The 448815-nt window shown below is 45.8% G+C and overlaps 12 protein-coding genes and 1 long non-coding RNA gene across 23 annotated transcripts in view; 5 read left to right on the forward strand and 8 right to left on the reverse strand.

Annotated features, from left to right (window-relative positions):
* Positions 1–15958, reverse strand: part of cacnb4a (calcium channel, voltage-dependent, beta 4a subunit) — a 28793-nt gene extending 12835 nt beyond the window's left edge. The window contains exons 1-2 of one of the 4 annotated variants that reach the window (XM_076030970.1): positions 15429–15958; positions 14103–14186 (exon numbers count right to left, since the gene is read on the reverse strand). In XM_076030970.1, the coding sequence (XP_075887085.1) occupies positions 14103–14186; positions 15429–15482 (138 nt within the window). In that variant the 5' untranslated portion in view covers positions 15483–15958. Of the gene's footprint in view, positions 1–6921; positions 7396–14102; positions 14187–15428 lie in introns of those variants that run through there. The other 3 variants (XM_076030969.1, XM_076030972.1, XM_076030971.1) reach the window with 3 other exon arrangements.
* A 1209-nt stretch (positions 15959–17167) lies between these two features.
* On the reverse strand, positions 17168–28620 carry stam2 (signal transducing adaptor molecule (SH3 domain and ITAM motif) 2). 2 transcript variants are annotated; one of them, XM_076030974.1, is made up of 15 exons: positions 28421–28620; positions 27408–27492; positions 27206–27281; positions 26674–26769; positions 26342–26488; positions 24561–24627; positions 23110–23311; positions 22810–22904; positions 22635–22714; positions 22453–22540; positions 22304–22358; positions 22016–22163; positions 20461–20618; positions 19522–19809; positions 17168–19487 (listed from the first exon to the last, which is right to left on the reverse strand). In XM_076030974.1, exons 1-14 carry the CDS (start codon positions 28458–28460, stop codon positions 19605–19607), a joined length of 1542 nt encoding a protein of 513 aa, XP_075887089.1. In that variant the 5' UTR covers positions 28461–28620; the 3' UTR covers positions 17168–19487; positions 19522–19604. The 2 variants fall into 2 exon arrangements, with proteins under 2 accessions (XP_075887089.1, XP_075887088.1); XM_076030973.1 differs by having other exon boundaries at positions 22635–22717; positions 28421–28618.
* A 612-nt stretch (positions 28621–29232) lies between these two features.
* hacd2 (3-hydroxyacyl-CoA dehydratase 2) lies at positions 29233–37555 on the forward strand. Its single transcript, XM_076030975.1, has 7 exons — positions 29233–29451; positions 31144–31261; positions 32185–32203; positions 33842–33930; positions 34958–35079; positions 36098–36276; positions 36900–37555. The coding sequence occupies exons 1-7, from the start codon at positions 29327–29329 to the stop codon at positions 36980–36982; spliced, it is 735 nt and encodes a 244-aa protein (XP_075887090.1). The 5' UTR covers positions 29233–29326; the 3' UTR covers positions 36983–37555.
* A 7302-nt stretch (positions 37556–44857) lies between these two features.
* adcy5 (adenylate cyclase 5) lies at positions 44858–95598 on the forward strand. Its single transcript, XM_076030992.1, has 21 exons — positions 44858–46121; positions 72821–72970; positions 73679–73800; positions 80758–80869; positions 83056–83183; positions 84018–84176; positions 84264–84405; positions 85165–85302; positions 86126–86148; positions 86307–86466; positions 87730–87827; positions 88226–88313; positions 89041–89157; positions 89270–89428; positions 90008–90192; positions 90314–90334; positions 90623–90755; positions 90867–91130; positions 91427–91631; positions 91725–91849; positions 92583–95598. The coding sequence occupies exons 1-21, from the start codon at positions 45111–45113 to the stop codon at positions 92721–92723; spliced, it is 3681 nt and encodes a 1226-aa protein (XP_075887107.1). The 5' UTR covers positions 44858–45110; the 3' UTR covers positions 92724–95598.
* A 3813-nt stretch (positions 95599–99411) lies between these two features.
* On the reverse strand, positions 99412–112449 carry sec22a (SEC22 homolog A, vesicle trafficking protein). Its single transcript, XM_076030993.1, has 7 exons — positions 112336–112449; positions 110765–110969; positions 107948–108111; positions 106580–106759; positions 103796–103914; positions 102305–102370; positions 99412–101187 (listed from the first exon to the last, which is right to left on the reverse strand). Exons 2-7 carry the CDS (start codon positions 110944–110946, stop codon positions 100987–100989), a joined length of 912 nt encoding a protein of 303 aa, XP_075887108.1. The 5' UTR covers positions 110947–110969; positions 112336–112449; the 3' UTR covers positions 99412–100986.
* A 3478-nt stretch (positions 112450–115927) lies between these two features.
* On the reverse strand, positions 115928–168482 carry pdia5 (protein disulfide isomerase family A, member 5). The gene is made up of 17 exons (XM_076030995.1): positions 168332–168482; positions 162686–162815; positions 156963–157050; positions 150453–150536; positions 150256–150301; positions 149400–149492; positions 148294–148354; positions 147378–147445; positions 144458–144549; positions 138991–139062; positions 136062–136198; positions 131542–131612; positions 129931–130094; positions 129479–129609; positions 125132–125202; positions 119019–119153; positions 115928–118279 (listed from the first exon to the last, which is right to left on the reverse strand). The coding sequence occupies exons 1-17, from the start codon at positions 168395–168397 to the stop codon at positions 118199–118201; spliced, it is 1590 nt and encodes a 529-aa protein (XP_075887110.1). The 5' UTR covers positions 168398–168482; the 3' UTR covers positions 115928–118198.
* A 1058-nt stretch (positions 168483–169540) lies between these two features.
* Positions 169541–343348, forward strand: sema5ba (sema domain, seven thrombospondin repeats (type 1 and type 1-like), transmembrane domain (TM) and short cytoplasmic domain, (semaphorin) 5Ba). Of its 5 annotated transcripts, none has more exons than XM_076030998.1 (24): positions 169541–170050; positions 233965–234195; positions 251089–251188; positions 252207–252252; positions 282385–282447; positions 283154–283252; positions 283343–283556; positions 290704–290989; positions 301772–301907; positions 302857–303064; positions 303756–303963; positions 317632–317749; positions 319001–319185; positions 322380–322523; positions 323373–323520; positions 323772–323997; positions 325740–325955; positions 329114–329284; positions 332078–332152; positions 332716–332853; positions 336236–336280; positions 337576–337781; positions 340341–340385; positions 340537–340655. In XM_076030998.1, the coding sequence occupies exons 2-24, from the start codon at positions 234012–234014 to the stop codon at positions 340555–340557; spliced, it is 3282 nt and encodes a 1093-aa protein (XP_075887113.1). In that variant the 5' UTR covers positions 169541–170050; positions 233965–234011; the 3' UTR covers positions 340558–340655. The 5 variants fall into 5 exon arrangements, with proteins under 5 accessions (XP_075887113.1, XP_075887114.1, XP_075887111.1 ...); XM_076031000.1 differs by lacking the exons at positions 340341–340385; positions 340537–340655 and adding exons at positions 199492–199564; positions 340672–343348 and having other exon boundaries at positions 169553–170050; XM_076030999.1 differs by lacking the exon at positions 340537–340655 and having other exon boundaries at positions 340341–340514.
* Positions 343349–361227: 17879 nt separating this feature from the next.
* slc49a4 (solute carrier family 49 member 4) lies at positions 361228–404162 on the reverse strand. The gene is made up of 9 exons (XM_076031006.1): positions 403868–404162; positions 400049–400142; positions 391271–391554; positions 390676–390805; positions 383312–383420; positions 379530–379597; positions 373796–373923; positions 370249–370431; positions 361228–361409 (listed from the first exon to the last, which is right to left on the reverse strand). Exons 1-9 carry the CDS (start codon positions 404160–404162, stop codon positions 361294–361296), a joined length of 1407 nt encoding a protein of 468 aa, XP_075887121.1. The 3' UTR covers positions 361228–361293.
* On the forward strand, positions 361297–362505 carry LOC142891454 (uncharacterized). Its single transcript, XR_012927272.1, has 2 exons — positions 361297–362019; positions 362053–362505. It is a non-coding gene; the product is annotated as an uncharacterized LOC142891454 (long non-coding RNA).
* Positions 404163–404308: 146 nt separating the features above from the next.
* Positions 404309–415400, forward strand: hspbap1 (hspb associated protein 1). 3 transcript variants are annotated; one of them, XM_076031003.1, is made up of 8 exons: positions 404309–404484; positions 405131–405339; positions 406134–406318; positions 407768–407904; positions 409858–410029; positions 411710–411793; positions 412360–412470; positions 413842–415400. In XM_076031003.1, the coding sequence occupies exons 1-8, from the start codon at positions 404309–404311 to the stop codon at positions 414319–414321; spliced, it is 1554 nt and encodes a 517-aa protein (XP_075887118.1). In that variant the 3' UTR covers positions 414322–415400. The 3 variants fall into 3 exon arrangements, with proteins under 3 accessions (XP_075887118.1, XP_075887119.1, XP_075887120.1); XM_076031004.1 differs by having other exon boundaries at positions 404355–404479; XM_076031005.1 differs by lacking the exon at positions 404309–404484 and adding an exon at positions 404491–404692.
* A 534-nt stretch (positions 415401–415934) lies between these two features.
* slc15a2 (solute carrier family 15 member 2) lies at positions 415935–431101 on the reverse strand. Its single transcript, XM_076031001.1, has 22 exons — positions 430955–431101; positions 429896–429983; positions 428842–428983; positions 428567–428659; positions 427831–427930; positions 427104–427194; positions 426918–426995; positions 425458–425540; positions 424542–424625; positions 424346–424435; positions 423383–423427; positions 423023–423058; positions 421624–421712; positions 420732–420813; positions 420153–420278; positions 419322–419486; positions 418597–418643; positions 418380–418484; positions 417408–417492; positions 417181–417324; positions 416952–417056; positions 415935–416462 (listed from the first exon to the last, which is right to left on the reverse strand). The coding sequence occupies exons 1-22, from the start codon at positions 430961–430963 to the stop codon at positions 416259–416261; spliced, it is 2091 nt and encodes a 696-aa protein (XP_075887116.1). The 5' UTR covers positions 430964–431101; the 3' UTR covers positions 415935–416258.
* A 1467-nt stretch (positions 431102–432568) lies between these two features.
* Positions 432569–441019, reverse strand: cyp27a3 (cytochrome P450 family 27 subfamily A member 3). The gene is made up of 9 exons (XM_076031002.1): positions 440786–441019; positions 439825–440015; positions 438571–438770; positions 437261–437458; positions 436794–436957; positions 435781–435947; positions 435499–435580; positions 435187–435393; positions 432569–433664 (listed from the first exon to the last, which is right to left on the reverse strand). Exons 1-9 carry the CDS (start codon positions 441017–441019, stop codon positions 433491–433493), a joined length of 1617 nt encoding a protein of 538 aa, XP_075887117.1. The 3' UTR covers positions 432569–433490.
* Positions 441020–442758: 1739 nt separating this feature from the next.
* Positions 442759–445954, reverse strand: eaf2 (ELL associated factor 2). The gene is made up of 6 exons (XM_076031007.1): positions 445765–445954; positions 445223–445317; positions 444933–445069; positions 444445–444620; positions 444077–444310; positions 442759–443327 (listed from the first exon to the last, which is right to left on the reverse strand). Exons 1-6 carry the CDS (start codon positions 445877–445879, stop codon positions 443284–443286), a joined length of 801 nt encoding a protein of 266 aa, XP_075887122.1. The 5' UTR covers positions 445880–445954; the 3' UTR covers positions 442759–443283.
* Positions 445955–448815: the final 2861 nt, after the last annotated feature.

Genomic DNA, 448815 nt, shown 5'->3' on the forward strand with positions numbered 1-448815 from the left:
TCTGGGTGTAAGATCTGCTCAAGAATTTTAATATATTCATAACTTTCCTGTTGTGCACCAGGTGACTTGTGAGGGTGGCACAACTTCCTGCATGCACTTCTGGAACGTCTCCATTTATCAATGATATCATTAACAATGTTGCGAATGATTAATGCATTTCTAAGTCACCATCCTTTCAACATTTTTGTTGTGCTACCTCGTTGCTGTACATGTATTCTTCTCCTGCTCCGTCTGTCATATGTAAAACAAATGGACTGTGTTGGAGTTGCAGATTCCGCTTCATCTGTTATGTGGGAATTGCGGGCTGGTTTCAATAACCTTGCGACTCGTCAAACCTCCAGCAGATCCATGTCAAAAAGTTTTTGTCAACAGGTAAAGATATAGACATCACTGGACCAAAGACCAAAGAATGTCTAAAAACTAGGACTGTCAAACGATTAATTTTTTTCAATTGCGATTAATCACAGAATCTTCATAGCTAACTGTGATTAATCGTGGTTTGAATTGCACGTGTGAAATTCTTCTGTTGCATTTCAAGGCAGTTTTAACCCCATAATGTATAGCATTTATTACCAGAAATCAGCCAGAGGGGCCGACTACGGGTTAGTGAAAGGGACAAAAGGTTTACGCTGGGTTCACACCGGATGTGGAAGCACGGCCACGACAATCGCGCGTTATGGATTGTATTTAACTAATGACGCTGACAGCCTTAATAAAAACACGGCATTCTTTTCTCGACTCCTAACTGACCCTGACAGAGCTTAGTTAAATGACTCAGAGTCTCACGGGCAGGTGACGGGCGTCAGTCATTGCCCCTCTAACCGACGGGAAGCCTTGCAGAATCTTTGTCCAATCCCTCCATCCACAGTCACGCAACAAAGCTCATTGGAGTAGCTGACAAAGGCCTCGCAGCATATTGTTGTGTTGACTATAGGACAGGTCGGGCCACATCTTTTCATACCTCCTCTCCCTCCACTCAGTATTGCGTTACTGTTTGTTGCGTAACTGCAGCGTGTGGCACTCCGATGCGAGTCTCCACCTGAAATCTGATATCCCGCCTCCTTTGTGTCCACCTCCATTTGCAGGTTACGCTCAGCCCGACAGCTTCGACATCGTGAAATGCAACCGGTAGGAGCGCTGCCAGCGCACACGACAGCGCCGCCGCAAGACATTTGGCTCGGTACGGTTCACCACAGGACTACAAATTTGTTTTCCTGACACAATTGGAGAAGACTTATAGTTAAAGGCCCAGCAGTAGAGCCAGTTTAACATCTTTGCTTTTCACAAGGGGCGTCTAGTGTAGTTGGAGATTGTGCAATTAATTTATCCAAAAACCTCTGGAGATAATGGAAAAGGTACACTTGGACTGTTGTTTACAACTCAAGTTTCTCCCAAGTTCAGAATGGAGGAAAAATAAGGGTGAGAAATCATAAAGGTATCAATGTTTTCTTTACGACACCATAAGATGACGTTTTATGATATTTCATTTGATTGAGGAAATGTGAATTTCAAATGAGATCACTTCACTTGAGCGCCACGGATAGTTAATTATCTGCAGCGCGTGTGGACTTCACCTTAGTCTCTGAGTTACGACAACTACATGTGGAGGAGCTCTTCTGACTTAAAGCCAAAGCATCTTGACTGCCCCTTGGTGGTAGTTTGTAATATCAAACCCCCTCTGCTGCCATAATATCAATAAGGACAAGGTCAAACAAAAAGGCAGTAACAAGTTAAAAAAAAAAAAAAAATCAAAAAATACTTCCTCAAAAGCATTTTGTAGACTTTTGCACTTTTGTGTGACAAAATAATCTGTATCAGCTTTTTAAAATCTACTATGAGTGTAACAGTAGTTAATTTCATTAAATATATATATTTTTGTTGTATCATTTCTTCACCCTCTTGACCGCCAGCGGTGACATCCAGGTTGAATCAATGTTGTCTTTTTCTCTGCAAATGCCCCTTTAACCTTTTGACCTTTCGGTGGAAAAAATTTAAAAGGACACAAAGCCTATTTTCTCGTTCAGAGATCATAAAAAATCTTGACAACTTACAATATTGAGCGTGTGAGAACCTACTGTCACGCCACTTCAATGATTTAAGGTAAATAAATGACTAAATGTGCAACGGAGGATTTGTACTGCAGTAAGTCTTTGAAATCAAGCTGCCGGCCGGGCCGGACCATAAGGATTAATGGTCGTGTCCAGGCCTTCCAGGCGCCTCCGCTAATGATCCACTCACAGCCATGGGAGTCTTCCCTTGATAGAAATAAAACTGTTATTTACTGCCTCATTACAAATAAAATCTATAACGGTGGGAGTGGAGTGGAAGGAATAAATGAAAGCCTTAGACCACTGGCCACAGTGGACCGACACCTGCTTTATGTTCCAGTGGAAAGAGGAGACTATTTTTGTTTTTGAGTCGGTGAGGGGGAGCATATGCTTTGAAACGTTGAAGTGAATGGAACTGGCGCGCTGCCATGTTGGCAAAGCACTCGGGTTGAACTTGATCTTTTCTCCCAGTGAGTAACGTGAGGGTCTCATTCTCTGAATTTATGAGTAACAATTCAGAGCTGCAGCTTTGGCAGGCAGAGCGTGGCCTGCAGGTCAGTGGAGGACAATTACAGCCACGCGTCTGTCCAGCAGTGTTGGCGAGTCATCTATTACGAAGTAATCCACTACTGTAATTAAAAGACTCTTTGAGTAACGGAGTAATGTAACTACATTACTGTGGCAAAACTGGTAATTATATCACAATTACTTTATCAAGTAATGATTTTGTTACTTTTCCAAAATATTCTAATTATTTTTAACAATATGGACGGTGCAAAAGGCACCAGTGCTGTACGAGTTTATTCTGTGAAATGTCAATTTTGTGGTCAGAGAACAATATTTGGAATTCCAAAAACATGCACTTTAATAAAGTTCACTCCAAAGCACTGAGCAACTGTTGCTTTTTCTTTTTTTTTAGCTAAAGTAATTAGTAATTCGTACTTATTAAACAAAGTAATCAAAGAAGTAATTAGATTACTTTATTAACAAGTAATCAGTAGTTGCATTACTTTTATGGAGTAATCCCAAAAACACTGCTGTCCAGTTTAAAACAAACCTGGCAAATTTGGCCGGCGGATCCTCGCTAAAACGAGTTTCACACCAAACTTGCAACTTTTTCTTGTTCTTCACATTCGACAAAAGTTGCAAGGCATCTGCACCGCAAAAGATTTCAAAACAGTTCTCAATTATCCAGCTTGCCAAGCTCCGTATGAAGTGTTTTCAGTCAGCCTTGGCAGCGAAGAACTGATCAAATGCCGCTGAAAACCACAGACGCAGACAAATGAGAAATGAACACAGAACGTTCATTCAATCACCCCCTTTTTTTCAGAATGTTTTGTCTGGACTGTCCCAGATGAACATGTGAAATAGATCCATCATTTTTACCAAATGTTCCATTTGTCGACCGAGCTGCTAAAAATAAGCATTACAATGACTTTTTAAAACCCGGTCAGTTTCCTCATCTAAAACCGTGTTACAAAACTTTCAATGCTGTCACTTGTGCTCTCACGATTCCCCACTTCCTCTAACTGTTTGTGGTCAAATGACAAAAGATGATGATATTCACCTCATCACGATAGCAGGCAATCAGGGGCACAAAGCACTTTCTGCAAATGACTATCATTACACACAAACACACACAGGCACACACCCACACACACACGCGCAGACAATGACTTGTTTGTGAGGTTATTATCTGCGCGTGTCAAGTGGCCGGTCTTGAGTTCATCACGCCACACTCGGGCCTTATCTCTCCAGACGCCACGGCCTCATCTCCATCCCTCTTCCTGCGCTGACCTCCGTCCCTATCGCGCCCAGACGGGGGGACTAAAAGCATTCTGCTTCTGTTAATATCCACCGACGACAGGGTGGCACAAGTGGAAACGACTACGCTCTCGTTTGACGCGACTGATTTACACCCCAGACTGACGCTGAGTGTGTTTATGAAGCTCGGGGGTCCCTTGCAATGCAAAATGAAGTTTGCAGACATTTCCTAATGATGACGGTGATGATGCGTGTCTCCGTCATGACAGTGGACTCGCTATGCTTCTCAAGAAGTGTGCTGAAACACTCCTATTAGGTTAGGAAATCAGCGTTTTCATCATGTATAGAATTATGTCATCATTATTAAACAAAAAGTTCAAATGCTTATGCTTTACGCTAAAACCATTGTGATGTCACAAAGGGCTCTGACGCCTTTCCCTGCCACGAGGTTGTTCCTCCCTCTGAGGCCACATTTGTTTTTGTCTCTTCACAAATAACAGCGTCAGTTTCAACAGGAAGCTAAATCAGAGTTACAGGAAGCTAAATCTGGTTTAGCAGGAGGCTAAAACCTTTGTGGTGTCACAAAGGGCTCTGACGCCTTTCCCTGCCACGTGGTTGTTCCTCCGTCTGAGGCCACACATGTTTTTGTCTCTTTCCAAACAATAACGTCAGTTTCAACAGGAAGCTAAATCAGAGCTACAGGAAGCTAAATTTGGTTTAGCCTCCTGCTAAACCAATGTTTTAGCAGGAAGCTAAAACCTTTGTGATGTCACAAGGGGCTCTGACGCCTTTCCCTGGCACGTGGTTGTTCCTCCGTCTGAGGCCACATATGTTTTTGTCTCTTTCCAAACAACAGCGTCAGTTTCAACAGGAAGCTAAGTCAGACCTACAGGAAGCAAAATCTGGTTTAGCCTCCTGCTAAACCAGAGTTTTAGCAGGAGGCTGTAAACGGATTTAATGATCTAAATATGCACACTTCCAGAGATCTTAAGAGGTGCTGGGTTGCTGGTTGCACAGGGCAGCCCCGCTGCACCCCAGGATGAAAAGACCAGTGAAGAATAAAGTTCTTTTACAGCAATAAACCAAATTTAAAAAAAAAAAAGTAGAAAGCAAACGTTATGACAGTTGCTGTTCAAAAACTCGTCGGCCCGGCCTTGGCTTTTAATGTTAGCTAACTGCGCTTGCAAAAGGTGAGTCACGCATCGCATCATAAACAGTACAACAATGGGCCTACTGTTTTGTGAATTCCACTATTTAAGGAAGACACATTTCACTCAGCAAAGCCAGGAGGTAAACCTGATTTGCTGGACTTTCAAGGAAACGCCCCACGTTTGAAGCGCCGATCGCAGACCAGTCATCCTCTCACCACACGAGATCAGAAAAAAACACTATGGTGAGTGTCATTGTGCCAGCAAATGTCCCCGGGGAGCTCATAAAACATTCATATCGAAGCTGGAAATGAGTCACACAAGCTCGTCTGCATGTCATTAAGGCTCCGTGATGCAGCAAATGGATTTGCTTCCGTGCCTGTTGCCGCTCACGTGTTCGCCGAAAAAGATGAGACGCCGACGGGAAAGTGCTGCGAGCGAAACCACAAGACGCAGACACCCTTTTGTAGCGCTGCCAGCACCGCCCTCACCGTGACATGGGACTCCTGCCTGCAGACCGCAAGTTGATTTCTTTTTTTGTTTATGTGTTTGTTTTTTGGGTGACGCATGCACTTGCGATGAAAATAGCTCGCAGAGGCTACACCTCCGAGGTCGAACCTCTGAAGTGAAGTCAAACTAACGCGGCGTCAGTTGTTAATTTGCAAAAAAAATGTTTTCACAGAGAATAGTCACTTGCTTTTGTAGCTCCCGCGTGTCCCTGTCAAGTGTTCGCAGGTTTAGTTTCGGGGACCAAGCTGCCACACATGACATCTCATCCAAAAGCTATCAAGAGCTCAAGGAAATAGCGTGTTTAGCCCTCTGTTTGCAGCCTCCGGCTAAAACTGATCCTTTTTCGAACCCTTCTGCATGTTTTGAAGAGAACAAAAAGAAGGTGGACTCAGCGGGCAGGAGCGAAAAACACCTGGCTGGAGGTGCTGTGGCCAAGCTGGGAGTGGTACTGTGACATCACAAGGCGATCACTTCCTGAACGTTGCACACTGAAAAATGTAACAGGCAAAGAAAGACACGGATTCACTCTTCTCAAATTTGGGGAATTGGTTGACAGACTGGAGATGAGAGATGATTGTTAAGAAAAGAAAGTAAAGTAAAGAAAATTGCATCACAACAGACGCTTCACCGGGAGGAAACCCAGGGAGCGACAGGAAGGTGCTGACGGAGGCTCGGTGGGAATCCCTCCTCCTCCCGTCTGTGCACAGCAGCAGCTGCAGCAGCAGCAGCAGCAGCAGCAGCCCTGACGCTTGTTGCTTTTGTAAGCAGTTTTCCGCCTCCTCCCCCCCGACACATTTTTATCGAAAGGATCGATAACAATAGCAGGCCCCGCTTGTACTAAACGCAGTTGTGCAGCACCAAGAAGGATGAGGCGAGGATTTTTCTTGCCGTGTGCACGTTCACATATTGGGTGAGTAAAAGATGCTGCAATTGGGCGCAACAGCGCATCAGCGCATCAGCTGGACCGCGTGCGAGGATAACGGCAGCAGGGGGTGGTGAGCGGAAAGCAACAAGACAAAATAATTGGCCCGCATGCACACACGCATGCATGAACACTGGCCATCCATCTATCCATCTATCCATCTATACATCCATCTATCCATCCATCCATATACCAACACAGAGAGATGAGGAGGGAGCGCTGCCTCTATCTGCAGATGCTCCATCCAGACGGGAGCAGAGCCGTCATCCGAGGAGGAAACTGTGCAGCGGGTTGAGCGAGGAGTGTGCATACGCCCCAACACACACACACACACACACACACACACACACACACACACACGTGCACACCCTTCCCCCAGCCTCCTCCGACTCCCCCCAAGTGTTCTCTCGCGGTCAGCCCACTCCAGTCTCATCGCGTTCTGTGGGTGTTGATGAAAAGAGGAGGTGGTAGAGGAGGAGGAGGAGGAGGGTGGATGGTTAGAAGGTCTGCAGGTGCATCTTTCACTCACCGCCTCCGAGTCTTCAAATCCATGCAGGTACAAGTTGTCGTACATGGAGGAGTGAGTTTCCGGAGGACAAAAAAAAAGGAAAAAGGAGAAGAAAAAAAAAGCAAAAAAAAAAAAAAAAAAGGCACAAAAAGGTTCAAAGGATCAACCTGTTCCACAGAAGAGGGGGTGATGAGAAGAGTGGAGAGAGCGCCAGCAGCCTCATTCTCCACATGAAGGTGGACGACGGAGCGGCAGGCAGGGGAGAAAAATAGGTGGAGCCGCCGTGTGTGTCTGTGTGTGTGCTGTGTGTGTGTGTGTGTGTGTGTTTTCCCAACGCCGCGGAGTTAGATGTTATTGCCCCCGAGCAGAGCGAACGCTGCTTCCCATTATGAGGCAGCCCCGTCGTCCCCAGAGGCTGAGCGAACCTGGCATTTCATCCGCCTTCCCGAGCTCATATCACACGAGCCAATCCCCTTCCCTCAGCACGGGCTGATGACAGAGGTGAGATGCTGCCTGCCGATTGGCCGGGGCGGAGGCTCCGGTCGACTGTGTTTGCCCGACAAGGAGAGGAGGAGTAGGAGGAGGAGGAGGAGGCGGGGAGGGGATGGGAGGCTGCGATGGTGCTTGGTGCTGGTGCTGGTGGTGGTGAGGTCTGCAGTCTGAGATGAAGGTGAGCTTGTGTGTGTGTGTGTGTGTGTGTGTGTGTGAGAGAGAGGAAGAGAGCCACTGGCAGAGAATTCATTGGCCCCATTTTTGAGCATCAGTTGAGCAATAAAACTTTAAAGGGGAGCCAGAAATGAAACTTCACTGCTACTGTATTGCTTCAACAAGTTATTTTGCTGGCTTTGTTGGCAGCTTTGTTGTTATATAATTTTTGTCAGGGAGGAAAAAGCATGGAATTAACTTGTTAAGGTTAGCATTGTGTTCACAAACCCTTTGTAATTAAAAATGTTACTTTTGCGATGCCACAATGCCAAGGCCAAAACAAAGTCATTTTCTGCCTTCACATGTCTTTGTGTATGCAGAAGAACAGAGTAAAAAGCGAAGTGGTTTTTGATGATACATTCAAGTAACCAGGAAAAGATGTTTTTCAAAGTCTTATTAGAGGCATCACAACTTATTTAGCAAATAAGTAAAAAAAAACTAAAAAAAAAACTAATTAAACAAATTCTGACAGAACTGAAACGCATTAGAGCGTTAAACTCTTCCTCTCTCTTGATTTCCCTGCATGCGTGTATCCTGTTGCTGCAAATCCCCTGTCACCGTTAAATAGATCAATACTCAGATAAATACCTGGTACAGCGACATACATATAACTGTTTTTTTTTTTTTTTTATGATTGCCCCTAAGTTTAAGCACAATAAATTATTCCGTGATGTCTTCACGTGCAAATTAGATAGACAAAAGCAAAGCGTTTTAATCTCTGCGAAAAGCCAATTCAGAGGAGAAGAGCAACAGCGCTCTCTGCTGGCTTGTTTTGATGCCGGTCGCACGTCAGACGACACGTCCGCCCTCACCCACTGCCACGGTTCTATTCCTGCCGGCGATGGCTTCATAATCATCCCTCAGATATTCAAGTAGGGCGGCAGCGAGACATCAAACAGCGGTGAGCTGTGATCAAGGTGACGGGGCCTTTAAGTAAGTGCGCAGCAGGTGCATGAAGCAACAACGCAATGCCTTAAAAAAAAAAAAAAAAAAAAAAAAAATGAACCTGATTACATAATTGGAAGATTTACAATTTTCACGCATTCATTATTTTAAATGGGATATTAGTTCCACAGAGAGCAAAGTCTATCCTTACATGTGTGATCTCCTTTTTACATAAAGTGTGTGAGGAAGCACTCTGTGCAAGAAATCAGATGCTTGTGATGTCACAAAGGGCAGTGCAACACAACTAATACCTCCCCCAAATTAGCCGCTAGTTGGCACTGCCCTCTTTGACCACCTTGTTTTTGTCCGCTTCCAAATACGTGGAAGGATCAACAAAGTATCTGTTTTAGTGAGAAGCAAAATCAAGCCACTTGGAAGGGCGCTGTAAACAGAGGGCTCAATCTACCGTTTTCTCAAAATCGATGCAATGTTTTAGGTAATTAATGATCTGATTGATCTATCTTAATTGTTTATCATGCTGCAGGATAGTCAAAAACCCGGAGAACTGGCTTGTTTCGAGTTTTTGCGCATTGGAATAGGTGATGTTTAACGGTCCATTGAAATCATTGCGAATGCCTTTTGGATGACCTAAAATCAGATTCCCACAATATCAGTCTTTTTTATCAGAAGTGTACAATTCCCGGATGATCCTCCGAGGTGATCTCCGGGGTGTACAAAGGGAACCTGCGGACGTCGGCCACGGGAAGGCTATGAGAGCAGTGACCAGCGGCGGCCTCTCACGATTTGCAAATTAATGGCTGCTGCGCTGAGCCATGTGACCTACATAGGAAGGATTAAGCATGTGAAGAAGCCACATCCTTATCACTTCAGCAAAAAAAAAAAAAAAAGTGGGTTAAAGGGGATTCTTTGTGTAGCATATTGCTGGTTGGAAGTGAAATTCAATTTCTGGAGGGAAGCTGCAGCATGTACAAAGCTTTGCCAATCCCCCCCCCCAAAAAAATGGGGCTTTATTCAGATGTATAATCCTTACGTTCACGCTCGGACAGGAGGGAATTAAACTTGGTGACCCAGGATGTGAACACCGAGGCAAGGACGTCTTCAAAGTGAAAGGTGGCTCTGGCTACAGGGTGAAATATGTTCTTTCAGTTCTCTTCCCCAGCACTTCCTATTGCCCTTTGGATTTATTTCACGTCCCTTTGGGAAAGAGCCCATAGAAAGCTTTTCAGTGCAGCTACAACATGGAAAGTGGCAGGACCAACCTTTATTGCTGCCCTCTACACTTCTGTTAAAGAAAAAATATCACGCTAATCTCTTTAGCGGTAGCTCGCCACATCCTGTTTATCTTCTCTGCCCTCTTCTGGGTTTTTCAGGGGCCGCTAGTATCAGTCACCTTTCTGATTCGCCCGCGAATTACAAACGGTGTCGGTTGGAAAGCTAATCCAATGAAAGAGCAAAAACACTTTTCATTGGATAGTTGGATGAACAAGGTTTCAGAATTGAAATCCTTGCGATCCAGCTGTTGCCAAACCGTACATCCAGCTGATGCAGGGCCATAATTATGTGATTGGAACCGGAGACTGACTGTGTATTACGGCACAGGGGTTGAATCATGCCTGAGTAATATCAACACGCAAACCTTTTGCCAGAATGAGGCTAAAAATAAATTAATATAGATTTGTCATGCAGGATAAAATGGCATCTTTGACGCAAAACACCCAGTTAAGACAATAAACAGTTGCGGGCCTACGTCATGCACAACAGTGAGAGACCTCTGTGCCACTTCGGCGCCGCTGCTCCGGATTACATTCCCCACAGTGGAACATCTGCCGAGCCCTGGCGTCCTCTTATTAAGGAGCTCAGAGGTCGGCCCGGAAACTGTTCAGACATCCACTCAGTGACCACGCAAGGAAACATCTGTCCAAGGCAGTACAGTGTGTGTGTGTATGTGTACAAGTGTGTGTTTGTGTGTGTGTGTGCTCGCGCACGTGTATGTTTAGAGCACCATCTGGGAGAATAAGACACCTTCAGCCACTTCTGCACAACTGATCTGGGGATACCAGAAGTGACTCACGCTGACCAACTGCGTCTATTTAAAAACGTTCTGCCCTCTTTATAGAAAATCAACAAGGATTCCGAGTTGGGTTTTATTTCTGTTGTCAACAAACAGTCAGATCAGGTCAAATTGCTGCTGGGAAGAACGAATGAGGTTGTAAGGTTAAATTATAATATGTATATTAGGGCTGTCAGTTGATTAAAATTTTTAATCGCGATTAATCAAATTAGTGTCCTGAGTTAACTCACGATTAATTGCTAATTAATTTATTATTATTAACGCGTTAGCTTCGACAGCCCTAATATATATGTATTATCTGTCTTGTCAACAAAACTGCCCCTATTATTTTATCTCAGGACCTTTCTACTCCACTACCTCTGCTCACGCCACACCTGCTCGCACTCAGCCAATCAGCACACCTGCAGCCCATCCCCTGCAATTAGCCCTAGCAGCATACATCCCACAGCTCCACACTCACTACTCTGCCTGCTCGCTCTTTTTCAGCCGACCTACCAGCATTCTTCAACCGACTGAGTGGTTTGCCTGACCTAAACTAGTCCCCTGTCACTGTCACAACCTCACACTCAATTCTTTCCATCTCCAGCGAGTGCATAATTTGCTGGATTCACCGTGTGAAAGCAACAGGGGGCTCCTCCCTTCAATTTGAACAATATCAACACATTGGTAATACAATAATACTTCAGAAGTACTTTTTCAGGGGAGACGTGTTTGCACTAAAGCCTGGTGTATTTTCGGTGTTGCAGTGCACCCTTTCACAATTTCACACAACACTAAAATGACACGGGTATCAACTTTGAGGCGAGCGTTCACCTGAGCTCTGCCTCCTCCTTCCATTTACAGTTTAGGAAAGAGAGAGAAGGAGCAGTTTTCTGCTAATCAACCAATATGCTTGACCCCCGTCGTCGAGGGGCAGCCGTTACTATGGATACGCAGGGGAATCAAAGGGAGCCCACTCTTCTCACCTGATGACGATCAAACTGGAGATGACACAAATTGCAGCGGGGGTGTCTGAGAAACCTGTGAGCGCTCTATAGAAAAAGGAGGATTTTTTTTTCCCGTTTCCACCTGCGCCACTTGTATTCGCTGGGCGGTTCGCAGCGTTAACCTGTCCTCTTTGAGCGCTTTCATTTCCTGCGCGATACGTCTTGGCCTGCCTCCATCCCGCGGGGCTGCATAATTAACGCGGCAAGCGCTCAATAATTAATGGGAGACGTCAACAGGTTGAACATACAGTGCCGGTTGGTAGCTGCGCTCGCTCTCATCATCACCCGGGGTTGGAGCTGTCTGCGCGGCGCGTGTTTCGCTGAACTGCCATTTAAAGATCGACCTGGCGCCCGCCTCACAATGATCGTACCTGACCCGCGCCGCCTCTGGACTCAAAGCGGAAATAGATCGCGAGAAAACAAAGTGACCTATATGCGGTGAAAAATGCCACATCGTCTGACACTATCATAAATCACGCCAGGCCACGGGGTTCGGCATACCGCTCTGCGCTTTTGCTGGAACAACCTGACCTTTTCGGAACGGAACACTTCCTGGATGGAATTGATTAATTTGGAAGGAAGAGGCAAAACATGGAAGGTGATTGGGCCAAGCATGCATCTATTACATTCAAGATTATTCTGTGACTACAACAGGCTTCCTGTGGGTCCAGGACCAGTGGTGGCTCAAAAAATGAAGCTGATAATGGAATTGGAAGATTTACAATTTTCACGCATTCATTATTTTAAATGGGGTATTAGTTCCAAGAAGAAGGTAAAGTCTATCCTTACTACATGTGTGAGCTCCTTTTTACATTAAGTATGTGAGAAAAGCACTCGGTGCAAGAAATCAAATGCTTGTGATGTCACAAATGGGCAGTGCTACATAACTAATACCTCCCCCGAATTAGCTGCTTGTCATCTCTGCCCTCTTTGACCACCTTGTTTTTGTTGTTTGTTCCAAATACGTGGAAGGTCCAACAAAGTGTTTGTTTTAGAGAGAAGCAAAATTTGGAAGGAGGAGGCAAAACTTGGAAGGCGATTGGACCAAGCACGCATCTATTACATTCAAGATTATTTTTATTACTACTAGAGGCTTTCTATTGGTCTGGGACCAGTGGTGGCTTTAGCCATGCACTCCCAAGAGCGTAAAATGCAGTCCAAAGAGAGAAAACTGCCATATGGCAGCATCCACGTCCATCTCAGCAGCAGCCGTTGTTAAAAACTCACAGTAACCTCTTTTTTCTTGTCTTCCTATAACGTTTTCCAGCAGCCTTGGAGCAGAAAATTGTCTTTCACAAAGGAAGCTGATTGTTTATGGAATCCAGATATTTTCTGCTTATTGAAGGTTAATAAGGTGGATGAGGGAGACTTTATAGCTGAGACCTGGGCTATCCAGCCGCCGCGCAAGGTTAAAAAAAAAAAAAAAAAAAAGCGTGACTTGGTCCAATTTGGCACGCCTGCGCTTCCCTTGAGACTCATGGTCGACCCGTGACGGAAGCGGAAAGGGGGTTTGGGACGAACGCAGGTGGTGGTAAACTATTCCCGTGTTGCTGAGCAACCTCCGGAGCCTTTTAAGTCCCTGGGTAGCTCGTTAGTGTGACGTCCGATTCCAAGGTTACCCACTTGTGTATTAAGTGTAACAGACAGGGCTTTAATGCAGCGACCCACTTTGGAATTTGTCTCACCGTGCGTGGCACATATGAAAGAGCAGAGTCCAACTGCGCCGCCGAGCAACAAACTCATGAATTATGCATGGTGGGTTTGAGGCCTCAAAAACAGCTGGGCAGGTTGAACTGGCGGGCGAACACACATCTTCAGTTCCCTCGAATACTCTCTACCTACGCAAAAAGCCATTGTCAACACAACTGTAAAACTCGAGCAGCATCAGCATCTCAAGAACAACATAAGAACCATTAACAATAGTGACATAACAGAGAAGAGAAAAACCAGTAGTGGTCACTGTGCTTTTTGAATGTCCCTCCCTATGCTTAAAGGTCCAATTTTAGGATTAAAAACTCCTCTGCAAATGTTTTATGAGAATAAAATGTCTCTTCAGCCAGTCAGTGAACGGCCCAGAAAAGAGACACGTCCATCCATTTCCGTCTTTGCTTCCTCCGCATTTCAGAGAGCTTCTGCGTAGTTGATAAACAAATGAGGAATCTATGACATCACTGATGCCTCACTTAAACGTATCACAACCTGGTGCGTTGTTGGTGTTGGCTATAACCTCTCACACCACAATGCTTTTTGTCCCCAGCTTTTAAAAGAGAGAGTTAAATGCGCCGTCATTGATTTGGAAGTGGTCTTTTTTTTTTTTTGGATGATTCATCATTAGCAGTTACTCAATTGGAGTCTGGGATAATTAAAAACAGTTCCCTAAATGGGTATATTATGAAACCTATAAAAAGTGGCAGTTAATGAAGCCAACCATAAGGGGGCAACCAAGATGCTTCATTTGATTTTAGGTTGCTTTATAGCCTACAGTTGAAAGTTGGTCAGTGTGATAACATTCATACTGTCCAATAGGGTCCTACCTGTCTGAGGATGAAGCTGGTGGACGTGGTGCTGCCGTCAGATCTCTTCAGGCGGCTGCGTCTGGAGTACGTCCCTCTATTGGCCTACAGGAAACCAAACATATGTCACTGTTCCACGTGATTCTGTAGCTGTTGTTGTTATTGCATATCTCACTGAGCGCCTTAATAATACGGTTGCACTGAAGGGCATCCTCCCCACTGCAGCCTTATTGTGAGCAGGGGTTCAGTATCAAGAGCTCGGACTCTTTTCACTTCCCTCTAGTCCCTTTTTGGATGACCTGATTATATCAGATCAGTCGTTTGGCGCTTTATTACGATTCCCTAGACCAAAAGAGCCAATGCATTCACATTTTACATGAACGTCAAAGCTACTCAGACTAATTTTGGGACCTTTTTCATGACCTGAAAATGTACCTTTAGATTCCAGAGGTAAAATCCAAAATGATATTCTCAACAAAAGGCAAGAATTTCCCCACACTCAATGCATCTACCTTGGTCTTGGAGATATCTCTGACAGGTTAGTCACATTATTCAATGGTATATAATCTATTATTCAGTCATTAGAAATATATCTGTACTGTGCATGTGCATGGAAAATTGGAGAAATCTGCATTATTTTAACTTGGCTTTACATATAATAATTCAGTTTGCACAATTTCTTTGTTATGTTATGAACAATCATTAAATACGAGCCTCTGCAGCAAAAAAGATGATGTGAGAAAATACGATCGATGGGAATGTTTGACAAATGATATTTCAATATATAATGATAAAATAATTTTTATTTGCCACATACCTGTCTGATTTTTTTCTTTGTGTAATTTGTAGGCAGAGAAGTATTTAAAATTAAACAGAAAATGGCCGTGGGGCTGTTCTGATTGTTGTTGTGTGTTTTCTTTTTTTGGGAGACTATGTTCATGCAGTAAATCACTGGTGCATCAAAATTAACTTGACCCATTATGTGCTTCATACAGAGCTCTGTTGGGCAAGGTTGAATTATTAAGAACCCGATTTCTTTGAGGGGCTGCTGCTCGAGTCCTGATTGATGGCACCTCCGTGGCTCATTTGTAGTGAGGAAAAATGAAGCACCAGTTAAAACAGGGAGCAGTACATAACGAGCGTAGCTTGCCTCGGAGGACCAGTGTCCATTTAAACAAAAATCAATTTCCAATGTTTGCAGGAGAAGAAGCAAGCATTGAATTATTAGTTGTTGTTTTTTTGTTTTTGTTTTTTTTTAACAAATAAATAAATAAATAAATAAATAAATAAAATTGCATATATAAACTTTGATGATTATTTATGTGCCACACTGGTACCCGCCCCTACCTGAAACGCAGGCTTGTCTCCTATCCCGTGTCGGGTGTAGATGTGCCGGGACATCTCAGCCAGTTCATCGGTCCAGGGCGGGGGCTGCCGCTCGGTACCGCTCCACTGGAACTGCTGCTGCTGCTGCGCGTCCGGGGCCGGACAGGACACCGCCGGCTCCAGCCTGGCTCCGGGTGCGTTTCTCTAAAAGTGAGGAAAGAAGACGAGGGAGAGCTGCGTCCCACTCTGCTGCTGTCAGTCTGCACGGATGGAGCCCGAGCATCAGAGGAGAGGACTGATATTAACCCTCCCCCTTCAGCTTGCCTTTGCGCACGGGGGAGGATAGAGGGGCGATGCGTTCAGGGACCGCGGAGAAATGCTGGATTCCAGGCGTGCATGAAAGGGGTTCACGTTCCAGCAATTGGCCCTGTCATTTCATATTTTAATGTGAATTACTAATGCTATATTCAAGGTAAACCATAAATCCAAAAGCTCGGTTTATGTTTTCATTAAATTGTAACTTCATTTTCTGGTTATGTTTTTTTTAATGACTGACCTTTTTCATCTCTTTAGCATGTCTTTTTGTGCCTCACTTGCCGCACTCGAGCTAACAAGTACGACAAATGGCTCTTTTTGTTTTCTTTCGTGTTACTGTGCTAAAACGGACCGTTCTGCCTTTCCACAGCACGTCATAACTCGAGCTGATTGTATGTATACATAATTAGTTGTATGTACATAGTTACGTTAGTGAGGCGTCATTAGCCACCAGCCAGCCTCCTGCAAGCTATCGCTAGCAGTAAACCACGGAGCCAATTTACGAGGCAGTGAACTGTTCCAAGGCGGAGTCACACATGTAGCAGGTAATTTAATTTATCAAATCTGGAAACTGCAATAATAGGGCCCCTAAAAACGCTGCTTAACCAAAGATAGATTACTTGTAATTATTTTCAAATTTAGTTGGATTCAATTAGATTTTTTTTATTTTAATAGTATTGATTTTCACAGAATAATGTATTCGTATTTAATGAAAGAACATTAAACTTAAGATACATAATACAATATGAAAGGCCTTTCAGGTGCAAAACCTTTACATAGATAGATAGATAGGTAGGATTTCCCATCCTTCAAATAGGCCACATTTAGATAGATCGAGAACTAAAATGTTTCTGCTCTGAACAGTGAGTCCCTTTTTAGAAACTGAGAGCAGAATTTGCTTTCTCCAAAGTCCAGCAGGCCGGTTTTATATTAGCAAACGAACTAGGACAAACAACAGATGACGAAGCCTCCTCTGTCATCCTCACCACGCAGCAGTACCAGCTGTGCCATTTTCGGAAGAGACAGAAAACTGTAACGCTGTGTACATACACATTCACAGTGGCTTCCGGGGGGAACAGCCCGTGGTGTCTGGCCGGGAGCATGAAATTAAAGGCAGCACTTTCTACCTGCACGTCGTAGCCCCACAAATGCTGCTACTTTAAGGGTCTCTTGTGCATTTCCTATGAAAAGTGATGAGCAGAAACTATAAAAAGACCAAGTTTGCTGAATAAATCATGTCTTCTGGGCAACGATCATGCTGCTGGCTTGTTCATCACATCTGGGCATGTGGGTGCATGTGCATGCGTGTGTGGTGGTGGGGGGGGAGCAGGAGAGGCTAATTAAATGGAAAGTTACTATTTTAAACCTCCTTGCATTAATTGTGTGAATGTAATTACTCAAACGGCTCCGAAAGGAAATCCACAGCAGCACTGAGGCAGATTTGATTTTTATTTTCCCGTTTATTTCAAAGAATATTATATGTTTGCTCTGTAACAAAAGCAGGTTTAAAATCCTGGGAGAGGAACTCTTTCTTCAGCCTCTTAAATATACAGAATTATACATATCCTGCTGATTCGGAAAGTCTAAGTGTCACTCTTTGATTTCTACAGAAGAATAAGGCATCCAGTGGTAAATACAAAGCAAAGGTGCAACGTCGCCATCATTGACAGAATCAGGTAATTTACATCGAATATACAGAGGAAATGCACACAGTTGTAGTGAGACAGGCAGATGCAACAATCACTGTTCATCTTCCAGGAATATTGCAGATCAATATAAGCCAAGAAAAAGCAACATCAAGTTGAAAGGCCCCCTATTATGTAAAATCTCCAATATCTCAGTAATATGAGTCTTAGCATGACTCCTTCAATCTTTTGTTATGCTTGCTCCCGATTTTAAAGTTTTGTGAGCGTAAATGTGCAGGCCTGTTCAAAAAACAAAACAAAGAACAACAAAAATAGAACAGAAACAGCTTTGTGACATCACAAAGGGCACAATATCTATGCCCTCCCAAGTTTAATACACCACCCTAGGTGTTGGCTCCGCCCTCTGAGACCACCTTGTTTTCACCCTCTTCCAAAAATGTGAAAGGTCCAACAAAGCATCTGATTTAGCAGGAGGCTAAAACCCAGCAGGAGGCTGCAAACACAGGGCTAAATATGCTGTTTTCTGGAACTATAGAGCTTTTTGGGGTAATTATTCATATTCATTTAAAAAAAAAAAAAAAAAGTACTGAAAATGGGAACAATATGGGACCGTTAAATTTGAACATGTCACTCCTTTTTCTTTACATAAACAGCTACTTATCATTATTCTGATGATAAAGGTATTCCCTTTACATTTTGAAAAAAAAAAACAATACAGAAAAAAAAAACTCTTTTTCCACTCTCCACCAATGCCAATTCTACCTGCATGATGCAATATACAGTATATAAATGAAATGCAGGCAATGCAACAGTTGGAAAGCGGATATTGAGACGTGAAAAGTCCCCGTGTCGTGCCCTTTACATAAAAATTATTTTTACAGGTTCAGGTAAAATGGAAGAAAGTCCACATATGAACAGCAGAGGCTTCAAGGTAACTGATTAGGAGATTCATTAACAGAGGCAGCACTTCATTGGATTAATAGACACACCGAGAGCTCCAACTAAACAGTCCTCAGGCCATCCTAGATTCTGATGATTCTCACCGAAATTGTAAGCGGACGCGATAAAGGTTGAGTTGCAACCCTATCAAACACACACGTACACACGCTCACATACATAATGCAGTCATATGTATGCAACAAAGACAAACAATCGGGGGAAAAACACAAATGTGCACACCTACACACAAGGAAAGACACACACACACACACATACACACAGGGAAAATGTCATCTTGAATATCTTAAGCACACAGAGCAAGTGAATCACAAGGCAGTGAGGTGTTGGGAGACACGGCTTCTGAACCAGGCGTCCAAAAGTAATAGTCACACCCACGTTTGACAGATGAAAATGTAGTTTGTACTTCAGAAGTCCCGTTCAAAATAGATAAGCTGAGCTGACAGATGCTGGCGAGGAGGAAGACTGACGAAAATGTGGCTCCCGTCTTGTGAATAACAGCACTTTATTTTTTTATTTTTCGTCCTCTCACTGCAGCGAGCTCCCCCCCGCCCCACCACCGAGCGCAATCCTATGCTGGCTAACTGACCGTTTCCATCCCGTTGGCCTGCAGGCTTCTTAAAAACAAGACGGACATTAAAAATTAAAAGAGAGAAAATCAAACATTTCAGACGCGTTCACATTAGTTCAAAACGCTGTTAAGCAAAGCGTCAGTCGTAACGGAAGTAATTCAGTTTTGATCGATGCAGCTGCGCCGGGCCGCGATGGGTGGCTCACGTTCGCTGCTCCTTCGGGTGCACTGGAGGACTTGCGTACGCAACTGAATCGATCTTGGTTGTTTTTTTTTGTTGTTGAGGCTGCACACAAAGTGGCGAGGACAGAATGCCTTTTCTGGAGGTGCAGAGTCAGTCGCGATGTGTCCTGGTCGACCCTCAGGGCTCAAGATGAAGTAGAAGGACCCAGTCGCTCCAAAAGTAGCCAATGGCTGCTGATTTTCCTCTCCCTTTGTGTTGGTGGACCGGATCCAGCTCTTCTTCTGTGGTGACGGGGGTGGTTGAGCAGGGAGAAAGTGGGAGCGAGCAAGGGTGGGGCAAAGAAAAAAAGTCCTGGTTTTTGATCAAGATGTGTTCAGTTCAACTGACGCAGGGGGTCGCAAATACGGCTGGAGGAAGAAAAAAAATAAAAATAAAATAAACTAGCGATGATCACGGCCACTTGCAAGGCCAAGGAAGTGTGTTTTGAGTCTCTCTTCTTCCTGTCCAGGCTGCTGTCAAGAGTTCTAGAGCAGTGGCTGTTGATAGTAAGCTGCTGGCTGCTGCTGTGGCGGCGGCGGCTGCTGGGGTGGAGCAGGAGCCTGCGGGGGCGGATAGGACACCGGCGGCATGGTGGAGTTGTGATAGGCCGACATGTCCATGACCATGCCCGCCTGGTTGGGGTAGTGGGCGCCGACGGCTTGGTTCATGTACTGAGAGTTCATGCCGGTGCTGCGGACGAGAGACCGACGTTGAGTGAGGAGGAGTAAATTTTCAATTTTCAATTTCAAACGCCGGATATCCTGACTTTCTTTCAGCGTCTCTGTCCTATCACTTCACAGAAACGAAAGTCCATTCTTCGCTATTGTTTTTTTTGCTTGCTCCATTCATTTTCCATTTCATTTTCCATTTATTTTTAAAAAGTATGTGCCAATGCACCCGATTCTGATACTCGTATGTCCCTTTGTGATGTCACAAAGGGCACTGATGCTGCTTTGGCGTGCATCAGTCTTCTGAACGCTTGACCTAAAATACATAGTTCTGTAAGGCTCCACCTTCTTAGACCACCTTCCAAACATGTAGCAGATCTAGTTTTAGCATTTTAGCTGGGATAAATATGTTTGTGTTATTTTTTAATAAATATAATCATAGGCACTGTCCTTGAGATGAAAAATAAGTAGGACATGAGTTCAATTACTTATTTTTGGAGTCCATATCAATATACAATTTATATAAATTTCATTTAGGTAATAACTGAATTAATTGAGTGACTATTCCTACAAAAGGAGCAAAAAATATAGTAAAATGTAAACCTTAATTCTACTATCATTGCCTAGTACTGGTGATGCTGCAGACTTGTCATCACATGACAAGTTCTCTTACCTCATATAGGGGGGCTGAGCGCTGTGATTGTTGAGCGGAGCCGAGACGTTGGGTGGGAGGGAGTGCAGTGACGCGGGAGGGTCACCGGGCAGAGTGTAGGTCTGCGCGGAGGGGATACTTCCAGGCAGGTAGGGGGCGCTGGCCGGTCCGAGGTAACCCTGCAGAAAACAAGAGTAAAATGTACAGTTTTTCTTCAGTCGGGGGGTGAGAAGGTTACAGCTGTCACACATGTAGAACTTACGGCATAATCGAGTCGTATTCATTACTTTTCTCATAAAATAACAGAGAAAATGTTTATGATGCTTCTCAAAGAGCAGTGGGAGTCGTGTTCCTCTAAAGGGCTTTTTATGAGAAAAAAAAAATGATGTACCGAAAAGAAAAGGTAGAAAATCATTTCAATCGTGACCAATTTTGCCTCTGAAATTTAAAGAACCCGTGTATCACATCTCGTCCTCACCAGCTGCAAGTGCATCAACAAGCTGATGTACAGTTTTTATTCACGGTGCTCGGCAGAAAAACACATTGACGAGGGAGCATAAAAAAAAAAAAAAAAAAATTGGAGCAGCACTCAAGTGTGGGCCCGGCCAGTGAAGTGGAAATTTTTCACGATCTCAGGGGAGAGACAGTGACATCCATCATTACAGAGAAAACAGCCACTGCCAGGAAAAAGAAACCCAACAACACACACACACACACACACCCACACACCCACACACCCACACACGCACGCATAGTGAATCTGCAGGGGGATAAAGGGAGCTGACCGTTCAACTGCCGCGGCGACAACAGAAATCTCCAGTTTTGTAAACTAGGAACCACAAAATGTGGGACAATTAACTGGGAAATTCTAAAAATCTGTGTGAAATCACAGGAGAGCGCTGAGTGTGTTCTGTGCAGCCGCCCTCTGCAAAAAGAAAAAAAAGAAGACAACGAAGTGGAACGATCAATAGAATCTGTAAATCAATATACAAGAGAGTCTGTTCCTAGTGGGCGGTGACACTGGTACTTAACACAAAGCACAGAGCAGTTACGAGTCGTAAAATGACTTGGCTCAATCGCCTCTTGAAAAACGGCATATTTAGCCCTTTGTTTACAGCCTCCGGCTAGGAATCACGATTCTCTGATTCGCGGAACAGTCCGAAAAGAATAACGATAAAAAGAGAACATAGGACTTTTCTCAATTCTAGATAGTTCTGTGTTCGGGCTAGAGGCACAAACTACCGTTTTGAAACAGTAGTGCGTTTAAATTCTCATAATATGACCATTTATTTTTGTCACGCCACTTGGCGCATGTTTTAAAGCAAGTGTTGATTTCCATGATTTCAATACATAAGAAACGGATTACTATTTTTATTATTATGTCATTGTTATTATTATGTTACTAATATGTTATTACTACTGCTACTAATAATAGTATCAGAAAAAAAAATGTATTAACATGCTGTTCAAGGCATCCAATGCACTCACACTGGAGCCATTATTCATTCACAGCACATTCGTACTGTCTCGCCCGAGGAGTCGCTCCACTCAGTCAAGAGTGCAACTGATTTCTGACCTGCATGGCCACGGCCGAGCCCGGCGGCCCGTACTGCGTCTGCATTTTGGAGTAGGCCGCGTAGAACGGAGCCTCGTTGATCAGTTTGTTGTGGAGCTCCACCGCCTCCCGAACTTTCACGTTCAGCTCCGACAGCTCCGAGTATTTCCTGCGGCGGAGACAAGAAGACATAAACACTTTCACATCGTTTGAAGAAAAATGCAAATGAAATATTTGACTAGATGTCGAAACCTTTCCCCATCATGTATCTGGTAAATATAGGAAAATGAACGCTGCTTGACGTAATACCTGTCAATCTCCTGAAGCTTCTCGTCAATCATGGGGTTCATCTGCTCACAGGCTCCTGTTCGGTTAGAGGGAGACAACAGCAGAGTAACTCGCACCGACACCGCAGCTGACTTGGAAACAAGACTTGCGTCCTCATTAAGAGTTTTTACCCTCCAGCTGAATCAGTTCTGGTGCATCGGGAGCCAGAGTTGCTGGATCTGCATTCCGCAGCAGAGCCAGCGTTCTGTCCATCATCCCCTGCAGGAAGGCAAAAAATAAACCATGCATACTGAAACTACGCCGAAGTGGGAGTTGGTTTGCTTCTGCATGCGAGAGATGAGAGACTTGGTACCTCGTCGATGTAAACGGGCTCCGGCTCGGCTTTGGTGTCCAGGGGGGTCTCGTCGGGGCTGCTCGTCTTCTCAACATAAGCCGCTGAGGAGATAAAAGTTCAATTAGAAAACCCATTCGCTCCCCAAGTCTGAACGTTTGCCCGCGGGCGCGACAGAGCCCCCTCGCCACCCCACCTGGTTCTGGTTCGGCGTTCAGGTTGGTCGTGACAAAGTTGGAAGGGAAAAGTCCCACCCCTCTGTGGTTCTCACCCTTCCACCAGTTTGGATCGCTGGGAAGAAAAAGCACCAGAGAGGGACGAGAACAAGCTATTCAGCAGCTCATTTTGACACCTTTTCAGAGGAGCGCTCTGGTCGGCGCTAAGAAAGAAAAAATAGACTGCCGATATCCTACTGCAAAATAGCATAGTTGCAGCCGCGGAAGGGGCTTTCCAAACTGTACGTTTAGTTTGTGATCTGCGTTGCGTGGCAACACACCTGTCGTCCAGGACCAGGATGAGATCTCCCGCCTTGAAGGTCAGTTCGTTGTCTTCGGCCGCCTCAAAGTCGTAGAGCGCGCGGACCTTCCGCACCTCCTGGCCGCCGCCGCCGCCGCTGACGCTGGAGTAGCTCGGGGGGTCAGAGGTCAGGGGCCGGGTCTCCGCCTGCTGCTTCTGCTCCTGCAGGGACAGCTCGATGGCTGCGTTGAGAGAAACGGTCGGAGGAGGAGGATGGAGATGGGGAGGGCGGAGATTTGTTGATGATGAGAAGAGTGGAAGCAGTGTCTATGTGTATCTATGCTAACACAATTGAAGTTGGTTTCACGTTCAGCCTATTTTGAGGCTGCAGGTGGGGGCGTCTCATCATGTAGAAAGATTGGTTTGCTGAAGTATGACTGTGTGAATTTTCAAATTGTTGCCGTGATCACAGTGTTGCGTTTCTCCTGACTGGATGAACAGAACCTGTTGCTGCAGCGCCATCGACGGTGGCCGACGAGGGCCAAACACAATACAACTGTCTAATGCGCCTTAGTTGGAGAAAACAACTGCAGGTATGGATACGTTGCAAATTCACAAACGCGAACACGAGTCTAAACAAGGTACAAAAAGAGGATCGTGGTGCAAACGGGATAAAAACGTGCCGTAAGACATACCAGTTTCAAGTCAGCCGTCCTCAGGTGCCGCCTACCCGCAGGTCTACCTGTGCGTCTCTCCATTGAGCTGTTCCGCCAAGAGCCCCCCCCCCTTGCAGGTTTGGAGGATTTATGTCGTAGTAACTGCTTTATGCAGCGTTATGTGTTTTCTTGTTTTGCATCTGTTGTGTTTTGCATCGCTTCTCTGTTTGCACTGCATTTGTTGATTAAATATATTTTTTATGTCTTGCAGCGCGATCCTCCTTTTGTACCTTGTTTAGACTTGTGTTTGTGAATTTGCATTGTTTCCATACTTGCAGCTGTTTTTGCCAACTAAGGCGCATTAGGCATTTGTATTGTGTTTGGCCCTTGTCGGCCACCGTAGTCACCAAAATCATCAAACGATTGACACAAAAAAAGATTTTAATGGATACAGAATTGCAGCGCGAGGACAAACTGCACAAAGAGATCAGGGGGACGGAGTAGGAAGATATTTGGCAGCTGCTTTGCGGAGAATTGTAAACATTTTTGGGATATTCCAACATGATTATGATTCACCACATTTTTGCCTAACAGCTGTTTAGCAGGCAATGATTCAGCTAGCAGGAAAGAGTGAAAGGGAGTTTTGACGTGTGTTTTCCTGGAATCTGAGTTTTTCATTTTGTCAGAAGGCAGCATCAGCGAGTCTCACTCCCACTGTGTGGCGGATGAACCCCCAGTGTGTTGACTAAATAGGGCGTGGCTCAACGGGGACGCGCCGCCATTTGGTGACGCGAATGTGCCGAGCCACCCAATGAAGCCATCATCTCGCTTTTACCTTTGGCCAGGTTTTCATCCTCAGACGATTTGATCACAGTGGTGGAGCTGGCCTTTCCGCCGGAACCCTGCGGTCGATATGGAGAGATAAGGTCAGAGTAAGGCGTAGGCGTGTGTGTGTACATACAGGTTGGAAAAGATATAAATAATTTAAAATAATAATAATAAATTGGTTAGACCAATTGTCAGTGACTCTACTGCCACCTGCAGGTCACCCATGGTAACATATGGCTCAATCAGATAAGAGTTTCTCCACCATCTCGTCTCAGAGTCCATTTACCTCTTCGAATCAATTCAGCTAAAAAACCCTGATGTATTCTGGAAGTATGAATGAGGAACTTCTGTGCTGATATATTATTTGACAAGTAGTTTTTTGTACGTGTCCTGGGGCTGTGCGATGAATCGGTTTTAAATCAAAATCTGATTTATTAGTCAAGACAATGTTAAAAAAAAAAAAAAGAAGGAAAACCTTAAAATCGATTTTCCACTCGCATGCTTCTGGGCCTTTAGAAAATGTGAGGTTTTGCACTTTATTCATTCATCATTGTTTAAGATGATAGCAAAACCTTTTATTTTGAAAGTGATGTTTGGTGAAAGACAGTTAAGGTTGTCACTTTCTTCATTTGTGTTTGGTTCTTAAGTTTTCACCTTATTCCCAATTGACACTCAAATAAACGACACACACACACACACACACACACACACACACACACACACACACACACACACACACACACACACACACACACACACACACACACACACACACACACACGCGCGTGTCTAACAGCTCACAGTCAACACGCTGCATGAAGCTAGCTCAAGCGTCGCGGCGTGAGGAAGCGACGCCACGTCCTGAGTCACACTGCTGGCAGCCGTTTGCTCGTCAGCTGATGCGAATCAGATGCCGCATTAGATACCTGCCGCCTCGTGCGCTGCCCCTGCCTCGGTTAAAGGAAGCTCTACTCGGCAGGACACGACCACTTCCCAAATTGCCAAAAAAAACCAAAACAAAAAAATAACAACGGCAGGGGAGTGAGAATATGGCGGCCGGTGAATTCAGCTCGTCGCAACTGAAGTCTCAAAAGAGGAAACGCGGAGATACAGGGGCACGAAATCACTGAAGCTGTCCAACCGTCGCAGTGCTGAAGCAGCGGCTGCGGCTCTTCACGGCCGCCCTGCAATTTGGCAGGGCAACGATAATAATCGCGTTCATCTCAACCGACGCAAAGGTGTCAAATCGTTCACCTGCCCACCGCCTGAATGGGTTAGAATGCAAAACCTGCGGCGCGCAGGCATTTCCCTCCAACAATGAAGTCCTGAATTAAATATACAGCTTGCTTTCAAAACATAATATCAACATTTCTATGAGCCCCCCTTTTAAATTTTGCAAACACCTCAACCCTGCTTTCCCCTTTTTTCTTCTGAAACAAATGACAAAAGAAAACTGCAATCAGCAAAACGGTGCTGGCGGCATTTGTGGGTCAGCAGCTTTATGACAAACTAAGAGCAAAGTCCACTTCAACCATCAGCACATAAAAAGCAGTTACTTAACACACGTCGCAGAAATCAAGGGAAGATATAGGTCGGCTTTTTCCACAATGAGTTCGACAACAGTCTTGACGCCGACTGCAAACACCCGGACAAACGATTTTAAAACCCTGTAAAAAAAAATCTCCAAGGCAGGGGTGGGCAAACTATTTGATTGGTGGGCCATAATGGGTTCTGATATTTGACAGAAGGGACGGACAAAAGCAAAGCTACAACAGTTGAAGCCCTCACCTGTGAGGAAGCCGAGGGGAAGCTGATGCCCTCCTCCTTCAGAGACTTAATGGTGGCGCCCATCAAGCCGAGCTGCGGGTCCTTTTGGAACTCCTCCGCCCATTCCACCATCAGAGCCTTCAGCTTTTCACACACCTTGGGGTGAGCCTGCAGCAGAGAGCGGACAAAGGCTAGGGCACTCCAATGTTTCATCAAGTTTGTGCCTGTAATTCCGTTCACATGTAGCAGATCTGTTGTTACCAGACTGGTCAAAAGTCTGCAAAAGGATCGCCGACATATATTTGTGGATGCAAAATGAAGGAAGACAAAGAAAGAAAGAAAGAATAACAAACCCTGCCCAGCACACTCCGTGCTTCACTGGCAAAGTCCCTCGAACAGATTTCCAAGTGGAATATTTTTCCACAGTTCGACACACATGCACCCAGCAGCTGTGAGGGGAGAGGACCAGTTTGTAAAGTATGACAGCCCCTTTAAAATATGCATTTAACTAAAAAACGGCCCTGTTTTATCACTGAAATGACGAAACAATGAAGAAAAAAAACATTACATCAGGAAATAAAGCTTTTGTCATTTTTCGACGAGGCCGAGGAGGACCGAGATGAATGTGTGAGACGCTGATCTAAATATAGAGCCCACCATGTGACTGTATTTGCTTCGATGACTCAGACGGTAGCAGAGACGCAGCTCCGGTGGTTTTCGGTGGTTTTCACAAAAAAAAAACAACTCATAACGATTCCTTTCCAATCTCTGTCCTTTTTGAATATTGTCCCCTCGGTGAAAGGGGACAATATCTTTCTTTGTGGTTTAACCGCCGATCCATAATCAATGGGCGTGTTGTGACATAGGGCATTCTCACAAACTTACATTGAGAGCCTGCATAGCAACATGAGGCACTTTGTGGTTGACCCGCTTCATTACGGATTTCATGCTGTCTTTTGGTCTAAAAGGGAACAAAACAACACAATGGAATTCAATATTGGTGCATTGACAGCTCTTGAATAAAACCTCAGGTTATGCAGACTGTTTTGAGGATTTATGACTGTTAATAGAAAGTTAGAAATCTTACCCATTGGGGGTTGTTCCAATCTTGTCACAGATGTCCATGATGAGTCCCCAGTCATCTGTTGTGTTGGTTTCATTTGTTGCTTTCTCTGAAATCATCATGAAAATCATCAGGCACCAGGGAATAACGTCAAGGTTTCTAATTTTACCTTAAGGATTTCTGATGTTAATAAATTCTGGCATATTCTATTGTATTCTCTATAACAGTCTATTATATTATTTCAAACTGTTGTAAAATATATCCTACCAATAGAACTGATTTATAAACTATCATGTGTGAATCTACAGGACTGCTAACTCATGCAGAAAATATGCTTTATTTTATTTGCATTAGTAAGAGGGATCTTGCCGTAAGGTGGCAAGATCCACTGCCATCTACAATGCGAGACGCATTACAGTGCAGTTTTTCAAATTTCAACTAATGACGTAGCCACAAAAACACTTAGTTTCCACTGTATGGTATTGTTTTGTGCCCCCAGAGAAGTTACGGGATGGCAGTTTGCATTAAAGTTCGAAATCAGAGCTGACTTTGAGCCATTTATCAAATTCAGCAATGTGATATAGACTCGGCAATTGGAAGAGATAAAGGTTACACCAAATGGTTAAAAAACACAACTATTGCGATTTATGTATTTAAAAACTTGTCACGCTAAGTTTATCAACGGGCGACCTGATTCTGGTCGTGACCTAAATCCGGTTGTGGTGACACTGTAAATGACGAGAGACATTAATGGTTTAGCTAACATGAGAATCATACATCCTGGCATTACAGATAGAGTAATGGGCAAATAACTTGGTGAAAGTTGTTGACGACTCATTACCGCGACAGCCGACGTTTTATTACAGCGTTTGGGCGTTTCTTTAATACCAAAAATAATAATTATCCCTTTTATAATTGTATTGAATTGAACTTAAGCACTGCAGCTAAGCTAGCATTAGCTCCGAATGTTGCTGGCCCTAACGTCAGACAGCTAGACTAACAATAAAGATTAAACCGCAAAGCAGTAAAACACTTACCAACATCCTGATCAAATGGATTTTGGGAAAACAACGGCATCCTGGTGATTTAAAACAACCCAGACGATACGACGAAAGAAAATAAGCGTGTTTTCAAGAGGAAACCTAAACAAATATCTCTTCCTAGTCCATTAAACTCACGTCAGTTGCTTCCGGAAATTTAGCTGTCTTGAATAATGCCTGAGCAGGATTTTGCGCACCACAAGCGCTTGTATTTGTATTTACTCATTTATTTAAAAAAATAAATAAATTATTATATAGTCTGCATTGTGCTTTGTAATTATAGAGAGAACAGAATATAGGCTTTTAAAGATTCTCTAAAATATTCGCACTTTACATTAAAGCTTGGTGTCCAAAATTGTAATTGTTATTTATTAGCGTAGGAAGTCGTGCATCTTTGTTTGTCTTTGGAAGACACTGACATCTCGTGGAATAAAAGAGTCATTAAAAATGTTCATGATTTCTGGCCTGGACATTGAGTTTCAAAAGGAAAATAAAATATTTCAAATACCAACTACGTCAGATTTGTTTAACTAAGAAGTTGTTTACGGCTACTTTTGAGTGTTCTGCTACTCTCGATTATATTTTCAGGTGTAGTTAATACCTACAAACATATACCTATCTTAAATAGATTTTTTTCTTTAATTTATATTAAGTAAGATACGGGCACGTTTTAATACACTTTAAAATAAATAAATAAACAGCATCAAAGAAGATTAAATTAAAAACATATTAGCCATAACGCACTAATTACAGGTCCTCAACGTGAATGCGGAAACAGCGTTGAGTGAATGCTCTCGCTTCAGGACAACACTTCCGGCGTCTGGCCCGCTTTCGTTTCCGGTTTCGGGGTACCTGACAGCGACCGTCATTCAAGACGACCAGCGAGTGCCGAGGCTTGCAGTCATGTCGGCAGCTACAACTGGCTCGAGCAAGGCGGCCCACGGCGATGCAGCCGCGAGGAAAAAGAAGGGACCCGGGGCTTTGGCCACGGCCTACCTTGTCATCTACAATGTTGTTATGACAGCCGGGTGAGCAGCGTGCTTCAGCTTCTTGCTAATGCTGCTATGTTGTATGTGTTTGTGTGAGCGGTCTAGTTTGTTTGCCAGGGCAAAAATATGTTTCAACACAGGCGGTAAAATATAAATATTTTGTCCTAATTCAGGTATTATTTTATTAACACGCTTTTAGCGCGATTTTCTTTGGTTGCCCCATTAGGAACACCGGTAGCATGCTGCACAGTGGACTAACTTGATTTGCTTCTTCAACGTCTGAGGGTTTACACAGATTAACGTTAGAGAGCAGCAGACAACCACCTGCCATGCACACTAAGTGGGACTGACAGGGCAAATAATACAGGAACAACAAGACAGATGGGATATTGTTTATATGGATGCATTGTCCACAGCCCGTGATCAAGCCCTCAGCATATTGTCCTCATTCTGTATTGTAGATTGAATTTTCAAACATAGTAGAAGTAAAACTTATACAATTAAAATATTATTTTTGTTAACATTTGGATAATAATAACAATAAATTATGCAAATGTTGCATCTGGTTTTAATATTTAATATTTTTGCATTTTAGAATTGAAATATCTAATATTAAAAAAATCTAATATATATGCGTGCGTGTGTGTGTGTGTGTGTGTGTGTGTGTGTGTGTGTGTGTGTGTGTGTGTATAAAATATAAATTAATGTAGATATTAACATAAGGAAAAAATGACTACTAGTATGTTAAATTTAGGGGGAAAGTCAAAGGTTGAAAGGTCAGTTGATATCACTTCTTGCAAAATCTCCACTTAACAAACTTATGGGACCTTTTTTATCTTTTGAAAAATACATTTTTGACTACAATGATACTGACAGATCTGTAGCAATAACTGTTTTTTTTTACGTGATTGTGGGTTATCTCTGTGCCTTTTATGTCGCTGATTTTTGGACTGTTGCACAACCTCGTGGTGGGTGTATAGTTTGCAGGGTGTTCCAGCGAGTTAGGTCACATTGTGCTGTGTGTCAGTCAGCGTCAAACGGCCTTACAGTGCCTGCCTTGTGTGCCACACAACTTACGGTGTTGTGCAGCGCGCCCGTGTCTTCTCAGTTTGAAATGCAGAGCCAACATGGAGATAATGCTGAAAACAGCTCAGCAGAAGTGGGCGGACTCGGTCTCTGGGCTGTTGGCCTCTTAGATTTATCGCTGGCCCTGAGTGAGAATGAAGACAGACAGGTCAAACTCACTCCTCTCTGCAGTCAGGAGCGTCAGCTGAAATTTACGCCCCCTTCTGGTCTCTTTTATGACAGCACAGCCCCTCAGGCTGACTGGAAATCTATTGAGAGAAGAAAAAAAAAAGTGTTGTGTCTGACAATGCCATGAGTTGCATGATTCCTCATACTATGCCAATGCACCCCGGACAAGTTGGTTGTTCATCACAGGACCAAACAATTTGACTGTCTTTTGCACATCTGCTTTGCTTGTATGTTGTACATTGATTTCATTTGAGTGTTTTTGTAACTATTTTTATACTGTTTTTTTTTGTGCTGCAACTGTGTAGTTTCTCAATTCTATCAGGATATGGGGCCTTTGCACACTTCTTCTAGCAGGCAACCGCTATACCAAAGTCTTGCTAACTGCACCTTTTATACAAGGGGTCTTCATCCCCCCCGACCCCCCCACCCCCAAGAACACTTCAGTAGTAGTTCAAATGTCTCCTCTGCTGTGTGCAGGTGGCTGGTGATCGCTGTGGGTCTGGTGAGAGCCTACCTGGCCAGGGGAAGCTACCACGGCCTGTACTACTCCATAGAGAAGCCCCTGAAGTTCTTCCAGACTGGAGCTCTTCTGGAGGTAAGACGAAGCTGGCGCGCCGAGCGAGGGTTTCCTGCAGTGTGACAAGCCTTTTCGACTTGCAAATCCCCGGATATAAGTGGTAATTGAGGTTAAAGTAACTGCAGTATCAGCCCTGAGTTTGCTGTGCGGAGTGCAGGAGCTGCTGGTGTTTTCAGCCTTATGTGACAATGCATTTCACACGGGTGTTTCACTGTAATTCGCAGCACGTTCTCCGCACAGTAATAATGTTTCCCCCCGTTTCCGTCTGAGGGACGGAAACGGGGGACTCTGTTGCTCCTGCAAATTTGCATTTGAATCTTAAAAATTGCATAAACTTTTGTTTGGTCCTTATCAAAGAATGAAATTAAAGCTGCTTAGAAGCCCAGTCCATTTCTGGCACTTGTGGCGCAAACTCGGCGCTCTTATCTGCACACCCAGTTGGCCCCTCATGGCAGTGTTATCATAGCGGAACACGCCTGCCATAACCAAGTCAAGGGCACTTGTAATGACATCGGACAAACTCTGAACAGCTCGAAATGCTGGTAAACGACGTCCATCTCGCTGTCGCTTGGTTAAAAAAAAACAAAAAACATCAGCCGCATTTCTCCGCATCTGTTCTGTGACACGTGCGTGCGTGCACACGCCTCGCACGCAGTGACACAACGCACCTGTGCGCCGGAACAACAAAGTGTCTGGGTGACGCTGTCCAGACGCGCTGCGGCTCCAGCGACGGGAGACACAGCCGCGTTTACATTCGGCAACACCAAGAAAGAAAAAAAAATCCCAGCAGTTGTTGAAAGTAGCGTTTGACTTTTACTGTCGAGGGAATAACGCACGCACGTCACGCAGGAAGTCCGCTGCGTGGCGTACGTTGCCGTGAATTGTCACGCGATTCCGGCCGAGTGTTTAATTGTCCTCCGTTATCTTTTCTCTCTTCACAGATTGTGCACTGTGCTGTAGGTGAGTCTCCCACCGGCCTCCGCCCCCGTCGCGCTCCACTCACCCACAGAAACGCTCTCGTGCTGCTTGGATTTCACTGACTTTTGCAAGTCGCGTGCATATCTGTGCCTCCCGCAAGACTTGGAAGAGCTAATGATGCAATGTTTTGGTGATATCTTGCAATATACAGAAGTTAGTTCTTGCCCCTTTATCCCCCTTTTTCCTTTCCAAATCGCAGACCCTCCTCACTGGACAGTGAGCAATTAGCACCATCTAATGGACTGAAAGATTCATTCATTCATTCATTCATTCATTCATTCAAAAAGTTTAGTATGGATATTCTTGGTAATTTTATTTTTACATGAACTTAAAGCTTGCTGCCCTTAAATTTCAACAACATTCCAATACATCACTGTTTTATCCCCTTCCCTTGACCCACCGATACGAAAGAAGACTAGGGCCACAAGAAGAGAAAAAAAAAACATTTTTACAGGAAGGAGATTTTTATTTAAGTTTTCGTTTTGAGTTTTCAGTCGAAATTTTGTGAATAAAGTCAAAATTTTGTGAAAAAAGTTGATGTAAAAAAAAAAGACGAAGTTACGTGAATAAAATCGACGTAGAAAAAGATGAAATTTCATGAATAAAGTTGAAATTTCGTGAATAAATTCAACGCAAATAAAGTGGAAATTTTTTGAATAAAGTGGACATTTCGAGATTAATGATAAATCGATTCATGGCGTTCGCGAAACCTTCGTCACTTGACAACGTGTCCTCTGTGAAACAACTGTGTGCAATTGTACTTCAAAATTGTGTTTAATAACAAGGAAATCCTTGCTCTTCTAGCACACAAACACAGTGTGGTAGTAAGTATTAGGACACTGAAAAGACTGTGTCAAACCTTACGTCTGTTTGGAATAAAAAAACAGACAAAATTGGAGGAGTCTGGTGAGTAGACTGGATGGATGGTGGGTTAACCCACTTCTCTAGACTTGCGTGCAGAGCCTTTCCACTTTATTCTCGACATTATGACTCACTTAGCATTGACATTACTTGCAAAATTTCAATTTTATTCACGAAATTTCATCTTTTTTACGTCAACTTTATTTTCAAATTGGAAACAAACCACAAAAAAAAATTGTCTCTAATCCTCTTCCGTACACCGCGATACGAACTTCTCCTCTTCGCTTAACTTTGTATATACATATCTGCTTATATCATTTGGGTCTCGTCAAGGCAACAGTGTCTCGTGTGTACAAGCGTTGGCCGCGTCAGGTGACAGCTGCCTCCGCTCACATCGCGCTCTCCCGCCCTGCCTGCAGAGTCGCTTTTCGTGCCTCTCCTGTAAACACAGCGCAGACAAACGGAAGCTTTTCATACATGGAAGTGCTTCACTGGCGGACACAGTGCAGCGGCCGGAGGCCTTGGCGGCGCTAACGTTGGGCCCGAACGCCCACTCTCCTCCCTCCCACCCCCGACCCCCTGCCGTTCGCAGGCCATTCCCTTCGTTAGCGAGGATTAATGGAAGATTACCGGGGCTCCCCGCAGCTGTTGTTCACTCAGGGCAGCACACACGCAGGGAGCGCTGGGTCTCACCTGCATCACCTGTCATTTGTACATCCTCACTATGGAGGACAATTTCTTTCTGGTCGTGTTTTTCAGGAATCGTGCCGTCCTCCGTGGTCCTGACAGGGTTCCAGGTCATGTCCCGGGTCTTCCTCACCTGGGCCGTCACACACAGCGTCAGGGAGGTAGGAGACGCTCTCGCTTTTCACACTGAAATCTCGTCACGCTGGCCACACACCAGGCGATTTTCCCGTCTGAGCAGATTTTTCTTTAAAAGAACAAAACAAACAAAACAAACAAAAAACCGCGAAGGACCTGAAAACCAATTTTACATAACGGTGTAATCCTCTAAATGCAAATACTGAACTCGCCATCTGCAACAGGACACCTCGCACCTGCCATTGTAATAACGACCCCTTAGAAACGAGATCTTCCAGATACTCAGGATCTGGTTGTTGTGCTCCAAGAGAGAGAGAGAGAGCGAGAGAGGTCCTGGTTGGAACGACGGTAAAATATTCATCCTTTAAAAAGTCAGTTCTACCGACACCTCCCAGCCTGCTCTTCCTCACTCGCTGTCGCCGTCGCAGGCGTCTCGACGCGCAGTCGTAAATATCGGACACGTTCAACGTTAGCGGCTCGAGATCGAGGGAAAGTCAAGACGCGACTGCGGCCTTAATTTTCCACTCATTTTTTTTGACAAAAGCGAGACGAACACACTGGGCCCGACCCCACCGAATCGGGCTCAGCAGCGTCTAGTGTGTGGCCACACTTTGTAATGGCAAACATTCAGCGTGCAGCAGATGAAGCAGGAGGGATAATAACTCTGGGCGCTGATGCACCTTCTGCCTTGTTAATAGATCGTCCGGGAGTGAAAGCGTGTAAGTAGCGTTGGACGGCCTCGTTGCAGGGCTGCACGAATCAACCTCTGTCGTAGTCAATAACATCCGACTGAGTGGCTACACTGACATTCTGCCTTGTCTTTTTCCTCTTTGGCGCCGCTAACTGTGAAATGAAGACGCAAGGAAAAAGCGTGTGTTCCTGTTTACGCATTTGCGTTGTTTTTTTTTGTTTTTTTTGCCCTAATAACCCCCGGAGACGGCGAGCGACTGCGGTGGCGATCTGAAACAAAACGGCATGATACCGCAGCATGACCAGCAGCCCGTCTGCCTGCTTGTGTGTGTGTGCGCGTGTGTGCGTTTGCACGACTTGTAGGTGCAGAGCGAGGACAGCGTGCTGCTGTTCGTCACGGCCTGGACCATCACGGAGATCATCCGCTACTCCTTCTACACCTTCAGCCTGCTCAATCACCTGCCGTACCTCATCAAGTGGGCCAGGTAGGGAGATGGTCGCAGCTGCCGGGAGGTGGTGGTGGTGGTGGGGGGGTTAATAAGGAAAAAGAAGAAGATGAAACTGGAACACCTGCTCACAGTTAATCCAGTTCATTTCTATTTATAGAAATGCAAGGTGCATCAGATGATGCAATGAGGGTAGAAGGGAGAAAAAAAATCTCCGCCAGTTTGTTACCTTGTGCCAATGAGATAACTGCACATTAAAGGTCCTATGTCATCCATCCATCCATCCATTTTCAACGCCCGCTTGCTCCTGAGCTCAGGGTCACGGGGGTCTGCTGGAGCCTCTCCCAGCTGTCATTGGGCGAAGGCAGGGTGACACCCGGGACAAGTGGTCAGTTCATCACAGGGCCACATAGAGACAAACAACCATTCACACACACATACACACCTATGGACAAGTTAGAGTTCCCAATTCACCTCACGTGCATGTTTTTGGACTATAGGAGAAAGCCGGAGAGAAAACATGCAGACAAAGGAAGAACATGCAAACTTGCACACAGGCCAAGAATTGAACCCACAACCTTCTTGCTGTGAGGCGGCAGAGCTAATCACTAAGCAACTTTGTCACCCGTCCCATCTTCTACTTCTTTTTTTTTTCTTTTAAATCTCCGTCTTGCCCGAATACGATTAACAATCCCTCCAAAGCGCTACAGATCTCCTGAAAGCACCATAATTAGCCCTTTGTTTGTACCCAGTAGACATGGAGGGGTGTATCTACAAAGAGGGCCCTGTGTGACACAAACATCACAAACGACTCCATTCCATCAGTCTCGGCGGCTAATACTCCCATCTGATTTTCTGTTGCACTGTAAATCAAAACCGGTTTTGTTTAAGTTTAAGGAACCATGTAGGTACCATCGTACACATTATGAAGAGATCAGAACTGTTGGCCTTTGTTTCTGCTGAAATATCATTGGTGTACGTTGCCAAAGCTGTGGATACAACACGTTCATTCGTTCGTTCATTCATTCATTCATTCGTTCATTCGTACCGTTCCCAGGTACACCTTCTTCATCATGCTGTACCCGATGGGAGTGGCCGGGGAGCTGCTCACCATCTACGCGGCGCTGCCGTTCGTGCAGAAGACGGGCCTGTACTCGGTCACGCTCCCCAACAAGTACAACTTCTCCTTCGACTACCACACCTTCCTCATCCTGGTCATGATCTCCTACATCCCCCGTAAGTCGGCCCCCCTTGCTGCCATTTGTGACGTACTGTATTGCGCTAAGAATCAGTCTTGAGTCTCCAGGTGCAGTTTAGTGTAGTCCAGTCACCATTATTTACCCACATGCTTCACGTACACTGTTCCGTCCAGCTCTGACCCGGATGCCTGAATGCAAGGTGACGTTTGGAGACGACGCTTATTTGGTGCCTCTGATGCAGGCAAACCTTCGAAAACACAGAGAGTAAAAATTCTCTCTATTTAATGAAAATAATTGGGATTCACAGATCTACTGCTGCCACTGCTCGGTGAGGAGCATCATTATTGGCCAGCAACAAGGCTCCACTTGTTGCTCCACCAGCCAAAACGTGTCAGACACTTTTGTTCCGCCCGAATTCGCTCCCGTTTCTAATGTGAAAATATCTTCCAGTGCCAATGAAACCGCAGCCCACAGCTCGCTGTGGCTTCTTCTTCCCAGTCTTCTTCGGTGGTTTTTCTCAGAAGAGCTTGGAGCCTCACGTTGTCGTTCTCACTTGCTGCCTTCTTTCCGACTGGTTCTAGAATTTGCAATGTTGAGGCTGATTGATAACTGCTTTATTTAGACGTTTTCTCATTTCCCGTCCGCTCTCCCCTCCCCCAGTGTTCCCCCAGCTGTACTTCCACATGATCCGGCAGAGGAAGAAGGTGCTGGGCCACGTGGAGGACTACAGCAAGGTGGAGTGAGCGCGCCGGGCGGCACTGAGACGGGCCTGACGGAGGAAGGGAGGAACCCGCGGAGAAAAAAAAACCCAGAGCGCAGGAACAAAGAGCCACGTCTGCCAGTCTTCAACCCACCGGGCTCCACCTGCCAGAAGATCGATTAACCAGAAAACTCATTCTTATTCTTATTCTTATTGTTTTCACCCCCTCTCCCCTCCGATTCCCAATACGCAGCCGTCGCCCAGGTGCCAGACACGCGACGCCCCGACCGGTGACGTTTTTGCGACGTATTTTATTTATCGACGAGCCGCAAAAGAGGCTTTTTGTTTAGAGCTTGCGAAGGTGCGATGCGGGGACGGCGTCCGAGCCGCGGGGGTTTGCAACGCCAGGCGAGACAAGGAAGCGATCCACCGATACCGTCGATAATCTTTTTTTTTAAATGTCACTGTAGAAAATAGTTTGTTTTTTTCCCCCTCCGCCTTCGCCGTCGCTCGGCCTCCTCTGAGAAGCAGCTCGGCTTTTTACTCCAGCGCAAGAGAGAAGAAGGTGAAGACGAGCGCAAGGTGTAGCGTCTACAGCGTTCGGAGTCCGTGGGGGGTGGGGGGGGGAAATACGTTAGTCTGGATTTTGTTTTTAGTTTTCCTTCCAAAGTTGTGGTTACATTCCCACTTTAGTTCAATAAAATGTCAAGTTCTAAGTTTGCATGTTTCCATGTTGTTGTTTTTTTTTTACGTTTTTCATGTTTTCTCTGTCCATCCGTCCTTGCTGTGCTTGGTGTTTTTTCCTACAGTTTGCTTTCTTGCGGTCTGACATTGAGTGTGTTGCCTGCTTTTCCAAAGCGTCAGTTTTCAGTGGTCGTCAGGTGAATTTTGCTCGCGTATTCGTTGGCATTCAGGTAGTTTATCCGTCTGAGGTCCAGAGTTGAGGATGTAGGAAAATGATAAAAGTTTAATCATTGTCATTTATTTGCGTCCCCCAATGGACGGACGTTCGTCCGGTTGCAGTTGTGCGACCTCGAGACGAGGTGTGACTCAATCCCACACGCTGGACCGTCACAACCCCCAAATGTAGCTGAAGGGATCTCCCACCAAATCTAAAACTTTCTCTCCCTGTGATTGCATTTTCTATGTTTAATATATTAAAAGTGACTCATTTTGAAAGTTCTTTTTATTGAGCTTGTATACAATGACAAACAGTAAACTGTTAAAAACAAAAACATGCACACTTATATGATAAAGTTTAAGACAGCTAAAAGTTAAGCAAAAAATAAAGATTAAAAAAAAAAATAACTGCACAAATTCCAGTAGCAGCAGTGTTTTACTTATGAAATAAGCTTCCAGTGGTGACAAACAGAACTGCATTGTTGCCCTCAGCACGTGTAGGATTCCTTCTTTTTATGGACTTTTGTGTACAGAGTAATGTCGCTATCATTTAGAGCTAAACCTCCAAATGTAGAAAGAACTGTGAATCAAGACTTGTTCCATCTTTCCTTTGTCTGTACAATAAAGATAGCCTGGCGTTGTCAGCGCGCCGTCGTCACACCGGGCTGCTGCATTGATCACCAGTTGCACCAAAGCCGTACATCTTGCAAGAAGTCCCAATGTTGTGCAAAATTCACATTTACAATGTGTTTCAATCTGGTGCTGGATTTTTACCTAAAATGAGAGAAGTTTAACATTAACTTCTTCTGCTTAAACCACTTTCCAGAAATTGAGCTTAGCAATTAAATTAATGATGGGTGCCCTCTGTGATGTCACAAAGGGTAATACCTCACAGACACCTCTCCCAGTTTAGCGATGATGGCTGTTTTTGTCCTCTTCTGACAAAGCGTCAGTTCTCACGATGAAATACAACCTGAATATATGTATCACATTATACATGGGACCTTTTTCAATCTGATCTCAGAAGCTAGCGCTCGTTAGCGCGCATGTTCGACGGTTGTGTACTTTGCATTCCCTCTTTTTCCCAAAAGGCGCTCCTGCTCTGTTGTTGCCGTGACCATGAACCTCGTCCTCTCCTTTTATCAAGTAGCAAAAGTGTGCAGCTAGTGGCTCCGAAAATGTCAATGTGTCCTTTCCACCCTTCCTTTCTTCCTTTCTTTCTTTCTTTCTTTCTTTCTTTCCACTTCCTCTTCCCCGTCCCGCCGCTGCAAAGTGGTTGAGCATGACTGTGGGAAGCAGGAGCGGATGAGCATCTCGTAACACTGCATGAAGAAGGAATCCGGACGCCCGGAATGGTGACGTTGCAAAACTTTGTGAAAAGATGGAGCAAACAGTAAAAGCATGGCAAGCGTTACCGCGGGTTCTGCCCAATAAAGTTTTGATACAAATGGTGGCTTCTTTTTTTTGTTTTTGTTTTTTTGCACGGGGCCAGCTGACTTTGTACAGGTTATATGAACAATGAGACGGTATATTTACAATAAACCTGCCACATGAGACATTTATTCGCTGTTTTCACCCCCCTTTTTGCGCTTGTGTGCACTCGCGCGCGCACTCATCGGATGAGTGATGCCCCTCTGTGAGTTATTTCTGCTAAAAATAGAGAGGGCTTATTTGTGCATTAAGTGTGCATGCAGTGAATCATTCCCCCTGCGCGCAGTGTAGGCGAGCGCAACGCTGCACGCGGAGTGTGTTTTCTTTTCTGTTTCCCTTTTCTTTTATTTATTTTTCTTTTATTTATTTATTTATTTTTTTTTACCTTATCAACATAAACCTCCATTGTATTTTGAAGCCCGATGGGTGCGGTGTTGTTGCGGTTCGATGGAAGTGGAGCTGCCGCACTTAAAGTGTTCATGTACGGCAGATATGATTGTTCCTTTTCATCTGCGAGCTGCGGCTCAGATCACAGGATCTGAGGGGCCCGGCGAGGAAAGTTAGAGAAGATTAAAGTGCATTCAAGAGCAGCTAAAGATCCGGATGGAACCCTCTGATGTATTGATAAAAAAAGAAAAAATATGATATGTGATATTGCAGCTGAGAGAAAATTGCGAAACACAAAAGAAAATTTGATGGTATGAATGTTCCGCAGCAAGAAAAAGGAAACAGTGTTTCCATATCGCTGAAGACATTTGCATTCTAACGAGTCTGAGGGATGAAGATGGATTACAGATGGATTGTTTCAATATTTTTCTATCATTACGGTGAAGAGTTACGGGATAGAAGTTCTTGTGTCAACAGCAGCAAGTTAAGAGACACAGAACATAGTAATTTTATCTATATATCACAGTTGAAATGCGTGTATCAAATTTGATATTGCCTATTACGTTTTACTCACTACAATACAAACATGCTTTTCGGTGACCTTATTAATATGATTAATGGCTGAAATGCCAGAAAAAAACCCAATTGATACATGAAATACATCCGAAACAAAACGATCTGTGAAAAAAAAAAAAAAGCATTTTGTTTGAAATGTTATTGAACATCCCAGTTCCAAAACATTTGAATTTGGCTATTATTTTTTTTAGTAGTTTGAGTTAAGCAGTAAATAATACAGTGAAAGAGCATTTACTATTTAATTTCTTTTTTTTTTTTTTAAATTTGCGATTCTACTTTGTAGTTTGTCTTGATGTCAACATCTCTTTGAGGCTGGCGATTGGTTTTCATAAAGTTTACGCAATTTCTTTAGGCTGTTTACTCCTCCAGTGGCACAGCTCATGATTCAGCATGTCACGTCAGATCGGGAATATCAATGATTCTTTTCACGAGGGGAAAAATTAATTAACCAATCCCTGCAGGACAGGACAACACTGGCTCATTGTTCGAAAGATGCCAACCTTTTGGGAGACGGGGCCTCGGTCGGCCGCTGCCGTGCGATATGGCACATTGGCGTCCTGAAAGGGACTCTGGTGGTGAATGAGACGGTCTGTCTTGGTGCTCGTCCTCCGTGGAAATCGTGAAAGCGCAGACTCGGTCGCATAACCATCGCATGAGGGCGATGCCACGCGGAGGCTGTGAATTTTACCGTTCCCTGAACTCTTGTGGGATTCGATCCCTGTTTCTTGTCATAGGACGCAGCGGATAAAATGTTTCACGTGTGCAGATTTGTTTCACTTCTTTATGTGGGAGAAAACCCATTCGAAAAAAAACCAAACAGCTGTGGCTCAGTAGACTGGTACCCTTGAGCAAGGCACCTGATGAAACGTAAATGGACCTATTGTAGTGTGAATGCTTGTGTGAGTCATACATAGATTATTATAACTAGATGGTGGCCCATTCATTTCAATGGAGTTGCTCACTTAGAGCAAAAACTGAAACGTTCGACCCGCCCATAGAGCATGTGCACTAGTGTCACCTCCCGTCATGCCTCTGCAACTCCCAGGATGAATCAGAAGGCAGCAGCCAATCAGAACGAGCCGTGACACAGCACGTGAAGCCGTGTCACATTCGGAAGAAATGCTTTTCTGGGCATCTCCTGAATCTTTTTTTTTTTTGGAAAGATTAAAAGTCCATGATTTAGACACGTGCAATGGAAAGATTTTTATAGGGTAATAATAATAATAATAGGGTTTCAGGTTGGAAGTCTCCCATCAACTGTTTTACGGCCGTTTATTTTTGTATTGCAGTGTCCGGGAAAAATGATTCTCGGACCGCGTGGGATTTTTGGCTGCAGTCCCTTCAGTGGCCACTAGGAAAATTGCCACACAAACATTTTGGAAGTCCACTATCCAGTTCTTGTAATACATCCACTTTGTGAAGCGCTTCGGTAGAGAAGAGCGCTGTATCAGTGCTGTCCATTTCTATCTCACTCAAAATAGGCCAATCAAGTTCTTTCTTGCTAGATAAAACCAGTTGGTAACATCACCGGTTTCTCCCCCAACTCAAGTGCCAGAGGCGGCACTTGAGTTGGGGGAGAAAAAAAACACTGATCAGTCATGTCATGCTCACCGGCTGAAAAAAAAACAACATTCTGATTGAACCTTTTCAAACAGGACCTGTCAGAATTCAGAGCTGAAATCGCACCTCGGCCATAACGTGCAGAATAACCCCTGAGAATACAGCATTGCTAGCTTCCACTTTGTCATATATAACATGTGATTATCTTATTGAAAAACGCCCGCCTGTCTCAGAGCATTGGATAAAGGAGAGCAAGAAAATGGCAACGATTATAAAGCCCTGAATACAGCCGCTAATATGAGACTGTGCGAGTGTGTGTTTGATTCCCCAGAGTGGCTGTAAAGGTTGTTTTCCACCAGGATGAGTCACAGCGCCGCAGTGCTCGTCACTTTCCCCTCTTTGTGAAAGGCAGAATGAAAGCTCGCTGACGTCGGATCAGTCATCCTCCTGTTCCTCCACATGTGTTAGGCTGACCACCGGTGAGGGGTTTAAGCTGCGTTCTCACCACTCTTGAGGGAAAAGCTTGTGAATCAGCGTGATTCACATTAGATCGATGAACGCATCGATCTAATGTCTTTATGGGTGTTTTTCCTTTTTGCCTGCAATCATTGTACTGCTGAGGCTCGTTGTCACATTGTGCAACCTCTTTTACCTGAACGTGTGTTTGTCTAAATGGTTGCATGTGTTTGGTGGACTCCAGAAATAGAATTTCCATACTGGCATAAATAAAAGGATCTGAATTAAAGTGCACACTTTGAGCATAATGCAAGAAGTGCATCTGGGTAGAAATGGTCCAAGTTGAACAATTTATTTTTCCATTTCATCTTGTTGCATTCTATATTTTTGAACTTTTCAATGATTTCATAACAGCACAAAAAAAAAGTCAAAGTAGAGTGTCACCGCCAGAATACCGGGATAAATTTCTATACTTGAGGCGTTGATGATTTGATAGAGGGAAGGGCTGCACAGGAGCCCCCGTTCTCAGCGTTACACAACCTCACACACGGGCAGAGAGGCTTCCGTTGGAATGCACTCACAAATGGCTGCGTAACATGCGTTACGGCACAGTCTAAATGTTAATGAGAGGAGGTGAAACACACTGGAGGTGAGACGATGGGAGGCGGCCACGTTCTTTTTACGGTTTGCTCCGTAAATACGCAGTGACCACCTGCCGTGACAACAACCTTTGCACAGTGCCAGCACCCTGACATGCACGTGATCGTGAACTGTTTTTATTATGTTGACAGATGCGCATAAAGTGATGGAGTAACATTTCTGTCAATATATATGTCACATCATCTTATATTGCAAATGAGAAAAAAAAAGCCTCTAGGTAGTTTTCAAATTTGATGAAATAATTTTTATGATTCACTGACTTGTAACAAATCTAGCATTGTGACAGCTCCCCTGCTGGCCTGGTATGGAACACATCACTTTGGTAGCCTGCCCAGCACCATTTCATGAAAGCACACCTACCAGCCTCTTATAGTCAGCGATTCTCCGTCCTTCTTCTTTCTCCTCTCCTCCTCCTCAAATGTCATTCAAAACGCATTCATCCGAAAAACAAATGTCATAAGAAGGAGCTTGATAGTTCAAATCTCTGGGGCTGCTGTAAGAGAAAGTGAGTGCGACAAAACAACTAGTCGTGGTTTAAATAGGCCACACTGAGTCATTTTGTGATCGATGATTTGGACACAGAGAGAAGGATGCAGAGATTCAACCTTTGTCCTTCTATCATAACATGAGCGTGTGTGTGTGTGTGTGTGTGTGTGAACTCGACGGTGCGGAGGGAGTGTTTGCGTGTGCATATCCAGCTGTGAGACACGGGTCCGCCCATTCATCGAAAGCTACCGGGGGTGGTGGTCGTGCAGCCCGGCCCCCGTCTCCAGATTGAGCGGCCGGCGGCCCAATGGAAGCGCTGCGGAGCGTGACTCACCGCGCTTCCGTTTCCAATGGAGGCGCGCGGGAGAGGCGGGCCGCAGGAAGCACACTTGGTTGAATGGGCACCGAGGCAGAAATCAGCGGTAAATATGTTATGATGGTGATGATGGTGATGGTGATGCCGCCGCGCACTGAACGCGCACCGACCGGACGCCTCGGGGGCTCCGCGGGAAGCACTCGTCCTCCGCCACCTGGGCTGACGCGCCGCGTCACTGCCGCGGCTCGGCTGCGCGCACGTTGATCGGACCGCGGCTCTCTTCTCTCTCCTGGGATTTTTTTTTAATTTTTATTTTGAACAGTGACTGGACAGCTGTTGCACATCGATTGTACCCGGGTCGAGGCACGAACCGGACGACGGAGGGAGGGGGAAAAAAAGAAGAAGAAGAAAAAAAAAACCCCGGGGCCGCGGGCTTAGCGCCATGGACCCAGGAGCTGTTTGTTTTGGCAGCCGGGAGGAGAAGACGAGCGGCAGGCGAAGGAGGAAGAGGAGGTGCGGCTGAGTCGGAGCCTCCTCCTCCGCGGCGACATGCAGTGCGCCAACGATCGCCGACGCTCCTTCCGGCCAACCGTGATGCTCCCCCGCCGCTGTCCAAGGGGCTGCGATGTGTGCTCAGTGCAGGTGCGTCGAGACCGAGTGGGACTACGCGACCGGGAGCCAGCATCATGAGACTCGTCGATCTATATTATTATCATCATCGTCATCATCATTACTACTATATTTATTTTCCCTCCGCTGCCGCGTTTTTTTGCCCACCTCACGCCGCTTCAAGGGCTCATGTCCGCATACTTAACGGCTTGTAATTGATGGTGTTGTGCGGTGATCTCCCGGGTGGTGGTGGTGGTGGTGGGGACTCCCTGGGTTGTGTAATGCTTGTATATCATCTGCAGCTGCGGCTGCTTTCAGCCTCTCCACGGATGGTAGTTAATTGGGCCCAATGATGTAGAGCCAAATCCTCCAGGATCACACAGTCCCTCCTCCTCCTCCTCCTCCTCCTCTTCCTCTTCCTCCTGCTCCTCTCCGGCCCCCTGTGACTTTGGCGCATGTTCAATTGTTTTCTCTTAATTCCCATTCTGGGAGACCTAATCATTTAAAGAAAAAAAAAAAAAAGAAGAAAAAAAAAAGATTAATAGCTTGTTTTAACACGAGATGTTTGTTTGTAGAGATGCGAAACTGACCTGATTGTTGCTGGTTTTTGGTTTGTTTGGCTTTTGCGCTCAAGTGTAAACTTTTGGGCAACTTTTGGAGATTTAACCTCCCGGGGAGAGACGTTGACGTTTTTTTTTTTTGTTTTTTTTTTAAATTATTATTATTTTTAGATATAACTTGTTACGTCGAGGCGCCTCTCACCGCCCCCCTCCGCCCCGCCGCCACCACCATGTCCAGATCAAACAGTGTCAGCCCACCCGGAGTGGGTGCGCCCGGCTTGAGGGGCGGGACCGAGCTGAGATCAGCTTGGGGCGAGTCGGAGTCGGTGGCCAACGGGTGCCCATACTCAGCCAGATCCCCGCGCAAGAAGCTCGCCCGGGCCAACAGTCGGTGGAGGCAGGAGGAGGCGGCGGCGGCGGCTGCGGAGGATGATCTGGAACACCGGCAGCCCGGCCGAGCCTCCATGACCGTGAGCCGGGTCAGCTTCAGGTCCAGGTCGGCTTGGCAGGACCATGGCGAGATCGAGAGCCGAGACAAGAGCCGCGCGTCCCCGAAGCAGCGTGCCGACGGCGAGGTGAGACCCAAGTCCGTGGAGCTGGGTCTGGAGGAGCGCAGAGCCAAGGCGAGGAGCGACCGGGGGGAGGCGGCGGAGGCTGCTGCGGCTGCGGCGACGGCTTCCACTGCGGTGGCCATGGCCGAGGAAAAGTTCTCCGCGGTGGCGTGCTGCACCGGCGTCATGCACATTTTCAAATCCAAGAAGTTCCAGTCGGAGAAGCTGGAGCGCCTCTACCAGCGCTACTTCTTCCGCCTCAACCAGAGCAGCCTGACCATGCTCATGGCCGTGCTGGTGCTGGTCTTCACCGTCATGCTCGGCTTCCACTGCTCGGACGGCACGGGCGAGCCGAGCGTCACCTTCGTGGTGGTCTTCTCCGGGGCCATCGTGCTCACCCTGGTGCTCATGGTGGTGTGCAACCGGAACGGCTTCCACCAGGACCACATGTGGATCGTGTGCTACGCGGTCATCCTGCTCGTGCTGGTGATCCAGGTGATCGGCGTGCTGCTGGTGGAGCCCCGCAGCGCCTCCGAGGGCATCTGGTGGACCGTCTTCTTCATCCACGTCATCTACACGCTGCTGCCCGTCAGGATGCGCGCCGCGGTCATCACAGGGATTATTCTTTCCGCCATCCACGTGGGGATCTCGTGGATTTTAAACGGCGTGGACAGCTTTCTTTGGAAGCAGGTACGCAACGACCCAACCCAAAAAAAAAGGGGGGTGGTGGGGGAGCATCAGGGGTTAAATTCTTCGGGGTCACAGAAAACTCAGAGGGGTTTGATGTGCGCAAAAGAAAAACATGCATGAGAAGGTGTTAATGGAAGTTTTCACTCATTTTTAAAAGAGCAACACAAATTGCAGCTGTCAGCTTTGAGATCAGAGTCTTGACAGTGCACAGAATCTAAAAGTCCTTCAAAGGAATCTGTCCAACATTCTGTCCATTTTCACTTTGGCATAATATCTATCTATCTATATATCTATCTATCTATCCATCTAACGGCGTAGGTGTGTTTTGTGACATCACAAAGGGCCGATGTCCAGATCAGAGTGTTCCGGTGTGCACTTTCGGAAAAAGTGGAGCAAGAAAAAAAGTAGCAAACTTTCCTCATTTCTGAGACGTTCGCCGGCAGAAGACAGAATAACACAACATAATCGTACGAGACCGTCGGGTCAAGGTACTGACTTTGACCATTTCATGTTTTTGATAGCGTATCAATAAAGCGACGAGCCAATAGGACTTGCACAAGGATACAACAGTCCGTGTGGCGACCTCAGAGAAGCAGCTCACTGCCCAACAGACCGCAAGAGCGATGGCATACTCTGTATTTCCTTTCAAAACAAACACCTCCCCACCTCAGATGTGGTCCGGCTTGGAGAATTTGAAAAAATATTAAGTCAGAAATTTCACGTTTGGTCTTGCATTTATTCTTCTGACCGGGCAGTTTTTCAGGGCGTCTAAAGGTTAAGGAACATTCAGCGGGTATTACTATTATTAGTCTCTGTAGTTTTCAGCTTCTTTCTGCTTTCCCCCCCTACTTCTTATCTTATCATAGATGTCGAAAAAGAAACACAAGCATAAGGGACCTAAAGATGAGAATAAAGAGTTACTTGACTCTGCGAGCATCAGCTTTTCTCCCTGCAGGCTGTTCCTTCCGACAAACAGTAGAAAACTTAACGGGCGCGCTGAGCTTGTGATTGGTAGACAAAGAGTCGGCTATGGGATATGGCTGTTGGTTGCCACGGAAACTGTATCAGCTGCCTTGTTGCTCCTCAGGCTGCAGACGGCTGTAAGTTTAGAACAAAACTGCAGTCAGTTCGGTGTTTTTTTTTTTTTTTTCCTTTTGCAGGCAAATGCAGCTGCAGTGTGACTATTTTTTTAAGAGTCAGACTTTTAGCTAGTTTTAAATTGGCTAATTTAAACTTTTATAATATTCCGTCTGTTCTATTCCACCCGTTATGCTACCTCACATTGCAGTTGCGCTCTGAAACTTGCCTTGACAATGAATTTGGGACTGAATCCAAGTCTTAGTTCATTTGGCGGGCATGTTGTCACTGTATACACTGTATTGTCACTGTATACACTAATCTGCAATCAGGATGCGCCTGTTTGTTTTTTTCTGGGTCGGACTCGTCCTTGCATTAATTAATATTACTTATTATTACTTTGCTATCACATTGGAATGCAAGGGGATGTGCACGATATCACTGTTCAATATAAATCAAAGTATAAATCAAAACATCTCGAGGGTCATCAAATAAAAATGTGAACGCTTGTCCTGACCTGTGATGATGCAGCTTATATGCATTACATTGGCGCAAAGAACAAAGCGCTCCCGGAGCCTCACTGGGAAGCATTTGCTCTCACTTCTGAAAAAAAAAGAAACTGATGCCGGGTTGTTTCGCCTCGTCCGGATTGAATGGTGACGGCTGTCGATCGTTTGAGGCCAACGCGCTTTTAACTCTGGGCCACTCGGCCTCGGCGTTTCCTCATAAAAGTGGAGCGCCCAAGGGGGTTGTGTTTTAATAATGTCAGATCTGCTTTAAAACACCTCTGCATTGCTGGTGGACTGCGCAATAAAGGTGCCCGTACGAACGGGGCTTAATTTCCCACGCCGTTATTTTGAAGGAACACCAAATTGCGTCATCCCCCGAGTTCCACAACTCCACATCATTAACGCTGAACTGTATTTTCCTGCTGTGTGTGTGTGCGTGCGTGCGTGTTTGACTTATAACTCTTCAGCTCCTCACTGCCGCCGCATTGTTTGAGCAGTTTTCTTAATTGCCTTTTTTTTAGCGGGTGTTCTCATAAATATTTTACTCAAACAATGTACCTATTTAGCGCAGGTATTTTTGGTATTTTTATAAGAGAAAATAAACCGAGTGCTGCAGACTGTTTTGAGGTTCCTGCAGCTATTGGACCCCACTGAAGTGTTTATCTTCATCGGGGTTGATTATCCAGATAGTTTGGAGTGTTGTTTATAGGAGATATTAAAACAAAAAGAATTGCTACACAGCAGCTAGCCAAGTGAGATACTGCTCATATAAAAATGTCCCTTTCCATATTTGAACAAGTAACAGTGTCCCAGTTTTAGCCCCAACCAAATTGTGTTCACAGTCACGGCCGCTTGTTTCCGCCATCATCAATTTAAAAAGATTTGGTTTAAAAACAACCAGGACGGATGTAGGTCTCAATTTCTTTTTTTTACATCCTCCCCATTTCTTCTGGGAATCCGATGTTTGGTTATGTAAGCGCGGATCGTGCCGGCGGTTTAGTTTTTCTGCGTGAGTGGCATGTGACCCCCGCATCTGTTTGTGTTCCTGTCAGAGCCACGCTGCCATCTAATGTGTTGATGTGAGCGTGTGGGAACCGGCTGCCGTGTTTGTTGTTCTTTCCCTCACAATGCTGTTGTTTTTAGCATATCTGCTCTCCCTTGCTAACCCGCTGGCTCCGCCCCCTCGCTCGGAACCTCGCCACTGTTTGCGTGAGATCCCAGGATAATGCCGGGACTTATGGGAGGAATATGCTGAGTGTTCCCCTACGCGGCAGAACTGCAATGCCGCTGACTGGGTTGGTCCGGGCCACATCTGCGGATGCCTTGCAGGTGCCGACGGGATGCAGCGTAATGCAAACCAGCGAAAAAAAGACAATTCAGTGAAGCTCCTTTTTTTTTCCTTTTTGAAGGAGCGTCGTCACTCAACTTTTTCCACTTAAATACATCTTTGCATCTTTGTTTACTCAGTATAGGTTCATTAGAAAGGGATGCTGAGGACCTGCAGGGAAACGGTTTGTTTTGCTTGAACTTGCAAGGTCACAACTGTCTCCGGTTCTGGGATTGATAGAGAAGAGGCCTGCATTCAAGGTTGTCGGAAGCAATAATAAAGCCAGCTAATAACCAAAACAACATCTATCCACTACGTTATTTGTGAACTCCTCTGCAGTCCGTGATCATACAGTGATTCCGGGGTGTCAGCGTTTAAAGTGTTCGCGTATCGCCTTAGTGATACCATAGAATGCTAGCTGAGCTTCACAGAGTCTGCACCTAACGTGTTTCACCGCTTCATTTTTTATGAAATATTCTTAATCTTTAGAAACTTTGTCGGAGTTTTCGACCCTTTTTAGAGAAGAAGCCGTTCTTCTTCTCTGTTTTTTGCAGGATTTAAACATCGAGCGACACTGCCACCCTCAGTGCTCAAACAGTACTGCACTGCCAGGTACAAATGAGCATGCAGTGGCCAGAGTGTGATTTTATTATTCAGCAATTTACAACAATAAATCGGCGCGTCAACGCTTACGTTTTTTGCTTCGATAAATTTATGTTGTCAACGTAATCGGTAAGGTTGACTAATCTTTGCAGCCCTAATCTCATCCGTTGCGGATTCCATGATGATTAAGGCATGCAGAGTCTGGTTGGTTCTGCCTTCCGGTCCGTCTGGTCAGCTGGATGTCATTCACTTTTTGCTTTGCATGCATAGACGTGCATCTGAATGGCTCTCTATTATGAAATGGTCAACGCAAACATACGTGCAGACGTGCACAGATTAGTCTCATTTCCCCAAATCAAGAACATCGTCATCATCAGCAGAGGAAACCTTTTCACCTAAAGCAACCTTCAGCTATTTATTTCTCCCCTCCTTCCTCTCTGGTGTTCCTCAAACGCAACTCGTCCTCTGTAGTGAGGCCACCACAGCACACGCTGCTCCTTCCCTTCAATAAACAGTTCGATAAATCCGTCGCAACAATAACAAAAACCCTGGAATTTGTCACGTTCCCGCCGAGCGAGGATGGTTTTGCCCCGATCAGAGGAACCGTGCAGAATAACAATTTGTATTATTAATAACAACGTGTATTATTTACGACATTCGTGCTCTGATCTGGGGAGCGTGGCAACACGTGAACTCGACCCTTTCTCAAAATGTACTTTCTCAGAGTGACGGGGGGGTAAAAAAAAAAAGGTACTTAAGATAATTTGATTTCTCTCGGCTCTTTGAAGCCGCAAAAAGAGGGCTGAGGTGGACTCGTCAGTTTATCGCAGGGCCACGTAGAGAAACAAACAGCCTTTCGCACTCACACCTACGGACGACTCGGAGTTCCCGCCTCACCTCACGTGCACATATTTTATTTTGGACTGTGGGAGGAGGTCGGAGTACCCGGAAGGAACCCACGCAGACACAGGGAGAACAAGCCACCTCCACTCAGAAAGGCTTCAGACCGGTCAGTGAACCGTCCAGAAATGAGTGGAGTCAGTGGTTCCCTCCGCAAAATGCCCCATTGTGATGTCACAAAGGGTACTGATGTCTGTTGTAACAAGAACATAGGAGGAAAAGGCGGGGGTGGGTGGGTGGGAAACCAGAGGGCTACATTTTCTGCTTTCTGTTTTTTGGAGGGCTGGTAGTCAATTATTCATGCTTGGCTGCTCCACTTTGAGTGAATGAAAACTCCAAATCTGAACTTTGGGTGGAATCGGAGGCATTTAGGGGAACTGTTTTTTTTTTTTTTTTTTTTTTTTTCCGTGTGTGCGTGTCAAGCGTTAAGAGCTCTTGCTTCCAGTATTTTCTCCCCCCCTCCTACATCCCCACCCACACATTCGCAGAGGGAGGCCTTATAAAATGACCAGTCACGGTTGGCAGGGCTCCAGATGAGAAGAGGGTTTGTCTGCCCGTCTAATTGAATCGCCTGCTGCCTGTAATGTGTGGAAATTCAAAGCAGATGTCCGCGTGGTCGTCTTCCTTTTTACCTGCCGCTTCAAAACCCGTCCTCCCCTTCCCAGTCTTCAACGATCCTTGGGATTTCTTTTGTGTAATTTCAAAGCGAGGCTCAAACCACTCACCGAACCCCCTCGTGTGGACCTTCATCCGCCCTGGGGGTTCGCCCTCGGGTCATCCTGTCCTCTGTAGGACAGGATGACCCCACCCCCCCCTCCACATACACACAGCGCGACGAGAGGGATGCGCCTCCCTGTAGAAAAGGCCAAATCGGAGCTTGAAACGGATCAGATTCTCTCTGCTGCATTCACCTCGTGTCCCCCGTGACGTCGACGTGCGTGTTCGGCCAGTTGCGATCCGACCACCGGGAGAACCTGGGAGCGTGCGACGGGAGACGACGACGCTTCTCCGGAGATGAGATTTGAGTCATATCACGGATGCGGGGCAAGCCAGCTGTGGCAGGCCTGAAAAGTATCCTCACTTTTTTCCGTTACCAAGCAACCGATTTTTTTTTCCTTCCTTCTTTACCACCATCAAACTCCTCATTTCTTCCCTGGGAGCTCTTCGCCGGCGTTTTATCTCCTCTACGTCGCTCCTCCCGCTCAGCCTTCTTCCTGCTCTTGTGTTTTAAACAGATCATTTCGTTTCTTGGCAAGCGTGACGTTTCGTTAAACGTATTATTTTGATTTCCCCCCCCATCCCTCCCCCCCTTCTCACGCAGACACTTTGATTTCATGGCATATGGTGACGGGGATAGGAGGGGGGAAACGAGCCAGAGGAAGCGGCTCTATTTTCGTCGCCGCCGGTGGTTTGTTTAGTAAAGCCGGGGCTATAAAATCAAGTGTTGTTCCGCAGGACTCGGCGGAGTACTCAGAAGGCCCTCCAACCACTTGAGCCTCCGTGAGTGACCTCCGCCAAAAAAAACCCAAACCAAACATGGTTCTTGATGTGTACAAATTTAGCAAAATGGTGCCCTCACAAGAGCACTGGGCTTGATTGCCGACAGTATTATTATTATTTATTATTGTTGTTTTTGATAGTAGGCCGTCTCTCACCATTTCCACCATCTTCAGCTGCAGCTCTAATGATGCCATCCTGCACCTCCTCAGTCAGCCTCCCGTGACAGATCAACGGGCCAGATGTCTTGAAGTATCAAAGCAGCTGCGGTTCCCTCGCTCTAAAGTCACGTGATTGAATGCCGCTTTCACATTGGTGCCGACCTCTGCTTAACCTCGCTACTTGCGGTCTGTGATGTGACCGTGAAGTGTGCGTTGCGGATACTTGAGGAAGTGAACCCCACCGGCCACTTCATTAGGTATTAGGTACCCTAGGCCAAAGAGTGTTCATGTCTTCAGAGATGCTTGTTCTGCAGACCTTGGTTGAGCTCCTGTTGCCTCCAACCAGTCTCCCGGTGCTGACCTCTCACCCCTCATGCCAACAAGGTGCAAACCTGGAAATGTTCTCCTTTTGAGACCATCTTCTGTAAACCCTAGAGATGGTTGCGATGTTGTGAAAATCCCAGTAGATCTGCTGCAGTTTGTTAAAAACCTCAGTCCAGCCCGTCTGGCACCGACCACCATGTTCACCACGTTCAAAGTCACTTGAACCCCTCTCAGTTCCCCATTATCATGCTGTCTTTGAACTTCAAGTCGCCTTCACCATGTCTACTTGCCTAAATGGATTGAGTTGCCGCCATGTGATTGGCCGATTTAGCTATTTGCATTAACAGCCAATTGGATTTTTTTTTTTTACATTTCACCCCAACATAGTGCCTCGTGAGTTTATGGCCGAGTTCAAAGCTTTTCTGCTCCAACTGCTGTTGTTTTTAATCAACAGTCTACGTCATCAGCTATCGACATCATCTATCGATTTTAACGTAAAGTACGGTCGACTTCTGTCGGCTGCCAATCATTTGTCGGTCACACGGTTCATCTGCATCCAGGCTGTGGTTGCTTTGGTTGCACCTTCTTAAATGGACTTGTGAAAGCATGGTTTTGAGTTGACCTTTATGTTTTTTTTCACCATGTACAGTGTGTTCCACGCGTGTCATTGCTGTGGTTGGTGTCAGACATGGGAAACACTTAGGCCCGTGCCTTAATGAATCTGTGGTTATTTGCATGGCTGGACGCTGAAGGCTGTGGTTTGTTGGACTCTGAGAAAACGCTAGCCTGAGAACAGACTGGTCCACTGAGAGAATATATTTTGTGTTAGGTTAGAAATAATTAGCCAGGAAGTCCCTCATTTTAATGTTAGCCAGTATTTTCCTTTAATAACCAAAGCACTCTGTGGTGATCCTCGGGCTGCATTTCAGCCCATGTGTATTTGAATACATTTATTATCATTTTTCATGAACAACCTTACGTGTAGGTAGGAACGAGGTGAAAGTGCCAATCATTGTGTACTCTATTACTCAACTGACTCTTTGAGGGTTTCTTTTTCTTATCAATCTTCCATTATTTTTTAGTGTATTTTAGTGTTTTTTTCAACGAAAATCTATCTTTCTTTGTGGTTTGGCTTTTTGTTCTTTGGATGGATGGAAGTCAGAAAACTCAGCTTCACTCTTGTCCCATGCGCATATGTGAAGACCTCCTTACCTTTAAAGGCTGTGTCGACGACGAGGTTCATCTCAAATACCATCAGTGTGTGGGGGTATTTGAAAGTCTAGGAAGAAAAAGCTTCTTTTTTTTTTTTATCCCCATTTGTTGGCAAGGTCTCAGCATGGAGAACAAAATCTGTGTTCTCCCCTTAGCATTTGGTCCAGCAGAGCTTTTGCTTAAACAGGAACCTGAGTTAATCAAGCATGTGAGCACAGATTTGACAGAAGGTATGAGAGCGTGTTAAAATGCTCGCTAAATCATACAAGTTTCTTTCCTTTTCAGGCTTTTCCCATAACCCCGACTGATGGCTAGGATTCCTGTTGCGTTCGCTCATCTCCTTTTCTCTTTACACTTCTATATATTGTTCCAATAAGCAGCCAAGGCAGCACATTATCGCCTCCAGTAAGTCCAGACGGAAAGAAAAAAAACAAATTAAAGGTTCCTGAGGACGTTCAGAACTCCACTGTTTTGCATGTTGATGAAACTGGTTAGTTTGGTGAATGTCTTCACCCCACTAGGGGTGCAACGGTTTCATATGTTGGTGTACGATTATAGAAAAAAACGTGATTTTACGGTTTTACGATTATTATTATTATAGACATAAAAAAAATCACATCAGCATTCTTTGAAAATATGTTTTATTGCTTTTTCCCCACATTGTCTAACAGTTGGTGCATTTTCAAAGGCAAATAGTGCAGTACCCAAAACAGTCTAAGAATAAACAAAGTCTGACTGTATGGTGGGATTTCCCTTTAGAACAGCAAAACATTAACATCCTTCTTGTAGCCAAAATGCTCCCACACTGCCGACCTCAGACTTTTTTTTTGGTGGAAAGAGGTCGTTTTCGTTCGGTCTATCTGCCTGCCCTGCAACGTCTGCCATTAGCTCTATTCTAACGTGGACACCGTGTTTAGCTAGCTTAGCTCCCACCACTACAAGAAAGGTGCGTGTGTTGTGGTACGCCCGCTAAATGGGCCGTGCGGAAACAAAGCGAGAGAGAGAGAGAGAGAGAGAGAGACAAAGGGAACGTCCCGGCTTCATTTTGCGCCGCGCGGGAGTAACCGGTTTTGCTGAACGTCTGCGGTTAATTTAACCACAACTTTTAAAACCGCGGTTAATGGTAAAACCGGTTAACCGCTGCACCCCTACCCCCCGCATCCCAAGACTGAACTCCTGCTTTGCTGGCTGGTTTTGTTGTCGGAGGTTACCGGAGGCTCCTGCTGCTCTTTGTTGGAGTCTCTCTGCTGCAGTAAACTCATTACCGTTCACGAGGCTTCAACTTATGACTCATAGCTGAGGCTTGAAAAATGAAATTTGCCGCTGTTTCTCGTTTCCCATTGATTAGAGGGCGGCGACAATGCCGCAGCAGACATGACTGGGAGAGGAGGCCTGTTTTACAGCTCAATGCTGATATGGATGACATTTGTACCTCCCAGTCAGTAGGGGTCGCTCACTCTTGCCTCACGGCTCTGGCTTTTTTGTCAGTTTGAATAGCCGCACAATAGTGTAGCGTGTCAACTGTTGAGTCTTTCATGGTGCGTCGACATTGATAATGATAATTTTCAAGTATGACTTTTGTGTGATGTCCATAACTGCATGTTGTTGTTACCGATAACATGGCTGGTTAAGGACTGAATCTGATATTTTTTATTTTAACAAGCTAACCGTATTTCTTTTTTCTTTTTTTATGCAAAGATGATGAGTTAGATGTGATGCTTCATTGATTCACTTTTCCAGAACTGCTCTTCTCACATGATAATTTCACATTGTTCAACATTTACACTTTGTACATTATAAGTTCACTTCATTTATATTGTGATAAAATGACAACTGTTGTTGTGTAAATTGCAATTTCCGGTGACATTCACACTCATCCTGCACCGGCCTCTCAAGTGGCTGGATGAGAAATGGGAAAATAATTTTGAATTGTTTGCCATGTTCGGTGGGCTGCAGGATCCGCGCAATGTCTTCGGCCCACGAACATCCTTCGCTTTGGCTGCAAAACAGGTCGATCAAAGAAACGCGTCGTCTAATATTATTTATTAATGCAGGCAGTTCAGAGCTCTCGACGCTCTCAGGCACTCGTATTGCATCACTGCCCAACATCACGCAGCTTTGTTGCAAGAAGAAGAAGAAGAAGAAGAAGAAGAAAAAAGAGCTTTGATCGTACGTTCCCGCCGTGCTTCTTCGCCGCCGTGTCCTCCGTGGCCGTGTGGGGTATTGATTCTCACGCCAAGCCGAGGACGGCCACCGGGCTCAGGTTTCGGTAGCGCCGTCTCATAAAATCACCGTGGACTGTGGTTATTTGCCGCACCGAGTGACTCTCGGGAGGCCTAAGGTCACATCCCGTCTCCGGACCTCTGCGGCTGTGGTATTGCCCGCTGTTGACAGCACATTGAGGAGGTAGGCACGGGTTTTTCCTCTGGTTTCACTCCCTTTTTTTTTGTATGAGTGAGTCACCGCCAAATAAGTCTAAGAGTCTTATGTAAATGTACCCGGTGAATGTGGACTAAGAAACACACCTGGACATCGCCCGGGGTGACAAAGGGGGCCGACCAAATACTTCCTTTTGATGAAGAGATCAGGAAGTGACTCATCCAAGGGGGAATAATTCATTGTGCGATGCTCTCAAGCCACAGGTTATCGAACTGCGGGATTTTTCATGTATGATCAGAAAGACGTAGTTACTGCGGACCTAATTAACAATATCGTATTCTGGAAAAAAAACCCAAAAAAACAACATAATGTCCCAAAATGTCAATTTGTGAGTTATACACACATGCGATTTTCTAGGTGTGAACTCTGAGATGTTCACATGTTGTTATTTGCTTTGTTGCATTGAAGGCCTCAAGTCATGGAAGAATTTATCTTCAGGCAATTCCCTAAAAAAAAAAGGAGTCAGTAAAATAATACCAAAACCAATAATAGTAATTATGATAAGAAAGAGCATTATTTATTTCACTGGTTGTTTCACTTTTGAGAGAGTCTGCGCCCAAACTCGCGGATCTGTAAGTCAGACCTTTTGTGATGTCACCAAGGGCACAGAAATCCATCCGGTGGTTTATTGGCAACGCTCCCGACCAGCGATCCTTATGAGACCGTATCGAGCATTCAGAAGGTTCAACATAACATCAGTATTAGCCGAAAAGAAAAAGGGTTTTTCGCTGTAGCCTCTGAACACCGGGCTAGATATGCAGTTTTCTGTTACTAGAGTTCAGTGTGTGTGACACGCAGAACCTTTTGCGAATGTCCTTCATGTAGAAGCTCCTTTGTTTTAAGTTTTTGCGTCGCCCACCTTCACCAAGTTGAACATGTTTTATTCCACTGCTGCTATACCCTATAGATCTGCACGCGGTCGTAAATGCGGTTTAGTAATCATCGAGCCTCAATATTTCCATTCCTGCGCAGGGATGAAAGCCCTCTCAGCAGGCCTGTGCTATAATTACAACCGCTCAATTGGCCCTTTGCTTTTCTTTTTACGATTTTAAAAGCACATTCAAACGAGGTGATTGTTAATGTCGCGTCTCGGCTCGGCAGCTAAATAAGTTGCCTTCATGTCCGCGCTCCGTGTTCAAACGTAGACCGTGTCGTAACTGCTCCAGCGTCAGTCCGTGCGCCGGTGCCAACCCCCGAGAAACTGGGACTTTATTGATTTCCTCCCCCTTCTTTCCCACTTTGGCCACAGCTGCGGTGACCTCACAGACCAAAGACTTGGATCCGGAGGGTTGGATCCACTCTTGACCTGTAACACTCAGTCAGACGAGCGTTTGTTTTGAGCTAGCACTTAAGAATAGACCACAACTAATGTGTTTTAATGTAAACCAGCCTCAGATGTGAGGGACATTATGTTTTGCTTTTGTGTGTGTGTGTGTGTGTGTGTGTGTGTGTGTGTGTGTGTGTGTGTGTGTGTGTGTGTGTGGCCACGGTGGGCGCGTTTGCTGCCACATCCATTTTTATTAGATGCCTTCTCTTCCTGCCCGCCTGCAGAGGCGACGGTTTCCCCTCATCCATCTCGTAGGCTTACCCCACGATCAATAAATCAGAGGCACTCGATGGGCAGAAGCAGCAGGTCTGCGCGTCGGCGGCGGCCGGAACGGGAGCGACGGTGCAGGTTGAACCTCAGGGATACGACCCGTTTCCTCATGTGGGGGTTTCCATGTCCTCGTGTGTATGAAAAGGAAAAAAAAAACAAAAAACCTCGATCCATGATATCAGGGATACAATTGAGCCCCGATTCCACTGCCCAAAAAAACATGTTTGTTTTTTTTAAATAATCGGCATTTGGTGGCGGTGGAATCTGCCCACCGAGCCGCGCTGTCCTGCGACAAAACGGGTCAAACGACCCGGGTCAAAATCGGCTCCGATCGGCTCCGCACTAATCGGGCATGCGGTGGAATCTGTAAACCCGGGACAACGCCACCTTTTTTACCTGCCGCACGGGGTGACGTTGCGCGGCACGTGCGCTACGTCATAACCTAGCGCCAGTCGTATATCAGGTACTGAAGCAAAGGTGTTCGCATTCGATACTGCATTTCGAAAGCGGCAACATGCATCACTGGCAGAATTCGGAAATCCGGGCGTTGCTGATCATCCGTAGCGAAGAGGAGGTTCAGCGCCAGGTGTCTGGGACCGTCCGAGACACCGTGGTTTATAGAAATATAGCGGGACTGTTACGCCAGCAGGGATACGAGCGAACCCCGAGGCAAGTGATCAACAAACTGAAGGCTTTGAAAAAGCAGTATCTCGCTATCAAGGACAAACATAACCGCAGTGGGGTGGGGCGCATCGACTGGCCTTTTTACGAGCCATGCCAGAACATTTATGGTAACTCGGCTCTGGCAAACCCCGTGAGCCTATCCAGCTCCAAAGCACCGGTCACCTCCGCATTCGGCTCCATGTTGGTCTCTATTGTTTACTTCCTTGAATTTTGCCGCCCTTTACCTACGTAGTCTCAGCGCGTTGACGTCAGCAGACACGCAGCGGTGAAAGCGGAGGGGGTGCAACCCGCTGGGTTTGGAGTGTGGAGACAGAATACAATGCCGATTACTTCCGCGACGACCCGCGTCCAAAAACATGGTGTCGTCCCGCTAATTTTAGTGGAACAGAGGCTTTAGTGGATATTGTCAATTCTTCACCTGGCCATGTTGATAAAGAAACCTGTGATTGGATGAGTTGGACTCAAGCCAACGATTAGCCAGCTGCTTTCTGTCATTTGTTTAGTTGATCTTTGAATGATCCCCATGGCCTAAAGTTCAAACGTTCTTCTCACATCAGTCAGAACGTAGAGTGTCAACTGTTCATAGTGATTAAAAAAAGGATTACAATACCTCACCACAGAAGACAGTAAAAAAAAAAAGAAAAGTCAGCATTGCATTTTAATTTAAAACATGTTTCTACACAGATAAGATGTTAAAACATCTAACCTCAACATTTCCAGTTAGGTTGCAGTTATTATCGTTGTGAACATCAAGCTTCTGTGGCCCCCAGTGGACCTGAGAACTGAGGCTACACCACCATAGGTTCCCTCCCACCCATGCTTAAAAATCACTTTCCCACACTGTCCCACACAATGTCTCCTACACACAACACAATTTTGGCCTTCACACTGTAATGTGTACGCTGCGGATGATTGTTGCTGAGATTGTTTCCCCGTATTTCCCCCAGTGTGCCCTTTTGCCACTGGCCATCGTTTTCCACCGGAAAAAAAGATCTCAGAAATAGCTGGAATTGCGTTAGCCACGGTGAAATTAAACAGGGGTTGGTATTTTATCGAGGCTGTCACATAAATGGGAGAACAGGAAAACGCTGAAGAAAAATGTCCCCCGTGATGACGCCTGGGAACACCACAAAGCCTTCTCGGCAGAGGCCTTGTGACTTTAGCCTGAGAACGTACAGTGACTCACAGCCGCTAGCCTGTTCCGTTCCCTTTTTATGGAAATTCTCTGCGGGGGTTCTAACTTCCAAGGAACGTGACCAGCCCTTGGCTTTCAAGAAGAATTATTGTTCCTCGCAGGGGTGCCGCTACTGCCAGTCGCAAATAGGCCCCTTTGATTTGAAACGGCACCTCAACTCTCAGTTAATTCAACTGATTCGTTCCAATGAATGGCAGTAAAGATTTTCACTCTTTCTACGTCTTACCTTCATCAGATGGAAGCTGCCATCTGTGTGTGCGCATTATGGTGAAGACAGTCTGGCTTTTGACCTAAAAGCTTCGTAGCGCTGACTTGAAATCTATATCACAGATTGCTGAGCGCAGCTATGTTGATGACGTCATGTTCGGCAGCATCGTTTTCCCCAACAGAGAGATTAAAGTTGGAAGGCTTCAGCACACGATGTGGCTAAACGTGCTAAAGTGAGCCACCGCTTTAATAAAAAGGCTTCAGCCGGAGAGTCAAAGGCCACATGAAGGCGACCTGATGGGGAAAGCAGGACGCTAGCAGCAACGATAGCCGTGAGGCTGTCAAGTCGTAGCGCATGCGGTCATGCTAGCTGGTGGATCTGCCCTCACATGGCCCTGAATTGGAATCTTAGTCACGCCTTAAACTGCACAGCTGCAGCCATCAGTGCAGACTTCTTGTACGTGTGATATGTTTTGAAATAAGAGGGACAGTCTGAGGCATGGAACTCCATTCCGGCCCCGATCTGTACAGTGATCTGTCACTACTGCCATTATTTTAGAGAACTGGGACATGATTTCATGGGAAGGTGAAGTTACTGTTGGATTGTATTTGTATGATGTTGATGATGATATTGGTTCGTTCAAATCATCATTACAACGATTTGATGTCTGTAATATGTAGGCAGGCAATCCAAAAAGAAAAAAAAAAGGAAACAATACTTGGCACAATCATACATGGTACCAGTTTCAAAAGTTTGACTGAATAGAGTAGAATAGAACAAAATAGAATATCAAGCAATGAACAGTAATATAGAGTACGCACATAAAAACAATATATAAACATAAAAATGGTAATATAGTAATAAATGGTAACACAATAAAAATGGTAATAAAATGGTAATGTAAAAAAGAATAATGTGTAAACGTGCATGACCGGTTGTGCGTGTATTGTGAAAATCACTCAATGTCCAACAGTATTCAATGCAACAATGGCTGTGGGGTAGAAACTGTTTTCAGGTCTGAAGAGTGGCTTTTGTAAAAACGATCTACAATAATAAAAAAAAAACAACAACAACTATACTTACTATTTTACTACTATTCTAGTATATCTAAATATATAAAACGTGTTTGAGCCACTTTACACTTTTTTTTTTAACCAAATAATTCCATATATGTTCATAATTTTAATGCCCTCAAGCGACAATCTCTGTAAGTAAATACTCCTCTAGCTCTGTCTCATGGTCGACCGTTAATCTCAGGTCTAAGGACGCCGAGTCCGGCGCGGGTTTTTTTGGCTTCTATTGCAGCAGAGAGACTATTTCCATGTCTGAATGCTAAGATGAAGTAGGACAAGCCGTTTGGACATTTTTCTATAATGAGGCTCCGGCTCCGGCTGAACCACGTATGCCGCGAACAAACTGTGCTCGCTCGCACGGTAACATGGTGTGCCTCACTGGCAGCCTTTTGTAAAGGTGGCACGAAGAGTCCACAGAGTCCATTATGTCTTATTATGCTAATTATGGATAGTAATTCCATTATCGCGGGTAATGAATGCAAATCCATTGTCCTGCCACCGGGGGGGGGGGACAATTGCAAGAAAATATGACTTTCTTTTTTCGTTACTCGCACAAAAAGATTCTTTCATACGTTTTGCACGTGACTTACGATTGGAAAGACGACGTGAGAAACCCACCGTGCCCCGCTCCGAACGGAAATGACCAAATCCGGATATGCGACATTAACATTTCATCTTCATCTCACGGCTCGCGAACGTAACGTCACGTCTCCAAATGAGGCGCTGCTTTCCCGGACCTGCGCAACGGTGGGCGAATGCAGGGTTTTCTTACAGGCAAGCGTGGCCATCACCGACCCCTTTATGATTTTTTTTTTTTTTTTTTTTATAGAGGCACCATTGTGAGAGGGACATAATAGCAGGCTGCTCCGGGGCGGAGAGCTCACGACAGGAGCTTGATTGCCAGTTTTTTTGGCTTTCGCCAGTTTCCCCGCCGCACGTGGAGCAGCGGTCAGAAAGGCCAGTGGGACCAGTTGGTGTCGATCGAGTGGCCCTGCGGCATTCTGAAAAAAAAAGTCAATTCCTAATCAGCCTATTGACAGGACCGTACTTTCACTCGCGAATCGGGGAATCCCAGCGTTTTACGTAACTCGTTTATTCGCATCGAAAGTGCCGCCCGCCGCAGCCGCATTCACTCTCGCAAGGCCGACAGAGAGAGAGAGAGAGAGAGAGAAAAAAAAAGCAAAAAAAAAGTCTGTTTGCGCATATATTTATTCTCTTTATATTTAGAACGGGCTGGTCGGATCGAGCTCCGGAGTGACTTTGAAATTACAGACGGAGGGCCCCGCGGGCGGGTGGGCGGGGCCGTCGTCTCTCAGCGCCGAGGTTGTCATTATTGCTGCGGCCGCCTGTCGAGGGAGGGTAGAGAGAGAAAAAAAAAGAAGGTCTCGGCCCTCTCTGATTCCCGCTGCAGCGATGCTTCCCACGTGTTGTTCCCGTCGGCCGAGGTGCGCTCCGCTAACCGGGTGTGATAAGGCACCCCACCCTCCACCCCCGCACTCCACCCCCACCCCGACCCCGAAGGCCCTTATATGGCCGGGTATTTGAACCTCGCTCTGTTTTTCCAAGAGCGAGCGAGACGACGCGAGCGCTCACGAGCCAGAGGTCAAGAATCAGTTAGCGCCCCTCGTCCTGCCGGAGCTCGCCGGCTGCCTCCAACGCGGAGGAGGGGAGGAAAAAAAAAAACTCCACTGAGGAGGAAGCTCGGCAAGGCGTGTGGTGATGCCCACGGTGGCGTATGTTGGTTGTTGTTTTTTTCTGTCTTCGTAGTACGTTTTTTTTTTTCTTTTCTTTTTTTAAACAAACACTGGAAACGTTGACATTTATCGGATGGAATGAGTTCCAATTCCAGTGAGTTGTTTCCCCCCCACCGCCCCCCCGCATACCCCTCTGGGACAGGAGCCTTTGCAAAACTAAGTGTGATAGTTGGATGAACCTTTTGTCTGCCACTGTAAAACTGATCAGATTGCTTTTCGTTATGTAGCCAGTTCTCAACAGCTTTTTGCTCCTTTATGGGGCGAGAGGTTGAAAGTCGCTGCTGCTTTCATTTCAACACAAGTTAGAAGAGGAGGGCAAGGAAAGAGATGTGCAGGATTGGTGATTTTTAAAAGGTCCAAGCACCACCCCCTCTCTATGACCCATTGGTGAGGAGCCTTGTTGTCTTCCATTCATTTAACCTCACCTTCAATTTATACCTTTCCTGCCAGTGGCAGACAGCCAAAAATGTCTCCACTTGATAATTAAAAAAAGAAGACAGACCAAACTAAACCAAAAGTCTTTCAGGAGTAGTGTAGAGGACCTGGTTTAATTGGGGCTGCAACATTCAGCCAGTCCAGTTTGCTGACAAGCTAAATGGACCAAAACGTATTCCTCCTTGGTGGTGCCACCTCAAGGATTACCAAAGACTGGAGAAAAGTGATAATCAAGAAACTCGAAATGTACGTCGAGGTGTACGTTTCTTGGGTTGGTGAATGCGCCTCAAGTCCAGTTGGAGGACCGGTATGGATTGGAGCCTAGAAAGATGTTCTCTGAGATCTCAGCATTTCAGTTGCAGTCAGGTGAGGCTAATGAGGAGATGTCAAAAGAGCTGAAAACCAACACCTGCCAACTTTGAAAAACCGCCTTAGTCGGATATTTGTACGCAGTACTTTTGGATGACGGGTGGCCTCAAGACACCGTCATGCAAGGGTCAAAATTAGAAGAAGCTTTGGTGTCGTATTTGGATGAAAGTTTATCGTAAATGCCAGCGAGTGCAGTCTTCAGAAGTGTGCAACTATGAATGCTGAAAACGAACAAAGCCCAGCGCCTCTGATCCCACGTGCTGCGCCACCGGCCCGTCTCCTCCGCTGCATCAAACGCTCCTAAGCATGTTTTAAGGGCAGAGTTATTACTGGAAACCGCAGTGTTTCACCTCATGTTTCTCGCCCCAAAAACCGTCTCTCTGGCAGCCGTCGTCTGCAGACGGGAGCCGGGGCCATGAAAAACACTCGGTTGCGTCAGACGCCCGGCGCTCCTCGCCGGTCTCGTGCTTCGCTGCTTTTCAGGGCCGCTCGCGTCAGAAACACAACACAGCAGAACAATAACCGGTGGCTTGAAGGGAGGGACCCCTCTCCTCGCAACAGAAGCGCAATTGTTGTTGCCGTTTGAGTTGACCTATATGCGTTTATAGCGGCCAGAGCTTCTTCATTGAAAGGATCATCCTTAACTTTCTGCACTCTTTGAGGAGATACCGCACACACTTGACATATTGGGAGTAATTGTGGAACATGGAATGCGGCCTAATGCAGAATGACATTTGTTAGCCGTTAAATAGTTCTAGAACGTAGTTAGTCTAGACTACCCCTTAGCAGCAGTTGCCTCTTGTGTCGCTCCAAAGTATTTCCACTCACATGAGACAAGTAAACTGAGGGTGAACGTCGTGTCGCTATCTAGGTGTTACCTCGTTATGCACATTCCAGCACTTTTGGAATATCCTCGGCTTAACGGATAAGATTATAACCCCAGAAAAATTTTGTTACTGTGTAGTTTAAGCTCCCATTTTCTTCCAAAATTCACAAAACTTATGGCCTCGAACAATAATGAGTGTTGCCGGTGCGTAAGTGAACTGTCTAGGAATTAGTAAAGTCCATCCTTTACCCCTGTGGCTCGCTCCAGATTGCAGAAGGGGTGCGAAAACATGGGGTTGCCTTGTTTTCGTCTGCTCGAGTTTTAGTGGGAAGCTAGCATTTGCTAGCCAACACAGCTAATTGTGGCCTTTTCTGAAGATTTGAGGTTTTTGTTTTTATTTTTCTAGATAATTAATCTGGCAGGGCTCCTTCACCCGACTCCCGCTATGGAAAAATAGAATGCAAAAAGTTTAGAACGTGGCTATTTTCGTTGCAGGAAGTCATAAAAGTTTTTCCTTCAAACTATCAAGTCAAAGCAACACTTTTAGTGCTGCTCCCTGGTAACAACCATACCTCTCCAGGTCGCCGTGGAGAGAGGGCCGTGCCGACGCAGTGTGTTGTGAGGAAACGTTGACGACTCTGAAGAGTTCTGGCAGCCGCGGCGCCACAGTTGGCATATTTTGAAAGGTGTTACAGTGTAAACTGTCACCGAACAGGCCAATTGTAAGTGAGACTGGGTCCAGAATGCCTCTGAGGGCCTCCAGTCTGTTTTGGCTGTGTGTTGTGGAAATCGCAGCGTGGGTGTGTTTGATCACTCAGACAGAACTGTCATGGCCGCTGGGCTCCCAGACACCCAAACACAACAGACGGACGGACTGTGGAAACAAGTGGGAGCCCTGCAGAGGAGCATGGGTTATCTAACTGACAGGTAGACCGGGGAAATCTCCCAGTCTAATGCCCCTGCTGGACGACGTGTCCGGCATTGGAAGAGCCAAAACTTTATTTATAACTCGATATTTTTCCGTCATCGCCGCTTACTGTTGCTAGCTTGTGTTTTTCTCTGTCCTTTCTGTTACCAAGCCCCCCTGGCTGCACGTCCGTGAACAACAGCGACCCTCAACAATCAAGTGATTGCAGCTTAAAACCTTATTGAAACCCTATTGAAAACAAAACAGTTTGGGCTTTTAGTCATATTGTGTGTCTTTTTCTCAGTAGCATGTCGTTCTTGAAAACTGAATGATCACTGTTGGCTTTTCCCTGCAGACTGATACCGAGCATTAATGTGTAAACCCTGTTAAGTCACAGATGGTATGCGTGGTATGCACACACACACACACACACACACACACACACACACACACACACACACACACACACACACACACTATTCCTACGTTGACAGCCACGGTTCCCTCATGTTATGCTGACTTGACTTTCACCTGATAAACCCAATAGTTTCTGTTTGTCCCCCCCCCCCCCCGACAGGAAACAGATTCATTTTGATGAAAGCACCTCGTATTTAGGGATGAGGGGAGGGTTGCTCATGAGATTAAATGCAAGGTTTGAGATAATGGACGGTCATCCAGTTGGCACTGGGAGAAGTGAGCCTTCGCTTCCATATCAGCACTAAATGAAGGATTCCAGAATGGACCGGTCAGTGTGAGTGGACTGGGCCGAGGTGGCAGGGCTGGAAGGAGGCAGTGACTTGAAAGATTGTTTCCGCCTGGAGATGTTGACATACTATGTTGTTGAAGTTTTTTTTTTTATATGTACTTCATATACTTTTTTATGCTTTAAAACAGTAGAGATTTGAGATAAATACAGTAGTTGTGATACATTGTGAAGTTCCTTGGTTTTTCTCAACTTCAGGTTTATTTGTGTTCTGTTTTCTCTTCTGTTTGTTAAAGGTTTGATCCAAAATGCACATGACTCAGAATAGTCTGTGTCTCTTGGCTGCATGGAACTTCCTGGATATGACAAAAGTCCAACCTTTGCTTGCTTTGCTCGCTCCGCTTTACAGAAAGCCTTCGCTAAAACGTGGTTAAAAATTGTGGCAACAGCACCTTGTGATGTCACAAAGGGTATGTTTGTGATGTTTTAAGGCCTTGTCTGTTATCCCATCCAAGCTTCAGAAGGATCCGACCAAAAAAAAAGAGTCTTAGCTGGAAATTAAAACTCAGTGTTTTAGCAGGAGGTTGTTTATTGAAAACTGAAAAAAAACAATTTGCAGCAGAATCTTCCTTTCCTCAATTCGGGATATTACAGAGACATTCGTTCTGACAGTAATGTGACGGTAGTTTCTTCTGAGCCGGGGTTTTGCCATCAAGAAAATATTCTGGGAAGGAATCAATTTTACCGTGAATCGCTTCAGGAAACGGTTTCATCCGTCACGTGGGTTGTTACCCCATAGACTCCCGAGTGCTTTTTGTTTGTTTGTTTGTTTGTTTGTTTGTTTGTTTGTTTTGTCCCTCATGCAAAGCCTTCCGGCTCCACTTCATGACCCACGTGAACGTTGGGCCAAAAAGTGTGCAAGTGTGCGACGGTCTTCAAAGGAGTTTGTACGTGTTGTCACGTCATCCCCTCTCCCCGTCGACCGTTTATTCCGCAGACCGACGGACTTTCAAAGCGGCTGAGTAAAGAGGCGAGCAGCTCGTGGTCAGCTGCTGAAATGCCGGCGTCTATATTTGGAGTACCTAGTTAGCCGTCGTCCCCTCGACGTCTCCCCTCTTTTTGAAGCGCCAGATGAAAAATTCAACATACTTTTTTTTTCTCCCCCTCCCCCGCCCCCCCGTCTGTTTGTCACCGAGCTCGTCTTTCTTCTTCAAAGGCGTGACTCATGTACTGACCTTTTATTTCCCGCTGGTGCGCGCAGTGTCTCCTGGCGAGGCAGCGGGGGGACTCTTGAAAGCCTCGGGTGCCCCAGAAACGTTCCTGAGTCGAAGCCTGGCTCTCTGAAATTGCTGCTACCAATTCTACCTCCGTGGTTTCGTGTGCATATGCTGAGCTTTACGCCATGTGTGCGTTCACTGGTTACCTCGAATCCCGAACCTGCGGCCTCCAAACAGGAACAACAGGCAACTGTGAAAGTGTTTTTTTTTGGGGGGGGGGGGTTTGTTTGTCCATCCTTGCCCTTTGACTTATCTTTTGTGCGTCCGTGGGGAGAGTAAATCTGCCCGGTGTCACAAGCGATCATCACCGCACAATGCGGAGGGTTTTTTTGGCAGCTTCATTTGGTGCAGGAGAGGTGGAAAAACAACGGTCGGACGCTTATTTCTAATCCCCGGTGATCAAAACGTGTTAGACGGCCAGCGGGGGGTCAGAGGAAGCGTCACTTTTAGCAGGAGGCTGGAACTCTGACATCTTCTCGGCTCAATCCGAGTCCATTGTCGGTATGATTTGTACCTTTCAAAGACTGTGCGCTACACATTTAGGGTTGTGATGTCACAAAGGGCAGCGCTACCTCTCCCCAGATTAGCAGCTGCTCTCCTGTCTTGTTTTTGTTGCCTTCCAAACACGCGGAAGAGCCAGCTAAGCGTGACTTTTACCAGGAAGCTGACATTCAGGCTGTAAACAGAGGGCTAAATATCCTTTTGGCTGAAAATATAGATCTGAAAGACAAATGTGGGACCTTTGACCCCACCAAACAACAAATACTTTGGGGCAATAATTCTTGGAAAAAAGAGAAAAATAGAAAAATAGCCCCAACTTGCTGCACGATATCGGATTTTGACTTGCAAACTTGGAAATGTGGCCCCACGTGGGTCTTGCAGCCCGTGCGGCCAGGGCCTGCGTCCGCTCCCGCTTCCAGAGGCTTTAACGTGGCAGCTGACAGCTTTTCCCTGGTCAAATCCAACCCCCGGGGGCCCGGCCGAGCGCAGCCGGCTCACGTGAGAGACTTTCACCTCCGCGGTCTGCGCCGCGGGGCCTGCTCGCAGTAATCAGCGGCGAGCACATGACCCGCATTTATCCTCGCGCCGCACAATGCGCCCCAGTGTGCTCGCTGAAAAGGGGCCCGCCATGAATTCAATAATCCAATCGAAAAACTGGGAGTAGAACTCGGCGGACGGCGATGCGGCGCTAACCCGGAGGGGGGGTGGAAGCAAACAAAGGGCCCGTTTATTTCCGTCGGCGACTTTGGCTGAAAATAAACTTTGTGCTCGTCCTTTGTGCGTCCGTCTGTTCGTCCGTCCGCTCGGGGCCCTTCAGAATCTCGCCAAAGCAGAGCTTTTACTTTCTGTTCACGTAAAGTTGATATCGATGTAAAGACTGTTAAACGGAGGCGATCCGTCAACCTTCACGGCGGTTATTTTGAAGGACGTCCGCATTGAAAAACTCTTTAATTTCCTTTGCAAATGTTTCTTAGACAAACAGTGTCTATATCTAAACAGTGCAAGTTTATTGTGCAACTTAAACTTGCCCACGACCAGTTTATTGTCCGTGTGGTCACCCAGTGTCGTCCTCCAGTGGATTGAAGCTGGAATCACAAAAGCTTCGGTCTTCCTCAGGTCCTGCAGCTCTGCAGATGCAGGTCTTTGTGTGGAGTTTGCATGTTCTGTGTCTGCGTGGGTTCTTTCCACGTCCTCCGACTTCCTCCCAAAGACCCAAGGACAAGTTTGAGGACCCTTTAACTGTAGTGAGCGAGACTAGACTACACTTATATAGTCACTACGTAGGGGTAAAGCCATTTTGTAGCGGCATAGTCGACTCAATGTATCCCACAATGCATCGCTAAAGGTAGTGTCCATCCGATGGTCAGTACCGCGGTGATATATCCCATCATGCATTGCGTTCACGCTGACCCAAAGGTAAAAAAGGCAAGAGAAGCTGGAAGGACGCTTAGCATAATATTCACGTCACAAACATCCATTTATATGTGTAAATTACCGTATATATGCATCAATTATTAAATTAATTACCACCTGACAACATGGTGTTTAAATAGTTTGACCACAATGATGGTAAGGCCTTTGGCTAATTAGTGCACTATATAGTCCACGACATAGAACTCCATAGATAGGCTGTAGGGAACGAGTGGCCTTGAATGGTTGTTTGTCTTTGAAGGTGGCCCTGCGATAAACTGGCCACTTGTCCAGTGTGTAGCCGCCCCAAGACAGCTGGGATAGGACCCATCACCCTCTGTGACCCTGAGAAGTGGTGATAGAAAATTAACTTTTTAAAAGATGGATATGCAAAACTCTGACTGATTAAAGTCAGAAGAGAGTTTAATAACTCTGTTCTCTTATGCTCGTATCGTGAGAATTCCACCACTTTGACCCAGTACAAAGTCTTATTTGTGGTTTCACTTCCGAATCCTGCGTTTTGTCCGAGAGTTCTTGACGGGTTGGAAGTATGTGAAAATGTTCGACTCGCCACCAGCGAGAGAGAGCAAGGCGAGAGCAACGGTGCCCGTGAATCTCAAAGAGGAGGCGGGGAAACTTTTGGAGTGATGCGTGATTTGGTGAGAACCCTGGCAGCGTTTCTCTTTTCTTTATTTTAATAGATCTGCGTTCTTTCTTTCTCACCCCGAGGATGATCCCGGTATTTAACCAGAGGAGCTCTCCCTCCTCCCGCCTCCCTCCGCGGCCAGGAAAAGTCCGTCGCTTTCCAAATAAGGCTGTGGGAGAGCAGTGTCGGCAGTATTAATAGAAGAAGAGCGGTGATGGGGAGTATTTGTATTGACCCGCTGAAGGAGTTGATGTGATGCACGCCCGTTTCCATGGCGGCGAGTGCGGGGGTGGGATGCCGCGACGCAGGTCCTGCAGCTGCGGCACCTCTCGCGCAGCGGCCCTGCCACAGTTTGCACGTTTCATTGCATCATTTAATTTGGGGAGTTTACATTTGATATGGTATTATTTTAATCTTTGACTGCTCACCGAGGCTCTCCCCCGGTGTAATTCTCCCATTAATCAAACGGTCTAGCGCAGTGGCTTTCAAAGTGGGGGGCCACCAGGGGGCGCTAGGGGGACCGCAGAAAATTGGAGAGAATATACGAAAAAATGCAAATAGATAAATAAATAAATAATAGTTCTTTTAATTGTATTATTAAACAAGTATTGCTTAATCATCATTCTTGAATATATTATGCAATAATATATCATAGGCTTACCTGCCAAAAACATCGTTCATAGCATTGTGTGTGTGTGTGTGTGTGTGTGACGTGCCATTTATCAAGGTCCTTGCTCCTCAAGGTAGCCTAGATGGAGCAAAATGGACAGATTTGTGACGAAATAAGAAAATATGAGGCAGTATAAGTGTGACTTTACAGCCATACAGAAAAAATGGACATGATTATTAACATGTGAGTTGATTTAGTCTTATTCAAAACAAATGTAACAACTATTGTAAAGCAAAAAAGTTAGAAAAACATTATAAAAGTTGATTTTCTAATCTTTTCATATTTTGTAGCCTGTTGTCTGTTGGTTTGCAAATGGGGTCCTTAGCCAGATGCTAACGCTATTTTCGGGGGGGTGGGGGGGGGGGGGGGGGTCATGTTGAGGATTATTTGGTTTCCCCTGAGCTGTCGCACCGTGACGCCATTTTAAAGGCTTCGTCCTGGTCTTCTTCTTCTTCCTTTTGCTCTTCCTCAGCGTATTTTGCCCTTTAACCACAACCGGCCTGCGTTCAGTAGCGCCGCTCTGTGTGCGTCGGCAATCATCAGCTCCTCCATTAGCGCCGGCTAATAGCACCCGGTCGTCCGGTGACCGCCGCTGCGATCGGGTTAGGCCCCGCCCCATGCGCGGCTGGACGCGCGGCGTGTCAGAGTCAATATTTGATCGGGCAAAATAAAGAATATCAGGGGAAATAAACCCGCGCTCCTGTGTGCCGACCGCTCGTCGTAAAAAGCCGCTCGCGCGTTTATCTAAAAGTCATTTGTCGCCCCGCGGGTCAGGGCAGTTCACCCCCACGGTGCTTAAGTGTGATAAGAGACGGGAGCGGCGCCTTTCAGTGAACTTTTAAATTTTGCCGCTTCCTCGTTTTTTTCCACGGTTGCTACCTCGCGTGCAGTGGCCATCTTTTGGACGCGCTCGCCTGTCTCTCCGTGGAAAACCCGCCCGAGGCGCTTCAGACTTAATAAAGACGTGTTGTGTTTGCTCACTTTGTTCCGGCAACACAGAGGCCCGTGGTGCGAGTGTGATTCAGCTGGCTGATTCTGCCCATTAAACGCCTCTGTGAAAAGAATGTGCTCGCGGGCCTCGTCGGCCCGCTGCGGGCTGCCAGTCCCGGGACCTCGCTGTGCGGCGGCGAAAACAACGTTGTTTCGCTCCGGCACTCCGCGCACATGATGGGCGGAACCCAGGACTCTTGAGACTACCAGCTGTTGGCTTAGCATTAGCTTTCGCCCACCTTCTATCCATCTGCAGAGGAACAATGTTTTTTCAACCTTTTTTTTTGCACCATGGCCCATTTCTTACATTAAAAAAAAACAACCAAAAATATTGTAAACGGACACTGTATAGCTTAATAATGACGATATGGTCTCTTCGTTTAAGTACGCTCACCCAGTGTAAAACCAGGGTCTGTTTAGATGCACACACAGCCGACATCCAGGGAGGATATGAGGGAGGACAGTCACAAGACAATGAAAAGTTTCTTCTTCTTCTTCTTTTTACACCAATGAAGTGAAAGTTGACAATTGTTCACGGCACACCTGACATTATCTAACAGTGCACTCGTGTGCCGCGGCACAGTGGGTGACAAACGCGGAGCTAGAACATTTTGACAAGAGGCAAAACTAGGAAGGCGATTGGACGAGCCCGCTCACATCTTTCCACGCACAGGTCGAGGCGCTACAGTGTGGAACCAAAAGTAATCAAGCCTTCAATTCCGTTCTTTCTTCTTCTTGTCAAGGGAAAATGCCAACTCGCTCTCATCGACCTGACGGATGCGGCGTCCGTGCTCGTCTCTTTCGGCTGCAGCCGGGCCGGCAGTCACTTCCTGCTTTCATCCCAATTAAAAACTGCATCCGGCTGAAAACCGTTTACGTTTGACGTCTTTTAAAGACGGATTAAGATGGGCGGGGGGGAGCTTCAGACTGAAGCGATCCAGCCGCGAGGCCACGGTCGGAAGGGTTTCCCACACAGCGCTCTCACCCTGCAAATAACCCAAAATGTATCCCAGATTGCCGGGACACATGTCGGCCCAAAAAGCTGGAGGGCTGTGAGATTCCGAGCATCAAGTGTTGGGTGAGAAAGAGGCGATTTTGTCGATTTATGGTGGGAAAATTAGAATCTGTTTGAGGCATCCAGCAGCACTTCAGATGAATGGCTCATGTAAAGTACACAAGCACACGCACAAAGTTAAAACAAATGTGTCAAGGAGCTCTCATCTCTAAACTGTTGGAGTGTTTGGAAGGGATGGAGTGTTTGTTTGTGCGAGCAGCAGGAAGTGGAGCGAAAAAGAGCAAAAGACCTTTTTCTGTTCAACGTCCGAAGCCCCTCCTCTCTGACTCCTCGCTCTCTCTGCCCCCCCCCCCCACCCCCCCGCCCCCCCGACCCTCCGACCCTCCATAGATCGTGTCCAACGTTCTGATCTTCTCCTGCTCCAACATCGTGGGAGTGTGCACCCATTACCCAGCCGAGGGCTCCCAGAGGCAGGCCTTCCAGGAGACCAGGGAATGCATCCAGGCTCGCCTCCACTCCCAGAGAGAGAACCAGCAGCAGGTGGGAGCCGCCGCAGCTTTATGGCCACGGCGTCGCTGATGCCATGAGGTGGTGTGGGCCTCGGTGGCAGTGGGAGGATTGTCGGGAATTTAAGTTAAAGGCACGGATATGTCAGATTTGATTTTAATGATGTGGGATTTCTTTTTTGCATCACTGCTTCAGTATGCATAAAAAAAAAAAAACGTACTTGCAAAAAATGGTCTCGGAGCTTTTAATGTGAACTGCTTGCATGAAATAAAAATATATATGCATGCTTCTATTTACATTTATCTACAACTTACTTCACAGTTTTGATGCACCAATAAGCTTTTATACCTAAATGGGTTTCCAGGTTTTAACCTTGACCATGATGTGCGATCCAGCTTGTTCTTACCACAAGATGCTGCTAAAGCTTACTCACTAGGCCTTTAAAATTTCCAGAAAAATCAAACTGAAGCCTACCAAAAAAAGTTTTTATTTTTTTATTTATAGTTGCTTTTCTTTGAAGATTTCAGTGAAAAAAAAAAAAAGCTTTTAAAATCCAGGATTGTTTCTTTTTCTCCGTTAGTGGCGAGGAGGAAAAAAAAGAAAAAAAAAAGATTGGCATCCTTATTTCGCGTTGCCTTGCTGACGTGTCGCTGTCGCGCGGCCACCAGCCTCTCCACCGAGGCACTCGTCCTGCGGCGTGATCGCGCTCGCCGACCTCACCGTCCTGTCGCTTTCTCACAGGAGCGGCTGCTGCTCTCAGTGCTTCCTCGCCACGTTGCCATGGAGATGAAAGCGGACATAAATGCCAAGCAGGAAGACATGATGTTTCATAAGATTTACATCCAGAAGCATGACAACGTCAGGTAATCACCCACCGCCACCCCCACCCCCACCCCCAACCCAGCTCTCTGCTTTTACCTCCATTGGAAAAGTCAGACTTGCGTGAATATTTTGCACGCGGCGGCAAATGAATTTGCTCGGATGTGCTTCTGCGAGTATTTTCTCTTGGGTTGGTCGGTTGCTTTGTTATTTTATTTTAGCCAAAGTCACATTTAAGTCACATGTTACTAGATGAAGATTTGCCCGTGGAGAGTTTTATGCCTTTATGCTGCCGAGAATGTTTATTCTGAACTGAATGCTCTGTGTGTTTGGCTGATCTTTAACCTTCTGGCCTTAAGTTTTATAACTTTATTTACCTCGCCAAGATCACACAGACTCAATGTTTTAAATGATTAAACGGATGTTTTAAATGGGGTCTTTAAAATTAAAAAAGTACTTTAGTAGCCCCTAGAATGTATTTGCTTTTATTATTATTTATTATTTACTATAAAATGAAAGTGTATATTATTTTATATTACTTTTTTTTTTCTTTCTTCTTTTTTTTTTTTAGTAGTATTGCATATTCTTGGTTCCCCACTCATGCATGGCAAAATTATTATATGAAAGCACCGCCGCTTTTCCCCTCCAGACATAAACACATTTGCCTATTGACCGCTTTGGCTGGAAATGCCGTCCCAAATGCTCTTTTAGCGAGCGGCGTAAATATATATCACAGTTTAATCCAGAATAATCCTGAACGGTGCAACCCACCCACAGGCTGAGGCGGAGAGGAGGGAGATAAGCGGACGTTGCCATGGCGATAAGGCTGCGCGGGTCTTTCTTTTTTTTTTTTCCCGGTGTATTGTGTCTCCTGTCACCTGTCACTGCAGACGCTGTCGGGAAAAACCCACCAAACAGAAGCGAGAGGCTGAAACACGGAACACGAAACCCGTGAAAAGTTGTCGCCAGCGGGCCCTTCACCTCCCCTGTGTGCAGGAAGTCATTCGTTTCTCCGAACAGAGAATTCATACGTGCATAAAAGTCAAGCTTGGCAGGGGGATCCTTTTAGATCAGACCATTTCTGATGTCTTTCTTTGATGAACTGCTTCGAGCAACCACATTAGACGAACAGAGCTCAAAGTAAGCTCAGACATATCCACTCACCACCGCTGCCTTGATTGTCTCTGCAAACTTCCTGGTTTACAAAGGTTATCGGCGCGGTGCAAATAGCGTTCTCCTCTTCTATCTGGGTATTGATTGACTTCTGGGTTTATTTCTTTTGCTGCGACAGATCTACAGTTTTTTTTTTCTTTCTTTTTCTTGGTGTGTGTGCGTGCGTGCGTGCGTGTGCTCACAACTCTGTAGTAGGCAGCAAAAAGCCAATCATTTTAAAGCTTTGGTGCAGCTCAACAATAACGCTCAGCAGCAGCTTTGGCGCCTTCCTGTGGAGCGATCGCTAACTACGTCAGAGCGAAAGCAGGCAAAATCGGGGCAGTGTGCAGGAGCCTATAACGGCCGTGCGTGTGCGTGCGTGCGTGCGTGCGTGCGTGCGTGCGTGCGTGCGTGTGCACTTTTTGGCTTGCAGCTGTCACAGTCAGGTGGACGCCTAAATCTGGATACACAATAGGTGCTATTGAAGCCTTTAATTGCTTTGATGTGACCCCCTTGAATCCTCCGGGGCAGTTGGAGCATCAAGTCATGCACTGGGAGCTCTCGTAAACAAAGATCTTCTCTTTAGAATTGATCCGATCGTTATCAGGAATTATGCCATCTTTCATTTTTTTTTTTTTTTTTTGTTTGTCAGACAAGTTTAAGAGTTCAGTGGAAAAAAAAAAAAAAAAAAAATTCAGAACAGACTGTGCACGACTCAAATATTCGGAAATTTGGGGACATGTGACGGATATTACTTTCACTAAAACCAGTGTGCTGTGAGCCACATGAGCACTGACCGGAGGTGGCTGGGGCGGGGGGGGGCTAAGGGTGAGGGGGGGGGGGGGGGGGGTAAAAGCTACGTAACAATGAAGTTGTGTTGTGTATCGTGACCAACGGCGTCTTGGTTGTACAGTTGGGCCAATCAGGGTTTGTCTATAAAGACGTTAGCTGTGTCTAAAGTACCATACCATAAGCGCGCTATTCAGTGCAACACACAAAGGGCGCACTCACGCGCCCCGGAACAGTCGGAAGAGGTACCCTTGCGGTGGCGCTAGCAGACGCTACGCTAAATTTGTCAAACAGACAGGGCACACAGATGCCCCCCCCCCCCCCCCCCTCCCACACACACACACACACACACGCACGCGCACTTTAACCAAACTCACACCACAAATGTAATTCTTCATTTAAAATGAGCCCACGGCAGGTTAGAGCTGGTTGGCTAACTTGAGCACAGTAACGTTAGCTCCCGTGCCAAATGCCGCTTATGCTACGCCGCCACCGTGGCTTTGAAGTGTTCCACATTCCACTCCCAATTAGTCGCACACGCAAGTGTGTGTGAATAACAAACTGCACTTTCCCATACTTTTTAGTGTAAAAGGGCTTTATGCCCCCCCCCCCACCACCACCTCCCACCCTGAAAAATGATATATATTAAGCGTTTAGCACAGCACTATGACTGGTGGCGCACCTATTAGATAAAATCTGCACTTTACAGTAAACAAAATACAGAATAAGTGGATGTTTTGATGTCTCTCACTGTTTTTAATCCCACCTCGCTGGCGAGTAGGTGGCACATTAGTGGCAGCCGCCAAGCATGGCTGATTTCTGTCCGTGGCTATGTGTGTGTGTGCGTGCTTAATGGGGGTTGGGGGCCAACCATACGTGACCTGGCCTGCTGGGGAGCAGGCAGTGGCTGGCAGTAATTGGGGCTCTGCTGAGAGGCTGAGTAACAACAGGAAGAGAAGTGACAGCTCTCGCTGCTGCCACTCCACAGAAGGATGGAGGAGCCCAGGGAGGCTGGAGGGGCTCTGGGATTATCAGCTTCAGCTGTTGTGGACGTTGGCCCCTTCTTTACCTTCCGCTTCAGAAGTCGGCGGGGAGTGCAGAATGACCCATGCGCCACAAATCCCTGCACATTTTCTATTGGCCAGCTGTTGATTTTGATGATGAAAAACTCAGTTGACTGTAGAGGAGAAATATAACCATTTTTTTTTTTTCACCAGTTCCATTTCACCCAAGATACTGGCTGCTGAGATCTTAATCCGTGTTATTCATGAGTTTAGACCGATGAGCATCAGGTTCAGTTGTGGCAAAGGAGGTTGCTGCTAGCTTGGACATGTCAATAGCCTCAGTGTTGATGCTGCAGTTTTGGTGAGGTTCATCAGACTTGGACAGCATTTCCTCTTTGAAAGAAGACAAAGAACACTAAAGTGTTTTCACTACTGGGTTAATCACGTTAATCAATTATTGAACCTGTCACCAATAGGAAGGCTCGCCTTCAGCTGAGTTAGTGGTCACTGGCCAGAGAAGAAATCCGATTGGTTGTGTTTAGATTCGGGCAGTCAGCCATTAACGCAATAATCACAATGAGATTAAATGCGTGGCATAACACACTGTTGGAAAGAAATCCTGTCTTTGTGTTTATCTTAACAGTAACTTTATAAATTATTAAGAATTGTCCCAATTAACACACTGCAGTACGTATTGCTTTATCGTGATATGGACATACAAACTGTCTTGAATCGCAAAACGCAAAGCAGAATTTTAAACGTGCAAATCAAAACGCGATTAATCGCAGTTAACTCCTGTTTCAGAGTTTAATCGTGATTTAAAAAATGACCATTTGACGGCCGTCATTTTAAAATAACTGAAGGGTTAGCCAATGACCCAGGTTTCTTTTGAAAGGACATGTTTTTTTTTTTTTAATGCATCTTCTCTACAAGACACTGGAAAGGCCATAGGGCATGTCGGGTCGGGGGGGAAAAAAACTGTTCAAAACAACCGACCAGTTTATTTAAAATGGACTTCTATTAAAAATAGGGGGACTGCTTTAAATTAAAGTATTTTTGTTTCTCTGCCTTTGCCGCCTCTCCTCCAAGAGTGCGACCTGTCCTCCGGCCGAGCACAGACAGACACGTCGGTTGGAGTGTCTGGTTTCACTCCAGCTCCAAGGCAACGGTTCACGGAAAACAATCAATTATCCTCAGAAATGTGTACCCTCGGAGCGGGGGCTCTTAATCCCTTTTGCCCGCGAACCAAATTGAAGAACTTTGGTCATCTTGAAAAAGCGGATTCATCAGAGGACAACTTTGGAGCCCTCAGAAGACGCACTCACACACTCCAAATGTCACCCCTCGGAATAGAAAGTCACACTTCTGTACATGTATCCATGTGCATGAAGAGCCGCGGGCCCGGGCCCACTCGTACTGTACTGTGTTCTCTGCAGCGCCGCGGACGGCCGTCCTGTGAGATTCATGTGAGCCGGCCCGTCTGAAGCCTCTTGTTTATTTCCAGCGCCGTCTTGTTCTTCCTCCAGGTCTGACTCAAAGCCACTTCCACACAATGTTGCAACAATGGCAAAGCTGTCCGGTCCGTTATTGGAGTGTGCGCGGTATCACTTGCTTCACTCCAAAAATGGATTTTTCAAAGTGTCACACGATGGCTTGATTGCTACAATTTTTAATTACGAAATATCACGTTTCCATGCACTGCTCCACGAGAGGGCACCTTCAGTCGAACTTATATTGCATTGGATTACTTTTAGCTGAGATGGAATCGAAAAGAAACTGTTTTTCAAGTGACCTTATTATCAGAAAATTACTTTTTCAGCTCTATCTATCTATGTATCTATCTATCTGTCTGTCTTTTTTTGACCAAACAAACCTTGTTTATCGTTGAAAGTAGACCACCAAAATCAAAGAATCTGGTATCAGGACCCTTTAAAGCCCAAGAAGAAATGGTGAAGAAGAAATCCAGGAGTTGACTGGAAGGAGCCTGGGTTGTGCTGAAGAGACTTCCATGTGTCCTACAGTGGCTGCGCATCTTTATGGGATTTTCACATTGCAGTGGAGCGAACTTCGACAACTAGCAACACGTTTTCCCTTCACTGCCACATGGCAAGAATTTAGCGAAAGACTGCAGCGCAGAGTCGTTAGCCACGGCGGCTAAAGTTGCACCAATTAGGGCTCTCAATAGTGTTGCCACCCGTCCCGTTTTTCCCAGAATCGTTCTCTTTTTTTTCACCACCTGTCCCGGGAAAAATAAAATCTCTCCCGGGACACAATTTGTCCCGTTTTTTTAGGGAAAATGACAAAACCTCATTTGATTTCTGTCTGTGGTCTACTCCCGTAAAATACGTGATTGTCTTATATTTGGCAACTAAAAAAACCTGTCCCGTAATGAACTGATACGGGACGCACTCTTCACTTTGTCCCGTATATTTCGGGGACGAACTTTCCGCCTCGCCTCCCGAGGTGTCCCAGATTTGAAACTCTAGGAGGTGGCAACCCTAGCTCTCAAGTGTCACGCACTGAGCGCGACAGTCACTCTTTTGGGCCTTTTGCCACGCACTCCCGCCACACGTTGTATTTCTCACGCTGAAAAAAGTGAGAGAAACACGCAGAGTAAAGCCGTGTTTTCCCGGAAAACACGACGGGATCTATTCGATCTCCACCCGCTGGACTCCCCGACGCGATCTCGGCAGGACCCGAACGATCGCGACCTCCGCCGCGATCCGCTGCTGCGAAAATAGTGTTCAGGTCTTTTAGTTTTTAAAGTTTTTAGGTTTGTTTTTTTTATTTTAAAAGATTGATCTCAGATCTCTCGAGTGTGAGTTCAGGTGAGACGGACACTCTTGGAGGAGCAGAAAGGCAGCGGGGGTCTGACTTTGTGAGCTCATCACATGGTTCAGCCCAGAGGAAATTGCGGAGCGCCGAATCAATACGTCCATTGAAGAGAGAAATGAGGGTGGCAGGATGTGATGTTGTGCGGCTGCGATGTGTGTCCCGCAGTATCTGGGACCATTCAGGATAAATATAATATGATGTGTGTGTGTATATATAGAAGAGAGTAAGACTGCGTGATGTTCTCTCACACTCTCCATTGAAGCTGCTTTGAAGGAGCAAAAGCACCAGCGTGTGGTTTTCCTCCGTCTGCCGCCTGCAGGCCTGCTGCTTTGAAATTCGGATAGAAATTCAATGGCTTGGGACAAGTCAGCTGCACTAGCGTGTCATGGACGCTTGGGGACATCCAACTTTTGGGTGAAATGCACGGAAAATGTTGAAAAAAGTTCAGCCGCTGTGATACACAACAAAAGTCGGGAGTTTGGGCAGAAGCACGCAGTGGTTGTATCTTCATTTCAAACTCCTTACAAAAGACAGAAGCTAACAACAGGTGTGTGTGTGTGTGTGTGTGTGTGTGTGTGTGTGTGTGTGTGTGTGTGTGTGTGTGTGTGTGTGTGTGTGTGTGTGTGTGTGTGTGTGTGTGTGTGTCAGTACCTCAGCGCCTTGTCATGTGACCTTGTTGATGGATGTGGTCTTGTCACGTCGTTGGCGTTTCACTGTAAATAGGTTTGCATTAATGAAAATATACTGTCGCTCTAAAGGTTCCGGGTCAGTCCCTTGTGATGTCACTAAGGGCACCTATCCTTCTCTTAGATCTGCGTCATTTCCTATCCAGGTGCTGGTTCCGCCCCCACTGATACCATTTTTAGCTGTCGTGTTTTTGTGGTCTCTTTCCAAACAATTGGAACGTCCAACAAAACCGCCGTTTTAGCTGGAGGTTATAAACAGAGGGCTAAATATGTTTTTTTTTGTTTTTGTTATTTTGAGAACAAAACAGATTTTTTTAAAAATATTATTTTTGAATAATCATGTGAGGCTGCCTCACTGCAGCCCAGGAGCAGAAAAATAAAGAGCTGTTAAAAAAAAAAAAAAAGACCTGAAAACAAGTAGGAAATGGGACCTTTAAATCCTGTGTTGTGTGTAGTTCGGCCAACTCAAAAACGGCTGAGACCGTCCGAATCACTAACGGACGTTCCTCTCTCGTGTCCTCTTGCGCTCCTGCAGCATCCTGTTCGCCGACATCGAGGGCTTCACCAGCCTGGCGTCCCAGTGCACTGCGCAGGAGCTGGTGATGACCCTCAACGAACTCTTCGCCCGCTTCGACAAGCTGGCCGCGGTAAGGCGACGCTGTGTTTACCTTCAAATGTTTCTTTGCATTAATTGTGCCTCTGAGAGTAAGCTTTAAATCCCTACACTGCTTCATTTCTTACTCCCCTACATTATGCTACTCTGAGCTCCTTTTCTTTTTATCCTTTAAAAAAAAAAAAAAAACATTCCCATGATGCATCAAGCTAGTGTTTCATTTTGTCGGGGACTTCAGTCAAAGGTTCAACCGAGTGATCGTGTTTCCATCAATGAAGCGTAGCTGGAGGTATGCAGTCAAAACACATATATACGGGCACCTAGCTTAAGCCTCATGGAGAGTTGTTTTGGTGGGGTTCATCCCAACAAACTGTCCAAGTGCACAAACTCACTAGCGGAGCCTCGCTGAAAGCGAAAGTCCTCGTCGTTCAGTCATAAAAAAAAAAAAAAAAAAAAAAAAAATTCTTTGGCTGTTAAGTAATCATTTGAATGACGACGTCTCACTTCTACCCGGGTCATGTTATTCCAAAGTATCCGTGCCCTTACTTGAGTACAACTTCTGGCTGCTCTACCCCACCTCTGACTAACGCCGTAAAACAAGGGCATTTACGACCCAATCAGTTCCAATAATCTTCCAAGTACCGCGTATGCAGTGAAATCAACGAAAGCGGAGGAAATATTGTCAACATTATTTTTGACGACTCGCGCGTTCCGCGCCACACTTCGACAATGCGATCCGCGGCACCACGACTGACATCATGAATATTTATTGCCCATTGCGGCCGCATTGTTTGTCCAGCTAATGCTCGCTGCGCGCCGTTTGTTTATGAAAGGTGAAACCATGCGCTAATCAATATTTATGGCCGACACATAATGGCATTATAAAGCAGAAACGCTGCCGCTGACACTTTTATGTCCGTGCCAGATGCTCCTCCTCGGCGTCTGCGTGTGGACGTGCGCACACTCACACTCGCAGAACGCACGCGCGCTCACGGAACACACACACACACACACACACGTACTCACGCGCACGTCCACGTACGCCAGGCGGCTCTCTTGTCTGCGCTCTCCGCACAGTGGGCCTTTTTGTTCTCTCCCGGGGCCATGTGCCGAGGAGCCGCTCATGTGGCGATCATGGGACGCGGCGCTCCGCGGGAGCGATGCCGCGCGCGCGCGAACACACGGGACGTTCCCGGCCGTCCCGCCGCACGCTAAAATCGCTTCGAGAGGTCGGATTAAGAGGCGGGAAGTACGCGAGCGACGTGAAATCAAAATTACAGCGGCGATGAGACGCCGATGAGGACGATCGGAGGGGGGAAACGGTGTCTAATTAGCAACACGGTCAGCGTCCTTCCTGTCTGGATCGAGGCCGTCGACGTGCGGTGTCGGAGCGCCAGATAAGGATCCGGGCCTTTTAGCCGCTTGACGCTCTGTGAGTTTCTCCAGCGTGCTAAGGCTGACCTTTCATCCAGGATCCCCAGTGGAGCCGCCTGATGCCAGTAATTGTCTGAAAAGAAAAAGTGTTTTTAGCCCTGATCTTGCAGCCTCGAGCAGAAGCGTCAGTTTCTGTTGTTGCAGAACTCGCAGGAGGAATCAGTCTTAGATAGTAGCGCCCTTTGTGACAGCGCAGAGGGAGAAGGTGAAGGATGGATTCTTCTCATTAGTTAACGAGTTCGTCCACAGTATCCACAAAGATTTCGCAGGAACATACAGCAAATGGGTTAACATGCACCTTTAAACACACTAGTTATAGTATAAAGTTAGATTAGATAATTGAAGATTTTTTTTTCAAAGTACAAGTGAAATAGTTCTAAATAATTAAAATAATGACATTGAATCATAAAAATAATGAGCAAAAATAATTCTAAATAATTCCACAAGTTTTTTTCAAATGTAGGCAAATTAGAAAACTGTTGAGAATCACCGTTTTAAAAAGTTATTTCCCCGTTTTTTTGTTTTTTTTTTGTTTTGTCCTTGCATTTTAAACTGGGATTTGGTCGAAGCACAAATTCCTTTGTCTCCCCCTGGTGGCGGCATCAACGACACATCTCGTCCCCCGCATTATGAGACTTGTGTTCTGGCCTTTTATTGAATCGTTTACTGGCGAGCGAGCGCGGTGTCACTTTGTGACTGACGTGGTTAAAGCCACAGTGACGCAGCGCACAGAAACATCAGGGTCTGGTCGGCGCTCGCTGACTGAGAGCCACTTTGTCCCGACAGGAAAACCACTGTCTGCGGATCAAGATCCTGGGAGACTGCTACTACTGTGTGTCAGGGCTGCCCGAGGCCAGGGCCGACCACGCCTGCTGCTGCGTGGAGATGGGGCTGGACATGATCGAGGCCATCTCGTAAGACACGCACGCACGCACGCACGCACGCACGCACGCACACAGTTGCCGGTTGATGCGCGACTTCAGCGAGAACGGCTACGAGTGGCGGAAGTTGGAAGCTGCATCAGCGGCATCTCTCAATGGAGCCTTTGACAGCCATGCTGTCTTTCCTCCCTACGGAATCAAAACTTTGAAGCTTTATTCGTTTGGTACTTCACAATGTCCATCCACCCATCCGTCATCCATCCATGATGGTCCAACGCAGCTTCGCCTGCACTTAAAAGGACGTCTCATCCAAAATCGAAATGATCCCAGTCTCCTCCTCACTGCCGTGTCGCCAGAGAGTCTGGGGGCGTTTTGCTAATCCGCGTAACCTTCCCGACCACCTTGTGAAAGAATTCCGTCCAATGGCAGCCGTGCATCAAATGTAAAAACAGTAGAACAATATATATATTAAAAAAAAAAAGCCTTAAACTGCCTCTGTTTCCTGAGTTGTGTCGAAACACTGATGTCAACACTGTGTTTTTAGCCTTGATATGCAGCTTCCTGGGCAGGATTGCATGTTAGCTTACATGCTACGGACGTTGCCACATTTTTTTGAGCTAGCATGAACATGACCATGAGGCCGCGGTGGATATTTTGACTTGGTTTTAAAGTATTAGAGACACAGTGGCTGCACAGACAATTGGATGACACAGCATGAGAAGCATTGACACACATTATTTGTTTGTTTTTCTTCTTCTTCTACTTCTCTCTGTTCAAACACGTGGTCACAGCAGTAGAACTTTTATGGAATCCTTAATTTGCATGAACCTAAATGAGCTAGCTCATTGTATTTTTGTTTTTGTGCAGATTGGTACGAGAGGTGACCGGCGTGAATGTGAACATGCGTGTGGGCATCCACAGCGGCAGGGTGCACTGCGGGGTGCTCGGGCTCAGGAAGTGGCAGTTCGACGTCTGGTCCAACGACGTCACCCTGGCCAATCAGATGGAGGCCGGCGGCCAGGCCGGGTACGTCTCCTCGCCGCCGGGTGCGCGGCGGTCTTGCGTCGGTCTCAGAGGGACCGGGTGCTGATCTGCTCCGCTGCTGTGTTACAGGCGCATCCACATCACCAAGGCCACCCTGAACTACCTGAACGGGGACTACGACGTGGAGGCGGGAGCGGGCGGAGACAGAAACGCCTTCCTGAAGAAGCACAACATAGACACCTACCTCATTGTTGGCTGCAGTCAGAAAAGGGTGAGACTCGGTTCGCTGTCCGAGTGTGAGTCACTGTCATTCTCAGTGGCGCGCGCGCGCACACGCACACACACACACAAACCGTTATTGAGCTCATATTAGGAGGAAACACCCATCATAATGAACCGACAGAAACTCCTGGTTGAAAACTACCCAGATTAAAAGTTTCTGGAACTTTTGATGGAAAAAACATTTTCTTCTGTTTAAAGATGTGCCATTCACTCACAGCCGCTAGAGGGGGCACTAGAGATGTACTGCACAAATAAAGATGCCAATTTTTTTTTTTTTTTTATCCTTTAATTAGCTCGTGTGCTTGACAAAAAATAATCTTGGCAAGTAAGCAAATTAAATAGTAATATATAATAATAGTTGGTTAACAATTAAATGATACTAATTAACATGTAAAGATAACAATAACGGTCGTCTTTCTTTTGATTTTATTTCTATGCTTTCTCTTTAATCTCAGACATATTGCAGCTAGTCACTGACAGGCTTCAATGTGCATCAGGTGGATATTAATAGTGAAAAGGTTTTATAATGAAAAAAAAAAATCAAACGCATGGCTATAGAGATTACAAACGTACACAAAGTAGGGAATCAAAAACCAAAAGGACTTTTTTTTTTTTTTTTAAACTGAAACGTGCTTGAAAGTGTGCACTTCATGCCTTTGGAGGGAATCTGTCCTAATCCCATTAAAAATCCACACATGTGGAAATGATTGCATTGCTTATTCTGGCGTCTCTTTTCCTTTTTCCCCAGAAAGAGGAGAAGGCCATGATCGCCAAAATGAACCGACAGAGGACCAACTCTGTCACCCACAACAGTGGCCACTGGACCGACCGTCCTTTCTACAACCACCTGGGGGGCAACAAGATCTCCAAGGAGATGAAGAGGATGGTGAGCAGCATGAAGCTACTGTCCATCCATAGAAACCTTTTTGTTTTATATATATATATATATATATATATATATATATATATATATATATATATATATATATATATATATATATATACATATATATATATATATATATATATATATATATATATACATATATATATATATATATATACATATATACATATATTTAGCTGTACTGCTGCTGATCTTCTCTCTTGGCAGTGAAAACCAAACATAAATCGCAGCTATGCTAACAAGTGGCAAAACCTTGCGCTATCAATTTAAAAAAAAAAAAACCCAGGGCCTCTCCAAAAAATCAGTGTATTTAGCCCTTTGTGTGCAGCCTCCTGTTAAAATGAGTCTTAGCTCCCGACTAAAATCAACGCTTTGATGGGCCTTCTGCATGTTTGGAAGCGGTCCAAAAATATTAAGGTGGTCTCCAGAGGGCAGAGAGGGAGAAATCCTGGGAGCGTCTTTCGTGCACAACGAGCAGAGTTGAAAATCTGTCGCCGTCGCAGATATGCAAGCGACGTGTTTGTCCAGCAGAGGGAGGCACAGGGATACATTTGACAGCCCACTGTGACTCAGAAGTCGCAGGTCGCAGACCGAGAGGAAGATCAAGGCTTTAAGAACAAGTTCTCACGACGTCTTCACTTCAATGTTGAGCATCCACTTCTTCCAGTGTATCACAGCCGCAGACAGAGGCAAATAGTGCAGAATGAGTGGTTTTAGTATAAACTACATTTGTTAGTGTTGGCTTTAAAGTCTGTACATCTTCAATGATTTAAGGATTGAGTTTCGTTCTTCTGTCCTGCAGGGATTTGAAGACCCCAAAGACAAGTGAGTCACGACTCAACCTCACACCTCACATAAAGCATTTTCTTCCCTACCCGTTTTCCCGCTCGCACTCTTCTCTTCCCTCCGACAGCCGACCGAGAAAGCTCCGAATTAATGATTCCCGCGCCTCTGTTTCCCCGTCTTCTCCGTTCGTTGCGCAGGCATTTCATCTTCAGGAACACGCAGGAGAACCTGAACCCGGAGGACGAGGTGGACGAGTTCCTGGGCCGGGCCATCGACGCCCGCAGCATCGACCGCCTGCGCTCGGAGCACGTCAAGAAGTTTCTGCTCACCTTCAGGGAGCCCGACCTGGAGAGAAAGGTCAGGGAGTGGACATGCACGCACACACACATGCACGACGCTCTTCAGCCAGTGTGGCATCAAAGAATCCGCAGTGACAGGCAATCTTGGCTGTGCAAAAAGCTTCTGCTTGCCCCCTCTTGTCCCCGCGTCCCCGGAGGAAGTCGCTCGGAGCCAGAGTCCAGCACCAGGCATTCCATTGAGCGTCAATGGAGGAGGGAACCAAGTAGAGAGCGAAACCGACAGGGAAGGACGCGGCGAGGAGGGCAAAGATTCCAAATGGAGTCGTTGCTCTTCTTCGTTAGCTAACGACGCTTGAAAGCGAACGCCGTCCAAACGCTCATTTGTCAGAGCAAAGTCGTCGTCGCGAAGGGAGGCGAACCACCTTGCTTAAACTTCTCCCGCTGGCTCCTTTCATTAGCAGGAGGTGTTTTAACTTCCTCCAAAACTTCCTCGGCTTCCACGGGGGCGGCGCTTCCTTTCCTCCCGGACGCTGCCAGTTCTTCTCGACGACCCAGCCGTCTGATAACCCCGGCAGTGTCGCAGGAAGCTTCGCCTCATGCCCACATCTCCAAATGTCACTTCGTGTAGTTCAACAAAAAAGACTAAATGCTGTTTTCATTTCGGTCCTGAAGTTTTCACCCATTTGTTATGAAAATGTTGGTGGTTTTTTTTTATATATATATTTTTGTCCTTCTCCCTTCAGTAATTTAATTTTCATTTAAAACGAGGTTTTGTCCAGCATTGGGAGACAATTTATTATTTATTTTTTTTAATCAACTTTTGCAATTTAGAAAGCAAAACGAGGAAGAACAAATGTCAGTGATGGGCATCAATGTTAATACCAATACTACCAGAAACAAATACGAGTATGGACTGCAGCATTACGCCCTCAGATCATCACTTGACATTGTTCACAGTGCGGTGATGGTCCCCTATTAGCTCCTCTGTCCTTGTTTGCTCTGCGAAGGTTCGTTGATTGTTACGCTAGAGGCCACTGAGGACGCTCGGGGACCCGGTTTGTTTTGGTCAACACAAAACTCCCAACATCTAGTGATGAAACGATATTGCCTCGGGCAATTTTAAAATAGATCTCAGAATTTTATGAACTACCTCACGAGCTCAGCCTCACAACAGCCCTGCTCCTGCGCGCGTTTAAACGCGAGGGTTGGAATAAAGTGATAGTCGGATTTTTAATCTTTATTTAGAAGGACAAAAAAAAAAAGAATGAACCGCTGTATGTGTGAGTTCCTGCTGTTAAAATGCACTCTTCTCCATCCTCAGTATTCCAAACAGGTGGACTCCAGGTTCGGGGCGTACGTGGCCTGCGCCTCCCTCGTCTTTGTCTTCATCTGCTTCATCCAGATTGTGGTGGTGCCGCGGTGAGTCGACGGGCCGCCGGCTGAAATATGCCCTCGTTAGCGACTGAAAATTTTCGTCATTAAAAGCGGGACGGCTGTAATTTGGGGCTCCTCGCAGATGCTCCGTCATTACTGTCAGGGTGCCAGCAGCGGCCCTAACGGAGACAGATCCTCACGGCGGCGCCAGAATGGGCTTTTTTTTTTTTTTTTTGTTGCTCTTAAAGTTCTCCCTGGGATTGGTCAGCGTGTTGCACTTTCCCACAATTAATCACTCTGGCAGCGTAGAAAGTGCAGCTGTACGTTATGCGAGGAATATGAAGAACAGCGACGCTAAGTGGAATCAGGTGGTCCCCGGAGTGCAAAAATAATGGGCCGCGTCACATGTTTCTAACCTCGTGCCAACTGCGTGTCCCCTGCAGCTCCAGCCTGATGATCGGCTTCTTCATCACCTGCCTCATCATCCTGATGGCCATCATGTTCGTCTCCACCGTGTACTGCTGCTACGGGGTGAGGCCTTTGTGTCTTTCACGCGAACGGAAACGGAACAGAAAGATTTTGGATTTTAAACAGCTGAGGGCTGTGTTTGGACTTGTATATTGATATCATGTGTAGTTTAAAGGTTCCATGTTAAGCAAAGATGTTTACCAATGTTTGTATGCATACTAAGCCTTTTATATTTGTTTCATCATTTTGAATTTATAATAATAATAATAATAGTAGAATCCATATTGAGAGGGAAACTATAAATATGATCCAGTCAAGACATTTAGAGAATCCCAGTTGATTAAAAAAAATATCTATATATAATTAATCACATATATAATAGTCTTTGTGTCTCTCATGGCGGTGAACTCCAGAAATGAGAAAATTCCATCCATTACTTCTTCTGCTCGTTCCACTTATCAATATGTACAACACGAGTCTGCTAAAATGCTGTTGTGGAGAATCCCTTTGTGATGTCACAAAGGGCTCAGATGGAGGTCCTGAATACAACCAGCCGGTTGTTTGCACCGCCATTTGAGACCTTCTTCTTTTTTTTCCCCCCCTGCCAAACGCGTAGAAGGTCGAGCAAAACGCGTAGCATTAGCAGGAAGCTAACACCCGCCGTCTTAGCAGGAAGAGCTGAATATGCCGTTCATTTAGACGCAAGAGTCTGAAAATTTGTATAATATGGGACCTTGACAAAATATTTTCTGCACCAAGACTCACAACCTGACCATTTGGCTGCCCGCAGCTCTTCCCGGTCCCCCTGCAGAGCCTCTCCAGAGGGATCGTCCAGTCCAGGCTGAACAGCACCCTGGTGGGCGTCCTCACCATCGTCATCGTCTGCCTCTCTGCTTTCATCAACATTGTAAGTTGCCCTTTTTTTTTTTTTTTTACAAAGCGCTAATCCAATTCATCCTATCCGATCCGATCTAAATCTTACGTTTTTCTCTCCAACTCCCTCCTCGCCTGGTGTTCAGTTCACCTGCAGCAGCCACAGCCTGCGGAGCTGCGTCCAGGCGGAGCTCAACATCAGCCTGGACAACGTGACCGTCTGCCACGCGCGCTCCCTCAACTACAGCCAGGACGGCCAACACGGCTCCTGCGGAGAGGGCGGGCTCGTCTGCAGCTTCCCCGAGGTGCGTCTCCATCTCTCCAGAATTAAAGCTCCGTCGACGCGCAGACATAGGTTCCCCTTCTTCTTCTGTGCAGCGAACGCTTTGACGGACACCCTAAGGGCATCCTTTAGTCATTTAGTAAGACATGGTGTTGGGAAAGAAAAAGAAGTTGAAGAAATGTGGGAGTGTCACTTGCGAAGCAGCTATGACAATGTGACGTTAACTTGTTGCTAGCGCGGTAAATAGCCGCTGGATATATACTAAGATCTTGCTACATTAGCAGTTTTTGTATGGGTTGAAAAAGAGGTGCAACCCAGTGGAACCGCTACAACTACATTCCTTCTTCCTCCGCTTCATTCCAGTTGACTAGACTTAGTTTTGTGCATTGCTGCCCCCCGCAGGTTGAAAGGGAAACAGCAAGGGTTTCGGTCTTGGTTTAGTTGTACAGAGAGATTCAATTACAAGCGTAGAAACGCACACCTGGGTCAGATCAATATGGGTTTTGAAAACAATTTGAAGGAGGCAACGTAGCTCCACACCATTGTGAAAACGCCTTCTGCTGCTGCGGCTCTGAAAAGCACTCGTGTTTGCGCCCCGCAGTACTTCTCGTCCTGCGTGCTGCTCAGCCTGCTGGCCAGCTCCGTCTTCCTGCAGATCAGCAGCATCGGCAAACTCTTCCTCATGCTCTTCGTGGAGCTCTTCTACCTCCTCATCCTGGAGGTGCCCAAAGTGAACCTCTTCGACAACCACGACCTGCTGGTGATGGCCAACGCCATTGACATTGTGTGAGTCGCTCGTTTGTTTCCCGATTCTTTTCTTTTCTTTTGTTTTTTTTTTGTTGTTTTTTTTTTAAATGTCTTTGTTCTTGTTTCTGATTGGCTCTTCCCTCTTCCTCCCTCTTGACAGTGAGCACATGAATGGAACAAGGTGAGACTTGCATTACAGTGGCGACACATTGATTGATTGATTGATTGATTGATTGATAATATTTTGGTCTGAAATTTGTTTTGCGTCCATTCGGTTGCTCCAATGAGACACAAACATGCAACATTGATTGTCCATAGTGTCCAATGTAGTGCATGACATTCCATACAACGAAGAAAAAAAGTGATGCTAACGCTAATTAGCAGAGGAACAGATTCATCGGCCCAGATCCATTCTTAAGCTTTTAATGAAGTAAATTTGTTTACACTTAAATATTTTCGAAATGTCCAGCTGTGCGGTGGACTCCAAGGTTCCCCTGAAGATCATGACCCCGGTGGTCATCACCGTCTTCGTCCTGGCCCTCTACCTTCACGCCCAGCAGGTGGAGTCCACGGCCAGGCTGGACTTCCTGTGGAAGCTCCAGGTAAGTTTCAGGTTACAAGAAAGACTTTGTTTTTTTTGTTTTTTTGAAAGCTGACTTTCCAACCAACCTTTCCCTTCCCTTCCCTTCCCTTCCCTTCCCTTCCCTCCGCAGGCCACCGAGGAGAAGGAGGAGATGGAGGAGCTGCAGGCCTACAACCGGCGTCTGCTCCACAACATCCTGCCCAAGGACGTGGCGGCCCACTTCCTGCAGCGCGAGCGGCGCAACGACGAGCTCTACTACCAGTCGTGCGAGTGCGTGGCCGTCATGTTCGCCTCCATCAGCAACTTCTCCGAGTTCTACGTGGAGCTGGAGGGCAACAACGAGGGCGTGGAGTGCCTGCGGCTGCTCAACGAGATGATCGCCGACTTTGACGAGGTGAGGCGAGGAGTTGCGTCAGCGTGAGGGATGGCCCCATTTTAATTCCATTTCCAGACTCCTATTTTTCATCCTACGGAGCAGCATCATGTGATTAACTATCCTAAGACAGTCTGTGAATTCCCAGTAATCAGCATATCTGGCCATCTGTTTGCAGCAGTCCTTAAAACCCCTCAATTTAACGTCCTGAAACACAACGAAGGGAATTTTAACGGTGTCTTGCTGGAATTGAGCATCTCTCCCATTGAACCGTTTGCTGCTAAATGCGTAAACGCTCCGAAAAATCCGATCCTCAGATCATCAGCGAGGACCAGTTCCGACAGCTGGAGAAGATCAAGACCATCGGCTCCACCTACATGGCGGCCTCGGGCCTCAACGACTCCACGTACGACAAGGTGGGCCGCTCGCACATCCGGGCCCTGGCCGACTACGCCATGAGGCTGATGGACCAGATGAAGTACATCAACGAGCACTCCTTCAACCACTTCAAGATGAAGATAGGTGAGAGGCGCCGCAGACGTCGGCCGCACTGATTCTGTAAAGCTCGTCATTAAATGTATCTCCCCTCCTTTCCTCTCCTTTTCCCACTCTGAGGCCTCAACATGGGTCCCGTGGTTGCCGGGGTGATCGGGGCCAGGAAGCCTCAGTACGACATCTGGGGGAACACGGTGAACGTGGCGAGTCGCATGGACTCCACCGGCGTGCCCGAGAGGATCCAGGTGCTCTGCTGTTTACTTTGGAGAAGCAATTCATAATAAAATGATTTACTTACTGTAGTAGTTGCACAGCAAGCATAGCTCATCTCTTCAGTCTGTAGCTTGAAGGTACACGCCTTCAGAATTGGGACTATGCATTTGCACCAGAATGTTTTTTTTATTTATTTATTTTTTTTTATCACAATGTCTCTATAAACTGACTCAAAATGACTTGCAACACTAGATTTGAATTCATTGTGACTCAAGCAAACAGGTGTTGCAGTAATGGCATTAGTGCTAAAGCGGAGGTAGGAGGAGTAGCTGTTGGTCGTAGAAGCAGTAGAAGTTAGTAGAACTACTGCTAATACTGATACAAACTGCTGCCGTTTTTAATACTACCTACTAATACTTCTCTTACAGCTCCAGCTCTTTACAGCTACGACTACTATTATTAAAACTACCATTCTACTATTACTACTACTAATAATAATAATATACTCATAACTACTGCTGCTATTTCTCCCTTTAACCACTACTCCTACTACTGCTATCTCTACAGTTGCTACTGCTACGTCTAATAACAATTACTGCTACTATCTTTTACTACTAACTAACAACTACTTATCGTCAACTGTTTTCGACAGTGTCTCTGACCCACAAAGTGAAACCACTGAAACATTTTAAGTCTAATTCATGAAATATAAACCCTAAATCCTCAGTTAATCCGCTGACTGACGTTTTGTCCGTCTTCCTCCAGGTGACTGCGGACCTGCAGCAGGTGCTGACTTCCTACAACTACACCCTGGAGTACAGAGGCGTGGTCACGGTGAAGGGCAAAGGAGAGATGATGACCTACTTCCTGACCAGCGGCCCGCCGAGCAGCAGCAACGCCAGCTGACTGGCCGGACGCCCGGTCGCAGGAGCCTCAGCTTGGCCTCGCGTGGACTTCTGACCGGACTTGAGAAGCCACAACGGGGACCTTCGATCCACTGGATGATTTAAAAAAAACAAAAACAAAAACAACAAAGAAAAAAAACGAAGAACTACAAATAACTATTCCCCCCTAAAGCTCAGGATGTGGAGGCTGGGAACTCGTTGGGATTTTTAGCTATTGAGACCAAAGCTGTTGCCGTGTTGAGTCGAGCTCCGAGAGGAAAATGAAGATAAAAAAAAAACTGAAAAAAAATATTTGCTTGAAATTTTTTCTTTTTGCTTTGTTTTCTGAAGAACGCACCACCACCACCACCACCACCACTGGAGGAGGAACTCTCGCTCTGTCCGCCTTTCCTCCCGCTGAACTCTAGGTGTCACCGTTCCGTTCAACGTGTCTGTATAGAATCGTACGTACTGTATGTAAAGAATTATTTTGTCCTTTTTCGTTTTTTTTTGTTGTTTTTTTTGGCCTGGTTTGAGGTTCCAATCCCCGGACGCTCCTCTGCCGCAACGCCATCCGTCCTTGTGTCAAATATATCTGACGGTCGAGGGTAAAATCGCAGGGGGTTCGAGGTCGAGGTGCTGGAGGGGAGGGAGGGAAAGGCTCCGAAAATCAACTTCCTGTCGAATGTTGGAATCAAGGAGACGGAAGGATGTCAAAGAAGAGCTTCTTTTTCTAAATCTTCGACATTTTGTATTTTGACTTCGGAACACCAAAACCCTGTCAGATATTTTAAGATCTATATTTTATACCTTAATATATTCTAGAGATATCTTTAAAAAAAAAAAGAAAAGAAAAGACCTACCACAAAAAGCACGCAATTCTAATTCCAAGGCTTCTCAATGCCCCACTATTTTCTCGCCTTTCTTCTAAAAATAGACCCCGTTCACCCTTACAGGAAGTTGGACGTTTTCTAAAAATGAAAACGCTGCGCTCCGCTCTCACCTGCGAGGAGGAGGAGGAAGCGTCAGGACTTGACGGGAAGTCGCCCCTTTAAAACCACCGGCACGCAGGAAGTGATCAAGTCTTTCAGCCGTCCAGCTCCAACTTCTTCTCCCTCCCCTCCCCCCAACTTGATCAGATGGTACGACCTAATGAATGTGCAATGATCTCCGACGAGGCCTTTTGAAAAAAAAAAAAAAGAAAACCACATAAACCCGACGCTCATCACGGGGACGGACTAGACAAGCCCCTCTTCACCCGCAGCACCCAAAACCATCTTCACTTCTCCAGTTTTCATCCATTCCTACTCGGTTGTTTTCCTCCGAAAAATAAAACCGCATCAGTTCCTGGGCTTACGGTCCAATCACAGAGCAACGCAGAGAGTCCGGACGGCGTCGGGGTTTGAAGAATGTAGCGGAGAGAGCGGCGACGTGCTCAAAGCCGATTGGACGAGTTGGGAGTTTATTTAATGTGTTTGTTTTTTTTTTAAATGTCGACCGATCCCATGAAGGAACAGCGTCATTGGCATGTGCATCCTTTTGATTGGTGCTTTGGAGCAGGTGCAGCGTTTGTTTGAGCGATGGAAGAATCTGAATCTCCAAGCTCGTCGGCGAAAGTCCTTCTTGCCTCTTTTGCTCACTCTGCTTTTCGCAGAAACGTGTGCTGATGCGGAGGTCAGCCCTTTGTGATGTCACAAAAGGGGCTGACCCGCTGCCCAGATCAGAACTATCCTTGTTTCCTTCTTTGTTTCCTTCTTTTTTTTTTGCAAGCCTGTGGAAGGTCTAACAAACCATAGGTTTTTATAAGGAGACTGTAAACACACGGCTCAATATACTGTTTTTCTGTGAGTCTAAAGAGATTTTATTTTTTGGGAAAGGGGTGACAATGGGCCTCTGCTGGAGTTCAGGATGAAAAAATAATAATAAAAAAATGCGATTACTAATAATAATGTATTTTAATACATATTTGATCTGAAATGTTCAGGTGAGTGGACTGATGCACTGGTGAAAATTTCCCTCCCAAAGTAATAACAATGTTGAGCTGAATGCCAATTAGAAGATGAACTCGGACACAAACCACTACTAGAGTTTTGATTGGCGAGCTTCAATGTGCCTGCTGTACTGTGTCCAATCAGAGCTCCCGCTGCTGCTCTGCTGGTTGGACTGCAGTTTATTTATTTCCTTTTTTTTTTTTTTTAGTTGCTTAAATACTTACAATTATGTTATCAGAACCGGTCCTGGTTTGAGTCTTGACCGGTTCAAAGCGGCGTGACCTGATGTTTTCCCACCAGTCCAATAACAATCAGTCAGTGGCTGCGTTCACACAGGCCAAACATTTTATAGATGGCTGTTTAGAAATATCAGGGATTTGATACGCAGGCAATAAAATCAAATCCATTTTCACGGGATCCACTGGTGAAAGTATTGCAGCATGCCTTTATTTTTCAAACTTTTTTTGGCTTTGTTTTACAGTGCCCTGTTTTTCAAAGGAGAAGGAAAAAAAAACTCAACCCGCTGTTCACATGTCTCGAACGACCGTAATCCTCTCATCACTCCACGCCCTAAATGTCCTGTACTTCTCGTTTGTACTTCTGGTTTGTTCACCTCCGTTACTTTTTTGTTTTTGTTTTTTTTGACCACACTGCTTGTTACGCGGTAATGCCACTGATGAACACCAGGGGGTTTAGGAGACGTTCTATTGTACATCTGTGAGGTGGCGCGGTCGTTAGCTCGTTAGCTTCAGACACATTTCCCGAAACAGAGACAAAACTCCGGGTCGTTTCTGTTGTCATGCCAAACGCTATGCTTTCTCTCTCTCTCTCTCTCTCTCTCTCTCTCTCTCTCTCTTTTTTTTTTTTTTTACAGTCTAAATAAACTCATGAGTTTTTTCACGGGTACCACATGTCGGCTGCTCTGGTTTTCTTTACTGTGTGACTACAGGCGTTTGACTTCTCGAAGAAAAAACACGTCAGAAAACGTTTGAAAAAGGGGCGGCTCTTTTAAAAAGTAAAACCCAGGAAGTGATTGAGCCAATCAGATTCCTCACTGACAGCTGACCAGCAGGTCTATTTTTTTAAAATCTATTTTTTTTTTAAATCTTTTTTTTGTACTTATTCAACTTCAAACCCTCTTTTACACAAGTCAAGACAGTAGAATTTTTTTGTCGATTAAAATCATTGCATACACTCCGACCTTTGACCTTCGACAATAATACTTAAAAAAAATATTTGGGGCTGTTTAAAGGATTTTTATGCCCCTGAAAAAAGGGAATATGTCGATTTTTCCATTTTCAGACCTGTCGAGTTTTGCGTTGTACCATTCTGTCTCATAATAAAATATTTTAGGACTGTAATTATTGTAAGTTTTGGACTGTTTAAAGTCTTTTTAGGGACTGAGGTGACGACGGCAGCAGCATCGACGGCAGGCTCAGCCCCTTGAACGCTGCTTGCAGCTTAAATTCTATTTGTTTTCAGATCATTAATCATTTTAAAATAGTATTTGTTCGTATTTGTTATAGTTTTGACATGTTGAAATTATCTTCTTACCAACAGATGGCAGCAGCGCGACATCTCCTGGTCCTCGTTCCCTTTGCCTGGCATCCATCATCCTCGTCACTACTTCTGTCCAAATGAGAGAGATGGAACCGATTATGACGCTGACTGTTACTTCATCGTCTGGCTTCACCAAAAGGTCGGCAGCCTTGACATCAAGTCAAATCAAACAGATCTCAGTTTTTTAAAAGAGTCCATTTGGTCGTCCGGCACTGAAGTAGCCGCTGCCGGACATGTGAAATTGGGCGTCTCCAAAATGCCGTTGGAAGGTTCTGACCTTTCAGCGCAGAGCAGCACGAGGTCCAAAAAATGCCTGTGCTTTACATCATTTAAGGAAGAAAAAGAAAAATAGTTGCTGTCAGCACAAACAGAGCCTGAAACAGCATCTTTCCAGGAGGGAAATGTGTCTCACATTCAATTAATTAACGGGGGAAAGATAGAATCTCACATCCAGAAATATCTTGTGCGCAATCACAGCAGACGGAAACAGTGGAATGTGCTTCCACTGACTTGTTGTGGCCTCAAAACAAACATATTCTCAGTACAACTTGGATAAATCCAGTCTTTACATCAGGACTGACTTTAGTGCAGCATCCGAGATCTTCTCATCTTCTCCGTAATTACAGCCACATGCATTACACCTCATCAGACGCCTCATTAAGCCTTGGCAGAACAATGATTAAAGGGCTGAGTCCCACCTAATGAAGGAGGGCGCGAGTCACTGTAATGGTGATGTCACGGATTTGGCCTAATGTTGCGGCGCAGGAAACGGTCACAGAGACACGTGTAGATGTGTTTCGCAATCTGACGAGACTGGCAGCAGTGTGTTTGCTCTCAAATGAGCCTTTAAATCTGCTGCTGCTGCTGCTGCTTCAACACTCTCAATACTCTGAAGAGATTTTTTTTTTTTACATTGTATTCTTTTTTTCAAATATGTCAGAACCTTCAATTGCTGCACTTCTCAAATGAATAAGTTCATTTATTTTTTAATGATGAGCATAATGAAATATGACTATATAACTATAGTATAGTATAGTTATAGCTATAATATAACTGCGATAAACTTCAAAGGCCCCATATTATATTGCAAGATTGACTTAATCTGTGCTTTCTGATAGATCTCTTTACTGTCAGTATTCCCCTATAGTCCTTTTCGCTCTGGTTTTGTAGACTGTGTGCTAAAATGTATATATGGAAATGTGCCCTTTGTGAAGTCACAATGGGCAGTGACAACCACCCACCCACTTCTTGCCCCTCTAACACAATCACACGAAAGGCCCAGTAACTATTTTCACGGGATCTGCAGGAAATCAGAATCTGAGAATGATGAACAAAGGACTCATAAAAAAAATATCCATAATTATTTTTGTTTCTCTGGCAACAGTCACTTTTTCCACTTGAACAAAAGGTCTAAATTTTATTCAACATCCCCCTGAACGTTCATATTATTTACAGTCGAGTGCACGTTGCGCTGCTGTGGGAGAACGTGAACCCGAACGCAGAGGCCAGATCGCAGTTTCAAAGGAGAGAAACCCGTCCAAGTCCCATTGTGTGGTGAGCCATTAGGTCACGTAGGTGTGGTGCCGCTGCTGGAACACTGAGAGAGCCGCGATGATGAATCATCCCGGAGCTGAAAGCGCGCAGCGGAGGCTCCCCCGACAGATTGCGAGGCACAGCTGCCAGATGGACGCAGAGCAGAGCTGCTTGGCTATACTACGATTTTATTATTTTTGTTATTACTATTATTTTCACTGAACTCCTTCCATTGTGAGAGGAAATGACTGAAGTGGGGGGAAAAAAGAAAAGAAAGGAAGTCTTGTTCTGACGGACTTGGCACGACTGAGCTCCTGCAACCCCTGCAGTTTGTTTGCATTGCACGTGTAGGAAGCCCGAGAAATATTTCCCTCTCGTTCTCGAGCAAACAAACGAGACACATCTCATTGGCTTTAGCAACAATAAATCTGTGATGCCGTGACCAATCTCGCTGCAGACTAGTGAAGATTTTTTCTGTCCTCGGAGACTGGAAAGTGTCTGAGGCAAGGTGAGGGGTCTCTGGCTGGAGGGGGACGAGGACCCCCTGGTGGAGGTCCGCAGCCTCTGCCAACACTGACCTGAGTATTAGTATGGTTGTCTGATCAGTGGTGGGAATTCCAGTTTAGTGTTCAGTTTAGTGGTGAAAAACCAGCTCTTTCAAGTCCTTTAAGAATTGCATTTAGTGATGATTTTACTTGGGACTATTCATATATGTTGCTTAAATTGTTCAATTCAGCCTTTGCACTGCAATGCTCGACAGTAAAAATGACATTTTCTAACATCAAATACATGCTATATAGCCAGTTATTTTGATTGTATTCACAGGCCGCTGTGACTCTGTCGCCACCAAGGGAAACTGCTGATTGGCTGTAGAACCACAGTGGACACAGAGCAAATGGAAGTGTCATTATCTTAATGCAGTTACATTAGTGAGTGGATCCGGGTGTTGGTGGGCGACATGGTGGTGCAGTGGTTAGCGCCGTCGCCTCACAGCTACAAGGTTGGGGGTTCGATCCCGGGCCTGGGGTCTGATCGGCCGATGGGTCACATGATGCATGGTGTTGTTTGCATCGTTAGCACATACTTAAATACATTTAATTAAATCTATAACAAGCCTGCTACCACGGGCGGTTGGTAGAGCAGGTTGGCTAACGACCGAAGGTTCGAATCCCGGCTCCAATCGGACAAATCTCCAATCGTCCATGACTAAGTGTCCTTGGCCAAGACACTGAACCCTAATTTGCTCCCATTTGGTCTGGCAGCACGTTGCGTGCCCATTAGCACATGAGTGTAAAGTGCTTTGGGTACCATGACGGTGCCGGAAAGCAATACACCTCTTACCATTTACATACCTGATTGAAGTCGGTATAACTAGCAAGCTGAGTGTGAAGATCCCTCCGATGGTGCATTTGTGGAGAGACTGATGCTCCTGTAGAAAACAGCTGAGGCGACGCTACCGGCCGTATTGACGCTGGTGTTTCACCGTTATTGGGCGAATCAGCTCCTTGAAAGTGGGACGCTTGGGAAGTGAAATGAACTGGCTCTCCAGTGATACCAGAGTCAATACGAACAATAACGCGGCCACCCACACCAACACACACACACACACTTTCAAAACATCTGCTGCAAAGTTTGTCAAGCGACACATTCATATGAAGATTAACTTTTATAAACAGTTCATGGAGGTTTTTAAAGTGAAATAAACGTGCAGCTATTGCTTTCAAAACGGCAAGAAGGCCACACACTGAAGGCTGCTTTGCACACTTTTAAGACTGACCTAAACTCGTGACAGGGGTTGACAAAGAAATGTGCCCAGCTGCGATTCAGAAAGATAAAACAAACAACCCCCCCACACCCCAAAAAAAACCAAAACATTTTTGTTCAAATTGTAAGGAGCGTCTGGGTAACCATCATTCATCAACTCTCCATATAAAGTAGTCAGTGTAAACTCTGAAAGAAATCACATGTATTTGACTCAGTGGCATCATGGCACATCCACACGTCCACTCATGCATAAACTTTATGATATAGACAGTCGCTCTAGTGTCGCTCGTTACTAGGACAGTTAAAAAAAAAAAAAAAAAAGAATCACATGAAAACAGGTTACATTTGTAGAAAAAAATACATCAAGCATAATTTTGGTCAGTGAAGCCTGAAAGGCCTGATATGAGTGAGATATATTCCAACATTACAGCAGCGGTGTTGTTGGAAAAACTGTCAGCTCCGGCTCACATCAGAGCTGAGGGTGCGATGGTGTCGGGATGATTAAATTCAGCGCCCCCACTTCCACAATGTGGAGTGTGGCCGCCTGCCGCTGAACCGCTGTTCCAACATCTGCTGTTGCTTTATTCAAAAATTCGGCTTAAAGGAAAAAAAAAGAAAGAAAAAGTACTCTGATTTATTGAAGACGCTTCTCTTTGAAAACTTAAATAAGGGCCGTTACATTTATAATTTACAGCTAATCTAATTTAAAATGTACTTTACGTTAACCCAGCAGTCAAATGTCATAAATAATATACTTTATTCATACTTTCCAACTATGTCGATTCTTCACTATTTGGAGGAAGTGAGTTACAGCACCCACCCAGTTGGTGGAAATCAACCCTTTGTGACATCACAACAGGCACTGACCCCTTGGTTGCCCTGTCCAAACACGTTCAGCTCTGGTTTTAGCGGGAGGCTATAAACACAGGGTTAAAATGTTCCGTTTTCCTGTTGATCTCGAGTTTTTGGATGGTATGAAATCTGAAGATCCGAAATGGTGGAAGATGAGTCGTTAACGAGGAAGACTGAAAATGAACTGAATCGCTTTAAAAAGGTTCCCCCGGAAAGACGGAGACGCGCTCATCTCTCGCTCGCAGCGTCAGTCACTCTTTGTGCCGGGAAGCCGTGCGGTGGCATCGCCAGTCTAAACTTCAACTTTGGCTGCGTTAAAAAAAAAAGGAAGCGAGATAAAAACAAAACATTACTCAAGACAAGAACCCAGCGAGAGGCGCGACCCGGTTCTCAGTGAACCAGCGGCGCTGTGAGGCCCTGAAGGATTTTTGGCGGCTTCCTCTTCTTCTTCTTCTTCCTCGGTGGTGCATCATCACCGAAGCGCCCTCGATCGCAGTCCAGGGCAGCTGCCACGCATCTTGACCCAGTATTTTTTGTCGCAGTTGTTTTTTTTTTCCCCCACAGTCGAGCGTTGAAACGCTCCTGTCAGACGTTGTAGTCGGGCGCCTTCCCCAGCGGCTGCCTCAGCCGGATCTGCAGCGTCATGAACGCGGCCACGGCCACGTGGAAGAGGATCTGCCACACGTTCCGCAGCTCGTACAGGTACATGTTGGACAGGCAGATGAGCGCAAACGCCAGGAAGGACTTGCTGCTCCGCCACAAGGAGGAGTAGGCAAACAGGTAGCACTGAGAGAGAGAGAGAGAGAGAGAGAGAGAGAGAGAGAGAGAGAGAGAGAGAGAGAGAGAGAGAGAGAGAGAGAGAGATCTGAATGGGAACTTCCTGCTGTGACACTGTATATACGTGTGTATGTATGTATATATATATACATATGTATATATATATATATATATATATATATATATATATATATATATATATATATATATATATATATACATATATATATATATATATATATATATATATATATATATATATATATATACATATATATATATATATATATATATATATATATATATACATATATATATATATATATATATATATATATATATATATATATATATACATATATATATATATATATATACATATATATATATATATATATATATATATATATATATATATATATATACACATATATACTGTATATATGTATAATGTATATGTATGTGTATATATGTGTGTGTGTGTGTGTGTATATATATACATATATATACATGTACATATATACACACAGTATATACATATATACGCATATATGTATACGTATATACATATACTATATGTATATTGTACTGTTATACACACACACACACACACACACACACACACATATATATGTATATATATATATATATATATATATATATATATATATATTCCCTTTACATACATATTGCATCTTGTATGTAAAGGGAAGAGGGACTGGGTTTACACCTGGCAGAAGGATGAATAAAAGCTGATTTTACCAGCGCTGATGCAAAAAAGCTACATAGTTGCATCCATGAAATATCGTAAGGTTATTATCGGCCTCCTGCTTGTTAAGGAAACTTAGATATTAGTATTGAGCAACAAACAGGAGGATGGGGACCCCCCTCGACCTGAATATTGACGGGTATTTCACACACTGACCCCGCCCACAAGCTCCCGTCCTCGCCGTCCTTGGCGCTCAGTCAGTGACAGATCCCCGTCTGATATCTTTGTTCGCCGCCCCGCCAATTTGTAGCGCTTCATTTGCTGTGGCGGGCCGCACAAAGGGTGGCGCTCTGGCTAATGCTAGTCGAGGTGACGGGCCGCTGATGTGTAAAGTGCAGCAGTCAGACTGTTGCTTACCTGATACAGACAGGCCGCCGTGCCCAGGAAGAAGGCAATCACGTAATTAAAGTCTTCGTCGTCGTTCTGCGGGGCACAGAGAAGACAAATTGCTGGGTTTTGGTTTTATTTTATTTATCTATTTTTTTTTTTTTTGCAGCACTCATCACGACAGAAGCGTATTGCTGCCATACTAAATAAAAAAAAAAAGCACTCAGTATCACATAATTATCATAATATCATGTTATTTTGCAGTAGCAAGCAATTAGGTGAAAAATGTCGTGGGTTTTTAAGAGATAATTTTCACGTTTCAACAAAATGATTTCACGTCATTTCATCATAACGAAATGATCCCCTTCCGTGCCCCTCCAGTTGATCTATGAGGAACGACGCTCCCTCAATAGGGCCGAATTTCATTCTTCTTACGGTGCAACCCCTGCGCATTTCAAGATCCTCCACAAAGTACGCACACTAAAATTAACGTCATCCACGGTGCTCAATAAGGTCAGGACCTCGCCATGTCTCGAACCGAGCTTACAGTTCAGTTTAGTGGAATCCAATGGAGCCACAGTGCCTCGCTAAAGCCTCTTTCGCTTAGTTTCGATTCACTATCATGAAATGACATGAAAATTATCACTTGCTTTCGCGTAATTAAGTGAGAATGAGCCTTTCATTATCATGAAATAATGTGAAATTATCTTGTAAAAATGTGAAACCTTACACGTAATTACGTGATACTGAGCCTTTTACTATCAAGACGTGATGGTTTCATGTAAAAAGATTATCACATAAAACGTGAAACTTTTTTTTTTCTTTTTTTTTTCAGTATGGCAGCAATACGCTTGCCTCCAATACCACCCACGTCTTCGATATAAAGAATCCTAGAACTGATACGACGGGAAAATTTTAAAGCCCGATTTCTTTTCCCTTTGTTGTCATGTGAGGCCGACGACGTTTCGCAGGCAAAGCGAAATAATTTCTACTTGGTGGATTTTACTTTTAGATTTCCGTTGTAATTCAATTTGGCTAAATGGTCAAACGGCGCAGGCAGCGCTCCCTAGAGGCACGTACACACTCACGCAGGTTTGACTCGTGGCAAAGCTAAAGGTGAGCCGCGTGGTTCTGATACGCGCAGCCTCCCAAAGGTCGTCGCACGGCCAAATAAAGTGCGCGGCGTGCGTGTAGCCTGCTATCGTTGGGAATGACGGCAGGAGATAAGCTGCTGTAGCTTCAGAAGAAGGGACCTGCGTTGAATCAGATCCAAAGGCCTTTAAACTGAGAAGTCCTTGCAAACTTACTAACCACCTTCCCCCCCGCCCCCCCTGCCTCCCCCCTCCTTTGAAGTCAGTTTGTAATGAACTTCATTTTCTTATTTCACTCGCTTAAGGGAGCTGACAGCGAGAGCTTATGAAGACAAAGTGCGAGTCGTCCCGCGCTCAGACTTTCCTGCGAGAGATGCCCGAACAGTTTTTTTAGGTTTTTTTTTTTTTTTCTTTCTTCAGGGTGTCTGACCTGCAGGATGCTCTCGATGGCGTGGACGCCTCGCAGCAGGTTGAGGCCTCCGCAGAGGACGCACAGCATGCAGGACACGATGCCCGGCAGAGTCGGCGGCTCCAGCATTTGCGTCGGCGCTGAGAGGAGAAAAGAAGAAAGAAAGACAAAAGGACATTTTGTTAGGGATCGGCTTTGACAAGAGGAGGCAGAGAAGTAAGAAATCGCAGCGAAAAAACCCCGGCTTCCCGCGCTGTCGAGCATCTCGTGGAAACGTCGCTGCTCGGAAATAATAATAATATATATAAAAAAAAAAAACACGGCGGGAGGAGCGAGCGGCACCGCTGAGTGGAAGTGACGGGCCACGAACTGGCAGTCTTTAAACGCGCTGTCCTCCGAAAACGCTGCCGCGCCGACAGAGGAGGAACGTGTCGCCGCGATCAGATTAGCATACTTCATCCCCGAGGACAAAATGATTTATGTTCCCAGCGAAGGAAAGCGGGCAAGGGCAGCCGACGGAGAGGGAGAGGAAATAGGAAGAGCCGCCTCCAGGACGACGACGCGGCGCCGGCTCTGGCCGAGCCGAGTCCGCTCCCGTCGGCCCGAGGAGCGCCGACTCCAGGCGACTGGGAGGTTTTTGCGGGAGCGCCGAGGGGGCGAAAGTGGCGGCGAGGGAGCAATCTGACTGACCAGCAGCAGTGCATTAGATTAAGAAGGCCCATTACGGCCGTTTGCGGACGCAATGAATGAATTCTGCTGCTCCACTTGCAACAGTCAGCAAAAGTTTGTTGGCCTCACAAAGCAGCCGTCCGTGGCTCCGCCTCGAAAAAGGGCCGCGCCCTTGTGATTGGCCAGTCGCAACCCGCGAGCGCTAGCCCACCAGGAAGTTAGCTGTTAGCTCCCGCAGCGAAGCATCGCAGACACTTGGAATAAAAAAAAAAAAAAGTCTGCAGACGGTAGAACAATAATCATAATCAGGTCGGCTTGTGGCAAAATCCAAACGCCAAGTTCAGCGCAGTCATAAAGAAAAAGCCAATTATACATTTTTTTATTCTCATACTGTGTTTTGTCTGTGAAGGTTCTCAGTCATCCAGGTCATCTTGGAAGAAGTAGGCTTAAGTTGGGCCCACTGGACTTGTTCTTGCGATCTTGAAGGCGTTCTGAAGAACTTAAGAGGAAACTCCCCCCCCCCACTAAATTTTACATTTTTACACTGTGTTAATTTGCATGCCAGTAAGGCAAAAAGACGCGTTAAAGACCCGAAAAAGCCTGTTATTCATTATAGCTGTCACGGCAACCGGTCTTATTTTGTTTTAAAAAAACAAAAAGATTTGTTTAATTTGTTAAAACGGAAATTACGTTGATTTGTTTAGAATGTTGCCAAAATAATTGAAATGGAACATTTGCTTTGTTAAAATTGCAAAGTAAAAGAAATGAGGATTTTATTTTTCTCTAAAAATTGCTTTGAATGTGTTTGAGTGCAACATTTGATTTTATTTAAGTCCAAAGAAAAATGAATTTTATTGACATTGGTTGTTTGTTGTGTGTTTAAAGGTTTTTCACCAGCACCATCCTTATTGACCGTTGAATAAAAAAGGATTGAGTGAATTCCTGTGCTTTTGTGGAGTCCTTTCCCTTTCAAGTGTGGGAAAACAATGCAACTTTAGAAGACACTTGACAATAGCGCCCCTTGAAAACATTCAGAATTTTTACCTAAAAATAACGAGTTTCATCGCCGTTATACCTGTTTCTGTCCGACGCAGAGAAATACAGCATCACGCTGACCGCACGCTAGAAAATCATCACGGCTTAACTGAGTTTGGAAGAAAGAAAAAAAAAAAAAAAAAAGGATAACTTCGACGAATGTTTCCAGTCAATCCTCAGGTCGGACTCACTAGAAGACAGCCGTCTTCCCACGGGCCTACGATGTCCCAGACTGCGGCCTGGTGGGTAGAAAGACGACCAGTCGTCAGCAGGCCGCCCTGCCTTCCACTCTAATGAGAGAAGATGGACGGCCACCTGGCCGAGAGGAGCTTCAAACCCTGCGACGTCCCTCATCCCGGAGCTTCCCACTCTGCTCTTTGCATTGGCAGCGCCGAGGTTCCACCAGAGGTCAGTTTGGCGCGGCATGGTAAATATCAGGCCCGCTTGACATTTACCATGCCAGAGAGGGAGGCTCTGACTGGATCAGTAAAATAATCTCATTGAGACCAAATACTTGAGGAGCGATTGGACAAATAGTGCAATCTGACGGAGCAGAGGACCAATCAGCCTCGGTGTTGGGATCAGTATCGCTTAGTTGAGGCCCGTCCTGAGCCAAAGTTCTACCTACATCAAGCTGGGTTGACATGACGAGATGTGAATGTGAATAAATGACAAAAAAAAATGTATTTTTTGGGGGGTCTAATTAAACAGACTTTCATGTTACATTGACACATATGAGTTCTGCCAAAGAAAGCCAAGAAATGGCCGTTGGTTCTGCCAAACAGAACATATGTTTTGCCAGGTTAGTGACAACAACAACACCCTGGCAGGTGTTGAATGCCGAACAACCAAGCAGGAGGGTTTCAGCGGCTGATGCGAGGGGTCTTGGAAAGCGAATGGTGTGAGGCTGGCACGACAAATAAAGATCTGGAAAATGGGCAGAATATGGGCCCAGTAAAATTTTATGGATCCCTCAGAGGGGAAAATATGAAGTAAATCTCCCGGACACGAAGCCGAGGCGCCGACTGAATTGATGTGCGTTTGTGTGTGTGTGTGTGTGTGTGTGTGTGTGTGTGTGTGTGTGTGTTCGTTCCTTCCTACCGATGCCCTTGTACTTGGAGTGCGCGTGCACGGAGAATCCGTTGACGCCCCGCAGGTCCTCGGGGGAGAGCTGGTAGGGCGGCCGCAGCTTGATCTCCGTCTGCATGTCGGCCAGGTTGATCCTGGTGGAGAGGGAGCGCGGGCTGTTGTAGCGCTGCTTGGTCTTCTGGATGAAGGTATCTGAGGGGATGGGAGGGATGGGGGGTGGGGGGTGTCCCAAAAGAAATTCTGACATCATTTCACAGGCCAATAACTTGGGCAATCCTTGTTGAAATAACCTCAAATTTTCACAGAATGTATAGAAACAGATCAAGATTTTGTATTAGGGGTGGGGGGAAAAAAAAAAATTCTTAGATTAATCGCGATTATGACATTGCAAATTATGAATCGATTCACAAATGTAATAAATTATTTTTTTTTTTTTTAATGAGGCCGGAACTCATGTGCGACTGCGCTGCAAGGGCGAGGCCAATTACGAAGTCTACTGGGACTTTGTCGTTCTGCGGTAAAGAAAATAAATAAATAAATAAAAATTAATCGCGATTAATTGCATCGTAGCCCTCTGAATCGGAATCGAATTGAATCGTCAGGTATCTAGCGATTCTCACACCTATTTTTTATTTTATGTTTTGTTTTTGTTCTGTTTTCAGGTTGAGCCATGACGTTCACTCCCAAAGAAAAGTCATTTTACGTCTTGGAATACGCTCAGACACAGTCACCCAGTTGTGACACGGGGTGCACATATTGAACACTTATGAAATCGCTCCAATAATAAACTTATGATGTTCAACACTTAAAACTGTTCAATTTCGTTGCTAGACACAGGTAGACTCAGTAGTTTTCAAGACAATTACTTTTAAAATGATGTCTATTTTTTTTTGGGGGGGTGGCAGGGGGACACGGTGTATATTCCAAGCACGTCTCTTACAAAAGTTTCTCTCTACATTTCTCAGTGTTCATTTTCTGCTCTCTATTCCCCAGGGACAGCGTTTCTCAACTGGTGGGTTGTGACCCAAAAATGGCTCGTGGAGCTGTTTTGATTGGATCGCGTCTTTGTGGGCGGTTTCCCCTTTGTTATTATTATTTTTATTTTTTTTAGTATATATATACACACACACACACACACACACACATATGCTATATAGTCATAGTTATAGGGGAACTGTTGAGCATTTTGCAGGGCACACAATTCTATTCAATTCCATACTTTCAATCATTTATTTACCAGACGTGATAGAAAGTGCGCTAGCGTTTTTATTGTTGTGGAATAAATTTGGAATTGCGACTTAATGAGAAGGAAAAACTATTGGGAGTTGAGAAGCACCGGCGTAACAACTTTTATAACGTGAACCTTCTCGCGCCACTCACCGAACTCGATGAAGGAGTACGGCCGCACGGCGCTGCCGATGCGCTTGGACTCGTAGGTGACGATGAACTCCTTCTGCAGCTCGTCCAGGAAGCAGAACGCCAGCACGTTGGGGTAGTTGGCCGTGCACACCATCATGTAGCCGACGCCCAGCGCGCTTGTGAAACTGAAATAGAGCGACGGGGTGCTTGTCAGAAAGAACCGAAACAACTATTAAACGCCAACAACCTTCACATTCGCATGCAACCGAGCGAGGCAGAGACGACACGCGGGGCACGGAACCCATTTCATCCAAGAAAAGACACCTTCCGCGTCGTCTGAGCAGCCCAGAGCACTTCTCGGAAGGGGGGGGGGCTATCACGACGACATATTAATTGTCGTCCGTGACGCAAAACGTCTACAGGCGGCGGCGGCAAAAATGAAAAGAAAATGGCTTAAATACAGAAGACGTCGAAAGAGCGTCGCACTTAAAAGCGAGGTGTCACCGCCACGCCGAGATCCAGCAGAGTGACTAATACGTACAATCAATGGGAGGCGGGAGCAGAAGCCGAGTATTAGTGGATTTTAAAATGAACACTGACACTTGAGAGGTAAAGAGTTTTTCTTTTTCTTTTCTTTAAATTGTTGCTCTCAGGGACAAAGCAAAGGACGGAGGCAGGAAAATGCAAGAGGGCCCCGCAGGCTTCTATTAGGTCTGAGTGTGAAGGGAGGATGAGGCAGCAGAGGCAGATGCAAGCGGGCTGCTGACCTTTCAAATCTATTATGTTGATTATACACCTATTGGAATAGACTTTGTATTAAAGAGGGAACAGTAAAGATCAATATCAGAGTGTCGAGACCTTCCAAAGGTCCCGTAATATGCAAAATTCAATACAAACGTGTAATGTGGATAATGAAGGAGCCCCAAGAATGAGAAAAGGCTGTCCTTTGTTTTTTATTATGGATCCCCATGAGCTGTTTATTTAAAAAAAAACAACAACAACAACAACATCAACAACAACAACACATGATGTATGTTGGCTATATGTGAGGTGACAGGGCATTCAAATAACAACTAAACCGGCATTTCTGCTGTAATGATCGACTATGCCTTCGCTTCTTTCATTTGCTCGACCTTTCACAAAGTTCTGGAAATCCGCCCTCTGTGATGTCATGAAGGGAAGTGCTACCGAGCGCTGCCGGGTGGGTCTTGTTTTTTTTTTTGTTTCGTATTGCTTATGTTATTCTACATATTCTACGTTCAGCTCGGATGATGGCACCGCGCCCTACTGTAACCCTTCCGCCGTCCGAGGAAAATCTGTCTCCTTTGAAATGATGAAGCTCGACAAAATCCTACAATGGGCCATTATATTTCACCGACACGAGCACACACCCGCACTGGACTTCCTGAGCGTGAGAGCGCCGTCAAAAGAACAAAGTGGGCTCGGCCGAGTTTACTGCAGAGGCCCTAAAAAAAATGACGCAGTGCCTTACCGAATCCCCCACAAACGTCCACGTAAAGCCAACGCCACCGAGATTCCCACCAAAACTTATACAAAGAACACTCGGTTTTAACGACGCGCGAATATTAATAGACGCATCGGCGGGCCTCCGGCGGTCTCTCGGCGTCACAGATGTGATCAGCTGTGACCTTAAACGCCGCCCGCCTCGTCCGGACCTTCTCGGCTTCCTGACCTTCTCTCCTCCAGCTGCTGGAGGGTCCCGCTGATTAAAAAGGGCCCTTATCAAACGGAGACGGCGGCCATTGAACTTTGGAGTTGACTCATTAGCGGCCCGACCCGGGGTGCCCCCGCGCACTCATTAGCTATTAATAAACAGCACCGCCGAAGCTTCTCAAAGCGTTTTTTTTTGCCGGAGAAACGCAAAGCGCTGTTTACTTTTGCCCATAAAATAACTTGCGCGGTGGCGAGTGGGTGGGGGGGGCGGCCACGGCGCAGCAGAATGCAGAAAGCAGTTAGTCAGGCATTTTATTACAGTTGTAAAAAAAAGGACACGGCGGCAAAATGTTTTGTTAACGGATTAGCGGCTTTTGAAATGCTGCTAGCGCCACGCGTCACCGCAGACACGGGCTCGCCAACCGCATCCAGCGTTCAGGAAAAATCACAATCAAATCATAATGATAGTAATCCATCTGTTATGAGGAGCTGCCTGGATGTGCTACTTGAAAAAAAAAGAAAAGAAAAGAAAATGCTCTTCATTTATATAACTCCGACAGGACATCATTCAAACACAAGCTGCTCCAAACCCAGGAATTTAATGTTGCCACTCTGAAGTGTTACGGAGAAAAGATCCACTACAATAGAACCTTACGGTGCCCGTGGAGCCGCATTCATGTCGGCTCCAGCGGGACGCAAAATCAGCCAGAACAATGCTCAGCTATTTATGTATATTCATCTGCTGCCTTGCGAGAGCCGTTGAATTGTGTGTGAATCAGGCTCTTGGTCCAGGAAGCTTCGGCGGAGAGGAACACGATGTTAATGTCAATTCCGAGGCAGTAATTGTGCCGCTGCAGTGGCGGCGGCACCACCGGGGCAGCGCACAGACTTGTTGTTTCCCTTCTTTTCTTTGTTTATGTTTGCGCGGCCTTTACCTCTGTGGAACTCCACTGGAGTTATGCAAGTAAGAAAATGCCACCAGGTCCTCCATCAAACATCGGGGTGAGTAGGAAACGCGCAAAATGTCAGCGTTGCACAAACAAGGCTGAACAAGTTTATGTAACCATCATTAAAACCTCATCTGCATACAAGAGCCCACGGTGGCTTAAAAACCCCGGCGGGTTTGTATTGACAGAAGCAGACGTTTGAAACAAAGGGACCTACTTGACATTAAAAGCTCCAGACTTGAGTGTGCAGCGGTCGGGGAACTGGCCGAGTTTCTTGGAGAGACCTTTGAGGTGCCTCTTGGTCTCCTGAAGATCCTTGTCCTGCTCGTAGTCGGTGGACGCGGACAGAGGGAGGCCGTCCTCGACCCGCACCACCGAGGCGAACAACACCATCGACATCTTACAGCTCTGCCGGAGTTGCCCTGCCGGAACCGGACAAGGCATCAGCGGTGCATGCAACATAACGTACGTGCGGGACACATGAATCTTGTTCGTGAAATAGGATAGTCCACGATCATCTGGAAGACGCAGCGGTCCAGTTTGACTCCACCCGACGAGTCAAACTGGTCCATCAACATTCTGCGCAGCTCTCATACAGCTCCACCGACAGCGCAATGCGTTAAATGCCTTCCAGCTTTGACGCCTCAGTCGATGCTTTGGCTAAAAACATAGCGTTAGCCTTGTAGTTTTTCGAGACAAACTTAACTGACATATATTTCCGAAGCGTTCTTTTTGTTTGTTTGTGTGTTTGTTTCCCTTTTTGTTTTGACTGACAGGTGGCCATCGTATTCGCCTGCTGGGTAGGATTCCTGCCCACTAAACTAACTGAACAGCTGCGTCAATCAGAGAAATAACTACAGTTAGTCATATATTCTGCTCTTATAATGAGAATATTAACTGTTGTTTGTTCCTGGAACAAACCATCAAATATTTATGAAAACATCAACATCTCAGTGTGCAATTTCCCATAACTGAATCACAAATAAAATGCAATTACAACTTCTTCGGTCCATAGTGAGCAAAACACTTTTTCTTTTTTTTTTCATTTGATTTGTAAATCCCTGTGCAAATTCACATAAATCACCACAGTTGACATCTTTCAACCCGAGAACCATATTGTTATTATGCAGTACAGTTGTTGAAGCCAAATGTAAAGGTTTCCTGTACAAGAGTGCGTCTTTAGCAGGGATTTGAGGAGATGGACACAAAGCCTGACCGTGGTCACGTAAGCTCCTCTTTAGAACCATGGACAGCTCCACTGATTGAAGGCGGCGATAGGAGGAGGAAGCCTCGCAAGCCACTCTGACGTGACAAGACACCTATGACTTCCCTCGTGGCACTAATTCAAACGCTCCAGCGCAAACCTAAGTGTATACGGTATCTGTCAGCCCTCGTTTGAATAAAATACAAAGCCGGAAACGGCTCGAGGAGTTGACGTTTGTGCTAGCCACCTACTCAGCCTTCTTAAACAGCAACTCTGGGACTTTTGAGTCCATTCACGTTCGTTTATTTACACTCCCGAACGTGAAATATTGTTCGACATTTCCGCAGCGGCCATGTAACGGCACGTTTTCAGGGAAATTCAAGAGTACACAAAGGCAAGCCAGATGGACACATTTTGCAGCTACCTGCAGCAGCCTAGCAGCTAGCAGTAGCCTGACAGCTACTGTTAGCATGGTAGGGAGCCAGCAGCTGGCTGGTTTGTACATGCTCTACTAAATAAAAACGTTTCAGGGCGGATCCCGCATTTCATCAGAACGAAGTCATTTATTTGGAATGATTTAGTACCTGATAAACCAGTGTTGCATCATGTGGACATCTGCACGGTGCAGCTAGCCTGTAAATCCAGCTAGCAAACCATGGGGAGGGGTTTCCTGGTGTTTACGTGGCGTCCGCTGTGCATTATGGGTAGACGGACGCTTTTCAGCGGCGCAGGGGCAAAATTTTTATATATTTTTTCTCTGCAGTTTCATTTTCAATTTAAGGCCCATACAGCTGAACGGTACTTAAAATCCTTATCTGTCATTATATCCCGATTTACTGAAAACTGTTTTTAATTTATGTAGAAACAGTTTGATACCAAACAACAAATACTGCTTCTTGCAGATTAATTTTACTTTTCATTTATTGTGTTATTGTACTTGGCTTGTAAAATGTAGTGAATTTACATTATTTTTTGTAGACTTAAAAACAAAATATATAGACCTATACAACAAATATATATTAAAAAAAAAACAAAAAAAAACGTCATTCTCTGTTACAATACCTGCTGAGATTCCTTTTTGGTAAAATGAAAATAATGTAAACTGCAAACAGTTTTAACGGCCATCCTCAGGAACAATATTTTTCTCTCCATTTTTAAAAAAACAAAACAAAAAAACAAACAACTATATGTAGTTATAGTTTAAGTATATTCAATTTTAAAGAAAAATAATAATACAGAGATTGTTAGTGGCCTCATCCTTCACTCAATATTATGCAGTCTCCCCGGGGCCACAGCAGTGTGTCAGCCCAGGGGGACTTCCTCTGTATCCTCAAGGCAGGTGTATACGTGTGTGTGCAGAAACACACACACACACACACACCGAGTGAAAGTGGATGATGAATGTCTGCTGCTGACAAGCTGATGAATAGCCACAGGTACTCGGCAAATGTTCAGCGGGTGTCAGGTGTGAGCTGGCCAGTGTGTCGTTCTTCTTCTCCTGGACGCTGCCTTGAAAACAAACAGCAAACTCATCAGCATTTAAAATGCATCCATGCCAATCCTATCCTTCCCCTCGTGTCATCGTTATCCAATTCGTCTTTCAGCGCAGCCTTTGGCCCTTTAAATATTTGTGATGGCTAAATATACACCCGCGGAGTGCACAACGAGATTTTGACAGCTTTCACCCCCCGCCTCCACGCAGCTTATATGATTTGATTTTACGGGCGTGCCTGAGCCGGCTGAGAATCAACACAAGACAATAATAAGTATTACAAAAGTAGTGGGTTGGTATTCTCATGGGGAATGCGATGCAAATCACATCATTAAATGAGGGATCCGGATGACATTTACACAGCAACGGGTTACATTAAAGCATGAATGTGTCAGACAGAGTCCCTTGGAAAGTATTCCTCTGGGGAGCAGGAATATTCAAATTGTGTGTCAATGAAAACGCGACTGCAGCGATCAGTCAAAGCACCAGGGTCTGATGTTTTGTGCAATATTAGTCGAAATATGAATGTGTATTTTTGTGAGGAAAAAAACTTCCCCTGAAGATGAATCTTGATGATTTAATGCTAAATGTTTCCCTATAGGAGAGATTATTTCCTGCATCAACCTGTCAAAAAACAAATGATCATCCCATGGTGGGTGTAATGCGGTCGTCGCGACAGAGATGCACGCACCAATGAGAGCTTATCTTCAGCTGGGAGATCTTGTGCATGCATCCAATTTCCAGCAAAAAGTGTTTCCAGCAATGAGCAGCGGCTGCAAGACGCTGCTAAAAGCAAAGAAGAAGACAAAGACAGAAAAAAAACAGGAAGCAGCGGCGAGCTTACCTGCTGCTGAAGGGATCACTTTTATCAGAACTGGTTGGCATTTTTCACATTTAAAGAACAGAGCCCCCGCCCCCGCCCGGCCCGTCCTTCCATGGACATGTTTCCTTTGTTGCGTTTCTGACTGACTTTGACAAGAGTTTAGTTCAACATTGTAAGCAAATTGCTGCTGAACTCAGTGTGGTTGCCATTCACCGATAGGAAACCTCCAGCTGTTGCTATCTGGGTTCAACCATCAGTTTGTCTTCGGTCTCTTTATCAAATGGATATTGTGAATACTCACTCTGTCCCTCCATTGTTTTGTATTGTTTTTCCCCTGCCGCTGCTGCTCTTGGGATCTGCGGTTTTTACGATTGTGCAAAACACTTAACAACGCCTCCGAATTAAAAAAAATAAAATAATAATAATTGACTAATTGACATTAATCAAGCAGATCAGAAAAAACAATGCAACATTTGAAGCGGCAGGTCAAAAATAATGAAAAAATAAATAAATAAAACTGCTTAAACATGCTGGAAACAGACGCACCAATCAAGCCCCAGGCAGTGAAAGCGCTGCCATGTTTTTGTTCCATCCACTCGTCGAGCGAGACAATTGCAATTAGCCCGACTCTTCAGGCAGGTGGTGTTCTGGATTTATGGATTTCCCAGCAGAGGATGAAAGTCATTTTGATTACTGCCTCGTGAGAAATGAGATAAAGAAAATCTTTTGTCTTCCGAGCTGATTCTTCTCATTTCATTGACCTCCGAGTTGTCTGACCCAATTCATTCTTCCCCGCGCAAAGCTACATCAAAATGGAAGAGGAGTGTGGAAAAAATTAGATAAATAATATAATCAGCGAGTTGCTTTTTTTTGCGTTGTCTTTGGTGGATTGTTTGCGTCTTTCTATAAATAATCCAATAAGTAATGAGGGCACGGTGAGGCAGAGGACACTGCGATGGATGAAAGCCGTGCACAGATTGACGTCAGAGAGACGAAATCACGATCACTCCCAAAACGTTAACGCTGAAGGAGGAAAAAGCTTTGGTAAGGGTGCTTCCCTCGGTCCCTGCTGCCTCCTTCTGCAGTTTCAAACGTTTCCTCACAAATTAAAATCAAACAAAGTCCTCCTTACACTCACAGACTTGGACAAACTCGCCGAAACAGAAACCAAACACAGGCACTCTTTGCGTTTTAACCCTGTTCAGAGTGGCTCTTTCTGTGGACTACGGTGACTTGAAACCACACCTGAGGGGTCACGACCCCGTTCAGCCTCTTCACGTTTCAGGCCCGAGTGCCCCCCTGACGTCACCAGCGGCCGGTTCACTCCCCCAGTCCAACGCCTCCCTCCGATCATTTTTCTTCATAAAGCCGTTGATGTCAGATGTGCTGAGTGTAGTTTGTGGCCCATTACTTCCCCGCATTGTGACGCAGGAATGCGTGAGAAAAAAAAAGAAAAAGAAAAAATAAGCTGAGAACAACACCTGCTCCTCTCACGTGTCTGTTCCTCAGCACAGCGAGGCAGGAAGGGCGACGTCTAATTAGTTATCCCAACACAATTATGCCTTTAGACATACATTAGTGGCTCAGATCAATTTGTTATTTGTCAATCTGTCTTTTGACTGTGAAGCAAAAAAATCGCTTTATTTGATATGAAGTCTGCCACTTTATTAGGTAGCTTTGCGTACCTACTAAAGTGGCCGGTGGGTGTACATGCATAATGTATAGACTCAGTAAGCAAGTCCAGTTACCTACAACTCAACTCTCAAAGACGAAAATGATAAGAGGGTACTGAAAAGTTTGCCAAATTACGTAAACACAAATGTTTAAATGGAAAAACTCTGAACAAAATAAAAGGAAACTATTTGGAAATGTTTGATTTTATTTCTTTTTTCAACCTTGCAAGGTTCTGAATGCATGGGGTCAAGACTGTGGATGTGGTTGGACACTGGAAAAAAAAGAAAAAAAAGAAAAAAGAAAAACAAACGCTAACAATGACTTCTTGGCATAAGTGTGATGACTTTCCACACTACGAGGAAAACTTTGGGATAAGACCGACATGGTCTTTTTTTTTTTCATACATTTATCACACCTGTGACGTCAACACGGAGGATGGAATCAGTAAAAGAAAAGGACATTTTTCTTTTTTCTCCAACAGAGAAGACTGAACACCTACTAACACAACATGTCGACACCTTAACGTCTAAGAGGACTCTTGAAAACGAGGCTCTTGCATAACATTGAAAGGTTGTCACTCACGACGAGGTGCTTTTTGGTGCCAGAACCGTGGAGACATTGGAAGCCGCGAGAGAAAAATGAAAGTGTTTGACACAGAACCGGTTTCGGTAACAGCGACTGACGACACGTCTCATTTCGTGCGCAACGTGGTGATGAAGCGCGGGACAGAAGAAACAAAAAGAGAAAGAGAGAGAGAGAGAGAGAGAGAGACAAAGGGACAGTTCCACCGTTTGCGCTGCTTGCCTGTTGGGACACAGGCGTAAACAACATTTTAGCTTGGTGACCTTCGGGGCTCGAAAAACGACTCGGCCGGAATGCACAAGTCACGCGCAAACTACAAAACAGATCAGTTCCCTTTAATTGTGTTTCGCGATCCCTGAGAACCTTATTCATCATGAGAGAAACCAAAGCCTTGAATAATAAAACACAAGTTGAGCTACAGATAAGCCTTTAAATATTTATACTGGCTGAAGCGCAGGAGTTGGAAAACAAACTGCATTTAAAAAAAAAAGAAACAACGGTGCCACGAGGAGACATGACGGCTCTGAATCGACGGCGTTGGGCTGCCGGGAGGCGGGGTTAGGGGAGAGGGGGCGGAGCCTGGAATGAGACGGCAGTTTTCAGGCGAATTGTCTGCATTTCAGGTGTTTTTTTCCGGCTCGCCCAAATATACATCCAAGGTCAGAACGACTCATGAGTCTGGAATAACAAACAAATAAATCCAAGGGAGTTTTGGAAATTTTAAGCCGCAGCAATTAGCCACGAGAAGCCACGCTCCAGTGTCCACAATGATGTTTGTGAGTGAGCCCCACCCTCAAAATCCCATTTGGAGTGAACAAGAGGAACCACGAAAAGGAAAGAAATATCACTGGAACTAACAATTCCGTTCACATTTGGAAAAAAAAACGCACAAACAAAAATTCTCATCACATTTGAAAATAGAAGAAGCAAAAGCAATGAAAGCATCAAGGGCGACGCACAAGAGTATTTGGCATTTCACGATCTTGATTTATTTTTCTCATTTACGACTTCCGGAATGACTTAAGGGCACCCGGCCTCTGATTCTCATCTTTTTGTGATTTTATGTTGCTGCAATTACAGCATTTCTTTAAGGCCACGGTATAAAGCAAAAGAAACAAGAGAAACGGAAAATATATTTAAAAAAAAAAAAAAAAAAAAAAAAAAAAAAGTTATTTCTAAAAGCGAAACCATTTATTTCAGCCCCTGGACCGTGCAGGATATCTGACCATTTGGCCATTATTTGAAGCATTACACATTGCTACAGCACTCAGTGATATGAAGAGGTTGAGACGCGAGTATTGTGGGGTGTTTTTTTCCGAAAAGAATATTCTGAATGGTCCTGGACTGGAGACATGAAAAGTTCGTACAAAACTACTTGAACCCGGATGATGAAAGTCCTTAATCGCGACACGCAGTGGCCTTTATTGACGGCCGCGTACGTTGGCGTCGCACAGCGCCCCCCCTGTGGGAGTTGAGCAGGGGTGGTATTGCATAGATACAGTATAGGGTGTAGCTTTTCACTTATGCAGTCACAGTGCCTGGGCAAAAAAAAAAAAACAAAAAAAAAGGGGGGAAATCAACGTATTTGTCTGTGTCAGTTCTGCCCGTCAGGAAATCCATGAAAAAAAAAAAAAAATGAATTAAAAACAAATAAAGTCGAGTGGTCGGTCGGACTGTAGGTACTCTGTTGGTGTCTTAACAGACGTGATAACCCGGGAATAAAAAAATAGCCTTTCGTTGAGGTCATCGAGTCTTCCATGTCAGTGCTCATAGGGCCCTTGCTGGGGGTGGTGGTGGTGGGGGAGGGGGGGGTCAAGGGTCACAGTGCAATGACAAAGTGTGCAGTGCCACGTTCCCCTTCCCGGCACGGCCGGCCTCAGAGCTCCTCCTTCTTCCTGATCACCTTCTCCTGGTCACGTCCCCTCAGAGTGCGCATGAAGCCGGTGAAGCCCTCCTCCTGCAGGGGGAGTGAGTGGGGACGAACGCACAAGTTTGGAATCACAAGTCGGGCAAAGCAGAATGATTTTTCATCCCCCCCTTTTTGTTCTAACAAAGAAAATAGTCTGAATTTTTTAAAGGTTCCTCAGAAATGGGAATCCTGCGAAAACACTGTCAACTCATTCAATCATTTCCAGTGATTTCTGTCACTCTAAATGTAAATTCGCTGATACAATAACTTGCTAAAAACAACACGTTGCCGCCATCTTGATGTTGACGCAGCTCGCAGCAGGACATGACACTTTTAGGTTGTCAACAGTTCATATGGAAAGTTGATTGTGCGTTAGCTAAAATGTTCTGTTTTTGTTATTTTGCAAGAGAGGAACGGATTTTTCAGTAGATCCAGAGATGAATGAATAAATAATTAAAATCAGTATTGGAAACTGTTGTCGGTCCCAAAAAATTGTTCGGGTAAAAAAAAAAAAAAAAAAAAAATCCAATATCCTCCGTCCCTGATTATGATGGTTGAAGAGTGATAGTCAAATTATCACTGTGATGATTAGTTTTGTTTTGCGCAGAAACAGTAGCAGAAATACGCGGGTACTTCTTCTCTATTCTTGGAGTTGGCCTGATGTATGACAAGGTGCAAGGTACAAGCTTGTTACTCGAGTACATTTGTATTTCAGTATGCAGCACGGCCTCGGAGAGTTTTTCTTTAACAGTAAATCAAAGTGAGCAGGAACCCTCCGAACGCTTACCCCGCGGTCTCCACTGTATTTTTCCACAAATTTGCCGTAGTTGTAGTAGTTAAACGTCGGGTATCCCTCCACTCCTTCCTGCTTGCAGATGTCGTGGTTCTGTCCTTTGGTACAGTCAACAGCAGCGTAAGCAATCTGAGGAGAGATAAAACAGCCAATTAAAACAAAGCCAAAATGTGTGGAAAAAGAAACAGCGATTGCATGAAAAGATGCTAAACTGGAATTTGATTTTATGTAAAACAAATTTCTTGTTGAGGTAAAGCCAGAAAAATAACCCGGGAAATTAAGATGCCTGTCCCGTTTACACAGACTGCACCTTTAAATAAAAACAGCAATGTAACAAAGTGCTGGCATAACAGCAAGTTCCAGAATAAAACACTTTGGGGAAAAAATGTATGCTGGCACTAAACACACAGTTAAACATAATCTAATTCAATGCTGGTGTTTATTTGGACGAATTCCATTTCCTGTCTTAAAAAAAAATGTAAAGATTTTCATTATTCACTCAAAACCGCTGCAAATAACGTTTTTTTTTTTTTTTTTTTATTGCTTGGCTTTGCTTAGTTATTGTGTCTGGTGTCTCCAGAGCTCCTCGGTGCATTTTCTGGAACAAATAAACTTTATTAACACCGCGGATCAGCGCAGCAGGAAACGGCACTCATCGGAAATGAAGAGAGAATTTTAACGACAGAATCTACACTAATGGCCATTTAAGGTTAGCAGCCAATACGTAAACAAATACAATAAAAACATTGAACAAAGACAGATGTGCGCTCATTAGCGGAACCACTTGGGAGTAGCCGGCGGATGCGGTGCAGAAAATCCCACAACAATCAAACCCCACGACGTAAAAAACAAAACAAAAAAACAAAGCAGGAGGGGATTTATGTTGCGAGGCGGTCGCTTCGATTTGGCGAACAAACCGCCCCAATGAGGCGTAAATGCCGCCCCGCTTGTCCCTTCTGGGCGGCTGAAATGTCACCCTGTCTGCGGGTGTCGCGAGAGCAGCGGCTTCGCTATCAAACAGTCGCTCGACGTTTGTTGCCGCGGGACCGACGTGAAAACGACACATCCGCCGACGCCGAGGGGAAACACTTCTGAGCGCTTCCCACCCTTGGCGTCGAAGCAAACTTTATTTATTTTTTTTTTTTGACCAATTAAAACCTACTGCGCTGGCTGTTGTTTTCCTTTGCTTTTATGTTTTGCGTTGTTTTTTTTGTTTTTTTTTCCCTGCATGGAAAATAAGCATAAAGCCAGATGAGGCTGTTGGGGAATACGCGATTGGCTTCATCTCGCAGGCGGCACGGACGTAACGAACACAAAAGGAGGTAAAGGAAGAAAAAGGCTGCTTTGCATATCAGTGGAGACGCCGAGGACGGGGAGTTATTTTTCTGCGGCCTGGTAATTAGGCATGTCGAAACAGGGCCTGGATGTGGGATTGCAAAAAAACAAAAAAAAAACAAAAACAAAAAAAAAAAAACCCCGATGCTAAAACTCTTCAGGACTGACGTGCAGTAACTCTGAAACAGCAGAATCGATGGACAAACTGCCAGAATCACTGCTCCGGGGCAGTTGACTGCGTTAACACACACACTACATTAACAATATTTTTGTGTTCTGTCTGCAGCTGGATACGGCTTCAGCACAACTACTCACACCCGCTAGGAACACACCTCACTGGTGTCCAATACAAGGCCAAATGCGATTACGCTCCTTTTGTACAGACTCAAGGCGGCCCGATCGCTTGAGGTCGCTGTAAAAAATGTACAGTTTTGCTGTAAGTATCTCCATCAGTGACTTTCTGGAAAAGCTCTCAGCGCACAGTACGAATAATTTATGAGAACAGCAATAATTCCAAACAACTTTGTCCTAGCCATAATAATTCAACGCTCGCTTGAGGCGGTTTTGGTATTTTTGCAATCAGCGCGAAAGTGCAAAAATATTTTATGGAGGCGATTTTTGCCAAATTGTGCAGCGAACATTCAGCTCATGTGACACTGGTGTGTGTTGTCTCTGCCATGTGTGTGGCGAATTCGGAACAACATAGCTGTGTGCGTTTGATTGACATTATTTTGTCTTGTCGAGAAGGAGTAATGCTAATGGCTAATGCTAGCTCACCTGCAAGAATATTTGCCCAACTGATGAGTGATTCCTGAAATCTTCTCATTATTCTGCTGGTTTTGTTCGACAAATTCATTTTAAAACACATTTTCAAAAGTACACACCTTGCATGACTTTGCCCTCTGCTGTTATCCAAGTCCAACTTTTTTTTTATTTGTACCGCACTAAATCACATCCAAGGTCGTCTCAAATCGCTTTGTACAATTAGAAGAAAACCAACTGAACTCCCCGGAGCAAGCAAGGTGCGACAGTGGCCAGGAAAAACTCCCCTGTGGGAAGAAACTAATAGGACTCCAGAGGGCGCTCATCTGCTTTGACTATAGTTGGGGAGTAAAGGATATATCGTCTTACTTTACCGTTGGTGGATGTCTCTTTGTTCTACCCCTTTCTCTTCCTCTGTCCACCTTTACCGCGACTTCGCTCCAAGAGTTCCCCCACACAGACTTGTTGCAAGACGGATCCCAGATGGATTCACATTATCAGTCCAGCGTGGTCACAATGTTCCCCCTTCAGCGGCATCACAATCCTTTCCTTAATATGTTTAGAGTTTTATTTGCTCCACGTCTGTAGTTTGACAACATCAAGCGTCGATGGCAATACAGCCCCAGGCCGGGCTCACTAAGCCGAAAACCCAATCAGAACTTCTATCCAGTGGCGGGAGTAGTTACAAAAAGAGACATATTGGAAGTATCGCCTCCAAGCCGCCGCTCATCCCGGCGTGTAATCAATCAGAGTTGTATCGAATTGACAGGAGAAAATGAAGCCGTGGTGCCGATGTTCTTCAAAGGTCCACAGCCAATTCCGCTATCGATCGGCGTCCCAGTGACGGAGGGCCGCACATCATGCCATCGATCCGGTAATGAAATTTCTGAGGAGCAGCGCTTTTACAGTTGGCGTGGCCTCAATCCAGCAGCAGGACTCTGGGAGGCAGATCAGTATTTATATGAAGTGAGAAACTCTGGGCGACTTCCGTTCCAGTTCCAGTGGTTGGCCCACTTTGAGGTTTCCTATCGATTGAATCCAGGAAAAAGGACCAGCGACTCTGCGAGGAGCTCCTTTGGAGCATCGCAGCACATAATGTGCACTTTTTAATTGTTTACATCCTAAGAGCTAGAGCTCAGCTCGATGTTTGTCTTTGCCAAATAAGGCGAGGGTAGCTAATAAGACTGCGTGGTACAGCACACAGTGGCTTACCTTCATAAACACTGAGGATTACCGAGTAAACAAAGGCCCAGAGTCTCTGACTCTGATTGACTTCAGTCCAGTTCAGACACACTGGCCGAGGGAGGGACCGTAAGAGTTATTACTTCCTAATAGTGACACTGATAAAGCGCCAATGTGCCTGCAGCACGAGGGCCAACTGAAACCGTAAGCTCAAGTTGATCCTTTTCCCAGTACCAAATCTTACTGGTCTGAATGTCACAGGTAGAAGGGTCGTCAAATTTTGAATAGTCAATCGTCAAGTTTTGCTTTTCCTTTTCAAACATTCTCAAAGGCTCTTGACCGATTGATGGTTATCCTTTAGCCTCAAATAGGAAACATTTAATCTGGTGAGACAGGTTTTCTGATTTCTTGCAAAGCTTTAGATCCAGGATCTGCCTCAATATGTAGCATATAAGAGCACAACTAGTGCTTGTAGCACTTGTTTAGATTGTATGTACTTTAATTAAAAAAAAAAACAAAAAAAAAACCCACACATTTGCAGTTTATTGGATTAGATTAAAAGTTCAAATAAAGGTTTTTTCATGGCGGCCACTTTGATGATTAATTCCCTGTTAAGTGTTTTTTTTTCAAAGCTCGTGTTTGTCAGACAGACGGCAGCTGTAATGGGCAAACAGTGTTTCAACCAATTACATCACATCATCTATGTAGTGGCGAAGGGTACTTTGTTGTTTTTCCCAATTCATGATGCATTTATGCGCTCATGTTTGTCGTAAGTAAGAGCGAAGAAACCGAAGGTCTCGAGCGTCTCGACTCGGCGGCTGAAACATTTTCAGCCGGGGTGCCGAGCTCTTGGTTTGCCGAAGAAACGTTACAAAGTGTTGCCTCATGAAAAATGGATGAATCATTGCCGAGGATACGTCACTCTTTCTTCCCTTCTAACACCATGCGACAATGATTTCTGAGACGTTCCGAGAAAACTGCCCGATGGATTTGGAGCTCACGTTGAGCAAATCAAGGAAAATTCTAAATAAAAATGAAAATCTCCCCTCCGAAAAGCAACTTGCACTTTTTAAATGTGAGTGCTATTTTGGCGTGATGAATTGGAGTTCAAAGTGTTTCCAGACACGCGTCCGGAAAAGTGTGCTCGGTGTCTCTGTGTGTGTGTGTGTGTGTGTGTGTGTTCGCGTGAGTGTGTTGGACTGAGTCATCCAATTACAGAGGTTTGGAAATACTGAGCCCTGCAGTCAGGCAATATTAGCAGGAGGAGTGGGAGTGCGTCAGGACACGAGTCCTCGGGGAGGAGACGAAAAGAGGGAGTCGAGATGATGGAGGATCGGGAAGATTTCTGCGCCGCTGTGACTCGGTGAACCTCTAGCAACCCCCCCCCCCCGCGTCCGGAGGGCTGTGCGGCCTGACTGTGTGGGCTTCGGCTAAGTGGTCGGGGAACAGCTGATAGTTTTGAAAGGGAGAAGAAGAAGAAGAAGAAGAAGAAGAAAAAAAGCCATGCTGAACTGTTTGAAAAGCTCAAAGAAGAATGCGCGCAGTGTGCGAGGAGATAAATTGGGCAACAACTTCAGCTGAAATGACATTGAACAGCTCAGTGCACAGATATAGGAGCACGTGGTGAAAAGTGGTCAGAAGCGTACAAATACACGTTTTCATGTGGTGATTATGGCATCTACTCTTACTTCTGATCTGGGCTGCTGTTAAAGGGTGAGCGGGGGGATTGGCCCAGCAGTCATGGGGGGGGGGGGGGGGGGGGGGGGGGGGCAATAGGACGCCATTAAAGATGTATGTTTAATACTTTATGTATGAGAGGCGGGACAAAACCAATTTCTTAGTCATGGTAATAAAGAACTCATGTATATATTATAGAACAAGGTTGGCTACTATATTCTTTGTCTTGTTTTGCAGGTTATAGAGAATCTTTTATGTTTACAGACGACAAAACTAATTTCCGAACCTTCGGGACCACAGAACGCATCGCGCCCCAAACGGCTTTTGATGGACGGCAGCCGCAGTTTGCCGAAAGGGGCATTCTCATGTGCCGCTTTTACTCGCACGCACTCGCAAATGCGATTGCAAAACCGGATGAGACTCCTGAAACCGTCGACTCTGCAACTGATTGTTTGCGTTCTTTTTCCTCCAAGCTGCCTCTCAGAACTGGAGTTGAAAACCGGCGCCGTTTAGAAATCCCTGTTGGTGCCCAAGTACCCTTTTGGCTGCACTACCAACGGCCATCAGAGGTTGTCGTATTTGTCTAACAGGTGTGTGTCATAGTTACTATAGTTAAAGGCTACTGTCCTCCTGGCCCAATGTTCTTGTTTTTTTTTTTTATATCTTGCAATTCAAATGTGGAACTGAACATAATCCAACTAAAACAAAGTCCTGGGAGCTCACAAGGTAAATAGTCTTAATGTAAGATAAAATGTTTTGTCACTGCAGAATTGGACTCGTCCGTCGTCCTTCTCGCTGAATCTGGTGTCGCTGTCAGCTCACGCGGTGGCGTTGTGACGTCACGCGGAGTCGTCAGTAGCAGCTTTTGTGGCTGCATATGTTGGTGGTTTGCCCGAGACCGTTTCCCTTCTCGCACTGGCGCAAATGTGTTCCGACCGATCAAACGGGCCACAATGCGAGGTGAGAACTCGATGACAACTCAAACTGACTTGTCTCAAAGTAACTTGAAGCGGAACCACTGTGCAAGCACGTCCGAACGAGGAAAACGAGAGTTGTTGTCATGCCGCAGCTGTAAGCATGTGTGTGTGTGTGTGTGTGTGTGTGTGTGTGTGTGTGTGTGTGTGTGTGTGTGTTGTTACAGCACCACAAACCTTGCGGTCCTCTTTGAAGAGCTCTGCGGCTGTGGTGAAGTGGGGGACGGCGTTTTTACAGTGCGGGCACCCTGGAGGAGGAGAGCAGAGAGACACCGTCACAAAACAAACATCGGGATTTATACTGTAAATGGCACAAGTCGGTCAATCCCTCTAGCTCACACACACACACACACACACACACACACACACACACACACACACACACACACACACACACACACACACACACACACACCTTTGACACTACAAAGCGCGGCGTTTCTGTGATTGACGGCGCACTCGAGCTCTCTCGCGGGGAGTTTATGAGAAACCGTAAATCTTTTTATAGCCTCTCATAAAAGCCGCATCGATAACGGCAACGCAAAGTACTTCCGCGCACGCGGCGGCAACGCGTCACATTTACAGACAAGGAGATCTGCTTCCTGCCTGCGGATCGCCTGCAGATTTGAACCGTTACGAATCTGCGAGGGCAGATTTCTCGGATTTGGCGCTTTGCCCCCCCCTCACCCCCCCCATTTTGGGGAGGAAAATGGGGCGTCGACGTGCTAAGCGTGCAATCTTTTTCGACGGCTGTAAATTGGGTTTTCCAAGAAGATAGAAAGCGGGGGAAATGCAGCTTTGCCACAGGAGAAACAGGCTTTTAGTGAAGGGAAAAGAGGAAAAAAAAACAACAACAAAATGTCACTCCGCCACTGGCTCTGTTTCATTTGAGTGAATTTGGTTGCTGTAATTCCGCTCCCCCGCCCCCCCCCTGCAGTGTTTCGGTGACGGTCGTTTATTTTCAGATGCTTATCATGATTATGATTATGAGATGGAGTTTTACGCACAGTCTGGTCCGCCGGTACACTGTTAATGGCTTGATCAGCAAGCAAATTATCAAAATAGATTCAAGAGGCATCAACCAAATTCGGTATCATGCTGAAAAAAACCCTCAAAAAAACACCCTCATTTCTGAATCATCAGGAACACAAAGACAACGATTCTGCTCCAAATGGATTTTGATGTCTGGCAGTCACACTTGCTGAAAAAAGAAAAAAATGAAAGAAAAAAAAAGAGGAATAAAAAAGCATTTTTAGATTTGCAAAGTAGCGTTCATACTCGCGGACGCGACTGTGAAACCAGATTCGACTCTTACAGCCGTCGACTCCGCGACCGTTTAGTTTGCGTTCCTTTCCCTGTGTCGCCCCTCAAAACCACAATGGAGTCAAAATCAGTTTCCTGCCTGAACCACGCTAGGCCGCACACCACTGATGGCCATGAAAGGTTCCGTTATAACTGTCCAACAAGTGTTTCATCAGAGCACCAGAACCGAGGCGGAGCAGGTGGAGTGGACGCTGTGCGGAAAACCACAGGGATATATTGTGTTTCTGCATCAGATGTAATCTTCTTAACAACTTCTGGATGACTGATCTGCCCATTTCAGAAAATTTGTCAAACAGGAAGCGAGCAAGAAAGAGACCGATGAAGTACTTGGCCAGGAGAAAAACAATCAGATTCTGAACACACCTAAATATTTTATTCCCATCTTTCTTCACTTCGTTTCTTTATTCAAAGAAATCACTTCTGGTGCTTATTTGCTAAATTGGACACAATCGGACAATTCAATTTTAGTATTTATGTAAAGGGATTACCCACTGCGCGTTGCCCGAGGTCAATCACAAGGGGAGCTTTAGATTTAACTTGAGGCTAAAAGGCCAAAAAAAACTTGAATTTTGTATTTTTAAAAGAAGCAAAACAAGTAAAAAAAAAAAACAACAACTCCACTCGCGGCTCATTGCGCGAAAGCCCTGGGCTCTCTGGCGGTGCAGATGGGTTGGGCGGAGTGGGACGGCGGCAGCTTGTTGCTGCCCGACGTGCACCTGGAGACTCCCTTTGTAGAGCACAAACACCAAAGGGTCCGGGAGGCAGCGGCCTGGCTGCGACGTGCCGGCCGCGCGGCCTTTGAAGCCCTCATCAGACACGAGAGGCGGCGAGGCGAGGTGGCGCGCGAGTGACTGCGAGGGAATCGGTAATTAGGCGAGCCGGCCACTCGGTATTCCGGCTGCATCGGCGCAGGAGTTTAAGAGCTCGCGTGGAGAGCGTGTCACCTCGCGCGGCAAAAGTCTCCTTCATCCATCATCACGCCGACAGTTTAAAAAAAAAAAAAAAAAAAAAAAAGGTAAAAGTAGGATTTTTAGGATCTTTATTACTGTCGTTAATTCCAAACAAAATTGGGAGATGAGAAATGTAAAACCATGCCACCCGGAACTCTAAAGACAAAACGTTCCTTTTGTCTTTGACAAAGGTGAAAAAGAAGAAATTATAGGTTGAGGCAGAAGAGCACAGTGACACACAAAAAAAAAAAACGCAGAAGAAGAAAAGCAGATAGAAGCTGCCTTGCTGAACTGTAGCTGCTTCTCAACACACAAAAACTAGTCCAGACCCGCGGGGGTGCCGTCACTGGCCGTCCATTTCCAACTCCGAGATCACATCTTGCCAAGGTGTTGCTAAATTTTCTGGACGTGATCTCGACACGCCTACGAAAGTCAGGACAAAACTTGAGCGGCCGTGAGAAATCCCGCGGCCGCCGAATGCACCTCGAACCAGCCAGCAGAGGCGGCAGCAGGAGGCACCATTATTTCCAGTATATCAACGTCATTGGTCAACAAAAGCATTTTTTAAATGTTTCTAGCCATAAATGTGGTACTTTTACCCTTAAACTACGTTGCTTTTATGAAATAAAACTTCTTATATCATTAATTATTAATTGTATTGTATTCTGAAAATTTAGTGAAAGACAATTGAGGTGCATTGCCTCCCTTTCTCAATCGCTTTCAATGGGCAAAATGCATACGCGACATTGGCAGGTTGAAAAAATATCATTGGACGAATAATTTTCTGAAATCCCATTCAAGGGCATTTTTTAAATGTCATATTCCCCCACTTTTTGTGTCGTCTGAAATCAGAAGCCCATGTGTGGGCACTTGACTCAATGCTTAGCAAAGCTAATGGCACACCAATCAATTTTGTGCATAAAAACTGGAAGAAATAAAAGGTTGTGAAGATGCTTTCCTATCGATATTTAGCCTTGGTTCAAGTCTATTTGTGAAATTCCCTTCATTTATCTTTTTTTCAGTTTTGGTACAAGTTTCTCCATTATCACCCACTCGTCATGACAGTCCTCTGGTTTGACACGACGACCCTAAACAGTGCCGTTCGGGCAAGACGTTCCCGACAAGACGTTTCCCTTGCAGTCGCTTTCCCACAACCGGACAGACGTCTGATGGCGGCTCGCTCAGATTCACGGCCAAGGAGACGCACGCGGCAACAACGCGGGTTTTCAGATGTTGCTCCACGCTGGCCGTCAGAGAGGTCCCGGCAGTGTTTCCCAGACTTGCACAGCGGGGCTTTTAAAGCCAGAGATTTAGGCTTGGCCACGTGCTTCCAGTTAGGAAACAGATGAATTCAATATCAGACATAATAGTACATGGAGTCAGTGAAAGCCTTGTTGTGTCTGTGACTTAAAGACCTCCGCTGGTTCGTGTTCTTGTTGGGAACGAAGCCATTAGCCGGGAATCATGTGGATTGTGCCTGAGTTTGACAGCCGCTTTGCTGTCAAATTTTTACGAGCAATTATGACACTAATGAATAGGCAGAGCTAAAAAAAGGTCTCTTTAGCTCACTTTGACAATATTTTCCAAAAATGTTTCTCCAAGCTGTCAGTGAACTACACAGAAAAAGAAAATCCATCAGTCTCTTTTTCTTGCCCAAGTTTCCAGAAAGTCTGTGCTGAAACATCAAGGTCTGGCAAGCAGCCCTTTGTGATGTCACATAGGTGACATTACTGATATTACTCCCAGATGACCACCTTGCTTTTGTCCACAAACATGTGGAAGGTCCAACAGACAAAGACCCAGTCTTTTAGCTGGAGGATGTAAACAGAGGGCTAAATATGCCATTTTCTGGAGTTGTATTATAGATTACAATATGGAAATTAAGATAAAGAGGCGTGAAAAGGCACCAGATGGGAGTTCTGACGTCCACGTTGGCAGGATTTCACTCGGCACTGAAGAGCTTTTGGAAGAAACGCAAGTTGAAAAGATTCTGTATTGTACAACATCCCCCCATGACATCATTAGTGTTTATAAACTGTGAATGGGCGGCTTCACTGGCAGCTCTCAGTTGCGTATGTCTGCCAGTTAGAACCGGCGCTAGGATCGCGTTAACAGAGCGGCAATAAAACGGGCCTGATTGCAAAGGATTGCAAAGTGATTTGCGTGCGTGCGTGTGTTTTTGCACGGCAACGGCCCGGTTTATGAAACAAACTGGAACGGGCGTTAAGTAAGAGTGGTTGCAAGTTCTTACATGGCGCGTAGAACATGACCAGAGCGTGTTTCTTCTTCTTGAGCGCCTCCCGGAAATCCTCGGAGCCGAGGTGGCTGACGCTGGACGGCTTCTCCTCCCAGGACTGCTCCGGCGGAGGCGGGGCCTGGGGGCTGCAGACAAAACAAGTGAATAAAAAAAATGGCTCGGATTACAGTGAAAATCATTTCTCATCAGTAATAACAGCGTTATAGCCCGGTGGAGGACATTCGCCAAAGTTTTTTGGTCAATTGACATCATTAAATCTGTTCCATTTAATTTTTTTTAAGGCTCAATAAAGACGCAGTCGTCGCGTAAAATGAGGCAAAAGAAATAAAAGTTCCCACAACAGTAAAAAGATCCAAGTGTACAAACGACTCTCTGAACGCGATGCATTTGAATTATTTTCCATTTTTAACGAGCGGCAATAAAAATCAACGCGGCGTGTGACTCACTTGTGCATGAACTCGATGATCTTGTCTTTGTTGCGGAGCTGCGGCATCGTGTACTTCTCCTCGCCCCTCTCGAAGTACATGAGGGTCGGGAAGCCGGAGATCTTGAAGCGTTCGCCCACCGCCTTGTGCACCGTGGCGTCCAGCGCCGCCAAAACTCCGGGACTCTGCGGACAGCAGCGACACAGTCTTAGTGGGGATTTTTACAACAACTACTGCACCTACTTTTAACTCTAATATGCATAGTGAAATCAAATGTGCATCCCAGGGCTCTTGCATCCACAAGATGAAGATAATCACGCATTTTACTTTGAACATTGACCGAGCTCCTTTTTTTTTTCCGTCGGGAAAATGACCAAAATCTCATTACGTTGCCTCCACTCTGTGGTTTATGGCACATTGTAACGGCTTTGTCAAAATTTCATTTGTTTTAAGGGCTATTTTAATGACCAGTTCAGCAAAACCAACTGAAATCTCATTAGTACCAATGTCCTTTGGCCACCACAATAAACACGGAAAGTTAAAAGGAAGGTTTTTTTCCCCTGCCAAAACGTTCATTTGAACTTCTGACACTCACGATACAGTGATGTAAACAACTGCGCCGACTTCGTGGGATCATACAGTTCGTCACCAGGATATAATCCATAATTAGCTAACTGAATGCAGCCTCCAGAAATAAGCAAACACTGAGAGAACACAAAGACTTTCACGCGGAAGGCGTGGCTCGCTTGCACTACGACGCACCTAAAAGAGAGACGACAACAAGAACAGATTCATGAGGACATCTATGGACAAATATCACAAACTCTAATCCTAATATCAATTTGCCAGTGGGTATGTGGCCTGTTTCGCAACCTCTGTTTCTTCCACATTCTATCAGATGCTATTGTTTTTTTAGTTTAATTATTAAGGATTGAACGTTGCTTACTGAAAAAAAAAAAAACATATCAGTTGGAAAAGGACTCGGTTTTGTTTAGTTTGTTTCAAACTCACAAATAATTTGATCCACTGAGTAGCTCGACAATGGAAAGCAGATTAATAAAAGGGCTGTGTTGGTAGTGTGAACCTTCCCCCTCGGTAAAAATCCAAGTACCTTTACAGAGAAGAGCCTACGAAGCTCTACTTTACTATCTGGAAATTGAACGTGAAGTAGAAATATAAATGACATGCTGGGTTTTAAGGGCCGCTGGTAATAGAGGCTTCAGTCCATCCACACTCGATAATGGCCCGGCTCTTCCCATTGACCTCCAGCAGCGGGCAGAGAGCCACGAGGAAACAGCTCCAAGTCGGAGGGATGAGATAATTGCTACAGTCACCAGGCCGGAGTCGACTGGTGCGCTGCCTGCCTCCCTTGGCTGCGAGTGTTGGATTACTGCGGAGGGCCGAATGGGCAAGAGAGCGGGGAAGAGAGGGAGGCTGGGACACGCCCCGCTAATCACAAACACATCGCCAGCAGGACAAACCGAGCAGCCGGGTCCGGCTACGAGGGCCAACGGCCTCCCGAGGCGGAGACGAAGGTTTGTTATTGAGGTCTGTTCATGAGGCGTCGTCCACCTGTGCGGGTGCGACCAAATGGAAAGCGCACGGACGAACAGAACAGAAGAGCAAACTTACATCGCCGCCTTTGTTGAGTATTTCTGCAGCTTCATCATACTCTGGCTTCATCTTCTTGCAGTGGCCACACCCTGAAGGAGGGAAATCAAACGTCAGATTTGGAGCCGGTGGCATCGATCATGGTGCGTGTGAGAGCTTGACAGGTAGCGAGTGGAGTTTGAAATTAGGGGGCCTCCGATGAGTCACGGACCGATTAGAGGTTTCATGGAATGGAAAGGTTTTTTTTTTTTTTTTTTTTTAAACTAATGAGAGTTTTCTCTGCACGATGCACCAGGAAAAGTGCACAAATGATATGAATCACATTTTACAGAAAAGGTTTGGACATATTGAAAACGCTTGAAATGATTGTAATGCCATTGAACCAAAAAAAAAAAACCTGATAGTCTTGCTTGATGTTTACAGACCAGACCAGACACCTAGAGCAAACACTGGAAGGTGATTTGGTGAAGTCGTCAATTTAATTTTGGAAAAAACAAAAAGAAAGCCAAACACGCTTAAATACTCTTAGCTAATTTTAAATAATGGGCGTCATGAAAACATTAAACCCGGAACCTGGAAACTCGTAAGATGAAAAACATGAAATAACTGTTTCCATATTGTTACCTGTTGATATACATGGAATTCAACAGAGTAGTAGATCTGCAAGGACCTTAACATTAGCCAATCAGGTGAGCCGTTGTCTAAAGCTGCCACCTCAGTGAGGATAAACAAGATGGATGAGCAAATCAGCACTCAATCTTTACACACACACACACACACACACACACACACACACACACACACACACACACACACACACACACACACACACACACACACACACACACACACACACACACACACACGTAAAAGTGTCTTTTCCAAAAGAAACGGCTTCCATAAAGCCATTGCGGCGAGGTTTGATGGTGCAATCTTTGCACAATATTACACCAGCGCCGCTGTCTTGTTAAATCAACGTGTCGACGGGTGTAATTCTCCAGCGTCTATCCTGGGCTGTCAGTGGCGGTTTTTACTGCTGGCATGTTGATGGCGGAACTGTAAATTTGACGAGTGGAGTCACTCGTGTTTCTCCAGGAGTCTTAAATCATGTCTGGTTACATCCTGAAAGGGTCAATTAGACGGATGGGTGTCCAAGTACACGTTTTTAAAGGTTTGGTAGCAGATGTCTGATGATGATTATGATAATGATGATGATGATGATGATGACGACGACATTTTTAGAGGTTTGGTAGCAGATGCATGACAATGATGATGAAGATGAACACGAAGATGATGATGACATTTTTAGAGGTTTGGTAGCAGATGCCTGATGATGATGATGATGATGATGATGATGATGATGATGATGATGATGATGATGGCCAAGATGATGGTGATGATGGTGATGATGATGTCAAGCTTGAGCAACTTTTGGTCAGAGTAAGAACAACTCCAGCAAAGATTTCTGTTTGGACTTTTGTTTGTTTAGCGACTGTTGGAATTGAGGTCCAGCACAGATGAAGAATGAAGTCAAACGAGTTGATTGACTCCCTTTGATCATCAGTGATCAACTTTCAAGATGTCAAACTATTCCATTCCTGGACCAGCAGCACCAGTCTTTTTATTCATTTTCTTTTTTTTTCGTCAAAGCCTTTTTCACAGCCTGCTTAAAATGACTACACGTTCTTCATGCTCTGCTCAGAGATACAATTGGTGCACTAATTAGACAAGTCACAGGAGGCCCTGAGCATTGCGACTTGGCTCTGAGCAGGTGCATTCAACTTGTTGCAGGAGCAACAAGCAACAAGAAATCTTTTTTTGTTTGAGAAATAAAACTTCAAAGAAGAAACAAAAAAAACTCATCACTTCACATCCGTCTGTAAGAAGCTGCAAAGCTTTTTGTCTTGTGTATAATTTGTGGAAACTTTGCGACGGATCGCTTCTTGTAAAACGTCAGTGAGGTGAGTTTCGCACAGTAAAGAACATTTCTGCCTCCTCTCTGAAAACAGTTCCAACGGCTGCACCCCCGTCCTCCGTCATCGACATAACACAGACGCGCAGGCGAGTTGTTTTTAAATCGCGAACAGACGGATATTAAATTATGTCACTTGGCTTCTCCGAACTCCGGAGCTCATATTTCTGGAAAAAGACAAGAAAAAAAAAAAAAAAAAAAGAGAGAGAAAAAAAAAAAAAAATCCCATGTTGTGACACTTTGGCAGGAGTTGACTTTAAATATTACAGGAAATATTTTCAATTTAAGGGCGGGGGGATAATGAAATAGTGGATTGTGGCAGGTCCCACCGCAGTCTTTTAGCGCCGCGGATGTGGACTCGTCATTCCAACAGCTGGAGTGTGTTTTTGCCCTCTGGGTGGAGTTGCACTGCTCCCGGCAGCCTCGAGGCACTCTGACGCTCTCGTGCAAAGTATGTGCTCATGTTTTCAGCATAATGAATCATAATCACGGTGACGTTAGGCAGAGGACGTTACTCTTTTTTGGACATACATACATACATATATATATATATAAATATATTCATCGAAAGGAGGGAAAGCACGGACGTGACGTGTCAAAAATGTAGATTTTGTTTTTAAGTGGTGGTTCTGAATGAGCTGCTTTTCCTTCTTAAAAGTTCTGCACTATCCAAAAAGTTTTGCTAAACTGATCTGGCACTGAGCAGAAGCTTTTTTTTTTTTTAACCAGCGTTAGTAGGGAGCTAAAACCCAGCCAGTCCGCTGGAGGTTGCAAACAGAGGGCTAAATGTGCGTAACCAAGGTGGGAAAAGGCTCGACGACAAAGGAGGCTTAAATGAGTGAAGTTTACATTCTGACTTACACAACACTGACGGCAGGGTTGCGCTAGCTGACGGACCCGGCGCGGCTGGCTATTTCTGGGAAAACCGCTGCAATATGGCCCGTGACTTACAGCGACAGGCGGGCTTATGCGAACCATATGGCAGCTGCTCTCACGCGCTGCTGCCGCTGCCAGGATGAGCTCCGGAGCTCGGAGCTCGCCGAGCAGCGATACTCGAAGCTCACGTTGCCGCAGACGCCTCGCCCGCCTTTTCCTCTCCTCAAAATCTCTTTCTCTGCTTTCTGCATCTGCTCGTTATTACGGAGCGTGACAGTTAAACATGGGTGTGTGTGTGTGTGCATGCGTGCGTGTGTTATTTGTGGGACTAAACAAGAATTCCACCCCAGAGAACATTTAAGAGTGTGTTTTACTCGGCGGGATTAAAGCGTGCGGCTCCGTAACTGCGCGTTCTTTATGGCTCTAGACTACGACACGGCTGTTTATGTGTTTCGAGAGCGAGAGAGAGAGCGAGAGAGAAAGAGGCGCCGGTAAAAGAGAAGGCCGGGCACGTGCTCGACGTTCTTATGGTGTCAATAAATCCCGCCGGACGGACAGCGGCCTCACAATAAAGCCGGCCGACTAATAAGCGTCGCGTCTGTGTACCTGAAGCCCGATCCGTCTCGCTCCCCCTTCGCCTTAAAGCTCCAGTGTTGCTTGAAAGATATTAAAAAGGCGGCCGTGGGCCACGCTGCGGCGCGCTTCTTCATTATGATGTGGACGGGGGGATGGGAAGGGGGGAGTGGCTTGTTTAAGGTCAATCTCCTGCCGCGGAAAACACAGAGCGTGGACCAGGCCGCGATACGGATTTCTGTTTGAGCGCATAAGGAAAAGCAGTATGGAAATAACAGGACGGAAAAGAGACGGGCAGATTCTTGCAGATTTTTTGGGGGGGGATTTTTTTTTTTTTCTAAAAAAATGCAAACCTGTATGAATGTTGCATAAAAACTCCCCTTCAGGGGGTTGCTAGCGTCGGTCGCAAAACACTTTGGCTGGTTTTAACCTGGCTCTCCCTCATCAAGGGGACAGCCGATTTGCTCGAGCGGGCTTTGGACACAACAGTGACAAAGCCAATTGACTCACCTGGCAGTGAGGGAATCTGATTGGTTTGCTCTGAAGGGATAAAAAAAAAAAAAATACGAATCTGGTGCGTCCGCTCGGCTTCGCGGGGGATTACGAACATAGGGCTGGAATTTGAGACGCTAACAAGAACAAACAAACCCCGTTAGCATCTGTCTTGCATTTAGGAGAATTGCATCAGACGAAAGGAAACAAAACAGTAAAAACTTGATTAAATGATAGTCCAGTTTGCTCAGATTTTTCAAGAAAAGATGTCAAAACAACAACAACAACACAAAAAAACCCCCCACATTTTTCTTTCAACCAAACAATTATGGAGGAGAGAACATTGAACTCTGGCCACTTTTACCGATGGTGATTAGCATCAGAAATGGCCAACACACTGTTTCAGTTTATCACTGCTATGTGCATATTGCATGGAATCATATGGCCATATTCAGACCAGCCAGTTTAAAGAAACACCAAGAATTTTCACTCCTTCACTTCAAGCAAATATTTGTCCAGGAGATTTGCTTGGCATTAGGATGAATTGAATTGAAGTGAAATTGACATCTGATTGGATTTCAATACATCTGGCTTAGGAAGTGGGCGAACTCTTAGTCCCTTTACTCACACGGAGCGTAGAACATGACCAGGGCGGCGGGATGTTCCTCTAGGAAGCTGTCGAAGGTCTGGTCAGTCAGGTGAAAGACCGGAGAGTCCGACTCCGCCCAGGGCACCTCGGGGGTCTTTGGCTGCGGAGGCTGAGGACTGGCACACAAATAAGAATAACATTTATTTTTTAATTTTTTTAAAACAAACAAACAAAAGAGGCAGGCACACTGAAGCTGAAGACAATCTGCATAGAGAGAGAGAAAAAAAAAGAATCAAACACAGCTGTAGTTCACATTCCATGCGACACACACACACACGCACGCACACACACGCGCACACACACACACGCGCACACACACACACACACACACACACACACACACACACACACACACACACACACACACACACACACACACACACACACACATCTGCATCCAAGCAGCCGCGCCTTGTTGTCGGAGCTCGGGGGCTGTGAGGCCAGAAACAAATCTGACACGCTGCAAACAAGTGTAAATTCTCACAAGGCTCATACTTTTTTTCCCCCTCCCAATTGTATTTATTTAAATTGTCGCCTCATTATTCTGCAGCTGCTCCGGCGCACTTCCCCGCACAGCCTCGTTACGAAAAACCGCAAAGTGCTGCATCAGTGTAATCGCGGCAAGTGTCTTTGAGCTGCGCAAACACTGGCATGAAGATCAGGTGAAGGGGGGGGGGGGCGCGCGATTCAAGCCAATAAAGGCAAAATACGCTCCTACTGCTGCTGGAAAGAAACAGCTGCATTCTCTAAATTCCCCATCAGTGTAAAAAAAAAAAAAACAAGAGGTAAAAACTTTCCAAAAAAAATTTAAAAAACTGGGAGCGAAGGGCGGAATAAAGAACCACCGAACAGCTGAACGCAACAGAAACACCATCAAACCTAAAGAGCCAATAAAGGCGCGATAAACCGGGAGAGGGGATAAAAAAAAATAATGCACGGGACAAGCGGACGGCAGGTTTTAAAATATGAATGCGGCAAATGAAAATTACCCTGAAGGAAAAAACAAAACAAAAAAAAAAACACCAAAACAAAACCAAAGCCCTCCAGCTGTTGGTTAACGACAGCCAGCACGTGGAGGGCGAAAAAAAAAAAAAAACCCTCCTGATGCAACCAAACTGTAAATGTGATGAGCAGCGCAGGAAGGCCAGGCTTTTAATCATCCTCGGGGGTGAAGGTGGGATGATTACGCGGAATCCATCGGGGGCGATGGGAGTCTTTTCGGGTCGTTTGGCAGTATTGCAGAGATAAAAGTTGTTGTCGTCTAAAAAGGCGAAGCTCTCCGGGGTGGGAAAGAGCAGAGCGGTTCCAGGCAAATCCGTCATCCTTTTCGCCTTGTTCATATGGGCGGATCCCATAACAGAGCTCTGCGATCCATGAACATTTTTTGAAGGTTTTAAGTTTGAAATCTGGGGTGTGGAAGTGTTATGGTTTCATCCCATCTCAAGAAATGATTGTAGGAGAAAAAAAGCCAAAATACACACCAAAAGAATTTGTCTTTTACTTTACATTTTTGGCACATTGATCAGCATTTGTTATTGATTTCCAATTCAGCGGCGCGCAGTAAGAGTCGGGTCACCGCTTAACATGACTACAACCCACCCGACTGAAAATCTAATGCAATCAAATTAGCTCCAGATCATGTTTTGAGTGTAATCGAGACGATTTCAGAAACTCAAGAAAACAAACAAACAAACATAAAAGCTCTGACACGATGGCAGAAAACTGCCGTCAGTCGGGGTCCAAACCATAAGAAAACACCACAAGAGCATGAAACCCACATTCTGAGACACAACCACACAAACAGTGTCATAACTAAAAAAACACATGTGCAGCCTCTGTCCCAACATTATTCTGCTTTATTCAAAATGCACACTGCAGCGGGGGAAAATAAATGAATAAACAAATATATATTTTAGCCATAGTTGAAAAAACTGCTTTCATTGTCTCCTTAATGTCCCAAGCTGTATTTATTGAGTCTGTCTGCACCCTCAATGTTTAATTAGGTTTAATGACTGCTGACTGCACTTCTCTCAGGTATAAATTTTTAACTTTAACAGCACAATAAACAGTTTTGCATAATGACATCACAGCCCGCAGGTCCCAGGTTACATCCCCAGCTAGGTCACATGGAGAATACCACCTCAAGGCCCAAACTTGAAGTAGGTTTACATGCTCTGATTCTCTTAGAGATAATAAAAGATAATCATGATTTGTTTTTTGTTTTTTTAATCTAATAAAGAACCACCTTAATTAGACTTACTTGGTGATTAGATGGCAACCATTCTGACAACCTCAGTGTCTCGATGCCAGTTTGGCATCAGGCTCCAGACGATGCTGGTGATTAATAAGGACTCAGTTTAATACTTAAAGAGGGACTGAGGAGGAGCCAGCGCTGCCTCCGGGCTCAGAGTGAAGCTGCGGCGCACACACGGTCTGGTTCCTGTGATAGCCCTGCTCGGTGCCCTTTGGGCTGCGGCCCTGTGGACACGCCCCCCCGCTCCCCTGCAAAGCCATTAATGCAAGTGGAAAGACAAAGTGGAAGACGAGAAAGAGGCAGGCGAAACGAGGCGAGGCGAGCCGCGGTGGGGGGTGGAAGTTTTCGAACCGAGCGCAGATGCCGAGGTGAGAAAGAATAATGAGACAAGAGGCGAGCAGCTGTAGACGGATGACACCGCGGTAAGGTGAGCCAAGGTGTGGAGACACGGTGTAATGAAGACCGCAGAAGGAAGGAGGTGATGTCAGAAATTTAAAACGAGAGACGGCGGCTTTTCACTTATTTCCTGACAGACGGAGACGGCAGAATGCAGCTTGGCCCCTTTCTCCTTTGCCGTTTCATTTCTTTTTTTTTTTTGCAATTGAGCCAATCAGAAGGACGGACAAAAGTCGAGAAGGTTATGAGAACACTTACTTTTTCATCCACTCCGCAATATCCCTGGACGTAGCTCCATAGTTTTCATAGTGGTAAAGGAATTTCCCCTTCCTGGAAGACAGCAGAAGAAAAGAGAAAACACATTAGGAGCTGTCTATTTTCTACAGGCCTTTCTGACCGAGGCACTTGGAGGCAAAGATGCAACAATGCAACAAGATTACAATTTATTTAAAGTTGCCATACCATGCAAAATCAAAAATTACTCGTGTTTTAATTTGATGACAGAAAGCGTAACAAGTCTGTGAAAGAACTTAGCAGCAGTGAGAAAAGTCTCTTCATCTTTTACTTCTTTGGCGCAGTCCATCGTATGATGTCACAAAGGGAACCCATACCTCTCAAAATGTTTGTGACCACACCCCCAGCCCAAAGTTGGCTCTGTCCTCAAAGACCACCTTGTTTTTATCCCACACCCAAAGAATTGGAAGCTCCAACAAAGTATCAGTCTCAGCACAAAGCCAAAACCCAGCGTTTTAGCAGATGGTTGCAAACAGAGAGCTAATTATGCTGTTTTTGTTTTTGTTTTTTTGTTTTTTTTAAATCTAGAGAGTTTCTTTGCAGAATTAATTGGCAAATAATGGTGAAACGGGGTTTGGATATGGCGCTTTTAAATATGATCATTGCCAACAAATGACATATCTGAGGTCAAAGCCATGAAAAATAGTTGCTAGCTTTAAGTTTAGTCTCATGGATTACTCATAGCTTGGTGAGGCGTTTTTGATATTTACTGGCATCTGTATTTGAAGGGGGAGCCAAGCAGGAAGGCAAATCTCTCCATTTAGCAGCTGCTCCACATTCTAAACAGCACAAAGTCATAAACTGATCCAGTGAGTTCAGGCATCAAAACGGGGGTCCTATCGGGTGCATTCTCCTAGAAAGATTTCCAGGCAAATTTCCCCAAAAAGGACACCCTGGGGTAGAGGCACAGCTCGATGGATAGATTACGTCTATGATATGACCTTGGCAGGGCCCAAAGGTGGAGCGAGAAGGAAGCAGCATTTTGAATTATTGCCTGCTGCAAATGGGGATTGAAATGTTATGACAAGTGTGTTAAAAAAAAAAAAGAGAAAAAAAGCTTCCCCAATTAATTTTCTTGCCTCGTACAGTCTGTGCGAGAGGGAAGAAACTCTGTAATTTGCGTCTGTAGAAACAAACAAAAAAAGTTATTGCAAGCAATTGGAGAACTGTCTGAATCAGACAGCAGGAGCAGAGCGGCTCAAACCCCACCGGAATTGTTTCACGAGTGCTGAATAAATAAAAAAAACCCAATAATGATTGATAACCTGGCCTCTGCGGTGAATTTTTAGCTTATAAATATATATAAGAAACAGCAGCCCGGCCGTCGCAATGCATTTGAAATGAGTAACAAGCGTCGCATCAGCTGCAGTGTCAGAAACGATTAAAAAACATAAGCAGAATTTCCTCGACGGCGACACAAGTATCACCTCTGGCTCGACGGGGGGAACAGACAGACCGACGTCGTGGCCCAGCCTGACCCGGCCCGGCACCTGGGGATCTACGGTATCTGGCTCTGGGCCAGTGGGAATGTACAGACACGGAGGACGTTGATGGCGAAAAGTTAAAGCCCCCTCTCGGATCGTCATTAAAAGGTGCCACACGATTAGAGGCGGCGGATTCGGTGCTCGGAACGTACATTTTAAGTGAGCGTGCTTCTTAGAACACCAGCACGGAATCAAATTGGCGAGATTAACGGCCAGCTATAAAAAAATAAAAATAAAAAAAATTCGATGAACAGATAGGATGAACTCTATCCCTAGGACAGTAGGAACAAGCTGATACAGGATTATCAGGAATATTTAACATTGGTGAGAATTTCCTCATCTCTTATTAATAGGCTGTCTGTTTTAAGGTCACACTGGAAACATTTAATAAATACAAGCAACATAAGTGACAATTAGAATGATAATGAAAACAGTCTTGGAGACATTTCAGGCGCCTACTTGTTGCCACCCCTATGTGAGTCATGATCTCACCCTGCGGCCCCCTCCAAGGGAAACATTTCTGGCTCCGCCAATGATAACAAGACATGAACTTGGTGGGGACAAAAAAAAGAGTAGAGGCAAATAAAAAAAGTCGACTTCATTGTTTAATTGATGAAAGAAAAAAGGCTGAGGTGTGCTGCTGCTGCTGAGCGGCTACAGTTCACAGCTTTCCTTTATCTGCAGGGGGTGTTAAAAAAAAAAAAGAAGGAAAAAAGAAAGACCTTGTTACAGCGGGTGCAACGGCGAGATAACTCCAACGGCGCTGATGCCGATTTACCCTGCAGTGATTAGCGGGCTGTTTATCAGTGGAGGGGCTTATTACTCTGGCCGCTGAGCTCCGATGGTCGTTAGCTAGCCTTGCGCTGCCGGCTAACTGGACCGGTGTACCCGTCCCATCCCCCCAAAACTGGTGCGCGCTGTTACGGGAAAGGGCCAAAGACAAAAAAAAAAAAAAAAAAGAAGAAGAAAGAAACGCACACGCTCTCGGACTGGGTACCGCCGAGGCACTTAATCAGTCCCAGTCTAATTAAAAGGTCCGACTGGAATGAGAGAGTGTTTAATGTCGGAGAAGGAGGGTGATAAAAGCAGCGCGAGAGCAAGGAGAAGCTCCGAGCGAAGTCGGAGCTGCGGCGGAGCAGCGACACACACACACACACACACACACACACAGCACTATAAATACAAAGACAGTGGCGGGACGTTCTGGCTGGGGGGTCTGCTTTTAACAAACACCATCAGTCACACTCGGAGCCCCTACCGGCAAATTGTGGCTGCACGCTGCGAGTCTGTATATATATATACACGGCTGTATGCATATTTAGACGCTGAGCAGTAAACTAAAATTACAGCAGCGGAACCAGTATAAATTTCATGCACACGTAACCGAGTGGAAGGGAAAAAAAAACTGCCTCAGAGTGCTGAGCGCTGCATCAATGTCACCATGTTGCCGTTTATTAAAAGCCTCCATTAGTCCGACCTATTAATGATTAAAAGCCTTCGGGTAGAAAAGAGAACTACTTTGAAAGAGGCATTAGGGGTATGGCAGCGGCTTAAAACAAAGGTAGTGGCGAAAGGTGGAAAGGCAACAAAGACTTTAGAGGACTAGTACTTTAACACTTTCTGATTGTTAGACTCTGGCTTCATAGCCTTGTACGATCAATTGTTCATGGTTCATTTAGAAGAAAGAGAGATTTGTTGTTTTTATGGCAGCTGCTTGGAACAAAGAGACTGGTGTAAAACCTCAGTTAGCCGAGCGAAAAACTTTGTCCTGATGTGCTGGTACCACACTGCTGCAAGTTTTTGAGCAAAAGCTGCAGCTAATAAGATTAGCGTAGCTGCAGCGACAGTACTGTTTTGAATCAAAAGCTGGATGGCGTTTACAGAACATAAAAACAGCGCTGGGGGCTTTTTTTCCCGGTGGACATCACTGGTTTGCTTCACTCTCAGATGGCTCTGGTCAGAGTTATGTTAAAGCATTGCGTGGTTAACGTTGCCACTGGGAACAATAGGAAGCCCAAACGTAATAGAAAAAAGGTACATCGAATCACCCTCCAAGTTCTGGCACCCCTTTTCCAAATGCTTTCCCTTTACGAATACGTTAAATACAAAGAATTTGGGAAAGTTTCCATGGGGGGCGGCAGGTCAGGTTACATATGCAACACGACAAATGGAATCAAAACTGAAAAAACTTCTGACAGTTGTAGAAAGTTGCTCCATGTCAGCAGCTCCACTGCAGGGATGCATGTTGCTTCAATGAGGATAACTGACACAGGGAATGTGACTGTAGTTGAATATCAACGAGTTATCGATCTTTTGTTCATAATCTTAGCATCTTTGTCGTTTTAGACACAGTAAAATGAACTGAAATGGCACGGTCATGAAGTGGTTAGCGCTGTCGCTAAAATGACATCATCACCTAATTTGCATAATAGGTCATGCACATGTCATCGCAATGGACACTGAAGGGCTGTATGAGAGAGAAATAACGTGGAAGAGGCAAAATAAATATGTTTACTATATTAAGAACTACAATGCACACTGCGCAATTTATTTCCAGACTGGACACAGGGGTATAAACATCTGCTCTGACTAGCATGGAGGGAGGGAGGACGGTAGCACGATTTCGTAAGAAGGTAAGAAGAACAAAACGTGGTTTCACGTCCAAGTCGCCAAAAGTCACTAGAAAAAGAGCACCAGAAAGGCTAGATTTGTTGCCAGTCGCTTTTCTAAATAAAAAGTTGCTGGAGGGCTGAAGACTCACTAAATAATATAAGTTGGCAACACTGCTTCTCCCAACTCTTTGCCAGGATTCTGTCCAGGTACTCCAGCTTCCTCCCGCTATCCAAGGACATGTTGAGCTAACTTGAGACTCTCAATTGTCCGTGAGAGTGAGTCTGGACGGTCGTGTCTCTCCTACCTGATTGGCCCTGTGATGACCTGGAGCCTTGGCGAGAGTATAACCCCCCCCCACTGAAGATGGTCGGGATACGCTACAGTGACTGTGTGCGCAGGAGAAGCGGTGACAGAGAATGGACAGACGGACAAGCGGCTATTCCACTGTGTCGTTGCTACCTTGTGGAGTCATTTAACAAAGTGTCCGATGAACTCAATCGGGCCCTGTGGACCAATTGCCAAAATAATCACTTTGGAGTTGAGCGCAGTTCCTCCGCAGCTCGAGAGCCCTCGAGAAAGGCAGCCGATGGCAGGGATTTTGCAGCTCTTCCCCTATTTAGTTTGTTAGTTAGCCAGCTATTCCTTTTCTCTGCATGCTGGTCTTGTTTCCTCTCAAAGTCTCAGTCACTTAGAATTGGAGACACGACCGCAATATGCTGTCTGCCCACTGCTTCTTAACTTCTCCACTCTGTTTCCCCGTGGAGATTAAGACCTTTGATCGAGGGAGGAAATCTCAATGCCCGGCAAGGTTTGGGAAACTCTGCACGCCTGGGACTGCGGGGCGCATCAGTCGTGTCTCATTATGCATTTTTTTTTTGCTCAGATTGTGTTTGCATTGGCATTTCTTTCTGTTTTTGCCTGTATCTTCATGTGTAAAGTGGCTCCTCTTGTGCATGTTTTGACAAGCAAAACGTGATCCGCCGGGTCTTTACAGACTGTTGCAGTTTGATGATTGACGGTGCTGTATGCGCCGTCTGACTTGGAGCAAGAAAGCACACACAACAGGAAACGGGAGACGCGAAAGTGTTTTAGCGCATTGCTACATCCGCAGCCCCTTTCTGAGAGTTTACTTTTTCAAAGGACGTCAAAAAACTTTCTACCTGGCAGCTCTAAACCTCGGAGGCCGCCGCAGCAAGCTGCAATTCTGTCACCAACAGGCCGTACTTCAAGAGTCCGGGCCAGGACTGCGTTTGAAGTGGTCCCACTCTGATGTTGTGAGCTTTGGAAGTGACGACTGAGCCTAAAGTGAGATGGATGAGAAGGGGCCGACTCACTCGAAGAAGCAGAAGGTCGGGTAGCCTTTGACGTTGTACTCCTGCTTGAGGCCGTCAAACTCAGCCGGGTGAACGTTCATTCCCGCGAGCACCTTCAGAAGGAGACAAATGCGAGAAATCAGACGAGCTGTTGGAGAGCTGAACGAGAGGCAAAGGCCGGTAATGTGATTAAAAAAAAAAAGAAGTTCACAATGAGGCTTTCCAGAAACAAATACATCTGTGTTAGCGGCAAGAAGCAGCTTTGTGTACTGTTGTTGCCACGTGATGCAAGAGCACAGCAGTGTAAAAGTGTAATGTACTATCCTTGAATATCTCGAACGTCACATCTTAGAAGTCAACCAGAATCCCAAAGAGGCCTTGCAGCTGTGCGACCCCTCTTCTCTGTAGTCTACGATTCTTAAGGGGCGTCTTGGGGTTAAACGCATTACGAAAAATAAGACGCAGCGCTTTCTTTGATTTTAATGAGACAAAAACCTCCCTCAAAGTCTTTGGGGGCGTTGGGCGGGGAGGATGTTTACTGGATTAATCCAAACACCAAAGAAAGAAGAACGCCCTGTGTTGTGCAGGTTTCCTGCAATTGCATTGACAGAGCAGAAACAATGCAATGATGAAAACAAGAGGTGTGCATAGCTGCCACATTAATGAGATAGGTACGTGACAAACTTCTCAACCCCTAAACACGAGGCACCGACTTTGAGCTTCCATTGAGCACCGCTGTGTGAGTCCAGTATGATGTAGTCAGACGCTTACAGGCTCCCTAACCATAATGTTAGCAAGCTGACTAATATTAGCATTAGCCAACATGCTCCTGGCTACCATGTAAGTAATGATTCCTCTTCCCCATCATCTCATTGACAGAGTTGTCGCCGCTACTGCTAGCGAGCTAACTGCAAAGAAGAGGTTGGACAACGTGTCACTGTTGTGCAACTGCTTCTCTAGCTGCGTTTGTATAAATACATCAAGTTAATGGCTTGCATTAGGCCTGCGGAAAAAGCAACAGCTGTGTGGTCATGTTTTTCTAAGCCGTCTATGTTAAAAAAAAAAAAAAAAAACCTAAAAATGAAAACGGTGCAAGCCAATGCGGAAAAACACTCCTCCGCCGAGGTTGATGCACCGCATAATGACACAGCTAATGTGTCACGCAGATCAGTGATTACAGAAAACAACAGGTAATGATTTGTTAAGCTAATTTGGTCACAACTAAAAATAGCACCAAGGGGGCGGCAGGGGGCGGGAGGTTGGTGGGGGGGGAATCAACGGATACGAAAACACACGTGGCACAACTGCAGCAATTCCCGCGTGAACCTGGCGGTGTTATGAGCTCTTTCAGATCAGGCGAGGCGCATCAACTCGGATGTCCTCACGGAGCTCTGGACGCACAGGCTGCACATCTTGGCAGACCACCAGGTTCACTATTCAAATCTGTCTCTTCTGCACAGCAGCGTCAGTCTCCTGCAATAACAGGCTGACTTCCAGATATGTCTTGGCTGTCTCAGAGGTGCACACACACACACACACACACACACACACACACACACACACACACACACACACACACACACACACACACACACACACACACACACACACACACACACACACACACACACAGAGGGAGTCTGCATGCATTCATTTCCAGTCGAGAGCGTTGCGCTTTCGCCACTCAAGAGCCTGATAACCAAACAAACGTGCAGCTTAATTGTCTCGGCAGTCACTCTCCACTTCATGCGAAGTAAACACAACATGCCGCGACTTCCACCGCCTCCCGAGGAGGGCTGCTTGCCTAATTCCCTCTTCCAGCTGCAGGATATTCTCCGCCGCCGCACTCGTCGACCGCAAAACGGCGCGTCTTCGTGCGCATGTTTCCGGTGCAGTTTCACCATTGGTGGTTTGGAAAAACCCAATGGGACCGTGGGAGGAGTTAGAGATTGGGAAAGGCAACGGGAGATAACAACAAAGACTGGGCAGGAGATGCACACAATTGAGGAAGCACACAATCACCAATCTCAGATCCCTGGACTCTGGTTTCACAGTCTTGCATGTTTAATTGCCCGAAAACCTTGCAGGAAACATTATACTTAGCCCTCTGTTTACAACTCACAGCCAAAACTGATACTTTATTGGACCTTCTACATATTTCAAAGGAGTAAAAAAAACAATGTGGAACAAGCAGCTGGCTTTGGTGGATTGGGGGTGGATGGGGAATCATGAAGTTGGAGGTATTAATGTCCTATGCAACATCGCAAAGGGTTTCTTTTTTGTTTTTGTTTTGCTAAACAAACATAATTGAGGTGAATTTTGCCTCGTAAGGGACCTTTAAATGATGACATTCAGCTGAAAGCATTTAAGCCCTTAGTTGCGCCTGCAGGCACAATTTGAAAGGCGCATTTAATCATATTGTTGGATATGCATTATACCTGTGAAATAACTGAACACTTTATCATCTAAAAAAACAAACAAAAAAACTAAACTCAATGCCAGACAAACGAGCGGGCTTTTCAACACACTGCCGTAAACAAAAAGCAATGTCGGCATGAGGGATAAATCAAGGCCGGCCGAACTTGTATCAGGGCTTTGGGATCGCTTTTAAAGACCATTTGGGTTATTATCCTGCCCGCCACCAGATGCATGGCGCGGAATATGCTGAGAAATGGCATTGAAAAGTTTTGCTGCGGGCCAACGCGGGCAGATCCCCCCCCCCCCCACAGCCCCCCCCCCCCCCCCCCCCCGCGCAACTGATGAACTGCGCGGGCGCCGAGTGCCAAAGCTAAACCGTCTCAACTTTTACTGCTGACACATCACATCCCATCCCATCTGCAAACGCTGGAGACTGGACGGCTGAAGAATCAGATGCAGTTAATGCAATGCGACGGTGGACCAGGCGTGTGCATGCAAAATTAATTTTTTCAAAAACACTTACATATTTGCCTTTGGTCTCTGTGGCCGCTTGCTGGAAGATGGGCTGCATTCGCTTGCAAACGCCGCACCCTGCGCCGAAAAACAGGGGACAGAACATTACGTCAGCATCGGTTCCACTGCCACGTCGGGAAACGTACGGACGGTTAATGTCTTCCCATGATGCCAGAATTATTGTTATTCGAAACACTCTGACAGTAGTTTGGAGTGGGAACATCTGCTTTGAAAAACGCAGTGCGTGTACGAATGAAGGGCCCCCGAGTGAATTAGTCAAAGTTTACTGTAGGAAATTCCAAAAGAAGATGCGCTGTCAATTTGGGGCAGCTGCGGCAAAAACTTTACACTCGAGAACTAGGCCACGTTAGAATGGCCATTATTTATTTTCATTTGTCAAACGCTTGTGAGTGCAGCAGCCTGGTTTGAATTAAAACGTTTGCAAAACTCAACTCCATTGTGATTTTTCCAATAGCGCGCAAATTAAAAAAAACTACAACAGAAGGGTCTATTTTAATCATTTTGCTGCTGTCATTTTATGCATCCAAGGGTTGAATTTGACATTTATACACTGATACGGAGAAATAATAATAAAAACAAAATCGAGATTAATATTGTGAATAGCGATATTGGTTATTGGCCATATCGTGAAGGCTGTTTTAGGTGGTCAAAAAAAAAAAGAAAATTTCCATTGTTGACTGGTTGCTTCGAGTCGGAGGCATTTTTATTTCTTTAAATCTTTGGACGTTCAACAGCGCACAACAGTCAGTCAGAATGCATTTGTCAGCAAATATAAATGGGTGGGAATCCCATTTATATTCCTGATCTGATCTATTAGGGGTCTTTACTTTAACTATACTTTATTCTAACTGAAGTTTTTTCACGTGACGTGACTTTCTTCTTAAGGCCATTAAGCCGTTACTCACATGGAGCGTAGAACATCATGAGAATCGGCCGCTCCTCTTTCTTCAGGAGCTTCCTGAAGTCCTGGAAAAAAAAAAAAGAGGGAAATGACTCGGACTGAGGCTTGAACTTTCATTAACCAAACATCATTCTAGAGCAGACACTTGCTCCGAGAAGGCGTTTGACGAAAGAGGCTCGGAGCTGACGAGCACAGGGTGAGCTATGTGGAATGAATCCCCGGTGAGCTTTGGTGAGGAGACCAGCTTCTCCTCCCTCATCATTGCCTTCAGGACCGAGAGTTGCTCTCTCGAAAAAACCTCGCACACAGCACAATCCTTTGTTGACACCTTTAGAGAGCCCCAGGCAGGAGTGGCTGTGCGGGTGAGAAGTGACAGCGGTGCTGTTCATTAAATGAGGATGTAGTGTGTGTGTGTGCGTGTGGACAGGGTCCAGGGTTGTGGATTTACTGCAGGGTATATAAATATATATATATATATATATATATATATATATATATATATGTATATGTACTTTTCCCTCCTTATGTGAGGAGAAGGACAGTTGGACCGAAGCTGAGAGAAGAGCTGTTCCTTGCTGTGTCAGTCCAGATGGTTGCATTCAGGCAAGTGGTGAACTGAGCTGGACTCTCTGCACTGTAACGACTCGGACAGAACTTTCTATAAATCTGTACCATATTGTGAACATCATTTTCACCGTTTGACTTACCAGCAATGTCTTCTACGAAATAGACTGTGGTCACTTAATTCGTCCTCATAACCATAAGAAGCAGATAAAATGATGCACTAATAATGCTAATGGTACTACTGATATGAAATAGCATTTAGCATTGTCAGATATAAGGTGATAAAAGTGCTACATCCTGCTTTGGTGGTGTTATGTCTTCTGGGCTCAGGCCCTCTCTAACTTTACTAAATGAAACATGAAACATGAAGCATGAAACAACGAATGCTAACGTTGCCCAAGCTAAAATTGTGCTGGATACATCACTTAATCCAAAGAGTTGAGGTTAAAAGTGAAAAAAAAGAAGCTTATTGCAACTTTAATTGTTAAAGTCCCAGTTTTTTTCACCTTCTTTATAGCATGCCACCATCTCCGACAGCCTCCTTACCTTTTCTGTCCCTACGTGCACGACATCTTTGGCCTCTGGGTTCTCCTCCCACAGCGGGGGTCCCGACGGGTCTTTCAAGAACGCTACCATGGACTGGTTGTGAGGACAGTAGTAAAAATCAGTCACAATTTGAGTGAAGTAGACAAAAAATATCCACTAAACGAAAACAAAACTTCTATTTCAAAGAAGCAAAAAAAAAAAAAAAAAAAAATAGATAGATGATAAAGCAGATAAAGTAAGAGCAGACGTCACTTCATTTCCAAAAGGAGGAAGACCACTGAAGTGGACGCTAATGAACTTGGTAAATCTCCTTTTATACAATTTTATACAATGAACTTTTGCAAAAAATGCTTATGTGAGCAATATTTGAAGAACGGTATCAAAATATTTAGTACTGCTTTGGGGATTACCTATAGTAGTACAAACTGGAATTTTACTGGTCATTGAAGAGGGTTTAAAGCTTGTTATTAACCCATTAACCACCACAACAAAGTTTAAAAACAAATAAATGAACCAATAAATAAAAAGAACAGTGGAAAAACCTTGTTTGCATTTATTTTTTCCTTGCGTCAGAACTAATCCACGACTATTTTTTCTGCTACAGATCCAGTGTTTTTAAAATATTGATGTGGTTTAGACAGGCAATTAAAGGTGTAATGACACAAACATTACTTTTGTAATCGAATCCTTCAGACAACCAGGCAGACTGTGGAACAGCCTAGATAACCAATATAACTGCACTCGCCATGCAATTAACACGAATAGACGTTATGCATTTATTACTTCCCCAGCCTTCATCTAATTGAATGTGAAAAAAAAAAAAAAAGAAAGAAAGAAAGAAGGAAAAACTGGATACCTTAAAGGTTGCTGGTCTGCTGTACTCTGTGTGAAATGTCCCGTCTCTGAAAAACACATGAGACACAGTGACTCTCAAAAACACTGCGGCGTAGGTTTTTTTTTTTTGCAGTCGAGAGGCAAGAGGTGGGCGAATGTCAGACAGGGGAGGAAGAAGAAAAAAAAAATATACATGAAAAAATGTTCTCAGCCACTAACTTGTAGTGCAGCAGCTCGGCTCCCCCAGGTCTGGAGCTCGGGTCCACCTTGACTTTTTTACAGAGCTTCCTGCCCTCGGAATCTCTGGAGAGACAGACACAGAGAAAGACATGCAAGAGCTCAAACAGGGTTGGAACGACAGGATCTGTGAAGAAAAATGAAACACACAATATCGTTTTGAAGATAAAATAAGATAGAAATGGATACTTTATTAATACCGGAGGGGAGATTTAACCGCTGCAGTAGACGGAGACAACAGGGAGCGTTTAAGTAGGTAATAAATTGATAAAATCAGACAAGCAGCAAGAGCCACAGTGACACCTCCTGTAATCTCCAGGGCGAGGATTTTTTTTTTAATTTTTATTAAATGAAACACCTGCATTAATTTTGCATCAAAACAGCATAATTGCCCCATACGGCTTGACACAAAACAAGGCTGCCTCCCCCATATATTAGCGATGCGGGCGCAAGGCGAGCAGCAGCAGCACAGATGGAAATGAGCCGCTGATTGCAAGCGACGCTTTGCTCCCACTCTGTCATGAACGCACGGAACGCACACAATGTAAAAAAAAAAAAGGCTGTTCTTGAAGGCTTATTTTAGGCAGCGGGAGGGGGAGGGGGAGGGGGGCGGGGGCGCCGTTGGAAAGGAAATAAATATGCAACCAGCCACCTACGCACACTTCACACTTGCTAAAGTGAGGCATGACGGTTGGCATGCAGCTACCCTCCCTGCCTGCCGCCTCCTGCAGAATAAAGGGCAGCGGAAACGTGCACTCATTTAGAGCGAGAGGAGCAGAACAGTTTTTTTTTATTATTTTTTTTTCCTGGAGCTCAGACTTAAGGATTCAAAGTCGGTGATTTCGAGGTCTCAAGGATTGAAAGTCCAGTCCCCGGTTGATGGAGGAAAGCGGGGAAAGAAATAAGTGCCGCCGAGTGCGTTTCCTGAGAGACGGCGGCGCGTCAGGTGGCGACGGTCTGAGCCTTAAGCTGACTCACGCAGGCAGATGGCGCCGGTCAAGTCACACCAGGAGCAGATGTGACCTCGACGTGCTTCCGACGATGATGCACGGTGGCCAGATTCGAACCCAGTCGGCCGCTCGGGTGAGCGCGGCACGCGGGTCAAAAGAGGGAAGGACGGTCGAAATGTGGCTGAAACGACTCCATGATTCAAGGTGAATTTGGGGGGCGGGGGGATGAAATTTTATTTTGAAAATCTGGAGGTAAGGTGATGCCTTTTGATGCGACTGTTTCTTGTGCATTATCTGGAGTAGTTCAAATGGTGAGTGTGTTCTTCTCCCCCCATGGGTTCTTCTTTACTTAATTAATATAAAAGAAACAAGGTTTTCTTTCAGGAAACATGACAATGATTAACGATGAAACCAAAGTAAAAATGAGTGAAAATCTGCAATTTACAATCGTCATTCCATTTCTGAATGATAATAACATCAATCATTTGGGAAAAAAATACTAAAACCTAATTTTGTAAGAATATTATCCTAAAGAGTTTTGATAATTGACAGATATTGCACAAAAGATTGGAATATAATACTTTCAGATTCAATTATATCAAAGGCCCCAATATTATGCAAAATTCACTTTGCTGGGGTTTTGTGACAACCTCTTGGTTTCTGTCCCAACAATGAGCTTGGCAGTTATGATACTCAAAAAACATTCTACTTCTATTGTGGCTTTGTTTGTCAGAAAGTCCGTGCTAAAACACACAACACTTTGTGATGTCACAAAAGGCACAGACTGGTATTGGCTCTGCCCTCCGAGACCACCTTGACTTTCTCCTCTTACAGCGACGTGGACGCTCCAACAAAGCATCACTTTTAAACTACTTTAAAACCCACTTTTTGTTGTTGTGGTTGTATAATTGATAGTGTGCGGCTGTACAACACTGTAGTACTGGATGACAAATAAAGGACCCGAACACTGACACAATGCAGACACTTTTTTTTTTAGTTTGAGATGAGAAAATGCTGTCGGAAAATTTAGTCGACCTGAACAAAAGGACCTGAGTTGGAAAGTGACATGCGGCGCTGTAATGAATTACCAGCAGGTAGAGTTAATTACAAAGCTTTACACACACACACACACACACACACACACACACACACACACACACACACACACACACACACACACACACACACACACACACACACACACAATGGTGCACAACAGCAGAACGCTTTCAGCCATTTACGCATTTTCTCATATATAAACTGTAATATGAGTCAGAGAGGAAGCCGCGGGGGCCTTTGTGTTTATAACAATCCAACGTGCACAGAAGACTGGCAGTGAGTGACTCACACACAACCTGGTGTTCGGTACAAAAAGGACACCGGCGGCTCGTCATTGTCCGGCGATGCGTCACTTCTAAAGCCGCCGCGAGTCCCGAAGCTTTACGCCACAAAAGCAAGTTGCGAGTCCAAGGGGGAACACTAGGTAACGAGTGGTGAGGCAGAAAAGGTGCCAACACAAAGACGAGCTATTGTCCAGTCCTGCTCGACTGACACACTAACACCCACGATTCCTTGGGGCACCGGCAGCAGACGTCCCACGCCGCTTTAGTTCCACCGCCGGTGAATTTTTGATGCCGTTCCGGATCTTTAGCGGAGGAGAGTCAAAGTTAATTATTTAAATGTATTGTGATGGTTGTGTAGGAGTTCAGCTCTGGTAATGTACGGGTGTTTCTTTGTCCAAGGGGTTGTTTACACGGAGACAGACATTTTTGAAACCGCACTTGCAAAAAAAAAAAAAAAAAAAAAAAAGAGAACAAAACGATGTAGTACCTATGCCCAGCCTGGAGTGGTGGCGTCGCAAGTTTACTCCCTGAGGGCGGAAGAAGAAGACCACCTGACGCACGCCGGGTTACAAGAAGCAGCAGCTCGCTAATAACATTAGCACCACAGCGAACAGAAAGAACGATTGCCAGTGAAAAGACGGTGTGGACAAATGTCAGAGTTGAACTTCTGCTTCCAGTTACTTTAGAAAGGAACGCTTTAAAAGGTCCATGTTAAGAATGACTGGGAGTCGTGCCAGTAAAAGTTTGCTAACATTTTTGTCATTTAGGTTCCTGCGCCAATATCCCAGTCTGCCCGCCCAAAAGAAAATCAATAAAAGGTAAAACACGGCGTTTGCAAATCGCCTTTGTTGTGTTCATTTTCACTTTGCACACAATCCACGATCGATCCACAAGCACCGTGTGTTATTGTTCGCTATGGTTTGGGAAGACTGCAGGCTGGTCATTAATAGCACTAACGAGTCCGTTGCGCGACGTGGCTGTTGTTGTGAGTGGTCGTCTGCACCTCACGGCCGCTCGGTTTGCAATGCGGGGGTGAGGTTTAGACCTGTGACATCAGCGTTTCCAAAAAAAGATCTGTTTAGGCGTTTACATGAAACCAGGCAAGGTGGCGCTTTCAAAAAATAAATAAATTAAAAATAAAGTTAAAATAAAAACCCACCCTGAGAAGCGTTTTTGAAAAAGTGCCGTTTCGGTCTGTGTGATTTCAGTGAAAACGCCGGCTTCGTGTAAACGCAAGGTCGAACCGCATAAATATTTGCGCGAGAAACCCGTATTCCCATAATTGGCCCCTAAAAAAACAAGGGACTAGTGAACGATTTTGTTTTTCATAAAACCCTGAATTTGTTGAGTTTGCTAATTCATGACAGCTTATCACCTCGACCAACACAAAACCTTCTCGGGAAGAACTGCAAATGATCTGAAACGCGGCACCGCCAGAACAGGCCGGCGCTGGAACGTGTTTGAGATTTAATGGCTCCGAAGACAAATAATGAGTTCCATCATTGTTATTATTACGCATTATTGCATTACATTTGGTTTGCTGGACCCTCATTACCCGCCGGCGAAGTGGAGCAAGGTGAACCTTTCACATGCTGTTCCGGACGGAGCCCCAACACTCTGCCTGGAGCCAAAGTCAACACGGCCCATTTAGTGAAGGATTAGTAACGGATTCATCACGCAAAGAGGATAAAGCTCGGCGTGCCATTTAATTATCGCAAACAAATCCTTATCTGCACTCGCCGCCTCCCACTGACTGACCCGTGTTGCGCCAGCTCATCGACTCTCCCTTCCTGAATGAGATCATCCACCGCCCCCCCGCCCCGACTGGCAGATCTCCGCTGGCCAACACTCAGGTACCCGTCATCTGTTCGGAGCGCGTCATTCCAGCCTCCCTTCCTCAGCGGAGCCGGCCGCTCTCGCGACGTGATCCCGTCCCGAAGCGGCACCGTTCGCCAGTAAGCCAAATGGCGGGATGCGTTTTGGCGCCGGGCCGCTGGCACTGCCTCCGTGTGTCCTGTGGGGAGGCACCCGGCGTTGCTCGGGCTTTCCAGGCAGGAATCTGGCCCCCGGGGAAGCTCTGACTGGGACTGACCACTGATTTGGATGATGAGTGGTTGGATCGGCCAATCAGGCAGATCAGCTGACACCAGTCAGGAGCGTATTTTCTGTACGACTCTGTTTCCAATAGTGACTTTGACGGTCATTTGTATGAGTCGATAGAGTGATTTTAAATGGTACTTGTTGTTTTATTTTGTAATAATAATACTACAGTTAGAGAATATCGCAATTCATGCTTTCAGATGGCTGCTGTTTGCCTGGAGCTGCGGCTGCCCAACGCGTCTTTCAGCCATCAGCACTGACATGAGCACAGCGAACCACAGAGCCGAGGAGGAGGTAAACAGAAAGATAGTATGATAGACAGATAGGTAGATAAATAATACATATTATTATAATACTTACTTGGACTTAGACTGATTGGAAAACATTTCATCTGAATTTAAGCTTCGATTCCTTAATTTCGATGCCATGACCATGGCCACCAACACTATTATGACACAGATGATGTCAGAATTAATATTTTTTTTATATATGCCTCTTTTTTACTTGTATACTTTGTGTTTTAGCTGATTTTGAAATACAGTTTTATATGATATAATTTTCACATTTCAATGTTGTTTTGCCTCTTCAAATCATTATTTAAATAAACCAAAAAAGATTAAACGATTACAAAATTAATCAACGGCTGCAGGTCAGAGTCGAAGCATGTGAACCCATTACATTAGAACGGAAAAAAAAGAAACGGATTTTGGGAAGAATTAAATGTTTTTCATGTGAAGCCATTACCTCTTTGTTTGCACAGGGGAGAGTATACCGAGGTCAGCGAGTCAGACAGCAAAAAAGAAGAATGCCTGTGGAAAGTCTCTAAGAGGAAGTGCCCAACAACAGTTGGCACGTTCCATTCGAATGTTAAGAATTTCTTCCCCTCATTCCGTCTGGCTCTCCGGCAGTGTGAGCGCGATAGTGCGAGGTGTCAAATGGGAGTCGCTGCCTTCCACAGCTTCCTGTTCGATGATACACCCCTTCCTCTCTGGGGGCCGAGGAAAAAGACGGATTGCGGCTGATGGGTTGACAGGTACGAGGAGCAAAAAAAAATAAAAAAATAACAAAGAGCGAGAGGAACTAAACGGCAGGAAGGGCAGAGCGGAGGGAGCGAAAGTGCAATCGCAGGGGAGCGGAGCCGGCTGCGTCGCGGAATGCGAACAATCTGAGGCGATACCTCGGGAGCGTCCTGCATGCGACCAATGTAAACACTTCTGCGGGCTGCGTTGAAGCTGGATGCGAATAACGTAATAACGACGATAATAAATTTAAAAATGTAATAGGCCAATAACGTAATAAAAGTCCTGAACCAATATCGTAAAAACTGTTGTTGCGTTTGCAATAAATGGGCCATTTTTAAAATGTAGTTGGCCTATGGCGTAATAATTGCGTAAATAACATAATAAAAGTGCTGAACAAAAAAAAAAGATTTTTTGGCCAATAACGTAATAACTTATTACATTATTAGCTGGTTATTACATTGTCGACCTGTTAAAAACATATATGCAAATGTAATAACTGCGCCAATAACATAATGAATTATTACATTATTGGCCAAAAGTTATTACGTTATCGATTCGGTATTTTTATTATGATACTGGCCTATTACACTTTGAAAAGGGACAATATATTATGTTATCGGTCGTTACTACGTTATTGGCTTCTACGAGTGACGTTAGCTGCGTTTCCATTACCCATAGAATTGCACAAAACCTAAATATCTTAGTAAAAAAACTGGCAATGGAGACAGCTAAACTTCAAAAAACCTCTCAAATATCGCTAAAAGGTTTTGACGCTCTCATGAGGTGGTTCAGATGTATCGATATTAGAGGTATATCGCAAAAGTGTCATGGAAACACTTTTTCACATTTATGCGCCACTGGACGTGACGTACAGAGTCACGTGACCAGTTCACTTCAAGTGAAAATGACGCATTATGTTTGGATGGAGGAGGAGGCCGAAAATTTTTAAGAAGTAATCAGAAAGAAAGAAAAACACCTGCAAATCACAATTGCACTTTGTTGAAATCTTAGAAATGTAGCTTTTATTTTGCGAAAATGGAACGAGGGGTCACGGAGGGCTCCCTCCAAGCTACTCACCCACAGTTGACCCAGGCGATGGTCCCCTGGCCCTTCACCGTCTGGGCCACGTCTGACAGCAACTTCAGGTGCGAGTCCCCCGACGTGGCTGCGGGCACAGAGAGAAGGAAACAACGGTGAGCCTCGCTGCCGAACCCCCAGAGGACGCGCGTGCTAGCACACCGACACAAAAGGCCGCGCTGTCCGCCGCGACAGAGCGGAATCGGGTTGCGGCGGAGCTCGGCATCTCGGGTGGCCGAGGGAGAGGGAGCGAGAGAGGGAAATCGCCACGCTGGGGGCGAAATCGGAGGGGTTCGCCTTGTACCTTTCACTGGACGCTGTCCGCGGAGGAGGTTCGGGTTGCCTCAGCTTTCAGCGTCGCACAATGGCGTGACTAAGCGCGCGGAGTAACCGGCCGTTCAGCGGCACAAAGGCCCTCTTTGCAGGTGGCACTCAAGCGCAGTCCCTGCGACTCGGGTGCGATCGGATAACGTTTGACCGTGCAGGTGTAAAACAGGCCCTCAAAACGCATTCGCGCTCCGACTGACTGCCTACGGATTCCATGCAACATCTGAAAGGTGGTCAAGGGTTGCACTCTTATCAGAATCAACCGAACGGGGGGGGGGGGGAAGGCAGTAAAATCCACTCGGATTCTCTGCAGGTGGAAGCGCCAAGAAGGAAAGAAGAAAGATTTGACAGAAAATGAAGAGCAGGATAAGAAGGTTTTGGAGTAGAAGAAAGATTTCAATTGTAAAGAACTGAGTGTTTTACATTAGGCTCGGCAGCAGAGTCCTAACCTGCTGGCAATAAGTGAAAAATATTTCAGTCTTTCAAATAGTGCAGTTCAAGTTTATTTGACAGTGAATGAACTTTAAAACAGGGCAAAAAGTGCAGGTGTGGGTTGGTATTAACTCAACATATCTCCCGATGCTGCTTTCTGCCCGTGAATCATCTTTTCTTCCGCTTTCATTTCTAAAAGAAATGAAAAGCAAACCAATTCCACCTGTCAGATCTGAAACTCGCGGAAGAATCAACAATTTCGCAGACTGTGTCACTCGTTCATCACATGAGTCATCCACCCCTTCCGCTTCAAGAGAATGTCTGTTCAAGCGAGCAGAGCACAAAGGATGATGAGTTGGCATGGACTAGTATTAGATGTAGTTCCTACTTCCTTCTGTTCTGCTTGAACAGCAAGTATTTACATGCCGTGTATATACTTGTGTGTATTACACGCATTGGCCACTTTATTAGGTACAAATTCAGCTACTTGTTTAGACAAATAACTAAATTGGCCAATCACTTGGCAGCAGCTCAATCCATTGAGGCATGTAGACATGGTGAAGGTGACTTGCTGAAGTTCAAAGCAAGCATTAGAAACGGGAAGAGATGAGATTTAAGTGCGACTCTGAACTTGGTGAATATGGTTATTGGTGCCAGACGGGCTGGACTGAGTATTTAACAAACTGCTGCTGATCTACAGGGATTTTCACAACCATCTCTAGGATTTATCAAGGATGGTCCCACAACGAGGAAATATCCAGTGAGCTGCAGCTGTGATAAGGAAAAATGGCCTATTGAGGTCAAGGGTCAGAGGTCATTATGGGCCGACTGGTTGCGAGACCATAGAAAGACAACAGGAACTCGAATCACCACTGGGTACGACCCTGGATGTATTGTGAGAACTGGATACCTGACTGGCAATATGGCGGCGTGTCGACTTTTCCCAGTGGCCACTCGAGGTACTGCAGGGGAAAAAAAGCATTTTTCCAATAGACTGCAATATGATGACTGTGACCTCAAACGCGATTCATAGCAAATGTTTCTATTGTAGATTTTTCATTTACGGCCTTTTAGTCGTTTAAGAAAATGATAAAGGGTAGAAAATCACCAGAAAAGAGTTTATTCTCATCGTGACGTCACAATGTCGTACGTGCTGCGTCTCAACTCGTTGTGATTGGCTGACGTGTCTGTAACGAATCGTTCTGATTGGCCAAATAGATCATGTGGGTTACAGAGGCATGATGGGAAGTGACTCTACTGCCCATGCTCTATGGGCCCATAAATGCGGAAGTCAAAAACTTTTTCGGCGTATGCGCTGGGTGAGCAACTTCGTTGAAATGAATGGGCCGCCATCTTGGATTCTGGCAGTGTGGGTACGACCCGAAAGGCATCAGCGAGTCCAACTTTCCTACTTGCAGGGGTAGTTCCGCTTCAATTGCAATAAAACACCTTGAGACCCCCCTCCTTTCCCCCCATGATAGGACTGACAACAAGGATGAGCTCATTCGAGGTTGCCACGGAGAGTTCACAGCTGCGGGGGTCTCGCACAATCTGCCGCGTCGGGGAGAAAAAGGTGGCTAAGCTGCGCTTTGCTGCTCGGAGGGACCAACACAAAGCAATATCGCTGATTTTCATCAGACGTGGCAGGCCAGCGGAGTTTCTTTCCCGCGTAAAGTAAACAGGGTGTAATATTATTCTTCTTCTCTTCTCGCATAATACATCACTTTTACACTCCCGGCGAAATCAAATTTGCTTTATCCCAGTTTTTATTCATTGCGTAAAGAAGAAAGAGGGGAGGAAAAAAGTGCGAGAGCCCCCATCGTGCCGTCAGACCGAGGCTATATTTGGATTTAGGAGCGGCGTGATGACTCTGCAGAGTCGCAACAAAAACATCTGGTGCCGGCGTTGGGTTTAATGTCGCGTGTGGACGAGAGCAGCCACGTTCGACGAACTCACTGACATACTGTATTAACACCAATCAGAATCTCCGGGAAAGCGTCCAGACAAAGGGATCACATTCACGGTTCAAACGTGACTGGTAGTTTCTTCATATTTGCTCCCCTGAAAAAAAAAAAAAAAAAAAAAAACGTTGAGAAACTTGCAGGGCAGGTTCGCCCGCGTGATCAATTGCGGCCGCAGCTCGATACGTGGGGAGCCGCGGCCTATGCGGGCCGATACGGGTCATGAATTATGAAGCAAATAAATCTGTAGCCGAGGGCCTCGGAAAGTCGGCCGCATATTGGAGAGTGGGAGGGGAGGGTATTCCGAAACGGATAAATTAGTAATATCAAGCAGCTCCTCATTTGCAAGCCCGCCTGCGCTTCCCTCTCGGAGATATGCTAATCATTACAGAATTAAAAAAAAAAAAAAAAACACCGGGGGAGATCGGGTGAGGGAAATACCGCTGTAAAACTTTTGCTTTTAAATTTCCAGTTTTGAGCGAGTGCGAACCAGCTGTGTTAGAAAACGTTGCAGAGTCTATTACTTTAACCGCGGCGATCGCTCTGCTCGGCGAGCGGCACCAACGAAACCAATTCTCCCTGTGATCGGAGCGCTTTGACTCATTTTGAAACAGTTGCGCGGTTATATAACAACTGAAACTCTTCATGGAAATCAATGTTCTTCAATTGAATCCTCTGCATTGATCTCACGTAGCCGTTTGGTAAAAGAGCCAATAGAAAGGGACACCTGATTAACATGATTAAACGACCTTTCCGCTTATCACAGTTAAGCAGAAGTGCTGCGGGTAATTAAGGCGAGTCTATGGATGGGAATTTGAAAAGGGGAGGGTCACATAAAATGAACTACAATTAAACACAAACTACATTTAATTACAGGGAAAGAGAGATAAAGAACGAGGAGGATCGAAAGTGCTTGGGTCAACAGTTCGGAGCAGCGGAGAGGGTGGAAAAGAGGGGAGGAAGCCTGCGCAAGCAGGTCGGAGCGGGCGAAGAAATGCGAGACGGGTGCGAAGGAAAGGTGTACGTTACACTAGAGGAAAGCAGCGATGTTGTCTGGTCTGGAGACAGCTGTGGCACTGAGGAAAAGGCAGGGGGCGGAGCAGGAGATTAAAATGTTGAGCTTCATCTGAGCACGTTGGAAGGACAGTGCATGTTAGATGTTTTGCGTTTTCATTACAGTTTTTTGCAAAATGAACGTGATATTTCTAAAAATTTCCACAAAGTACAATTGCGATTCGCAGGCGTTTCCACTGAATGGCGAAACGCGCATAAGCCAAAATTCACGTGAGATCTCTTCCCGCAAGAATTACGAGAATTCTCGCGGGACCACAATTCTCGTAAAATCTCATTCCGCGAGATTTACGACAATTGCGTTAGCTTTAGTTTGTTTACGCTTGCTGCCAAGAATGGTTGTATGTATTTTTATATTGTATTTTTGTCTTTGATTACTTGTAAAAAAAAACCAAAAACATTTTGTTTCCTCCTTCGTCCAAACATAACGCGCCATTTTCACTTGAAGTGAACTGATCACGTGACCTTGTCCGTCACATCCACTGACGTGTAAATGCGAAAAAAGTGTTTCCATGACACTTATCCGATATACCTCAATATCGACACGTCTGAAAAACCACCTCACGAGAGCGTCAAAACCTTTTAGCGATATTTGAGAAGTTATATATTTAGGTTTGGCACAATTCTAGGGGTAATGGAAACGCAGCTTGAGATGGTTTGGACATGTGCGGAGAAGGGACAGTGAATATATGGATAGACGGGAGGCCTGATGGAGGAAGCTGCTTATCAATTAATCGTTAATCGACCCATAAGGTCAATCAACTAACGATTAATGAATTCATCGATAATTTGCATCCCCAGCTTCCACCTTTGCACTGTGATCACAGTGCTGCAGATGTTTTGGTGAAAATCAGCCAAACTTTACACCACTCCTCGATTTTGAGATGGCTCTGCCAGAACGATGATCACTCCCTGGACTCCCCTGATATCGTTGGCGCCGACTGCTTCTCCTAAGATCCTCGAAACTACAGTAAGCAGCCAGATGGGTCTGGTTGTTGTCAAGGCTATTGGTCTGAGAGGCAACATTAGCCTCCTGTGAAAGCCCTATGGTGAGATGACGGGCACTTCTGTTCTGTTCTCTCAATAAAGAGAGTTGGTAGCCGGTAGTTGGAATTCTATACTACCCACAAACATTTTGGATATTTAACTTTTTAGGTGAAATTCATGGAAAATGCAAAACCGTTCATGTTACAGTGATATTGTATCATGGAAGTCGGGGATGTTAAGTGGAAGAACGCAACGATCATTTCTTCATCTCAAAAACAAAAGCTCACAACATTTGGAGATTTGAAAAAAAAAATTCTAAATATAACTTCACCGCATGGCCTTTTTGTTGATCGTTGTCTCGAACATGATGTCAAAATGTGAACAGCGTGACTAAAAAAGGACTGTCTAAATACAAAACTGCAATTGAACCACAATATTTTGTTTTCAATTGATGGATCACTTGTGGCGATTCTGTTTAACCCCAAGAGAGCAGCATGTTATGTAATAAGTACTGGGAGACTGAACAGCTCCGTATGTGCATTCAAAAAGTTTAGAGAAGATCTGATAGAGTTCACTTGAAGTGCATTTCAGTTGCATACTGAAATTTCAGCCCAAAAATCGAACATCCCAAACTTTTTGAGAGCAGTGTATTTTAACCCTCAAGAAAAGGTTTCGCTGTATCCTTTGTTCGTCTTTTAAAACAAAACAAAAAAACCTGCATTCACTTCTGATGCAACTACTGATACTGCAGCATCCGTGTTTATACTGCTTTCGCCACAACTAAAAGAAAGTAGTGCAAGTAAGCGGACTAAAAGCACTTTTTACGGGAGGTTGGCAAGACGGATGAGCATGACGTCAGAGCTGAGACAGAGTGAGCCGTGGTGCAGGGTTGACATTTTGATGGCTTTGTAATTGAAGTAACTTTGTGGTCCGTCCTCATCTGACCTGTCTTTGTGTAGAGCACCAGAACGTTGGTTCTTGTCCTGAGCAGCTTCTTGAAGTCTTTGTGCTCGCCGACCTTCTCGATGAGAGGAGACACCTTCACCGCCTGCAGCAGCAGCGGCAGCAGCCACACCTGGACGAGCACACAAACACAACGACGTCAGAGATACCCACAAAGGCCAACATAAAAGACAATTAAAAAAAAAAAAAGAGACCAAGTTCCAACTATTAATCATAGCTTGAGAGTGAAAAAAGTTGAAAATGCCATTTCAAGAGTTCTTTCTTTTGGCAAAGTTCTTCAAACCACTGCGGTAGAGTTCTATTTATATTAAATATTCAGAATATCCAGAAGATGATTAAAAAAACTTTTCTGTCGACCGACCTTTCAACAAACTGCCCCTCCCGAAAAGAAAAGAATCTCTTTATAAATAATGCATTTGAAAAAAAAAACAAAAACCCAAAGACATTTAATGTCAAGATAACCATTTTTTCACATTAAACTACAATAAACTTTACTTCGACAGGAGCTTCTCTTCACCACGAGTCAAAAAGACCTCCCAAAAACTGAATGGCCAATGCAACGTCCTTCGACCGAATTATATCAACAGTGGACTAATATGTTGTTTTCCAAGATCATTCTGAAAAGCAAAGACAAAAATAGCCACCAAAGAAACTTTTTTTCAGCCCTAATCGCTGTCCCTCAAAAAGACTGGCCTTCACTGAGAACATCAAGGCTTTGCTTGGCATTTAGGTCGATGTGTTATTGGTCTGTCTGGCTCCTTTTACCTTCATCACACCACTAGCTTCTGTGCGAGGCGGCGCACATGAAAACAACGTCTCTTTTGAAAAGCTTTCCCTCTAATCAAAGGCGACCGGAGAGAAAAACCAGACTGATTGCGCTCAAGCCACCACCAAGTGAGCCGCATTAATTCCGTGCATTCTGGCCGCCCCTCTGCGCTCCGAGCGTTGATCAAAAAGCCTCATCCTTTCTGCAGCCGCAGACCTAAATTGGACACCGAACATCGGTGTCTTCGCTCAGCTCGTCCTGTACCGTGAGCCAGTACCACCTTGGGCAAAACGAGCTACCGACTGGTCGAGGAAAATCTGATGGGAGTCTTCAGGTACGACACACGAAAACCTTTCAATCAAATGAAATCTGGGCCAAAGACGACGATCGGGCAAATGGGTGCAACTTTATCAGCTTGGAGCCTTCAGCTGATGATGTGCACAGCAACATCAACTCAACTCTGGATCAAGGCCACAAGAAAGGAGGGAGAGAGAGAGAAAGAGAGAGAAATTATTTTCTTATCTGCCTGGCAGGAAGGATTAAAATGATGCAACAAAAAAAAAACATCACTCTTAATTTCATGATATCTAAAATCATCCAAAAAATAAACAAATGATATCAGAGGTTGTGACTGAGATCCATTTTCATTTCTTACCTCACCAACAAAACAAACATCTTTGTTTTGGGGTGATAAATTACAGCATGACTCCTCTTGAACAATTTTTTTTTAACTCAGTTTTACTCATCCGGTCAATCCCACAAAAGCAAACGTTAACATGGGTCCTGTCATACAAAATATGCCAAGACATATTTTGCCAACAAACTTGGCGTTAACATCGCCATTCCAAGTCAAATTGGACCACTAAGTTATCTTACTGGGTTTTTACCCTTGAGTGCATGGCCACTGTGGCAATGTGTGGGATCGGCACTATAGGTGGAAATATTTGGACTTTCTCCACCGCCTCGGCCATTGGTCAATTTTGGTTGAACCATCCCTTTTAAAAAGGGGGACTAAAACCTCTCTAAAACCGAACGTCGTCCAAACCGGACAGCATTGAACCAAGCCTGCAGCGCTCCTGCCGGGGAAGGGTGTGCTTCTTCGCGTGCCACTCGGATCTCTGCTAATCCACGAGAGCGAGTGAAGGGCACACGCTGTATCCGTAATGAGAAAATACTGGCACGGTCCCAGACCGACTTCCACTTGGAGATGGTAATTATGTTCTGTTCCTATGGATTCGGAGATAAAGAGTTCACAGTGCCCTTTTAATGAAACACACACACACAGAACACTGTGATTCATGCTCCTCATATCTGGTAACCCTATTGACTCCCACAGCAGATTAGGGAAAGACAGTTTATATGTATAAATGTCGTATCAGAATGCATGCATCGGCTGCATGGTAGGTACTGATTTTGCAATTTCATTGTATTGGGGCACTGTGTGCAAAGCACATACAAGGAACAATCTCGTACACTGTTAACATTTTACTGAAGATGTTGGACAGTTGCAGTCACCTGCAATCCAGATACAGATGGCTGTGCTATGAAGTGAGGTAGCTCATCGTCTCATTACTTTATGGTGGAAATCCAACATCATAACACAAGACAGTCAAATATAAAATCAGCAATTGAACCGAAACATATGACACTGATCATGCTGTTATTTCTGCGCAAGTCAGATTTACAGCATTAGCCCTTCAGGGTGGGTACAACATTATACTCATATCCACTTTTTCAGCTTATGTCTAATTTCCAGATGTTTAGCCCTCAGTTTACAGCATCCTGCTAAAATGCTGTTCTGTTTATTTGCCACCATATCAAATTGGTGTTAGCTAATGGTTGTAGTCACTAGACTGGGAGCGGCTTGACTGACACATCAGCATGTAAATTTGTGGTTTCCTAACCAACTGTTTTTTGTTTTGGCACGCATCCTGAAAAGTCAAGCAGTTTTTTTTTTTTTACCCCCCTAAGGAGTCCATTTACGAGCTACAGGCTCATATTATTTAGGAAAACCCATTAGTCTAGGTAATTGTTATCTCGGTGCTTATAATAATCAAAATTGACAGAAAATCTATGTTATTTTTGCCAATAAACATCTACTGAAACACTGAGGCTGCGGTATAAAAGAAACAACAAAGTCATTGTTGCTTTTGTAAAACAAGACCTTGCATCAAGATGAGAAAACAAGTTTTCAAATTATTTTTTTACATCCTTAATGCAAAATGCACGATGTTTGCAGTTTGCTCTGGTGATAAATGAAACAGGTTTTTTTTTTTTTTATCTCACTATATGAGCCCTCTCCCTTGATGCTGACCCACTTGACATTTCAGCTCCATCACACATAAGAGGCAGACAGACAGAAAATGAGGACAAGAACACTGTGTCTGCAGCGAGCTGCCAGAGAGCCTCTCCGTCTTTATTGGCCGCTACCGTTAATGTTTCTTTCCAACCCTGATATTATCATCACGCTGTATATTGTTTCTGCCGTCTGGAGGTTTGTCTGACTCGCCAAGCAGTCAGCTGTGCGCTCCTGTCCTTTAAAATTGGCTCATTGCAAATGCAACTCGGCGGCATCCCGCAACGGCCGAGTGTTAATTGAGAGGTTTTCATTTTTTTAGCGGCGCGGCGACCAATCAGCAGCCGGGTTTTAGTTGTTTCCTTTGAAGCAATCAGGAGGCCGCTAACAGGTAGAAACGCACACTTTTGATTAACCTGCCTGAAGAAAGACAGATGGCGCCGCAGACAGGGAGACAGATAAAAAAGACAAATGGCCTGTTTTGTTTGCCCATCTTGATCAGGCTGCTTTGACAAGCAGTCTTCCAGCGCTGCGGGAGGACAGCAGGAAAATAAGAATAATAAAAATCATATTGCAATTACTTAGACCGACACCGCGATTGGGTGTGATTCATGACTTTATGTCAGGCAGTGGGTGTAAAAAGACTCATGATCCAATTCTCCGTTTATGCGAGGGTTAGTTTGCATTGACGTGTCTTCTTGACAGCCAATCAGCAAATCAAACAAAGCATTTCCAAACAAAATGCAGCCGTTATATTATAAAGAGTACTATCATCTTATTCATATCTTTTAACTGTAAAGTATTGACCTAAACAATGGATTCTCTTTCACGCGTAGCAGTCACCTTGCCTGATGATCCAAAGGGCTTATTGGACTCAGGTGATCAAAAATGCAAGTCAGGATTCACCACTGTTAAAGGACTGACCTCTCCGGCGGAAGATACTGTAACAGTACTGTAACACTGTATTAATGGGAAATGTAAAGACAAAAAAAAGGAAATGATAGTGTATCGGAGGATTTTGGATTTCTCCTCATTCTCTCATGTCTGACGACGCTGCGGTCACGTTTTAGGCCGCCAGCGTAAAAGTGACAACCTGCTCCTCCATACCGTCAGTCAATAATTAATAGATTTGCCTCTGTAAACGCACACCTCCAAAGCCATAACTTGATGCCGCGAGCTGTGCAAGGTGAACAGGAGTGCGCACGTGTCCCCTTCCGAGTGCCGTTGAGGTTTCTCCCCTCAGTCCCCTCTTGGGGTCCATGTAAAGAGGGCACCAATACATACATATATATTTTTTGTACGTCTGTTGTGGCTGTTTACTTGGGCGACACCCTTGTTGGTGGTTTGGTACGGATCTACTGAGCTGAGGCCCCGAGGCCCGGTTATCAAGACGCGTCCATGTCAAAATTCTGACAGACACACCCAGTCAGTCTCCGCCCATATTTGCAAAGGGTGACAATTCAGCAGGACGCAAAACAGGATACGGGCTGTATCAGCATTCAGCACCGAGGCGGCTTGAATGAGCAGTTTATTCAAAGGAGATTCTACAAACTGCTACTAATGCGGCACTCTCTTTATGTAAAAAATAAAATGAAAAAAATATCCTGGATTCTGTCAAACTGTGCTTAAAAAAAATCTATTAACTCTGGCAAACATTTTGTAGCAATTTGGTATTCTAATACACATAAAGACAAGCCAGTCTGCTGACATATTGACACAACATATTAGGATAACAATGTGGCCCAACAGTGGTTGCCATTTGTAATGTACAAGAAAAAAAATATTTATAAATATATGTTTTTACAATATTTCTTGTGGCATTTAGGTAGAGAAACTTCAGTGGCTTTAACAAACAAGAGGTGGCGATGTCAAATCAATCACCTGACACGAAAAGCACAAAACTAATTCCAAAGGGCATTTGCAGAATCAGGCAGTTGCACGCCGAAAGTCCCGAAGTTTTCAACTTCCGTTTCCCCTTTCACAACTCACATGAATGAACAGATGTGTGCCCGCGAACCGTGCAACCGAAAGCACCCTTAACCCACTGGCTAAAACCACGGTGGCACATGACGGACACGTCGTCGCACCGCGAGACGGGCGAAAGGCTAGCGGGAAAGGTGAGTTAGCTCACCGGGTACCGGCCGGCGGCCCCGAGACCCGGTGGGCGGTCGGCTCCCCCTCGGTTCGCCGCTTGTCTGCGGCTCAAAAGCCGCTGGAGGAGGCGGAGGAATCGCCTAGACCGTTACTCCGGGACCCCCGCGTTGTCTCGGCTGCGTAGTGAGCAAATCTACGGCTGTCAAGTGTGCACGAATAAGAACGACAACAACACAAAACCCCCGCAATCTTCACCACACATCACCGGCTGTTTATCCGCGTCTCTGCCCACAAGTTAAGTCAAGGGCTGTCAACTTTACCTCCCGCGCAGACAGGCTAGGGACCTCACACGGCAGCGATTTGGATTCAATTCTTCCGATTTCGTGACACAGACAAATGCACTAACGAGTCCCACCAAGGAAAGGGGATCGCGGCTTGCTGGGAAGAGGCAAAAACGGACGATAGGACTCACCAGCAACACAAACACGGGCATTTTTGCCCCTCTCATTCCACTCCCGTAGCTGTACCGAGAGGCCATGATGCCGTTGCCACGTCGGGATGCGCATGCGCAATCGGTTTTCCAGGATCGCCGAGCACGACGCAAGGCCGGACGGGAAATGTAGTGCGCCGAGGAATCTCTCGAGGAGGGACACCTGAGGCGCCCAATCGCACGGGACGATCTTCGTGAACCCTCGGATAAAAATGACAAGGTACAACTAGCCGGGGTGAATAAGTTTTATTGATGAAAAGCTACTTCGCGTAACACGGCATTTGATTGGCTGTCAGAAGTTGATACCGCCATGACTCGTGATTAGAGCGCGCGTAATATATTATGCAATTTAAGTCTAGAACGTTTGTAAAAATGAGTTTAATGTCAGTCCTGTCTAATTTATATAAAGCTCGTCGCAATAACCTTGTGATGTGCATCAGTGCATCCGAGGGCAAATCCCACTTGTACGAGAACGTCAAATTGGCTCTCTGTCAATTTTAACGGGACACGACAACTGAGTGAGTCCATAATAATAATAATAATAATAATAATAATAATAATAATATCTCTATTAAATTCGAGACTCGTTATAAATTACTATACTACACTATACAATATTATGTTTGGTTGTTTTTCTCCCGCTTATCTCAAACAGAAAAAAGAAAGATTTATTTATATATTTATACCGATATATTATCATTTGCGCATTTAACAACCCGAAAGACATTAGAGGAAGGAGGGGAAGAACAGAACAGAAATAATGGCGCAGATCACTCAATGGAGCTTCTCTCCATTTCTTTCCTCAGGCGGCGTGCCGCTTTTTAATGCGCAAAATGATCCCTGAAGAATCCATCTGTGAAATAATAACAACTCACGTCAACCCCCTCCTCCACTCTCCCCTACCTCAGAAAACAAAAAAAACAAAAAAAAAACAACAAAACAAAAACAAAACAAAAAAAAACACTTACTGAACTATTTTGGAAACAAGACAGCATGACTTTACTTGTCATATCGATCCCCATCACCTACAAATCAGTGTTTGGCTTTCTCTATATCTGCGCAGTCAGGGGACCCAAACAGCAAAACCAGCGGAGCGAAAAAAACACGCGTGGCTCCCACCGGATATCATTGCTATGTTACCACCGTCTCCCCCCTGCCCCCTCCTCAGAAGGCAGGTAACCGTGCACTCCCAAACAATAAAACAACAACGTGCAGGGCTAAAGAGCCTTTGCGCGCTCGCTGTCAAAACACATGGCCGTGCGTATTTGGGCGTGCGCGCCCTCTCGGGAGCGCTTCCACCCACCATACTGCGCGTCCAAAACACACACACACACACACACACACACACACACACACACACACACACACACACACACCCCTTCTCCCTCTCCTCTCCGCCCACCCCCTGCACACGCGCAGACACGCACGCGCGCGCATCCGACCCACCCACCCGCCCGTCCTGCCTGCCGGTCCCTCCTCTTCGCCCCGTGGTATCGTCCACCGCCGCTCTGAAGGAGAGAGAGCGCAGTTCTCGCTCGCGCCTCGCCGGGAGAGTGACGTACACTTGCGGCCGAGGACGCAGCACTGGATCCAGTCTCTGCTCCGTCTTTTTCTTTTTTCTTTTTGAATTCTTCTCCTCGCCTTTGATTTATCCCGTGAGCTGGCGTTCTTGGAGTGCAAGGATACAAACCGCGCTACAAGGTAAGACAATCATCACTTTTTCTTTTTTTCTCTCTCTCTTTCTTTTTTTTTTTGCTCCTGTTGGGCTCAATGCGCAAAGAGGCTGCTTTGCAGAGCACTTTGTTTGAGGTGTGTTTGGTCGCCACTTCCCAGCCTGCAGCCACCCCTGCTTTTAGGTGCACTGGATGTAACTCGACTTTGACAGGCTGGCTGCGCAACGGTGAACATGATTGGCAATAAGTGGGGGAAAAAAAGAAGGTTTTCCTCCACCACCAGGACTCCACTGGATACTCCAGCACCACTTTTATTCAGCCACGCATCGCTTTGCCCATTTATTCCTTTACGCCTTTGCCCCTTATTCCTTTCATACGGCAGTGTTTATTCCCTCATCCACCGGCGCTTTCCTGCACCTTTGCCTACTTTCCAGACTGATTCGGTTCTGGCTGACCATCTTGACCGTTTTGGAAGCGCGTGTTGTTCGGGGCAGAGAAGCAGCTTTTCTTTTATGTCACGCCAGTTTTACTTTCCGCTCACGTTTCATCCCGGGATCAGAGCAGCGTTTGTGGGCTGCGGGAGCTGCCAGTGCCCGCCACACTAGCACAGTCCAAAAAAAAAACAAAACAACTTACTTTGTGTGTGTGTGTGTGTGTGTGTGTGTGTGTGTGTGTGTGTGTGTGTGTGTGTGTGCGCGTGCGTGCGCGTGCAGCCTTTTGTGGCTTCCGAACCGGACTGGTGCGTGAACTTGAGGGATCGATTCCCCCTCCAACGGTGCAAACTTTATCGATAAGATCTTGGGATAGATCGTGCGACTCGCTCTCTGTTTTTTTTTTTTTTTTTTTTTTTCTACCCACCACAATCCGCCTGTATTTCAAGACTCAAAGTGACTAATTCAGACCATAAACATGTGGCCAACACGCTGCTCGAGCTTGCCGATTTATGCAGCGTTTATATGGCGTGTACTCTGACTTGTGCGAGGCCCCAAACAATGACCTCATTGCTTAGCGGAGCTAATTAACAAATTGGCTTTTACGCGCGGGGACGTGAGGCGTGCGCGTACGGAGCGCCTCACAAACTCGCGTTCTTTTACGACAAAGTCGCCGTAAAAACCCACAAAAGATGGCCTTAGATTGCATCGGGTTATCGCGATGAGCTTGTCACTTCGATATGAGGGCACGCGGAGACACTTCAAACCACGTCGGAATCGTCATTCAAATCACGACGAAGCGTCCCGAGCGCGTTCTCTCGCGACATTAGCACGCGGCAGAAGTGTACGTCGCTCTCGCGTAAGGTGCGTTTTAATTGTTGCGTCAGTGCATTGTTGGTGCCGTTGGCCCCCGCTGAACCGTGTCGCTTCGGGGGCGACAGAGGGCAGTGTTGAGCAGCAGCAGGCAGCAGCGGAAGCGCGTCGGCAGGTGCACTTTGCTGCATCCATCCAACAAGTGAGCAAAGGTGCAGCACTCTGTCCGAGGCGGCGCAAACAAAGCCACTTCTAATGGATCGCCGCAGCCTTTCCCTCCTCCCCCTCCACACGATCCATCTCCGCAGGTTGTTTTCATGCCAAGCACCTTATTTTTTAAACAAACCCGGCAATGCATTTCCTCTGGTTTTCAGAGGTCCTACAGTCCTGAGCTTTGCATCCCCCCCCCTCCCCCTCCCCCTCCCGCGGATGAAATATCACTTTGGCTTGGCTAAACGAATGAAACAACTTTGTTAATTTGTCAAAAAAAAAGAAAAAAAAAAAAGCTTTATTCCGGATAAACACCGCGCCACCTGGGTGCTTTTAGAGGCTTTTTAACGGCACACTCCCTCCTCAGCTGTAATTTGCCCGCGCGTCTGCGCTCCCAGCCTCTTTAGCGGCGGCACCGCTGAAGGACACTGTATTATTCATTAACGCGCTAATGGCTCTCGAATGCAACCGAGCTCAGGCTGAGTTATGCAAGACGCGGCGGGCTGCTGGTCAGGACTGTGAGCCTGTTTACAGGGTTGGGTTGAGTTTTTCTCCAGTGCGTTTGTTTCTGTCGCACTAGCCGAAATAAAAGCAGATCTCGAACAGATGAGAAAGCAGTAACCTCTGCGAGGTTGGCTCCGTTTTCAAATTCTCCCATGATTCTCTCATGATTTCACACCCTCTTTTTCAGACCGGAATTGGAGTCGTCCCATTCAAATCTGGACAGTTCGCTCTCTGCCCCCCGTTTGGGAACTTAAAAAGCGAGGAGTCGGCCCCACTTTTTTTTTTTGTGTGTGTGTGTCGTGTTATTGTTGTTTCGTCAACACGTGTGAAAGCCCCGCGCTTTGATTGATATTCATGTATTCCCCGCAAGTTTTGTCCTCACCCACACGCTTGTCTTATGGATGATTAACACTTTTGTCGCGCCGAGGGGCCGTCCAGTGTCCCAGCTCGCTCCATTCAAATGGAAAACAGCTTTTCATCTCTGATGAACTTATGAGGGCTCTTGACAGATCCAGGCGGGGGGAGCAGACCTGCGGGGCAAAAAAAAGAAATCGAAAAATAAAACACAAATTGGACACACGCACGCACGTCAATGACCCCCACCCCCTGCCGTTTGGTTTCTTCGTCCGCGTGGGAAAGTCTGAACGAGGTTTGCTGAGGTTTCATCGTCTGGGTGTGATGTATGCCGACGTGAATGATTCATTTTTTGGTCAGCAAACATGTCGTGCGGCAGCTCAGCAAATCAGCAAAAGTGATTGATGCATATTTGAGGAGCGCCGCCGCCGCTTGTTTGTGCGGTCGGGCATTACTCGAAAGAGGGCAAACGTATATAAAAGTTTAATGCCCCGGAGGAGCCGGTGGCGGCCTCCCTTTTCCGTTTGACCTTCGCTTATGAAGAGAGAAGAAGAAAAGACGCCTGACCTCCGGCGAGTGTGTGTGCGAGCGGAGAGGTGTCTGTCTGAGGGGAGGACGCACGAGGGCAGATGACAGATAGGATTGGTCCGAGGCAGCGGACTTCACACGCTTTCATATTTCTTCCGGTCTATCAAGGTAGAAAATGGATTTTTGGTACTGGGGAGACCGCCGTGTCAATACGGCTTTAACAAACGGGAGGCGGCGGCAACCCGAGCGCCCGCGCGGTGGAAGGTGAAGGGAACTCTTTTGTGGTCCCATTAAAAAAAAAAAATAAATAAAAATAAAAAAAAGGGAGAGAGAAATGTTTCCACCGCCGCTGCCAACTTGGAGAGTTTGTCACCGTGTATCTGGTGACCATCCAGACCTTCCTGGTGATTTAAACGGTTTTTCATCTGGTGGGGAGAGTGTCGGCACCAAGTGTGTTTTGGAGACGGAGTGAAAGCAGTTTGTCTTAACGAGCGGCAGCACGGCAGTCTTTTGAGAAGTCGCTTCTTTGATAAATCTAATAGTTTTACAGTAGGCACCGCGTGTGTCTGCCAAAAAACCTCTGGAATCACGAGGGAGTTTTGAACAGCGGTCTTTACCGTTGTCGCTTCACATTTCTGCCGTATGGGTCCGGCTCTTTTATCAAATTGTCGTCTGTTTTGATCAAATTCACGAGGACGACCAGGCGTTTTTTGTTTGTGTCTTGCGACGTCTATTCGTTAAAATGACCCGATGACTTCCTCTGAGGGTTTTTCACTCTTTTTGCAATGCTAAAAGCTATTTCTTTTTCCCCACTGAGGAGTCGCCACAGACGCAAGGCTCGGCAGACAAAGGAAAAAGGGCGTGGCGTCACCTGTATTTCACGGCTGTACGTGACCGATCACCTGTTCCCTCAAAATCAGGGGCAGGTTGCTTACGGTTCATGAGATGTTGGAACCAGCGCTGAAGGAAACATGCAGAACCATTGTCCTCTCTCCAGTCTGGGTGGCTCACGTTCGTCTTTCCGCTAACCGGAGTGTGACAAGTCGCTCCGTTGTGATGTTTCTGCTGCTGAACTTTGTTGTCTGGGGTATTTTTCTGCCCGTGTTAAACAAACTCTGCTGCGTGAGCAAAAGCAGGTTATTTACACGCCGCCCGCCTCTTATGAACGCTCTCCGTGACAAAGAGGCATTTCCACTTTGTATCTCGTGGGCCGGGATGCGAGACAGCGAGCCGGCGAGCGAGCGGCCGAGACGAGCTCCTCCCGCCGCCGATTTTGATGTTTCATTTTTATGTCTTTATTTTTTTCCCCCCGCGCACTCATTGAACCTGGTTGTGGCGCGAGAGCGATGCGGGAGCGATTGTGGCCCCTCTTCAAAGTGGCCGTCTTGAGCGGGATTCACATGGTAATCAGGTCCAGGTTGAGAGAGAAGCGTTGAGCGTTCTGCATTCAGAGAGAGTGAGAGGCATCCAGTGTGTTGGCTGAAAGGTTTTAGAGGCCTGTTGTTATTATAGTCATTTTCCAGATCTTTATTTTTTGCGTCCTAGATTTCATCCACATATATAACCGAACAGTTTAGTTAGCCCCCTGTTCGCAGCCTCCTGCTAAAATGTTGGCTTAAACCCGTAGCAATGGCTGACCCATTGAAAAACACATCACATTTCTTTGTAACTTATATTATAATTTCTAAGAATATCCACAATTTTTAATTTTTATTTGATTATATATATATATATATATATATATATATATATATATATATATATATACATATATATATATATGTATATATTGTTTACAAATAATTTGGTATATCGCATTTATGTGTTTTTGCTCGTGACAACTTACATTTTGGCCTAAACAAATGGCATTCAATCATCAAAAGTCATCAAAAAAGTCTGTGTTTGTATTGCAGTCGACTCAAAATGCGACATGACCATTCAGGGGAAAGTACCTCGTTTACCTGCAGTGTCAAATCAGATACACATGTCGGTGCGTGGATGGTTTTTGACATCTGCGATACACAGATTAAATTACTGCTTTCTCCCAGTGCAGACAATGCTTTTTATTATTTTTTTTCCCATCTGTACTCTGCACTCCACTCCGCTCACGTTGATAAGATAGCGGTCTAGTTTTATTGGGTTCATCTCTCCGATACTTTGTCGACTCTAGTCACGCGTTTGAAAGGTGCCAAGAGGGGGCGGAGTCAGTCACCTGGCCTGGGGGGCGTGCTCACCCACACGGGAGAGGAAACGCCTCCCTTTGTGACATCTGTTTGAGCACACACTTTGTGAAGGATGGGCTCCGGGCCGCTTCTTGGCAGCGCGCTGATGGGATGGAGGTGCAGACCCTTGTGGGAAAACATTGGCAAAGTGAGGCTCGCATAAGATGAGACCTTTTAAGTGGCCTCGTGGGACTCTTCCTTCAGGTGCTTCTGTACGTTCAGAGCAATGCGGCTGAGTGGCAGTGGCTTTCCCCTGGCATGGGAGGGCTGACCTGAAAGCTGCTGTTCAGAATGCGGAGCCCTGCCGCCCTGTCACCTGAACGTGCGCCACAGCGCTGACTAGAACGCTGCCATTTGTCCACCGGCGTGCTCCAACAAAGCCCGATTGTGGCTCCACGTTCGATTTCAAATGAAACCTCTCCTCAGCTATTTGTCTGGCCTGTGAAGAGACATTTTGTTTTTCTGTATTGTATTGTTATTTCTTTATTTTTAGCATCCTGTGGGTTGAATGTTCTGTGGCCAGTTTTACCGCAGACTGCAAACCGACCTTGAATTCACAAAAAACTCACTTTCCCTCACCCCGAAAAATAAATCCCGGCATCGACTTTCAACTCTTTTCGCTCGATGAGAGCGACAAGCAGGCAGTCTGAGCCGTCAGCAGGGGAGGCCTGCCAGCCTGAGCGCCGCGCCGCAGTTTGAGCCGGTGGGTGGGAAATGAATGAATAATTTCCAACGTGTCTGTCTGGGTCGCTGTCGTCTCCGCCGGATCTCATTGTTTTCCCGGAGCGCCGAGTGAGTGCACTCGGCCTGGCCTTCGCCCGCCGTGTCTGTCTGCGCGTAACCCGCCGCCACTGCCGCCGCCTCCTCCCTCTACCCCTCCCCCCGCCGCAGCCGCCGTCTGTGTGAAATCGGATATGCAGGCCCTGCTAATTAATGCTCGATGCAGCCCAACAGACTCAATTTGTCTCTGGAACGTTATCATCATTGTTTGCCCTCCCTTTTTTTCCTCCCATGTGTTATGAACGTAGCACCGCGACAATGTGTGCAATATTTTTTTTTCCAGGTTTTTTTTTTTTTAAGGCTGTTCAGTGAAGCTTTTCGATATTGAAATGCTGTTTTTATGATTAGATCTTGTTTTTTTTTTTGTTTTTTTGGGGAGACTCAAATCATCCAAGTGAGAAACAAATGCCGGATCCAGTTTTGTACAGGATTTTTTTTTTGCCTTTTTGTAAAATTTCTTGAGTGATTGGAGCCGCAGTTGAACCAGAGTGAGGGAGGTTCCCTCGCAGCTCCGCAACCATTCAGTCTTTTCACACATTCCCATTGTTATCCCTCTTTGTATAAGACGAGGAGCGAGCGAGCAAGCATGCGCTCATACGCGCGTGTGCGCATGCGTGCATGTCTGAGCAATTTGATTTTTTTTTTTTTCCCCTCTTTGTGTGCGTGTGAAACGGACGTGAAGGCATGTGCCTTTTCTCTTCCGTCCCTCCCCTGTGCAGCCCCGGCAAGGTCTGAGCAGGGTGGGAATAAAAAGGGGGCAGGATAGGAGGAAAGAAAGCACCCCCCCACAACCCTCCACACACACACACACACACATACACACACACACACACACACACAGTTAATTTGGCCTTTGTGGGGGGCGGGGGAGGAACACTATTCCCATTGATGCTCCGGACGCATGGCTAAAACCCCCAGAAGCTTTAGGAAGGGAGCTTATTCACAGCTTGATGTGACCCGCAGGACTGGGCTGGAAGATGGGTGCTGAGCCCATTGTGGGCCTCGGTGGGAACATTGTCCCGGGTTGCGCCGCCTGCTCGCTCGCTCGCTGGGTCTCCGAGCTGGAAGGGGCTCCCAGGTTGTCTGTATTTTTCTTGCCTTTTTACACGGTGGGGGACCGAGCGTCGGGAGGTCGTACGGCAAGAAACAACTCAGGAGGAGGCAGAAGGAGGAGGCAGAAGAATAATGGCAGATCAGTATTGGAGATTTGACGACATCAGCGCCAAATGACATTCCAGTATCCTTTTATCACAGACACATATTTTAGGTTTTGTGTGATAAAAGAATACTGGAATATCATTTGAAACTGGAAGACCTAATGAACTTAGTTCGACATCAGTGCCTATTTTTGCGATATTGTGCATTTGTGTACCTGTGCTGCCTCCCTCCCCAACACTCATTGTCGGTTCTATTTACTTTCCGGAATGAGATGTGGGTATCCAACCGTTTTAACTGATGAAAATGACCAGATTTCGACCATGAAGTTGGAGGAAACTGTCATCTTCTCTCAATTTAGTCGCTCAATTTGCTACGCTTTTTGATGGGATGTTATGCCGAGAGGTGGAGGGAACAGAAATGTGCTGTGAGAAGACTTGCATATTGCTTTGCTAGGACGAAGTAGCACAGTAGATATCGGAATACAAAAAAAACAACAAAAAATAAACAGAAAAAGTCATACTTGAGATGGAAAAGAGGGAAAACGTGAACTTGGGACTTTCAAACAAACTTTCCCTCCCCTTCATTGTGTTCATCGTGTCTTCATTGTGCGCACAATTGATGACATTCCCGAGATTACATTTCACATGGGGAATACAATTTGCACCAGTCCACTCTGGCTGAAGTGTCTTCATCGTGCTGACGGTTCCCCTTAAGGCTTTCTGGCTCTCAGGTATTTTACTTTGAAAAGAACCTTTGTGTCTGTCTTTAAAAAGGCCCCCCCGCCTACCACCACCACCACCACCGCCACCGCCTAATGGAATAAGGCTCATTTTGGCTGCGCTCTACCCTTTAAAATGGTTGTATCTCTTCTAAATGGAGTCACAGGGTGAACGCCACGCTCCCCTTTTCGAAGCCGGCGCTCGGCAAAGTAATAGGTTTTTGCAGTAATCCCCTCAAACAAGGCCTGGATTATGACATATCGCAGCTTTACGGGGGAACACGTTGACCGGCTGACGGGAACGAGCGAGCGTTTCGGCAGTCGGTTTGTCGCGATTCGCCACGTCATCGCTTGCTGGAGTCGCTTCCGTTAGCCTCGGCTAGTTTTTCTGGCTGATGGCCGTCATCTGTTGGACGATGTAAACTGCTCGTTAGAGAGCAAAGTTTGTACATCTGCACTGGTCAACAGCCTGTTTGCATATTCACACGCGTTTTCTTTTCCTTCATATTCGCACTCACGTCCTCGGAATCAGTAGCGGGTGATTGCAGGCAGCTGGTCTCCGGCAACCACGGCCCGGCCGCGTGAAATTGGACGGTAATATGTTAGGCTGCCATTTGCAGCGTGCGCCTTGATGATTCCGCAAGGCTAAACTCAATGAGGGTATTTGTCTCTTCGTCAGATGTTGCGCGTTACTCCGGCTGCGATCCTTTTGAGCTGAGCTGAGTATGGAGAACTTCCAAAGTCTCTCCGACGAATGACGCTCACCCAGGCGGAGCCTGAATTCCCAGTCATGACAAATTTTCTATCCAAATAAACTCTTAGGTTAAAACTAACACTGAAAATGAGTCTGCGGTATTTTCTCGTTATAATCTGGTGTTAGTGTATGAAGTTGTGACTGAATAATTCACACCGCTCGGCAGATTCCCTCCGTGCAGGTTTAAATCTCACGTGCCAAAGAAAAGAGGGAATTCTCACGGGAGCGTTTGAACTGAGGAGCGCCCGGCTGCGCTGCGGCTTCACCTGCCAGAGGACCGGGAGAAATTGTTCTACTTTGTCGTTTGACCTTTTCATTTGGCTCTCGCCAGAAGTCTTCTGGTTCAAAGCCAACGCGCACCGACTGGAGTTTTTCTCCACCGGAATGCCTGTGATTCTTGTTCCGCTGGGTTCTTCATTGTGGTGCCAGGGTGTTGGACTTGTTTTTTCTCTGACGGCCACGTCATTCCTGCTGGCGAGACGAGTTCAGAACAAAGAAAGTGAGAAAGTGAAGAAAAAAGCTCATCATCAACTTTTCATGCAGCTCATTTTTGGAACTGGGTACCTGAGTGATTAAATCTACGAAGGCCGCCCTCTAATTTCCATGTTTACGACCCGTACACATCTTTCCTTAACTTAGTGTGACAACACTCTCTCTGCCATTGATTATTTTTTAGTCAAGTAACCAAAATTGAATCTGAATTTTGCCCTGTTGCAAAAAAAAATAAATATCTAAGCACATAGTTCTGTGTCATTTTGACTTTTAGTTTATGAGGTCAAGAAACCCACAGCACTCCCAACTTTTTGGGTAAACAACTTGGATGGGATCATCACCAGCAAGTTATGACATTAACTTTGTGTGGAGCTTCCAGCAAATTGCCTGTTTCGCCATTAGTGTTTGTCATCTTGGGCTTTGTTGGATTACTTGTGGGTATTTCTCAACTTAGAGAGAACAGAAAAACAACTGTATAAACAAAAACTGATGTGGAACACTGGATTCTAGCAAGCCGTCTCTTCGTGCGTCACAAAATCTGAGGTGCATTGCGGGGAATTTCTTTGCTTTAGATTATTTCATGGTTGGTGTGCATTTTGATGCAGGATAGTTTAATTCTAAAGTCAGCCGTACGCCTCTCTGAAATGACTTGGTTGCCAGATAAGCTTCGAACAGCAACAGAAACGGACGCTTGGAAAAACTAATTTGACCCTCTTAAGTTTCAAACCTTCGGTCTTCAAAAAAAAAAAAAATGAGGGCCTTTTCTTGTGCCCCACTACCTCCGCAGCACCGCTGAGTTTGGTTTGCATTGGGCTGCTGGTTACTATGACGATGGAAGTGGCTCTCGGCCGGGGCGGTGTGTGTGTGTGTGTGTGTGTGTGTGTGTGTGTGTGTGTGTGTGTGTGTGTGTGTGTGTGTGGAGGAAGGGGAGGAGGGGGAGGAGGTCTGTTTCAGGAGCGGGCAGACAGAGAAAGAGAGGAGTGTGACAGTGATTAATGCCCTGGCAGAAACACAGACAGTGGACCCTCGCTCTTCCCCCTCCTCCCACCCCCACCCTACCCTCCACCTCCCCTCCACCCTCACGTCATCGCCATCTGAGTGTTAAGAAGCACTTTGCTCCCACGCGCACAGAGGCCTCACTAGCGCAAGGACGCGGTTTGGGGGGTGGGGGGTGGCAGGTTTAATCACAATGGTCTGAATTATTTATTGTACAAAAATCTATTACTTTTTTTTTTTTTTTTTTTAGCTCCCCCCCTCCCCTCCCGATGCCCCTTCCCCGACTCGGCGGATGAAAGCTGAAGTAAATTGAAATGTTGGATTAAGCCGAGGAGGAAATGAGATTCACCTGTGTCTCTAAAAATCAATCCTTGCTATCTGGCTGATTAATGTAAAAGCATTTGTCTCACCGTCGGCCCCCCCCTCCCCCGCCTGCCGCTGACACTTTTTTTTTTTACCCCAAGCCGGAGGTGGCCCCTTGTAAGGTGGTAAGAGGTTGCCTCTGCTGTCGACGTGGTGCAAGACGGGAGCTGACGGGACACACGAAGACCAACGTTCAGGTTGCGTCCAAGCCCCCAGAGTCCAAGATGGCGGCCCATTCATTTCAATGAAGTCGCTCACCCGGCAGCATGTCCCGAAAAAAGTTTTTGACTTCCGCATTAATGGACCAATAGAGCATGCGGAGGGAGTAGTGTGACTTTCCATTGTGTCTCTGTGAGTCACATGATCTATTTGGCCAATCAGAACGATCCTGGAGAACATTACTTACAGACGAAGACAGAACAGAACAAGCTGAGACACATGGGATTTTTCTGCTGCAGTACCTCGAGTGGCCACTGGAGGAAAAAAGACAATCAGCCCGCCGCCATATTGCCAGTCCGGTATAATACATCCATGGTTGTGTCTTGGCCTGAACTTAAAAGACGGCGACCGTAAAAATAAATAAGTAAATTAAAAAAAACTTTATTTTTTCCATCACGGTGGGACAAAATTGATCTTTCCCGCACATCCTGAAGTTCCTCTTCCATAGCCCGCCCCTCACACCTCCGTCTCCAAACCCATTAGAGCCGCTTCGGGATGATCTTGGCTTATGTTTTGTCATTTTTTTTTTTCACTTTGCTGCGCTTTTCCCCGCTTGCCCTTTTTTTTTTATTCCCCCAACTCTGCTCTCACAAGGCTGAAAGAGGGGCCTCTGTTGGGTTCGGTGCACTGAATAGCGTGCATGCGAGCGGCGGCGGCGGCAGCCGATCCTGAGAGGCGGATGAAAAAAGCTCCTCTCCGTTTTCTCCTTCTTCTGCCGTGACCTCTGCCTGACGCCCGCCGCCTTCAAACGCTCTCCGCTGACTGTGAGTGGACCCTCTAGTGTTGACAGCAGTTCCGAGCGCACATGCGATTCCGCTGTTTAAAAAGAAAGACTCTCCACACTGTCGCATTCAACTGCATGAACTAATACCACCTTGATGTTTTCGTTTTGTCCGCAAGATGCAAACGGGACCGAGCCTAATTTAAATAGGAAGGAAGCGGAGCACTTTTTTTTTTTTTTTTTTTTTTTTCTAGTGACGTGTCATTTAGCTACTGGATGCGTGAAGGCCAAGTAAACGTCTGGCCCCTTTCGCAGCAGATTGCTTTTGCTAGTGTTGGCCAGCAGCCCCATTCATCACCCGCCACGATAGCAGCTTCAGTCAAACTGCTTTTTCTAAGCCGTGGCATCGGGCCCAGTAGTAGCAGCAGCCTTCCTCGAAAAAAACAAAACAAAACACAAATATACTATTGCTTGTGTCCCAAACAACAAATGTCCTTGTGTGCGTGTGTTGAAAACAAGCGCACATTGTGGTATCTTGTTCTTCTGCGGCAGCGGTTGCCCTCGGAAACGCAAGCTAACAGACCGCTGGGCAGGTCAGGCTTGTTTCCACCCAACAAATAGAGTTCAGGAATAGCCTGAGGAATTTTACAAATAGCTGACAGTCTGGATCTGGCCGGAAAAACTCCCAGGATCCCAATGCACTCAAGCACCAAGTTTCTCTTTTACATTGGATCCCCAGTGTTGCACTGGCCTGCGCTTGCGAAGTTCTGAAAAGCAAAAGATTGGTCCAGAAGCTTATGAAGTGCAACGCCACTTTCGCAGACCTCATTTATTACCTAGAGACATTTCTGTGGTGCAAGTCGAAACAAAAAAACAAAACCCAAAATATAAAAAACGTGACACGTGTAGTGCCTTAAAAAAGAACTGATGGCTATTTTACTCAGCAGGAACATTTACATGATAAAAGAATACACAATTGGAATAAACATTAACCTCCCAAGATGAAAAGCTCTCTGAATTGAAAAGGTACGGAACAAACCTTTCAGAGTTTAATTGATGTGCAACAAAGGGCCGCACAAAGGAGCAGAGGCATGCTTATTTATAAAGCCTTCATTGTTTGTGCAAAACCTTCATGTAATGCAATTATTTTACTGCTTGAACTGAAAAACGCACACGTTTGATTAAAAAAAAAAAAAAGGTGCAGGTACGGCTGAAATCTTCAAGAATAAGAGTCAGGAATCTATTCACACCTCCAGTAATCACAAAACAACCATAGTTTGCCAAGTTAAAAGTCTGGCTCTTGTTTAACTTTGGTCTGTTTTCCACAAAACAATGAATCACAATATGATGCAATACAATACGGTATAAAAAAACATCTTCGTTGTCTCCGTGGGGAAATTTGCAGTGGAGCTTTAGCTGCTTACACAGTGAAAATCAATAGATTAATATGAATTACATAAAAAAACAATAAAGTTCCAAAAGTTTAAAGGAAAACATTTCCCTTTATTTTGCCAATACAGAGAATTTGTTTTAAAAGCTGTCTTGAAATTTTACAAACAGTTAACTTCCTTAATTGATATGAAGGCAGGAAGTGCAAGAGCAACAAGTGCTTCTGGACAACCATAGAAGAAGAAGAAGCCACATGTTGTGAACCGTGACCAGGCTGTTTTATCATAACTGAATGGAATTTTTACATCATAGTAATGAAATAAAACAGCATAACATTATATAATAGACAACATTATTTCATTATATTAGCTTGTTGCTCCGTGTAAGTTCTCCGTAGCAGTTAGCCACGTAGCGATAACATGCGGTTAATGCCTTGGTGAAACAAATGTGGTTTGTCCGCTTGAATATGATAAATATCTGATTTGCCTCCCTTTGTAGGGATGTTTTCTACGGTCTTATTATAACCTGGATAAATGGCATGGACAAAATACAAAGGATGTAGAAAAATTTTCCAGGCTAGGAAAAAAGAAAATGCTTCCTATAGAAACCCCTGTGTTTTTTCTTCTCTCTTGTTCTGGCTCTGAGTCAAATTATAAGACCTTGTGTGTTATGCTTCCTCCAGGCCGTGAATCCTACTTTCACTTAACCCAGGCTTTATTTACCGAATCACTGCAGAGGTTTAGTGCTTTCATAAAAATACCAGCGTGGTTAAACTGCCCGACAGTGAAGGTCGATGAATGAATACTTTGCGTCACACCATTGCAAGTGGTGGCAATTAACTCAGGGTCAAACTGGCAGATGTTTGTGCCATGGAGACGCACGCTGTGGCCTTGTGTTTTACGCTACTCCCGTGGTTTCATTACAATGCCCTTGGGGAGTGGTTACAATGTAAGAGGAGAAAAATACTCCATTCTGTTCTGTTTAGCGGCTATTTCAGGTTTGTAAGCATGAATGCTGAAGGCGTTCTGGGCTCGAGAACCTACGCTGAAGGTCAGGGGCGCAGACACAACTCAAAGGTCGCTACATGCAAATGTCTTATCGACGGAGTTTCCTTTCCCCGCCCTGTGGCTGGTCTGTGGTGTTTAAAAGTTCATTGTCAAGAAAAACCCACTTAACTAATGTAATTTCTTTTGCAACAATCTTCAGTGTCATTGAATACACTAGATGTGAAAAATACCCATCCCTTACTTATTTTGCCTCCCGAACTTATGGTGAAACACAAATTTCTGAAATATTTGAAATGTGTGACGACACAAAGGGTACTGACACCTCTGCTAGGTTAGTGACAATGCCCCCAGCCAGGTGTTGGCTCTGCCTTCTGGACCAAACGAGTGGAAGGTACATCAAATTATCATTTATATTTTAAGCATGAAGCTAAATACCCACAATTTAAGTAGGAGGCTATAAACAGAGAGCTAACTGTGCTTTCTGTAGACTTTGTTAAGACAGTAAGTTGTGTGAGGCTGCTCCTTTCTTAGATGAGAAGAAAAAGTAATCTGAATAAGGCAGAATGAGAGCTGAACCAAGCTGGGGGTTATGTAAGTGTGAAAGACGTCTCCATCATTTGGTTGAAGACTTTTATTTTGAGTTTAGTTTAAGTGTTTGCATCGTGACTCATCCACAAGAGCGTCAATTAGGTCCATATTTATCAGACAAAGTTCTCGTATTGACGCGAGTGGAAGAAAACATTTTTATAGTGCGAAAATCACGCCATGAAACAGGTTTCCTAAAGTGGTGTAATTTAGCACTTTATCCCACAGATAATTGCATTCTCAAGAGTTTGCGGTGTTCACACTTGGCTGAGCAGCACTTTCACGTTCAAAGAATTGGAAAGAAAGACCCTGAGGACGTTTCCGCGGAAAACGTCACTTCCGCAAGAGGTAAATAAGACGACATGGGATAAATGTTCCATCTGCTGAGTTGAATTGGGGGTGGGGGATTTAGGGCCAATGAAACCGTGTTGCAAAATTTTATTCTGCCTGTAAAAACCCAATCAGACCGTCCCGCTGCCTCCGCGGCAGCATCCCATTCCGGCCCTGCCCTTGCTGTTCCTCGCCTCTCGGATGTCACGGATGTGCTGGCGAGTTGCCCAGATGGCCGTTACGACGAACGGACCCGCGGTGATGGCGACCTTGCTCACTCGCTCTTGACTCTGTCGAAGACGCGCTGAGTTTATTCAAGTAGCACAAAACGCCGCACCTGTGCCTGTAGTCGGGGGGCAGGAGAACAATAACACACAGAGTGTGCGGCTGCTGACGAGAAACTGTGAAGGACGCTCGCTTTCCACTCTGGGAATTTAGCGGCGACTTTCTGTGGACCCCAGGCAACAGCCACATGTCGGAGGTGGACTGGCACGACTCTTCCCTGTTGACTGTCCAAAAAGATGGATGAGTCTTCCAGTTTCAGAAACGTGCAAGTGGCAGAAACTTGCATTCTGTCATTTGGCCAGCAAGGGCCGCCAAAAATGGTTGCAAGAAGTTTTAAAAAAAATTGGACTGTCGATGCGGAAAGGACCACTGATTCATACCTTTACAAATTTGTTCAAAACTTTTTGTTGGTCTAAATTTCCAGTTAAAAAACAATCTCAAGTTGTCCCTAATGTCCATTTTGTCTAATTTGGTCTAATTTAGAATAAAGATGTCCATAAAATTGAGAGAGTTGCGCCATGGAATCTTCATGAACGAACCAAAACTTTTTTGTTCCCGCTCGATTGTCACTGATTTGCGTGAGACCTGAAGCACACAACTCTAAAACTCCAGACGCAAGATTCTTAGTGACGACTTTGACAGTGGCACAGCGTGAACTTTTGCTGCAGGAGTCGTCTCTCTCATTCTCTGTCACCTATTTTGGCACCGCCTTTCTCTCTCTCTGATTTTCTTTGTTTTTCTCTCCAAAAAATTGCAGCCCGCTGTCGATGTAAATGAGCCCCTTCAGTGGCTGTGTATTTCCGTGACAGACTTGTGTTAACACAACGCTCCTTGTGTCTTTTCGCCTTCGTCTCTTTGTTCTTTCATGCGTTGCGTGTCGAGGACGGGTTTCAGCAAATCCTAAATTTCCTTTTTTTTTCCGAATCTTTAGCAGGTACCGTTAGAAAATGTTTCGTCTTTTGATGGAAGTGGCCTTTAACATGTTACTAGCTTTGTAATAAAACAGAAAATCTGCAAGTATTCCGCCAGCGTGTCAAATTCTTATTCACTCAAATGTATTTTTCTTAACAGAAGCTTGATTCTGATCTGAGCAGTATTCAAATTCTTCTGCTTTTCTCTCCTGCTTGCGATCAGGCTTGGTTCACTTGAACGGTGTGAATCTTCCAGAGCGACTCTCATCTGGAGACCTGCTGGAGTTGCGGGTCGTATGTCACTGAAAATGCAACGGGGGCACAATTTAGCGACGTGACTGCATGCGCTGCACATCAACACCCCGCCGGGATCAATACATCCACAGTGGCAATAAGCTAATGGGGGGGAAAAAAACCCGTCTTCCCTCTCTGCTTTAAATTATTACGTATAATAATGATATTCTGCTTTTCACCTCTGATGATTCTTTGCGCCGCTGTTCGCTTTAATTATCGTTATTGTTTTCGATCCGAGCCCAACAGTCAAATGTTGCTTCCCTCTGCACTGGCTTTACTTTCTTCTCCAACTCCACTGAGAGATGTCGTGTCAAGGAAGCTGCTTTCTCCTCTCACGGGAAAAAGTCCTTAATAAAACAAACAAACAAACAAACAAACAAAAAAATCTCGGCTGTGGATGTTCTGGGTTATGACACGTTTATTTCCGTTCCAACAGCTGCACTTAGCGCCATCGGAACTGTCACCGCTTGCACAGGGAAGGTTTCATTCCTCCATCAGATCCCACTGTTTGACGCTTCTCCAATATTCTGGAGTGTCAGACTTTTGCCGTGGCTCCTGGAAGAACTCCGCCGCCCCCCCCCCCCCCCCCCCACGTCCCCATCTGCTTGTAGGTCTTAAAATAAATTTAGGATTCGCTAGTTTTTATTTTCAAAAGAGCGCTTTATAACACTCGCTCTACTTTCCCACCTCGCCGTGTCAATTGATGCTTTTGTTGCACGTCGCGACCTGCAAATGTGATGAGAGTGTTTTCTCTGCGCCGCGTCGTAAAGATATATTCCTTTCTGAGTGCCTTGAAAAAAAAACACCTCACTCGATCGCAGAAACTTCTTCGCTCTGCATTGCCAGTTATTTTCTTCTCAAAATTGGACGTCGTTCACCGTTTCAGGGCGCGCAGATTTGAGGTTAATGGAAGCGCACCTGTCCTCACAATGGACTGCGGCTCCCTTTTGCCGCCGCGGCCTCACGCGATTGGTCCGTGTGCAATGCCGTAGCTGCATAAAAAGATCAGTTGAGCGAGACGTTGGGTTGGGCATAAGAGGGAGGAGAATGGCAGGGCTGGAAAAAGAGAATGAATTGTTGAGATCTGGCCAAGTGTGACCCCCCCCTCTGCCCCATTTCAGTCCTGTCAGAGGCCTGATCTTAGCAATCGGCCCTGCAGGGGGTGGGGGGGGCGGCGGATAGCGCAGCTACAGATAAACGTTTACAAAAGAAAAAAAAAACCCAAAGAAATACAGTGGTAAATTTGTGAGAGCATTAAAACTCTGTGATGCAGCACAATGACCTCGCGGCTATGAAATATTCCGGAGCGAAACGACCTGGACGGCGTCCAGCTGAGCGGCCGCGCCTCTGCTGACAACAGCCGTGTGTGTGTGTGTGTGTGTGTGTGTGTGTGTGTGTGTGTGTGTGTGTGTGTGTGTGGATCTCTGACACTCCCCGTGATGGAGTGTGGCTCTGGCCCCTGGGGACTCGCAGACGGGCCGGGTGGAACGGGAAGGTGACACAGACTAAAAGACTTTCGCCACCTATAACCGTCCATGCCAAGTGGGCAGCGAGCACCCTGAGCTGTTTAGCCTCCGCCGTCCGCTCGTGAAAGAGTCAGAATAAGTTAATTGACAGGAGAAAGTTGCTGTTCTGTCACACTTTATTGGCGCCGCTCTTGTAAAAAGTGTCTTTTGCCGACGGATGTCTCCACCAAAAAAAATTGGGGAAAACGAACCAGCCTGCTCACCTCCACACCCACGCGGCTCGATGAAAATTGTTCGGCTGAAGTGCCACTTCGTGCGGCGGGCAGAGACAATGAACTCATCGTTTGGTAGCCCTGGCTGCCTGCTTAAAACAGCTGCGAGTGCTTAGCGAGGCAAATTTCCTCGTTAAGTGCATAAAGTGTCGTCTTTATACGGGAAGAGGGACGAGAGCGATGGAGCCGTGAGTTCAGCAGGAGTGACACTTGTTGGCTCGTCCGTCCATTAGCAGGACGGGGTCACGTGTCCGGCGCGGCTTGATGAGAAGGGAAGCGTCTCTTCCAATGTTTAAATTTGTAAAATTGCCTAAAATATATCTAGAAGGTCCCACATTTTTGGCTGCCTGTGAAAGTTGGCGGCTGCTTCGCGTGGATTTCTAGGGAACGTCATATTCAGCCCTCTGTTTACAGCCTCCCGCTGAAGCCGATGCTTTTCTTGGAACCTTCCACATGGACGAAAACACAAGGTGGTGTCTGAGGGCGGAGCCTGGCCCTGGGGGTGTTGTTCTTAACCTGGGAGCACCCTCTGTGACATCACAAAGGGCAGATTTCACAGAATGGAGCGTTTTGGAAGTCAGTTCCAGAAAACTGTAGCAAAGGGAAGCAGTAAAGGACTGACTTTTCTCATTTCTGGGGAGACAGTTGAAAGGCCGGAGACGTCCTGTTCATATGAGGGACCTTGTGATAAAACGTACTTTACATAACTGCTCACCTCTATTACTCTTGGTTCAAAGAAGAGTGAGAGCTCTCAAGTTTGGAATTTAGGTTGGAGTGAGATTTTTTTTTTTTTTTGTGCCGCGTGCTGTGAAGTGTGTTAGAAGTGGTTTGAAGATAACCTGATCCGACCTTAACAAACAGCAAGGGATGAAGTGACATACCGTACGGCAACAAGACAGGCAAGACAACAAGACAGGCCAACAAGACAGTGTTCTGATTGGCTGACGGGTCGCCGATTCGGGACGGCTCCGCTGTGCGGAGGATGGACGAAGCGGAGCAACCTGCCCACGCCTCGCTTTCATTCACGGACTTCTGATGTGCGGCGAGTTTGATCACTTCTCGGCGTGAGCGGTGTCCCGTGTGGCGGCGCGAGCTCGTTGAAGTGCGTGCGACTCGAGGGAGAGAGAGAAAAAAGAAAAAAAAAAAAAAAACGAAAGTTGAAAGTGGGTTATTTCGTCAGAAAACAGCGTGTCAGATCCGTCTTTTTGGTGTTTCTCAGAGCTCCAAAGTGATATGTCACCGGGTTCACGCTTTGTTCTCGCCGGCCGAGGCTCCCCTTTGTGGAAGTGAAATGAAGCAGCAGCCGAGAAGGATGTGCCGCAAAAGGCCGCCTGCGAAAAAGGGAAAAAAAAAAAAAAAAAAGAATTGCAGGGCTCTCGTTCGGCCTGGATCCCGCTGAGCTTTGATCTGCGGCTCCGAGAGGCTGACGTTCGGCCGGAGAGCGAATCTTCCACTTTGTTTGATTGGAGCCGGAGAGCCGGGCAGGCGACTCCTCTCTCACTTGGCCGGCGAAACATAAATTATGGATGTAAAGCTTGCAAAAAAAGCAAAAAGCAAAAAAAAACTTCCTGGCGCTGCTTTGTGCAAGCTCACCTCCAGTTTATTTATTTTTTCCAGAAGCTGATTATGCCGCATCGGCCCACGGCTTCCCTTGAAATTGCTTGAAAACGCACTCTTCAGCGAGGTGGAGAAGGAGGAGGAGGAGGAGGAGGAGGGCGGGCCTGTGCGCGCACACACAGCCAGATAGTGAGAGTGCTTCCATTTACCCACCTCAGCCCATCCCTCTCCTCCTCTCCCCTCTTACGCACTCTTTGAACCCGAATTGATAGCTGTTACTTCACGGAGTATAATTTCAACCTGTCTCACCGCTCCGCAACTCAATCTTAATTGCCGGGCGCTTCCACATCGAGAGTTGTCGGGTAAACGCTGTGAGCGTTGAGTCTTGGGGGGGGCGTAAACAGTGAATTAGCTTAGAAAACCTCCGGAAAGAAAGCCGGTGAAAGCTAGCCGCCGCTGTGACTTTTGATTAAAGACTGGAGGCGATCTTAACCTTTCCGCAATCACTTACGCCACTTTCACTGCTGCACTTTGCGAGATGGATGAGGAGCTCGACTATCGCGCCGGTTGTATGTTAAATGGTCGGGATTCTCGCGGAGCTCCCCCCCCCCCCCCGCTTGGCAGGTTTATCACCGACGTCGCTGTTGACATCAGAAAGCACTTCATAATTCCCGACGCCTATTATTCCGGACCTTTGCGCCGCCGTGCTGTTTATTTTTACGTCTTTGTTGTGCAACCCCCCACGCAATCCCTCCAGTCTCCCTCTCTCTCCCCCTCTCACGTTGCCCGGGCCTGAATCCCCATCGATCTAATCCCCACTCGCGTGCTCACCTGACCGAGCCGAGGCGAGATGAATCACTTGTGGTTCTTTTCGATCGGCGCCCCCTGCCTCCGCACGTCCAGCCCTCCTCTCCCTCTCCGCGGCGGCTGGCACCAAAGTGAAACGGCTCTCGGGCTGATTGTGTTCAGGTCTGGCGGACAAAGACGGAGTTCTGCCGCTTCGATGAATGTGTTCGCGGAGGCTCGCCGGCTGGTCCCGGCGCTGAGGTTTCTCGCGTGAATTTCTGGAATCTCTGCGGCAGCACGGGCTTTTTTCAATGGTACAATCTGTTGACGGGCCTTGAGGTCATTCTGGGTGTGCTGCAAAGATTTCTGAAGCAAAACGAGGTTGGGGTTCTGAAAAGTGACGGCGCACCTCGCTGGTAATTTCAGGCTAAGAAAGTGTAAAAAAACACTTTCTGGAGATAAATTATGAATTTCCCCTCCAGGTGAATAAAGTATCTGACTGTGTGTCTGCGCACAGTGAAGGATACTATTGAAAATGTTCTTTTTGAAGTTCTCCGAGCATGTTTGAGGTCATATTTAGTCTCATTAAAGAATTAGAAAGTCCTCCACAGCAAGAGTTTGGAGGACAGTCTTCCTGTCGGTCTAAGGCTTTGCAGCGCCGTCGGCCTGACAAGCGTCCACGGATGCCATCTGAATTGGTTTGCACATTCCATGCGGTGACACATTGTCACTGTGTGCATGCTCGGCATTGCGAGCCTGTTCTTAACCCTCAAAACAAGGAAGGGACATGTCAAAGTCATCTCGGGCACCTTCTCCATAGACATGTTGCGTTTTAAAATCCGTAAACGTCACGTTTGTCGTCTTTTTAAGCGAGTTTCATTTGTTCCTAGAGAGCTCAGCGGGTTCGAGGCAAAGCCTTTAAAACACACACAGCTGTTTATTCCTGACAGAGCCGATGCTAATTCCGACCGTTTGTCAGCTCCGGTGAGGTTCCTTTCATACGTTTGGAGTCGGGAGCCAATTTCGGCTCGTCGTGATGAAACCTTAATGCGCATAATATATTGGATCCGATGGAAACATTTCCCTCAATTTCCAGGCCGTAATTTACATAGCAGAGGATATAAAAGCTTATGAGCTGTGCAGAAACGGCTACTGATTACTATTATTTCACTGTAATGTGGCTGCCTAGTGCCCGGCAAGCTGCATATAGTAGTTTTACTTTGGTGTGAGACTTTTGCAGGCTCCCTAAAGATGATTTAAAAAAAAAAAAAAAAAATCGATTTTGTGTGGTGCTGCAATGCGCCCATCTCATTCCATCCCTCTTGTTTCCTCCTCTTTTTTCTCCTCCTCCTCCTCCTCCTCCTCATCGCCCACGCTCCTTCTTTTCTTCCTTGGTCGGGGTGATACTTACCTCGGCTCTGCTCACTTCTTCCCTTGATTGCATCTGACCATCAGGGAAAAGACGCCAGCGCCGCGCATCATCTTTCTCTCGCAAGAAGCCGCTGCACTTTAGCTTAATTGACGAATCCCCGATTGGGCGCTTCCACCATTTATCCTCACAGGTCCGCCCCTGGTGGAGGAACGTGTGCATCCCGGTGAAAATGACTTCAAGACTGCGCCTATTGTTTTACCCTTAAAGTTGAGGTGCACGACGTAGAACTGTGCAGTGTTTCGTGTCTGTGGCTGGAGCAAGTGCTGATTATCTGCTCCATCAGCCACCCGGCGAACTTCTAATGTGTCTGATTTTTTTTTTGTTCCAACTCAGGCTTTGGAAGAGTAGGTGAAGAAACACGCTCCCTCTTCTCTCGCTTCGCCGCACCGTGTGAAAAACGTGGCCTCTTAAAAGACAATGGCGCCATGATGCTGAATGCAACGGCACAGCAGGGATTTTTGGTCATGTTAGCTATCAGGCTAACAACTTTATTAGCCAGATTAACTTCAGTTCTCTCTCTGCGAAATACACAGTCACACTTCTTGTTTTCTAAGACGGCTGAGGGTCAGTGTCTCTTCTTTTTGTGGAGGCAAACAAGACGGCAGTAATGCAGCAGCCTTGTTAGCGTCGTAAAAGAGCCTAGCCTGGAGCTATCAAATGAATCTTTATTGACAGTTGTCAGCAGCCAAGCCTTGTGAGCGAGCTGACTCTTTCACACTCACAGTGTGTACACATTGGTCAGGCTTGATTAAAATTTACCTTCAGATATCATGAAGGTAAACTTCGGGGGGCTAAATAAATGAAATAATTGAATTGGTTCTGGTGTCCATTTTATCTGTATAAATCCAGTTTTTACAAAAATGACCATCAATGTATTGCCATGGCCGTCTCCATCAAAAGGGAAGTTTTCGGTGTTGTCATGCGGTGAGGCTATAACTACACTCTGTAAGAAAAGTGTGTGGACAAATTGAACCGAATACCCGAGCTGGTGCTGACTGCACAGCCAAACTCTAGCCGTCCAAAATGTGTGCTGGCAAAACAGCCTGCGGCGTCATCAGTCCCTCTTTACGTGCAGTCACATTAATCTTGACCTTTGGCTTTGGGTTGCAAATCATTGACTGGTACAGCATGCCTTGAAAAGGAGCCAGGAGATTTCTAAACCAGGCAGAGAAAGAGGTAGCGGCACGAGAGACAACGTTGCTGTTTCGATATAGCCGCTCTCCACCCGGATCACTTTGTTCTGTGTGTTTTAATGATGCAGCTACTGTCTTAGTGGGTCTTAGCTGAGATGTGAGAAAGTGTGAAAGTGAAAGGGAGACGGAGATCAAATGTTTGGGATAACGAAGGATGGAGATGCGGGGCTGACGTGGGGTGCTGCTGGGGGAAAATCTCTTCTCAACAAGCTTTGATGGAAAGATTCAAATTTCAGGATTAGCGACTGGCAGTGTGTTGGAGTCAGTGCAGCCTGCGCCAATGAGGAGGACGGGTTTGTTCAGTGATTTGCCTGCTGTGACTCCAGGGTTGTAGTTCGGCTGCTTTTGATTGAATCTGTGCCCAGTATTGAACTTGCTATTGGATCTGCCGTCTTTTAAATTCTGGGTGTGCATCTGTCGGGATTAAGCCGGTTTTTCAGGCTCTCAGAGATTCTATACACAGCGAGTTTAGCCCGCCAGTTTTAATTTGGCTTTGCTTCGAGCAATGTTAACAAATGTATGGCCACACAAAGAAAACTCTGGACCCGACTTGAGTGGGTCTATCGGTTCTGAACGAATGCATACAATTTGCGTTTTCCATTAAAACACCATTTAATGCATCACTGCCACACAGTCAACATCAAGTGTTAAATCGAAGTGACTATAATAACTCCAACCAATTTTTTTATTTTGTGTGTTTTGTTTTTTTTAAGTCGCCGGCTTAACTGTCAAAGGTGAAAAAACACAATTCCTACATGTCGGATCCTGGTTCTTGTGTGAATTTGCAGACTGTCACCTTCCAGATATTGCAGCTCGAAGGGCTTTGTGTCTCCAGTGTCACTCCCATAACTCACCTTTGATTAGCAGGAATGACAGGAAGTGCTGCAGTGGGAATAAACCTGCCAAACTTTATATGACATCCCCCCACACACCCGCTGTTCTTTAGATGGGATTTAGTTCTTGATAATAATAAAAATAAATAAATAAAAGTTTGATTGATGATTTGATGGAAAGAATGCTGGTCGCATGACTCAAAAAACATGATCATTCTGCAATATTATATATTACATACAACGCAAGTTTAGACATGGTTCTGGATCTTAAAGGACTTAAGTGTTTGGAAGGCACCTTAAAAAATATTTTTTTTAAGTCGAATTGTTTTCCACTCTCTCATTTCATCAATTAATTGTTGGATTGTCTTAATTTGTGCCGAAGAATATGAAGGTTTAATTTTCAAGCAGTCAAACCAGGCATCATGTTTTCTCTGTTTAATGAGCCCAGGCACGCTGAGGCCAAAAAAAGCCATCCCACCTACTAAACAACCACGACACTGTGATTTTCCTAATTAAACCCGGACGTGAATTACATGTTGTTAGACCAGGGGTGGGCAATTCATTTTTGCATGGGCTCACATAAGAAACCTGAATTGTGTCATAGTCCGTGTTAGACAGACCTGGCTAACTGCCGCGTAGCGCTTGCTCCTCATGCTAGCAGATTCTGGGGTCGCGCCCACGTTCTTGGAAATGAGCATCGCCGCCATTTGGCCGCTCCACGTTTTTGGACTTGGACATCAATAATTGGCTCATGAGTATAATGTTGCGCTGAGGCCCCAGGCCGTTCTAGGCCATTCGCTCTCCCAGCTGTGCGCTTTTGCCCATCGGCATCAGTCATGGAAACGATCACCTGGGTCGTCTTTATCCGAAACATGTACCCAGGGAAGTTCGCTGCTGAAACAAAACAAACTGTTGCCTGAATTTTTCATGATGCGGTAACAAGCTAATGGCAACAATTTGTTTTTTTTGGGAAACCCCCGAAAACCTTGATCCAGCTCTCCGAGGATGCGGAGAACAAAGTCCGGTTGCGGACCTGCTTCACACTGGGTTCTTCCACACATTCTCATTTCAGCTCCTATTTCATGGAGCTTTAATCCTGAATGCCAACAGTGTAAGTCCACCGACTCGCGGGTCGTATAGGGCTTCTCCAGCTGAGGGTGAAATGAGCCTCAGTGACCTTTTCAGAGTTTTGACTTTCTCCGTAAGATTCTGGCAGCTGTTGCATCGAGATGGCGATTACAGCGGGGGAGGCATTCGGAGCACCATCGATGCGGCTAAATGGAGAAATGAAGAGATTAATGCCGTGGTTAATGCCACGTTTGAAGCTATAAATAATGACCCACAACAGCACCTTGCCACTGTAGGCAAGACGAGTGTGCTGCTGCAATTCTCCAAGGCGAAGAGAAAAGGGCAAAATAATAATTAAAAACAAATCATAAAGGTCCCATATTACCAGCTTTCAGCTTTTTATTTTTCATCCCTGACTTAAGTGGGGCACCTTTGGATATATATTTGTTTCAATACCTCCAGCAAATGGCATGTTTAGCCTTCTGTTAACAGCACCACCTCAAAAATCGTGGACTTTTAGCATCCTGCTGAATCTTTGACTGCCCAACGCCTGGCTAAGGCTAATGTTGCTAACATTGAAGATGTCTTGGACCCTTTGTGAAAAGTGTTGTTGGGATTACTCCATAATTCAACTATTGATTACTGATTACTCCTTAAAAAGTAATCTAATTACCTCTTTGTTTCATAAGTACTCCATTACTAATTACTAATCACTTTATTAAAAAAAAAGAAAGTAACGGTTGAGAACGTCTCGTTTCCTGCACATGACGTATATTACAATACAATTACAATATTCTTAGACGACATGAACTCAGTCAATGACGTTGCATGCACGGCGCCATCATCGATCTGTGACATCATCGTTTTCGGTTGTTTTTCTAAATTTCACACATTTTGTGGATAATAAGACGGCTTGCAAAATATTTCAGAAAAGTAATGGAATTGTTACTTGATAAAGAAATTATGATATAATTACCAGTTTTGCCAGCGTAATCCCGTTACATTACTCGGTTACTAAAAAGTAATGTAAACACAGTAGTGGATTACTCGGTAATAGATTACTCGCCAACGCTGTTTGTGATGTCACAGAGGGCGGACTTCCAGAACTTTGGCCTGACTCTCGCTTAAGATTGCAAACATTGCTCATCGTCCCCGCTCCTTTTCACCGGCTCGTTCCCAGAGCAAACGGGGCATAGAGCGGTTTGAGCTCGTTGTACCGCGAGTGGAATAGAAATACAGCCACGACAAGTTTCCCCGACCGTGGCACCGAATTGGCAGCTTCTCCGACAGCTTTCGAGGCACTCTGCGTCTCGCGGTGTCACTCCCGGCGCGATGACGCCAGCGCCGCCGGGGACGTCTGCCTCTGCGGTGATTGTAAATGTTCAACAATCACGGCCATCGGCGAGGAGTGGATAATCCCCCCCCCCCCCCCACAATGGCCCCCGAACGGCTCGAGAAAAACCCGCGGCGGCGGCGTCTGCACGCGATTTGCATGAAGAGTGCACGGAAAATTCGTGCGGCGCAGTTCGAGACGCACTTCACCCGCTGCGAGGCCTCTGTGAAGTAGACTGATGTGCAATCTCCGGCCCGCTGCCGTTTAGTGCTCCCCACCTGAAATCAGGCGGCCCCTTCAGCGTGTCGGGTCCTGCTGTGTGTTTTAGCAGCGCTGACTGAGAAGTGGAACAGCCAAGCAAAGCTGAGCGTAGACACTGCTTCACACGTTAGCGTCAGAAAACATCGGTTTTTCGGACGATTATTGTTATTGCTGTCATGTCTAGTGTTCGAACTTTAGACGGACAATGGAAGTTTTTTTTTTTTTTTTTTTTTTTTTATGGAGGTTGTAAATAAGTCCCGTCCATTGCATCACCAGTTTAAACAGTAACTCGTCATGTTTCCAGTGTCTGCTGCCGTTGGTAACAACCTGCAGAGCGTGTTCACTGGAACCCTCAGGTGACGCTCGCTCCTGTGGCTGATTGGCACTCTGCCCTCCACGTCCAAGTCGGGACTGCTGTTTCAGAAAAGAAAATAAACACTTTATTGACGCACAAGAACTGAATTGAAATGGTGAAAAGAGTCAACGGTTGACAACTGTGAAACAACTTTAAACAAAAAAAAAAAGCAGAATCGTTTTTTTTTTTTTTTTTTTTAACGACTGCTTCTCTCAAAGTCTGAGATTAGGCTTTCCAGGCAGACTGCTTCACAAAGTACTTTTATCTGCATCAATGGCTCTAAAATCTGCTTGTTCCAGCCCCTGGACGTTTTTTTTTTTTTTCCCTTCCCCCCAGCACATTAATTAATTAGCACAAAATGTGATATTGTTTCCCCAGTTTGGAGACGTACGGTGAAGGCAGTTAGTTAATGCTATTGTGTGACTTATTTTTAAGGCCCCAAAATTAATTTCATGGATGAATTCCATGCTTGTCAGAAATGAGAAAACATATGTACATTACTTTTCAGCCTTCACTTGCTCCGCTTTCCGGAAAGGATGCGCTAAATCACACAGTCAGTAGGTGGGGTGTCGGGGGGGGGGATCACAATTCACAATTGTGTGGGAGGCTCAACAAAGCACCAGTTTTAACAAGAAGCTGAAACCCAGTAATGTATGTATTTTTTTTTTTTTTTAACAGAAAGCTGTAAACAGAGGGCTAAATATGCTGTTTCTGGAGGTGTTTTGGTGTTGTTGTTTTTTTTAAAGGATATTATTTAAAAGATATGCGGTGCTGCGCCACTGGAGGACAAATAAGCATCTGAAAAAGGAAGAAGAAGAAGAAATATTTGACATCTAGAGTCCTTCTACAGACAAAGCATTGACCAAAAAAACCTCTAAATGCGATTCTCCATCGGTCCGCCAGTGTTCGCCGGAGTGGCTTCCTGAATGAGGCTCTGAACGAGGCTGTTGGCCCTCCCTCATTTCTCAGAGCTGGCCGCTCAGCCGTGCAGCCCGTAGCGTTGAAGCTAACCGATGTATAACTGATCTGTCCGGAGCGGCGAGCTCTGTTTAAAGGAGCTGCCACTTAATTAACGAGAGCCGGTCGAGTCTGTGTGAGTAATCAGCAGACAAACGCTCTGAAATTGGTTTTTTTTTTTTCTCGCCTGCATGCTGCAACAGGGACGGGTCCATTTCTAACGGTGATATGTGAGCAGGGCCTCGGCAATGGCCCTGTTTATGTCTTAGTGGCCAATTCTACTATCAAGAAATTTGACCTTGGACCCTGAGATGGAGGTCGTCAGGGTCGGGGCCAGGTCGTATATAAACAGGCGTCAGGTGGCGTGATGGAAAGCCTGGTTCCCTCAGCTTTGAGTCGAGCAGCTCCGTCGACCTTTCAGGAATCTTTCACTTCACAAGAAAGAGGAGGAAAAAAAAGAAAAGCAACGCCGACTGTTTCCCCTCCGCAAAAAAAAAACGTGTTTACGCCTTGTTGACGTTGCTGTCACCGGCGGTTAACGTTCTTTTGCAGAGGACGCAGTTAAATGTCCTCGTAACGCCGCCGCGATCCGAGGCCGCGCGCGTCCGCCGACAGAGGAGTTTATCTGACTGAGCGCCGATGTTGCCTTCAAGTTTTCTCCCGGAAGATAAAGCTCTGCCCACAGTGTTTTTTCTTTTTCCGCCCTGACTGCGGCCCGCCGACGCTATCGGCCTGTTATCTGCCGGCCGCGTATCGGGCTGCGTTTGCTTCATGTAAATGTCACGCACCGCTATCTGCTCAACAAAAGCAAATAGCGAAATAAATAAATGAGTAAATAAGAGCCGAGGGTTTAATGACGATTATCGTCTGAGATTGAGACGGATGTTCGGGCGGGAAAAAAGGCAGCCCAGCTGTGTGTGTGTGTGTGTGTGTGTGTGTGTGTGTGTGTGTGTGTGTGTGTGTGTGTGTGTGTGTCCCACAGTGTGATTGTGTAGCTTAAGCACTTTATGAGAATTCTTCGCCCTCACTTGTTTCGGCGAATAAAGCCTGATTCCACCCTGACAGAGCAGATTATGGGAACTTTTTCTTCTGGTGCGGGTTGAGCGGACGCTTCCCGCTGCTCAGCGCTAAATTCTCAGCTCGGCTCCGTAGCAAATCCCTTCTAACTGCATTTTGTCGATTTTATTTCCCCCTTCTTCCTGACAGCTCTGGACCTTTTAAACTGGGTTTTATTAAACAGTGTTTTTATTCTGGTCTCAGTTTTTTTTTTTTTAATATCTCCCAGTGTCGCTTCTCATTTTTGGCCGTAGTCGGAGGTTTCAGGATTTTTCAGCATCCCGCGCTCAACGTGCACACTCACTTTTCGCTCGGGGAGGCCGCAAAGAGGCATCGGCGCCGCCGGAGGCTCCGCTAACTCGTGGGGGCGCACTGCGTGAGCCCCCAGGTAATTACGGGGACCCTCGCGGAGCCACTCCAGCGGCAGTAAACAATCGCTCCTTATCACCTCTCGCCACTCGGAGCGCGGGCGAAAGAAGCGGCCGACGCGGGGCTCCTCCGGGTTGCCGTACAAACCCCACACCCCCCAACTGCGCTCTTTGTTCCAATTTCCAATCCGGGATTTGAGATCAAAAAGTTTTTTTTTTTCCGGGCATTAGCGTCGACGCAATTAGTTGGCCGCCCGCCTCGTTTGCATCCCCTGTCTTTCTCTTTACAGTAACTGCAAGCGTTTCAGCAGTTTTCTTCCCGGCTGAACTTTTCGTGGTTGTTCAGCTGATGCAAAGCCGCCTGTGAAAGTCTCCTCTTACGCACTCGCCGCTCCGCTGATAAGTTTGGCACTTTGTTTACGAGACTCACCCCCCCACCCCTCCCTCTCTCTCTCTCTCTCCCTCCAGAACCAGTTTTTGAAAAGGACAGACGCACCCCCCTTCCCCCTCCCTGTCAACTCACCCCAGTGATGCTTAGCTGGTGAGTACGTGTTTATTTCCCTCTGGCCGACTTGTCGGTTTGTTTTTTCCTTTATCTTTCGCGTCTCTTTCTCGCTGCTTTCGGTTCGTCTCTTTGCTCCTTCTGTTGAGAAACGCCAGACTTCCCTCTAATGAGGCGATCCTGGTTATCCCCACCTCCTCTCTCTCACACGCTCGCCTCTTTCTCTCCGACTCTGCGACGGAGAGGCGGGGACTCTTTCCCTGCAGCTGAAGCCTTTCATTCCATTCGTTGTGCGGAGCGCCCGGAATGAGGGGGATGCTGGGAGACTGGCGGACGAGTCTTACCTCACTCGCCCTCGCGCTCCACTAAATCAGCGAATCTTTGTGATGCTGCAACACAGGCGCAGCCAGCGCGTCACCTCCAGCGCAGCAGACCACTCGTCTGCATATTTCAGGCCCCTCAGTTTTAGGGGCCCACACGGGGAGGAAACCTGTGATTTCACGCCCAGCATCCTATAGAATATAACTGTAATATAAACGGTGTTGGCGAGTAATCTATTACTAAGTAATCCACTACTGTAATTAAACTACTTCTTAGTAATAGACTAATGTAACGGGATTACCCTGGCAAAACTGATGACTTACATATACTGTGTATAATAAATACTTTATCAAGTAACAATTCCATTACTTTTCTGAACTATTTTATATTGCTTACTTTATTCTCACTCATATTTACTCATTCAGGAGCAGTTCAGCGGATAATCTTTTTATGCGTGCTTCGTATGGGTTGAGCATTCCAAACTTCCACTCTAAGTCATCTTGAAGTGCAGGGAGTGGAAACCACGGACCATCGACCCGTGCCTTCCCATCATCCTTTGCGCTCGGATCTCATAATAGAGCAAAGGTGGGGCTGTGGAACTTAGTGACTGTTTCACGGTTCTGTGAAATTGCGGCTGTTTGGAACGACAAAGGGACTTCTTTCACGGATCTGTTTCTTTTCTTTGCATGCATTCAAATTCCAGCTGCTTGGAAAAAAAAGCTTGTACTCTGATTTGTTACCGCCGTGCTGGTTTTCAATACCATTCCAACCCCGCAGCTAAACCTACAGATTTGCTACAACACAGCAGCCTACATGCATAATGCATAAAAAAATAAAAATAAAATAAAATAAAAATCCCCTGAATCAAATCCCATGTTGTCGTGAGGTGGAATCCAAACAACAAGTCATCTCAGACAACACAAACGCTCGTGTTCAACCCTGGCCTTTCTCCTCAGTCTCCTTAATTACTATCATCGGCATCTTGCTCCTGCTCCCCTCGTTGGGCTTCACTTGCTGAATTTCCATTCCAGTTTGCCACAAAATAAAAGCAACATTTGTGAAATTTCGACAAAGTGCAATTGCGCTTTGTTCGCCCTTCCATTGGAGGGCGTTTTGGGCTTTAGCTTCGCAAATTCTCGTGACATCTCATCTCGCTGGACTCTTTGTGGCGAAAGACGGACATGGTGTGTTCCAATGCACTCGTTACATTCACGGCAGTTGCCTTGACAATATTGAACAAAAAGTCAAAGGCGGCGGACGAGAGCTCATCAGCGAAATCCATGTGTGTGGCAAAGGCAAAGGGGATTCAGGGAGAGGATTGTGATCGAGGAATTCCCAGATGAGCTGTGATCAACTGGTCACGTGATGTCACGTGTTAAGTCCTTCGTGTAAATGCGAAAAAAGTTTCCATTGCACTTTTGCATTATATTTCAACGTTGAAACGTCTGTAATACCTGCAATAAACTTTGAAATCCAGGTGTTTCCACTTGAGGTGTTTCGGCAGTTTTTTTATTACGCTTATTTAGGTTTTGCGCATTTCCGAGAGTGATGGAAACCCTTCTACACTTGCTGCTTTTGTACCTCTTGTGTCGGAGCAGCAGAAGCCCGTCCGCTCCCCCTACCCCTCACCGCGAGGCGTGTTGATCTCCTCCGGCTCCTCGGAGAGGAAATCAGGGGGTCTCATTTTCCTTTGGCGGCGGCGTCTCCTGCGGGCCCCGCTGCTGTTTGCCGATATTTAGTTCAGGCTGGACAATAAGCCGGAAGAAAACAAGCTCCTTTCAGGCCAACGAGGGGAATGGAGGAGGACTGAGACGGCGAGAGAAACGTGAAGAAGAAGAAGAAGAAGAAGCGGGTGGGCGGGGTGGGTGGATGGGTGGTGGTGGTGGTGGTGGGGTGTTCCCCCAGATAGGGGATTCTCTTTAAAGGTTTCTGTATGTGGCCTCTGGGGCCGAATTAAGCCGGCGTCATTATCCCTGGCAAATTACCACGCTGCCTTTGTGGTCCGGCTATGGTGCATTAGGGGGCGCCTTGGAAAACGTGGCCGTGCCGTGCCCATTCAGCGCACAAAGAGGAATTGCGTGAGGGTCTCGGGGGTGGGGGGTGGGGGCGCGCTGGCAGATCCTTGGCCCAGTTCACAGCGGAGGCATTCAAACCCCGCTGCTGGTTGGTGGTGGTGGTGTGGGGTGGGGGCGGTGACAGGGGAGGGGCCTCCTGAGATGAGTAAAAATTGCGGGCAGGTTCTGTCCAAGGTTCCGAGTCTATGCCGTCCACCAGTCTTAGCTAGCCGCTGTCGTCACTTATCTTCATCCCCGGGTGTCTCCAGCTGTGGAGGACCTTGAGGTGGGTGTCTAGAAGGGAGGGGGGACCTACCACCGCCCCGCCGTTAAAGTCACCATCCATCACGCCGCCGTTTGGATTCGCCACCCCGGTCCCGGCTAATTACCAATTAGCCTCGTCGCGACAAATCATGCGCTCGCTACCTTGTTAAGGGACGTTTCTCCGATAACTCTTCTGAGTTTTCAGGCTGCACCCCCCCCCCCCCCCTCACCGCCTCCCTCCAACCACCGACTTGTAAACGAGCCACTCGCGTTCCCGCCGACTCGGCAAGCGGAATTTCAAGTCTGCATATTAGCCGGGGACGGCGCGCCATCAGTCACGGCGGAGGTCCTGCGGGAAGAGCGACGGAGCAAATTGCGAAAATTTGTATGAACTACTGCTGACTCTTTTAATAAGTCAAACTCCTGCAGGGGGGGGGCAACACGGGTGTAGCGACGACTGTTGATGCGAGCGGCATGTCGCGCGTCGAATATTCCAGACTTCCCATGTCATGCAAAATTTGCTCCAGCAATGTGTCAGTGAGCTCCGCGGATATGAGAAACGTCCATCCGTTACTTCCTGTGTTGGTGTGCTGTTTGGAAAATGTCTGCTAAAATTTGCACTGATAAAATATTTGTTAGTGACAACACTCCCAGCTGTTTGAGAGTTTTTACCCCTTCCAAATGTGTGGAAGGAGCATCAAAGCATCAGTTTAACAGGATAATGCAAACCAGGATTTTAACAAGAGGCTGTAAACAGAGCTATTTTTTTTTTTTTTTACAACAACGCTTCATTGGTGCCTGGGAGGAAAATTAAAGATACGGGGGCGGGGGGGGGGGGGGGGGGGAGTGTATGAAATGAAGACTTTGCACAACAGCACAAATGAATGAAATCCATTTAGGTCAATATCTGGGTTTAGGTCAGCAGCATCCCATTTAAATCCATACATCCATACATCCATCCATCCGCATGGCTAGTGAAGACTGAAGGTTAACTCGGACCAATTGGCCAGAGAACTTGAAGTGAGGCCTCCAGGCGGAGGGAGAACAGAGAGCGACCCAGTGTTTAAACGGTTAACCAGCGGCAGCGTCACTAAATGACTTTATGTGCAGCAGCATGCTGGGAAAGCACCGTAACTGAAGCTAAAGTATTTATTTATTTATTTTAGCAAAAGAGTGGACTCATTCAATCTGTGCTTCAAAACAAACTCATGTGGAGACAGACCGTGGTGGAGACGGACAGAACCAGAACTGGGGATGTAACTTTGACTCGACGCTTAAGCGTTTCAGTGTTGCTCGGAACCGCCGGCTGCTTCCCACCGATCCGGCCGCTGAGAGGAGGAATGAGACGTGAGAATTCACACCGTCAGACTCTGTCCGAGTAGTTTCCAGCCGTTGCGGGGCGCTTGCAACATATAAAAACTCCTGACTGTTACACGGACGCGGTGCTGCTCGAAAACCCCCGGTGAAGGGTTCGTCTGAGCTCAGACTGGAGCGATCAAAGATGATCCTAGGGGCCAGAAAACGGCAAAATGAAGTTTTTCCGCCAAATGGCTGCAGGTTCAAAGCGAACTAGTGAGCTACGGCGTCGACCCCTTTAAAACGGGAAAAAATAAATAAATAAATAAAAAAACACAAAGTGAGGGGAGCTGCCCGGGGCACTGTAAAAACTCCCAGCGTGTGAAATGTTTCATCCTGGCACCTCGCCTTTTTATTTATCATCCAATCAAGCGCGAGCTTTGCTTTAATGATCGATGTCTCCTCCGTTTTATTATTTTTTTTATTGCTTCTCCAACTTTTGTTTCCCGGCTTTTATGAACTCGGCTGCCGCGCCCCGGCTCTGGGAGAAGGGGAGGAGGCTTTTGTTTAGGGGAGGCTGCGCTGGAAAGGCCGCCCGCTGTAAATCCTGCGCTGATCGTCGGATCATTAAACCGTGAGCCCCTGAGCTTTTTTTGGTTCTTTATCACCAGGCTGGGCTGCCCGGGCCGTAATGGAGGCTAACTGGCTAATGATTAGCTGTCCCTCGCAGTTACTCCGGAGCCGGGGCTGTCCGTCTGGACAGGAGGAGGTTGTTAAAACCGTTGGGCTTCTCCTCGTGATGTCTTTTTTTTTCCCCCCCTCCCTTTTCACCCAAACCGTTTCCCCCTTCAGCTTAAACGCCTCATGATCTCCGCTAGAAACTGGAGCACTTTGTCCTGGCGGAGGCAGCTAACACAATTTACCGCGTTCCAGCGCCGCCGCTGAGCTCTTCTTTAAACGCTGTTGATACTCCCGGAGCTAAGAGGAATGATTGGCACCCTGAAAAAATGGACAAAAAAAGAAAGTGTCCAGGGTAATTGCCTTTCCCCCCCCCCCCCCCCCCTCCCCTTCTTTAAAAACGCCTTAATTACTTCAGCTTTTTCTGGCTTATCGGCAAGTTTAAATATTGAGCTTTGGGACAGAAAATAGATGGCTTCAAAGGAAAAATAATCAAGGGGAGGCATGTGTGAGAAAGGCCCGAGACTGGGCCGCAGCTATATGGCAGGTGTTTCTACAAACCCAACAAAAATATTGTTTCTCCTTCCAGTCAGGCAGCCACTGAGCTAAATGGAAACCGTGTTTTGTCTGCATGGATGTGGACAGTTAAATGACTGAATAAATTAAAACAAGGCGTTCTCGGAGATGAGACAGATGAGACGAGACCCGTCCTTCTGTATTTACACAGTGAAACCTAAACCCTCCATTGTTCAAACATTAAAATTCCCCCGTTAAACACCATCACCTGCAAATTTTAAATCTGCCTGGTTGAAATGCATTCCAAGCGATCACTTTGGTCAATGCTTGTCTCACCCGAGAGGCAGAACCTTCACCGGCTCTCGTATTGGACATCTACCCAGTTGGAAAACCACTCTTGACTCAATCCAGCGGCTCAACTGTGGATTCCTGGCCGTCAACTTGCTGCCTGCAGCCTAATCACTGTGTGTTTTCTAATTATAGACCTGGATTCGCGCTCTCACCTCCTCGGCCGGGTTGCATCTCGCCCACCAGGACTTCGGCCTTCGGCCGGCGGCCCGTCCGCAGCCGGGGCCACAAGCCGCAGCTTTCGCACCTTTATTCCCGCGGCCTCAGAAGTCTCATCTTTTTTTTTAATCTCGCGCCTCGCTTTTCTTTCAGTTCCCCCGGGCTTTCTCCTCCGTCTGCGCGCGTTCTTTATTCCTTTGTGACTCCCAACAAAGACTTTTTTTTTTGTTGGCATAAAACAAAATTCAATGAGGTAGCTGTCAAAATAAATCACCGCTGGCATTAAGGAGGAAACAAGGCCTTTGCTGAAAGAAAGGAAACTGATTCTTGATTTTTTTTTTCTCTCCCCCCCCGCGCCCCCCCCACATTCAATCAGTTCCCTCTCTCGTCTTTTCACAACATTTCATTCACGGAGCACAATAAGTTTGATTGACTCCTCCGGGAAAAGCTCATAATCCATTTCCATTACAAAGGTGTTTGCAAGATGTGTGGATTCCCAACATGGAGTGCGAAAGTGGAAAAAAAACTGATCAAAAGGATATATTGATAGTGATGAGCTCTGAAAAAGATAGAAAAGAAATGTGGCAGCCAGAGCTTGAGCGTTTGCTTATCAGTCTCAGTCTCATCGGCTTAACGAGGAGCCACGTGCTTCTAATGATGATGGCCGCTCAGTAACCCAGAGCTGGCGCTGGCGGGGCTTGAATGAGCTGATGATCTGTTTAGTTTGGTGATCAGGTCCATATTCATTTCCATACTTGAAGGTGTTGCGATGCAACACTTGTGAGGATGCAAAACGGTGGATTTGCTCACGATAGTGACCAGAGAGGTTTGAGTGAAAATGATTCCCCATATTCTTGAAAGCGTCACTTTTACAATGTTTTCTAACGATAAACTCCACCTCCAGCCTGTCAGTAAATTTAACTTGGTTCTTTGTGAGGTCACCAAGGGCCGTCCTACCTCTCCAATGTCTGTGACAACACCTGTTAGCGCCCCCTGAGGCCGCCTTCTTTTTGTCTCTTTCCAAACATGTGGAAAGCCCAATAAAGTAGTAATTTTTTCAGGGTTGACTTTCAAATTTTGATTTTGATTTATTTTTTGCTGCTTCAGAAGTGTCTCGGATGAAAAATGAAAAAAATAAAAATCTGTCTCATACCTGGCCCCAGGGTACCTGAATCAAAAGCGGCTGTTTTCTCCCTTTGGTTCCCACATTCACTCGATTCCAGTTAGCTACTAAATTCAAAAGCAAGTAACTACAGGTGGGAACATTGTTGCTTTAAACATTGTTGCTTTATTCCTCTTCATCCTGTCCATGCCGAGGCTCCGCCAGACCCCCCCCCCCCACCCCCTGATAGAGTTTCATCCGTTCAAGTTACGTTTTCAACTTGCACGGACTCACAGAGGAAGTAAGTCAGCGAGCAGCACGCTTTGTATGCGCGGTGATGTAAACCTGGAGGGCATGAGGATGTGATTTCACTTCCTCTCGCCTCCGCTACGCTTCTTCTGGAAAGATTTGCTCGCGTCGACTTGTCAGAATAGGTTTACGCGTTCCTGGTGACCTCTGTCTGGCAGCAACTGGAATTCTTTATGGGATTAATTATTTTTTGTGGTGGTGGTGGTGGTGGTGGTGGTTATGGCGCTCTTCCTTCACACCAGTGATGAGAGGCAAACCTCACTGAGGAGGTCCATGAGTTTGTCTCTCCGAATGTCTAATAGCTGGCTGTTGGCCACAAACATGTTCTTCATCATTCATCAAGGAACAGCTTTCTTAAGCTTAAGAGGCATTGACCGAGCTGCTAACACAAAATAAATACTAGCACTTTTGCAAGATTAGTGAGCACTTGTTCACCATTAACTAAGTTTGGTTGAGGTTAGGGGGTACGGCCGAGGTTCCTTCCACCTAAAGCAACATTCCTGAGGTTGAGGCAACACTGAGTTAACTGCTGACTTCTGGTAGAATGTGGCCATTCAGAAAAAGGCATTAATTAGTAGTTTTTAATGCCCAATAAAGAGCCAACATGTCCCTAATTAGCATCCTAATTGGAAGTTAATGATGAATATGTGTTCCTCTATCTAAAGTGTTCCCAAATTAACATTAAAATTCAGAGTTTGAAAAACGAAGGGTCCCTCCAACTTGAAAACAATATTAAAAACAAATGTGCTAAATAATTGTAACTCAGGACTATTTAATATTCGGAAATTTGTTTTGTAGCTGTTTCATTACCTGTTACCACCAGTAAATCGCACAATTGGTTTAAAAATGTATACTGAAATAAAAATCCTCCTCAGGATATTTGTGGGATCGTTATACGGGGTGAACGGTCCCACCTCGGCTCTCGTCACGATGAAGACGTCTTTAGCTGCCGGGCGAGGCGACGCAAACACATTTCGACGGCGGCAGCCTCCAGTTAGCGCAATTAAGCCGCTCGTTTGTAGCAAACTGCCGAACGTTTAGCGCGTCTAAGTGCTTTTATCGCTGAAGGATTATTCAGCGCCATCCCTGTGAGGTATCGCGGAGCTCGCTCCCGTTTCCGACGCGTTCCGAAACCGCACGCACGCACACAAACACGCACGGCCGGATATGCAAACCTCCAGCTCGGCTTGATCAAACTGCTCATTTGCAGAACTAATGAGGAAACGAACAAGAACTAAGGAGTCATCTGGTTGTTGCATTTCATCAGAAACTCGCGCGTTCTCTTTTTCCCGCTGCAGGCAATTATATCGCAATTCAAACAGGGAGTGTCCCCCCCGCCACCACAACTTTTGAAACCATAAACGTGGCGCTAAGAAAAAGGTAAGGGGGGAAAAAAAAAAACCAGAAGTTGTTTTTGCTCCCGGTTGCAAATTTCCTGGCGCAACGCCTGGGTCACGCATCGAGGAGGCCGTAACGAGAAATTGTGTTGTGGGACCACACGGCAATTAAAACGCTATAGAGGTTTTTTTTTCTCGCAATTACGTCGAGGCGGATTTAATTACGTGTTTTCGCAGGGCCGTCGCGTCGGGGGCCGCCCGCCTGTGACGCCGTGTTCCTCCTCCTTCCCGCTCGCTAATCAGCCATGTTGGTGATTTGGTGATTTCATTTGGGAGGAGAGATCTTTGGTCCGCCGCTATCTTTTCTCGTTGTTGTTGTTCTTTGTTTGATCCGCCAGCATTTCCGGTCTCGAAAGAACAAAAAGCAATTTACGCTTGATGAGCTTTAAACGATAACTTAATGATCGGGAACCGCTGACAAGCCTCCGTCGGAAGGGGTCTGCGGCCCCCTCCGCCAGAAAGTCCGGATGCCTCGGAATAAAATGAGACTCCGAGGAAGCCTCTCCACTTCGGAGAGCGAGCCGGAGAGATTTTGGCCGCTTTGTGCTCTGCTGACAGTTTACAGCGCCTGGGCAGTCCATTTGCCCAGCACTCCCTTCTCCTTCTGTGCTCTCCATCTCAGCGAGAGCGGCGGGGACAGGCGGCCCTCGAGCTGAGCGCTGAGAAGTATGCGAGGTACAAATTGGCCCGGCGGTTACCCGGAGAACTCCGCCGACCACTGCGCCTCTCATGTCCCAGGATGAGAGGAGTAGTGCTGCGGTGCGGTGCCTGAGTCGCTTTGAAGGCGGGTTGGCTTGTTTTCCCGACAGTTTTTCGGTTAAAAATGAACAAAGCCAGGACCCATTCCGCTGTTTTTAAAACGGGATTCCGATTTTAAAGCAAAGATAGTTAGGCTCAATAGCTTAATGCATGTTCAGTAGGCATAGTTTTGTTCACATGGTTTGATTGATGAAGGCCTCAGCCCCGCCTGGAGGTAAAATGGCAGAACTTCCATCACTAGTAAGTAACAGAGGCCGCAGTAAATCAGACCGTAGCCATGTTTGCGCAGGCTGCAGGTATGATTTGATTGATTAGAGTTTATTAATCCTTGCGGGAAGTGAGTTTGTGTCTGCAGCACATCAACAGACAGAAAACCAACTCTGAAGTTGAAAAAAACAATTGAAACCTTAAAAAAAAAAACTCTGTCGGAGTATTTTAACAGTGATAATGACATGTTTCAAGCGCCCACACTGCGCAAACTTCACTGCCGGTGTTTCTACCACGTGGAATCTGTGTCTCCAGCCTCACGCGTTCCTCACAAAGTTCCTGCTGAAACATCTAGATTTCAGCCCTTTGTGATGTCACAAAGGTTGCAGACACCAGGTTTGTGACAACAACGCCAGCAAGGTCTGAATGTGTCAGTTTTAGCAGGAGGCTGTAAACACAGGGCTAAGCATTTTTTTTTTTGTCTCTCTGTGTGGCCCTTCTCTGTGCGGCGCCGACTGGTCCAGGATGCAACCCCGCCTTCGCCCCAGGACAGCTGGGATAGATGACAGACAGATGTGATGGGAAATAGATGGATTGCATCACTCCGTCGACTCGGTGCCTTTGGTTTTGAGGCTTATTTTTAGTCGCTGTTGACAGTCTTGACGCAACCATCTTGGAGGATGGATGTCTGTTTACAGGCGCTTATAAAAACAGACAATCAAAACAGTCAACCTGACAGCCAAGCAACTTTAAAGCTGCTATTATAAAACACCTTGGCTGCTTCTGGGATTTTTTTTCCCACCCTACGCACAACAACACGTAACCCTGCAACATCAACAACAACAGTGGCAGCAGATCTTCGCAGCAGACCGTCCGACCCCTTTTTGAGTTGGGAATCAAAAAGACGCAGAAGAGACGAAAGCTTGGAACATTTCCCCCCGCTGAAGAGCGCGATAACGAGCTTCCCGCTCGTCTTCCGGGTTTGGGATAACAATGTGGGGGCCGCCAGCGACGGCGGACTCTCGAAACGGTGACGGATGCATATTAAATAACGAGCGGGATCGAACTGCACTGAGGCCGCAGCCGCTGATGTCTGCTGACCTGTTGCGCACGTCGCGGTGACGGAGCGTCCGAGGAGACTTGTTAGGGGAGCAGCCACTCGTCCTGCTGCGCCGCCGCCGATTGATTTTTCTGTGAACTGGGTGGAGGCTCGGAAGAAGGAGATGTGTCCCCGCCCCTCTGTGTCCCTGAGTTTCAATTTTTCAGTTTCAGAATAGAATAGGAATAGAATAGGACACAGGTTGGAACAAGATAGAAATGTATTGTCCAATATTGTTGAGAATTGTCTTTGACTCACCAAAACATAGCCTTTTAAAATCGACAGGAAATAAGGATGACTCTACAATGCACTGTAATATGTTTGAAGTTACTGTAGTTAGATCAAAGTTTGTTCAATCAAATTGTCTATACGGAGTCACATCAGTGACGCCGCTTTCTATAGCTGCGATTCCAATACCCCTAGAATTTAGGCAATTCTAGGGGTATTGGAAAACCTAAATATCGCAATAAAATACTGGTAATGGAAACAGCTAAACTTCAAAAAACCTCTGAAATATTACTAAAAGGTTTCAACGCTCTTATGGGGCGGTTTTTCAGACATGTCGCTTTAGCGGTATATAGCAAAAGGGTCATGGAAACAATTTTTCGCATTTACACGTCAGCGGACGGGGTCACGTGACCAGTTCACTTCAAGTGAAAATAGCACGTTATGATTGGACGGAGGAGGCCACAGAATTTTTTTAACCATTTCAGAACCATTCAATGGAAACACCTGGAATTTGCAGTTGTACTTTGTCGAAATATCGCTTTTATTTTGTGAAACATTGTCATGCAAACGCAGCTACTATGTCAACATTTAAATGATACACTTCCTCAAAATCAGTTACTGTTGTTAAATCAAAATGTGATCAATCAAACACATATGAAGTCATATATACAATGATGCTGCTTTCTCTGACTATAAGGGGCCTTGATGGGGAAAAAAGGAGAAAGTGAGTGCTTTAGAGGTTCAAGGTCAAGCTGTGGTTACATGATGTGACTCTAGCCAGGTTGTGACCTGATTGTGTGATCTTCACCGACGTTGCCAGTTACAAACACTGTTATTGTGTGAAATTCACAAAGTCTTCCGTGTGCATTTTATTTCTCAAAATCTAATTTGAGACCCTGATCAGCGTCGAGGACACAGTGCTCGCTGGCTCTCATTGGGGGCACGAGGAAGGCGGCTGCAGTCTATTTAAGACTCATCCCGACACAGGAGGAAAGAGAAATGATGCATGTTTTTGCACACGAGGACGAATTCGGTGGAATTACAATAAGAGCCGCCTGTCTCGCAGAGGACGAGGCGGATCCTCCGCAGCGGCCGCTGATCGACAGCGGCAGACGCGGGGGCCCGTCTGCTGCCGTCTCCGCCCGCGTCTGTTCAGCGCTGGAAACAGCGGGGACGCGGAGGAGCAGCAGTGTGAGAGCAGCAGCGGATTGGATTCCGGTGTTGCTGCAGCTGCTGCTGCTGCCGCTGCCGCTGCTGGGGCTGCGAGTCGTCCCGTCTCTTTGTACATCAATACAATGCCTGTTTAAAGTTTTTCAAAGGGAATTGCAAATGAAAGGCTATCTCCGTTAGCCTTCCGGGAATCTGGTCGCGAATGTCGATTGCCGCTGCGTATAATCACCCGGCGCCCTCCTCGGGAGTAATAGGCCGTAAAAACGTTGAAATGATAGAAAAAAATTTGGGACGTTCCAGTCGGAGACGTTGAAAAATTCTCTCTGCAAGTTGAGTCGAAAGGTGGCGAAGTGGCGGGTGCTGCGGGCGATTGAAGGGGAGCCGCCTCTTGTTGTTGTTGTTGTTTTTGTGTGATCCATGGATGCCTCGGAGGGCCAACTTGCATCTTCACGCAAGAACGGATTGGATGGATTCGCTTTGAGCAACCTCATGAGTAATGGTGCCACTTCAATGAGGCCGCGTCCCATTTCTCACTGTTAAGCTCTTCCCCAATCTTTTGGCCGTTGCGTCGACTGCACATACCATTCTGAAGGCTGCGTCATCAGAAGTATTGCGTGGCACTGGAAGCGCAGTACCAGACCCATTCCATCAGAGGGCGAGGAAGAGGATCGTTACAAACATCCAGTGACTTGTATGTCTGCAACTTACCTCTGGTGTGTACGCTAGGTTATGCTATCAAATGCGTGTAAATGTCTGGCCACTGAATAGAAGGCCGCTTTCGTAATGTTGTCCTCCCACTTGGTAGCACCACACGGATCCGGAAGTCGGTTGCCATTCGCCATTCAAATTTATTTTAGTAATTTTCTGGATAGTTTGCCGGTGATCCCCAGGCATAGCTTGACAAAATCACAAACACGGCTATAGTTTCGTTTCGTTTCCATGACAGGTTTTCGCAAACTAAAAGCAATAATTCTAAAACTTCGACAAAGTACAATTGTGATTTGCAGGTGTTTCCATTGAACGGTGTAAAGCACGTACACCATACGACCCCGTACGTCACGTCCAGTACCGTGTAAATGTGAAGAAGTGTTTCCATGGCAAACCACCACATGAGAGCGTAAAAACCTTTCAGCGATATTTGAGGGTTTTTCCAAAGTTGAGTTTTTTCCATTACCAGTTTTTTATTGCGATATTTAGGTTTTTGCGCAATTCTAGAGGTAATGGAAACGGAGCCTCTTGCCACCGCTGTTTACATGTTAAAAGAGCTCCTGGTTTCAAAAAAGGAAACAATAATTTTAGTGTTGGCTTGGTCACAGTGTTTGAGATCAAAGATAAATAGACTGTTGTGTTTTCTCTGAACGTGGAATTTCTATTTGGATCGCGCCACGTGTAGCATAAACCTACTGGTTTCTCTGGCTTATTGCTGGTGTCTTCACGCTTCCCGGTTATTTGTTGACGTCCCAGGTTGCTCCGCTGCCCCGTTGACATTCCACGGGGACGCCGAGTTGCCGCTGCGCCAGATGCTCCCACGCTCCCGTGCATAATGTGATATTTTCTGCCACTTGTGAGGTGCGGAATAATCCACGCGACCGGCAGAAGATTTTCCCAGCTGGGGAATATTTGCATTCGGCATATTGTGTTTTCAGCGTGTCACTTAAGGAGAAGCGCTAAGAGTTTGTGTACGAGCCAACAGAGCAGCTGTAACTTACCGCCGCCCCCCGGCTGTGACGATTTGTCTCGCTGCTGATTGCGTGTCGAGCCGTTACACCCACCGTGCAGTTCTCTACCGGGGAGGTGTGATGAGTCACAGCGTCCAGTCTGGCTGGACAATGTCCATATAGATTGCTTTTCTTTCCTTTTTTTTTTTTCGCCCATCACTTTCCAAAAACTCTAGAAAATCAAAACCCCTCGGCAATTCATTCGCCCGTCGTATTTTCTCTCTCCGCCTTCCCTCTACATTTTTATCACGGTGCACTTTAAAGGTGGAAAATGGCCCGGGCGGATGCAGAATGTGTGAGTGTCGGACAAAAGCTCCGTGCTTGGTGCAGACCGATACAAAGGGGCCTTTGAGCCGCCAGCGTGCCTGGGCGATCGCAAAGGCGGAGATCAGTGACATTGTTTTGGCAAGTGATCTTAAATGTCCGATATTAGGAAACGCTAACACCGAATTAGTCATCTTGGCACTGTTTTCTAACAAAAACACGAGTCTCTTGATCAGGGCCTCGCAAACGTTTCCACGCCGTGGCCCCCAAACAGCAGTAGCTTCTGGCTGGAGACACAAACCAAACCAAACCAAAATGTTCCAAAAAATATGTAAAGAAAGGTCACATTTTTAGATTTTTGTCTTATTTTTATTTGCTAGAATAAGGATACTACCAACAAACATACTGATAATTATGGCTGTTTTTCTGTATGGCTGCAAAGTCAATGTGTGCTGCCTCATATTTTCTTAATGTAGTTGGCCAATTCTTAGGTTTTTTTACAGCAGTGTCTTCCACATTTTGCTATTTGTCTGTTCCTTCAGTCTCTTGGTCACATCACACATTTTGCACTACCAAGACTAGAAAATCACCTTGATAAATGGCGCAAACTGGCGTGTCACTCACACACTGCCATGAACTATGTTTTTGACTGGCCGGCAGTTATAAGATAGATCATGTTCAATAATAATGGCTAAACAATGATTTAATTATGTTTGATAACAATAATTAAAGACAATTCAATTAAAGACATTTTTTGTTTTTTATCTTCTCTCCAATTTTCTGCGTCCCCCCTAGCGCCCCCTGGCAGCCCCCCCCACTTCCCACCATAAATGTCCCTAATTTATTTTCACTGGCTGCGTTTTTTCAGAAAGCCATTTGCTATCTCTACGAAACCCATCCGACAAAACATGCAAAAAACGAGATTTTTTTTTTTTTTTTTTAACTGGATGCTGTAAACAGAGGGCTAAATGTGGACAGCTTCTCTGGGCATCCAAAAAGATTTTTTTTTCGGATAATCATTCTAGCAAAGCTGCTCGACAGGATGAAGATAAACACCTCTACATTGGTACATCGTACAAAAACCTTCACTGGTGTCTTCCAGACGAGCTCGCGTGTCGGAAAAAACCCGCTACTCGTGCTGCTACCGCTGAACCTGAGAGCCGCTGCTTTGGAACAGGACCCGGGGAGGTGTGTCGTCGTCGTCGTCGTCGTCGCCTCATTAAAAGCCGCCCGTGTTCTCCGCCTTCCCCTCTTTAAATTTCACTCGTTCTTGTTCGAATGCTAATTCGACAATTTGCCGCGATCCCGCTCGAATCTCGCGGAGAGCCGCCTGGCATTTGTGTCGATCAGTCATGCGCTCAGATCCGACGCTCCCGCGAGTGCCGCCGCGGTGTCAATTAAAGCCGAGGTTTCGCCGCGCTCCAGTGCGCTGACTCCTTCTAATAGGGCTCTATGCAAAGAGAGTATCCATAATAGAATTATTAATAAGGCACATTTTTTTATTGCGGGTGCTGGGTGCTCAGCCATCATCACCGCCTCAGCCGTCTGAGAAATAAAACATTAGAAACAACTTGGCTGGATTGGGGGGGGGGGAGAGAAAACCTTGAAAGCTGCTGGCCACGAGACTTCATGAAAGTTGCATTAATTTCTCATGAGCTCCGATCACACCTCGCCTGCTAATGATTAAGGGTGCACGCGGGCGAGGTGCAGCATTTCAGATGCCTCTGCGACGGGAGGCAGGGAGCTGATGATGGTGGTGGTGGGGGGGTCTGAAAGGTTTATTAGCGCTATTCCTTCCACCCGGCGCCACAGAAATAGAACAGGCGTGAGATGAGTGACGCCGGCAAACGCGTAGGAGAGGTCGCACGTTTCTCTCCTGCAATCTGGGGAGAGGTGCAGTGATAAAAGTCCCCCCCCACCCACGGAGTACGTGGGGACTGGAACATAAAAGAAAGCCTCTGCTAAAAGTGCCTTCTCGAACTGTTGACGCAAGTTGCAAAAAGAGTTCTAAAGGTAGGTATCGGCGATGTTGCTCGGTGTCTGGGGGGCTGTTGTGGTTGAGGGAAAGGACGACAGACAGAACGACCACGGGCCTTTGTTTCTCGGAGGGCCGCGAAGGGAAATGGGGGGAAAGTGCCACAGCAGCCGTTGACGGCGTTGTAAAACTTAATGGTCGCCACTTAGCTTGGATCCCGTCGCACCAGATGATGCTTTTAAGCACCCGAGGCGCAATCAAAGCGTTTAGACAACAGTCGTTGTGCATTCAGAAAACGCGCGGCTTTTATTCCTTTCGCATAAGCCGCCGCCACGTCAAAACTTAAGTGCAAAAAAAACTCAAAGTGTCCTGCATAAAATATGTGCTTGGATGAATTGTTATATGTTTTGAAGTGGGACTTGTTTTAGGCCTTAGTGGCGCTTCGGACCATCATCAGGACACTTTGTCCGTCGAAACAAGAACTCCCACTGAACTGATGACATTGAACTAAGATAAATCAAGTTATCGTAATTTAATATTCTTTATTAGTCGGGGGGGAGAAAAAAAAATCACAAGGTCGTTGCCCTGCTCGCAAGCTTGCCACTGGCCTTTGGTTGAGCGCGCACGTCATCTTGTGAGGCGCGCGGCCTGTGTTGCCTTGGGCTTTGTGACGTGCGTCGCCCCCCCCCGGTCGGGGGTGAGCAGTCAGGGCAGTTGGCGGGATTGATTCCAGCCAGGTTCCGGCCAGACGACGGCAGGCTCTGCAGAGGGCTGAGGGCTCGTTTCATTGCCCCTGCGTCCGTCCACAGGCGCATCAGCAGCAGCTGCTGCTGCTGCTGATGCTGATGGGATCACGGGTTGTGGATCACTACTGCGAATAACCCCTGCACACCTCTCCGCTCTAATTGGAAGGAGGTATCGCCTGGTTCGCGCTTGTGAAGAGTGTGGTATTGGCGGGCCAGCCCGGCGGAGAACAAATCATAGAGCTTGGAGAAGTTTTTGTCTTGAGGGGTTCATTTTTTTACTGTCTTCTGCTGAAAATTTAATACAGTGATGAGGGCTTTTTGATAATTCAGTACAAGGTATGCAAGGTAAGGTCAATCTCATTTATAGTCATAACGAAGGGATTACAAATGACTTTGTTGAATTTGGGAAGTTGGGTCATTTTATACCTCTTCTCTGTTTCTCACCCTCGACTCTCCTGAAGAGGCATCAAATCCCAGAAAATAAGTAACAATAAGTTTAATATATTTGATGTAATATTTAGCCCCTTGTTTACAACCTGCTGTTAAAATCCTTTTACTCCCTGCGAAAACTGATGCTTATTCCTCCCACATGTTTGGAAGGAAACATAGCCAAAGTGGTCTCAGGGGGTGAAAGGTGGATGTATCATAAACCTGGAAGAGTCATATCAGTTCTCTTTGTGACATCACAGAGGGATGATTTGTAGGGTAGTGCCCTTAAGCACGCACTCTGAGACCGTACACGGACTGAGATGCAACAAAAACATTACCAGGATTCATTTGTTGGAGGTGACACTGCCAAGGCACATCTGCTGGATGTTGCCTCCACGTCTCCTTGTGTCACCTTGTATCTCAGTAAATAAAACTCTCATTGCACAGCTCTATAGGAGGACGTGATCTTTAGAGTGAGCGCTGAGCAGACCCATGTCTCCAATTTCTTGTTAGTCTGTGTACCGCTCCGCCTCGACAAGCCCTTGGAAACGTCTGCGCGTGCAGTAATTGGAAAGCGTCCTCGGAGCAGACAGCGGAGTAGTCCAAACTCCTAGACGTCCGCCGGGGACCTCGCTCCAGGTCCTTCAGGTCTCGGCTGCTCGCATCGGCCTCAACGCGGCCTAGCGAGGAGAGACGCGGCGTTGAGGAAGACGGGGAGAAGTGGAGACGGCTCTATGCCGCTTGATGGATGCCGTTGCAGGAGTGCAGCATAACCTTCAGGTACAGAAATAACACCGGATGACTGATAACGTGGCTCTCTGTCTTAGCGGTAATCCGGACCAGGACGGCTGCGTCAGTAGCCTTAGTTTGACCTTTTATCCTCTCTCTATTTCCCCCAAGTCTCAATTCATTTTTTATAATGTGTCTGTGTCCTGAACCCCAGCGAAGGACGTTAAAAATGCACCGGCGATGTCAGTTCCGTAACCGCACTCGTCCATCTTGCCGCCTCGCCAACTGAGGGTATTTTCAGTTGGTCTTAATTTACGGAGGATTCCATCAACAGCGATTCCGTTACGAAGTGGCGCAGTGTCCCCAGCAGGCCTAGGACAAGACTACCCCTCGTCCCCACCACCTCATTCACATGCTTCAAATGGTTCAGTTTATGAAATGTTCTTTTTGAGATATCATTGTGAATTCCTTTTGAATCTCTGCAACCAAATATTTGTTCAATGTCCAAATACTTTTTTTTTTCGGTCGAAAGACTTTTTAATGACAAAGACCACCTAGCATCGTTTTAAAATCTGCAGTGCATTTTGACTATCCAAACTGTAGTAACGTGGCTAATGTTGCCCCTTTTACCAATTGCAGTCCTTGATAGCACGTTGCTAGTAGCCACATATCTGATCAGAGGTTTGCCTCCCATCCAAACCCTCTCGATGGGCTCTTGACCTAATTGATTTGTGAAATAAGTGCAACGTACTTCCAAGGTAATTAAAAAAAAAAAGTTACTGGAGAGCGATCTAACAGTAATTTAAATTTGATGGAATTTCCTGTGTAAGATGTATGATCTATAACAAGAACAGCCACTCTATACAAATTACACCTGCCTTTTCAATGGCGCCTGTTTCTAATTAGCGCTCCCTCAACGCCCGGTGAAATATCACACACATATTGAGGGCGTCACGCTAAGCCTTTGGTCATTAGCAATGCATCACATCAGCTGCTGCACGCTGATAATTAGCCTCGGAGCAGGTTGCTGCCGCTGATGCCGCTCGTGGTATCAGCCCATGTGCCTGAAGCGTGGCTTTCCTTTGGAAGTCCAACGTGGCAGATATGCTCATCAATTACGGCATCGTAGCTCGGCCCTTCTGCGCACGCTTTTGTTTTGGCGTCGGCTCCAGTTAATTAGAACAGAACATGGCGTTTTCTCCATTTTAGCTACCGCTAACTTTGCTCCTGAGCCAAATCTTGGCACAACTGCTTCAGCGGAAGGCGCTGCGGAGTTGTGGGACCGTCATACTGTTGCACTGTCACTGCCGCTGAGGTGTGGGTCAGGATTCCTCAGATAGCCGATGACTCCCTTGATGTTTTAGAGTGGAGTGGAGGAAGGTTGTCCTGCGACGCTATCAGCTGTTATCGTCCCGGCTGACGTGGCCCTGTTGTGTCTGCAGCTCATCACGGAGACGTGTTTGATGTACAGAGCTGGCCGGACAACACACAGGGGAAGATCTGAAGCATTCTGGGTCGCGGGGTGGATCTCTGGGACCACCATGGGTCAACAGTGTAACTGCAGGAGATTCTCTTGATGCATAACCTGAAAGCCTATAATTATAACTAGAAACCATACTACTATTCTGTTAGTTTGTATTTGTAAGGCTCAAAAGGTGGCGCTCTACTTAATTTATCCGTTACTGGTAACCTGAAAATTGCAGTGTGGCACTCTACAGTTTATGTATTACTAGTTTATGTATTAGTGACTGACGGGAGATATTTAATGGATAGCTGGTACCTTACTACCAGTTTTCCCTTACAAAGCTAAAAGATGATAGATTGATAGATAGATAGATGGATAGATAGATGGATACTTTTCTCATCCCCAGGAAAAATTTACGCTAATGCATCCCTAACTGATTTGATCAAATGTCAGACTGGTTTTTCACTCCTAGTCGGAGATTTATTTATTTACATATTTATTTATTTATGTTAGATGTATCGTGAAAGCATGTAGCTACTCTTTCAGTGTGTTAAAAAAGAGGCTGATAGAAAAGCACCCCGAGGAGTCGATTACCTCTTTAGACACCGGCTGACTGCTTTGTGAATCATTTTGGGGGGAAAAAAATGACACAGTGTGCGATTAACAAGCTAGCTTTCCTTTTCTCTCGATCTCTTTTTTTGTTAAGGAAAAAAAGCTGTCATTGTGCTCTTTAAAACCTCACCAAAAAAAACAAATAACAAACTCCGATTATCCTCATCTTTACTCTTTTGTTGCGAATGGCTAAACTATTAGTCACAGTCCGCCGTGTGCCCGTGAACGCATCTTATTCCCTCCTATTTTAAAAAAACGAGCACAATAACGGAAACTCCAATGAAAAGCTCACACCGCTCGGCCCTTCCTCGCCTCCCCCCCCCCCCCCCTCCATCCCCAGATCTCGCCTTTTCTTCCTGACCTTTGGCTCCCCAATTAACAGCCTCCACTCGGAGCGCTGAGGACCCGTCTTTTGTGGCCACGTCAAGCCGGGAAAGTGTCGGCCGGACCTTTTGTGGGAGCGGTTACTCATGTCTCTGCCCTTTTGTTCTCTAATAGCCCATCATCAGGGCCGCTGTCTCTCTGACCTCAGGTCACCGACGCGTCGCTGCTCCAAACGTCCAAAAACCTCAAGGAAGGACATGTACAAGAATTTTTTTTATCTGCGCGCTCTGATCGGTCGATGACCCAATCGTGGCACTTTTCTGAATCAAAAAAATATATAAAACACTTGTTAACCAGGCTTGGTTGATTATTGTGTCTCTCTTCAAGTGAAATGAAGCCGTTTGGCCACATGCTGTTCTCTGTTTCTGTTTGCCGCAGAAATAGTTTTTGATCTCATTTCACGTGTTAATCTAGGAATTTGGGAATAAAATTGTACGGATGCTCTGCCAATCTCCTCAGAGCGGCAGGAGGACGACTCTATTTTCACGGAGAGAGGGGGTGTGGGGGCGGGGGGGAGAACAGTTTAATTCCATGATCTAATTCTAGATTGTCAAAAACATTATTTTCCTCTCTAAAACTATTTGAATGTGTGACGCCGTCTTCAGAAATGTTCTGATGCTGCTCCTCGCTTCACAGCATTTTAATAAATGTCAAAAATCTACCTTTCATAACGTTTACTCGCTACATTTTTTTTTTAAGGTGGAATGCAAATTGACCTGTTGTGAAAAGGTCACTGGGTTAGTGATCCCCAACCTCCAGCAAGGGGCTGGCTCCTCCCTATCTTTATATTTCTCCTTTCAAATATGTGGAAGGTCCAGTAAAGTGAACATTTTGGCTGGAAGCTATAAACAGAGGGCTAAATATTTTGTCTACAGAGGGGAATAAAGGTTGTTTTTTTTATTGATAATTCTTCATGTGAGGCAGCCCCACTGGAGCCAGAGATGAAAATACAGACATTCTGAAAAGATATTTTAATGTATTTTATAGATATTACCATCGTAAGTCTGTCTCTTTGACATTTTAAATGTTCATCAAAGCTCATTTTATTTCCTCCTCAGCCTGTAAACATGACCTGTTAAACCTGTGAAAGGTTTTTGGAAGCCTGCGATGGACCCTTTGGAAATCAGTTGAAAGGATTCTTAATGTCTGCTTTATATTTTCTTCAGGTATTCGGGCGAAGAAAAACAGATATGGGAAAAAAAAAAAGCAGATAGCCGCCACAATTTCCTCAGAATAACATTGAGATGCACTCGTATTGTATTGCTGGGTTTGTAGGTCCTTTGTCTGGAGTCAACCACCAGACAAAGGAAGTAAAAAGTTCCATTTCTCTCCAGTCCAACAGCGGCTGGATCCAGTATCATATTTGACAAACCTGTTTAAATGCCTCGGAGCTCAGCCCGTATCAGTGGCGCTCTTAAGCGAAACTAGTGGACAAAATTGAGTTCTGCGAATTAGCCGGGGCGAGTTCCGATCAATAGCAGACCGGGCGGGTGGGACTCCGGCACCCACACAATGAAACCGTATCGGGTTGAGACGGCGAGAAACACACTCAACGATATCGCATTATGCTCTGGCTGGATGGGAATTAAGGTGCGAACCTGTGGTTGACAGTGCCGGGAGGAATCATAATAGAGCGTGTGAAGGCCAGACGGAGGGTGCTATTACAGACTGGGGCTGTGCAAGCTACAGGTGTGTGCGTGTGTGTGTGTGTTTGTGTGCGGGTGCGTGTGTGCGTTTACGGGACGAGGCATCCCTTCCGTTCCCCCTCGCAACGCGTCAATCAAAACTGCGTGACAATACCACCGTCGGACTCGTAATTCACTGACCGCTAATTGGCGCCTCTTTAATCTCGGCCCATTATCCTCCAGTCAGACAGTTCTCCCGCCACGCTGGGTAACTGCTGCTCTCCTCTCTTGATGCTGCTGCTGGAGCAGATTGCACACGCGGCGTCTTTCATCTGCTAATATATTGTCACTGCGGTTTCAATTAAAGTCAACTCGCGCTGCTGCGGCTGGCGTCATGATACGCGGAATTCAGCTTATTTGACTGCTGGAAAACTAATTTTGTTAAGTGTGTCTATACAATGGGACCACTCTCTGTATATGAAGATGGGCAGACTCATTGTGACGTCACCCGTCGGTTTGCAAATCCCCGTTCTGAAGCCCGGAGATTGATTTCACTGTCGGCGCCATCTTGAGTTTCCGGTCCTTTTTGAAACCACAAGATTCCATATTTGGATGTTTGAGTGGCACCAGACATGAGCAATGATTGGATGTCGAGTGCCCAAACACACGCAGCAGCCGATGATAAGCCGACTACAGCTCACTACTGAACTTAAGCCATGCCCTCAAATTTCTGGACACTTTTACTCTACATTTTTCTTTTAAAACGGTTAGGAATTGTATGATTTTAGTGCTCATGTCTGTATTGACAGTCGGCCATTTTTAGCCTGTTTGCAATCAACTTTGGTGGTCCCTGCTGGCCAAATGATAGAATTCTGGTTTTTGGCACTTCTGTATCAACAAATAGCCGCCATCGCTCCACAGTAGCAACAGCATGGCATCTTCAAACAAAAGCCTAGTTTGTATTTTACAGAAAAACAAAACAAAACAGATGAAATACCAATATAGAGACACCCTCTGGCTTCAACATTTAAGATTGTGGACTTACTTCATCTCTTCACACCGTCGGCAATGCATTGATGGGTCTGTTATGGCTGTCTTATCCTCGTTTGTTCAATCCAGGTTCAGCGCTCGCGACACAATTTGCTGCTCGGTATCTGCAGGCAGGTTTTTCTTTTTTTTTGGCTGAACCTGCAGTTGCACGATGAAGACGTCTGGTGCTGAAATTATGTCGTGCAGAGCAAGGTTTGAAAGGACAGTAACATTTTTGGTCCTTAAAATATTAGCAAACTTATAAATTAGCGCTATTAAAATTGCTATAAGGAAACAACTGAACTGAGCGATGCTCAAGGTAAGTCTGAGGGTGGCCCGGCACATCAGTGGCTTATTAGACTGTAACAGCCATGCAGTCGCACTGAACAGAACAATCGCACAGATCACTGTGACCTCAGTGACAAGTGCAGCAGTCACTTTGTGCTGTTAGCCTAATTCGCCAATGCTAATTATGTAACCCGAGTACATGTTTCACAGAGTCAAGGGCAATAGTTATCAAATTGACGGAACAAATTACTAATTAGTGCACACCGGCACTCACCGGAGGGCAGAAATTATAGCTGTGTGCCAAACTTCGAAAGCTGACGGGCACAGCAGCTGCACATGTGGACCTGATGATGTTGCGTTAAGGTCGACAAACTTTCTCATTACGTGGCCCGTCAGCCTGATCATCAGCAGATGATGTGCTCCCATTTATCCAGGATCTGTTGAGGTGACTCACCTGTGTGTGAAGATCAAACACGGTTTTCTGTCTTGGTGATGGTTATTAGTGGGTTGATCAACTGTGAGCTGTTGAGCACAAAGAAGCTGGGAAAACAAACAAACAAGTAAGACAGCGGTCAAAGAGGGTTAACGTGTTTTGAACATTCCAAAATCTCAATTTCAGAATTGTAATAGGAATACAGAGATGAGCGATTTGGGAGGCCGACATTGTTATCTTGCTTATTAGGTCATTAGGAAATTTCTGAATTGTCTAAATAAGATGTAAATTGCTTTCTTATCGAGTGGAAATAAACTCCCATCACCCGTCCAATTCAAAAAAGTTTTACCCCTGCAGGCCCAGAGGGAGGTTGTTCGAAGGGACCCTTGTGATAATCATGGTTCGCAATTCCACTAAAGGACAGGAAGGACAGGAAAAAACCTAATCCCCAGTGCTTATACAGATATTGTTTTTGTGAACAGTTTTTTTTTTTTTTTTTTTTTGCTTGTTTGTTTTTGTCTGCTGCTGTGTGCCGAGTAAAGAATAAACTGTCAAGAATCTGGCAGATGGTAACAGATTCACCCGATGATATTTGCACAAAGCGTACTGGCGGGGAAAAAACAATGAAAGGAGGCAAAAATACAGACAGAAAACTGCTTGAGGAAAAGAAAATATGATGCAAAAGGAGCCGCGCACCAATCCAGGTGGAGCCCGATTATCCCTCCAGACAATCCATCTGTAGCTACACACAGGGTCGCGGGGGGACTCGCTGCTTACTCTTGAGTTCCTGTCACTGGCAACCTCACCTCGATTTTAACTGTGAAACCTTCCATGTCCACCTTGCTGACCTTCGCGGGAACTGTTTACAGGCTGGAGCTCCGTAAACATCCACTGATCCCACAACCGATAAGCTCCTTCGTTGCGTCTGCCCTTAAAAGTCCAAGAATCAGACGTAATGAAAAAAACCCCACAGCAAAACAGGAAGTGACATCGAGCCAGCTACAGTGGGTACGAGAAAGAGGATTAGGGCCACAAGAAGAGAAAACAAAATACAGTAAGAGTTTTATTTAAGTGTTCATTTTGAGTTTTAAATTGGAATTTCGTGAATAAAGTTTACGTCGACTTTATTCTCAAAATTTTGACTTTAATCTCAAAATTTCAACTTCATTCTCGAATTGGCAATTTTTTTTCTCTTCTTGTGGCCCTAATCCTCTTCTGTAAGTGGGGCCACCTTTATCAGAAAATAACACGTTGTTTGCATTCAAATAAGAATAAATAACAGTAGGAACAACTGCCAAGTCCCAAAGGGTATTTCTTGGATGTTTTCTTTGCTTGGATCCCAACTGGCTTTGGCAAGAGTTCTGTTTAGCACCTATGCGCTAAGCGGCTAAAGTCGCACTTTACACATCTAGTAAGCCTGAAGAGACGAGGACCTGGCTAAACTTTTCAGCAACAAATTTGACACTTTGTGTAACTTTTTAAAAATGTGTTTGGAAATGCACTCTGTGGGCTCTTCACCCGGCGGATACATGGGACACTTGCTAAGACCCCAGCCCGGACTGTGACGTGACAGCGGCGGTAATCCAGACAGCGGCTGCCAACAATGACCCGCCCCACCTCATCAGCACTGTCACTCAAGACACACACGTGCACGCGCACACACATGCATACATCACAAATACACTGTTTTCCTTCAGTCCGGGGTCAATCCTCCCTCATTCCTAGAATATTCTTTCTCCACTTGTGCCTGCCCTCTCAAGCATGAGAACCCCCACCCAGCGCCGCACCAACACAAGAGGTGCCCCCTCGGCTGCCCCCCCCCCCCCCCCCACATCTCCCGACCCCCTTTCATTCCCTCCCCTTTGAAAAGAAAGAAAAGAAGATCCTCTCTCTATCTATCCATGGCCATCTTCGTTGCACATTCTTACGTCCTCCGCCAAGTGTGTTGCCTACATGAGCGGCCCCGACCCGACCCAGTCCCTTGAGACTCTCACGGACCCCCCCCACCCTGCCGCGCAGCAGTGCGGGGGCATTAAAGAGATTGGTGGGGTTGAGCTATTGAGTTGAATTAGACACGGTCAATGTAGCCTTGACTGGACCAGCTCCCCCCCTGAGCCCTGAGGGCAGTCGTGGGAGAGGATGAATAGGATGGAAATATGGTGGCAATATGCATCGGCAGAGGGCTTGTCTCCGTTTATCAGCGGGCCATGGGACCGCTCAGATTTGTTGGTTTCATTAAAACGGGGCGGCGGGGGGGTGGGCACGTGTGAACGTACAACGAAAGCTTGTTTTGTCCGCGATTCTCCACAATTCTACCATATTATCGCTCTTTTCAGAACTTAAGCTCTCTCGTCCTGAACTCCAGTGGTGCAGCCTTGCAAGAGTTAATCAACCAAAAAAAAACCCAGCATATTTATGTTCACACTGTCCAACTGCACCAGGGTACCAAAGTCTCCTAGAAGAACTTTCTATGTTATTGCCACTGCAACACAAATTTCAAGGTCTCATGCTATATGCATTTTTGGATATGTATTTTTCATCCAGGACTCCAGTTGGGCACACACGGGTGAGTTGTTTCCAAGTCAAGTAATTCCAAAAACAGACTACTTTGCCTACTGTTTACAGCTTCCTAACGGCCTTTTTTAAAGCCAGAAAAAAAAGGATGTCTTGTTTTAGGACTTGGTGAATCAATCCCCAAAATATACCTGAGGCTTGAATGGCGATGATGCTTCCATGGGAATGGCCTCAGGTTGCAGTGGAGGTGAAGAGGAAAGAGAAAGGCAAAGAGAAATAGAAAATATTATTCTCCTGCTTCATTGGCAACCTTGAGGGAAAAGGTGTAAAAGACCCAAATCTGTTATTTATGCTTTGTTGGATCTTCCACATGTTTGGAAAGGGGACAAAAACAAGGTGGTCTTAGCAGGAAGCGACACCTGAGTCACGAACTAAACAAATTAGGCACTAAGAGGTATCAGTGCCCTTTGTGACATCGCAAGGACTGCTTTCCAGAAGTGTGCGTTTCAGAAGTCACTTTCTGGAGTCCAGAGTAAAGAGGTATAGTATAGAATCTTATTTGGAATAACATGGGACTTTTTTTGTTTGTTTGAGAAGACGATGAATATAATGAATATGACAAGTGCAGGTGAAGCCTCCCGCAGTCTGTTGCCTGTCACAAGTGGCGAATCTGCACCGGGAATCGGACGCATCGATCAGTGCACTTTGTTGCGCTTCATTGCTGTGTGTGTGTGTGTGTAGGCATTGATATTCCTCTCCCTCGCACGCTAATGATGAGCAGTGGGAGCGTCTCACCAGGCTCAGGCAGGGCGTGTCGTCGACGCGCAGGGAGCTCTGGAGGAGCGCGGCGTAAAGTGCATCCAGAAGATGCTTAATTATGATGTCTAATCAATTCTAATGAATCTGAAAAGGAAAAAAAAAAGGGCAGGGGGCCGTCCTCCGGGGAGCCTCGCTGCGGAAAATAATCTGTTTCTTATCCTTTATTCCCCCTGACAGATTTCTCTTAAAGGCGAGATGCATTGATTTTCCTTCAGCGCTGCGGAGCTTCTTGTTTGTGTCATTTGAAAAGATGAAGCAGGTGGCGACTGCTTCCCCTGGTGGCTTTCTGTAACTTCTATTTTTGTGTGAGGGTTTTTAAAAGCTTTGTGTTGATTTGTAACGTGAGATCGTATTTAGTATTTTTTTTTTTTTTTTTTTTACCGCTCTGCATGAACACGTTGTCTTTTGCTAAACCAATGGATTTATTCTGGAGAAGAGCCCATAGGAAAACATTTGAAAAGGTGCTTTGAAGAAATAACTTTGAGGGCGACTGCTTGAACCGTATTGTAGCATTCAGAGTGGGCCAATGCATTTTCCCTGCTCCCGCTGGAGCAAGTTTATAATTAAACACGCAACTTTTTGTTGGAGCACCTTCAGCATCTAACTGAACTGTGTCCAGAGCCAGTCAGGAATCAAAAAAAAAAAGTCCTCAAGTTCTCTTCTTAGCTCTCCGTTCAATGGGGAAATATTGTCCAGTTCTGATTGAACTGACCACACCACAGCTTGCTTTGTTTCAATTACACCTTGACTAGGCCTGGGCGATAAAACGATTACGATAATAATCGCGATTAAAAACTCCACGATAACGATGATAAATGCATGCGCTGTTATTTCGATAACCCAACCAATCCCACAGGAGAGAAACAAGCGCGTGCTAAATGAACAGCCAATCCCAGCAGAGAAACAACGGGGTGCTTCCTTCGCTCCACCCGCCTCCTCTCGCTCACAACAACTCAGATGGGAGACACACACAGCCGTCCGCTAAATCTAGTTATAGGGACATGTAGAAATGAGTAGCGACTAGTGAGGAGCAATCAGAAGTCGAGGGAAGTGAAGAAACTGTCGGCTACCTCAGGTCCAACAAAGTACAGGCTAACGCTAAGTGCAAATTATGTCGGAGAACAGTCCCAAGCAAAACGGGAAACACCACAAACCTCTTTCAACATCTCAAGAAGTACCACGATAAAGAATGGCATGAAAGCCAGAGTTTACGTTTTCATGCTAGCCTCCCCGCAGGTAATGCTAAAAACAACGCACTGCTGCGCCCAGGGGGAGTATGCTGCATAATACTCCCGCTAGCAGTAGCAGTAGCCTAGCTAGCGACAGTGCTAAGCAAACAGTTGCTCGTCAAACAACAATACAGTCAGCCTTTAACGCAGCTACCTCGTACAAGAAAAGAAGTACAGAAACATAACCAGAGCAGCAACGTGCAATATTGTACTGTCTGTCTGTACCTCTTTTTATTTTTGTTTTTATTATATTATTTTTGGTTTTAATATACTCTGTTACGATGACCACCTTCAAAATGAGCAGGGGGGGTGTGATTTGCCTTTTAATAGCCGGAACCTGCTGGGACGTTGCCCTGTTGCCCGCAGGAATGCGATACGCTCTGACAAAAGCAGGGATGGATTCCAGCCTCGCGCTCACCGAGTCCACGGCAGAAAAGGCCAAGAGAGAAAACACTCAGAAGCCAAAGGCTGTCAGGCTGAAACGCATTCTGACACCAATTTCAGCGGAAACCAAGAGTACAGTTGGAGCGGGGATTAGATTTTTTTTTTTTTTTTTTTATCGTCATGGCATGGAGATTTTTAAATTCCTTGGCCCGCTTCATCCCTCAGAGCAACAGTTTTTTTTTTTTTGTCCTTCCCCCTCTACGCAGCCTGAGAAATGACATCGGCGCGACTTGTGCTCCCGCCAGATAGACAGATCATGCGTTATAACGGGCGCCGCTCGTACTGCCTGCTTCTAGCGCTCCGGCACGTCACCTCCTTCATGCCGCGCTGCACCAGTGGGCAGTCAGCCATCCAGCTCTCCCGGGGGTTGGGGGTTGGCGGGGGAGGGGGACTGTCGGGGTCTGTACCAAAATACACTCAACCTGCTTTTTCTGCTTCTTCTACCACCACCAACTTCGCCGCTCCTGTTGCCATAGATACGCGCCGGCACTTTCGCGGGACCGCGCTTCTGTTCTCAGGATGGGTTGGATCAGGATGGAGAGCAGATCCATGTCTTTTTTGCTTTGTTTTGTTTTGGGACGTCTTCGCCTTTCATCATCTCTGTCCAGCCCATCGGAAATCGTCTCCGAAAATCTCTGGAAAATTTATGATTCAGCTTTCACTTCTTCCTTGAGAATTATAAATGTTGGGTTTGGGTCAGGCTGAAGCCTCCCCCAGTCATCATTGTGTACACCTTCGCACGAAATACACACCGCAATTGAGCTCAGGTTCTAGTGCCGGTCGAAGCGAACGACCGGCGGCGGCTGACCAAGGTTTCCGCCAATCCCACGACTTCATAGAGGTGGTTTTCTGGTGGGGTTCTCTACACAAGGGAACACTCAACTTTGGCATCTATTACCGTATCGTCTGGTGTTATCTAGCTGATTAATCTGAATGAATGATGGAGGAAATGAGCACACTTGATCCTGTCAGTGAGTGGAGTCATCCTGCTTGTAAACGACTTTTATCCCGATATGGTGCTGCTACGACACTACAAGTACATGAATGTCGCCTACTCGATGTCTGCGAACTTAATTAAAAACAGAAAAAAACAGGAATTCCACCCCCCGCACCCCCTCTTTTTTTGGCCTCATTAAAAAAAAGTCATTTTTGGCCCTGATGAGTTCGCCTCAGCCAACAGAAAGCTAATAACATTGCAGTTAAATTGCCCGAATGATATTTCATTTGAGAGACTGGAGCATAATGTTTCAGGACTTAGTTCAACTTTCTCTTACTATTTTTGTTTTTTTCAAGCTAACTGGATTGGAGGCAATAGAAGATCACTGTGAACCAGAAACTCTTCACTCTGGATGCAGAGCAGCTTTCGCAGAATGCCGTTTTTTTTTTTTTTTCGCCCCCTCCAGTCAGTCGCACCGCAGACATCCACCTGTTCCTGTCTGAAACCACTAGTGCAGAAACTGGACACTTTTCACAATGAATACTTGAGTGCATTTTACAGCCGGTCCCGGTGGCTGCAAAACCTTCGCCCGCTGTATTTCTTTTTTTTTTTTTTTTACAGGTTTTTATTTCTTTTTACAAGGACTGAAAAACGTCCTCCTTTCTACGTTTAAAGACTCTCCACAGCCTCTCGCCGCGAAAAAAGATATTGACGGGAAAAAAAGCCGTTGCTCGGACACGTATAGATCTGATCCCGGCGGCGAGTCGACGGCGTACAAGTGCACCTGCCATCGACTTGCTGTTTTTCCCAGCGGGGTGTCCGACTGGAAGGAGGACAATCACCTAATGAGTCTCGTCAGGGAATCCGTTGTGTAGCGCCAGACGGCCTCCGTCGATACGGTTTGTCCCTGTTCTGTGCCGGCTGCCTGTTGCGTAGCCAGAACTCAGTGGGGATGGGGAAATTGGATGGACTCTATCAAACTTCCTTGAAGTGGCGTAGACACACACAGACACACAAAAGCACACACGCACACTGAGTGACTGCTGGAACACAGTGAGTCACTTCTGCCCACTTGCTGGGACTCAATGTGGTGTGTAACCAGCTGCCCAAGGCTGGATTTTGTTTCGCTAGTCTTTTTTAGAGGATGTGTGTGTGTGTGTGTTGCTAGAAAGTGTGACATGACTTTCCACAGACGTTTTTGACATCTACACGCTGAACCCATCCAGCCACCGGAAGCGCGTTCCCAGCAGAGCGCGTGCGCGTGTGCGTGCGCGCGTTAGCGTGTGCCTGTGCCAAAGATAGCTAGCAAGTCTAAATCTACAGTAGAGTCCTGGTCGTCTGTCATGATCTCCTTCATCGCTTTCTCCCAGTGCAGCTTTTAGACTAATGAGAGTTTTTTTTTCTGGTGTCAGCCTTTGACTTTGAGGAGGTGGCCATTTAATTTGAATTAAGCCTCTGCCAACTTCACTCCACTGGATGGAAGAGCAGATAAAAAAGATATGTGGGCGCCCTAGTGGGAAATACTCTCCCTGCTCGACTCCCACTCTGTTATTTCCATCCTACACGTATAATGTTCATATCTCAGCGTTCATTTCAGTGGCGAACTGGGAACACTTGGACCCAGAAGTCTTGCTGAAATACATTGCTTTGGCATTTTGGATAAAGCAGCCTTAGGTGAGAAAGGAAGAATCGTAATGCGCACCATAACGCCCAAAAGATCATGATTTAAAACAAATTCAAATATTCATTTATTGTATTTTTGTTAAATGATAAAAATCATATATCATGAAATGCTAACAAGGTAGACAGCTTTTTGATTAAATAAAAAAGACACTCCCACGGTACTTTTATAAAGGTTTGGTGCAAAATTGAAAAACTGCTGGAGAAATATCATGTCCATTCCCTGACTAGCTACATTAGCATTCGTGACAGTAACAGTCTGGCTATATGCTACAGCTGGTCTGAAACATTTCATAGAGAGCCTCTTTGAAATGTTTAAAAAGATTTTCCTCAATTCATTTCATAAATGATCTAAGATTATTACATGATCATCGCTTGACATAGTGTCTGGCTCATAACGACAATTCACTGTTTCAATAATGTCAACCAGTACAATAGAACAGCAAAGCAATAGTGAGCGCGACACCCACTTATCAGGACGTATAAATGTCATCCAAATGCCACATCGAGTGTATACAAGGGGGAAATAATTGGAATGTGGGGCTTCACTTGTAATTACAGAGAGTGGCATTATTACAGTGTCCTAAACTGTCAAAGCTTCTGACTTTCATATGTAATCCTTACACACTTGTTACTTTAACTGATTGTCAAAAAAAACCTTCATTATTGCAGCCTTGCGGTGCCTTTAGCGTAATTCGATCTTGGAGATAACAACCTCGATCTTGTTTTAGCCCCATTCAACAGCCCCGAGCTGCGGACGAACAGCAAATTACAGCCAACTGAAAGGTTCTTTACTTAGCTGTGGGACTGGATCACAATCAGCTGACAGGCTGAGATCATGTGTCCACCTGGAAATGAAGGGAACAATCACGGACCTCCCAAAGAACCAAGAGCATAATGGGCATTCATGCGGTAGCTGGGTGGTCAGGTGGTCAGGTGAGTGCATTAAGTCTGAAGTCGCTGCATATCCAGTTTCCTCGTCGTCAGCTGTTTCTAAAAGCAGGTGAGACGAGCAGCAGACAAGCTTGCAGCGGTACCAAGGAACCGGGACGCTTGGATAAACGAGGCACACAGCGCATTTTGTTCTCAAAATTTATAAAATGACACGGATTATTGAGAAGTTGCCAGAGGTGCTTTTAAAACTTTAACAGCCTTCCCTTCGCTGCATAACTGTCTGAATGAGGCAGTTTTACAGGGAGTTGGGGGATTGTTCTTGATTCGGCACAAAAAATGATGTGCACCGTTTTTATTGCGACGTCTTAGTATCTCCCTTAGTATGATTATTTTGAATAGCGAAAAAACACAGAGAGGTGGGTCATTTATTCCAGAACCAGCTGAAACAACAACTACAAAGTGTCCAAAATTAAAATGATATGGAAAATTATCCATATAGAAATAACTGGAATGGCAATAGGTTGTTGTGTGTTTGGCGGCGTTGATATTCATTTCTGTAAAAAGGTTTTGGTAAATTTTGGAAAATCCAATATTTTTTTCAATTCCTTTCGATTAATCGTTTCAACTCTGGTGTTGTTTGCCTTAATTGAACCTGTTGCAATGGATTCATGTTGGACTTTATGGTATCAGGGCTCATTTGGGCTCATTTGGCCCAAGAAAGAACTTTTTGCGGAGTGTTGCGATTGATTTTTTTTTTTTTTTAATCGATCTATGGATTACTGACAGAAAAAAGACAACATACGTTTATTCCAGAATGAGCTGAAACAACAACCAGAAAACATATGAAACTTAAGGATATATATGTATATATATATGTATGTATGTATGTATGTATGTATGTATATATATATGTATATATCTATATATATATGTGTGTATACATATATATATATATGTGTGTATATATATGTGTATATATGTATATATATAATGTATATTGTAGTAACAATAACATCACACAATATTACACAATAATAAAGAACATAATATTAAGCTAACAAAGCTTTGATTCAGGCAAACTTCGATTTGATTTATCGATGAATCGGTTCAGCTCTGGCGTTATTTGCTTTAATTGAACCTACAGCAATGGACTCGTGTTGGTTTTATGGTTTCAGACTCCCTTGGACAAACTTCATACCGCAGACAAATCCACATCCGGGTTTTGCACGAAGCCCCTCCCACGCTCCATCAACGGTCTTCCTGGAGGCGCAAGTCGGCGGCCCTGTTGACTCCGTTGTTTATTGCACCAAACTCCGCGCTTTTGCCTAATTGGTTAGCCGCCGTAGTGCGGAGTGCAATTGATTGCGGGCCGGCGTGCTCGATTCGCAACGCAACCGAGCAAATAATTCGCTATCGATAGAAACATTAGCGAGACAGAAACGACACCCAGGTCAGAAGCGCGGACGCTCCGACACTTTTTTTTTTTTTTTTTTTTTTCTTACGCGCTCTGATGACATTAGACCTGCCGTGAGGAGGGATGATGAACTGCCGCTCTCAGCTCAGCGCTGTAGACTCATACGTTATGACAGGAGGAGATTACGTTTACTCTGGAAGTGCAAGAGTGCCGACTTTGTGCGGGTTTTTTTTTTTCTTTCTCTCTTTCTTTCTTTCTTTTTGAGGAGTGAGGTTTAGCGTGTGTGTCTTGCTGGATCGTCTGAAATCATTCCGGAACGCTGAAGCAAGTCAGAGTGTGACTGAGCACGATGGGGGAGTCACGCAGAGATAATTCCGGAACATGTTGCCCCGGCTTCTCTCATTAGAAGTGGGTGCGTTTCTGCTCCGTTGGCCTCGTTGGAAACATCCGTCCTCGGTGGACGGTCCACCACTGGGTTCAATTTTCCTCCCTTTAACCATCCATTAAATTAACTCCCAGAGTTTAATTGCAAATGCAGTATAATTAGCCGGAGGTCGCAGGTCACCTTCAAGTTTCTCGGCGCTGTATCTCCTCCTTTCAGCCGGCCTCTGTTTACCTCCTGTCTTTGCTTTCATCCCGTAGTTTTGAGCCTCAAAGCCAACAAAACTTCACACCCTTCGAATCCTCCTTCTGTTGCTTTTTCACCGGCCTCCGGTATAAGAATCCCTCCGGAATTGAGAGTCGGAGAGAAAAAGAACCCAATTTTGAAGTCGTCTTTTTTTTTTTTTTTTTCCTTTTGAAGCCGGGGTGGAAATAAAAGAAAATAAACAAATAATAAAAAAGTCGAAAAATAAAAATCAAAAGTTTCTCCGAGGCGCTAAAGTTGTTGTCTTCCCCCCTGCAGCCGTATCCCAGAGGCCCACCTTGGCAGCTAGAGGAGAGGTCGCCACCATGACGCCGCCCTCGCAGGACTCCGCCCTCTCGCCTCGTCTCGCCGGCCTCCTGCTGCTCCTCCTCTTCCCGCCGCTCTTCGCGCGGGGCTCGGCCCCGGCGGCCACACCGGCCGCGTCGTTCTTTGACCCCGTGGTCCAGCCGGACTGCACCAAGAAGGAGCATCCCAAGGTCACCATCCAAGGTCAGTCAGGCATTGCATGTCGCTTGTTGCCTCCTTTCACCTTGCAAGGACATGTTTTTGTTGTTTCGCTTCAGTTCAGTTTCAATTCAATTCATCTTTATTTAAAGTGTAAAATCGCCAAAAAAGTGGACTCAAAACACCTTACAATTTGCAGGGAAAACACGCACACACACACACACACACACACACACACACACACACACACACACAGAAAAAGAAAGTTACAGATGACAAATAAGACCAACATGAAGAAGACAGCGACAATAATGGAATGAAACAGAACATAACCAAGCACAAACAGCGCAAACAAGCAAACGAACAGAAAAGACAAACAAACAAAATAGTTATGTGTATTTTTCTGTATTTTTATTTCCTCTGCTTGACCCCGAGTGACTCATTTCTCATTTCATTTCATCACGATTGCACTACGACAGGACAGATTTTTGCTTCAGTCAGCTTTTAAACTTTTCACTAAACCCATATTACGGATGACAAAAGTGAAAGAGGCAGCTTGTGTTGTAGTGTCAGTGTCATTATTTTGTCTCACTCTGAATTGAATTATTTAGATCCAGGGACTCCCGTGTTGACTTTGCCACCGCCGCCGCCGCCGCTCCAGCACTTTATTTATGCAGACCTGATTGAATTCTGGCGCACGCATGACTTTAAAATCTGGCCTCGCAACACCATAACGTCTTTGAGGGACATGTCTGTATTTTATTATTTAAAAGAAGGCCCGAGCTGACGTGAGACTCCCTGGGATCAGAGGGAACCCGGATGGCCGTAAACAAACCCAGTCGCCCACAGCCTCGGCGAGAAAAGAAGCGGCGAACAAACACTCTGCAATTTTAATACTCGAACCTTCAACGGTGCGAACGCACTGTTGCTTTGCTCACAGCCGTCACACTATGAATCAGGATAGTGCCACTGGAATATTGGCGGTGGATAGAGACAAAAAGTCAGAGAATTATTAGTGGAGTTTGCAAGTCTTGCAATTGAATACGTTGTAGTATTCGAAATTGTTGGAATGACAAATGTAATAACAAAGTAATACGATGACTAACAGTAAAGCTCATAATAAGATCTTTCTTTCATCGTGGACTCCAGTGGAACAACTTTTGGATTAATTATCCAAAATCCGACAAACAGAAAGCATTTAGCTCTCTGTCTGCAGCCTCCCGCTAAAATTGATGCTTTGTGACATCACAAGGGGCTAAATTGTTTTGGGGATGGTAGGAGTGTGGGTGGTGGGTTTCCCGCACACACAAAGTTTTTCTTTTTTTTATAGGGAGTTGTATTAGAAAGCTGGAGACGTGTCGGTAGAATCGGTTTGGTAAACTGAAGTTAACCTCGTTCAGGACTTTTCAACGGAATGGAAGTAGGTTTAAAGTGAATTTTGCACAATACTTATCTTATGTAAAAGTCTTACTGAAAAGTAAAGCTAAACCATAAAATCTTCTGCTGATAATTTGTCAACATAAGTCTTTCTTGACTGTTTTGTCTGTATGTATGATAAAGTCCCGCTACTTCTATATTTACTTCACACATACTTCTATGACACATTGCGTGTGCATTGCTTTCGTAAGCACGTCCCTCTACAACAAAGCCCTGCACCTGGGCTCTCGGGAAGGTCAGCCCGCAGCTGTGCACGAAACGGAAAGATTCAAATTATTGAAAAGATTTTGCCGACTTACCGCTCCGCTATCTCGCAGCCGCACTTGCTCCGCACGGAAGGCCGGGAAACAAAGAGGCGTCCTCCTGGCTGTGAAGTGGAACAGAGCCCAATCACAGATATGACAGAATGAAAAGCAAACGCACACAAAATTGCTGTGTTTACTTTTGAATGGGGTTGTTTGTGTTCCCGCCGCCGGGAGGCAAAAAAAAAAGAAGAAGAAGAAGCAGCAGCAGAAGAAGAAGTGGCCACCAAGATTAGGGGAGAAGAACTACAAATTGCTGCCAGGCATCAGGAACTGAAACTGGAATAGAAAAAAAAAGGGTGCCAGGAGATTTTGTTGTGATGAGAAATACATTTGATGCTCTATCAACAGCACTGCAGACTTTTCTCCAACTTTTTTCTTTCTTTCTTCACTGTTCAAACCTGTTTCGAACCTACTCAGCCTCATCCAAAGTCTGATCTTCTGCTAAAAAACAAAAAAAATACCAAGCATTGACTCTCAGCTCTTTGCTCCATTTTATCCGTGTGTGCAGCAGCATTTTCACCTTTAACAAAAACAGCCTTTTGTCCACCACAACACACTGAGCTGAGGTCACCTTTGTGCTGAGGTCTTTGTCTCTGCTCGGCTTCGCCCAGCAGACCTCCAGATGTCCGGATTGAGCTCCACCGACTGTTTTCACTCCAAGGGGGCGTTGCCGCTCCAGAAACGCCCGCGTTGGCGGAGGACCTTGCGAGGCCGCCGCTCCGTCAGAGCAGCCGAGAGAGCCGGCATTATTCGGAGGCAGCCGCATAGAAATGGGGCCTGCACAATGAAAGTGTCAGCGAGAACCTGAGATTAGCCCCCGTGATTGATGAGCGTTTTGTAGCAGCTTGTTGAAGCGCTGCCTCAGTCACCTGGAGGGAGCGTATAGGAGGGAGCTGGCTAAGAAGATTTACCTTTGAAGCAGGCGACAGCGCGTGTCGGCGTTCTTCAGTAGCGCGCGCGTGTGATCGGGTGCGTCGGCGATTGTTCGTGCCTTCTGACGCTCATCGATTTGGGGTTTTTCTTTAGATGTTCGGGTCTATGCACTGCAGCTCGATGGCGCAACTTTGTAGCTTTCAACTCCTGCTCCACTGTCGCTGATCCATAGTTTTGGTAACCAACATGCTTTCTTTTGCGTACAGAGAAGTTGTAGGAACAAGTGGTTGCAAGTAATCCAAGCTGCTCCTTCGGAAAAACTGCTGAAGGCCTAAGGGAGAAGCTACCAGTTCTCAGCTATGTCCTCGTTAGCATTTTTGTATTCGCGAACTTGAGTTCAGGTGCACTCATTTTGACATAGTTCTGTCCCAAGTTGTGTACTTTGTTTTTAACTACAATTCTTTGTTGTATTCTGCTACTTATTGGACATCTACATATAACCAGACAGTAAAGACCAAGACAACCAATGCATGACATTAATGCTATGCTAGTCAAGTGCTGCCAATGTTAGAAATTAAAGGGATAGTTCAAGATGTTGGCAAATTCACAAATTGCCATGATCCCTATAGTAATATCAAGTAAGTAGGTACATTTAATTTAATTATCAGTAGTGATGCTAGTAGTAGGTTGGGCTAGATGTTGGTTTTTGAACACACCTGTCAATGCTGTTTTGTGTGGCTGTGCAGTTTGGTCAGATTTATCCGCACTGGCTGGTGTTCTCATGTTTAAAGAACAAAAAAAAAAAAAAAAAAATCACTCTGAAGAAACAGAAGGACTACTTGAAGGACTACTTGAAGGACTTCTCTACGGACGGCAACAAATCTGATTCACTTGAATGTGAAAGGTTTGTTCTATCACCTTCCAAGTTCTCCTTGCTTTTAAGAAGATATATATATATATATATATTTTTTTTTGTTCTTACCCGGATAAATCCACAAGGTTTGAGAACCGCTCCATCTGGTGCACCAGGACTCTGAGCAAAGGAAGGGTAGGGGGATGCTGTGATGTTTATTTCTGCTGGTGATGCCTCCAGCCAAGCATGCCTTCATCTCTCTTTGGTCTTAAGAAATTCATCTTTGGCTCCACGAGAGCCGCGAGTTATCAGCAACTCAGATCCCATCATGCTGGGACAAATTTAATCACACATGCATTATTGATGAACTCCTTGTGGGCTTTAATAATAATAAAAAAAAAGAAATAGGAGACATACTTCCTAAAAGTATCACAACCTCACAGGAGCTGTGGCCATGGAGTGTGTAAACCAGTGATGGATGTCTCTCGGTTGCCCACCTTCATGTTATATGTAGGACACCTCTAATGAAACACTTTTGGGCCAAGGAAATAACACAAGCATGAACGCATGACACCTTTTTAAGATGAGACAGTGTTTTGATTGATGTGGAGTATAGTGAAGCAATGCCCCTGACTCCATGGAACCCCAAAATTGGGTCTGTTTGGTGTCTTTGTGCCTCTTGGTGCTCTGAACGAGAAAAAGAAAGGAGTCTGCTGGGGAATTTTGTAAACATTTAATAATTTCATTTTCTTTGTTTATTCATTAGGTCGAGGATTTTGCTCCGTATTGACACGGCAGCCTCAAGCTGCACATTTGTTGGCTGCATATCAATGATGCAGATCCCCCGGTCCAACACATCCCAGAGGTTCTCTATTGGATTGGGATCATGTGACAGTGGAGCACATTCCAATAGCTTGAACTTGTGTTGCTTGGCGCGTTGACCAGCGTAACCATGAGTAGATGCTACGCTGACCTAATAAAGCGACGGACGTAGAACATAGAGTTTGCTCAGTTGACCCCAAGGTGGCCAAAGTTTACCAAAGTTTACCAAATAAATGTCCTCTGGGCAGCTCTTTCTTGTTGATAGCTGACAGAAATGGTAACCAGTGTGGTCCTCAGCCCATCTGCCTTTCGAGATGGCCTGTGGACCTTGGTGGTAACAACCAGTTATTTGCATTCATGTTGCCTTTCTGTCATCTGGAACTAGTCTCCTCTGACCTCAAGCACTAACGAGGCCCAGACGATGTATTTTTTTCCCCCCTCCTGTCTGTTTTTTATTTTTTATTTCAGACCATTCTCTGTTAACCCTGAGAAATCCCAGTGGATAAGCAGTTTCTGAAATACACACGCCGGCCTGTCTGCACCAACAAACATCGTACACGCTCACTCAAATCACCTTTCTTCAGCCTGTAAAGTTGAATTTCGAATTTCAACTTTATTGTCTTCAACATTGGCTTTACATACAATAAAGCCACCGCTTTTTAGGTTTTATGAGAAAACTTGTAATAATGATTAGGTGCTTATCCAAAAGCATAAGGAATGATGATTTCATTGTTTCCAATCAGAGTTCACATTGTTTTGGGTGTCTGCCAGATGTAAAAGGGATTTACTGTCGAAGTTTTTGTTTTGCTGCGTTTTCTTTTTCGGCCGGTCTGGTTCTCTTTAACACCTTGTTCGTTCGGCGTCAGTCACTGCTCCACAATGTCTCGGGTGAAAGTGGAAAACACAGATACAGATCCTGGAGCGCTCTCTGATTGGTTGGCTGGAAGTATGTCCGAGTCCGAAGGGGGAATTAGGGTTGACGTTAGCGCCGGTCATTGATTTTTAGAGATTACTCATAATCTGGTTCATATGTGTCCATCTCAAAACAACACTGGTTTCTGCTGCAGGTATGATCCTGTTGTCACTACGGCCTCCACCTCACCGTTCATTAAGTTAAGTGGAGATGTAACTGAATATAGAGAATATAGCTATTTCTATATTACAGTGGAGCAACATTTTGTGCACCTTTCTGCAACAACCCAGACTCTATAGATCTCCAAAGAGCCTCATATTCAGCCCTGTGTTTACAGTCTCTTGCTTTAATGCTGGGTTTTAGCTTCCTGCTTAATACTTTTCTTTTTTTTTCTTCCTTTTTTTTTTTTACTGTCTACGTGTTTGTAAAGAGATACAAACTGGGTGGGCTTAGAGGCAGACACACTTGGCTGAGAGAGAGTATCAGTGCTCTGTGTGACATCACAATGGGCTCATGTCCAGAACTGCGTGTCACCGCAAACCTTTTTGTGAAGTGGAGCAAGCGGAGATGAACTTCTCACTTTTCTGAGGAGTTCACCGACAGGACAGAGGCGCATATTATTATTGGAAAAGGCAGAGGGGACATTTAACCCTCCTTGAGGGAACGGTGTGGAAAATTAGCCATTTATTATTGTTAATAATCAAATGTGATATTGTAGTTCATGTGGAGATTATTGCCTTGAGTTTTATGACAGCCTCCAGTTTCTCTGTAAGGTTTTTGGCAAAAACCTCCCACGAGTCTTTCCACCTGCATTTCCTCCTCTGGACAGCAGGGGCGCAACCGCAGTCACTTGCTCTCTCGCGCTCTCTCTCTCACACACACACACACACACCCACACACACCCACACACACACTGTACAAGAACAAGCTGTTGATTTGGATGGATGATACTGACTCTCGGCACCCACAACCTTGGTTGTGATAACATCGCAGCAAGGGTGTGTGTGTGTGTGTGTGTGTGTGTGTGTGTGTGGTCAGTGTTGGGAAGATTAATTTGCAATTGTAATTGGCTACAATTACAAATTAGCCCGTTGAAATTGTAATAGTAGTGCAACTATTTCAATTACTTCATCAAAGTAATGTAACTAATTGCATTTGATTACATTTTGATTGCTTTTCTAAATTTTGAAGAAATGTTCTCAACTGTTGAGACCTGACAGTGTTCAGCTTTTCAGCAGTGCTCTTAGCAGAGAGAGACATTTCAACTGGCAGGCGAGCGTTTGTGCGCCGCAATTCCAAACTTCAATTACAAGCATCAAAATAGTATCAAGTTTCTGTCTGTGGAAGGAAACAGAAAAGGACGGCGCTTGTGCCAAGTGCACTAGAAAACCATGCAAAGCAACAAATTATTTTTTTTTAACTAAATTACTAATAAAAATCGGTCAGATGTAATTAAAATTGTACTTATGTGTATTTCCACAAGTAACTGTAATTTATTGTAATAATTGATCAACGACATAACACGTAAGAAGCTACTACTCAACACTTATTAAGGTATAGAAATAAGTTAACTTGTCTGATGTAAAAGAAAGAGAAAACCTACGTTAGCAATTTAGGCATAGCACATTTTCCTCAGACTGGCTCTGATTTGCAGATGCAGAGGATTTTTTTTTTGGAGCTCAGTTTTTGCATTTTGTGACGTGTTGCAGATGAAGGGCCTTTTGGAGGTGCGGGCGGTCGGGAGGGGGGTGTCAGGGCTGGTGAGAGGCTCAGATAAACCCTTCACCTGTGTCGCGCCGGGCTGCAGCGCGCGACGATCCATCAAGGCAACGAGGTTCCACGGGGGAGCCTGAGTAATGTTTTATAATGAGACCCGGGGTCGGGCCTCCTCTTGCTCCTCCGCCGCGATGCCGAGGACTCTCCCTGACGCGCGAGACGGCTCGGGGTCGTCGCCGCCTCGGGGCAGAGACAAAGACGCAGTTATTATTTTTTTTCCCCTCCCCCAGTATCTTTCATTTTCGGGACGGTCTCGTAAGTTCTGCAGCTCGTCGTCGTACACCCCCCCCCCCCCCCCCCCACCCCAATCTCTCCTCCGTCTCTCCTCGATGGCTCTGTTATAGGTCGAAAAATGCATCGCCCACTTCTCGCTCTTATCTCCGTCGTGGTTTTGGGATAACGACGCTCAGTTGCTCTCGTCGCCGTCCGATGGAGCTCCTTGAAAGAGAAAAAGAGGGAAGGGAATTAAAAAAAAAAGCAGTACTTGGCCGCACTTATTTGCGATGTCGGCGTTCAACGCCGGCGCTTTTTCGCCACCTGCTTTTCTCCGGCCGAAACAGCCGCGGAGGGGGCCCTAATTGCGGCTCCGCTATCGGAGCCGCGCCATCAAAACGGAGCCGGGGTGTTTTAAAAACGCTGCCGTGGCCGCCCCTCGCCCGCTGATGGCACACGGCGATATCTGATGTCGGCCCCAGAGATAGCGAAAGGGGATCAGAGAGTAGAAAACGCTCAAAAGGGCCTCGCTGACACTTTAACGGTCGGGGGGAAAAAAAAGCAGGAGAGGCAGCAAGAAAATTGCCCTGTTTGCTTTTCTATTTTTTTCTCCCTTCCAAAGAGTCCAGAATCTCTCCCCTCGCCCCTCCTGCATCCTCTTGATGAAGGGAGAGTGAGTGAGTGAGTGAGTGAGAGAGGGAGTCAGAGAGAGAGAGTGAGAGTGAGTGGACGCTTTTTTTTTTTTTGCTTGCAATTTTACATGTCAGCCCGTGTAATCTGAGTTACTTTAACACAAAGACATAGCAGGTGGTTTTAAAGCTAGAAAGAATTTTCTTCTTCTTCTTTTTTTTTTTTTTAACTTTTCCAATCTCCTCAACTGTGAATGGAATGTGTGACTAAACAAAATGTTGGATGATAGAAAGTGTGAAACTCAGTCTTTCTTTGTGGAATATTCAGCATTTCAGACTTTGTTTTTTGGAGGGCATGAAAGCAAATGTCCTCCTTCTTTTCTCCCTATGGAAATGTTCCGCTCCTCCTCCCGATGTCGTAATCAAGAAGCAACAGCACAGCCCACCAAAATAGTATTGTTAATTGTAATGTGGAATCACAGAAACGGGAGAAAGGCTGCAATGTTAAGTTCTTGACAACGTCCACAACACAGTGACATTGTAATCACTGCTTTTACATCGTTCTTCAGTCCTCAGATGTTTAACTGAGAACTTGCAGGGAGCCGGTTTGTTTTGACAAATTGATATGGCATGTGGCTACTTTAATGGATGTTTTCAGGGTTTCCTCATGCCAATGCATAATCACTTATTTCAACGGTTGCATCTTATTAATGGCGCTTCTCCGTTGCCATTTCTTCCCAACTTGTTCACGCCTCACATTATTATTTTTCTGCCTCAGAAGCCAATAGTTTGATGTTCATGTCAACTTTCCGAGGAATCCCACGCCACGCCCTCGTCTCTGGTGGTAAAAACTACAAAAATCCTAGGCGATGTGTTCCTGCAGGGGGAACAAACTGTTCAAGTCCAGCACATTGTTGAGAACTAATGTTGGCACATGTTGTTTTATATTTTTTCCAGTCAACAGTAACACAGCTTTTGTTTGCCTCCTCGTATTTTATGTTCTTGCTCTAATAGTAATTAGAATTCTTTCTGTTTTTAGTAACATCTGCTGTGCGAATGGGAACATTCAGACAGTCAGTATAAAACAAAGTGCAAACATTTTATTTCAATCTTTTCACAGAATGAGATATTTAATGGCTTTCTGATGACGCGTAGTTCTGAAAAATATTTGCATGTACCCACATATTTCTTTTTGTAACCCTCATTCCTGGCTGCTGACTTGGAGCCATATCAGCCTCTCGTTCCTCCTGCGGCTGCTCAGTCCCAAAACCTGCAGACTTACCCCGCTATCTCAAGTCGAGCCGAGTGGGAGGAGGCGGGAGGATGAAAGAGCGACAGAGGGAAGAGTTGTGCTCCAATGAGGCACGGCAGCCTCTCTCAGCCTCCGCCGTTCAGGCACGGCGACGGTCGGATGGGGCGACGAGAGCGGCGCAGATAGTGGAGAGCAGCGGGAGTGGCGAGACGAAGGAGGACCCGGAGTGCACGGAGGGGAGACGAGGACAGGGGGAGCGGTACAAAAAATGTATATATGTATCTCAATGGAGTTTGACCCGATTTGACCTAAGAAAATATTAGACACTTGGTGAAAAGTTGGGTTTCTTTTTATTATTCGATTATTACAAGTTTTCTCATAAATGTGCTGCCCTGGGTTAATTGGTGCTGCCAGTAAATGGACATTGTATGTAAATGTGGATATTGCGTGATGGTCTCATTCCTGCGTTATTATTTGGCCCTGGCTGTCATTTTCACTTTCCGCGCTGTCGGCTGGTGGCTGAATTTATTCCCAGCGCAATCATACATTAGCAAATTGGCGCTGGAGGTGATCCTTCATTCACGGAACCATTTGCCAGATGGCAGATATCAGCCAGTCCTTCCCAGTTATGTTGACAATATTGGATGCACCACCACCACCACCACCACAAACCACCACCACCACCAGCTTGCCCCTGAGATAGCTGTTTTCTCCGCTGCCGCTCTCCACCAATAAAGTCTTATTTCCCCCATTGCCCCCCCCCACCCTCCCGCCTAGCCATCCCGTTCCTCCGACGCCAGGCGGCTAACTTCAGCATAGCTTGTTCTACGGTCAAGCGCTCGGTGGTGAGCGTTTGCTCCCAGAGTGAAAGAGCGGAAAACATAAAGTCGTGGTCGAGACTCTGAATCAATGCCAGTTTATTCCCATGCTGCAAATCAGAATCTCAGAGCGTCTGGACCTTTTCCGTTTTGGCTCAGACTGCTCGACTGCTCGCTCTGCTTTTTTGTGAAAGTAGAAGAAGGACAAAACGGCATACAAATTGCGGTCTTTGTTCTGGATTTACGAATGCAGCAAATGCTTTGGAGTTTGTGCAACATTTTGTGTCTTTTGGCTTTAGCACTTTAAAGCATTACTCGTTGCCAGTTGTGCCTTCCTGACAGGAAAACAACTTCCAAAACAAATCACTGTTAAAATTCTTAGACGTCAGTCGTTAATGCGATTTCAAAACATCCTGTCCAAAAGTGACCCAAACTTCAGACTCAATGAGATGTCAGCAGTTCTTCGAGATAATTTATAGCTTCACAGATTAAACTAATTGCCTTCAAATCCAGAGGTCTGAGGTTTCAGAACCTGTTGCATTTCTATTATTATGTTATGTTAAAAAAACAAACATTCTGCCCTTTTTTCGATTGGCCCTCATGTGCTTGCGTGCGCCCAAATGTCTTGACGCGGCTGCTGATAAACGCTCCTGTAAGCTGCGAGCGGATGAAGCAGGCAGCGCGTGAGCGAATCTCGCATTCCATCAGGCTTTTAGCGCGATAAGCGGCACGAACCGGAGCCTGGCTCGCGCTCTTTGTTTCCCCTGGGCTTTCACAACGAGCGGCCGGTGTCGGCGGCCGTGACGGGAAGGAGGCGGACGTTCAAAAGCCGGTGGGTGGGAGGAGGTGGAGGTTGAGAGTGACGTCCGTGCGCATCGGTCTGTCCATTCCCCCCCATCCTCCAGGCACCGAATCACATTAATCCGTCTCCCTGCTGATTGCAGACAGCGTCTAGTGGCTGGAGGGGGCGAGCGAGCGCAACAGCCGTTCATCACGCGTCCAGCTCGGGGCCAGAGAAGGGAATTGTGTTTTTTTTTTTTTTAATGTTTTTTTATTTTTTTTTTCCTTTATTATTCATCCCACTCCTGTTGTCCCTCCTGTGCCGTGCGGCCCAGCCAGACAGTTATTATGGAGAGCGGCGAGCACTTAAAAAACCACTTGTAGGCGGGCGGATAAATGTCAGTCAGGGAGGCCTCGGCCAGACAGCAAACGAGCTGCGGGTTCTTTTTTTTTACGAGTTCTTTCTTCCTTTTCTCCCTGCCCCCAGGAGCCGTTTGTAAAAAAAAAAAAAAGAAAGAAAGAAAAAAAAAAACCCTAAACGGTCGCACTTCCACCTCGCTTTGCGTTCCATGTGATTTACGCTCTGCAGCGCCTCATCGCTCTCGGTGCATTTTGGGTGTTTTCTTTCTCTCGCTCTCTTTCTCTCTGTTCTCTCTTGGTATCCATTTCTTTAATGCCTTTATTTATTCTTCCGTTCTTGCCGTGCCGCTCCGCCCTAATGGCCTTATTTCGGAGGAGGATAAGTCAAGCTAACAGCCAGCCGTTTGTCTGGGAGAGCCGCCGCACATTTTCCCGGGATGCATTTCCGGGCACTGCGGGGTCGTGGTTTTCGATTTGTCTCGATGTGCGCCGGCGTTCCGCTGGCAGAAGGCCGGACGGAGATCGGCGAGAATTAAACTTCTGCTCCGCTTTTTTCCCGGCCGCATTCGCCCCGTCGTTTTTCTTCCTCCTACGGGACAAGAAGAAGTTGACACTCGGGTTGTAAAAATGCCAGACCGCGTTGACACACTGCTACGCGAGTAGAATGGTAGTTTTGGGGGCATTACTCACACAAACCTGCCTCATTTTCCCTCCTAGAACTGCTTTAATTTGGTCTTTAGCATGATGCTAATTTGAAATAAATGAAGCTAAACTGAATTGAGCTAAACTAATCTAAACAATCTAAACGAAACTACAGTAAACCGAACTTAGATAAACTGAACTAAACTAAACTAAACCAAAGTAAACTGAACTTTAATTTAACTGAAATAAACTAAACTAATTTAAACAACTTAAAGTAGACTTAACTCTAACTGAACTGAACTAAACTAAAGTAAACTGAACTTAACCAAACTGAACACATTTCATGGCTGTCATTGGCTGTCAGTGCTCATCTTTGGGGAAACACTGTGGATTATTCTATGGCCCCAGCAGGCCCTAGAGGTTAGTATTAATAACACGCTCTGTATGGGAGGGGAGAGGGCCAAGCTTATTTTTAGTCATTCTTCTCACACCTACCGCGACTCTGTTTGACCCTCTGACCGCTCCTCACTCTCCAAGACACCGTCAGGTCTGTTATGATAAGATTGCGCAGCTATGGACGGCCTTTGGCAAACTATTAATCAGCGGCCAATGCGCAGATGTTTCCCCCGTTGGCCTCCCTTCCTCTTCACGGTCGGAGCCGTGCACGGTTCCTGCGCTCGTCCCTGACGGTGATCAACACCCTCCGCTGTGAAAAATGGACGCAGCCGATGTGCATACATGCAGCATAAATATTTATGGAGAAAGCAAGAGACGGCCCCTCGCTGAAAACTGCCCGGCGTTGGAATCACGCGGCCGAGTTTCCTGATTTATTATCCGCGCCGAGGTTATCAGCGATTTAATCCTTTACGCGCAGCATTGTTTTTTTTTTGTTTTTTTCTCCCCCCGCGTTTTTTCCCAGCACGTTATTAATTTTTAAAGGTTGCGCTCTCTGCGTCGTGTCCCTGCTCATGTTTCTGCCGGTATGTTCCCAATGAGGTCAGAGCCGCTGTTGATGCGCTGTGATTAAGCTCGTAGAGTTTTGCCGCTTCGGGCTGTACATGTGGTGTCGGTGGCGTAGTTAGTGGACGGCGTGTTTGCAGTGTGTACTGGGGCACTGTGTCAGCGTGAGCCGTTTTTTTACCAGAAATTGGCCATAGTTAAGTGACACTGTTACGTCCCTCTTTTTTTTTGTGTGTTCTTTGGTTTGGTTTGTCAGACTTTATTAACCCACAGGGGCAATTTGTTGCACAACCAGCTATTAAAAAAAAAAGAAAAAAAAAAAGAGGAAACTAAGCAAACCCATAAACACCAACAGGACACATGGAAAAGTGTCAAAAGTGAGGAACAGAGTTTTCGCACCTTGAAACCAGATGGCAACATCTTGAACTCGGCGTTCAGTGACTCGGAGATCCGAAAGAGAAGTCAAGGCACTGACCTCAGTTCTTCCTGTTTTACAAAATGGAACCAAAAAAAAAAAAATCTTTTAAATGAAAGAAAAGTAAAACATATTCACAAGAGGAATAGGAACTAAAAATTAAAATCATCCGCAGCAGCTGTGGGTTTTAAATCCTGAAATTGTTCACTGCGCCATTTCATTATTTTGTTAACACGTGGAATTTTGTCATTTACCTGGGGGCCAGACGTCTCCAAGAGTGGCTCCACTTCGTTATTCTTGCTGTTACATATATGATATTAGGCGCTGTGCTGGAGCAAAACACTCGCTCTCTTGCAGCTTTGATGTACAAACATCATCCACAAGAGTTTTGGACTCAGTTCATCATCAATCAATCATCGTCGTCAAATCTGTTTTATTTATTTATTTATTTTTTTATAAGAATTGCTTGTTTGTGTGCCAAACCAAAAACCAAACCAAAATAAAAAAGTGGCCACAGCTCTGAGGCGAACCACTGGAGGATGAAAGCACACCAGATAAGAATAATATTTTACCCATCAAGATGTTTGTTGAAAAATAAATACGAACCAAAGCAATGGGATGTTTGGATGTTAAGAAAAACTGAACGTACAAAAGATTTTTCTCCCCCCACTTTTTTTTTTTTTAGGGAGCCCTTTTTTCTTTTTTTTTCTTTTTTTTTTTTTTTAGAACAGACAACAAACCGTGCAAACAGCCAGTTGCCGTCCTGTTTGCTCAGGAACACGCAACAGTTGGCGTACTTACAGGATTTTGGCAGATCGTCTCCAGAACAGCGGTCCTCGCCCGCTGTGTCGCACAGCTTATTGCCGTTTGAGGAACATTTCCTCCTGTTTGCAGCGACAGCTCCGGATGCGAAACCCGCCCACTACTGTATATTTTACTAATCAGCATCTGGAAGGAACAGATTGTGCCACTCGTTGCTCTCCTCAGACGTGACGCCCTGAATAGCAGCGTGTGTGTGTGTGTGTGTGTGTGTGTGTGTGTGTGTGTGTGTGTGTGTGAAATCAGAAGTGTGACACTCGACTGTAGCTGCCTCCCTCGGCTTCACATCCCTGGCTGCGTGTGCAGATGACAGAACCATGTGGGACCCGTCATCCCCCTAACCTCATTTCTATTCATGGTGAAGGACTCTTGCTGTGCTCTAAAAACAACCAAACAAAAAAAAAAAATCTTCCATATTATACTAACTTTTGAGATATTTATTTGTCACCCTGGCATCTGGTGGTTCACCTTTGCATCATAAACTACCCCCCAAGAAAACTCCATAAAACAGCTTTGGCAGCCCTTTGTTTTACGGCTTCTTGCTAACGCCAACAACATAAACAATTGCTGTGTTTTCACCCACCTTGTGGAGGTATCAGTGCCCCCTGTGACGTCACAGAGGGCTCACAGCCCACAGTTTTTTGCAAACTGGAGCACAGATATTGTTTCGAAAACACCTGCAGTCGATTCTGAGTAATACAGAGCCTGTAAAAGAGGTTAACGCTAGCGCTTTTCCAATTTCCAGCGCGTGACCGAAAGTTCCAATCAGAATCCGCATTTCCTCGTGCTGTCTGCTGTGCATAGAAAGTGAAAGGACGGGAGAGAAATGGGAAGAGGAAAATACAAAAACAACTCATTTTTACCAAATGAGGTTTGAGTTTAATTAAGGCCTCAAGAAAAGTGCATTTACATAGTGGCCAAACAAAGTAAATGCCATCAATGCACTGGGGTTAAACTGAAGAAAAAAAAACCCTCACTCACTAAAAACTCACTCTGATACTAAAGTAGCTGATTAACAGTCTCATAATTTTTTTTTAATTGGTCTCATTCCATTTGTCTTGAAATGTCTTGATGAGCCATGAAAGTCGTGTGCTAGGTGCTAGAGGGGAGGTTAGCTGCTAGGCTAGTAGACGTTGTGGCATTAGCTCAGTATCTATCCTGTGAGGTCGTATTATGGAAAATGTTGCTAGTTTTGAACCCAAGCCATTAAGACCACAAGTATCCAGATTTATTTATGTATTATTTATTATCATTATTATTATTATTATTTTTATTATCATTATTATTATTATTATTGTTATTATTATTACAGTCAACAACACAGTCAAACCTTCACCAGAAATATTTTCAGAGGTTCCGAGAAGCTCAATGCTCGTGGACCATCTTTCTCCGCCACTATTGGATTTCGCTTTTTCAAATTGGTTCAGGGGGTGGGGATCCCCGCTCACCGCTGCGATGCTGTGTACAGCATGGGAAATATGTTAAATCCCGTTATGTTGTGCGAACCCCCCTGGTGGCCAAATCCATTAAGAGGTGAGAACTGAACAGAAAATCCTCTTTTCTTTCATTTGTCAGCGACGGGGACATCAGAGAAGCCCCCGCCAGGTGGCCTCGTCGCCCGGCCACTTTAAAAATTTTTTGGGGGATTTGTTAAAAGCTTACTTCAAACAGCGTCGGCCTTTTATCTGGGGGAACCTCACTGTGCCGTGTTTGTCTCGGTGTCACTTTGTATCAGGATCCTCGTGGCTGATGCAGCCCCGGACAGTTTTGTCCCTCTCTGCAGGAGAGTTGGGAAGCTTTTCTTGCAGACGCTCACTGCACTTTTTCAGTCCCGACGCCACTCTGGTCATTTTTTGTTACCGTCACTGCAGCTGAATAGTTGGGAGACACAGCTAGTGCTGCTTCTGGGCGAAGTGCCCGCCTTTCCTGCGCAAAATGTTGCACTTCCTGGTCGTCACACATTTGTCTGTGCAGCTAGTGTAGCAAGCGCCCAGTCGGGCGTAAGTAGTTTGATTCTCTTGTGCAGAAATCTGATTGGCGGATGCTATAACGTATGCGTTATGTATGCCTAGCGGTCCCCGCCCTGACATAAACTACCTGAGGAAGACGAGGCCGAAGAGGAACGTTCACCTGAGTCTATTCCCTGCAGTCACAATGGAGTGTTTTGACCACAGTGAGATAAGAATGAATCAGGCGCTTTGAGAATAAACTTGAAAAGAGCAGATTTGATCCAAGAAATAATTGGGTTTCTTGTATTTTCTTTTGAAAGTCCTGACACTGATAATAATGCTGAAAATGTAAAAAAAAAAAAAAGTTGATTAGTGAGACTGAAAATGACAGGTTTAATCTGAAAGATTCAAGCGATGATGGGCGTAAATTTCAAACTTTCCGCAGCACATTTGTAGCTTTTGTATTAGGAAACCAGTGTTGGGGAGGAGTGCGTGTTCGAAACTGGGACAAGGACAGCATTCCGATTTGGCGCAATAGCTCGACTACGCTGCGCATGTAAACGCTCTGACTGGGCAGAAGTGGGCGCAGTCGTGTTCCCAAGTCATCCAGTTTCGTTTTGTTTTTCTCCAGCTTTTACAACAATGTACAACTCGTAACGACCGCTCCCTTCTTTCAAGCCTGGCTGTTGCGATGCTCTGCCGTTTACATCCTGCCGCGTATGAATCACCGTAACCCAGAGAAGGAGAAGGATTCACTCGAGAGAGTTGGCAGCCCTGAGCTACTTTGCTTCCGCTGACAGCATTGTTGACTGTCCCATTTTTTTCTCCCCTCTACCCAAAAAAAAAAAAAAAAAAAATCTAATTTCACAGTTTAATTAACAACATGGATTGATTTATTTACTTAACATATTTTCCCCCGAGGGAGCAGCCTGTGGAATCGTCCACATTTTGCTCAGAATGACTGAAATCACCATCGATGTTTTGCCGGCGCCTGGTTTCGGCGTCGCTCTGCGTGGCCCGTTTTCGCCATCGTCACGTGATTTCTGGAAACACCTTTGAGCACGCATGAGTTCCTGTCTAACATTTCTCTCTCTCTCTCTCTCTCTCTGTCTCTGTTCTCAGCCCTCAGTCCGTGGATCTCCACTTTTTCCCACCCCGGTGTGAGAGATTACTCCCAGCTCACCCTTGACCTGACGAGGAATGAGCTTATTGTGGGCGCCAGGTAAGAAACAGTAAATCCACTCTGCTCTCGCACTGCTGCTCTCCAACTCCCCGCCTGACTCAACACAGTCTGCTTTGAAAAATTGAGATAATGATGTTTCTTGCTTGAGTCAGGCTGATAAGGGATATAAATGAACGTTGTGCCGCAGCTGCGTATAGACACCAATTAGCAAATCTATTCCACCGCCTGTTGCAAAGGTGGCTATACAACCTGCTTAAAAATCTTATTGTTACTTGTTGAAAAAGTAAATAGTCTTTTGGTTTCACCTGTTCTCCAGCTCAATGTGTGCCTCCCTGAGAAATCCAATCGATCAATCGATTAATCAAGCGTAACATCCAACCGCTGAGACACATTTCTTCCGTTCCGGAATCTGAGTAAAATAACTGGAATTCGACGTCTAAACCAGGAAATAATCCAGCTTTGTACAGCGGAGAGAGTTTTTAATTATGAGTCATGACTCCCGTCCCTGGCATCACAACACATCACAACACATTTAGATTTTGACATCAGTCCCTGACCTGGTTTTTTAGTTTAGTAAATCTGACATTTGTTCTGAAATCTATGTACACATATGAATATAGTCACAAAACAAATCTGCTGGTACAAATAGACTTCAACTTGAAACTGAACCTGATTATAATAATAATGGTACGAATAGTACTTAACTATTTATTTTTCAATGAAGTAATTGTAAAAAAGATAAAAGATAAAAGATGTATATTATTATATTATAACAGTGTAATGTAATTCTGTTAAAGCGCTTCCACATGTTGGTGTATTAACCATTACAAAAATGTGAAAACTTGGCTGGCCCCTCAGGCTGTGCCGAGCCACTAAAGACACTGGCTTCAAGCTGATTGACAGGAACCTTGTGGCCTCTCATCAGCTTTGCTTGCAGCTGGCAGCAGCTGGCAGCAGCCAGACTGGCCTGTCACTTCCCAAGGCAACGCTTTAGCCCAGTCATCATGCTACAAACACTCACACGTGTCCCTTTTTTTTTTTCCATGTCCTCAACCAGAAACTACCTGTTCAGGCTGGACCTCAGCAACATGTCGCTGATACAGGTAGGACCGCTCTCATCTCCTCTGCTGCTGCTGCTGCTGCTGACTGTGTCCTCTCCTGTTCTGCTCTGCTTTCTTTTTGCCTTGTTGTTTACTTTTATTGCTCTCCCAGCATTTATGGACTGAAGCGTTTTTTGTCAATGATATTATTCTCCATCTAATTTTGCCTCGGAAGGGGGGGGGAATTGAGAATGCGTACGCGTACGTGGTTTTTGGCGAGGACGTAAATTTAAAATTCTAAATGTGAAAGAGATTCATTAAAGAGTTGGCAGCCAGCGCAGGCCTGTTTGTGAGAGAGAGAGAGAGAGAGAGAGAGAGAGAGAGAGAGAGAGAGAGAGAGAGAGAGAGAGAGAGAGAGAGAGAGAGAGAGAGAGAGAGAGAGAGAGAGAGAGAGAGAGAGAGAGAGAGAGATCATCTTACGCATTAATTGCCAGCAACATCTTGATGACCTCTGCCAACGGGTAAACAACGTGTGATTAGATGCTTAGTGAGCAGTTTACCGCTGACATCATTACCCTCTTTGATTAACTATTAAACTAAACCAGTTTCCCGTCGCCGCCGACCGCTGCTTTCTTGCTAAAGATGCAAATGTGGGGCCGCGGAGGCGTCACGGGAGGGACCGTTTTAAAACGGGTGTTGAAGTTTATTCACAGACGTGATTAAAGCACTCGTACGACGCTAAATCCACTTTGCTAACGAGACATTTGCGGCCTGTGAGTAAACTGCCCAGAAACTAACTTACGTGCTTGGTTTCTTCGCTCCACTTTTCAGAAAGCGTGTCCTGAAGCACAGATTTGGAAAGCAGCCCTTTGTGATGTCACACAGGGATGTCAGTTTTAGCAGGAGGCTGCAAACAGCAGGTGGAGACCTAGAGTTTTTTTTTGTTATTATCATAATTTTTAACAAATGATCATGCAAGACTGCTTCATTTGAGTCCAAAACGAAAATGAATGAAAATGGCTTTAATAGGGGTCGGTCATGAAAAAAGTTGACGTAGAAAAGACGAAATTTTGTGAATAAAGTCGACTTTTAAAAAAAAAGATGAAATTTCGTGGATAAAGTAGAAATTTCATGAATAAAGTCGACGCAAATAAAGTGGAAATTGGTGAGTAAACTGGTTGGATGGTGGATTAACCCAGCTAACCACAGTTAAATGTAAACTGCAGAAAACAGGTGTTTCCCACCAGGTTCACCCACAGTAATCAGGAAAGTGGCAAAAACGGAAGTACTCCACGAGACTTGTGCGCAGAGCCTTTCAACTTTATTCTTGAAATTTCGACTTTAATCTCGAAATTTGAACTTTAATCTCAAATTGGAAATTCCATCTTGATTTTTTTTTTCTCTTCTTCTAACCCTAATCCTATTCTACACTTACTTGAGTGGAGAGTAACCACTCTTGAGCACCTTGTTGCCTGATTTATTCATCTACTTATTTATTCTTTATCAACACACATGGTTTTGATTTCCTGTCGGTAACGCCGAGGTTCCCCTAGAGGCGGGCCGCGTTAACCAACAGACGCCGCAATTTTTTTCCCCCAAAGTCTGAAGAAAGGAGCCCCGGAGCAGCGGCGTCCCGCTGCTCTACTAATCGGATTGTTTACACACCTGACAGCATGCGCGCAGATTAACGCACGCTGAGCTAAAACGCAGCTTGTTTACTCCGGCGTCGTGTTCGCCGCCGCCGCGGATGCCATTAAGACTGCGCAGCTTATTGAACGTGAGCCTATAATCGCAGCGCCGTCGCGCGCACCTCCTGCTGGTGGCTGCGAGTGTGTTCGCCCCCCAGGGCACGCCGGCGTTGCCGCGCGCTTGCATCATGCGTCACCGGGAACAACGTCGAGTCTCCGTGTGGGCCCGTGCCTCCCAAACCACCCCCGCCGCCCCCCCGCCCCGTGTTTCGACTCACTCTGGTGTCGCTGCGCAGATCAGAGGCAACTGGAGCGTGAGGCGGAAATCGCTGTCTCGGCGCGCCGTGGGGTGGGGGGGGGGGGGGGGGGGGCGCAGCCGCGAGGCAAATTTAATTAAGGTAAATGTCATTTTGGTTAATGCTGTTTAACTCAGTAAGCAGGTGGAGCGAAGGCAGGCGGAGTGGAAAGTGTCAGAAGGCGTCTCGCGGTGAGGGGAGACGGCAGCAGAAGACGCTGTTTGACAATCTTGCAGCCAGTTGTCAGTCGTGCTGGGTGCGTTTTTTGCATCGGTGCACATCTTTTTTGTTCTGAGGGAATCGCTTGACATGAAATGGAATAAAACATGCACGTTTGGTTTAAGTGAAATTTGAACGTTAAAAAAAAAAGTTTTTTATGAGCAATAATATGATTTGTGTGCGTTTCTGTTTTTACTGTCACAGTTGGTATAAGAAACACATGAGATTAAGTGCGACATCTGGAAGCGACTGTTTAAATTGGCATGGTAGCTTTGCGTGCAGTCCTCTCTCTCACCACTAAATGCTCCTAAATTGTACACACTGGGCCTTTAAGCTGTCATTGTGTCTGTTGCTGCTCCATATGAAATACAATTACATTAGTAGGGTTTTTGTTTAGTTTTCTTTGCCTTTCGTCTCTTATTGTATTAAGAACCCAAATGGGTCTAAATCAGTTGACTCAATCAGCCTCCCGTCGACTGTGACAAAATCAGGAAGCAACCCGTGCTAGCGGCTCTCTCAAAGACGCAGAAGGAATGTGGAGCTCCGGCGTTGGGCTCCATCGTAGCCAGACAGCGTTTTTAGCGCTGAAAAGAGAAACAAAAGCAAAGCACTGAGGGCTTTTTTCTCAGTGGGCAACATTGTTTTCCGCTCCGCTTCCAACCGGCTTTGGCAAGAGTTTAGTGAGAGGATCTTTACGCAATGTTCAGCGTGTCTGACTTCAGGGGGGAAAACAAACGTTGCTACGCGCGGAACCGGCAGTGTGATGACAGCAGTAAATCGCGTCACGTGACCTCTGTGTGTGTTCTCCTCATGCTCCTTGTTTACTGGCTGTGTGTTCGTGTCAGTCAGTCTCCGCTCCCCCCCCACCCCACCCCGACCCTCTGTACTTTAGTCCTGACACTGCATCAGTAAACAGGAAATCGGAGCGAGCGGACACAGTTTGATTACGAACAACAAGAATGAGTCAGAATGAGCCAAGTGCAATTTACAGGGGGAAAAAAAATGCTACAATTGCTCAGTGGAAATTAAGTGCTGGTTTGTCGGGGTATGTTTTTAGTGCTAAACTACATAGTGAGATCCTATTGCATCTAGCAATGCTCATCCCACCACCTTCCAAGTTTTGCCGCCCTTCGACCTTCACAAACACCTTCCCTCTTCCCGACGCAGATGCTTGAGATAAATCCAAAGAATTTCAGAAACACCATACACTATGTTGGCACGAACAAATCTTTCACATTCAAGGAGCAGCTGTGCATCATCACAGCACAATTACTTTGTTACTGAGGAATGAAAAAAAAAAAAAAAAAGTTGGAATAGGAAGCAGAGGCTTTTCAAACATCCACTGCTAGCGTTTAAACATTCACAAGTGGGACCTTTTTTTTTTTTTTTTTTTTCAGTTTTTTGTTGCAAAAGAGTTCAAGCAACCAGCGCGTACGCAGCAACAGTCGTCAACGTTATAATTTGGAGGAAAGCGACAAGCTTCTTCATCTTCTTCTTCTCCTCCTGCTTTCTTAACTCAACGTTTACCCGCAGGATGAAAAACACATCACCAGACACCAGCCTCGCCTGACAATGTCCCCTTTCACCGGAGCCGCGAGCGAGTGACATGATGTGTACAGCTGCCACCCGGGTGTCACCGCCGATATCAATGAGCCTTTTGTCTGCGCGTCCCAGTTGTCGACAACTTTCTCTTTTCTTTTGAGGGGGGAACTCGACTTATGAGGCCCGTTTGTCGTCGCCGTGTTATTCCTCCGCAGCTCCTTCCAGCGTCTTTGTCCGGGAAAAAGGCACCTGCCAGCCTGACACCTCGCGTATGACATGCTCGCGCCCACGTGCACGTGCACTTCAGCGTGCAACGCCAGCGCATGTGCGTCCCCTAGAGCTGCAACGATGAGCGGTGCTTAAATTTTCGGGTTGATGTTTTTGTAAATTGCTGGATGCCGCCACATGCTTATTTGTACCTGCGGTGCAGTACTCAGCGCTGAGGGATGGCAGTGTCGCTCGTTGTTTACATGCTGCAAAAAATGAAGAAGAAGAACGGCTTCTTCTCTGAAAAGGCTAGAAAACTCCAACCCAAGGTTTCTAAAGTTTAGGAATATTTCATAGAAAGCGAAGCAGCGAAACACATTAGGTGCAAACTCAGTGAAGCTCACCTAGCATTCCATGGTAGCTCAACAGCGATAGGCTAACACCTTAAACGCCGACACCCTGGAGTCGCTGTACCATCAAGAGTTCACAAATAACGTTGAGGATAGATATTTCGTAAATATTTTCTAAATGACATCCTTATTTGTTAATTAAACATCATCCTATGATAACACGTTTTTTTGCGTGTTAGAAAATCATGGAACAAGCTAGCTTAGCGAACGATAGTTCACTCTTTGGTAAATACGTACTTACGGCAGTAATTAGTGAATTACAGCCCCTGTCAATACTAGCGTTTATACTGAATGGTGGCACTCTTTCACTTATCACTTATCAACTGTGTTATTTCGGGCACATTAATCAATAATTAATTAATAATTAAGGTGTAAAAACTCTGTTTAAGGTATTTGACTTTGATAAACTTTGCGTATGACCTCTAAATTGTGAATGAATATACTTATGATATTTCACACTACAGATAAATGCTTTGTGTCATTACTTTGATACATCAGAGCACAACAGTATAACACAGGTGTAAAGATTTAAGCAAGTTAGGATGAACAGAAAATAACAGGTCCAAAATAGGTGGTGAAAATTAAGCTAATTGTGACTAATCAAAAAAAGAATTGATAGACAACAACAAGAACAATCCTTCGTTGCAGCCCTTAGTCGCCACACGTCCCCGCACACCTCCTCGGCCTGTTGCATGTTGAGGTAGAGCCTTCTTCTGGTGTGGGGGTGATGGATCAACGGAAACGTTACACAAACTGCCCGGTGAGGCGGGGAGGAGGGTCCGCACCCCCCCCACCCACCCACCGTGCTGCTCATCTTGTGGATGAACGGAAAGCCGGATGAAGGCGGCATCTTAAAATACCGCCGTGTCCTCTCCGTTGTATAACCGCGTGGAGAAAAAAAAACAAACAAACCCAAATCTCCCTCTTGCCGGTCCGAGCCGCTGCTCCCACATCAAAGGCTCCTTTCTCCGAGGCGTCTACTTGAGATTCCTGACGGAGGGGAGGGGAGAGGAGATGAGGGTAGGGTGGATGGCAGGGGGGTGCGGATGCTCGAGCGTCCAAAGCCAGCTGCCGGAGGACGGAGGTTGGGTTTTTTTTAACGCCGCATTTGTTTGTGGGAGGATGTCAGCGCGACAGTCCGAGGGCGGAAAAATGTCTTTGTGTTGTGTTACGTGGTGACCCGCGCTGCTACTGTACACAAATGTTCGAGTGTAAAGAGAACAAACTCACAATGTTACTCGCTGTAAATCAAATAACGTCCTCCAAGCCTCCGGCCGGCTGAGCCTGAGCCAAGACTTTTATTTCAAAATGAAACGTCTGAATGAACAGAGCTGCAGCATAGCTGCATCAGCCAATCAGGATACAGACAGGAGGTGAAATGTCCAATAATACGGGAATTGAGGTAGTTTTCTGGAAGAGTGAAACAAAGTTCTTTTCAGGAAGTGTGTGCCAAACCAGTGTTATGACAAGCAGCCCTTATGGTGTGGGTGTTCACACTGAGACCACTTTGTTTTTGCAACAACATGTGCAAACCATGAGCTCTGGCAGGAAGCTAAAAATCCCACATTTCCGCCGCAGGCTGTAAACAGAGGGCTAAGTGCGACGGGGTTTTTTTTTTTTTGGAGGATTAATTGTGTGACGCTGCTTCTCTGCCTAAGAGGATACAAAAATGAGACCTAACTCCAGGACTATTATGAATTAAGATGATTCACTAATAAGATTGTATTGAGTAAATTTGAATTCATTTGACGAAAAGAAAAGAAAGCGCTGATCAAACTGACCATCCGCATTGCTGTCGCTGTTGTTCATTAGCTTGCTGCTCTGTTTTGTCAAAGCTAAACCATGACAAGTGATGCTAATTGGGCCTCTTCCTTGTTATTTTCCTGATTTCTATATGCAAAGTGTCAACATCCCAACTAGTCCTTCCCCTCTGCCTCTGCTCTCTACTTCTTTTCGCTGGTTTTTATCCTGCAGCAGGTGATGAGATCATGCAGCCAGAACGGACCTGAGAATGATGGCTTTTTTTTTGTCTTTATGCGGATGCCGACGTGCGAACAAAGGGCAGAATCCTCTGAAGAGGACGGGCTTTGACTTTCCGTCCGCGCCGCCTGATAGAACCATTAACTACACTCCAGCTTATGTCAATAAGTCCATTCAGAGTGACCCCCCAGATGTATTTAGGATAAGTGGAAATCCTTTGGAAACTCCGGAGTGGCCGTGAAGTAAAAGTTTTAAGTGTCGTCCATAAAACACTGGGGAGGCCGGAGTGGCGCGTTCTTTCCCAAAGTCATGTGCTCAAGGTTGAAGGTGGCGCCGTCGGAGTCTGAAAGTTAGGCAAAGCAACTTTGTCCGATGTCCGAGTCGACCTGTAGAAATGCAGCGGAGCCCGCTTGGCTTCAGAGAATTACCTTTGGGGGGAGGGGGGGGGGAGGCAATGCGTCTTTTGGGAAGGGGGTGAAAGTCACGCTGATCCACTCCTGGAACCCACCGGCTGATTGATTGAAAAGCAAAGCGAGGAGGGTGGTCTGCTGGCGCTCGCTCTGATCACAAAGCCGCATTCCCTGCCCTCACAGTCGGCCGTTTGGGACGGCGTCCAATTTCCACTTCAGTGTGAAGCTTTTGGGAGATTGCAGATTGTGCTGTGTGTGTTTTAATCGCGGCTCAGCCGGCGAATGACACGCGATGGTAGGTTGAGGGATCTGGCCTCCCTGGGAATCTCTGCGGTGTTGGGATGTGCTGGCATTGAAGAACTCATTGCACAATAAGACCTCGACAAAAAGAATCTGCAGTATATTCATGGCAAGGTTTTTAAACCGAAAGAATAAGGATTTGATTGATTGGACATGAGTCAATATCAGTGAAGAATAGTGACATAGTTGCAGCATACTCTCACTTTTTCTCATCTCATTTCATCAATGCAGCCCTTGTCAGTGTTGTAATGCCCATTTCATTCACTGACCACTTTATTAGGTGCAGTTTGCTGGTATTGGATACCTAATATAGTGACCTGTGAGTGTGTACTGCTTCAAGGGTTGGACGTCTTGTGTTCAGAGATGCCATCATGCAGACCTCGGTTTGCAGCAAGTGTTTATTTGAGTTACTGTTGCCTTTCTACGCTATTCAAACTTGGACCTCTTACAAATACAAGTTATCTTCCTTCCAGCGTTGCCACTGTAAACTTTTTCATCTTTAGACCCTAGAGATGATTGTGATGTCGTTAAAATCCCTGTAGATCAGGAACAGGGTGGCCAGAGCCCATCTTTGCGATTGGCTCATTAGCTATTGACAAACAAGTTTGCATTGTACCCAACAAAGAGGCCTGCAAGTGTGTATTGACCAGCCCCCCCCACCTCCCGGCGTCCAATATGGCGGCCAATTCATTTTAATGAAATTGCTCAACCAGCTCATATGGCAGAAAAGCTTTTGGCTTCCAGATTACTTCCGTAATATGCGACCCATAGAGCAGTGGTGTCGCTTCCCATCTTGCCTGTGCAACTCTCGCGATGCATAAGGACACGTCAGCCAATCAGAATGAGCCAAGACACAGCAGTGATGTCGTGTGATGATTTTGGCTGCAGTACCCTGAGTGACCATTACAAAAAAAAAATTGCTGCACCACCATATTGTCAGTCGGGTATCCAGTTCTCATGATACATTGGTTGTACTGACACACAATGGTTATTGCCTGTGAAAACAGTCCCTGCAGTCAGTCAGTCCCTTGGCTGCTGTTTCAAGAATACGCATAATCTCCTCCTGCTGCTGGAAACTGTTGTGCGTCCCCAACCAGCGCGCTACAGAGAAAGTGACAATGCTGCAGCTACATCTCAACAGTGTTTACGTGTTTGTCGTGGTTCGACTCGAGCCCCGGCAGAGCGTTCTGAAGGCTGATCATGCAGGAAGGAGAAGTGGGGGGGGGGTGCCACCGAGGCGCTGATTCCAGAGCTTTTAGAGTCTCGGGCCCGGGCCTCTCCTCTCGCCGAGCACCTGGGAGAACACCTGCCACGGCCATTAGTGAGCAGGCAAGCATAAAGGGATGAATGTGAAGGCAATCAGAGGGGAAGGAGAGGGTGCGAGCGGAGCGGGGAGAGGAGAGAGGCATGACGGAGGCAGCCGGGGAGGGCCAGGCTGCCGACGGAGAGGCGGCGGAGATAAGAGGGAGAGAGATGGAGGACGAGGGAATCCAGAACCAAACGATGAAGACAATAGCGGAGAGAAAGGCTTTCGCACGCACACGCGTTTTTTTTCGAGGGAGGCGCACCCGGGGAAGACGCGACGTGCGAGAGCGAGAGCAAGGCGGCTTCCCGGCGTGTTTTTCTCGATGGATGTTTTCCCTTGTTGGCCTCTGACATCTCGGAAATGAGCTCCTGCTCGTCCCCGCGCACTGGGGGACACGTCCGCCGGGGAGCGTTCCAAACCCTTCAGAGACGCACGTTGTTGTTGATGCTGGAGGTTTTTAAGAAATACCAAGAAATGTGAACATTGACCTAGTTAATGAGGATAAAAAGTCTCATATAGTGCAAGGTTCTCATTTCCAGTGTTCCAGTGGTCTCTGACCTCTTAAGGACCCTTTCTGATGTCACAAAGGGCACGGATGTCACTGGTGCCTCTCTCAGGTTAGTTACAGCACACCCGGCCAGATGTTGCCTTCGCCCTCTTAGGACACCTTCTCTCCGTTCCCTTCCAAACATGTAGAAGGTGCAACAAAGCATCAGTGACAACGTCCAACGTTTCCGCAGGAGGCTGTAAATTGGTGTTTTGTCGATAAGATTTAGAAAAATAAAGAATAAAGATAAAGAATAATTTTGTTCTTTGTCATTTTTAACTCAAGGCTGTTATTTTTTTTTTTTTTCCCACTCACATTACTTTAAGTTTAAATCGCAACAGCTGACACCTGTTGCTACATTGATGCAGATGAACAATTTGCTCAATTGCTGCTTTGCTGCAGTGGAAGCTATAACCACCTTTCTGTCTTTTTCTTTTTTTTTACTCTGAGGTTGTATTTTTCTGATTAACTTCATAACGCACGCAGTTATTACCTCGCCTGCGCATTAAAAAAAAAAGAAGAAAGATTTTAATACCCCTGAAGTTTAAAAGAAACATGCTCACTGGCCTTCCCCAATCACCCTGCAGGTGTCGGCGGTTGATTGTAATCGGTGCCCAATGTGGGTGTGTAGACAGCAGGGTTCCAGTGAGTCCACTTAAAAAACCCAACTGAGAGGACAAAAAAAAGAGATTTTTTTTTTTCACCTTAGCCCGTTTTAACAAACAAGTTGCAACTGCCGTGTTGCAGAGACAGACGGGACCATCGTGAAAATTGTTTTTCTCTCCTGTCTTTTCACCGGCCTGCTGTGTTTTTGATTGGAATTTAAAAGATAACATCATTTTATTTTACCAATTAGACCAACCGATCCCCCCACCAAGGGCCCAGTGTGTGACATTCAGTCACATGTCATGGTAAGAAAACATTCAAAATTCAAATATCCAATTATGAATCTAACAATTAACAGTTTTCCGTTGTAAGCTTACATTTCGAACTACGGACACAATTGCGATTTTTCTCTCTTTTCCTTGTATTTAATGGCACTAGATCCCTTTAAATGTCCAACTCGGGCCTTGTCAGATTTCCAGGCGTTCATTCCGTCGCTGCTTTAATGCGGCGAACGTGCCCCGACTTAAAGCGCTCGACATCAAGCGCACCTCGTGCTCTTGCCCTCGCACACGCCGTCGCCCACTCGTCTGCCTCTCGGTGGGACGGCTCAGCCATCCGGTTCAGACGCAGCTGACACTCGCACGCCCGCTGCTTATTCTAATTCCTATTCCTTCGCCCCTCCCTAAACTCCACTGCTGTACTGTTTCATTTTTTTTTAAAGTGCGATGCACTGCCAGTGTTGCTGCTGCTGCTGTAGCTGGTGAGCCTGCTACCCGCCCACGTGTTGGGTCCTCGCGATGCCCACCGAGCTCTCGCTCCCTGTTGTGCTGGTTCAGCCTGATCTCTGCTGCAATCAGAACACCAGCAGGAAAGGTGGTGGGAGGTGTGTGTGCGTACGTGCCTGTGTGTGTGTGTGTGTGTGTGTGTGTGTGTGTGTGTGTGTGTGTGTGTGTGTGTGTGTGTGTGTGTGAGAGAGAGAGAGAGAGAGAGTGATCGGAGGTGCAGGAGAGTGGTATAAACGGCAGATTCATGGGAAAAGCTCATGTGCGTGATTGGTGGGCGAGAGACAGGGGGGCTGCAGCAGCAGCAGCAGCAGCAGCTCTGCTCCGGGACATTTCCTTGGCTTTCAAGAAAAAGCCAAAAAAAAAAACGCCAAAAAATAAAAATAAAACATGTAAACATTCAAACACTCTTCTACTTTTTTGAGGTAATTTTGACACCAACCAACCAGACGGGGCTGAAAGCAGGGAAACTGCCTCCGCTCTCCTCTCTGCCTGGTCTTTGTTCTCTCAACCTTCTTTTTTTTTTTTTTGTCTTTCATAGTAACCAGAAATAACAGCAACACCGATTTTCATTTCCCCTTTCAACTTTTTTTTTTTCCCGAAAGCGAGAGATGTTTTATTGATTCACCACCCAACAATGTTCTTCGTACAATAAACTTGTCTTTTGGTTTTGTTCTTAAAAAAAAAAAAATCTGTTTATTTCTGTCTGTTTACTCATTTGGCCGCACGGAGCGTTAATGGCCTTTCACGCAGGCTGCTCGATGAATAAATGGCACTAAAATGAAAGGCGCTTGGATAGATTGCGAACATTCACACCGGCAGTGGGACGAATTTGAGACAGAGAAACAAATGTTAACACAAAAAGTTTGACGGGAAGCAGGGAGGACGTATTTGTTCTACTTGTGCTCCAAAAATAAATACCAGGGTTGTCAAACGATACATTTTTTAAATCGTGATTAATCGCAGAATCTTCGTAGTTAACTCCGATTAATTGCGGTTCGAATTGCATGTGTAAAATTCTTTTATTTAACATTTCAAGGCAGTTTTAACCCTATAATGTAAGGTATTTCTTACCAGAAATCGGCCAGAGGGGCCAACTACGGGACAAAAAGGCTTACGGCGGATTCATACCGGATGCGGAAGCCGCGCCTACAAAAATAGTGCGCGAGCCGCAACCCTCCTGTTCACACCAGACGTGCATTTCTCCGCGGGGGTCGACAAGTGCTTCTGCTCAGCTGTTGTTTGCTCCCATTCAGAGCTATTTCTTTGTTGGATCACTGATGCTTCACCGAATGGTACGTTAAAGTTTTGCTGCGCTGTTAATTTGCACCTTGCCTGTCGAACAGCAGTCTTCAATGAGAGATGCTGAGCTTTTCATCCGCTGCCGGTGTTACTGGCTCCACTAAACAACCCCCCACATCGAGTTTATAAAGGCCTTTGTGTAATTTAACGTCATGCCAAATATGGTTGTACTGTAAGCGCTCGAAGACGAACACAAAGGAACTCTCTTCTGTCCGCGTCCTCTCGCCCCCTGCGCACACAGTCAGACGTGCGGTTATTCCACAAGGTCGAGGAGCCCCCTCCCCCGCAGCCCTCGCCAATTTCGTGATACTTAAACGAGAAGACGGCTGCAATTGTACCTCCTCGTCCCAGCCGCTCAGTCCGGTCGGGGGTCACGGATGTGCCGACCTCGCTCTTAAGTAGCGGTGCAGCCAGAGATAAATGGAAATGAGGAGAGGTGATAAGGACAGAAGAAGAGCAGTGAAAAATGAGACTTAGCTGTGTGTGTGTGTGTGTGTGTGTGTTAATGTGTGCGCGTGTGCTTCGCAGGGCACTTGATATTAAAAATGTAACTTCTATTATGTCAATAGTTGGATTTGAGAAGATAATTTTCCCTAAATGACTTAAAAATTGTTCAGGTTTAGGCTCAATCAGAGACATTCACTCTTCCCACAGAGGAACATTTAAGATATTTTTTAAGCTGCGTATGTAAAATGATAAGAGAATCATTTAAAAAATTTTTAAGAACATTCATTTCCTTTTACGCACCAAGACATTGAGGAACCTCTTATCAAACAGTCCATGACACAGAGGAAAAACAACTCCGAGCAAGACACTGCATGGAACAAGGAAAACAAAACCACTTCAACCTCCTCGTGTAACCAGCAGCAAGCATGACACTCCATGTTATATTTATTATCATATTATTGTGTGTAATATGATGCGCCTCTGCAAATGGCCGGACATGCTTCCTCTCCCTGAAAGGCCCGATGCTCTTCGTATCAAACATTGACCCCCAGCATGCTTGAGAGGCGACCCGGGGAAGTGTGCAGCTGGCTGGGAGGGGCCAGCAGCTGTAGTCAGTTTGGATTCACAGCAGTCGGTCGGACGGCTTCCAGCAGCGATAAAGCATCGTGCCAGAGAAAAGGACCGAGGAAAAAAAAAAGATATTAAATGCTCATAAAAACTTCTGAAAACCTTTTTGCCGGCATGAACTCTTTCTGCTAGCAGGCCATTTGTATTCCCCGAGTGTCCCACACCCCCCAACCCTTCATCAAAACACAACTTAATATTCGCCGTTTGTTGGCCGTGAGGGTAACAAGCTGTGACTGTGTTTGCTGTGAATTAAAGTTCATTAAACTGCTGCAGCAGACGGACTTAATTTGCTGTTCGTGCGGTTCGTGCCTCAGACCGCCCAATGTGCAAGATGACGCCGGATTCTATGCTATTTCAACAGAAGCAGCTCGTGTGACGGGGCATTAGTGTGATGTCACAAAGGGCCCTGGTATTTCTCCAAAGCTATAGTCACAACATTACTATTAAATGTGTTGGCTCTGCCCTCTGAGACCACCTTGTTGGATGTTGTCTGCAAACATGCGGAAGGTCCAAGCAAAGCAGTTTTGACAAGACGCTAAAACCGACCGCTAACATTTTCCCAGTTGGCTGCAAACTAGTTTCAGCAAGCGAAAAAGCTGCGCAATAAAATAAATTCAGGGCACATCAACATAGTGGAATGATGTTTTAAAAGTTTTCTCTTGCTGCTCAAAAGTTGCTCCTTTGAAAACGGATATTTCTCATTAGATGGACTGAGCTAACGTAAGGGAAGTAACGATTTCCCCAGCGTTTCACACAATGGAGCTTCTGCACGGGGCGTGAGCTCCAGTCATTTTCAGCCTCGCTGAAGCAGCGCATAGGCAAGTTGGGAAGAACAGTTGCCATCGACCCGTTGTGCACCCATCATGCTTTTGTGGCAGACGAAGCAAGTAACGAGGCAGGCGGACGAAGCAGAGACTAAGACGAGTGGAAAAACACATCAAACACTGTGGAGAGGCAGGACCAGACTGTAGCCATCAGACACCTGCACCACGTTGTTATTCATTTATTTATTTCCTGTGGAGGTTTTGACATTGTTGTCATGCTCCATTCATTTAGTGTTTCCTGTTTTATTTTGATAGTCTTGTGTCTTCTGTAATTTTCTTCCTGTTCATGTTTTCCCGCCTTTTTTCTTCTCTCTCATGAGTCGCACCTGTGTCTCGTTAGTCCTGCCCTTGATTAAATGACACTCACCTGTGTCCCCCCTGCACTCTTGTATGAACAACTTGTGTCCAGTCGTCAGCTTTAACCGTCCATGTAAGTCTTCAATTTCTTTGGTACTTTATGGTATTTATTACCTGATGAGGACACCTGTTGTTAAGTTCTTTTTGAAATATTATTTGAAATATTTTTTCACGCGCAACCCGGACTTTGTGTGCCCTGCCTTCACTACCTCCACTTCACTGTTGCATCCGCACAACGTTGGTGGTGGCAATTAGAATGCAGTTTCCATGTCATTTGAACTAGTTACCAAAACAGCCTTTTATAAACAACAACTAAGTATTTTTTCCTCCATATACATGCATACATACGTTGAGCAATCGGCTTATTGAGCAATAGGTGGCAGCGAGCAGGGGGGAGGAGAGGTCTTTGTCGGGCCATCTGATAATCTGGGCTCAGACGGCGAAGCAGCAACATGGAGGTGGAACGTAAACACCATCCGACTGTCTGCTGCGCCGCCTCATATCTGTCTCCATCCATCCCCCTGCCTCCGCCCAGCTCTCCGCCTTCCCCCACTATCGCCTCCTCCATCGCAGCGCATTCCTCCGAACCCTGGCCGCTGACAAGAATCAGACGCTCGTCTCGCACCCGGGAAGACGTTTTGTTTTTTTTGTTTTTTTCATTCACGCCCGACATTGCTTTCGCATTGCCTCTCCTTTTCTTTTCCTCCCGTGAAGCTTTTGTTCTCTTCTTTTTGTTCCATCTCCACTTATTCTTCTCCGGGCGCTTTATTTATTATGTCGGTCCACTGGTTTCCCATTTTGACGGAACAGAGGGGGCTTAGCATCAATATGCAGACCTTTCCACCCTCCCTGCTCCGGTGCCACGGACCGTGATGGACGTGCGTGCCGGGGCAAAGCTGCTCAATTATCCAATCCGGCATCTCGCGTCTCTTTGAAAGAAAAAAAAAAGACAAAGACGTGATTGGATGCGGTTGGAAGCCATGTGGAAAACGGCAAAGGTTCGGCCTGACTTTCTCCATTTAAGGCTCAAGCTGGCATAGCCGTTCATGAGCCAGATGTTGCCTCTGAAAGGCCTCACGGGGCTGCAAAAACAGGTTACAGCAATTAGTTTTTTTTATAGGAGTTTTAAAACACTTTTCCATCGACTTCTTGAGTGTATTCACTTTTGGAGACAATTAATTTTGATCAACTTCTGGCTGGATTTCCCAGGGCGGCGCTTTCTTTGTTCGCTTTTTGTTGTTGTTGTCTTTGCGTCCTGATCAACGTGGGAGCCTCGCTCTGTTTTGAATGTCAGAAGTTGCGGGACGGGATTGTCTCCCGCGTCTTCGCGGGGGCCTGGGATTTGCTCTCGATGTCGTGTTGTTGCGCCGGTTTGTTTAATTTCGGCTGTGGTCTCAGCTGGCTGGTGACGGCCGCTCCCCCAGGTGGCCTTCCCGCCGCTTGACATGTTGAGCGTCGTCTCGTTGGGAGCTCCTCTTCAGCAGATGCGGGTCTGGGAAACAGACTGGCTGCGGAAGAAGCAGCTTGTTTTGTTTACGCTGTTCTCCACAGAGCATGGGAGGAACTCCACATAAATGTCGAGTTTTGCAGTCGACTTAACAGACTTCAGAGAGCTTTAAGTAGAGAAGATCATTAAGTGGTTTCGTAAAGTGCGGCAACATCCAACGAGTGCATTAAAAACACTACAGTTGAGACAACTTTAGACAAATTGAGACAACCAAGGCTCCGGGCAAAACTTCTTCATTAACAAGCAGTTTCAAACATGACGCCGGAAACGCTTAGAAACTCCACCGGCATTAACAATTTGTCTTAATTCGCTTAACGATCTGACGTCTAAGCCTGAGAATTCCGTTTTTGACCGGTCGGTGGTTCCCTCCGGGGTTCCAAACACTGCACTCAAGTCTCGGCCGCTGGGTAACCGCTTGCAAAACAGCAGCTTCCTGATTTAATCAATTGAAACCTTCACGTTTTACCGTTTCCCCTTCAGACAGCCACTCTATTCCTATATCTGCGCAGCAGTCGCTCCAACAGATGCAAAAGAAAAGACTAAATGGAAATGCCATTAGCAGAACCCGCCAGGGGAGAGCCGATAACAACCTTGCTTCTTTTTTTTCTTTTTTTTCTCGGACAAACGTTTGGACCACCTGCATCTGCTAAAGAGGATTTCAGCCCTGAAGAGACAGTCTGTCATGTCAAACAGCGGGACGGCCACCTGGGCCGCGGGATATCATCAGCCAGCTGTGACCGCAGCCGAAATTATAACAGAGACCCAAGCGGCCCGGCGCGGCTTCAAAGCAGAACGTCGGCCAAATGCCGCGGAAGAAAATTGCTCAGAAATGCCGACGTCCGGGTCAAATGAAAGTGTTTGTTTGTGCTTTAATCAACGGAAAAGGTCACGGAAAGAGAAAAAAAAAAGTCCTGTGGAATCCACAAGATTAACAGAAACTATTACGCAGCCTCTGAAGATAACATCTCTCTTTTTTTTGATATGCGCCAAGGCCCATGATGGACCCAACCATTACGAGGCGTTGGGGTTAAACCGAACATGAAAGCTGGCGTCTGAAGTGAGCGTCTTTGTAGCCAACGCTTAAAGGTCTGCAGCACACCGAGCTTCACTTCAGGCGGAATTAATGCCGCCTCATTTCTGAACCGCCTGCAGTGTCTGGTTCCCCTGCAGAGAGCCAGACAGGTGACTGTTCTCGCCGACCTCCTCCTTCTCAGCTCAGCTCCGTCATCAGCGCAGCACGGGCCACTCTTGGTCGGGAAAACAAAGCTCTGCCTCTCAGACATTCAGTAGGTGAGCGATGGTTGCGCGCGAGCTGGGACGTATGAAAGTGGCGTTCAAAAGCAAGTTAAGCGCCTGCGATTCGGGATGAAAGGGAAGACGAGTGATTGCTCCTGCCGCTTTCGAGTAGCTTGTTTGTCAGCCTGTCGGCGCGGTGATTCTGAGGTTGTGTGGGATTGAACTGCAGTGCAGGGAATAAAAAGTAACTGTGGCGGCAATAGAAGGAAGCCCCGAGCGTGCTGGCGTTGACAAAAATAAAAAATATAAGCGGTTAATCAGTACATGTTACCTGTCGGGGGCCGAGTGAAGGGGCCTTGATCTCGTAGTGCTTTCAATCTTTAAAATATCCAGATTTTTAAACGCAGGTCGGAAAGCAACAGCTTCCTGGTGCCGGGGATCGACTGGGAACTGCTGAGGAACTGAACCATTCATTCAAAGTATCGTCTCATTGCGCTAATTCCAGTGATTGACTAAACCGAAAAATACTGTTTTTCCCATCAGGTGATGATTCAAATTTCGAATTCCAATTTTCATGAAACTTTTCATCTGTTCTGTTTATCTTCTGTCTCGTGTGATATTAATGTGCTAGGTCTGCCTGAGTGGAAGTGCTGTTTCCTGAAATAATGATCAAACTCTTTGTTCCTAGAAAATGACAATTCAGTCCTTGAGACAATTCAGCTGTAATTTCTGAAAATGAAGATGGTTTCCGTCACCTTTCAGTGAATGCCGCATACTTCCAAGGAATGGTTCCTAAAACTCCGTTTCCCAGTTAGATTTATTATTTAGCCGACAACGAGCAACTCAAAGCACCGGCAGCTCATGCCGTATAAATTCAGGGGGGAACCTATTACAACCAACATTACAGGGAAATTACATTACACTGCTGTGCAAATAAACTATTAATCATGGTCGTCCTCTCTGAATTTCCTGAAATTGCTATTTAGGAAACTCGAGAAGAGTGTGTCACGAGGCTGTTCACACTGGAATTTAAATGCACAAGTGTGACCCTGCGACCGTACTTGAGGTCCACAAATAGTTTTGCAAAGCACATAATAATCTTGGGGTCTCAGAAGTCCTTTTCTCGCTGAACTTGCGGTTCATATGCTCAGGTGTAAGGGCGGGAAGGGAAAAAAAGAACGTAGAACAACTAGCTAATAAATTGACCTCCTCCGTTCAATTTGAGCTTTTGTAGTGCGTAAATCACTGAAACCACTTTGCCACCGGGCGTCATTTCTGCCGTAATTCTCATAAAATCTTGTCCCGCGAGAATCCTCATAATTCTCTTTGGTCGTCCTCGTCCGTCCAAACATAATGCGCCATTTCCACTTGTAGTGAACTGGTCACGTGACCCCGTACGTCACGTCCGGCGACGTGTAAATGCGAAAGAAATCTTTCCATGACAGTTTTGCGATATACCTCTATATCGATACGTCTGAAAATCCACCTCAGGAGAGCGTAAAGACCTTTTGGTGATATTTTAGAGGTTTTTTGACGTTTCGGTGTTTCCATCAGCAGTTTTTTATTACGATATTTAGGTTTTGCACAATTCTAGGGGTAACGCAGATAACAAACATTCTGAGAAGTCTGTTTAAAAAAAAAAAAAGGCAGACCTGTGCTGTAGTCCGTGGATAACTGCACCAAAGCTAATACTAGTTTTTACTCTTTCCACCGCAGCACAAAAGACAACAATTAAAAGTTTCCGACTTCCTCCGTAATCCCCCAGGGATTCAGAGTCTGCCAGTTTTGTTGTTAGCAGATGTTTTGCATTGCAAACGCTGCCCGTTTTCTCCTGATTTCTAGCTGTCAAACGCCAAATGTTGCCAGTGGTTTTCCTCTGAGATCCGAACTCACGATAGTCAGACTGCGAGCTGTGCTCCTCGCCGTCTTCTTGACACGGCCCGCAGACTGGCTGCTGCCTCGGGCTCCCATGATAGCATCGGGGGTCACGGGTCAGGGGCGGAGGATCGAGTCGTGTCACCGTTTGGCCCTTTAAACAGGAAATGCCTTGCGCAAACAGGACTGCCGGGGACGTCCCAGCGCGGCCGTAGAAAAATAAATCAATCTGTTTTCGCAGGTGCTTTGGTTTAACGTTCAGCGCTCCGCTGGGGGGACGGAGGACCTTTCCTCGGCGGGCCGCCACTTCACATTCGAGCAGAAGCGTCTCTATGAGTTCTCATTTTGTGGATCGTCGGGTGGCGCCACGCGTCGCGTAAAAGGGGCAACGGTCCTCTGCCTCACCCCGCGGGGGGGCGGGCGGGCGGAGGCTGAGTGAAAAGAGATGAAGGAAAGGTCAAGGGGTCGAAACATTAAGCCGGACCTCCTCCCCCGACAGCCGCATCCCCCGTTCGTAACGCGATTCACACCCTCCATTAATTCCTCGGTGGCAGTCTGGCTGATCTGGAGATTTAATTATTGATGGGGTCTCTGTCAGGGGCCAATCGTCACCTGGTGATGCGCGGCAAGTTTGGCACCGGCGAGGTGGGGAAGAATCTCCGATGAGACGTGTGAGAGAGAGAGAAAAATTGTTCAGGTGTTATCCGGTAATAACTGTGTAATAAACGGGCTCGGTTGTGATTGTTCTTTTCCATTTACATACATTAGCATTCGCGTAGCCTTTTTTCATCTGCACTCTTTGTTCCTCGCGCCGATCTGCCGCATTAATACATAAGCGTTCGGTGTGGGGGGTGGGGGTACTACACACACGCTTGAGTGAACCAAAAATAGAGAAGACCGCAGCTTCCGAACAGAGACGGGAAATGAAACAAGGAGCGACGCGCAATGTTGCCTCTCGCCTGAATGAAGACGCCGACAACAATCGCGAGCGCGATCTCATTATGAAATTGCTTAAAGGATCCTTGTTGCGCCTGTGTTTAGATCTTTATTTTTCATTCACTTCACTCCAGTGATCTGTGAGCGATCATCCTAGAAACATGATCCTGCTCTCCAATAACAAGTTGATGCTTTATTGGACCCATCGGCGTGTTTGAAAGGGAACGAAAGTCAGATTGTCACTGAGGGCGGAGCCAACGCCAGGATGGCGTTGTCACTCATTATGGAGGTATCGGTGCCCTTTGTGACATCATATCCCACCTCAATAATTGAGGGAATAGTTGAACCCTAAAGAAAACTTTTTCTGGTTGATGCAGCTATAAATTTCAATCATGCCAACATGATTCAATTTGAGATAGTTATTTTTCATCAGAACAATCCAGCCCACCAAACTGGTTTGGGTCATTTCCAACTTCCTTCCACAGCATATTCAGTCCTCTGTTTACAGCCTCCTGCTAAAATCCGTGGGGGTTCACGGCTTCCTGCTAAAACCGATGCATTGTTGGCCCTCCCACGTGTTTGGAAGCGGGCGTAAACAAGGGGGCGGAGCCAACACCTCGCTGTGGGTGTTGTCACCACTCGGGTTGCCACGTTTGCTATTGCCTTGATTCCCGAAATGCACTGTTTGCTTTAGCAAGAGGAAGCAAAAGAATTAGACTTTTTTTTTAAGACACATTTCATTGTTAGAAAACGTTGGTCTTGTGAATTATGCACAACGTGTCACTGTGCAAAAAAATAATATTGCATGTGGGTTGATTTTTTTTTTTTTTTAATCCTTTAAAAACATCCAAATAATCCGTTAATAGTGTTAGCGTGTGGGTGCGCGCAGTGCGGTGCAGTGCGGTGCAGTGCAGTGGGGGTCTGAGGAGGGAGAAGGACTAATCCTCGCGCAGCAGCGCCGCCTCTTCGGTCATGGAGAGACTTGTCTGCTTTCACCTGTCAGCCTCCCTAATGTGGAACTCGGGCGAGTGGGAGGCGGCAGCGGGGCGAGTGGGCGGCCGCACGCAGCCTGTTAGCGCACACAGACGGCGACACACACAGTGTATGCGTGTTCATCAGAGGAGGAGGACGCGGCCTCCCAGCTGCAATCGCTCGAGTCCATTTAGCCGTAAAATTAGCTCCTACCGGCGCCGTAAACAGCTCTTTTACATATTAATTCCGTTTTGTCATTGCGCATTAAGAAGCGTTTTTACATAATCTGTGTTTCCCGTGCATCGCAACGGAAGTAAAACATGAAGATTTGTGTGTGCGTGTGCATTCGAAGCACCTTTTGGGAAGATTTCTTTTATCGTATCGGCTCAAGCTAACCCATCGCGCCAGATCATGGATGGTCGATTTATTTCAGACATCCATCTGGTGAAGAGCCCATAGAGAGTATGTGGGAAAAAGCAGAAAATGAAATGTCTTGCTGGTCTAGTCTGACCTCTGACTTGAAATCAAGCAACTTTTTTCAGAATAATTCAGCACCTTTTTCCCCCACATCAGGCGATGTTCTCTTGCTACCCACTGTCTTCATTCTCTCTAGTTTCAATAGCAGTTCTGAGCATCCGTCTATTTTCTAGAAAATCCGAGTGCTGTTTCAATCAGAATTTGTTCCCATTTTCTTGCACCTGTTGCTCTCTGCGCTTTGACAGGTCGTCGTCTGACAATGCCGCTTGGATTAATTCCAGTCGGGTGAGGGTGATGTGTTTTAAACCCTTTATCTTCATTAGAGGAAATGCTCCAGACAAATTGGCTCATCAGTTTTGTTTTTTGAAATATTCTTTTTTTTTATTTTTTTTTTTAATGTCCTTGTCAGAGCCACATGAAGCAAATTAGTTTTGAATGAGTTTGTGCTTAATCAAAAAAAATCTCCCAACAAACAGCCCTTTTTTCATTTCATTTCATTCCGACCACGTTTTGATCATCGCTCAGCCTGTGTCATTCCGCCGCACAGGCTGAAACCATTCCCTCCCTGGTGTCGAAACGGCATCGTTTTCAAGAGGGCACTCGCGCGTATTTTCTGATACTGACTCACCGGAAAGAAAAAAAAAAAAAAAAGTTTCCGCTTCGGCCGATAAATATTTGTCTAAATGCATCTGTTCGCGCCGGGGTTGCCGAGCAGAAGTGCAGCAAGTTGTCGGCAGCTTTTTCGTTTCTTTGCCTGAGTGATTTTTGTTGTCACTTTCCGCCGTCGTCTCCGGTCTCGGCTCTCCGGCCCACCTACGCCGTTTTCCTCCACGGCGTAAACATTTAGGCAGGGAGCTGCTTTTGAAAAAACGGTGGCGCTCGCTCGCTCGCTCACTCGTCCCTCCCTCGCTCGCTCTGCCCCCGTCGTGTCTGCGGCGGCGTGCAGACGGAGGTGGTGGGCTGGCGGCCTCCCGCGGCAGCCGCTCAGCCTGACAGAAGGGCGTCTGACAGCGAGAGCTGAGGAGGCGGCGCAGAGGATGTGGGTGCATCTGTCGCCTTAGATTGGTTCGTTTTCTTTTTTTCCCCCTTCCTTTTCTTTAGGGGGAAATGAGCTGAAAAAGAAATCGCACAAGGGAAGTTTTGATTTATTTTTTTAAAAAAATTGAGACTTCCTCTTTTAACGTCCCGTGAGACTCATTAATCTCACAATGCGGCTGAATCGCAGAGGATTCAAGGCCTGAAATGTGTCCTTCGCGTTACTCGCAGTCGTTCCCTCGTCGCCACAGGAAGCCTCAACCTGTTGCCAAAGCAGCTCCACAGACACTCTGGTTGGTTCCCTTTGATTAGGACGGACAGAAGTTCTCAATACCCACTCTGTCCTGCACTCAGGGTCACTGGGGTCTGCTGGAGCCCATCCCAGCTGTCATAGGGCGAAGGCAGACTTGCCAGAGGTTGCCAGTTCATCGCAGACAAAGACAAACAACCATTCGCACTCACACACACACTCTCACACACACACACACACACACACACACACACACACACACCTACGGATAATTTAGAGTTTCCAATTCACCTCACATGCGTGTTTTTGGCCTGTGGGAGGAAGCTGGAGAACCCGGGGAGAACCCACGCGGACACAAGTCCAAACAGAGAATCGAACCCGCGACCTTCTTGCCGTGATTCAATATCGCTAACCGCTGCACCACCATGTCGCCCGAGTTCTTCTCGATTTTTCTTAACAGCCTCCGTCTTAATCCAAAGTCATTTTTGATCAGTGCGTTTCCTCTCCGCACCAAAAACTGTCGAAAAATGTGTGTCGCCCGTGTGGGCTGTTGCTCTAAATAGCGGCTTACATAAATGGGAAGGAAGTGAATGTGTCGGGGGAGGGGCTTTCACACAGCGTTCTGCATGCGTGCGAGGCGTTGTACAGCTTGGACGCCCTAATGAGGACGGGCAGGTGGACACGCGCCCCCCCTGTCTCCGTCGTGTCGGGTGGTTGCGGGGGGAGGGGGGGGGGGTGAGGCGACAGGCGATTATGCAGATTTTTGTCTCCCGTCTCCCCGGTGAGGTAACAGTCAGCGGCAACATTTAGTCTGCGCTAAGATGATGGAGGGCGAATCGCCGGGAGCCCGGAGGTGGCTTATAAAATTCATGACACTGAATATTTTCGACCCGGCCGCCGTTCCACATTCTGCAAACCACCTGCTTCCATACAGCTGACAAATAACCTTTCTTTTTTTTTTTTTTTTTCATTTTGGTTCTCATAATTTTCTTTTACGCCACCGAGGACGTCGAGTAAAAACACGTTTCAAGGATGGCCGCCGCTTTATCGTCCTTATTGATGCCATTTATAATCGGCGTGCGTTCGGGTCCAGCCATTATTCGAAATGTTGTCTTTTTTTTTTTTTCATTCTGGCCTCAGGTGGAGCAGCTTTGTTCCATAAAATAGGACGTTTAGCCCTGTGTTTACAGCGTCTTTTGAACCAAGGTTTAGCCCGGGGTGGGAGGTAACGAAATGCAAAAACTTTCTTACGACACTGAAGAAGATTCTTTTTTTCTGGTATCTCTACTTTATTTGAATATTTCAGGAGTACATCTTACTTTTACTCCCTATATTTGTATACAAATATCTGTACTTTCTACTCCTTCTATATAGAATAATGAATTGTATAAAGTGGATCATATTTTAGAGCATGATCATTTTAGTGTACCTCAACTTTGGGGTCACTGTTCTGTTGTGCATTATCAGTACAGAGAAAAAATTAACATTGGTGATTGTTGTTAAAAGTGTTAACATGTACGTTGTTTCAATAATAGCAAAATAAATACTTTTTACTTACCTATACTTTCTTACTTTTACTTAAGTAAAGGCGTTGAATCAGGACTTTTACTTTTACCAGAGTATTTTTTGACACAAGTATCTGTACTTTTACTCAAGTACATAATGTAAATACTTTTGCCACCTCTGGGTTTAGCTTTCGCAGCTCATTTAACCCAGTCAGTCGAGCTTCAGGGAAAGTCAACAGCACTACAAAGCGCACTTTACACTTTCCGGATCAGCTTGGATTCGCCAGAGAGCCGTTGTAGGCAAACGGCGCCTTGTCGTTTGCAAGTTGTAAGTTGTGAGCAAATTCAATAAGGGAGGATTTGCTCATCACCAGCTGTTGTGGACTTTTGCCCTTCTCGGCATTAAATGAGATTTGGACCTTTGAAGTGTGAACGACCCCCACTGTTACAGACACATTTTCACTGCTGAAAAACTTCGGCCTGATATGCAGGAGGCCTCTAATGAGCGACTCTGGGCTATTTGTCACACTTGCAGTCGGCTGAACTCCAGCGCTCCGCTCCCTTTCGCTCCCTTCGCCTCTTCCGCTTTGATGCGCCAATCCATCAGCGACGGCGACAAGTGGCGGGCCGCTGGTATTTAAACAACCGTTTGGCGCTTATTTACAATATCCACGAGTCGTAATTAGTTGTCGGCCGTGTTGTCAGCAAAGTGTCAAGAGCCTTTATCAGCGTGGCGCCATGTCCCAGGAACGGCCACGTGCGCCTGTTTGCAAACTGTGCTCACCTCATTATTGTGTCCCGCTCACTCACTTTTTTACTCCCGCTTTCCGTCTCTGCTATATATATATATATATATATATATATATATATGATAGAATTAATTTTCCGGCAGCCGCTATCTACTCGCCAGTTAAAGTGATGAAGCGTCTTCCCTGCTAATTGTATTTCTTTTTATACTATTTTATCTGTCTGTAAAATATTCATGTTTTCTCTCCCCCCCACACCCCCCCGTCCTCTCCCTCCCTTCAAGAATTATGCCTGAGGTTGAGTTGTTCTTATCCCGCTGAGGCGGGAGTGGCCGTGTTTGGAGAAACTGGGCCGTGAGGGTCCAGTTTTGAAATGTGGATTTGAAGGGCGGGTTTTGAATCTGGCCGTTGGCCCTCTTAATGGATGAAAGAAAAGAACTCTAGCTTGCATTTAAGGCCACGGGCACAAATAGATCGGCTGTCTGGCCTTGGGCCATGAAAAATGCCGGTTACGTACCGTTTAGAAGCAGATTGCCCTTTAATTCACTGTTATTTTGTGTATCAGAGGTAGAGTTTTAAATTGCATCTCAAATTCTCTCTAAGCTGTACTCGGGCTGCAAATAAACAACATCAATGTCAAGTCAGATTTTCCCCACCATAACAAGAGCAATACGAGTTTCTAAGCCTTGAGAAAACACTTCTCTTATTCAATTTTGCCAAATAGTTCTTGTGGAATGAATGATGGTTTTAATCAATGTCGTTTTTCTTAAACCTGGCATCACATTTTTTTTCTGACCGCATGCACTTTTACTTAAAATAATGACCAAAAACAATAAGATGATGTTGGGAAAATGATAAACATAGTGATAGAAAAGTGAAGCATGTCGAACATTCAAGAAAAACACTTGAGGATAAACTTTGGACTTCCTGCACTGCCCTGACTTGCACTCTGACACTTCATTTATTTTCCTCTCCTCCTTATTTATTTTTACATGCAATCTGCTTTCTTACAGTCACTTTTTGATGTGTTTTTTTTTTTGTTGCATCAAGCATTTTACTACTGTTGAATCGACTGTGGAGGAAGGAAAAGTTTGCAGCGCGTGGATCCCAGTCAGAATGTGAACAAATTCTTCTCATACATCATCGGTTGGTACCGAACGCTTCCGGATTACAAATTAACAAATTAACGGCAGTTCACCGTTGCTGTCAGCCGCTGCTGGTCGGAACACGGTCCGAGAATGTAAAAATCTGGCAAGTCGCTGTAAAGCGCCCTGTTCGTTCCTGATTTCGGTGAGAGAGTTTTGCTGTAGAGGATTCTATGGGGTGCGAAAAGGATGTCGGGGCAGAGTTGCTTTTCTCCCAGGCTCCGAGCGGAGAGTGGCTTTGTTCCAAAAGTGTTGCGAAGAATGGAAGATGGACAGATAAAAAAAAAGTGTGTGTGTGTGTGTGTGTGTGTGTGTGTGTGTGTGTGTGTGTGTGTGTGTGTGTGTGTGTGTGTGTGTGTGTGTGTGTGTGTGTGTGTGTGTGTGTGTGTGTGGGGTAGCTGCACTCTGTGGTGAAGGTCAGCAGGTTAAGCCGATGGGAATCCTTGGAGACGGGGGGCCCTGCCGCAAAAGACGGTCAGGCCCAAAGCCATGATTCATCGCAAAGGAATCCATCAATGCGCGTGTGCGTGCACATTAGTGTGTGTGCGTGTGTCTCCACAATGACGTCATGCCATCAGTCCCCGGGCTGTCGGTGGGGGCTGACAGGCAGGGGGGCTGCTGAGGAGCAATGTTTTCATTTCAGCAGCTCGAGTGATGCAGTGCCAGGGAGGGGAGAGGGAGGGGAGAGGAAGGGAAGTGGGCGGGGCCATTCTTTGAATGGCAGGTGCGGTTGCTTTTGTTGCGCACCCTTGGGGCAGGGCTTCCTGGGTTGTTGTTGTTGTTGTTGTTGTCGCCGTCGTCGTCGTTGTTGTTGTTGCATTTTTTTGGCAGCGGCCCAGAAGTTGAGCTTCAACCTCTGTGGATATTTTCACGGCTTCGTCTTTGTGGAGCTTCAGTTTCTTTTCGAACGGCCCCACGTGACAACCGCTCCCACATCTCGGAGCTTGCCAGGGATGAATAATCATCCTACAAAAAAAAAAAATCATAGATCATCAGACAGAGAGCAGCATGGTTAGTCCTCTGTTCGCAGCCTCCTGCTGGCCTTTTAGCTTCCTGCTAACTCTCGCTGATTGCCAATTGTTGGACTTCCCACATGTTTGAAAGGGTGACAATTTAATTTGGTGGAGGGGCGGAGCCACCGTTCAGCTGCGTGCGTTGCCACTCACCTGAGAAAAGTAGCAGGACTATTTTTTTTCATCAGGTTCAAGTCGCAGTTTATTCGAAGAGGCTCCTGCGCTGTTCCTCTCGCTCCGCCTCTGCAAGGACCCATTTTAATATCAGACACCTTTCAAGGTTCGCTCCTCCTTCGAAGAGCTTTTGTGTCCTTCTCGCCACAGCGGGAGAAAGAAAAAAAAGGCCGAGCTGTCTGGACAAATGTCGCCTTTGCGGTGTCTCAAGATTAAACTGCAGTGTCCAGCTATTAGACGCATCCTTTGGTGTTTTTCATCCCCAGAATGCGGTGGAGCAGACTTGCATGGCGATTCGCCCGCCAAAGAATTAATCTGAAAAACAAAAGAAAGAGAGAGAATTTAGCCCGCTGTTCGCAGCTTTCTGTTGGGGTTCAGTTTCCTGCCAAAGCTGATGCTTTGCTGGATCCTCCGCGTATTTGGACAAACAAGGTCAAACAAGGGCGAAACACAACCTCGCTGGGCACGTCGACCCCGGCTCAGTGAGGTGACAGTGCCCTTTATGACATCACAAAGAGCCAGATATGGGCAGGTCATGTGGAGCAAAATGAAAACAAAAGGATGGAGTTTTCTCATGATCTCTCTGATGACTTCATAGCCGCAGGCTGTCGTTGGAAGCCATTTGTAAAGTTCATTTTGCACGATGCCGATCCTGCAATCAGTTGTCTCCATTTGCAGTGCCACCAGTCTGTCTGTCTCTCTCTCTCTCTCTCTCTCTACCTCAGAGAGGGTTAATGGAAGCGAGCTGCCGGGGGGAGATGTAAATAACTAGCGGCCCGACGCTAGCGGGAGCTAAACAAAGGCTTCGCAGCGCTAATGAATCGGTTTCCGACTCACCCGCGACACGGCACCGAACGCGTGCGTTCCGCACGCCCGGTTTACTTTTGCTCGGCCCGAGCTCCCAAAAATCAATACTACCTACGCCGAGCGCTAATGGGAGGACTCGGCCGAATGTGTCCTGTAATGGCTCTCCTCTCGTGCTCTCCATCAACGGCCTCGGCAGTCGCCCCGCAGCTGTGTGCATAGTCTGACTGCAGCTCGGCTGCCCGGCAGCCTCCTTGTTTTTGTTCGCCGTCAGCGCTCCAATTAACCCTCATTACCGCCGCGGCAGAAGCGATTGAGGCCAGAAATTAAACTGGTGGAATATTCGCCTGCGAGAAAAAGAAGACGAAGAAGGAAAAAAATCAAACAAACCTGGATTTGCATAGAACTCCTATGAGGGAAGAAGCTATGATTCTGCTGCCTGCACGCTACTGTGGCCCCGAGTCCTGGCTAGGAGTGTTGAAGGGATGTACAGATGCATTTTGAATAATCATCGTGTCCAGCTATTTAATGCAAAACCCAAATGGTAGGACTCTGGGGGAAAACATAAGCAGGTCTTTAGCTTCTTAATATTCCAAGTTACATGTCGGCTCAGTTGCTTATTTTCGCCTTCCCGCTGCCGTTTGGTGCTTTTTGTTGGCTGACCTTTTTTCTTTTGTTTTTGAATTTAATGGGGTGAGGTTTAAGTTGGCTCTTAACTTTGCAGCAAAACTGCTTCCTCTGCAGGGACTTGGCAGCACCAGCGGTTAGCAGCACAAACAATAAGGAAATAAAAATAAATAAAATAAAAAAAAAACCCAAAGCGCCCACAATAACCGAGACGGCCGGACGGCGTGCAGATGTTCACGCACACTGTTAAGTGGTTCTTGTTCATGCATCGGATTTATTTTTACGAGAATTCATGCGGAGGCGCGTCAGGTTTTTTTTTTTAATCATCTTTGCACTTTCAACTGGAGGAGGCTCCATGTGTGAATATTTAACACTTTGCAATAGAGAGATTTCTCACTGTGCATTTTAAAGGACCCACAACATAACCATTGTCGGGTCTTTAACTTTCATCCTGGACTTGAGCATGCTTGTGTGATTATTTTTCACCAAAAAAAAAAACGTTAATTTAACCCTCTGTTTACAACCTCTCGGCTTAAATGTATGCGAGCGAGGTATTTGTGATGTCACAAAGGGTTTATTTCCTGAGTTGTGTGTTTTGGCACGTTCTTGCTGAAAAGTTCTTCGAAAAAATGATAGTAAAACATGGACTCTTTTTAGGGAGGTTAATAAAAGGTGAGAGATGCTTGAAATTATTCTAATATATTATTAAACTGAAATAGTAATTTTCATTTCTGTTCCAAAAGAGCTATATTGAAAAGATTTCCAGGCTCCAAATACAATTTTCTCACTGTTTGGTGTATCTTCTAATGAAAGATTTAGTGGCGTTACTAGCGGACAAATTATTCCAGAATAAATGAAATTGTCCAAGTTGGCATATATTAGCCGGCTACTTTTGCGAATCAGCCTCTTTTTTTTTTTTTTCCTGTGCACTACTTGATAGAGTTCTCCACTTGGCTGCCGGGACACTGACCCAGTTTAGTGTTGACACCCGCTTGGCCGTGGTTTTGAGCGCCGCCGACTCTCGGTTTACTACTTTTCCCCCTGGAAGGGACGGACTTCATTCGGATCTATTAGCTGAGGAGCCGCATTGACAAGGAAACAGAGGGAATATTTTTGCATTAAAGTGGATCAAATTTAGCCAATTTTCTCTATTTTGAAAAAAAAAAAAAAAAAACTCCAGGGCTTTTTTGGGTGGGGGGGGGGGGTGCTCCTACTCAGGCAGCGAGATCAGAGAGGGAGGGAGAGATGAAGGGCGATGAGTAAAATGAGGCCAGTGACACACAACAGGGGGTCCACAGGCACTCTACAAACATGCACACACACGCGCACGCGCGCACACACACACAAACTTGGAGCCAAGTAGAGGGACATCACTCAACCCTCTTAACAAGAGCCAACAGGGACCTGCTGGCCGGCCAGCGTGTGTGTACGTACACACATCGGTGTGTTTGTAGCGCCGCTAGCTGCATGCGTAATGAAGCCCGGAGACGGCTATCAATGGGGAGAGGAATTGGCAGAGGTGTGTGTGTGTGTGTGTGTGTGTGTGTGTGTGTGTGTGTGTGTGTGTGTGTGTGTGTGTGCTCGTGCGCGCGCGTATGTGTGCGCGGGCGCTCGCTCGCTCGTCAGTCGCCTCTTCATCGCTGGATGGAGGGAAGAGAAAGACGGAGAGAAATCCATTTACATGCTAATGCCGTGCTCAGCCCTTCAGCTGCCTCGCCGGGTACCGTGCCCACGGCCGTCCAACAGGCTCGCGGCTGGCAAACCCCGTCGCCATGTTTACACAATAAACAAACAGCAATGAGGTTAAAGTCTTTTCAGGCATGTTTTCCCTCCTCTTTTCTGTTTGTTTTTTTTGTTTTTTTTTCCTCCGCGAACTTTTTCCTCGTGTTCCTACAGTATTAGCTAGCGTAAGTCGCGCGCATGCGTGACTGTTCCTCTGTATCTCACCGCCTCAAGCCGAAACTGTTTTGACATTGCCTGCTTTTTTCCCCCCCTCCCCTCCTTGTTGTTGTTTTTGTTTTTTGGTTTTTTTTGCCCTGCTAGGCGACGGTGTGGGCACCGGATGAGGAAACCAGGCGGTCCTGTCAGAGCAAAGGCAAAACAGAGGTAACGCCACCGACCCCTCCCCCGCGCCCTCAATTACGTCCCGGCTACCAGACAAGTTGATATCTGCCGCCGCCACGGTGCCTCGCAAGATAGAACAGCCATTTCAGAACCTTCAACCCCACCGAGTTGTTTTTCCCCCGCCTCACTGCATAGCGAACTGAAAAACCAGGGAAACCAGGGAAATACACAAGTGAGAGTGAAAGGCTTCTCCTGCCCGCCCGCGTGTTCATTAACACTTAAACTTAATCGTTTGAATTGAAATCCTACATTTCTGCAAATCTGCCTCCCACCAAGTCTCAACACAAAAGCGACAATTTTGGGGGGTAATTTTTTTTTTTCTCCTCCCCAGTAACGGTGCGAAATGTTCCCCCCGCCGATAAATCGATGTCACTCCTTTGTTGAAACTGATTTGACTCGTCTGACTGAAACACAGCGCTCGGCTTACTGTGTGTGCGTGTGTGCGCGCGCGCCGGTGGCACAAATAGGCCCCTATTCAGCCGCAAACGAGTTTTCCTATTTCCTGAACAATGGCTTCGGAGGAGCGAAAGCCCGGGCGGGAGAACTTCTTTTTTTTTTTTTTTTCGGTGCCTTTTTCTGATAGAAGCCGGCGACTTGGCCCATTGTTCTGTTCGACAACAAGGAATCTTTACCCTCCATCTGCGCCGCTGCAACTTCCCCCCACCTCTTCGCCTTCGTTTCCCCGCAGGTCGAATGTCAGAACTACATCCGAGTCCTGCTGGTGAACAAGACCGAGGTCATGACCTGCGGGACCAATGCCTTCCAGCCGCTGTGTATCACCAGAGAGGTAACAGTTGGGGGGGCGCCACAGAAATGCGCGTTTTGACAATTTGTTCGACACCCTCCGACACCTTCCGTCTTGCACTTGCGCACCCAGGTGGGCAACATGAGCAGCGTGCTGGAGCGGGTCAACGGCGTGGCGCGCTGCCCGTACGACCCCCGCCACAACTCCACGGCGGTGGTGACAGAGAGAGGCGAGCTGTACGCCGCCACCGTCATCGACTTCTCCGGCCGAGACCCCGTCATCTACCGCAGCCTCGGGGGGATGCCGCCGCTGAGGACGGCGCAGTACAACTCCAAGTGGCTCAATGGTAAGGTGGCACCGCAACGACAATTTAAATACTCTCGCGTTGCAGCTTGGATTTTATTTGTGTTTAGATCTCTTTACCTTTAAATTCCGCCTTCCTTCCTCATCCTTCTTCATAATTTTTTTTTTTAGTCCATCTTTTGGGTTACTAAACCAATAAGCGTCTTTTTGCAGTTTATGGAACTACTGCTATCTACTCTGCTAAGCCCATGAAGACGCATATAGCGATTGAAAGCATAGCTGATGCCAAAGAGACCAACATGGATATTGCAAAAGTAGATTAGATGGACTAAAGATCACCTTCCAAGTTTTGCCTCACGCTTTCCAAACTATTGCAACTATTGGTTAATTTAGCACACATGTTCCTTCATTTTCTTTGCACGATTTGATGCACTATTGGATGATGATGATGGAGAGAACCTCACAAAGCTGCAGACACGTAAGCAAGGCGTAAGACATGGTGTGAAATTACATTTTGCTATTTGTTTTGAGTTGAACAGAGTTGAGTTAAACACAACAGTACTTGGTGTCACATGCTGCTCACAAATCTGATTCAACTGACTGAAGATTCACTCAATCTTATTTTCCCCCGCCCTTGTCACCTTCTTGGGGCTCTTTACCAGATGGGTATGTGGAAAAAAAAAAAATCCTAATTGATTGAAGAAATGTTGCAATGAAATTAGTTGTGCAAGATTGTTACATGATTTTCACAACACAGTGTGCGCGCCAACAGCGGAGTCAGACTCCAAAAACGCTGCAGAAAAACTTTGCTGGGAAGCAGACAAAAGCTGTTTAGCTAATTTTCACAGGAAACTCCAGTGCTGCGCTCGTCAATCAGACGCGTGATGGGACACTGTTGGTCAGCGGCTGGCAGGCGACCAATCCAATAAAGGAAGAGATTGATTAGATCTCAAGGATTTGGGAAAACGCTCGTGCCAGGACACAACTTGAGTGGTGTTCATTTATTCTCCGATGCAGCCATTTGTCTGCGAGTCATGTGATGCCTGGGATACAATACTTTTTAGGCAGCTCAAGTACTCACATCCTCAAGGTGATGCTGCTCTCTTTGCTCAGGGTCGGAGCTTCTGAAGGGAAGAGTTTTCCCAAATTCGCAAAGGGCCGAGTTCAAATGTTTGAGGTGCAGCTTTGTTGTTTCACAGGATCACTATTTAGCCTTGGCAGCGACAAAGAAAAATATCTGACAGATCAGTAATCTGATCAGTTTCTAATTCCCCCTGGATTTCATGTCTCTGGAACTGAAAGCGGGGAAAGGACTTTTGAAAATCTTTGAAAATCACTTAAAACATTTTCCCTGGGACCGGCCGCAGCTGCGAAAAGAGACGAAGGCTCCTCTTTTTTTTTTTCACCCGACCCAACGATTTTTAGCCGACACAATTGGCCCTTTCTGCTACGGCCACAACGGATCAGCGGGACAAGGCTGTTTTTGAAGGATTACAAAGACTGTTTGGATATCGGAGGCTGTGTGCAGAACAGGCAGTCCAGGTTTAGGCCCGGGAATCGCTGGGAAACGCTGTCAGTCCTGGCGGTGTCGGTGTCAATAATCTCCCTGCTGCTGACTGCGTGCCTTTCCCTTCTGAAAGGCTCCGTGGCGAAAATCCATTCACACACATCCTGACTGCAGCAGAAATGGAGACGGACCCCTTGGCCCTCAAAAAAAAAAAATGACCCCCCCCCCTTCCCCGCCCCGATGTAGAACCCTTTGATATGCAGAGGCGGCGAGATGAAGGAATTCATGGAGGTTTTACCGAAAAAGCAGAGTGGGAGGTTCTATTTCGGGCCAATGTTGTTCTTAATGTAAAGGTCAGATCCATTTTCTGCTTCATGGAGGCTTTAAGGTGGGTGACGGTCTGAGGATTTCACACTGAACTGGACATTGAATTATGAACAAGAGCATCAAGAGTGAAAACGCTGACTTGGTTTGTGTCTCCAAATTCAGACTCCAAATTTAGGGAGCGTTTAACTTTTCAGATTTAAGGTGGATTTTTTTTTTTTTTTTTTCGAACTTTCGCGCAGAAGCAGAAAAAGACATTGTGTCCATCTCCCGCAACAGCACCAATAACAAAAACAATGGCGCACATTATATCTGGACCTCATCACTGCATGTTGTTTGGCAGATCCATCTGTTTATCCATCTATTTATCTGCTTCCTATCACTGCTTCCCCTGCCTTTGGTTTGCTGCCATAGCCCGTCTGTCCCGGCTGAGTTAGGGCTGAAGGCAGGGATCACACCCTGGACATGTGTTTCACAAATGAGACTCAAATTATGGCATGCCACCTGTCAAGTAAGTCGGTCTCCTCAGATGCGGTGACCGCATTTTGTACCAGTGTGCAAAATGCAGTGCCTCCCACTGAAGTGGCAGCGTCAACCCCAACTCAATTTCCGTTATTTTTTTAGGACTGGCTGCGCCTTCATTTTTTGGTAAACTTCCCATTTGTTTCCATCTGAAATTTCCATTGCCAAAGTGAACATTTCACTTATGAACATTTCCTACTTTTCTGTTTTTTGTTCTTAACACATCCAAGTGTGAAGGTCATGTTCATCGCTGAGCTTTGAATGCAATAGAAACGGTTGTGTGCTGTGACTCGGGGTTGAGTCGGCCCGTGGTCTGGAGTCAATCTGCAGGAATATAATGGAATGGCGTAAAGTGTGTGTGTGTGTGTGCGTGGGTGTGTGTGTGTGTGTCCAGGGAAGACGAAGCGGATGAGATGGAAGCACAGGAGATGGACTGAGGAGTCGGTGAGCGATGTAATTATTCCTCACGGCAGGGAGAGGGTGAAATTACAACACACAGTGTGCCTCCAAAGACTCCATCCAACACTGTGTGTGTGTGTGTGTGTGTGTGTGTGTGTGTGTGTGTGTGTGTGTGTGTGTGTGTGTGTGTGTGCGTGCGCGCACAAATGTTTTTGGACTGTATGCCGGGTGCATGTGTTTTCATGAGTGTCCCCCTTTTGTGTGTGGTAGACAGCATCATGCACACACACACACACACACACACACACACATGAGTGAAGGATGAGTATTAAAAGCAGATTGTGTCCTCATCAGCATAACCACCGTTGGTTGTGCGCCACTTTCAGAATTCCTATAGTGTGCAACACGCACACACACACACACACACATGCACACAAGTGTGCCGTCGCAGACAAACCGTCCCGCCGCGCTGCTTCGTGGCGTCGCTCACAGTTATAGAGTTGCGCTCCCGTCGGATTCGGCGGCGTGAATGAAAATCTCATTTCCAGCTCTGAGCCTCTCCGCTGCGGGGGGAGGGGCGGAGGGATTGAAGGAGCGGCGGAGGGAAGTGGGCATCCTGGATCTAATCAATCTCTCCCCCTTATTGGATTGGTTGCCTGCCAGGCACTGACCAACTGTGTCCCATCCCGCGACGTCGTAATGGCGAGCGCTGCTCGAGAGTTTCCCCGTGAAAGAAACGCTTTGTGTCCGTGTTTTCAGGCAAAGCTTTTGCTGCTTTTGTCGGAGGGGAGACTCCAATGGAGTTCAACTCTTTGGATTTATGTCACTTATCCATCTTGTTAAGAGCCCACAGAAGGTGTTCAGCCAGAGAGAGCAATAGCTGGAAGGTGACTGAGCGAACCGCCAGTCAGTTATATGCAAAGACTTCCCTGCCTTTTCTCCCATACCCCCTGTTTCCCGATCGGCTGATTGGCTTCAGAAGCCAGTAAATATGAGAAGACCTGTTGAAAACATTGGATGTTACAAGTTGGCCTGATGGCTGGGCAAGATTTCAGAGTTAAAGTGAGAACAATTTAGCTGTAAAGCCCAGTGAAAACATCCCCTTAACAATGCAAAGCCGTCGGCATGACGCACTTTTGTTATTCCTCCACTCAACTTTCTGCGCTGAGCTCTTTGACATACCTAAATATCCAACCATGAGTTTGACACAATTACACCAGATTCCATAACCAGCCTGCTTCCTTTTCACAGATAAAAAGGTCTCGAAGTCTTTAAGTCACAGCAAGCGAGACACAGATGGCGACTGCTAAAGAGATCAATATCGATATTGCATCGGAAGATTAATTAGAATATAAACAACATTCCCTCATTAAAGTAAAGATCACCTTCCAATCACCTTCCATGTTTTGCTTAATGATTAGCTTAACTGTACACAAACTATACAACAATTATAAATAGATGCAACTGCTTAAACATGCACAATAACTTAATACATACTAATACACAATGAACAGATAAATATGTAATACTTGCTCCATAATGCCTTGAGTTGTAAAAGGCTGATGTTGTTATTAGACACTGTCGCTCAGAATTGTTCTCCCTTATTAAAGACAGTTGACTTGAGGTGTTTCTAAAACTGACTCATGCTAGTACATTGTTTCAGGTCTTTGCACAATCCATTCCATATTTTAGTTCCACATATTGATTCGCCAAAGGCTTTTATTGTTGTACGTTTGAATTTGGCAGACAGATGATTGAGGGGCTTCCTCTTCTGCACCTCTCTTTCTCTCTCTATGAGCTCTCTTCTATTTCGCTGCTTGGGTTTTTTTGATTCAGTTTTTCCTCATGGGACTTGAGGGTCTGAGGGTTGTAATGTAAAGGCCTCTACCTGAATTGCTTTTGTGAACTTGGGATACAAAAACAAATATCGATTGATTTGCATGGTCCCTTCCAGTGTTGGGTAGGAACGAGTTACAGTCCGTGGTAATTAAATACATTACTTTGATAAAGTAATTGAAATATTTCCATTACTATTACATCTTCAGTAATTGTAACCAGTTACATTTCCAAAGTGGCCCTGCGATGAACTGGCGACTTGTCCAGGGTGTCCCCTGCCTTCGCCCTAAGACAGCTGGGATAGGCTCCAGCAGACCCCCGTGACCCTGAGCTCGGGACTAAGCGGGTATGGAAAATGAATGAATGAACATTTCCAAAGTAATTTTCCCATTACTGGTCCCGTCTTCTTTTGGCCCTACCATATGGATGTGTGAGACCAAGTTATTGGTCCCCAGGCAGTTACCACAGTAGCAGTTGCTCAAAATGCTAATTTTTACAGAAGCGCTACGGATGTTTGTCCCTGGATTTTTGAGGTCAAGATTCCAGAGCAGCAGCAGGAAACAAAGTCAATGCACAACACCCGCGCAACACTCCATCTGTTCCGTTTGGAAACGAGCGGCGCCGTGGCGCCTGACCCGCTCCCCTTTTCACGCGTAGATCATCTCCGCCCCCCCCCCCACACCCTCTGCAGGACGTTGTTTGTGCGAATATGAAGTATCGCGGCTCCCGAAGCTGTAACCGTGTTTGATCTGGTGTGCCACGCGACGTAACGATGTCGGCGGCGCTCCTTCAGCGGCCAACGAGCCTGCCAGATTGAACAATCTGTTTTACACCCGGCGGGATGCTGCAGCGAGTCCATCAGTCACATTTTGCTCCCACGCAGCTCCCGTAATGTTATGCAGAACGTGTGCGGCTCCGACGGCCCCGCCGCCCGACGCTGGCGCAGCACGCACCAGCACCAGAATGCGAAAGGGAAAAACAAAGAAATATAAAAACATATGCGGGGTTTTGCTTGAGCCCAGAGCAGCTCAGGAATGCCAAATCCATATATATTCACTCTGTCGTGGAATATCTTAAACATAAAGGTGTGTCTCTCATTAGTAGTCGCACAACAAGTCAACTTGTCGGGGCTGTTGACCTGATACAGCAGCAGGACTCTGGTGCACCAGGCGTCCCAACTAGACGATGGCTGTTCAGCATGTTTGCATCAGTGAATTTAATTTTGAGTAGAAAAGTAAAAAAAAAATAAAAATGGAAGCAACAGTATTCTTCATATCAAATTTTTGAGAGGCTTGAAAAAATTAGTTTTCAAAGTAATAATTAAAGTTATTGAATCGTTTTTGGAATATGAAATGCAAATGATTTGAGCTGTAATACTTTCACAGACTGGACTGTTTATCAGAACCACTCAAAACCTAAGCTGCTGCAGGAACCTCGCCCGCCTGGCAAACAGCGAGGTGCTTTCAAAGGAAACTCCATCGTTTGAAGAGAGAAAAAATATTTTCGCCCACTTGTTGCTCAAACTCAGTTTCCTCCGAGCAAACAAACAGCCGCAGCTCTTGACCTTTTGAACAAGGTTTGCGCGTTCAAAGTTTGAATTTTACGGGAATTTTCGATAGCCAGTTTGTATTTTATTTCTCATTTCGTTTAAGCGTAAAACGCTTTTTTCACCTGCGTACAACTGGAAGTCCACATGATAAAAGCCCTATGGAAGTGAATAATTTATAATGCGATATACAGTTGCAAGAAGCAAATATCATTTTAATCGGTGGAAATACAAACTTTTGGACAAAAAAGTTTATTAGAGAAATTAGAATTTTTGTGATTTTGGATGAACTTGGCTGCGATTGAAAAACAACCCCATCCATTTTCATTTGATGTCACAAATGTGGAAGCGCTTTTAGTGCCTCTTTGTGACATCACAAGGGGGGTGGTGGGAGGGTCCAACAGCGGCCTATTTTAACAAGCGCAGTTCTGGGGACACAAACGAGCACTGGAAGTGAAAGTTGGGCTTCATCTCATTTTTAAAGCCTACCAACGAAAAAAGGTGGTCGATAACTCAGCCCTGCGTGACTCCACACCTGCGTTCCAAGTTTGAGCTCTTTTTCTCGCCTTTTTCGCGCCGTCCTGCGCCGCGTTCCGTGATGACTCATGTGTTTACAAAGGCCCGAGCGCGGCGTCCCCGCTCTTTCTCTTCCTCAGACTGTTTCCCAGCCTCTGCTTTCAGGTGATAACCGAGCCAGTGGGGAGGGACATTAATCATTCCCTGTGTCGAAGGGGCCAATAAAAGCGGCATGTGCGCTCGTCTTACCAGACACAGCCGCATGGATTTACCATCAAAACATCAGACAGATTTATTAAGAAGCCTTTCTTTCAACACCTCCTCCTCCTGCTGCTGCTCCCTCCGCTGCACCTTCATCTTCACTCTGTTGCTTGTTTGACTTGCAGGGCTTAATCCCAGGGGATCTTCAATTGCGGGGTAGGGAGGGGGTGCAACAATTTATTTTCGTGCAACAGAGTTCTTTTCGCACTCAATATAATCAGCACCGGTGCAAAAGCAATAAACTAATTTTCATGCCCGGCTCCTTCCTTCCCCCGGCAGAGCCCCACTTCATCTCGGCCTACGACATCGGCCTCTTCACCTTCTTCTTCCTGCGGGAGAACGCCGTGGAGCACGACTGCGGCAAGACAGTGTACTCGCGCGTGGCCCGCGTCTGCAAGAACGACATCGGCGGCAGGTTCCTCCTGGAGGACACGTGGACCACCTTCATGAAGGCCCGGCTCAACTGCTCGCGCTCCGGGGAGATCCCCTTCTACTACAACGAGCTGCAGAGCACCTTCTACCTGCCCGAGCAGGACCTCATCTACGGCATCTTCACCACCAACGTGTGAGTGTTCTCGAGTCACGATCCCGTCTCCCCAATCCAGGAAGTCGGTCTCGTGCAGACCTCATATACATACAGTTTGATGATGTGTTTTTTCTAAGGCTTGACACACTGCACATAATTTGTTCCTTACATATGTTTAAACTATTCATTCAGTCATTCAAACACTTAAAAGGCCTTGTTCAGACTGCCAGCCAAAATCCGATTTTTAGCCCATCCAGATTGAAACCGGATGGCTCTTTTGTAGTCTGAACAGTCACAAATCACATTAAAAAAAAAAATCAGATTTTTGCAAAACTGATTTAAACCACCTTTGGGAGGTAGCTTCAAATCGCATTTGGACAGATGCATCTCAGTGTGAACAGCTCCAAACACAGCAATGGGTTTTGGCTATCCGTGATGTCACTCTACGCGACCCAATGCGTCAGAACAGACGCTTGCTAAAAACAATGTGGACAGTCAGCCCTAAAAATCTGATTTGACAAGGAATCTGATTTGAATCAGATTCGCCTGCAGTCTGAATGCAGCCAAAATGATGCAAGAAGCTGACTTTTTGCAACCGCGCCTGTGGCTGTTCCCCATTTCATTCACCTGCTGCGGTGCATTTTGAATAGCCTTCATCATATTCAAACAGTCCACAACGCAAAACAAACTTTTTTCCTTGTAGTAGGAGGTTAGGGAAGGTTAATGAACGATGTTTTGTTTTTTCCTCTCTCAATTGCATAATTAAAACTTCACTATTGATCCTCCGTGAACAGCGATCCATTCATGCTCTTTAAATTCGGCTCATGCTTTATAGTTTATGGCGCCAATATTTGCAATTACACGCTTCCTTTAAGGGTTTAGATTGGATAATTAATCTCAATGGGTATGTATAAGAAAGTGAGTAAGTCACGAAACTGGATTTCAGACAGCAGCAAAAGGAAAGCTTAAAACCAAGATAAGGGGGTATTTTCATTTTTAGAGTTGCTTATTTGGTGAGTAAATCAAAAAATTGGGAAAGCAGTTTTAACATTTGTTAAAAAAAATGTGACTGTGAAGTGAAACAAAAGCAATAATAAAGAACGAAAAACTAAAACAAAGCGGAAGAGCAACTATGCAACAGCAGCAACAGCAATGCAGTTGTTGGCACTGTCTCTTCACAACTGGTCCAATATAAGGAACCAGTGACAACCAGGATCTGGTCTGGCATTGCACAGTAGCTGCCCACTGCTTCTAAGAAGAGGATGAGTCCAATACAGAGAAGAAATAGCACTGTGCTAAACACAATAAAGGTTGTTCACCACCTACAATAATTATAAAAAGGAGAAGAAGAAGAAATATAGCAACAACAACAAGTAGTTCATTCAGTTCATTCTTTTAGTATTTTGCACAAACCTTATGCAAGCACTAATGGTGGACTGTGGCAGTCCCAGACTTTGTTATTATTATAAAATATTATACCGCATGTAGCCCCCAACTTCAATCAGACACTGGATGAAATGTCATATCAACAGTGTTTTGTTTACAGTTGGGCTTTCACTGATGAAACAGGAGTAGATGCAACACTCAGTGCTGCCACTTCAGCGCAATCAAAGCGCCGTTGGCGATGACAGAGGCAAATGATGAAATAGAATATTGTCTGATCCGTTCGCAGCGCTGCCCTCCATCAGTTGGAGCAAAATGCGGAAGGAAAAATAGAGCAAAAAAACAACAATAGAGCCGCTGGTGAAAGGGCGGAGGAGCGAAGCTCCATAAAACCGAGCTGCAGCTGTAAATAAAGAGGCCTTTCATCGAAGGGGGGATATTACAGGGGAGTGGAGCGACTCGCTCGCACGGCAAACACTTTGGCTACTTTGCTCTTCTTGTCATCTTCTCCTGGGGGCTGCGTCACTTTGCGTCAAATCAGTAATTTTCCCCGCGTGTACCGAGAGAATCCGTGCTAGCGCTAATGGTCGCTGACGATGCTACGGGCCGATCACATGACCTCACGTTGATTGGAGCGTCACAGGTGGAGGGGGGGAGGGCACGTCGCACGGTTGACCTCATTCAAAGTGGAAACTCTCCAGCTCTGACATCACAGCTCCTTGTTGTGCTATGTATGTTCAGGGAAACAATCATGGCATTATTATAGGAAGAAATGGCGGAACATTGACATCACCCAGATCAAGATTTAAAGCCAAGAGTCCCGTGGGACCTCGGCTGTCTTCGACTGTGTTGGCCAGAACATCCCTGGAGGATTCGGCCGACACATGCTGCCGACGACGTAAACACACTCTGAAGCCGGGAAGGAGGGGAAAAGGCAGTTGACGTCATCCGACTGATTCAATCTGTTTATAAAGTTTCTTGACAGACATGATTTCATCCTGGCAGTTGTTTCCCTCCACAACAGGAAAAAGATGCAAGAAGTTTTTTGGAAACTGGCCCTTAATGATTTCACAAAGGTCTCTAAATAGCTCTCCAGGGTTCATGACAACACCCTTGACTAAGTGTTGCACTGCCCTGAGAGATCACCCTGTTTTTGTCCCACTAACCACGTGGAAGGTCAAAATCCATCACTTTTAGCAGGAGTCTCAAAGCTTTTTGCAGTAAACTGCCAACAGAGGGCTAGATATGCTGTTTCTGAGTTTTTTAGATGATTTTTAATGAGATGCTACTCCAGGAGCATATGTGATGTATGAACAAAGGGACATAAACAAATTGCTGTTAATCTAAATAGGGTAAAATAAAAGGTATATGTGTGTATCTCTCCTGATTCAAACTCGGGCACATTGAATTCTGTGAAAGAATTCCTCATTGTGTCTGCGTTCTGTCATCTGCTTTCCCCTCTCCCACCTGTTTGCGATCGATCAGCCTGAAGCCATCCACGGTTTATAGATAGAAACAGAGAGCAGCAAATTGGACGGGGGAGAGGTTAATCAATTCTAATGAGAAAAAATCAGCGAGCCCGCAACATTTTTTTTCCTCCACCGCCCTTTTTGTCTCTGCCATCATCTCCTGGCCTCTCTTGGGCGACCCTCCACCACCTCCCCTCCACATCCCAAAAAAAATGGAAAAGAAAAGAAATAAAAGGGACGCATGCCTCGTCTAGGTTGAATATGTTAATGCAATCACCACAAACACTGTCTCCATCTGTCTGGCCCAAATTGAACGGCGCTCCCAGCTGCTCCCCGGAGTTCGTGGCTGCAAAACAGAGCAGCAAGACTTGGAACGAGAGCGGCTCGCCCTGCCGCCCTCCCACCCCCTTCCCAACTACTCCCCCCGCTGCCTCCTCGCAACCCGGGCCAGGTCTCAGCACCAGCCTCCGACCTCCTCTACCCGCTCTCCTCTTCTTCCTCCTCCTCCTCCTCCTCCTCTGGCACGTCCGGCCAGGTTCTCGCCCACGTTACATTGGCCCATCCATTGTTTCTCAGGATAGGAGGGCAAGCGATCCGGAAATTAATTAGCGGGGACAAAGAGGAGGCATTGAAGGAATTGATAAATTTAAGGGCATTGAGTCAAATAGACAAAATTGGCTAAGTACAAAAAAGGAGGTAAAGATTCTGGATTCATCTTTTGAAATTTTTCCAGTGCAGTCCTATAATGATTTCATATTATAAAAAATTCAAAATATTTGTTTTTGTCCATCATTCAAGTGGAGCTGCCTTCTACACACACACACATATGTATATATATATGTATGTGTGTGTGTGTGTGTACTGTATACATTTACCCTCTATTCAAAATCCTCAGCTAAAAACTGTAAAGATAAAGTAAAGATCAAGTAAACACTTGACTGGTTGCAACACACTTTGTGACATCACGAAGGGACACCTTCCACAACGACAGCGCACGTTAGCCAACGCTTTTGCAGACCGGTGCAAGCATTAGGAATCCAAAAAAAAAAAATATGGACTCCTCTCACTCGTGAGGGGTTCACAGACGGGTTAGAAACACACGGCGCTGCTGCTGGGAAACATCGACGCGGTTCATTTGGCGCCGCGCGGGACCCTCGATCAATCCCTCGACAAACAAACCCATCGACTCTCTCGGTGCCGTCTGTTACCTTTATTGCCGGGACGAGAAAAACGAGGGAGAGGTCGAGGAAAATGACACAACTGTAGTTTCTTTGAGAGCTTCTTCCTAAGTGGAGGTTTTAGCATTCCATCTGAGTGAGTGAGGACACTTAAGACCCCCGGAGCGCAACCGAGTCTTTTAATTAACTCAGCGGCCCTTATTGGCATGAGGGGGGGGAGGGGAGGTGGAGGGACTCTACATCAGGTGCTGTGAGCGTCGGCCCAGTTCTCCTGCTGAGGCGTCTAACCTGCCATTGCTGACTAATTATGAGCCTCCTTATCTGTTCCACATGTGCCTTCAGTGACCCCTCCCCCCCCCACGCCCACACCCTCACATCTGTCTCCTTATAACATCTCATTTGAGGGGGAAGGGTCGATTATTGCATAAGTGAATTCCCGTCGTTGAGTTTAATGTTATTACTATTATCATTATTCAGTACAGACGCGAGTCACGCAGCTTTCTGAGGCGTTAATGAGGCAAAACTGCTGTGCATTTGCACATTTTTATCAACCCAAAGGATTTGCAGTTTTGTTCCCAGTTTTTTTCTTTTCACCCTCCCTCCCCAGTGTTTTATCATCGCAAATTAATTAGGCTTAATCTTTTGATCCAACAAAACAAGCCATTTGAAGGTTTCGGCACGGGCGGCGGAAGTTTATCGAGGCCAATTTCCTTTATTTATCTTCTTCTTTTTTTCTTTTTTTTTACAAGCTAAATCAAAAAGGAGAGAGAGTGCAGCGGGCTTATCAGAATTCCAGGAAGGATTTTTTATTTGGGAGGGGAAGCTTCATTTTTCTAACCTGACAAGGTGGCCAGGTTGTACAGATTGCTTCGAGTGGAAATGGAACTGGCCGTGCTGTCTGCTGCTGCTGCTGCTGCTCTTAAGTGCTGGCAGAGAATTCTGCAAAGTTTTTGAAAATACCTGTTGACCTCCTTGGCAGGAAAGAAAAAGGGCCAAGCTTTCGCGCTTTGAGATGAGAGATGATCCAACATGTTACTTTGTGAGACGCGCTTTGAGGCGGCCAGCCTGCTGCCAGGACACGCTACTGTGTGTCGCAACCTTATATTGCATGTCTCGAAACTACATATACATAAATACATAAATCCTCCTTCTAAATGAATTCACTGCCCACAAATCAGTTTATTCTTGTTCCCGTTCCTTTTTCAATACCAAGCTAGGTTTTATGAAAATGCCTCTAGACTTGAGTGTTTGTCCACCACCAAACGAGCCGACTTGAAGGCACGTCGATGGCTCAGGCCTTTCGCATCTGTTCCGACTGGCCGTGCTCGTCTGGAAAGAACGCTAGCGCAGCAACAACACCTTTGCAATTGATTTTCGTTTTCGCTCGCGTCAATCCAGGGCACGTAATCGAGTAAATATGTGCAGAGCAGCCAGGCGTGACAAGGGAACAGAGGAATGTTTCTGATTTTTCGCTTCCTCTGTCCGACCTGCGTATCGACCTGCGTGCCTCGAACGCATCGTTGAACCGGTGTTACGTTTTTGCTGTTTTCACATCTTTATTATTTTTTTTCTCCCAAAAGAGTTTTGCATGATTAATTACTCCAAAAAAAAAATGTGGAGCTCTGTTAAACAGCATATTGAGCCCTCTTGGGGACGGGATTAGTGACATCACAAAGGGCTGCCTGCTTTAGCACTCAATTACTGAAAATATGAGCAGTAACCGCGATCCTCTGGCAGCGAGCCTCTATTTTGGTCGCTGGTTCCAAAGCTGACATTTGATCCTCCCCTCGGGCCTCCCTGCGTCGAGCTCGACATTTCGCAAAACGTGCAGAATCACAGCCAACGACTGGAGTTGTAACGCGCGCTGCCGCGGCCCTGTTGTTCAGCGCAGGTGTTGCCGCTCTTTGATCGTGACTGTTTGGGGCCAAAGCTGTTTGCTTTCGCAGGCAGGTTGTTACGCAGTATAAAAGTACGGACACTCCTGGCAGCCTTTTTTCCCCCCTCTCATTTCACAGTCCCTGCAGCTCTCTAAAACTGCTGAGGTGGGCCTTTACCCCCCCCCCCCCCCCCCGCCCCCCCCCCATTTCTTTTTTTCTGCTGCGGTGCAGCTTTTCACCAAGGTTGAAATATTGTCCTTTATCACATGAAATCAGGTTATGTCGCATGAGCTGAGACCCCGAGCATGCTCAAAAGTAGTTAACGTAGTAGTTCACATTTTGTACTTGAGTAAAAGTAAGGACACTGGGGGAAAAAAAATACTGTGGTAAAAGTGAAAGCACTGATTCACCTCGACCGTGGTGCCGTTGTTGCAGCACATTGGTTGATAATTCTGCAAAATGAAGTCTGGACTGAGCTGAGCAGAGGTCAGAGGTCTCATGAGCATGAGCATCTATCTCATTTTTTACAGCTTTGCTACTTTCAAAACTATAGTTTTTTTCTTTTTCAACTGAAATACAACCAAACTGTAGTTAGTACCAATGAAACTTTATTGGATGTTTACACTGTTTTTTATTTTTTTTTATTTTAACAATAACCAATGTTATTTTCAACAGTTTTATTTTTTTCTGCACTGAAAACGTACTAAACACGAAAGTCTCTAAAATACGATCATATGTATTCATACATCATAAATTGGAATTTGTGTCTTTTATAGACAAAAGTAAAGCATGTTTTTCCAATGTAAGAAGTCGAAAGTCCAGAAGGTAGTATAAGTAAAAAGTCATTAGAAAAATAAATACACAAGTACAGATACATAAAAAATCCTCTCAAGTATTTTTGCTTCCCACCTCCGTAGCACAATGAAAATAATTGTTGATGCAGCAGAACAAATTTTATCAGTCGGCTGGAGGGAGAAGCAACAAGGACCTCTGTTTAAAAGTACGTAGCGGCGGCTTCGCCAGCATCCAGCCTAAGAAAAAGAAGGAGATAAAGTTATCCAAGCAAGATACAAATCAGCCCCTGGTGTTTACCAGACAAATTCCCCTCGGCTGGTGCTGATCTGTACTGATTGTGGCTTGCAGGGAGCCAAAGAGTCAGGCCGGGTGAGAAATTCATTACCTTCGTAACAACTCAGGCCGAGCTACACCTTCGCTCGCCCGAGCTGCAAAACTGTTCTGGCGTGTGGAAAGAGGCTCTGCGGGGCACCGGGCTTGGCAGGCAGCGCTAGAAACAGGAATTCCAGCACTTTTGCTTGGAATTTATTTCCTGCGTCCACCTTATTCTCTCATTCGATTGTTCCAAGGAACAGAATCGGCAACAAGGGACCGCCGAGAAAACTCACTGCTCATCTGTTAGGGTTATAGGTCCCGAAATACACCTATTTTCTGTTCACTATTTTTCATCCCACAGCTATGGATGTTAAAGATCTCTGGAAAAACAAAATATTCAGCCCTCTGTTTACGTTCCTCCTGCTGAAAAAAAAAAAAAAACATGCATTAATGTTAAAATTAATGATTTGTGCGAAATGCATTTAGCAGCCAGATGGTCTTCGGGAGTGAGCCAACACCTGGCTCAGGTTGTTGTCACCAACCTGGGGGCGGCGTCAGTGCCCTTTGTGACATCACTGCCTGCCCCGGAAGCATTTAGCATTCGTTGGGGAGTTTGGAGAGATGATAGAGACGCATTGTTTGAAAACATTGGTGAACTGAATTGAATTTGCATAATGTCTGGCCTTTAGATTAGTGCTATTATTTACACTGCACACATAAAGAGGCAGCACTTGGTCTGCCCTGGTTTAACTTCATCTGCGGCAGCAGCAAGGAAAACACAGATCGCTGCACAGTATTTGGGGGGAAAGGGGAGAATTAACTAATGGGTGGAGGTTCAGGCAGAACAAGACAGGAAATAAAGGTTTTTTGTTTTTTTTCCAGCCGACAACATGCGTTGGGACAAGGCAGCCGGGACGAGATGATTATCATGGTGGCGCGGGGAGTTGTGGAGCAGTCACAGCAGGCGGCGCGGCAGATGTCAAACAGCTTTTTTCCGATCCCCTTTCCGGAGCTTTCCGGCCGACTCCAAACATATTGGCCGCATCCATTAGCCGCGTGCTCTCCTGGCGCTCCCTACCTCCCCCCGTAAATGTGGCACCGTGGATCCGCAGCGGTCCGAAACCCGTGGTCGGGGCTTTCTGCGGTGCAGTTTGGCTGGAGCGGGAGAACCACCCACGTGGCCGCAGCCAGACGTCCCTTAAATCCAAACCGTGATTCAGGATTTCGCACAGATCGCAGATCATTGGCCTGTGGTTTTCCTGCTGCTGAGCGTTGTTTCCTCCCGGTTTACCGCAGCGTTCCCACTTTGCACTGGTCTGGCCAGTTTCCCCCTTTTTTTTAATGCCGCCATTTAAAAACACACAGAGAGGAGGAAAAAAGTTCCTTTTAGCCAGGTCCAGAGGCTTTTCTCTTCATCAGGCTGCAAGTAGGTCAGTAAGACACCTGTTTAACCCACATCCACTCTCAGCCAAAAGCTCTTCTTTTTTTCTTTTCTTTTTTTTTACCTTTTCGTTCGACCCAATAAACTGCACTTTTTAATAATAGTAAAAAGATCAAACAATACTATGCTGATTTTTTTTTTGAAGAAAATAGATAGAAATATCTATCTATCTATCTCTCCCTTTCTCTATACATATACATATAGAACAAGATTCAACTTACTGCTGACATCGTCTCGAGGACGCATGCGTTTGTTTGTTTTAATGAATAAAAAGAAAAAAAACAAAGAGAAGTTTGACATTTTGGTTCCACATTGTTTGGAATTGCCGAGAGGCTGAGTGAATCAGCGATATCGCTTCTCCAGGCATCTCCTCCAGGCACAGGTCGACGGGTAAAAGATAGCGAGATATTCTTTCATAAAAGCCGCCTTGAAACAATCCCCAAGCAGCGATCCGGAAAACCAATTTCTAAGTGAGGCGTGCTGCAGTAAATAACGTGGAATGTCAACGCAATATGAATGGCTGTGGAATGTAAGAGAATTAAGGGTTCCGAGTTATGCAAAATTCACTATACCAGTATGAACAATAACAAGTGTCTCTATTGTGTGTCATTTATCACTCTGAATGAGGACTGAGAACTGAGGAGAGACCTTCTTTCCACCTTACCTTTAGTTTCCAGAAAGTTTGTTCTAAATAGCCAAAGTCTGAAAACCGGACCTTAGTGATATCACAAGGGGCTCCGATATACGCTCTGGTGAGTAAGACCACCCCTAGCAAAGTACTGGCAACACCACTGGCACCTCCGCTTTGAAAAAATGTGTCAGTCAAAACTTTAGCAGAAAGGCTAAAGGGTTTTTTCGAGTGCAGCACGGCCGCTCCACTAGTTCAGAATAAAAAAGTGAAGATCTGAGCGGAGCGACGTTCCGGGAATTTATCAATTTAATTTCGTTGCGCTCTCCATGATAGCGCAATTACAATAAAAAATGTCTCATGCCTCAGCACGGGGGCCTTTCAACAGTGAGAAATCAAAGCTTCACTAAGCTGCCCCCCTTTACTAATTGCTAAAAACAAACAGCGGCTCACAGCACTCCGTCTTTCCTCAACTGCCTGTCTGGTCGGCCTCGGTCTACCTCGGTCTACCCGCTAACTGACGGTTGAGCAGCTTCCAACGAGACAAAGCGAGGCGGCAGGCTGTCAGCTGCGCAGCAGAAAGTAAAAAAAAAAATCTAAAAAAGGAAAAAAGAAGGAGAAGAAGAAGAGGAAGGGGGTGCCAGCAGGAGCTGGCGCTTTGGAAACTCATTACCCCGCAAGCGCATTATGTCTGAAACGCGTCATCGTAATAACTTGACTCGCGCTGCCAGTTTGGCCGCGGCTCCACTTTCATAGGCCGCACCTTTGTGTGTTTGTGCGCGCTCGCTCCAGTCTGTGTGTGTTTTTGCGCGTAATCTGCACAACTGCCTCCTCTGTGTCCTCTGATTAATACTGTGCCCATTCACTGGGAGCTGCAGATAACGTAGCTTAGCCTCCAGCACGCCAGATACGCCGCACTTATTGTTTATTGCAGGTACAAATAACGGGGGCCCCTCCATCGAGAGGACGGGACACGCAGCACAATCGCTTTATTCCGTAGCCGCCGCAACATTTATGCAGTGTCAGGGGGCAGTAACTACTTACACGTAACGCCGGAATTAAATTACAAAGTAAAGATAAGTCGAATCAGTTACATTACTGAAAAAAATGTGTAATTAAATTACAATTACTTGTGGAATTTTTACAAAGTAGGATTTCACAGTAGACAGTTGTATTTTCAATGGGGTTCATTGAGTGCTAAATGAAATGTTAAGTGGTTGGTTTAGCGGGAATATCTTTGCAAAAATGTGATTGATTTTGCTGATTTAAAAAAAATAGTAGGTTGCTGCACTGATATGTATTTCATGGTGATCTCACAGTAAAAGGAGGTACTAGTTTGACCTTTAAACTTATCTTATTCTGTTGTTGTTGTTGTTGTTGTTTGGAGCACTGCTGGAAGCTTTACACTGTCGGGTCTAAAACAGTATTACATTATAACAGTACAGCATTTATCTAAAAGTAAGAAAAGTCATCAAAATGTAATCAAACGTAAGAAGTTACATGACTTTGATAAAGCAGTTGAAATAGTTACACTACTATTACATTTTACGTTACATTTTTTACGATAGGGTAACTTGTAACTGCAACTAATTACATTTGCAAAGTAATCTTCCCAACTCTGCTTTCATGGCCCGCCTGCCGCCTGCTGTGAACATTGCCGTCGGAAACGACGTCTCCACTTGGATTATTCTGATTTTATCGCCTCACTCTCTCCCACTTCCGTCCCTCTCTGAAGGAACAGCATCGCCGCTTCGGCCGTGTGCGCCTTCAACCTGAGCGCCATCACCCGGGCCTTCAACGGGCCCTTCCGCTCCCAGGAGAACCCTCGCTCCACCTGGCTGCCCACGCCCAACCCCATCCACGGCTTCCAGGTGGGTGAAGCCGAGTCCACTACGACGTTCAAAGCGTGTAATGACGCGGTTTTTATGATGATGGCAACAGTCTTCGGTGTTTTATGAGCAAAAAAAAAAAAAACATGTTCTGGGTTAGTCATGGGCTGCAGATTCTAATGGGTTCACGGTCAATTGTCGTGGGTTTACAACACTGAAATGGCGACTCTTAAAATGCATACAATGCGAGTGCTAAACGTAATAGTTGGATTTGTGATCAACATATATACATATTTTGTATGTAATATATATACAACTATATCAAAAATACGTATACTCTTGATACTTGGAAACACAATGTTGCAATAACAATAATAGCACAACAATCATAATAGTAGTTCCTCATCATGAACTACTACTGCACTCGCAGCTAATGCTGCAATGGGAGCTTGAAAGAAAATATCTGTCGATACAGTGGATACAATATAAATCCAATTTAAAAAAAAAAAAACTTACCCCCTGGTGTAAAGAGAAACCTGCCACCATAGGATAAAGTTAAACGTCTGTGTAGTCATCTTCCAAGTGAGCAAACAATGGACAGCGTTCGTAGCAGAGCGCATTGAGACACGCTGGGATGCTAGAATGCAATCACAAAGCACTGGAATCTTCAGGTTGCTCACAGAATTATGCAAAATCCTGAGGGACAATCGTTGATGAGCTTAATTTGAAACACTGCAGCGAAAATGTGCAAATAAAAGCTATCAACTATCGAGTCAACGGGACGGCAGATATCCTTGAAAGTGAAAACCATCTTCTCCTCATTCCGAGTCCTCGAGGGGGAGCGGGCGCTGTAATACACAGCTGAGCTCTCCAAGATAAACAAAGCTCCGCGAAAGCTGTGACCTCACCGTTAACACTTCTCTGCTGTCTCCACTTCAATCGCTGCCGATTCGATACGTCACCTCCCCACCACCTCCTCTCCTCTCTCCAGTGCGGCACCATCAATGACGGCGGCCCCAATGACGGGCTGACGGAGCGCAGCCTGCAGGACGCCCAGCGGCTCTACCTGATGAACGACGTGGTGCAGCCGGAGTCCGTCGACCCGCTGGTCATGCAGGACGACGTGCGTTTCTCCAACCTGGTGGTGGACATCGTCCAGGGCATGGACACCCTCTACCACGTCATCTACATCAGCACAGGTGTGCCACCGAGAGGGTTGCTGATTGTGTTTTATCTGTTTGTTTCTTTGTTTGATTTGCTCAGCTCACATCTAATGCTGCTTTTGTTTCTACTACTACTAGATCATTATTACTATTAAATGTCTCTACTATTATACTACTACTACTACTACCATACTATACTATATACAATATTATACCATAGTATAATATAGTATCATAGTTGTATGGTGTAGTATATAGTATAATATACTATATACTATACCACCGTTTCTCAACTGGTGGGTCGTGACCCACTTTTTGGTCCCGGAGCTGTTTTGATTGGGTTGCGGATTTGTGGGCAGTTCCCCCCTCATTTTATTTGGATATAAGGATTTTTAAAATGGATATATTTATAGAGAAAATGTTTGGAATTTATTTTGCACAATACGCAATACAATTCAATAATTTCAATAATTTATTTACTACACAAGATAGAAAGTCGGCTAGCGTTTTTGTTTTTGTGGAATAAATTGGGTTGTGACCTCATGATAAGGAAAAAAAAAAATGTCCGTCTCCACCAGTTGAGAGCCACTGTACTGTAAAATACAACTATGATATTATACTAAACTTTCCTATACAACTATACTATACTACTATTACTATCATATGACTTCTATCTACTACTAAAACATTTCTTAAAAAAAAAAAAAAATCTTTCTCGTCCAATCAGAATACGGCACCATCCTGAAGGCGCTGGCCACGCCCAATAAGAACCTGCAGGGTTGTTACCTGGAGGAGTTGGAGCTCTTCCCGACGGGTGTGCGGGAGCCGATCCTGAGTTTGCAGATCCTGCACAGCGACAGGTCGCTCTTCGTGGGTCTGAACAACCGCGTGCTGAAGATCCCGCTGGAGAGGTGCTCCACCTACAAGACCGAGGCGTAAGTCTGCAACTTGCGTTAATTTTTTAGTTAAGAACGTTTTTTCTAACCTTCGTCGGAGCATTGATTGTATATGAAGATGAACGGAGCTTCCAGTTTCGAAAAGGAGCTCAACCCAAAAAAACTTGCATTCTATTGTTTGGCCAGCAGGGGCCGCCCGAAATGGTTGCAAAAGGGCTAAAAATGACTGCCTGTCAAAGGATCATTCAATTCACACCTTTACAAATGTTTATTTTACTTTGTTTTTATTTTTCCGTTACAAAAAAAACACACATTGAATTGGCCCAAATGTCCCCGAACACTTCCATGTATGGAATCGTCCGGTTTTAAGGGAAACCGGAAACTCAACATGACTCGTGAAAATCGTGAAACCAACCTCTAAGCCTCAAAACGAGTGAGTAACGTCACAATGTCACCCATCTATCAAGTCTGTCTGACACTGATGACACAAGTGCATAAAGGTTATTTGTGGCACTTTACTCCTTGTTCAACGCTGCCCCTAGTGGCAGGACACTGCTACTCCTCAGTAGAAAGCTTTTCGCCAGACCGGCTCTAATGAGGTCTCTTGATTGTGGTCCAAAAATATTCCCGGTTTAAAGTAAAGAGCCACAGAAGGAGGGAGCGCTGGGACTGTGCGCCGTTCGTGTGCATACTGAATTGTTCATTTCATGTGTTTCGGAGGCAGATCTGGTTGAACCTGCTTAGCCCCCTATTGAGGGTAATTATCCCTCCTCAAATAAGATTAATATCTGAAAGAACTTGGATATAACCATGGAATTCCTCGCGGAGCCAGACAAATAATTGGGGCCTCGTCTGCCCACTAAAGGAAATTAATTTGTTCGTCTTACCAAAAAGAATGGAGCTCCGCATAATGAAGTCAGAGCACCGTTCTGCTTTCTTTCTCGTTTTCTTTTTTTTAATCAAAGGGGGGAAATAATAATAATAACTGTGCATGCTTTTGGTGGAGTCACATTGTTCAGATGGAGCCTCATCCACGCCTACGTGGCATATTTTGCAAATACGCCTCCTTCTATGCATTCTTTTGTTCGCTACAACCAGAAAGATTCTTTCCACTGTGAAATGTTAATAGATGCTTTAATGTTTGCATGTAAACAGGCAGAAAAATGTTTCCTTCTTGTTATTGTTGTCGTGGGTCTTCTACAACAACAGCTATATTAGATATAATATATATTTTATAGATGTATATATTTAGATATAAAGCAGACAGAACCAAAACATCCATGGTCTCCAACCCGTCTGCCCACCTCTGGCATCAACAAGGCGTTTTCCTCCACGCAACTGCAACCAAGAAATAGTTTAGATGTGAAAATCCCAGTCGAACACAAGTTTGCGAAGCGGACAACCATGGCTCATTCGCCATTTGTCTTTATAAGCAATGATGTCTGATTAGCAACATGCTCTTACTCTTGGTGATTATAGCGCCACCTCTTGGTTTGGCATACTTCTGGGTTTGGCTGGCAGCCTGCATTTGTATTAGCATTTGGATGTGATTATAATTTGGAATGAAAGAAATGTCTTTTGGAAATACCAACGTGCACATGGACAAAGTTTTAGATGCACGGGGTGAGATCTCGGGCTCTGCCATCTCCAGCCTCCCTCTTATTTTTTGCTGGAAAAAAAAAATAAAATAAAATAAATCTCCAGCTCCAGGGTGAGCAAGCGAGGAAAAATCTCCCTGGCTGTCAGTCTAACCTTCTGTATCTCATCAGTGCTCTCAATCAGGAACCTCGACCCCGCCAAGTCAGCTTGGTTTTAGCATACAAATGCCTGCATGCTTTCACCTCAGTGTGTGTGTGTGTGTGTGGAGAGAGGGAACCCTGATGATTTGTGTGTGGGCTGGTACTCAAACAAGTCTCATACTGTAGGTGCATCTGGCCTGATGAGTCAGCTCGCTATTTCCGGGAAGCTTCACACACACACACAGAGAGAGAGAGAGAGAGAGAGAGAGAGAGAGAGAGAGAGAGAGAGAGAGAGAGAGAGAGAGAGAGAGAGAGAGAGAGAGAGAGAGAGAGAGAGAGAGAGAGAGAGAGAGAGAGAGAGAGAGAGAGAGAGAGAGAGAGAGAGAGAGAGAGAGAGAGAGAGAGAGAGAGAGAGAGAGAGAGAGAGCCAGGTCGAGGAAAAAATGCATTTTATAAGCTGCATTTGAAACTCGCACTGAAAAAAGACTATCAGACAGGAGGAACCAGCCTAGCGAGATGCTTTAATCTTACTTAAGACACGGCTGGGTGAGAAAATGAAGGGTGCGCAGGAGAAAGAGGGATTGTGGGTAAGCTAGTTAACCTGTAATCCACTCTCTCTTTTTCCCCCCCCCGTATGCTCCTGCAGCTGACTCATTCTTTCAGATGCACAGCAGCTACAACAAAACTAGCACGAGCTGCGGGACAGAGGTTATCCTGTCCGTCAGCGCGGCACCTCAGTCGGTCTGGAAGGACTCAAGCAAACAGGGAAACAGCAGTTTAACAATAAGGGCTTTAGGGCAGAAGAGAGGCCAGGTCGTTGAGGGCTTCACAATATGGCCTGTAATTTATATACCTGGAGCTGACAGGATTTATCAGAGCAAACATTCATGGCAGTTCGCCTGCTGCGGCTCTTACATTATGTCCATTTCCAGACTTTATTTATCATCAGTTGTTTTATTTCCTCCTGGACTCTCCAGCGAGGCAGCCTCACACTAAAAGAGAATAACTCGAGCAGACAGGCACTTTAAATAAAAGATCTGTCTAACTGTCTAAATTCACCCAGATATATTAAAAGAGGCCCGGTTATGAAAAATTGACTTTTTCAACTTTTTTTTCTTTTAAACGCGCACGAGACGTAACCGCATGAGAGCTAGTAGCTAATTCCCCCCTGCTAGTTAGCGCTCGCAGCGAGTGGCTGGCCAATCAAAAGGGAGTGGGCTGTTCCAATGCAGAGCCATGGAACAGCGGTTGAGATCAGTTTTCCATTGAGCGCCATAGACGACAGCATGTTTAGCCCTCTGTTTACAGCCGTCGAAAAAAGAAGATCTGGGTTTTGGCTAAAACTCACACTTTGTTGGATGTTTGGAAAGCAACAAAAACAAAGTGTAGTCAATAATGTAGGGAATCAGGTTTGTGTGTCATAAGTTCCCAGAAATATTTTCATGCACAGGTTGTTATTTCATCAAAATAATCATCAAATAGATATCAAAAATAAGACTAGCACACTAAGTAGCAGCTGTCTGTTTGTTAGAAGGCCAGCGGACTATTGCGCAGAGCACGCAGTGCCGAGGACATGTTGTCGCACAGCTTGACTAAATGTTTGCCTGAAACATAACAGCCGCAGTGTCTCACTTTTATTTATTCTTTTTTTTTTTTTTTTGAACCGTCTGAAGCAAATTGTACATTTTACAACCAGAATCCTCTCGGAAAAGAAACGTTTGACTTCATCGCCAGGGCACCGCCGAGCTCTGGTTCTGCTCTCCCTGCGTTCCCCTTTGCAGCTGTTTAAACTTCTTCTTCTTCTTGTGTGCGTGCGTGCGTGCGTACACGCGTGTGTCTGTGCAGCACGGAAACGACACACCTGCCGCGCCATCTCTTTGTCTGAACACACACTTTGCCTTTGTAGCCTTGGCTGAATGAGTCTTTCTTTCCCCCCCTTCGTCTCGTCTCGTCTGCGTTGTGTGTGGCCAACCTATTCACACACACACACACACACGTGCACGCGCACAAAACCATACATCCATTCACACACTGATAACAGATGAATGTACTCGGGCGGCCGTGCGTTCGCTGACGGCGGAGGCTCGTCTGCAGCCACACATGCTGCCTTTCACGGCTGGGCACGCACACGTGCACACACACACACACACACACACTCAATTATGGAACGTTGAAGAAGAAGAAGAAGAAGAAGAAGAAGAAGAAGAAGAAGAAGAAGAAGAATGGCAGCATTTACGGCCCTGCTGATTGGAGACAGAGAGGCTGAAAGTGATTTATGGACGAGTCTCCTCTTAGTCTCTCTTTATTAAAATATCCAGCTGGGGGGAAATATATAGGATGCATCTTTGCATCCGCGCATGTTTTTAATTGGTCGAGGATGACGGCAAAATGCTGAGCGCAGCACTTTTGCACACGCCAAGCTTTGAACAGGCTGCCAGCGATTAACATCAACTGTGCGGGTGCTTCCAATGTGAAGGATCCCTCAGTTATTGATCGGTATCGGCACCGCTGGCCAGTCAGAACAACATCATCTTCTTCTTTTGCTCCTTTTTCTTTCTCCTGTCACCGGGGGGGAAACCTTGCCAGCAGATTTGTGGCCATTCGGCGGCGCCTGCAGCCCTCGCCTTTTTTTTTTTTTTTCTAGATGATGCCCTCGTGTTTGTCCTCACTTTTGCAGTAATTATATTTGACCCGTCCAATTGGCACCTTCGGGAGCAACCAGCATGTCTTTGTCCTCCGCTCCGCACTCATCCATCTAGCGCTCCCTGGCCGGGGATTTATTCCGGCCGCCGCCGCGCCACGCTAGCTTCGCCGCTGCATCCATCATCGATTTCCCTTTCTTTTCCTTTTTCTTTTTGTTTGCCCTCTTCACTGATAAAATAAAGCTGTTCACCCTGCCAAAAAGAGGCTCTCTGTTCGACTCTCGGCGCAGCATGCCAAAAAAACCCCACTGAAATCTGTAAGTGCGCCACTTATCTCCTCTGGATTGGTCTGCTCTGGCTTTTGAAACTTGGTTATACTTTGTAACGACACTTTTTTTTTTTCTACGATGAGTCGCTACAGTTTTTTTCATCAAAGGAAGGAGCGCGGAAGGAGGATGAAGAAGTAAAATATAGAATGTATACACAGTATATGGAAGTACAGAATAACTATATGAAGGAGGCGAAGTAGAAAAATGCCCCCTGAGGCAGCTCCTCCTCCCAGCAGCCGGGGCAGCGTCTTAAGTTTTATCGCCGGAGTTACAGTTTTCCGTTTCCGCTTCGTTAAATTTCGCACGTGCCATCACGCGCCTGCCAAACAGCCAATTTAGAGGTTTTTACACCTCGCCCAAGTGAGGACGCTCCTGGAAGTAAGTGGGAGCAATTCAGCTGCTTCTTGCCGTCACGGAGAGGTGGCGATTAGGGGTGATTGCACCCAGGCAAACACCTCGTGGGGCGGAAGGAAAATGCGTATTTGCTCGGGATATATATATATAAATATACACATATATGTAAGCATTCACTGAGAGTTGCAGTTGTTTTGTTGTCACTTGCTGTTCAACACACTTTTGTGGAAAAACATGAGGGTTTCTAGCTATTTGCTATTACATTTACAATTTAAAATGTTTATTCAAACAAAAATTACGCTTCCCTGTGTTGCGCACGTTTAATCTTGGAATTCAGTGGAATTGAAAAGAGTGACGGCTCGTCTTTTTTTGGAGGGTTTTTTTAGGACACCGTTTTTTTTTTTCTTATTAGCTCGACCGGCTTCTTTTTTTTTCTCCCCTTGAAAAACTGACACATGACGTTGGCAAGTGTCACTGGGAATGAGGCGCCGCATCCATCTTCTTTACCCAAGACGCGCACATTTCTCTCTGTCTGCTGTGGCAGCAACTCCCCCCCCGCTTCACCTATAGTTTCGGGCAAATTGCCTGAAAATCTGCATGATTATAGCTTTCAACTTTGGGATGACTCACGAGTCCCGTCTTTGTTGTCTGCAGCGCAAAGGCGTCTGTGCCGCTGCATGCGGCTTGACCTTTAAAATTCCAAGTTATGCAAAGACGGAAAAACCTCCAAACTGCAGGACATTGTCTCCATATGTGGCGCGCAGAGATTAATGCCGCTGTGCCGACATCTGGCCGACTCCGAGTCAGATGTAGCGTGAGGGTTGGTGTTGAGGTGTGCAGCCCCGATGGCCGGAGGAGAAATCTGATGACTTGACACGGCAGATGCAAGTTTTTCCTTGGAGCTGTCAAAAAAAGGAGCCAATACAAAAATGTCAAAAGAGGATCTTCAAAGAGATTCCTTGGGAGGTTACTGGCTGGCCAGTCGAGCCGGTTAGCGACAGCTCGAAGCTTCCAGTGTTTAACTAAACGGCTGCCAGCAGCAAGTCGGGATCAAAACACGTCCATTGAGAAAAGCCCTCAGTCCCATTCTTTGTTCCTCTTTATAACGTGGAAATGCCGCTATACCGCAGCGCCCCCCGTGCTAATCTCTTTAGCAGCAGCTTGGGCGTGTTGTTTTTCTCCTCTGTTGCCTCTTCATCTTCTTTTGTGGAAGTTTTTTTTTTTTTTTTTTTGTGGCCGGCTTGCAGTAGTAGCTCCCTGCCTTTGTCACGGCTGAGAGAGAAAGAGAGAATGATCAGTCACGCGACACGAGGTTCTGGCTGAAAGTCGCTCGGAGATTTGACAGCTCGGCGATCCGGCTGCGTTGCGAGTTCGGCGGAAAGTGCCGCCACAGCGGTGGCGCCATGTCCCCGGGCTACCCCCCCACAATGACTGAAGTTTTGATTTGTTTACGCTGGTGGCCATCTGATGAACTGCAGACTTGACCAGGGTGTAACTCAGCCTTTAAAATAAACAATTAACCAATAATGTGGATACTGGACTTCCAGTATGGTGGTGCGGCCATGTTTTACTAGTGGCTACTCGCGGTACTGCAACCAAAATCCTTTGTTGCCGAAAAAGCTTTTTTTTTTTTTTTTTTCCCCATAGACGAGGATAACAATAGACGCAATGCAAAAATATACCTGAAACACAGTTCACAACCATTCTGTCACTGTGTATTTCTAAGTCATGGACTGTAAATCTATATATAACAACTTTCCCATCGTACTTGCTGTGTCTCGGATCGTTCTGATTGGCCGATACGTTCTGAGGCATCACATGAGTGGCAGAGGCATGATGGGAAGTGACACGACTGCGCTATGGGCTGCAAGTCACCAGAAAGCCAAAAAACTTTTTGGGCTGGGTGAGCACACGAGCAACAACCAGCCCGCCATCTCCACCTCCCCTGCCCGCCCGAGTGTAATCGAGGAAGTGCTGGTAGGAAATAGACGGATGGGTAAATGGATGGATTAGCCACGTTTGCATGGCCAGAAGAGTTTCCGTGTGTCCGAGAGTGACACCGCGGCAGCGACAGCAGAAGTGGCTCTGGAGCCGCGACCCGCTGATGTGGATGCCCTTGACTGTCTCCACGTGAGGAAGGTTTGTCTCCAGACAGACTAATTTGCAGCCCGCTGCTCGATGCCGGTCTCCTGCTCTCTTCCTCTGGTACCCGCTGCTGCTGCTGCTGCTGCAGCCGTCGCCGCCGCCGATGCTGCAGCCGTGTGACCAATCAGGAGAGCCCTTCAGCAGCCAATGGAGCGAGACAGGGAGAGTGATGGCCCCTCGGGCGCTGCCAGACATATTCATTGCTGCTTCATAATGCTGTTACTTTTATTACGGGCTTTGTTCTGGCTGCACTTCCGCGCAATCTTTCCGACCTTCCCGACTCCTTTTTCTCCGGCTCCGCCATATATGTCTGCACCTTTCTCTCTCTCTCTCTCTCTCTCTCTCTCTCTATCAGCCCCCGGTTTTAACGGCCGCCCCCCACCGGCCTCCCTCCCTCTCGCCCCCCCGACACTGACAGCGTCAACAACTCTGATCCTCTTTTTGGCCAAGATGGGCAGCCATGAAAAATCACCTCGTTGTAAAAACAAAAGGCAGCGAGGATAATTAATGTTTTATTGGGCCTGGATCATTTTCCGAGTCGTGCCAAACAAAGGGATAAATTGCAGGGTGAATGTTTTCATTTCGGCTGAGGCTAATTGGCACTTTTAAGTGGCTGCTGTTGACTTTTTACGTGCGCGGGGAGCGCAAATTCAACACACAGAAGCGAGATTGACGAAGCTCCTGCGTAGGATTTGTTTGCTTGTTTGTTTCCCTGAGGATTGTAATCACGGTTTATACGATTTTTTTTTAAGACGATTTCAGTTACTTAATCAAGCTTTGTGTATATCCCCGTCATCCAATGATTGACTGCATCTTAAATCCATCAGCATCTCAAAAACATCATCGCTGAAAACTATATTTTCATGTTTTGTTTTGTTTTTTGTGGCCGTGTTCTGAGTAATTAGGGCTATTTTCAGATCTCCATGTTTAATTCAGAAGTCAAACAGAATGGTGTCAAATAACTTTGAAAATCATTTCTCAAATCAAGTTCCCGATAAACAACAGCCTGCTGTTTATCGGGAACCTGTTTGCTTTTGTTCATAATAAGTGGAACAATAAATGAATTGCAAAGCCACCAATGCTGGCAGGGCCTTTTTTTCATAGTATGGGACCTTTTACCACAGAAGAGGCTTCAGGCCACTGTGAAGGAACCGTATTCACAGGATGAGTCTGTGTTTTGTTTGGGTTTACATTAAAACTCCGGCCAAACCTTTATCTGTCTCTCTTGTTTCAAGGAGTGTTTAGTCAACTTACTTGGTTCTCTCACAGTCAAATAAATTAGTTATTTTCCTTGTTTACTCCTCCACTCCTCCTCTGAATGGACGACAATTCTACAAGAAAGGCAGCGGGTCTGTTTTTTTTGTGTGTTTTTGGCAAACGGCCACCCATCTTTTCTTTCCTTGTTTCTTTTTTTCACCCTCAACGGGCCAGGCACCTCTTGAGCCGGGCCTCCAACTGGGCCTAATTGGCTGCATTAGCGCTGAGAGCTAGCGGAGCTCTGTCTGTGTTTGATTTATGGCGAGCAGCCTCTCTGATTGGCTGACACATCACACCGCAGCAGGTGGAACAGCCCCGGGGATGGTCAGCGCTTCCATGGAGGCATTCTGAAGAGCGCCAGCCAGTGGTGGGCTCTCAGCATGACGTCACCTTCTTAAGGAGATGGAGAGCCGTGAATATGGCTGGATTTCCAGCTCCACGGGATGTGTTACAAAGAGGCCACAGACGACGCAGAGAACGCTTCAGAATCGGAGGAAACGCGATCGGTTTTTTAACAGCTTGACATTTCCTTTCAGTGGCTCCGCAGCAGCACTACTGAGAGGATGTACTGGGCTGGCCAATCCGAAACGTATGTCAAAGCCAGTTGGGAGTAGAACAGAAATATCTTTTTCTTTAGAGACATTTTTGGCTCTATACATATATAAAGAAAATATTGTCCAGGTCCGATAAAAACCTGCACACACTGCATTATCCTCATCGCGGCTTCCCTTGTTTCCAAGCCTCCTGTCAACTGTTTGTTTGTTTGTTTGTTTGTTTGTTTTATTCAAACAGCCATTGAATTCTTAATATAATGCATATTTTACAGATTGAATTGTCACCACTGAATTTGTTTCTTCAAAGTCTCAATAAGTTTTATCTTTCCACTGGAATGTTGAAAATTCCGTTTAACGTCTAAGGTCAGATTAAAACTTATGAGGTACAGATTCAACATGCTTGTCGCTGGTTACAGAGCGAGTGATTGCCCAGTGAGCAGACGATTCTAGGTTGTGTCATCAATGTCAGCCAATCACATTACACACACACGCATCAAGAAGGCCGCAGGTTCAATTGCCAGGCTTGGGGCCTGTGATAGATATGCATGAGACTGATTGGCTTCTCAAGTAGCTTCTTCTCGTCTCTTACTCAAATTGACTATACTCATGTGTCTATTTTTAAGGTTATCCATTAGGTGGCAGTACCTGGTACCATGGTTGTGTTTTAATACCAACTCGGCCAGTTTTCTAAGCGAGCTGAAAATGTGACATCAACAGATTGCGGGGACTCTGATTGGACAGGAAGGGACGACACAGGGTGACTCATGAGAGCGACTCTAAGAAAAGCCCATTAAAAAAAAAAAAAAGAAACCTGGCAACAGCGACCGTGCTGTTGTCATGTCACTGTGTCCTCTGTGACATGGATGTGGAAACGGCAAACTGCCCGCTCTGTCAGGCCTCCGCGCTGGCGGGTCGCTCACAGGCACCAGCAGTGTTGAGAGAAGATTAAAAAAAAAAAAAAAAAGTGATGACGGTAATGTGGTACCGTAATAAGACAGCCGGTACCGGCTCCAGCACTCGCTCCACGGAAACGGATGGTTCCGTTGCACTCAGGCAAAGCTCGTCGGCTCGCAGCCAGCGATGCACCAAGGTGTGTTCTCTGAGTCAGACCCCCCCTGCCCCACCCCCAACCACCGCCACCGCCACCCAAGGCAGCCTTTTGTGTGCGCGCCTGAGTGAGTAATTCCCATCCATAATTTATCAGGTCAAGTTATCATATGCACAATTATGTGCCAACGGCCCGCCATTAAAAGCGAAGCGAGGCGTTGTTTATGTCCGTTTGTTGGAGGGCCGGCAATAAAAGGAGACGCTGCTTTTTACGGCGTTTGCAAACGATTTAAAACGCCATTTAAGCCCCCACGCCGAGAGAACCGCCGCTGACTTATCGTCCAGGGCTGATTTTTTTTATTTATTTTTTTTCTTTCGCTGGAGTGTTTACGCAGTTTGTTTAGCTTTTACCGGGGGGCCTTTGTTGCCGTGTTGGCGGAGAGCGGCACCGGGCGCGCACGCTGCGGATTTAAATATCAGCCTTGCAAAATTTGCCAAAAACAACGTCCTTACACGGGGCGCCGCACCTATAATAAACTGTTCCACTGGTACCCGAAAAATAGGATATTTGTGGAACGCGCGCACACAACACATTGCTGTGTATGTTCCGAAGATCCGAGCTGCCACTTCGGAGGAAACTTCTATTCCCACCTCAGAGAGCCGCTTCAGCCCCGCTGTCTCTAATTGACTTTAAGAGCAGCCATGTTTTTTAAGGAGTGGGGGCGGAGAAAAAAAACGTAGCCGCCGAGCCGTTGTGCACGGCAGCTGAAAGGTCGGCACGGGAGACAAACGACTTGCTACAGCCTCTTTCCTCCCCCTGGAGGTAAATTCTCATTTATTTAATGTCCCCTGTTGAAAGAAATGATTGTGGATATTACTCTGAAGCTCCGAGAGGCCAAACCTCTTCCGTGGACCAGTTCCTCATCTCATATTAGCGGGAATGCGGCACATAAGCCTGCGACCGCTCGTTCCCTCCGGCCATAACACTGTGGAACTGAAAACAGGTGCCTCAGTTTTCCAACCTGTGGTTCTTTTGAGCATCTAGGAGATCCTCGGCTGTTGTATGTGAGCAAAGGACACTCGCAAGCCCAGACTGGGAGACTTACCTGCTGCTCGTCTGAGGGAGATTTCCGAAGCCGACTTGAAGAATTCGCAGCTGGCATTGTGTCTCTGTGTTGCCGAGGAGGACGGGATTGAGGCCATCGCTCCGTTCAGCCCAGTTTTTCCACAACAAACCTATTTCGGTGAATCTAGTTGTGTCGTCCTCGTGACTGCTGCCTCAGCCGCCCCCGCCGCCCGAGTTCCGATGAATCTCAACAAAAGCCAAAGCCTCCCGAAAGATAAAAACCTCTCAAAGGCTCATCGGCTTTTTCCATTTTTGCTCGCCGGTGTGTCACAGCGCTTGAGACTTCATTTCATGGGTTTGTTTGGCTAATAGTGCAGATTTCAGACAAAACTGCTGAAATCTGTGCTGTGTTATGCAAATGTCCACCTCGCCCGTGTCCTCTAGCAATAATGAGTCTCTATCCTGCCAGTGAACCCCCCTCCCCCAAAAGTGAGACGCACAAATCCTTGACTTCTTCTTCATGCTCCACTTTTGCAAAAATGCCAAAGTTCTCGAAGTGCCTGTGAACAAAGCATTAATTTTAACACGGCAGCTGTAAACAGAGGGCCAAATATGCTTTTTCCTGGAGATCTAATTAGTCATGCTTTGCTGGTATCCAAGTTAAAATCTTAACAAAGTGGGTAACTTAGATCATGAAGATGCAGTATATGTTGTAGCCATATTTGGCAACAATGAAAGTCTCATTAGCAGACAGCAGTCGCACCATGTTTCTTCGGTGTCACGGTTTTAAAAGGGGCTAAGCAGAACACAATCAGCCGATGACTGATCAGTCTAGCAAACAGCTTTGTCTTAAACACTGGTGGATTTCTAATCGGTTCTCACACAGTTCAATCTAATCACCTTCTTCAGTGTTCATGTAGACGTGGCAATCCGATCCCTCAGTTTGAAACAACTCAATCAGATTGACGCAGAAAGTGACGCCGTGAACGCATATCGTCTTTGTCTCCCTGGGACTTTGTCTGTCCTGAAGTTCTGTTCCCCGGTGGATAAAAACAGTGTTTCCGTGAGGTCGGATTCCTTCCAGTGAGCCTCTTTGCAAAATTTACCCACTTAATCAGGCCTTTAACTCTGTCGCCCTGGTGCACTTTGTCATAAAATGATATTAACTGTTCCTCTCTGCTGATTCCTGCAATCACACTCGGCGCGCTTGAAGGTGAGAGCGAGACATCTGGATGAGGATGAAGTGACGGTGGTGATGGAGAGGCAATGCAAAAAGACAAACAAAAAAAAACCCAGCGAGCGTCTTTCTGCCGCCGCCATCGTAAACAGTGGCGCGGCCTCCCCGTCCCAGGCCGCCCTTACAGCAAATATTGGGTTCAGTGGAGTGTGAATTTTTCCGGCTGACCTCATCACGATTGTTGTTTCAGTTGTATCCGAGATTGCATCTGCCGCGGCTTAATTAAAGTGGCCACGCGGGCGTCGCGCCCTCTGCCCCCTCCCGTCTCTCTGCTGCGTGGTGGCGGTGGGGGGAGCGGGGGGGGGGGGTTAACCTGCGTCCAATAAAACACACAACCGCCGCTGCGGAGGCTCCGTTTCCCACCTCCCCTCTCGCCAGCTCAACCCGTCGCTCCAGGCCTGCCGCGCAGAGTTCTATCAACACTTGAGATTCCTCAGTCGCTCAGCCAAAAACACTGCAGGGTTCTTCAAATAAGCAGCGGCAGCGGGCGAAGAGAGGGGGAAGAAAAACAACAGCATGAAGAAGAAGAAGAAGAATGTTTGGTTTTTACAATTACATTTTATTGTACACTTTAAAGGGTACATTTGCAAAGTAAAAAATAAGTAATTTTTATACTAGCACTAACACACTTTATTTACAAAACTAATTGGAAATTATGCACATTTTCAAATCTTTTCAAATTTTACAAATCTTTTTAAAACAGCACACAAAAAGTTTTTGTGGCATTAGATTTCTGAGAAGCTGTCAAGGTCTTTCATAAATTAAAAAAACAAATTGGGAAGAAGAAGAAGAAGAAAAAGAAGTTCTTATAGACGAATAACAAAGGCTTCGGCTGCGTCGATGGAGCGACAAAGGAGGAGAGGTGAAAGCGAACAGCAGAGGCGTCCGCCGTTCCTGAAGCGTCCAGATCAGCTCTAGTGGCTTAACTGTTATTAAGCAGCTTTAGATTTAATTAGCCATCATTAAGCCTCTGTTTTACTGAGGGAGCTTACAAATATTTATCCACCATTTGGCCAACGCGCCATGTTTTGTTGCGGGAGCCGAGGGAGAACGGAACCGCCGCAGCCGCCGTCTGATTTTTTTTTTTGTTTGTTTGTTTGGTTTTTTTCGTCACCTTTCAGTTATTTATAAAGCGCCGGCGGTACAGAAGGTCTGAGGGCAGCGAAGTGTCTGAAAGCGACTTAGTCACGCCGCCGCGCCGCCACTTCTTTTATGTGCTTTTCTGCCGTCTCACAAATGATGTGGGCAGCTTTTCTTTTCCCCAAGTCCTGTTATTAAAAATGATGTTTTAGTCACCATGCACGTGTCCCCTCCCCCCTCTTTTGTCACTGCTGCAGGCTGTGCCTGGAGGCGAGGGACCCCTACTGCGGCTGGGACTTCCGGCAGCGCCGGTGCACCACCCTGGAGGAGAGCTCCAACATGAGCCAGTGGAAGCAGAACATCACCGCCTGCCCGGTGGGGAGCGCGGTCACACCACACTTGCACTGGCAGGAGCACTGGGTGGCGGCTTCCACTTCCACCTCTGTGGTCCAACTAGCATCTTTAGGGATCGACAACTTGTCATGACATCTCAGGGAAATGTTTTTTTTGCACATGAGCAATTTGGATAACGTGCAAAATATAGATTTTGGGCTGGAGGTAAAGAGGAAAGTCCATAATGGTCTAGCTCAGATGCTAATTTAAGTTAATTCTTAATAGTTCAATTCAGGAGTGCAGTCTGTACACTCAATATCACTTTCGACACCAGGGCAGCCAAAAAGGGGGCCGATTGAATCTTTTACTGAATCAACAGGTGCTTCCTGAGCTATTTTACCTGTGTTCTGTAATGATTTATGCCATATTGATATCACAATATTCCCGTATTTAAATACATATATTTACATTTTTTGCAACTGGTGCCTGTCTTGGCCAGGACATACCTGCAACGAAGCTGAAATTACAAGTAAAGGAGATCAAGAACAGGTCAAATCAGATGAAGAAGTCAAAAGCAAAGAAGCAAAGAAAAGAAACAAACCTTCTGTTAGAGGACAGGATCATTTAACAAGAGGGGAAAAGTAACATAAACGAAGCCAAGTTTGACAAAGTGGTTGTGACACACACAGCTGTTATCTGACTCGAGCGCCTCCTCAGCGCTAAAGACAAAGACAGGTGGTAATAAGTTTCCTTTCACTGTTTGTTTTCCTCCGTTTCTTGCATTTATTACTCTGCTCACAATAATCCCTGGCGCTACGCAACAACAAGTCTCAAACTACACCGGGTTTAGGACTTTATTTTGACATCCGCTCATTCAGCCAATGTAGAGAGGCGCTGGAATCCCTGTGGAGTTTGTCCTTTCATGTTAATGTGAGAAATAATGAAACAAACAGGAGAATAACTGTAGGAAATGTGCTAAAAAGAAGGCTCAGGTTGTGTCAAAGAAGTAGGTGTGTGTGTGTGTGCATGCTGTCAGGGTGTTTAAAAGTACCAGCGTTTCAACAGAACCTGAAACAAGAGCCAAGTGAAAGCTTGTTAGTCTTCCTCTTCGGTAGAAACACTTTCTGCTTCAGAAGAAAGTAACGTCAGGACAAAGCAGCCACTGCTGTAGGAGAAGAAGAAACTCTACTAGAATCACAGCTGTTTGATTACCGTGATGCAATTTAAACACTTTGCCAGGACAAACTGTCCAGCAGCTCTTGAATGAACCTCCCACTGTTGACTCTTTGCCAGCTACGGAACCAAACCATCAACGGCGGCTTCGGACCCTGGGCTCCCTGGCAGCCCTGCAGCAACAGCGACGGCGTGGACGGCGTGAGCTCCTGCCTGTGCCGCTCCAGGTCCTGCGACAGTCCGACCCCTCGCTGCGGAGGCCGGAGCTGCGAGGGCGCCACCATCGAAGTGTCAAACTGCTCGAGGTAAACGCGCATGCGTTTCTGCGGGTTGCTCTTTGCAACTCCGCTCCGTACAGACACGGGCGTATGGATTTTTGTGTCGCGCCGATCGATACTCAAGTGTTGAACCTCCCAAACCTGTCTGGTAATGCATTCTGAGGGTCCTCGGGGCTGAAAAAGGAAGATGATCTCTTCTGTAAACATATGAAGTTGTTCTTGACGGAGAAAAAGTATCGGTATCCACAATATCAATGTATAATTTTTGCTTTCGCTTGGTATCAGAACATAAAGGGAATTTTGCTTGAAATACCAACTGAATTACGAAATTACAAACAATTATTTGACAGAAGTTTTTTCTAAATTCAAAGGAGGTCTTTAAAGTGACATTACGCCATTTTGTGAGTCTTTTTGTTTTCTAGTACCGCGGAAAACACATGTCAATAGCATGGAACGTGCTGCAAATGAATGCTAACGTTAGCTAATTTGGGGGCTGCGAGCGCAAAGCATCTTTTCGTCGGTTTACATGGTCTCTCTAGTGGTGAATTATGTACCAACAGTCTGGCTTTGTAAATAAAAGAATAAAGAGGCTCAATATCAGCAGACAGCGAAGGCTTGTGATGTTGACGCTCTAATGTAGAAGAAATAACACAGCTAGGAATTTTACGACGAAAATCGATTCCTGAAAATTGCACATTGCCCCTTCGCTGTATCACGCACCGACGACAAAGCTGATGACTGGATTTGATCTGCGTTTGCGTCGCTGTCACTTTAACAGCCGCTCGTCGTCACCCAGACCTTGGCGTCACATCAGGCAGGAATCTTAAACGAGGCCTTTGTTAGACAGAAAAGGGATCCAGAAGTGACAAGGACTCCACAGGAGAAACACTGCGGCACATTTATTAACGCTGACGTCGTAGGAGGAAAACTGAGTCGACGACAGAAAAAAAAAAAAAATCCTGCTCTCTGTAAAAAAAGAAAAACTAAAAAAAAAAAACCTTCATGTTCGGTGCTGGAAATGTTTCTCCTGCTCTATAAATTACTCAGCAGCCCAGAGGCGAAATATATTTCTGACGTGCTTAAATATGAAAAAGCAAAAAAAGCTAATAGATCTCCTTAGATCTTTCGGGAGCACTTGGCCTGAAGTGTCTCAAATCAGGAGCACACAAAAGCCAACACTTCTATCTTCAACTCTGCATTTTTATTGGGATGTTTAACCCAGAATGTCCTCTTTGTCTGTTCCCGTATTCAAACCGTGTGTTTCAATCGCTTTTGTTCTGATTTTCTTTCCAGTCGTTTTTGAATTTTTAACCTTAACTCAGCTTTTAAAGTTGGCGTTGCAAAGCGTTGTGCTTTTCATTTTTTTTTTTTTTGGATGACATGAACGTTCTGGAATAATTAAGACCGACGACACATCCAACCCATCTCCAAGAGGATCTCTACACTCTAAGTGATCGGTTTCCTCAAACTGAACCCAGGATGGTGTAAATATTTACTCACCGGGAGAGCAAACGGTGAGGCTGTTAAACACACAGCCGGGGATGTTTTCGCTCAGAGAGCCAGGAAGGAGATATTGGCAGTAATTGCCGGCAATAATGTTTTTTTTTCTTTTTTTTAACCACCATGTAAATCTTTTGTGAGCTCTCCCCTTTACAGGCTGTTCTTATAAAGAAAATATAAAGCAAAAACCAAGGCAGCGCAGAGGCGTGCGACTCAATTATTTCCTGGTGTAAAAGGAATGCCGCACAAACTCAAACTGCCAACTCCGGTTTACAGGAGGCACGTAACAAGGTCCGTAAATTGGCTGGTAGAGTGCGTGACTACAGGGTCAAAGTTGCTGAAGTGCTTATTTATGTTTTTTCGATTGTAGGTGTGAGGTGACAGGGGAATTCTTCTTCTTCTAAAAAGAAAAAAAAAACAAGGCTCCTAATAAAGTCCTAGCAAAGTCGAGGAATTTACCTGCTGAAAAAGAGAATCTGAATTTATTCACTTGTTTTGAGCGTCCGGAGGGCGTTGTGATGGCGGCTCCTTCAAGGTTTTCTTTAAAAAATAGGAAAAAGAATAAATTCTAGTCAACTAGGGACCTTTTATAGAACGGCTGCGCTCGATCGCGAATGTCACCATAAGAAGGTCTTATTATTTTAACAAGTAATTGTGTTGTTTTATTCAATTTTATTTATTTTTTACAGCAAAACACATTACAAAGGAAATGACCAAAAACAAGATAACTACAGTAAAATTACCAAACATCATCCCCAGAATAGCGGTCCACGTCGAGGCCGGTCGCGCCTGAAAACTTGTTTGTGACGGAAACGGAAGGTTTTTGTCTGCTAAAATGTGCGAGTGGAGGCTCAAAGGCCTGACTGACTTTGAATCAACCTCTACGGCCGGGGTCACCAACGTGGTGCCCGCGGGCACCAGGTAGCCCCGAAGGACCTCATGAGTAGGCCGCAGACCCGTTCGAAAAATTGCACAGCTCATTGAGCTGCGTCCAAAATTCAATGTTATCCGACCTTGTGAAGTCATTTTTGATAATTATCGAGATCTCATGAGCGTGATAAGCGTCTTCACATAGATAGGTGTCCTTAATAATAATATATAACTCAGCAAACTGGTGGCCCTTCATACGGCTCAGGACCCATGAAGTAGCTGTCAGCGCCAAAAAAAAGTTGGTGACCCCTGGTCTACGGGGTCCACTCGTACCCGCTGACAGAATACTGGAGCGATCATGACTGTGTGGAATCTTATCACAGGAATGTAGGTGACATTCGGATTCTCCCCGTGGCTCGGAATGTGGCCAATCGGCGCTAACGGAGAGCGGAGCCGGGACAAAGAGCCTGGGCACCTCTACCCCCCCCCCCCACACTCCCAGATATCTGCGCCAGATTTAATCCCTGGTGTCGAAAATTGAATTGTGCTTTTGCAGAACGTAGCAATTAAATCATGAGGAGAGCTGCCCAGGAACAAAGCACTCAGGCGAATTGGACGACCGTCTCTCCGCCGCCGCTTCCACGTGCGTCTCAAGATTTGCAAAAGCAGCCCTCGTGATTGGACGAGAGCGGCTCCTTTCCTTCCCATTTGCCGTCTAAGGAGGAGTAACGGTGAAAGCGCTGCTGGATAATTACGCCAGTCTGGGGTGGAGGGAAGGAGAAGAGAAAAAAAACAAAAAAAAAATAGCAAGGCTTTTGTGAAATAGCTTTTCCTTGTGTCTGTTGCCATAGGAACGGGGGCTGGACGCCGTGGTCGTCATGGGGACCGTGCAGCACGACGTGCGGCACGGGCTTCGAGCTCCGTCAGCGTTCCTGTAACAACCCGTCGCCTCGGCACGGCGGCCGAGTGTGTGTGGGGCCGAGCCGGGACGAAAGGTAAAAAAAAAAATGAATAAAAGAAAATTAATGAATCTAATGTGTTCATTATATTGCTGCCATTATTTTCTAACTTTCAGAGTGAAATGAGGCTGAAGGTCTCATATTCAAAATTTAACTGAACTTTGTCAAGGTGAATTAACGGAAAAACCACACTAGTGATGTCGGTAGATAATCAAACGACCCAACTTTATATTCATGGGCTGTAATATTCAATTGATGACTTGTTTCTACAGCGTACAAGTTCCCAGGTTGTCTTATTTTAGAGATATTTTGTACCTTTCCATCATTGATCCATGAAGTTGTTATTGAGACCAGTAAGGTTTCCATCTCTTCTCGGTAAAAAAAAAAAAAAGAGAGAGAGAAAGAGGCCATCAGCCCCAACATTGTCATTTGTGAAATCACAAGTATGACTACATGTGTTTCCATCTAAAGACTCATGAAAAAAGAAGAAAAGAAACATTTTCCCAGTTGCCCTTTTTGCCTACACTAAAACGTGCATGAAAATAGAGAGAAGGAAGCCGACCTAGCATGTGCTAAACATGTGGTTCTGGATATAAGATCTTTGTGATGTCACAAGGGGCATTGGTACTAAAAAATAAATAAACACACACCAGCTAGGTTTTGGCTCCGCCCTCTGAGATCGCCTTGCTTTTGCATGTTTCCAAGCATCAATTCTAGCAAGAAGTTAAGACTCAGTATTTTAGCTGGAGACTGCAAACAAAGGGCGCTTAAACTTCAAACCAAATATCTAAAAGTGGATATGACACAGAGGCTTTCAGAGTAGATTTCGCATTCATGGGCGACATTCAATGCATTTTTATTCATTGCATCAATTATTGTCTGCAGGTTCTGCAACGAGGGGAAGTCCTGCCCTCAGCCCATCTTCTGGTCTCCCTGGGGCTCCTGGACCAAGTGCAGCACCGAGTGCGGAGGAGGCGTCCACTCCAGGGTCCGCACGTGTGAGAATGGCAACAGTTGTCCAGGATGCGCGCTGGTAAGAACCACACACACACACACACACACACACACACACACACACAAATGCAAACACACACGAAGGTACAGAGACAAAGCAAATGCATGAAGAATCATCTGTAATCCTCTGTAACAGAGCTTATGGGGCTTGAAAGCAGATTTATTTGCACACATCCCCGGAGAGCTGCTGCAGTTCAGTTGCTTTGTCTCATAAATCCCTTTGATGAATTGAACGACTTGATTGATGATTTAAGATTTATTTTCTTGCAGGAGTACAAGGCCTGTAATCTGGAGGCGTGTCCAGAGGTGAAGAGAAACACCCCCTGGACCCCCTGGATGCCCGTCAACGTGACTCAGGGCGGCGCCCGCCAGGAGCAGCGGATGCGCTACATGTGCCGGGCGCACCTGGCCGACCCGCACGAGCTGCAGATCGGACGCAGGAAGGTGGAGACGCGCTACTGCCCCAACGACGGGACGGCGGCCTGCGAGACGGACAGTGAGTCAGAAAAAAAACTAGAAAATTGAAGAAGTGAAACATCAGGTGGAGGAGATGAAAAAAAATACTCTTCTTCATTAGAATTTAAATATGGCCGCTCGGTAAAAGCCCGACTCTCGCTCTGAGACTCTGCTGACGACAACTCCATTCTTCTGCCTCGCCAGGTTGTTATTATTATTATTTCTCATGAATTCTGTTGATGCATGCATAATTTTTTTATTATTTTTAATGCATTTATTCATTCCGAAGGAAAACCTCTTCGGGGTGACGCTTCGACATAAATAAGTGAAGTGCCACTTGATGACACAGCCAGTTTCAGTTTAATGCTTTCCTTCTGCACTCAGGGGACAGTGCAGAGGAAGTACATTTTTTATATTTTATTTCCCCTTGAATTGGAATTAAAAGCTCAGAGTGGGATGGTGACTGCGGAAAGTGGACAATTTTACAAGATGTGATGGATTGTGGACACGGCAGAGTTGATTGTACAGTCATGTATCATCTGCGTACAGTGAGAGTGCTGTGCACTGTAAAACAAATTAAACGGCAGGTGTGTGAGATTCCATCAGGGCGGCCCGACCCCTGTTGGAGGCCTCAGCTCCCCTACATGCTGTTGGAGGCGAGGTCACGGTCCAGCACGCACACACACTCACACACCGACGCAGACAGAGCTGCCGACAGTTCACAGCCTGCCGCTCCCCAATGGCGGCTTTTTCATGCACACCTCGTCTGAATCGATTACCTGTCTCCCCCTGCGTGCGTCTGGCTGGCTGTCTGTGTGTGTTAGTGTGTATGTGTGTGTGTGTGTTGTTGCCAGTCTGACAAACAGATGTGAGAGAGACAGCGAGGTGCAGGGAGAGGCATTAGAGACACAGACGTCGTTTCAGCAGCGCAGGACAGGTGGGAAAAAAAAAAAATGTTGCCCGGTGGCAAAGTCGAGGCTCCATCAAAACGTCCACACGCCTCAAATCTCACCTCAGAATCTTTCAACCCTCCGACTGGCAGGCGTGCGAGTCGATTTTTTTTTTCTCCAATATTGTATCCATTTTTTTTTGGAGCAGCAGCATGTGGTGGTCACGTATCGACAAATGTCTACAGATGTCCAGAGAACATCGCACTTAGCCCTCTGTTTACAGCCTCCCTACTGAAGGGCTTGCTGCTTGAAGTAATGCTTTGTTGGATCGTCTGCAGAAGGGGCAGAAACAAGGAGGCAGCACCGAGCCAGGGTTTGTGGTCGTTACCATGTTAAAGTAATTTCTGACATCACAAAGGGCCGATTTATGTTTCTGATCTCTTTTTATTCTCCTGGATTCTAGTGGACCAGTTTTGAACAATCAGTTAATCCAAGAAACAGTTCATATTTCTACAAAACAGGACATGATAAACATGTAAAATAGCCCTTTGTTTGCAGTCTCGTATTTAAAAAAAAAAAAAAGAAAAAGAAAAATTTTAAAACGTCCAGCTGAAACACATGCTTTGTTTTCCCTTGATATTTTTGTAAGAGGACAAAAAAGAAGCGGTTTCAGCATCTACCTGTGGGTGCTGTCGGTGACCTAGTGGCGGTTCGATTTCTCTGTTTTACCACATACGCAGCAGGCATGTTGCAGTACAGGATGAACCTTTCACACTTCTGGGAATCTCATTAACAGACTAGACACGGAATTCTTACCTGCAAACATTGATGACGTGAATTTGCATAATTTGCCTGATCTCACCTCAAGCTTCTTTTCATTTTTTCCCCCCAGCACTCGTCGCAGAGCTCCTCAAGACGCCTGTAGTGAGAGCCGCTGCGGGTACCGGCTGGTCACCGTGGGAATCCTGGTCGAGCTGCTCGCAGAGTTGCGCCAAGGGCTACCGCACCCGGCGGCGCACTTGCTCCGGACCGGAAGGGAAGAGCGCCCCCGTGGCGTGCCGTGGCTCGCCGGTGGAGTACCAGGACTGCAACGTGCAGTCATGTCCCGGTGGGTGAAGTGCGTCCGGAAGATCTGAGCGCTTTTATGTGCTTATTTTTAATCATGAAAGTTTCTGCAAAACATCATAAATGCAGAGATACCGACACTCAAGTGGAGTGGAGATAAAATATGACTTCATCACTGCGTTATGGGTTCATAAAGAAGGAGCAGGCGCAGTAAGACAGACGGAGACAGAAAGTTAAGGGAGGTCAGTGGCGGCCGTAAAATAGCGCTGAGTGGATCGTTAGCCTCATTAGCTAATGGTTACCAATCGTCCGCAGCGGAGTGCTTGGTGTCCTCGGACACAAAATGGAATCACCTTATTTTAAACCCCTCGTCGAACCGTAATCAGCCGACCCGGAACTCTGATGACCACAGTCGGACAGTCAGTGCAAATTAGACCAAGCCGAGGGCAAGCATACACACAGACACGTGTGAACACACACACACACACACGTACACATGCTAACATCCACAGAATATTTGGCAGTAAGAAAAACGCCCTGAACTCCTTCAGAACTTTGCTTTGAATATTTATGACGTTGCACCTTATGAATTATAAGTGAATGGTGCAAAGCTTGATGGCACACCTGCGGTAAAAGCAAATGCTGGTCGTTGTTGGTATTCTCCGGACGTCACCTGCGGTCGACTTCGGAGCTGACGCACGGAACCCGGGGAAAATCGAGATCCGGCCTTGCTTACTACCCAGTGGGAGCTAGAAGTGGTGTTTCGGCCGGTCAAGGCAAGTGGGAGTCCAGTCAGCATGTCAAATCGGGTCAAGTGAAATTGACGTTTGAGGCTTATCAAGTCAAGACTGATCTGATGCCAGCGGAACCTGGCCTAACCAGGATACTCGTTCAAAGTTAAAGGCATGGTTCACTCATTTCAGACATTTACTGCTCACTGCATTGTCGACAATGGTGAAGAAAAAAAAAATAGTGTAACAAACTTTACCACTCGTTTGGAGATCGATGTGGCTCAAAAAAACATTCAACAACACCAGGCACTGTAAGTGGAGTAGAACCATGAAACTCCAGGATAGCTCTGTGTATAGACATCGCACCCACCAGAAAAATGGTGCAATTTCAACTTTAAGCAAATTGCCCCTTTATGTCTGTCAAGTTTGTTTGTGTGTGTGTGTTTCTGTTTTTTGTTTTTAAATTAAAGCAAAAAAAACAGGATGTTGACATTCGCTGACAGCCTGTAGAGAAATTGCTCTGTCGCCGACTGTCACCCGGCCTGTCTGGGCCTGATAAAAGGACACTGGCCAAAGTAAAGGTGAAAATGAGTCATCCTGCAAGCATCCCCCAGAAGGTGTGAACCTTTGAAGAATTGCAATTCCGCTTGCTGTCTCCACTTTCATTGTTTTTTGCTGAATTTGTGTGTCGCTTAAACTCGACAATTTCTCCCTCGGAAATTCAGTCCGTCTAATCCACATTAACGCCTCTGGTGTTCGCCATCGGCCATGCGGACAGACCGAGCTGAGGCATTTTCAGCCCTCTGAGCACAAAAAAAAACAAAACACAAGAGCCGTGTCAGTCAGGGAGCCGCTGGGTCATTCGGTTAATTCAGACACTCAGCCAGGTAAACATTGGCGGCGTCGAGCGGCGGTGGCCTGTGACAGCTAGTTAAGTGGCCACAGGCTGCCTCACTACTCTAATCCACTCAGCTGATGAACTTCTTGCGAGCTTGCGAGATGAACCAGGAGGCAACAAACGCATGGAAGGATTAATTCAACGCAACAATTAATGAGTTGAAACGTGATGCAGGAGTTGATCAGGTAGTGTTCCAAAGCATTATGTCTTGCCTTTATTTCTTTTCTTTCTTTTTTTTTATCAGCACTGCAGGAAATGATTAGCGTTGAATGCACTGTGAGATAAGATCACACATAAATATGTATTTGTTTGAGGGTGTGTATTTACTGGATGTAGTTTGATTTTGTTTTCTGTGGTTGCGAGTCTCAGAATACACCAGCGTTGTAATGGAACTGTGAAGATTGCATTCGGCAGAAGCATTTAAAAAGCCGTAAAGAAAAGGGGCACATTTTTAAAAGAGGAGGCATTAAGAAATAGAGCTGCAGCCTATATTGTCTCAATTTTGAGATCTGTATTTTTCACTCGAGACTTCAGTCGGACAGCCTTGCGGGATTACTTACCCCAGAAAAGGATAGTAGATGTAGCCCTCTGTTTACAGCCTCCTGCTACAACATCGGGTAGAAGATAAGACTGATGCTTTGCCAGTGCTTACACACGATTGGATGGGCAAAAAATATGCATGTATGCATGAAGACACATAATTCACAACAGTAGGTTGACGGGTTAGGTGCAAATGAGGTGCTGGGCAGATAACACATCACGCTGTATATTTGGGCTGCATCCAGCCGTGTGACGTGCTGCCTGCGTGTTGAAGGTCTGGACAACAGTAGAAGCGACGACAGGTCCCCCGGTTAGTGCAGCAGATCAGCTGCAGGAATTAAACATGTTTTAAATGCAGCCTTGGGTGGTGATGCATGGTGCAACTGGCCTCTGGAGGAAGGAGGGAACGCCACAGTGTCCTACTGAAGCTGCTCAGTGCCGTGATGGACACGCCCAGTTGGTGTCCACCGTAGTTTGATTCCCCAAACTACGATTGAGAAAAGCAGAAAATTCAGTTTTTGTTGACATAGAAAGCAACGGGACCGATTACTTCTTATTTGACTGTTTACTCAACCGTCTGCGTTAAAAGATGGACACGATTTAATGCGAACACACTCGTTTCTGAGAAGAACTGGCACGTGCGGAGCCAAACCCACGGTACGGGGGGGGGGGATAAGAACAAGGCAATCACGGGGTAATATTGACATAATCAGCCAAGCAAACTCAAATTAAACTGTTGTTCGCATCGGAACATCACGTTTTTCGCAACGGCCGTCGCATACTAAGCAGCTCGCGGCCTCGTGTCTCCTGCTGGGGGCGGCGCCGCGCGTTCACGTCCCCCCTGCTGGGGCGCCGTGCAGGCAACCAAAGTTATATAGATCCCATGGGTGACGTTTTCCATTTCACGCGCCAATCAGTTCCATGAAGGAGGTTTTCCGAGCAAAAATCACCTTTCAGATGCCAGAACCACGCTGCTTTCGTCTCGACGTCCTTCTCATTGTTGTTTTTTTGTTTTGTTTGTGTGCGTCGCAGTGAAAGGCGCCTGGTCCTGCTGGTCGTCGTGGTCTCAGTGCTCGGTGGGCTGCGGCGGCGGCCACTACCAGCGCACGCGCACCTGCACCAGCCCCGCGCCGGCCAACGGCGGGGACATCTGCATGGGGCTCCACACGGAGGAGGCCCTGTGCAACACTCACACCTGCGACGGTAAGGATGGTCCTGCAACCCCCGCTCCCCAGGGGTTTTTTGTTTGTTTGTTTGTTTTTTTAAATTCATGTCACAACCGACGTCTGCCTGGGTTGAGTCATCACACCTCCGGGTGGGCGGGCAGTCATTTCCCCTCGCTGTTTAAATTACCTGTCGCCCCGTCTTCGCCCCGCACCTGCCGCCGCCGCCGCTGTCATCTCCTCCCGATGAACAAGATGGATCGCGGCGGCAGGAGAGCAGAATTGCGCTGAACAAACAAGCTGTTACTGCATCGTTTCCTGCTGGGCCCTGAACGCTGTGTCAAGCCGCCCCCCCCCCCCCCCCCCCCCGCCCCCCCACACCCGCTAGGATTTGGAGAAAGATGCACAAAGGTGTTGTTGCGGTGAACTAAATAAGGGCTTCTTCCGTCTGGTGTTTGGACTGAAGAGTATATCGTGTCTAGGTCCTAAAAGGTAAATTAAACTAAACCCAATGTGTTGAGTTTGTAATTATTCATTTATTCATATCATCCTGTCAGCAGTGTCTTGTGTAAAAATGTCAGGCGCTGGGGGACGGAAGTGAACGTCCTCGGCAACGTATACAGGAAGTCTTAAAGTGACAGATTCAAAAGAGGTTTAAATCTACTGTTCACACGAATTCCCCCACTGTCAGCGCATTGTTTTTGCAGCATGTATACAATATGCAGGGGATCTCAAGCTTCCGACGCTACGACAGGAACACGGGTTTCCCATTGGTTTTTCATGAGGGCTCCTCGTGTTTGATTTATTCCTATTATTATTATTCTTTTGCTACTTCAGGCGCTTAAATATTGCACCACAGCTTAGTCTGGCTATTACTTGAGGCCGGTGCTTCCCTGAATTTACTTGTTAGTCCAGCTGCGTGCTGCAAAAGCAGCCAGAAGAATCATAAGAAACCAAAATAATCAGGCTGCCAGTCAGTCGTTTTTTTTTGTCTTTTTGCAACCAACTTTGGCGTACCCTACTGGCCAAACGATATATTGCAGGTTTTTGGTACCGCGTTAGCCTCCTCTATTGAAACAGGAAACCATGTCCACCATTTTAAACAGTCTACAGGCCACACCACGAACCAGCCATTGGCTCTCAGTGGTCATTGATGTGCAAAAATCGCCATTATTGCAAAAGCATTTTTGAAAAATCTGCTCCTATTTGCAGCTCGGCTTTATTTTGCTTATTTACACGCCTACAGTCTTCATGTGCGTCAGCTTCAGGGACAAAAAAATCCTTGCGCAGACTTCAGATAGAAATTCTCAACAGGTTTGTCAGACTTAATCGTGCGTGAAATGCCTGTTATATTTTTGTAATTACGCGCCATTTTGCCCCACTCACCCGCTCACTTCAGGCTTCAGCCACCCGTGACTTTGCTTGGCGCCGCGCTCCCGCTCGCACGCACGCACGTCCGCGGCGCGCAAATTGACAAAGAGAGAGAGAGGGAAACACCGTGGCCGAGGCGTCGTAAATTCAACGCCGTTTGGTCGGTCATACGAAAAAGGCCGTTGATGCGCCTTCAGTCGCAGGCGGCGGTCTGATGATGAGATGTACAACAAGGCCCTTCGCACCGTCCCTCATCCCATCTACCGCCAGGACGCTGAAATATTCATGAGCGCTTTCACTCGACAGTCGGCTCCGGGTCCGGCTGCAGAGGGTTTTTATCAGGCACCTTTCAAGGTTGAGCCTTCCTCACGGTGACGTTCATGATTTTTGTTTTGTTTTGCTTTTTTTTTTCTAAATTATTGATCATTGGAAAACACAAGCGATCCTGTAAGTGAGCAGGTGAGACAGCCTCTGCCTACATCAAACCCATTTGCACAGCCTTGTTTTTAATCTCGGACCAAGGCTTTGGCTGCGTTTGTCAGAAACAATTCTATAAATCTCCCGGACGCAGTGTATTTAGCCCTCTGTTTGCAGCCTCCCATCCTGATTTTTTCTTCTTGCTAAAACTGATGCTTTGTTGGACCCTCTACCAAAAGAACAAGGTATTCTCAAGGGCAGATCTGACACCTGGCTGGGGGACGCACGATGTATCTGTAAGGCATCAGTGCCCTTTGTGACATCACCAAGGGTCAATTTCCAGAACCGCATTAGCGCTTTTTTTTTTTTTTTTTTTCTTTTCGCAAAATCAAAAGAAGGAAAAGAAGAAAGAAAACAAGATAGGTTTTCACAACGTTTGACTCACTAAAGTCGAACAGCTTATTGTCCGTCGTGTCCCGTCGTGTCCCGTCTCTTCGCCGAGCTGCTTATCGGCCTCGCTCATCAAGCTAGCGCCGCCCTGTTGCGCCGATCAGCCGCCTCCGGGCGACCTTTGCTGCCCCGATCCGTCTCCCCGTCTCGCCCGCCTATTGACAAGTACAAGATCAGTCATCAGCGGGGGGTCCGGCCGCCTTGCATTCGTAATCGGGCGGCGGCGGTTGTCGGTCTCGGGATTATTTGTCGCCCCCTCCGCCCCACCATCATATCTCCCTCCCCCTCCTCCCCCTTACCCGTCGCTGCTTATTTGATTAAAGTCTCGGCCCGGTAATAGAGGACAGCGGGAAGGAGCGGCGGGGCGGAATACTAACCAGGAGCCCCGGGGCCCCTGGCGGCACTTCCTCCCCGACTCACCAGCACAATCTTGCAGGCTGTCCAGGTGACAGAAATAAATGGGAATGGATGAAGCAATTAAAAAATAGGATGCGGTGATGGATGGTTATTAAACATGTTTTGGCTCGAGCTCGGCCCGTGAGCGCTTGCGTGTGTGCCTCTGTGCTCGTGTGTGTGTGTGTGTCTGTGCGTCTAGACGTTTGCGTGGCAAGATGGGAGCAGATGGTGGCGACGCAGCAGACTGTCGGCGAGCGCCGCGCTGATGGGGAAGGTAAAAAAGAGAGAGAGAGAGAGAGAAAGAGAGACGCCTGTCCAGAGGACATCGACTCGCTTTTTCTCGCTGCCAAAAAGCTGCACGCTCGAGAGCTCGCTTGAATAACACACTGGCTTTTTTCATCGGCCTTTCACCGCGGCGGCAGCAGCCAGGGCTCCGTCCACTCTAGTGCTCTTGAACGCCGGGCGGAAGAGTGCAGTGGGTGCACGTGTGGTTCAAAGCTTGGGGCTGGCGGTGGAGGGACTTTTGTGTTCCCCTCTTAGGCCTTTTTTTTTTTTTGTCAAACGCCCGGCCGCCCGCCCGCTGCGGCGGGGAAACGGCTCAAGGGACAAACATCTCGACTATGCACTAAACAAACTCTCCAAGGGTTTCAGTCTCGCAGTCCTGTTTACAGCACAAACACTGTTTTTTTTTTTTTCCTGGTCTGTCTGGTTGCCTGGTTGGGTGGCGACGGCTTGGGTGGGCGCGTTTTCGGCTCTCTGGCCGCCTTTCCTAGCTTTTGATGTGGTGTTGCTGTTTGTCCGGGAATCCCATTGATTGCTCTTTCTCTCTGCGTTTAGGTGGCTGGATGGCTTGGTCGCTGTGGTCGGCCTGCGATGATTCAGGCTTGCAGATGAGGAGTCGGGTGTGTGGTGCTCAGGGTAACACGCCGTGTGTGGGGAACGGCACTCAGCGCAGAGACTGCAATGAAATACCCGGTGAGTCGGTCAGCTGTTGGACACACATGTTGGATTTTTGGAGTTGTTTCCCCTTCAGTGGGATGTCTTTTTGCCACAAAGAAGCCCCGATTACCCTGAAATACAATGCACACGCCTTGGTTTGGCTGGGTTGATTTACGTGAAAACTAGCTTTGAGGACTACAATTTTGATTCTTCTAAGGATTTTCTAATTTTAGACATAACTTTGTGCAGATCTTTGGCAGCCTATATTAAAGATAGTATGAAGCGTACAGCTTTCAAATGTGCCTAAGAAAGGGACAACAATAGCAAGACATTTCAATCTGAGACAAAGAGACAAAGAGGAAAAGTCACCTGCATGTCCTGATAAATTCCTTTAAATTTGTATTTTCAAAGTATGTCTATCTACTTAGATAGATAGATAGATAGATAGATAGATCTAGCTAGCTTGATAGATAGATCTATCTAGCTAGCTTGATAGCTAGAAAAAATGCTAGATAGATCTAGCTATTTACCCATCTACCTATCTATCTATCTATCTATCTATCTATCTATCTATCAGCTAGCGGAAGTAGCAACAAGCGGCATGGACCCGGAAACCGTTGAAGCATCTTTTTGTCTCCCTGTCATTAAAAAAAATATATGTCCATCATGAACCATTACACTCAAATAAACCCAAATTCCACTAGAAACGACTTCTACTTTGCTTTACAGCCCTGTTTTGCGAGTCCAAAAGTAAAGGCCAAGGCTGAGCAACAAAAGACTCCGAACATAGACTAAATTAGAGGCCACGGCGATGATGTGTTCAGGCGCTCCTCCTCCACTTGGAATATTAGTCAGCTCCATCCATCCAGATGTCAAAGAAGCTCGCCAGCGCTTTTTGGGTCGCGACTGGTCTGCTGTTGTGAAGTGTGTCTGATCCACGACGACGCCCCCGCTCACAAACACACGCAAACATTTGTCATCGGTGTGTGCGCGCCTGCCCAACGTCATGCTTGTGTGCATCGGCATGTGCTAATGAACCATAACTACACCCATGTGTATCCAGCAAGTGCGTATTTGACCCGCGGTGCACCTCGTCACATGAGCGATGAACCTCCTGAAACAGTTTTTTGGCAGCGCTGGCCTCCAGAATCCCTGAAGACGCTCTAATAAAGGCCATTAATATTAATGGGTCGTCACGACAGCAAATAACAGCTAAATTCTGTTGCATATTTTGTGCTACAGAGGCCGTGGATGGATTCGTTAAGGTCAGTGGCAGAGGGGAGGCAGAAAATTAGGGCGAGAAAATAATCAGGAGATGTGGCACTGCAATTAAGTCTGTTCACGGACACGTCAGGCCTCCTGACCTCCTCCCCGCAGTTTTTTTTTTTTTAGAATCACACTGTCAAGGATCTCTGTCACTCAGGGAAGTTCACACAAAGTATCTCAGAGATCCTTTTTGTTTTGCCTGAGGGTTTATGGCTTTGACTTGTCCATCAGTATGTCCAGACTGCATTCAAATTCCACACAAGTGGGGAATGAACTTGGTGTCTCCTCACAGTTTTTATGCCTTTTATGAGGTAGAAATAACCAGATTTTTACGGGACTTTGCTAAGATTCGCTAATCATGGCTCAGTTTGATTTGTAGGTATCTGCTATGTTAGGATCAACCACCAAATTGAGCTTTGTAAGGTTAGTAGTTGCGCCACTTGGCCACATTTGCAGCCAGAGGTGTCGCCGCTTCTGCAGCATCGTGCTGTCAAAAGTGCATTGATGATATCCCGCACAGTGATGTTAGCAAAATAAATGAGAAGAGATTTTTATACTAAAGCAAAGGTGACTGAAGTAGAAACTACAGTTGCTCATCATCCTCTCCATCTCAGCTCATTATTGCACATTCAGGAACATTCAGAACATTTTGGAGCATTTAAAGTTGAGTCATTGTTTTAATAGACTTTTGAATTTGTCCCAAAGTCTTTATTTGCCTTTGTTAGTTTTAGCAATGCCTTGATACTCATGTTGTGAACTCGTCGCCATAGTATTGTCATGCTGTGGGACTCTCTCTGCTATCAGTGCATTCCTGCTGATTGCACTGGCTCACTGCAACAACAACCTGCCAACTTGCTCAAAGCTGGCCAACTGCAAGACACTGTATTGACTTGGACGACTATCCATCCAGATTTCGCCCACACCGTCTTTCTCTCGCGAAACAGAAAGTATGTGTCCTCATATTTGGGCATTTGTCCTGATTTTTCAGAGAAGTGGCGTCCACCCAGATTTTTACCAGCGCAGACTTCTCATCGCCTCACCGCCGTTACGTGTCCTCATTTCTGACCCCCTCCGAACATTACATAACTGCACCTATTACTATTTCATAGATTACTGCAATATCTCTTGATTAGGGGGAGAAATTATTGTCATCAGTCAACTTGAGTTCCTGAACGGAAAAATTGGTTTGAGTGCTTGGATTTTTTACGCTGGGCTATTTTCAGGCTTCTCAGAGATGCTCGGCGAGCCGATTCAAAATCTTGTGTAAAAGAGTGACATCACAGGACTGTTTGGTTGTTTCACTTTGTTAGATGCCCCCCAAAAAAAAAAGAACCAAAGCATTTTCAGTTTTGAATAAGCTTTTGAAAGATTTCTAAAATGTTCATGTTTTTTTTTTTTTTTTTTTGGAACAGATGTTCTAATAAATTTCTGAAGCACTTCACGTCTTGTGTGCCAAAAACAAAAACCACACTGGATGATAAATCCACTGCTGCGGAGCCAAACAGAGTTGTTTAATGCGGCGAAACATCTCCATTACAGGCGCCTGTGACATATGTGGAAAGAGCACAAAAACAACGAGGCGAATAACAACGGAGCCTAATGTTACTGTTAGCATACAGTCCGTGAAAACCGTTGAGTCGTGGGGAAACGCACGAAAGCAAAATAACAACAACAAAAAAAACTCATCTTAATGTCGTCATTATGCAGAGTGACTTAAATGCTTTCAGTGCAAATACATCAGACTGGTTTGTGTGAGTGTCCGCATGTTGTTTGCATTGATGTAAACATGCCTCACGGCTCTGTTCGTGCTGAGGTCTCCAGAGTTTGCACAAACTGTATCTTTGCACTTTGATGGCAGGTTTCCAGCTGCAGACATGTAGCTGGAACAGAGCGAGCTTCTGTAGTTATTGTAAAAAAATTTAATAAAAAAAAAACTCTTACGCAACGTTTCTGCAACTTCTTAAATGTCATTTCAATTTCCATTCACTGGTTTTGTTTATGCATGTGTCACCTCCCCTGATGTTTCAGTCAGTGGATGTTGTGTGATGACGGCTGCTCCTCCCGGGAGGGTGTGTGCCCGTGTTTGTGTGTTTGTGTGTGTGCGTGTGCATGCCTGTGTTTGTCTGACCCTGTGTTCCTCTCCTCTCTGCAGTCATTCTCCCCGCATCTGGTTTTGATAAGGACAAACAGTGTGGAGGTAAGTGGATGAACAGCTGGCCTCACTTTGTCTCCGTGCGCCTTGCCCAGTTCTACCTCGCCCGTCATACCCTGCATCTGCATCCCATGTGTCTCATGTCGATTCTCGGTCCGCGCAAAACATTAAATAGTAGGAATGAGACGGAAAGAACGCGAGGCCGCACTTCAAAACCAAAAACCTTTTTTTTTTTTTTCAACCTCTTGCTGCCGACGTCGAATGCCGGAATTCCTCCCTCGACAGAAAAGAGTTGCGAGGATGAAATTGGGGAGAGAGGGGAATGGTTTGCAGATGTAAAGCGGAGCAGCCTTCAAGTCAAAGTCGTTCAAGTTGTTTCGCTGAAGAATAAAGAGGGTGGGGTGGGGAGGGGGGGGCGACAGGAGGCTCATAGCAGCCAGCCTTGAGCAAACACAAGCACCAGACACAAAGATGGCAGCTATTCAAGCCAATTAGTCGTTCACCTGCCGCAGTTTTCAAGTGTCCAGAATTGTCTCTCAAGTAAGTGTCTCTTGGAAGGGAGTTCTCCTCCATTGGCCAAAAAACAATAATGCCAGCTCCTTCACAAAATCTTCATCTTTTCCTGGAAAAATACAAACCTCCAAAGCTCTGTTTGGACAAAATTCACTTCACCAATGTTTCCTAACAATTAAAGTATTTTGTGTCTGTACACCGGCACTGAACTGACCAGAAATTTGAAAGGGAAAAAAAAGATCCTTTACTGCTCTGAGAATCTGCACTTTGTGATGTCATGAAGGGCACTGATACCTCTTTCAGGTAAGTGACCACAGCCCGAGCTCGGTGTTGGTTCCACCCTCTGATGATCTTGTGGACCTTACACATGATTCACCAGCATTTACCAGTGGGGGTATGTTATAGAATGACTTGAATTGGATTGAATTGAATTGAATTGAATAAAGATCTGGATGGACTTTATCTATAATGGGACCTTTAACGTGCCAGGCTGGGCTCTGCTGCTGCTGTCACTGTCCACTGGTTTTGCTCTGTTTATACTGGTAGAAAGCTCAGCCAACTGGTTTGCTGTGGTTTCAGACACAATCCAAGGTCACCAGCGGCCAGTGTTTCACATTCTGATCTGCAGGGGGGGGAATACAGAGTACTTTGACTTTTCTCCCTGCAATGCAATGCTGCTTATATGTGCAGTGTGCAAGTTCTGCTTTGCGGGGGAGGTTCATATGCAAAGCCAAGACTTTGGAGATTACTTGATACTTAATTATTCATTTATTTCCAAATGCTCGGGCTTTAATCACACCCGTCACCCTCTTTTTTTTTTCTCCCAGCGTTCACCTCCATCCACTTGATTGCGACGGGCGTGTCCTGCTTCCTGGGGGCGGGGCTGCTGTCCTTCCTGATCTACGTCTACTGCCAGCGCGTCCACAAGCCCTCGCAGGAGTCGGCCATCATTCACCCCACCACCCCCAACCACCTCAACTACAAGGGCAACACCACGCCAAAGAACGAGAAGTACACCCCCATGGAATTCAAGGTGTGCGTGAGAGAGAGTGAGAAAGAGAGTGAGAGAGAGAGAGAGAGAGCAGCAGTCACCCAGATAAAAATCATAAAAATGCTAATATTAGGACTATTTACTCCACGTAACTGTCACTCGCGTGCACAAAGTGAGTGTTGGAGATTTGCGCGGCCGTGATTGGGATTCATGTTTTATTGAACACGTTCATTCTTGCATTTATCTCAATGGAGCGCGGGCCTCCGAAGACGGATCACCCTTCACTTTTACTCCCCGCCGCTCTCTTTACAGGACCTATAGGCTTCACACGCCAAACCTCAGCCAGGCTCGATGGCCCATTAGCTCTCCAAAGCATAAGGAATAATTCAGGAGCCGCCACACTAGCGGCTCAGCCTCACAAAGGCACAGCCATTTGTCAAATTGGACCTGGAAGCGGCCGGCCGGTCCTGCAGGTGTGGCGTGATGAAAACCTGTTGCTGCTCTCAGGAAGTCAAACTTTTTTTGAAAAGATATTCCTGATTCGGCTGCGGGTTGGTTTCGCAACGTCCTACAGAATCTGCCCCTGCATCCGTCTTACCTCTCGAGAGTTGGACGTTTCCTCCGTCTCTCTGCTCCCCTGACCGGCTCAGATTAAAAAATGATGGAGGGCTGCGAGAACATTCTTCAGCTCGTCCCTCGGTGACATGGCTAACGGAATTGGAAGACAAGACAAGTTTCACACTTTCCACTTAGTCCGAGTGCAGTTTATGCTTTTAAACTTTAATACCGACTGCTGCAGGGCCGGGCTGTGAGAAACTGGGCATTAATATTTTGTGTGGCTGTCTGACAAATTTGTGCGTTACCCTAAAGTGCAAAAGACCAGCTGTGACGAACAGCGGCAGAGTTCCAGTGAAAGACAAATGACAAAGGCATATAGAAAAAGAACAATGCATACTTGCAAACAGGATCATAATTCTAGACCTGCAGTCTAACGAGAAGGTCCTTGTTTCTGTCGCTTTACGAAACCTACACAGTCGAGTCAAACACAGTCAAGAATGGCCAATGACACGTAGATATAAAAAGAAGATTTTGAGTCGGCTCGGCAGCAAGAAGTGAAGAAAGAAAATGAAACCAGAATAGAAATAAAAGGATTGCGTTAGAAATGTATGTGTACAGCAATCTAAATTTTATTTTGTATTATTTGAAGAAGAAAATGAAGATTTGAACTTTTTCACTGTCCTCTGATCAACGACCGTTGGAAGATCTCAAGTTAGCCACTGGGCGGAGCTTTCCTTTACTCGTGTGACACACATCACTGTGACTCTACCGGTGTTCCCTAGAACCGCGGCCCGAGCAGCCGCGTGTTTGGCGCCGAAGGTCGGCCCCTCCGACACTTGTTGTCGGCTGCCACCGCGCGGACTGGCCGTGTTGACAGCCGCGGCAGCGCTGAGAGCCTGAACTCATTAGCTTTAACGACCGGCGGGGGCCCGGACTTGGCTCGACGCGGAGGCTCGGCGTCCCCGGGCCAGCGCTACATCACAGTTTATCCAGCAGGTCCACTCTCCTCCTCCTCCGCCGGGCCAATTCATGATGCCCGGCGCCGTGTATTTCACCGACGCTAACCTGATTATCCCGCTGCCTCTGTCCCCAGAGCTGCTCAGATGAATTACATTAGTCTAATGCTTCCCCTGGAAAGTGTTTCACCTTATGGTCAGCTTTTACCAGGGAATATGTGATTGCATTAGAATAAAACCCGGGACCTATTCCTATTGAAGAGCGCCACTGCGAATTCCCGCCGACTCGTATATCAATGTATTGGGCATGCGTGGCTGGGAATAAATTACATTTGTTAAATTGTTTGGCCCGATGAATTCGGTGGGAGCGCGCCGCCCTCGACCTCGAGGCAAGCGGAGGCATTTTCTTTACCTGTAAGCACTGTCCATTTTACTCACCAGCCAAATGAAAAAGGAAAAGGTGGCCGCAGAAAAATAAATATACATAACAAGTCTCCTTCTGCGCGTAATCGGGTCCTGGAGGTAAATTTCTAGGTCTTTCAGTGCAGGAAAATTATCTCGTAAAACAGCTTGTTGAGATAAAAAGAGTTTGATTGCAAAACAACAACGTGCTTCCTTTGATATAATTAACGGGTAAACGGTTCCTGTTTTGGATAATGGCGCAATTCAGACACTCATTTTGGGATTCATAACAAATAAGCAACACGAAAAAAGGCAAAATGCTCTTCAGCGAAATCCCAAGCTGGGCTCTGCTTGGGTTCTTTTGAGTCCTTTACGCGGGTGGACGAGTCTTCTCGGAGATTCAGATCTCATTGGCTGACACGCGAATCTCTGAATGAATAAACACACTTCCTGAAGAGTTTCATGAATCCCACTTTAACGTTACTGTCCATTTTGTTTAGTGTCGCATTTTATGTTTGTTTGTGCAGCAGCAGATAAAAGGCAGCAAGGGCAACATTAGTGCTAAACAAAACCTTACTAGCACGACCAAGATGGTGTTTTTCTACCATTGTATTCCAGAAAAGACAAATTTTCATCATCAGACCAGATAGATATGGTTCTGTGGTTCATTGGTTCTGCTCCACAGTTGCAACTCGACAACTATGGCGCCTCTGACTGGCCGACACGAGAGGTCATACAGTCATCTGCGTAGCATTTAATCTGAACCGGAAACGACATATTTTCATCATCATTCCACATAGATATGGTTCTGTGGTGCATTGGTTCTCCTCCACAGTTGCAACTCAACAGCTATGGCACCTCTGACTGGCCCGACACGAGAGGTCATACAGTCATCTGCGTAGAATTTAATCTGAACCGGAAAAGATCCAATCCACAATCCACCCCGAGGACAAAAGAGGGACGGCGACGATGCGTCCACCCTCCTTTGACACCGTGCCATTGTTTCCCCTCCTCAGACGCTGAACAAAAACAACCTGCTGCCCGACGAGCGGTCCAACTTCTACCAGGCGCCGCTGCAGCAGACCAACGTCTACACCACCACCTACTACCCGGCGGCGCTCGGCAAGTACGACTACCAGCCCAACTCCTCGCCGTCGCCGTGCAGGACCTACAACCACACCAACAACAGCTGAGACGCGTTTCTCAAGCGGCTCCGCCCCCACCGCTACCGGCCCCTCCCACCACCACCACCACCACCACCGTTGGCCGAGAGATGAGTGACATAACTGGACCCACTTTTTCCGCCTGGCTGGGGTTTGTGTCTCTAAGGGCATTACTGGAACTTTCCACCCGCCGTGTTTGGGTTGGACTTTTTTTCAGGAGGGATGTGGCAGTGTCAACTCAGAGCTTCTTGTGGAAAAGTTCAGCAGGACGGATCTTTTTTTTTTTCTTCTTTTTTTTTTTTTTTTCAAACTGCGGACCCTCTCGTCGTGACCGGAGCACCAGACGGAACCTAATTATCAAAAAATCTATATATATCAATATATATATATATATATATATATATGTTGCATTTCTCTTGATCCGAGTCGCCATTTCACGCCTTCTCTGTCACTAACGGCACCAACGCTCTCAGCCTGTAATGAACTCCGCATCCGTCGGGGGAGGGGGGGAAACGGCAGCGAATGGAACACTAATGGCGACACACGTCAAGGCGGCTTCACAGCGGCGGGACTGGGGGGGGGGCAGCAATTAAAGCCAATTAAGTCGACCGGAGGAATAATGGCGGCTCGTTTTGTTTTTTTTGGAGACGGGTGCAAACTTCGGAGTCAAAGGGGGGAGAAATATTCCCGCTGATACCTGGCGTCACGCGCTCACGGAGCGTTCTGAGCTGTACATAGAGCTTCGGGAATGCCTTGCAGTGCCTGTACGGAACCGAGGGCAAGGACACACTCAAGTTTTGCTTCTTTCTTCTTTTTTTCCCACCCACGTCAGACTTTCTCCATGTTTGTTTGTTTGTTTTTCTCACCGGGAACAATAAAGACTTCTGAAAAGGGAATCGATTGATTGTCCAATTGATCCGCCAATGAAAATGCTTTGATTGTACAACTAAAAAAAAAAATAGCTCGATGGCCATATCAAATATGGCCAGTGTGCTGAACAAACTGGATGTGGGTGTTGTTGGTTTTTTTTTTTTTTAATGATAGAATAAGCTAGTAGAACTGTCGGCTTTTTTTTTTTTTCAAAGTTTATATATATGTATATAAATGTGTGTGTGTGTATACATATATATATCAATGTATATGTATACATACATATATATGTATACATATACATATATACTGTATGTACATATATACATATATATATATACATATATATATATATATATATATATATATATATATACATATGGTATATGTTGTACCCTCAGACAAGCCGTAGCATAGGAGGAAATATTTTATTAAGTAATATAGTTCGTTTTTGTGTCTTAAATTTCACACTTTTCTTTGTTTTCATAAATTTTTTTTTAACAATTGCTTCCCAAACAGGGGATGGTAACAAAAAAAACACATAAAACCATAAAAATGGATGTCGTTATTGGGTTTTGTTTGTTTGTTGTTTGATTGTGTGTTGTTGTTTTGTTTTGTTTTTGCAAAGAACGTCTGTCAGAAAAGCTGCGAGAACCTGCTTGACAACAAAAAAGGAACCTAAATGATGCTTGCCTAGAGATTTGCCTGTGTGAGGAACCAAACCAGTGTGCGTGCCTGAATGACTGAATGAACAACATTATGGAACATTTCTGAAATTTGTACGATGTAAATGCTTTCATACATATATATGAGAAGGTCTGTACATTTTCTTTGTGTGTGTGTGCGCGTGCGTGTGTCTGTGTGTGTATGTTGCCACCTCTACAGATTTTCTTTTTCTATATGTCATGTACCAGGACTTTAAGCATTGTAAAATACAGCATTCTCACGTTGGGTTCAGTTGGAACGGACACTATTTATAGTCGGAGCTTGGTTTTTAAAGGGCATTTCCACAGCTATATTTTATGAATATTGCCTGACTGATGAGTCTTTTTCCTTCCCCCTCCTCCGGTTCAGCTACTGTACATGCACGAGTTGAGAGCTCTATCTGTATATAGGAGCAGCAGCCTTTCGCGGCCCATTTAATGACCCTGCGGAGGACCTTGTAAATGTACCTGTACATTGTATAGCTAACACTGTTTGTTTTAAAAGAAAAAGAGAAGCCTTATAGTTGTTTAAAAAAGTAAAAAGAAAAAAGTTCCAACAGTACACACCAACCGAGAGGTTTGTTCGGGGGGGGCGGAGCTCCACAATGTGACCAAGCCGTGACCGTTGCCCGTCCAGACGGGCGCAAACGAGTGCGTGTCTCTGTGTGTAGCACTGATTTTTTGATCAGAGTGTCAAGCGTTCACGTCTCACGGTGATTCGACGTGGCGTTGTCTCCATCCTGTTGTCGTCGACGTCGTCTGATTGGTCCGTTTCGAGCTCTGTTTCCTGCGATGTGAGGCTCTGTGCCCTTCTATGCAACTTAACCAGGTGTGCTGTTAGACCTGTCATGTAGACTGTAATCACTGCCTTTTAGACACTGTGAATTTTTTGGTACCTTATATTTTTGTATATTGTACATTGCAAAAAGATAATAAACCTTGATGCCAACACAGAAGCACGACGAATGGCATCTGTTTGTCATCACTGTGGGGATGAGGTGGGGGTATTTTTTTTTTACAACTATAACCAATTATTTCCAAGTACAGAATAAGTTCAATTATAACCTGTATAGCAGAAAGTAGCTGCGTTTCCATTGCCCCTAGGATTCCTCAAAAAGCTAAATATCACAATAAAAAACTGGTAATGGAAACGCCTAAACTTCGAAAAACCTAAAATATCGCAAAAAGGTTTTTATGCTCTCATGAGCTGGTTTTTCAGACGTATCGATATAGAGGTATATCGCAAAAAGCATTTGGCCACAAATGCTTTTGTGAAATGTACCGGTCGCATGACCCTGTACGTGACGTGCAGGGTCATGCGACCAGTTCACTTCAAGTGAAAATAGCGCGTTATGTTTGGACAGAGGAGGAGACGGAATCTTTTTTTCACAAGTAATCAAAGAGAAAAATCTAACAACCATTCTTGAAAGCAAACAAAAAAAAAGCTAACGTAATACGCGAATCTCGCAGGCTCCTCGAGAATTCTCGTAATTCTCGCGTGGATAGATTTTACAAGAATTACGGCTCATGCGCTTCGCACCATTCAATGGAAACATCTGCAAATCGCAATTGTACTTTGTAGGAATTTTCAGAAATAACGCTTTTGTCTTGCGAAAGAATGTCATGGAAACGCAGCTAGTGACACCATTTCACAAATTGTCTTATTGCTATCAGACTGTGAGGGCCGAAAACATCACTTCAGATTAATTCTGCCTCGCTGCTTTTATCAGAAAGTGTGGGGCCGACAGCTGTAACGCTCACAAAGTGGTCAGGATAAATGAGGTGGGAGGAAACCAAACATCAACCCAACAAAGTGTGGTGTCCATACAGAGAAGATGCACGAGCTCTTGTCCTCAGACAGACAGACACAGCAGCTGATTCTCTTCTTCTATGCAAGACAAGAGCACGTGCGTGGATCTTTATCCATCGTAGCCCCGCCCACTAGTTGGCAAGCCCCTCACATGTGTTTGGACGCAACCTGTGGTTTGACAGGTCTGTCATCAGGTCAACGGGAGACTTACCAGCAGCGGAATTTGAAACTGAACAATGTTCAAATTTAACGAATAGCAACTCTGAAGAGGGAAATTCAAGTTGAGATACTTTGAGTCAGAAGCGTCTCTGCGATGAACGCCTTGCGACGGCGGAGTATTTTAGCAGGCGAGTCCTGGGGAGATGAATGGGCCAAATGAGCCAAGTAGTCAGGGTGTGTCCGGCAGAGTGCACCGTGGATCACCGCAGGTGCCAGCGGCCGAGACGCCGGCGCTCAATCATCCCGGCGGCGGCGTTCTGCCGCCGTGCAGAAAATCAACGGTGGGGTGCGGGGCAGGTGGGGGAGGGGGCAGCCGCTGTCAGGACGGGACAGGGGGAGACGAGCCATAAAGTCTGATTGAACATTCGACGAGCATCCATTCTTCAGCCCTCTCGTAAATCTGCCGGTTCTTTTTTCCCCACTCAAGTGTGGTTGGGTGTCAGAACCGAGGCTGCGCCTCTTAAACACAATCGCATGCGGACGATTCCCCCTTTCGCACATGGCCTTCCCATTTGGTCCAACGGCGCCCCATCTGGACCTCTTGGTCAAGGGCGATTGCTCTTGGACTGCAAGGGAAGCCCTCGAACGTGTACTGTTGTGTTTAAATTTCATTGTCTAAAAAATGCCTTGAAATGCAACTCAACTCTTTCAGTTCCTTGTTAAGTTAGGATCTTAACAGAATCTTAACTAAGTCCTTGTTAGTTCAGATTTTCTTCTCATGTTTCTGTAGTGCGTCTGTCCATTGAAGCCCATTGACGGTGAGCTTCAATGGACAGAGTGATTGGATAGTCTGAATCTTCTTTTGATTGACAGTTCATTGGCAACACACAGACAGCGAAGTAGCTTCAAATGCAGCGCAGTCCCGCTGGGGATTTAGTCAGAGAGGGCAAAGTTCACCCACAAATAAATTGCATGTTGAGTCCAAAAATGAGCTTCTCCTCTTTGAACCACCGGGGTTAGTGTTAGATAAATAATAATAGATAATAATAGTGATAGAGTGAGGTGTCATGTGAACTAACCCCCGAGAGGAGGTCGAGGTGGCTCACATCCCTCAGATTCATACTTCATTCCCTGTGTGACACTGAGGAAGACGGACAAGTGGGAAAAATGTTTTTAGGGCTTGGAATCAATCGACTGCCTCTCTTTGGACCTCAATGTATCTCACGAATGGACGTCTGAGCATATTTTGTAGCAAAAAGTTATCTTTGCGACGGCGACGCTGTGCCGCAGTGGTTAGCACTGTTACCTGTGTGTGTGTGTGTGTGTGTGTGTGTGTGTGTGTGTGTGTGTGTGTGTGCGTGTGTTTTGCCAACTTTCATTCAGAAAAATGAACGATGACCACTACAGGCCAGTGGCTCGGCAGTAGTGGTAAATCATAACTTGAAAAATAGGGTTTCAAAAAAGTCCATGGTTCACATAGTTCGAACTGCCTTGTTACCAACAGACTTTTGTAAACAAGCTGAATGTTTAAATTCTATTGAAATCTTTTAATTGAACACATTTTTTGAAAATGAAAATAGAAATTGAATACAATAATGAATATAAGAATACAACATAATACTGTATAATATAATTTGATGTTTATAGAAAATAGCCTCCTTCGGTTCAGTCAGCACCACCGTCCCGCCGGTGCGTTTGGCCGGAGAGCAAAATCAATGGCAGTTGTGCAACCGCGCCAGCTGATGTTTTCTCTGCGTCGTCCGTGTTTGCAGACGGAGCGGCTGCTTGTTTTTGACGAGTGCCAAAAAAGCATCCCGGGAGGCGTCCAGCACAGAGAGAGACAGAGAGAGAGAGAGAGAGAGAGAGAGAGAAAGAGAGAGAGAGAGACGTCTGCGTCTGTGTTCCTGTCACAACAACGACGGCAGGGTGGGCGAATCACTCGGTATCTGAACTCGCAGCCAGAAAAAAAAATCCTCTCACGGTCTGCTGGGACCGAGACTCGGTCGCCTCCACCGCCGTCCGTCCTCCTCTGTTTATTGCCCGTGTTTGATATGATTTATCAGCGCGGGATTAACGGGCCAGCCGTTTCTCCTGAGCGTAGTGATGGGGTGGGGGGCGAAGCCAGTCAGAGGCGAGCCTCAGATGTTTTATTTGTCGCGTAAATGCGATGAAAGGAGTCGAGCGGGCGGCAGAGCGCGGCCTGTTGTAAATTCAAATTTGAGATCGCTTGGTTTCCAGTCCCGTCTCGCCTTTTGTATTGAGGTTCCCGCGCAGCCTCTGGGGATTAAAGCAGCAGACGGAGGAGCTATAAGAGCTTTAGTTTAACAGGGGTGCCACTGGAGTGTGCCACAGGTGCAAGGGTCCCCGTTCAAGAACATTCCAGGTCAGTCCAGGTCAGGAGCTCTTAATTGCTGGAGGCTTTTCTCCGCACTCTTGGCTCTTGACACACAGTGTTTATATTTTCAGTGGAAGCTTGCAGATATTGACCAAGTGCCCGAGGGAACTTTTGCGCTTGGGTCGGGCAGTTAGTGGCCTAATTCAGCAACGTGTGTGTTTTGCCACCGCTTCTCCAGCACTCAAGGTCAAGTTTGGGGCTGTCCCAGCTTTCTCGGGGTGAAGGCGTGAACAAGTAGCTGAGTTGTAAAGACATATTGCAGAAATGCCTTTTGTCTTCTGGTGAACCTTTTTGGTGTGATACTTGCAGTGCTAACCACTGCATGTGTATGTTGATTTTGTGCACTCTCATCCAGTTTCACGCTCTACTACCACGGAACAGTCTTCTCTGTGTGTTTCAGGCTGATCTTGGGCTTTTTTTTTTCTTTTTCTTTTTTCTTTTTTTACAGTATTCAGACATGCTGGGAATTTGTGCGCTATCATACAGTTTTATAGTAGACTTCCATATAACAATCAACTGATTGAGTTTCTGACTGATCTGGGACTGTTCATTTTTTTTGGACCCTGAAACAAACGACAGTATAAGATATGGATTTTGTTTTCCTGATTTTTGGACGTATTTAGATATGACTTATTGTTCTCTGTCCTGCTTTTTCATGCTAAAACCATCATAGAACAATCTTCCATGCGTGTTTCAGCCTGATCTGTGACTCTTAATATTTTTATTGGGGGAAAAAACAACATATTATAGTATATTGTTTGTTTGTTTGTTTTTTAATTTCCAGACTTGTTAAGCTATTGTATTCTGTCACTCTTTTTCATGCTAAACTGTCATCCAACAGTCATTCCAGCATGTTTCGGGCTGATCAAACGATGAGCCAGACTGCTCATTTTATCACCCACGAAATAAACCACAGTCTTTAGTATGACCCTTTTCCCCGATTTTAGGACATGTTTTGTTCTCTTTTGCGGTTTTTCATGCCAAACTGCAATAGAAAAGTCTTGACTGCGAGTTGCTGCTCTCCAAAAAAAAAAAAAAGAAATGATTAATAATAATAATCAACGGTGTTCAGTTTGACTTTTTTTTTTTTCTCATTTTTTTATATGTGCTTAACCCACACAAATTGCCTGGGCGCTCAGAAATTTGGAACTGCAATTCTCTTTTAATTAACCACTGCTTCGCCTACCCACTGCAAATTTCTTTGGCTTGATCAGTGTGCAACACAGTCAACTGTGTCACCCGAATTATGGGAAACATTCAATTAGCACCGAGCTCAAGCGGAAACTGGCTGGAGGCAGGCAGATGTTTCAAGTCGAGCGTCGTTAGCATTTCCCCCCCACACACGTTGTTTGTGAGCTGATTCATCTCCTTACATCCCATTTATTTATTACGTCCCATTTAAGTGAATAAAAGGTCTTCATAGACCCAGACTGAGTTCTTTGCATCCCCCCCATCCAAAGGACAGTGGCTAGTTAATGGAGCTGCAAATTAACCCCTGCTGACAGAGAGAGATGAGGGGAGGAGACGGGGCCGGCAGTGATGGAGGGTCCTCTCCTCCTCCTAATAAAGCAGAAGGAGGGGAGACCGAATGATGCTAAATCACAGTCAGCTCCTCCTTCTCGCAGACGCCACCGGGCTTCCGACGTTCCGAACGTTAAAGTGGAGCGCCGATGCCATGGAGACAAGGCTTATTCATAGGGCGAGGTAATAGGCGCCCCTCTGATGCAGACCCAGTCAGCTACAAGATAGGACCTTCTTTTCATGTCCGATGACTTAACGCCATTTGACATTTGCCTCTGAAAGCCTCTCGTTCCGTGTTTGCGTCACAGCCGGTTTCTTTGACGCGCTTCTGTTCATCTTGTGGAAAGATCTGATCATGACATTAGCCTTGTATTAACTCATTAAAGTGATGACCCTGCAAACACGCTTCTGCTAACCTGGCACACTGGATGGCAGGAACTCTTTCCACGGAAGCCACTGTTTTTTGTTTCGGTTGTGTAGCGACATTAGCCGCGCATTAGCTCTGAAGGTCATGGACTCCTGGTTCCGAGGTGTAATGAAATGCACCATTAATACAAGCCACTATGCCAGTTGCTTCCTGTTTTTGGTTTGTTTTTTCCTTTTGAAAAAACCTTCTGAATTTTCTCAGGTGGAAATTTTGTGAACATTCTAATTTAATGCTATGACCTCTCGTGCTCACGGTCAGACAGTAAAGTCCCAGTAAACTGTAGGACTGCATGTTTGTTTTCCGAGTTGAGCTCATCAGTCTGCTTTTATCAGGAAGTTGGTATTTTCGGGGCAGTTCCTCTGAGGTCCTCTCGTCATTATAAATCCAGCGTGAACCTCTCTTGTACCGTCTGCCTCCTTATCTGTTATGGACGCTGACTGATTATGGAATTAATGGAAAATCAAGACTGATTAAAAAGCACATTCATTGGAGGCAAGAGTATTTGAGAGAACTGCGAGTGACCGAGCCGCTGTGCTAGCGCGCATGCACACTGCCCAGGGCGACGCTTTACTTCTGATGGAGTTTGCCAGTTTGGTGCGTGTTTATAGAATTCAAAAGAGCTTAACTGACAGAAACAAATTTGGGAACATGGGTGGTGAGATTTAAAAAAGGTGACAAAATGACTACAAAGCTGTTTCAAACCACTTATTCCGCCAACTCTCCGCCGGGCTTTTAAGCAATTTCCTTGTCCTTGTGCTTGTTTGATGCCTTTTTTTTTTTCTGTTTTGTCATTGAAACAAGGACACACACACACACACACGCGCACACGCACAACCATTGTGCTCCGTTCACAGACAATTTGCCTCAAAGGGTTCAAAGCTGATTTGAGTTACGCTCTAGTTTTCCAGACTTTGCTGCCCTCAAAACTCAGACTTTTGCGCGACAGACGGCAAAACATTACAGACACATTTTAATTACTGCGGGTCGGCGCGAACAATCATTCCATTGGCCGCGGTGTTTTCGCGCTGAAGGCGCTTGTATTGACCTCTAATGGCTCGTTCTAACGCCACACAACACTGACGCAGCGTTGAGTGAGCTGAAAGGTAATTTTCCGACGTCTCTCTTTCGCTGCGGCCCCGGGCCAATATTCATACCGGCACTAATTCAGCCATGCGCTCCTGCACCACTTTTTCCCACACCAGTAGCCGGTACAGAGTGCACTGCTCAAAATAGTCAAGGCACAGTCATATTTGCAGGTAGAGCGTAGAGCGAAACCCAGGGACTGTTTTGTGAAAACGGTGCACGAAAGCCATGTTTTTGTTTTGCTAATTTGTCTACTGTCCACACGATGAACGATGCGCGTAGGTGTGTCGGAGCCACATAAGCGTAGAACGGCAGGCACCCCAGCATGTGGAATGTGTCATTCCTGGAACAGACAGAGTGAAGAGCACAGCAGAGTTTCTGTACAGGATGTGAAAATGTTGAGTGACAAGAGAGATGTATTTGGAATGATGGGCCATCTGCTGTGGGTGCACCGCTGTAGCACTCTCATCGTGCAATCAAGCTTTAGACAGAACATTTTAAGGTAACGTATAGCAGCTGGCAACCCAAACGTTTCACTGTTGATTCAGGTTGGTGTCCAAAAAAAAAAAAAAAAAAAAAATGCGTGAAAACTAAGGCCCCGTTTACACCGAGACAGCATTTTTTTGAAACTGACAATTTTTGGAAACGCTCTTGGTAGGAAAAACAAAAAAAACAAAACGCGTTTACAGGAAGCCGTCTTCAAGAAATTTTCCCGTTTACGTGTAGTACCTATGCCAGACCAGGTGTGGCGCCGCAAGTTTATTCCCCGAAGGCAGAAGCAGGAGAAGAACACCTCAAGTTCGCCGTGTCTACAGAGGTAGCAGTTCGCTAACAACGTTAGCATCAGGGAGAACAGTATGAAAGATTATGGGAATGATCGCTCGTTGATGAGACAGCGTTGATAAATGACGGAGTTGAACTTCTGCTTCGAGTTGTTTTAGAACACAAAGCCTTAAATGCTCAATGTTAAGGTTGACTGGGAGTCGTGTTCGCTTTCCTCGGTTCGGTTTCCTGCCTCAGTGTCTCAGTCCTTCGAGCCAAAGGAACATCAGTAAAAAGTAAAACAGGAGGTTTGCAAATCGCTTTCGTTGTGTTCATTTTCACTATACACGTAATCCACGATCGATCCACGAGCACCGTTTGTTATTGTTTGTGGTTTGTTGTAGTGGAGGTTAATTGGAAGACTGCAGGCTGGCAGTAAGTCCGCTGCCCGACGCTATTGTTGTGAGTGGTCGTCTGCTTATTTTTTTTTATTTTTTACAGTTGTCCTCTACAGGTGTGATCAATGCAACCCAATAATAATAATAATAATAATAATAATAATAATAACAACAGGCTTTGACAGAACTATCAGACTCTAGATGTTTCTGAATTTTGTGTCCTGACTGGACAGGATCCCCAGAGTGAGACAACAAAGCTTCTCAAAGTTCTGATCCTCCTAATGGGGTGTGGGGCAGGTTTTCCCCTTCTCCCTGACCAAGTCCTCCACCCATAGCGGGAACATCTTGGCTCAATAAACAAGCTAATTGCTCAGAATGGTCTCATTGTTCATGAGCAGCAGCAACAAAACCCAAAGATGTAAAGTCTGCTTCCTCGAGAGATTATGAGGAAAGATTTTAGTGTTTATCTAAGTTCTCCTTTTAAAAAGAGCTCAAATGTGGTAGATTATTTAAAATCCAGCGCTCTGTGAATCACACATTTTAATTGGATCACATATTGGCACAGCATATGTCTGGGAGACGAAACTAGATGAGGGTCATTTCTTGTCTGGCTGCCTCTTGTTTACGTTTGCTGCAAAGCTGTGCAAAGTTTTATGGGTTTGTTTTTTGTTTGTTTTTTTCACTCATCGGTGTCAATTTTTTTTTACGTAGACTCATTTTCTGTTTGGCAGTTAAAAGCACTCATAAACGACACAAAAGAAACACACGGATCTCTAATCAAATTAAATGCCCTAATTTCCCCCTTTGTGTCGGCCCATTGTTAAAATTTTAAACAATCACAAATGAGGACAAAAAAAAATCAAGCAGCATCCTTTTGCACCGATTAAAACCCTTAAATGTTTGACGAGGAAATAAAGGTTATTTAGTTGCGTCCTAATGGAACTCATTGAAAAAAAAAATCATCATCATCATTTCATCATCATTTGAAAGTCCAATAGACAAGACATCATTGCCTCTGTGTCATCACAGAGGACTCATTCCCAAAGGCGTTGTGGCCCACGATTTCTGAAGCGTAGAGCAAGAAGGGACGTCAAAGATGGACTTTCCTTTGACCTCGAGGAGTTCACCGACACACCGGAGGCACATGTTACTGTTGGAGAAACATATCGGAGGTGGCTTCTGCACAATGTGGGAGCTTTAAAGTGAGTAATACCTCAGCTCTGCATCACAGTCTCTTGCTCAGGTACTGAGTAGAGAACTGTTGGAAAATTCTCCAAATCGCTCCGTTTATCTTCATCTGAGGTGTTAATGAAATGTTGCCACAGGCTCCTCCCATTCAATGTCACAATCAAGTGTGCAAAGACCTTGGTAGGACAGAAGAACCCCCCCCACACACACACACAGACACACACACACACCGACTGTTTTGGTCAATAACACTTGAGATGATTTTTTTTTTTTTTTTTTGGGACCTGAAGCTTCAAGGGTCACGAACAGACGTCTGTGACGCTAATGGAGCTTCCTGTCTGTCGGAGCCTCCACAATGCTTCAGTTTCTCCGATGGTGCATTGAAACGGCTCACCTGTCTGTCCGCCTTTGATGAGGAGGGGGGGGGAAAGGCGAAAGAAGCCAGTGACGTTTCCGGCGGAGTGGGGGTGAGACAGCAGAGCGGAGCCCCACGGGAGCCTTTCCAAAAGCCCTCAGACGCCCTTTGAAAGCCCATCTACATTAGGCCAGAGTGGCTTCTGTAGAGGAAGGAGCTGTGATTCAAACAGGCATCCTGCTGGATAAAAGAAGCTGTCTCGCTGCTCTTCTGGCTGCAGCCTTTTCCGCTTCCATGGTTATCATAATTGCTCTTGCTCAGAGGACAAGCCGCCTCCGTCGAAGGCGCTGCCCGCCTACATCACGACCACAGAGCCTCGGCCAAGCGCTGCTGGCTCCGCAGGTTGGTTGGTTCTTCGTCTCGGAAATATCAACATCACCTTTCATAAGGGGGATGTGAAATCCAAAAACAACATGACTGTGCTTGCCTTGCTTTTTAATCAATGTGTGATGTTGTACCATTTGATTTAGACTGTAAATCTCCATCTAGATTTCATAAGAGAACAAAAGCTCCGAACACTTTGCACATCACGTGCTTGTCACATTTTGAAGCTCAACAGTAATATATATCTAATAACACAATAATATATCATAATATAATGGCACATTTAAAATGATGGGAGCCTTCTCCCATCTGTGATTCATGCTTGTCTGTGTATATATATATATAAATCCAAAGGTATGTATATCTATACATCTATATCATATATGTATATATATATATGTATATGCGTGTATTGTATATACATACTGTACATAATACCTATATACATATCTATACATGCATACAGTACATACATATCTATAGATTTATATATTTTCTATGAAAAGTTGAAGGTTTTTTTTTTTTTCCAAAAGTTTTCATGACCCTTAAAGTAAAGGATGATGGATATTAAACAGTGTTTGCCGGAGTTTGACAAGATGGATAAGTAGCATTTCAGAGTTGCTGTGCAGGGTTCACGCCGGGTTCGTGCAGGGAGTCAGCAGAATTTTTCACATCAGATAAAAAGTGACAGGAAAGTGCATCTTCTCCTCCCTTTGGGCTGTTCCCTTCAGGGGTCATCACGGCCAGTCATCTACCTCCATCCGACCCCACCCTCTGCATCCTCCTCTCTCACACCGACTAACTCACTACTGCTTCCTTAAGTTTCCTCTCTGGCCTTTGTCTCGGCCCCCTGTCTTGGCCTTCCGCCAGGAAACGGCTGCTATACATGCAAATGATCAAATATTAAGAGGGTTTAGCTCCATTAAATGTGGAGATGCTATTTCTGGACAGCTAAATGGCACTGAGGCAGTACCTGCACTCGTTTGGGTCCACATAGAAGAGAGCCAAGATTAGAATTATTGGATGCAATGGTCTTACCCTGAAGGTTTTTAGTCATTAGAATGAACACGAAAAAGCTGCTTTTAAAAAAAAAAGCTGCCGACCAGACATGATTATGACAGAAAATACAACTCTGTTTTACTTGCAGCATAGCAGATCAATACAGCCCTCCTGCTCTGATGCGGTGTTTTGTGTGACTGCGCAGGGGCAAGTGTGATTTGTTGATCGGGGAACCCATCCGTCACAGCCTGGCACCCACCTATATGACTGTCTCCTCATACTTTACACTGGCAGAGTAGTTAAAACTTGATGCATGTTGTGTTTTCTCGCGTGGTGCGGCCCAATACGTCACATTCACCTCGGGATAAACTGGCAAATTAGTAGCCAGCTGGCAAACGCCGCCCATCACTTCTTATCCACAGCACCTGCCCCCAATTCCGCTTCCTTTTCTAAATAACAACAATAATAATAATAATAATAATAATAATAATAATAATAATAATAATAATAATAATAATAATAATAAGTTGAAGACAAAGTCACTAAATGAACCATTTGGTAGCTGTGCTCATTTTTCATAATTTGGAGAAGCCAATTATTAGACTGGTGGAGTTCAGGGAGGCCCAAGGAGAAGTTGAAGTGAAAGGCTGGCAGAAATAAATAAGAGAGGAAAGTGAGTTTTAGCGACAGGATGGAAGGGAAAAGAAACAGCATCACAACGGGAAGGCACAACAGGAAGAGATAAGAGGCGGCGTCTGGGAGCATGAAACGAAAAGACGTTTCAGACTGTCAGGGAGCGAGCCAGCTGCAACATCCCCGAAAACTGCTGCTGGCGGCTGCAAGGAAGAACATACGGTTGTTTCACCGCGTTGCGACGCTGCATACGTACACAGAGTCTCTCCAGAGAGGCGAGGCTGTGTTGCGTGTCCGCTCCCACGGCAAACAATGCAGGGCGGGGGGGTGGGGGGGGTGGGGGGGGGAGGCATCAAAAGTGGACTGCTGCAGGAAAAACATCTCTCTGATGGGACAGTTAGCGTCCTGCTTGTGAGCGGCGGGGAGGTTGTTTTTTTTATTTATTTTTTTTTGATCGTTCACTCTGAAGTCAGGCTCCTTTATTCTCCACTGGTTGAAAGAAGTCTGATGAAAAGGGTGGCTGAAAAAATATAAACGACCAGCATGAAACCTTGTGAGAGACCCTCAGCGTGGGAACAAAATGTGTCCCTCCCCTACCTATTGATGACTTTTCCCTTTATTCATTTCCTAATACGACACTAATTATTTTATTTTTTTTGCTTGTTGGTTTAAAAAGTGAATCATATTTAGTGATTGAATAGCAAAACGAGTTACAAGTTTGTGTTATTTATTCGATCCTCCCAGCACATAAATCGGAATCCACCCCAGGGAACCAGGTGTAGTCATCGGTGATCCAATGTGTAAGCGTATTTATTGAGTATCGCTGACGAACAGCAGTCTTGCCTTTGCATAATTGGCGCTGAAAGGTTCCTGGGGGACCGTCTGTCAAATGTTCAAGTTCCAACATACAAATACACCCAAAAGTGAGCTGTATCTTTCAACAGCGAAGGCCTAATAGGCCATTAGTGGGGCCCCGAGGTGGGAGCCAAGCCGACCCGGACCTGAAAGATGGCTGATTATAGAGAGAGGACGTGGCCAAGCTGTCAATTTCACTCCGTTCTCCCAAATGGGAAAGAAAAAGGGACATTTTTTCCCCCTGTAAAAAAAAAATCAGGGATATGATTCGTCCTACACCCACAGGCGTCTTAGCTATAAATCCATTTTATGCTAGTAGCATAACTAGCTAAGTGCCACACTGTGCAATTCACTCTGCCAATGTTTTCTATCAACAAGTCAGCAAGCGTGACAGTCACTATTTCTATTTAGGGGTATTACACTCCCATTTCTACGCAAGACATCCTTTGTGATGTCACAAAGGGCACTAATGTTCCTCCGATGTTTAGCGATAGCACACTCAGCCAACTAGTATTTTTTTTTTTTGGAAAACCCGATACGAGGAAGCCTTTTTGGTTTCCTTGCAGCATGGAGGGTGAGAAAGGAGGAGAGTTAACAGCCAGACAGCCAGAGAGACGCTGCTGCACTGGGGCTGATAGCGACCTGCGGCACTTTACACCTCAAGGATGTTTGAGTGTTTCCCGCTGTTGCCTTTCCACAAAGGCTCGCCGCATTTTTCAGGCCTTCCTTTTGCTTTTGTGCCGTGCTAAAAAAAAAAATTAAAAAAAATGACGCACTCTACATTTGAAGTACCTGGCAAGCGCCTCCATCACACCGGCGGCCGTCTCGGTTCTCCGAGCGGTGGCACATCTGGAACGCGCCTGCGGGGTTCTGCGTCCTCTTTTGGCACGCCGTCTTCTTTCTTACCCGAGCCTGGAAGAGAAAACATAGCAAAACAAAGCACGTGCAGCGAGTAAATATCAGTGTGCGACGGGCACGGATCGCTCGCCGTCGCTAGTTCGCAACATCCAAGAAATTGCTCTTCTTCTTGCGTGTTCAACTTCTTTGGGATGTTCACCCTACTTGGGGAGAAGCGTGCAAAAAATCTTGCGAAAATAAACAAAGCCAGGAAAAAATAAATTGGGTTTAGAGCAGGCATGGGCAAGCTACGGCTAGGGTTAAGCTAGCCGGCTACCTTCCCCTATGAGGTAGCTCTCCAAAAAACTCCATCCAACTGCTCCTGCTCCGGCTCCTGTGTCAAATTTTTACAACCCATCGCGGCCAAACAAGCCTAAAGGTTTGCCCACCCCTGTGTTAGAACAAAGTCTTTCGCATTCAATGTCTGTTTTTCGTGTAGGTGCAGAGAGTTTGGCTAGCAATTGGACGGAGCACAACGAGCCACCGGCAAGGCGACTCCAGCTGCCTTCACACTCGGGGCTGTAAATGCTATTTAACAGTTTGAGGCACACCTACCCAAAGCTATTCTGCCTGACCTTATGCAGGGCCACGCTCATTTCCAGCAGTTTATTATTTTTTTTTTCTCCACGTCAACTTGGGAATTCGATATCTCGGGCCGAAGTCTTGGCACGGCGATGATGAGGTCCTGCCAGCTTAAATGGCACCAGTTCAAAGGATCACCGGCAGAATCTTTCTCTCTCTCTCTCTCTCTCTCTCTTTTTTTTTTTTTAAGCTTTGATTTTTTTTTTCACACGCGCACATTTTCAAATGTCGCTCGCTCGCGTCGAGGCCCTCGTGTCTCGCCTGCAACAAAGCATGAGCTCATCTGCAGCTGGGCCAACAAGGGGGAGGCGACTATAAATGCAGGCACTTAACAGAGGATTTAAAACGGTGAGGTCATGCCTGCGGGCCACGCTTGCTCATCCTGATTTGTGTCCAAAAAAGACGGGAGCAGGAAAGAGAAGGATTTTTTTTTTTTCCCCGGGAAGGCAGGTGTCCTCGGAGGGCCCTTCTTCACGCCTCCCGCGGGAAGACTGCCGGATTAGCGGCGAAATGCGGCGCGGCCACGCCGCGGAGTGATGCAACGCACTGCTCGGAGGAACAGTCGGACCAAAAAAAAAAAAAGAGCCCTTCAGCCGAATCAAATGAGCGCTTTGAAACCTCTGCCTTAGCGACGGAACGTCTCGCAGGGTTTCGAGGAAATATGGGGAAAGCTTTCCAGGTGCTGTTGTGCAACGTAAAGGAAGGGAAGACACGCGTTGCGACCCCAATGTGTCTATACATCATCATCCGTTCTGCAAATTCTTCCGAAATGGGATCGCGAGCCACGCTTGCCGTTCTTTCTGGCTCAGTATTTTCAGTTCTGTCGACACCCACTCAACCCTGTCAAAGTAAGTTATTAAAGACGGATGATGTGGCGATTATAAAATGCCAAGTGTCTCACGGTATTTGGGTTCGCAATTAGTTTGGGCTGTTGCTCATTTGAATTCAGTGTCGCGCCTCCATGCTTGGAGGAAGAACTCCTCGGCCTCAGCGCCTCGGATTCCGTCCGCTTTCTAAATCTGTTCCCGAGAAATCCAGCGGCTTAACACGAGATAATTAGCGGGATTCCGACCAGATGAGAGAAGCCTCGCAAAAGTCCTGGCAGACACACTCGCAAAACACGAACACAAACATCACAAACCTTGCAGATCTGCTCATCAAGGACACAGGCCGACTGATAATGGCCTCAGCTCCAGACTGAGTGCTGGTGCAGAGCCAGAGAATATTTTCTCGACCTGCAGCCTGCAAGCGGAGCCACACCAGCAGTTTGAAGCATTACATCACCCCACTTAAAAAAATCATGCTGGGTTATTTCTATTGCTCCCGCCCGCCTCTCAAAAAAAAAAAAAAAAAAACAATCTCAGTGGAATCCATGTTGTGAGCAACATATTTTTAAAACTGGTCACTGACTTGTGCCTCCGCAGGAAGAAAGTAATGGATGTGGTGGGGGACGGAGGGAGGGAGGGAGAGAGGGACGACGACGCAGCTGTAACAAGTGCAGCTTTCCTGGAACGCAGCTGCGGCAAAGGTAATTATCGACACCGCCGCAGCCTTTACATTTTTGCAGGGTGACGCTCTCTAGCGGGCTGGACCCGCACTCGACAGGCAAACCTGGACGTGAAGGCAAAGCAAAACACAGTTCCTCTTTGTGTCTTAAGACGTTTTGGACGGATACAGCCCGTTGAGTGCATTTACAAGACGATACCTGCTTTCATAGATCGCTAAGCAGATCCCATGGAAGTCGAGAGGACTTCTATTTTGGATATTTTATTTACGGGAATAAGAAGGGTAGTATGTAAGAATGTACAGTCACATTCAGCGACGTTGGGATTACTCCATAAAAGTAATCCAACTACTGATTACTCCTTAAAAGTAATCTGATTGCTTCCTCAACCACTTTGTTTCATAAGTATTCAATTACTTATTACTAATCACTTTAGTTAAAAAAAAAGATAAAGTAACAGTTGTTCAGTGCTTTGGAATGAACCTCATTAAAGTGTCAAATTTAGCAATTGCAAATATTGCCTCTGTCCTCTTAACATGAAAGAATGTTTGCTCTCTGAACACAAACTGCACATTTCACAGAACAAACTCGTGCACAGCACTGGTGGTTAAAATAACAATATAAATAATTGTTTTCCGTTGTTTTTCTAAATATCGTGGACTTTTGTGGATAATATTTTGGAAAAGTAGCTGACTCGTTAATTATGATATAATTATCAGTTTTGCCACAGTAATCCTGTTACATTACTCCGTTATTTAAAAAAAAAAAAAAAAAAAGTACCTTAATTACAGTAGTGGATTATTTAGTAATAGATTACTTGCCAACACTGGTCACATTCAGCGAGTCAGTCACCAGTCTAAATGTTCATTTTCACATCTTTCAGCTTCCTGCTACAACTTTTTTTTTTTTGGGAGCTTTCACATGTTTGGAAGTGGGGATTGGTTCAGACAGCAGTGCCTACACTTTGCTGGGTGGGTTAGAGCTAATCTGGGAGAGCTCGTCACAAAAAAGTCGAAAAAGAAAATATACCAAGATACAGTTGCCCTTTTCAAATCCCCACCGGGGCTTATGAAAAACACAGCTGTTATTGCAATAATGTTTATTAGAATAAGGTGCTGGGAATATTCAACAGTCACATCTCTTTGTCCCCCCCCGCCCCCAACCCCCCCCACATGAAGGACCTTTAAAATCCATAACAGTCCACGAAGCCACACCGTGCAACATGAGAACATGACCCTCGACAACACAGACGACACAGTCACAGTGTGGAAGAGAGGGAGGCAGGATGCACTGCACCGGGCATGTAAGGCAACACGTCAAATAGGTGAAAAATCTTTTCTTTTTTTTTGTACAAGGAGGTAAAAAGAACAATAATCTTTTTTTTTAAGGAAAATAAAAGCACCAGGAAACACACAATAGAGCTTCTATAAGGGAAAACGCACGAGAACACGTAAGACAGCTGCTGTGCAGGAAACAGTCACAAAAAAGGAATCGAGTTAGACGGGGAAAAAAATACCCCTAACAGATGTTTGTCATCTGCTTCTATGCGGTTACATCCCTCCAGATCGGCAGCTTTTGCTTTGTTTTGGCTTTCTCTTTTCTTCACAGAACCAGTTTTATCAGCGAGGAAATCCATGAAAATGGCAACATGCCTTTGTTCATCCCTTAAGGTTCCTTTTTTTTGTCAGTGTTGTCGGCGCAGAGACATCTGCTGGTAGTTTGGAGGAGCAGCAAAACAAGAAAGACCCCCGTGCATGCATTAACGCGAACTGGGTGCCCCCAGGTTCCAAGTTAAAGGTCCTGTATTATGTCAAATTCCCTTTAATCGTTTCTAACGATAAGTCCTCTAGCTTGTCAGTTAACTGTCAGTTAACACATGGTTCTAGATGGCAACCCCTTCATGATGTCACAAAGGGTACGTGTACATCTCAGTGACCACATCTGCACCCAGGTGTTTGGCTCCTCCCCCTGAGAGCGGCTTTTTTTTGTGGAAAGTCCAACAACGTATCAGATTTAGCAAGAGGCTAAAAAGCCAGCATTTTAGCTGGAGGCTATAAACAGAGAGCTAAATACAATTATTCAAGTTAGGCTGATCCACAGGAGTCTGGGATGAAGCTCTCAAAATAGGCACAACATGGGACCCTGACCCTGATGTGACTGCTGATTCGTTTTTAATAAAAGCTGGTTGCAGAGGAAAATATTTTCACCAATATTTTGAAAGACTATTCTGTTAAAAAAAAACAAAAAAAAAACACCAAAACTTACATTTAAGTTACAGTAAAAACTATTCCCTTAGAAGCTCACTAAATTAACCATAAATAAACTGGACAATGTCTGAAATGTCAAGTCATCCTTTGTTCATCTGTGCCAACTTTTCCCCCACTTTAAAAGTTCATTGGCTGGGGGTCAATAAAGAGATTGCACACAAGTTTAACCGATCCTATTGTCTATGACCAGCTTGGTCATCCATCATAGGAGGCCAAAAAAAAAAATAAAAAAAATCACAGAATACCTCGGAGAAAGGCAGAACAACCGGTCAAAATGTCCCTCTTACATCCCCCGTCGTGGCTGAAGGTAGGAAGTGAGTCCGGCGGCCACAGGGAGGCGACACCTGGACCGACTTTTAACATAATTTCATCTGTCAACAACCACGAGGCAGTTCGTTGTGCAGCTTCCACTGATGAGACGTAAACGTATGTTCAAAAACAGACAAACAATGATTGACAGTTTAACACACACAAAAAAAAAAGAAACATCAGGTAAACGTTGGCATCCAGTCTCCCGCTGGATCTTCTCAGCAGCCCATCGCAGCTGTTACAACCGTTATTTACATTTTATAAACATCGTCTAATGAAATAGCCGTCAGTCCCCCCCCCCCCCCCCCCTCCTCGTTGGCTGTGCAAGTAGAAACGCTGCGGTCCTTATTGTTCTCGTTTCAGTGCCTCCGCATCACACGGAGACAAAGACGTCCAGGTAGAGGCGGTCGTACGACTCCCTGAAGAAGAGGATGAGGACCAGGCTGAAGAGGCAGGAGCCGGTGAGGCACCAGTTCAGCCAAGACAGATCTGAATGAGAGGGGAGAGACAAAGACACGTGTTCAGGTTGGGATCTTCCAAGTCCGAGAATCTCGCTCGTCCATCTTGCCAAGCTCAAACAGGAAACACTTCCTATTCAACTGAAGGCCGAGAGGAAATACGGGCAGTCACCGCAGTGGCCCAGCTGTGGCCGTGGAGATTAGCGTGGACGCTAAACACTAGCGGCTGGATGACTTTTTTTTTTTTTTTTTTTTTTTTTTTTTTTAGTATTTTGCTTACATCAAACCAAGAACAAAGCACCTTCCGTGGGCTCTTCACCCGATGGATACACAAGATAAATCCAGAGGGTTTGGGAAACGTTCCAATCTTTGCACAGCGGCTTCAGTTTAGGGTCAAGAGTGGGGCACTGTGAGCTGAGACGCTCTATCGCAGCAATTAGAGATAAACAGAAGCGACCCAACAGGTTGCAGCACCGCCTACTGGACACTTATGCTAACATACTAAATAAATGATGATAAATGATTTTATTTTTTATTTAAGAGATAATAGCAACGCTTCAATGTTGCCTCCGCGACATGCAAAATCATGTGCATTACTAACAACACAAAACAGCATCATATAATGTAACAACAACTAACAGGTACAGTCATAGCAACAGACGCTGCCTACACAGGTCACACTGTCGGTAACTGTGACTTAAATGGGCTTATTCTCTGGAATGAACTTGCAGTCTGCCATGTGTCTGAACATACACAGGTATAATAAGTCGCTTGTCTGATGTAGCGTAACTGCTGTAAGACAATTCAAGTCAATGTGTACCGACAGCTTAATTAGAATCCTTTGTTTGCGCGCTTTTGCTCCTCTTTTGGTGACATCCGTGGCCGGCCTCTCCACTCTTCCACCATCCCGGCTGCGAAGACTTGGAGAAAACTGAGGTGACCCCAATTAATTCCGGCCTACCGTGGCGAAGCGGGTGCCTATTTCTCCAGCGAAAAGCCTGACGCAGCAACAGCCCTGAGACAGCAGAACCGGCTCCCGAGCCGTCAAGGCTCATAGTGAGCCGGGGATCATTTAATGGTATCGACTATAGTCTTCCCGTCGTCATTGACCCTGACTTGAACCCCCCCCCCAAAAACACAATGCAGAACGAGGTGTTCCATTTCCTCTGTTGTGTTCAGGCTCCATTAGTCACAGGAGAGGTGTTCAGGCTGTTGGCGATGACGCTCAATCTAGTTGAAGGAGGGCAGCGGGGGGGGTTGAGGCGGGTGCAGTGGGGCTGGAAACCACAGGAGCTTCAACTCCAACTCAACGTCCATTTTGGAGACTTTGAAAAAACTTGCAACCAAGTAGTAAGGCTGTGTTCAAACTGCAGGCGAATCTGATTCAAATCAGATTCCTTCTCAAATGTGATTTTTAGGGCTGACTGTCCACACTGTTTTTAGCAAGTGCCCAAATGGGATCTGGCTTTATTTAGACTGGGCCATATTATTGACCCATCTGACAGGTTGCTGTAGCAACGACCTGTGTGACGTCATATGTGTGACGACTGTCCCTCTCCATTACCTTACAGCTCCGCACCTGGAATGGCGCTCTCTGCTCTGGCTCATTGGGTCTTGCGTTGCGTAGAGTGACGCCACGGACAGTCAAAACCCATCGGTGCGTTTGGAGCTGTTCACACTGAGACGCATCTGTCCAAATGCGATTTGAAGCTACCTCCTGAAGGCGGTTCCAAGCCATTTTGCAAAAGTCGCTGTCACTGTTCACACTGCAAAAGAGCCATCCGGTTTCAATCTGGATTTTGGCTGGCAGTCTGAACGTGGCCTAAATCATCAGTGCTGGTTACGAAATACAAAATAAGTAAAAGTGTTATTCGGGACAAAGAGGTGAAAGCAAAAGATGCACACCGGGGTGGGGAGGGTGGCGGGGAAGATGCTCGCTGAGATTGAGCTGAGGGTTTTCGTTTGAAGGGAGGGTTGTCCAGGCTCCCGAGCGGCCTCATTAATCAGGAGTGTGCGGCGCGGACAGCAATTGACCCGGCGTGGAGGCGGGTTAATGGACTTGTGTTTATCTAACCTGCCATCTCCTCCGAGGGAGGCCGCCGCGGCTTCTCACACACGTCCACGGGAGGGATCGGCCGTTCAGAGAAGCCCAGCGGGAATGTGTGTGTGTGTGTGTGTGTGTGTGTTTGGGCCCGCGGCTGCTAATGAGGGACTGGCTAATTGCGTAACTTAATCCGGAAGTGTTTTGAATATGAACTAGCAGGTGACACCTGGGGACACTTCAGGAGCAAAGTGCGAAGGGAAACCCAGTCAGAGGTGACGGAGGAAGAAGGTTGGAATGAACGACGTGAGAGGAGGGAGGCAGAAGTCGCTTCCGATCCAAATCGTGACGCGCACACTGATGGAAAGACCTCTGATCACGAGGGAGCGGCAGAGTTAAGGTGTCAACCAAAATCTACTTTGCCTGTGTTTGTAAGTTATATTAATGTACTGTTATAAATACCAATAAATGTATGCAGCCTGTCAGTGAACTTCCCAATAAATGTGTTTTTCAGAATGCAGGTGGTGAAAAATCTCTTAGCGATGTCACAGACGGCACCGATTTCTCACTAAAACAACGTTTTTTGTGCCACCCGTAAGACGTAGAAGGAAGGAAGCTAACAAGAAGCATTTTAGCAGACGGCTATAAACAAAGGGCTAAATGTTTTCTGGAAGAACGGAGGTGGAGAAAAGTTTTCGGACACGCTTAAAATTTTTACTCAATCCCAATTACAATTGTAAAAGTATTTGCCAGAGAATTTTTTTTGTTTGATTAAAAAGGTTTTGTTTCAACACAGAGGCACACGAACAAATGGAAGTTATGTTGTTCTTTGCTAAGAAGAAAAAAATGAGAATACGTTTGTTGTTGTTGTTGCGCTTTTGTGGATGTGTTGCGAGGGACGTCATCCTCCTGAAACATCCAATTCAGCACGTGCAACTTGTGGGTAAAAGCTGTCGACTGCGCAATCAAATTATTATTATTTTTTTTTTAATTATTATTATCATTATTTTTCAACAGAAGAGAATGGCGGAGGGAGGCGACGAGAGGGGAGGAGCCCCAGGGTCGGGCTTCGAGTGAGCCGCGACGTTTGGACGTGAGACGCAGAGGACCCGTCCATCAATCACCGCTGCCATTTACTAACGCCGGGTTTCAATGTGACAGTTTGATCGCGTTCGGAAGGGCGTCGGCGCGAACGTCGACCTGTTCATCACATTAGCGTCGCCGGCAGACGTCTTCTGGCCCCAATCAGTCTTAATTGCGGCGCTGCGGCTCGGCTCTCCTTCACGCGCTCTTTGGCGGAGCACACCCACCGCCCGTCCCCCCCCCCCCGGTCGAACCTTAGCTTGCGCGCAAAAGAGGACGTGCGTCGCAACGAGTCCTCGTTTGGCGACGCACACCGAAGGTAGTTTAGCGCTCCCGTATCCGTTTTTTTTTTTTTGTTGTTTTTTTTTTTAAATAAGGCGATAGGAAAAACAGCAGCGAGTCTCCCAGGAACGAGCGGAGGGGAAGGAGTCGAGCGCGTTCGCGTAAACACCCACGCGGTTCTTCACAGACGGTTGGGAAAAGTGAGGCAGCAAAGGCGTCTTCCCCTCTGATGAGACACTTTAGAAAAAAGTTTGGCAGAAGAAAGAGAGAAAAAACTTTTGGGGACGAAAGAATTGCAGTAATTGTGCCTCCCCCCCCTCTCCCGATGAAGCACATTCACAGGATGAACCGAGAGTTGAAACCTTCTCTCCCCGACTACCTCCTCCTCCTCTTCCTCACCCACCAAAAGACATGTGAGGCTCTTTTGCATTCCAATACGGCTGCTTTGTACCCACTCACCATGCTTGATGAGGAAACAAACAAACAGGAAATGAAACTAGAGGGAGAAATGGAAACAAGGCGAGCTGTGAAGTTCACTTCGAGTTTCACCGACGTGCTCTAGTACTTATCTTTTAGGAAAAAAATGACAAAAAATAAAGAGGTCAGGTGGGTTCCCGTCGAACCGAGACACTCGCCGCATGGATATCAAAATGGACAAGGGGGCCACATTCATAAAGCCCCCTCACTCGCAGCGGAAAAGGGAGCCGTGACTCGGGCAGCCGGCAGCCGAATGGGGAGAAACGCTAAAGCGAACCGTAAACTGGAAATAGATGGAAATCTTTAAAGGCCGGCGTTGCCAATTTTCAATATCAGGAGGCAAAAATGACTTTGAAAAGACGCGCCCTCATGCACAATTCATCAGCTATGAAGGTTGCGCGTTATTTACCGCATCCATTATGGAACTATGGAGAGGAAATTAAAGTAATGAGACAACCCCCTAGAATACATCCTGGGGGGGGGGGGGGGAATTTACATAATAATCAAATTAATCTTAGCGGGGGGCGGGAGGGGGCGTCTGGAGAAGAGAACAGAAAGATCTGCAAATAGGACATTTCACTCGGGCCATTACGGAAAATTGAAGGGTTTAAAGGTCCTGCATTACATAAAATTCACTGTATTTCTGTTTGCACTGGTGTTTCCGAACAATAATATACAATTACCCTGTCAGGAGTGAGGGAGCGTCCGTCCTTTTCTCCATTTGCTTGCTGCACTTTTCAAAGGGTGTGTCATTAAAAACACAAAGGGCACCAATTCCTTGTTCATGCTTCCCTTCCAAACAAGTGGATGCACCAGTTTTAAATATGCTGCTTCGTGGGTGTTTTTTTTTTTGTTTTTTTTTTCGACTCTGGGATGAAAAATAAAAATGTAGGCCTTGGATATAAAATGGCCTTTTTTTTGTAAAAGTAAAAATGTGAAGATGTATGCATGCCACGGTTACATACAGTTCATTTGAGGTAACGTCCGCAGAGAAAACAGGACCGGACAAAGCTGACAGTTTCTGTCCTGGGATTAGCGTTGGCCGTGAGAAGGAGTTCACCGCGGGTGATGGCACAAAACATATGCTTGGATAAAGTTGTTTTGAGGTATTCATAAGTCCGATTTGATCAGCATTTTGTGCACTTCCGACCGCTCTTCCCCTACTGCGGCGAGAACCAAACTGAACTTTGCGGCCTGGAAACCTTATCATTTCAAACTTTGCAACCGCCACGCTGACAATACTGCCACCACCCTAATGCGGAACACATCATCACCCAAAGCTGTCGAGTACAACCAATTTGGCAAGCGGCAAATCCACTGGACAGGGTGGGATTACCAGCTTTGCTCTGGGGAACCTGAGTAATGAGGAAGTGGCAACAGTCATTTTATTTTTTTTATTTTTTTATTTATTTTTTTTGACCTTCCCTAGCCAGATTAATCCAATCCAGAGGATTTAAACCTGTGATCTTCTGCTCTTTGAACCGGCTCGATCTTTGGTGGCAGCGCAGCCCTCAGCTGGTGACTGGCAAGCTGGCGCTAAAACGTCTACGTCGGAGCTCCGCCACCGCCAACTCCGCCAGGCTACTTTCGGGCGAGAAAAGGAGCAAAGATCATCCTGGCTTGATGTTTTCTCCAGCTGTCGCACCGGCCTTGTCGGTAGCCATCTCGGCACTTCAACCCCGCCCACACTCGGGTACACGGGCACCAAGCAGTTAGTCAGTCAGTCAGTCGGTGTGGCAGAGAGGAAGTATTGAGCTGTGGCTGCACCATGCATTCTTTATGAGGGTCTGACGCTTGTGACTGTCAGCGTGTGAGCCGGTGGCAGCTTTATCCACTAACACCTGTCCTCCTGCTGTCTCATTTATGTTTCATGTCCATGCCAACATTGTCCCGGTTCATATACAGGTCACTGAAGCTGCACATGAATCCTCGTGACTCTAAAACATTCTCATTATTTGATTTTTCTCGGAAGCTTTTTTTTTTTTTTTTTTTGGTTTGGGATTGCTTCAGTCGTTTCCAGTCAAAGAAGAAGCGATCGTTGGGCTTCTTGCGGTGGAACATTTCAGCGACTAAAAGGCTCAAACTGTCCCCTCGGGATATCTGAATTCAAGCTGATGTGTTCGGAATGAATAATGTGATTCTCAGGTATTCCGCATTCACGGACCCATAATAGAGCCGCTATGTGGCCAAGCGGGGCAAAAAGAAAACCCAGCCAATCTCGGACGTGCTTGCTGTGCGCGGTGGACCTCGACTGATTCCAGGCCGGACCGCTGCACCGCCTTAATTAACTGCGCCTCTATCTAATTGCCTGCGGGGCAGCAGGCAGTTTATTCTAAGTGCTGTGGCGCTGCCCCCTGAAATAAAACACTTATACAAAAGGAACGAGGGCTCGTTCTCAGTTTTGTCTCATGAGTTAGCCCGGCCGTGCAGGGCAAAGTGGAAGCTGTCGAGTGCTGCAAGACGTGCCGATAAGTTAAACCAGGAGTGTCAAACATACGGCCCGCGGGCCAGATCAGGCCCGCAAACTGTTTTCTTCCGGCCCGCGAGATGATTTTGCAAAATATAAAAACTGCAATTTATCAATGAAAGAAAGTGCTGTTCTAAATGTGTCCACTTGGTGTCGCAATATCGTTTCTGCTTCGCAAACAAACTCAATACTGGGGCTGTTCAAATTGCCACAAGCACTCATCCACTCACGTCTCCTATTGGCTGCCCTCAGTGCCCCAGAACGTCTCTGTTGCAACAGACAAAGCTGATGCAGAGCAGTGTTGCCAACTTGGCGACTTTCTCCCCCCAAAAAAATTTGCTATTCTCCCCATGGCGCGATGACGTCATTTGGTGATTTCTAGCGACTTTCAGGACAGCCAATAGTGACTTTCCTTACTTGAGGAGTTGGCAACACTGATGCAGAGTGCAGCGTGCTCAAAGAACACGAATGAAGTAAAACGAAGAAAACAACTCGAAGTTGTTAATTTTTACGTTATTATTACCATACCATGATTTTACCGAGATTTTCCTCTATGTGGCCCGTGAACCAAAATGAGTTTAACACCCCTGAGTTAAACCATTTGTGGGGTCAATAATTCCAAAATATCCCTTAATGCACAATGATTTGACACGTTCATTACGTGGAATGAATTAATTCCTTGGGAAACAAATGAGGATACAGAGCCGGCAAGACGTGAATGACGGACAACACTTTGTGCAAGAGGCCTCTTTTCAGCTGCACCGTTCGATTAATTGAAGCAAAGCTGCATTACAGGCTACTATACACGCGGTTTATGATAACACGTTGTTGATGCAGATCAATCCATAGGTCAAACTTTATCCACATAGCACTAAATCACTCTTGTGGGTGTTTTAATGCGCTTTTTACAATCAAAAAAGAGAAAACCAACAGATCTCTCCGGACAAAGGAAAATTGCTCCAGTATGAAAAAACCTCGAGCAGACCCAGACCCAGTCGGTCCTGAGCCACTTCACCATGCAAATTGGCCGCGTGCGCTACATTTTCCCTGGAGATTTATTTTAAGCCGCTGGCGCATTTCGTCAACGTTCTTCAATCCTGCGCGACACTGTTGCACTGCCTTCAACTTCCATCTACCTACAAATGAAACCTATTAAAAATGCATTAAATGGAAAAAAAAAAAAACCTGATGGGATCGTGACGGAACTGATGAGTAAACAGATGAAAAAGCTGAACACACAGCAAGCTGACCCCTCTCTCCCCCCCAACCCCCCCCCCCCCCCCCCCCCCAGCCCTGAGATTTCTCTGAGGGCGGAATAAAAAGAAGGAGGAAAAAAAAAAAAATCCTGTTTGTTGCATATGTATGTGGGTAGGTGTTGGAGAAATGTTGCTGTGCCACTGGCTGCCCGGGTCAGACAAGAATCATACCCACCAGCACCGGCGTGACAAGCCAGAAGGCAGAACAAGATGCAGCTGTCAGGCAGCGAGCTTCCAGTCGTCTCCGGGCAATCAGCGGGGAATCAGCAGGGGGAGGGGGAGGAAGAAGAAGAGGAGGAGGAGGAGGAGGAGGTGGAGGTGGAGGAGGAGGATCATCATGTGTGAATATTTATACAGATTGAAAGTGGCTCTGTTCTTCTCCTCCTTCTTCTTCAATAAGAGCGGCGATTAAATGTTTTTCAAAAATCTTCTTCTTCTCCTTCTTCTTCTTCTTCGGGGCTGGTTAATGAAGCCGTGCAGGGCAGGCACGCTGTGATTTTTGCCTTCACGCCCAAGCACCGCAGGCAGCAGGAGAGACGTGACGGCGTCTCTCGACGGATGATCTGAATGCAGTCAAACAAACCGTCGGGCAGCCGACTGAGAGATAAATCAGCGGCTAAATTACAGCCCCCCCCCCCCCCCTCCCTTTTCTTTCATTCTTTCTTTCGTTCTTTGTGCTCAACGTTTCAGTTTCACCGCAACCCAATTTTCCCTCGACGTCCACATTTTATCGGCAGCTTCTGCGGCGCCGGGGATTGATTTTTTTTTTTAATTTTGGGCAAACAATGGAGGCCTCGGCCGCGCAGGTTGCGCAGGAGCTTCTCAAGGAATTCACACTTTGTCATTGACGGTAATAAGAAGTAAAAAAAAAAAAAAAAAGAAAAGACACATTTTCAACGGAGCAAGTCGTGGCGCGCATGCTAAAAAGGATCGGGCAGGCGCCATTATGAAACCGGTTATCACAGGTATATATACGTTTTCGGAGTGTAGCTGCAAGAAGTCCATAATGTGCTCGCTGCTGTGGCAGAGGGCGAGGTGTGTGCGTCGCAGGCGCAACCGCGGAAGCGTCTTATATTGAGCGTTGCAATCTTATTATATTCGTCTGCGTGAACATTAAAAAAAAAAAAGCCCAGACTCACCATATAAAATGTCAAAGTCAAAACAACCCAGATACAAATCAGGCGGAGTTTTCAGAATGACGTATTTGATGACGAGAATACAAACAAATAATAATAATAAAGGCCCAAGGCCGCCGCCGACTCACCTGAGCAGTAGAAAGAGAGGAAGACGAGCAGGAGGCCCATGAAGAGGTTCTGCAGGAAAGTGACCACCCCGCAGGTGATGCCTTCAGGGACCGGGTAGACCGTCTCGATGAAGAGCTCGAAGAATATGGGCACGCTGCTGTTGATGAAGATGCCCACCAGGATGCAGGACGTGTAGAGGATGGCTGCAAAGCCAGAGGCAAAGTGAAGAGAAAAAAAAAAATCAGTTTGAGGAGACGCGTTAAGCGTTTGGTGGCATCGGTAAAAGTTGGCGAAACGTACTTCTTTCTCTTCTGCTTTAACAGTAGGAACTACTCAGTCTGCACCGCAGCTTCATTCTCAGCTTTTACGCCACGTTCAAATCTAATTCCTGACTTGCTGATGCGCTCCAGGTAAACATCGCGTCTCATCGGGCCTTAGCCGAGGCTAAAAATTGATGCCGTCCACATTGTTGGCCGTTGGCCGTCGCCCGTTTAATTTTGCAGATGAAGTGCATCCTGACGGAACCGCAGTATACGCAAGTGAATCCAATTTGATCTTCACATTCAAAACCCATATTTCGGGATTGGATGTGTGCAATTCAATTTGCTTGCGTCGTTTGATGCTACTTGCCCTCATAAAGTGTCTTTGTGCGTGAGACATTTAGACTTCTGGGGAAAATTAGGAAAACAAGTAAGTGTGTGTGTGTGTGTGTGTGTGTGTGTGTGTGTGTGTGTGTGTGTGTGTGTGGAGAGCTGGGAGCGCGTCGGGTCAGCTGGCAGTTCCAGCCTCGACTTTGGTCCCTTGGCAGAGGCCTTGGGGTAAAATGTGTGAACGGGCATTAAAGTGGATGAACGGGGGAGATTAAGCCATCACCTCCGGAGCATCACTGCGCCCTCCGTCTCCCTCATCACTGCCGATGGGTCCAAAATGAGCTCCCCATTAGCCCGACCGTCCCCCTAACTGCGAGGCCTCCGAGGGCCCTCCACCGTCCGCCCGCCTTGTTGGCCGAGCCGATGCGACGGGGAACCTCGGAGACACTCGAGTCCGCCGGCTTGAAGACGTCCCTCGGCCGCTGCTCATCTTTATTTAAGCGCCGCTGGAGACGCTCATATCAAGCACTGAGAGCGCAGCTCTCCATCCGTCCTCAGAGTGACTGAATCAGGCTACGTGTTGGGGCATTTTTGTTGAAGGTTGCAAATCTGATTCAAATCAGATTCCTTCTCAAATCCGGGCCAATTTTTAGGGCTGACTGTCCACGCTGCTTTTAGCAAGTGTTGCGCTGTTCAGACTGAGATGCATCTGCCCACATGCTTGAAACAACCTCCCGAAGGTGGTTTTAACCCGTCTTGCAAAAATCGGATTTCACGTGATTTGTGACTTTTCAGACTACAAAAGAGCCGTCCGGTTTCAATCAGAACGGGCTGAAAATCGGATTTTGGCCGGCAGTCTGAACGTGGCCTAAAGACAAGCCGATCTCAGAGGGCGGAGCCACGGAAGATATTAATATCACAAAGGGCTGATTTCCACGCTGACACGCTGAGGCTCATGTGATTTTTTTTGACAACTCTTGTAAAATAAATTTGGCATAATTGGGACTATTTGAACGTTTCTTCTCTGATCAGTGGTCCAAACGCCTGCGTCGAGCGAAACCCCAATTCTAGTTTTGCAGAATATTTTCCCAATACGTTTCCTACTGCACTAGACGCGACTCTGTGAACCGACCACGACTCCCACCGCTGTTTTCATCTGCCTGCTGGTTTTAAGCGCTGATGCTTTTTTCCATTTCATCTGTATTGACTCAGAACCCTGATGTTAACATGTCTGATCGTAAGAAAAAAAAAAGAGTGATGATAGCATATCTACAGCGAACAGTGCAGTACACAGTGCGCGGTGGATTATGAAGCAAAGCATTTGCCCGGGAACTTTAGTGGAGCAGAAAATTAAAGTGAGATAACTTTGAACTGATGTTGCAAGCTCCGATTATTGATTCCCCGTCCCTCTTTTTTTTTTTTTTTTTTTTCTTTCCTTTCAAACCAGCAATTCACTTCCATTTCCACCACGCTGCATATTGGCGAAATGGATATTACCGACCATCCCGAGCTGGGATGGAGCTTCTCCTGGAGCGCCACGCCAGCCGCCTCCGCTTGTGCGGAGCGCCAGGCGGATGAACGAACGCGGCAGCGGCCTGGCTGCCGCCGGCTGCCAGCTCCTGGGGATAAGAGGACGCAAGACGGCCGGCGGGGCAGCGCCAAGGCCTGGAGAATGATGATGGATGATGATGACTGGCAATCAGCGGCTGTGAGCGGCACCCTTAGCACGCTTATTGGTTTGGCTAAAGGGAGAGGCAGCTGATTCCAGTCAGACGTCCCTAATGGGTTTATCTACAAATGGATTGGCTCAGCTGAAAAAGTGCCAAAGCGAGAATTTGGAGAGTGAGGTGTTCAGGCTCAGAGGACTCTTTTTTTTTTTTTTTCTCGCAGAGGAATAAAAAAAAAACTTTGGTACGCAGTGATGATTCCAAAAATAATTTGTGAGCGAAGCTGTCAAAAGTCAAAACACCAGGGGAGATAACAGGCTGCACATGTCTTTGAGTCATGGGATTGACTGCGCGCTAAAAAGGCATAACATACCATGCTGTTTGTCGTATATACCAAACTAAAAATGTAAAATTTACCAGCATCTAAATTTTACAGAGTGGGCCTTTAATATAAATGTTTCCAACTTTATGTGCACGAACCAATTTTCCACAAATTTTTCTTTTGGGGAATTTTGATTAGAAGGAATCTATTTCCCTGGGTGAAAGAATCCCTGGTTGTATTTGTGATTTGCTGCGGCCCTTCAGCTTCTTGTAATCTCGCTTTGGTTTGTTCAAGATTGAACAAGTTGGCTTCAACATGTGGATACATTTAGCTCCGCCAGCTTGCCGGCTATTGTTCCATACACTTGATCGTGTCTGCAGGGGGCTGCACGTGTGCTCCACTGAGCAGCGTTCTGCAGCGCACACACACACACACACACACACACACACACACACACACACACACACACACACACACACACACACACACACACACACACACACACACACACACACACACACACACACTAGGTACTTCCATTTGGGAAAATTTCTTACAAAATCCCAGCTAAACGATCAAAGTTGGAAAAGAGCCTAATGAATGCATGGGCAAACTATGGCCTGGGGGCCATTTGCGGCCCATTAAGCTTTTTAATCCAGCCAGCCAAACTTAGAAATTATATTTATAATAAGTACGTCATAAAATAGCCGTATTTTATCCATGTTTTCAGTGTTTTAAGAGTCATTTCAATAAAGAGATCAATACCGTGAAGCTTCAAAGACAGATTTTGTTGTAACTTCTTGTTTGTTCATTTTCAATAGACATTAAAGCACCTGTTGTCTACATATCCCATGATATATTTATTTCTCTTAAAAGGTGGGTGACCAAAACATCACATTTTAGAACCCATTGTGGCCCTCGAGTCAAAAGGTTTGCCCAGCCCTGGGCTAATGTGACCTTACAAGCGAGTGCGCCGTTGTGTACTGACCTGCCGTCGTGGGGAGGTGCGTGAATTGGCTCAGGCAGGTGAGCGTGAACCACGTGGAGGCCAGCGAGGCTCCCGCCAGCATCAGCACCAGGATCAGCTTCAGCATCCCGCGAATGGAGTCGGCAAACCTTGGGAGTGCGGCGAGAGGGAGGAACGTCAGCTCAGGGGAAAACGGTCGAAGGCGGAGCGAAAATCTATTTAGGCCGCCGATTCCGAAACACGGCCGGCGTGAACGGCGGACCTGTTTGCCGAGGTGCGCGAAGACTGCTGCTTCGCAAACAAGAGGCAACGCTCGACGCAGCCCGGCGGGCAGCTGAGCAATCTCTCGCAGCTTCCCGCGTCCCGGGAGACTCGTGTCGCCGTCTATTACTGGAGACGCACGTCGCCCGCCGAGCGAGCGAGGATCATTCCCATCATCCTCCTTGTTTTTCGGGGGCAGGGGGGGTTCTCCCCTGTGCGCACACACTCGTCAGTACGCGAGCAGACGCTATTTTCCCAGGCTTGATTAGATTTATCCCAACAGCTTAAAGATCCGGCGTGTGAAGTTTTTAAGGAAGCCCTGCCTGACAGTGCGTTCCGTAGGCGGGCTTCCTTAAAAAAAAATAGCGATGCAAAATGGCAGCTAACGAGACCCTTGTTGCTCTATGTATATTCTTATATATCGTTAGCCTACTAGCATAACTGCCTAAGCCATTTTTTTGGCCAAATTGTGATACCTGCCTAACTTTACCGATGTGCTAGCTGAAAAATGTGTTTTTTCGTGTTTTTCCGAAAACGTTCAAATATGACTTAGGCGACTATGCTATTAGGCTAACGATATACGAGAACAATTCTGAGGGTAGGAAAACCTAATGACTTTCATTGTACTGCGAGTTTTCACTTTTATTAATGTATTTATGGGCAGTATGTTAAGCTTTTACCAGTACAAAAGTCATAAATTAAGCTAAATCTGACATCCTGGACCTCCAAACAGGCGATTGGAGACGGAGGAACGGGCCCGTTTTTTTCCCCCGAAGCCTCTCGAGCGAGCGCGGTTTCTCTTTGTGAGCGTTCGCCATTCATCGACTCCGCCGCCGCTCCTCTGGGAGTTGGTGTGTTTGCTCGGGAGAGATTAGATGAAGTTACAGAGGCCTGGAGCAAAGACAGACACTAATTACTTTTGTTTTTCCACCGTTCACAGACGAGACGCTTAGGGGAAGGGGAGGCAAGAACACGCCGCCAGGTTTTTGGACGATAACCTTAAAGCGAGACTAGAGCAGGAGAGTTGGATGTGTCGGATTAGGCCAGCTGGCTTATGCGAGCTACGATTGGCTGGATGGGTAGGACATTGGTTTAACTCTGAGAAAATAAAGCATTTCAGCAAATAACATTGGCAAGTGTAAAACTGTGAGCACAACATTGACATGAACAGCCATTTGACCTCACATCAAGGTGTTTTTACATCAGGATTTCATTCAGATTCACAGCTGTTTTAAGTTATGTGAAAAACTTTGGGGAACTAAACCCCTCGGCTGCTGATTGGTCTGTTCCGACTCCCAACAGGCGGAAAACAGTTCAGGAGATTCTTAAGGGGGATTTGGCGAGAATTACCACCTAAAATCTCGCCCGTACAGCTGCCCTGCGTGATTGATAAGTTGTCAATCACGGAGACATCAACGGCATAGTTGAAAAAGGCTTAAGCTAACTCTCTCTTTTTTTTTTTTTTTTCTTCAGCCAAACGCCTGGACAAAAAACGAGCTGCCGCAAATCTCCTCCAAGCGGGCGCTTGTCACCGCGCGAACACGTGTCGCTCTTTTGCTCAGAGCCGGTCCGTCCAATCCGTCACACCCCTCCACTGCTGCTGCTGCTGCCGCTGCTGACTGGCTCACTTCCACTGAGCCTTCGACCCGCCCCGGGTGAGAGAAATGGAACCCTTCCCCTGCACCCCATCAAACGGTCAGTCCCCTTTGCCGTGAGGATCACAGGCCACTTCTCTGCTTCCACTCCAGTTTGGGGGGAAAAAAAAAAAACTACATAAGCAGCTTATTTCCTGCTCTAAATCTGATGGATCCCTGACTCCGCTTGATAAACAGCGCCGATTTGCACTGCGGCACGTGAGCAGGGTCTGAATGTCGGGCATTGCTCTTGTACAAGCACCCCAATGCCGTTCCGATATTTTTTTTTTCCTCTCTCTCCGATTTAACCAGGGAGGTTTTTTGCAACGACGCATTTCAATAAAACCTTGAACCAACAGAGGGGATCCTGCCGAGGTAACAGCAGAATAAAAAGGCCAATATTTTCACCCTGCCATTAAGATCGTCCCAGTCAGATTCCATTTTCCGCTCCGCCTGCAATGGGGAGGGAGGGATGAAATATCGCCGTCCGTATGATAGCGTCACATGGGAGCCGTCCGTGGCAGCCCTCGAGGAGCTACAGGTGGACGGCCCAAAAGGCCGATTAGTATTCCGCCACAGATTGTTCCCGTATTGCGAAGATAACAAATTTAGACGGCGGATGGCCGGGCGAACATTTGCCTCCTCACCATCTCGATGATAAGCATCGTCTGGCTCCAAACCTTTGTGATGAGAGGCAGAATAAGCCGCTTCCCCCAACCACCACCAGCAGCTTTGCCTTTTTCCAGGAATTTTATCCTCGGAAACTAACGAGGAACAATTGTCGGTCATTCTTTTCACCATCCTGAAAAAAAAAAAAAAAAAAAAGGCGGTGGGGAAAACAAAACAGAAGGCGGAAGCTGACGTCCAGACAGTCTCCACACAATTGGATCTTTGTCAGGCGATTCCCCGTGATGGGCGCCGCCGCGCCTTGGCGCGTCAGCGGCTAATTGAACGGGCCGCGCTAACCCCCGTGAATTCAAATGTCAACTCGGCGAGATAGCAGACGGGGCGGGGGGGGGGGGGGGGTTGAATATTTTTAGGCAGGCGGTTTAAAGGCCAAACGCTGATCCCCTGAGAGAGTCGGCTGTGCCCATAAAATAAAAGCTGTAAAATGCAACACCGCGTCACCTGCAGCATTTAAAAAAAAATAAATAAAAAAAAACATTTAGCAGGTGCCATTTTCTGCTCCCCGCAGCAGCAAACCTCTGCTCGTTATTGATATTGTGCCCGCCAAGGGAAAAAGAGACGTGAACATCCTGAGGGGGGAAGGGGGGGTGGGGCAAGACAAGAGGCTGAAATGTCCGCCCGCTTTAATTATCAGCGCAGCAGCGTGTTCGGCGACGTGACGCCAAGAGTTCAAGGGTAGCGATTTTTAAACTTCTATCCCGCCTGATGCACGCACTTTTTACAATTAGCGTGTCAATTTCGCCACAGGACGTCAATAGCTGAAAGGGGGGTGGGGGGGGACAGGAAAACTGTCAACTGGCTGACTGATGATAATGAATCACTCTACTGCTATCTACTACTGTTGTGTGCGGCATTAGCAGGGAAGCGCTTCTGTCAAATCCGTGGAACTCTGCCTTGAAGGGGCTGGATGTGATTTTTTATCATTTTTCTCGACTCCCTGCCCTCCTCCCGCCTGTCGGAGCAGCTGCAACAGCCTCTACGGTTGGCAAACACGTGTCAATAAACACAGGCAAATAGCATGAAACATGCTCCAAATTAATGCTAACGTTAGCTAAGATTATGCTGGGGATCGTCATAAAACCGGAGAGCCGCCGACTGTGACCAGAAATGTTACAAAGTGGTGTTTCCAAAGGCGACAACATCTGTCTCTTATAGTGGGCCCCTTGGAAACTCAAGTTCGAGTTCGGGTAACAGAGGGCATCCCCTCCGTACTCGGGTTGATTTGATGATATCCAGCATAATAATGCTAGGAGGGCGAGCGTGAAGCCTCTTACTTTTGGGTTTACATGCTGTTCTCAGCTGTGCTCTCTGGCAGTGAAAAAAAAAACCTACGAGTTAGCTAGCTAGTTTACATCTCGAACCAGAACCGCACTGAACAAAAACGGTCCTAAATTAAAGGCCCCCTAACTTTTAACATGTACCTGTTGCTTCACTGTAATGTAGGCTGCATCTCGGGCAACAACTGACGACTATTTTCAGTTGATTACACTATCCATTAGTCAAAACCATTGATTACTCAGCAGCTCTTGTTTAGCTCTTTCAGGCACTGACGCCACTGCGAAAAGCTCACCATGCATCGCCGATGCGCTCCCACGCAATGCCAATGCAGCAGCGGTCGCCCATTATTTGCTGCGTCGATGTACAGACATTCTTCAGATGTTCGGTTATGTACTCGCGATACGTCTGCCGCCATAGCAACAGGTTTGTATGGCACAGACTAATTTTGCTCCTGTGAAACATCTCGAGTCCCTGAAGGTTTCTCACTCTTCGACTCCCTCGGCGAAAGTGGCGAGATCACTCTCTTGGCGATGTCATTGTCTCCATCATTATTTGACAAGTGTGCGACGACTATATATGGAAATGAGATCTGTGTCCCGTTGAAAAATGAATGAGAAAGAATTGAAAAAAACATTTAGGGGAACACACAGAGGCACGTTTCCGCAATTGACAAATTGCACTTTCTAAGCTCGCATCATCAACACGTGAAAAAAACAAAAAACAAATGCGAAACCAGGCAACGTGTGAGCAACCCGGCCGTCGTGGCGAAGGGGGAGCTCGTCGCTTCGGCGTAACCAACGGCGCTGTTTACGGCGGCTTTCATCCCCCTGCCGCCAAAAGCAGCTCCATTGATTAACATGGCGAGTTATGGGCTCATTCCCCTGATTACGACTTTTAAGAGCAGGGCGGGGCCGAACGTGGATGTGCTGATCGGAGGGGGAGGGGGGCGCCTGCCATAAAAATATATCCGGCCGGCCGGCAGGAACGACTTGTGCAGACTCCACACTTTGTCTTCGCGGCGTGGCTCCACTATCCATCAGCGAGGTTAAAGTGGCTGTTGCATTAGCATCTATCGCCCTCGCTCTATCAAAGAGTCACCGGCCAAGGATTGTATATGAAGAGACGGTGCGTAGCGGGGGCGGGGGGGTAAACAACAAGTTGCGGGTCTCTAATCCTTTTGGAAAGGCAGCAAATGCGCAGTCAAACCCATCACAACATGTTCTTCTGCGAGGGCAAATATTGGGTTTTAGCCATGTCAGTTTGTGAACTGCACACTCAGTTGAGTGGCACTTGTAATATGTGGGCTTTACTGCTCTGGCAGGTCAAAAATGACCCGAGTGTCACCATTTAGTGGAATAAAAATGAATAAATGTCCGCACGGGCACCTCAGTCAGTGTCACGTCAGGGCTTCATTTAAAATGGCACTTTTTTTTATTGGAACACCGAGGCTTCCTTATTGCCACTGTGACGATGGCCTGGCCCACACAAACGCTGCGTCTTCTATGTAGTTTGGCCCTTTTTTTTGTCAAACAGAATTTCAGGTCACTGAAAGCTGTGCTCGCAAGGGTGAGAAACTGGTGTTTTGTTTTTGTTTTTTAAACCTGCGGTTAGCCGGTCTCTTCTGGTTGTGACCCTTTTATTTTTTTTAGTTTGCGACTTTGCCCGCCACGGCAGCAGCAGACAAATGACAGAACACCGGCGAAATGTTGCTGTTGCTGTTGTTGTTTAACCTTTCCAGCGAGACTTTTTAACACCAGACCAGAAAAAAAAAAATCATGTTCTACTCCCCCACTATATGGGATGTCATTTTCATGCTTTTTTTTTTACCAACTTGGCATATAGAAGGCATAAAAAATTTTTTTTTAAAAAAAGCGCGTAGTTCGGCGGTAACTCACCTGGCCAGCGCCACTCCAAATATGCAGCCGCCGACGGTCGACCAGAAGCCAATCCAGCCCGCGCCGACCTGTGCATTGGGGGGGCAATGGAGGGGAAGGTGAAAAAGAAGAGAAGGGAAGGACAGAGGAGGGGAGAGAGGAGAGGAGGTTACTGGTGTTTAAAATGCAGTCCGTGACTGTGAGGACAGAGTCGGACAAAGAGCAGCCGCTAAGTGTCTGAGGTCCGCCGAGGCCTGTCAGTCACCGGCTCCGCTAAATGGCTGTAGGAGACGCTGTGTGTGTGTGTGTATGTATGTGTGTGTGTACATGCGTGAAAGTATCTTTTCCTGCCTTATTTATGACGAAGATGCATACGCAAAGCCTTTTAAGTGAGGAGGAAGGACGCCACGGCCGCGGGCAGCAGGATCGATACGGAGCAAAGTGCTACTCGCACAACCGCGGCCGCGCGCAGCCAATAGGAAGGCCGACGAAGGTGTTTGGTTGCCGTCGATCGCCACCGGACACGGCGACAACATAAATTCGTCGAGGCGAAAATTGAAGCGTCGGGTTATTGTTTTTGTTAATTGCTTCATGATAAAATCATCATCGCACTCTGCAGCGAACTGTCAGAAGAAGAGTCCACAACCGAGAAAAGTGGACCATTGGAATCATTAAACGGTGAAAGTCGCATCCAGCAGGCGACTGACGTGTCGGGGAGTCATTCTATGCGATCGAAACTCGGCGATCCTGCCGTTCGGGACGAGGACGACCTTGAAAGTTCACGAGAAAAAGATGTTTGGAAGTCAGAATGAAGTCGACAACCTTAAGTTTCGCCATGTTTGCATTACGTTCCATGAGAATGCAAATGCGATGCCGCCCTTTCGGACAATGATAAGTATTATTTAAAAAAATAAAATAAAAAAACAAAAAACACCAATTCCAGCAGGATAGTAATTTTTGTGTTAGACGGGAGTCTAAATGAGCGGTTTGCTAGAGAGCAAAAGTGGTGGTTAGTAACCATGCAAGGCTACTCTACTGTCGTCTCAGGTGTAAAAAAAATTTTTTTTTCCCAGCATACGATACAATCAAAAAGCTTTGGCCAGATAATCAATAACAACAATCACAATTTTAAACAAAAACCAAGAAAAAACACGGTAAAAACAAATGAGTATCCTCTGCTCCACATTTATATAGCCCACTAGGAAGAGTGCTGTAAAAACACTGTGAGGGCATTCCAAAAATAAATAAATAAATAAAATAAAAATTTGGTCACATAAAAGCAAAGGGAAATGGCAAGACTAAAAATGCTGCGCTGAAGAAAAGCGCCAAATGCTTTCAGCTCCGGCCAGGCAGCCAGCTGCTGCGTCTGCAGGGCTGAAGGCATTTAGTGGCTGTTAAATGCTCACTTAAACTGGATAAAATTGAACTTCTCCACTTGAGGCCCGGGCTCATTTACACATTTTAACGGAAGGAGTCAAATCCACCGGGCTAAAACGGGGCCCCACATGGGCGCCGCCGAGGTGGCGTTTGTGTGTGTGTGCGTGTGTGTGTGTGTGTGTGTGTGTGTGTGTGTTCGCGTGTATGCACGTACGTCTTCCTCTTCATAGAACCAGAGTCAATTTCAGGTTCGCTGAACTCGTGAACCCCCCCCCGGCGTGGCAGCTGGAGGCGGAAGACCCGGCTCGGCGGCAGAACGCTTTTTTCGATTTCCGCAGGGTTGGTTAGGTTCATTTGCCCCAACCCCCCCCGACCCCTTCTCCCACCACCCTCCCCCCCCCGCCGCCGTCGGTGGAATCGTTTAACAACTCAGGCGAGCTTCAGACGGGACCTCTGCCACGAATAAGTGCCAGTTCAAGTTAAGGTTTGCCACGCGAGGCGGCAGCTGACCCGTATGTTCGCCTCAGCACGCACGGCTAGCCGTGGGTAAAAAAAAAAGTTGACGAAAGAGAGAAACGCGGGCACAGACGTATGTGACGGAAGGGTGGCCGGGGCCGGACGGAGGCACTGACTGGGTCATCGATGGCGATGAAAAACAGGAAAAAAAAAAGAAACTTGGTGGCGCGAGAGCGGAGCGTAGAAAGCTTCTAAGTAGGACAAAGACGACGGTGGGAGGAAAAGAAGGGGGCGGGAACGCGCTTCACATGTTAGCGTTTGTGTAAAATGCTAATTTCATCTCCCCGAGCTGCGTCTTCCCACGTCGGGATCTGACGGAAGCGACAAAGCTCGCATGCTCAAGCCCGCCGCGGCTTTTCAGGCGAGTTTACGAAAAGGGCGGAGACTTTAAGCGTTTGTGTCTTCTGTGTTTTTGTCTTCTTCTTCTCCTTTAATCTTACTTCTAACCTAACTTGGAGTACAAAGACCCTGTCGGCGGGAGAACAAGGAGGCGCTTCGGAAGCGGGAGCTCCTCGCCCTCACAGCGTGTTTGGATGCGCGGCGCAAAGTTTCAGCACCTGCAGGAGGAGGGGGGGGGGGGGGGGGGGGGGAGCTAAACCTGTAATGTAGCTCAGCTCTTTGCAGCACACTTTTCTTCTCGACGCGAACGCGTGAACCAGGACGGATAAAAGCGGCGCTGGGTGAGGGGGGGAAGAAACTTTCGAGAACAAACGGAAACCCAAGAACAATTCGGTGAGCGAAACTGCCGCCTCCTCCGTCTCGCCCTCCGCCGTGTGATCTCGTCTCAAGCAGCGCCCGTCTGATGGCAACCTTGAAGAGACGCCCTCTCCACTCTCCACTCCCCACTCCCCACCCGCCACCCGCCGCTGCCACCACACCGGGGGGGGAATTGGTGATGTCACGCTGGGACCTGTGCGAACGCTCTCAGTCCCACTCAGCTCGTCCTCGTCCCCTTGGTCGGCGCGCCTCCGACTGAAGTCGGTGATAAATTGCAATTGATTTACCTCCGCCCATCCCCCACCTCCCCTCCACACATGCGCACACACACGCACATCCTTCACAAAAAGACAGGACGAGGAGCTCAGAAGAGGTTCGATGAGTGTGACACACACAGAAAAGACGGCGAGGTGCGACGCACTGTTTTTTTTCGGCTCCTTGATTTCCCCGTCGAACGCCCGCTCGCCCGCCCGCTCGCTCCCTCGCCCGCCCGCTCGCTCGCTCGCCTTCTCTGGGCCCTCGAATTTTGAAGTGGGTTTGCAGGAAATTAATAAAGGCCCCGGCAGAAAAAAAAAGGTTCAGCTGCCTTGGAGATTGGCGTTGAACGTTGAACGTCGAACGCCCCACGCGCTCGCGAGGCAGCCTCGAGGTTAATTATCGCGCCGGCACGAAGCGGCTGCGGAGTTTTTCGGGGGGGGTGGGATCTATTTTTGCTGCCGCGAACAGCGGAGAGTTGGATGTTGAACAGAGCGAGAGGCGACTTGATGGCTACTTCAGGGTTTCCAAAAAACAAAGAAACAGTGGGGATTCACGGCAGGAAGACAGGCAAGACGAGAGGTGGCAAAGAGACGTCGCCAAATCCTCCCGAGTGGGTCATCGATGCTGAGGAATGTGTCTCGCATGTACTGAGGAAGGACACCGCAGACCGCTGGGCGACACTGCCACTAGTATCGGGCGAGGTTTGTAAAGCGAGCTTGTACTTAACCCACATGTGATTCTAAGTTGACGGTCGTTCGCATGAGTGTTTTTCTTCTTTCATCTATTGTACACATTCTCCTGCTAATAGTTTTGCAGCTTCTCATAATAGACAAAGTCTCTGTGTTGCGAGTTTGTGCGTGTGTGTGTGTGTGTGTGTGTGTGTGTGTGTGTGTGTGTGAGTGTGTGTGTGTGTGTGTGAGACGCATCCGGCCTACCTGGCTGACTTTGGCTGGCGTGAGGATCATGTCCAGGACCCCCGTCCAGCCCGCGATCACTCCTGTTGGGACTGCGTAGGCCATCGCGATCATCAGGAACCTCACATTACTGCGTGGAAAGGAAAAAAAAGCCAAATGTTTAAAATAAATCATTAAAATGAGCGCCGGATAATCAATATTCAGTTCACGACAGGACAGCTGGACACACAACCGCTTTTGACGTATGTAACTGACAGTACCTTCATTTGTCCACATTACGTTGAGAGGTTGTTCAAAGTTTAGGTGTTTTTTTTATTGCAATATTTAAGTTTTGTGCGATTCTAGGGCCAATGGAAACACAGCTATTGAGAACATCCCTGCAAATGTAGAGCGGAACTGACACATATTTCACACATTTCTACGTCGAGCTGGACACGTGTGCGACACTCCATGTCTACGATTGCCTGCTCTCGACCAGGCTTTTACTTTTTATTGCAGGCCTCGGCCACAATGAATAAAAAAGACCTCTTGGAGTTTCAAAGCACACCAATCGCTTAGCGCAGCAGTTTGCTTGAATCAATATTGAAAGTACAGAAGGATGTGATATCATCAATGTACGATATCGCATCTTTTCACAGCGAGAGTAAATGGACCTCATTCAGCCGCGAGTCTACAATGTGTGAAAAAAAAAACAAAAAAAACAACACGCGTCGGAATCTATAGAATCTAGTCGCATTTCTGTCTGGATGATGTACTTAGACATTAAATGTAATGATCACTTGTTTACTTGGCAGTGAATTGCCTGTTTTAATAATAATAATTAAAAAAAATGACAGCGCTGCTAAATGGAGCAGTTGTCACTATTTGCGGCACGTCGTCCGGGGGGAGAGGGAGGGAGGGAGGGGATTTAATGCTCGGCGTCTGAAGAAAAAAAAAAAATAATAATAATAATAATAATATATATATATATATATATATATATATATATATATATATATATATATATATATATATATATATATACAAATGTTGCGTAAACAAGACTGCCGTTTAATTCGTCCGACGGACAAAATTGGATCGCATCTGCAGCTCGCAATCGCTTTTCAGGCGCCGCGGTGTCACGCCGGAGGCGTTACGGCTTGACAAACGACCGGGCTGATTGTCGACTCCGTCAGCTGACCGCTCCGCTCGCCGCCCTGCCGTTGACGAATGACGGCGCTCGGTCCGAGCGGAGCACGAGGGCCGCGGAATTAAGATCGGCGGCGGCTTCAAAACTGAACTAGATTTACAATAATTCAAGTCTGCTGACATGTCGTAAGTTCACGGTACTCTGCAAAAAAATGTCTAGTCACGCATGCACGACGCGTGCAAACGCGCTTGCACACACACACACACACACACACACACACACACACACACACACACACACACACACACACACACACACACACACACACACACGACGAGCGCCTGTTCAAAATACAGCAGGACGCAACCCTCCAATCACATGCAAAACCAATCGCAATCACGCCCAACGCCGACGCTGAATCGCCTCCGCCAGGCGAGGCGGCGTGCTGATGAGGAGCGGCGCGACCACCTCCTCAACCCACAACAATGTGACTGGAATCACAAGGCAACCTGACAGACAACGACGAGAGCAGCGGGGCAGACCGTGGAGACACCGGCCATTTATTTTCTTTTATTTTCCTTTCTTTGTTTTTGTTTTTCGGACGCCGTTTAACCCCCGCAATGTATTCTGCCTCCGCCTTGTGCATCGTAAAACTCCTGGGAAACGGTCCCGGGGCCTGTTTTGTTTATCTCTGCTGCGATTATTATTAGTGAATTCAAATGTAGACAGGGAAATAAGTGTTCAACATAAACAAACAGCGTCTCAGGGCACTGGGTGATGTGGGCGTCGGGGGCAACTATTAAAGCAACACTGGGTGATTTTTCATTACCTTAAAAAAATAGTTCCCAATTAATTTTTTTCCAATACCTTGACCTGTAACATGGAGAATGGAACCGCTGCTAACAGCACAGCGCACCCAGCTGGGCTGCTATGGAACAATCAAACTCTGGTTGCGTGCCCAGCACCTTCTTGCCAGGTCGCCCCTGTCCGGCTGTTTGACGACTCTGTTTTTCTTCTCTTTCTTGCCTCTCCCCCGTGCGTTTTCTCCAGCCTTTCCAGTGCCTCTCCCATTGTGAACAGGAAGAGAATAATGAGCTAGCTTTTTATAGCCGCCCAAGAGGTGCTGATGCTGGTGTGAGAAGTGTCTCTGTAAAGAGCGCGTCCTTGCAGGCAACCCACGTGATAATAGGCCAGGGCAGCTGAATCGTACAAATGATGACTTTAAAGTAGACGCCGAGTGTCTCTCCACTATGAGGCCGTCCTGTTTCCGTCCCATTCCAGCTGTATGGAAGGTCCAACCTAGCATCAGTTTTAGCAGCAGGCTAATTATGCTTTAATATGCTGTTTTCTGGAGACGTGTCGCACTTTTTAGGATATTTATTCATGCATGTCCAGCATGAGAGATGATAGTCACACTGGGTCTTTGCCAAAGTGTTGCCGAGGTATTCAGTTCACGACAAAGAAACGGATGGATGGAGGCACAGTGCACCTGTAACAAACACATCCTGCCTTCGTCCAAATCTCCTGTCTTGTCCCAAGCGGTGTGAAAACTGCACGGCCTTGGAGTGAGAGAGTGCGCGCACGGGGGGGGGGGGGGGGGGGGGACGGTCATAAAAGGCTCCGTGATGGAGCACTCTTCCTGCCTCTACAGCAGCAACCCTTTCATTAACCTTGCCACAACAGCAAGAAATCAATATCCGTGGACCTTCCCCCCCCCCCGGCTGGGAGCTTATTTAGATAACCAAACGAAAAGAGGCCCATGTTGGGGTAAAAAAAAAAAAAAAAAAGGAGCAGGTAGGGTTTTTTTCTTCTTCCCCCCCTCTCCGTCCTCATTCCTTCGCTGCCTCTGACATATTTTCAAAAGGAGTCTCAAAGCCGGCTGTGTCATCAGCTAAGTGCTATTTGTCCTTGGCGCGCCCCGCAGGGGATCAATGCATCAGGATGACAAGTTTCAAAGCGAAAGTGAGTACGACTGCGGAGGAGGGCGTCATCAATAGCCGTGCTCGGGAGGGGGGCGGGGGCGGGGCTGTTTAGCATTCCCCCGCGCGCCGATCGCGACGCAATGATAGCGCTGCGCCACGTGCAGAGGCGTCCGGCCTTCTAATTAGGCTGCCGCTGTGGAAGCAGATGTGTGCAGCTGGAAAGCCCCTGATCGCGCCCAAGATCATTAGCCAGCGCTCCGAGCTTGGCAAGTTTAAATGGATGGAGGCATACATCACTGACTGGATACCAGGCTACCAACCGCTAGTTTTCCGTTAGCATTGACAGCCTGCGCTACTTGAGCTCTCGCGGGGCTTTCGGAAAACAAGAGGAATGTTTCCCGAAGAAAAAACAAAGACGCAGATTTGTTCACTGTGGCATCTGCCGAAGAAAACTAAATCGCTGAGAAGACTAAAGTTAAATATCCACATCCGCGCACAGCATCTTTTCCCGTCTCTTACATTGGCTGGGAAGTACAACAATCTACGTACGTAAGTGTATGTGTAAAAAAAAAAAAAAAAATCGATGCAATTATTTCCCAGCAGTACAGCTCAGTAGCTTTTATATACTGATGCTTCGCCTTTTAAAATATTTTTACGGCGCTAGTAAAACTGAGCTCTGGTATAAGGCCCACACGGACGGTGGCTAGCGACAAGGCTATCTGGCGGAAAGCAAACTGTACCGTGGATTATACGCACTGAATGAATTTAATTTGGTGATATAATTAAGACTAACGTGCAGATAATTGACTTGAATATGTTGACTTTCCGCCTCGTCTGAGCCCCCGTACGAGACGACCAGATTCTTTAGTGCAGGTGCTACTCCAGCAGCGAAGGCGCTGCTAACCACACATGACCCCGTCAGTGCGTCCCTCCTCCTTGTCTCATTAAATAAACACAAACCATTGTCTAACCAGTGAGGCACAACAACCGATTAATCAACCAGTCAATCAGGCGGCTACAGTCCATCCTGCTTAGTACTGCCTCTGCAGCAAAGGTGGGAAGTAACCAAGTACAAATATTTGGGTACTGTTCCTAAGTATCAGGTATCTGTACATTATTTGAGTATTTCTGTACTTTCTACTTCTTAATTTGGAAAAACATGCTTCTTGCTTTTGCGTTTGAAAGTGTTTAAGATACAAATTCTGTTTAAAGTAATTCACTCACTATTACTAGAGCTATTTGAACTATGTCATCGTGTGGTTAAACATATAAGTGGATAAGTATTTTCGAGGGAGATTAGCTTCGAAAACCTCAGCTTTGGGATCGCTGTTCACTACGTTTTCAGTACAAGAAAAATAAATATTGGTAGACAATAATATTGGTTATTGCTATTAAAAGTATAAACATCAAATCCTGGCTCACTGGTCATAACTATTACTGATCACAGTTTGGTTGTGCTGCTGTTGAAAAAGAAAAACAGTATTGAGAGTACCGAGAGTACCAAAGCTGTTCAAAATGATTCAGATGCTCAAGCAAGACCTCTGGTCAGTATGTACCAGATTATTCTGTCACAACATTTTCCTTTATGCTATATTGTCAGCAAATGTATCGTTTCATTAAAGGCAAACAATAAATCATTTTTTTTTATGTTTTACACAAGTATCAGTACTTTTACTTAAGTACAGAATATGAGTGTTTTTGCAATCTCTGCTTTGCAGGGATGGATTTCCTTTTTCTCAGATGATGCATCGCACTATGTCGGCTCCCTTCCTCGGTCTCTGAGCTTGTTGGACAGAGATACAACAGGAAGCCCAAACCGGCCGCTGGAAGGCGTCCTATCACAAGCGCAGCAGAAACCCCTGGAAGCAAGAACGGCCCGTTTGTTTCTGCCGGCCGGAGGTGAGGCCAGAGTGAGTGTCGGCTTCACATCGGCCCGCTCGCTGTCATCTGAGAGTCTGAGTGCTCCAACAAAGACTCGGGCCTCTTCTCTCCGTGCCGGGTGACAAGCGCGGCACTGTGAAGAAACAATTTCCTCCTGTGGGGGGTTGGGGGGCGGCGGCGGCGGCCCACAGAGCTCCGCCAGCCACCCAGCTGTCATCACCAGAGCCTCTCCTGTCTCTCCCGCAGCCTGTTAACGCCCACTCACTGCCAGCGGCCGGGCTGGAGCTGCGGCTGGAGCTGCGGCTGGAGCAACGCCGCCAGAGTGGACAACAAAGTACTCATATTCTGTGCTTCAGGACAAGTATTGATACTTGTCTAAAAAAAAAAAAAAAAAAATACTATGTAAGTAAGCAAGTCAGTCAGTCAGTAATGATTCAACTTCTTACTCTAGTAAGAGTAAGACAGCACAGGTTCTGAAATGTACTAAAATAAGTTTTATTTTTTGCCATTAATAAAACACATCTGTTGATAATTTAGCAAAAATAATAAAGCTTTGGTAATCTCAATACTATTTTTTTTTTTGTCTTATTTAACTGCAGCACAAACAAACTCTAATCACTTTTAGCTGTGTCCAGTGAGCCATTATTCAATGTTTACATTTTTAATAACAAGAACAAAAGTTATTATTTTCTACACTTTCATTTTTCAGTGTACTAAAGATGTACTTCCGAACAGCATAGTTCAAATAGCTCCACTTCAAGCAATAACTATAAAATAATAAGTGAATTACTTTGAAAAGACTTAGTATCTTTTAAAAACAAAGGTAAAACACATGTTTACTCGATGTAAGAAGTAGGAAGTACAGATATTTGTGTACAAATATATGGAGTAAAAGTGAAAAGTTGTCAGAAAAAGAAAAACTCAAGTAAAGTACAGATACCTGAAAAATCTACTTAAGTACAGTGACAAAGTATTTGTACTTAGTTACTTCCCACCTCTGAAAGCCGCTGCCTCGTCTCCTGCGCCGATGAGGGTTGAGGAAACTGTGGTGGGGAGGTGCTGCAGGGTAACCGCGAGCAAAATCAACGTTGTTGTTTTTTTTTTTGGTGATTCATTAACACAAGTGTTGCACTGGCGAGCTCCAGGAACCCCTGTCAAAACATCCCATTCCTCTCTCCCTGGCGGCGAGAAAACCTGCAGCCGGTATCGGCGACTGACCGGGACTTCGACCAGGGTTTGGCTTCCACACATCAGCGCTCGGTAATTAATCTGGAGGGAGGATCGAGGTGTCTCTTTGATAAGAACCCCTAACAGATGGTGAGCGGCGGTCGTCTTCATTAAGATTCCGCAACCTCTCCCCGGCCGCGAGTTCCTCACCTCTTCGACTTGGCACAGCGGCGAGCGCACAATGCATCGGGGCCGAGGAAACATGACTGCTGCTGCTGCTGCTGCTGCTGCTGCTGGAGGACCGACGCAAAGGTGCTAACAATGAACGTGCCTCGCTTGCTCTGGAGGGATCAGTTGATGATAATAATATTAATAAGAACAATGCTATTATGTTATTAATATGTTATTATTATGTTAATGATTGCATTTATATAGTGATTTTCTAGACACTCGAAGCACTTTACATTGAACCGTCACCCAACCACCCAACATCCACTCACATTCGTACGAGGCAATGTGGGTTAAGCAGACTGGGATGGAGCGGGATTTGAAGCGCCAACCTTTTGGTCATTGGACAGCCTATTGGACAACCAGTTGGTGTGCAAAGCGCTTCGAGATGCCATTGGATGTGATTTGGCGAGTCCGACGCGACAGTGCACGTTAATAAACTTTACGTACAAGATTCAGTGGAAATACGCCGGAATTAGCAACTAGCGCAGTTGAAAACACTCACAAGTTCATATATTGGTGGATAGCTTGTTCCTGTTCATGCTGCCCTGAACTGACAGCACATTTTGAGCAAATGTGGCGCGTCTGAACTGCACATTACAAACCCCTCTGGTGGCAGCTCTTGTCCCAATGCCCCTGTAGGGGTTTTCTTTTGATGAGTTCTTAGAACTTTTTATGTGACGCACACCTGTTTGAAAAACTTAATCGACTGATTGAGAGAGCATAAGAGGTGGTGCACAAAGCTGCTTTAAGAGTGCTCTCCTTCCTGATTTAATGTAGCAGGGACAACGACCGAGAGTGATTTCAAATAGACTCTGCAGGCTCGAGGAGGAAGTTCCTCAGCTCGCCTGGCGGACGCGGGGCTTGAAATGAAGGACGCGACGGGGACAGCCATGAATAATGTACAGAAGATTTCGTTCCACCCCTAAAAGTGTCTGATGATATTGCATTTCTGCAGGTGACCTCGTGATTATGCCACGTCAGCATGTTCTTTGTGTGTGTGTGTGTGTGTGTGTGTGTGTGCGCGCGTGTGTGCGTGTGTGTGCGTGTGCTTATACCTCAGAAGCCGGCAGATGCTGGTCCTGTAACTGAGCCTCTGGCTGGCCGCGGCCACGCTGGGAGGCAGCGGGGGGCGGGACGGGAAGTACAGCAGGATGGCGGCAAAGAGGAGGGCGACCGCAGCCAACTCTGCAGGCGGAGAGAGGACACGGCAAAGATTCACGACAAGCCGGATCGATGCGGCGCGTCGTAAAGGTGGCGGCTGGCGCGTTCAACATGAGTCCCTCCTGGCTACGGATGAAATCGCAGGACGTTTTCGGGAAAAAAAATGGGGGGGGGGGGAGAACAACTCCGGGCAAACAAAGCAACAAGAGATTCAATTTGTCCCGTCATGCGTGTTTTCTCCCGAGATTTTTTTTTTTTTTTTTTAATTTTCGGAACCCCCGTTAGGCACGACCGTGTCGACGATCAACTTTTCGGAGATAACCGGCGGTTCGGCGGAAAAAAAAATAAATCCCGCAATCCCATCAACAGATGCTATTTATCTCCCTCGACGGCGCCGACAAGATGTCAAGATGATGTGTGCTATCGATCCCCCCCCCCCCCCCCATCCCCCCCGCGCGCCCTTGGCGGGTTCCTGCGCGCCGCTCATACCTGCATACATAACCAGCTGGATGCTGTCTCGGATGGAGCTGTCGGACATGGCCGGCGCCCCCGCCTCCGCCGCCTTGGGGCCCGTTGCCGTGTTGTTGGGGGCCGGCACGGCCAGGGGGCCGACCAGGAAGGAGGCGGCGCCCCCCAGGTAGGAGAAGAGCGTGGCCAGGGCCGTGGCCGTGGCCCTCTGGTCGGGGGCGAACCACGTGGTGGAGAGGAAGGGTCCGGCGCTCATGATGGTGGGGCCGGCCAAGCCGTTGAGGAACTGGCCTCCGTGTATGAACCTGGAGAGAGTGTGAGAGAGAGAGAGAGAGAGAGAGAGAGAGAGAGAGAGAGAGAGAGAGAGAGAGAGAGGGGAAATGAAATCACGCGCCTCCCGCTGGGAGGGAAAGCGGCGCAAGCTGCTGTGCTGCACTCTCAACCTTGAAATGACTCTCGCGTTACACAAGCGTCGTCTCCCGCGGCGCGGAGACGCGCTTCTGAGGATCCGGCACCTCGGCGGGTCCAGAAGCGCCGACACTTCCGAGTCTGAAATCTTTCCGATCCACTGTCCGTAACCATCTCGGAAAGATTTGATCCAGACTGCTGTCCGTATGTCTGAGTAACTCCATCCCGTAAGCGGGCGAGACAACACACACGTTCAAAACTCATTTTCTTTATTTAACTCTGCCACAACCATCTCCATGAAATAATCTACTGGAATGTTCTCAGAACATTACTAGTGCTTGAAAATCAGCAAGGATGTGCTGAACTCATTATGGGATGGCTTTGAGAATTTGTTGCTTTGAATGTTTAATTTAATGTGATTTTAGAGAATGACCACTGTGTGGCCATTGTTCCAGAAGTTGAATTCTTTAAAATAACTAAAAATGTGAATATTTCCAAAACAAAACTTTGTACTATAATCACACTTAGTTGTGTGTGCAAAACCATACAAGAGTAAAGAAGGCATCATGGGTTTTAGCCTACTTTTAGTGTGTCCACAGATAACTTGCACACATGGAATTCTCTCAATCACTTCTAATGAGACATTGGAAATGGTTTTCATTAAACAATAAAATGTTTTTTTCAACGTTCCACCTGGTGGATCAGGTGACTAACCACTGATTGTGTATTTGAAAACAATAGCGTTTGAACATTTAGGCTGCCATCCTTGTTCAAAGACCTTTTTTTTTTTACGAAGATCAGCAGCTCTTATCTCTGAGAACATTTCAGTCCGTTGGCCTTGCTTGTCTTCCGACCTTCTGCTGTTCCATTTGCACATGACAGAAATGAAAAACGACGGAAAAGATGCAAGTCAGCTTTCAAGTGCTTTTGTCGGCTACGTCGCTTTTCACCTCGTCGGGAGTCTTGACTGAAAGGAACATTGTGTTTTTTCTTAGGACTTTGGATGCACTAGCCTTCCTCCCTGTTATTTCTTCAGCTCCCCAAAAACAGGAAGTAATGACCAGAGGCAATAACTTCAGAACAATGATGAATTTTCCGTAACAGTCAAAGGCTACGGAGTCATCTCGGGGGACGTGAGCGATAACCCGCTCGAGCTGCGGTCCAAGTCGCTGCGTACAATCTCAGCGGCGCACCTGCAAACTAATCTGTTGGAGATGTACTCTCAGATGTCCCCTGATGCTATCGGACCATGCAGCACCTCTCTTCGCCCCCCCCAACCCCTCCAGAAGTGTCTGACACAGACAGCCGGCCCCCAGAGACGAACCCCTGATTGGCTGATTGTCTCCCGGCTCGGTCGGAGCATCGTTCGTCTGAGAGCCATCTCAGCACGGAAGCAGCCAGATACAGCGGGGAGGCAGGAGAGAGGGAGGAGGAGGAGGAGGAGGAGGAGAGGGGCAGCGAGTTCACTCAAGTCTGCTCTTCACTATTTAAGGTCTTTGGAAATCTCGGTAGATGAGCAAAGTCAAAGTTAAAAAAAAAAAGAAGGTATACCCCCTTTGTCTTTCATTCTGGATCGCAGTAAATCAGTGCTTCATGAAAAAACATTCAAAAACAGATCACCTGAGAAGCATATTTAGCCCACTGTTTACAGCCTCCACCCAAAACTCCTGGTTTTACCTTCCAGCTAAAACTGATGCCTTGCTGGATCTTTTGACATATTTGGAAAGGGACAAAAACAAGCTACGGGTGTTGTCACTAACTTGGTAGTGGCGTCAATGAGGTATAAGTGCCTTGTGTGACATCACAAAGGGATAATTTCCAGCGTTGCATGGTCTTATTCACGTTTTCAGCACAGGGGACAAAGGATGGACGTTTCCCAGTTCAGTGAGACTACTGACACGCATAAAAAAAATGTTTGCATAAACATTGTACTTGTACTGTAAAAAAAAACACGCAGTACCTTTTAACTTAACACATAAAAGTACCACTTTCATCCTACTCTTTGCAGTTTTCACACTTTTCAACTCTCTACTCCCTCTGACTTTGTCTGCTGCCTCGGGAGTTCAGGGATGGATGCGTCATAGCCCAACACACAGAGTGATGATCAACGGTGGACTGGCTGGAGACGCAACTCTCCTTCCTACGTCTCAGACCCGCTGGCCCCTCCGAAAATACTCCGCGAGTCGCATTTTTTTTTTTTTTCATTCTTCCCACTCCTCCTGTTGCAGGGTTATTTTATGTGAAAAGAACCCTGCATTGTTTCATGGGTCAAACTCTAACCTGCACAATTAACTGAAAGCGTTGGGTTTTAATAGATGCCTATTGAAATAATGGGGCTTCTGTGTATGCATGTTAAAATACTGCTGTCCTCTGGGCATCATGTCATAATCCATTAGAGGCATTTTATCATGGTTTCATCATCATCATAACTCCCAAAGCACAAACTCATATTCTTGTGAGTCACATTTTCTTGTCTGTCTCATGATGTTAAAGATGAATGTATCATCTAATGATAACTATCTTCCAATAATTTGTCATGTTGTGTGTTGTGTTTGTTTGGCATTATTTATATCAGACATGCCCACGCTGACATGTCTTAACCATTGAACAGAGGGGTCCATCAGAACGTCGGCCCACGTTCCTGCAGATGAAGAAGCACTGCAGTCTCACAGCTGACTGCTGACTTTGTCTACATACCAGGCACCAGTAAAGCTGTCAGTTAGCCACCTAATTGCATAGTTAGCCCGCTGTTTACAGCCTGGAGTTTCAGCTTCCTGCTTATACTGATGGATCTTTCACATGTGTGGAAGGGGACAAAACAAGGCGGAGCCAACACCTACCTGGGGCTGTTGGCACGAACCTAGGGTGATGTGTTTGTGCCCTTTGTGACATCACAAAGTGTGAACATTGAATAGAAATCCAAATTACAAAGTTATTGTTTCGTTTGACAGTATTCACTGTGGGCATTGGTAACAATTAAATCAGTTTTAAGACGTTTGTCTATATACCAGTCACCAGTAAAGCTGTCAGTTAGCCACCTAATTGCATAGTTAGCCCGCTGTTCACAGCCTGGAGTTTCAGCTTCCTGCTTATACTGATGGATCTTTCACATGTGTGGAAGGGGACAAACCAAGGCGGAGCCAACACCTACCTGGGGCTGTTGGCACAAATCTAGGCGGACGTGCTTGTGCCCTTTGTGACATCACTAGAACTATGCGTTTTCGCACATTTGAGGCTGCCAAACACATTCTAAAGACATCTTGTTGGGGTGCTTAATGCATCCACGCACTAGCGGCACTATGTACATGGCCTGGGTCCTTCAACTAACTGCAAACTGCCAGAGGTACAATTGAAAACTTAACGTCATCCTTCTGTCTGACTAGCGAACACACAACAACCTTGAACGCGGCACGCAATGAGGATTAATGGCGAACGCCATCGGGGGAGGGGGGCTAAGATTCCAACAGAGAATTTATTTATTTATTTATTTATTTTTACACAAGATGATTAAGTTAATAAGTATTGATGAATGCTGTCAGACCGAATCTGAGCCCGAGCAAGACAAAGACGCCAGACGGGGCCGCTTCTTCTGCCGCTGAGAAAACGTCCAGGCCAATTCTGTCCAGAAAATGACACAGTGGCAATCACGGGAGTAATAAGAAGCCTGCCGCGGGACCGATGTGTTTTGATCATCAGTCATTCGTCTGATCTGGCATCTGATCGCTTTAAATGCAGATGGAAAGGAGAGTAATGGGGTTGGGGGGTAAAGACATTAAAAAGGAGCACAATAAAAAAAATCAAGATAAATGACGCTAATTCAAAAGGAGTCTAAAGCTCGGCAAACGGTGATGCCGCAGTGCCGTTCCTTCCCTTATCCAAAATCTGAACTTCCTTTTTGAAGCGGTGGAAGCAGAGCTTTCACACAAGGCGCGGCGGAGACGAGGAGAACTTCCCCTGCACACTACTTCACAGCTGCTTTTGATTTCTTGAAAAGAAATAAATATATATAAATACAATGGGAAAAACTAAAAAAAAAAAGAAAGAGATGGTTTACTTTCTCGGGAGAGTTTCACAAAAAAAAAAAAAAAAAAAAAAAAAACAGCCGGAGAGGTAGTCGCCTTCCAGACATGAAACGGGATGTGGAACAAACAGGGATCTGCAGGGGGGGGGGGGGGGCCGTCGAGGGGAACTTCTGAAGGCTGGATGTAACTGTCGCCACTTGTCTCCTGATCACAGGAGGAGGGGGAAACGCGAGCTTGGCTTCAATGCAGCCGGATCTCCCTTGAACCCAGCACAATTAGAGAAGCCCGCAGCCTGCGAAGCGACAACAGCGCAACAGTACATCATCTCGACCCGTAGGAGGCTGAGGAGCAAGGGATGGGGGTGTGGGGGTGTGGGGTGTGTGTGGGGGGGGGGGGGGGCGTGGGGGGGGGGGGGACCCTGCAAACCGGAGGCGATGGAACAAAGAGCAAAGTGTGAAGCGGGGACTTTGAAAAGTAAAGACTGACATCTGCTGGTCCTCCAGGGAACTGCAGGATCATATCAACAAATAGATCATCCCTCCGACGCCACCCTTTAACGTGATGGCTTGTGGAGATGTGGCCCATTACGTTCAAAATGCAAATCTGTCAAGAATTGTCGCCGCTTGCCTCCATTTTTTTTTCTTCTTTCCTTAATTAGGGAACCGAATTCACAACAGCCGACGCCTGTGAGGGGTCGTCCTCGTCGTGGGATGAACACGGCGGCTCTGAGCCGGGCAGCGCTCCTTTCAAGTTGGAGCGTTTCTCATCCGGAGGTCCGCAGACGCCGGCGACGAGCAGCAATGCCGACACCGAACCGCAGAGTCAAGCGCTGTAACCGTTCCAAGGTTGGGCCCACCTGTGTGGATCGAATCTACGATCCACGGGGGGATTCTCATCTATTTCCAATTAACAAGAGCCATTTATTTATGATTGGAAATGATTCTGGGGAGGTGCACTCTTGAGGATGACTAATTCTACCCTCTAAAATGAAAAATAAGAGGGCGCAGACGTTTCGGAACACAGGCAGGGTGGCGTTCGTTCCGAAAACAGTTTCATTATTAATCGTGTAACCCTTTCTATTTTTTTCTTAGTTAGTATTTTTCTTCCCCAAAAAAAGCACAGAGACGAATCTCAGCATCTGGGATGCTTTTTTTTTTGGGGGGGGGGAGAGAAAAAAGACAATCAAAATTAAATGTGGTCTTACTTAAACTTAATTCCTGGCAAACGGAGGAACTTTTACTTTAAGTCACCTCAGACAGGTTTGTGGTTTTCAATAAAATAAAAAAAAAAAGATATAATAAATTCAAACTATTTTGTTTTATCACCCACATCTGGCTTGAATATCCTAATTTCCCCCCTTTTTTCTTTATTCTTTCCCTGGCATTCTCTCACACTCTCAGCTCCGCTCTTAATGCCCACAGATCTATAAAAGATTACATGGATAACTTTGCCGCTCAGGGGGAAGCTCTCCTCTCCGTCTCCCTTCAGCTCTCCTCTCTCCAATCTCTCAACACGTTTTCATCTCCTGTCCCTCATCCTCCTCGCTTTCTCGTGGTTTGTTTTCGCGTCTCTGCCTCGCATCGCTCATTCTCTTTTACTCCTCGGCGTCCCCTGGAGGCCGGCAGATCGGCCTGAACTGTGTATTTGTTTTTTTTCCTTTTTGTTTTTTTTGGCGGAAGGCAACTAAGGTCTCGTCCTCATTATGAAAACATCATTATATTGAAGTCTTGTTCTCAATACCATGCAAGGAACAAACACCAAAGACCAAACGACCCATTTATGGCAACTTTACAGAAAGTGTGCTGGAAAAAAATGCAGCTGTGAAAATAGAATCAGCCCCTTGTGATATCACAAAATGCCCTGGAACCTCTCCCAGCCAGGTGTCAGGTCAAACCATTTAAGACTTTCAGACCCAGTTCCAAAAGGTCAAACAAGATTAGATTAATTCGATTTTATTGTCCCCAAATAGGGAAATGATTTTTCCACCAGCGCACCGCACAGCTTGACCAACATTCACAACAAACATCGTTACACTTTCAAATACACACTTTAGACAGAACATATTGACATAGACTTGGGCGCCGTGGCGCAGTTCACCTCCTGTCTCTCCGGGGTCTGATATTCAGAGCTGCTATGACTGTGGCATAGTCCTATATCTGTGTCCGGATGGAGACCGATTATCTCCCTGGTCTTATTGGTGATGGACGGGAGCTTGGAGTGGTTTTTGACTGAGATGTTGCTGAAAAGGCAGGTGGAACGGTACACTAGGATGGCCTTGATGATGCTGTTATGCAGTGGTAGAAGGAGACGGGGTGCAACGCGGAGTCCTTTGAGTTAACAAAGCATCCGTTCAAGCAGGAAGTCAAAAGCGAACATCCTGCAGGCCAAATATGCTGTTTTCTGGATATCCATAGAGCCTTTTGGTATATTAATCATGTACGGCAGCTCCACTAGATCTTAAATTGGGTTCAGTAACCCTGACCCGGAGTCAGACCTCCTAAAGAAAGCAATTTGCACAAAAACTGCATTATTTAATTCGCTAAAAGAATGATTTCATAGAAACGCTGGTGCAGTGTTGCAGGTTTGATTCCCACCTGGATGGTGGGATTCACACGTTTTCTCTGTTCTCTCCGGGTACTCAGGCTACTTCCTCCCTTAATCTGAGGCGTCCACGTTAGGCTAACTGATACCTGCGAATGTGAGTGCGACAGGTTGTTTGTCTCTACGTGGCCCTGCGATAAACTGACCTCCTCCTCTGACCCTGAGCGTCCTGTGTGTGACATAACTTGAGTCTTTTTTTGTCTCCATGTATGTACAAGACCACACTGCAATGTTGTGCAACGCATAAATCTATAGAAGGTTGGGTCTTAGATAAGAGACCGCAAACATGTTCCCAGTAAGTGAAGAGGGGGGTCTGTACTAGAAACGCAGAGAAGACAATGAAGTTTTATTCAAAGCTCAAACTGTGCATTTTCCTCCAGCCTGCCATCATCATTGACATCACTCGAGGAAATTCTGATTTTTTTTTTTAACTCCTACATTTACCTCAAATTCACCAAGGCCTCCATTAATGACATTCTAACCACCGCCTCCTTTCGAACAGAGAGGGAGCCATTACAAAGGGCCAAGAGCGCTGTTCATTTACCTGCGAAATTATTCTCGAAAGCCGCCGAGCGAAACCGATACGAGATTCCTTCCGTGGCGCGACACCTCTCCTTTGATATTTCACATTATATACCTCATTGACGAGCTCAATGGGGATCGTTGGCAAGATTACGGCTGGGAAACAGTGGGCGAAATTTAAAAAAAAAAAGGGGGGGGGGCAACGAATAAATGAGCGGACCTTGCACTTTGTGAAAGAGAGGCCGAGATTAGAGAGTGAAAACGAAACAAAGAAAACAATGGGATTCTTGTCATGTTTTCTCACAATGGCCTCGTCTCATTAGAGGGAAAGGAAAAAAATAGAAATGAGGTTTCACAGTCATCTGTCAAACTCCTCTGGCACCTAAATGCTTCCTGGTGGAGCTGTTATTTGGTTATTACGGTCTCGTGTCTGATATATATGTTCTACCCCATTTAGCATTGACATTAATGTCTGCCTGATGGTCAGTAGTCGATACTTTAGTATTCCATCTTTCAATATTGATGCTGTTTAGGTTGGTTGGTTTGGTTGGCATTGGTTCAAAACACCTGTCTGCACTCTTTTCAAGTAAAATTCTTATTTAGGAAGTGTGAAAGGTGCATCCGCTTTTCTTTGGCTTTCACTTCTCTGAAATGTGTAACTAGGACAAAGGGCAAATCATCCCTTTCTCAAGCTACAACGAACACTTCCAGGACAGTGGCAACACCTCAGACCACCTTGTTCTTGTCTCCTTCCAGACACTGACACTGGGTGTTAGAGCAGGAGGCTGTAAACAGAGGGCCAAGTATGCTGCAGGGCTGTTTGTGTGTGCAGGCCTGAGCAAGGCAGCTTCTAAGAGAGATTTCAAAGAATAAGTCTGCAGTGTTCACTTCCTGGTTTCTTTTCAGACAGGTCATGGATGGGGTGGAAGTTTCTCAAGGCAGTGTCAGTGCCGCTGCGTCTGCTACTGTGCACAACCTGGCTCCAAGGCCTCACTTTCTTTATGTCTGAGCTCTTTAACTTGCTAATTCTGAAGGCAATGCCATAAATTACGGTAACCTCGTTAGACAGGGGGAAGTTGGCAAGCATTTCTGCAGCCCTTAAAGTCTACCAACGGCCCGTGGCAGCTGGTCGGAGAATATTCCCGATAAATCAAATTATGGAAATTCTCTTAAGTCGCACAACTGTGCTGGATATCACAAGACCCTCCTAGAAGAAGCCTCCATAACGATCAAAGAAGAGTCCTACCATCGTTTGAGTTTCAAGTCAGCCAGCGGGACGCTCCTCAAAGCCGCCCCGAGCAGCATGAAGAGTCCGGAGAGCAGGAGGGACGACCGCAGACCTGCAAGACCCAAAAGAATAAATGAATAAAAACAGGTGAAGGAAGATCAGAGGAACAAATGAGGACAGATGAGGAATGTTGGAGGGGAGAAGGGAAAAGTAGTCAGCAGCACGTTGAACCAACGGTCACGAAAATACAAAATAAAAGCATCCTGCGGCGTTTGAAGTTACTACTGGTTCTAACATTCCATGCGTAAAGCCAAATGCGACTGAACCCCATTGTAATGCCATTGCAATTTAAAGTGTGGAGTTTGTTCCAATTCAGTGACACATAGAGAAGATATTTGAGGCCTTTTTCCCGCTGCGCTGAAGAGAACGCCACCACGCGACAAGGTTCCACGGGCCTCTCTAACGTTCAACATCTGACCGTCGGAAGAAAACAAGTCCAACAGAGGAAGATGTTTACCAAAAGACATGCAGCTGTGGGAATTAGCACTTTGTGATGTCACAAGGGGAGCTAAAGCCCCTCCCAGGAGTCTTTTTTTCCTAAATATGATTATTTTTTTAAAAAACAGCTCTGAGCATACCAGACATTATAAGACATGATGTGGCTCTCTCAACCAACTTGTAGAAATGCCTGTCAGCAACAACCGAAATGTGACCAGCACAGGACAAAGCCTCTTTCATTGTCGCTCTTGGTTTCATCCACATGATGTCCAAGAGTGGAAAGTCCAGCTGCTTCCCTCCTTCCTCTTGTCTCTTTCTCACTTTCCATTGCGATAAAAGTGTCAAAGCAAGCTAGAAAAAGAAGAAACCGTTGATGTGACAGAACTACTATATGTCTGAGGCTGACACATCGGAAAATGCTGAAAAATAAGAAGAAAATATCTGCTGAGCTACACTGGCTGGGTTTACATGGAGCCCAATATTCCATAATACATTCGAGTTAGAAGCACAAACTGAATAATAATAAAAATGCTCCATATAAACAAATCAATCAGGATAAACAAAGCCTCAACCGAATGGAATTTCATTGGCTTTCACAGGGGTAGAATATTCCTTTTCCTGATCAAAAGTAAAATTATTATTATTATTATATTCATCATATCTATTATGCAAGCGGTGAAACAGAAAGTTGTCCGACTGGATTCTTTATGCGCATGCTGTGTCGTGACGTAAATGCACAGTGACGCTCTCTGGGGGCTTCCACAGAATTAGCCGTTTAATAGAAGCTCATTGAGCTGAACATTAACACACACTACTAAGATGGAAGGAAAACAAGAAAAATAGTGAACTGAGAGCCGGCCGCATGCCTTCTTTGGTACTTCCAGTAGAAGTGCCTTGGTATCGAGCTGTTTCTTGCATAAAAGTGCAACAACAATTGCAACTACTGTGCTGATCATACAATAGACGTTGATCTTTGATCAATTACGTGATGTTTTCATCAGTCTGCACAGCTGTTGGACAGCTGTTCTGAATAAATGTAGTGGCACCGGTTCGAAGGGATCACGTCACATGTAAATAGTCGACCGCAAATGTTCAATCAGAATGTAAAAAAAACTAAAACAAAGTTTGCATAGTAAACCTGGCTACTGACGTAAATACGTGTAATGCAGGGGAGTCCTCAGGGACTGGGTCATCTGAGGCGTGTGAGGCCGTAGTGTAAGCTTAGCAGTGCTCCACTGATTCTGGCTCCCGTTCACAGGCGGCTAACAGTTGGAGTTCAGCCAGTTCACTCGGGCATTCATAAAACCCTCCACGGATCCGCTCCACCTCTGACTTATCATGAGGTTCTTTCCTCTTCCCGTGTCGGGTCTTTACGCTGATGGGTTTCGCCAGCAACTTCCTTTTCTTCTTTACGTCTGTATAAAAAAAGCCCTTCGCTAGGCACTTTGAAACCGGGCCACTTTGGAGCTTTTTTAGAAAGACGAACTGGCGCTACAAAACATTAAAAGTAAGACCCGGGAGAGCAAGCAAACCAGCCTCGGCTGATGGAGGTGGCTGGTGGCTGTAAAGAGATTACAGTTGTGCAACCTCGCACTTAAAAGGGTGAATCAGCTCTCTTATCTGTGGCATCAGCGGACAATGTGAAAGTGTGACACGTCCTAAAAACGATGTAGGCTAATTGCTCCTGCGCTAAGGTGTAAGAGAAACTGGCCCCAATACTCTCCTGCATGGCAACTGCTGTGGTTGTTTTCCATCAGCCGCGTGCAGCTTCGGGGAGTTGGGATCCCAGAGGGAAAGTCGAGCATTTGCTTCAACCAGAGCTGAGCAAGGGCGTGCATGTGGGTGGGTGTGTGACAGGAAGAGAGAGGGAGGGAGGGATGTCACGGTGCTCACAATGCGGCTCCGCAAATAAAATGAAAATGTGTGAGAGCTGCATCTCAATGAGCGATTTAGAGGAAGTTGAGCAACTTCCATGCATACGAAAGGAGAACACACGGCTGGGTTCAATCCGCTTAATATGTGACCTCACGTCGGAAGTCACGGAAAGTTGGAAACGCAAAAAAAAAAAAAAAATCCAGCATCGGTGTTTGCCGATGAGTCAGGATCACAAGACGAGTTGTGTAATTTCTTGGCCAGCCTGTGCGTGATGATGTGGGTTCATCACCAACATCGCCTCGTTGCTTTTTTTTATTTTCTTTATGTGATGCCGTTGACGTTGCTCTGGCTGTTTTGTCAGAGCCAAGTAGAGTGAGAGAGTCTGTCAGGTGACGCAGCAGAGGAACTGGTTTGGCGAGAGGCGCCGACTAGACAGCTCGGCTTAGGATCGAGAACCCTTCAGCTGGAGAAGGCACTTTGGGGAAAACCTTGTGTTGTTTTTAGTCCGGGGGAGTGTTGCTCTTTCGGAGGAGAGAAGCCTTAAGAGTCATCCTGAGTGAGCACATAATCGCTTGAATGGGTTCAACTCTAACCGCAAAATTGCGAACGGAGAAAGGCCATCACGGAAAGGGTGGGGTTGAAAACCATCTTTGTGGATGCTCCACGGTTAATATCAATAACACATCAATCATTTCATGTTGCACCAAAAAAGGATGGCAAAGCCTAGGAACACCTGTTAAATAAGTAAGAGACAGGTGAGATCAGGGTTCCAAACAGCATACAATAGGGGTGCAAACTATCGATTAATTCATTAACCATTAGTTAACTGACCTTATCGATCGATTAACGATTAATTGACAAGCGTTGAGTTCCCGAGAACCTAAATTTCACAATAAAAAATGTTTAAGGAACACATTATTTAACCCTTGAATAATGTTGCGGGTCCGATGTGACCCATTTTTACATTAGGGAACAGTAAAAACACCCTAAACATGTATCCTCTTACTTTATGCTGACTTCTAATGGGTTACATTTCAACTTTTTCTTTAAAAAAAAGTTGCTTAAAAGTAACTTGTTCTTGTTGTTATAATGATATTAACTACCTGTGTAAAAAAAATGTTCAATTCATTGCGATTCATTTAATTTAGTCGATTAAATTCTTAATTGACAATTAATGGCTAATTGATTAATTAAGGTTCTTATTATTACATTATTATTATTACATATTGAATACATGTGATTGTATAGATTTTTTTTTTCTATGTGTTGTTATGATAATGGTTACTTTTATATTTTTGTTGAGTTTCATCTCACTTTGTAAGCACTTTGGAAACCTTGTCTTTGTTAAACAGGGCTATAAAAACAATATCTATTGTGTTGGACATCATCTTCGTGGTTGACCGGGGGTGAAAACGACGAGACAAACATCACAGACGAACATGGGACACAGTGTACCAAACTCACCCTTTTTGTCCATCAGCCACATAAACAGCAGCCAGGGAATGAAGCCAACCGGGCCCCACAGCACCAACACGGCAATATCAGACTTGGAGAAACCAAACGCTCGAACGGCCGAGTTCTGGATGGGACCCCAGAAGTTCCACACCATTCCCTGCATGAACCCCAGCAGGCAAAACAAGCACAGAACCAGCCATCTTCTCCGGTATACTCGGCTGTTGACTGGCTGGCCGTTTGATGTCGAACGATTCGGCGTTAGAAGAGGCTCCCTTTCGGCTTCGGTGCTCGGACCGGCACCCATGGCAGCGGTCTGGAGGTCCGTTCGGTTCGAACTGTGGTTCTTGCGGTTGGGCAACGGCTGGAAATCGACGTGGTGCCCGAACTTGAGTCGAGCTCAAAACAAAAACAGCCGACGGCTTGTGTTGCTGTAATGGAACGTGCTTGCGCATGCCCGGGCGGATATGGCGTCATTGGAAACTGCGGTCGTTGGACCGCCATTTTGGCCCGCTTTGCACTATAGCATTAGCGAGTTTTTGGCGCGGCCGCGGAGCCAAAATGGAGCAGATTCCCGGTACTGGAAGGACGTTTGAAATATATGCGGAAAACGAATACAGTCATGTGAGGTTTGTTTACTTCCGCACGTACCCCCTTTGCACGTGTTACTTGAACGGTGTGCATCCTGTTCCTGCGTGTTTCTCCCGAACGACCCGTCTCGTTTCCCGAAAGCGAGCCTAAATGCGAACCATCGATTTGCCCTGAGCTCACGTTACTGAAGTCAAGATTATTCCGGACGATCTACCGGCGTTCCTTACCGAGTTCACCCCCTTATTGGTAACAAGAGAACGGCTTGTCGGGATACATTGATTTCACGAGAAAGTGTACGTTAAACTGACTTCAAAGATGCTTAAAACCTTTTTTTCATACAATAGTCATGGTCAGCAATGTTGCGCAAGATGTTTGTTGGAAAACATGTTTCCACAATTAGGCAATCTGTTTAGTGGAAAAACATCCATATTCAAAGTAATTCAATGCTTTAATTGAGAGGAATTTATTAATACATTTATCACCTGGTTTAATGTCTGGTGCAATTTATGTGATCATAGTACCTCTTGTGTGGCATTTCTGCGTGAAAGTATCACCACTACAGTGGACAACGAAAATCAAAATCGCTGACAAAATAAGAGAAATACCTTATAGACTTGTGCGTTTTGTTGTATAAATAGATCAAAACATTAAATCTGTCTAAACGGTCATTGCCTAACGTTGCAGCCCAGGGACCATGGCCACTGACCACTCAAGCAGCAAACCGTTCAGTCCAGATGAGATCCAGAAGATCCTGCATCACCTGCAGCAACCGGCCGTCTTCACCGGCATGACCACTAACTGGCCTGCCCTCCAGTGGACCGCAGAGCACCTCCGTGGCTGCCTCGGAGACAAACCCATCCGGTTCAGGCTCGGCAGGAAAGAGGAGAGAAACGGTGAGAACCAAACACCGATTTCCAGAGGATTGTGCGAAATCATCCAGTTGCAATATGCACTCTTTAGTGTGCAATCTGCTCTCTTTTTATGGTTTTTAATTGATTGCAACCGTGCGCAGACCCCATCTGTCAGTGTTCTTCCACCCCATCTCGTGTTTACAAAACAGATAATAACTGGCTGCATTGTTTCCTAGTTCACGCCAAGACACGATGATTTACAGGTCGGGCCGCAGTCATCAGAACGTAATGAAGGCTGCGAAAGGCGGGCGGCTGCGTAATCATGCCTTTGTAAATGTTACTCAGGTGAAGGGCGACGACAATGGGAGGGAGGAAGAAGAACAAAATGGGTTTTCTGTCATGGAGCATCTGGAATGTTTTTCCCGCCATGTGGCCCTGACTCGGCTCCGGTAATCACTCCTCCTGCGATGAGTAACGAGAGCGTGTCTTCCGATGAAAGCCACTTAATTAGTTTTCTCAATCATGCTTTTCAGCTGTTACATTTGACAGGGAGCCATTGCACGCAGTGGATTATAAACGATGTCACTCAGCAACACACTCACACACACACACACACACACACACACACACACACACACACACACACACACTGTGTTTATGGCGACGAAAGCGTGCACGACACCGCAGCTCTGATTTATTTTTCACATAAAAAGCGAGAGAAATAAAATTTCACGCTCGCGCAGAGGTGCATTCGGCACATCATTTGAATATTTTTCTACCTTATTGCAGTCTTGCAGCGATCGCTCTCTCGTCTGCGGCCCCTTGTTCTCTCGCAGGGCCTCTGTTCGAGACCCACTGTGCCTACGCGGAGGCCACGCTTGAGCAGTTCCTCAGCTGGACGCGGGACGATGCTGCTGCAGATGTGGGCCCCTTCTGCAAATACTCCACATCAGAGTACTGGGCCTACGCCGACTACAAATACATTGCCATGTTATTTCAAGATCTGCCTTCCATGTTTGAGGTAACTCCCCCCCCCCCAGCGATTTCGATTGAAATGTTTGTCATCGTTTTCCTTCAAAGTGTTGAAAGAAAATTCAGCAGGCATATTCTGTGCATTTTGTTGAAAGGTTTTTTAACAAAACAGTCTATATGCATTCCTGAATTCTTTATAATAAATGAATGTATTTTCTGTTTAATGTTTCTCTTCCTGTCCTCTGCACCCCTCAATACCTTCCTATCTCCCTATTCTATTTCCCTATTCTTTTGCAAAGAGTGGCTTCTTTTATTTGCCATACATAATGTAAAAGAAATTATATATGAAAGGAATCTGTTGGCATGAGATGGTAAAGTCTTGGCAGCTGGATAAAGTCCCTATAAATAAATAAATTGTATTTTCATTTGCTTATAATGAGCCTCTCTATTTACATAAGAAAGTAGGTCCACTGATGAGGTAGCCAAAATGAAAACACAGGTATTTCCTGTCACCCACAACAGGAAATACAGGTTTGTTTGATTTTTTCCCCTCACTCACATCTGGCGTCAGAACAATGTCAGATCAATTGGGACATGTGAAAATAGATTAACATGGACAATTCACGAATTAGCATGAATGAATTTGTCCGTCAGGTATTAGCGCGGACACATTTGTCATTCTATTGGCTTAGCTGTTAGTTGATGCAGTTTTGGCTCTATCGGCTGTTTGAAGAAAACGCAAATCCCACAGAAATTATATCCAGTCTTTATATTTAAATGTGTTCTATTCTGTCAATTACCAGAGCACAAACTGGCATGAAAAAAAAATAAATCCTCCCAAAGCCGTTTTTGGCATTTTCAATTAAAGTGTTAATGTTTTGCTCATTTTGACAGTATATTAGCCGCCTTTCTTGTCTTCTGGAACACACAAAGGGCGCCATCCATCCTCCTGACAGGTGTTTATTTCCTTTATTTATCTCAGCGACACATTTCTATTGGGCATCCACATGCAATTATTACCTGCTGGCTTTCATGCTTTTGAGACAGACGGACGGACGGACGGACGGACGGACACGGGCCTTTCACGGGATAAATGGCACGGCAAAAAGCGGGGGCCGCCTTAAGACAAGATTGACCAGTCTGTCATTTACAGTTGCCCGAATGCACGATAATGGCTTCATTATTCAGAGGGCTGGAAGGATTGCCGCACCTTTTGTAGTCTGACAGGACATGATTGACTGGGCGCTTTTCCCCGGAAGGTGACAAATACTGTCGCCGCTCACACAAATTTCCAGCGGGCCAACTTTAATAGGTCCTGTCGGAGCAGCTGATGAGATGGGCTGACATCTGTGAGCTGTGGCATTTGCCGAACTGCGTAGTTCGTACCCCCGGCGTCACATCATTACCTCAGAAAGAGACATAAATTGTGACTCGTAATTAGAAAAATCTCACTCACGGAGCAACAGTTTGGATTGATAATGGTGCTTTGTGTTTGCAGGATGTGAAGTGGTGTGACTTTGGTTTTGAGGGACGTAATGGGAAAGAGAGCACACTATGGATCGGGACGGAAGGGGCCAACACGCCGTGCCACCAGGACTCCTACGGGTACAACCTGGTACTGCAGGTGGAGGGACGGTGAGACAGAACGTCTAATCCGATCGTACTGACAAGAATGAACAATTCTAGTCCAATTCCAAGTAGTTAAATACCACTTGAACATTTGAAAATCTCTGCCTGTATTCTGTAAATATACTTCACAAAAATGACAAATGCCTGTCCTTCAGTTTTGTTTTGTTTTTTGCTTTTGCTTGCTCCACCTGTCAGGAAGTTAAAGTGCACTAATCAGCCTTTTGTGATATCACGTACGGAAGTGGATTAAGGCCACAAGAAGAGAAAAAAATGAAGATAGAATTATTTTTTTTCAAGTTTACAATTTGAGAATAAAGTTGAAATTTTGAGATTAAAGTCGAAATTTCGAGATTAAAATGGAAATTTGTAATTAATGTCACTGTCAAGTGAAGTAAGTCAAATTGTCGAGAATAAAGTCCAAAGGCTTTGCGCACAAGTCTAGTGGAGTGCTTCCATTTTCGCCAGTTTCCTGATTACTGTGGGTGAACCTTGTGGGATACACCTGTTTTCGGCAGTTTACTTTTAACTTTGGGTAACTGGGCTAACCCACCATCCATTTCATTCATCTCAAAATGTCCACTTTCTTCACAAAATTTCCACTTTATTTGCGTCGACTTGATTCAAGAAATTACTACTTTATTCACAAATTTTTTTTTTTTACTTTACTTTACTTTTTACTTTTTTTTTTAATTCAACTTTGTTCACGGAATTTCATCTTTTTTTACGTTGACTTTATTCACGAAATTTCAACTTAAAACCCAGAATCAAAACTTAACTAAGAATCTCCTTCCTGTTATGTTTGTTTTCTCTTTTTGTGGTTCTAATCTTTTGTACAAAGGAGATTGTTACCTTTCTGATTTTTTTAAAAAATATATTTTTTTTAAAGGAAGCTTTTGCAGGAGGCAGTAAACAGAGGGCTCAATAATTAATTGTCAGGGATAAAAACCAAAAGTCTGAAAACTGGTACGTCACTGGACCTTAAAATCAGACTTAATTTTTATGACAACAATAATAATAATAATATTAAGAAGAAGAAGTTGCTGTCCTTTTGCAAGTCGTGTCATCTTTACGCAAGTCATTTGTTAGTCCCTTAATACAAAAGAGTTGTATCTGAGCCAATACAAGGATTTATTGACTTCCGCTCTCTGGCAGTGGCGTCGCTACTCTACCTGTAAATCATTTAGCTCGGCCTTGACCCGCCAGGAGCAGGGCCGCTGTAACTGCTTCCGCAGCATGAGCTCTGCCCTCTCCGCCCTCCGAAAGAAAAAAAATATATATTTAATTTGCTGCAGAGCTGCCTTGAGCCGAGAGGATATGGAGTCGGAGGCCGGGGAGCTTTACGGGGCACCAGGAGTCAGGAGACAAAAGGGAGAAGTCGCTCTCCTCTCCGCCTTATCTCGCTGCCGCCCGCTCCCTCAGGGAGTCGGTGTTTTATCCTCCCCCACCCCCCACCCCCAACCTGTCTCCCCCCTCCAGCTCATAATTGGTTCTATGGCTCCTTTCATTTGGTGCCCATCTCAAAAGTGGAGTGAAATTCAACTGGAGTTGATTTGACACTGAGCCTGGTTGAGAGAGTTCACCAAATAAGCATACAAACAAAGCTTAAGACGCCACCGGGATTATTTTGGGGGAAATAAAACAATTAATTTGCCTTTTGGTGCAAAAAGCAGCAATTTTCTCCAATTTGAAAAGGTTTTAATATTTAGGTAATACATTATTGGGTGGGTTTGTGTACATGTTTTTTTATGAGCAGCTGACGGGCTTTAATTAATTTGACATTTTCAGGATGAATTTTTTTTTTTTTTTGCCTTTTCGTCACCTCTAAATACAGTCTTGAATTTTCATCAACATCATCAACCTGTTTTTTTTTTAGTTTTTTTTTTAAATAGTTTTTTCAGTGCCAGGATATGAGACTCAATTATTTGTGACCCGACGCGTTGTGCTCCATCCCCGCCGCAGGAAGCGCTGGCACCTCTTCCCCCCAGAGGACGCTGCCAAGCTGTACCCAGCCAGGATACCTTATGAGGAGTCCAGCGTCTTCAGCCAGGTGGACGTCCTGCGCCCGGACCTCGCCAGGTTCCCCGCGTTCGCCGGGGCCAGGCATCACGTCGTCACTCTGCAGCCAGGGCAGGTCAGAGTGACTGCAGTCGGGGCAACAGACTCACACAACATATGCATTTAAAGTCTTGCAGCAGACCTTGAAAATGTAATTTTCTTTTCATTTTTTGATTCCTGCATTTCAACCGGCATGCAATTCTCAAAGCTTGCTGTCGTCCTTGAACCTTTAACATTTAAACTTGTGTTTTGAGACATAAAAAAAAAACACCTGGCATTATTTACCAGGGCAACGCCGAAGTTTCGCATTTATAGAGCAATTCCACCCAGAAAGACGCAGGCGCAGCTGCGAGGTTTATTGGCTGCTGCGCCCCCTCATGAGGGCAAATCAGCGTCTCATGTTCCGATGACAATCTTCTCACTCTTGTGCTGAGTCAAAATCTTTCGCCAAATAAGGAAGAGGTTTCAGTTGCATAACAGCGGCGTGTGCGAGCACTCGTCATGTGAGGGCCAGTCGCCATCCTGACAATGCAGCAGTGTTGCCTTTCGCCTACTTGGTTGTTTTCATTTCTCTTAAAGAAATGTCCCTGCGCAGCTTTAAGAGCTCTGTTGTTTTTGCTCCCAACGTCAAAAATGAAAGGCCCCACATTCCACCTAATTCCAGGTCTTTATTCTCCACCATGGACGCCAGTGGAGCAGCCCTGCACTGTTATTTATTTGAAAACACATTATAGATCTCCAAACATCATCGTTTTACTGCTAAAACTGATGCTTTGTTGGACCTTCTGCATGTTTGGAAGAGGGGCCAAAGCCAATTTGACCTTTTTGACCTTTGCATTTTGACGTCAGTGCCCTATGTGACATGGCAAGTGACTGTTTTTGCACACACTTTCCCAAAAGTCAGAGCCAAAGAGAGGAAGAAGATTAGTCTCTTCTCATTTCATCAAGACACATTATTATCAGAGGAAAAACATGTTTTATGATATCATGGGAGCGGTGTGACTGCGCTGGAACCCCGCAGAGTTGTAGGCAGAGCTTCCTCTGGCTGCTGTCAAGTCCCGCTGACATTTGACACATTTGTTTCCCCCTCCGCCACCTGCTGCTGTCCTATTATGGCAGCTCCAACCCAGGGTAGTTTTGGTGTCGGGTCAGTCGGAAGTGATTCGGAGCGGCGTGCCCATCGCTGACCTCCGACTGGAACATCCGCCTCTGGGCCGAAGCAGCCACAGGTGGACGTTTGTGTTTGGGGTATTATCAGCTCCATGCTTGCGCACACGGCACCCTCTGGCAGAGCGGAGAAGGGACACGCTGTGGTAGGGTTCGATAGAAGGATGTATGCTTCCATCTAGTGGACGATCTGCAGAGACTCAGGAGTGAGTTATGACTGCCCATAGTTTACCCATATTCAGAATTTTTTTTTTTTCCCCCACTTCTGGAGTCTAGTTTGGCACCCTTCCACAATAAAGCATCCAGGTAAAAGTTATATGGACAAACATAAGAATCTAAAGACACAACTAAACTAAAGCTTTGTTGGTTGGGGACAAAACAAGGGAGAGTGGAACAAACATGTGGCTAGGCCCCTCTGTGACATCACAAAGGGTCAGAGTCCAGAATAACGTCCAATTAATGTGTAAATCATGCCCTTTTCTAATTTCTTGGAAGTTCCCTGACTGGAGAGACAGATCACTGTTCATATTATAAATACTGGTGTAGTCAGTTTTCTCAATGATGTCTTCTTTTATCGTTTCTGGCCCAGGTGCTCTATGTGCCCAGACACTGGTGGCACTACGTGGAGTCGGTGGATCCCGTCACCATCAGCGTCAACTCCTGGATCGAGCTGGTAAGCAGCCCCCCACCGCACCTGGTGCTCGGAGTAGACTGGCTGCCCACCCCAGGGCAGCTGTGGCTACGCATGTAGCTTACCACCACTACTGTGAATGTGGTGTGAATGAATAATGGGTTCAATGTAAAGCACTTTGGGTGCCTTGAGAAGCACTATATAAATCGAATCTATTATTATTATTATTAGTAGTATTATTATTATTATTATTATTATTATTATTATTATTATTATTATTATTATCATTATTATTAGCTGGCAATGAGAAGCTGTTCCACTAGCTGTGAGACGGAATCAGGTTAACGTGCACGCTCAAGGTTTCCTCTGGGCTCGCGCGCTACAGCGTTCATTGTGTTATGACCGCCTTCACTTAGTGAGATACCACAGGCGATTCTTTGCTTGTTTTACGTCATCATCCTTGACATCTTCCGACAACGGCTGTTGTCCTCCTCAGTGGGGGTCGCCGGTTGTTCAGCTGCGCAGCCGTAAGCGAAGGAAAACAAGTTGGTCGAAAGCACAAACTGACATGGGGGGGCGGGGGTTCCTCCCCTTTTGTCCGCGCGCAGGAGGTGGACGACGTAACGAGAGTCAGCGAGGCCGTGGCCAAGGTTGTGGTGTTTGCGCTGAAAGGTGCGTCAAGCGGAGACAACGCCGACGACTGGCTCAACCCCACGGAGGTAGCGCTCGAGCACCAATCACATGTCAGATCAGTAACTTTGTGTTTTTTACGCCACGGCACAAACTCACAATGCGTTGCCCTTTGTAAAACATTTGCACCTACCGTTGCTTTTAGTTTTAGTTTTGTTTTATTTCGCGAGTGGACGCCACAAAGCTCTGAATATTTTTTTTCCCGCCATGCGTCAACTGTCAAACACTGCCCCCATCTGGCGGAAGTTGTGTACTACCAATCATGCGCGCACCAGCCGATGATATTCACAGGTTCCGCTCAGCGCTGCCCGGCTCAAAGAGACATTTTAATGCAAATGCTTTCCTTCAGCGAATGCCGCTTTGCTGCGGAATTTTAATCAAGCTTTTGAACGCAGCACGCCACTGAAAAGGTCACTAAACAAAGTGGCTAAATAATCAGTGACATTAGAAAAAAACAAGTCTGATTGGAATTTGACCTCAGATCCTGTGCACCCTTTAGCGTGATTGGCCGTGACAATGCTAATCAGTCATCTCGAGCCGTCAGATTCACTGTGTGATGGTGTCAAACTGCTTTAAAGGAAGAAGAAAGTCTTCCGCCTGTCTTTGAGATCTTATGTTAGGCAGAAGGTTTTTTTCATTTGGGCCCTTAAAGAGTGAAACTCCCTGCATATTAACCAGGCAAAATCTGGCTTTTTTTTTTTTTTTTTTTTTTTTTTAAGTCTCTGCTTCAAAGTCGTTTTGTTTTTATATATATATATATATATATATATATATGTATATATATGTATATATATACATATATATATATATATATATATATATATATATATATATATATATATATGTATATATATATATATATGTATATATATGTATATATATATATATATATATGTATATATATGTATATATATATATATATATATATATGTATATATATATATATATATATATATATATATATATATATATATATATAAATACATTTTTTTAATCACACTTTCATGTTTCTTTAGATGGTTTAAATTTTACTAACTTTTTCTGTTTATTCCAAGTTCCTCTATTACTACTAAACAACTTCTTTGTACAGCATATTATAAAAATGAAATTGAGGAAGTTTTATTATTTCATAGCTTAGTTTTCAGCTTGTTTTTTTTCCCCCCTGAAGGTCCAGAGGGGAACACTTAGAAGCATCAAATAGTCAGGAAGTATTCATCCATCTATTTTCAATACGCGCTTCTTGCTGAGCTCAGGGTCACGGGGGTCTGCTGGGGCCTCTCCCAGTTGTCAAAGGGCGAAGTCAGAGTGACACTATATGTACACGTATTTAGAACATGTATTTAGATATTTTGCATGTCAGCTGTTTTCACTCTGCGTAACTTTACTTGTATATTTCGCAGGAAAGAGTGACGTCCCACGATGAGAATATGCAGTACTTGAATCTGGCACTGCGAGCCGTCCAGCCGGGTCGCGGCGACTCGACCCGCGGCCTTGGAGACAAGCGTGCGGCCGAGCGTGACTCCACGGGACAAACGAGGAAGCGCGCTCACTCGGCTCGCGGACCCGACCCCTTCGGCGTCCCGTTCGGGCCGAACCTCGCTCCTGTGCGCCGGCAAGGTCTGGACGTGGGCTCCGCGGCGGCGCCTGAGCACGGGCCCGCCGGAACCCAGCCGCGGAAAATCCAAACCAGCCCTCCCTTAACTCAATCTGGACTTTGCGCCCGTGCGGGCGGGGCATCGGACGACCGGGAAGCAGCGGACAGGGCGGTGACGACTAATGACCTGCTAGACTGCCTGGCGCATCCTGATATCATCGCGCGCGTCACTGAGCTTTTGCTGGAAAGGCACGCAGGGAAAAGCTGGAACGCTCCTTTCTGTTGAACCTCAGCATTGGCCACTAGGGGGAGGCAAGAGTCTGCTCCAGGGCCGGTTTTTCAATGAGCTCATGTGAAAATACCACCACCAGGGGGCTGCGGATGTCTCACCCAGGTGGGGGAAAAACGACTTTGATAGAATCCGTCCCTCACCCTAAAGTCCTTGTGAGAAGTGAGAAGATGAGCAGCTGTCCTCTCCGCTCTCGGCTGCCTCCTGAGACCGACTGCGCCAGGCCGTCCTCACCGCCGCCCTAAACTTATTAGCTACGCAGCGAGCGATCAGCCGCTTCCGTTTACCTCGTTTCCGCGCGCGCGCGCGCTAACCCCGTTTGGCCCCTCCTGAGGAGGAAAAACCAAACGCCTAAACGAGTTGTGAATGGAAATGAGCGGCGTAATTCGAGGTGATACTCCGGAGACGTGAAGGTTGCCTCTCTCTCTCTTTTTTTTTTTTTTTTTTTGCCGTTAACTGTTGTTACTGCGGTACGACAGACCGATAAGCGCAGTGATTCAGTGGCAGATCGACAGCACGATCTGCCACTCATTTCTCGTAGCTTTTGTCAATTTTAAATCGTTTAATGTTACTTTGCACTATTTATAATTTGCTATCTTGTTTCTTTGTGTACTTTTTAAACTGTGCAATTACAAAAACGTAAGCTAATGTGTGAGAGCAACACAAGAGGTTGGTCGTGTGCACAAAGAAGGTCACACGTTCATGTTTTCGATTAGCAGTTGCATTCAGCAGATTGACTGTACAATTCACACATTCAACAGGAAAATACAAATTGTCACTGGAGTTTAAAACTTGAGTTATCAAAAATTAAAAAACAAAAAAAACAAACATTCTGACTATTTACAGATCTTATAGGATAACAGTATTGTTAATACTTCCCGTACATAACAACTTTCTTCTTAAAAGTACCACCATTCAGTTGCTTTTGCGTGATTGGACAATTTAAACGATTGTATACACAGTACTTGTACAAACAGTTTTTACAGCATGTAAACGTTCATTGTGCAGAAAAATTAAAAACATTAAAAAAAGGTCCACGTTATGCAAAATTCACTTACAGATTTGACAGAAATGGATTTTTTTTTTTGCCCGCTCCACATTTCCAGAAAGTGTGCACCAAAACACACAGTATTGTAAATCAGCCTTTTGTGATGTCACAAAGGGCACTGATGAATCTCCTCCCAAGTGAGTTTGGTAGTAATCTGTAGATTCCTTTGGAATATTCATCCACCGAGTTTGAAAATGAAAATTAAAGAGCTAAAGATGAGTTTAATGGTCTCGGGTTGTCTCTTTTGTAATGTGAATATTTCACGCCGTCTTCCAGTAATACTATCAGTTTTCTATTGCCGCTTGTCTCTCTGCTCTCAGGGTCCGATACATCCTGGACAAGTGTCCAACACAGACAAGCGGCCATCCACAGACGCCACGCAGCAAGTCTTGGGGATCCAGCCCACGTCTTTTTGTGATCTTGAGCTTCCTCTCAAATATATCAAGTTACAAGGGGAACTTTACCGTTTCCAACTGAAATTCAAATATAAGATCTCACTTGTATTAGTTGCAAAAACGGCAGCGCTGGTCGTCCCAGTTGAACTGTTGTCGACACAAAACAAAACCTGAAACATACTTTAAAAATGTCTTGTCCCGGACAGTCTTGTAAAATACATAATGCAAACACAACATTTTGTCATTTGACGCATTACACAACTAGTAAAGACAGGAGGTGATGTTCAGAGGTATTAATGCTATAGATAAGAGTCTATTAACAAAAACGTTATGCTTCTGGTCTATGGTTAAAAAAAAAAAAAAATCTTTAATTAACTGGAGTGTTAACATGATTTGTCCAATAATAAAAAATAAAATACATTACAACAGATTCACATAACTGAGCCAGTTTTTCACCTTGAACTGACTGAGACTCGCAGAGCATCGTGCAGTTACATTCTGGTGCTGTTTTGTTTTTTCTCCATGTTCATACCGTTCTTTGTTAGCTCTTTGTCATAATCGTCCTCATCCTCATCGTCCGACTCGTACATTTTGAGGATCTTGTCAGGGTCAACGTACTCGTAGAAGTAAGCCATGATGGAGAAGATGAAGAAGACGGCCACCAGCAGGGCTGCGAACAGCACAAACTCCTTCCACTGAAACAACAAACAGCCCGTCAGTATGCCTTGAGGTCTGACAATATACTGTATATATATATACATACGTGTGTGTGTGTGTGTGTGTGTATACACATATATACACATATATATGTATATATATATATATATACATATATAAATATATATATATATATATGTATGTGTGTGTGTGTATATATATACATATATACATATATATATATATATGTATATACACATATATGTATACAGTCAGATATATATATGTGTGTGTGTGTGTGTGTATACATGTAAACAAATTTTATATGTATATATATATATATATATATATACACATATATATACATATATATATACATACACACACACACATATGCATACAGTGTGTGTACTGTGTACTCATACAAATGTGTACAGATATGTACACACACACATATACATACATAGATATGAATGTGTACACACAGAGAAATATGTATATTTTTTCTTTGTGATGCTTCAGGTTACCTGTGCTAGCCCCGCCCCCTCCGCCACAATCAGCACAATCACGTTCCCAAAGGCGACGGTGAGCAGCCAGCCGCCCTGCAGCACTGACTTCATGTTAGCTGGAGCCTGCGGGAGAGAGCCGGAGGTCCAGGATGTTTTAGAACTGTGACAGAGCAACGTCTTCAAAAGTAGGAACAGGAGCTTCCTGCTGGTTTTTTTTTATTATTATTATTATTATTATTGTTATTACCTGTGAGTAGGAGAACTCCAAACCCGTGATGGAGAACATGACCTCTCCCATAGTCATGAGGGCGTACTGAGGGACCTGCCAGGCGACGTGCACATTGTTGGCCATCACGTCCTCCATGATGACAGGCGTGATTTTGTCCGTGTCCTGTTGCAACGCACAAACGCACATGGGGCTCGCACGGCTTCGCACATTGCTGGCGCCACGTTCAACTCACGACCGTTTCTTACCTGTGTGAGGACGACCGTGTAGGCCGCTCCGAAGTCCAGCAGGCCCAGGTTGATTGTCTGAGAGTTGCACTTGACATCTGAATATCTACTCAGCAGCAGTGCAAAGGAGGGAGACAAAAAAAAAAAAAAGGGTCAAGTTTTCACATTTTGAATGCGCTTCAAAAAAAACGATGTGTCAAAACAGTATATGTAATATATGTAAATAATATATGTGAAGCTAATTTTATGTAATGGCATTATAAATCACTGTTGTTGTTGTTGTTGCTGTTGTTGTTGCCACCAACAACTCTCACACAAACCCTAACCCTAAATGCATCACTTAGGGTGTGCAGAAAAGATGATTAGATTAGATTAAAATATGAAATTCCAAATGTTCTGCAACAGGATTTTGGTTGACATCCACCAAACCTGCTCATCCTGGGACAGAAGTTAAACAGAAAAGTCTTTGTTGGTTTCAGTTCTCCGTGTGTGCTGTGATGTCAGCACGGATTTGAAGAGAAAGAGGTTTTCTTCTTTTATTTTTGTTGTATTTTTTTGCAACTTGCTGCTAAAAAATTAAAAACAGTCAACTAGAAAAGATTTATACTTCATCAAAGTTAAAATACCATGCGACCCTGAGTGCAGGAGAAGCACTCATAGAAAACAGATGTGTGGGTGGCAAAAATGAAGTAATGAAATCATTCCTTGAAATGAAATTGTTAAAAATTTTAATTTTAATTTTAATTCTTATACTTGCACCCCGACAGGGATTATTATTCAAACAGAAGAACAACACGGTAAAATGAAGGCACGCCTGGTCACAAATGTTTTCTTTTTTTTTTTTAAACGACCGTTCACTAGTCTGAGTTTAATGACCTCTACAGCAGCCCAACCACCAGGGAGCGATCTGAATCTCTATACATGTCCGTTTTGTCCCTCCTGTCCTGTCAGCGTGTACGGCTAACTGAGCCGAGGGCTGCCGGTTCTACTCACATGTTCCGATCCACTGCCTGGATCTCAGACATTTGACTGGGAAGAGCATGGAAGGCCACATCTCCAACAGTCAGATGCACTTCCTCCTGCAGCGTGTTGTAGAACCTGTCGGGCCAAAGAAACGGAGGCGCTTCACGTATGTTGTCACGGAAGCAGAGGAGGTTGAAAAGGCTTCAACGGTTTACCTTGCAACTGTCAAATCTCTGAACGCACTTACCTGACAAAAGGACTTCCTGTGTCATTTTTCATTATATTGTCTTCAGCCTACATGGTTATGAAGAGAGAGGGGGAAAAAAAGACCCGTTTTATGTTGGACATGAGAGCAAATGATTTCTGGAAGCTCCGACAGTGCGCCCAATCAGAGGGATGGTTGAACTTTTTTTTCTGTTTTCCCCCCACAATCCTGTGGTTCGCGCTGTTGATACTTAACAGACAGAACAAGACAGACCAGAGATTCAATTCCAACCCTGCGACCTCTCTGCTTACAGTTTGTTTCGATTTCTTTTTCTTTTCTTTTCTTTTCTTTTTTGCTCGAGTTTCCTCTGTGGGAAGTTCAAGTTTCTCAACCTTAAGACGCCACGTTGAATTGTTCAGTAACTCGCTTGGATTCATATCACGCGCCCGTGTGCTTGAGAGCCAAAAGAGATTATTTGAAAAAAAAAAAAAAAAAGGAAGGCAAAGCTTGGAAACCGAACGAATGAACGTCCTGCCAAGTAGATTCAAGCAGACCAATCAGATTTGTCACTGCACAACATTTGCATGTCATCACTATGTTAAAGGTTTTTCCGCAGCATCAAAAACATCCATGCATTGTACATAAATACAAAAAATAATCTACCTTATAATCACTTAACAATATTATTTACCCCTGGTATCATTTTAACACAGTGCTGAACATCTGCCGAGAGTTCTTCGACAACCAAACTGCATATTGACACTCACAATTTTGCATTCGACGCCGTGGAATCCCGGCGTGAGGATGAGGGTGTAGGCCGTCTCCTGGTGCAACAAGTGGTAACACTCCGAGCTTTTCCCTCCTGAAGTGACTTCGATCCTTTGAACATTGCCGCTGTTCCCAAGTGAGATCCTCTCATATTTTTCGGGGTCCTGATCGAGAATGATGAAAAATTAAAACAATTACAGGACGTGAACAATTAATTGATCTTCGATTAATTGTCGATTAAGAATTTAATCGATTAAATGAAATTAGTCGCAATGAATTGAACATTTTTTACACGGGGAGTTAATATCATTATAACAGTGTAGTGGCATGAAAGAGCAATTCACTTGTAGATACTGTGATGGTCATAATACACCGAGAACAAGTTACTTTTAAACAACTTTTTTTAAAAAAGAAAAGTTGAATTGTGACCCATTAGAAGTCCACTTAAAGTCAGAGGATAAATGTTCAGGGTGTTTTTACAGTTCCCTAATGTAAAAATGGGTCTAAGGCTTAAATAATGTGTTCGTTACACATTTGTCATTGTGAAATTTAGGTTCTCGGGAAAAATTGCCGCTTATCAATTAATAGTTAATCGATCAAAAGGGTCAATCAACTAACGATTAATGAATGAATCCATCATTTGCATCCCTAATTACGATGCAAATGTTTTGTCTGTTTGCAACTTGTGATGTCACTTCTCACATTTAAATCAAGGTATCGGGAGAGCTGTCGGGTACTACAAGAGGCTCAATGCGTGCACGGCGCATCGTTGTATTGCGTCGAATGTTCAGCAGCAGGGTAGTGTGTTCGCTTTTCTTCTGTCTGCTTACCTGCAGATGAGGGATTTCGGGCAGTGAAAAGTCGCTGCTGGGGAATTTGACCGAGACGGGATTTTCGGCCAAGTTGAGGACCTGCAGGAGACACTGGCCACGGGGGGCGGGATCCACCACCGTTTTCTAGCCGTGGTAATAATGGAGAGACGAGACAGCAGCACGTTATTTTTCCTGTATATCATCATCATTGTTAAAAAAATATATATATTCTTTTGCAATAGGTAATTGCCCTAATGATGCAATGCGCTTTCAGAAAACCCCAGAGTTCACAGGAAATTCATCCGTATGACTCAAACGTCCGAAGTCTGCGGGTTTATTTGATCCAAACGACTGACTGGAGCTTTTAAACCTCAAACTTTGCACTTATTTTAATATCAACTGTTTACTTTGAATCGTTTTATACTAACAAACCATTGTTGATCGTGTCATCATTCTTATCCGTCCGCCGCTTTTAAAAGGCTCACGAGTCAATCATTTTCTCATTGACTTGTTATTAAGATGCGTTGCATCCCAGGAGCCTCGTTTATGACCGTGACACTGCAGACGTGCAACGCCGCAGGGGGAGCCGATACGTACCACCACGTTTATCTCCACCAGCGTGGCCGCCGTGAAGGCCAGCGCCGCGAAAATCATCCCAGCCGCCATTTTCCTCAGAGGCCTGAAGGACACGCAGACGTCTCGTTAGCGCTCAGCCAAGGTGGTCGAGACTTTATGACTTTATCACGTCTGCATGAAGCCATCAAGGGGATTTTGACATCGCCGTTCAGCAAGCGCGCTGATAAGGCGTTGATTGTTTTGTGATGTTTTTAATCCATCATCAATCTTTATCCGCCCATCTACCTGAAGGCGTCTCTGGAGGCTCTCGGGCCCGTTTTCCAAAAGCCATTCAGTCGATTGGAAAATGATGACCGAAGTCAAAAAGCTCTGCACATGATCAAAAGCAGGCCTGGTTCCACCGACGGTTCTTGGGATTTTCACCAAGATTGCCGCGGTACAATCTGTATACAGGTACTACCCGGAAAATGAGAATATCCTGAAAAGGTTGTTGTATTTCTGCAATTCAACTTAAAAGGTGAATTTGACATATTACATAAATGAATAATATGCAAATCACTATATTTATATATACTACACTATATAAGTTTTTATTTCTTTGGATTTTGCTGATCAGGTCTTGCAGCAATCATTTTCTGAGTTTGTGGGTTTGTGGTTTTAATAAGCTGAAAATCTTAATCAGCAAAGTTACAACAAGGAACTGCTTGAGATGTCAATTTGCGTGGAATGGCTCAATAAAATTTGTTGGTTTCATCTTTTATGTTAAATTGCCAAAATAAGACAACTTTTACTTGACATTCTAATTTTTCGGGCAGTACCTGTAGATTCAATCGGTACTTTTCTGCCGAGGCTCATTACTGCCCCCCCCCCTCCTGGCCTGCGGAGTCTGCAGGAAACACTGCCCTCTACTCACGTGACGTTGATTCTGCACAGGGCAACGAGGGGATATATGACGAGGTCAAAGACGGGCACGAAGAGGAGAATCAGCAGGGCATTCAACATCTAGACAACAGAGAGGGGGGGGGGCGGGGGTGGAGAGGTGGAGGAGGGTAAGATGCCGTTTAAGTGACCCTATAAAAGCTGGAACTCATAAAATCATAAAGGTCGGAATTTGCAAAATATCATTAAGAGCCATAAAAAAAAAAATGACAGGTGCACTGTCGGCTGAGGCGTCCTCACTGTCTCGCATGAGTGCTGTGATTATTGGAGTGAGTGCGTGTGTGTGTTTGTCTGTGTGTGCGTGTGGACTTTGGCATTTCCAGATGTGGACGCCTGACGTGCACAATAGTCTGCTGGAGTTGGAGCTCAGCGGTAATAGATGAAATATCAGATAGGTGACTATATTGCATGGCGTTGATCAGCCAACTGTGATCAGGGGAAAATAGAGGTGACCATACAAGACGCAGTCAAGTTATACTGACAACCAAAGGCCGCACATTCAGCAAATTTCAGTTTATCAGTCACGCAAACATATGTCCATCCATGTCGCCAGTGGACTTCCAGAGAGGAGGGGAAAAAAACACCCGTAGTGCTTTCGCTGAGTCAGGAAGTCAGTGATGAAACACTGGGTTCTGAATTTAAGCCCCATGTGATGTCACAAAGGGCGACGATACCTCTTCCAGGACAGCCACCAGCCAGCTCTTGGCTGATGTGAACAGAGGGCTGACGTGCAACCCTGGAAAACTGTTCAGTCCAAGATTTTAAATAAAGATCTAATACAGGTACTACCCAGAAAATGAGAATATCCTGAAAAGGTTGTTGTACTTCTGCAATTCAACTTAAAAGGTGAATTTGACATATTATATAAACGAATAATATGCAAATCAATATACTTCACGTTTTTATTTCTTTGGATTTTGCTGATCAGGTCTTGCAGCTTAAAGAAAACCTCAAATTCAAAAACTCAGAAAATTAGTTTGAAGGTTTGTGGTTTTGATAAGCTGAAAATCTTAATCCGCAAAGTTGCAACATGGAACTGCTTGAGATGTCAATTTGCGTGTAGTGGCTCAATAAAATTTGTTGGTTGCATCTTTTATGTTAAAGTGCCAAAATAAGACAACTTTTACTTGATATTCTAATTTTTTGGGTAGTACCTGTATATGAGATCGTTAAGTATCGCTTCAAAAGCGTTAGCAGCCTCGCTGAGTTTGCAGGGCAAGAGTCATTTCCACCCGCTGCACGGCTGAAAAAATAAAAGTCAAGGTCCTACGCTCGAAGCTCTGTTTTAATCTGCAGAGGCTGCAGAATATTTTCAGTCAGAACCCAGTTCTTCCCATGTCTGTACATTAACGGGTTGGTGAATTTGCACCCACCTGAATTTGGTCCGGTTTGATGCTGAAGGAGCCGCCCTGCAACACAACAACAACAACAACAACAAACAAAAAAAATGATTGACCGCCGATTAAAGTTTAACTTTCAAACTTTGTGCAGCACATTCTCCAGTAAAAGCGACTTTAACCTGAAAGTTGCAAGATCATCACCACCATAAAAAAAAATCATAAAAAAAAGTCACCGGCTGGAATAAGCAACAGGCAATACTCCCATAACAAAGGGATGGTCCGTTTTATAAGTGACATTGTATAACCATATAAAATCCACCCAGTGGTAAAGTACAAAGTGGACGTTATCTTGCTTTTTTTTTTGTTTTGGTTATCCTATCAGAAGAAACTTACAAAAGCCATGTTCATCCTCGCTGCTTGAATGGTCCAGCGAGATCCCTGCAATAAAAAAAAAAGAATAGCAGTGATAAGTCAATAAAAAATAAGAGGGGAAAAAACCTAAACACTTCACACGATCTATGAAGATCAGATAAGTCAGGATTACACAATCGGATGATGAAGACAGATATTAACAGAACTATGACTCGGAGCCAAATGAGAAACGTGCTGAGCGAGTAGAATTTTGACCACTTTGGAGGTGTTCCCACTTCAAATTGCAGCAATGCTGCCTCCCAATTCATTCACGATTAAACTCAGAGGACAGCATATTTAGCGCTCTCTTTACAGCCTCCTGTTAAAATCCTCCCGTTCTAGCTTCCCGCTAAAACTGGTGCCTTGGTTAACCTTCCGCATGTTTGGGAGGGGGCAAAACAAGGCGGTGTCAAGGCAACGGTCGTTGCGTAATGGCGAGCCTTCAAAAGTTACGTTTGTTTATTTTGGCTAACTTTGAAAAAGCCCCCCGCTACAAAACACAGACCAAAAACCAAAGTGACTAACGCGCTGCTCCAGCTGCCTGTGCTTCTTAGCGTCACAGCTAAACACCACCAGAAAGATAGAAAGATGTTTGTTTTTTTGGTTGTTTTTTTTTAACATTAATTGACTGTTCATAGGTCTGGGAAGTGCAAACCGCAGCACCAGTCTTGCAGCCCCGACCGAAAATCACTGCCTGTAAATCATTATAACAGCCGTATCTTTCTATTTTATATGGCAGGGAAAAAACGACACACGCTACATTCCCCCCCCCCCCCCCCCAGACTAGTAACACATTTGCGCTTCTCGGTGCTAAAATTGTCCATAGAACGGATGATACTGTGTGTAGCTTATCGCCCTGGCTTGAGCACTTACGCCACAGTTGCCATGCTTTTACGGACAGACTTGAACATTTCACAGTTGCAAACCGTGGATGCCGCGTCGTACCTGCTGATCGAACAGGGCCCAGAACATGGGCAGCGGGATGTAGAGAACCAAAACGCGCAGCACCATCTTGATCTCCTGGATCAGGCGTTTCTGATGGGTGTGAACAGAGACAAGGTTGAGGGCGACGGTGAGGGCGAGTTCAGGCCAGAAGGCCTTCAGCTCGGATGTGCGTTCCTGCACGGCCGCGCTCAGTTACCGAGTACTTGTCCTCGGCCCAGTCCAGCCAGTGGTCCCGCTGAGGCTCGCCCTTTGACCTCTGCCAGCGTCGTTTGATGGCAAACTGTCGAGCCGAAGCACACACACACACACACACACACACACACACACACACACACACACACACACACACACACACACACACACACACACATTGGAATGGGAAATTGTTCAGCATTTGTTTATGATCGATCAAGCTGACTGCGGAGGGTAAAATCACTCGGAGCACCTCGCGCGAACAACACTCGAGAGAATCTTTTATAAAAAAAAAAAAAAAAAAAAAAAAAGGTTATTTTAAATCCATCAGATTATCAGGCTATCGAATAATCACATCTTGGCAGGAGGGAACTGATTGAATGTTTTAGCGCCAGGCATGGGTCGATATGAGATTCCAAGATAAGAGAATGTGATAGCAAGAACAATCGCAAAAAAGTTTAGCAGCTTTAAAACTGTGACAAAATCCATGAATATCATGAATATTGAATATTTTTGGCATCAATTTTTTTAACCAATTAGTTAATTCCTCTTTTGCGACACGTGCAAACCTCAATCCAAGCTGGCTTTATTTGCGGACAACATTGCCAAGCTGTGGGGTTTATAACGCGGCGCTGACGTTGCGTACTTTGCACACCAGACTAACTAACTAAACTGATTTTACCACTTTTACCACGTCATTGAAACCAAACGTCGTTAGAAAAAAGTCGTAACCACGTCTCGTGATTACGACTTCCTTTCTTCTGACTTTCCACTCAACTTTGTACCTCACGACGCTGCACACTTCTCTCCTTCGGACCTTTCGTTTGTGCTTTTCGCAGAACTGACGGGCACCGAACCGCCAACATCCGCCGATAAGGAATTGACTCAACCAATGCGGGAAGAAGCGGGAGATGACCTACCCCGATGCATTTGCAGACTTTCAACAGTACGTTGCCCTGAGGAGGAGTCTTCTTGTACATGAAGCTTCCAGCAATGAAGACAACTGCACGAGATGGAAAATGATTTAGAGTTACAGTGGTGGCACAAACGCTAACGGTGTAGCGATCACGTTTTGGTCCTCGCTCGGTTCCATCATCAAAACATTTTTTTAAACACAGACAGGTCTGGCGACGCTACAGCCGGTCCCCCTTTTTTTTTTTATTCTTCTTTTATTTTTCTCGCAACAGCACAACAATCTCCCTTTAACCCCACCCACCCAGTCGCCCACCCCGTCTGCCAATAATACAAACATGGCCTGTTTTCACGGTGAGCGCTCAGCCGTGCAGGAATCCCATGAAGTTCAGCAGTTAGCGGAGTCGCCGCTTCGCGGCCCCGACACAGCCGGCTGTCAGGACGTATGAAGAGTGGACCGTGATCAACAGGAAGCCCCGGCCTGTCGAAAGCAGCGTGCTTAAACTCACTCGCGGCAGCGTGTGCCGTCTGTGAGCTGGGTTGACTTTTGGCACGGAGCAACTTTATTAAAATTACATCATAAAATCATTACGTTACAGTACATTACATTTATTATCTTTATAACTGGCCTTTCATTTTCCATGGTTGCATTTGAAATTAGAGTTGCGGATTATTGTGTGTAGAGTCATATTAATGATTTACCGTAATATGTTCTGGACCATTGGGGGGCAGCTATAAACTGTATTCAATGGCTTTAATTAGACCTTAATGAGAAGAATTAGCATCATATATCGAAAAGGCCATTTTTATTGTCTTGAGACACATTCTAGCAGATGAATGTCGTGATTAATCGCATTAGTGTCCTGAGTTAATTCGCGATTAATCGCAAAGTAATTGCTAATTTTTAACTTTTTTACTTAACAAGATATTTATTTTATAGATTTATTTTGCAGGGAGCCAGTTGGCCCTTACTTATATATGTACGTGTATATATACTGTATACACGTACGTATCTATATACACATAAAAAAATAAAATAAAACAACAGAACACTGTGCGTTGTGAAAAACACAAGCCGTTATTTCTGTTTACAAGTAAATAACCTTGTGTAACAAAGCGAGGTGACGAAAGGATCATGATTGTTACATACGTGGGCTTGGTTACCTAGCATGTGTCCGATCCATCAACAGAAATTATATTACCAACGTGGATGCGTAATGCAATTTGCTAAATATAGCAAATGTCGTTGTGCTCAGGTGCAGTGTCAATAAAGTTCTATTCTATTCTATTATACATGCACACACAGACGCCTGCCCTAGTTCAACATTCGGCACTTCTGTTTTGAACGCCCCATGTTTTGTGTGAAACGCGCACGTCGCATCAACCATGTTGGGCGCTCGCTCGCGTGCACCTAGTGGTGCGGTGCTGTGCTGTGTTGTGTTGTTGTGAAAGGTGAAGCGTCAATTACCCAAAGCCACGACCATCAGAGCCGCCGGAACGCCAAAAGCCAGAGCGTAGCAGTCGCCGCCGAAACACTGCACGTCACCTGGAAGAGCAGCAGGGGTTTGAGAGCAATGACGCCACGCGGGCGGGGAGGATAATTCACCAGCTGCACTCTGAGGTGAGCTGATGACAGCGTCGGCGCCGGGCCTACTTCTCAGGATGGGTGTGATCAAAGTGGACAGGAGGCTCCCGGCGTTGATGGCCATGTAGAAAATGGAGAAGAACTTTTGCCTCTCTTTGCCCTGAAATGCAATGAGAGGGAGGCTCAGGAAATACCCAACAGTGTGCAACTTCAATTAGTGTCCCTGGGTCAGTTTAGCGTCTCTGGCTGGAAATAATCAATCCTTTAAATGTTGTGACCAAATGGAACTTTTTTTTTGTTGTTTGGGGGGTTTTGTTCTTGGACTGGTGCATGGAAGTTGTCACATATCATGTTAAATGCACTTGTGTTTCAATGTTTTGCGTCTGTTGGGGGAAATGTGTGCTAACCCACTTCTGGAATACTTCCTCTGTGACATCACAGAGGAAACCCATACCTCACTGACGCCTCTCTCAAGTTAGTGTCAACAGCCTATATTAACCTAATGCATTTCTAAGGGTCCATTAAAGTGTATGTTTACAGCACAAAACAAGTATATTTGCAGGAGGGCTAAATATCCTGCTTTATGGAGAGCTTTTCTGGACATTGATTACACGAGGCGACCTCACAGGAGTCCCGGCTGAAAAATGTCATCGTAAATAGGTCCAATATACAATCCTCAACGTCACATCTTCTCAGCGACGATTCCCATTTTCTCAATAAAGTCTCCCCCCCCAAAAAAAAAACAAACAACACACACACTACCGTCGCATTTAAAGACAAAGTGTGGCTCACTTACATGCTCCTCATCAAACTGGTCTCCTCCAAACGCTGCCACACAAGGTTTGATTCCTCCGGTGCCAAAGGCGATGAGTACCAGACCAATCATAGACAGAGTGCTGCAACACACAACCAGGGATAATCACTACCGTGAAAGTAGCAACAGTGTATTTTTTTTTTTTTTTTTACTTGCTGAATGCGACAGAGCTCACCTTCCTCAAGGCTTGCTGCTAAATATTTGCATCAAGATCTGTATAAATATTTGTCTGCAACCGTGTGACTAAGGCAGAATTTGCATGTCATTTCTGCAGTCAAACAAGTGTCATTAAAACGTCCAAGGAGATTTTTTTCTTTTTTTTTAAAAAATAATTCTTTGCTGCTTCCCTACAAGCCTTCAGGCCTGGTATTCACTAACAACGAACTTTTCTTTAAGGCCCAACAGGTAAAATTAAAAGAGATCCATCAGCATGACAAGCATTAAAAAGTATGATAACACTTTCAAGCAGCAGAATAAACGGTTTTCGTTCACTAATAGCTTTTATGATGAGTCCACTTGTAAGGAGGCCACCATGTTGGGCCACCAAGTTTCTACCGTGGTCCAGAACATGGATTTGCACATGGCTCTGGGTTTGGTAGGGCAACATTGCAGCTCGTATAAGGAAAACGTAACACCAGGACATTGTTTTATTATTTGGAGACCCGACTGTGCAAGCGTGATGGATCTGAAAGCGGTGAATCAGCTCCGGGCAGCTTACACGTGCAGTTCAGTGTTCCCCACGGTGGGAATGGCACCGACCGACTTGATCACATGGCCGATCACGTAGACGATGGACAGGTAGATGATGGTCCTGTTGACAACAAACAATCATTAGACCCCATTGACGTCTGGCTCGTGTGAGACTTTGCGCCACCGCGGCCACGCTGTCACACGCTGATTCATCTCCACAAGCGGGCGGCGCCACAGGATTCCGCAGAGCTAACGCGGCTATTAAAGTCGCCGTCGGGTGGGAAACAATGGCGGCCGACTCACTTGAACTTCCCGAGCCAGGAGTCGGCGATGATGGCTCCCAGCACCGGCGTGAAATAGCAGAGGCTGCTGAAGGCATGGTAGATGGCAGTAGAGAGGTCCTTGTCCCATTTCAGGTAGGTGAGGAAGTAGAGCGTCAGCACCGCTGAGAATTAGGGACACACTTTGATTATTTAATGGTTAAATATTATTAATATTATTGGCTCAGTGACTTAAAATTAACCTTGCAACATTCACTTTGCAAAAAGCTGTCCGAGTGTGAGCGATAACACCCAGTTGTGGGAATCAGCGACGCCCTTTGTCAAATCCCAAGGGGGCAGAGGTCAGTGACTAACACCCAAAGCAAGTGCGGGTTCCACCCCAAGACCACCGCCCTCTTTTTTTTTTTTTCCTCATTAGCTTTTGTAGCTAACGTGACACGTGAGCAATTCATTTATCAATAGCAAAGTAAAAAAGTAAAACTGATTTAAATGTGTAGAATCACTTTTGACTTGTATTTATCATTCGTTGTTTTTTGCAGGTTTCATAATTCTGTTATGAAACCCGTGCAGGATATCACCTTGTCGCCTGTGCGTGGGTTTTTATTTTATTTTATTTTATTTTATTTTTTTAATTCAAACCGTTTGATAAGAGGTAATGATTTACTTCAGGTGAGGGAACAGATGTCAAATTCAACAGTGTCAGAAAGAGGAGCTTTAAGGAGATAATCATACATCATGCACATGCACAACGGAGGAAGCAATATTAATCGGACACGGTGGATCAATATGTGAAAACAGGAAACAAGTTCCTGAAGTTCACCCTTCGCAGGGCAAACACAAACAGTGATGACTTACGATTAATTTAGCTCAAAAAAAGCCAGACTGTCAGACCCCAGTCTTACTTCTTTTTTCTTCTTCATTTCAAAAAAAGGGAGTACGACTTCTGTTACTGGATCTGCTTGAGTCACAGAACATTTCAAACTAAAAGTGCAGCGTAAACGCTGACACACACACATACTCCCAAAAGGTCAATCTGGACCGCATGGTGTCCAGATGGGACAACAACGTTTTCATACCTTTCATGCCATAGTAAGAGAAGCGCTCGCAGAACTCATTCACAACGATGAAGCAGATGCTGGTCGGGTAATTGGTTCCACAGAGTTTCTAGGAGAGAAGGCAAGAGTTGCTTTAGTGGGGGAAGTGCAACAATTCATCATCAGACTAGCTGGGGAAAGCCCACTTTAGAATCCTGCCAGGAATAACCTTCACAATACACAGTTCATCGCAATGCCCTTTGTGACATCACAGGGGACATTGATATCTGACGGTAATTAAGAAAAAAAAAAAAAAAAAAAAACACTGGTTGGGAAATGTTGCACAGCTTGGGACTGCGCAAAATGTTCAATTTGCTTTTCTTTCCTTGCATTGGTTTAATTGCATCATGGACCCCATTCTTGCGAGAGAGAGAGAGAAAAAAAAAAAAGGCAAGACTGTTATTGTCGTTCCATTCTGCACGTAACTTAACTTGTCGAAGAGAAAATTGGTTTTGTCTGCACGACTTTGTGAGCCCAACTCAAAACAACGACAAATGACAACAAAGAAGACGGACTAAACAGGTTCCCCCTGTTCGTAGTTGTGGACTTGCCCGAAAAACAACCACCCCTGTTTTTATCTGAACGTGTTCACGGTGGTGCCGGTGGTCGCTCTCGCGACGGCAAATGAGGCAGAGCCATCGAGACCGTTTGTTTCATCCGTTCTAACGAACTCGCTCGCCCAGACCGGACCAGAGTGTCGGTACGTGAAGTTCCGGTGCGTGCCGCCTGTTGCAACGCCCAAACACAACCGCCGAACAGTGCAGACTTGAGGGATGACCACTGGCTACAAAAAAAGGAGCATGTTTTGACTCCCGAGAACTATTTATTTATTTATTTATTTATTTATTTATTTATTTATTTGTTTTCCCAGCTAACTCCGAAACGCAAGCGCCCTCTGCCTGCATGTGTCCGAGATGAAGAGAGGGGGGGAACATTTACACGGTGGATTAAAGTGGTCGCTCAGTGACTGTCACCCACATTAAAAGGCACACAAAAGGCGGCACAGACACTAAAAACAGTCGAGCATCTCCTCCAACTTACCCGTCCCATGTTGGCGTCGTCGTGGTTGTCAGTTCAGCTCTGCGGTCCAGTCGAATCGGCTGCTCTGTCTTGACTGACTTCCAAATCCGTCCCACTCCGAGCTGTGCTGTGTCTGTCTGGCTTTATAAACCCCCCCACCACCATCATTTATGATCTCAGCTGACCGGTGAGTTAATGTTCCACCGCCGAAACAGTCAACGTTGTCACGTCAAAGCCTGTGGGAGTAATCGAATGTCAAGGGAGTCCATTGTCGCCTCATTACGCGCGGACATTAACGCTTTTACGGTTTTTTTTTTTTTTTTTTTTTTTTTTTTAAAGAATGGCGTTCTTTGTCTTAAAATACATATGTTAACACTTTTATCCCAAGACTTTAGTGCCGTTGTGATTCTCACGACATGATGTCAAACATCACACGATTCAAAGTCATCATTTCAGACTTATTTTTATTTTAAGATACTTAATCTACAATACAAATATCCCTCTATCTATCCATGCCGTATGTATGTATGTATGTATGTATGTAGCCTATGCATGTCGTTTTTAAATGCTCTCAATGAATGTCATTGGGCACATTTGCATCGAAAATCCGCTTTGCACTTATCTTCATCAACAGTCAATAAAATGTTCAGAACCCCCCGTTCAAACTGAAGTAACGTCAAGTTTAGAAAAACGAGTCGTAATCCTCGTCGTCGCGGTTCAAAATAGACTATGTGCAACGTTTGTTCGTCGGAACGTGGTTGCACCGCCCGCGGGTGTTTTGGTAGGAGATGATCGCCGCTATTGCGCGAAACACTTTGGTGTGATTAAGTAAATGAGAAGGGGGACATCTAGCGGCCAACTGCAGTATGACAGATCAGAATAAAATAAAGCCCATGGTTTGACAGCGTAAAAAGAAATACATTGGTTCCGCATTGAATAAACCGAGGTTATTTGCTTTTATTCTTAGTTTGACACTTGCATCATGTATCCATCCATTTGTGTTCGTTCCGTACCAATAAAAACCCACTAGATGGCAGCATTGGTCCAAAGAACTGTTGATATTTTAGAGCTGGCATGGGCAAACTACGGCCCGGGGGCCATATGCAGCCCGTTAAGCCTTTTAATTCAGACCGCCGAACTAGAAGAAATTATATTAAACATTAAGTAAGTCATAAAATAGCTGTATTTCTTCCATTTTTCAGTGTTTTAATAATAATTTCAACAAAGAGCCAAATACCACGGGAATTCAAAGACAGACATTTTGCTGTAACTTTGCTTTTGCTCTTTTTGCTGTTTTGCTGTTTTCTACACATCTCATGACGTATTTTCTCCTATGAGGTCTGTATGTAGGTCACCAAAACACTCCATCCATCTTTTTCTTTTTATACAAATGGTCACTCTGGTGGGCTGTCTGTATCAGATAGCTGTGGAATGCCATGGCATGGCCAAAACAAACAACAAAAAAAAAACGATCACAAACCTTGAATGAGTGACTGTCAGTTAAGGTGTTTGAGTTTCATCCCCCTGGGCCATAGTAGGGCCGTTTAATTTGAATTTAAACCAGACCTTTAAGAATGTGCCACAGTGATTAAAAGCAACAACAACAACAACAAAATCAAATCACTGACAAGTGTGGAGGGTTTGATACATCAGTGTTTCAGAACGTAAAATGTTCCATCACATTGATTATTTTTATTTGACACCTGTCCATTATAAAAAAAATATTGCTTTTTACTCAACTGCAAGGGCACACACCAGTACAGCACGATACAGAGCAGGGGGGACTGCATGAAGACTTCATTACAATTGCAAAAACATAAAATACAACAGTTCTGTTTAATTAATTGCATCAAATTTACAGATGTGGGGCAAAACATGAAAGTAATACAGGCAAGGCTGAACAGTGCGTGGACGGATTTTTCTGGTTTAGAGACTAGAGCATAGATAAGAGCATTTTTTATTTAATTTAAAAACATAAATTACACATAAGCGCTATGATTTGCAGACAGCAGGTATACATTTCCTTTTACTTTGGCTGCACTTTTACTGCATTACCGCATTTCTGTGCATAAATCTCAAAGTAGCAGACAAACACAGTGAAGTATTAGCGTAGGAAGGCAAAGCAAGCAACAGAAAATAAGGGGTATTATGGTTTAAAAACATTGATAAGCTGAATACTGACACTCTAAAACATTGCTTTTGGGGCGTACACAAATAATTAATTCACAATTTAAAAAAAAAAAAAAAAAAAGAAGGCAAGTTCACATGTTAAAATATTAAATAATATTTAAACACGGGAAGAACGTGACACTGCTTGCCTCTGCGGAACCAGTTCTGGTCATGAGGCAACCAGAGTCATTCAAAAGTGGAATGCTGCCGAGGTTGAACTGCCTGTGTAGCTACTCAGTGTTTACTTTCTACACAAACAGCAGTATGCTTTGCACGGGTTTGCCTAATGCTGTGGTTCAGATGCATTCTACCGGGCCCATGTAATGTAAATGCTCAAATAACAAGCGCTTGGCGACGGGTAGGCAACACAGCATGCATACTAATACACTCAGTGAGAAACTCCTCCTCCTGCTGCTGCTGCTGCTGCTGCTCTCAACTTTGGCTTGGAAATCCGGTCCAGAAACTGCAGGTTTATTGGCTTGGCAGGGCAGAGCAGAGTTCTAGTAATCGGCGTCACCGTGGTTCCAGCGGGATCCGGTCTCACGTTGTAGCATTTGATCAACTACATGTTAAGAAAAAACAAAAAAACAGAACAGTTGAAGCATAATATCGTGAAAACATACTTTGACCAAAATGTTGACATTTTCAAAGAGGGAATAATGTTGAAATGAGGAAAAGGAAAAAAAGACTGTGGTCAGCGTGGCATTTCCACATTCTTCATCGTTGTTTACGGATGTTTACAGAAGCGCAACTCTATCACTGGAAAGCCTTAACTGCGTGCACAGAGGCTCCTGTTAAAAAGTCTTGAGTGCAACATGTACCTAAAAAGTTAAACAGTTATTGCCCAAAGTCTACGCTGACTACCAACTTGAAGCTGTGCTGAGGTTGTTGCTACGTGTTGTGCATTTGTGTAGTTGTGGTTTGCCACTTTGAGTTTTCCTTCCCTTTTCTTTCTACTTGACAAAAATAAGTTAAATACATTTTTCCCTATGTTGCAACCCAACATTCTGCACTCGCTCAGACAAAAAGTGGATTCTTCTTGTTCCATCTACAGGTACAAAATAAACTGTACTGTTCATTATTCACACATTGCCTTTGTGTGTAAATTGTTGGATTGCCTGCAGAAACCACTTTTAGATCTCGAATTGAACCTGTCAGTGCTCTTGATCAAAAGAAATGGTGCATGCGATTATCCTCTGGTAGTTGCCGATGAAATATAGAAAATCCACTGATTGATTTGCATCTTAGGTGTCACCCATGGTCTCAAGATTCAGTCAGGAACTTTTTAATGAAATATGCTTTACTCAGGGTACTGCAACTGGATGGATGAGTGGATGGATGGATGGATGGATGAGTGGATGGATGAGTTGATGGATGGATGGATGGATATGTGAGTTGATGGATGGATGGATGGATATGTGAGTTGATGGATGGATGAGAGGATGGATTGATGGACGGATGGATGGATGGATGAGTGGATGGATGGATGGATGGATGGATGGATATGTGAGTTGATGGATGATTGAGAAGATGGATGAGTGGATGGATGGATGAGTTGATGGATGGATGGATGAGTGGATGGATGGATGGATGGATATGTGAGTTGATGGATGGATGAGAGGATGGATTGATGGGCGGATGGATGGATGGATGAGTGGATGGATGGATGGATGGATGGATGGATATGTGAGTTGATGGATGATTGAGAAGATGGATGAGTGGATGGATGGATGAGTTGATGGATGGATGGATGAGTGGATGGATGGATGGATGAGTTGATGGATGGATGGATATGTAAGTTGATGGTTGGATGAGAGGATGGATTTATGGGTGGATGAGTGGATGGATGGACATGTGAGTGGATGGATGGACATGTGAGTGGATGAATGGATGGATGAGTGGATGGATGGATGGATGGATGATGAGTTGATGGATGGATGGATAAGATGGATAGATGAGTTGATGGATGGATGGATGGATAAGATGGATAGATGGATGAGTGGATGGATGGATGGATGGTTGGGTGAGTGGATGGATGGATGGATGGATGGATGGATGGATGGATGGACGGATGGTGGCCTTACCCTGGACAGGATGAGATACATCTCCAGCTCGGCCACCCGTCGGCCCAGGCACGCCCGGATTCCAAACCCGAACGGCACCGACCCAAACGGGTGCTGCTTGGACTTTTCCTCCGAGCCGCGGAGCCACCGCTCCGGCTGGAAGACGTGAGGGTTGGGGAATATCCTCTCGTCGTGGGACACGCAGTAGTGGCACAGGTGGAACAGCGTCTGAAAGAGACGACGCCTCGGGTCTTGATCCAACGCTGACAGACAAAGATGCAATTTTCCTCGCTGATACACCAACCTGTAAATCCGCTCGTTTGTGCATCTCACCTCTTTGGGGAAGACGTGACCTCCGACCACAATTTCGTTCTCCACCGCGACGCGCGCGTTCCCTGGCACCACTGGATACAGTCTGTTGGCCACAGAGTAGCAGTGTCAACAACGGCTGTTTGTGAACAGGACGTCCAGCACCGTTGTAAAGTTGTAAGTTGCTTGCATTAACATTGACAGTTAAAAAAAAAAAACTAAATCAAGCTGTGCGGTTCTTTCCGGGACAGTGAGAAATATACAGAATATATACAGAATTCTGGTAAAGGTAATGTTTCCTCTGACCGTAGCGTCTCCCTGATGACAGCCTTCAGATATGGCATCTTTGCGACGTCGTCGCTGTCTGGCACCTTGTCCCCAGGGGAGGCGCTCATCACCTCTTGGTGCAGCTGCTCCTGGATGTCTGGATTTTTGGCCAAGAGGTAGAGACACCATGAGATGGTGTTGGAGGTCTGCAAAGAGAGAGGAACGCTGACCGTTGTAATGTGCGTATTTCACTGAGGATTTTCATTTTGTGACCTGTAGATGAGTGACCCCCCCCCGGGACAAAACAACCTTTGGTGAGAAATGACATTTGTACAGGAGAGGCAAAAGTAAATCTCGGCTTGCGCCCACTCCTTTTTTCATTTACAGTTATTAGAGTTAGGTATTTTTGTTGTGAGAGTATATATTGTGCAAATTTGTTTGTAAGCGTTTGTTTTGTTTTTTTCTATTTTTGTCAGTTGATTGCTCAGAATTTCATTAATTCAACTTGGAAATTAAAATAAATGACTCATTCATTCACATTAATTAAATAATCCCGTTATTATGTATGTTTTTTGCGATGGCAACAGCGGGTGGCCCTCAGGTTCTTTTTTTGTTTGTTCACTGTTCTCGTGAACTGTTTGACTGTGAACTGTATTTTTTACAACTGAGTATCCAAGACATCCACTTAAAGAGGAAGTTTGGTGTTTTTCTAGGAGTGCAAATCTCAATTACATTTAATTACCTTTAATTCTGTTGTTCTGAGCAATTTATTTATTTGCACCATAATATAGAGAAAATAAATAGATTTAAAAAAAAAAACAACAATTATACAGAAAGTGCTGGAGAGGTAAAAAAAACAAAACAAAACAAAAAACAACAACCAAAATGGGCTTATTCAAGGAATCTTCCCCAAAAATAAAGATAAAATAACAAATAAAATAGAATACTCAAATTCTAATTTGCCTGTCCTTTCCAAATAAAGATACAATGTCAACCAAAAAAAAAAATAATAATAATGAAATAATCCCATGTGGCGCAGTGTCTACACTCACCGTGTCCACCCCTGCCAGCAGGAGTTCAGTGATGCTGCCCAGAATCTCGGCGACGGTCATCTTTTCGCTGAGCAGCAGGTACGTGAGGTACGCGCCCTCCACGTCCTGCTTCAGGTCCACCTTGTCATGGATCTCTTCCATTTTTTTGTTCACCTGCTCTTCAGCTACGGCAGAGAGGCGAGGAAAAAAAAAACAATTCGTCACACATGCCGCCGGAGTAAAAAGGCGCCACACATTTTGCCCGGCAGATGGCAGTAGAAGCACGCCGTGTTTGCGCGGTCGACGTTGGACTTTGCCCATCAGTTCAGTCCTTGAGATTATATGATAATGCAACTAGAAAGAAAAAAAAAACAAGGTCGTGAAGTGAAGCCCCAGTGACCTTAGTTGGCTATGACCATTATCGGAGAGTTTCACAAAATTAGATGCGCAAGAAACTGGAAGAGTAAAACTGGAAGCGTATTCCTCACCAACTTTAAAGAGGTGATCCCAGGCGGCAACAAACTTTTTCCAGAAGGGTAAGTAGGGCCAGGTGGATTTGGGGAAGAGGATGACGATCTGGGAAAGCTGGAACATTTCCCCAACGGAGATGATGAACTTCTGGGTCTCTTCGGGCACCTGTTCGTTCAGGCAGCCCATGCGGTTCTCAAAGAGCACTGAGCAAATGCCTGCAAATAAGAACACGCTGATTTTTAACAGCCATTGCCTGAGCACACAAGCAATTTTAAAGCAACATTTGTGATATATTAATAATTATCAGGCTATAAAATGGAATAAAATTTATATAAGCAAATGTGTTTTGTGCATCAACTTTAAAATCATGTAAAAAAAAAAATGAAAATGAACTGTGCCTTAAACCTTTAAATATATATGACATAGATCAGCATTGAAAAGTCTGACAATTGCCACCTTTGTTTTTTGTTTGCATGATGAAGTTGATCATTTTTTATTTGTTTTTAGCAAAATTTATTTATTTTTTTTTTTGGACAGCTTAGTGTGTTTTTGTGTTTATTTAATATTTTATTTTATGTGTATTTCTTGTTCATACTAGAGGCTTTTACTAGTATGACTTTCAGTTCTGAGTTTCAGAGTCTGGTGTTGAGAACTACTTTCCCCCCCCCCAGATGCTTTATCAAATCAAATTTAACTGAACTCGAAAGACATCTGCATTGTTGATCCATTAAGAGTCACTTTTTTTTTTTTTTGGCTTCCATGCAAAGCTAAATGCGTATGAGTATTATATAGGTTCTATAATAATAATCCTTGGTTTTGAAAGAAGGTACAAACCCTTTGGCAACTCAAGGGCACTGATTAAAGGTCCTATTGTATCTACCTTTACCTTGGCAAGATCGTAGATGCAGGATCCACTGTGCTCTATCGTCTCACAGTATCTAATCAGTCGTCAAGGCCAAAAGACTCTTCAAGCGTGCCAGAGCAAACACTTTGAGATATGCCTTGTTGCACATCGCTGTCTGATTCACAACACTTGCCACACAAAAAGGGAGGGGAGATGCTGAGTTGTCGCAAGAAAAAAAAAAAAAAAAAATCTGCTATAACGTTCCGCATATTTGAAACAGGTGGCTGAGACTCCTTGGGGATCCCATTGTAAGAACCCGAGCCGATAAAAGTGACTGATAAGGTCTGCAGGAGTGACTAAAGTCAAGGACAGGTAAAGCAGGACAAACAGTGTCGGGCTCCAACGTCTTCCCATGCGTGCAAGCTTGGCGAGTGAGCCCGTGAAGACGACAGCGGAAATTCACCGCGTTCGTCCTGCGCTCACCTTCGAAAGCAAACTTGTAGAGCTCTCCGGCCAGGTCGTTGACCATCACCCCCTGGCCGCTGGTCTCCCGCAGCCAGTCCACTCTGTCGATGAAGTCCGTCACCACCTCGTTGATGGTGTCGGTGTACGACATGACGTGTTTGGGCTTCAGCATCCGAGGATTCAGGATGCTGCGTATGCGCTGCCACTTGGCTCCCATCCTGCAAGGATTAACGGGGAGGGAACGGCGACCACTCAAGTGAAACGCATACAAGTTGCTGCCAAGTGTCTTTCAACAGGAAACACGCTTGCCGACCCTGTTATAACATGTCTACAAACATCTTTCACCAAAATTATTCACATATCTGAATCCCCAACCTGTCTCGTTCCGCATGGCACAACTCCAAATGCGCGGAACAGATCGGTCATTTCACACTCGGTCACCTGGATAGGTGTAACACGGCTCGCTCCTCCTTCAGGTGAGTTGAATGTCAACAAGTTCACGTCAAGAGACTTGTGTGACAGGAAAAACGAAATACCAATGTGAGGATACCGTGCAATTTGTCAGGCAAACAAAACCAGGGCCTGTTTTGGGGCTGGGATAAATTATTCTGCGCACAAGCTCAAGTTCGTGGGAAGAACCCAAGAGAGTTTGAATGTTTGCACTGACGCTGTTCCCAGAACCATCTCGGCCCTTTCACACTGTGCATGACTAGGATTAGGAAAACTGACCCATGTGAATTAAAAATAGCAGCAATAGCGGTTGTGTTTCACTGGGCCCACACCTCATCCTGCAGTTAGGCTCTCTGTTTTAAATTGTTAATGTTAAGTGTCGCGTGCAAAGGACTTGCAGTGGTGATGCAGCTGGATTCTTGTGGCTTGATTCTTTGGAAACTGGAAAAAATTCAAGGCAGGAAGTGCCAAGTGTAATTTTAGTTTGGAAGGAACTATTGTGTTGTTGAGTCCATATTGTCATGCTGGGTGTGGTACTGGGGCAGATGTTATGAGACGCCCTCCCTTAGAGCTGTTGTCATCAGAACTTCATGAGGACAATATTGAAATCATTGCAGGCGTGCTTTCAACAAGTTCAGACACGCGCGCACATGACTACTATTCGCCTACAAAAGAAGCTCTTCAAAACATTGTTTTGCTACGGAGTGCGTGTCACATGTCGTGTCAAGCGACGTGGCAGCAAACGCACGTATACAATCAAGTATAGCCAAGAACTGGAAAGTGGCTTATGACGGAAACTGGGGGTGAGGACGGGGTACTCACTCTGTCAATGGTCCTTGAGCCTGATTCCTCAGCTCTCTGTACCTCCTCCAGTGGGGCATATCCGTCCGGATGGGGTGTCGCCCCTCCTGCCTGAGCACCTGCTCGATCAACTCAGGGCTAGCAACGTTTACCACCACCAACGGGCCGTACTTTGACACCCACAGCGGGCCGTAGATCTTGCTGTGCTCGATCTTTGGGTAAATAGAGGGAGATAGGCTGGTCACTCACGAGGCTCGGTGCTACACACAGTAAAGAAGGCCGTTGGTCGTTGTTGTTTTGAGCCTTTTTAGCCATCCCAACTGGTCAGTTTGAAAGCACGTTTGCAGAAACGGCGAAAAACAGAATGTATACAAAAATGATAATATTCAGCCCCATAGAGGCTCTAGTCCGATTCAAAACCACTGCTGCCATCATTTTTGGTTGTTGTTGTTTTCAAAAAAAAATAAAAAAAAATTTCAGTGACAATGTCCCACTTCATTCTTGTTGAGAGTGACTTTTATAACAACAAGACAAAGAAAAAAAAAAAAAAGTCTGTTCCACATTAGCAACACTGGTTGGTCAATGATTAAAAAAACAAAACAAAATATCAAAAACACATTAGAGATAATTTGCTGAAAGATCATGCAGAACATTTTGTACTTTGATTTTGACCTGACTTCACCTAACCTAAAAAAAATAAAAGATAAAATGGGCTCGAGGGAGCAGGTGTACTCTCGGTCAGACACAGAGTCAATACGCTGGCCCGGCATGCTGCGCACTCCTTGCCAGCACAAACAGTTTGGTAACGACATGTTTCTAAGAACATAAGAAGATTTTCTTGGCTTTTCTATTCCTTTTCATGGCCGAACCCGGGGGTGGGGTCGGGGGGGGACACCTTAAAATTCCTTTATAAAGTTCTGACGAAACATGCCCCCCCCCCTCCCACACACACACACACACACACACACACACACACACTCACTTGCATTTGCTGCGTGGTTTGGAAGTAGCCTTTGACGAAGAGCCAGTGCAGGGTGGTCAGCAGGCTCGGTCCGCCCAGGTCGTCCATGGTCTTGAGTTTGGTCTTGTCCTCCATGATTTCAGTGGCGGCGGTGGTGGAGGATGAGCCCCGGCAGCCGGTGGCGGCAGCCAGCAGCCTCTGCCGGTGCGGCCGCTGTCCCCGCAGCCCGATGTTGAGCAGACATTTCCGGAGCATTCTTATTTGCCGTCTCGTTCGGCACCGCAGAACGACTCAGAGTGAGTGGCGGGTGACGCAGGGACCGTATGTGTGTGTGTGTGTGTGTGTGTGTGTGTGTGTGTGTGTGTGTGTGTGTGTGTGTGTGTGTGTGTGTGTGTGTGTATGTATGTATGACAAGCGGAGGCTGATAATAATGGAGCCCTGTTTGCAGTGGCAGTGCGCTGCAGGCCCTTAATAAAGGCTGTGAGGCAACCGTGGACTTTGGCACGTCACACCAGGCTGTAGACTGAGACACCTGGCTAACGCCAGCAGTTCTTTAGAGACACGCAGGCATACCGAGATACGTAATATATATACAATTTGTTTTTTGTATTTTTGAATTCTAACTTTAACACGTTAAAAAAAAGAAAGAAAACCAGTTCTTTTACGAATGAATTCTCTCATTCACATCGCATGGCTGGCGTTTCTGCCCCGCTACACACTTGAGAGTTTGGGTGAATTCCAATTCCTCCCTTACTGAATTGTCGTACGTCTTACTTTGCACGGTTGACAACAGCACCACCTCGAGGAATGGGGACCGCCAAAAATAAATAACAACTAGCAAATGAAACGTAGTAATAAAGTCAGAATTCTAAACAGACTTGTCTTAATAGCTCTCAACCGAGGAAATTACATCAAGAGCATCTGAGGTTGCTCAAAAGTTTCAATTCTTGTGTAATGACCGCCACATTGTGCCATACAGCACAAGACAGTCACACTTCTTTTTCATAAACAAAATTACATTATTTCTTCCATTTGGAATCTTGATTCATTTTGTCCAGGAAAAGCATGTTTGAGTGAATGTGAATTTACTGTTTAAAGTAACCTTTTCTTTAAGATGAAACAGTAACAGAAAAAACAAAAACAAAGCAAAATCAGCACAATGTTGCACAATTTAATAAATTCAAAGAAAACACAGATAAAATCTTTATTATCTTTACAAACAGATTTCAGATCATTTACAAATGATTCTGTAAGGCAGCCTTTCTCTCTAGAGCTAATATATATTTTTTTGACTTAAAAAAAATCATTTTCACCTCATTGGTTGGGTTGTTGAAGTGGTGCAGAAACAAAAGTAGCAGCATAATTAAGATTGCTCAGCAGTGATGCAGGAGACACGGTCAATGGCTGGCTAATGCTAGAAGAAAAGGCACCTGACGTTCTGTAACAGTAAGGCTCTTAACCATCAGGTAGCAGCTCCCACCCGCTCCCCCGATTGTTTGGCTTTAAATCTATGATAAAGCAATTCACAGTTTGCTGATTTCGTTTTGAGATAGAAAACTTCAAGCTTCAAGTATTGCAGGTTTAAAGCTACAGAGCACAACCCAAACCGATTTAACTGAATGGTAGTGCACCACTCACGCACGCATACACACACACACACACACACACACACACACGCGCGCGCAGAAATCAGCCCCACCTTAACTAAAATGTCAAAATAAACCTGTTTTGAAAGGGTTTCGCGGCAATTGATAGGATTTGTGCACTTGATTAATAAAAAGAACAAGATGCTGAAAAGATGCGTCACGCAGCTAATTCATGCCCAATTTACTCTCATGTGTAATTTTCTGAGCACTTGAAATTGTCTCTTTCTGGCTGGATAACAGCTCATTAAGAGAGGAAATATTTTGGGGTCTTTGGTGAGACTGAAGCAGAATGAAAAGTAATAATAAATATGGACTTTCTTTTTTTTTTTTTTTTTACAAACTGAAAAAGACAAACTGCCAAGTCACTGTGGGTCAACCATGGGGAAGTTTTTTTTTTTTTTCTTTTAACAAAATACCATCTGATTAGAAAGCATTGCTTGGCCAAAGGTCACTGGCCAACACCTATTCTAAGTATTAAATAAAGCCTTGCCGAAACAATGAAGCACCACAAGTGGTTTAAGACAAAAAGAAGAAGCATCTACGCTACTAATTAAATAGGATTTTTGCATATCTGCATGTTTAACTGCATATGTGCATATGAGGTGAGATGAAACATTGCCCCCCCCCCGCGCTAAGGCACCTCTTTACACACACGCACACAACAGGCACCTTGAAGCCATGCGGGTGGGATGAAATGTTTGGGTCGTTTCTTTCGGTGGTAGAAGCAGCAAAGTCATATTTCCTGGCAGAAGAGTGAATATGTAGAGGACAGGAAGTGACCGAGCGCAACGTTAAGAAGGTAAGCCTGTGCTCTGTTCCCTTTTCCCCTTACTCAAAATAATCCTTTGCCCTCGAGCCGGCGGGGCGACGGGGTCAGTCACTTTCACTGCCTGATTCACTCAGCTGGAGGTCGTTCTCTGCAAAAGAACAAATGACTTCAGGCTCGTGTCGTCACAGCACAGATTTTCTTTTGAGATTCACTTTTAAGGGCAAAATCCATGTTTCATTGACTTTTTTTGAGTCTTAATCCCCTGTGAAATGCTTAGTAACTTCAGAGGAATATATTGAATTACAACCTGACTGCATTCATCCTACACATGTATCCAATTCATGTTTGCCTTAAAGTCATAGATGAGGATTGACGATCTTAGTTTAGAGGTATGGGTCCAAAAAAATAAGTGCCCACCATTAATTATCTCAACAGCAGTGATGTCTGATATTGACTTTTTTTTCACCCGGTATCCCAATATTGTCAATATTGTCCCGCATGACGTCATCAGTTATGAATGAGCCATTTTGTTAGCGGCCAGCCACCACTGAAACCACTAGAAACACGCCCGTCGCTTGTTGTCATGCTTTGATGTGGTTTGATGACATCATCAAGCGTAGTAGAGACGGAAAAAGTAAAGAATTGTTTATTACCATTTAGTAATACCAGGAAATTCCAGGAACTACTACTAAATGCACTACTACTAAATGCAGGAGAAATTGTTAAAAAGGTAGTTTTTATAATATTTTATCCCGATACCTTTACTTTGTGATATGACTTTTTAATGCCTTTATCAGACAACAATATCAGGAGGCCGATGATATCGCACTTCCCTACTCAGCAGCGAACATTTTAAATCATGGTGCCAACCTTCCGTCACTGTTGTGGGCTACTCACCGAGCGTGTTCATGAGTCCCGCGCCACTCTCCTGATGGCGGCTGTTGCTTTCGGTGACGGTGCTGATGATTGGCATGCTGTGATTGGCCGGGGCCGAGGTCGGCGCAGGCGCGTGCCCGTCTTCCGAGTCGCTGCTGGAGCTGTCCTCGCTGCTGGAGGACGAGGAGCTGTTGGAGTCCGAGGAGCTGTCGCCGCTGCTCAGTTGGTCCATGACCCGCGCCTCTGCCATCAGCTCTGCGCAGGCACACACAAAGAAGACCAAACGCGGTCAGCAACGACCAGAGATAGTATCTCTGGGTATCTCCGCTATTTTCCCTCTGCCAGACACTGATAAAAGCAACTTTGGAGGAGCACAGACGGCATATCACCTCGTTCAATGTCATCCATGGGGGATGCCGGGGATGTTTTCTCTTTAGGAGGAGAACTCTTGGAGCTAGTGGAGGACTTGTTCTTGTCAGTGCTGCTGTTGGTACTCTTCATCTGCTGGCTCAAACGGCTGGTCTGTTGTTCCAGGCGAGACTGGACCTTACTGCTGCCCTCCGCCCTGGAGTAGACACACAGTACAAAAAAAATGCCCCCCCAAAAATATTGAAACAACATGAGAGGACCAAAAGCCAATAAACATGCTGGTCTTTTCTCGGTTTCCCTCAGTTCAGACATCGCACAAAGACACGTGCATACAAAAGAGGGAGGGTATTAAATGAAAAGAACAGAGGTAGCAATAATAATAATAATAATAATGATAATAATAGTAATAATCCATTTAATTTATAAGACGTCTTTCAAGGCACTCAAGGTCGCCGAACAACAGTTAAAAGAAACAATTAATGTTGTTTTTAACCTGTAATTCACATACCTGGTTTTCTTCACGGTTATGTTGTTGCTGAGCTTCTCCAGTCTGTACTCTCCCGTGTCATGGTTCACAATGAGGATACACTCCTTGGTGTAGGGCCTCTTGGATCCCTTGAAGACCGTTACTGGAGCACTTGAACCCTGACAATCAGCATGTACATGTGCACTTATTATTATATACTTAATAAATTATACAGACTAAAAAAAAACAAGATGCTTTGAAGTTGTTTCTGAGTGGTGAAAGGTAAATTGTGTCATTATTACTTTGTACGTTTCAAGAAGCAAAATACTGACCTCTAAATTGGGCAAAGTGATAGAAACTTGCTCTCCTTTGCCAACCTCAAGCTCCCCTTCACATGTTGTGTCAATTGAAGCTGGCTTAAAGTCATCTGGAAGGAATAAACAAGAAATTGTGAATTCAAGCATGTATCATAAGTAAAAACATTTCTAGCATAGCGATTAACAAATCACCGGTATCTATAAACGAGACAAGCAGCAGTGGCACTTTCGAGCTGCAGTTCGCAGCGGCTTCCACAAGATGGTGGTAAGTGAACAGCTTCACGCAATGCTACACATTAGCTAAACTGTTGACAGCTGGGGCATCAAAGGCTTTTACCTGGTGGTTAAAAGTTAGCTACATTACGAAGGCAGCCCCTAAACTGTGAATATTCTAAAACAAGACGGCGGCAGGCAGACACGGGCAGACCGACGAGGCGGCCGAGCGACAGAAATAAGCAACTGCTTTCACGTGTGGCTATTAGCCTAACTACCGTTAGCTTATCTGGCTAGCCACTGTACGAGCCCGACATATCCCACTGTTTCTAAACGCCACTTACATCGCACTGTGTGGAAGGCACTTTTGGGATGCCTCTCGAACGTCTCTCCTAATTTCAAGACGTGCTCTTGATTGTCAAAATTGGAGTACGTGGTCCCATTCATTCTGACTTTCATGGGCTGTAAACTTTCCGCTGTTCTTTTTTATCCGATTACCATGTACGGCAGACCTCTGACGACTTCATCCTTTGCTTAAGTCCCGCCTCCATTGCTTTACGATTGGCCCAACTTCCTACTCGTCCGTCATGATTGATTCCCCTTCCGTCAGTCATTGTGTGTGCAGTGACAGGGCAGCTCTGAGGGCAAATTTCTGGCGATTTCCACTCTTCATTTCCAGTCTGAATTAAAATGTGAATAATAAACTGTTTAAATCAATATAAAAGTTACAGGCAATATAAAAATGACATACAACAGATTATTGCTCAGCATGGTAGATAATATATTCAAAGAGGTAACTTTAAAAACGGTATAAACACTGAGTACATCTGTATCAAATGTGCATATGCAATGGCTGCAGATACACATACCTTTGTTTTCTTAGAAAAAAAAAAAAAAATTCTACTCTAGCTGGGCACATAACACATAAAAGATGTTCAATTTGCCCAAATATAAATTATTTGTTCTGTGAGCATCCTAAACAGGAAATATGAGACAGGCAATTCTCAGTGGTGTAATTTGGCTCAGCTATGGCCTCAATTAACAGACAAGCAACAGCTCCGCCACAGCATCATCATTTCGAAGGTAAAACTTCTCTCCGCGGTCGTATTTTCATGGCTCACAAGCCGCAGGGGCTTTGAGCTCGGTGAGCCCCCGGGGCAGTGAAAATAATCTCTTTTCCTCTCTTTAAACTGTTAATGATTCTTAAGCCTTTAAATTCCTTCCCTGTCTGCACTGTGCCAGGGCCATATGGTCCGCTGCCCTCAACCATTCAGGGATCACCATCCAGACAAGTCGAGTGCAGAATAATAATACAAGTGTCACAGAACGGTCTGGTCTTTTTGTCACTTTGCAACGTAAGATGCTTTGTGTCCGTCTGCAAGCGGCTGAGTGAGTCATCTGGAATAAAAAACTGAGACTAAAAGGCATGCCAGAATGAAGAGGTATGGGGTGGGCTCTCAATCAGCTTCCTTTGTGACCTACGACCTCCAGTTTAAGAAGATAAGTTTATCACATGCAGGCAAATTCAGACTGAAGACTGATTCTAGAAAGTACAGCTAAGATAAACAAAACTTGATTGAGTATTTTAGTCTGACTTTAATCCCATCCTTTCCTTTTGTTGTCAATGTGGGTTTTTTTTAATTTTAGGAACGCCCGTATCAAAAGCAACCAAGACCGATTACAAAACGACAGGGATCGTGTTTCCTTTATGAACAGGTACCAGCAGGGGTGCGTTCCCATGGACGGAGGTAAACAGTGGCTGTCCTCTGGCGATATCAGTTACCGTGGAAGCCCCTGGACCAGGGGAGGCAAAAGGATTACTGTTTCCAAGCAACTATCCACAACTTCACAGTACTGTTGCCGAGCCACAAAAGAATAAAGGAGCAGTTTATCAGCGACACTGTGCAAAGAGAGTCTGCTCAGCCTGGCAGCGAGGGATCATTATATAAATGTATGCTACTGTGGAAGAAAACAAATGAAGTGGCTTGGTTATAGTCCCAAAGGGCTCCAAGGCAGACGAAGCGTCCCCAAATAACTGCTCATTTTTCTTTTTTCTTTTCTGTCCCATTGATATCATGCATATGCTATTAAACCAAAAGTCTGTAAAAGAATATGAGCAACAGCCGCGTGTTCTTTCAAAGAGAGGTAAAACCAGCAACAGCCAAGAGGCTGAAGACTCCTTAAAGAGGTTATCTTTGATATTTTACCCATGAAAACTGCATTAAAGCCAGTAGCTGATGCTCAATTAAATGTTGCATATTTCCCTTGAGCTTATCTTTTTTTCCAGTCTCGTTGATGTAAAACAGAAATCTATTTAAGGGTCTCTTATGACGCAAGATTCACTTTATCGAGACACAGTATTGTTTGCTAAAAAGACTGTGTCTCCAGCCTGTCAGTGAACTAAAGAACAGTTTACCCGTTACTTCTTTTGCTTAAGCTATTTTTCTGAATGGGGATAGTGGAGGTGGGTGGGAAATCAGTTCATTTGTGGTTGCATGCAGTGATTACTTTGTAGTCATCTTGGTCTTTGTCCCCCTTCCAAATGTGGTAAAAGGGCAACAAAAGCCTCTAATTTGGGTTTCAGCCTATTGGTTTTTGCAGTAGACTGCATATTGGTTAATATGATGGGTTTTCTAGATCTGCACTGGCGCTCCAGTGCAGTCTATGATAAATAGAGAAGTGAAAATGAGTATAATGTGGGGTATAATGTGGGAGTCAGGCAGCCCAGCAGCTGAGGGACCAGACTGAGAGAGACTGAACGGTGGAGACTAAACACCACAGTCTGAGATCTCCGCCTTCTGAAGGGGTCACCGAGGGGGAGGCATATGGGCTGAGAGAGTCAATAGCCAGCTTTTTTTTTCTTCATTTAAGCCAATCAGGAGAGGAGTGAGAGCATTTGTCATACGGTTGGTGCTGCCTTGACTTGCTGTTGGAAATAAGATCATCACCAAAGCGTTGTATGCCTTTGTCCCCCCCCCCCCCCCCCCGCCTTCTTTAATTGTAGCTCCTTGCTTTGGTGTGGCAGATTGATTTGTCACTATAGTCTAAAATCAAGAGAGTTGAAGGGGCATTTTATTATTATTATTATTATTATTATTATTATTATTATTATTATTATTATTATTTTGTACTTTATACTTGTTGAGTTGAAATCAGCCAGTTTAAGGTTTAACAAACCCGCAAAGCAGTTACTGCCCACACACAGAATTTAGTAACTACTTGTTTGTATTCAACTCATTTGACGCCAAAATCAACTTCTGCATGAATAACGTATGTAATTGTTTGTTTATTACGCATTTTTTTCAAAAAAGGAAAACAATAATAATCCACAGCACAGGACAGATTTAAAGGCCTTTAATTTTATTTTTAAACAAAAAATGTACAACCACTCACTG

The sequence above is a fragment of the Nelusetta ayraudi genome, unplaced genomic scaffold (genome assembly GCF_046127955.1).
Source record: "Nelusetta ayraudi isolate G7.1 ecotype Tasmania unplaced genomic scaffold, CSIRO-AGI_Nayr_v1 ptg000031l, whole genome shotgun sequence".
Lineage (NCBI taxonomy): Eukaryota > Metazoa > Chordata > Actinopteri > Tetraodontiformes > Monacanthidae > Nelusetta > Nelusetta ayraudi.

Excerpts from the sequence above, each read along its gene's own strand:
- stam2 (XM_076030973.1), bottom strand. The coding sequence starts at position 28,460 with ATGCCGTTGTTTTCCCAAAATCCATTTGATCAGGATGTTG. Across the intron at positions 22,905-23,109 it reads ATCCTGGTCCTGGACGACAG|CGATCCAAACTGGTGGAAGG; the intron begins GTGTGTTGCCAC and ends TTTTCTTCCCAG. Across the intron at positions 19,810-20,460 it reads GCTCAGCCCCCCTATATGAG|CACCGGCATGAACTCTCAGT; the intron begins GTAAGAGAACTT and ends TCTCGTCCGCAG.
- hacd2 (XM_076030975.1), top strand. The coding sequence starts at position 29,327 with ATGTCGGCAGCTACAACTGGCTCGAGCAAGGCGGCCCACGGCGATGCA. Across the intron at positions 29,452-31,143 it reads AATGTTGTTATGACAGCCGG|GTGGCTGGTGATCGCTGTGG; the intron begins GTGAGCAGCGTG and ends TGCTGTGTGCAG. Across the intron at positions 35,080-36,097 it reads TACCTCATCAAGTGGGCCAG|GTACACCTTCTTCATCATGC; the intron begins GTAGGGAGATGG and ends TACCGTTCCCAG.
- adcy5 (XM_076030992.1), top strand. The coding sequence starts at position 45,111 with ATGTCCAGATCAAACAGTGTCAGCCCACCCGGAGTGGGTGCGCCCGGC. Across the intron at positions 83,184-84,017 it reads GACATGATCGAGGCCATCTC|ATTGGTACGAGAGGTGACCG; the intron begins GTAAGACACGCA and ends GTTTTTGTGCAG. Across the intron at positions 91,632-91,724 it reads CCACTTCAAGATGAAGATAG|GCCTCAACATGGGTCCCGTG; the intron begins GTGAGAGGCGCC and ends TCCCACTCTGAG.
- sec22a (XM_076030993.1), bottom strand. The coding sequence starts at position 110,946 with ATGTCGATGGTGTTGTTCGCCTCGGTGGTGCGGGTCGAGGACGGCCTC. Across the intron at positions 108,112-110,764 it reads TCTGGAGCTTTTAATGTCAA|TTTCACAAGCGCGCTGGGCG; the intron begins GTAGGTCCCTTT and ends GCTCTATTTCAG. Across the intron at positions 103,915-106,579 it reads CTCCAAGTACAAGGGCATCG|CGCCGACGCAAATGCTGGAG; the intron begins GTAGGAAGGAAC and ends TTCTCCTCTCAG.
- pdia5 (XM_076030995.1), bottom strand. The coding sequence starts at position 168,397 with ATGGCCTCTCGGTACAGCTACGGGAGTGGAATGAGAGGGGCAAAAATG. Across the intron at positions 150,537-156,962 it reads ATCGCCTGGGTCAACTGTGG|AGATTCCGAGGGCAGGAAGC; the intron begins GTGAGTAGCTTG and ends CTGTCTCTCCAG. Across the intron at positions 131,613-136,061 it reads GGTCATGTTCTACGCTCCGT|GGTGTGGCCACTGCAAGAAG; the intron begins GTGAGTAAAGGG and ends TCCCTCCTTCAG.
- sema5ba (XM_076030996.1), top strand. The coding sequence starts at position 234,012 with ATGACGCCGCCCTCGCAGGACTCCGCCCTCTCGCCTCGTCTCGCCGGC. Across the intron at positions 252,253-282,384 it reads GCAACATGTCGCTGATACAG|GCGACGGTGTGGGCACCGGA; the intron begins GTAGGACCGCTC and ends TTGCCCTGCTAG. Across the intron at positions 322,524-323,372 it reads GGGCCGAGCCGGGACGAAAG|GTTCTGCAACGAGGGGAAGT; the intron begins GTAAAAAAAAAA and ends TATTGTCTGCAG.
- slc49a4 (XM_076031006.1), bottom strand. The coding sequence starts at position 404,162 with ATGGGTGCCGGTCCGAGCACCGAAGCCGAAAGGGAGCCTCTTCTAACG. Across the intron at positions 373,924-379,529 it reads TTTGGAGTGGCGCTGGCCAG|GTTTGCCGACTCCATTCGCG; the intron begins GTGAGTTACCGC and ends CGCACTCCCAAG. Across the intron at positions 370,432-373,795 it reads GCACCTCCCCACGACGGCAG|CCATCCTCTACACGTCCTGC; the intron begins GTCAGTACACAA and ends CTGGCTTTGCAG.
- hspbap1 (XM_076031003.1), top strand. The coding sequence starts at position 404,309 with ATGCCCGGGCGGATATGGCGTCATTGGAAACTGCGGTCGTTGGACCGC. Across the intron at positions 407,905-409,857 it reads GTACTGCAGGTGGAGGGACG|GAAGCGCTGGCACCTCTTCC; the intron begins GTGAGACAGAAC and ends TCCCCGCCGCAG. Across the intron at positions 412,471-413,841 it reads ACTGGCTCAACCCCACGGAG|GAAAGAGTGACGTCCCACGA; the intron begins GTAGCGCTCGAG and ends TATATTTCGCAG.
- slc15a2 (XM_076031001.1), bottom strand. Across the intron at positions 425,541-426,917 it reads TCTGATGGTCGTGGCTTTGG|TTGTCTTCATTGCTGGAAGC; the intron begins GTAATTGACGCT and ends CATCTCGTGCAG. Across the intron at positions 424,626-425,457 it reads AAGTCTGCAAATGCATCGGG|TTTGCCATCAAACGACGCTG; the intron begins GTAGGTCATCTC and ends TCGGCTCGACAG.
- cyp27a3 (XM_076031002.1), bottom strand. The coding sequence starts at position 441,019 with ATGCTCCGGAAATGTCTGCTCAACATCGGGCTGCGGGGACAGCGGCCG. Across the intron at positions 436,958-437,260 it reads GGATCACCTCTTTAAAGTTG|CTGAAGAGCAGGTGAACAAA; the intron begins GTGAGGAATACG and ends TCTCTGCCGTAG. Across the intron at positions 435,948-436,793 it reads TGCTGGCAGGGGTGGACACG|ACCTCCAACACCATCTCATG; the intron begins GTGAGTGTAGAC and ends CTCTCTTTGCAG.
- eaf2 (XM_076031007.1), bottom strand. The coding sequence starts at position 445,879 with ATGAAAGTCAGAATGAATGGGACCACGTACTCCAATTTTGACAATCAA. Across the intron at positions 444,621-444,932 it reads ATAACCGTGAAGAAAACCAG|GGCGGAGGGCAGCAGTAAGG; the intron begins GTATGTGAATTA and ends TGTCTACTCCAG. Across the intron at positions 444,311-444,444 it reads CATGGATGACATTGAACGAG|AGCTGATGGCAGAGGCGCGG; the intron begins GTGATATGCCGT and ends GTGCCTGCGCAG.